Consider the following 576,716-nt stretch of genomic DNA (forward strand, 5'->3'; position numbering starts at 1 on the left):
AGGCACCAGGACAGTGCCCTCAGGTAGGAACTCTGCCCCACTGACTTCTTCTCCTACCCTGGACTCCAGACCTGGTGGGTAGGAAACCGAGGCTGTCAAATTCTCCAGGGAGGGGATGTTGATAAGGTGAGGAGAGAAGCCAGGAATGCCCCTCTCCTTGACGACAGGCCCCCCATCCTTGCGACACACACGGCTAGGGAGTGGGGGGCCAGCAAGAAGGAGGCTCGACTTGAAATCAAGACGGAAGGTTTGGGAGATTGAACTGAGACTGTATGTAGTGACCTGAAGACTTTATCATCCAAAATGACCAGAAAAATTATGGCTCTGTTTAATATTTCAGGAGCACAATTAACCCCAAAGAATAAACAAAGAGGCACAGAGTGGGTAAAATTTAAGGTTTTTCTCATATTAAAGCCTTTATGTTCCGTGGGTTCCAATACTGGCTACTGGTGGAAAGGCATTTTTGAAACTATGTTTCAAATATGTGGCCTTTCCTAGGGGCCTGAAGGTTCTCCTAGGAAAATGAGGCTGTTGGCCCAGGGCAGTGTTCCATGCCTATAATCCCAGCGGCTTAGGAGGCTGGGGCAGGAGGATCATGAGTTCAAATCCAGCCTCAGCAACAGCAAGGTGCTAAGTAACTCAGTGAGACCCTGTTTCTAAATGAAATACAAAATAGGGCTGGGATGTGTTTCAGTAGTTGAGTGCCTCTGAGTACCCGCCCACCTCCAAAAAAAAAAAAGAAAAGAAAAGAAAATGAGGCTGTTATTTGGGGGTTTGGTGAGCCTGAGCCCAAGGTCATGCTCTAGTTTTAGTCTTAGGCTCCAAGTTACGCTGAACAGCCCCTCATCTGCATAATGCCACCTGCCACGTTTGAGCACATTTGCAAAAAGGGAAGGTGTCTATGTGGGCAAACAACAAACCCCAGGTCTCCAGGTTGGGTAAAAGTGGCCTTCCTGGTCCCTGGGCTCCTGAACTTGAATTCTCTAATTCTGGCCATGACATGATGGCTTCCAGTGTGCTGCTCTGACGTGTCACAGGCTGTGTGCGAGGTCTGTGGGTTTGTGACAGCCGTGTGGGTGCTGGGAGGGCATCCAGGGCTTCACAAGGGTGAACACAGTGTGCACACAGGAAGTGAGAATCTCAGTTTGGAATCTGTGAACTGTTCAGAGCTGCGAGGGTACTTAGAGACCATCCAGACCCCCCAGCACACTTACAGATGGGGAAACTGGGGCCCATATATGCCAGGGACTTCCAGGGCTGAGTCTATGCCCAGGCACAAGTAGACCTGAGCCCTGGCCCTTCCTTTAGGATGCACATAAGAGATGCATTTGGGAAAGAGGGAAAAGCTCCCATCAAGGAACCAAGAAAGGTAAACTGAGGGCATAGAATGGGGTAGAGATAGGAATTGCTCCGCTTGGCATTAACAGTAGGGCACCCAAGGCTCCAAGTAGAGGGGCTGTGGAAAGGAGATGAAGAAGGTTGGCTTCCATGGGGAGGCTTCTGTGAATCACCTGCAGGCAAGGGAAAGCTCTCAGTGGGGTCTGGTGAGAGACAGCATCATGACAGCAAGCACAGCATGAGTGTTCACTGTGTGCTGGGCCCTGTGCTCACACCGGGATGCGTTCTATCTCAGTTAAGACTGTGAGGTAGGTTCTGATGTCACACAGCCACTTAACAGATAATGAAGGCACAGAGAGGTCGAGACACTTGCCCAAAGTTACCTCTTGGTCTGAGTCAGGATTCCAGTCCCAAGAGCCTGATTTCAGAGAGGAGCACCAGAGCTCCCCTCATCACCTGCAAATGCATTAGAAGTGCACCCTGTTGGGCAGAGATGCCCCAGGGGGCAAGGGGACCCTTTGTTTGTGGTGTCCCCTCCAGAAGCAAAGGCAGAACTGCCAGTACTCCTGGGTGGGAAGAATCACAGGAGCAGCTCCTGTTACCTCCACATGTTTATGTGCAGGGACACAAAGATGAACGGATCCCAAGGTCGTGCAGCTAGCGTGTAAGCCAGGCTTGGGTCTGATTGCCTGACTCCAGAGATTTTCAAATGCTAACAATGTTTTCTGAGAACCATGAGATATTCCATAAGGAAAACTTTTACAGTGGGTATATGCTTGGATACTTTTAGGAATTTGTCCTAAAGAATATGTACGCAGCCAGGTATGGTGGTGGCACCTGTAATCCAGTGACTTGGGAAGCTGAGACAGGAGAATTACAAGTTCAAAGCCGGCCTCAGTCACTTTGCAAGGCCCTAAGAAATTTATCAAGACCCTGTCTCAAAATAAAAAATAAAAAGGGGTGGGGATGCCAGGCATGATGTAATCCCAGCAGCTCTAGAGGCTGAGACAAGAAGATCATGAGTTCAAAGCCAGCCTCAGCAACATAGTGAGGTCCTAAGAAACTCAGTGAGACCCTGTCTCTAAATAAAATACAAAAAAGGACGGGGACTGTGGTTCACTGGTTAAGTCCCCCTGGGTTCAATACCTGGTGCCAAAAAACAAAACAAATTGCCAACCATAATGGGATTGATTGATTAAGTGAATTATGATTTATTTATTAAAGAATACTCTATAATCTTACCAAAAAAAAAAAAAAAAACATTTTGTAGGTCTGGAGCTCTTAACCTGGGATCCATCCATGAATGTCAGGGGGCTATGGGTCTCTGAAAGTTGGGGGTGCCATATGGAATGGGAGTTTCTCTGGGAAGTGGATCTATAGCTGACTTAAGATTTTCAAAGGAATCTACGACTAAAATAGGTTAAAAACTACTATTAGAAAGTAATATTGAAAAAAATCTTTTATGTAAAATGTAGATGGTGAGAGTATCAACAACTAACAACTTATAATTTATGTTTTGTCTCTGCTCCTTCCCATATTAGTTTGAAGGGAACCCCAGACATCATTTTACTTAGAAATAGCTCAGAATATATCTGTAGAAGGACTCTTTTTAAAAAGGCACAGGCACAACATCATTACCACACTTAAAAAGAAACTATAATCAATAGTTCTTTGTTTTCATCAGATGTCTGGTTAATATTGATAATTTTCATTAATATCCCCAAACCATTGCTAAGGGAGGAAAAAACAAAATAGATATTCTCTGACCTCATTTTGGAAATATACACATCATAATGGGAACAGAGTTATTTGTGGGGGCTCATAGGATTATAGTGGTTTCTTTCTTTCCCAAGTTCCCTATGTTGTATTTTATATTAAAAAATAATATATGGGCTGGGATTGTGGCTCAGTGGCAGAGCACTTGACTGCACATGTGGGGCACTGGGTTCACTCCTCAGCACCACATAAAAAATAAATAAACAAAATAAAGATATTGTGTCCACCTATAACTAAAAAAATTAAAAATAATAATAATATAGAGCCAAGTACAGTGGAACATGCCTGAAATCCCAGCAGCTCAGGAGGCTGAGGCAGGAGGATTACAAGTTTAAAGCCAGTCTCAGCAAAAGTGAGGTGCTAAGTAACTCCACGAGACCCTGTCTCTAAATAAAATACGAAATAGGGCTGGGGATGTGGCTCAGCAGTTGAGTGTCCCTGAGTTCAATCCCTGGTACCAAAATTGCAGAAATAAAATAAATAAATATAAATGGAAAAATAAGATGATAGTTTTTTTTTTTTTTGTATTGGGGATTGAATTTAGGGGTGCTCTACCACTGAACTACATCCCCAACCCTTTTTTTAAAAATATTTTTTTAGTTTTCAATGGACCTTTATTTAATGAATTTATCTATATGTGGTGCTGAGAATTAAACCCAATGCCTCACACATGCTAGGTGAGCACTTTACCACTGAGCCACAACCCCAGCCCAGCCCAAACCTTTGTATTTTCTATTTCTGGCTGAGTCGGCTAGGCTGGGCTTGAACTTTCCATTCTCTTGCTCCAGTCTTTTGAGTCTGCTGTGATTACGGTATGTGCCACTGTGCTGGGGAATGGATTTCTCCTAAAAAGTCTCTGGCTCAGCATCCAAGTTCAAGATTTTATCAAGGTCCATCTTGAAATGCAAAAGGCCCAGCCCTGCAGAGAGGTTGGGTTCTGGGCCATAAGCGAGCAAGCCAGTGAGGGCCCAGAGTGGGGGCTGTGGGGCAGCGGGAGGTTCCTGCTGGCCTTCCCAGGCTCTTGGGAGGAGGAGGAGAGAGGCTCTGGGACTTCTCTCAAGCTCTGGTCCCTGATGTCCTGCCACCTCCACCCTCTTACCTTCCCACCTTTATCAAGCCTCACACGTTGGGAGCACTTTGCTGTTGGAGTTGACGGACCAAACGAAACAGAGGCGGTGGCAGATAACCAGAGCCCCTTCTTGCCACACGTAGGCCTGTTGGCTTGTGGGGCCTGGAAGAGAAGGCATCTTGTTTCCCCAACACATTCCACAGTCATGTCTCCGGGGCTGTCACCCCTCCAGCCCCCAGGTCTTTCATGATTGAGACAAAAAGGGAATGAAAGACCTGCCATTGTTAACAATGCTGTGTTCTTTCCTCCAAAGTTTCAGTTTTGCTGTGTGACATTGGGCAAATCCCTCCCTCTCTGGGCCTCTGCTTTTGCATCCAGACAGGGAGGGATTAGAGCTAGATAATTTCTGAGACTTCCATGGTCCTCCAAACCTCAACTCTGATTTCATTCAGAGTTCCGAAATTTATCAGAAATAGGAAGCAGGTCCACCACACCTCTAAATGTCTGCCCGGAATCTCACGTCTATCTCGGGCCACAGTGTGCAGACCAGTTAAAAGTTTTCTGACGGAGAGTATTACCTCATGACCTGTATACACACACACACACACACTTAAAATAAAAATCTCATGCAGTAACACCTATGAGATGCCCTCCAATATTTTCTAATTTTTAAAAAATTTCTAATTGAAATCCATTCAAGTATTTTCACAACCCACAAAATAGCTATTACCTGTGCTTTGAAAAACATTGATTCATGTAGCTATACCTTTATTTCTGAGCAAGGTGGTATCAGCCCAGACGAATACAAATAATTGCGTGTGTACGCACATACACACACACACACACACAGAGGTTCTATATTAACTATCTTTGATAACTAGGTTTCTCAAACTCTAATGTGCATACAAATCACCTGGAATGTTCTTGGCCCCTGGGAGATGCATATGCCGGGTCAGACCACAAATGGACTCCCATTTCATTGCTCGAACTATTATCAGCAACCAGACCATCCCCCCCACCCCCATGCCTCTTCTTCCTCCATCCTTCTATAAATGTGCTTAGAGATGAACCCATTCAAGTCAGTCTCTGCTCCTTCCAACTGGGGAACCTTGAACGAGTTAAATGATCTGTGCCTAACTTTGTTTACCTTAAAAAAAGGGGGTCTTAGCTATGTTTTTCTGATGGAGAACTTTTGAGGATTGAAGGAGATAAACCCTGTAAAGCACTTAATGTCCTGCCCACCAGGCCGGGTGCCAAATAGTGGCTGTCATTGCCAAGGTAGCCTTGTCCTCAGCCCTCTTCCTTATTGACTTATTCTCCTCTCATAGGAATTATATTTCAGGTTGTATATTTTGTGAGAATGAATTTATTTTGAACATTAAAAAAAATCACAATTAGAAAGGGAAAATATGTTAATGCAGAAAGTTTGGGAAATTTAGGAAAGGTAAAAATGTCACCCACAATCCCATCACCCCAACATGGCAATACTTACTGTGAGTGTCTTCTTTCATATGCGTTTGTCATGGAGCTGTAGTACATTTCATTCTGAGTCCTTTTTTTCTGAGTTTCTTTTTTCTGTGGTGCTGGGGATCGAACCCCGGGCCTTACACACCCTAGGCAAGGGATACTCTACCAGCCTGGTGTCCTGATTCTTTACTCAACATTAGATCACATTCATTTTCTCTCTAGAAATTTGTTCTAAAGTATAAATGGGAGTAGGTGCCAAGTACGACCTTGGGAATCAAAGTCTGGATGCAAACCTCAAATCATTCCAACAACCTTGGCTGAGGTCTGAGCATGTGGCTGTGGTCTGAGCACATGCTGAATCACAGGGGATAGGCAATGACTCAGGACCATGCAGATAACAGGTCATACAAACACACCACTGAGGCAGGACAGTCCCCAGGGAAGAAATGGAGTTTGAGGTCACCTAATGAGGGACATGGACCTGAGACCAGGAAGCAGTAAGGAATCTAACTAAGGTGGAGAATCTATTTTAATTCTGTTTTACTAATTTGATTGAGAGTTTATTTTTAAAATTCCTGAAGATGGCAATTTTTTAAAAACTTAGGTAATGAAATGTGAACTGTCATAGAAACAATTTGACAAATACGTGCTTAACACAATGTGGTCTCCTCCTGGAACAGATCTTGGCACAGAAAAAAAGAACTTAAGTGAAAAAAAAATTGGTGACATTGAAATAAAGTCTGCAGTTGAGTTTAAGTGTAATCGATGTTAGTATCTTTGTTTTGATAAATGTCTCACGGTTATGTAAGTCAGTAACATTAGGGAAAACTGAAGAGTGAAGGGGATAATGGAACTTTATGAATTATTTCTGCAACTTTTCTACCTAGAATTATTCCAAAATAAAATATTTATTGAAAGTGTATGCATTTCATATGAATTATATAAATTTGCCATTACCACAAAAATTGTATTTACATGCTCCTGACAGTGAGTATGTATATTGAACATCTAATATGTGCTAGCTCTCCTCCTGAAAGATGATTGTACCCATCACATTTTCCTAAGCCCTCACCAGGAATGGGGCTACATGGTAGACTCCTGGCTGAGCATTGCTAGTGGTATCGTCTCAGGATTGTTTGTATTAAACAAGTTACTGTTCTTTTATTCATTTATTAGACACATATGCATGGGGTAATTTCTATGTGAGATACTGTGCCTGGAGGTGGGTGGGGAGCAATAGTCTTGACTCCTCTCCTCCTGGGGCTTATAACCTCTTTATGACAAGTCACATAGAACCTGATGCTACTATTCAAACTGATGAACATGAACTCTGTGGAGTGCAAAGTATTATTAGGAAACGGTGTTTGGGGCTGAGGGAATAAAACAGACTGCTGTTTGAGAGGCAGGTTCATAGTCTTAATTATTGTTGATATTTATTATAATTTATTAATTGTAAATAAAATACAGTAAATTATAACATAATGAATTATTGTTTTATAATTTATTATAAATTATTTTTGTTATGATAATGTTAAATTAAAATTACAGTTAGCAATTTTATTCCCCAGGTCCACATAATTGTAGTGATAAAAGCAAGATCTTTGCAGTCAGGGATATCTAGATTTGAATCCTTTTCTCCTAGGTCCTAGTTGAGGACACATGAAATATTAAAATAAAAGTGTGTTGAACATAGTGAGAGCTTTACCAGCTGCCCTTAGTGCATTGTAATGAAGCTGGGTGGGGGCGTCTTCAAGATTTCAGGAAAGAATTGCATACTTGTGAATGGAGGATGTGCACCTATTCTGTTCTGGTGTTTGCTGTGCAATTTGCTGAAGTCTTTTTTTAAAAAAAAAAAAAATCTGTAACCACTGTTCCATTTGGTATAAGGCAGGACGGCCCCACTCAATTCCAATCCACGCAGATGGCTCAGCTGCCTCGGGCAAAGACAACTCTACGCTAATATCAGATACAAGCATGTAGAAAGCTGTCAGATCAAGTGACAAGACACAGAGAAGAAACATACGCATGTTTGAATGTCAAGAGTCCAAGTGACAAATATATCTGAGTTTGTGCAATTACATTTTTTTTTCTTACAACAGAGGATGAAAAATAGAGGTCAGGGTTGTCGGTGACTTTAGAGATCATCTGATTCCAGTTTCATTTAACTGATTGCTTCTCTCAGCAAATATTTTTTGGAGACTCTCCTATATGCCAGATATGTGCTGTGTGAGAGGCAGGGTGGGAACACAGCACACCTTCTAGGAATCTGTAGACTTTGGCTGACAGAACTCTGCCCAGGATACTTAAATAATTTGTTGGACTCAAAGAAATTTAAATTTGATTCCTGTTTTTTTCTACATTTTTCAATATGGCATATTTAACTGTGTCTACAGACTTTGCTGGAGCCACATAGCTTACAAGAAAAAGAATTTCTATGTGTAAATAGTACCTACCATATCCATATAAGTCTGGATTCTCAAAGCATGGTTCATGCAGCAGGGCATGCAGGTGGGCTTTACTGAGAGGACAAAGATTCCACGCTCACCCCTGATTTCAAATTTCTGCATCACCCAACTAGAAGAACATGGGCTTCTGAGGATGAATCCCACGTGGCAAAGAAAGCAGCAAGGATTTTTAAAAAATGGCCCCAGAAATTTAAATTAATGAACTAAGTTAACAAAAACAAACACATTTACCTTTCACTGGAATAAAGTCAACTCCTACCTTTTTTCCCCCCCTCTGGTGCCACAGATAATTGCATCCATTATGTGTTTTTAACAGGTGCTGTAAATCAGGGTGCCCACGAGAACACAGCGCTATGGAGGGGTGGGGGAGGGGCGCTCTCCATCTCACAAAGCAAAATACAAAACAAGTGGCAGCCCCAGCTCTCAGGCCCAGCCATTCTCCTCTCCTGCTCTGCACCCGCCTCTCCTAGCCGCCCCTATTTGCTGGGGGTGGGGGGGTGGGGGTTGCACAACAGCCTTTTCCGGGCCCCTACAAATCACAACCCTGTCCTAATTCTTGAGCAGGCGCCCTTTACACTACCCAGCCCCACAGCCTTCAGCATTTGTAACCTCTCTCTTTTCCAGGTTATCATCATCTGTCAGATCTGAAGTTAAACAACAAAAAACATGTCAGGTGAGTGGCGGGGAGAGACACTTGGCTGTTTATGAGAAATATTCCATTACAATCTGACGCAAAATGTTAGGATGCATCTGCCACAGGGCCCGGGCTCCGAGAGGGTCCCGTCTCCGCAGCAAGCTGATTAGTGTGTGGTTCTAACCCATGTTTATCCTCTCTGGCTCCGTGGCAAACGCCCTTGGAAAAACCTGGCTCAGTGGATGCCTGGCCGCCTGGTCCACTCCATTTCATTCAATTAGGATACGCAGTTTGAGACATAATGGGTTTTGGCGAGCTCAATAGACTGATTGGGTTTTATACACATGTACAGAAAGATTTGATTTCCTCTGCGGAATTTATGGCAGGGGAGAAGAGGTAATTAGATTAATTTCTGCTCTGGTTTCTGGGGTTTTCCTTTCTGTTCTCTCTTCTCCTGCCACCCTTTTTTTTTCTTTTTAAATAGACTTTTTTTTTTGGGGGGGGGGGTCTTGCTTGCACGAATGAAAATGAATTTAATAACCGCCAGCAGTTGGTTTGAATTTGGAGCTGGGTTTCACTGTGACTTCTTGTTCATGGCTTCATGCTCTGGGTGGGTTTTAGGGAGCTAATGAGGACAATCTTGTGTCCCTTGGCATGTGGGGCTGTCCATGTGGCTAGGGAGCATTGTGTCTGAGCCCAGGCTTCCTGGAAGGAAACCCACTTTCACGTTTGATAATGAAGTCAAAACCAGAACGTCCACTCCCTTTCTCCACTCAGCATTCATGACTCTTGCCTTTCTTCTCTGATTTCTGTTCTTTCCATATTATCTTCTCATCCCCAGCCCCCTCCAGAGAAAATTTAGCTACAGCAAGAGCAATGGTAAAGCAGGAGGAAAAGACACCATCAGAAGACTGTCAGCCACAATGCAAAGGATGGAGATTGAGTTTGCTGCTTTGCCACTGCGTTCCCTTCTCCATTCCAAAGCCAAGGTCCTTTATCCATCCGCAGCTTTTTAACGAAGAACTTCCTTCGTTAAACTAAAGAGACAACGAAGACCCCTGAGAGACTTAAAAATTCAATGGAAAAAGTGAAAAAACACTGAACACTTAACTTCTCTCCCAAAGGACCCGAGAGCCTGCCAGTTCCCCAGCAACACCAGAGCTAAGCATTTTCCCAGCGTCGACCTTAAATCCTTTTTTTGTTTTTTCTCTTTTAAAGTGTGTTTACAATTGACCATTATGGGAAAGATGACGGATGTAGCCTGGCCCCGTTTAAAATAATAAGACTAATCGGGACACAGTTTCTTGCCCGCAGACTCTTCCTAAAAGCCTGTAGGCAGAACAAAGGGTTGGAGAGCCCAGAATTTTCACTAGTTAAGTGCAATCAGCCGCTGATCTGCCCCTCTCCCCCACCCCCACCGAGCCACTGCTAGAACCACTCAGCCTCCTGCGGACAAGCGCTGACTTCCAGAGCTGAATACCTCCACCTTCAAGCAACCAGAAGAGTCCATTTCTTGTTCCAGTCCTGTCAGCAGCGCTGAAGAATGTGTGGATCCCCTGATCCATGGGAACAAGGCCATTTTAGATCCGGAGAACGAAGAACAGGAAGCTATTCCTTCCTGAACCCCCAGCCCCAAGTTCTAAAGGGGGCTAGTGGAAGAGGAGCCCTCTGTGCCCCCACCATTTCTGATACATTCTGTCTCACATTCGTTTTTATCTTCCTGTGCAGACAACGAGGTCCATCCAACTGGGTTTTCTCTACAAAAATTTATTGCATTTCTTTGAACTAAATGCTACTGTGTATACATCACTCCTGGCAGGTAGTGGCTGAGGGCTCAGGCAAGGGGGTGGGCTTGTGAGGCAGCCTGGTGGAGCTGGGATAAAACCTGATGTGTAATCTCAGGTTCCTACACTACCTTTGCAGCTGCTGTGGTTCCCACGCACTCTTTTTACCTACTCTGGAGCAAGAACCATACAATTTTGATCCAGATTCTCTCCCTGAGAGAGCAGTGCTTTAAGATGGACAAGCAGTGTGTAGATGGACTAGCCTAGAGCTGATAATTTCCTCTGTTCCCCATGAGGACTCTGCCAGGGGAGAGTGTAGTTCAGTGGCAGAGCACTTGCCTAGCATGCAATTGTGAGGCTCTGGGTTCCATCCTGGGGTGTGTGTGTGGGGGGGGACAGACGACAGAGGTACGGTTCATTTAGCCCTGTTTCTGCCTGACTTGGTTGCTCACCAAGGCCCCAGAGTCCAACTCCACCAGGACACGTCACTATTGAGGACTCAGTCTCTTTGGCCATTGTCATCATCCTTGGAGACATGTTGCCAGTTCTAACTAAACTTTTCCCAGCCCTCATCTGAGGTTGGTTGGCAGCCGAATTCAGGAGATAGGTGAAGTGGGTTGATTTAGTCCTTGCTGTGGAATTCTGATTAGATTGAGAAAGGAAAATTCCCCTGACCTGGGAAGCAATGGTCAGGCAGTGAAACTGACCTTCACAGCACTAACCAGAGATAAACCTCTTGGCATAAAACAGCTCCACACACACACACTGATATAAGACTCGGGTGCGAAATAAGACATTATAACTGACCATCTGCAGCTGACACTGTGGAGCTCATCAGAATAAAATTGAATGAGCCAGAGAGAAATCCACCTGCCAGCTAAAGCTAGCACACAGCTAACCACAGCAAGGGGCTGGAGCAGGGGTCCCTGGAGGGCTGCAGGGTGGACAGAGGAGGAGACCCGGGTCTCTGGGAGTTGAGGATACCTGGCCTGAGCCACTGCAGGGAGGGGAACTTGGCTGGGGAGGAGGGTGTCCAGTGCTTTTTGATTTACAACCACCACGCCCCAAGCGACCCCATAAATTTGGGAGCCGTTTTCACCAAAACCGTGAGTTATGATTTTTCAAATAAATACATTTCCCAATCAGACAGGGTTCTGTTTAGGTTGAACGCTTCCCGAAGCAGACATCTCTCTGTGCAGAAAATACACAGAGGAGGGAGAGAAGCCTGGATGAAGCTCAGACGACATAAAAACTTGTGTAAACACGTTGTCATTTACAGACTACGGAAGAGAAAGGGAATGGGGGGAGGAAGGCAGAAAAAGAGGGGAAAAAAACATACATGTTTAATTCTCCCTTGAATTCTCTCGTCCCAGCCCGGAGGGAAGATTCGGAAAATTTAATATTCTTTTTCCACGAGTTTGATTTATGTTACTCATTAGACAAAGGGCAGCAGAAGGTTTACCTTAAATAGGTTTTGTATTTTTACGGTTGTTACAACCTAAGAATGGACAGGTCTCCCCATCCCCCGGCACATCCATATGCACAGCACCCTCTCCTAATTTTTCCTTAGCTAAGGAAGAGTGTGGCAGAGAAACTAAAGTGGATTACATCTGCAGTGGAGTGTTTTGGATTTCTAGCTGTGAGCCCCTGGGCAGGTCCCTTCCCATCATCTGGGCCTTGATTTTGCCACCTGTAAAACAAGGGAATAAGACCAAGAATCAGAGGCTGGATTGCACAGAAAAGCATTCACACACAATTATGTGCACAACTACAAGAAGCCCAGGAAGCCCCAAGCTAATAAGTAAAAGTCACTTGCTACTGGAACCCACTTGCCTGGACCGCTCCTTATCCCAGAAGAGGAGGTAACAAGGGGAGAGAGAGGCTGCCACCGGCCCAACCACTTCCCCTGGAGGTCTGCAATAGCGCATCTCCTCCACTCATTGGTTGTGTGCTCTTGGGGAAGTTCCTTCCCATCTAAATGCAGAAATTGGTCCTAACAGACCTTTCGGTAGACTTGTTGCTTTCGGGTACCAGCAAAGGCCAGGAGGCTTCACATTCTAAGAGCTTCCTGGAGAAATCGATTCCCTACCCCTCTCTCTCTTCCCGCCCCCGACTATCCTTCAGCTCCAGGGAACAAACCCGGTCACACTGGAAAGTCCTAGACCCTCTTTAGATACAGCAGAGAACTGTTTAAGGGATTTGTGCGCTCAAACTGCGGGGTAAATGGCCCGCGGGCTGATTTATGGCGCGTTACTCCGCGACGCGATTCCCCAAGACAGCGGGAATATTTTACACCGCGCTAATATAAACAGGCGGCCGGCCGGGTCCTTTTTATGGAGTTCCTGTAATTACCCGGGCCCTGACAGGTCTTTGATTTACTGCCCTATTTAGATAAGGGGTCCGGTGCGGGGATTGCCCGTGGCGTCAAGGTCACGGGACGTGGCGGGGAGAAGGTTTTGCGGTAGGCGCCGGGGTGCAGGCTCCCCTGGACTGCCAGTCAGGAAGATGGGGTGAGGGAAGAGCCCGGCGGGGTAGGACAGGGACCCTGCGGACATCTGGAGCGTCCGTCCGAGGTACTGCCTATCCAACTGTAGATGAGGAACTGAGTCCTGGGGGTAGCAATAACTCCCCTCAAAATCATTTAGCAAAGGAAATGGGGCGGGGGCAGCGTGCGGAGTGGGGATCTGTAACTGGAATTGGGGTCTCCAGCAATAGAATCCTCATACCTGGTGATACTCTCCTCTCCTCCACCACCAGCCTTATTTATGGCAACTGGATTCTGTAGAGTTGTCCGAAAAGGGAAGGACCCCGATTTGGTCAGAACAGAGCAGTGCAAGAGGAATCCAAGGGTCTGGCCTCTTCTTCCTGTCCAGGTTTTGCAGTGGTATGGTGGCATGTAACTCCATTTCTCCCCCTGTGAAATTAATATTCCTAAAAATAGACCCAACATTTTTGCAGGGTTATGGTTACCCCTCTAAGAGTCTCCTCTATATTATTATTTCACTTAATTTTACACTGGCCCTCCGGGGTGGGTATTATCATCCTCCCAATTTACAGAGGGGGAAACAGACTCCAAAGGTCCGTAGAGAGGAATGACAGTGCCCCTTCTCAACATAGGTGGGCTGGGTCCCATTGCAAGACTGTCCTAAGCACTCTAACACAATCTTCAACCTCTATAAGCTCAAACTCTCTTGGGGTGAGTGTTCCTGCCTGGCCTCCACCTGCACAACTTGCGAAGCCTTCCTTGGAAAGCTGTAGGCACTCTCTAGGTGAGCAAGACAGGTTAAGGAAAGGGGCACTGCAGTGGAGTGTGGAACTGGCTAGGACCCCCAGAATCCTTAGCACCCCATGCTTGCTCTGTAGAGGTGGACTGAAGGAGAGTGGAGTCCCTTCTCCCTTTGGGGCCCAGAAGTGGAGAACTAGGTCAGGGTGCAAGGGGAATCAGAGTAGGCCCTGTGCAACAGTGGGGAGCTGGGGTCCAGACTGTCAATTCTAAACCCATTTTCTGCAGATGGGGAAACTGAGGCACAGAGCTGGAAAGGAACAGAGTGAGGTGCAGATAGTGCTGGAACTAAACTGGAAGCCACATCTTTTGCCTGTCAACCTAAAGCATGTTTGGCTAAACTCCTGGTTCCAGACCTTCCCTTATCCTATAGCCTGAGGCAGAGGGAGAGAACACCTTCGCCAGGTCCTTATCCTAGGAGTTCAGCTGCACTCCTCACACACCCGAGCCTGACTGGTGTTAGAAGCACTCTGGAAGGCTGTGTCTCCCCGGGGCCTAGACAACTTTCTGTCTCTCTGGCAGTTCAGACTGCTGGGGGGCCATCCTTCTCCCAGTCCTAACAGATCCCTCCGGGCTACACTCCAGTGGGGCCACTGCAGTATAGCTCTCCAAGGCATTGGTGGCCAGAGACAACCTGCTCTTTAACACTCACAAGATGGTTTCAGGCAGTCTTGGGGCCCTCAAGGGGTCTCTGTGACTGGGGCCCTTCATTTAGTACTGATAAGGCATTCCCCACTAGACTAACCAGACCTGATATGTGAAAGTTGAATGCAGCCATGAGTAAGGGGGTTAGATGGGAGAACTATGAGTTTGCATGTGGATAGTAGCTGTTCTTATGTGTCAATCATTGTGCGTGCCTTCATAATGTGCATACTATTGAACAACTTCATTTTGAGGCTTGTGCTGTGACTACATAGGTAAGGCTGAGGATATATATCAAATTGAATTTGTGGGATCTTATATGTCTGTGTTAACGTACCAATAGGTGAGGACGTCCATTTGCAAGCACCTGTGCACATATAGTAATGTATGATTTTTGCATGCTTTTTGTTTAGGCTAGATCTCCCTCTGGCAGGCATTAAATCCAATTTGAGGTACTGTGTGTATTGCTGTGAAAATGCCCAAATGCCAGTGAGGTTGCGAGCCCGCGTGCACGTACAAGCGCAGGTATCATGGTAGGGCCTCCCGTGATAATAGGGGCAGCTGCTGAAGATCGTGTTGGGGTTAGGACAAACACTGAGAGTGTTTTCCATAGTAATTACTTTCTCTACCGGCATAACCTTACTCTAGAGCGCCTCCAGGCCGGGGAGGCGCGGGATCCCGCGGAGCCGCCGCCGCTGGATCGGGCGCCCGGCGCTCCCTCCCTGCGAGCCTCCGGCTCCGCGCTCGGCCCAACCCCAGCGCTGCTGGCGCCAGGCGCCGGGAAAGCGGCGGGTTTCCAGCCAGCCTCGGGCAGGAAACCAGGACCTCCCTCCGCCGCTCCCCCACCACCTCCTGCACCTCTAGGGCCCACAACCACATTGAGCTCCCACAGGTGAACCCATGGGCTCAGACCTAAGTGATTGTCCCCTCTTTCCTCAAATAAATAAACATTTAGAACCAAGGTACCCACAGTACGTCAATACTCACGCATTCCTAGGATTTTACACGTTATGTCTGTCACTCACAAGTACACATCATGCTCAAGACGTGTTTCCACCTACCCACTCATCCTTGGGCCTTCCGGAGGAATCCATCATCCTGTCTGGACCTCACTTTCCCTTTTTGTACAAAAGAAAGTTGGCTTTTCTCTCTCTGCCTTTGGACTAGTAACGGTGCCAGGCACATCGCAGGCATCAATAAACCATTTTTGAGTGAATGGATAAGTAATGAATTTGCCCTCTAAAAACAGCACTCAGGATAATCTCCTTTCGCCCTTACCTTGGTATCCTGATTGAGAGAAAGGCACATTTGTCTACTCGGCCTAGGGAAGGGGCTTGGCTGGAAAGGGCTGAGGGGTTAGAGGGCCTCGGTTTCCTCTTCTAGGAAGCCATTGTAATACAAGGTTAGACCTACGCTTCGCAACCCGCAGCCCGAAGCACTGCCACTGTGGGATTACCAGGTTCCCACGGGAGCGGGAGGAAAGCCCCAGTGGAGAAAATCAGACAGGCAGTCAAGGGCCCTGGTCCTAGGGGGAAGTTGCAGAGGTTGTGCACTTTGCTCCACGGCTCAGTGCGGGTGGGTCGAAAGCCTCCGGGATGCTGTGCAGGTCGAGTTTCCCTCGGCATATTTTTCGCGGAAGGCTGGTTTCTAGCGGTGTGAACTTGGGTGACAGGGTATTTAGAGACTCAAACATTCTCAAGGGGTGACGATCTAGGTAGAGTGGCCTAGCATAATTTTGCTCCCGGCCCTCTGCGCGACTACGGGGGAGAAACCAGGAGAGTCCTAGCAGCGTCTTGCGGATTACACGCCCTAGGGCGAAGGCGGTCTCCAGGAGGCTGCCTCTGCCACGGCCTGGCCTGCCGGCTTTAGACGGAATCAGGCGCCTGCGAGGCGAGAAGAGCAGATTTCAGGCCCTCGAGCCCGGAACAAACTGGTAAATGCCCTGGGCTTGACGTCCGTTCCTTCTTCCCGTCGCCCATTCCCACCGCAGCTTCAGTAACGCTTCTCGGTGGGAAGCAGGCTTCAGGTCTGCCGGTGACTGGGCGAGAACTGGCCGTCTGGTCCAACCGCGGATGCAAGATCGACTCCCGGTCCCACCAGACAGGGCAGATGATTAAATGACCGGGGTGAGAGGGTGGGGTGGGGTGGGGGAGGAAGATGTTAAGGAAAAAACGTTAGGAAACTATCCTGCCTCCCACCGCGCATTCCCTTCTTTGGATTCCCCTGCCAGGCAGAGCAGATGGAGCTGGGGACCGGGATCCCTTGCAACTCCTATTCTGATTTCCCGAGAGTCTAGAAACAAGAACAATCCCTTCACCCCCATCCTGTCTCAGTTTCACTATCTGTAAAATCAAGGGGAGCCCTTCTTTTCCTTCCAAGACTCCAGTTTCCTTTCCTTGGACCCACAAGTTGGGGGTGGCAGCAGGTTGGCCAGCCTGCCTCAAGTACGTAGCCCCCGCCTTCCCAGCCCGGGAATCGGCGGGCAGGGGAGGGACGGAGGCGTGGCCGGTTCCCTGTCCCTGCAGGCCGCCTGGAGTCAGTGGCGTTAGCCTAGCAAAACCTGGGACGTCCAACCCCCCCCCCCCCCTTCCTCCTCTCCGCCCCCCTGCTATTGGCTCCAGGGAGAGGTTGACATCAAAGCCACGCCTTATATAAGCCAGATCCTGAAGGGGAGTCCGGAGAAGGGTTAAATCGGTCTTTGGGCATCGGCATCCTAGTCCGCGACAGAAACTTGCACGAAGGCAGCAGGCTACGTGTGTCATCTTCAACCTTGCTCAGGACTCTCGCAAAGCCGGCGCCCAGCAGTGCGCGGCCCGGGAGCCCACGGGTGGCCCCGGTCCTCTTTGGGGCACATGGGGCGGCGCTAATCCGGCTAGCGGTTCAGGCCAGGAGCCTCTCCAACATGAACCTCGTGGGCAGCTACGCACACCATCACCACCATCACCACCCACACCCGGCGCACCCCATGCTCCACGAGCCCTTCCTCTTTGGCCCGGCCTCGCGCTGTCACCAGGAGCGACCTTATTTCCAAAGCTGGCTGCTGAGCCCTGCTGACGCTGCCCCGGACTTCTCTGCGGGAGGGCCACCACCAACAGCCGCTGTGGCTACTGCCGCCTACGGTCCGGACGCCAGACAGGGTCAGAGCCCCGGGCGCCTGGAGGCGCTCGGCGGCCGCCTGGGCCGGCGGAAAGGCTCGGGACCCAAGAAGGAGAGGAGACGCACAGAGAGCATTAATAGCGCGTTCGCTGAGCTGCGGGAGTGCATCCCCAACGTGCCGGCGGACACCAAGCTCTCCAAGATCAAGACTCTGCGCCTGGCCACCAGCTACATCGCCTACTTGATGGACGTACTGGCCAAGGATGCACAGGCTGGCGACCCCGAAGCCTTCAAGGCTGAACTCAAGAAGGTGGATGGTAGCCGCGAGAGCAAGCGGAAAAGGGAGCTGGTGAGTACTGGGGCCTGTAAGCTTCCAGCCAGGGGTGCAGTCTGCGTGAGCATCGCCAGCTCTGCAAGAAACCGGAGTTATTTTGTGTGTGAGATTTTGAAAAGCTATGGAGTTTTCTCACATAGTTACAGTGTGTGATTGTGTGTGTGCAGAGAGGCAGATTCATAATTGAATTCAATTGTAATGTGGGTTGGTGTTTGTTAAGACTGAGTGAATGAAGAATCTTAAGCCTTTTGGTTAGGATCTTAGGGCTTTCTTTAAAACTCCTTTGAAAGCCTTGGATTCCAAGAGACTGCACACACTATATATTGCACTTACAGTTTGGAGGAGACCTGATCCATCCCTGGGTTCTTCTGGAAGCCAGGTTAAGATTGCATGAAAAGTTCATTAATTTGCTTTGAGTCTGAATATATGCATTTGGCCTCAGTTTCTGCTTTCAAACAGCCTTTGATGGAGAGGTTAAACTACTTCCATCACTGGATAGAAAAGGGAAACAGGCCCATAGTAGGGCAAAACACGAAAATCTGCTACAAGAGAGTAAGTAAGAAGTGGAGGTGAGGGGCTGGAGTTGAGGCTCAGAGATAGAGCGCTCCCCTAGCACATGCGAGACGCTAGGTTAGATCCTCAGCACCACATAAAAATAAATAAAATAAAGGTATTGTGTCTAACTACAACTAGAAAAAATATATATATATATATTTTTTTTAAAAAAAGAATTGGAGGTGAGGTAAAAGAGGTCAGGCTTTCAACTCCTGGTTCAGAACCCACCAGTTCCACTCCCCATGGGTTGGTTTTAGAGCGCAACCTCAATGGCTTTGTATATAAACAAGCAGGAGCTACTTTTTGGCTTTGGAGGTCATAATCCCTACTACGTCTTTCTGGATCCTCTCCAGTTAGAGGAATACATTTTGGTGCCCAGTTTCCCTGCCCAGGGCTGCAGGACCTCTAGGCATGGTGTTATTCAGGTTGGCGAAGGAGTTCTCCAGGTTGGTGCGCTCAGGCCCAGTTTTATCTGATCCAAGGGGCCTGTGGGTCACGGGGAAAAGACAGTAGTCATCAAATCTCAGCCGATGCCCTGGGTTGGAGGAGATGCAGGCTTTAAGGGGGTTCCTCATTGCAAGTAGTTATTGGGTGGATCCACACTGTCCCCCCCACAACCCGCCCTCCGCCGCACAGCCTCCTGGACGTTGCACCGTTGGGTGCCCTATTACGGAAGCCGGGAAGGAAGCTCCGGGTCAGGCCGGCTCCTAGCCTTCTGAGGCTTCCGCCACCAGTTCTGGCGGATCCAACCCTGCATCCAAACCAGATGGTAAATCCTGTTAGCAAGCCGGCGGGTCGTGTAGGTAGCTGGGGAAAGTGGATTCCCACCCCTCCCATCCCAATCCCCTGAGGTCTCCCTTAGGCGCCACAAAGCCAAGTCAGCACAAATGCGTTCCACCAGACGCCGAGAATTCTGGTTACCAAACCTCCTGCAGCTGCCGGTCCTGTCCCGGATCCCAGGAACTTGGCGCATTAAGGCAAATTTATGGGCCTGTTTGCCTATTTTGCAAACAGAAATCCGTCACTTATTTAAAGACTCCCAGTTACTGCTCTGGACACCTTTCCCCTCACCCCACCCACTCCTCGCCGGTGATCGGAGCAGAACCGTCTAAACCTGTCTCTTTCACCTCTCTTCTTGTGTGTGTCCTTTGGCAGCCGCAGCACGAAGGCTTTCCTCCTGCCCTGGGCCCAGGTGAGAAGAGGATTAAAGGGCGCACCGGCTGGCCGCAGCAAGTCTGGGCGCTGGAGTTAAACCAGTGAGCCGAGGACCTGGCCACGGCTGGGCAACCCCGGAGCCCCGGGAGGAGATGAAGGCGGCGGCCAAGGCCGGGCTCTGGGTTCCTGCGACTTGTGAGAGAGCGTTGCGCAGAACCTCTGAGAGCGCTGGCGGGTAGCGGGCTGCAACCACACACTTGGATCGCACGTGCAATGTCATTTGAAATTGTTTTAAATACATTAAGAGAAAGAAATTTATATATATCCACCTCCTTTAACCGAGGGAGGCTTTTGGAGGCACGATGCAGGAGGGAGGGACTGCGGAACCCAAGTGCCTAAAGACACACCCTTCCAACCCTTCTGGGTCGAATTTAGAACCCCCAACGCCATCCTCAACTCCGCCATCTGGCTTTTTCTCTTGTTCCCCTCTCCGCTTTGTGCCACCCCAGACTCCTTCTTCTCCAAGTAAAATGCAATAAGAGGAATCCATAGTTTTCTTCCAGGGAACGAGAACCGAAAGCAGGAAGGTGGAGGGCTGCCTTTTGTCGTTCCCCTTTAAACAGCAGTGTTTCACTTTTCTTTTTGTTGCTGTACATCCTACGTAGTTCCAAGGGGAACTCTCCCTCTTTCTCTCTTTTTCTTCCTTTCTTTTTTTACCCCTTTCCTTTCTCTTTTTTTTTCTAAATAAAAATTTCCCCCATGTTGCAAAGTTTTTATATATTTAAACTACCTATCATGCCTGTTGCACTCAGGTGTTCGTTATCTCCCCATCCCCATCCCTTTTCTACCTCAGATCTGTATGACCACTCACTGCCCCTCCCTTTGCCAAAGCAGTATCTATGCTCTTGAATAATAAAAAAGTTTTCAGTAATTCTCGGAAGTCTGCGTGATGTTTCAGCCTGGAGCCAAGCCTGCTCCCGCTTCTCCTCCTTTGATAATCACCAAACCAAACTGCAAATCAAGTTGAGGGAAGGAGGCAGATAAAGGATTTCTTTCTGGAGCGAAGAGTAAAATTCTTAGACTACACAACAACAGGACTGGTTGACTTACCTGAACCAGGAGAATGGGAAGCGGGGGAAATTCTGACTTTTAAACTCAAGAGTTTTATCTGGGTGGATATTCACAGGTTAGTATGCACACTCGTGTCTGCAGATTGTGGTTTGGTGGTTTTCTTTGGGTGGAGTTAGCAGGAGGGGAAGAGGGTCTATCACACAAACCAGGGTTGTCTCCACCAGAGTAGCTTGAAAGAGGGAAATTTTCAGAGAATTCATTCATGTATGTGAAATTCTGAACATATAGGTGTACATTTTTCGGCAATGTATACGGAGCCGGTGTCTGTGCAGGTCCTGTGAGGGTCGCTTAGCACAGCTCCAAGCACGCATCGTCCCGTTGTAGCAGCTATGTGAATCAAATAAGCCGGGGTTATGGTTAAACCTAGTCATTTATCTTTTTCTCCAGCATCAGAGCGTATGGATTTTGTGCAAAGTGTTGGGGTGCGTGTGCTGCGGGCACTTGTGCGCGCGAGCCGGTCTCTGAGGCCCCACCTGCGCACCATTTCTGGGTGTGAATAAATGCAGGCACAATTGCCTAAAAGCGCGCTTGCGAGTTGGGCTAAACTGGGGCCGGCAGACGCAGGTGTTTACACGCCCACGAATAATAACATAAATAATAATGTACGATTAGTTTTATTTGCATGCAGCCGTGTCCCCTAACAGCTGCCACGCGTGTCCCAGGGGCTCAGGGCTCACTGCTGGTGCGGACCTCGGTTCTTCCGCGCTCACTGCGAAGGAGGCGGGAAGACGCGCACAGCTGTCCTGGCACTTTCGCGCTGTGCACCCGAGCTTGCTCAGGCTCTCGGCTTTGGGACAGACAAGGAGACCCCGGGCAGCTGCAGGGCAGGGCTATGCGGGGCACCAGGCGTGGCCCAGTTGCCTCGAACCGGCAGCGGGGTGAATATGGGGCCCCATTAGTCTTGGCTGTAAACACCGTGGCAGGGGCTCGGAGGCCACGCGGGCCTTTCCGGAAGCGAAGGAGTTAATAAAAGGTGTTTTATGGACGCGAGGAAATGTGGGGGAGGTGTGAGCTTCTCCCCACGCTCGCCCCCCTACTTTTTTCTTTTTTTCCCCCTCGCCACCCGCCGCCAGATCAAACAGACCAGCGATTTAACTAGGGCAACACCTCGCCATAATGAGCCGGCGACGCGCCCCTCCCCCGGCCTCAGTGCGGGCCGGAGGCCCCAGGCCCTCAGCGAGGAGAAGAAAGAAAAACCAAGTTTTTTTTTTTTTTCTTTTATTATTATTATTTTCCTCCCAAGAGCTGGGAATCCTTCTGGAAATTCTAGCACGGGCTTGGGGAAACCAGGGTCCAGGGAGAGAGATCATTGCTGGCCCACAGCACAAGGGGACCTTATCTGGATTCGAACCCAAGACTCCAATTTAGCTCAAAGACAAACCTCCGGCTATACATAGGGCCCAGCTCCCTTGACTATTTTTAGCAGGGCAAAGTATCTTAGGCACGGGAAGAATGCGCACCCGCGTCCTGCTTCCTTAAGGCCAGGGAGAGGAGAGGGGTACCTTCCAGGGGTACCTCCCGCCCGCGGCAGCTAGAGCTCAAACTGGCATAACCAGGAGACACCCCGGTCAGTTGGTCCCTAACTTTCTTTGGGAAGAGAGGGGTGGACCCCCTAAAATCTGGCTCAGTCATGTCTGATTTGGATCTTAGATCCTGAATATGGGAACTCAGACTGGCAGCCGCTGCCCTTTAATGGGGTCGCTGGATGATCTGTCTCTCTCTCCTACACGTTTTACCCCAGCAGGGGTGAACGCCCATGCCACGTTCCCAGCCCCGTAGTCCACAGCTGGAAAAGCCAAGCCCGGAGGGAGAAACCGAGTGGCTCCAGTCACACCAACCAGTCCGGCTCTGGAGGTTCTCAGCCTGTCTCCTGGCAAACATCTTTAGAACCTGGTGTCTACTTTCTTATTCTAGACCCACGTTTCGACGCTGTCAGACGCTTCAAGCAAGCTGTGGTGAAGCAGTGTCATATTTAATTTAAGTATATTCTCCCTTTTACATAGAGGGGGAAAAAAAAAGAATGATCATGAACTTAAAAATAGACTCCAGGAATATATCATAAGGAAATAGTCCCTGATGTTACAAAGCTTCAACTGTAGGGCCACTGGGCTGAAGAATAAAGACAGGAAAAGATCCCCAGGCCTTGGTCTTATTAAGAGAACTGGTTGAATAAATTCATCAGCACATTTCGAAATTGACACGAAAATTGTCCAAAGTATACTAAGTAATATTATGGGAAGACCATTCCCCCATCACTAACCACCATAATTATGGCTCCCTTCATGTGAAAATAAATAAGTAAATAAACAAAAAACCCTCAAATGTCTTTCATAGATAAGAAGTGAAAGAATATGCATCAAAACATGGGCGGGGGTTGTGGCTTAGTGGTAGAGCGCTTGCCTAGCACGTGTGAGGCACTGGGTTTGATCCTCAGCACCACATAAGAATAATTAAAACGTAATTAAACAAACAAACAACCCCCCCAAAACATATCTATACCTCTGACTTGTGGGAATGAGCAAAATTTTTACTATTCGTCTTGATTAGCTATATTTAAAAAATTATTTACAATGAATAAATACTACTTTTGAGATTAAAAATCTGCAATTTCCTTCTAACTTCTCTTGTTGCCAGCATGATTTCAGTACTGTACATGGTGTATTCAACACACATGTTTGAATTTCTAACATGTGCACTGTGGGTATCACTGTGGGTATAAGTATCACAGTAAGAGAAAATCCTAATAATAATGAGTGGTTAATATAACGATAATAAATATCTGTCTGGAAAAGTTATTAGTCCTTCCACACAGCAAATATGAGTCTTCTTCTTCCATTTAAAATATATTGCTTAATAAAATGTTAACTACAGCAAAAATATACAAAGCAAACTATTTAAACCCTTCGCTCGCATTATTTCATCTAAGCCTCACAAAGGTTATGATTGGTTAAAATTGAGGCAGCTGAGGCTCAGAGGGGTGAAAGGGTTTTCTCCAAGGTCACATAGGAGGTAAAAGGCACATTGGGCTTGGATTGAAGTACTAGATCTGGCGGCCTTCAAAGACTTGGCTTTCCCCACATCTTGGAGCACCTCCAGGGTATGTAGGCGAGCGCACACACATGCATAAGTACACACACGCATCTAGATATGCTTCAGTCTGATTTCCTTTGGTTGCCAAAATTAGGCAGAGAAAGAGGGAAGGAGTTATGTAAAGGGGTTTGGGATTCTGACCGACTCCAGCCCTTCCCCTGGAAACCTCTTCCCTGCTGGGGCTCAGAGTAGATGCCCTCTATAAAAATGAGGAAATGTGTATCTCCTGAGCTCTAGATTCTTTCTTGGCTATAACTTTCTGATTCCAAGCACTTCCTTTCTTCTGGTAAAAAAGTCTGCATGTTATTCTTTGCAGCAACTTCTGGTGTTGGTTTGCATAGCGAGCGTTCAATTTCTTTGGTATTTCCATTTCTTGAAGCACATTTTCCTCCTGGTAATCTAGAAGGGAGGCAGGCAGGCATGAGGCTCCCTATGGACCAATGGGAAAAGGAAGAGCCAGAGAGTTGAAGGGTCACACACCCAGTCAGAAGCAGAGCGGGTTCGGCAGGCGGCAGGCCCCCAGCTCTCTTGGAAAAGGCACCAGATACCTTCTCTCCATGCAGCAACCAGCAGTTAAGCTTATGGTCTTGCTAAATCCTCATAAAAGAAATGAAACTAAAAAGCCAGTCAACCTCATTTTTAAATGAAAAGTGACTGGAAAGAAAAATTATGCTCGCTCTGAAGTGCCTGAAACTAGCCTCCCGATTTGTTTGAAAAAAAATTAATCTTTTTTTTTCAGCTGAGTTTTTACAGCTGAGCTCTCCCAAACCCATAAAAAACAAGGTTTATATGGGAAATAGTGAAAGACTCTTAACTGTAATACACAGCGTCTAATGTAAGCAGACGTAGACACTATATAAAGTTCCTACAAATGTTATTAAAACAAACAGAAATGCCCATTTATCCCCATAGAATGGACAGCGGGAAGCCTCGGACCTTAGAGGAGTCCCAGAAGTATTATGTTCACCCAAATGCTCAGAGAATCCCCCAGCATTGAGACCTCAAAGATCTTTACCCACATCCAAATATTTCCCTCATTTTACAGAAGGGTAAACTGAGGCCCGGAGAGGAGGGACTTGCCCACGTTCCCTTCTTCTCTTCTGTTGACTTCTCACCTTTACTTCTAGTGCAGGGTAGAGAACAATAATGGCAAGAGACCCTTCTCAAATCATGGAACCTCCCTGGGTTTCCTTATCTGCAAATTTAGAGAGATCATTGCTCCAACTCCCTGGGCTCTGTGAGCATTGAATGAGATAAGGTGTTATCTGTGGTGGGCTGTTTGCATTATTTTATTTAAACCTCCCACAGCCTCCTGAGGTTATTTTGGTCTGTTTGGTTGCTTTGGAAAAGGAAGATGTCTCTCTGATGGGCACCTATTACCCTCACTTGCCTCAGGGTACAGAGCCAAAGTGGATTAAGGGTTCAAAGCCCTATTAAGGTAAAGGGAGGGTAAACTCATTAAGGTAAACTGAGGGGTATGTGGGACCGTAGCAGCTGAATTTCTCAAACTGTCTTCAGGCATTTTTGTTCAGTAGAGATATAATGCAAGCCACAAATATCACATCTATAGTTACAACTTTGTTTTTTTGTTGCCACATTAAAAATGTGAAGAGAAACAGATGAAATCATTTTACATGTTTTATTTAACTCAATATATCCCAAATATAATTTTAACATAAATCAACAAAAATATATTATATTCTGTTTTCTGGAGTGAGCCTTCAAAATTTAAGATCGGGTTTTGTTCTTGCAGTCTATCTTGGTCTGAATCACATTTCAAGAGCTTAAGAGCCACGTGTCGCTAGTGGCTACCACATTGGATGGTAACGGAAGCTCCGTGTTCTAAAGCGTCCTGCTAAGTGGCTCTTTAGAACACAGAGCTTCAGTTAATCACGGCAATGAAGAGCTATGTTTTACTGAACATTTACTGTATATTAGGCAGCAGTGCTCAACATACTTGGGCTCATCTTCTTAGACTCAGAGGGTGAGTCATTTTTCAGCCACAGAAGTATTCAGCTGCAGAGCTGACTTGCAGACCCAGTTCCAGACCTACGGGACAAAGCACAATTGTCCCTTGACAACTGAAAAGGCTTCCACCACTAACTACGCTGGGTGCTGGGTGAAGGGAACACAGGGTGGCCTCCCACTGTGCTAACTAGCTGCTGAGCTGAGTTCCACTTACTCCCAGGGACATTAAAGGGGCTGGAGTTGGGCAGTACACTGTGGAGTGATCTTTGGAGAGTCCCACCCAGTTCCAAATCTGATAAGAGTCTGATAAGAGTCAGCAGACCCTAAGGCCAATTGTCCCCAGGGTCCCCAGTTCTCTAATGTCTAAGATACCCCCACAGCAATCTTGTCAGGCTAAAATGGGAAAAAGTATTATAGAGACTATAGCACCAAAAACCCGACCAAGGTCAAGAGGGAGGTCTGGACTGGCCCCCAAGCCTGTACTCACAACCAGTTGAAAACTGGTTGGATGAACTGTGTGGCATTGGACAGGTTTCTTAACCTCTCTGAACCCCAGAATTCTTAGAGTAAAAGGAAAGGCAGAATAGCTCCCAGAGATGTTGTGGAAGTGCAGGAAGGGCTGGATAATGAATGGAAAGCGGTTAGCCTGGCAGACTGAGCAGGGTAAACACGGGCTGTTATTATTACTGCTATTATTGGTAATTGGGCCGCTGGGCCTCTTCAGAAGCCAGAGGGCATGGCAGGAAGAGGTGAGGGAACATGGCCTTTTCCTGCCCCAAGCCCAGGCTTTTGACTGAGGCTCATATACTGGTAGTGGGAAGGCAGGGTGCAAGTGTGTGGGAGAGTGAGAGAGTAGGTCATGTGACCAGAGTCAGAAGCCCAAAGAAGGAGGTGCAATTTGCTGTGTGACCTTGGGCAATTCCTTGCCTTGCTGGATCTTGGCGTCATTTATAAAACAAGGGAGTGGGACCAGAGATCCAAGTCCTTTTCTGCATTGACTACCTAGGATATTTATCATGGAATCAATCAAAGCCCTCATCAGATACAGCTTCTCTAAGGGGTACAGAAAATACCCCCCCTTCCCACGTGGCCAGGAACTGTCATTGACCAAGGGGAGGGCGCCACCTGGTGGCAATGCTCCCTCTCTGCACTCTCAGTGCAGAGAGGCCAGGGTGAGCCTCAGCCCCAGGGCCCTCCCTCTCTAACTTCCAGGGCAGGTCACAGTTGCAGAGATGGGCTCAGCAAGTTCATGTTGGCATGAGGCTAACTTCCCAGGGAATGTGGAGGTTTTGCCATCCAGGGACTCTGAGGTTTTCTTCCCTAAAGATATCTTAGGGATGGGGTCTGTGTTTCCTTACTATGCATTCTAAAATGCATGCCCCCTGCCCCCATTCCTTTGAATAGAAGATACTAGCAAAAGCACAACTTTCCCTTGATAACTGAAAAGGCTTCTGCCACTAACTACACTGGGCCAAGGGGACGCAGGGTGGTTTCCCACCGTGCTAATTACTCCAGGCTGCTGGGATCCTAAGTTCTTCTATAGTGTTCACTACTCTTCCATTCCTGCTCCATCCCCGACACTGCCAGTATTCTGTTTCTCTGTGGTGGTGATTTCCTGGTACATTGAGGAGGCAGAGTGATGTGGGTCCCAATCCTAGCTCACTATGAGAACTTGGGCAAACTGCCCAACTTCTCTGAATCTCAGCTTCCCTGAAACTTAAGGTAACAGTTTCAATGCAAGTCGGTGTGAGGATTATGACCATATATCCATAACTATTCTAGTATAGCCATCTCTTTCCTTGCTATAGAAATAACAGCTATTTTCCTGCAGGTCTGTCAGTCATCCTGAGCATCTTTGCATTGCCAGCTTTTCTAGATATAAATCTGAAGAGTATGCATTGGAAATGAGAGCTACGGAAGTAAAACAAAGAAAAAACAACAACAACAATAACAGCAACAAAACCACTAGCTGAAAATGAAGAGGCTCTTTGGAAGTGCAAGCTGATAGCCAAGTTCAACCTGATCTAGTTTAGATAAACGCCAGGAGGGTGGCTGGGGTGACAGCCCCGCTCAGTTCTCTTTATTTGAGCTTCCTTGGATACAGTTTCACCTTCTGGCAGTTGCTGGATGACCTGCCTGAATCTGTGCCCTGTGGAAACTCAGCCCAGCTGACTGGTCAGCTTCTCCTGCAGCTGGTCCCCTCTGGTCATTGTGCAGGAGCAGGGGCTCTTTGGGCACAGGTACCCTCCCACACCTCCCTGAGTGGAGTCCAATCTTGCTGGTGGCCATGAGCCCTCAGGAAGTCTCATTAGCCATCTTAGCTTAATTAGGCTCATTACATTCGCTAAGCCTCATTGGCTTCTCTAAGACTTCCAGAGCCCATAAGCACCGCTCTGTCCTTAGAAGGAGGACTGAAGCAGGTTCTGGGTCTTCTTCACGGTTCCTATGACTTTACCAGGACCCAGACTAGACTATTCTCCACTCCTGTCTGTCTTAACTCTTCTGAAATTCCTAGCTCTAGGAGGATACAGTCCATTCCCTTAGGCACCTGGCCCACAGACACTGGGGACACCAAAACATTTTCTTGACTATATACTTTCTCTCTCTCTCTCTCTCTCTCCCTCCCTCCCTCCCTCCCCCCCACTCAGTAACAGGAATGGAGACAGGGGCCCTCTAATACTGAGCTACATTCCAAGCCCTTTAAAATCTTTTTTTTTTTTCATTTTAAGACAGGGTCTCTCCAAGTTACCAAAGCTGGCCTTGAACTTGTAATTCTCCTGCCTCAGCCTCCCATGTAGCTGGAATGACAGGTGTGTGCCACTGTGCCTGGCCCAGGTAGGTTTTTAGTTATAGGTGGACCAATATCTTTATTTTATTTGTATGTGGTGCTGGGGATCAAACCAGGTAGGTTTTTAATAATGGCAGGTTTGGTGACTCCAAGCTGCTTACCCTGCACTTGAAGCTTTCTGCTCCTAATTATAGTAATGTGGGCTTGGACTCCCCGGCTCTCAGTTCAGCAGACCTTCCATTTCCTTCCAGGGCCTGCAGAGGAGACTCTTCCTCCAGGTCCTCCCTTGGTCCTCCAGGTGCCTTTTCCTTTGTATTTTCCCTTACTTTTTTAATATTTATTTTTTTAGTTATAGGTGGACACAATATCTTTATTTTATATTTCTGTAGTGCTGAGGATCGAACCCAGTGCCTCATGCATGCTAGGTGAGCGCTCTACCTCTGAGCCACAACCCCAGCCCTCCCCTTACTTTGAATCACATAGAGATACAGCATGGCTGTCCATGGAGTGGTAAATAAGAGGCTTTGAAATTGCTATAGTTTGTATCTGGAATGTCCCAGAAAGACTCATGTCTTGAAGGCTTGGTGGGGACCAATGCAGCCATGTTCAGAGGTGGGTCTCTGGGGGAGTGATTGGATGGTGAGGACTCCGACCTCGTCAGTGGATTAGCTCATCGATGGGTTCAGGACTGATGGCATTATTGGGAGTGGACCCTCTTTGGAGGAGAAAGGTGCCCACGGGAGTGTGCCCTGGAAGGGGATCTTGTCCCTGACCCCTGCCTCCCTCTCTCTGTGCTTCCTGGATGCCATGAGGTGAGCAGTTTCCTTTGCCATACCTGCTGCCATGATGTTCTGCCTTGCCTCAGGTCCAAAGCGATGGAGCCAACCAGCTGAAACCTCTGAAACCAGGAGACAAAGCAAATCTTTCCTCCTTCAAGTTGTTCTGTTTAGGTAGTTTGTCCCAGGGACAAAAATCTAACACAGATATACCCAGGAATATGGCCACAACTATAGATACAAGTATATATTTGCATTTATAGACACATATGCATACATACATGTGGTATGAATACATGTATGTATACGTACACATACGTACTACATATAGTGTGTACACATATAGATATAGTATAGATAGGAAAACATAATATAGTATTTCTAAACTGACACGGATGTCTTTCTGTCATTAAATCTTATTTTACAATGATGATAAACATAATACTTTTACAACCAGTCTCCTATTATTTGATAGAGAGGCCATTTCCAGTTCTTCCCTGATCTAAATAATGCTCCTGGGAAATAGTGTCTTGCCCAATTAGTAGGCAGCATGGCACAGTGAACTCTGGGACCTGTGTTTGATTCTCATCCACACTACTTTCTGGTGACCCTGGACCAGCCATTTCACTTTTCTAAATTTCTATTTCTTCATGTGTGAAATACGGATAATAATAGTGGTAGGGTCGTTAAGGCATGCAAAGTGCTTAACATTGGACCTGTCACATAGTAGGTGAAAAAAAAGAAAAAAGAAAAAAAGTAGCAATTTGAGAGAAGGAGATGAAGATTTGTTTTGGCTTTCCTCTTGCCAGTGTGACCTTTGTATATCATAGCGTATGATGAGAACCCATGGAGGTAAATAGGTGACAGCCCCTTTACCATGCTTAAGTTTAAGACTGTATTGTTGTTGTTGCTTTGACCTCTCTTACTATTCTATACACCTTTCCCCAATGTGAAGCTTAACTTTTGCAAGCAAGGGATTTGCTACTTTAGTTATGGTGGGAAGGGTTGATGCCCAATATAAACGGTTTAGATGACATCCGGAAAGCCAGGGGAGAAAGGAAAACTCACCCCCCAGCCCACCAACCAGGACTTACCATGTTGGTTGTGGCCTTTTCTTATTTGCTCCCCCATGGTGCCCAGGGCAGGCCAGGGCAGGCTTCAGCTGTTTAATTACTGTCCGTTGACCTCAAGCAGATCACTTGTGAACTGCATGCTGTTCCTCACCAACCTCTGACAGTTTCATTAACCCCGTTAAATCACGCAGGTGCCTTTGCACCTCCTGCGCTTGTTAATCTCTGTTCAGCTTCGGTGGGTTAAAAACTGGCTGGAAGGTTGGATGTACCTTATTAACCTCCATTAAACCCTATTAAATTTCCTAACTAGAGTCTTAGTGACTTCTCAGAATCCCTCAATAAAATTTAGTAAATCCTGTAGAGGGGACCAGGGTAACTTGCGGCTGCACTACCTCAAAGCTTGGCACGCTGAGTTCTTTGACATGGGCTTGACAACAATGTCCCTAGGGCCAGAGAGCCTTGGAGTCAATCCCAGAAGTGGCTCTTGCTCTTATGTTTCTTGGGCAAGTTCCTCAACTTCTCTAAGTCTGTATTTGCACCTCTATAAATTGGAGTTAATAACAGTTTGCTACTTTATATGACTGTAGTGAGATTAAGTGAATTAATGCACATAAAACTATTAGCACATTGTTTGGCAAGCACTCGGTACTTGATAGACTTCATTACTTCTGGATGTGGAAGAGCCTTATAAACTAAAAACAAAACAACCAAAACAAAATTAATAATAATAATAATAATAGAACTGTTTAGCAAATGGCAGATTCAATCCTAGACACTCAGCGTTCTGCTCCATGCGAGGCATTGTGCTAGGACTGTGGATTAAACTTGGGCAACACGTAAGTATGGATTTATCTAGATTGATGGCCATCTATTGGAATGATTGGTCTTAATAGTCTTTGGGGATATGCATGCCACTGTTTGACACATCTAAGCTAATAGGGAATACAGCCTATTTTCCTGGCCTGAGTCTTAGGGGGTTAGATTCAGTGGTTCCTGAATGTGGACATACAAATAAATTTCCAGGAGATTTTGTAAGACAGTTCTGTGGGACCCACTTGAAAGGATTCTCATTTAGTGGATCTCACTGGGAACTCTTCAGATAGAGCTGAAGATGTTCATCTTCCACCTGGGCTGCGAAACCTCAAGATCAGATTGGTGCTTTTCGACTTAATGAGAAATTAAGAAGCTCCTATTTCTGGCATTCAGCTCTGAGCTAACTCCTGGGCCTCAATACTAACTCCTGGGCCCCAATCCCATTCTAAGGATGTGGGATTGGGGCCCAGGAGTTAGCATTGAAAGCATTGTTGGGGGATTCTGATGGAGCTGGAGAGTGGATACTGCCATACTTTCAAAAAAATGCTGGACCTAAGATAATCTGATCATTATTCGAAGGCTCTGTTTTTTTTTTTTTTTTGGTGGGGGGGCAGGGGGAAGGTGTATTTCCTTCAAGTGAAACTTTTCTTGGTACAGTAAGATGTGGATTCAGGATGGGAAATGTGGCTCAGTGGTAGTTGCCTAGCATGTTCAAGGGCTTGGGTTCAATCATCAGTACTTCCAAAAAAATAAAATAAATAAAAATGAGGGTTCATCTGTTCATTAAATGTGATGTTTGTGGATTCTTTCATTCCAGTGGGGACCATCCAGTTGGGGGGAAACTTGGGGACAAAGCACCTCTTTTCAGTTCAATGTGTGAGGAGGGGTTGGAGGGCAGCAGATAGAAAAGTAGAAACAACTGCCAATAGTCTAACATGGACTGAAAATCAGAACTTCCTTTGCTTTCTACAGGAAATCAACTCAGGGACCCTGTAAATGATGGCATCCTTCCGTAACAATCTATTATGAATCCTGTGAGCTCTGGAGAGATCAGGTCTGCCTACCTGCCCCACTCCCAAAATGTCTCTGAAGAGTCCTCTCCATGTGCTGTTTACAGGGAGTGGGATGGGGAGGGCGGGTATGGGGAGGGGAGGAGTCTACTTTACAAAATTTCCATGAAGCTTAACATTTTACAGGTAGGATGTATTCTACTTAACTCACATGATGACTATTTATTTTTTACTTTTCATTCTGAAGACAGAGATGTCACTAAGTGGCACCTGTGCCTGAGGCTTGCCTTTCTTCCTTACCAGCAGTGAGAGGCTTGCTAGGACTCGGGGACCTGCACTAGGAAAGCTGTCATGGAACTCAGCTTTCTTAAACTGTAAACTGCATGTCACTTAACTTGCCTGGAGACTTTGTCAACAGATTGATTCAGTAGATAGACTGCAGGAGAGTGGGCAGAGATCCTGCATTTCTACCAAGTATGAGGTCAACTTTAAATAGCAAGGTTCTATGAGCGGTGAAGAAATGCCAGTCCATACAAAGTTTTTGAGACTTTAGACACCAGGATATTTACATGAAGCTCTGGATTTCCTACATGGCAGTGACAGGCAGGAGCTGAGCAGTGACTGCCCTTAGAAGGGATCTGAGTTTTCTAGTTCATAGTCCACCTTCTGCAGGCATTTCAATTTGTAACCTCCACCTGGTTTACTTAGGACCTTCATCTTACAGATGAATAACTGCAGACACAGACAGTGAACTCTGTGCTGAGGATATCTGTCTGGTACACTGTATGGAAGTTGAGTTCCCAGACTCAGGCTACTGGATCCCAGCTGGTCACCCTCCCAGTGAGAGAGGAACAGCAGCAGTTGAACTTGGGCCCAAACTTCTGTGATCTGATCTTATTTGGTGCACACCAAGACTGCAGGGCATAGTGGGTGCTGGTGCTTGGGACTGAGAGGCAAGGCTACTATTATTAACCACGGTCATACGTAGCCAGGGGCCCAGCCTGAAACTGAAAACATCTCAATTCTCCGTAGAAATTCAACAGGAACAACAGACTGTGTCTCTTACTTATTCAGATCATTTATTAAGAGCGAAAGTCGGGCCATCCCAGTCTGTGTGATATTGCAACATGAAAAGTCACATACATACCAAGGAGACTCTACAGAATCGAGAGCCTTTCAACAGTACAGAGCCATAGATTACAAAATTAAAATACAAATGATCCCCCAAATTTGGCAGGAAATGAGTACAATATGAGGAGGCCTGGAATGGAAGGGCACTTACTTTTCAATAAGGCAGTTACAAAATGGACAACCCCCACCCCCCGCAAACCCCATACCCCAAAATACACTCCGATGGGCATAGCAGACAATAGAGGGGTAAAAACAGGGATTCTGTACAACCCTCTGTCGTTGGCAAATGTGTTGATTAAGTGTTGATTAAGTGAGAGCAACTGAAGGTGAAAGCTAGATGAGAAAACTGAGTTAGAGGTTTCTGCCTCAAACACCAGACCAACATAACCCTTTCTACCCACAGACTTGGAATAAAAAGGCACCCCTAAAGCACCACGCTTCCTGGGCATGATCTTGAGCTCCTTTGCCCTTCAGATCAACTGTCTAGATCCTGGGAATAGACCTGGAGCCAGGGCCAGTGGAACCATACAACCTTAAAGGCAGAAGTCCAACCAAGAGACCACAGAATAAGTCCACTTCATGAGAATCTGGATTTTAGGACAACACTACATCTCCCACTAGGGCTTTACACCCTGAAATTACAGGCTAGAACTCTTCTCCCTTACATGCATTTTGCAAAATTCAAACTGCCTAATCATTTCACTCAACCTTAAGTTCCACAGGTCAGGTCAGTCCCTGAGAGTCATGTTGCTGGGGACTGCTCTGTTACAAGTTCTCAAGAATCTGAAGGCAGCTTAGCTGAGACTGCACTAGAGTTGTACTGCAAATGAGTGGGGAAGAGTGCTGGACAGGTCAAGAGGACCCAAGGCTAGTTCCCATAATGCCAAGTGAGGTCCCATGTAACCTCAGGCACATCTTGCAACTTTAGTTCCCTATTCTCTAAAGATGGATGATGGGACAACAGCAACCTTGATGGACTTTGCAGCTTGAAGATCTGTCACTTCTGACACTGAGACACTAGCCCTCCTCCCCCAACAAGCTTTGTTTTCACTAAATGTGAAGTCTTTACAGGAATCTGAAGCCACAGCCCTCAGATACCATGGAACCTTTAAACTCTGTGCAAAGCAATGATATTATTTAATAATCTTCTAGTTGTAGGTTTTTCTAAATGATGTTGTGAGCATTAGTTTTTATGGGACAAGCACAGAACTCAGGCCTCAGCCATCTGAGGTTATTTTTTTAGCAGGCTGGTAACACCCACTCCCACTTCACCCACTCTGGCAAGAACAAGTGAGCATAACCAGGCTGGTGGAGCTTCCTCAAGGTTCCCCAACAAGGAGCTAAGTGGACTAAACTCAGGGAAAGGACAGGCAGGACACCAAAACAGCTGTGTCCTTGCTGCTCCTTTTTAGATGACAAAGGCAATGCTGTGGGCCAATGCCAGAAATGAGGTCCTTGCCAATGAGAAACTTTCCATGTGGCCCCCATGGGGCAGAGACTAAGATGAGAATTACAGAGAACATAGAAAAGCCAGAGGTTTACAAAGGTAGAACAGGCTTCCCCAGGAGGTAGTGAGTTCTCTGTCCTCAGAGGTGTGTAAGCCCAGACTGCTCCCTTGGTGGGACAGTTGGAGGCAGAATGTCAGCACCTACGGGGAGACTGGACTGGATCACTTAAATACCCTTTCCCAACCTTTGGATCTTGTCATTGTGGCAATTGAGTCTTCAGATGATTTCCATGAAGCAACTTCTCTGGGATCAACCTGTGGGACAGCCTACTTCAGTATGCAAGGCTCCCAGAGAAAGCTTCTTCCCCCTCCTCCGCCTTCCACCAGGCAGTTGCTCTGTGGATATTAACAAAGTATTTCCCACAAAATAAACAGCTCAAATGCCAAGGTTAGATGCAACATTCCATCACAAACATTATTAAAATCTGTTCTCCAAGAGGCTAGCAGTGACTATTTAACTACAACTGGAACATCTAACACTCGGCAGCTGTAACACACAGTGAAATCCCTCCTTGTTTACAACAGTGGTCCTGAATCCTTTGGCTTTCAATCTTTTGTGAGATTCAGTTATGATCTTCTTCACATACCACTGTTAACCTAAGTTTTTTTTTTTTTTTTTTTTAAACCTTAAAATGAAACATGAATGGTAGGATATTGACATTTGCATGTGACAACCTTCAGGGCACATGAAACAATCATACCAGGCTGGAACTGAGGCAGTAACTGTACTCTTTAAGAAGACAATACCAGTTCTGGATCTGAAATTCCAGTTTTGCCCAGGAGCACCAAGAAGAGAGAAGGCAATGCTGCAACGTCACAGGTGGAGGGAAGTGTCCTTGACAGTGGCATAGAAATGCAGGCAGCCAGGATGAACACTGCTTTCCCCAAACCCACCACTCCCTAGAGCCAGACCTGGTGGCTTTGGAGGGCCTGGCCATTTCTCACAGGCAGAAGTCTTCTACCCATGGATAAAGCCATCAAAAACTGCAGAAGAGGCTAAGGCAAGTGGTTTAGTAGCGTGATGAAAGAACAGACTTCTGGACATGAGAAAAACCCAAGTTCAAATAACTTTGCTTTTCTCTCACCTGTTTTGAAAGGTTGAAAAGATACCCACAATCTCTACTTTCCCACAGCAGCCACTTCAGAGGAAAGACAACATGTGACCATGTGTGCGCAGTGGCTGGTTCAAGGTGAAAAGCTTCCCAGGCTTCACTTTGGAACAACAGCGTTCTTAACAGATGCAGCTGAACACACGGCCCCCAACACCATACCTTATCCAGAAATGTACTGCTCGCAGCTGGGAAAACAGATTTGCTATTAAAGAAACGGTGACATGACCTATAATGCCCACAATTTTGGTTCACATACCAGAAAGATCCACTTTCTTCCTCATTAAGACATGGACATGTCCATGGATCAGGTTAATGATGCCTTTTCCTGCAGGCCCATCTGCTCCCAAACTCCAGCCCCTGCTGAGCCTTTTCGATAGCTATGCCAACATCCGTCAGCTATGAAGGAGGGATAGTCCCTAGATACATACTGAATTAGAATGACTGAAACACTCAGAGCACCTTGCTATACCCTCCACAGCCAGGAGACGTATCAAAATAGGCCCCCTCATTGCCCAGAGTATATTCTATGTACATTCATTCACACATATTTTGAAAAGCTGCAATCTGCTGGACATGCATTTTGAACACTGGCGAAAGCTATGGGGCAATGAACATACTGCATTTTAGTGACAGCGGTGGCCTTGTTTGCATTCCATAGAAATCACAGTACTCTGCTCCACGGAACTGAGACCTCCAGACATTCCACCACCTGCTCAGTGTGGGTTTAGTTCTGACTTCTCTGAGATAGTGCTTAGATTAAGCTCAGATAAGACACTAAAACTCTGCCAGGCTGTCCATTGCTCCTCTTATCATTTAAGGCTTAAATTGAAACCAAGAAGGAAAAAATCATACCTTTGACTATAACATATGTATGTCAAGATGGTTAGAAATTAGAATCCAATTTTCTTATCTTTTTCTCCCATTTTCTGATCTACATTCTCTGTCCCACCAAGATGCTATAAGAGAATTTTGCACAAGTATACTTCTGAATTATAAAACTTTGCTTTCACAGGATACTTTGGCTCTGATATAATTAGATAGAAGAATTTGATTTTTGAACAACAACAAAAAATCAGGTTAATTGAAATATTTTGAAAAATTATTTTAGTGATCTTTCTCCCTAAAAGGGAGGCATATTTCTTGCAAAACTGAGGATCAAGTGGAATCGACCTTTTTTGCTCAAACTCATGATTTGCTGCCTAGCAGAGCCCAGGGAGTCAAGGCAGCCAGACAGTCTTTCCCACAGCTGGACTCCCAACAGGAATCACATGGTCCTTGGCAGATTTTCTGGTGGCTGTGAACTAAGGATGAATACTTCTCAAAACATTAGCCCCAAATTTTTAACACTAAATTTCTGTTTGTTAAAAAGCACTTAGTACCCAGGAGGAGCATGGCTGAAATCACAATACATGACTTTGCCCCAAAGAGTAAAGCATAGAGAGGCATGCAAAGGACCCTCCCGTGAGGGTCTTTGTATTCTGTTTCTGGAACCTGGACAAATAAAACATGCAACGGTCCTGAAACCCTCGTCTGATTTGAAACCTCCCTGCTGATGCACCAGGACTTCTTCCACACCTAGCAGTTAAGCAGCGAGCAACAGAAATGGCAGAGGTCTCAATGAGAGGATGGAAGCAGATGTTACAGGACTGGCGCTGTTGTGACTGCTCAATTAGCTAACAAATACTGATGGAGTGCCCACTGTGTACAAGGCACAGGGCAAGTGAGAGGGACCAGTGTCAAACTGATGTGCTAATCAGAGCTTGCAACAGAGCAGGACGTCTATGTCCTCAGTGGGCGGTGTGCAAGTCCAAACAGGTCTGCTCCCACACCTCCACCATCAATTGCCCTTTGCTGCTGTTCCAGGGCCATGTCTTGCATGTGGCAGCCTGGCATACAAGGTGAATACCAAAATATTTCTTATTCCATATTTCCAGTAGGATCGACTTAATGCTTTGTTGAATGCTGCAATACATGGTTTTAAATTATTTTTATGAACCTGTTTTTTTCAGTCCAGTAGTTATCTGAAAACAAAGTCTTTCTATACACATGCTGAATCATGAGAATATAATCCTCCTGACCAAAAAGATTTACAGTATTCATCATTCAAACTTTTTTATTTACAATAATATTTAACAGTCTTTATGGGCTTAATGGTCACAGATATCACCTGTGCATTGAGCATTATACTTCATTTCTTTAAGGTGTGCTTCCTCCTCACTCAAGCTTGCCGCCTTCTGATTTCTGGTCCAGTCTGCTTTTGTTACTCTTCACCATGTAGATGAAGTAGGCGAGGGTCTCTTTTTCATTCACAGGTATGTTCCTGAAGTGCCGGCTGACAGTCTACGCAGGGGAAAAAAAAAACCAAAGTCCCTTAAACCATGCATAAATCAGAGCCACATGTTCTTGACTATGCAAAAGAGAGAACAGGAGTTGCTTCCAGCCCTAGGAGGGAATTCTGACTATTGCAGGACTTGCCATGTACTGCAGAACTCAGGATGCTCTTTTGCCCCAGGGGTTAGGTGGTTTGTTTCCAAAAGCAGCACTTTAACTTACAGTATTACCAAGGCACAGGTCTATTTCAGTGGCAGCCAACCATCCATCCTGGCAGTTCAGGATTGCTCTGGTTGGCCAGCTGCTACCAAATCTTACTCAGGTCCTTAAAGTAGGCAGAAAAGTGTCTTTTTAGAATTGTGTCAAATGAACAGTCAATTGAAAAAGATGTAACCATTTGAACCAAGAACTGCCCTAAACAATATAAGGACCTGAACAGGCAAAATGGAGTTGTAGGAAGACACATAATTTACCATATATTCCCAGCACTTTGCTTATTGTGTAAGACATGAGAAGGCAGATCTCCTCTTACCCCACCTCATCCTATCCTTTCCACCAGGGGTGAATACTAGCAAATGGGTAAATGTCATTTTAAAGTAGGAAAGGCCTGTATGCTCCTATGTGTAATCTGGACACTGGAGGAGGAAAGATTTAAGAAAACTACCATAGATCAGCAAGAAACCTCTAAAGGAAGACTCAAAACAAGTAGGGTGGAGTCTTTTAGGAAATCTCTGAATGGATGGATAGAGGTGATTGGGACAGATAAAAAGAGAGAACTAGAAATGAAGAGTGGTTATCTTGGAATGGTAGAACTTCATTTATTTATTTTTTTCCATTGTCTAAATTTCTACAATAATAGGCAGAAAAACACATTAAGAGGGATGAGAAAGTTGAGTGTGGGGGCACATGCCTGTAGAACCAAACACTGCAGAGACTGAGGCAAGATCACTGAGCCCTGGAATTCCTAGGCCAGCCTGGGCAACATAGTGAGAACCTGTCTTGAGGTGGGGGAGGGGGTGGGGTGGGGTGGGGTGGATGGGAGGATGGGAGACTACACAAAATGCCAAAGGAGAATTTTCCCCTTTCCAAACTGTTAAGAACTCAGGGTAGGAGAAAACTTTTTTGGGATGCCATTCATCATAATAAATACTTCCATTACTAACACCAAGAAAAGAAGAAATCAAGAGGAAAAAAATGAAAAAATAGCTCCTATATTTTTTATTAACAAAGGTTTTGACGATGATTAACCTGATAAATCTGATGTGCATAAAGGACCATATCTATAAAGTATCTTGCAAAAAAGATTCAAACAAACAAACAAAAAGAATTCTTAAGAGCCAGGAGTCCTGAGATTCTGCTACCAACTTCTGTGAGTTTTTTTTTGGCCTCAGTCCTTTTATTTTTATTTTGAGACAGGGTCTAGCTAAGTTGCTCAGGCTGGACTTGAACTTGAGTTCCCTCTATTTCTGCCTGTTGCCCAGCTGTGATTACAGGTGTATGCCGTTGTGTGCCTGGCTTATTGTGTGTGTGTGTGTGTGTGTGTGGTGTGTGTTTTCTTTTTTAGTATCTGAGATTGAACCCAGGGGTGCTTAACCACTGAACCACATCTGCTGTAGGGAAGAATCAGGGTTACACCCGTGGCACAATTATAGTTCTCTCTTTTCTCTATCCAAATTTTGTCTACCTACTTCTGCTAACTGGGCCTTATTGAAGCCTGGTCTCGTCTGCAACTTGTAGTGTCGTTTATAACGTCGTAGAGTATTCACCTGCAGCTGGAACAGATCGACCTAGACAGAAGAGGAGAAACACATTATTCATCACCTGACCAGTCAGGATTCACCAAGAGCCCACAGTGTGCCCAGCATACCCTAGGTGGGGGTGAGGATGGGGAGGGCCACTAAAGAATTCTTAGAAATTGTTCATTGAGGACGAGCGACTGGCAAGGGGAACAAAACAGTGGAAAAGAGTTCGGCTGGGTGGGCTGATCCTAGGAGGAGGAGAGGAGGTGAGGCTTAAGCTAAGAAGGGACAGGATCTAGAAAGGCAGTGAGGATTGGAGTAAGGAATATGGGAGATCATGGGCACACACAGCCTTGATGTAAAGGGATGGGCTAAGGGGCCACCACAGTGGGTATGAAAGGTGTAGCATGTCTTGAGAAGCAGAGGAGCTATCATAGGTGGCAGAGGGTGGTGTGTTTCAGGAAGATGGAGTTGGTAGAGTTTTGCCGGGAAGGCTGACTGGGGGTGAGGGAGACAGAGGGAGGTGCTATAGCAATGATTCATTAGTGAGATGATAAAGTCAAGCTTTGAAGGGTAGTGATGCTAGAGGGGGACACTAAGAATGGAGTAAAAGGCAAAAACTGGAGAGACATCATGGAGGAAGACATGCCAGAACTAGGTGGCAGACTGGATAGAGGGGGCACGAAGGACAGTGAGAAATACTGTAACTTTGAAATAGTTCTTTCCTAGGCTGAGCCTTCAGGTATTAGAATTCTTAAAAATCCTCCAAGGAAAGACCAAAAGCTACTGTAGTGGATGGACAAATCAGCAGGTTAGGGTCAAGGTCTCTGCAGATGACTGGAAAACAGAGGGGAAGGGCCCCCCCCCAGTTGTTTTTTCTAACACAGGAAGAGAGGAAAGCTGCACAGTCAGGAAACATTGAAGGCCCAGAAAGTTGGGCTGCCTTTACCTGCCTCTAAAAGAGATGTTCTTGCTTCAGGCAGGTGGAGAGCACTTAAAAACAAAATGAATGATCAATATGAGGGACCAAAGTCCTTCATTCATTTCAAAACATTCCTCAAAACCTTTTTTTTGTGAAAACCGTTCAGAAACCAAATACATGTTTATAAAATAATAATAGTGCTAAAGGCAACAAATACTGTAAACTAGTGTTGGAAAGGGGACAGGGGAAGGGGCCAAAGGAAGGGCTTGATTTTCCAAGGTTTCCTCCACATCTGCAGACAAAGGCCCGCCTACTCTTTCTATTCCTACACAGTCATTTTCACTCTGAGTGCTAACAGGCGGTTGCCTTATGAAATATTCATGCGTCAAATATTCAATGTACACTATAAACGGTTCTTCTTTTGCTGAGTCTTAAGTGAAAACAATTTAGGTAGAAAGAAAATCCAGTTCCTTCCAGGAGCCTCATTAATACCACAGCACCCTAAGGAAAGGCAGCCTTCTGGTGGAGAGGCCTTGGTCTCATGGTCCATCACAGTGGTCCTTAACTCAGGACCCCCCAAAGGACATGTGCAATGTCTGGAGATACTTTTTGATTGTCATGACTCAGGGGATGGTGTGACAGGCATTAAAGGGTAGAGGCCAGGGATGCTGCTAAACATCCTACAACACAGCCCCCACAGCAAAGAATTATCTGGCTGGAAATGTCAGTAGTGCCAGCATTGAGAAACAGCGCAGCTGACTTTGAAATGGATCCTTGAGACAAGCCTTGATCAGCAGTCGTGGAATCAGGACATGACACAGCTGGTGTGAACTGACAACTCCCATGTTCATTTTGCAGACCAGAGAACAGATGGGAAGAGACTGTCCCCAGATCACACACACTCAAGTCTCTAAGGCAGAAACAGGGTTGGAAAAAATTTGACATCGTGGCTGTATTCAAGTAGGGGTTTCTTGAAGAAAGGGAGTGTGGTCATTGGAAAGAGGACTAGACCAGAGTCTCCAAACTATGTATACGACCTCAGGTCTCTGTGCCTGTCTGGAAAATGATGGGGCAGCCAGACCAGTCGATTTCCAAGCTTTCAGCTCTCAGGTTCAGTGTTACTATAATTCTATGGTTCACTTTTCAAATAAAGCACAGCAAAAACAAAGGGGACTAAAATTACTTTTCAGCACAAAAAGAAGACCAGGCCAGAGGGAAGGATCAGATTAGAATCCGTTCTTCCAGCTCTCTCTGGCTGATTTTTTTGGCCTTTACCTCAGGAATGTCAGTGTCGTGCTCAGGAGAATCTCCACCATCGTCACTTGTCTTCCTCTTCCTTTTGTTTCGAACACTTTGGATGAAATTTTTATGGAAATCACAGATGTATAGGTGCCTTACCTGATGGGAAGGAAATAAAAGTCAGTGTTGCCAATTCCATGGAAACAGCAACAGGGATCTGTCAAATTATGGGGCTTTTCTTTTTAAGGCACTGGAGAGAGAGAAGAATGAGATGTAGGCCATAGTTTCCAAAGCTGACTCTAGAGTTGTAGAACAAGATCCACACAAGAGGGCTAAGTGGTAGAGCACTTGCCTAGCATGTGCAAGGCCTTGGGTTTGATTCCCAGCACTGGGGGTAAAAAAAAAAAAAAAAAAAAAAAAAAAGACACACACACACACACACACACACAAAGAGAATGCTAACACCACACAGCGTATTACAAATTAAGTCTCCACTGAATGGTAAAGACAATAAATGGCACGGATTCAGCACAGGCAGAGATCCCTATAGCTGAGATAGTCAGGATGGAGGCCCCCAGTTAGAAGGAAGGACTTGGAGGCAGGGAAGTATTCCACATGGGGAGCAAAGAGAAAACTGAGAGGTCCCAGTGTAGATAACAGAGAGGTTATAGTGAGGAGGCCCAGCGTAAATAGTCAGCCTGGGTGGCAGTGACTGCCCACGCAGGAGCATAAGGAGAGATTCCAGGTTGGGGACATGAAGACTGTTGAGATGTTCCTTCAGACTAGACAGAGTCCTTTAAGGTTTTTTGAAGCAGGGAGTTTTGGGACATTTTCAGAAGACCTGTAGGAATTATACAGGAGTTAGTAGGCCGGAGCTGCCCTGGGGAGGAGGGAAGCTGAGACTGTGGTAATGGTAGACGGTACATCCTATTTTACATTTACAGTGGTTACTACTATACGATAATTCTAAAAAACTTTATTTCCATGTATTGGTGTATTCTTGCAACACTTCACATCTGATCCACAAAGAGAAGTAGAAAGAGATGCAGAAATTCTCACAAAGTGGAACCACATAAAATAAGATGGATATTAGTGCTTATTTTCTAAGATAGGTTGGAGGCATATTAGTAAGCAAAGGTGCCAACAGCAGCTAAGATGTGAAGAATATGTTTTTACTTAAGAATATAAGGGTTGCCTGTAGGAACCATTCAAAACCTTACAGAAACTGAATGCTTGTGCAAATGACTTGGGGTTATTGATATTGAAACAGATGCTGCACAAATGTTCTGGAGAGACTTCTAAATTTGAGTTTATTCCTTAAATCCCTAAAGATAAAAGTAAGCTGACAGGAAGTCAGCATCGATTAATTCAGGCCTTTTTATGAAGAAAATAATAAAAACTGTTTATTCAGATGAATTATCACTTTCATGTGGTTGGATTAGTGAGTCATGAATAATTTTAAGTTTATACTGTAATGGTGTCTTACAGACAGCAGGCACTCAATAAATGCTGATGCATCAATATTGGCAGTCCCCTACATCTAAAAGCAGCTTAGGCCAGTAAAAGCCACCACTTACAGAGTTACAAACTGGGATAGCTTTGCCAGATTTCCCTTTGTCAAAGGGCTTTCACACTCAGCACCTGCCAGTGTTCCAAAGAATCCCCCCAGGGATATATGTACTACAGGACATGTTCTTCTCCAGGGAAGTACACCAGAGAACACTGTCCAGTCCTGAGAGGCAGCTGGTGCTCCACGTTAGCCAGGCCAGCACGTGTATGCTGAGAGATCTAGCTGCTCCTCAAGTGCACAGTGACAGACTTACTAGAACAGGCAGAATAGGAATTTCTTAAAGATCTAGCTAGGAGGTTTCAGGTCCTGACATGAGAATAATGAAATCCTAGCTGGAAGAGAACTTAGCAACCACTAGTGCAACCCCACTGGACTAAATCTCATTTTGTAGAAGGGCGAACTGAAGCCACCCAGAGTAGGAAATAGTCTGGCTAAGGTCACACAGATCTTCTGACCTCTAGTACATGTATGTCCTTTCCTACCTCAATATTTTCCTTTATGCTATTCTCAACTTCTACTTTTCTCCAGGAAAAAATCAGAAATAGGTTAGGTATGTTACATCTTGCAAGTACATTATATCTTATTAAATCACACCCAATAAAAATATGAAAAAAAAAATCACAGAACACTGCCAATGTTAAACAGCCTGAATTGGGTTTTTGGTGCTGTTAAAGAGGTTGTTTGCTAGATCCTTTTATGAGATAAATAGTCATTGTTTCTCCTTAACCATGCAAATGTCCCAGTGTTGTTTCCTTTCTTTTCTTTCAGTACTGAGGATTGAATCCAGGGGTGCTTTACCAATGAACTTCATCCTCGGTCCTCTTATTTTTTGAGACAGCATCTAGCTAAGTCTAGCTAAGTTGATGGGGCTGGCCTTGAACTTGTGATCCAACTTCAGTTGCTAGGATTATAGGCAAGTGCCACCAAGCCTGGCTGTGTCACTGGCTTTTTTTTTTTTTTCTGTTTACTTTCTGTAACAGCTAAAAATTCTTGTAACACAGCAGTTACTTGGAATTGAATTCTTGCCCAAGCCTGTGAGAATGAAATCAAATCCCTTTCAGAAATAACTCCACAACACCACCTTGAAACAAATTGTGAGTGATTCTACTTCAAAACCCTAGTACTTTTCAGAGGCTCTCTACCTTTTGGGAATGTTAGTGCTAGGTTTAGGCTGCCTCCCTTCTAGATGTGCATGTGAAAATGGTGGACATAGCCCAACCCCACCAGTTTTCCAGGGGGTGGGGAGGGATAATGGGTAAACGGAGCCTCCATTGCAGCAGCAAAGTCATTCAGATGTGAAGGCATCCAGAGGTTTAAAAGAACTGGAAAATGTTATTAGCTGTTCTAGTAAAGGCTGTTAACCACACACAGAGAAGGCAGGCAGTGTTTCCAAGTGGGTAGGTCATTGCTGTCCTACAATTAAGTATTTCACTTCATCATGTGACCATCAGGGACCACCATGGTGTCTAGCCTGTTGTTTGTTTCAGATGAATTCCATCCATTCATTCATTGAATGATACAGATTTGTAGCAAGAAAGTTTCTGGCTCACCCTCTATCACTTAAAAATAGCACCTTGCCATGCAAGATTGCAAATGCACTATAATGATTGATTTTAAATAAAATTGAGGGTAGAAGGGAAGAGCCTGAAAGAAATGACAAGGAAGATTTATTTATTAAAGACTTAATGAATGCTTATGCATGGGGCTTGGAAAGAAATCATATAATGGGTTTAGGAAATTAACCAGGTGCTGTATACATTTGGCACCATTACTTCCTGTCTCTGGGCCTCAGTTTCAACTATAAAATCATAAGTGGAAAAGAGGGCTTCCTTTCAACTTCTGACCTTCCCCAACCATGGAGAAATTTGGCTCTAAAAAAAAAATTAACCACGTAAGCTCTTAGCTTACCTGAATATTAAATGTCCCCTTAATTTGTTTCCAGTTCCTAATCATGAAGCAGCCAATAAGGCTTGCAGCAACAGATGTCAAACTAAAAAGTTCTTAATTGGTTGACAATAGGCACATCTTTAGAATTGTTAACTAGAAGTGCTAAAATCACACAGGAAGTTTCTATAATTAGGCACAAAACACCGGGCAATCCTATTCAAATTTAAATCTCCACCTCCGCATTTCCAAAGATTCTGCCCCTAAAAAATTTGACTTTTTTCTCCCTTCCAATGAACTGGACAAGAGCCATCTCCCAACACCTGGCCTTGGCCTCATTTTTGCCACATCCTAGAAAAACTCATTCCCACAGCTGCCTGCGAAGCAAAGCAAGCAAGCTCAGTGACCCTCTGCAGAAAAAGAGGCCGCGGGAGACAAGGAAGTTACTGTCACCTTTTCCCAGTCTGAAGAAGTAACAGGGTTCCTATAAGGTGGGAGAAGTTGAAAAGCTGGATCCCTTCATTATCATCTCCCCGATTCTCCTTCACGCCCCCCACCCACCCAAATTAACCTCCCTCTCGTTGCTCTAACATCCAAAGCCAAAAAAATATATATATAACAAGCTAGAAACCGCTGTCAAATCTTCCCAGGAAGGAATCCTTGAAGCCCCCCCTCCCCCAAACTATCGGATCTGGGCAGAATCACAGAGCATGTCAGCGCTGAAGCGGCCTTTAAGATCGCGAGTCCAGCTCTTCAATTCTGCAGATAAGGGGCGGCGAGGCCCGTAGCAAGGAGTGCTTGGGGAGTACGGACCGCAGCCCGGGGCAGCGGCCGGAGAGCGGCCGGGCGCTGGGGCCCGGACACGGGTGGACTCACGCTCTTGTCGATGTCCAGCTTGAGTTTCTTCTGCGAGATGCTCTTCTGGACCCTCTTGCTGAAGGAGGCGTTGCCCGCGGGCCGGACGCAGCGCTCGCCGTCCTCGATGAGGCAGCAGCTCTGGCCGTAGCCCGGGGCGGCGGCGGGGGCGGCGGGGGGCCCTTCGCGGCTGTCCTCCTCCGTGCTGAAGCCGTTCATCTCCCCGCCCCGGGCCGGCCCCTCTAGGGGAGGGCGCCCTGTAGGCCACTCCGCGGCTGCGCTCCCCGCGGGGCAGGTCGCCGAGACCCCCGCACCCAAGAGTCCCGGAGTCCGTCTCCAGACAGGCGCTGCCCTGCCCCGCGTCCGAGAGGCCCGGCTCCTTCAGCCCCAGGCCCGCGTCTCCGGAGAGCCCCTGCCTCCCGGCTTGAGGCCCCAGGGTCAGCTCCCGCGGCTTGCAGGGCCCCGCCGGGGGTCACCCGGAGGCGCCTTCGGCCGGGGGCCCAGAATCGCTACCCTGCAGCAGGGGTGTCCCGGGGGGCGTCCCAGGACGCGGTGGCTCCCTAGGGATTCCGGGCCCGGGCTGCCAAGGGGTTTCGAAGGCCCCCCCGCCGGCTCCCGCCTTCTTTCGGTTGCGGGGCAAACTCGCCGCCCGGCAGCTCCCCGGGGGTGGCGCGGCCTCCCCTCGCGGGGCCGGGCCTCGAACCCGCGGCGCCCGGGCCCCGCGGCGCGTCCGGCCCGCCCCACCCCTTCAGCGGCTCGGCTGCGCCCCGAGTCCCGCGGCAGCCCCTGGGCCGCCCGGCCGCCGCCCGCCCAACGCGCCGCACCACAACAGTTCGCTCCCCCCGCCCTCCTCGGGACAGCGGAAGTCCCGCCTCCACGCGTTCAGTGGCCGCGTTCGCTCTCTGGGCGGGGCCTCCGCCGCCGCTGGCGTTCCCCATTGGGCATCACCACCGTCAGTCTTTGGTGCCAGGCTACTTCCTGGACTCTGCTGGGATGGGTTGAAAGTAGAGAAAGTGGAAGAGGGAAGAGTTGGCCGGGCAAGGGAGGGGAACTGGTCGCGGCCTCTCTAGCTCCGGGGAGGGATGGTGAGCAGGGGCCTGGCTGGACTAAGAAACAGACTTCGGGAGCAAAGGAACACGTTCGCGGGCAGACAGAAGCACCGACGTGGGCGGGGGCGCAGAGGGGGCAGGCTTAGGGAGGGGCTATGAAGGAGACCTCTAGGGACTGAGGTGCTGTCACGAGAGGGGCAGACTGTATAAAATGAAAAGACCAGGGTCACAGGACCTGCAGATCGAAGGGTAGGTGAAACAGGACAGAAAGTCAATCATGGCGGAAAGACAGAGGGACAGCCCCGCACAGATACGTGAAAGAGGTGCCGACGAGATGGTGGGGGTCTTGTAAGGTCATCGGAATCTCAAGGGTGACCCCTGAGTGTGTACTGGGACTAGCTTGGTTGGGGGAGGGAAAAAGGAGGGATTGGGGAAGGAGACCCTATGGTTCGGGCGACCTCTTCACTGGGGAGAATAGGAAGACCAGATAAGACCTGGAGGTTGACCGGGTAAACTGCGGGGAAGAACTAGGGCTGCAGAGGGGCCAGAGAAGAGGCCGAGGCGGGAGACCAAGAGCCAGTCTTTCGGGATGAGGAAGGACTGGCGGTGTCTTGTGCCCTCCCAGGAGCTCTAAACTGTAGATTTATTGCTTTAAACTTCCCGGTCTACCCTCGACGGGACCGCGCCCAGACAAGCCCCAGCGCCTAGTTTGACGTCCAGGGTGCCACCCCATCCTCTGCGGAGGGTCGCAGGGAAACCTCCAGTTGGCGCCTCCAGTCACGCCATTCCCAACTGGCAGCTTCTGGACAAAAGGGCGGATGGGACTAGCTTAGGACCCTGCAGTCTTTTAGGGCCCTGTTGTGATTTGTGAGGAGGGGGCTGGGAGGGGGCGGCTGTGTTAGGTGATAGGTGAGCACGTGTTCCTATGGTAGGAGTAGAAGGCAAAGAAGGAGTTTCAGCTTTGTATCCTGTTAAAAAGGGAAAGCTACTAATTTCTGAGTTCAGAAGCAGTTGCCCCATGATCTTAAATTTTCATCAGTGCATTTGGGCCATCTAACCTAATTTCACATGTGAGAAAGCCATCTTGGGAAATAAGTCTACCAGAGAAAATTTTAAGCACATGTTTGTTATGTAATTATTCCAAAAGTTCCAAAAAGGAGTGATTAAACACTTAACATTTTCAGAACAAGATACTGTGCAGTCAACATTTAAGGTATTTTCAACATCAATGGGTGGGTGTGTGTGTGTGTGTGTGTGTGAGTATGCAATTCATCAACTCTTTAAGAGTTTATGAGGAGTTGAAGAAACACTTTCCATGGGTCAGGGTCTGAGGGTGAGCTCAGTGGTAGAGGCTTGCCTAGCATGCATGAGGCCCTGGGTTCCATATCCAGCACTAAAAAAAAAAAAAAAAATTGCATGTGGGATATGATGTGTATACATCTATACATCTATGTTTAAGAAAGAAAGAAAAAACTTTGTGCATAAGAAATAAACTGGGGTATTAACAGTGATTAATTCTGGATAGTAAGAATATGGTTGGTATTTTTCTTCTTTTGTTCTACTTTTGCATTTTCCATAATAAACATTTTTTTGCTTTTATAGCAGAAAAATAGAATAAAATAATAAACTACAAGAATAATTAAAATAAAATGAATGGGCAAAGACAGTTTGTTTAATAGGGTTCATATATTCAAAAGTAACTTATTGAACACTTGTATAGTGTAGGATTGGCTATAGGAGGAAGATAAAACATAATTCTTGCTCTAAAAGAACACCATCTAGATGGAGACTCCAGATGTATACACAGAAAACAATTGGGTGTCTGTGCCAGGCAGTGTGTAATGTTGGTTCCAGAGTTGATTGATATGGATATAATCTCTACTTTCCCCACCATATACCTGTTTTCCAAAAGGGCATTTGCATTCAGTGCCAGGCCTTGTCCATCCACACAACTTCTTCAGCACCAGCTTCCCCTGGCTGGAGGGGAGAGGAATCTTTCCCTCAGGTTCTCTATTCAGCCCTCAAGATAGTGGCTACTTCTTATATCTGCTATTCCTATATTCTATAGAGTTCTCTTTTCTTCTTACCAGGCAATCCCTATTACTTTAGTCCCATGCTTTAACCAGCACATCTTTATGTTAATATTTCTGTTTAAAATCTGTGTGGATTCTTTTTCCAGATGAGACCTCAGCTGATACCTTCAGCCTCTGTATTTTGTGAGTGTGTGTGCATGGGCCTTGCCTTTAACCATCCTTTGTATGCAGTTTTGCAGTTTTTCTCTGAGGAATGCTGCATCACGGACTTTCCCCATGTAATGCAGTTCTCACAGTTGCTATTTTATTTTATTTTACTTTTTTTGTGCTGGGATTGACCCCAGGTCCTGGTGCAAGTTAGGCCAGGGCTCTGTTATTGAGCTAACCCCCTAGTGCAGCAACATGAGTGTGTAGCATGGTACATGGCAGTACTTATGACTGTTGGCTTTGCTGTTTCAAATCTGAGCTCCATTTCTTTTTTGCATGGTATAGTAGCAAATTGTTTTATTTCTTAAGCTTGATTAAATGGGTTGTGACAAACACTTATCACTCAGTCTGGAACATTGATAGTTAATAAAGTCTAAGCTGTTGTTATTACTGCCACAGTTTACTTGTGTTTATCTCTAATAGTTGGATTTCTTTCTTTCTTTCTTTCTTTTTTTCTGTGGGGGTGGGGATTGAACCCAGGGGTGCTTAACCACTGAACCACATCCCTAGTCCTTTTTATATTTTAGTTAGAGATAAGGTTCCCCCTGAGGTACTAGGTGCCTTGCTAATCTGCTGAGGCTGGCTTTGAACTCTTTTTTTTTTAATATATTTTTTTTAATATTTATTTTTTAGTTGTCGGCGGACACAACATCTTTGTATGTGGTGCTGAGGATGGACCCCGGGCCGCACGCATGCCAGGCGAGCGCCCTACTGCTTGAGCCACATCCCCAGCCCTGGCTTTGAACTCTTGATCCTCCTGCCTCAGCCTCCCAAGTTGCTGAGATTACAGGTGTGCGCCCCTGCTCCTTGATGGATATCTTTTTTTGTGTGTATTCTGTGTAAATATTTTTGAACACAAAACTTTCTTCCCCCAATATTTAGTGTTATTACCTTAACATGGTGTCAGAATCATGGTGAAATACTTCAAGGTTTTATGTGGTCTCTTGACCAGGTTTCCTGACCCTCTTTCACTCCTGGCTACCCTGCCTCAACCCCTCCCCCCATCACTCCTTCTATCCAATCAAGCCCCAATAAAGAAGTTATCCCCCTCACCAAGTCTTAATGAATCAGGTTGGACAAGGTTCTGCCAAGTGGTCAGAGTTCTTGAAATCTCTTCCCCCCCCCCCGCCCCCACTCTTCTCTTTCCCCTTTTTTGGGGGATGTGGCAGAGACTCTGGGAATGATTTCCAACAACTGCCCTCCTTTGGAAACAAGTGGACACTTAGGGCTGGATCCTAGTCATTGGGTTCTTCATTCTTGAGTTTCCCTGGATTGCGATGTATAGGTGCTAGTTCAGGTCTCTGGCTCAGATCTCACTGGCCAGTCTTTCTCAGTGAATGTGTCCTCTGGAACAGAGTGGGTGCTGGAGTGGTGGGAGCAGAGGGGTGGGTCCTGCCTCTTGTGCTCTCCAGAGTCTGATGGTTGATGTTGTCTTTGGATTCTGCAAGGTACGTATGGATGCATTGCTTGTTCTGAGACTGGAAGCTTTGCAAGGGCAGGGAACTGTGCATATGGTTCATCATCAAGTGTCCTGTGCCCTGGTGTTTGGTTGGTATTTGTTGAGTCAGTAGTTGGGTGGTGAATGATGACCTCTGGAATCAAGTGGCAGGGCAGCGTCATGGTTAGAGACTGAATGTAAGTCTAGTTGGCCTGTGCTAGAATCTTGGCTCGGTCACTTCTTGGCTTGGGTCCTCAGGAAGATTATATGACTTTACTATGGCTCCAGTTTCCTCATCTGTAAAATGGGGTTGATAGTAACTTCTTAGGATTATTGTGAAGATTATCTGAATTAATACATGTCAACCACTTATAATAGTGCCTGGCACATGTTAGGTGCTTATATAAACATTAATTAGTATTGGCAGAACTAGCTGTGATTAGGTTTGGCAGGTAACAGAAGATTCCAAAATAAGCTTAAAATTTCTCTTACCTTCAAGAATTTTAGAGGTGATCAGATAGTTTTCCCTTGGCAGAGACCAAGTTTTCTCTTGTAGTTCTGCCATGTGGGGCTTCCATTCCCAAGGTGGTTACTAGAACTCCATATGTTCAGGGCATTCTATCTAGAAGGAAGGAGGTGGGGGAGAAGGAGGGCTCACCCCTGCTCTTTAAGGACAACTTGCCTGGAGTCTTGGGTAGACCTCCAACTGTCTCTGGTCAGAATTTGTCCATATCTAATGGTATGGGGAAGACAGAAAAATATAGTCTTTGTTCCTGGTGGCCATGTGCTTAGATAAAATGGGGGGGGGGGTTTCTGTTACTTGGGTAGAAGTTTGGAATGTAGAATGTGTATTTGGGGCATAATCAGTCATCTCTGCCACAATTCTTTTTAGAATTTTCCCGTCTCCTGAACTCCGGGTATGTGTGTTGGTTGACTTTGGGTCCATTTCTGCAGTGAACCCCACCTAATACAGGATGCTGTGTCTTGTATTTTCCAATCTGGGGAGACATGCAGCTGCATAATCCTGCCATTTGCCAAGTTTCTGAATCTTATACTGAAGAGACTGCTACTGTGCCTGGCAGGTGTGTATGATCCAAGTCTTCCAACTAAAGTCTTTCCAGTTCCTATAGTCAAACCTTGCTCTACATCACAGTCACCTAGGGAACTTAAAAAAAAATTTACAAATTTCCAGGCCTCATCCCAGACATACTAAATAAAATCTTGGAAGGAACAGCTCAGAAATCTACATTTTAAAACAGATTAATTTAGTCTACATTTAAATTAAGTCATCTCATATGATTCTTAATGCCATTAAAATTCAGGACACGCTGATTTAAAGGTTAAAGCATGTCATAAATCACTGGAAGCAATTTTTCCTCTATTCTAACTAGCCTAACTCACTTTCTTCCAAACATGTGTTTTCTTATCTCTGCCCTTTTGCTTACAATGCTCCCTGACTTAACTTATTGAATTCAAAAGGGTCTTAGGAATCCAATCCCTATTTAAGCCTATGGAATCTTGAGTTCAGTAAGGTTGAGCAACAAGTCCAAGCACACACAGTGATTCGCGATGACTAAAACTGGAGAGGTACATGGTGGCAATATTTGCTGAGATTATCTGGAAAGTCCCCTGCCTCTGAAAATGGAGAGACCAATAAGAGGTTACACACATTGTATTTGGTGGAGTTAGGCAGTCCCTCTGTTGGCTCCACTTTTTCTACAGGTACAAGATTAGATGTTGACTTTCAGAGCTTTGTCCTGGACACACTTCTGTTCTTTCCATATGTCTGTATTATATCATTTGTCCTCACCACCGTCATATCCTAATGTCACCTGTCAATCAATATTTTGAAAACTTGTGGGCAAAATGACAGATCTGAGAGTGAAATGCCTTGGTTGCCGTTGGTGATATTTGGGGGAAAATCCTGATTTCTTTGTTGGGGGAGTAACTGTAATTCCAGAAAGTAAACAAACATTCAGGTAATGAAATAAGTAAATATACAGAAAATGAAATAAATAAATATTCAGATAATGAAAAAGATAAATACAACAGGGGAACTACTGTGATCCTTGTTCTGCTTTGTGTAGGACTTCGGGTTCTTGAAGTAGTCAAGAGAATCTGATTTGCTACTTTGTAAGTTTAGGTCATTAATTTTTTTTTTAAAGAGAGAGAGTTCTTTTTTAATATTTATTTTTTAGTTTTTGGTGGACACAACATCTTTGTTTTTTGTATGTGGTGCTGAGGATCGAACCCGGGCCACACGCATGCCAGGCAAGCGTGCTACCGCTTGAGCCACATCCCCAGCCCTAGGTCATTAATTAAATTAATTAATTTACAACAGTTGTTTAAGTGCTTAGAAGGATTTAGCTTTTTAGATATGGAAGTCTGCCCTGTTGGGCATTTAAAATGTTTGAGAAAAATCAAGCACATTAAATTTGTAATTATAGTTTGAAATGTCCAAGGAAATTTGATTAATTAAGGCAGTAGTAAATCTATTAAATGTATAAGGAGGATTAGATCTACTAAGTCTAACAGTTCAACAGTAATCAAACAATGGGTACAAGTGATTGTTCTTATCTTTATATGAAAAGTTACTGGATTTAAAATGAAATAACAAGATTTGTAAGTTGAATTTATAGCCTTTAAGAAAAGTTAGGTTTTATTTTTATTCTATTTTTTTATGGTAAATATTAACCCATGTTAATTGTACTACTTAATGGGTCTCACTGTGACATTTCCATACATGCACATAGGGTGTTTTTTATTTTTTAAATTTTATTTATTTATTTATTTTAAAAAATTTTTATTGTTGGTCACATAGGGTGTTTTAATCATATCCACCCTCCTAGTACGCCCCTCCCCTACCTCCCCTTCCGGAACTCTTCCTAAAAGTTAGGTTTTAAAATGGCCAGCCTGAGCCAGTAGCTGAACACTGCTTTCCATACCCAGGCCTACTCCAGATCCTAACATTGCAGCTTGCTAACTCCCATCCCTGTGGTTCTGCCGGGGATTCCTTGAACTCCAGATAGCAACATCCAAGCCCCCGCCCAGGATTCTCAGGCTGAGCCTATCTCTAACACCTGAATCCTTGCTTCATAAACTAAGCCACCTGTGCCACCCGATTCTCCCTTCCTTTCTCCACACTTGGCACCAACCCCTCATGGAGGTCACTTTCTTCCACTTCCAGTAGGTGTTTAGAATCCTTCCCTGTCCTCTGTTTCACACAGCCAGTGGCTGGTGGTCAGCCCAGGGCACTGTCATTTTTCTTGCCTGAAGTACAAAGGCCTCAGGCTTGTTGCTAGATCACTCGGCAGTGGCAGGGCAAGTGTCAACACGAATCAGACAGGAAAGCCCTCACCACCTTCCCAGGACCTTTCCCCAGAACATCCTGCTCTCTCTTTGCCTTGTTCACCATGACTCAGCTCTGTAGTTCTTCCTTAAATTCTTCAAATAAGCTAAGTTCCTTCCTTTCCAGTTCCCTTTGCTTGGATGCTGTTCTACCTGCTCCTTCCATGACTGGTTCCATCCTTCAGGGCTTGATTTAGATGTCACCTCCCCAGAGAGCCGCCCCTGATTAAAAGGAGTTGGTATCCCCTCACCCCTGCCCACCACCATTCTCTATCCAATGTCTTTTCTTATTAGCATTCAGTATGCTATTCTTCCTGTAGAATATAAGCCCTATGAAGGCAGAAGCTGTCTTGTTGCAGTAGTTCCAGGGCACAGATCACTATAGCAGGGACTCAGTAAACAGTTTTTTTTTCCCCCTCCCTACTAAGGATTGAACCCAGTGATGTTTATCCACTGAGCCACATCCCCAGTCCTTTTTTATGTTTTATTTAAAGGCAGGGTCTTGCTAAGTTGCATAGGGCCTCGCTAAATTGCTAAGGCTGGTTTTGAACTCTTGATCCTCCTGCCTCAGTCTCCCGAGCCACTGGGATTACAGGCATGCACCACTCCACGGCTCTAGGCCCACAGTAAATAGTTTTTACGATACATAAATATATCCAACTAGAGCAAGATATTAAGTAAAAAAAAAAAAAAAGATACAAAACAGTATGAATCCCGCCATGCACTATATGCACTATGGTGCCATGATTCTATTTGTATTTCTTAAAATATGTAAGCACACACACACACATACATCAAGGATACTCAAGAAACTAGCAATTGTGGTTGCCCCTGGGCTAGACACTGTAGGTCAGGAGAGGAGAGGGCTGTGGTTTGGAAGTGTCCCCCAAAGCCCCCTTTGTGAAAAGCTCAGTTGGCAGCTTGTAGCACTACTGGGAGGTGATGGAGCCTTTTGAAGGTGGGGGTCAGTGGGAGGAAGTTAGGTCAACGAGGGCACCTTGCAGGGAATATTTGTGCCCTTCTCCTTCCTGTTTCTCTGCTTCCTGGAGGCTATGAGGTGAGCGGTTATCCTTCCATGCACTAAGGTGCCACCCCAGGATCAAGTCAAGGAGCCAAGTTACCATGTAACAGAAACCTCTGAAACCAAGAGCTAAAATAAGTCTTTTCCCCTTGAAAGTTGATTATTGTGGGTATTTTGTACAGTAATGGAAAGCTGGCTGACACAGAAAAGTAGGAAAAATTTTAATTTTATAAAGTCTGTCCCTATTTGCCGCAGTCCGGCTGCAGCAAAATAACCGGGGGGGGGGGGGGGGGGGGGGGGGTGACGAATAACTTGTGTACGTTGATACAGCAGGAGTAGGAGCCCTTTATTGCAGGACAGGAGCAGTATTTATACATTCCACAGAGCTTATCTAATTAGCATAAGCTAGATACATCAGTCAACCAATCAGGAATCTCCACACTTAATGGCTTGCTTTTGTTACTTCTCAAACCACTCCCTCTGGCATTTTGCCAGGCACCATCCAGACTTGTTTACGAACTCTAACATTCCCCTGGCAAAATGCCAGGTGTTATTTTGACTTGTTTACAGACTCTAACACCTATTTGGATTTTTCACTACACATCTCTATTTTATAATGATAATAAGAATACATCTCCAAATATTGTTATTTTTTACATTTTTCTTAACACTGGGGATGAATCCCAAGAGTTGACACATGCTGGGCAAGTGCTCTACCACTGAACTGCAGACTCAGACCTTTTTAAATTTTTTATTTGAGGTCTTGCTGTAAGGGTCCGGCGAAACGTCGGAGAAAGAGACCACCAAGTGACCACTCATGCAATTGGCAGAAGGGGATTTATTGATCTAGCATGCTAGGGCTCCGTGCCCACTCAAGAAGGGAGAACAGCCCAGAGCCCCGAGCAGGGGCTGAGCACTGCTTAAGTACACTTTTTTTGGGAGGGCGGGGATTTTACATACATCACAGTCTCCTTTAACAAATCATTATACACCGTGGGAAAGTCAAACAACAATTCTTAGACTTGATTAGTACATACATTGGCGGGAACAGGTCAGGCTGGAGTGATAGGTCATTCCTAAGGAGGGGGTTACATTCAAACGGATTGGTCCAGGCCCTGCAATGCCTACATGACAAGCTGCACAGGGTCCTGAATGCTATAAATCAACTAAATGGCCAGTAGGGCATTGTCTTAACTGCCTCAGGAATTTAACCCATGTTTTGCAGTTTAGAAGCAGGTTTACAATGCCTGGTCCTTTACCCTTTAACTTTTACGCTTTAACTTCAATTTCTTTTACCCTTACATTGCTAAGTTGCCCAGGCTGACCTCAAACTTGTGATCCTCCTGCCTCAGCTTCCTGGGTAGTGGTACGTACCATTGTACCTGGCAAAGTTGTAGTGTGTGTGTATGTGTGTGTGTGTATGTGTTACTGGGGATTGAATCTAGGCCTTGTGTATAATAGGCAAACATTCTACCACTGAGCCACACCCCATTCTCTAATACTATTACTTTTAAATGGGGACTTGGAGTGCCAAAAGCAGGAAAAATCTCAGAATAAAGGACAGTCATTGAAATGGAATAAATTTAGCTTTATGCAAACCCCACAATGTTGTCCTTAATTTCCTCATTCCATCAATGACCTTGAAAATTTCTTCTGTTTGTGATGCTGGTCTGAAGTCTGGCACTTGACAGGCATCCTGACTAAGCATTATGGATGAGCACAAGGACTGAGGAAACTGAAGCACTTGGTTGGAATCCCAGTTCTGCTGCTTACTGGCTGTAGAACCATTGACAACCTTGTTTAAACTTCATGTGAAATGGGATGTGAGTACTTCTCTAATAGGACCATTATGGGGATTAAACATGATAGTGTAAATACTTAGCTGCCTCAGTCTAGCTGGGCACAAATCACCCAGCCGCCACAAAGTACTTGTATGTTCAAACAGGAAACTTTATTGCCCAAACTTCACGCACACTCCCCGGGGACTCTCTCCCGCCTACCCCACTCGGACAGTGAACTCCAGAGCCGCCCTATTCCAGAGCCACCCTATTGCCGGACAGCAGGGGTCCATATACAACTGAATACACAGCTTAACATAACCATCATCATCTTAATGGCTTGCTGGCGTCACCTCTCAACCACTCCCTTCTGTCAGAATGCCATGCTGTGGCCCTCAACACTTAGCACACAGTAAGTGCTTAATATGTGGTAGTTATTATTTATACGTTTATGCCCCTAAGATTCTGTTGTACCCTCAGTTCAGATTCCTTTTTTTTTTGAGAGAGAGAATTTTTAATATTTGTTTTTTAGTTTTTTGGCGGACATAACATCTTTGTATGTGGTGCTGAGGATTGAACCCGGCCGCACGCATGCCAGGCGAGCACGCTACTGCTTGAGCCACATCCCCAGCCCCTCAGATTCCTTTGTGTTGGAGGAGATATCATATTGCTAGATGGCAGGATGGTACTACTTATCAGCCAGTTGCTCAGTTTCCACACAGGTTGCTTCCATATCTATGTGCTCAGAAATGATTGGGGAAAGTACTTGATTATTTTATTGCATCTTGTCCTCGTAAAGTTGTGACAGAGCTGTGTGTGGTGGTGTATGCCTGTAATCCATGGGGCATGGGAGGTGGAGACGGGAGGATCACAAGTCCAGAGCCTCAGGTTTGGTGAGGCAATAAGCAATTGAGTGAGACCCTGTCTCTAAAAAAAATATGAAATAGGGTTGGGGATGTGGCTCAGTGGTTGAGTGCCTCTGAGTTCAATCCCTGGTACCATATCCGCCCCCCAAAATAAAATAAAATAAAGTTGCGGGACAGAAAAGTGAAAGTCCCAATAGCAGTGATAAAAGTGTGTGCAGATCAGGCAAGTGAAAAGATAACTGTAGAATGGGAAAAAATGTTTGCCAGTCATGTATCTGATGAGGGTCTTGCATTCAGAATACAGAGGTTCCTTTTTTTTTTTTTAAAGAGAGAGAGAGAGAATTTTAATATTTAGTTTTTTAGTTATCAGCGGACACAACATCTTTGTTTGTATGTGGTGCTGAGGATCGAACCTCGGGCCGCATGCATGCCAGGCGAGCGCGCTACCACTTGAGCCACATCCCCAGCCCAAGGTTCCTTGACTTAAGGTGGGATTCATTCAGATACACCCATCCTATGTTGGAAATATTGTACGTTGAAAATGTATTTAACACATCTTGTAAGGGTAAAAGAAATTGAAGTTAAAGTGTAAAAGTTAAAGGGTAAAAGACCGGGCATTGTAAAGTTTCTAGGCTGCAAGGCCTGAGTTAAAATGTAAAGGATTAGGTATTGTTAACCTGAAATCCCTGTAGCTGTTAGGACAATACTGGAACTGCCCAGTAAATATTCCCACTGACTCCCTGGTTGTCTAATAACCTGGGACTCTGTGTAACTTGTCACATAGTCATTTAGGCCTTAAAACCAATCAGTTTGAATGTGTACCCCGCTTAGGAGTGACCAATCACCCCCGTCCAACCTGTTCCCACCAATGAATGAACTAATCATGTTTAGGAGTTGTTCAATTTTCCCACACCTCATGATGATTTGTTCTGATGTATGCAAAGCCCCCCCCCCCCCCACCCTCCCCAAGAAGTGTACTTAAGCACTGCTTGACCTCTGCTCTGGGCTCTGGGCTCTGGGCTGCCCTCCCTTCTTGAGCGAGCCTGCCTGGAGCCTCAGTGCGCTGAATTGGATCCTCAATAAACTCCCTCCTGCTTATTGCATGAAGCCAGTCTCTTGTGGTCTCTTCCTCCGACGCTTCGCCGCTTCGCCGGACCCTTACAATCTCACCTACAAACATCCTAGCTTGTTAACACAGTGCACCGTAGACTATTGGTGGCTCACCCTGTGACTGAGTCACAGCTAACTGAGCTGTGACTCACTGCTACTGTCCCAAATAGAGAGAGAGAGAGTGAGTATATGCTGCGTATTGGTTGCTTGGGAAAGATCAAAATTCAAAATATGATTTCTACTGAAAGCATATTACTTTTGCACCATCGTGAAAGAGAAAAATCCCAAGTCAAAACATAATAAGTCAGGAACCATCTGTATATAAAGAGACAACCCAGTTAAAAGGTGAGTAAAGAGTTTGAAGAGGGAAACATTTCTCCCTAGAAGATAAATGGCAAATAAACCCATGAAAAGATGCTGAACACCACTGATCATCAGGTCAATGCAGATCAAAACTACTATTAGATATTACTTCACATCAGCTAGCATGGCTAGTGTTACTAAAATGGACAATTCCAAGTGTTAGTGAGGGTGGGGAGAAATTGAAATCCCTACACATTTGCTGTAGCATTGAAAAATGATGAAGTTACTTCAACAACTGTATAGTAGATTCTCCAAATGTTAACCATTACTTTATTACCCTGCAATTCTACCCTTGAGGAGTATTCACCCAAGGCAATGAAGCCATCCATCTGTACAATCACTTTTACATGGTTGATAATAGCAGCATTATTTATAATAGCCAACAGGAAGGAACAAATATCCGCCAACTAGTGAATGGATAGACAAAATGTCAAATATTCTGACCATGGAATATTAGTAAAAAGAATGAAGCATTGATGTTTGCTAAGTGTGGTTGAATCTTAAAAATACTAAGCTCAATGAAAGCAGCCAATCACAAAAGACTACATATTGTACGATTTCACTACTATAAAAAGTGATTGGCTAGAAAAGGCAAATCCACAGAGATAGGAAGTAGATGAGTAGTTCCCAGGAGTTGAAGGAATTGGAGGCTTGGAGTGAGCAGTGCCTATTTTGGGTACAGATTTTGTTTTTGCAGGGACAAAACATTCTGGGGTTGAGAATATAGCTTAGTTGGTAGAGTGACTGCTTTGCATGCACAGGCCCTGGGTTCAATCCCCAGCACCACAAAAAAACAAACAATACAAACAAACAAAAAACCCCCCAACATTCTGGATTTAGATATTGTAAGGTTCTTGCAGCTGCCATTTTAAGAAAAATTTTGCTTTCCCCCAAGGCATATCATCAGTCCCTCATAGCAACCCCACTCCTAACCTCTGCATTAGGATCCGCCCAGCTCTAATCCCTGAGCCTGCCCCATAAAGTCTGGAACCCCAAGCCTGTTTTGCCTCTCTCCATTTATGGAGAGTTGGCCTTTGATGAATAAACTCTCTTGTGGATCTCTGCCTAGTGTCTGTCTTTTCATTTCTCGCTCGCCTGTCTCCCGGGTCCTCACTTTCCTTTTGGATAGTGGTGACAATTGAACAACTTTGTGAATATACTAAAAATGTTGAATTGGACATTTTCTTTTTTTTTGGTACTAGCAATTGAACCTGAGGTGCTTAACTGTGGAGCCACATCCCCGGCCATTTATATATACATTTTTATTTTGAGACAGAGTCTTGCTAAATTGCTTAGGGCCTTGTTAAAATTGCTGAGGCTGGCTTTGAACTTGCGATCTTACTGCCTCAGCCTCTGGAGTGGCTGGGGTTATAGATGTATGCCACTGTATACCTGGATTTAATTGTTTATTTTAAATGAATGAAATATATAGCATCTGAGTTATATCTCAATAGCGTTGTTTAAAAAGGGATATGTGTCTCATGAACTCTTTGATATAAAGACAAGAAATCATTAGATTTGTTGAAAGGGTTGAGTCTTTAGCCTCTCCTGGATGTTCTTAAACCTGTTGCTGGTTCTTTGATTTGTCAAGGAAAAAGATACAATTGGAACTCTATCATTGAAGATTGTGACTAAAAGTGAAAGTACAATCAGAAATATATACCAGTTTTTACTCTTAGGTATAGATGTGCCTTTGTTTACAGAATGAATTTGTTGTTTGATTTTTGAACTGTGGACATTAGTCACATTTTCAGAATTGAATTATGTGTGCATTTAGGGGCTGTGCATACAGTGTAATGGGGAGGCATGTGATATAGGAGCCCTTTCTACTTCCTCTTTCTTTCTTTCTTTGGTGCTGGGGATTGAACCCAGGGCCTTGTGCATGCAAGGCAGGCACTCTACCAATTGAGCTATATCCTCAGCCCTACTTCCTGTTTCTTTTCTTTAAAAACACTTACAAATTATTTTTGATGAACATATAATAATCTTCCATATTGATGGGATTTGTTGTGATATTTCAATACATGTATACAGTGTGTCCCGATCAAATCCAGCCTCCCTGTATCCACTCTCTTCATTTCTTTAATGCCAGAGCATCATGCAAACTTTTTCTAAAGAATAAGTCAATAGATACTAGGAGGCTGCACATAATTATTTGGGTTTCTGGAAAAATCTAATGCCCAAGAAAAAAGTTAATTGTTTTTCAATACTAGAGATTGAACTTAAGAGTCTTACCCATGCAAGACAAGTGCTCTTCTGATGAGCTGCATCTCTAGCCCCCTACATCAGTCTTTTGTGCATTTGGTCAGGAAAAAAGTAAGCCCTTGGAAAGCTGTTTTATTTTGGCCATCAATAAATAGGCAAATAATCGTGATGTGAATATTGGGTTATTAATCCATCTCACAAAACAGCAATTCCAGAGTTTCATTTAGTTCCTTTGGTTCATCAGCAGCTCAACAATACCAGAGGTCCAAATCAGTTCTACTAAGAGCTGAGGGAGAAATGATGGGTGATACAAGCAGTCTGGTCCTCCTGAAGTCATGTGGAGGAGAAAGACATCAAACAGTGAACAAATGAAGGAATAAAAATAATGATATACTGTTCATGGATTCTGCTTTTATAACTCACTGTTCACAGATTCTGTATTTGAATCCACTTACTTGCTAAGTATATTTGTAGCCTCAAGTTCAGTGCTCACAGAACCTTCAAGCTTGCTTTGAAATGCACATGCAGAGTGCACAAAAAACCTGAGTTGTCCCCTGTCCCCTAAACACTCCTACAGAAGGATTGTTGGAATCCTGACCCCACCGTGAGGTGTGGCCTTGGGGAGGTGGTTAGTTCATATGGGTGGAGACCTTGTGGATGGGGTTAATGACCTTATAAAAAAGACACTGGAGAGCTCCCTCCTCCTGTGTGCCATGTGAGCACACAGTGAAGAGATGGCAGCCTATGAACCAGGAAGCAGGTCCTCACCAGACATGGAGTCTGCTAGTGCCTTCATCTTGGACTTCCTACCCTCCAGAAATGTGAAAACTGAATTTCTGTTGCTTAGGAGGCACCCATGTTATGCATGTTGCTATGCCAGACTACACTAAGGCACACAGTCCCAGCTGGGCATGGTGGCACACGCCTGTAGTCCCAGTGGCTGGGGAGGTTGAGACGGGAGTATCATGAGTTCAAAGCCAGTCTCAACAAACGCAAGGCACTAAGCAATGCAGTGAGATCCTGTCTCTAAATAAGATACAAATTAGGGCTGGAGATGTGGCTCAGTAGTTGAGTGCCCTTGAGTTCAATCCACAGTACCCAGCATCCCCATCCCCCACCCCACCCCCCCAAAAAAAGAGAAAGAAACGGTCCCAGCTGAGGCTGAGTGACAGGAGATCCACCTTCTTGGTTTAGCTCTCACACAGTGACCAAATGTTTTTTTAGCTGACAGTTTAGTATCACATTTTTGTTGACAGTTTTGGTTTAAATAGTCCCCAGACAGAGTGCCCAAGGGCTACTGGGGTGTCCAGCCATGCTGCACCTTACAGAGCAAACACCCACCAGATAAGCTGCATGGGGCGGGAGCAGTGTGGGCTGTGAGTTCAATGTCAATGAATCAACTGAATCAACAATAAAGATCTGAAAAGGAGTTTCTAAACAGAAATGCACATTACAGGAGGCAAGGTACTGATGGCCTGGTGAACATGGCATGACCAGAGCCGCCCTCTTCCCCTAGGAGCAGGGTGGTTGATGTTCTGTGTCCTCGGAGGCTTGACAAGACAACCATCACAAGTGACAGGAACCTACTTCATGTCAGGATGAGTGCTATGAAAGACTGGGGATGATACAGAATGATGGGTATGTGGCCTGTTTTTAAAAAATAACTTTTATTTATTTATGTACTTATTTTTATTTTGAACCCGGCCCCTCCTACATGCTAGGCAAGTGCTCTACCACTGAGCTGCACCCTCAGTCCTGTGTGATCTGTTCTTAACTGGTTGGTCAAAGGAGGCTGTTGGGGACAGGTGCTGCAGTCTGGCTGGGCACAAAATAACCGAGCTGCCACAAGGCATTTGTAGGTTCAAACAGGAACTCCTTTATTGCCCGAACTCCACGCGCACTCCCCAGGAACTCTCCCAGCTCTCCCCTGGGCTCCACACGAACTCCACAGAAACCCCCATGGGAACTCAATGGGAAACTCCGCTAGAACTCAAAAGTAGCAGGCACCCGAGGCAGCAGGAGCCGCCTATTGCCTGACACCAGGGGTCCATATACCACTGAATACACAGCCTGCCCCAATCCAGCATCATCCAGTCACAGCAATTATACACAGCTTAACTTAATTATCATCATCTTAATGGCTCGCTGGCGTCACCTCTCAACCACTCCTTTTGGCAATGCCAGGCGCCATCCCGACTTGGCTGTGGCTCTCAACAGACAGGGTGACCTAAAGGATGAAAGAACTTCAGAGCCAGGGGAGACCAGTTCAAGCAGGGGGGACAGCTGGGTCCCTGAAGAGAACAAGCCGTGGACTCTGCAGGGACCTGGAGCGTGCTAGGAGGTGATGGAGAAGGAGGCCCTGGGATCCGCTCCCATGGGCCTTTTGGGCCAAGTTAAGAAGTTCAGGTTTTATTCTCAAGACCCAGTGTAAAGTTACAAGCTGCAAGTTTCAGCAAGGCAACTGAGAACCACCATTGGCCTACTATTCATGCTTCAATAAATATTTAAATATTTGTCAATTAAAAGACCAAGTTCGTTCGTTCGTTCTTTCTTTCCTTCCTTCCTTCCTTCCTTCCTTCCTTCCTTCCTTCCTTCCTTCCTTCCTTCCTTCCTTCTTTCTTTCTTTTTTTGTGGTACCAAGGATTCAGCCCAGGGCCCTTAACCCCTGAGTCATATCCCCAGCCCCTTTTTAATATTTCATTTTGAGACAGCGTCTCACTGAGGTGCTTAGGGCCTTGCTAAATTGTTGAAGCTGCTTTGAACTGTCCATCCTACTGCTTCAGCCTCCTGAGCCGCTGGGATGACAGGCCTGCACCACGGTGCCCACAAAGTGACCAGGTTCTGAAACTGAGATTTCCCCCAGAATCTGAACAAACCCAGAATTCAGACCTGTGCTTCCAGGCTTCCCCCCAGGCGGCTCGGCTTGTGGCGCTGGTAAAAGCAGCTTTTGATCCCCTTCCTGACCCCCCAGGCCCAAGCCAGCAGGAGGTCAGCGCTCCTTCAATTCCAAATAGCCTATGAAGGCAGGCTGTAAAGTTGTGAAGAACCTGCTTTCCCCAGGGTCCACTGTGCATTCTTCATTTCCACGGCACCACATGTGTTTGTGTGTGATTGTTCCCCTGCCAGCCCCGAATGCAGTCGGGCTCAAGGGAACTACCCCAGGCTGGCCTGGGCACCACCTTGTACCTTCAGTATCCCCCAGCTGGGCAGCCCAGGCATTGAGGACACACAAGAGGAGCCAGTGCCCCCGGCCAAGGTTGGCAGAGCTGGAGTAGCTATAGGAGGGAAGCTTTGGGGGCTGAAAGTTGGACCCACTTGCAGGAGAAGACCAGGATCCCAGGTCTGGGAGACATCAGCAAAAGAACTGGGAATGAGTCCCTCTCCCACCGCATTGCTGAGCTTGGGAAAAGGCCAGGGTCATGGGGAAATACTAGATGCGATATTTATAAAACAATAAAGTCCAGGTTGACCTTGATTTAATCTTCCTCCCTATTTTCATGTGGAGAATCCAAATCCAAGGGAAGGAACTTTCTCGAGGGCACAGGGCATCTCTGCCCATGCGAAGGGCTGTGGGCTTGAGGGAGGAGGAAAGGTGAACATGTATCTGAAGCCCCATCCCTTGTCCCTCCGTCAGTTCCTCTAACACCTACCAAGTTCCCATTAAGCTCTGGGAACATCTAAGACCCGCTCACAACCAAATACAGAGAAAGGGGTAGGTAACCTGAAACTCGGACAAACTGTCCAGTTTTTTTTTTTTTTTTTAATTGTTTCCCAATAAGTACGTCAACAGCAATAACCAAAAACTCCCTCCCTGTGCTGGGTTCAGTGATTTCAATACTTGATTCCACTCTCACTTGCAGGCTTGGGAGGAAAAGCCGAAGTGGAAGAAAAGTGACATCCCCACCCCCATCCTCCTTCCTGCCCCAGAGAGGAAGGACCTTCCCCCCAATGGCCAGTGTCTTCCCAGTGGCACCAGAGAACCAGCTGCCCTGGAGCTGATCCTCACTCTGCCAGCTCTGGGCACCTACTCTGTGCCAGCATCTGGAGAGGTCACTTCCTTGCTCTAGATGTCTGCCAAGGGCACATCTGCTGCTCTCTCTCTGCCCAGTTAAAAGTTGCCCAGTGTTTTCTTGCTTTTAAATAAAGGTGAGAGACTCTTTAAGATGGCCCACAAGGCTCTATAGGGTCTGGCTTCTGTCTCCACCCCCTTCCTGTTCTCCTCTTTACCTTTCTTTCATCCTGGTGCATCCTCACACATCTCCATACCTGTCAAGCTCCTGCCATAGGGCCTTTGCACATGTCACCCCCCAGGATCTGGAACATTCTCCCTTCCTCTCCTCCTCCTCCTCCTCCTCCTCCTCCTCCTTCTCCTCCTCCTCCTCCTTTTTTTCTCCCTCTTTCCTCTTCTTAGTAAGAGGAAATGATTTAAAAATTTAGAAGAAAATAAAGATGCAAATTTATCTTATTCATGGGTTTGAAAAGAGTTTTCAAACAAAACCCCAAAGAAGTTACAAAAGAAAATATACATTTGGCTACATGCAATTTGTGTGCAAATATAGGATAAAATTTTACCATCTGCATATAACAAACTATTCTTTTGCACTGACAACAAAGGAACTGAAATGTTACCACTTGCTCCAAACTACCAACAGTTCTTCAGCTCTGTTCTACTTTTTTTTTTTTTTTAAATGGAGGTTGGGTTGTGGCTCAGTTGGTAGAGAAATTGCCAAGCATGTGTGAGGCACTAGGTTTGATCCTCAGCACCACATAAAAATAAATAAATAACATAAAGTTATTAAAAATAATAAAAAATGGAGGTCAAATTCACATACTATAAAATTCATTAAAGCACTCAATTTAATGGTTTTTAATATATCACAAAATTGTGTACCCATCACTACCTCTGGATTCCAGAACATTTTCAACACCTCCGAAAGAAAGCCCATGCTTATTAGTTAGTAACTCTCAATTCCCTCTTTCTCCTACTGATGACAACCACCAACCTACTTTGTCTCCACAGATTTGCCTATCTTTTTTTCCATTTCATATAAGCAGAACCATATGTTAATGATCTTCAGTATCTAATTTCTTTCGGTTAGTATGATATTGTAGTGTGTGTCAATACTTTATACCTTTCATGACTAAATAATATTCCATTGTGTGGACAGATGCCACTTATTTGTACATTCAATTTGCATTTCCCTAATAACTAATGTTGTTGAGATCTTTTTGTGTTATGTTGGTATATATTTCTTTTTTTAATGTTTATTTTTTAGTTTTAGGTGGACACAATATATTTATATTTATGTGGTGCTGAGGATGGAAACTCAGTGCCTCACGCATGCCAGGTGAGCACGCTATCACTTGAGCCACAACCCGAGCCCTATATTGGTATATGTTTCATGGCCATTTGTACATCTTCTTTGAAGAAATGCCTGTTCCAATAGTTGCTCATATTTTACTTGGGTTATTTGTCTTATTGTTGTGTTGTAAGAGTTCTTTGCATACTCTGATTAGAAAATATTTTCTCCCTCTATGTTTCTATATTCACTTTCTTTTCAAGAATCAACTCTTGGTTTATTGTTTTTTTTCTAATGTTTTCCAATGATTTTTGTTCTCATCCCTATCATTGCCTTGGGTTTGGTTTGCTCTTCTTTTTCTAATTTCTTTTCTTTTCTTTCTTTCTTTTTTTGAGAGAGAGAGAGAGAGAGAGAGAGAGAGAGAGAGAGAGAGAGAGAGAATTTTTTTAATATTTATTTATTTTTTTAGTTTTTGGTGGACACAACATCTTTATTTTATTTTTATGTGGTGCTGAGGATCGAACCCAGTGCCCCGTGCATGCCAGGCGAGCGCGGCTACCGCTCGAGCCACATCCCCAGCCCTTCTAATTTCTTAAGATGGAAAATTGTTATTGACTTAAATCATGCACGAGAGGCAAGAAGTCTACAGATTGAGCTATATCTCCAGCCCTCTTTCTTTTTCTTCTTCTTCTTCTCCTCCTCTTCCTCCTCCTTATTCTTCCTCTTCTTCTTCTTTTGAGAAAAAGGAAAAAGGTTTATTGCTTTGCTAGCAAAGGAAAAACACAGGGGCACTTGTCCCAAAAGCTGTGATTTTGCCCATCACTTGTCCCAAAAGCTGTGATTTTGCCCATCAGTAAGAACAGGAGGCTTTTATCTCTTTCTTCTTTTTAATGTGGACATTTACAGCTCTGTATGCCTTGCTGCATCCTATAAATTTGACATGTTGTGTTTTCATATTCTTTCATCTCATATTATTATAGCCATCCTAGCTCTTCTTTTGGTTATTGTTTCTATGGCAAATCTTTTTCCACTTTTTAATTTTCAACTTGTCTTAGAATCTAAAATGGGTTTCTTGTAGACAGCTATCGTTGGGTCATTTGAAAAATGTACTGCCAGTTTATGTAACATATGGTATATGTTTCATGGCCTTTTGTACATCTTTTATGTATAAAGTTCAATACATTTACAATTAATGTAATTTCTGATATGAAAGTATTTATTTCTGCCATTTTGTGCTATATATATATATATATATATATATTTTTTTTTTTTTTCTTGCAGTGCTGGGGATTGAACTCATGGCGTTGCACAGGCTAGGGAAGTACGCAACCAGCCCTTGCTAGTTGTTCATTGTGACTTACTTAAAAAATATTTTTCAGTTCCTCCATTGTTTGCTTTTGTGTTAAAGACATTTCCTAGTGTACCATTTTGATTCTTTCCCTCCCTCCCTCCCTTTGTTTTTGGTACTAGGAATTAAACCTAAGGGTGTTTTACTACTGAAACCCACCCCCCCCCCTCCGCCCACCTGGCCCTTTTAATTTTTTATTTAGAGACAGGATCTCACTAAGTTGCTTAGGGCCTCACTAAGTTGCTGAGGCTGGCTTTGAATTTTCGATCCTCCGCCTCAGCCTCCTGAGCTGCTGGGACTGTAGGTGTGTGCCACTGTGTCCAGCCCCTATTCTTTTTAACTACATATTTTAGGTTATTTTTTTCAGGCATTGCCCTGAGGATTACAATTAACATCTTAACTAAAACTATTCTAGTCTGGCTAATCCCAACTCATCTTCAGTAGTATTCAGCAACTCTGCTCCTCTATAGCTGTGGTTTTCTTGTCATGTTACTGTCATATCAATTCCATCCTTCCTTACACATGTGTGTTCAGCAACAAGTTCATAATTATTGATTTATGCAGTTTTCTTTTAAAATCAGATAGGAGAAAAAAAGAGTTAAAAACAAACCAAAGCACCATTTGTACCACTTCTGTGCTCACTTAGTGTTCACCTTGACCAGAGCCTTTGTATTTCTTCATGTGGATTTGCACTGCTGGGTCTAGCTGGGAGCATTGGAAGGTGGAGGAGGACAGAGGGTGGGGTGTGTTCCTACCACCCCTTCCTGTCTGGGCAGCAATTTTTGTGGGTGAAGCCCCTCTCCCCAGTTTGCTAGTCCTGAGGTGCTTCACTATCCTGCTTGTTTCCTTAATGCCAAACACACTTGTTAAGCAGGCCCTTCATTAAACCCTCTCCTGTCACCCTACAGGTGGGCTGGCTCACGCCAAGGTGACTCTGCAGGCCCCATGACCTCCTTGCTGACTCCAGCTTCTCATGACATAAGGCCAGGTGGATGTCTCCTTTCTAGAACTTACCACAACCCTTGCTACAAGCTCATTTTAACAACCATTTGATCGACATCTGTTCTCCCTATGAATCTGTGGGCTCGACGCAGGCAGAGAGCAGGTCTGTCTGGCTTACCCTCCTATAGCCTTTCTAGCAGAACTTCTGGCCTGAATACATATGTAACATTTTTGTCTTATCTATTTCATGGAATTCTCCTGAGAGTCCGGGGACAACGGGTACAAAGGCTCTAGCAATGACATCTCCCCACATGTCCACAAGCTACAAAGTAAAATGGTGTGAGGATAGCATGGGGCGGGGCTCATGGAGACCTGGATCATCATGTACCACTATGTCACTTTGGATCAGGGACTTCTCTGGGCTCCTGTTTCCTAAAGGACTTTGAAAGCATGTTCTGAGGCTTTGAGGCCCTTTACCAAGACCCTCTGGTTTTAGGGCTCAAACCTGCTCATGGCCTAGGTTCCCCCTTCCCCATGGACAGTCTTCTTCAAGCTGCGCTCCACAGCGCACTCTGGTGGGCCCTGAGGGACAGCACCAGGACAGCTTCTGCTGTCTTTACGGTGCTCACCTGCTGGACTCCCATAGGACCATTGGTGGAGCAGGAGTATCATCCAAAACTTTGTCTCTCTTCTGTGAGCTGAAGCCTCGAAGGGGATGGATGTGTATACTAAGATCTCGCTGAGGTTTCTGTAGAGCTGGGCTGGCCAGTGCTCTCCCCATCAAATGGTATTAGACAAATCTAACACCAACAGCACAGAAATGTTTGCTAAACAACTACTTGTGATTGATGAGTAGGCATCAGAATGAGTTTAGCCTTTCCATCTCTTATTGTCACTACTCTTCAGAACTCCTCCACTCCAGGGTGTAGTCTCTAAGAAACTTGTGGGCTGCTCAGCCAACTCCTTGAGCTCTACTCTCATACATATAGGAACTCCTTCTTGCCTCAGGACCTTTGCACTAGCTCTTCACACTGCTGGAACTCCCTTCCCCCAATTATCTCTTTGTTCACATTCCCTCAGTTTCTGGCTTTCACTTAGACGCATCCCTTGACCAGTCAGCTAATATTAGCCCCAACCCCAGTCTCAAATATCATTGTTTTAATCCTACAGAGCCCTATTTGCATCTGAAACAGTCTTTGTTGCTTTAGGGTCTGTCTTTCCCTCTAGAGTGATGGCTGGTGGATTTTGTTCAGCACCCAGCAGGGTGCCTGGGTGCTGAACAGGTGCTCAGTGATGTGTATGCAGTGATCAAATGGAGAACAGCACACAAGGAATATGCCAGAGACCACTTTAGAGAAAGTCTGGAGGTTTACTCAGCAACAATCACAGTCACAATTATACATGGAAAGTCATTTCTTCACAGAGGCTCGCTTTTCCAGGCAGGAGGAGAGAGGTTGGTAGTCTTGAGCTTTCTCTACAGAATCCCTGTCTGAATTTCCAAATGTTCCCTGCCTGGGACCCCCTTGGGATTCTGGTCTTCAAGCCAATAACAGAGCAGGAACCTGACCCTGTTGGCTGGCACAGCTGCGTCAAAGCCATTGGGAGCAGATGTTCAGATGACTTTGTCACTAGGTATGTGGGTCCTACTCCCACCCAGAGGCACTCAAGATCAAGTCTGAACTAAAACACAACTTGGACTTTTTCACAAACAGCATCAGTTGAAAGCAATAAAGAATTCCAGAACAGAACCACACTCTTTGCCCCTCTTCTTTCAAATCTTCAGAAAATATTAAAAATGCAAGGCCTTCTAGGAGTTAAGATCACCCAACCTGTGTAGCTGAGATCTGTCAAACAAGGAACCCCGATTCCCCAGTTCCCCTGTAAAGTGCTTTGCTATTCTTTTGAGACTTCTGAGACTAGAAAAATGAAGATTCACAGAAGGAAATATGGAGCCATCTTCTAGGACATCACCTGTTTCTTAGGTTGAAAAACATTGGGCACGTAGGAAGTTTGAAAAGGGGATGCCATGTGGGCTTTGGAAATCCACGTGCTACATCTTCAACAAAACTGCTCTTTCTGTCCTAGTGGGCCCTTGTGTCACATCTCCCCATCAGGTATCTTCTGCAGAGGTACCCACCCCTGTCTCTGAGCCTTCTTCCAAAAGGAAGAAGCAACAGTTTCTGGACTTTTTTCAAGTTGGAAGCTCCAATTGGAGGCACAGCTGGAATGGCTTTCATATATATGCTGCAAATCTAGCCAACTTCGAAGACCTTGTACTTAATTATCAGCAAAGATGCTCTTTGCATCCCAAAATGTTCCTGGAGTCCTGCTTTGGAAAGCTGCTTGGGGGAGAGTCCGCATGGCCACTATACTTTCTAGCCACTATACTTTCTTGTCACCTCATCCTCCAAATAGATGCTTTAGAGGAAAAGGGGCCCACATCTCAAACTGTTACCTGGCATCTCCACAGGCTCCTGGCTGAGTTGTATTGAGTATCAGCCGGGATGGGAGCAGAAGCCTGAATTCTTGAGACAGGTGGTTTCCAAAAATAAGGTCAGACAGCGAGGGGCTTAGTATTTGCAGTCAGTGGAATTGAAACAATCAAATCCTGTCCTCCTGCCCCTGTTACTCAGCCAGGTCTCAGGACCTACTGGAGAGGGTTCAGCAGTTACAAATGCCAGAAAGCTCAGAGGACACGCCTGCCCTGCTTATGGTGTGGACCAGGCAGGCTAGGAAGAGAACCAAAGGAAAGGGAAGGGGAAGGAGACTACCTGTGGCTCCTGTGTTCCTCGGGAATCCTGGTCCTGTGGAGAACTGTCACCCACTAGGAGAGGGGCCATTTGGCAATCTAGCCAGTACCCTCTGTACCTTAACCCTACGGCGAGGGACAGGTGGAGCACTCTGTTTGGGGGTTGGGGTGGGGGCCACAAGCATGACCCAAACAAGGGCCCAAAGAGGCAAATCAAGCCTCCTCTTGGGGGCTGCCAAGGCCCTTCTAGGGAGGCCACAGGCCAAACAAGTTGCTGAGCTGCCCTTGAATTTGCAGAGTTCATGCGATGAGCCGAACAACTATGGCCTCTGCCCTTGGGGGTCTCTGGGTCTCACATTTAAGGCCCAATGTCTCCTGCTTGAAATCAGACATCAAGAAACACACTCATCCCACGGGAACTGCACACGCCATCAAAAATGTTCCCCTCCCCCCACCCCTGCCCCTTTACGTTAGTCTAGCAAGGCACTAGGAAATGGTTCAAGTTTAGGGATTTGCTGTACATTTGCATTTTTTTTCTTTTTAAAAGGCACAGTTTTTACTTTAATGATGCTGCATCGCTCTCCCATGCTTCAGCTCCCCAAATCTACATGTTCCTGTCATCCTCTGTTGAGATTCCAGAGGGGGCCTCCTCTTTTGACTCCCTTCTATAGAGGGCCACCTCTGAAGATATAGCACTCATCTGCAAAAGGACACGTGGGGTCTGCGAGCACAGGCACCGTGCTGGAAACGGTCCTTTGCCAGTGACACACTCAATCTGGGTCGGGGTGGTTGGGAGGGTTTCCCTCTTTCCCCCTGATAACTGATGGCCTTGAGATCAGCCGGCATCTCCAAGGCAGATTCGTGGCTGTGTTCCCAGATTTCTGTCTTGGTTACTTAATTGGTAAATGACACTTTCGAGTGACCCGAGTCTAACTGGAATACTGATTTCAAGTATTTCCTGGGCTAGCTGGTGGAGCCATAGGTTGTGGAATGTGATTTTCGTTTCTCAATCAGTGGGTGGCAGGCTGGTTACAGAAATGCCTCCTATTAGTTTGGGAACCCTCTTCGAATCTGACATGTAATTAAACAAAGCAAAAGGTAAATATGAAGGGCTAGTGGGTATGTCTGGTTATGGGGCAACAAGTTCTTTTCTCCACTGCCTGGGGACGGCAGCTGTGGGGATGGAGGGAGGTTCCGGCCTTCTGGTCATTGCTGAGCACTGTACTGTACCAGAGCCTCTGGTGGCAGCTGATGGACACAGGTCCCCCACTCCATCTCGCCAGTGCCTCCAACCTTGGGTTCCACAGACAGTCCACGGGCTGGGGCTGCCTCGACTGTACCAGACCTGCCTGCTGCTTTAATCAGAGCATTCTAGAAACCACACTGGAGGCTAGAATTCCAGAATCCTATGGAACACTCTGGTTTGGATGAGCCGTAGAGTTCTTTAGAAACTCCAGAGTTCTATGAGAACTAGAACCACAATGAGGTCAGAGGTGTCTTGCTGCCCACAGTTGGTCGTGGAAGCTTCCAGCTTCTGGGCAGGGAGCACCTCACAGCACCCGTTCCTCTCCTGAGGCAGGGACTTGCCTGGGAGAGAAAGGGAAATGGAAGCGTGGATGGGGGAAGCTCAGCCTCTCCAGTTTGGAGATCTACTTGGCCTTTTCCAAGGGCCCCAAGGCCATCTGAACCAACCCCTAAAGCTGGTTGCAGGGCTGTCCTGTTCCTGGGGAGCATTGAAATGGGCATTTCAAATACCCAAAGAGCTAGAGGGAGACAGCTCTATGTTCATGACTGCAAAGGAAGGTTTGGGGTCCCTTTTCCGACCCCAGGACTGCCATCTGGTCAGCGTTCAGTATTGAACACTCTGAGGTCACAGGTATGGCCTGTGAGTCACCTGGGCTTAGAGAAAACAGAAGCTGGGCAGTACTGGCAGTCACCCCCCGACAGAGGCAGAAACCCAAAGGGCCCGAGGAGGACTTTCCCCTTCTGCTGCAGGTGGGTGGCCTCAGTACTAAAGGCTGACCGTACCAGGCAGATACTGCCTTTCTCTAGAGCTTCACATATGAGAGCCACCCGAGGGCTGCGCACCCTTGTAGGACTCATTTTCGGGTAGCTTAGGGCTGCCATGGGATTCTCCCACACAGTGCTCCAGAGAACACAGCGGGGGTTGAAGTGGGCTCTGCCTTATTGTGGGGTCTTCTGTGGGGTCTGCTCAATACCTGACCCCATGACTCAGGGGCTGAAGGACCAGCAGACCCTTTGCTCCAGCTTCAAGAGCACTCTTGCCCTGACCCACTTGGCCAGCACCTTGCACACCATGGTGCCCCCAGACCCAGCCTCCTCAGGGGAGGGGGCTTCATGAGCCAGAGGGACCTTCTGGGCCTGCCAACAGGACGCGAGGGCTCAGTTTCTGTTGAATTTTTCCAAGACTGTTGAGTTGGTATGTTCAAACAGCCACTGCTGGGTGAGAGAGGAGGGGTTGCAGGTATTCATGAAGATTCTGTGGTCACTTTCACTGCAGTCCATGCAGCTGCCACTGACAGGGTGGTAGAGGGTCTTGTCCTGCAAAACAGGGAGGGGCTCAGCCAGGAAGCGCTTGGGGACGCCAACTAACAGCAGCAGCAATAATGTCAACAAGTAGGGGAGGAAGTGACAGGCGAGCTGCTCACACACCTGTTGGTCTCCCCCAGGGCACACAGCCAGATGTGGCCCAGTGCCCCCCACAGCTGGTGTCACCCCAGGCCTGTGTTCTGTCCCTGTCCCTGGGCAGAAGTGATGCATGTCGCTTCCAGACCTGGGCCCTCCACACGGTCTGCCTCCGGTCAGGTCTCACTAGCCCTCGTGGCATGGTTGTGCCTTCTTTTTAATGGACTCAGTCAATAGTTAAGATTTGGAGATTTCACATAAAAACCTGGATTTCTGACTTTTTCTCTTTTTGGGGGGTGGACACTGGGGATTGAACTCAGGGGCACTCGACCACTGAACCACATCCCCAGCCCTATTTTGTATTTTATTTAGAGACAGGGTCTCACTGCATTGCTCAGTGCCTCGCCATTGCTGAGGCTGGCTTTGAACTTGTGATCATCCTGCCTCAGTCTCCTGAGCTGCTAGGATTACAGCATGTGCCATCACGTCCAGCTGGTTTCTGATTTCTCTTGAGTGGCTGGAAAATGGGGCAAGATAGGTCTGTGGAGCAAGGGAAGGAGGGGCTGGGCTGCTGGGGGAAGCTGTGAGGAACTACATTGCTTTAAAACAATTTATCCCCTCATTCCCCGCCACCACCCGTTGCCCACATTCCCTCCCCACCCTGCGGTGTATCTTGTCTTACTTGGCGGTATTTCCACAGCTGGTTGCCCCTCATGCTGTGGCAATCATAGAGAGTGACCGGGCTGGTGTGGGAGACGGCGTCAAAGCAGAACTTCTTGGTGTGCTGAGGGTCTCCGGGCCGGATGTCCTCTCTCCAGGTGAAGGTGAACACCTGTGCACACAGGAACATTACTACAGAGACAATAAAGTCTGGGAATTTTCTTTTTTCCTCCATTTTTTTTTTTAATTTGGAAAAAAATTCTAAACACATAGGCCAAAAGAAAGCCAACTGAAATTACCTCCTGTTCTAATTAGCCAGCTTCAGCCAATCTTGTTACACTCTACCCCCATGGCTCCTTCTACCCACATTGTTGTGAAGTTCATCTCAGCTGGCACATCATGTCAGGTACACATACCTTAGCAAGCACCATCATAACACTTGAAAGTGACTACCGAGTCCTCAAGGTCATCAAGCACCCAGACTTCAAGTGTTCTTGGACTGCCTTGCCAATTTTTTTTCACAGTTGGTTTGAATCAAGACCCAAACTGGGTTCACCTTGCATTTATTTGATGAGCACCTACCCCTCACTCCCCCACAGCTTTATTGGAGAATAATTGGCATACAGTAAACGGCACACATTTAAAGCATCATGTGATATGGTTTGACATGTTTATACTTCAAACAATCATCAGGATCCAGGTAATGAACAGATCCATTATCCCCAAAGTGTCCTCATGCTCCTGGTGATCTCTCCCTCCCGTCCCTCCCCACCATGTCCCTAGGCAACCACTCATCTGCTTTCTGTTATTAGAGCTTCATTTGCAATTTCTAGAATTTCATAGAAAAGGGTGCACACAGTGTGCATTCTTTTTTGTTTGATTTCTTTTCACTCAATGGAATTTCCTTGAGATGCATCCAGGTTGCAACTGCATCTATCAGCAGCTCATTCCTTGTTTTGCTCAGTGGATTTCACTGTATGGCACTTCATTTACTGGTTCTTGGACATCTGTATTGTTTCCAGTGTTTGGTTATTACAAAAAAATCTACGATGAACATTTGCACATAAGTCTTTGTAGGGACTTGTTTCCTTTTCTTTTGGATAAATATCTAGAAGTGAAATAGCTGGCTCATATCATAGATTAATGTTTAATTTTCCAAGAAACCGCCAAACTGTTTTGCAAGATGGCTGTACCATGGACATCCCCACCAGCAGGGTACGGTTCCAGTTCATCTGTATCCTGCCAACCTTGGATATGGTCAGTCTTTGTATCAGGTGTGCAGTGATGTCCCACTGTAGCTGTAAGTTCCCAGTTCTCTAATAATTAATGGGTTCAACATTTTTAATATGCTTATTTGACACGCCTTCTTTGGTAACATGTCTGTACAAATCTTTTGGTCTTAATTTTTTAAAATTATTGTTATTGAGTTCTCTGAGGTTTTATATATTCTAGATAAAAATCTTTTTCTAGATATAGGCCTTACAAACATTTTCTTCCAGTCTGTGACTTGCCTTTTTATTCTCTTAACAGTTGTTTTTTTTTTTTTTTAAACCAGACATTTTCATTTTGAAGACAGTATTTTTTTCCCCTTTGGTATTGCGCTGTTGGTATTGTATGTAAGAAATCATTGCTTAATTCAAGGTCACAAATTCCTTTGCCTAAGTTTTATTTTAAAAGTTCTTTCAGTTTTAGGTTCTATGTTTGGGCCTCTGAGCCATTTTGAGTTAATTCTGGTATGTGGTATAAGACATATATTGATTTTTTTGCATGGATATTCAACTGCTCCAGCAACATTTGTGGGAAAGACATTTTCTCCTTGGAACTGCCTTTATACCTTCGTCAAGACCAGTTGTCCTTGTATGTGTAGGTCTGTTCTGACCTTCATTCTCTTCCACTGATCTGTCTTTATGTCAGGATCATACTATCTCGATGACTGTCATTGTAGAATATTATCTTGAAATCAGGCAGTGTTTGTTGTTCAACCTTGAGTTTCTTTTTGAAAGTTGTTTTGGCTATTTGAGGTCCTGTGCATTTCCACTTGAATTTTAGAATAACTTTTTCCAATTTCTACAAAAAAAGTCTTCTAAAATGTTAGAATGGTGTTGATTTTTTTTCCTATGTTGCTCAGGCTGGTCTTAAAGAATGGGTTCAAATGATCTTCCTGCCTCAACCTCCCAATGAACTGGGACTACAGGTATGCACCACCCTAGCTCGCTTGTGTTACATTTACATATTGGTTTGGAAAGATCTGATTTTGATTGTCTTCCTTTGAATATGGTATATATTTTCATTTATTTAGAGCTTCCTTAATTTCTAACAATAATGTTATACAGCTTTCAGTGTACAGGACTTTCACATCTTTTGTTGTTATATCTAGTATTTGATATTTTCTATGTTATAGTAAATGCCTTTTTGTGTGTGTGTATGTGTGTGTGTGTGTGTGTGGTGCTGGGGACTGAACTGCACACAGCCCCGTGCCCACGTTGCAAATCTGAGAGGGAAAAAGGGAAGGAGTGGACCAGTGAGGTACCCACAGAGGGGACCCAAGGCAGGTGCTGGGGACTGACCTGTGGGCGGGAAATCCCTGCCTTGTGTGTGTGAGGTAGGCACTCTACCAACTGAGCTATATCCTTAGCCTGTAAATGCCTGTTTTTTGTTAATTTTGTTGATTCTTCAGTATCAGTATAAAATGATTGATTTTTGTATCTTGCTTGATTTTTGTATCTTGCAACTTTGTTAAAACTCTGTTATTAGTTGTTATAGCTCCTTTGTAGAGTCAAAAGAATTTTCTACTTAGATGTTCATATAGTCTACAAACAAAGACAGTTTTTCTTCTTCCTGTCTGGTCTAGATGACTTTAGGCATCATGTTGGCCACAGGTTTTTCAGAGATTCCCTTTGTCAAAGTGAGAAAAATTCCCTTCTACTCTTGGTGTGCCAGGAATTGTTGGATTTTGGCAAACACTTCTAAATACATTGAAGTGATTTTATGTTTTTTCTTTTTCAGTTTGTTAATATAGTAGATATAGAAATTATTATTATTTTTAGTTGTAGATGGACACAATACCTTTATTTTATTTATTTATTTTTATGTGGTGCTGAGGATCAAAGCCAGTGCCTCACGTGCGCTATGTGAGCAAGCTACCATTGAGCTACAATCCTGGCCCATAGCAATTAATTTTATAAGTCTAAATCAACTATGTTCCTGGAACACATTTTACTTAGAATGCAATGTGTTATGCTTTTTATATACTGTTGAATAGAGTTTTCTAAAATTTTGTTTAGGATTTTTGCACCTGTGTTTATGAAGTATAAGTTAGGGTTAGTCTTACATTAGTCTGGTTTTGGTATTAAGGTAATGCTGGTCTCACAAAATGAGTTGGCAAATAAATATTCGTTCCTTTTCTGGAATTTTCATAGAATTGGTAAAAATCTTTTCTTCCATGTTTGGTAGAATTGAAGAGTGAATCTATCGGGGCCTGGAGTTCTCCAAGTTCTCTCCCCTCTCTTCTACATTCTGTTTTGTGAGTTCTAATGGCCTTGCTCCTTTATGCTCAGCTCTGTCCCCTCAAGGCAGGGAGTCACCTGGCTTGAATTGGATTCTGTCTCCCTGACCTGTGGGTGGGAAATCCTTCTAGGAAGGAAGGTGGGGCCGTTCTAGGGCTCGACCTGACTTCTCAACTGTCAGTTACCATCTTTCATTGGTTGTTGTCTATCCTCCTAAAAACTGCCTCCTTAATGTCCATTTCCTGGCCTCTTCCAGGGCGGGAGCTGTCTTTTGGTTCTGCCTCTCTGTTCAGGTGGCTGAGGGCCAGGAGGCATGGATCCCAATGGGGCTGCCATGCTTCCCGCTTTGGAAAGCGAAGGCTGGCCCAAACCCCGGGCACCCTGTGGTTGCTTGTGAGTCCTCAGGGTTGGCCTGGACTATGCCACACATTGAGGCTTTTCTGAAGTTGAGATTCATGGGCTCTTTTTAACCGGGTCTCATGCTCTTCTTGGTCTCTTTTGGAGGTAGGGCCGGGTGGAGAATAGCCACATAGTAACACTGGAGGAATCAGAAGACTTAGTCACAGAGGGCCACTACCTACTAAGAACTATGAAGAAAGGACAGGGCAGGCAGATATGCACTTCGGAGGGAGATGCGTGCTGTGCTGTCTGAGAGTTTGCTACGGTTTGGGTGGATCCTCTGGAATTCACCTGTTGGGAACTTAATCCCCAAAGTGTATGTTAATGATACTTAGAGGTGAGGCTTTGGGGAAGTAATTGGATGAGGGATGAAGGTTTGGGACCCCCAAGATGGCACTAATGACTTTAAAAGAGGAGAAAAAAAATCCATGTTAGCAAGCATGTCCGTGTCCCCCTCTGATGCCTTCTGCCATGTCATGACCCAGGATGAGGTCCTCATCGGGAGCTGGGCAGATGCTGGCGTTATGCTCTTGAACCTCCAGAACTGTGAACCACATAACCTGCTATTCTTCATAAATGACCCAGTCTGTGGCTTGCAGTTATAGCAACATAAAATGGACTGAGACAGAGGTGCTGCTGTCTGTTCTCCGTGTGCCTACTGTAACCTCTTCCTGCTGAGTCCTGCTGATGCAGAGGACCCACATGACTAGGCTTTACTGTGAGCTTCCAAAATGCCAGATAATGCACAGAGAGGATATTCAAGATGTATCTTTGGCCCAGAATCAGCAAATGCTGGGTAGCTCAAGGGAAGGGAGGACTGCAGAGAGCTAAATGATGTTTCTTGAGAGTGGAGGCCCTTCCCACAAGGCTGAGTTACAGTCTGCATTCTCCTGTAACATCCTTGGGGAATGATCCCTTAGACAAGCAGCCTTTTCCCACTATCCTCCCTGTTTTTTAGGTCAGGTGGCCACAGAGTCCCAGGCCCCACCCACGTGAGAATCCCTTATCTCCCCATTGTGGCACTCAGGAACCTAAGGCATGAGAACCGCAGGGATTCTCCAGAACTCTCAGAAGGGGCATGCCTATCCACTGTGGGGGTTGGGGAGTGGGGCTGCCAATAGTAACATCTGCCACCACAAGGGATGAGCCAGGTTGAAAAGGAAGCCGAGAGAGGAAAGAAGGTTCCAGAGGGATCCAGACAACTTCATCAACACTTCTTGGTGATGTAAGCCAATAACTCCCTCTTTTTGTTGAAGGCCATTTGGGCTGGGTGTCTATCATTTATAACCAACAGTCCAGATGGATGGTTTTATTGTGGGGTACAGGAAGACCCTGTCCGAGATGCCGAGGAAACTCTTACAACTCGTCCCCTGAGCTGAGGACTGTCACTCATTGCTGGCCCACAGCCTTTCCCTCCCAGTCCTGAACACGTGAGCACTTGTGCCGCAGATGGTGCAGGGATCCTGTGGCCTGCCCCGCGGAGTGGCCCTTACCTGCATGTTGTTCCATGCAGCCTCACCGCGGCCCCAGATGCAGCTCTCCAGCCTCAGTGGGGAGCCCAGCGCACCGTGCTTCGTGTCTGCACACAGCCCCGTGCCCACGTTGCGAATCTGAGGGAAAAAGGGAAGGAGTGGACCAGTGAGGTACCCATAGAGGGGACCCAAGGCAGAGGCAGACTGGCTTAGTTCTGAGTGGTCTTAATGAAGCTCACCCTGGGCTGCTGGCAGTGCCTAGCAGCTCAGTAAGAGATGCTCATCTGCAGAGGAAGCTGCTCGCACTGCTGAGCTCCAACCACACAGTCACGGTCAGGGAGTGGCCTGCGGTTAGAAGCTGCTAGAAGGACACCCTGGCCCGATCCCAGAGACTTTGATCCAAGAGGCCCAGGGGTTGAATTCTACCCCCATCCCAGGAGATTCCAGTATAGGTAGTCCAGGACCACACCCCAGAAACCCCAAGAACAGGACACAGAATCTTTGCCATAGGTCTTAAATTCTCTGCCTTTTAGAGCAGGTGAATGGCAAGAGGTGACTGGAGTCTACTCCCAGCCCCGGTCCGAAGAACAGCAGAGGTCTGTCTCCCTCAACCATTAAGACAGGTGGGCTGGGCTGGGCGTCTGAAGTCCTTGGACGCTCACTTGCTGCAGGCAGGCCGCTTGTGTTAGTGCTGCTCTCAGGTCACACAGCTCCCACCTCACCGCTGTCACTCCTGTGTGTCAGAGGGGTGGGGAGATGTGGCAGCTACAAAAATGCCCCACTTTCACTTTCTTTTGCGGGGAGTCTAGCAGCCCCACTATTGTGTTCTAAGCCCTCCACTGTGTCTTCCTGTGGGATGCTCCCAGCTCAGGACTGAGCCAGACAGTGATGCCATGGCAGGTCCACTCCTGTGAGGTGCTGGGCTCCTCTGGTAGGTGATTTGGCTCGAGGACTCCATAATAATCTGGCTGAAACTCCCTCAGCCATATTGTGATCTAGGACTCTTCTACCCAAACCCTCCTTCCTTCCTTCTCCCCTTTACAAATGTCAGACCAGCTGACCGTGGGCTGCTGGCTCTGCCAGTCCCCCTCACTTTTCCTCTCAGGGGTTCCCACATGTTATCTGCTTCTTGAAGGACTTGAACTAATGCAGGAGAAAAATCCAGTAACTAGGTTAAGAACCAAAGAGCTCAGGGGGAGTCAACCTGGTGCCTCCCTTAGAATACTGGTGGCGGTGTTGGGGTGGGGCTGGCTGCTTGGCTTATCAGGAAGGTCTCTCTAATTAGCTGTGTGGCTTTGAGCAAGTCCTCCCTGGTGCTTCTGCCAGCCCAGCATCAGCTCTCCTTCCTCTGGTAATAATTCTCTGCTTTTCTGTGGGCAACTGTTCCCCCCACCTGAAGCCAGTCTCCGCACTCTCCTACCCTTCCTACCCTTGCTTTCCCCTTGCCTAATGGCCTCAGCGATTGGTACAGGATCCAAGGATAAGACTTGATTCCTGCACTTTGCTGGCTTGATCAGGAAAGGGGCATTCATTTTCTGCTGGGTTGGCCAAGCTAGGAGTGTGTCAGTCTGAAGCTTCTGGAAGTCACCCTGCTACCTTCAGCATGAGGCCCACATAAAAGGAAGCCAGGCTAAGCAGGAGAAAAAGAGACGGACATCACTGGAGACCCTAGATCCAGGTCATCTGATTCTGCAGTTACATCAGGCTTCCATGAGTCAGGAAATTTCCCTTTAGTACTTGAAGCTGGCTTTCTGAAAGTGACCCAGCTCTCAAGCTCTCCCTCTTCCAAGCCCCAATATGTCCATCCATCAATGAGTAGGTGCTCCTGCCTGGGGAACCCAGGATGGATGATGGTGGTGGCATGTGGTCCACCTGGTGCGACTGGTCTGTGTCCTCCAGCAGAGGTTTGACAGACTGCCACTTGGACAGCAGCGCAGGCCCCACACACAGGAGCCTGTGCTGGGCTTAAAGCTTTGCAGAGGCTGTTTCAAAACTCTTAATCATTTTGTGTTTGATTTTGTAATGTAAACTAGATCTGGGGGGACACTGGAGCATCAGCACAAGCTGAGGGCACACGCTGTGACAATGCTTGCATCTCTTTTCTGCCCTGTTTGCTTGTAGCATCTGTGATGCCCGTGAACTTGAAGCTACGGTGGACCTGAGATGGGCAAGACTCTGAGCTTGTGAGTTCTGCCTGTGACTAAGTGGAGGTGCTGGCTCTCCAAGTTCCCCGAAAAGGGGATCTTGCTACGCGTGCACCAAGGGCATTAGCATTCTCAGCCAAGCAGGGATGGAGTCCTGTCCCGCCCCCTCCTGCTGGCTCCACTGCCCTGTGTTGGCCAGCTGCTCCCAGGATCACCAGTAAGTAAAAGGCAGTGTTGGTAGAACATGGTTACCCAGAGGTGAGGTTTTTATACAGTGATGCCTCTCTTCTGCTAGGAAAGATCTAGGCACGTAGGAGGATGGAATACAGATCTTGTCACTTTACCCATCCCGAATATGAGCTGTGTGTTCTTCGTTTGCATTTAAAACTGTCTCTGTTGGCTGTGGCAGAGCATATGCAAGGCTCCGGGTTCTCTCCCCAGCACTGAAAACCCAACCAACCCCCACACGCCACTCCGCTGGAAGAAACCCCATAAAAACAAAAACAAAAAACCCACAAAAAATGAAAACAAACAAACCAGAAACAACCCCCCCCAAAACACCACCACCATCACCACCACTAACAAAAAATCTGCACTGGATGATATAAAGACGAAAGGCGAAATTCATACTAATAAAGTTTTTTGTTTTGTTTTGGTACAGGGATTGAACACAGGGGCGCTTAAGCACTGAGCCACATCCCCAGCCTTTTTTTTTTTTTTTAAAATTTTGAGATAGGATCTTGCTGAGTTGCTCAGGGCTTTGCTAAATTGTTGAGGCTGGCCTTGAACTTGCCATCCTCCTGCTTAGCCTTACTGAGTAGCTGGGATTAAAAGCATGTGCCATCACACCTAGCTTAATTAAAGCTTAATTTTCCTATACTGAGAACTCTAAATAGCAAAACAAAACAAAACACAAAGACAACAATAACAACTACAAGAAACAAGGACAAATCTAAAGAGAACAGGAAAGCAGAGTTTTATATTTCTACTTTTCCCAGCACGGTTTTCCTGTACTGGGTCTGAGGTTTTGCAATTTATGTAGCCCCCCACACTCACCTCCCCCCAAGCGGCAGCCGGGGGCTCCACAGGCGGGTAGAATTTGGGCAAGTCCCAGGCGATCTTGGTCATAAACCACCTGAAGCTCTTGCAGTTAAGGGCGCTGCGGAGCTTCTTCTGAGCAGCCACGTCCCCAGCCGAGAGGTGGCGGTACTCGGGCCGGCGCTGGTAAATGTACTCGGCGTACTCGTCCATCCACACCTCGGCCACGCGCTTCAGGTTCTGCGGACAGAGGCAGCGGGAAGCCTCAGGCTCGCAGCAGAGCACGGGCCGGGGGTGGGGTGCAACGGTTCCGGGGGGGGGGGGCGGGGGGTCGAGATCCACCGTTCTTATTTGTGTCCATCAGAGATCCCAGCTCTACCACGGTTTTAGGTCTTCTATACAGTCAGGGAACACACTGAGCTACAGTTCCATCCTACATACATGGAAGTGGTCCTGGAAGACTTGTCTGGTGACCGTGTAGCATCTTAGTTGTGTGAGTACACTCTATAACGTTCGTACAAGGATGAAAGCCTAATGGTGCCGTTTCTCAGAGTATATCTGTCAAGCCATGTGCAACTTTATTGCTAATTATTATTTATACATGTTTTAAGGATTTTTTTTGGGAGGGTACTGGGGATTGAACCCAAGGGTGCTCAACTACTGAGCCTCATCCCCACCCCTTAAAAATTTTTTATTTAGAGATAGGGTCTTGCTGAGTTGCTTAGGGCCTCACTAAGTTACTGAGGCTGGCTTTGAACTCCAGATCCTCCTGCCTCATCCTTCTAAACTGCTGGGATTGCTGGCATGCACCACTATGCCTGGCTATGTTTAAGACTTTACGGTTGGATGATACACTGCTGTTGTTTTGCCTGCTCATCTTCCATACCCTACTATTGTATTGATAACCACCAACTTTCCTTTGGGGAGCTTCCCTTGCTTCACTGCCATTTCTCCTGGCTGGAAGAAATGCCCATCACCCAGTCTGGCTAATGTGAATACAGACATTCCTGGATACAGGGATTAGTCCAAGTGAGCATGTGACCTAAGTCAAGCCAATCAGAACCAATAGGCATTAACTTTGGAATTTTTGCAAGAATTATTGGGAAGAATTGTTCTGTTTCTGCTTGGATTATTGGGTAAGATGCCAGCCAGGTCTGCTGGGCCATGTGGCAACCACATAAGCAAAGCTTATCCAAGGAGAAAGTCAACTTGGAATGAGGCAGAGCTGAGAGTAGATCAAGGAGCATAGTCCTTCTTGTAGAATTAATCCAGTCACACCTGAAGCCCATACTACCAGAGAACCTTCCATTTCCATGAGCCATTTCATCTGCCCCCTCTCCTTTATTGGTACTAGGGATTGAACTCAGGGGTGCCCTACTATTGAGCTACACCCCCAGCCCCTTTTAAATTTTTTATTTTGAGATAGGGTCTTGCTAAATTGCGGAGGCTGACTTTGAATTTACCATCTCCTGTCTCAGCCTCAGTGGTTGCAGTCATAGATGTGCACCACAGTGCCCAGCCATTAAATCCCCTTTCTGTTGAAATAAATTGGTTTCTATCATCTTAGCTAAAAGAGTCCTGTCCAAGTTACATGGTAAAAATAAATTATAATTGGCAACTAAAAGGTATAATCCCATCAGCTATAATCAGCAGCTAGAATTTCTAATAATCCTTTGAGGTTTGGAGGTTGTACCTATAGTTATTAGGATGGGATAATGGACAAAATGGACAAAAAGGAACAGAAAAACCCTACTGACAACCCCAGACCTGGAGACAGAAGGAAGGAATTCTTGTGTGTAACTGTGATGAGAATCCTTTATTCCAGTTGCTGTGCAGAGAGTCACTTCAGTGAGAATTGATAGCCAACATTTGAGGGTTTGGGGACATTCCCTGCCCCAGGACACTGAGCTCTAGCCCTCTGGTGTTGCCAGGACTCGTATTCCCCACCTTTCCCCAAGCTTTATCTCTGTCATAAGGTTTTTTCCCTACTGCAATCCAAATTTTCCTTTGAAGGGTAAAGCAAGAGTTAGCACTTTAGGCTGTTACAGTTATTCACACCTAAGTTCACACCTACGTGTGAAGGACTACTCTAGGAACAGAAGGAAGGCTCGGTGGGCAAAATGTTCAAATGCTTTCCATAAAGCACTGGATAGTCAATATTTTAGGCTTTGCAGACCAGATGATCTCAACTCTGATGCAGCTATAAAACTACCAGAGGCCCTTTGTCAATGATTGGGTCTGTCTGTGTACCAATAAAACTTTATGGACAATGACATTTGATTTTCATGTGTCCCAACTTATTCTTCTTTTGAGTCCCACACCCCTCACCATGTAAAAAAAGCATTCTTATCTAGTGAGCCATACAAAACCAGTTTGCTGACTCCTGAGTTAAGGGAGAAGGGCACCGACATAAGGAAGGCCATACGCACAGACGAAGTCACCAGCTTCCCAATTTTGCTGGCTCCAGTTTGGGACCAGGAAACCACTACATTCCCTTGCAGCCACCTAGCTCTTCCTGAGAGTTGAAGTGGGCTGGAATACAGCTCAGGTACAGGGTTTCCCACCAGGCCCCATGCACGGCAAAGGCTGTGTTTAATTAAAAAGCAGCCTACTGGATGTTGAAGCCCTAACAGAGCCTGAACACCTGAACAGTCTAAAATGCCTCCTGTTTCTAGTTTGCTCACCCAAGTCCTTTGACTACTTTCTATTTAAATCAGAAATGCTATTGCAGTTTTTAGACATGGCTTAATAAGCCATTTCTCCCAGATCTTGATTTTTTTGTACAACTCAAGAACTGTACTGAACCCAAGGCATGTCCCTTGTTGGAGTCATGTAAAGGACCGTAGACTGTCATGGAATTCATCTGCCTCATAGCCTGCTCCCCGACCCTTCTTAGTCCTGAGTTCCTCCTTGTCTTTAGCCCAACCACACTTCTTGTGCTTGTAGTACAGAGATTTGCCTGCCCTTGGAATCAGTTTCTATTTTTGTTGCATCAAATTTGAAAGAGTTTCTGCTGTGGCATCCCCTAGGATGCTTTCTCAGGGGTAGAGTCAAGAAGGAGTTTAGCAAATTTACTGAAGGAAGAAAGACTGGCTACTTGTTCTAGAGGCCGGCAAGCTCCCAACAGCTCGTCTTTCCTAACCTGCTGCCACCTCACTGCTCTTTGACTTTCTGGGGCCAGCAAAACCTGTCCCTCCTCCTGGCTTGATTAGGGTTAGGAATCTCTACTTGGCATTAGTAAATGATATTCTAGTACTCTCCAAGGCTTAGAATTTGGTTGTTGAAAGACACAGCAAACATTTGATGTATCTGCAACTAAATGGGGGCAGTGAGGCACTATAATAAAAGGTTGTGCTTGACTCAGGCATCTCTGTGGTCCTGCAAACTTACACACAACCAGACTGGACAGTTGCAGGACTAGGGGGGAGGGGCTTAGAAGGAGGCATGGGGCACCACCCAGACGGTTTAAAGTCAAACGCAGGATACTGAGTCAGTACAGGTGGCTAAAAGAAGTTAAAATGTGAGGCCTGGCTCAGATCTGCCCACACCAGTCTGCTCGGGACCCAGGCTCATATTAGGCCCAGGTCCATCCTGCCACCAGAACACACCTGCTGGAGCCCAGCATCCGGCACAGGACCACCCCTTTCCAACCAGCAGACTATAGTGGGAGGTCAGGCCTGGACCAGATCTGCTCTGACTAGAGTGGGACCCAGGTCCAGCATAGGTCCAAGTTCATCTCCCACCACCTGGGAGCCCAAGCCTAACCCACTTCCATCTTGGAACACTGCAGTCATCACTATAGCCCTCCCCATGCAGTGGCCTCTACCTTTTTGACAACAGACAGGGCCTACAAGTAGCTGCATCTCAGAGCAGGAATTCCAAAGACAGTGTGAGGCCCATCCTTTCAGCCCCATCTCTGTAAGACATTGCATCCATCTTGGGGCACCTCCACTATTATCTCGAGTTACCTCAGCTATTGCCATCATCACCTTTAGTTGCAGTAGCATACATTGAGGGACACCAGCAGGGTCTGGAAGCCCAGCATCAAAGTGAGGTACAGACAATCTGCAGGGGTACTACAAGAATATAGGATAGAAACAGTAATATCTCAGATCCACACTATAAGAAAGGAAGACACACAGATAACTTGAAAAACCAACCAGGATACTATAATAACAGAACCCATGAACAGTGGAGTTGATGAAATGTCAGAGAAGGAGTTCAGAAGTTTCATAATTAAAATGATCTTTGAATTAAAGAATGACCTAAATGAGCAATACCAGGCAAAATCTGTTCACTCCAACAAAGAGATAAGAGAGAAAATACAGGTAGCAAAAGATTACTTCAAGAAAGAGATTGAGACTCTGAAAAAAAAGTCAGAAATCATTGAAATGAAGGATATAATAAACCAAATAAAAAACTTAATAGAAAGAATAATCAATAGACTAGATCACTTGGAAGAAAGAATGTTCAATAATGAAGACAAAGTATACAATCTGGAAAATAAAGTTGAACACATGATGAAGATAAAAACCATGAACAGGACATCCAAGAATTATGGGACAGCATCAAAAGACCAAATCTAAGAGTTATTGGGATAGAAAAGGCACAGAGTTTCAAACCCAAGGAATGCACAATCTCTTCAATGAGATAATATCAGAAAATTTCCCAAGCATGAAGAATGAATTGGAAAACCAAATACAAGAGACTTACAGGACACCAAATGAACAAAATTACAACAGATCTACACCAAGGCACATTAAAATGAAAATGCCTCGCATACAGAATAAGGATAGAAACTTAAGAGCCACAAGAGAGAGGAATCAGATCACATATAGGGGGACACCAATTCATATCTCAGCAGATTTTTCAACCCAGACCCTCAAAGCCAGGAGATCATGGAACAACATATACCAAACTCTGAAAGAAAATGGATGCCAACCAAGAATCTTATATCCAGCAAAATTAAGCTTTAGATTTAATGATGAAATAAAAACCTTCTGTGATAGACAAAAGTTAAAAGAATTTACAACTAGAAAGCCTGCACTACAGAACATCCTCAGCAAAGTATTCTATGAAGAGGAAATGAAAAACAATGATGAAAATCAGCAGAGGGAGGGATTACACTAAAGGAAAATCTAATCGGAGGAGAAACCAAGTCACATTAAATACCAAAAATAAACAAAAATACCTGGGAATACAAATCATGTCTCAATAATAACCTGAATGTTAATGGCCTAAACTCACCAATCAAAAGACATAGACTAGCAGATTGGATTAAAAACAAAACAAAAACAAAAACAACCAACAATATGCTATCTCCAAGAGACTCATCTCATAGGAAAAGACATCCACAGACTGAAGATGAAAGGTTGGAAAAAATCATACCACTCACATGGACTGTGGGAAGCAAGCAGGAGTCTCCATCCTCATATCAAATAACATTAGATTTCAAGCTAAAATCAATCAAAAGGGATAAAGAAGGACACTACATACTGCTCAAGGTAACCATACACCAACAAGATTTAACAATTATAAATATATATGCCCCAAACAATGGAGCAGCTATGTTCATCAAACAAACTATTCTCAAGTTCAAGAGTCAAATAGACCACAACACAACAATTCTGGGTGACTTTAACACACCTCTTTCACCACTGGATAGATCTTCCAAACAAAAGTTAAACAAAGAAACTATAGAACCCAATAATACAATCAATAACTTAGACTTAACTGACATATATAGAATATTTCATCCTTCAACAAGTGAATACACTTTCTTCTCAGCAGCATATGGATCCTTATCTTAAGAGACCATATAATATGCCACAAAGCAATTCTTAGCAAACATAAAAAAGTAGACTACTACCCTGCATTCTATCAGATGAAATGAAATTAGAAATCAATGATAAAATAAGAAATCTTATAACCAGAAAAATTAAGCTTATTATTTATTTTCCAACACCTGGAGACTAAATAATATGCTACTGAACAAACAAGGGGTTGCAGAAGACTTCAAGGAGGAGATTAAAAAAATTTTAGAGGTGAATGAGAACACTGATACAACATATTGAAATCTCTGGGACACTATGAAAGCAGTTCTAAGAGGAAAGTTCATTGTGTGGAGTTCATTACTTAATAGAAGAAAAAGTCAACAAATAAATGACTTAACATTACATCTCAAAGCCCTAGAAAAAGAAGAACAAATCTACACCAAAATCAGTAGAAGACAGGAAATAATTAAAATCAGAGCTGAAATCAATGAAACTGAAACAAAAGAAACAATTGAAAACATTGACAGAACAAAAAGTTGATTCTTTGAAAAAATAAATAAAATTGACAGACACTTAGCCATGCTAATGGAGAGAAGGAGAGAGAAAACTCAAATCACTAATATACATAATGAAAAAGGAAACATCACAACAGAACCACAGAAATACAGAAGATAATTAGATATTATTTTGAAAACTTGTACTCCAATAAGATAGAAAATTTCAAAGACATTGACAAATTTCTAGAGTCATATGATTGATCCAAATTGAATCAGGATGACATACACAATTTAAACAGATCAATTTCAAGTGACAAAATAGAAGACGCCATCAGAAGTCTACCAACCAAGAAAAGCCCAGTACTGGATGGATACACAGCCGAGTTCTACAAGACCTTTAAAGAAGAACTAACTCTCTAATTTATTTCAGAAAATAGAAAAAGGAAACATCACAACAGAACCACAGAAATACAGAAGATAATTAGATATTATTTTGAAAACTTGTACTCCAATAAGATAGAAAATTTCAAAGACATTGACATTACCTCATTCTATGAGGCCAATATCACCCTGATCCCCAAACCAGGCAAAGACCAATCAAAAAAAGAAAACTTCAGACCAATATCTCTAATAAACATAGATGCAAAAATTCTCAATAAAATTCTGACAAATCAAATACAAAAACAAAAAGATAGTACACCATGATCAAGTCGGATTCATTCCAGGGATGCAAGGTTAGTTCAACATATGAAAATCAATAAATATAATTCATCACATCAATAGACTTTAAAGATAAGAATCATATGATCATCTCAATAGACACAGAAAAAGCATTTGGCAAAATACAGCACCCCTTCATGTTCAAAACACTAGAAAAATTAGGGATAACAGGAGCATATCTCAACATCATAAAGGCTATCTATGTTAAGCCCCAGGCCAACATCATTCTAAATGGAGAAAAACTGAAAGCATTCCCTCTAAAAACTGGAACAAGACAGGGATGCCCTCTTCCACCACTTCTATTTAACATAGTTCTTAAAACACTGGCCAGAGCAATTAGACAGATGAAAGAAATTAAAGAGATACACATAGGAAAAGAAGAATTCAAATTGGCACTATTTGCTGATAATATGATTTGATACCTAGAAGACCCAAAGAGTTCCACCAGAAAACTTCTAGAATTAGTAAATAAATTCAGCAATGTAGCAGGATATAAAATCAACACCCATAAATCAAATGTATTTCTGTATATCAGTGACAAATCCTCAGAAAGGGAAATGAGGAAAAGTACCCCATTTATGATAGCCTCAAAACAAAACAAAACAAAACAACAACAACAACAAAAAAATACCTCAGGAATTAACTTAATGAAAGAGGTGAAAGATCCATGTAATGAAAACTTCAGAATCCTAAAGAAATAAATCAAAGAAGACCTTAGAAGATGGAAAGATCTCCCTTGTTCTTGAGTAGGCAGAATTAATATTATCAAAATGACCATACTACCAAAAGCACTAAACAGAGTTAATGCAATTCTGATCAAAATCCCTCTGATCAAAATTTCCTCATAGAAATAGAAAAAGCAGTCAGGAAATTCATCTGGAAAAATAAGAGACCCAGAATATCTAAAGCAATCCTTAGCAGGAAGAGTGAAGCAGGTGGCATCACAATACCAGACCTTAAACTATACTACAGAGCAATAATAACAAATACAGTATGGTATTGGCACCAAAACAGACTGGTAGATCAATGGTACAGAATAGAAGACACAGAGACTAATTCACAGAATTACAATTATCTTATATAAGACAAAGGTGTCAAGAGCATGCATTGGAGAAAAGACAGCCTTCTTCAACAAATGATGCTGGGAAAACTGGAAAGCCATATGTAACAAACTGAAATTAAACCCCTATCTCTCATCAAACACAAAACTCAACTCAAAATGGATCATGCATCTAGGAATAAAACCAGAGACTCTGCGTCTAATAGAAGAAAAAGTAGGCCCTACTCTCCATCATGTGGGATTAGGCCCCAACTTCCTTAATAAAACTCCTTTGGTGCAAGAATTAAAATCAAGAATCAATAAGTGGGGTGGATTCAAACTAAAAAGCTTCTTCTCAGCAAAAGAAACATTCTGTGAGTTGAACAGAGAGCCTACATCTTGGGAGCAAATTTTTACCCCTCACACATCAGATAGAGCACTAATCTCTAGGGTATATAAAGAACTCAAAAAGTTAAGCACCACCCCCCCCCCCAAAAAAAAAAACAACCAAAACCAAAACCAATAACCCAATCAATAAATGGGCCAAGGACCTGAACAGACACTTCTCAGAAGATGATATATAATCAATCAACAAATCATCACTATCAATTAGAGAAATGCAAATCAAAACTACTCTAAGGGCTGGGGATGTGGCTTAAGCGGTAATGCACTCGCCTGGCATGTGCGGGGCGCTGGGTTCGATCCTCAGCACCACATAAAATAAAATAAAGATGTTGTGTCCACCGAAAACTGAAAAATAAACATTAAAAAATTCTCTCTCTCTCTCTCTAAACAAACAAACAAACAAAAAAACTACTCTAAGATTTCATCTCACTCCACTCAGAATGGCAGCTATTATGAAGACAAACAACAATAAGTGTTGGTGAGGATGTGGGGAAAAAGGTACACTCATACATTGTTGTTGGGACTGCAAATTGGTGCAGCCAATATGGAAAATAGTATGGAGATTCCTTGGAAAATTGGGAATGGAACTGCCATTTGACCCGGCTATCCCTCTCCTCAGTCTATACCCAAAGGACTTAAAAACATTCACAATAGCTAAACTGTGGAATCAACCTTGATGGCCTTCATAGATGAATGGATAAAAAAAATGTGGCATATATAAACAATGGAATATTACACAGCAATAAAAGAGAATAAAATCATGGTATTTGCAGATAAATGGATGGAGTTAGAGGAGAAAATGCTAAGTGAAGTAAGCCAATCCCAAAAAACCAAATGCTGAATGTTTTCTCTGATTCAAGGAGGCTGATTCATAATGGGGTAGGGAGAAGGAGCAAGGGAGGAATAGATGAACTCTAGATAGGGCAGAGGGGTGGGAGGGGAAAGGAGGGGCACGGGGTTATGAATGATGGTGGAATGCGATGAACATCATTATCCAAGGTACATGTATGAAGATACGAATTGGTGTGAGTACACTTTGTATATAACCAGAGATATGAAAAATTTCTGCTCTTTATGTGTAATATGAATTGTAATACATTCTGCTGTCATATATAAATAAAAAATTAATTAAAAAAAGAAGTTAAAATGCCTAAACCCAGAACTCAGATAAGACATTGAGATATAGCTTTAGCCTTAACTGTTGATACTGATGCTGGCACTAACATTGACACCAACAGTAGCAGTCACAGTTTTAGGAACCATCGCTATGTGCCAGGCACCTGTCAGACTTAAACAGGTTTGAATTCTTGCTCGTATTAGTGTTTCACTTTTTTCATCTCTAAAGTGGAGATTAAAAACCAGGTAGAATGGAGGTTTGGAAGATGCTTTGCAAGATGACTGGTTTGAAGGAAGTTTTTTTTTTTTTTTTCCTTAATAAAAGAAAGTGTTACTGCAACTAGCTACTACACATTGCATTCATTTGTGGTTTAATGAGGAGATGGTAGTATCTTTCTCACGGGTTTTAAAAGACAGTTCTGGATAGGAAAAGGATGCTTTGGGGTTGGTCCTGCTCAGGGATTGGCGCAGCTGGCATCCTTAGGGAAGGCTTCCATGAAGTGATTTGTGCCTCCCAGGGCTGGATTTATAACCCAAGCCCCTAGCACCCAATGAGGCTGTGGAAAGCGCTGAAGGCTCGGGAGGCTGTGGTTAGAAACTTCTAGCACTAGAGGGCACTGCCGGCTCTCCTTTCCCTCCACGCCAGCCCCAAAGCAGCCTGGCGCGTCCAGAGCTCAGCTCCCAGCTTCTGATGAGTCCTTTGAGCCTCTGTTTTTCTTACAAGTCACTGGACAAGGACTCTGGGTGACAGGGAGGAGGAAGGAGGTTGCAGCCTGGCCAGAAGGAGGCGGCGTTGGGGGAAGCTGGACGGGTTCACACGGGTCTCTTGGCTTTGGGGCTCCGCGGAGGCTCACCCCCAAACCTCCCCCGGTTCTTTGCATTCCGGGGACCTTCCCTCCTAGTCGTTTCTCTTTTGTGGTCGCCTTGATTTGTGCTTTGCCCAAGACATTTAATACCGCTCCTCTCCCCCCAATCTGTGGAGCATTTCCATTTGCAGCCAGTGGCCAATTTAATTCAAGCAACGATTGATACAAACCGTTTTAGGACAGTGAAATAGCCTGGCACATAGACTTTGGCAATGGGACTGGGAAGAGGGGGAAGAAGAGAAAGGTATCTGTTAGCCCCCCCCCCCCCCCTCCACAATGGGGTCTTTTAAACTCTGTCTTAGGTTTCCCAGAACGCAGCACACCAACTGTATTAGTATTTATCATGTTTCTTTAAATCACCTGTGATCTAACTTCACACTTTCCGTTTTATCCCTAATATTTGTGAAGTCACAAGTTTGCTACCGCAATACACATTAATTTTTAATCCACATCAACTTAAACACATGAAATAAAAATGTTCCTATGCCTAACACCTAAGATAATTTTATGTGTCACACTTTGGGACACTGTATCATCTCCTTAATTTTCCTGACAAGGCTGAAAGTTAAAAGGAATTAGCTCCCTTTAACAAAGAGGGAAACATAGGTTCAGAGGAGTTAAGCAATCCGCCAGATGTCACACAGCCTTTAAGTGGGTAAGCAGGGCTTTAAGTAAGTTCTTTTAAATGGAACTCTGCCTGGAGAATGGGGGACACAGCCTCAGTCCTGGTGATCACTCAGTCTGGGGTACTAAGGTGCCTCAGGGCTGTTGGTCAACCTAAACCTACCCCTGCAACTCCCACCCCCAGGAAAACCACCATCTTACCCGGGCCAGGCTGACTCCAGCAGGGACCTTGTAGGGTACATACTTCCTATAGATATGTCCCACCCTGGAGCAGGGGATGTCCTCCATGCGGCCCCCACACATCCACACCTGCAGGGTGAGAGGGAGAAAAAAGATCATGCTTCTGCCTCAATTCACTGTCCCTTCAAAGGCTAACACCTATCAGTGTGTTCAAAGACAGCATCAGCCCGAGGGTCTGCCACAGCCCCATCACAGAGGGAGTGACATGGGCAAACACAATCATAGCAACAGCAGTAAAGACAGCCGACGGCTTAGACACTAGGCAGGGGGCCATTTTACAGATGCAGAAACTGAGGCTTGGAGGAGCTAAGAGATACATCTGTTTGGGGCAGTGGTAGAGTGTTTGCCTAGCATGTGTGTGGCCCTGGGTTCAATCTTGGCATGGGGTGGGGGAAAGAGATCCATGTAGGGACAGCTGAGTCTCCCATCAATCAGGCCCAAGTGCCAGTCATACCAGTGTGCCATCTTAGAAGTGGATGTTCCAGTCCTAGTGAAGCCTACAGTTGACAGTGGCCCTGGCTTATTTCCTGAGGTGGTACCATGCTACCACCTCATGGTAGACCTGAGCCAGAACTATCCAGCAAGGCCACTCCCCAACTCCAGACCAAAAGCAACTAGGAGACAGTAACGGTTCTCTGTGTTAAGATGCACGTCTAGAGTAATGCTGTCTGGTGGCAGCAGGCAGGCAACACGAGGACAGTTTCTCATGACAATGTGTGCTACTGGATGGCAAAGCAAGGCGGTGACTGTGGGGTAGAGAAGTTCACAGAGGGTGCAGGCCTGCGGTGGTGAAGGCTTCAGAGGCTCTGGTGATAGTCATCTCGATTTGAAGCCTTCATGGCTTTTGGGAGGGGAGGCTGTGGCCATGGTGAGACTGGCTGGATCTGGGCAGATGTGGAGACATCCACAACCCTAATTCTGTGCAAAAGAGCCCCCTTTAAAGCTTGAACTGCTTGAGGGGGCATTGGGGGTTGGGCCTCTGTCCCGATGAGTCTGGGACTTAGCGGGGCTGTTCTGCCAGTGGTTCACGTATAAGGGGCTTTCTGCTACTTCCTGCTGTCTCCATCCCCAGCTCAGATGTACCCAGCCCCATGCAGAGGGGTCTGCGTGGAGCAGCATTAGTCGAAGATGCTGCCTAGAGGGACGCAATTACTTTCTGATCTTGGGGGAGGAAAAAAAAATTGAGCAAGTCAATAGAACAGAACATTGGCTTCAAGATAATGGGCTCCTGATGGTAGATTAATGTCAAGGCCAAGCCAAGAAGTTTATTTTCAAAGCCGGAGATATTGATCAGGTGCCAGGATCCCATAACAATAACTCTTCCCTTGTACAAAGAGATTGATGTGGAAGTGTCCCTTTGTCTGGTGGATACTGCCGGGTTGCTGCTGGGCTGCCTTCTGCCTCTTGGTGGTAGAGCGGGCTGAGCAGGAGGGGGACTCGATTTTTGACTGTCTCCTGGGCAGTTGAGTGGGCTGGCGTCCACTTCCTTGGCTCCATATTAAGCTTGCATTAGCTAACGAGGCTGCGTCTCCAGCTCTGTCTGGCAGGGGAGTTTTTGTACCAACGAGTGATCCATTTTCAAAGCCTCTTTGCCAAGACCTCTGGATCCCTTGGCCCTGACCACACTGACCATCAGCCTGGAGGTTCCTGAGGAACCAGGGTGACCTTGATCTGCCTAAAGGTTTCAGGCATCCAACATGTTCTCAGGTTCCACAGATGCATGGAGCCCAGGGGGAGTCCTGGCTTCCGGTGCTGGGTTTATGCCATGGCTCCCTTGCTCAGGACACAATGCACTGGGGCAGACTCAATGAAAAGGCCCTCTAGAGAGATAGACAGTTGTTCATCTAAATCTGCTCCCCCACCCTGAGTCCTTTGGGAGCACTCCAGCGCAGGCCACCCACAGTATCTCATACACAGATGTCAACATGGTGGCGTTTGCTGTCTCACTCCACCCATCTCTTGCCCACCACACTCCTCCCTCTGACAGCCCGGCTCATGCCATAGACTTCTCCCTCTGCCTGATGTGGGCACCGTCCTTTATGGGCACACACAGTGCCTGCACTTGGCCTCCGTCGTTTTTTATTGGGGGTGCAATCTTAATTATCCACATAGTGACCCCTCAGATCTGATCCCCCTGTAATTGGCATGTGTCGTTTTTCCCTATCCTGCACACCTTCTTTGTTCTGGGGACTGTCCCCTCGACTGTTCTGTTTGGGGCCCTGGGACCAGGGGGCCAGCTGCAGGGCTCAGCCTTGTGGGCTCTGAAGTAGGCGTAAGGCAGAGCAACGTGAGGATGGAACCCAGGGGTGCGTAACCCTGAGCCACATCCCCAGCCCCTTTTTATTTTGTATTTTGAGACTGGGTCTCACTAAGTTGCTGAGGGCCTCTAGGCTGGTAAGGCTGGCCTCAAACTTGTCTTAGCCTCCCAGGTGGCTGGGATCTCAGGTGTGTATCACTATACCCAGCTGTGATAGAGCACTTTATGGGTGCTTCATCTGAGAGACAAAGGGGACCCTGTGCTGCAGCTGCCAGTGGCCATCTCTGCCCCCACACAGTGAAGGGGGACCTGCCTGGGATCTAGCCGACACAGAGGGAGGGTGGAGAGGGAGTTGGACAGTCGGAGGCCTGGGTTCAGTCATGATGAAGACAGTCCCCAACCTTCTTCCTGGCTACTACCAGTTTAAGATGGCTTTCTGTCACTTTAATGTGAGAGTCCTTACCAGACTCTCTGCAAACCCCTAGCCTCAGGTCAGTGTGGGCAGGGGGCTCATCTGTCATCTTCGCCTTCAGACCCCCAGTGTCTAGCACAGTGCTCTGCCCGTACCAGCCACATATTCTGTCCCTGCAGAGTTCACAGAGGAGCAAATGAGTGAATGTCAGCCGTGGGGACAAGGATCTGACCAGAGGGAAGGGTGAGCCTTTTTGTCATGGATGCTTTCGTATCACGAGGAAATGCCCTGTGTCTTTTGATAATCTTAGCAAGAATACAAGTCCTGGGCCTGAAGCAGGTTTTGTTCTTTCTTGGATACGAGGTCCCATTTCCATCTCTTTCCGGCTGGATCCTGACTGGATTTTGTCTTGGGTGAAGCAGGAAGCCAGAAAACATGTCACTGTCACAGTCATCACTCGGTCACCTCTCTCTTGTGACAAACAACTCTCAACTCTCCCACTGGAGAGAGAGGGTCCTGAGACTGGCTGGGGAGGGGGGCCTCTCTTTCCAGGGAGATGAATGACAGAGGCAGGGTGGTGTGGCCACCTGCCTTGGGGTGGGGAATAGGCAGCTGGTCCCAGGGCCCAGGCCTTGCAGATCTGCCCAGGGTCTAGGTCACTCTGTGAATCCTCAGGCCCCTCCCTTCCTTCATGGCAAAGCAATTGCCATTTGAGACCCAGACAACCGAGGTGTGGACACAGTGAGCACACACTGCAGCCTCACCCACGTTCAGGTCCTAATGCTCCCAGGCCAGCCATGGGACCTTGGGTAAGTCATTCAGCTGGGGGCCTTGCTCCCCCCATGGGTGTGGACAGTCATTTCCAAGGCTGTGGAAAATGTAGGAGGAAACATTTTTTCCCCTTTACTTAAAAAATTCAAGGACTGGGGACCTGGGGATGTAGTTCAGTGCCTAGAGACAACTCACAAAAGGCACTGAGCTTAAAGCTTGGGCCCCAGCAATCTAGATGATCGTGAGTCATTTCTACTCATAGCAGGAGAAACACCACCATCTTGAACTCATGCAATGTTGCCCTTCGGTCCAACACCACTGGGTTTCCTATCGTCTGGCCTAGTTTTCCAGCTGACTTGGTGGCAAACTCTGGAACTAACAGGGCCTGATAGGGCCAGGTGGGTGGGCCAAAGTCACCGGGTGCCATTTGGGGTCTGGCCATCCAAGGCATTGTCCTTTCACCTGCTGGCAGGGGGTCCAGCTGGTGGCAGAGAGAAGGGAGCTGTAGTGTGGGCTGCAGCCAGGTTCCAACTGGCATAGAACCCACAAAGTTCGAGATGGGAACAAATGCAGGCCACAGAGGTGACATTTTTGCAGCCCCTCTCCTTGTGGCATGTTTTGCCTGGTGCCAGCCAGCATCCCCCTCCCGGCTCCTCCCCACCTCCCTCCCGCTCTGGAGCCCTGTTGTCCTACCCTGACCCTTTTACTTCCTGGGAGGAGGAGTCGTCTTCTCACAGAAGGACCATGCCACTAGACAAGTACAAATCTAATTGTAAAAGCTGCTCCCCATTCATTTCCATTGCTGCTTTGATTTATTTTATTAGCAAACTTCTTTTGTGTGATGACAGGCTTCATTGCAGTGTCTATAAAAGACAATTACTCGCTCTTATCTCCTAAACCAAGGAGGAAAGAGATGGGTGGTGATGTGCTTCAGGAGATCACAAAGGGACTGAGAGGGGGCGTGAGGGGGCGTCCCACAGAGGGGAATGCGGCAAGCAGGGGCTGGGTAAACTGTCAGGAAATGGCTGCCTGGAAACCAACCAGGAATGGCATAGCCCCTGCTAGCGCACGACAGGGAGAAGACCGGCAGCCAGCCAGGTCTGTAGCAGTTGGCATCTCATCTGAGGACCCCTGTGGAGTTCCAGCCCTAATCAGTTGCACTTGGAGAAAATAATATGATAATAATTGCCACCAATTATTTGGCATTAGCTGTGTGCTTTGGAGGCACCTAGGGTGGTGGTTATGAGCTCAGCTCTGGAGTTGACAGCACTGAGGTTTAATCCAATCCAAGCTCTTAAGCAAATTTTGTATGTGTGAAAGCCTCAGTTTCCTCATCCATAAAATGGGAAAAAGGACCATGCCTGCTACCCCCTAAGGTGGTAGTGGGTAGTGGGCTGAATTGAGGCATGTGGAAGAAGTCAGAGGATCCTGTGCGCTGTCTACATGGAGTCACTTGGACACACGGCAGCTGGTGTGGGCGCTGAGGGCACACCACACAATTCCCCCAGAAAAGAAACTCATATTATTTTAAATGTATTCATTATGAACAAGAAGATGTTGTTTCCAAGAAGTCTCACTGGCATCAAATGACCTCATCCATGCTAGTTTTGGATATTTATAATGGTTACTAGATACTGTTGGGAAAAAAGAAAACAGTAGAAAAGAACAATTTTATTTTAGTTTTAAAACCAATTTTAATTAACTTCTAAATTATATGGTTTTCAGTTATAAATTAATAATTAAATCTTTGACTATTTTGCCAGACACTGTGACACATGCCTGTAATGCCAGTAACTTGGGAAGCCGAGGCAGGAGGATTGCAAATTCAAGGTAAGCCTGACACTGTCTCAAAATATAAAATAAAAAGGGCTGGGGATGTAGCTCTGTGGTAAAGTGCTCTTGGGTTCAATTCCCAGTACTGAAAAAAAAAAAAAAAAAGGAAGGACTATTTTAACATTCTCTCTGTTTATGGTTAACCAGCCTCAACGAACGGGGTGTTCGCCCTACATCAGGTTTTGGCTCCTGTTTGGAAACGCGGCATCTCACAGCAGCCCAGCAAGGAGGTGCCACCACACCCTTCCACACAGGAGTAAAATGAGGCCCTCTGGAATCAAGTACCTGCCCCAGGCTTCCTTAGCTCAGAACCCAGAATGAAATCTGGTGGGTTTCCCAGAACCGGGAAGATCTGAGATCTCCAGGGAGCCTATGCCCTCCCATTTAATGCCCACGGTGGCTCCTAACCCAACGTGGCCCTGTAGCAGCACTTGCATTGCTTGCAGAACACAGCAGCACCCTTGACTTCTGCCCAGTTTCTGTCCCTCCTACCCTCTCTGCATCCCAGGGCCCCACGTGAGGGTGCTGCTGAGAATCAGCTGCACGCTGCTCAGTTCTCTGACCTGGGTGCACGTGTGCTTTTCTTCCCATCAACGTCTCCACCCCGTGCAAACATCAGCTAACTCATTCATCCAGTCACATGACCCTGGTCATTAATCAGCTTGCTTTAAAACTCCATTGGAAGAAATGGAACAGAAACCAGCCGCCCAGGGTGGACCCAATGATGTAGAACCTTGAAAGCTGGCAGAAGGTGCTGGAACCTGTTGGCCAACCTGCCCACCAACCTGCCCATTTCCACTGTCATCCCATATCCAAGCCTGAGCATCTGTTCTTACAGACCCTACCTATTATTTGCAGCTTGGGTGAGCATCAGAAGAACCTGAAGGGCTCATTAAAACACAGATGGCCAGGCCCCACCCTAGCGTCTGCCTCAGCAGCCTGCGTACAGCCTGGTCACACACACCAATGCCTACAGGTTCCCAGGTGCTGCTAATGCTGCTTGTCCAGGAACCACACTTGAGCATCACCGCGTCCTGGAGTAGTGGCAGTCTTCCTCAGGTGAATGTTTCTGACAGCTCACGTGACACCTCTTAACTGTCCTGTGAATTTGGGATTACTAGTGTCCCTTTGTAGATGAGGACATAAAGCTCAGGCGAAGGTCTCCCTGAGAGTCTGTTCCAGAGCTGGGCCTGAAGCCAGAGCCTCCACCTTTGTCTTGCCAGCCTCAAAGCTCTTCCCATTCCTGTCTTCCTGCCACCAGTGTGATCACAAAAACTGCAACGATGTGGACACTGACAGCTACCATTCATTGATCATTTGTTATGTTCTAGGCTCTGAGCTAAGCCTACAGTGTATTTCTAATATCATGCTCACAACTGCACTACTATTCAGTCCCCATTTTACAGATGAAGAGGTCATGTCATTTTCTCAAGCTACTGGCTGTTCATGGCTGCACTAGAACCCAGGCCCATGGACTTGATCCCTCTCTGTTCTGCCTCTTTACCTGAGTTATGACCACACATATCCACCATTTGTCATGTGCTTCCTTTTTGTCCAGCTCCAGACCAATTAAGCATATTATCTCATTTAGTTCTTGAAACGCACTTTGAAGAAATTATTACTATCATTTTTAGCCTTGAAGAGCCCTAGCATGTTGAGCCCCATGTGTGGTTCGGGAGTTCTGCAGGGAAGAGGATCTGTGGGCCTTTGAGCCATTTTCCTGGAGGAGCAGGGGGAGAGATGGACACTCATGGAATTTCAAAAGGCTTGCTGGGGAGTCAGAGCAGAATGCCATCCCCGTTCCCAGAAGTCAGATCCTGGAAAGACGGGTGTAAGTGGCCCTGGCCAGAAATGTGCACACGGCAGTGTTTCCAGCATGCTCACACTCCAGGGAGGAAAGGAGGGGGCACCAGGGTCCTGGAAGTGACGCCGCAGCTGGTTGGAGATGCAGAACGCTGGAAGAGGGTGGTGACAAGGACAGGGAAGTGCACTGCCATATGGGTGCTAAGGAGGTGGCCCAGGTTGCTCTCTTCCACGTGGGCTGACGTTGGAAGTCATCTCTCCCTCCTGCGCAGCAGCTTAAGGGCTCCTCAGAGCTGGTCCTGACCGCTGAGCCCTGCCTGTAACAGCGGCCTCTCTCTATCCCTCCCACCAGGTGGAAGGAGATGTGTCCTGGGCTTAGAGCCAGGACACCTGGAATTTAGCCCTGGCACTGCCACCTTCTGGCTGGGAAGCCCTGGTCCAGTCACCTAACCCCTCTGAGCACCAGGTTGCAATATCACACTTGACCAGCTTCCAGGGTGTATATTGCCACTCTATTTCTCTGGATCCTCTTGACAACACTGAGGCTTTTGCCCCCCACCCCATACTGGAAATTGAACCCAGGGGCTCTCTACCACTGACCTACAACCTTAGTCCCTTTTATTTTTTATTTTGAGACAGGGTCTTGCTAAGTTGCCCAGGCTGGCCACGAACTTCTGCCTCAGCCTCTCAAGTTGCTGGGATTCCAGGCACGTACCTCTAAACCTCATGGCTAATGCTGTTGAGTTTTATGGGAGAAAATTCTGAGACATTTTTAGTGACTATTTTCATTTTGGATCTGTTGGAGGCAGTCTAGGAGTGGGCTACCTTTTTGGTGACTGTATCAGTGTCAAGTCAAGCAAACCCCCACTTACCCTGAGGCTTCAGGCCTCTACGGTTTGCCCTCTAGAACAAGCTTCAGGGACCTTCCTGACTTATGTCCCCTCCTTGCCTTGAACACTCAGGTGGCTTCCTTCCCTCTCCTTCCTGCTCCATGACCTGGACCCATCTCCATCTCTCCAAGGACAGTGGGGCAACCCGTCCCCTATAGCAACCTTGCCTGGGTACACTTAGCAGGGCCTAGGCCTTCCCTGGAGTCTTCTCTGCCACACCCCTGATGTGGCCTGACTTAGGGGAATCTCATCCCTGAGCTTGCAAATGGCTCAAACCACGCGTCGGAATGTATGCGAGGAGGGTGGGTGAGGAGGGCTGAGAAACCAAACGTTTTCCTTCTTAGTTGCTTAACTTCCTGACTTTTTTCCTGATCATGGAAGTGATACATATTTATTATGAACACACGCAGTGTTACAGAAGCACATCGTCAGGTGGACAGGGACAGCTGTTCTCTGCAGCCCTCTTACCCCTGATGGTCACTAGGGACAAGACCTTTTTGGAAGTGATTTCACCCAAGTCTCAGTTTGCTCACCTATAAAGTAGAGAGGATAGAGAATTAAAGTATTGCCAGGGGAGCTTCTGAGGATGGGGGTCATGCCAGTGGGAAGGGGAGGGGGAGCGAAGAGTCTAGCAGGAAGGAGAGGAAGGTCTTGGGGTTGGGTAAAAACAGGGTATTCTGAGCCATGCTGGGTGCATGCAGATGTGGGAACCAATATCGGCATGGTCCCTAAGGGGATGTGGGAGGCTACCGAGGCTGATGTTCTATTCCTTTCATTTTTAAAAATTTGTTCAACATGACAGTAGAGGGTGTATTTTGACATACATACACAGAATAAATATAACTTGTTCCAATTAGGATCCTCTTATCGTGGTTGTATATGATGTAGAGTTACATTGATTGTGTATTCGTATAGAAGAAAAGATGTCCGATTCATTCTACTGTCTTTCCTATTCCCATCCCTCCTCCCTTCCCTTCATTCCCCTTTGTCTAGTCCAGTAAACTTCTAATCTTCCCCTCCCTTGCTGTGAGTTAGCATCAGCATACCGCAGTGACACAGCCTCTTCAATGTTTACAGCAGCTCAATTCACAATAACTACACTATGGAACCAACCTAGGTGCCCTACAAGAAATGAATGGATTAAAAAAGATGTGATATATATACACACACACACAATGGAGTATTACTCAGCCATAAAGAAGAATGAAATTATGGCATTTGCTGGTCAATGGAGGGAACTGAAGACTATCATGCTAAGTGAAATAAGCCAGTCCCCCCAAAAATCAAAGGACAAATATTCTCTCTGATGTTCTATTTCTTGATCTGAGTACTGGTTGTGTGGATATATTCATTTAAAAAATTAATGGACTGTACACTTGATATTTTGAGCAATTTTCTGTATATATACCATGCTTCAGTAAAATTTTACATACACACACAAAAATGGCGCAGTGCTAGGCAAAGGTCCCCACACATTACTGAGGGTAAGTGTTAAAAAAATATTAGCTGTCTGAAGAAATTCTAAGGATTTCCTTTGCATTTGTCATATGGCTAAAACCAGCTATTTGACAAATTATTTATATTTGAAAAATGGGGATCAAACCCAGGCCCCTGGTGCATACTGGGCAAGTGCCCTATCACTGAACTACCCTCCCAGATCTTTGCCATGAATTCAAAGATGAGCATGAGATCATATTATCTGTGTGTGTGTGTGTGTGCGCGCGCGCGCATATATGCACACACTATTTTTCAGTCATCTTTTAAAACTTAATTTTGGAGGCATCTAACTTCTTTTATGTAATAGTCCATTGTTTATATGTGCCCTAACATATTTATCTGCTAAGGAAGTGTACATACATTTTTTAAGGATTATTTTAATTTGATATATGCAAGAGGTCTTTTTCGATCTAACCAGGTTGTAAGTAACATTCCAGCGAATAGCTCCTACCTAGTTCTTTGCTCACCTATGCGTTGTCTTTCTTGGAATTTCTGGGCATGGAATTTTAGGTCAAAGAATGTGCTTATTCGGAAATGCAATGGATTTTCCAAAATGTAACAAATTTTGCTACTCGCAAAAGATGCAATGTCAATGTGCACTGCCCCAAGGCACACATTTTTCTTAGTCTAGTTAGGTGCTGTGGCTCTGCTTGGATTCTTTCTCCTGAGTCTTGGGTGAAGACATTCTAGTCCTGGCCTCCTGGGGACAAGGTGCAATCAGTCCCCTTTCTGCTCATCTTGCCACTGCCCTCTCAAACCCAAACTATCCTTGTACCTGTGTAAGCCAAAGGGTTTTCCCCACAGCAGCCTACTCTACCCTGTCTCCTGGGGGAGGAAGGACCCTCTCAGGATGTGAGGGCCAGGGAGGTGGAGTGATTGGCTGGGGCTCTCCAGGTGGATGGAGAAGTGTCGAGCAGCCAGGGCCCTGTCTTCCTGCTGAACACCCTGCCCACAACACGGCATAACCCAAGATGGTGCCCTATATCTGGGGAGCACAGTGATGTCACTAACAGTCATAGACAGTACTCCACTCCGATGGCTTGTTTTATGATTTTTCCACCTTATAATATGCAAAAGTGAGAGGCGCTCAGTGGCAAGCGCTCTTTGAATTTGGATTTTTTTCTCAGTATAGCGGTATGTGCTAGGATCCTCTCCCATGGGGCTGGACAGAAGCTGGGAACCGCAGCTCCCACATAGCCACGTGATCACTGGGGAAGCAGTCCAGTGTGTTGTGTTGCTCAGCTAGGGTATTAGGTAGATTAGGTGTATTAAATGTATTTCTAAATTACATTTTCAATTTACAATGTTTTTTTTTTTTCAGGATAAAACCCCACTTTAAGTCGGGGAGCATCTGTATTTAAAACAACTACTTGAGCCAGATTGTGGATATAGAAGTGGATGCCACCCACCTCCTGCCTCCAGGTAGCCCAGAGTCCAGCAGGGAAGAGAGGGAGATCTTGAGGTTGGGTACACACAGGGCATTCTGAGCCATGATGCGTGTGTGCAGACGTGAGGACCAACGTTGGGACGGTCCCTAGGCAGCAAGGAGGCTCCTCATAGGAGCTGAAACTAAGGAAAGGTGCTTCAGGAAGAGTGAACAGTGGGGGACAGTCCTGTGTGAGGTGGACATCTGGGCATAGCACCTGGGCTTTCCACTAGTGGGAGGCCAGGCTACAGAGTGCCAGATTCACCCAACCATTAAAACTGGGAAGAGTCTAACCTCTAACCTCCAAGTGGGGGAACTCAAACAGTGTGACCCCCCTTTAGGAAACCAAAGCTCAGCTGGGTTGGAGGTGGAGGGAGAAGGAAAGAGAAAGAGCCAGTGGCTCTTCCAGAAACTTCAGAACCTTTGGGATGTATTTTCTAGAGTTTTCCCATCAGGAGAGACAGGTGGGTGTGGAATCAGAGCCAAAATACTAAATCTATCTGCCCTGATGACAAATATTGATTTATCTTAATTTCTGGAAATACACTCTTGTCTTTCAGCCCAGGCTCTTTACTCTGTCACCAAGAACAGGGAGCTTAGCAGAGATTAATCAGAGGGAATTTGGCCCTTGGTAGGTGCCTGGCTCTGGCTGAAGACTGTGTTTCAGCGAGGAGCTGCCACAGATGGATGGGCTCTCCTGCTCGCCTGGCCTCGGGTGGCCTTTACAGGGGCTGAGACATGACACACTGGCAGATGCAGTGTTCTCAGAGCCAGGAAAGTCAGAGCCAAGGGAGAACAGTCCCTTCCAGACCGCAGGAGCCTCCTCATTACAACGTCTCCCCCCCCCCCCCCCCCCCCGAGAGTGCCTGACATAATTGGATCAAATGGGAACACGAGCCAGTCTCCATCTCGCTCCTGGACCAGAGATTTCCAATATGGCTTTATCACCAAGCCTTTTGTAAATAAACTGTGTGAAGAAAAATGCCATTTGTTCTACCATGATTGCCTGATGAGTAACATTAGATGGCTCTTTGAAATACACAGAATGAAAGCTTTTGGGGTTTAGATTCCTCTGTGCACATCTTTCTCTTGTGACTCTTCTCCATAGAGGAAGTTTCTGAAAGGGGGACTTCTACCACAGAGCTTGGAGCTGGTTCTGGCCAGTGGCCCAAATGCTCTGAGTATTCAACTAACAAGTATTTATTAAGCACCTTTTCCACATCAGGCGATCCTTTAAATACTTGGAATACAGCGCAAATAAAACACAAGCTGATCCCACCCTACTGCAGTTTAATCCTGAGAAGAACTCACAATTCGGATGTGCCCATTTCTGGGTACTGACACAGAAGAATGCTTGATGAATCAGCATTTAATGGACAACTGGGTAACTGTGCAGTTCAAACTATTTTGGGTATGTCTTCACTGTACCTGTGGAATGGGATCCTTTTTTTTGGCGGGGGCGGGTCCTGGGGATTGAACCCAGGGGCACTTTGCCACTGAACAACATCCCCAGCCTTTTTTGCATTTTGAGACAGTGTCTTGCTAAGTTGTTTACAGCCTCACTAAATTACTGAGGTTGGACTTGAACTCGTGATCCTTCTGGCTCAGCCTCTTGAGACACTGTAATTACAGGCATGGGCCACCATGCCCGGCAGAATGTGATATTTGGAAAGTTAGATTTCATGGGTCAGGAATATTAAATCAATGACCTATATGCCATCACTCACCGAACCTACACCAAAGCAGACATCACTAATCAATCCATACTCTTTCTGATAAGCCTGGATGCAGCCTCAGAATACATATTAACGTACAAGTGCAGCAAACCCTACCGATGCTCCAGTTGGCTGGTCTGAGACAAAACCTGTTTGCTATTTCTGACTTATATTGTTACTAATTCAGTTCACTAAGAGACGGCAGAACATTCAAGCAAATTAGGAATAATCCTAAGAAGAAGAAAAAACTGAGAAGAAAGGGCAAGCAGCCATTTTCTTAGGCTCCTTTCTCTCTCAATTGCTTTCCTCTGATGTTTTGACAAACACAGCAGGTTAGGACTTTGGAGTCAGGCAGGCTTGGGTTCAGGCCCCAGTTGAGGTACTTCTGACCGTGTGGTCTCAGCCCCGCATGTCTCCCTGTGAAGTGGGTGCAATACGGATCCCACCTTCTAGGCTGTTGGGAGGATGAAATGGGCCAGGATGTGGAAAGGGCCTGTCCTATCAGCTCTGCTCAGGGGGACACTCTGCTGTCACGCACCACAGCAGATGCACATTGCTTGTGGCTGGCACCTTTCTGACTGGTTGGTGCTTATGTCATCAGGGTTCTTAAATAACATATGTTGACTGTTACCCTGAGATATTAACATTTGTTTTATTTCTTTTGGAGGAGGCTGCTGTCCTCAAGAGGGACAGCTTCAGAGCTCTGGAGGTTAAAACAGACAATACTACCTTTCAAACCCAAATAATGTTTCAGCAGCACTCTAGGTGGCTGTTTTTCTGCTGATCAAGGAGGATTGCAAGTTCAAGGCCAGTCTTGGCAATTAAGCAACTTAGTGAGACCCTGTCTCAAAATAAAAAATAAAAAGGGCAGGGGATGTGGCTCAGTGGTAAAGTACCCCTGGGGTCAATCCTATGTACAAAAATAAATTATGTTCCCCAGTTCTGACCTGCTTAACCAGTGTTGTATAAGTCATCTTATATTGTAGGTTGATAATGATAGTAACCTTTAGGGTATTTATTAAAAGCACCTAATTAGCATGGTCTAAATTAATCCTCTCAACAACCCATGAGGCTTAAAGCATCACTAAACCCATTTTATGGAAACAGAAACTGAGGCCCATTGAGGCGATTTCCTTGTGCAGGATCACACAGCTGATAGGAAGTGGCAGAGCGAGGATCTGATCTTGGCCACCCAGCTCAGGGGGCATCAGGGTTGTGAGTTCACGGGTGTCAGCTAGTGATGGCAGCAATGGCCATCCTTGTAGGCTGGGGATCTGCCTTAGCCAGGTTCTGAACATGCTGGAGGCTGGTGGACCACAAGGGCACAGGACAAGCTGACCCATCTCACATGGCTTGGCCTTCTTCACCTGATGATGCAAAGGAATCCCACAAATAAAGAGGAGAATGTGCACTCACGTTTGAGTAGTTAACTAGTGACTCCTTTACCTCCATTGTCAAGAGTTTCTACAGCCCACGGGCTGATCGAAGAGGTAAATGTTCATTCATGGCACCTTTGACAGTGTGTGTCTACAATCATCAATCACTGGCCACGTTCCCATGTTATATGCTGAGCACTCTCCAGACATTCTCTCAGTTCATCTCCACTGTACCTCTGTGAGGTAGCTCTTATTATTGTTCCTCTACATCAGATGAGGAAAGCTTGAAGTCAGGAAGCTACTGAGTGTTGGAATGGGGATTTGAACTCAGGTCTTTCTGAGCCCTCAACTGGAGCTTTTACCCTCTGGCCTCTATGTCAAACTCCTACAGTGACGGGTACAAAAGGAGAACTGAGAGGGGTGACCCAGAGGCCAACTTGGTACCTGTGAGGCTACCTAGCTACTCTCAGCACAGTGTTCCTCTAGGCCTGTGCATCCTGAGGCCTTCCTGGCTCCTCCCTCACCATGGGCTGCCGGCATCTCAATTCCAGACGTGCCATCTTGACTGGAAGGGGGCTTGTCTTATTTCAGAATCTTAAGAAGAGATGGAAGGCAAATGCCAGCAAGACCAGCCTTTGGCAGCCTGAGGATGCACCCACGGCCCCCCGCCCTGTCCCCCACATGCCCACAAGGAGTGGCCCGCTGGCCCCTGGCTTCTTCGCCTGAGGAGCAAAGGGGCCACAGAACCCTGAGAGCCCTGAGTCCGAGACGCCAGGAGGCAGCCTGCCAGGCCCAGGGCCAAGGAGCAGAGTCAAGGGGAAGGGGCTTCTGAGCACTGGCTCACCTTGAAGGAGATCTCATACTGCTCCCCTCCCCAGATCTCCAAGCCGGGGTCGTACCCGCCCAGCTCCCAGAACCACTTCCGATCCACGGCAAACAGGCCACCAGCCATCACGGGAGACCTGTCAAAGAAAAAGAACGAGGCATAAGGATGCAGATGTCCTGGCCTCTCCCCGAGGGATGGTGTTCTGGGTCACTCCTGGGACACGGCTGCGTCGACCTGGGGCTTCAAGGCCCTTTGGGGTGGGGCGCCAGGCTTTCCTCCTTCTTGCCTACCATGTCCCTTCATAAATGCTGCATTTTAACCAAGTAGATCAAAAGTCCCCTACACAATGAACACCTGAGAACACCTGTGAAGTGAAATCACAGTAGTACTTCTTTCCCATGGGCCCCGAGCTGCGTGATATGTACGAATATCAGGTTTCTCTACACATCTAGTCTCCCCCTAGTTACACAGTCTGCATCTCTGAGCTTGTCTGTGCTGAGACTCTCTTAGAGGGATGAGAAGCATGCAGCTGGAGGGCTCTCGCCAGGCCTTCTGGAACCATTCTGGGGTGGCGCCTAAGGCCCTGCGTCTTCATGGCTGCTGTTCAGCAAGCCCTGCACAGACACTGGTGGTGGGTGCGGAAGTCACGGTCTCTGTCCTTTCAGTTAAACCGGAGGCAAGATAACCTCCATCCTTTTGATCCCTCATTGGTTTACTTGCTGGTCCTGGAGGGGTACAGAGGGAAGTCACTGTCCTCCGGGGGAAGCCAATGCATGGGGCAGCCACCTCAGGACAGATGGATCCAGAACATGGTTGTGACAAGGGTCCCTGGGAGGGGCAGGCCAGAGCACCACAGGAACATAAAGGCGGGGTTCTGCTTCTCTCCCATTCCTGGGTCTGAGCAGGGTGCAGGGCAGGGCAAGGAAGGGCACTCAGAGGAGGTGGCCTTCAAGTGGTTCTGGACAAGAGACAATGGGCAAAGGGAAGTCACCGAAGAAATGACATCAGCAGGACACAGAAAGGACAAATCAAGGGGCATCCAGGGGAACAGGGAGTAGCCTTCACCATGCTGAGTGCAGAGGACACCATGCTGCTGCCGGCCAGCACCCCCGGCCCCGTCCTCGCTCAGGGCCAGCACCTGGTAGGACCAGTGTTTGCCCTGTGACCATCTATTGGAGTGTGGCTGTGTCTCTGTCTGATTCCACTGAAAAACTCTAGACCTTCAAACCAGAACATTCCGGCAGCAGCCCCCACTGTTTAACGCTAACTCTAGTGCTGCCCAGGTCAGCAGCCACTGGCCGCAGGTGGCTGAGCCTTGGAATGTGGTCTGAATGGAGACGTGCTGTGAGTCGACACACGTGGGATTTCCAAGACAGGTTTGAAGACAGAATTTGTCAGTGATTTTAGCATCACTGCAGGTCAGGATGATATTTTGGATATACTGGTTTAAATTAAATATATTGTTAAAATTAATTTTACTTGTTTTTCTTCTTTCTTTTTGTGGTGTTGGGGATGGACCAGGCTTCTCACATGCCCTTCTCTCTCTCTCTGTTTAATGTGGCTACTAGGAAACGGAAGATTACATACTTGTATGGGAACCTCTTGCAGCCTGATCCCCTCCCTACACCTTGACGAGAGCTTACTTCCTGCCCCACACTGCCAGTACATTGATAAAAGTATCCAATGCTGCACAAATAGAAGGTGTCACTTGTGTCCACTCCCCTCTGTCTTCTGAAGACAGTGGGGTTTTGGGTTGCTTGGCTGGAGAGTAAACACACAGGTTGGATGGGAGAGACTGTTCCTGACTTAGTGCTTCACAGGAAATCAGACCCAAGACTCTGCCCTTGGAAACTGGCCTGGGCTGGAGCCAGGGACACAGGCCAAGGCCGAGTGTAGAAGGAAGGAGATCAGCCTCCAGGCATTTTGGATGCTCAAGGCTTTGCCTCGGGAGGGAAGCTTCTCCTCCAGGCCTGCTCGTTTTCTGCTGTGTTCAGCAGTGATAATAACAACAGCCTGAGTGTCAGCGCTTGGCACTCACTGTACTGCCATCATCTCCAGCTCTCACAAAGGCTGTCCTAGCCTCCTCCTCAGCTGGAGGAATTTGAAATTCAGAAACGCTGTGCGGCCTGCCCAAGGGCATGCAGTTAGTAGGTGGATGGGCTGCCACCAAACCTCACACGGTGACAGCACTGCTGTGCCTGTCCACCGTCCACTCGCTGGCATCACAGGGAGGTGTGTGTGCAGGAGATGACCAGGTTCCTTGAGTGGCCACTCTCTGGGGTTCTGTCCACGTGCAATGCAGAAGAGAGGCTTTGGAGTGAACCCAAGGATATGAAGGATCGAGTCCCTCAGAAAGCATCTGGGCCAGTGGCTCTCTGTCCTGGTCATCTCAGTGACTCCGCAGCTTTAAGAAACAGTGATGCCTGTATCCACCACCAGACTCAGGTGTAACTGGCCTGCGGTGGCCTGAGCATTTCAGTAAGTTCCCTAGGTGATGCCAACATGCAGCCAGGGTTGAGAGGCACTGCTCTAATGTCCAGATGAGGAGACTGAGGCCCTAGAGGACACTGGGTCAGGCCTCTGCTGCTCGCCAGTTGCAAATATGAACTCACGGTAAGGGGGATGAACAGGCCTGTCCGTCTGCTTGGGCCAAAGGCTCCTATAATAATGGGGGTTCTGACTTCCTTTGAGTACCCTGCACATTCCATTTTCAGGGGCTGCTCATTTTGACCTCAGCCTCTGATACTATGTCAACTTGGGCAAGTCTCATTTCCCTCAGAATCACAGGGTCTCAATGGTCAATGGGGATAAGGCTACCTACACCAAGGATGCTATTGTAAGGACCGTGCAGATAATGTTAGCTGGAATTGCTTTGCCACCTCAGGCCAAGTGTTAGTTACTTCTGCTGTTGGTCTCCTTCCCCAGGAGTGCTGGCCAGCTGCGGATTGACTCTGAGGCATGTGCAGGCTGGTACTGACCGCGTGACGCGTCTTGGCTGAATAATCACAGCTCTGGTGAGGGAGGGATCTCTGGTGGTGAGCATGTCTAAGGTGAAGGAGGTCAGACCCACTGAGGAAGCACACGGACTCAGCTCCTGGCTTGTGGAGCTCCATCACCTGGTCACTTATCATTTCCATGAAGAAGCCCAGCTGTCCTGACCTCTGAGCCTTTCCTGGGGCTCATAGACCGAGAGGCTGCCACTAGGAACCCCGACATGCACTGTGCCGGAGAAGATGGCTGAGCCAAGAGCCCCTATTGTCAGATGGGGAGAGCAGGGCAGAGAAGCTGGGGTTCACTAGGGGCCAGAGTGTGGCAAGGCAAGTGTGTTCCTGCCCCACGACAATAATACCTACACCTCGGTGTAGGCAGCCTCATGTCCAGAGCCTGTGCATACGTCACCTTCTGTGGTAAAAGAGACTTTAAAAGATGTGATTCAGGTTAAGGATCTTGAGATGGGAGATGATCCTGGTGGCCCCCTGTAACCACCTGGGATCAATGTCACTCCAGGGGCATATCAAGGGTAGGAGGAGGGTCAGAGTCGGAGAAGGAGACAAGAGGATGAAGCAGGGAGAGAAACAGATGTGAAGACACGATGCTTCTGGCTCTGAGGATGGACGAGGGCCATGAGCCAAGGACTGTGCCCAGCCTCCAGAGGCTGGGAAGGCAGGAAAGTGATTCTCCCAGAGCATCTGGAAGGAACGCGGCCCTGCTGAAACCCTGATTTGGGCCCAGTGAGACTTCTGACCACCAGAACTTCAAGTGCTGTTGCAAGCCCCAAGGTTTGCGGTCATTTTCACAGCAGCAATGGGAAACAGACCCAGCAAGGGAGGCTGGCCTCTGGCTTTGTGTCCAGAGAGCTTCTCTAACCCTCTGGAAGGACAATTAGGGGAGCTGGATGGCAGCAGCAGGAATGGCCCACCTCCTGCTGAAGAGCAGAGCTGGGGCGCCGGGGAGGAGCGAGAGGCTCAGTTCTCACCCGTGTGTGTGCACCCCAGGTGAGCCCTCCCTCTCCTGGGCCTTGGCCCCCTCATCTGCCAGGGGTGGAGCACCTCATCCAAGGTCCCCTCCAGTTTTCACATTCTAGGAGGCCCTGAGTCCAGTCCACACCCCAAACCTCTGGTGGGACAGGCTGCTGTTGCCCTGATGTTTCCAAGGGGGTCTCACAGAAAGAAGGGGAAACTGGCTCCAGAGGCCCAGGGACCCGCACTTTCCCCCAGCTTCTGCCACTTAACAGCTGTGTGACCTGAGCAAGTTATTTAGCCTTGTGGTGTCCCTGTTTGGAAACTGGTTGTAGTTGAAGACAGCTTAGCACTGTGCCTAGCACTGGGGAGGATGATGACGATGATGGCAGCTGGCCACAGGCCTGAGAGGGAGAGAGCATGAGGGACTCCACACATCCCCTGGCAGCCCTGGCAAAGTCCACAGAGGTGGCCAAGGTGGAGGTGACGGCTTGGTAGTCCTGAGCTAGGGCTCTGAGACATGCCAGGAGCGGGAGATACTTCTGCTTAGGATATCTGTCACTTGGCACTGAGTGGGACCAGGAATCTGGGCCCTCTGTGCTGGGCTCTGGGGGAGGTGGCAATCCTGAGCCATGTGTGGGCTGGGAAGCAGTCATGGGGTTGACCAGTAGGATAAACACAGGTCACTCATACTTACTCAAATGGGTCACTGGGGTCAGCTTTCTGCAGTTCTGGAGGGATCGGGATCCGCTTGTAGTACATCTCCCAATCAAAGGCACCCCGCATGGCATCTCCTGCCTGCGTCTCATAACGAAAGTCATCGTGGTCGATCACATCAATCATTGGGCACACGATGGTCTTGCGGTTCCGAGCGATGCGGTCTAAAGCAGCCAAGAGATGCCCATTAGTTGAGGCAGGAGCAAAGTGCCTTTCCTATTCTGCAGCTTACTCTCCTGTTTAACATGTTCTCTGGATGATATCTCTGACCATTTGAGTTTGAGAACCCACAGAGAGGAAGGGAGAGTGTGGGCTTTAATTGAAGCAAGAGGGACTACGGATCTCATTCCAGACTTGCACCCACAATAGTGTCCTGAGATTGAGTCACGAATAACATCTCCAAGGCCCAATGTTCTCTGTGAAGTGGGGTAAGAGGCTCTGCTGCTATGGAAAGAGGCTGATTTCCTTCTGGGAGGACCCCTGTTCTGGCCTTGTCAGGTTCCCATTCTAAGTCCTGATCTTAACTCATGGCCCAAAGCAGCCAAGCCTGGCTTGCCCCTCATGGTAGACTGTCCACCCCTGACAGCTCACGGGTGCTCCTGGCTTCAGTCACCAAGCAAATGGCCCTCCTCAAGTGAGCTCAGCTCAAGTTCTCAAACAGAACTATAGAAGAGTGAATGGACTGTCCTGCAAGTTGTGGTTTCACCAAGGTATGCTATAAGCTAGGTGATTTAAGATTGCAAATGAGGGACTTGACCCAGGTAGCTTTATGGTCCCTTTCGGGCCTGGAAGAATCTGATCCTATTCCATGTCCTCTCTGCCCAACCTAACATCAGAGTTCCAGCTTTGGCTTGCTCTGCCCATCAACACACCTCCTGTCAGACAGCCCTGACTGAAGCCAAGGGGTGTCAGTCAATTGTCAGGGCAGATGATCTGCCAGGAGGGCCAAGTGGGCTGTGCTGGGGCACCTGGGTGCTTTGAGCCGGGAGTCAAATTCAAGACTTGCCATGCAGAGCCCTGCAGGGCCAGAGCAGGCCAACAGCTGCCAGGGCCCACGTTTCACCAAGCTACAGTCCATTTTCCTTCCAGGAGGGAAAGCAGCATGTTTGTCTTTTCCAAAATTGAAGACATAATCAATTCATAGGTGGGGCATGAAATCGATTGTGTGTGTGTGTGTGTGTGTGTGTGTGTTTATAATTAATAGAAATGAAGACTGAATGTCAGACTGCATTCTAGGTGCTAAGGAATACCGTGCTAGATGGAATTATTTCAGGGAAAGTGCTGGGTGCATGCCTGTAATCCCAGCAACTTGGGAGGCTCATGCAGGAAGATCACAAGTTTAAAGCCAGCCTCAGCAACTTAATGAGGCCCTAAGCAATTTAGCAAGACCCTGTCTCAAATAAAAAATAAAAAGGGCTGGGGATGTGGCTCAGTGGTTAAGCACCTCTGGGTTCAATCCCTGGTATTAAAAAAAAAAAAATCAGGAAATGTGTTTCAGCAGTACTGTGTGACCATGTGCAATTCTGTATTGGATTCAGGTGTCAAATGTGCTTCTAACTGTGACACATGGTTATAAAAATGTTTGAGAAATAGTATTTTTGACAACTGTACCTTCAAGGATGGCCTGAGAACCACCAGTGCCAGATGTACCCAGGGTGTGATTTAAAAAGTCCCTATGCCTTCTCGCATCCCACTTAGAATTGGGGGTTGGCTTGGATCTGCTCTCTGGGGATTTTCTCTGTCTCTCTCTTTTTTGTGGTCAGCACTCCACCACTGAGCCACGTCCCCAGGCCTCTCCCTGCTTAAAGATACTTAAAGAACTGCTCCAGGGAAAAATCTAGAGGAGGGCCTCCCTTCTTAATTACTCCTGGACATTCAGGATACTTTGTGTCCAAGGAGGGCTGGGGCAGTGCACACAGCACCCTGCTGGCTGCTGGCTGATGGTGGGAGGCATTAAGCCAAGGCCCTCAGAAGGCCACATCCTGCACATTATGCTCACCTGGAATGGCCAGGTTTAAATCCTGTGTTTTTATCAGCATCCATTCATGTTTAAAACACTAGAAAAACTAGGGACAGAAGGAACATACCTAAACATTGTAAAAGCTGTATATGGCAAACCCAAGGCCAACATCATTCTAAATGGAGAAAGACTGAAAGCATTCCCTCTAAAGACAGCAGCAAGACAGGGATGTCCACTTTCACCACTTCTATTCAACAGTCCTTGAATCCCTAGCCAGAGCAATTAGGCAAGAGAAAGAAATTAAAAGGATACAAATAGGAAAAGAAGAGCTTAAGCTCTCTGTTTGCCGAGGACATGATCTTATATTTAGAAAACAGAAAAATTCCACTAGAAAACTTATAAAACTTATAATATAAATGAATTCAGCAAATTAGCAGGATACAAATTTTAAAACCCAGGAATCAATCATATTCGTATATTCCAATGATGAATCAGCTGAAAGAGAAATTAGGAAAACCATCCCATTCATGATAGTCTCAATACACACACACACACACACACACACACACACACTTGGGAATCAATCTAACAGAAGAGGTGAAGGACCTCTACAATGAAAACTATAGAACACTAAAGAAATAGAGGAAGCCCTTAGAAGATGAAAAGACCTCCCATGCTCTTGGACAGGCAGAATTAATATTGTCAAAATGGCCATGTTACCAAAAACGCTATACAGATTCAATACAATTCCCACCAAAATCCCAATGACATTCTTCATAGAAATAGAAAAAGCAGTCATAAAATTTATCTGGAAAAATAAGAGGCCCGGAATAGCCAAAGCAATCCTTAGTGAGAAAAGTGAAGTAGGAAGCATCACAATTCCAGACCTTAAATTATACCATAGAGCTATAGTAATGTGGCACCAAAATGAACAAGAAAATGAATTGAAGACACATAGAAAACCCCACAAAACACAGTTACCTCATACTTGGTAAAGGTGACAAAAGCAACAACCAGAGAAATAGCCTTTTAAACAAATGGAGCTGGGAAAACCGGAAATCCATATGTAGTTGAATGAAATTTAACCCCTATTTCTCACCCTGCAGAAAACTCAACTCAAAGTGGATCAAAGACCTAGAAATTAGACCAGAAACCCTGAGCCTACTAGAAGAAAATTTAGGCCTGATACTCTAACATATTAGATCAGGAACTGAATTTCTGAACAAGACCCCTAAAACACAAGAAGTAAAATCAATCTTTCATAAATGGGATGACATCTGACTACAAAGCTTTTTCACAGCAAAGGAAAAAAAATCAAGAACATGAAGAGAGAGCCTACAGAATGGAGAAAATCTTTGCCACCTGCACCTCAGAGCATTAATTTCCAGGATATATAAAGAACTCAAAAAACTCAGCATAAAAAATAAATAACTCAAACAATCGATGGACAAAGAAACTGAACAGACACTTCTCAGAAGAAATACAAAGTCAACAAATATATTAAAAATTTGTTCAATATTTCTAGCAATTAGGGAAATTAAAACTACACTGAGATTTCATGTCACTCTAGTCAGAATGGCAATTGTCAAAAATTCAAGTGACAATAAATGTTGGCAAGGATGTGGGGAAAAAGACACACCCATACATTGCTGGCGGGTGTGCAAATTGGTGCAACCACTCTGGAAAGCAGTATGGAGATTTCTCAGAAGACTTGGAATGGAACCACCATTTGACCCAACTATCCCACTTCTCATTTGTTTGTTTGTTTGACTAATTTGCACTCCTCAGTTTATATCCAAAAGATTTAAAATTAGCATACTGCAGTGACACAGCCACTTGATGTTTATAGCAGCTCAGTATACAATAGCTAAGCTATGGAACCACCCTAGATACCCTTCAACAGATTCATGAATAAACTGTGGTACATATACACAATAGAATATTACTCAGCCATAAAGAAGAATGACTTTATGGCATTTGCAAGTAAATGTATGTACCCGGAGATATCATGCTAAATGAAATAAGTATTTCCCCAAACAACAAAGGTCAAATGTTTTCCCTGATATGTGGAAGCTAATAAGGGGGAAGAGGAGAAGAACAGATATTCAGTAGATTAGACAAAGAGGATTGAAGGGAAGGGAGGGGGAATAGGAAAGACAGTGGAATGAATCAGAAATAATTTTCCTATGTACTTATATGACTACATCATAGTGAATCCCACCACCATGTACATCCATAATAATGGGGTCCTAACTAGAATAAGATATATTCCATGCTTGTACGATGAATTCTACTATCAAAATGAATTCTACCGTCAGGTGTAACTAAAAAAAACAATTAAAAAAAAAACCCTGTTTTGTTGCTTTTTAGTAGATCACCTTGGATAAGGCTTTCTGACACATCCGAGCCTCCGTTTCCTGGCCAACACAATGGAGGAAGATGTCACTTATCTCATGGGGGATCTTTGAGGAGAATGAGCAGATAATGGAGCCAAGATGCTTGGTGCAGCCTCCAGCAAGATCAGCACTGGGCTGACAGTCTCTGTGACGGGGGTTACTGAGAGACGCTCAGAAGCAGGAGTTGGGAGACTGAGCAGTTCCTTCATCTCTTTGCCCCTTAGTGTCCTCATTTGCAAACTGTGGATGATAATGCCTCACCTGCCAGCTTTACTAAGTGACAGTGAAGTTTAAATGTGGACATGGCTTGAAACACTAAGGGGCCATCAGCATGATGATGATGATGATGATGATGATGATGATGATGATGGAGATGAATGGGAAGCAGGAGGAGATGAGGATCAACAGCGACTTTCTTGGCGGGGGTGGGGGGGGTGAGTCCTTTGTGGGCTCAGAAATTTCTAATCTCTGAGGAAGATGGAGCGAGCCATGCATGCAGGTGTTAATGGTTTCCCAGACAAAAGCCATGCTGCGCTCTGTCAGCTGCTGATATTAGAGGGAGAGACTTTTACATCGACACCACGGGTTCACATTTCTATTAGGGAAGAAAAAGAGGGGGGTGTTCTTGCACGCACATCTGCAGATTATGAAAATGGCCCTCAAACATTTCCATAGAAACAGAGTTAAGGGCTATTTAGACCACAAGCTCAGCTTCGTGCCCCACCACTTCATTGTCTTTATGAGTCACAGAATGACCCTACAAATGGGTTGTTCCTTCAGGACCATAAATTAGGCGATTTATGGTGAGGCTTTTTACTTTTTCACTCTTTCAGTAATGAGAGGCAGATGCAGACCATCTCTTAGTTTAATTACATAAACAGTTTACCAGAAATTCTGGCCTGTATCTTTTTCCTAACCCCATGGGATCCTGGACCCTGGGTCTCAGAAGCCTATCATCTAGCACAAAGCTCCCTGCTGATCTGTGTGAGGAGATCAATTTGCTGGATTGTCCTGTTAAACAGCAAGGGATTGGCTTTTGCTCCTCGCCACTGAATGGTGGTATTGGGTAGCCAGTGTGTTCCTCGAGCATAGTCTGGCACCAGCAGCGTGAGTGTCACCTAGGAGCCTTAGAAATGTCCTCATCAGGCTTCACCCTGGACTTCCAAGTCAGAACCCCAGGGTGGCTCAGCGCTGTCTTAACAGCCCTTCCAGGTGCCTCTGACGCTTGCCTTGGGTACCCTCCACCTGGTCCTCTCTGCCCCTGAGCTCTGTGAGGGAGGTCAACTGATCCATTCCCGAGGAGCACACTTTCTGAGTTGGTAGCCCCCCAAGGCTGCTCCAGCCTGGCCCTGGCCCTCACCTGACTCCCACCTCCTTGACTTCCTCTCCCGGGGCCTGCTGTCAGCCCAAGCTCATTGTCTGCAGCCACACCCAGCACCCAGTGCCCAGGACTCCTGCCTGTCTACAGCCCTGTCCTGGCATCCACTAGGACTCCTCCCTGAGGAAACGAGCTCAGGAGGCAGTGTGGAACTGTGAAAAAGAACAGCCAGACAGATGGTGGCTTTGACACGGGTAGCCCGAGGGGACAGTGAGTCACTCAGTATCTCTGAACTTCCGTCTCCATTATCACAAGAAGGGGGCACTCCAGCCTGGTGGCATGGCTTTGTGCGGATCAGTCATGCTTATCACCTGCCACTATTCTAATTCCACATAAAGATGTCTCCTCATAATTTGGCTTTTGACAGGGGATGGGCTTGGCTTGCCTTCTCACAAAACTTAAAGCAATGGGAGAGACGCAGTCCCATCACTAGACACTAGACACGTCCCCTCTCCAAGTCTCAGCTCCCCTCTCTGAGAAGTGAAGGGATAGGGCTGACTGGCTTTTTAAGGTCCCTTTGAGTACCCCTGAGAGTCTGAGTCCCAGGGCCTGGCATCTGATGGGTGCTTCCACACGGGCAAGGGGACGCCGCAGCAGCCGGGAGGGGGAGGGGGGCAGGCGGCTCGCTCACTCCAGGCTCCTCCAGCCCCCTTACCGAGCAAGGGGGGCAGCCAGTTGACATTGGCTTCACAGTGCGAGTCCAAGAAGGTGATGACGTCCCCAGTCGCCGCTGAGGCCCCCAGCATGCGGGTCCTTATGAGGCCTTCACGTTTCTTGGTGCGGAGGATCCTCACGCTGGGGAAGAGGGCCATGTAGTCCTCCAGGGGCTTCTTCAGGTGCTCTGTGAGGGAGAGCAAGGGGAGAGAGGACTCAGGTCAGCAGTCCTTCCCTTATCTCCCAGCAGCCACCGTTGAGACAGAGATTGCTGGGGTACCACCTCCCTGGACCTTTCAGATAGGGCCAAGGAGGGCAGAGGTCATTGTCCTCAGACGGCAAATGGGAAACTGAGGCTCAGAATCCAACGAGAGCGCCAGACCTGCAACACAGGTCTTTGGTACAGGAACAGGCATCTGTGACTTAAGCCTGGCTGGGACTTCTTCCCTTATTTTCTAATAACCATACTTTGATTTTTCCTTGGGAAACTGCCCTTCTCAAGGTCACAGATTCAGAAGCAGACATCCCATCCGCTGGTTCCAAGGGAGAGGAGCATGTGGCTTTGTGCCTGACCAATCAGGGCATTCTGTCAGCCTTGGCTACAGTGATTGGTTCAGGGATGACCATGTGACCTGAGCTGGTGAGAGTAATGGGTCTGGAGAATGGTTTTCAGGATGTTTGGAAAGTGACTCTCTGTCTTTTTGCTAGGGTCGCTAAAGTGGTTGGCCACAATCTGGAGCTGTTATTGACATCTTTGGCAAGATGAGGTGATGGGAGGTGTGTGGGGGAATCATCTGAGCCTAAAGATAATATATAAAAACAAGAGTCAGGAGATGGAAATCAATAGGGCTGGGCACCGTTGTGCACGCCTGTAATCCCAAGGGTTTAGGAAGCTGAGGCAGGAGGATCCTGAGTTCAAAGCCAGTCTCAGCAACAGTGAGGTGCTAAGCAATCAGTGAGACCTGTCTCTAAATAAAATACAAAAAAAAAAAAAAAGGCTAGAGATGTGGCTCAGTGGTTGAATGTCCCTGAATTCAGTCCTGTGTAACTCGCCCCCTCACCCCACCCCCACCTTCCCCCAATAAAAGAAGAGATGGCCATAATAGGGGATAGATAGATTCAATGGTGGGAACATGAGGTTAAGGGAATAATTCTATAAACTGAGCCCGCTGTGCTGACCTCCACATGATTTCACTTTTAAGAAGCACTTTACCTGTACCCCTCCCTGGCTTAAGTCTGCAGGATATGTTACATTCCTCAGCAAACTACCTGCTATCTGCAGGAGAATTAAAGGCCCTGAAATGCTAATAAGAATACAAGTTACCATGAAGGGTGTGAGGTGGAGACTTTTGTGACCCTTACACAGACCAGATCCTGGAACTCAGGGATATAAGGATAATTTCCCCTAACCATAAAATATATAAGAACAATTAGAACCAATGGGCCAAAGTGACTTAGAGTGGTCATGGCAGTGGGGACTTAAAGTCTGATGTCATCCTGTAGTCAGTCAAAATCAAGAGGTGGATCTGGGTGGGACTCTCTGGAAACTTCTCTGGGACCCTCAATAAAACTGGAAAGCAGGAGAGGCATGTTGTCCCTCTATTCTTTAAATGGATCTGTCCCTTGAGAGTGTTCTATTTCTCCCTTTCTTTCTTTTTTTTTTTGGTGGGGGTGAGTTTACTGGGGATTGAATTCAGGGGCACTCAACCACTGAGCCACATCCCCAGCCCTATTTTGTATCTTATTTAGAGACAGGGTCTCACTGAGTTGCTTAGTGCCTCACCATTGCTGAGGCTGGCTTTGAATTCATGATCCTCGTGTCTCAGCCTCCATGGCTGCTGGGATTATAGCTTTTTCCCCTTTCTTTTCCCTTACATATGACAACATTTTCCATTTTTGCTTATTTTCCTGTGGGTTGGATCTGACTCTTGTCTGGAAAAGTTGTTTTGAATAAAAATCAAATAATAGTCTCTTTCTACTAAAAGTCTCAGCCTTAATACTGGTGTCTTTGATTTTAATTAGGGTAAGGATCCTTTATAAAACTGCTAGGATGGCTAAAACAAATAAATACACAAACAACCCCAAGCCTAAACCAAAACCTAAAAACCCTCTGGCTTATACCATGCTTCGTGGTGATTGAATGTTTTCCCCCTAGGATCAGAAGAAAGGCTGTGTGCACTCAGCACTGTTATTCAACCCTGCACTAGAATTTCTAGCCAGTGCAACTGGTAAAAAAAAGAAAGAAAGAAAGAAAGGCAAGAAAGAAAGGGCATGAAGATCTGATAGAAAAAGGTAACAGTGTCTTCAACTGTAGATAATATCATTACACAGAAAATCCTGTAAATCTGCAAAGAATCTAGAACAAACAAGTAAACTTAGCAGGATCTCAGAATACAGGTCAATATTTCAAACTCAATTGCATTTCTAATCACCAGCAAATAAAGAACAACTGGAAAATGCAATTAAGATGGTGAAGATAACATTTACATTGTAACAAAAGAAGTGCAAAATGGGGCTGGGGGATGTAGGTCCCTGGTTGAGATCTTGTTTAGCCTGTAGGAGGCCCTGGGTTTGGGCTCCAGAATCTCCTTCTCTCTCTGTTTCTCTTGCACACACACACACACACACACACACACACACACACACACACACACAATGCTACTCTAAAAAATAGAACATCACTGAAAGAAGTTAAACACCAAAATAAATGGAAAGATATCCCTTGTTAATGGAATATAAATTATTAAGATAGTAATACCTCCAAAACATAGAAACAGACTTAATGCTGTTTAAACCATGGCTAACTGCTTTACAGAAACTGACAATTAACAAGCTGATCCTAAAATTTATATGGCAATGCAAGGGGTCCAGAAGAGCAAAAGCCATCTTTTGGAAAAGAAAAAGTCAGAAGACTCACATTACTTGATTTTAAAATTTGCTTCAAAACTACAGTAATTAAGACAGTGGGATAACGGCAGAAAGAAAATATAAGTCAATAGAACAGAATTGAGAATCCAGAAATAAAACACTCAGATTTAGGATTAATTGATTTTCCTGAAACCATTTGATGGGAGAAAGAAGAGTCTTTTCAACAAATGGTGCTGGTACTATTTGATTTCTACATGCAAAAGAATTGAAAGGGGGGCTGAGGGTGGAGCTCTATGGTGGAGTGCTTGCCTAGCATGCAAAGGCCTTTGATTTGATTGCCAGCATTGCAAAGAAAAATAAAAAGTATAGTAAGTTGGATCCATTCTTCACCTACTATGCAATTAATTCAAAATAGATAAAATGTCTATATGTAAGAGCTAAAATCATAAAACTCTTCAAGGAAACACAGGGGTAAATCTTCACCACCTTGGATTAGACAATTGTGTCTTCAGACAAAATGCCCAAGCACAAAAGAAAAAATAACTTACACATTAAACATTTTTTATGCATCACAGGACATGATTAAGAAAGTGAAGAGACAACCTACAGACTGGAAGAAAACATATACAAATCATGTGTCTGATAAAGGACACATACAGGCAGAGTATACAGAGAACTGCTATGACTCAATAATAAAAAGAAAACCCATTAAAAAAGTGGGCAAAATGCTTTTAGAAAAAAGTTTAGTGATTCTTCAGGATGTTAAAGATAGAATTATCATATGATGCCACAATTCTATCTCTAAGAATATACCCCCCAAATTTGAAGGTCACATTTTGAATAATCCAAAAGTGAAATTATGGAATAGCTAAATTCACAGAGACAGAAAGTAAATTAACGATTGCCAGGTATTGGGGTCAGGGGAAGGAGCAGTGGTTATTAATGCATGTGGGGTTTCCTTTTGGAGTAATATTTTGGAACCAGATAGAGATGATGGTTGTATAACATTTCAAATATACTAAATACCACTGTATGCTTTAAGATGGCTAATTGTATGCTACATGTATTTGCCTCAATTTAAAAAATGGGCAAAAGATATGAATAGATACTTCTGCAAAGACAATAAAAAATGGTCAATAAGCACACAAAAAGATGCTTGACAGCATTAGTTATTAGGGAGATGCAAATTAAAACCACAATAAATACCACTCCACACCCAGCAGCATGACTATAATCACAAAGTCAGACAACAACAAGAGTTGACAAGGGTGTGAGAAATCAGAGAGTTCACACATTGTTGATAGGAATGCAAAAACCTTGCAGCTACTCTGGAAAATAGTCTGGAACTTCTTCAAACAGTTAAACACAGAGTTACAATGGGACCCAGGAATTCCACTCCTAGGTATGAACCTCAGAGAGATGAACACACAAACACTTGCACATCAATGTTTCCAGCAGTGATATTTATAGTTAGAAAGCACCTAAATGTCTATCAATAGATGAATGGATAAAGAAAATGTGGTAATAAGTGGAATACTATCAGCCATACAAAAAGGAGTGAGTTAATGTAACAATATGGGTGAACCTCCAAAATGCTATTCTAGGTTACAGAAGCTAGAGATATAAGAGTAGATATTATAAGCAAGATGTGGCGGTGCATGCCTGTAATTGCAGCAGTTTGGGAGTTTGAGGCAGGAGGATAGAAGATTTGAGGCCAGTCTCAGCAATTAGCAATACTTTGTCTCAAAAAAAAAAAAAAAAAAAAAAAGGGCTGGGCATGTAGCTCATTGGTAGAGCAACCCTGGGTTCAATCCCTAGTTCCATAAAAAAAGACTGAAATTTCTAGAAAGGTGAAGCTACAGGGACAAAAAGATCGGTAGTTACATGGAGCTGGGCTGGGGGCAGGGATTGGCTGCAAACAGGCACTGAGGAACTATTTTTTTGAGTGATAGAAATATTTAAAAACTGGATTATAGTGATAGTTTCACAACTGTATTTATTTAAAAATACCCTGAGCTGCAGACCAAAACTAGATGGTTTTTATGGAATGTAAATTATACCTCAATGAAGCTGTAAAGTTCTAAAAAAGATTGTGTTTCTATATAATAGCAAAAACCAACTGGAAAGTTGAATAAAAATAGCCTTTATGGTAGCCTCATGGTTAGGCAACCCAAATAAATGGGGGAATGTCGTATTTATAGATTGGAAGACTCCCTATTGTGAAGAGTCAAGTTTTCTTCAAACTGATCTGTAGACCCAGGGCAGTCCCCCCAAATCACAGTGACCTTCTGAAATTGACAGAAGTGGGCATGAGGGAGCTCACTGGGGTGAGTTTTATTCTCTAAGGTTTATGCGGGCATGTAAAGGAACTAGAAGAATCCAAACAATCTTGAAAGAGAACAAAGTTGGAGGACTTACAGAAATTTCAAAACAAATTATAACTCTAAAATAATCAGAACAGTGTGCGAAGAGTAGGCAAAGAGTAAACAGAGAGGTGGAGAGAGCGGAACAGAGGTCGGAAGTGGACTCACGTGTATGCTGTCAACCTATCCAGTGACCGAGGCATCAAGGTCCTTCAGTGAGAAAATAGAGGTTCCAACAACTTACACCAGAACAACTGGCTACATGTATGAACAGAAATGAGCTCAGAGGCAGAGCCTCGCCTAGCAGGTGCGAGGTGCTGGGTTCGATCCTCAGCACCACATAAAAATAAATAAATAAAATAAAGGTATTGTGTCCAACTACAACTAAAAATATATTTTAAAAAATGAGCCTCAATTCCCACCTATGACCACACACAGAAAGTTGTTTCAGAGGGGCCATAACTGAAGCATAAAAGCTGAGGCTTCCTGATGAAAGCACAAGGGAATACCTTTGTGGACTTGAGGCAGGAAAAAATGGATCAATGATTAAAATTAAGAACTTGCTCCGGAAAAACGTGCTCATTATAAGACACTGGTAAGGATGTGACAGGGCAGGCCACCGTCTGGGGACACTCATAGCTGACAAAGGCCATGTATCCAGTATAGATAGAGAATTCCTACGAAGTCAGTAATGAAAAGACAACCAAATGAACAGTGGGCAAAACACCTGAAAAGACATTTCACAAATAAATGGAAATGCAAATGGTCAACAAGCCTTTGAAAAGGCGTTCAATTCAATTGTCATCGGGGAATGTGAATGAACAGCCGGAGATGCCGCTTCGCGCATGCTTACTGGAATGGTCAAAACTGGGGCAGAGGGAGACCCATGGGCGCTCCTGCTCCCTGCTGGAGAGGGTCAAGGGTGCCACCACTGTGGGGAGCTGTTTGAATGCTTCCTATAAAGCTAGACACCCATCTGTCTCCACTCTAAGAGAAATAGGAAACTATACCCACAGAAAGTGGAAAAAAAGAAAAAGAAAAGAAAAAGAAAAAGCTTTATTTGTAATAGCCCCAAACTAGAAATGGCCTGTAGGTCTATCAACAGAAGGGACAGTGTGGTATAGTCACATAATAGTTTACTACTCAATAACACAACAAACCACGGATACCTCCAACCACACGTGTGGATTTCAAAGTTATCATGTTGAAGCAAGAAGTCAGACACACCAAAAAGAACTCCATAAATGATCACATTTATTCGAAGCTTATTAACAGCCAAAAAAAAAAATCTATGATGACAGAATTAAGAAGTGTTTGCCCTTGGGGTGTGGGGACTGAACAGAAGAGGGCACCAGGGAACTTACTGGGGCCAGTTTGCTTCTCTGTCTTGATTGGGGTGTTGACCTTCCAGGTGTACACATTTGTTAAAGCTCTGGAACTGGATCCTTAGGACCTCTGTTTGCAACGTTTGCCTCAACTAAACAACAACAACAACAACTGGTCCAGTACCTTGTCTGTCTTGGCTGGGGAAGCTGCGGTGCTGGGGAAGTTTCACTGACTGAGAATCAGGAGACTGGGCTGGGCGCCCATCTCCAGCACAGGAGCATTTACCTCCTCTGGGTCTCCGTGTTGTCTCTGAATTGGCGCTTTGGATCAGATGGTCCTACAGGGCCCAGGCCTGGGTCTTGCAGGAGGCCCCAGAGGCACCTGCCCAGAGCTGCTGGGCTCTCTGCTCTGTCAGCCCCTGGGGTGATCACTTCCCTTAAACTGAGCCCCAAATCCTGCTCTGAACTTGGCTCAATCAAGAGTTAGAGCTGGAAGCGTCCTCTAAATCAGCAGATGCCTCCAAATCACCCCCGGGGCAGCTCTTTACTACAGCCACCAGGGCAGAACACTGTGATTGGCAGACCCAGGGTGGCGTCTGGCAGTGTTAGTTCTACTTGACCCACAGATGATGCTGATGCACAGCCAGAATGGTTCAGCTTCTTCATTTTACATCCAGACAGCTGAGGGCAAAAAAGGGAAGGGACCACTGCTGGCATGTTGTTAACAGCAGAGCCGTGTTTCAAGTTAGGCTCTCCTGGTTGGGTATTTTCTTTTTCTAGTCCCTTAGAAAAATGAATCATTTTTGCGGGGAGGCACATGATCTGCAAAGTGGCTTCACATATTTTACTCCCCTTGGCTTACACCAACAGGCTCTGTATTTGACCATCTCCCCATTGGACAGATGATAAAACTGAGGCTCAGAGAAACCAAGAACCTTGCTCAAGGCAACATAGACAGCAAATTTCTGGCTCCTCTGTAGAAAATGGATGCTTTCCTCATCCTCTGGTCCTCATATACTACTGTCGTGATTTTTGCCACATCCACCTACTTTAATTGCAATTTCTTTAGCATTTTCTTAAAAATCAATCCATTTTTAGATTAAATTTTTGTTCAATTCAACTTACTTTTAAAAGGAAATTTAAACACTTTTCTAATGAAAAATTGGTATCATTTATAGTCTAGATCTAATAAATAAAACTCCTCAACAACTGAAAAAAACAATGGTCTTAGGTTTTTGCCGTATACTCCTGCCTTTCTGACAGTGAGCGCAAGGTCTGCTGTCTCTGTCAAGAAGGAAAATGTGGAAAACCCCCAGAGACTCTCCTTGTGAGGGGAGGAGAAGAAATGAAAGAGAATTGGAAGGAGAAACCTTTCCTAACACATGATCCAGGGGTACTCATATAAAGTCTTTGGATCACTGGAAATCATCTTAGGTGCCCTGGGAGATGCTGCTCCAGCCATTCTGACTTGCCTTTCCAGAAACTTCTGCATGATAAAGGGTGCTTCCTGTTGTGTTGCCTGGCATCTTGGGGGTCAGAACAATTAAAATCTGTGCACAGAAAAGGTTCTCTACACACATGCACCAGAGTGGGGAAGGCAGCTCTCCCCGCGCCTGCACACGAAGATTAATATGGCTTTCCTCACCCGCTCCCCCTTCTTTTTGGAACAGTGACTCTGTAGAAAGCGGAAATCAATTTGCCCTAATTGAGGGACTAAATCTTCCCCAAAGAGACCTTCTTGGGCAATGAGACAAATCAGCAAGAGGCATGATCACGCTCCAGATACGCCGCTGTCCGCGTAGGAACACTGTCTTTAGAAAGAGAAAAAATCCATAGTGACTGCCGGTGACCACGGCTTCCTTTTGGTTGGGTTCAACTGGTAAGTCATTAAAACGAGAATGAGATAATCTCCTATAGCACACACGGCTACTCCCACCAGAGGGAGAAATATCACCCCGTCCAGCTCTGATCACCACGGGCCTGCTTGGGCAGAGCCCGGTCACTAAATCACCGTGAATGCAGATGGCTGCTGTCATTACCCAGCGGCCAATTAGGACCCTTGACAGCTTGTGCTAAAGTTAAAGCAATTATTTAGGGCTATTATGCTCCTCCTGTCCTTATTAGAAGGCGCTTTTACACAAAATCAGGACCGCTGCCTTATTTTCCCACCCAAGAGAAGACTCTTGGGTGAGGGCATTGTACAAGGTCATAGAATCTTAGAGCTAAAGGGGCTTTAAATGAACTTGATGATGATCATGATGATGACAATTACAGGGAACACTTACTGGAGCTCCTGTTCACATATGGAGCTTCCCTTCATATCCATTACCTTTGACAGTTACAATAACACAAAGACTGAACTTAATGACCCCGCTTACCGAAGATGATACTGAGGCTCAAAGTGGTGATGCAACCTGCTTAACTCACTGCTTGATTGTAAAAGAGCAGGCTCTTCCTACCTGCACCTAAACCCACCTCTGTCTCACTTGGGTCTGTCCCTTCATTCTACCCAGAGAGAAGTGGGGAGGTCCAGAGAAGTTGAATGTCTAAGCTAGAATCCTACAGCAAGACTGGGACATGGCAGAGCTCTATCCAGTTCAGGGTCCAGGATTCCCCCAGTTTCATAAGCGTGGGAGCAGGGTGGGCAAACTGGCTTCACTGAATGGGACGGTAACAGATGCCTAAAGCTGCCTTCAGAAAGATTCTGGGGCTCCAGCCTGGCTCCCCATGAGAGTACTAGGACTGAGAAAAGGTGTTTGCCTGATTGATGTAGCAGGGAGGTGGCCGTCCTAAGCCACACACTCACCGTCCTGTCCCAGGGGCTGCTGTCATCACAACATAGTACAGAATTGCTTTTGCCCTTATTATCCCTGGTTTAATGAAGAGTCAGGGCCATCTGGCTGGGAAGGAGCTGATTCTGAAGGTGGTGAGACCCCATACTGACCAGGTTTCAAGCAGTGTCAGAGGACCACTTAATGAGCACGCACAGAGGATTCTGTGGCACATGCGCTGGGTGTCCCCCACGCCTCCATGGCTACCTGCCTGCCTTCCAGCTGCCCACCCTGTCTCTCTCCCAGGGGGCTCTTGGAGTATCATGTTGGACTGCAACCAATGACTGAAGTACTGTCCGGGAAGCCTGAGGCTCCCTCGTTTCCCCTGAGGTCCACCCTGAGCACAAGCTCTCCACGGGCTCCAGAACTTTCGGTGAGAGGGGCATGGCCGATTATGGTGGGGTCTCTCACAGGCACCCTGGAGGGCACCTGTCTTCTGTTGACACTCTCCTGCTTTTGCTGTTGCTTCCCGACCGCTCCACCCAAACGAATTGTTTGTATTCAGATCCTTGTTTTCGGATTTGCTCAAAACCCAAATTCAGGTTTCAAGTAGCAGGAATGACTGGAAAGAGATGCAGAGCTGGGCCTAAGTCTGGGAAGCTCGTGGTGATGGCTTTGACGCAGCAACTCCTTGTACTTTGGTGCCCAGTGTCTGGGAATAATGGCTAACACTCCTTTATCACCTATGCATACCACTAACCCAGGGAATGTGCATCTACTTTATTTAATCTCTGCAGATTCTCTCTCTTCTTCAGTGCAGGGGATCGAGCCCAGGGATGCTCCACCACTGAGAGACACATCCTCAACCCTTTTGAAAGTTTGAGACAGGGTCTGGCTTCGTTGCCCAGGCTGGCCTGGGCTTTGTGATCGTCCTGTCTCTAGAATAGCTGGGACTACAGGAGAGTGCCACCGTACCCGGCTCTACAAAGACTCTTAAGAGGCCAGTCACAGACTAGTGTCCCCCTTCTACTGATGGGGAAACTGGGGCACAAAGAAGTTAGGTAACTTTCCAAGTGGCAGATCTTGGATCAAGCAATCTAATTCCAGAGATTAGTTTTCTCTTCTTCCCTAAACATTGATTTAAAATTAAGAATAATTTCAAATATACTAAAAAAGAATAACGAACCGAGGGACCAGTCACTTTAACTGCAGAAATGATCCCCTCCAGGTCTAGTTCATCTTTGCCCCTGTCCCTGGAATAGTGCTGGAGCAAATGGAGTCTGCACTTGTAAGAGCAGACCCAAGGCGTAATCTCACTGCTGGGCGCCCAGTATCTTCTCAGGAAATGCTCGATTATTTCACTGGATTCCCCCAAAGCCAATGCAAGGAGGATGGGGTAGCTGCCATCAGTTTGGCATCACTGGAGAGGAAACTGAGGCTCATGGAAGAACAGGCCTCGATCAAGTTTCTCATCTGGTGAGGACAAGAGCTCACAGCTGCCCGGCCCTGGCCTCCCTGGTGTGCCGTCCTGAGCTCTCCCTCCCTGGCTGGCTCTCTCTGCTCAGGGCATCTTTAGACTCCGAGGTTGGGTCAGTTGCAGCACAGGGAGGGGTTGCAGTCAGAAAGCTGCTCTGGGCTGCATTTTGCTCTCTAGAAAGACATGCTGAAGTCCTAACTCCTGAAACCTGTGGCCCTGACCTCATTTGGAAACAGGGTCTTGGGGGATGTCATCTAATTAAGATGTGGTCATCCTGGATTAGGGTGTCACGAATCCAACAACTGGGGCACTTTAATTAGGGAGAAGTTTGGGCAGACAGAACACCATGTGATAATAGAGGCCACAGGATGCCAAAGATTGCCAGTGACACCAGAGGCTAGGAGCAGACCGGGAAGAGCCTCCTCTAGATCTTGCAGAGAACAGGACATTTTGATTTGGGGTTTCTAGGCTCCTGAACAGTGAGAGAAGTAAATTATGTTTTTTTTTTTCTTCCCCAGCACTAAACTTTTTTTCTTTAAAAATTTAAAAAGCATGCTTTTATTTTTAGTTGGCACATAGTAACTGTACATATTTATGAGGGATGGTATGACATTTCAATGCCTATATACAGTGTGTGATGATCAGATTAGGGCAATTGGCATGTCCATTGCCTCAGACACTGAGCATTTCTTTGGGTCCCTTCTGTTTTTTTAAATTTTTTTATTTTTTAATTTATATATGAACAGCAGAATGCATTACAATTCTTATTCCACATACAGAGCACAATTTTTCATATCTCTAGTTGTATACAAAGTATACTCACACCAATTTGTGTCTTCATACCTGTACTTTGGATAATGATGTCCATCACATTCCACCATCATTCATAACCCTCTGCCTCCTCCCTCCCCTGCCACCTCTCTTCCCTATCTAGAGTTCATCTATTCCTCCCATGCTCCCCGTCCCTGCCCCACTATGAGTCAGCCTCCTTATATCAGAGAAAACATTTGGCATTTGTTTTTTTGGGATTGGCTAACTTCACTTAGCATTATCTTCTCGAACTCCATCTATTTACCGGCAAATGCCATGATTTTATTCTCTTTTATTGCTGAGTAATAGTCCATAGTGTATACATGCCACTTTTTTTAATCCATTCATCTATTGAAGGGCATCTAGATTGGTTCCATAGTTTAGCTATTGTGAATTGTGCTGCTATAAACATTGATGTGGCTGTGTTCCTGTAGTATGCTGATTTTTAAGTCCTTTGGATATAGACCAAGGAGAGGGATAGCTGGGTCAAATGGTGGTTCCATTCCCAATTTTCCAAGGAATCTCCATACTGCTTTCCATATTGGCTCACCAATTGCAATCCCACCAGCAGTGTATAAGTATACCTTTCTTCCCACATGCTTGCCAACACTTACTGTTGTTTGTATTCAAAATAGCTGCCATTCTGACTGAAGTGAGATGAAATCTTAGAGTGGTTTTGATTTGCAATTCTCTAATTGGGAGAGATGATGACCATTTTTTCATATATTTGTTGACTGATTCTATATCATCTTCTAAGAAGTGTCTGTTCATATCCTTAGCCCATTTATTGATTGGGTTACTTGTTTTTTTGGTGCTTTCCTTTTTGAGTTCTTTATATACCCTAGAGAGTAGTCCTCTATCTGATGTGTGAGGGGAAAAAATTTACTCCCAAGAGGTAGGCTGTCTATTCACCTCACAGATTGTTTCTTTTGCTGAGAAGAAACTTTTTAGTTTGAATCCATCTCTACCCCATTTACAATAGCCTCAAAAAAAATACTTGGGAATCAACTTAACAAAAGAGGTGAAAGATCTATATAATAAAATGAAAATTGCAGAACCCTAAAGAAAGAAATCAAAGAAGACCTTAGAAGATGGAAAGATCTACCTTGCTCTTGGATAGGCAGAATTAATATTATCAAAATGACCATACTACCAAAAGCACTATACAGATTTAATGCCATTCTGATCCAAATACCAATGACATTCTTCATAAAAATAGAAAAAGCAATCATGAAATTCATCTGGAATTATAAGAGACCCAGAATAGCTAAAGCAATCCTTAGCAGGAAGAGTGAAGCAGGTGGCATCACTATGCCAGATCTTAAACTATACTACAGAGCAGTAGTAACAAAAACAGTATGGTATTGGCACCAAAACAGACTTATAGATCAATGGTACAAAATAGAGGACACAGAGACTAACCCACAAAATTATAATCATCTTATATTAGACAAAGGTGTCAAGAACATGCATTGGAGAAAAAGATAGCTTCTTCAACAAATGGTGCTGGGAAAACTAGAAATCCATAAGCAACAAAATGAAATTAAATCCCTGTCTTTCACCATGCACAAAATTCAACTCAAAGTGGATCAAGGACCTAGGAATTAAACCAGAGACCCTGCATCTAACAGAAGAAAAAGTAGGCCCTAACCTCCATCATGTGAAATTAGGCCCCAACTTCCTTAATAAGACTCCTTTGGCTCAAGAATTAAAAATCAAGAATCAAATAAATGAGATGGACTCAAATCTTCTGTTGTTTTAAGCCATCAGTGTGGAGCTCTTTGCTGCAGCAGTCCTAGGACTCCAGTGTGGGAGAGGCCAGGTCTCACACACTGGCTCTGCAGCAGCGACATGGCAGGACATAATTAAGGCTGTTGTCTGGACCCCTGCAGGAGTCTGTCTGTGGCCAACCGCAGGAGCCCAGACTCTGCCTCTCTTCAGTCTAGTCTGCATGCCTGCAAGAAGCAGTTGGGTGGTCTCTAAAAAAAGAAGTAAATGGCATCCTATTGCCCTCCTACTCTCTGGTTTAAAACCCGCCAATGGCTTGGATGGAAGAAGGCCTGGTATCCTTCCCAGGGATGAAAAGGCAGTGCACAGTAGTCTCTGCCTCTTCTCTAACATCATCTTGTCCACTCCCTGCCCCTCTGTCCCCCTCCCCCAACATCTTCTTTCAAAGACCCCATGATGTCACCCTCAGCCTTAGGGTCCCTGTCCATGCCAGCCCTTCTGCCTGCATTGCCTGAGACCCTAAACCTCTCCACACATTTCCCTGTAGTTCATTCTTGCCCATCTTCAGATCTCAGCTCAAACTTTGACTCCTCACAAAAGAACTTCCTGGCCCGTCACAGAGCCCTGGAACTTGTGATCCATGGCACTTAGGTCTGATCTCCGAATAACTTTGCACAATTTCTCACTCTGTCTTGGTCATTAGATTCCAAGTTCTAAGAGGGCAAGTTGTATGGTTGCTCAGCTGGACTGAGCCCGGGCTGCTGTGAATCACTGCCGAGGTTTTCCTGCATTGTTTTGTCTGATTTTACACCAGCCCCACAGGGAAGCAGGTCTCAGTTCATCACCCTTACTTCCAGACGTTTCTGTCCCAAGTTTGCACAGCTAGCAAGCTACGTGCTGAAGACAGAGCTCAAATCCACTGCGGCCATTCAGGAATCTTCACTGCCCCAGTAATCAATTAATTCCTAAGTGGAATCTATCAGAGTTTCAACCTCTGAGGCTACTGAGAAATACCTGCTGAGGAGCCCGTGTGTGCCACGCTTGGGCAGGGCAGGCCCACAAGAAGATGGAGTGGATGGGATGGAGCAGGTCACAGCCCAGATAAGTCAGCATCACTCCTGGGATGGTCTCTGGCCTGTGGTTGGCGGGTTGCTAATGATGCCAAGGCTGTGGCCAGAGAGGCTGCCCTGGCCACACTGGGGCTGGCTCCTGGGACCTGTAGGTGGTTCTGGGTCTTGTCATGTCTCGGCTTCACTGCATTTTTGGTCGTTAAAGTGTCTTGCTCATCTGCTTCCTGGGATGGATTTATTCCCTTGTAAGTCTTAGACAGTGATTTCTAAGGCACCGATAATTCATTTGGAGAGAGGGGAAGGCCCATAGTAACTGAAAGCCCCTCCCTCTGTCCTGTTGTGACACTCAGGTATTCTAGGCAAAGGAACAATTTTAAAGATGCTGTGGACCCTCATCTTCACTACCCAATGTCAATGGAGTGATTTTTTCAAGGGTATGTACCTGGCCCTGTGTTATATGCTGCTATAATCATCATCTCAGTTTATTCCCAGAACTCCAGGAGGTGGGTGCTGATCACACTCCTGACTTAGAGGGAACCTGAGACCCAGAAAAGTTCTACAAAAAGCTACATGTAGACATCTGGGAGGTGACAGCCAGGAGTCAGACCAGGTGTTCACAAAGCTGGTGTTGTTAACCATGCCAACTGCTCAACCCCTCAATGCCCCTGGGGGCGGCACTCTGCCTGGCAGATACCAAGTTTCCAATCCTGCAGTCCCAAGCCTCTGGGTTGACCAGGGCTTTCACATTACTTCCTCGAAAAGCTTACAGGCAGGTAAATACAAATAGGAAAATTCAAGAGAGAGATGGGAAAGGAAAGCTAACATACACTAGGATGAGCGCTGGCTGGTGAGAGGCTCGGCGTAAATGCCTCGTTTACTATGTAGATAGGGAAGCAAATCCGCCCTTCAGCAAAGACATCCTGATCTTGCTGTAAGTCCCAGGAAGAAATTCAGAATAAAGAAGAATTTCAGAGCTCAAAGAAGCCTCAGAGTTCAGCTAGAGGACCTTCTTCATTCTCCTGAGACAGATAACTTAAGCATAACGGGCACTTTTGATGTGGCTTTGGAAAACTGGCCATTTCTTGCACTGTAAAGGTACTTCTGCTGGGGAGGATTCAGTTCAGTTTAACAAGAAAGCATTGACTGGGCCCCTGCTGTGTGCCAGGAGCTATGCTGGGTACATTCTTCTCTGTTGATCTAACATGGTGGTTTTCTAAGCCATTCCAGATCAGGCGCATCAGGTTACCTGGGCCCTTACTAGAGATGCCAGTTCTTAGGCCTCAGCCTGGACCTTCTGAATCAGATAGGCTCACCAACCTGCAGTATAACGAGCCTTCCAAGTGACTCTCATGCTTGATGAGGTTTGAGAGACCCAGATGTAACAATGCAGAAAGTGGGCACAGAGAAAGAAACTGAGGCTGACGTGATCCCATTAGGATCTCTAAATGATTAAAAAGAGAAACCCTAAATTTCCTGCTAGAATAATGAGAAAACTGAAGTTCTTCAAGGCATCTAAGATATTTGCTGTCCCTCCCCAACCCCAGTAAACCTGAGAGGGGGATGGGTGCTGGCTCGAGGACTGCCTTATGGCTTGGATCTGGAATGTTCCCCAGAGGCTCCTGTGTTGAAGGCTTGGTCCCCAGTGCAGTAATGTTCAGAGGTGAGGCTTTGGAGAAGTGACTGGACAATGAGAGCTTGACCCTCACCCATGGATTAATCCCCTGATGGGTTCAGAGCAGAGTGGACTGCCCGGAGATGGTGGGAACAGTAGGGGAGGAGAGTGGGTCCTTGGGGGTGTGCCCTTGGGGACTATATCTTGTCCCTGACACCTTTCTCACTCCTTCACTCTACTTCCCAGCGGCCATGAGGTGAGCAGCTGTGCTCTGCCGTGCCCTTCCACCATGATGAACTTCCTCTTGCAGGCCCAGAAACAACAGAGCTCTTCGACCATAGACTGAAACCTCGGAGGCTGTGAGTCAAAATAAACCTTTTATCCTTAAGTTATTTTCCCCAGGTATTTTGTCACAGCAATGAAAAACCACCACACCTGTCATCTTCCTCCTGTCTCAGCTCAGCCCTCAGAATCCCAGTGGTCGCCGTCTGGCCTGGCTTCCCCTTCACATCCCTCCTCATGGGTCTTCCCTCACCTTCTCAGAAAAGATCTGAGAAGTGACTGCCCTCTCGACAGGTTCCCTGCAACGGTGCTTACACATAGCCCTAAGAGTCCCCCAGGGCGCTGGTTTTAGATGGCTGCTCAGCAGTCTCAGTATAAATGAGAAAGTGACTTTTGAACTTTATGACTGTGACCCATAAAAAGAAATAGATCTTACACCACGACCTGAGACACTATTCACACACACACATATATATTACTAACTATAAAAGCCCTGGGATGGGCTTTCTATTCGAATTCTCTGCAGTCCTTTTTTGTTAACAGCTGGGCTTGATGATGCTGTAAACTGGTTTCATGACTTTCCTATAACGAGGAAAACCTTGGCCTGGGGCCCCCTTCTGGACCTACAGACCCCAGTGTCTGGCTGGCCCAACAGCTTAGAAGATGCCACTTCTGATTCTGGGACAGGCGGTCCTCTGACATGGCCACCCATGTCATGGGCTTCTTGCAAGACAGCCTAGCACTACTGTTGCGATGATCATTGAGCTTCTCAGATGCACAGACATGTATGCAGGGTGCAGTTCTATAAGCAGGACTGTCACGGCATGGCTGCCTCTGTGGGTCATCATGAGAACTGTTTTCTGTGATCTGAGACTCCTGGAACACCAACAGGTGGAGAAAGCCATTCCCCTCAGACAGCCCATTTCATCCAGCCAGAGACTCCAGAGAACGCACTTCACTTGTCTCCTATCACCCTAAGAGCTGCCAGGAAAACGCCTGTATCAGCTTTTGGCATCTCTGGACCTATTGTCTCAGTTGCTGGAAAACACAGAGGCCACTGCAGATCTAAGGGGATGGGCCTAAAGCCTTTGTCAAAGGCCAACATAACCCCAGTGTCTGGCTGGCCCACTTTTAAATCAGGGGCTTTCAACACTCCAACTCAATACCCCCTTATTTAATAGGGGTACCTGTCTCACATGGTGCCCTTTAATGCCTTAAAACAAAATCCACAAACAATTCAACCTAATACTCCTTTTCAAAAAAATCCATATCATGTCCCCACTGTGATAGGAAGGAAAAACGATAAAATAGCAAGTATTTGCCATTTTGTAAGTATTTACATTTTGCAGTATGTAAATGTCTACAAGAAGAAAGAGATGTAGCCAAATGCTTGTATAATAGCCCTCCCTGTTCTCGGATGATGCATCCTTGGATTCAACCAACTGTGGATCCCAAGTATTTGAAAAAGTAAAAAATCACATCTATTGAACAGATAACAGACTTTTCTTCTTGTCGTCATTCCCTAACAATAGAGTATAAGAATTATTTATACAGCATTTACACTGAATTAGGTGTCACTAGTAATCTAGAGATGATTTAAAGTACATAGGAGGTGTGTGTAGGTTATAGGCAAAAACCACACAAAACTACTACTTGAGCACCTGCAGGTTTGGGATCCACCAGGGATCCTGGAACCAGTCTCCTGAGGTGTGGAGGGACGGCTGTGCTCGTGACTGCCACATTCTGGAATATGTACTATTTTACCTAAGAGAATGGTCCTGGTGTGCGTGGTTGGCAGCTCAAGTGCCACGAGCTGCACTGCTCTGGAAGATGCAGTTTTAGAAAACTGTGAGCAACATCTGGCAGAATTTCAACCCAAAGGAGAACAGTTTTGCCTTGATGTAATGTATTCCTGGACAAGTCAGGGCAGTGGCAAACCTGGGGAGGGAAAGCAAAGATGTAGAGACAATTCCCTTCGTCTGCGTTCACGCCGAAGAGAGTTCCGGATGTGTCTGTAAGTTGTTTTGGGTGGCAGCTGGAAACAGGGGTAGGAGAAGGGAAGAGGAGGTTGGTGAAGTGCTGAATATTCTAGGGCATTCCAGGAGCAAGGTGCATTTTGGAGGGACATCCAGGACCAGGAGAAAGGAGTCAGCAAGGAAGGCCTTGTGCAGAGGGAGGGTGAGAGAGCACACGGCCTGGGGACCTTGGGAGAGCAACAGTGCCTGTTGGGATTGTAAGGGTTGCTATGGATTCTGTTAATGTCAGACCTCTCCTCTCTTCTGGCAGCAGTTCAGTTAAGCTGAAGTCCTCCCAGATACTTTTGTTCACATGGATTCTTTCAGGACACTCTGAGCATCTAGGGTAAAAACAGAGAAAGGCCCTGATCCAAAGCCAGGGATAAGGAGGAGCTGACTGACCATCACCTGCTGGGTCCCAGGCACGGACCCTACTCCACACAGTGGCCTTCGCCACTGCCTTACAAACTTAACCCTCCTGTCACATGTGGCAACAAACTCACAGTGAGTCCTGCCCAAGGTCCACTGCCTTACAAACTTAACCCTCCTGTCACATGTGGCAACAAACTCACAGTGAGTCCTGCCCAAGGTCACCTAACTCGTGGCAGTGTCTCCTGAGGTCAGGGGTCTGCTGCTCTGATGACTTAGGGTAACATGTTAAGTTTTTTTTTTTTCTCCCTCTGGCACTTTCCTGGGAATGGATGGTTGGAATGACCACAACCTAAAGACAAACTGTACACCTTCCCCAAACATTTGCTTTGAAACCACAAGCCCCTCTGTTCTCTGGCATCACGTTACAAATTACCCGACTCCTGGCCGCACAGGTATCTGGTCTGAGCATGCCTTTGGTGATTTTAAGAATGAATTACGCTCCTTCCTCAAGCAATCGCATCCGCCAGCCAGCTCTCAGAAATGAAAAGCACTTCATCACACAAATTAACTCCTCTTCCCCACTCCGCGGAAGATGAGTAATCTATTAAAGAAGAGATGCTATTATCTAAACAGGCAGCCTTGTCTGCACTTTTAATTTCAACTAAATGCCTTGGTCCCTTTCCAGTGGGTGGGCAGGGCCATAAATCTGTTTAATAATCAGATGACGAATAAAAACACTCCAGAAAACGCCACTATCAAGTTAATTACCACCTCCCCTGATTTCTGAAAGCGACTCCCCACCAATCAGCTGCAAATGAGAAGAGAAGGAGGGTCCCTGGGTGAAAAGCCCACTCTGCTTTTTCACTGGGTTGGAGTGCGTCCAGGGGAGCAGATTCATGAGCACTTTTAGCTGTGGGCTCTTGGTAGCTGCTCTTAAATTATGTCAGGTTGTCAGGTGTCAGAGAGCAACATGTGTTTCATTTAGGACGCTGGCTTCCGTGCCTATCGTTTAAGGTGTTATTAAAAAAAGGGGAGAAAAAATCTCCACTTCAGCAACGGTGTTGGCCTGTGAGTTTCATATTTGTTAAAGGGCAAAACTGTCCCCTGGGGAAAAGTTTCCTGCGCAGTTCACAGGAAGAAAAAGCCGAACATATGTCAGAGCTTTAATGGCACCCCTTCCAGCACCCGTCAACCCTCCCCTTCTCAAAACCCCGAAGCCCAACCCAGCGCTGAGTGTCTGGAAGCTTTCCATCCAGGGCTGCTTCCTCATTGGTTAGTGTCAGAGCAGGACCCGAGGGGCCACCTCTGGCTGCTTACAGAAGCCCCCCCCCCCCAGGGATTAATATGGGGTGCTCAGGTCTTCTGGTCTCCAATCCCTTCTCTCTCATTCTGTCCACACGGTGGCTATGGCACAGATCTGCTGGTGGCATTTTAGGCCTCTCAACAATGGCCGGAGTCCCCCTTTTTAGATCCGCCTCCAACCTCAACCCTATGCCTGATCCACTCCTTGCGGATGCTACTCCATGAGTCTCCTTGTCTCTCTCCTTGACTCTTGCATGTCCCACGACTCAGAGCATCCTTCTCTGCTTCTCCTTCTTGGGGAAGCCCATTCCTCCCTCCAGGTTTAGCCTATAGTGCTCCTGAAGCAGCATCCCCACAAGTGATGCTCTCACCTCCGATGAACTTGAGGGCAGCACCTGCTCCATCCATGCTGCATGCTCCTGTTCAGGACATGTGTCCATCGGCCTGACACAGTCTTCAAGAGGGCAAGACCCAGGCGGATTCATTTCCCTCCCAGCACTGACACACTAAAGGTGCTAACAGATGCTTGGTGAATGATTCTGACTTGATATATTTTACTTGGCACTTGCTGCTTTTATTTATTTATTTTTTAGACGCATACAAGTGATGAGCTTCCAGAGGACTCATCTGAGGGAAGACATAAAGCATGTTTGTTTGGAGGCCCTGTCATCCAGATATTCACTTCGGAGTCTCCAAACATTGGAGGTAGTGTTGGCAAGCAAGTCCCAGCAGGGTATCCACCCTGACCACTCTTGAAACTGCCACTCAAACATCACTCCCTACTTAACCCAAGAGTACATCTCTGTCCATCACATCCAAGCCAAGGGAGACAACTCTGTTTCACATGTGATCATCAGCAATAGAACACAAGTCGATAATAATAATATGGGGACCAGTAAATGCAAAGGCCATGGGGCAGATCAGGCAGGGTGTAAAGCAGTCACTGATTTTGTTTGTTTTTGTGGTTAGATAGTTAAGTCCATTTCTTGTAGACAGACGCTGGCACAAAATCATATTGAGACATGCCTTGGAGATTCAGACAGCATGCACAGAAAGGAACACCACAACCAGAACGGGTAGTTTCCATTTTCATTTATAAAGTGTTCTAGGTAGTTCAACTTTTTCTTTATAAAATGGAAATGTCTTCATTATCTTTTTGTGATTCCAAAAGTGATGCATTAAAAAAATGTTTTAATCATCATGAGAGAGAGCATAACAGCTGACAAACCACACCAGTCCCTCCCACTGGAGATGGCCACACTTAACAGTTTGCTGTATTTCTTTTTCAATTTCCCAGTACTTTGATGTTTATATATTTCTTTGGAAACTTGTGCCCCATCCCATTTAACAGTATGTTACAGTCATTTTTCTATATCAGTATCTGCACATCTAGCTGGTTCTTCGCCCCCCCCCACCACCACCACCATTCCCTCTTTTGATCCTTGGGTTACCCCAAGTAGGGGGAGTGGCCTCATTATGACATGGAGATGAAGCTTTGTGGGGAGGAGCACTTTTACCAAAGCCGACAACTGATTGATTAGCAACTGATTGATTAGCCGACAACTGATTGATTGGACTCTTCGAGACTCTGTAACTCACGTCTTGTCCCTGTCACCGTGCTGTTCACCTCCAGAAGACAGAACCAGAACTAAAAGATAAAGCCACAGTTCAGATCAATGTAAGAATAGGACTTCATATAAAATCTGTCTGCAGAAGAAACGAGTTGTCTCATGAGAGGGAGCTGCCCATCAGTGGAAGAGGCCAGCCAGAGGTGGAGCTTACTATGTAAGGCACTGAAAAGACCCAAGTGTTGGCTAAATGGTTGGACTGTGTGACTCAAAGGCCCCTCCAGTACTGGAATTGTGTGATTCAACAGTCCCAACATGATGTGCCTGTCTGTATGACTAGCTCTAAGAGTGTAAAAATCCAGCTAGAGCCGTGCTCCTTTAACCCGATAGCTCCTTCTGAGATGTACTTAGTAATTAGCGTAGAGCGAACGTGGTTTCCTTCCACAAGCTCTAGCCTATTTAATCTAGCCCTATAATTTTCTCTCTACCCCAGCTGTGAGCAACTTGCACTTTTCAATCTCGTATTTGCTTTATGTGTCAAAGACCAGAAGACACATGGAATGCTGCCTCAGAGGGACCTCCATGATTAACACGGGTTGTGAGCTCTGTGCATTCTGAACCCAGACCATGGAGGCCCAGGACACTTGTGGACCTTTAGCTGTGTGTGAGCTGACTGATGCTCACGTGTTCTGAATTGTTCTGTGTTCAAACACACGTGAAAACACACACACACACACAGAGCCAGTGCTCACTGCTGCTGGAGTGAGGGGGTTACTTTGCATACCACTGGGGTGGCTCAGGAGAACAGAAGGAGCTGCCTGCTGCTGTGCATCAGAAGCTCAGCAGGAAACAGGGAACACTGGCCCTGGCACACTATGGCAGGAAGCTCTCAGCCCTGGAGAGGCATTTTGTTTTCCTGTAGCAACACAGATGGCCGTCTGGTCATGGAAACCACAGACAACCAGCATTGCCCAGAAGCCAGGTGGTAAGATCCCAGGCACTCTGGCATGCCCCATGGTACCTACTGCATCTGGGTCTGTCACAGGGCTTGTCTGCCATTGGAGGTGAGCCCATGCCCGTGGGTTACCACTGCTTTCCTCTGGAGGGGTATTTCAAAAATCATCTAGTGCTTATTTTATCAATCATGTGCTTATTTTGGAAATTACTGGAAAATCAATGCAAAAATAAATCAAATATCACCAATTAACCCACCAAGTGGCTTCTTTTAATACTTTCTGATCTGTTGGGGCTTTAATGTTCTTTTAGTGGAAAATCCCTGCATCCCCGGGGGCAGCCTTTCTTGTTCCATACTGTACAGTGCAGCGCCACATCACACTCAGCAAAGCCTCCAGCATTTCTCACTTGGAGCCGATCAAAACTAAGATAACCATGCTCAGGCCCCAGGTTGATTGATAAAGACATTTCTGCTTCGAGAACAGCATGAAGAACTGACACCCACAGAGCGTACTCCCTCTAGACACGGTTCTAGGCATCCTTCAAGTACTATCTACTGTCCACAGTGTCCCTGAAAGGTGCGCCTGTCATCCCCATTTTGAAGATGAGAAAACTGAGGCTTGAGAGTTGAGGGATTCTGCATGCTGCTAGTAAGAGGTAGAGTCCAGGGAATGCATCCAGGGCTGCTGGGCTGCAGAACCCGTGTCCCTCACCGCGGCTTCCTTTGCTGGTGGAAGTGTGTGCAGAGACCAGTTGCACCTCTGCAGAGCCCTCCTGAGCTGAGTTTCAGTGGAATTCAGCAGAGTGGGTATTCTAGACAGAAAGAACCACCTATTCAGAGGCACAGCATCCTAAAGCATCTGGGTACACAGGGAATTAGAGTCCAATGGCACTTCCCTTGTGATAGATCGTACTAATGAACAATAAGGAATTTATAATTTATTTCCATTGAAAGAATACACTTCCTGAGAATGTACGAGAATTAAATCAGGATTTTCTAGAAACAAAAATTCAGTGTATGAAGGATTAGGACACCAATGCCCCCAGGGGAGGGGGAACATGTTAAATCTCTAAAACCTGGCAGGAGACAAATTATTGGCTCGACCACCTTCTTTTCACTAAGATGGCATATTTTAATTAAATGAGAAATGCATGCATCTATTCTCCTTATAAAAATAAGTAAAGCAATACAAACACGAGGGTAAAGTTTCTCTTGGCCCTGACTCTGGTTCAGTCCTGTCTTATAGGCAACTGCTATTAGCGTTGGTGCCATTTGTAAGCACACATATGCACAATCACACACACACACAATCACACACACACACACCTTGAAAACAGTGTTTGTTGTGCTTGTGTACAGCAACCCCATCCCAAGCTGTGAGGCAGCTTGTATTTTTCCTTTATGACACACTTAGAGCTCTGCTTATGTCACTCAGTCCCAGTACACTGGCTTGAATAGCTGTATCATATTTCATGTTAATGTCATCGTTTATTCTTTGTCCCTTGCTGATGACTAAATAGTCGTCTCTGACTTGGTACCATTAACAAGCGGTGCTATAGTGAGCACCCTTGGTATACAGAGTGCTTCTCCAGGATGGAAACCCGGAGGTGGAATTCTTAGATTATAGGATGTTACATTAAATTTTGTTTGATATTTCCAAGTTTCCCTTTGAAGTGGCTTTCCTAGTTTTTAGTCCCAACAACAAACAGTTCCTATTTAGAAGCTGAGTATCTTAGGAAGGAAGGTGGTGTAGAGGGAGGAGAGAGGGTGTATTTTATGGGACATGTTCGATGTAATAAAACATTTAGAAAATAATGACTTTGCATAATATAAATTAGATAAAGTGGTGCTGGTCTGACATGATGCACCAAAGGATGGCCCTTTCAAGAAGGGGGCTATGTTCTGCATCCCCCCTACCCTCTTAAGAATGTCAGGTGGATGGTGGGGAAAAGATAGGACTTTTTTTTTTTTTTGTACTGAGGGTCACTTGACCACTGAGCCACATCCACTGCCCTATTTTGTATTTTATTTAGAGACAGGGTCTCACTGAGTTGCTTAGTGCCTTTGAACTCACAATCCTCCCGCCTCAGCCTCCCTGACCACTGGGATTACAGACGTATGCCACTGTGCCTGTCAGGAGATATATATATATATATATATATATATATATATATATTTTAAAAGAAAGTAAGCATTTAAAGAAAGAAGAGGAAGAAGAGAACCCTGTTAGGTTGGGTGAGGCCCTGATCCAGAAGGGGGCCTATAGGCTGACTTCTCTCCTCTCTGGGCCTCTGAGGCCGCCTGTGTTTTGGGAGGTATGTCTGGTCACCGTCAAAGGCATGGAGGTGGGCATGAACTTCCAGGACCAGAGGCTGGACTGCTCCACTGACCTCATAAATCTCTCCCGTGCCCAGCTGGTCCGAGTGAAGAGGGAGGCCCAAGATTTCAGGGGTGAGACGCAGATCTAGAGGTCAAAGTGGCTACTGTGGACAGAGGGGGTTAGGAAGGTATGCTTTCCGTAGCGTTAATGGAACAGGAAGGAGGAGCTAACCATTCAGAAGAGGGCCCGGCTCTGCTCCAAAGTGTGCACCAATTAAGATGATTACTGGTTTCCTTACAACAAAAATACTAATGGCCTGTCACACTCTGGCATATTTTTCTTGGTAACCTTCAACTCCAAGTGATTAATAAGGCTCTTGTGGCGTGGCTCACACAACAGGCAGAAAGCAGGAAAAAACTAATACAAGACTCTGATGAATGCACAGGCAACGAGGCAGAGTCTGTGGAAACGTCTGCACAGCGGTGACAGCTGGGGAGAGCCCTGCTGCAACTGGTGGGGGAGGCCTGAGAACTCTGAGGAATTGGGGCTGGCCTCCAAATCCCTTTGCCTCTCTGGACCCCAGTGTCCTGTCTGTAAAATGGGGAGACAATTCCATCCCTGCCTGTCAGGCAGATGTTTGTAGGGGTGGGGGTGGGTGTGTGTGTGTGTGGGGTGCTTAAGGGAGAAGCAGTTGGGAAGGCTGTCATTGTCAGCACATTGACAAAGAAACGGGAAACAGCAGGAGCCGGAGCCGGGCACAGCCTGTGAGAGCAAGCCTCCAAAATTGGGCAGACTTAGGTGGGATGGCTAGTTTTTCTGCAGACCAGCTCCACCAAGTTACTTAGGTTGCTCTAAGCCTTAGTTTCCTCATCTGGAAAGTGGGCATGATAATGAGAACACCACATCTTACGGTGTTAGGGTGAAATAAGATGATGTATGCAAAGTGCTCGGCAAACCTAGTGACAGGGATGGACAGAGGATTAATTCTCATGAGTTCATTAATATTTCTATTATTGTTGCTTTAAATCAGGAAGAATGGCATCCGCCTTGGATTCCCCAAGGAGATCCTATCTCCCCAACTGACATTTACTAGGCTCCTCCCCCCAGGCCAAATGCTGCAAATCCCAGCTCCTTCATGTACTCAATGTCAGGATATCCCCCCATCCCATGCCCCACATTTGATTCCCTCTCAGGGTTCCATGAGCGTCATTTAGGGAGAAAAAGGCAAAGACTGTTTTCCATTTGACCTTTTCAGAAATGCGAACTGCTAAGCAGAGGTACCAACACCTCGCTGATGCGTTTTGTTTAAAAGTCAGTAATTAATGAGGATGTGGTCAGAGAGGCTCCACCTGAGCGCTCTGTTTTTCCCCACTTATGTCCAGGGCTGTCCAGGGCAGGGCCTTCTGGATGGGAGAGAGATGGCTTCTCTCCCATCAAGCACTGTGGGTCTCCCGTTAGTCCAGTCCTCTCCTTGGCTCTTAAGGGAAGCAGTCCGTAGGAGAAGCTTTAAAGGGCACAGGTTGGAGGGCCAGCAGTCCTGACAGCAAATTGTGGGTCCACATATTCTCGGGCAGCATGGGGATGTGCAGTACATGGGCCAGAGGGGAAAGCCGTACGCCCTACAGGGCTGGTGATGGGAATGCAGGCCCAGGGGACTGGAGAATAGGAAACTAGGAACTTCCCAACTTCTAAATACTGGCAATTCAATCAGAACTGAAAACATTATTTTGAAGATCAAATAAGGAAGGGCTGTATCCAGCACCTTGAACGCAACATAAACACTTCAAAGTTTATGACCAAAAGCAAAGGAGGAGTAATTCACCAGAGTTCTCTATGACTAAAGGAGTTTAACGGATGGAAAAAAAGAAGACAATAAAAAGCACCTGTAATCCCACCACCCAGACCACTATTAACACTATAATTCACGTAACTTCCGAATGTTAATAGGTACTTATACACACACACATATACGTATAAGTCATGAATATGGCTATGGATGTCCCATGTGTTTTTAAATTTATAGGGAATGAGCCTAGATGTAAATACCAGCTGGTAGCCTTCCTTTTCAGGTAGTTGCCCCTGTACTTCTGTCATCTCTGCACACTGTCATTTTTAGGCACCTCCCTTACACCGAACCCTCCTCCCTATCAAAATGTGCCCATTTGGCCAACACAGGGCTGAGCCATGTTTGCCAGGTTTAAGTGATAAACAGTCTCCTTTAAAAGAAAAAAGTTACTGTGGCTTCTCCCATAAACATACCCAAGGATTACTCAAGAAATACTAACAAAGGTATTGGCATAGAAATGGAGGTTTCTGGTTTTTTTTTCATTGTGAATTTTCACCGCAAAGAGAATTTTTATGTTGGTAAAATAGCTTAAGAGAGTAGGAATTGAAGTGAAGATGTGTCAAATTCCTGCCTGCCTCCTTGACCCAGTGCCTCAGCCCCTTTCTCCATGTAGGCCCTGGAAGGACCTCAGAAGCTCAGAAGGATCCGGTTTGCGCTCTGTGCACCCTGAGGCCCTGGAGGAGCACTCAGCTTCTCCCAGATCTCCCTTGTTTCACCTTTGGGGAGAAACCACACTATATGCTTTTCTATGTCAGGTTCTTGGGTAAGATTTCTTCTGGAAAATGTTTTACTATTGAAAAAAGAAAGACTGGAAAACATAGCCATGGGCCATTCTCCGGCCACGACAGATGAGGAGACCATGATCCAGAGTGGGCAGGGCCTTCTGGATTCCAGGAAGCCTGTGGTGGAAAGGCCTGGGGACTCAGCCTCCCTCCCTTAGCCCCAGGCCTTTTCCAGTCCCACAGCCTTTTCCACCCCACCTCCTAAACTCCCAGTGCCCTGCCCACTCTGTCTCCCCCAGATTAGCCTCGATTATCAAGGCTCCCTATGTATTTCCTGTCATGTGCAGATGGAAACGAAAGAGAAAGGGATGTGAGAGTCTCCAAACTGAGTCCTGACTCCATCCTAGAGGGGTGCGCAGCTACAGGGGGCTCCAGCATTCCCAAGAGACGGGGAGCTGCTGCCCTTGGCAGGTCAGTGAGGCAGGCTTCATCTCTAGCCAGAGGAGCCCTTAGGTTTCCACTGGAAGACAAATGCATTCCCCTTCCAAACACCAGACAGAGGCTTTCCAGAAATGAAGGCGCCCTGCGTCCTGGAGCCAGAGGTCTGGAGGTAGCACTGGGCACCCAGTTTGTGAGCTGGAAGTGGGGTGCACTGGCCTGGACCTGTCTTCAAACTTGGCATGTGACCTGAAGCCACTCACTTGTCTTTTCTGGGCCTCAGTTTCCTTGTATCTGAGATGTGGCTCCCTCCATGCAGCAGCCCTCACCAGACTGTAGGGAGAACAAGACAAGGGTCGTGCCTGGCCTTGGTCTCATGTGCTGTGTCACTGACCCTAGGCATTCTGTTGACCTCATCTACAAAATAGGAGTGGGCCACCTTATTAATGCTGGGAGGAGCAGTGAGGGTGTGGGAAATTCTCACTAAAAAAGAAAGTCAGCTGGGCTGAAGATGCAGCTCCGTGGTTCTGTCTAGACCTAGCACGAGTGAGGCCCAGGGCTCCATTGCCAGCATGGCCAAACAAAACAACAACAACACAAAACAAAATAACAACAACAACAAAACACAGGAAAAAAGAAAGTATACCCCCAAACTCACTTCTTTCTTTGACATATAACAGCATCTGCTGTCTCAAAGACGTCATGTTTTGGCAAGTGCCCATGCGGCCAGCAAGCTTTTCAGGCACGTCCTCTCCCACTGTGCCTGGCCCCTTGCCCTTGAGCTGCTCACTCTCCAGCTGGAGAGGCAGATGCCAGGCCAGAGACAGGAAGGTCCAAATGATGAGGGAGAGCTTGCAGCCCAAGCATTCAAGCTCCGGGACTTTCAGGGAAGAGGACAGCAGGGGACGGAGCAGAAGAGCCTTCTCAGAGGTGGGAAGGCCTGACCGCTCCAGGCCCTGAAGGGTGAGGAGGACTGTCAGGAGGCAGAAGAACAGAGGTTCATGACGTGGATTTGAACTGATCAGCACACAAGGCTGGCCACGTACCTGCAGTGACAGGATCACATAGACACACCCAGGGTCATGCACACCTGGGCTGGGGCTTTAGTAGCTATAATGCCGACACTTTTTCTCCCACCCAGGAAGGCACAGGGGTACAGCCAATGTGAGTGTCATTACCATAAAGATACACAGACATAAAGCCTGTGCGCCTTCTCTCCTGTCCTCAACCCCCTCCCCAACTGCTCCCACCAGCATCAGTCCCCAGGAGTCACACGAAACATCACGCATTACCATGGGGCATGGGACATACCTGGCGAGTTAGCTTGAATTATCACCAGTGGGAAACAGGAGAGGAGAGAGCCAGTTGAAAAACGTCCTCTCCTCTCTCTTGTCTCTGTGCTACTCTGCTCCTTCTGGTGAGAAGGGCCCTTGGCGGGCCGAGGGCGTGCACTGAGTGCATGAATATGGCATTTACAGTCACCCCCAACCCTCACTCCTGCTGCCTGTTGCTATTTGTCTGGGCAGGGGCTGCAGAGCCTTCAGTTCCCTGTAGGATCCCAGCCCCTCAGGTTGGGGCTTATGTCTTCGAGTTCATCAAGGTATCCCTACGATCTTACTCAAAGCCTGGTATGCAGCTGGGGCTCAGCAGAGATTTCTGGAAGCAGGAAAAAGCACAGACAACCTGGCTCAGTGACCCACCCCCTCCACCAATTGTGCGGAAGAACACAAATTCTTGGCCACAGCCAAGTCCCCGATATAAAATACATTTCAAAGAATATCTGCAGGGTAAGAACCCAACCTCACAGCCCTTGGTCCCTGCCTAGAGCTGCAAACATTCCCTGGGAGGGGGCAGCTATAGAGAACAGGGGAAGAGGGGAGCAGCTAAGGACCCCTGGGTCCAAGAGGCACCTGCAGATGACACAGAGCTGGAGACAGAGGACATTCCAACTTGAGTCAGAGGCCCTGTGAAACTTCTTCCCTGCTGTGGTCATGGGGAGATTAAGGGCAATCAAAGGTTTCTTAAACTAACAGGAGTGAATAAAATTTCCCAAGCAGCCGGGTCAAAGTGCTCCTGTGTTTGGCAGGGTTCGCCTTTCTTAATTTGGCCAATGCCTAGTTTGTACACCCATGCAGTGTGCCACCCAGTGTAGGCTTTGCCTAATTAACACTAGCGTTCAGAGGCTGTGTAGCATCACATGCCACCGAACAGGTGTCTGTGTGAACAAACATATAATTGGCATGACCAAGGCCAGCTCCTTTTTGCCTCCTGACTGAAAGACAAGGCCTTGGGGAAAGTGGTGAGATGTAAAGAAATAGTGGGGGAGCCTGTGGCCTGCCTGTCCCAGGGAAGCTCCCAGCTCCCACCTAGAGCTGCGTGGTCCTGGGCCAACCAACGCCCCCGTCTCGCAGAAGCAGGGTTTCCATGGCACACTTCTGCCTGTAGCTATTGGTTTTTGCTATTATAAACAACACCATGTGAATATCCACATATATGTGTGTGTAAATATATCTTCTTGTTTATTTTTTATTGTTTCCTTAGAAATGTTTCTAAGATGGAATTGCTAAATGAAAGGAGTTTTGATACAGACTGCCGCTGCCAAACTCGCCTGTCAATTTACACTCCCCCCAGCAGGTGATTGCAATTGACCTTGGAGTGAGGGGCTGTGGACCCAGCCTCCTGCACCTGGGCCCAGGACACCCAAGAACAGGGAAAGTCCTGACCTCTGCACCTACCCCTGGTCCTCCCACTGCCCCTGCCTCCACTCTGTGTGAACTGAATGTCAATGGCTGCTGTCTCTAGAGTCGTGCTGTCTGGTAAAATTTTCTGCAAGTTCCATAAGTGTGTTGTCCCTGTTACAGACGGCTACTGAGCACATGAAATGAGATTTGTTCGACTACCAAACCAAACTTTTACTGAAGTTCGGTTGATTTAAATGGGATAGGTGTATGTGGCTAGTGATTACTATATCGTACAGCACAGATCTCGGAGTTTAGGAGGGACTGTAGCTTATGCTTCTTCTATAATTGATGACCATGGTGGCCAGAGACCTTGCATTATAAGCTTCAGTTCTGATTTCAAATAATCTATTGCCGCTGACCCATAAACACTGACACGTTGGACTTTCTTAAATGTCTATAAATTCGATATTTTAGAATTTGCAACTCCCAGGTGACATTTCCTACCTGGAATCCTTTGTTAGATTATGTGTCCCGTTAGGGATCAGGAAAGGATCTCCCAGCCCAGCAGAGAGGACAGAGGCACAGCTTCCCTCCAGGACTGCAGATGGACCTTCCTGCCCCTGAGCTTCTGCTCCTGTGTTCTTTCAGCCTAGGAAACCTCCTTCGCTAGGCAATGACACCTCCCCCAGGAAGCCTTCCCTGATTATTCCCATTTAGCATCAAAGGCATCATCCTCCAATCACAGGTATTTGACACCACTGAGACCCTATTTATCCCCTGTTTTAGGTCAAATCCCCAAACTTTAACAACTGGATTTATCATTCCAGAGCTTATTTGAAATACCAAATTAAAAAAAAAAAGAAGGTTCACAGGGAAAGATATACAGAAGGTGATAAGAAATAAACATCATCTAAGAGTCAATATTTAGACAAAAACCACAAATTCCTGTCTTTGGCTTCTGAAATCAGAGCCATTGGTCACTCTGTACAAGGGTGAATACTTCCCAAACTCAAGAGTTCTTAAGGGTGGTGTGTCATTAATAACTGATGCTCATTGAGACAACTAAAGATATCAAATGACAGCTCTCAGCTCTGGGGAAGAATCGAGGAAGTTCTCCTAGAGTTGTAGGAGTTAAAGCCTGGGGGGAATCTTAGACACCAAAGCACAGAGAGATGATGAGGTTTACTTAGGATCACAAAGCAGGGCTGGAACCGAAGCTGGTCAGCTCATTTTCATACCAATAACTGGGAGAGTCACTGGATGGACTTTTGACTCCACAATGCCACTGAACTGATGAGGTATTTATGGAGGACAATGTACCCTCCCCACTCCACTGTGCAAAGGCATTTTCTCTTATCACCGATGACAGACACTGGGAAAGGCTATTTCTTCATAGAGAAACGGAGGTCAAAAGGAAGAAAGAAACAAGGGTTGGCATTTGTGTCTTCATGACTACCGTGGTGTGAACAGCGTGACTTGGGGGTGATATAATATGGGGAAGGTCAAATTGGGGCGATTAATATACAAGCTGGTATTACAAATGGGCCGTGTGAGCAAAGACTGAAATAAAAGTGAAATTCTCCAAACATACAGCTGTCCATCAAGATGTAAATGACAGAAGAGAAACAAGCAACTGACGATACACAGATGATTTCCATGCTCTGTGCATCACTAGCCATTTATTTGGGGCTTGGGTTGTGGAGGAAGAATAATAGGATTGATCTAAGGCGGTTATAAAGCACCACTGATAAATAAATATCTATCTTCCCATTCTATGCAGGAGCAGGTGCTCAGAACAAGGTGGCTCCCACAGACAGCTTTTTAAATGATCCCTTGTAATGCCATTACAGCCTTCCAGCAGATAATAAAGCTTCATTGTCTTGAATAATTTAAGATTTTCCAGTGCCATGAAGGTTGAAGGGAAAGAAAATCACACTCTGTTTTAGAGGGGGAAAAATTCTCAGCAAATCAGCAGTGAGAATTCTGGTAGGAAAATGCCTGTGTTTTCATTCTTTTTCCTAGTAGGTGAATATGTGGTCTGGCTTAACCTGGATCCTGATTTTCAAAGTCAAAGTGCCAAGAATGAATGGCTCTATGATAACAAACAAGGAGAACATAGGCATTCTATCCTCTGAGATGATTTCTACCATCTACATTCAAGTGTGTTGCTCTGAACTCCAAAAAACTTGAGTTTAGACCCTGAGTCACCCCTTGCTATCTCTCTTTTTGGGACTTTCCTAAACCTCAGTCCCATCATATGTAACATCGGATGACAATGCTGATCTCATAGCATTCAGGGAGACTGTGAATTTGCAGTTCTTAGCACATATTAATAAATGGTGGCATTTATTATTTTTGTTTCATGGTTTTATTATTAACAGTCATATCTTCAGTGTGGAGTCTCCAAGGCATATCTAAAAATGGGAGATGAAGGAAAAAGAAGGGACAGATGACCAGGTGAATTTCCTGTCAAGGAATGCTGTGGCATCAAGGTTGGGGTTACTCTGAGCCAGGCACTGTTCTGAGTGCTCTATGTGCCGTATCTCAATTAACCTGCACAGTTCTCTGCAGAAATAGCCCAAGTTTGTTCATGGAGGTGCATGAGGTTGAGCACTAGCTCCATGTCATCCTGCTCTCTGATTAGAGTTTGGGTTCTTAGGACTCAAGGATTCAAAGCCCAAGCAACTTTAGGTTTAAGTCCTACATTTAGTTTTTTTTTTTTTTAATTTGTATCAAGTGCATTTTCACACTATTATCAAAGCAGCAGCATCTATAGAGGAATTGGTGGTCATAAAATTTGGTTCCAGGTACTGCCCAGGTGGACTCTTGAAGTTAAGCTGGTATAGACACAGCACACGTGGATATGTCCAAAGAACTGACGGTGCTGTTCAGCTCTTCTCAGAGTCTGTACTACATGTGCTGCGTTTGCAATTAGCTAGGACGTGCAAATGGGGCAGATATTTGACCACACTAGTCAAGAAATGGATTCAAGGATGATCTTTGGCTTATGTTTCCCAGACAGTCATTATGGAAAACAGAATGGAGGTTCCTAAAAAAATTAAAAACAGAACTACCCAACAATCTAGCAATCTCATTTCTGGGTACATATCCAAAGAGAATAAAATCCCTACCCTGAAGAGATGTCTGCTTCCTGTTCATTGTAGAACTACTCGAAATAGCCAAGTTATGGAAATCTAGATGTCCATTGATAGATGAATGGATAAAGAAAACGTATATGTATATAGACACACACACACACACAGAGGAATATTATTCAGTGTTAAAGAAGAAGGAGATCTTGCCATTTGCAAGAACACAGATGAACCTGGAAGACATTACGCTAATTAAAATAATCCAGATGCTAAAAGACACATACTTTGTGATCTCTTATCTACACGTGAAATCTAAAAAAGCTCAACTCAGTAACAGAGAGCAGAGTGGGAAACCTGAGAGGCCAGAGGGTGGGGAACAGGGAGATGTTTGTTAAAGGGGACAAACCTTCTGTTATAAGCTGAGTAAGTTCTGGAGACCTAATGTACAGCATAATGACCACAGCTAATAACACTGGATTACACACTTGAAATTTTCTAAAAGAACGAATCTTAAGTATTCTCACTACACAGAAAAAGGTGACTATGTGAGGTGACGGTCATGTTAATGAACTTGATTGTGGTACTGTATTCACAGTGTGTATGGAATCATTGTGTTGTACAACTTTAATGTAGTTTTTATTTGTCAACTATATTTGCATAAAGCTAGGGTGGGGAAGGATGAGCTGTGGCTGATATTTAATGCATATTTTCAGTGAAGGAACAGAAAAGGACACGACTAGAGTGTCCACATCTGCTGCTGGTGGCCTTGCCCTTGAGCTCAATGGAGGACCCTGCAGGAACAGCAGAGACCCTAGGGACAGCCTGGACTTTGGGGAGCTGTGTATTGATTTCTGGAGGGGACTGGAAGCTTGTGGGGCTGTGGCTGGCCAGCAACAGGTGCTCCCTGAGTGCAGAGGACACGTATCATTAACCAGCCATATGACCTTAGGCAAATCCCTGATTGCACATTCTCTTCTCTAACGTACATGTTGGGTGCCAGTTCCTGAAAGCAGTGCAGAAATCCCCTGGATTCTGAAGTCCTGCTGCCTGGGAACACTCAAGCTTTCGATCATCAGTGGAATGCCCTGATTTCTCCCGATTTAAAAATAGACTTTGTATGTGGGTAACCTGCAAAAGCTTGAACTTGAGGTTTCACGTATGTAGAACATGCTAAGAGAGAGAATCCGTAGGAGTGTGGAAGAAATAATTTAAAATAAAGGTTGAAATGTGAATAGAGCCAGAGTGACTGTTCTTGAGCTTGCTCAGTTACCACATATTTTAGAAATTTGTTTCCAGTGGAAGGAATTTGGGGGTAAGGATACAAATGGGGTCTTCCAAAACCTGAGGGAGTCATGAGAAGTTTAGGGTGGAAGTAGACCCTGGGTGGACCATGAGAAAAGAGTGATTTAATTCAATGAGGAAATGCTTTCTTGAGAGCTGTCCTATTGATCATGACACAGCAGGGTAAACAGCACAGGTACACAGAGCCAGCCATCAGGCTTAGTGACATGGCCATCAGCTTTAGTGACGTGGCCTTAAGATGTACCAGCAGCAAACCCAAGCAGATGAGTGTACAGAGCTCAAAGAACCAAGACCTGGGGTGCTTTGATTGGAGTTGTTCTGTTCCCAAGGTGTGACAGTGGTCAGGGGTGGGCTCCTATGAAGGACGTTTGAGGGCAAAAATGCTCACGGGAGAGTTTCACATGTTCCAAGAAAGGCTGGGAATCTGTGTGCTAGAGAGCAGGGCTTTTAAGCCAGGTGACCAGAGTTTGGAGAAGATGTGATCTGCACCAGAGCAGACTGAACTGGATAACAGAAAAGACAGGAAGCTTCCCACTGAGGATCAGGATGGGCCCCAAGCACATTCTCCCTGCTGCCAAAAATTTATTGCACATTTCAGGAGGAATTTATTTCATGCCTGGTGAATTTAGAATCATGGGCTTGGTTGGGGCCTCATACAGGTGATTATGGTAATTTAGAGAGAAAGTACCAAGCCATTTCTGTCACAAGGCCATTCCAGCTTGAAAATAATAGTGCCTCCTCTTATTTATAGAGTGCTGAATACTTTCCAAAGTGCTTTCCCATCTATTATCTCATTTGATCCTTACAAATGAGGTCAGAGATATAGGTGGTGTCTCTGCTGTGGGGTTCTCAAAAAGAGATGCCCCCTCTCTGGGCTTTAATTCTCTATTGATGAAGGAAGAGACTGTTCTCTTCAAGACTCTTCTCTCTCTCTCTCTCTCTTTCTCTCTCTCTCTCTCTCTCTATCTCTATCTCTCTATATATTTACATATTTATATATTATATATATATGTGTGTGTATTTATATATATAAATAATTTTTTAGTCAAATGCTGTTCTAGCTGCTTCCAGTGCTAACACCTAAGACAGACTTTCTCATCTCCAGATTCCGGAACCACCTGTATCTGCACTCCAGATTGCTGGTTATGAAGCAGAGGCCTGGGCTCCATCTATACTGAGAACCTGGGAATCTGCCTGTGACACACACTTCCTGGGTGATTCTTTTTTTTGGGGGGGTGGGTACCAGGGATTGAACTCAGGAGCACTCAACCATTGAGACACATCCCCAGCCCTATTTTGCATTTTATTTAGAGACAGGGACTCACAGAATTGTTTAGTGCTTCACCATTGCTGAGGCTGGCTTTGAACTCACGATCCTCCTATCTCAGCCTCCAGAGCTGCTGGGATTACAGGCGTGCACCACTGTGCCAGGCTTCCTGGGTGATTCTTAAACATATCAGTTTAAGACCTCCTGCTCTAGTATTTTTCAAAAATTAGCTCTGAGATATTGTTATATGAAATATACATAGTCCTGACTCTGAAAAAATATAAAATTCTGCTGACTGGGAAGAAAACAGTCTAGTGTTGGTTGAGTCTATCTGATCATCCAGATAATAACAGCCTCTCAAGGATATAATTAGTGCCCTCAAAATAGGAATATGACTGTTTAATAATTTAAGTGAGATCATCAGGATTAATGAATAGTGGTTGAAATTAAATGTGGGACTGTAAATCCACACAGGCTTGTTGCAGTGGAACAATGATTTACAACAAGGCGTTCAGGAAACCAGGGGTCTGGCTGAGGCTGAAGGCACCTTATCTCCTCCTACATGAGCCATGTGTTTTTGCACAAATGATGATGCAGGGTACAGGATCCCAGGGTATCACCATCCACATAGGCCACAAGGCACACACAGTGGCCTGCCGTGCCTGTGACCTGGTGTTCTGGTGTTTTCTTTTCTTTCTTTTTTTTTTTTTTGCAATGCTGGGGATCCAAACCAGACCCTTGCACATGCTCGGCAAGTGCTCTGCCACTCAACTACACCCCCTGCCCTAATCTCACCAAAATAATGTGGCACATCTGTTAGGAATGCAGATGCTGGGACCCACTGAGTCAGAATTGCTGTTGGTGGGTCCTGGTAACCTTGCAAGCTCCTGCAAGGTCCTGGTCCTGGACAAGCTCCTCAGTCGATGACGATATGCAGAAGAGCCACTGCTTGAATCCATCAGGAGGTGGAGACTGATGGGTACACACTCCAGGTTAGCACCTCTGAGGTCACTTGTTTTTGGCCACCAAATTGAACGTTCTCAGGGTTTTTTCTTTCTATGGAAACCTGCAGCCTCTTCTATGTCCTTATTGTGCTTTTCAGCTCATTAAAGCAGTTTCACTCTCTAGTTTCATCTAATCCCTGTAATGAGACTTTGAGGTGGACGGGGTAGCTCCACGTTCCCGTTAGTAGTAATAAAAAGGAGCACCATTATTAACAGCAGCATCATTAACAATAATCATTCCCTGAATGCTGACCTGGTGCCAGGCCCTGTCACAACACATTATCTCACATAATCCTCACCCAGCACATGAAAGGAAGCCAGCAGCAATGGCTTTTGGGCTGGAAGAAAAGCAACTCTGACTAGTTTGCAAGAGAAGAGAAGGTAGAGCTTTTGGGATGGGGTGGACGAAGTCTGGCCTGAAGCACATCTGGATTCAGGCTGAACCCAGGTGGCATGATGAGAAGCAGGCAAGAGTGAGGATTCAGCAACCTGACTGTGCGCCTCACCTTGCCATGGGGCTGTGGGAGCAGACCTGGTTCTGTGTCCACTACAAAGAAAATGTACTTGGAGCCACCTCTGCTCAGGAAGGAGGGCTGTTTACAGGTCTGAGTTGGAGCTGTCTTATGGCAGGGGGAATGTGTTAACTGGGAGAGGTCAGGCTGTTTCTCCTGTCTGGTTAGAACAGATTTGCTGGCTGTTGGTGGAGCTTCAGGAAGCAGCTGTTAGCCTGAGTTCTCCATGATCAGAGGCTGGAGTGTAGTTATTACTGAGAACATTCTAGACCACATTCTGTCAGCATCTAGGGGGAAAAAAATATCTGCTCCTGAAAAGACTGGGCAGAAAGAAGAACTTTCTAATTCCACCTGTTTTCACCCTCATTGCAGATTATTAGCAATGACCAACAAATCCCATTCATTAGTGGGCCCAGGAGTGGAGAACCAATAATAGACAATGGGAAGTTATTAGTTATCTTGAAGTTCCTGGTTGCTTACAAATAATATGGGCATCTCAGGAGGTCTGTATTTAAATAAAATTTTATTTGTTTGCAAACAATTAAGTTTAAAAAATCATCCTAAGAGGAATGAGCAGTTTGGACTTTTAGGAGGAACTTAGTGTTCACAAGGATCCCCAGAGGTTAGAAAAAGCAATGCACATCTGTTAATACTTTATGGGAACCAACATCACTAACTCTCCAAGAGGGAGGGATATTACTGTGGCTTTTACACATGCCTATATCTCTGTTCTACATAATACTGCAAAAATTACATTTTCATAAGATTTGTCGATTTGAGGTAGTAAAACATGAGAAAAATACAGAAAAGAGAAATGAAACTTTCAATACCCATGAATGCTAATCGATTTACAGCGCTGCAATTTTCTTCTTGAAAAAAACTTTTGGAACAGGCGATGTGTAAATGTGTGGATTTGGCCTCCCTGATCTTCAGAAATGTCAAGCATTGCTTATTTTTGGCCATGAATACTTGCAGCATTTTAGGCCTCCAATGTTAACAGCTCTGAAGGGGCTTCTGGATTCAAGTCAAATCAAAATTGGCCCTGACGTCAGGTTTCTGGAGTCTGTTAAGGTGTGCTTGAATGTTTTAGGGGCTGGAAGTTCTGCAGGGCAAGTGGGGCAGATCCCTGAAGTCCCTCTGTTGGCAATTGGTTCACCTGGAAGCTTCTATGGGTTTGATGTTGGGCTGTAGGTTAGAGCATGTGCCTAGTTTTAAGCCAATGTACTTCAGTAATCTGTTAGAACAGATGCTATAGAGAATTCGGCTAATATTTGTAATTAATGAGACTAGGAAAACATCTATTAGATATATGGACATGGATCAAATATCATGATTGAATATTTCATATCTTTACCTAAGAGTTTTTGCTATTGTTGTTTTATTTAGGAGAGGGGAGGGAGTTTTCTTATACCCTGGTTTGAACTCTTTTAAATATGAATTTTCCCTTTAGGCAAGTATTAGCTATTTAGAGTCTTCCTGTAAAATTAGAGGTAAGGTGTTGAAGTTGCTTGCAACAGTACGTGGCACGCGACAAGCGCCACATAGGTGCTAGGAAGCATTACTATTATTGCTATTATCGCTTATTTCCCTCTGTGAGGCTGACAAAATCACAACCCCCAGCTCCCGACTTACTGAGCTAAAAGTGAATGACACGGACTAACACCTGGGGGCTTGTGCTGGACCAAGGTAGATATTAAGGAACCTTTTACTTTCATTTCAGTCTTAAATCTCATCTTCTTTTAGACCCTGGGTAAATAACAATGCATGTCAGACCTTGGCTGGCGGAAAGGCCCAGGGGCTTTCTGAAGACAGACTGGATGCAAGGGGGCAGTTTCACTGCCCTCTCCCTGGGGACCTTATTCCGAGGACCTCCAATGCCATGCTACATTGGGTTTTGCTTCCCCTCATCATGCTTTGAAGGAAACACTAAAACATTGGGAAAGGTTAGACTTTAACCCTCAGAAGAAAATCAGGAGAATATCCACGATTTAGCAGTTTCCCCTGTGCCAAGTTTTTAAAATGTAGCAGGTTTAGCTGCTGCATTAGGAGTGTCACCTTTCTGAAAATATATAACACAGCTATTTTCCACTACAGAAACGATTCTTTCCCAAACATCACAGCTTTTGATGCTTCAGATGCAATCCAAGCTACTTATTTGATTTTTTTGCTCTCTCAGTAAATCATTTATACAGTGCTCAATTCACAAAATCCTACCTTTTTAAGAGATGCACAAAATATCCCATAAATTTATCGACTCCAGCATCCTGTGTTCCTGCCAGCTATCCACCAAAAGGTTTATAGATTTCCTTCATTACTAACTAATTGATATTCTGTAAGAGCTTTAATCTTCTTAGCAGTTCTCTCCTTTGGAGTCCGAGGAAGAAGTGTTGCGGATGTCAAAATATTAAAGGAGAAGAGAATGGAGAAGGCCTGTTGATTTTCTTAATGGTAACATGCCCTAGAGATTGATACTTAGGATCAAGATTCTCAATATTACACAACTAATAGCCGGGAAGATCAATCCCTCCTATCGAATGTGGTTATCACCCAGGAGGAGACTATTTTCAGGGAAGGGCATCGTTTTGACACCTACCAACAATCTCTCTGAGCCTCAGTTTTACCATCCATAAGGTAGAACTTCTTCCCTTGCTTTCATGTGTGTGAACAGGGAACCCTGTTTCATGTCAAGGTGGCCTGGGGGTGAGGCTGGGCAGGCTGAAGCACATGGGTCACTGTAGCATGCATGTTGGCAGAAGGTCTGCCCTGCCTGGGCCCTGGCTTCTGGGGGCTAGGCCTGTCCCTTAGTCAGTCAGTTCAGGAGAAGGTGGTAGGAAGAGACCCGGGCTGGGTTCTCTGTACTGTCCTCTGCTACAACACTCCTGATACTCTGGCCTCATTTGTCTTCTGCCTCCATTTTGGTTTTTGACTTGGGGAAGACAAGGTGTGGTAGTCATTTCACAATGCAAAGGGAAATGACTGCAGAAAGTTTAGTGAAGGAAACCAGATACAAAATTATGTCTGATTGTGTGTCTATTATATAAGGGTACTAGGGTACTATGAAAAGGGACTGAATTCAGATTCACTCTGTGGAGTACTATCTAGCTATTAAAACCAAATGAGTATAAAAGTACTTTGGATTAGACAAAGAAGAATAAAGGGAAGGGAGGAGGAATGGGAATAGGAAAGAGAGTAGAATAGGACATTACTTTCATATATGTATATATGATTACATGACCAATGTAATTCTATATCACATACAACCAGAAGAATGAGAAGTTATACTCCATATACATATGCTATACCAAACTACATTCTACTGTCATGTATAACTAACAACAACAACAATAAACCAAATGAGTTAGATCTGTTTTCTATTATTGACTTAAAGGACTTCTGTGACACACACACAGGAGTTGTAGAATAATGTGTGAAGTAATGTGTAGAGTATGACCCTATTAAAATTGAGAGAGAGAGAGAGAGAGAGAGAGAGAGAGAGAGAGAGAGAGAGAGAGAGAGAGAGGTATGAAGATTAGGAATGAATGAATGTTCTAGAATCAGAATTCATGGTTTTAAATCAAAGCTCTGCCTCTTAGAGCCAAGTACCCATCAGCAACCTGACTTCTCTATGTCTCAGTTTTATCATCAGTAAAAAATTTGACAGTAAAAATAAAAGAGATCATTGGGACCAGTGGTTTCCACCCTGGCTATGAAACCTTCCATGAGCTGTGATGATGAATGAGCAGATGCTCTAAGCACATAATAGAAGTTAAATAAATGTGAGCTCCTATTATTACAGGGTGTTACAGATTAGCAATTGTGCAGGATGGTCTGGAAGGTATAGACTGCCATCATTAGTTACCTCAATTGGGATGATACTGTAGGGGAACTAGGAAGGTATGACTAGGAAAACAAAAATGAAAAAAAAAAAAAACAACAACAGGAAATGAAACAAACTTTGCAAGTTACAGAGAGGAGCATAAGAAAAGATGCTTTGTATCATATGTCAGTAGGAAATTCAAATTAAAATAATTAGATACTACTATATATCTATTAGAACAGCAATAATCCCAGATACTGACACTGCCAAATGCTGGATGAGGATGTGGAGCAACTGGAACTTTTGTTCATTGCTGGTGGGGATGCAAAATGGGACAGGCACTTTGGAAGACAGTTTGGTGGTTTCTTATAAAAGTAAACATACTAACATCACAGCTTTTGATGCTTCAAACGCAATCCAAGCTACTGTTACCATTTAATCTGCAGTTACACTCTTGGGCATTTACGTCAGGGAACTGAAAACTTATGTTTACCCAAAAACCTGTACACAAATATTTATAGTAGCTTTGTTAATAATTGCCTCAAATTGGGAGCAATCAAGGTATTCTTCAGTAGGTGAATGGATAAATGTGAGACATCTAGACCATGGAATATTAGTGCTAAAATGAAATGAGCTTTCAAGCCAGGCAAGACACAGATGAAACTTAAGTGTCCATTACCAGTGAAAGAAGCCAATCTGAAAAGCATACATGCTGCACAAATCTTAATACAATCTGGAAAAACAGTAAAACTACAGAAATAGTAAAAAATCCAGGGGTTGCCAGGGATTAGGGGAGGCAAGGCTGAATAGGTGGATCACGAAGGGTTTTTAGGGGAGGGCAATTGTTTTGTATATTATTATGGTGAATACATGCCATTATACATTTGTCTATACCCATAGAATGCATAACACCAAGAGTGAACCCTAATAAAACTATGAACTTTAGGGGTTAATGATGTGTTGATGTAGGTTCATCAATTGTAACATATGTTCCACTCTGGTATGGGGTCTTTGATGAGGGCAGTCTATGTTTTTTTTTTTTTTTGGGGGGGGGGGTGGTGTTGAGGGGTATATGATAGCTTTTTGTACTTTCAGCTCAGCTTTGCTATAAACCTAAACTGCCTTAAAAATAAATTCCTTTAAAAAATGGGGTGGTGGCATCTAACTATTTAAATATCATAGTAATGGCTCCAGGTGGTGAGGTCATGGGTGGCTTTGTCCGTACTTCCTCTCAGCCTGAATTTGTGTTGTCTCTCTGCTTGGAATATTCTCCCCTTCCCTTTTCCAGGAGTAATATGTATGTCTCCCTTCAGATTTAGCTTAGCCACCTCTTCTCTGGGAAGTCTCCCCCATCACCTCTGCTCCACAGTACCTGGACCCAACCAGGTAGCAGGCATTCCATGGTCTTATAATTGTCCCTTACCTTGTCTCTCTCCCTAGCTGGAGGGAAGCCTTTGAGGGAAGCCTATCTTATGGTTTTATTTTATTTTATTGTTATTATTAGTAGCAGAAGTACCAGGGATTGAGCCCAGGGGCACTCTACCACTGAGCCATATCCCCAGCCTTTTAAACTTTTTTTTTTTTTTTTAGAGACTGGGTTTCGCTAAGTTGCTTAGGGCCTTGCTAAGTTGCTGAGGCTGTCTTTGATCTTGCGATCCTCCTGCTTCAGCCTCCCAAGCTGCTGAGATTACATGCACACCATGCCTGGCTAGGAGCCTATTTTATACCCCTGTATCCCCAGGACCCAGCACAGCATTTGACAAGAGAGTCATTTCATGAATATTGTTGAACATATAAATATGCATTTTTTTGATAAATCAAGACAAATCTGAGCAGTACAAAACTTGAAAAAGGTGAAAGATCCCAACTAATAAAATGGAAGTGGGGGATGGCATTCCAATAGTGGTGCTGGAAGCAAACTAAGGCTGTGGGAGAGGTGGTGAGAAATGAGGCCTAGATGCTTTCTGGGCATTGTCCAGGGAGGGACTGTGAAATGTAAAGCAGGACAGGATGCAATGGGCTTCCATAGTGTGCTCCCATGACCTGTGTGGTGTGACAGTGCAGTCATGGCAAAGAGCCATGACAGGGAAGGGGACCCTGGACCCTGGTTCCTCAGTGAGTGTCCCTACCATGAGAGTTGACAGGCTGGCAATGCTCACTCCAGCACCAATCACTCCTATGACTTCTCAGCAGTCCCACAGACACCCCCTCGAGAACTTCCTGTGGGGAACCTTCCCTGTGTACCTTTCTGTTTGTCTGTGTGTATGTGTGGATGGGGACAGAGCCATAGAAAGTGCCATCAAAGAGATCTGTACCACAGCTTCCCACCTCTGAACCTCATCAACCCAGACAGTCCGTACTCACCCAGAAACAACCCTTTCCATGACCACATAGCCCATCTTTCTGGAAAACCAATCCTGTTCAACGGGGCGGGGGGGGGGGAAGCAGAAGAATAAAAGGAACAATCAAAAAAATCTCTCTTGCTTTTCCTAATAGAAATTGGCCACCTGGGCAAGGTAAGCTGGCCTTTGCCCTTCCTGTGTCTCCCACCAGTGCAAAATCACCTGAAAGTCCTCCTAATCCCAAGCAGAGTTTATACATTCGGTGAGCTTTTGGAGACCCCTAGAAAACTCTGGAGTTTGCTATTTGCAAGCCTGGCCAGGGTGACCTGGTGCCAGAGCTTGCCTCCACTCTGGTCTCTGATGCTGCCTGTGCAAAGCTCTGGATCTTATTTCAAGAATTTATCTGTTCCAATTTTGTCTTCTGCCTAGGTCTCGACCCTCGGCTGAATTGTAATTACTTGCCCTGGGGGTGCTCGGGGAGACTCATTTTGGAGGAAAATGCCTTCCACCGGGCAGCACCAATCTAGCCTGTAGTTAGCATCTATGAATCTCAACTCAGCGCGGCCTTTGCTCACGGGGCCCAGAGAAATCCATCTTTCATAATGGCCCATATTTGCTGTACTTTAGACAGGCCTCTCCATGATTCTGAAATCGTTTCTCCCAAATCTCATTTTTAAAACAATCACTGCTGAGTAAGTTTTCTTCCAGAGCCGCCTTGAGAATTCCATCTTGGAACAAGAATAATGATCCCTTTTCTGAAAAATGCAGGTCGCAAAATCTGAGCGCTGACGGGCAGGACCGAGGGGTGCGAGGTAGAGGGTTCTCTGCTGAATCCAGGCCTGATTTCTGGAAGAGGGCAGTGGTCAGGGGCCTTGGGTCTCTTCTCATCTATGAAACGGGCCCGTGCTTGTTCTCCTCTCAGAGAGGAGGTGTGTGAATTCATATTTTTGTGCTCTGGAGAAACAGAGGCATGGGGAGAATGTCATTTTTAGGACATGCATTTTTTTTTTCCCTCGGGCAAGTTTGATACAGTCTTTTTGGGCGAGGGCTGTGTTGTTATCTTTACAACCAAGCAGGCTGTCAATGAAACTGGGATGTTAGAGGTGCAGACCATTAGAATCCTGGACTGGCTGCAGCCAATAATGAGCTTGTTTTAGCAAGAAGTCAGCTCTTCAATCCAATGGGAAAGTAGTTTATTGAGAAGTGTCCTTGGGAACAGGAAGGAGCAATGCCCTTCTACAGATGGGTCACCTAACCTCTGAGACCAGGAGAGCCAGGGCTGCACTAGGAGCCCAGGGACAAGTTCTTGTCCTTCCTCTGCAACCAGCTAGCTGTGTGCTCTTATTTCTGTCTACTGTTCCAGGCCTCAGGTTTCCCATCTGAAAAATGGGCAGGTTGAGTTCCAATATGTGGCTTTACACATATTTAAGCAGTAGAGCTCCTCCCAGGGAACACTTTTTTCAAATAGCAAATAAGACCAGGCCAGGAGAGGCACCTGGACACACCTGTGCCTGTGAGGTTTGCCACCCCACCACAGCGCTCCCTGAGACACCTGGGATCTCTGCTGCTCTAATGAGCAGAGTCAAGCCATCCGCATAGAGGGTATTGAAACTCTTTTCTAACTGGTTAAGGAGTTTCTAATCTGGAAGATGTCCTGGGGTGCTCAATGGGGTGTTGCTCAGTGCTGGGGTCCATCAGGGTAACCAGTGCTTCAGAAAAACAGCTGAAGCAGAGGGGGCCTGAAGCTTGAAGACGTGGGCGGCACCAGTCACCATAGGAACGGTCACGCTGCAGACGCCTGTCAGTGGTGATGGTTTTCTGTGTTGGCTACAGCTGCCATCTTCCTTTTCTTCCCTCGTTTATTCCCTAAGGCACACGTGTTTGTTAGTCATCTACTTGTAGACCACCGACAATCTGGAGGCACAAGAGGTCCCCCCCAGAGCTGCAGAGCTGCGAGAGCTGCGTCATCATACAGGAGAACCGCCTCCCGAGATGGGCGGGGCTTAACCCAGGATTGTCCAAGGGGCCAGCGTCAAAGTAGCGGAGCAGAGGTGCCCAGGCAGAGGCGCCGCGCATGTGGATCCAGGGCGGGATGGAGCTTGGCCTGATCCGGGAGGAGGCAGCCACCCCCAGTGGAGGCTCAGCAGGGCCCCGAGGGACTGGGCTGTTCACACTGCAGAAAATCAGTGCATCGTTTGAGCCATGATCCCTCGTACCTTCTCCTGTCCACTGCCGGGCACTGAGTGCCTGGCCTGTGGGTGGGGCGCAGACTGGGAGAAGGAAGAGGCTGGGAGAGGAGACTGGAGAAAGGAAAGCAGGAGAGAGGGAGAGCCGGGCAGCCTCAGAGCATGGCCGTTGGCGTCCATGGGCACTCAGCGTGTGTGATTCTAGGCACGTGGCAAAACCCCCAGGCTCCTCACCTGAGACTGGGGTCCCAAAGCTTCCCCAGGGTGGTTGTCAAGAATAAGATACAGTATAGGCCTGGCACATCCAAATGGTCCCCTAAATGGTGGCTACTATTAGGGTGAAGAGACAGGGGCATGATTTAGTGGAAGGTGGAAGGTGAGCGACAGCCCATTCCTTTAGTGCTTCACAATTTGCAAAACACATTCACCCTCAGGAAGGGGAGACTGTGCCTTGTCTCCATGTTTGTGCACTCTTCTCTGGCTCTCCTGCAAACCAGCCACAAATCATCCCAGCAATAGGATCGTAGCAAGCTTAAAGTTTATTCTTAATGTTTGCTCTGTGCCAGGCACTTTACGTCTCTAACTCATGTAGCAGCCACAGTCTCTAAGAGTAGTCGACACTACTGCAGTTCACCTTACAGACTAGGAAACAGGAGCACAGAGATGTTAGGTGCCTGGGTTAAGGCTGCAGAGCTAGTAGGTGGGAGGAGCAGGATCTGAGACATAACTATTGCCAGGCCCTGCCCTCTGCTAAAAACTGAGGTGAGGAAGGCACACTCCCATCCAGGGGCTCACTGACAGCACTAGGTGGACACAGTGGATGGTCTAGTTGGGGAGACACATGACAAACCAATGATCTACACAGGTAAGGATTTTAATTCTTCTGTGATGGAGTTAAAAGTCAGGAATGCCATGAGAAAGAGTGTGTGTCAAGAGCCAGGGCAGACTTTACAGCCTGGTAAGTACCGAGCTGTGTGTGTGTGTGACAACAGAGACCCTGGGCTAGGCATGAAATCAAGAGTTGTATTAAAATGGGGCTCGGGCAGGTGAGCTGCCCCTGAAACTGTCAACTGTGATCATGCTCAGCCCCCCCCCCCCCCCCCCCCCGTGCGGCTTATTAGTGCCTCTGTGAGGCATGAGCAGAGGAAGGAGAGTCTCTAGGCTCCATTGCAGCTGTCAAGGCCTTGGTGCAAAGACCAAGCTGGAGCTTGTCAGCTGGAGGGCGGTTTTTTAGGATCTCATCTTTGGTACCACATGTGTCCCCCAAATCCCAAACTGAAAGATATTCCACAGGGAGTATCACAACCAAGAGGCTCTGCATGTGTTTAAGTTATGTGCTTGGGGCCAGACTGACATGGCCACATTGCCAAGTTACCTTCTAAGATCGATGTGACCAAGTTTAAGTCACTTATCCTCCCTGGGTCTATTTTCCGTAAAGTGGCAGAGCAAGGGCTACAGGGGACTTGACTTAACATCTCTGTCCCACTTCTCCCTCCCCTACCTCTACTGCAGAGACCAAAACACAAAACACTCATGTTCTCAGTCACCCACACAGATGGAGACGACCAGATGTCAGGGTTCTGGCCAAAAGTCTTTGGGGAGACTTTCCTGAATAAGAAGACAAAACGTGTATCCTTTGTCCTTTCTCCTTCTCCTGCTTGAAAGGCAGAGCTTTCAGAGGTTCAGCAGCCCATTTTGTGACCATGAGAATGAGGAAGCAAGAAGAGAGAAAAGGCCTGGTTCTTTTAGAACAGGCTCAAACAGCCAGTTGAAGGGTCCTGAATCTCTTAGTATGAGAAAGAGATAGGAAAGTGAATGGATCTTTCACTTGTTTGAGCTATTGTTAATCAAAGTTCTGTTCTTTGCAGTTTTGTGCATTTCTAAACTGATATTAAGGGGATAAAGATAGGATCCATTTGATAGGTCATTATGAGGACTAAATGAGATAATTTGTGTACGGTGCAAAGTCCTGGCAGGGATGTAGTAATGTAGTAAGCATTCAGAAGTAGTCGCCCATACGCTAGAGAAGGGAAACTGTGCCAGCCCTTTTGTGAGTCACTGGGGGGAGTGTGGGAAGCCGAGGCTGGGGGAGGCAGGTCCTACCTCGGTCACTGAAGTCATCAACCAGCACGATCTCTGCCACCAGCTCCGGGGGTGAGCGGTTCAGCACGCTGTGGACGGTGCGGAGGAGAGAGGACCAGCCCTCGTTGTGGAAGGGGATGATGATGCTGGTGTTGGGGAGCCTCTCCAGGTAGCGTTTGCTGTTGCAGCTGGAAGGAGACACAGGAGAGGCAAAGGACTGGGTCAGCTCTCATCTTGCCAAGAGAACTCAGGCCTGGGCTTGGGCTTCTGCAAACCCTGCTGCCTCTCCAGCTGTCAGGGAATGAGCACCAACTGGGAAGACTGCGGCCACCATGGAACCCTCTTCAGCTTAGATCCAAAGTCCTGCCACCACTCCCGGCCCACACAGCATAGGGATGTGGATCACAGACCCCCTGGCCTTGTGTGAGTCTTGATTCCCTGTGGAGGTAAGTCCTCAGTAATGCCCTGGTCCCTTTCCCTACCTCGGTTGTTGTGATTTATAACAACAAGTATGTACGTTTTGGTTTGTGTTCCTGGTTACTGGCGCAGAGCTTCTAAAACCCTTGCAATGTCCTGAGCAATAGAGGTGATAGGAGAATCTTCCTTCAATATTTGTTTTTTGACCCCGGTTCCTGACGCAGAGTTCCTAACTCCCTTGGAATTTCCTGGGTCATGGGGGCAGCTTTTGATCTAATGAGGCAACTCTTAATGGGCTCCAGGAGGGGGCTAGTCACTAGAATGATCACACCGTTGTTGGGAGCAGTGAGTAAATTGTGATTCTTGAGTTGTCCTGCAAACAGAGGCAATGCCTCTCCTTACAACTTTCAGTGTGAAGGTGATGATTAAAGATAGCCCAGTTGCTATAGTGACGCCCTGTTCAATAGGAGGTTCTGTGCCAGCCAAGTTCTTGACCTTGAGGTTTAGACACCAGCTGCCCAGGGTTGGAAAGTTATGATAGTCATTATTGGGCTGCTCATACCTATGACCTTGGTTCCTTTAATGATAAAATCTATATAATAAATGTGCTAAGCTTGTTCTGGGTCACTATCTCCTATTAGGGTTTAGTGATCCAACAGGCCCCATCTTTTCCTCTCATTGTGTGTCTGTTTGTCATTTCTAATCCCCCATTGCCCCTCATCCAGTTTCCTGAATTAACCGCCGTGCAGGTAATGGCACACCAAGATTGGAAGCTTAGAACTTTGGGCCCCACCTCCCCATTCTCAATGAAGGGGAGAGGAGCAGGCAACTGAGTTAATAATCTATTAAGCCTGGTAATGAATTCCCCATAAAATCCTGAACCAAGGGATTTGGAGGACCTCTGGGTTGGGGAACACATGGAGGTGCTGAGAAGGAGGTGTGCCCAGAGATGGTGTGGAAGTTCCAGGCTCCATCCTCGAGAACTTGCCGGGACAGCTCTTCACCTGGCTGTTCATTTGTACTCTTTGTAATATCCTTTATAATAAGAAAAAGCTGGAAGAGCATTTCCCTGAGTTCTGTGAGTATTTCTAACAAATAATTAACCCCAAGGAGAGGGTCATGGGAACCTATAATGTAAAACTGGTTGAGGCCTGGATGTGCAGCTGGCACGAGAAGTGAGGCCAGTCACAGTCTAGACTAAGCCCTGGCCTGAGGGATCTGACTAACTCAGACAGACAGTGTCAGAACTGATTTGAATTATGGGACACTCAACTGGTGTCAGAGAATTGCTTATTGCTGGGTGGGGTGGGGGGAGAAGCCCGCATATTTGGTCACAGAAGTATCCTGTATTGAGTCTGTTAAGTAGTAGAGGAAAAAAAAATGTTTTTATCTTATCTTACATACAACCAATTTTGAGGAGAAATGATTCATCCATGCTCTTGGAAGAATAAACTGGGCTTCACTGGCTCAGCCCCCTCCTGGTATCTGCTCTCCACTAGCCACAAGGAAAGCTTGGAGGGGGAAGGCCCTGCCCCCTGGGGGCATTCAAAATCACTAAAACGCCCAAAGGAATTAACATCTTTCCTTAATAACATATCTAGCTGGTGTTAAAATTTCCTTGGTCTTATGTCTTTTTTACAATTGGTTTGTTTAAATTGAACCAAAAGAAAGTCTGTATATTGCATTTAGCTGATGTGTCTGCTAACTCTCTTTTATATAAGTTGCCTCCTTTTCCCTTAAAAGTTGTTTAAGAAACACTATATATCTCCTGAAGTCTCTATTCTGCTGCTTGTATCTCTGTAGTGTTTAAAAATATGTTCTTCTGTCTTCCTTCTGTAAACTGAGAGTTAGATCTAGAGGCTTGAGATAATTTGATAAGATATTCTGGTAACTTCTTCAAAGCAAGTGGTGCATCCATTATAAATTCCTTGGGGGTATTCTATGTACATATATAGACATATGCATACACATAATTTTATTAATTTTATATATATATATATATATATATATATATATATATAAAATTAATAAAATGACATTTATAAATAGTGTTTCACTTCTTTTCCAATCTAGACAGCTTTTATTTATTTTTTTCTTGTTTAATTGTCTTGGTTAGAGACTCCAGCACAATGTTTTTTTTTTTTTTTATTTTATTTTTAATTTTTTATTGTGGGTTGTTCAAAACATTACAAATTTCTTGACATATCATATTCCACACTTTGATTCAAGTGGGTTATGAACTCCCACCTTCACCCCATACACAGATTGCAGAATCACATCAGTTACACATCCATTGATTTACAAATTGCCATACTAGTGTCTGTTGTGCTCCGCTGCCTTTCCCATCCTCCCCACTCCCCCCTCCCCACCTCTCCCCTCCCCTCCCCTCCTCTCTCTCTACCCCCTCCACTGTATAACCCTGAGGGTCTCCTTCCATTACCATGCAATTTCCCTTCTCTCTCCCTTTCCCTCCCACCTCTCATCCCTGTTAAATGTTAATCTTCTCCTGCTCTTTGTCCCTACTCTGTTCTTAGTTACTCTCCTTATATCAAAGAAGACATTTGGCATTTGTTTTTTAGGGATTGGCTAGCTTCACTTAGCATAATCTGCTCTAATGCCATCCATTTCCCTGTAAATTCTATGATTTTGTCATTTTTTAATGCAGAGTAATACTCCATTGTGTATAAATGCCACATTTTTTTTTATCCATTCATCTATTGAAGGGCATCTAGGTTGGTTCCACAGTCTTGCTATTGTGAACTGTGCTGCTATGAACATCGATGTAGCAGTGTCCCTGTAGCATGCTCTTTTTAGGTCTTTAGGGAATAGACCGAGAAGGGGAATAGCTGGGTCAAATGGTGGCTCCATTCCCAGCTTTCCAAGAAATCTCCATACTGCTTTCCAAATTGGCTGCACCAATCTGCAGTCCCACCAGCAATGTACAAGTGTTAGAGACTCCAGCACAATGTTAATAGAAATAGTGAGAGCAGACATCTTGCTCCAGATCCGATGGGGAAAATCTTTCAGTCTTCAACCATTAAGTATAATGTTTGTGTGGGCTTTCCATACATGCCCTTTGTTAGGTTGAGGAAGTGCCTTTACATTCCTAGTTTTTTGAGTATTTTTATTCTGAAAAAGCGTTGCATTTTGTCAAATGCTTTTTATTGGCATCTACTGAGATGATAATGTGGATTTTATCCTTATTCATATGGTTTATTGCATTGATTAAGTTCCATATGTGGAACCAACCTTGCATTCCTGGGACACCTTATTGGCCATGGCATATAATCCTTGCTGAATCTGGTTTTATTGTAATTTGTTGAGGATTTTTGTACCTATATTAATTAGGGATCTTGGTCTATAGTTTCCCTGTGATGTCTTTTTTCTGGTTTTATATATTATATTCCTTTTGCTAAAAATTTAGATTGTTAACATTAATATAACTTATTGACTTTTTTGTACAACATACAATAGTTTCAGGAAAACAATACCAATATTATTGGTGACAATATTATTACAGATTTTTTTTTTTTGTCTGTAAGGTATATTTCATTAGGAATATTCAGTCAAATTTTGTGTTTTGTTTTGTTTGGTACTGAGGATTGAACCCCAGGCTCTGCAAATGCTAGGCAAGCACACTACCACTGAGCTATAGCCCCACCTCCATATTTCATATTTTGAAGCTACTTAAATAATTCCTCTCTGCATGGTTCTTTTTCAATACACAGTTGGGTTCATTTATTTCATTTAGCTTTTTGTTTTTAGGGATTCCTTTTTGCTTTTAAATTTTGGCCTAATCTCGTTTTTGTAATTATGAAAAGCATTTACATGGTTCCAAAATCATATATAAAAAAAAGATAATACAAAGCTTTTGGGCTTTGATCCCAATCTCCTCTACCGTGTTTGGCTCTTCCTTCCTGGGTCCCATTTTACTTTGTGGTTATAAGCAGCTACCTGTGTAAATTCCCTTGTTATTCCCTTGATTTTCTTTTGAGTGCATGGTCACATGCCACAATATTTAGCTTGTCATCTTCATTTAGTATTATATCACGGAAATCACGCCTTGAGGGCTGCAGGGGTTTTGTTTGTTTGTTTTGTTTTGTTTTTTAAAGAAGTGGGTAAGTTAAATTCAGAGAACAATAAGCAAGTTCATTTGGTTATACCAAGATCATTTTACAGAGAGAAAGCTTAATTATTTACTTCATAATAATTTTTATTATTTAGCTTTAGGAGGGAAGAGGGATGGAAGGAGGAAAGCTACTGAGCTTCTAAACAGTGCTTCTCAGGTTCTACCTGGACCAGCAGCCTCAGCATCACCTGGGAGCTTGTGAGAAGCATTGTCTGGCCACCCCACCCCACTTGAATGGGTGGAGCCCAGCAACTTGCATTTTAACAAGCGATCTCAATTCACTGTCCTAAAATATTCACATTTAGGACTGGTAGAATGGGTTCCCTGGGAACAGCTCCAAGGAGAAGAATTGTGTGTAGACGGTTTCTTGGGGAGGGCTCTGGGGAGATACCCCTGTAAGGAAGCGAGAGAGAGGCAGGTGAGGGAGGAAGAAGGAAAGGTCACATTTGAGCCCCAGTACATTTCACCAGGAGCTCTGGAGTCTGGAACATTTTCAAGTTGTCTAGATTGAGATTAGGGCCTAGCCTTTCTCTCCAAGCATGAACTAGGCATTGAGAGGGAGTGAAACCTTAAGCAAATCTGCTCCTTGTGGTCAAGGGCAATGCCCAGTGGGAAGGAGGACCCCGAGTTGCCCCCTGCCCACATTCTCGACAGCCTGGGGATGGGCACATCAGCTGAAGAGGGACTCTAGGGAGAATAATGTCCATTCACTATAAAAATGACAGAAAATTCCCAGGAAGGCACTATACCCTCCCCACGTCAACAAACATGTAGCCTACGCCTGTTATCCCAGCAGCTTGGGAGGCTGAGGCAGGAGGATCGCAAGTTCAAAGTCAGCCTCAGCAACTCAGCAAGGCTCTAAGCAACTCAGTGAGACCCTATCCCAAAATAAAAAATAGAAAGGCCTGGGGATGTGGCTCAGTGGTTGAGGGCCCCTGGGTTCAATGCCCAGTGCCCAAACCAAAAACAAACAAACAAACAAACAAAAAATGAAACCTGCAACACAGAGAGGTCGTGGAAACTTACCTAAGGTCATACAAACAGAAACAGGTAGGATCTGATGCTGGGTGTCTATCCTAGAGCCTGTGCTCCCAGCCACCGTGCTGACACCCATGACCCCAGAGCCCAGAGAGCAGGCAAGGTGGGGTTCACCATCCCATTTGGCAGAAGGCAGAGACCCAAGGCGGGGGGGGTGGACAGCCTGTGCAGGGGCAAGGGTTCTCACTGGTGCAGCACCCCCAGAGTGGCACGGGGGACAGGAACATTGTCCTTCCTACCATGCCTGCTGTCTGGTTGACAGAGTCTCAGGTAACACTCAAGACAGCTCTGCGTGGAAGCTTTCTGGGAAGCTTTCAGAAGGTGAAGGAACCTGCCTAGGAATGACAGCAAGAAGCACATCGCACCGCCTTTGTCCTCGGGTGCAAGCTGGGGTCACCGCGCTTTCCCGCTTTCCAGCTGTGACTCGTGCCCACCCCCACATCCCACATATGTCACCCGATTGCTTGGCTGGTTTCTTCTCAAACCTCCACATCCTAGCTTAAATGTCTCCTCTTCAGAGCAGCCTTCCCTGACCCCTGCTTCCCCTCCTGAGACTCCCTCGAGGGTTCAGTCAAGATAGAGGCCAAGGGCTGGGGATGTGGCTCAATCTGGGGATGTGGCTCAAGCGGTAGCATGCTCGCCTGGCATGCGTGCGGCCCGGGTTCGATCCTCAGCACCACATACAAACCAAGATGTTGTGTCTGCCGAAAACTAAAAAATAAATATTAAAAAAATTCTCTCTCTCTCTCTCTTAAAAAAAAAAAAAGACAGAGGCCAAGGGACAAATCCGGCAGACTGTTCGTGTCCACCTTCAAGCTAAAATAATATGACATTTTTAAAGAGTCGTCAAAAACAAAACGCAGACAAGAGGAGGGTGTGTGCAGAGCAGGTCCACTGTGGGATCGGGATGGCGGATTCAGTGGAGAGCTCTTTCAACTTTTCTGCACATCTGATAATTTTCAGAAAGAAATACTGAAGGGGGAACTGGTCAGGGTCCCTGGTCTTCTTTCAACTCTCTCTCTGCTAGAGGCCCCGAGGGAAGGGAAGCACACCTCCCTGGAGGTCACCCTTCCAGCTCTGGCAGGAAGGAGCCCTGGGGTCTGGCAGGGAGCTCATCTGTACCTGTGTGAACTGGACCCCAACACTAACAGCCCAGAACCATGGGTGAGCAGTCACTCTTCCCTTTGGGGGCTCCCCGACTTCTTTCATGTCTCCTCCCGCTCTTCCATCTTGCTGGATGGTTCTTATCCAGCCCCCAGGAAGCCCTCCCTGGTTCCTGGTTCCTTTCCCCTCCTCTCTAATCCCTTTGATCATGTCAGCCAGACTTCTCTGGGAACCTTCTGCTTCATTATGTCGGCTTTTACAAATAAATGAAAGCACCTCTTCTTAAAAGTCCCTTTCCCTTTACTTGGCTGAGTCCTCTGTGGCCAAGAAAGACAGGCACTATCTAGCTTTCTATAAAAGCTCCTGCCTTCCAACCAATTTCACAGGAGGTCTGCTTGACTGAAGCAGGTTGGGGGGAGGGGAAGCTGCAATCAGCGGCCGGGAGTCCACCTGTGAGGCACAATAACGTTGCTCTTTCCAACAGAGAGCCCTGGCTCTGTCCAACCCCAGGGCCCCACCGACTGCCAGGAGATAGGGGAACACCAGTCACATTAAGGGAGGTAAATAAAGCCACAATGGACTAAGTTCACTTCTAATTTAATTCAATCATGGAATTAAAGATTACTCAGAACTCAAATAAAAGGCTCAGCTTGGATCACAGCCCTAAACCTGTTCCCCCTCTCTCTGTGTATCTTTATAATCTACTGTTTCTTTCCCTCTCCTATCCATCCAATCATTCAGTCACTAAATAAACACAAAATTGCAACTCGACTTTTGCCATGAGCACTACTCATTAGTTTGGTCCCAGCTTAGTAGAAGCCCTTTGCTTAAATAAAAATTTGCAGCACACTCTCAAATCCTTCTCTTCAGAATCCAGCAGAGTCTGGCTTGGCACATCTGCCCACAGGCCACCTTCCTGGTAGAGCCCAGGCAAAGCCTGGTTTCTCATTCTCTTATTAGTTCTCAGAGGGCAGCAGATGGGGGACCGGGGGATGACATGGGGGAAGATAGAGGCCATCACCCACCCCGGATTCGCCTCATCTTGCCAGCTCCATGGAATACTTGTCTGTACCTTGTGAATTGAGATCCTAACACTGAGAGAGTATGCCCAGGGCTTTTGTGTATGATAAACAAGATGAAGTTCTTCGCCCAGATGCCTTGGGAAGTAGCCACAGTGCAGGTGGTCTCCAGGAGGGGGACTTGGACACTGCTCCTATTGCAAAGGGCTGGGGATGGCTACCATAGTGACCAGGCAAGGACCATTCTCGCCTCCCCAAGCCTGATGGTTTGTAGAGCATGCTTCCTTTTCTCTAACTAGGCAATACAAACCCCATTTTCCGGATGAAGAAAATGGAGCCCATAGGGGGGAAGTGAATTCAATTCAGATATCAAATCCCAATTGTGTTTATTTAAAATAATATTTGCATTTTTGTGGTTTCTAGGTGACAAACTGTTCAGCACAAAATCTGGAAGACATAGAAAGGTTCAAAGGAAAATGGATAACAACAGCAAATACATATGGTTCCCAACTTCTGATGGTTTCGCTTAACAATTTTTTGACTTTACGATGGTAAAAAGTGATGTGAGTCCAGTGGAAACTTTCCTTCCCATTTTGAATTTGGATTGTGTCCTGGGCGAGTGACAAAGTTCTATGCCCTCCTGTGATGCTGGGCAGCAATGGTGATCCCCAGTTCCCAGTTGGCCATGTGGTCTCCAGGAAGAATCACCAATGCTGTGCAGTGTACTGTGCCGCTAAGCTATGATTTCGGTGGGGAAGGTGCATCACATCCATTTTAAAAAAAAAATTATTTATTTTAATTAGGTATCTATGACAGCAGAATGCATTTTAATGCATTGTACACAATTGCAGCATAACTTTTCATTGCTCTGGTTGTACACCATGTAGCATTGTGCCATATGGGCAGTCACACATGTACCTAGGGTAATAATGTCCACCTCATTCCACTCATACCCCCATGTCCCCTCCTCACCCTCCCCTTTGCCCAATCACAGTTCCTCCATTCCCCTGGTGGGGGGGCCCCAATTATGGACCAGCATCCACTTATCAGGAACATTCGGCCTTTGGTTTTTTTTTTTTTTTTTGAGCTTCCTTTTCTCTAACTAGGTAGTACAAACCCCATCTTATTTTGCGTAGCATGATATTCTCCAACTCCATCCATTTACCTGCAAATGCCATAATTTTATTGTCTTTTAATGCTGATTAATAATATTCTATTGTGTATATATACCAGTTTCTTTATTCATTCATCTATTGAAGGGCATCTAGGTTGCTTGACAGTTTAGCTATTGTGAATTCAGCTGCTATAAACATGGATGTGGCTGCATTACTATAGTATGCTGATTTTAAGTCCTTTGCTTATAGACTGAGGAGTGGGATAGGTGGGTCAAATGGTGGTTCCTTTCCAAGTTTTCTAAGGAATCTCCATACTGGTTTCCAGAGTGATTGCACCAATTTGCAGTCCCACCAGCAATGTATGAGTGTGCCTTTCCCCCCCAAAATCCTCTCCAACATTTATTGTTGTTTGTATTCTTGATAACTGCCATTCTGAGATGAAATCTTAGAGTAGTTTTGATTTGCACTTCTCTAATTACTAGAGATGTTGAACATTTTTTCATATATTTGTTGATTGATTGTATATCCTCTTCTGAGAAGTGTCTGTTCAGGTCCTTGGCCCATTTATTGATTGGGTTATTTATTTTTTTAGTGCTTAGCTTTTTGAGTTCTTTATATACCCTAGAGATTAGTGCTCTATCTGATGTGTGAGGGGTAAAAATTTGTTCCCAAAATGTAGGCTCTCTCTTTACCTCATTGATTGATGAAGATTTGGGCCTACTTTTTTCTCTATTAGGCGCAGGTCTCTGGTTTAATTCCTAGGTCCTTGGTTTACTTTGAGTTTTGTGCATGGTCAGAGAGAGGGGTTTAGTTTCATTTTGCTGCATATGGATTTCCAGTTTTCCCAGCACCATTTGTTGAAGAGGCTATCTTTTCTCCAATGTATGTTCATGGGGTCTCTGTCTAGTATGAGATAACTGTATTTATGTGGGTTTGTCTCTGTGTCCTCTATTCTGTATCATGGGTCTACATGCTTATTTTGGTGCCAATACCATGCTGTTTTTGTTACTATAGCTCTGTAGTATAGTTTAAGTTCTGCTATGATATTTTCCATTTACTCTGGACTTACTGGGCTGTTGTATGTGGAGGAACGCCTATGCTCTAGGGCTGACCTCGGCTCAACATCTGGGGCGCATGTCTGTTTCCTTATCTGCACAGACATCTTCATTTCCTCAGTGTGGCACACAGCACATGGACTCCTGTGTGCTCCCTCTGCTCTGCCCATCCGGAAATCTTTGTGGCCTTCCAGATGCAGCATGGCTTCCTGGGAAGCCTGGAGAACTGCTGGGGGTGGAGGCAGGCACAGCAATGCCACTGAGGTCCCCACAGAGGGTGGAAGTGGTGACCTGTGAAATTTCCAGCACATGCCCAACATCCATTTGCAGTCCCCTCCCCAACTAGGCTAGGCTCAATATTTCTTTCTTTTTTGTACCAGGTATTAAACCCAGGGGCGCTTAATCACTGAGCCACATCCCCAGCCCTTTTTGTATTTTATTCATAGACAGGATCTTGCTGAGTTGCTTAGGGCCTCACTAGGTTGCTGAGGCTGGCTTTGAACTTGCGACCCTCCTGCCTCAGCCTCCTGAGCCACTGGAATTATAGATGTGTACCACTGTCCCGGGCCAGGCTCAATGTTTCTGACCCCCAGTGGCATTATAAAAGAGGAGACAGAGTTCAGAGTCTAACAACTAAGATTTGCATGAAAAACATTTCACCCCCGGCAGGAGCCTGTCCACTAGCCTTTGCTTCATTCTGACCAGATCTCAACCTCGATTGGGTAAAGTTCGGTCAGGAGAGCAGAGCGTGGGGACAGGAGGCTCAGTGGGGGATGCTTGCTGAGTTACTGTCTGCAACAGTGAGAAGAAACAAAGCTAATGTCCATCAGAAGGGGAAATTGTGAAAAGGATGAACAATTTAAACTATTAAATAGTAATGCAATTAAAAATAAAGTAGATGATAACGATGACAATAAAAACATTGGTAGAGGATTTCTAATAAGCCAGGCAGTGTCATAGGCACTTAAATATGCACTAAGTCATTTGTGCTCACAATAGTCTTAAGAGGGATGGACTATTATGATCTCACTACAACGAGGAACAAACAAGGCACAGAGAAGTCATGAAACTTGCCTATGGTCAAACAGCTGGTAAGGGATGGAGTCCAGATTTAAGTCCATCCATCCCTAACACATTCCAATATTTTCACAGGAACAATTTGTCAGTGCTGTTAATTTATAAGCAAAAACAAGAGTGAATGGTTAAAACCTCAAATCCAAGGAAACCGAGAAAGAGTATGAAATCCCAGCTTCCAGCTTTTGCTCTGCCGTTATCACAAGCCAGTCTTCTTGCTGGATCAGTGTCCTCTCATGTCACTAAGGGAGCTGGACTGATGCAGTGGGCCCCGCTTGGGTGCCTGCTCTGCTGTCCTTTCCTTTCTTTTGGTGACAGCATCCTGATTTTCCTTGGGGACTCTCCTGCCCCTCAGTTGGACCCGGGTTTGGGTGAAGCCAACTCCTCCCTCACCTTGGGGCTGGGCAAGGGAGCCTGGCTCAGTCAAGGCACAGCAACACCCGTCTTTATCCACGGTGACTGGTTCAGGGGTGGGAACTTGTAAATCAGAATAAAACTTTGCTGGGAGGACTGGGAGAGAAGTTAGCTCTATTCTGGTGAAACTGAACCTGGGAGGGTATAAATCTGGCCTGCCTGCAGCTATGATTGTTCTCTGCCTCTGAATGAAGTTAACAGACCAAAAACCTTAGCCAAGAGCTGGAGAGATGCCTACTGGCATCCATGGGAACCTGGATCCAGCTGTGCCTGAAGCCAAAGTCTGCCCCTGGCTTTTTCATTATGTGAACCAATACATTTCTTTTCTTAAATCAGTTTGAGTTAGATTTCTGTCACTTGTAGCTGAAAGAGTCCTGTTGATATAACTGGACAATCCTGAAACCCTGTCAGTTGAATCAATTTCTTTTGGATCTAGTGATGGCTTCTGAAGGACAAGGAGACAAAAAATGTCCCCAAGGGACACCTCTGATCCGAAGGGGTGGCTTCTCTCTTCTGCCATAGGAGAACTTTGCTGGCTCACTGATGAGGAGAAAGTGACCTGGACAGAAGGTCCTGGAGGCCGCAGGAGGACTGGGAGATAACTGAGCTCCATTGTGAGTGAGTTCCCCAATTTAATATTCCTTAAGGATTCTGAGCTCTTGGGAAACAAAGACGAATCTAATACACTAGCCCTGAACACACACCTCAGGGCTTAATGCTGGCTATAAAAGAAGTCAAAATACAAAGGAAGCATTTCAAAAATAATCTCTCTGAGTCAACCCTGAGACAGGATGATCAATCATCTTTAAAGGAACCATAACACTCATCCAGTTCCTCAGCACGCGGCACCATCTATGCAAGTTGGCTGAACAACCTTGACGCTCATGTGCCTAAGGGAGCAGGATGTGGGGACGGTGACCCCAGAGGAATGTCACCAATGCCAGGTGAGACGGCCCATCTAAACTGTCACATGGAGAGAGGAGTGGCTGTCTCTGGCCAGTGAGGTGGCGAGAACTCAGCAGAGAAGGCTCCTGACTCCATTTCCCTTTGAATCGGGGCTGGCCACCCCAAGAGAGGGCCCAGGGCTTCAGAAAGGCTTCAGCCAACGCTCTGCTCTTCTGGACTCAAATCACAGTCTTGACGCCTGGGCCTGAGCCCACACCCGGCTCTGACAGCCCATTCCTCACTCTCTCAATCATTCCTGCTTTCAAGAAACGCACCTCCCACGGGAGGCCCTGAGCTGAGCCCTGGGATTACAACATGAGGACCATGCTGCTGTCCCTGTCCCTCAGGATGAGTCCAGTGGGGGAGGGGAGGAGGCAGACAAATAATATAAAGCTAATAAATTATTAGTGTTCTGCTGCCTGCCTGCATATAGCTGTGATGTGAGACAGAATGAAACAGCCTGGAGATGAGCCTGGGGGGAGGGGGCACCCCCTCACGCCCAGCCCTGCCAGCAGCGAGCAGGCCTCCGGTGGCTGCTGGGTGGAACTGGAGCGGGAAGGGGCCTGGGCAGTGATCTTGCTTTCCAGGTAAGGAGGGGGGCTCGGAGGAGATGATGTGACCAGAACACCTGGCCAGCTGGTGTCAGCCAGGGGTGTGGCCGGCTCCTCCTTTAGTCACAACACAAAGAGAAAACCCTTTGGAGACCCCGGATGTAAACAACAAATCTAAATCAGACAGTTTCAAGGAACTGGCATCTGTCACCATGTTCCGAGGGCTGCCTGTCTTCTAGGTCTGGGAGGGGCTGAGCCATGCAGCCTAGAACAGTGGGTTCTGCAGGGGGTGTTGATGAATTCAGCAACTGAAAACCCCCTGGGAGAAATGGGGGGCCCTAAGAATGCTTGTGGATGTCCATTCCATGCTCATTTGCATTCATTCATTCTGTGCTCATTCCCATTTATCAGAAACAGTTTGGTATGGCTGGTGCCAAAGAGATCGCTTATTAACCACACAACCTTGGGCAGATTACCAACCTCTGCAAGCCTCAGTTTCCTCCTTTATAAAGGAGACTTGCATGTGTGGGCTGAAAGGTGACTGGGAAGGGATATGGTGGGGCATATCACCCCATCTTGGTCCAAAAAGGAAACTCTGAGCCAGTCGGTTCAGACATGGGGCCTGCCTTCCCATGCCTTTCCTTCTGACAGAATGACCTTGCTGAGGAAGAGCCCAAAGGGTGGGCCCTAGGACTGCCCTGTCCCTGGCTACAGCTGCTGGGCAGAATGGAGCCCTCACCCAAGGGCATTGACTTGCCAGGTGTCAATGGCCTTGAACGAAGACTGTGTCCAGATGGCATTCACCAGGCCAACTTAATTCTCTTCCTTGAGGCTATGACCTTCATGTATGGGAAAAGAGTCACAGAGTTAATGAGGGAAGCAGAGACAGAGTCACACAGAGAGGTACGATGGCCTCTTAATAGTGGAATCCATTCTTGGAAGGATCTTTCCATTTTAGACACTGGGAGGCCTGGTTTGCCATAGCCCCACCTCTGAGAGCTTGGCTGTTGGACTTTTTACAATTCCAACTTAACAACATCCCGGCCTCCCTTTATTGCCCTTGGCTCCTCATGTGGGAAGCCCCAGTACATGACGTGACAGGGAAACCCTGGAAGTCTATCCTGTCCCTAAACCTATTCCCTGCATGAAAAACCAAAAGCAAGCATCTAAGTTTGCACTAAGTTTTTCATTTTAAAGACAATTGAATTCTTTTAGAATTAAGAGTTCTAAACTTCAGAAATCTCACTAACATGGAAATCTGGGCTTCTGGGTCATGGACGCCGAGACTGGGGGACACACCATTATTCTGCATGATGTGCCCTGTCGATACTGTGCCAACTGGTCCACATGACATCATGAATAGACTCCCGAAGTACACACTCTATCCTCTGCACATTATTGCAAATTGTTCTTCAGTGGTTACAAGAGCGAGTTCTTTCTTTTTTAAAGGAATAATCACTTTAAAATTTCTTCTAGAGAGACTCTGCTGTTTGAAAGCGTCCAATGCTTGGACTCCTAGATAAACAATCTTCTGGAAGTGGGCACAATTTTGGCATCTCATCATGGGAACCCAATCCAACACAGCTTCCTTTGCGGCCGAGAAAGGTTTGTAGATTTTCCACTGGCCTGTGTGTTTTGGGGGTGACAGAAGCCAGGAACTCTTTGGGCTGATAAATAAAACAGACAGCCAGCTAGTGTTCCCAGGCTGCATGCACAGCTCAGCCTGAGAAGTCAAGGGGAACCACTGCACGTTAAGGCTGCAAGGGCTGACTCTCATCCCGTCTGTGCCCCTGGGTTTACAGATGAGGGGACTGAGGCAGGAGGGGAGGGATCTTCCCAAGGCCACAGAGTGAGACAGCTCATCCACATTGCAGACAGTGGCCCTCCATCCAGGGTTAAAAGAGAGGATGCAACTGTAGGTGTGTTGAGGGCGGGGCATGGGAGGAAGAGACCTTGGCAAGATCCGGGTTCAAAGTCCACTTCTGTCACTTAGCAGCCAGCTTGGGAAAGTGAGTCTCAGTTTCCACTTAGGTACAATAGGGATAGAAGTCCTTCCTATTGAGACTGTCAGAAAGAATGAAAGAAGTACTATATATGAATGTGTCTGGTACAGCATCTGGCACATAAGACCGGTTTCCACTCTGTAGAGGCCACTGTGTAGATTATTTTCCAACAAATGATTTAAGTTCAGAATTCTGAGATCTCCCTTCTCTGTTTTGCAAAAAGGACAGTCCCTTATAATAACAACTTTGTCAGAAAGACAATGTCCCAGGGACACTAGAACCCCAAGAAGTCGACTAAAGAGAAGTTATAAACATCTCCAGGCTTGATGGTGCACACCTGTAATCCCATCATCTTGGGAGACTGAGGCAGGAGGATCACAGTTTGGAGGACAGCCTCAGAATCTTAGCAAGGGCCTAAACAACTTAGCAAGATCCTATCTCAAAAATAAAAAAATTAAAAGGCCTGGGAAAGTCCCCTTTCCCTCAACCCCGATCCAGATACACATGGAAAGCCCTTTTCTGACACATACCAACATTCAGCCTCCTCCCTCAGTGGGCACTTGGCTTCTCAGCTCTTCTCTGCCCTTCTCTGGGTTCTAGGCAGGCACTGGCTTCCTCTTAAACACAGTCCGTTGGAATAAGAGGAACTGGAAAATGACTGTGACAACACGGGCCAAGATAGACCTCTTTGTGAAGGCCCTTTTCCACTTGGGAAAGCTTTGCTGAGAGCCAGCCGAACCCACCTGCTGTTCTCTCTTCTCAACAGACAGCTAAAGAAAACCAGAAGTCACCATTAATACTATTGCTGACCATGGACCTCAGTGCTGCCAGGTCATCACCTGGCCCGCACCAGCCAACCTGAGCCAGAGACGACAGATTCAAGCAGTATTTAAAGAAGCCTGGGTTGTGCTGTCTTTTCCTACCCCTGTGATGCTAAATTTTGGAAACCTCTTTATTCAGCTTTTATCTGGTTTTAAGATGTTGATAAAAATAACACATTTTAAAAAATCCAATCAAATCTCTTGTCATTTCCATCCCATAGGATAAAATGTTTGTTTCTCCTAAAGACACAACATACAATGTATTCTGCCTACTCAATCTTTAAACAAAGGCTGGAGCAAGGAGGAGGAGTTCTGGTTAAGAATATAGCATGGGGGCTGGGGCTGGGGCTCAGCGGGAGTGCACTTGCCTGACATGTGTGAGGCACTGGGTTCGATTCTCAGCAGCACAAATAAATAAATAAAATAAAGGTCTATCACAACTAAAAAAATAATAAATTAAAAAAGATATTTTAAAAAAAACAATATAGTATGGAAGGTGGGAATTAACAACCATGAAGACCACATCTCAGATTCCAGGTGGGTGTCAGCTGCCAGGCCAACAGTTTTAGGAAGAAATGGACTTTAATATCAAGACACTCAATAATTCATGAAAGAGGAGAAAAGATGAAATAAATTGTAAAGATCAGTGTTCCAGGGTGCCTCGCCACACAGTTTCTGGAGGCAAAGAGCCGGAAACAACCTGTTCGCCCGTCCATCAAGGAGCCGCGGAACAGATCACACGGCTGCTAGAAATGTCTTGCAAAGGTGACTGCAGTCTACTAAGTGAAAGAAGCTACTTGTGGACGGAAATGTTACCATACAACCACATTTTTGCAAAATAAAACAAAACAAAACTCAAAACTGCACTTATAAGTCTACGCATGCTGCATAAGCAAAGGAGAAACTGGAGAGTTATACACTAAATTGCTGCCATTTGCTACCAGGAAGATTGAGGATGTGAGTGTAGGGGCAGCGAGGATGGAAAGGACCCTGCATATCTTCCTCCAGGAAAGGGGACTTAAAATCAGAAGTGCCACCGGGCACAGTGGTGTGCTCCTGTAATCCCAGCAGCTCCAGAGGCTGAGGCAGGAGGATCATGAGTTCAAAGCCAGCCTCAGCAAAAGCAAGGTGCTAAGCAACTCAGTGAGACCCTGTCTCTAAATAAAATACAAAATAGAGCTGGGGATGTGGCTCACTGGCCTAGTGCCCCAGAGTTCAATCCCTGGTTACCCCTTTCCTTACTCCCTCCCCACCCCTCACCTCCAAAAGAATCAGAAGTGCCTGGTGTTCTGTTCCAGGTAACAGTGCTCCTGAACTGAGAGTCTCTGCTTGTCATATCACCAGCTGCCCCCCAAAACCATCTTAATGAAGGGAGAGAACGGATAATTGCTCTTATCTTTGAGTCATTACTTCCTCTTCCCCTAAACCCATTCAAGGCTGACATCACTTAAAATCAAACTCATCTCTGTAACCAACTTTACCAAATGCTATCTATCTGCTCCTGGACTAGCATGTTACCTTCAGCATGAAGAGCAAAATGCAAATGGAGGAGTCTGCCTGTCATGTTTGCTAGATTTATCTAGCAAATCCTGCTCACAATGGCTATCTAATAAACTTCATGCACAAAGCACAAGAATTTAAAAATGTCTCTCTCCTCTCTAAGACCTGGGTCTCAGTCCATCCATACACCTTGCAGTAGAAGGAACCACCTGTTTGGATCCAGGTTTGAATCTTTGTCTTCTACTAGCTGTTCAAACTGGAGCCAAGAGCTGAGCTTCTCTAAGGTTCAGTCTGTGCATCTGTAAGATGGAGCTAGTAGTTATCATTGGATACAAACCATTTTGGAGGAGACAAAATCACAAAACAGTCAGAATAGTGCTTTTGTAAACCAGAGGCAATGTTGAGCATAAAGGAAATAAAATTATTATCACACAAAAATGCAGAGTGGAAACGAGTAAGGTAAAGCTGGTCAAGCTTGGCACAGGTATAAATAAATAAAAGCACTGGATAAATGGGAGATGCTATTATGAATGGGGAACACAGTATTTGTTTCTAGCAGATGTAGAGAATGCATCTCTTTGCAGAAATAATAAAAATCACAAACCACACATCAGTTCCGCAGCTGACTAGTGGGTTTTACCTTGCATAAATTATAGGGGTAGGGAAAGTGTGCATGTTTTGATTTTTAGCTGATAGCATTTTTGCTTATAAGCAATTAATCTCTCCAATTTCAACCCAAGGGTTGAACTGACTGAAGTCTGTTTAAAAAAATCAAAGAAGTCAATTTGAAAAAAAAATTTATTGACTGTCATTTTATTTTAAGGCTCATGAGCACCTTTAAATCCCAATATTGGGTCTGAAGGGTCAATAATGGTTCCCTTGAAAGACATACCATTGTTCAGAAGGGAGTCATTTAATTTCAGAGGAGGAGAGCTGAGTTTAGCCTCCTGAAAAATCCGCTATGCTCCCACGAAACCTGGACTCTTTCCTTCCTAGCTCACAGCTGCCTGGCTGACAACTGGCCACACGGGAAGTCCACCCTGTGCCACATCTGGGTATCCTGGAGCTAATCTCACCCTGAAAGTGTCAGGCAAGCTTACTCAACCACATGAATCGTGATAAAAAGGGCAAAAACTGCTAATAAGTACTAAATATGTCTTCCAAGCCTGTGCCTGCTTGGTGGAGGGTCTGACAACAAGCTCTTCCCTGTGGGGGCTGAGGGTGGGCACAGACTCCAGTTCTCCTCCTCATCGGCAAGGGCAGGAGGTGGTGGGCACGGCTCCTGCTGAGTCCTGAGCACAGAACATAAGGGCCATCAGTCCCCACACCACAGATGACTGGGGCTGTTTTTAGACTTCCTCTCTGTTGTGCCTTAGGCATTTCTTGCTCCTCAAGGGAGATGAGTTACTCAAAACCAGGCAAAAACACAGCAACTCAGAAAAGAATCCTGTCACCATTTCCATTTTTCACAACTCAAATGGCATCATGTATTCAACTGCCTTAAAATGTGGATGTTTATAGTGTCTCAAACTTGTCTGGAATAAAAACAAACTATCCCCCCACCCCCCTGCCACCAAAACCTCTTGATGTTGCCTCAGAATTTGCTCTTCCCAAAGTCATCTCCATTTCTGTGAGTGGCAACTCCATCCCTCGGCTGCTCTGGCCAAGGACCCTGGTGCCATCTCTGGCTGCTCCCTCTTCTGCATACCCACACTGTCCTGAGTGAATCCTGCCATCTCCACCTTCAAAGCATACCTGGAGTTCAGCCACGTAGGACGCTGCCACTCACACTGTGGTCTGAGTCTCTTTCACCTTTATTTTGCTGTAATGGACTCCCAGATTCCACTGTGGCCACCTACAGTTTATCCTTAAAATAGCCATGAAAATGATCCTTTCAAAATGAAGATCAGATCATGTCACTCTCTGCTCAAGAACCTTCCAGTGGCTTCCCATCTTACCCACTGTGGCAAAAGCAGCAGTCCACCATGATGTCTGTCCTCCTCCTAGACACCTCTTTAGCCCTGCTTCTTGTCAACATGGTGCCAGCCACATGAACCAAGCAGGATGGCCTCAGGGCCTTTGCATTTTCTGTTTCCTCTATCTGTGGGGCTCTTCCACCAGCTACTTGCCCAGCTAGGACCCTTGCTTCTTTGTATATCTCCTACTATGTTATCCGAGAGGCTTCTCTGAGTACTGAAATATAGTACTCCCAACCCCGTGGCTCTCACTACCCTTTACCCTGCTTCTGCTTCTCTTTTTCCTACATCACTTACCATCATTTGGAAAATTAATAAACTTCTTTGCTTGTTTACAGTTTGACTGCCCCTCCCCCAGGGTGAGGTAAGCTCTAGGAGGAAGAGACATCCTGCCTATTTGTTCACTCTTTTCCCAGGGCCTAGACCACACAGTAAGCTCACATTGTAGCACTCAATCAGCATTTGCTGAATGAGGAATGAATGAATGACTTGCAGACAGTCGCAGGTGAATAACAGGCCTGCAATCTCTTCAAGGCAGGGGCTGTCTCTTGATCACTTTAGTATAATAAGCCTGAGGAGGGGCTGGCTGCACATCCGAGGTGGAAGGGTGGGAAAGGAGCCCCTAATAAATTCAGTTACCTTAAGTTCCCGATTTTGTTAACTCTATCAGTGAGGTGGCCATGCAGCGCAGGAGCCCAAGAGCACAATGGCAGCTTTGTCAACAGCTTCCACTGGCCCCCAGACCCCCAGCAGGGATGCACAGTTGAGATGCCCCCTGAGTCAGGCAAGATCAGTCCCTGCTCTTTCTTGATCAGGCTGACCTCACCCATCAGGGAGACGCCCCTTCTGCTCACAGGGCTGTTTATAAACACAAGGCATTCTTGGTTCTCACGCCAAGCTCAGTATCACTGAGGACACGATATCTTGGGGGGAAGGTGGAGGTCCCTGAATAGGACCTCAGCCATTGCTTTCCTGGGTCAGGGCAGCTTTTTCCTTACTGCCCACTCCTCCTGATTCCCCACACTTTACCAGGGCACTTTGGAACACTGAAAGGGCTGGCAAACCATGATGACAAACCCATTTCCAACTGGTCTCTGGATACACTCTGCTCAGGGTGCACTGTGTGATTTGGGCACGCCTCCTCACCCCTTTGATTCTTGTATTCGCTGAGTGGAAAAAACTGAATGATGATGTTGTTCAGTGCCGTGAGGGACACTGATTTGCAATTCTCTTTTCTTGTAATATCTTTGTCTGCTCTGTGTATTAGGACAATGCTGGCTTCACGATTAATCGGAAAGTACCCCATCCTCTTTAAATTTTTTTTGAGGGGGGAAGAGCATTTCCTGTAATGGGAAGGTTTTTAGCCAGACTGTCAATTTCTTTAATAGACACAGGGCTACTCAGGTTAATCAGCTCTTCTCTAGTAAGCTTTGGTGATTTTGCATCTTTCAAGGAATTTATCATTGCATCAAAGTTGTTCGATTTATAGGCACAAAGTTGCTCATAATATTACTTTATTATTCTCTTAAGACTTATAGAATCTAAGCTGGGTGCAGTGGCACATGCCTATCATCCCAGTGTCTCAGGAAGTTAAGGCAGGAGGCTGGCAAGTTCAAAGCCAGCCTCAGCAACTTAGTGAGGCCCCAAGCAACTTAGAAAGACTCTGTCTCAAAATAAAAAATGTAAAGGGATGTGGCTTAGTAGTTAAATGTTCGTGGGTTCAATTTCTGGGAGCAAAAAGAAAAATAAAAAGGAGTTATAGAATTTCCAGTTTTGACACCAACTTGAGACCATTTTTCTTATTAATACAATACATTTAATGTCACAGATTTCCCTAAGTACTGCTCTAGTGACACCCACAAGTTCTGATACATTGTGTTTTCACTATGTTCAGTTCAAAGTACTTTTTTGTTTTTCTGTTGATTTCTTCTTTGATATATTCATCATTCGTAACTGACTTATACAGTTTGGAAAATTTGGAAAAATTTTAAAGATTGTTCTGTCTCTAAATTTAATATCATTGTGGTCACAGAATGTACTTTGTATCACTTGACTCCTTTTAATGTATGGAATCTTGTTTTCTGGCCTAGAATTTGGTCTACCTTGGTAAATATTCCGTGTTCACTTAAAACTCTCTATATCTTACTGTTATTGGGTGAAGTATTTTATAAATGTCAATCAGATCAGGTTGATTAACAGTGGCATTCAAGTTTACTATATCCTCTATTCTTTTTGCTCTGTTTGTCTTACCAACTATTAAGAAAGGGGTGTTAAGGTCTCATATAATTGTGGCCATATATGTTTCTCCTTGTAGTTCCATCAGTTTTTGCTTCTTATATTTTGAAGCTTTCCTACTAGGTGCATAAATGTTTAAAATTACTGTGTCCTTTTTAAAAAAATGTTTCTGATTGGTGAATTATGGTTTTACATCATAGTGGGGCTCATCTTGATAGACTCCTAAATGCATATAATATTTGGCTTCATTTCAAGCCCTAGATTTCCTCTTTCCCTCCTCTCCTCCCTCCCCCTGATCCCCTTCCTCTATTCTATTGGTATTCCTTCTATTTATTTTTAATTGGTATATTACAGTTATAAAGTTATAACTTTCCGTGATATATTCATACCTGCATATAGCATAATTGGTCAACTTCATTGCAGAGTTCTTCCCTTTTGCTGTGCCCTCTTGATAAATGGCCTTTTCATTAGGAAATGACTTTCTTTACTCCTGGTAGTTCTTTGTTCTGAAATCTACTTTAACTGAAATTAATATAGCCATTGTAGCTTTCTTTCTTTCTTTCTTTCTTTTTTATATTGGGGATTGAACCCAGGGGCGCTTAACCACTGAGCCAATCCCCAGGCCTGCCCTTTTAATATTTTATTTAGAGACAGAGTCTTGCTGAGTTGCTTAGTTCCTTTCTAAGTTGCTGAGGCTGGCTTTGAACTTGCAATCCTCCTGCCTTAGCTTCCCGAGCTGCTGGGATTACAGGCATGCACCACCATGCCTGACTGCATGTTTCTTTATTGACTAGTGTTAGCAGGGTATATCTTTTTTTTACCTTGTTTATGTGTTTTTTTTTTTTTTTTTTTTTTTTGCTGGCAGCATGCGGTTGGATCTTGCTTTCTTATTCTGATCATCCTTGCCAATTAACTAAAATCATTAGAACAATTACATTTAATGTAATTTTTGTTATGGTTAAATTGAAGTCCATAATCTTTGTGTATTTGCTTTCTATTTTATCTTTCTGATATTTGTTTCTCTTTTTCTGCCTTCTTTTGGATTAATTGAGTATTCTTAATGATTCCATTTTATCTCTCTTGTTGGCTTTTAGCCATAATCTTTGTTTTGTTATTTTAGCACTTGCTTTAGGGTTTATAGTATACATTTTAACTTAATAAACTCTACCTTCGAATGATATTATGCCACTTTACATGTAGTATGAGAATCTTATAGAATATTACTATTTCTTCCCTCCAACATTTATGTTGGTATATGTTTTACTTTGACATGTTTTCAATCCAATAATATGTTATTATTATATTTGGTTACAGAGTAAAATATCTTTCAAAAGACTTAAAGAATAAGAAAAAAAATATAGCTACTATTCCTAGTGATCTTCATTCTTTGTAAATAAAGATCACTATTTCCATCTTTATATTTTCATTGAGTCAGAATTATATGTTGACAGGTTTTTTTTTCTTGCTGTACTTTAAAAGATGTTGCTATATCACATTCTTGCTTATATTGTTTCCAACAAGAATTCTCTTATCATCTTATCTTTGTTACTCTGTATATGTTTTATGTGCCTTGATATAATTTTCTTCCTCTCTTTTGCTATTATTTATTTATTGTACCAGGGATTGAACCCAGTGTTCTATTATAAGCTACATCTCTAGACCTCTTGCAGAGTTTATTTTGAGACAAGGTCTCCCTTAAGTTGCCCAGGCAGGCCTTGAACTTGTGATCCTCCTTCCTGAGTCTCCCAAGTAGCTGGAATTATAGGCATGTGCCACCATGCCTAGCCTTTTTCATTGCTTTTTTTGAGCTCATGTTTCACCAGGCTTCTTGGGTATAGTTTTATAATTGTCATTCAATTTAGGAAAGTCCGGCCATTATTTCCCTCCTCATCTTCAGAGAGTTGTCCCACAGCTCAGTGATATTCTTTTCATTTTTCAAATTTTTTCTTTTGGTTTTCTGTTGGGTAGTTTGCTTTGCTATCCCTTCAAGCTTACTATTTTTTTCCCTCTGTAATATCTAATCTACTATTAATCCCATCCAATCCATTTTTCATTTCAGGCACTGTCAGTTTCATTTCTAGAAGTTTGATTTGGATCTTTCAATATTTTCTATGTCTCTACTTAACGTTTTACATGTATAAATTAGAGTTATAATGACAGTTTTAGTGTCCTCTGCTAATTCTAGTATCTGTATCTAATAGCTGGGTTGGTTTTGATTGAGTGACTATCCTTGGCATTTTGGATCATGTTTCCCTGCTTCTTTGCACTTTTAATATTTGAATGGATTTCACATTGTTCAGGATGAATACTTTTGTATTTCCATAAATATTCTAGAGCTTTGTTCTGTAATACATTAAGTTCTTTGGAAAGAGTTTGATCTTTTGGGGTCATAATCTGTGATTTTTTGAAGACTTGTCCAGGGCAATGTTCAGTGTAGGGCTATTAGTTCCCTTTGAGGTAAGCCTTTTCTAAAAACTCTACCCAACTAACTATGAAGTATGAACTATGAAACTTTCCAGCCTGAGTGGTGAGGAAAGGCCCCATCCTCAGCTCCGAGTGAATGCTAGGCACTGTTCCCTTTGGCCCTTTTGGGTGATCTCCCACTCGCCAGCTTCAGCTAGCTTCCTCAGAGGCTCAGGCTGATCAGTACCTCTGTGTATAGTCAAGGGGATGCCCTCCAACTCCATGGCTCTCTCCTCTCTAGTACCAGTCCTGTAAACTCCAGTCTCCTTGTCTCCTTGGACTCTCAGCTCTATTACCTCAACTAGGAAAATCTTCCAGGCTCCACACAGGGTCTCCATCCTTGTCCCATGGCCTGGGGCAATGAGCTATGGCAACTGTAAGGCTCACCTCATTTGATTCCCATCTCCTGCAGTTACCGCATTTCACTGCCTGATGTCCAGGTATCTTAAAAAGCACTGAGTTTTGTTTTTGTTTGTTTCAGGCAAGAGGGTAAATCTGTTACGCCATCTGGATCCCTAAATAACAATTTTAAATCTATGTGCACATTCCTATTGGGGAATAATAATAATAATAATAATTATTATTATTATAACAACAAATGTAGTTGACTTAAACTTCTTATCCTGGCAAGATTTTTTCCCCTCAGGATATGTATTTAATATATGTTTGTCAAAGGTAATAGGCTTCCTTGTTGTATTTTGGAAACTGCTGGGGTTATAAAGTTGCTCAATGGAATTGTGGCCTAGTATAATATAACTTCTTCTGAGGAAATTCAGCATATACTGTAAATTAACCAAGTTAATTTAACAAAAAGGGGGAAAAGGAAAGAAGGAAGGAAGGAAGGAAGGAAGGAAGGAAGGAAGGAAGGAAGGAAGGAAGGACAGAAGGAAGCAGGAATCTGGTAGACAAAGATTCCATCAGGTTCATTTACTACTGAAGCTAACCCCACAGAATGAAGAAAGCAGATGAGGACTGTCAGCTGCTTTCATGGACCACCTAAAAGCAGGACTTGCACAAGAACTGTAGACCCCAGCCACTCCTGCAGCGGGGGTCCCCTGTGCTATCACTTGTGGGCCAGGGAGGAGCCTCTGTGTTGGGTTGCCAGGCAGCCCAGCAGGGCTCCCCAGGGAGTAGGAGAGTGGGCCAGCCCACCAGCAGCCTCCTTCACACTCACTTGGCAGGAGGTGCAGAGGGCAGGCCCGCTCTGAGCCAGCTGGCCTCCTCCCACATGCAAGCCCAGCAAGTCGGAGCCCAACTGCCTCACTGCTGTTCTCCGTGGCTGTGTGCTCCCCAGAGCAGCTTCTGGTGCAAGCAAAGGCAGCTGGCACAAACAAACAGCCCCTCCATCCTGTTCTTAACACGCTGTTGCCAAAATTCAGTTTGAAGGAATAAAAGGCAAACATAAACCTCAGCTCCTGCCGGAGAAGTTGTTTAAGCTAAAAGAAACCGAAGGGAGTGAGCAGCTCAACTGCTCTAATTTCTTCCTGCATTCCTGCTGTCAAACCGTGGGAAAGCATCCCCCTGGAAAACAGAAGAGCGCTTCAAGACATCTGTCAACTCTTTTCTGAAAGTCGCCTTCCCTACCTGGCAATCCTAAAGAAGGGGGGCATCAGGAGCACTGGATTTGGTGACATCTTTCAGTTAGTAACTTGGATGCTGGCTGGGTGGGTGGACGGGCGGGTAATAGAGATGCCTTCCGTCTCCTAGCTCAATTCTCCCCACCTGCAACAGGTGCTCTGCAGCTAACCAGTGCTAAGGACCTTCCACTGGGCTGGCGTATCCAATGTTCACAGTACAGAGAACAAAATATATGAAATTGTAGAGGAAGCTAATGAGACTGAAATACAAATGGTTCCCGACATACCATGATTCAACCTAATGATTTTTGACTTTGCAGTGGTACAAAAGCATACACACACAGCCATTCCTACTGTATTCATTCCATAAATGACATGAGATATTCAACAGTATTTTATAAAATCAGATGATTTGGCCCAATGGCGCCTGGATTGTGGCCTCGGGGATCACATCATCCCAGGGTCCTTGTGCTCTCTCTCTGCTTTTGGCTGCCATAATCTCATCTCAGGCTAATGTAAGTTTTGTACATTGAAGGTAGGCTGGCTTAGCTAGGAGGTTCAGTAGCTATGAGGTTAATTGCATTTTTTTACTGATGATACTTTCAACCTATGATGGCTTTATGGTGATCTAACACTATCGTAAATTGAGAAGCCACTGTGTAGTTCACAGAACAAAAGTTTGAAATTCGGTAGTAAATATGCTCCTTTATTAACACACAGTAAAATCTGGATATAAAATCTAAAACCACCTTCATTTCAAAGTAATGCCAAGCGCATATGCCATTTCAAGAGGCCTATAAAGTGACGTGGAATGGTTTCTTTGGGTGACAGTGTCATGGGGGCTTTAATGCCTCCATTAATAACTGGAAGGAACATCATATTTCAGGTAGAGGTTGATGAAAAAAAAAAAGCCATGTTTTTCTCATCCAGGTTTACAGACTGCCTGAACTCTGTCCACAGACCCATCTGTGCATCCCAGCAGGACTTCTCAATTAACAGGATGTTTCTTTCTCTGGACTGTTGTAAAAGAACCCTGCCCAAGGCTGGGCCCCCATCCTGGTTCCACTTACAGCCAGTGGAAGGTTCATCTTAAGCCCTAAGTTAGACAATGTGTGCTATCCTTCCTGAAGGCTTCTTCCGGGGCATTTCTCCTACCTGCAATGTCCTTTCCACTCTCTATCATGTGGCTAGCTCTAGTTAATCCTTTAGGATGTGATGGATGGCACTCCTTTAGGGAGGCCTTCTGAACTCTTTTTTTGCAGGGGGCGGTTACTGGGGATTAAACTCAGGGTCACTGAAGCCTTATTTTGTATTTATTTAGAGATAGGTTTTCACTGAGTTGCTTAGCACCTTGCTATTGCTGGGGCTGGCTTTGAACTCACTCATGATCCTCCTGCCTCAGCCTCCCAAGCCACTGGGATTATAGGCATGTGCCACTGCGCCCGGCCTTCTGGCAGAGGACCCAGAATTCTCTGTTGTCCCAAACCATCCTGTGCCTGCCCTGTTATAGTTTAGATACAAGGTATCCCCTGAAAAGCTCATGTGTTAAGACAATGCAGAAATGTTCAGAGGTGAAATGATTTGATTACGAGAGCTCTAACCTCATCAGTGAATTAATCTGTTTGATAATTTGAATGGACAGCTGGATGGTAAAAGTAGACAGGTGGGATGTGGCTGGAAGAAGCAGGTCACTGAAGGTGTGGCCTTGGGATCATATCATCCTTGGCATCTTGTGCTCTTTCTCTGCTTTTGGCTACCATGACCTGAGCCTTCACCGAGTTCTTCCGCCGTGATGTTCTGCCTCATCTCAGGCCCAGAGCAATGGAGTTGGCCAACCAGGAACTAAATCTCGAAAACCATAAGCCCCAAATAAACTTCCTTCTTTAAGTTGATCTTGGCAGGTATTTTGGTTACAGCAATGCAAAGCTAACTAACACACACCCCTATTATTGATCTTCTCAACTGCTTCCGCCATCTGTCCCCACACCTTGCCCAATACACCAAGAAATAATAGCTCATTTATCCCTTGTTCCTGGTGTTGAGCACAGAGATTCACTCACAGAACATTGCTATGTTGTTACTGAATGAACAGATGAAAGGGTAGATAAAAGCTGTGACCACACTCAGCCTTTCTTTCTCATTGCAAAATATTCCTTGTTTTATATCAATGATTCCTGGTTATGTATGAGCATTACTTTTGGAGATTTTAGAACATACTGAGACTCAGGCTGTGTCCTCAGAGAGTCAGAGTTCAGCAATTGGAGGTGAGACACCAGTCTTTGTATTTTTTAAAAAAACATGTAGATACACTCATGGTTGAGAACCTACAGTATCACAAGAACAGCAGCTGAGGTTGGAGGACCAGGCTCCCAAATGAACTTCTTCCCTAGACACAGGAAGATGAAATTATTGTAGAATTCTGAACTTGCAAGGGGCTAAACATAAAAATTGAGTTTCTGACCCTCAGAGTCAGGTCACAGTTCTGAATCCAGCAACATCAGTGATAGCTGACCTACACGCTCAGACTTAGATGGAAAAATCTGGTGCTTGGCAGTGAAGATCATGGAACAAATTTCAAACCCCACGGGCAAGCACACTGAGGTCTCTGTGCATCCCCACTTGGCAAGAGATCCTGGGGCAGGGGGCCTCATTCTGGTGACAGCCCATCTTTTAGGTGAGGGTTCCTGCTGTGGGGTTTCATCATCTACAAGGGGAGACAACAATGCTAACCTCAAAGTACTGTCGCAGGATACAAAGGAGGTGAAGGGATAAAAGCATTTATAAATCACCAAACATGCTCCCAAGATTCAGTCTTTACTTTTACATTCTATGACTGAGTTTCAATAGGTGCAAAGACCTTCATGGATCAGAGATTAAACATGGATTCTGAAGCCAGACTCTCTGAGTTCAAATTCTGAGTCCACCTCTAACCAGCTGTGCTTCTTATGCATACACGATTTAACCTTTTTATGCTTCAATTTTTTTTTTTTTTTTTTGTATCAGGGATTGAACCTAGAGGCTCTTAACCACTGGGCCATATCCCTGGCCCTTTTTATTTTTTGTTTTCAGACAGGGTCTCTCACAATTTGCTTAGGGCTTCACTAGGTTGCTGAGGCTGGCTTTGAACTTGTGGTTCTCCTGCCTCAGTCTGCAGAGCTGCTGGGATTATAGGCATGCACCACTGTGCTTGGCTCCTCAATCTGTAAAACAGTGAGTAATAATAGTGCCTAAGGGTTTTGGAAGTTCTGGCTGAGTTAATGTACTTCAAGTGCCTAGGACAATGTGTCTCAAGTGTGGGCTTACCTCAGAGGCAATGGGAGTGCTTGTTAAAACACTGATCGGGTGGGCCCCTCTCTAGCACCTTTTATCCAGTAAATCTGAGCTGAAGTCCAAGAACTTACATGTCTAACAAATTCCCAGGTGACACTGATGTTGCTGTTCTGGAAAACTACACCTTGAGAACCACTGGCTTAGAACAATGCCTGGCATAAGTAAGCATCTAATAAATGCTAGCTGTTTTCTATCCCGGGCTTTATTTTCTTAGTCCCTGAGCAAAACATGTTGTGCTCCAGGGCTCTTCAGTATTGCCTTCATTTAGAAGCAATTTTGACATCTTCTCCTGGCAGTGGTTCTCAAAGTGTAGTTCCCAAATAAGCAACACCAGTGTCACCTGGGAGGTTACTTGAAACGCAAGGTCTTGGGCTGCGACCCAGACCTACTGAATTAGGGACTGTGGCGATGAGTCTCAGTATCCTGCGTTCTAGCAGTTCTGCAGGCAATTCTAATGTGCATTGAGTTTGAGAACTGCTATAGTTGAAAATCACCATCAACATGACAGTAAACCTTACTGAAAACATAGGAGAGCCAAGGGTCCAGAGTCTAGTTCTTATTGAGCTGACGTCTAAGACCTGACTCAGCTTCTCAGTCATCTTGGGGCCTTAATTGAGTCATGCTACTTGTTTAAGCCTCACTTTCCTCATCTATAAAATGGGCAACATTCCAGGACTTACCTCTCAGGAACCTGAGATAATACAAATGAAGTACATGGCACATGCTACCTGTTCAATGAATGTCAGCTGCCATTATCATCTTTATAATTGGTGAGACATGTCCTTTCTCAATATGATTTGAGACAGTTATAAAAAAGACAATACTAAAAAGATACTACTTACTTATTGAAAAAAAAAGAAAGAAAAACATCACACAAATGGTCCTCTAAATTGAGGTATAAATGTCCCTGGGGACCAGGGCAAGAGACAAAATGCAGAGGTTAGGTGGTTCCAACTGCCCACCAAGAGAGGGAGGCTGGTTCTTCTGGGGAGCCAGCTCTAAATTCCAGGAGAACCTGATCACGTGAACCTCTGTCAAAGGCCCTGTGCAACAGGAGGAAATCTCCGTCAGCAGTGCTTCATGGACCTGTTTCTTTAATTAATTCTCAAACAAGAGCCACAGGCAAAATCCTCAGACCCCAGAAATGAGAGATGTCACACTCACTTTGGGTGCCGGATGTCAGGGAGAGAGCGATTCAGGGAGATTTTATCACTGACGTAGATGTTAAATCCATTTTCTCGGTATGCCTGGTCCACTCTCTCGGCATCGGTCATGGGGTAAGGCCGCCCTTGTTCTCCATTTCCTAGAGGCAAAGAGCAAATTTGGTGTTGCTGATCACCTAGCATCTATGGGGCTTCTGTGAATGGGGAGGGGAAGGAAGGATGCAAAATGTGTTGAAAGCACAAAGATAAAGCTTTATACCTGGATATGGGAAATGTCTCCAGATTTTGCAGAGGGAAGTGGGAAGAGGGGGAAGGGAACTACCGTTTATTCAGTCCTGGTCCCATCACGTCCCTTAAGGATCTTGTTCTCATGTAATCTCCATAGCAACCCTGTACAGTAGATGCAAAAGCTCTCAATCTACAGATGAATATTACTGACACTCAGAAAGTTACAAAGCCAGGTGTGTGGGTACCCACATTCCCTCCACTCCCTCTGGAGCTCCAGATACCCCTGCCCTTGGAGTCTGACACCTGGATGCACAGCCAGGCCTGCCACTGATGAGCAGATCAACCTTGAGCAAGTCACACCAGCTCTGAGCTGCAGCTTCCTCCTCTGATAGTGGCAGCCTATTTGGGAGAGGCAAGAGAGGCTGCACACGTGAATGCTTTTTTAAATCTATAAAACGCTATATAAATTTGAGGAAATATGATTACTCTCTAAGGGAAGCAAACTTTATATGTAAATCAAAATTGCCATAAATGATGATGCTTTGATATTTTTCTTCTGAGACAGTAAATAAATTAAGAGCTGCCTACCCTAAGCCAGGATTGCCTGAACGTGTCGCTTCCAGTCACAGATTTGGGAGGATAAGGGCTAGCTTTAGTCTCTCTGTACAATCCATCTGGGGAGTCCCTGATGCTTCAAGAAAGTCTTCTCTGGGTTCTCCAGGAGCATATGGTGTGTGGGAATTGTATCACAACAGCTGCAATAGAGCCCAAGAATCTGCATTGATGATTTTGAAGAAATGGTAATGAGATCACCAACTAAAACTCAGTTCACCTTCTGGAGTTGGTGGCCTTGTTTACTTTGCAAAGTATATGCTGGCAATATCAGCTCGCGGAGCAGAGGAGTTCAAGGCTACTCAAGTTCAGCCGGACAAGGGGAAGGACCCTGCCCTCTGTCACTTGTAGTGCTCCACAATAAGACATCGCTGACCAACACCCGGGATAGATCCCTCAAGGGACACAAATGCAGGAAGCAGAAAGACAAGACCAGAATGTTGGCTCTGAGGGATGCTCCAGCAGGGCCACTCATGGGCTCACTCAGAGATCAGAGTGGAGCCTGCAGGCCAGCCCTGCTAGATCCCAGCTGTCACTTGGACGTGCCTTTGGCCTTTCTAAGTTTTCGCTCTTGCATTAACTGGAATATGAAGTTCACTGATGACTAAGGAGGCCACTCAGGGCAAAATGCCTGCCATGTTGTTAGCTGGTCGTGATTCTTCTTGCTGTCCCCACCACTCTTCCTTGCTGGCCAACCTGATGTTCTAATCATTCTGGTACAACTGTGTGGTGAATCAGCTCTTTGCAAATGTCCCCTTTCCAATTTAAGCAGCCCCTCCATTGTAAACCACTGGCACACAGGGCGATGCACTTCGTGTCTTTAGTCTCCTGGCCATCGGTTCAGTTGTTATGTGAGCTCTCTCCAGAGCCTTGGGGGAGGCTGGTTTCTCATAACATCATTTAAAAAAAACCGACAGTGGGGTCTGCCTTTGAGATTCAAATCAATGAGATCCATCCCTTATATTTCTAGGGTGCTTTCCAGCATAGTGAGGCCACTTCACACCCATCACTTTCATGGCACATTACTACAACCTGAGCTAGTCCAGGCAGGGGGCACGAGCCCCAGTGACAGGCAGAGACTGAGGCCCAGGGGGTATGGACTGATGGGCACATGGCTGGGGACTGGCATTGGTGCAGCTCTCCTGATTATGCCCAGGCTTCCTAGAGCTGATCCCCCAGATGGAACCTGTGGCACCTCATCCCAGCCCTTCCTCGCTCTCCAGTCCAAGAAGAACTGCTCCAAAGACTAATTAGTCAAGGAAAACTTGAGCTGAAATCTGGTAGGTTAATTAAACTTTATGGCTGTGGTGGTGGGTAGGGATCAACCCGCCTTCCAGAACTGGATTCCTATCCCAGATTGGCCTTGTTCTCACTGTGGGACTGCAGGCAGGTTACTGCCCCTCTTTGAGATACAGGCCCCCTCTAATTAAGTGGACCATACAGGTTAATTCTGGATTGAACAGAGACAATGCATAAAATACAGAGCATGGACCTTGCTCCCCATAGGTGTTCAGTGGGTTTGGCTCTTTGTTATTAACACCCTTTGTTTTGGTGGCAAAGCATCCTAGATGGTGGAGACATTTTCAATCACCCAACAAAGGTGGCAGGATAGACGCTCCTAGGCAGTGGCTCTGGTGATGTGAGTGGAAAAAGAGGATCGAACAGTGAAGTGGGGGCAGAAGTCAGGGGAGGGATGGTGGCAGAGAGAGGAAGTCAACAGGTCCAGACACCCATGCTGACACACACACACACACACACACACACACACAAACACACACGTGCACACAAGCCTACGCCCTCCACAGAGCCCGCCTGTGCACCATCCTGCCCTCCGTACCTATGCGCTGAGCGTCCCTCCTGATGGCTTCTTTGTCGTGCCAGTCCTTCAGCTTCTGCCCATCTCCCGAGAAAACTGTCTTCTTTGGCCGATTGTGTGAGCCCTTAAAGAAAAAGGACAAAAACTGTAAAAAAGAAGAAAAGGGAAAGAAGGTCAGTAACCTTAGTACACTACCTAAGGGAGAATTGGGGATTGATGACGGAACATCTGTCACCATCTATTCTGCCCTCAGTCCACCCGGGTGAGGGCCTCCTGTGTGTCAGCGAGGTGTGCAGAGGCCAGAAAAATGACACAAGTTCACTGTACCCTTTGGGAACTCACAAGCCGGGAGGGAAGAGAAAGGATGGGCACATTCTTCTCACCCACAGGAGGAAGTGCTGGGTGCAGCGTTGCCCAACAGAAATAAGATGCAAGGCAGATGTGAAATTTGAAAATTTCTATTTTTTTCAGAAAAAAAAAGAAAAACAAGTGAAGTTACTTTTAGTCATATTTTTTATTTAATTCAATACAGTCTATCTCAAATATTATCATTTCATATGCAATCAAGGTAAAAATTAAAATATTTGACATTCTTTTGGCACCAAGTCCTTTATACTTGTGTTTGTCTCAGTTCAGGCTGTTTCTGCAGCCACGGGTGGCGGGTGGCTGTGTGTTGGACGGAGCAGGGACAGTGAACCTGAGGTGAGTGACTTGGAGGAGGCATTACCGGAGTTCACAACCCCCCGGGGATAAAGGGAGACTGCTTCATGGACATGAGGCATCAGGTCGGGCCTCAGACAAGGAGAAATGAGAGGCCTACAGCGTGAACCGATGCGAGACACAGGTGGGGAAAGGCAGCTGGGCTTGGCCTGATGGGAAAGGCCCCGGGAGCAGAAGTGGTCCTTGGTCATCTCTACAATCCCCAGGGCTGAGCGCCAAAGTGGGTGGACTTTGGCGAATATGTGCAGACTGTGCGAACAATTGAGAATCTGAAAGAAAGAAATATATGCAGCAGCCCAAGACAACGCCTTCAAGAGCTGGGCTGTGACTGCGTTTTATTAGGTCCAGGGAAGTAAGCCCACCCTGGTGGTCCCATTAGGCAATGGCTTCCCAAATTAAAGGAGGTTGCATTCCTGGGTCCCAGTGTTGTCCCATGCCAGCCACTAAGTCCACAGGTGTGGTCCAGGCTCAGGCCTTTCCCTGTGCCCGAGTGTGGCCATTTGCAAATCTTCTGTGTGCACGCAAATGACAATGGCTCTCCAGATCATCTTGCCCATTAAATCCCTGCAGGCTTATTTTGCCACGGTGGGTAGAATCCAATAGTCCTGTTTCCTATATAATTAACTACAAGGGCCCCGAATGTGAGGTGGATTGGAACATTAGTGCTAACGAGAAGCCTCCTGGATAAAACCGTACCCATGCCTATTTATTAAGTGTCTGGCTCCCCCCTGGGTTAGCAGACTTTCCACAACAAGCCCTTCCTCACGACAGGTCTGGTGATGACAAGCATCCTTCATATTCTCTCCTGTAAACCTCTCTGAATTGCAAGAAGATAATTCTGACAGTTGGAATACGAGATGTCTTGGTTGGAGGGAGAAGGAAAACTATAAATACAAAGGCCACACGCCTGCAACCAGGCCGAAGGGCTCTTAGAAATCACAGAAGCTGAGCTGGAAGGCCCTTAAGGGACCCTCTAATCAGCTGAGTGAGTTTCAAACGAGTTGAGCTACAGTTCTGCAGGAGGTGCCTCGGGCTCCGAGCTGGGAAGGCTAAGATCAGTGTTCATGTGCTGCGGATCCGGTGGGATTTCATTTGAAACAGTTCTTCTGCTAAAAACCAATAGATGACCAGCAAACAAACAAATGAATACATTTGGAAACAGATCCAACCCGACTTCCCTGTGCCACAGATGGAGAAATCTGTTTTGGTTTGATCTTTTACGTTTGAGCTTAGAAAACAGGAAGATTTCATGTTGCTTTAGCAAGATGTTGGATCCTTTTGAAAACCCACTATCATGTCAATGCTTGGCCTGAGTTTCCCACACCTCATGGTTGGGCTGAGTGAGAGCTCACTTGTTTGAGTGCGGTTTGTCTTTCCAGTTTGCCACAGTCCCCATCATTCCTGGTTGAATCTCTTTTGTCTGTATTCCCTGCAGGGCCCCAGTGAGTCTGCAACATGCTGGGACGGGTAGTAACGCATCCTGAACAGGGAAGATTAGAAACTGTACTGTTTGAGGATGAGATGTGACGTTCCAGAGAACATGGGAGGAGTTATCCTGTCCAATGAGGTCTTGAGGCTGGAGTGAGCGCCCATGGTAGAAGCTACTGAATGACTGGGGGTGTGTGGGGGGGTCAGCCTATGATAGAGAAGAAATTCTAAAAGCTGGATCAGTGCTGGAATCAAACAGGACCACTAAGAAGAAGATGTTAGAGGAGTCCAGGGATAGGAAACTTGATGGTTCAGCAAGATGCAGAGGATAAGAGTCAAGTGCTGGGTTACAGCTAGTGGGTAGCCTGATATTCTACATTTCTCCCCTCCCCCACCACTCCCTCCCCACTTTTTTTTTGTTCCAGGGATTGAACCCAGGGAGGTTCTACCACTGAGCCACATCCCAAGATCTTTTTTTTTTTTTTTTTTTGAGACAGGGTCTCACTAAGTTGTTTAGGGCCTCGTTGAATTGCTGAGGCTGGCTTTGAAAATTGCGATCCTCCTGTCTCAGCCTTCAAAACTTGTTGGGATTAGAGTCATGCACCATTGCAGCCGGCTGAGATTGTGCCTTTCTAACAAACTCCCAGGTGATGCTGTCCACAAAAGACACTTCGAGTAGCAAGGGACAGGCAACCTTTAAAGGACATCTCAAGTGTCTAAGATTCTGAGAAAGACATGTTTTTTTTTTTTTTTTTCCACCTGTTTGTGGAAGTCTTCTGATGCTACTAAGATTAGGATACAGGGACAACTCTTGACTTCACAGATTCAATCTTTGAATCTTGTCCCTAAAATAAAACAGTGGACTGCTGAACCGATTGTGCTGATTTCAGGTTCCAAATCCTGGGAGGTTCCCACCAGTATCCACTGCTTTTGCCTTAAGGATGTGAATCGTATCTTCCTACCCTTACCCTCCCATCCTCCCAGGATCTGCAGAGCTGTCCTGTGGGGTTTGAGGTGGTCTCATTTGTCCTTACATCTTCCCTAAACCAAAGGAATTTCTGAACTTGCTGCCAGGGAGTTCTGAAGGTCTCCCACGCAGCTTCTGGTTCTCAAACACCCCAGCTAAGTAGCTGCTCAGAGACCTTCAGTCCGCCTTATGGGCAGGAACAACTAAAGTCCAAACCAGCCAAGTTACCCAAGCAAGGCCCACATAAGCAGGCAAGAGAATAAGGGCCATGTCCTTGGATTCCCAGGCCAGTTTTCAGGGAAAGAGCCCTGGCAGAGTGACATTGCATAAGCTCCTGAAGTCATAGGTACCCCAATTTCCCTGCCTGGAAAGTGGAGATGGTGCTCGTTTGCCAAAGTACCTTGGCATGAATGGAGAATCAACACACAGACTGTGGATAGTCACTCCTTTAGGATTTTAAGAAACTACTATAAATTGTCATCTTCTCACCAAATCACCTTGATGTAGGGCTCAGGATTTACTATATAGGTTAAAAGCTTTTCAATACCAAAGGCCTTTGGAAGGGTGAAAAATCAGCCTTGATGCTAATATCAGAGCTCAAGGGCCCTTAGAATCCTACCTTCAAACCTGGGCCTTGATTACAGATGTAAATTCTTGGACACCATCCTCAACCTGCTAAGTGCAAGTACTTGTGGACAGGAGCCCAGTAAACTAAGTTTTTTTGTTTTATTTTGTTTTTGTTTATTTAAACAAACAGGATTCTGATTCACAGTAAAGTTGGAAAACCACTTGTCTAAACCCAGCTGCCTCAGTTTACAAATATGAAATCTGAGACTAACCAAGTAGATCAGGTTTGCCCTAAGTCTGCTAGTTTATCAGCCCCAAAGACCAAACCGAATCTGTTCACTTTCTGGGATAGGCTGAGAACTTTCTGAAGGTGGGGAATATTTATTCGAGTTGGTCAGTGTATGTTCCTAGGCAATACCTGGCTCATTTTGGGGTCTGGAGAGATAATAGCTGAGGATGTCTGGCTGGATGACAGAGGCAGGTGAGGCAGGAAGTCAAGTTGAATGACTCAGTTTTCTGGTTCTAGAATCTAAGTTTTGCTTCTTGGGCAGCTGGACCCCAGTTTCCCTGGCTGATAAATAGTGAAAACTAATTAACACTATCTACTCTGGGGATGTTGGGGATTAACTGAACTAATCTATCCAAAGTATTTAGCTTAGTGTTTGGGACAAAGTTAGGTCCTCTCAGTAAGAAGAGCTATTATTTATACATTGATTTTTGAGAAAGTTTATAAAACAAGATATGTTCTAGTGTGTGCAATGGCTAAGTTTGGGGGAATGGGAGAAGGAATGGGAATCTAATAATAACTGTGCGTCCTGTAGAGGCAACCTATTTAACACCTGATCCAATTCAACTGGCTCCTGCTGATAACAGGATTTACAGAGTTTCCTCATTAACAGGATGTCATATGCCCATGTGGAGACTTAGTGTTCTTTAAGGACATAAAAAGTTCTTAGTTATAGTGGCATCCCACAATAGAAACAAATGCCACAGACCTTTAACAATGGGAAATGAGTGAACAATGCTTCTTAAAAGACGGCGATCCTTAACCAACGGCAAGAGCCAACCACTACCTATGAGAGTATGTCTGGATTTTCAGTCCAGAGGTCCTCTCAAGTTTCTTTAGTTCTGTACACTCAAAGATTTGTCTCTGAAAGCTGTGGTTATTTTCTTTCCTTTGCAACCATCTTTTGCTGGATCTCTTCTCCCTGGGTTTCCAGAATGTCCGTTGGCTACAGCAGGCAAAGGGGCGGTGAAGGAGCATGGCAAGAGAAGTGAGTTTGTGGAGGAGGCTGGCAGAATGAATGTGGAAATCACATTAAACAATAAATTGGAAATGGATTCTGACTGGCTGCTCTGTATAGCTGCTCACAAATCTGTGGGCTTTTGACTTCACATTCCACTAAAAGAATCAATTAGAGTTCAAACAGCCACACACTCGCACACACAAACGGAATTTTAATCTTTGTTTAATCACTATTTAGTGTGCCTGGCACCCTTTGGAGAGAGGAAAGAATGGTGGTGGAACAAGCCAACTGTGTTCTGCTCAAGAAGATTTGTTGACATGCATACTCCAGCCCCAAGACTGCAGACTTGGCAAAGCCCGCTCTGCAAGGACACCCGCACCTCTGGGTGACCTGGAGGAGTTCTCAAAACAGGCAAGGGCTGGAAAGAAAACCAGGCAGGTCATGTCCTGCTGCAGGGTCCCAGGCTGTATTTGCTGCAGATTTTAGAATGGCTTGCCACCCCCCATCTCTTCCTCTCAACTAACCCTACAAAGGTGCTGAAATGATTTGGTTTTGAGCTTTCAATGACTCTGTATAATTCCAAACATTTACTTATATACTAAGTAGATTATTCTAATAACCTCTGTCTCTCTCTGTCACACAGACATTCACAGTCACACCTTGCACACGTGTGACCACAGAGCAAAGCAAGGCATCCTCTTCAGAGTGACCTCGTAGGTTACACTCCAAAGAGGACCAGGCAGAGCTTAATTCAGCCAAAAGCACAAAGTTACTTTAAGCAAAGGAGTATGTACAATTGGATAATTATACTTTCTTCATGAGTTTGGGGACATAAGGTGGATTGTGTTCATTTATTCATTTAACAAGTGATTTTTGAGGGTCTACCATATCCACAGAACTCTGGGAGAAATAGAGATAAATAAGATAGGGCATGGTCTCAGCAAATAATAGGGACATAAGTATATAAGAAAGGAAAGACGCGCATACACACAATACTATCACATGGTGTCTTGAAATGTGTGTACAGAAAAATTCTAGATTGGGTAGAGAGAAGTGATGGGAGAGGAGGGGAGGGGAAGGGGGGATAGGAAGGGCAGCAGAATACAGTAGACATTATTATTGCTGTATGTATATAGGTGACTATATGACCAATGTGATTCTGCAACCTGTACACTCAGAAAAATGAGAAATTATACCCCATTTGATTCAAATGTATGATATGTCAAGATCATTATAGAGTCATGTGTAACTAATAAAAAAATAAATAAAAAAAGAAAAATTCTATAGGTATTTACAAGAGTCCCAAATTAAATTCTACCTGGGGTGAGCAAGGAAGAATTCCCGAAGTCTTTGAGAGGAGACTGAATGGATGGCGAGGGCCCTGGCTTGTTGCAAGGGGAAATGGAATCCAAGCAGGGGAGGCAGGGGAGATTGGAGGGTAGAGAGTGAGGGACATGTTTCCTTAATGTCAAGGAGCCTGACTGGCTGGAGTGAGCCACAAGATCTGGAAGGAAGACTGGATCAGAACTCAAGGGCCTGACATCTGAGCTGCCTGGCGGGTGGGTGCCAGAAGGTCTTTGGGCTAGGAATAGGCTGGAGTAGAGCTTCAATAAAGCAAGTCACCACCTATTCACTTTCAGTTAATCTCCGACTCCTCTTCCTGAGAGAGATACAGGGAGACAGACAATTTTGTTTCATTAAGTGAAAATGTTTCCTCTTCTAAGGCTGAAGACTGCTCTTCTTCCAGGCCCCAAGAATCAGACTCACAAGTCACTGACCTACACTCAGCCCCACCCAGCAGGCTGATTCTTGGAGAAAGCTTTTCTTTCACTTCAGTCAGAACCAAGTTGCAAGAGAAAAATCATCAGATCTGAAGGGTACTGCGGGAACAGAAGGAGACACTACAACCCAGCCACCGTGAGACCAAGTCTGCGGGGCCTGCATCAGGCAAGTCCTGCTGTTCCAATCAGCAGTAGGGCCAGGTCGGTTTTCCTGATACCAGTAACTCTGTTGTCTTAACACCTGGATGTTGAGATCCCAAATCTGGATGGGGCTTCGTTCCCCTGAGAGGGGAAAGTCACTCACAAATAGAATCATTGTATTAAAAGATTGATTCCATGTTCCCAAGGGCAAAACCACCCCACCCATCCATTCCACCTCTTGTTTTATACAGATGACTCTAGAAAAAAGTCATTTGCTACTTAAGGTGTGAAAGCCTATTAAAAGACTTTTTAAATAGCAGGAAGAAAAAAAAAGTTAAGGTCCTTGGGAATGTCTATTACCTAAAGGGCAAATGAAACCTTCAGTAGCTTTGTCTTTCCAATGTATAAGAGAGGTTGCAACAATTTTTTCAAAGGACTCAAACATTTTATCCAGGGGGGAACAAACCCTCCCTGACAAACTGGTAATGTCCATTTGTGTCTGTCACTCATCCATGCACCCTTCCACCCACCCACTTAAACATGTAATGAGGAAAGCCCTGGGAAGCCTCTGTGCTGGGTGCTAGGCTACAGGGGTGAGCAAGACAGGCAAGGGCTCAGGCTTATAGGAGTGTGTGGCAGGGGTAAGCATCGACTTTATCCAGAGCTAAAAATAAATTAAATTAGCTATAGTGGCAGGTGCATAAAAGAGACGTATGTGGCACAAATTCCCTCTATATCTGATCAAATGAACAGCAATTTGTTCTAGTCAGCAACACTTCCTCAAGGAAACTGGATTCAATATAGAGCTAATTTAATAGAGAATTTTCCAGACATAGGGAAAAAGCAAGGACATGCAAAGGCCCTGTGGCTGAGCAAACACTAAACATGGGACCCAGAGAGAACAGCTTGTGTGGTGCATAGAGGAGGAAGGGAAGTGTGGAGTGGATGGGAGGTGGGCAAGGATAAGGATAAAGATTTTCCCCATTTGGAAATGCTGGTGTTTTCTATAAGGAGGTAGTAAGATCAGGTTGCATTGGAAAGCTCTCTGGCAGCAGACTAGAAAAGGAATTAGGAGGCCAGGAGGAAAGGTGGAGGCCAGGAAGGAGGCCGCATCAATAGCATGGGCAGAGATGGTTCTAGGTTGGACTAGGAAGGTTGTCCCATGTGTCCTGCCTGGGGCACCCTATGTCTAAGGGATGGGTGTACAGAGATGTTTGTTTTTAACAGGTTCATGAGGGCCCTGTAGGGCTGAGGCAAAAAAAAAAATAAAATAAAAAAGAATAAAAAAATAAAATAAAAAATAAAAAGGCAGCCTGAGAACGTGGACACTTGGGTGAGAAGACACCTGTAAGGCCCAATGCCCACTGTCACCCAGGAGTGGCTGGGCCTACTTGGGACCCGAGCCCAGCTGCTAGATTGATTGATGTCAGCTTCAATACATGTTACTCAACACTATCAAGAGGAGGCAAGGCAGGAAATCGGACCTCAGGAGACCAGATTGTGTCCATTCACCTTCAAGTTCAGTGACATGTGCTCTAAGGAGAGACAGGAGCGACGTTGGGGAGGTGGGTGAGCTTCCCCTCTGCTGCTCAGTGCCTGTGACCCTCCTGGCATCCCTGGAGGCCTGAGCTCCTGCCAGCCTCCTGCAGTGTGGGCACAATGGGGCTGGGTGCGCCTGCTCCTGGAAGATAAGTATTCCATTACCTCAGAAGCACTGCGATCACTCCAACCAAACTAAAAGTGCTCAGTTTTCATGCTGGAGGAAAAACTGCCTGTATTGGGCTTTTGAGTGGTGGTTTGACTTTACAGTCCATGGGTGACTGTCCAGGGTGATTCTGATTCCACGTTCTTTTGCCTTAAGTGGTGAGTTTTTTACAGCCTAATGCAGGATAGGAGACTTGACTAAATTATTATTGTCATTACATCCACTTTGTAGATGACAAAACTGAGGCTTGGAGAAAAAATCAATAGGAAAGCATTTTGCAGACTGCTGGCCATCACAGGTGTGTGATCCTCATGGCTGATGGTACCCACCACACACGACTGCCCACCCCTTCCCACATCTCAGTGTGGACAAGTTCTGGGAGCACAGCTCAAGGCCTGCTTGCTGAAACGAAGAGGGCAATTCACACAGGGACTAGGAAAGCTGGGTCTAGTTGGTGCCAGGAAGCCTGCACAGTGCCCTTCTTGGAGGCTGATGAGCTGAGCGTGGCAGGGCCACTGCATTGCTCAGTGGAGCAGCTGTGGACGGGTACAGAGAAAAGCAGGCAAAGGTGAGCTTGATAAAAGGCAAGTTCCAGGCTCTCAGGGACAGAGAAGAACTATGAACCTATCCTATTAGTCTCCTGGCTCGGGACTTAGGGCTGGGCCACCAAGTAACAGTCATTTTCCTGTTAATCATCATCATCATCATCATCCCTGGTATGAGTCAGCTTTCCATCATTATAACAGAATACCCGAGATAATCTACCTGTAAGAATGAAAGATTACTTTGACTCTGGGTTTCAGAGTTTTCTGATGAGGGTCACTAGACCCTGTGGCTTCAGGCCTTAAGTGGCATAGTACATCATGAAGAGAGTGCATGGCAGAGAATGCATGCTCATGGTGGCCAGGAAGAAGAGAGAGGGAGGAGGGGCTGGATTCTCAATATCTCCTTCAAGGGCACACCCTTAATGACTTAACTTCTCCCACTAAGCTCCACCTCCTAAAGATTATACCACCTCCTAAAAGTGACACAGGCTGACAACCAGTCCTTTAATAGTTAGGCCTTGGGAGACACTTAAGATCCAAACCATAGCACCCCTACGTCCTGAAGACAGCATGACAAATCCTATAAGAGAACTTGCTTTGGAGCCAGGAAGACTAAACTTATGTCATGGTCACAGCTCACTAGCTCTGTGACTTTGAGCAAGTCATCCTATTTTCCCAAGCCTGGGTTCCCCAACTATGAAATAGGAGAAATTAATAAAATCTAACATAAAGTTTATTGTGAGGCTTGAATAAGATACAGCAAGTATAGCTTTTAGCAGTGTCTGGCATCTAACAGGCACTAAAATCTGTAGCTACCATTGTTCAATATTAGTTGGATGCTATCTTACAATTTAGAAAGCATTTTTCCCATTCCATGTTTCTTCATCACAGTCACACTTGGATGAAGACAGACATTACCAACTTATCATAATGCCCTTCCCTGTGGATCCCAGACTCTGAGAATCTTGATACCATGCTCTGTGTGGCCCTCAGCACTCAGCTAGCACTGGCCAGGGAGTAGGACCCCAAATATGTGCTTGCCATTAGCTGGAAGAGTGAATTCTCCAGGGTCCCTGGTCAAGACTGACCCATTGCTCGAATTCTGCAATCTTAGATCTGCAGGTCATTGTCTGCTTAATGCTTGTGAAGGTATCTCAGGAGAGTGGAACAGTAAGAGGTGGGGAAGGGAATATAACCTGTGGTCCCTCCTCTGGTCTGTCCTCCCCTTGCCCATGAACACTGGGCCCTCCCTTGTTCCATGCCTCAGAGGGTCTCACAATTCAGCTAAGAAGTGGGAGCTGAGATGCCCTCTCCATGGATGGTTCACTGAGACCAAAAAATACTATCTCAGTGAATTCCTATCTGGCTCATGAGGAAAATGTCTGCCTGGACGGTCTCTTCCATCTTCCATCTTAGTTTCTTCCATCTGCCATGCTGGAATTCTGGACTCTTCTCCTTGTCTCTGTTGCCTTGGGGTGGAGGCCCCAAGGGCTCTGAACCTCTCTGGCAGTACCCACTCCCTCACCTTGCCCTGGCCTCCTCGTTCTTTCATAACTATCCCTTAGACATAGGGTGCCCCAGGCAGGACACATGGGACAGTGCTCCAGAACACACCACACTGCTGTGACTCCAGGCACTCCTGAGGGGCGCATCCAACTTCCAAGGTGAGCTTCTCTGGCCCCTTCACTAGACCACAGCCCAGATGGGTGCCCTTATAGCATCCTTCCTGCCCCTATGTGGCTTCACATTCACTTGGGTGATCATGTGATTACTATCTGTCTCTCCCCAAATTGTGAGCCCCATGAAGGTAGGAGATGTCAATTTCTGCTGAATGAATGAATGGGTGGAAACACCTTTTGTTTTATCTTTCCTAAATGAAGAGAAGGTCACCCAGGGATTAGACGTGCCTAATATAGTCACAAGGATTTAATACCATGGAGGGGTTCTGAGGATTATCTTTATCCAATGATTAAATGGCTTCAGGTCAATTTAATGAGCTGCAGAAATCTAAAGAGAGATGGCTCACCTGATTCTAAAATGATTTCTAAAAGATGCAACAGACTCTGAACTCTTGCGCCTTTTTCCTTCTTTCATTTTCAAATTGTTTCCTGTCTGGATTCCTAACCTGAAGGCTTGTGGCAGAAATTGTCGTATGTCCCTCAGGAGCTGCTCTCCTTTTCTTTCATGGTAATAGAATTTTAGTTGGGAATATGACCACACAGTATCAGCGGCTATTCCCCCGACATCCCTGCAGCTCCATGTGACCTGGCGAAGCTCTGTCTGGTGAGATGTGAGTGGAGGTGCTGTGAAGAAGCTTTAGGAAACCTTCCCGGAGAAATTGCAATTATACTCCTTGGCCCCTTGTTTCCATTCTTCCTTCTAGCTTTTTTTTAATTGATTTTTAAAAAAATAGATGACAGCAAAATGCATTACAATTCTTATTATACGTATATACCACAATTTTTCATATCTCTGGTTGTATATAAAGTAGGTTGACACCCAGTTCGTGTCTTCATACCTGTACTTTGGATAATGATGTCCATCACATTCCACCGTCTTTGCTAATCCCCTGCCCCCTCCCTTTCCCTCCCACCCCCTTCCCCATCCAGAATTCATCTATTCATCCCATGCTCCCCATCCCTTCCCCACTATGAGTCAGACTTCTTATATCAGAGAAAACATTCAGCATTTGGTTTTTGGGGATTGGCTAACTTCACTTAGCATTATCTTCTCCAATGTCATCTATTTACCTGCAAATGCCATGATTTTATTCTTTTTTATTGCTGAGTAAAATTCCATTGTGTATATATGCCACATTTTTTTTATCCATTCATCTACTGAAGGGCATCTAGGTTGGCTCCACAGTCTAGCTATTGTGAATTGTGCTGCTATAAACATTGATGTGGCTGTGTCCCGGTAGTATGCTGTTTTTAAGTCCTTTGGGTATAGACTGAGGAGAGGGACAGCTGGGTCAAATGGTGGTTCCATTCCCAATTTTCCAAGGAATCTCCATACTGCTTTCCATATTGACTACACCAATTTGCAGTCCCACCAGCAATGTATGAGTGTACCTTTTCCCCCACATCCTCGCCAACACTTATTGTTGTTTGTCTTCATAATGGCTTCCTTCTATCTTTATGCCTAGAATGCAAATGCCACCATGATGGACCAGAAGGTAGGAATCCATGCCTTAGGGATGGCAAAGACATTTGAGGAAGGAGTGTGAGAACTTGACGGAGCAGGACTGTCCTGCCAGCCATGGGCTGAAAACCTCCCCAATTTTAAGTGAAAGAAAAATATACTTTTATCTTGTTTGATCCATTCCCATCTATCCTTAACTGTAAAATAGCTTCTTCTCTCAAGGCTTGAAAGACTGAAAAGCAACTTGGTGGGGTGGAGAGGACTCTGATGAAGGCCCCAGAAGACCCAGGTTTCTGACTCCTGCTCTCCATTGATTAACAGTAACACCTTAGGCAGATCCCCTTGCCTTTTCAGGTCTCCATTCTTTAACTACAGAATGGAGATCAAAATAATATCTAACCACAACACGACTGTCATGAAAAATGCTAAGGGATCTACAAAAAAACAAAAACAAAGCAAAACTACTAGAACTAGTGAGTTTAGTGACACCATAGGAAACACGGTTGATAAACAAAAACCAATTTGATTTCAAAATACTAGGAATGGAACATTGGAAACTGAAATAAAAAAACACCATTTACAATGGTGTCAAAATACTCAACACTTAAGGTAAATTAAAATGTATGTATGTGTGTGTGTATTTATGTATTCTTATATGTTGAAAATCACAAATACTGCTAAAGAAATCAGAGCACTAAAATCACTGGGGAGATATATCATGTTAATGAGTCTGAAGACTCAATATTGTTAAGATGTCAGTCCTTGAAAATTGATCTATAAACTCAATGCTCTGTTTGTGGACATTGACATGCAACCTACAAGAATAGTCAAAACCACCACACACAAAAGCAAAAGAGGAACCAAATTGGAGAACATACATATACTAATTTTAAGGCTTGCTCTAAGGCTACAGTGACCAAGGAGATGTGGTACTTGAGTGAGGACAGACAAGTGATCAATGGAGCAGAGTGGAGAGTCCAAATACATATATAGTCCATCGATTTTGAATAAAGGTATAAAGGAAATTTACTGGGTAAAGAATAATCTTTTCAACAAATGATGCTGGAACAATTAGATATCTATATGATAGAAAGTAAACCTTAATCCTTACCTCACACCATACACAAACATCAACTTGAAATGCATCACAGACCTAAATGTAAGAGCCCAAACTATAAAACACATTGAGGGATATATGTGACAAAATCTTAACAGCTTTGGTTTAGGCAAAAGTTTCTTAAATATGATAAAACAGCATAAACTGTAAGTTGGAATTCATCACAGTTAAAAGCTTTTCTTCTTCAAGGGACAAGCCTTGTCCAGGAGGATATATATGCAAAGCATGCATTTGATGAAAGACATATTCAGGATGCAAAAAGAACTTTGCAACTCAATATTATTAGTCATTAGGAAAATGCAAATCAAAACTACCAAGAAATATCACTTTATACTTACTGGGATAGCTATAATTTAAAAAATGGGAAATAACATGTATTGGCAAGGATGTAGGTAGAAAAATTGCAAACTTTATACATTGTTGGTGAGAAAGCAAAATGGTTTCCAACTGCTGTGGAAAACTTTGGGGTTCTCAAAGAAAACACAGAATTACCATGTGACCACAGAAATTCTATTCCTAGATAAATAAAAAAAAGTATTGAAAGCAGGGACTCAAACAGACTTTTTTAGTCCAATGTTCATAGCAGCATTATTCAAGACAGGCAAAAGGTGGAAACGACTCAAGCGTCATCAACAGATGAAAATGTAAACAAGATGTGGCACATACACACAATGGAATATTATTCAGCCACACAAGGAATGGGATTTTGATATGTGCTGCAGCATGGTTGGACCTTGAAAACATTATGCTTAGTGAAATAAGCCAGATGCAGAAGGTCACATATTAAATGAGTCCCCTTATGTGAAGTACCTGGGATAAGCAAATTCAGAGGCAGAAGGTAGAACAGAGGTTACCATGCAGTAAGGGGAGGAGAGAAGGGGGAATTCTTGTTTGAGGGAAATTATTACTGTTGGGAATGAAATAAAAACAAAATGGAGGGTACAGTCAGTGGTAATGGCTGCACAACATTGTGAATGTACTCAAAGACAGGAGCTATACACTTACAAATGGTTAAAATAAGGGTTATATATTTTGTATTGCCTCTCTCTCTCTCTCTCTCTCTCTCTCTCTCTCTCTCTCTCTCTCACACACACACACACACCCAGAATAACCAAAGTTACACTTCCCTCCTTTTCCCCAGTAAAAAAGCTAATTCTTCCCATTTTCAACCCTTATATATTCTAGTGTCCTAGTGATTCACAATGTATATTAGCATATTAATGGTTCTTTGAAGTCCCACAGTAAAGACAGCTGTTTAATTTTGTTGAATCTAACATTTCACAAATTTATTTCACTAGAAGTGCCCTGTTATGGTTTAGATATGAGGTGTCTCCCAGAAGTTTTGTGTGAGAAAAGGTAAGAGAGGTGAAAGAACTAGATTATGAGAGCTGTAATCTAATCAGTGGATTAATCCACTGAGATGGATTAACTGGGTGGTAGCAATAGGGTATGGCTGGAGGAGATAGGTCACTGGGGGTGTGCTTTTGGGATTTAAATTTTGTTCCTGGAGATCAGAGTTCTCTCTGCTTCCTGGTTGCCTGGTCCTGAGCAGCTTTGCTCTACCACACCCTTCTGCCATGATGTTCTGACTCATCTGGAGCCCTGAGCTATGGAATCAGCCAACCATGGACTGAACCTCTGAAAACTTATGAGTCAAAATAAACATTTCCTTGTCAGGTCTTTTGGTCACAGCAACACAAACAACTAAAACAACTCCCCATCCACCTATCCCACCCAATAAGGAATAACCAATGTCCTAGAGAACTCATAGTAGTGTTTTGTTGCTAAGAATTTAAAGGGTTTATGAGAAAGAATGCAACATGGTTCTTCCCTCAGTAGTGTGCAATCAAGTTTGTTTGTCTTAAGCATGTAGACACAAAACAACTATCTGACCATTTCACTAACTTGGAAGGAGGGAAATAGTTTATGATCATACAACATCTTCTAGAAAAAGCTTCAATCAATTTCTAAAGTCTCTGTTATCCATCTGTCCTATCCATCTCTCCTATCCATTCACCATCTATCCATTTAGAGAATGTGTTTAATTTTCAACTAATATTTGTGGTACATAGAGTAGGTGCTTCAGGGAATATAGTAAAAACAATGGCTTTTGTCTAGGATATGGGCCAGATTTGAGATCATTTCATTCAAAAAATTGCAACTGGGACTTGGCAGAAGAACAATGAATTCTTTTTCTCCTATAAGAATGGTCTGGAAACAGTTTGCAGAGGGGCATGCAGGCTGGGCATTGAAAGATGGGTATTACATGGGTAGCAGAGGTGCAACGGTAATGAGATATTCCTGAAATGTTTCTTTTATTGTTTTTGACTAACAAAGAAGGCAGCAGACCATTATATAACCCTGGTGTCTTGTAACCCTGGCTAATGGATCACTTCACGTTTTCCAAATGGTATCTCACATGTCAATTTTTCCAAAACCCTTTGTTTAGCTTTAGATACCATGCAGTTGAAGTTTTTAGTCTAGACAATTTAGGAAATTTTCTCAGCATGACTGTGGTAGATTGGCTGGAGGTGACTCCAACTTTCCACTCCTCCCCACATCTGAGCCCTTTGCAGTGGGATCCTGCAGCTCTTCCTATCAAGAGTTCATGACTTGCTTTGGTCAAGAGAATGAGGCCAAAGTGACAGGGTGCCAGTGCTGAGCCTAAGCCTTAGCGACTTGTGCTCTTTTACACCACTGTTTGTTCCTCTGCTTCCTCTGAGATATCAAGCCCAGCCCAGTCTAGAAAGATGTGAGAGGTCCATGGAAGATCAGACATGTGCAGAAGAACAGAGGCCACCCCAGACCAGTGGACAGACAGCCAACCCCCCAAAACATGAGAGCGCCCAGGTGAGAGAAGCAGAGGACCTGAGGCATGGGTCCAAAGGACCCACCCAGCTGGCCTGCACATTTGGGAGCAGGAGCACATGGTGGGTGTTTGAAGTCACAGAGCTTTGGGGTAGTTTATCACACAGCATGGTTTTTGATTAAAAAAAAGAAGAAGAAGAAGAAGCAATAATATGACCTCAGCAAGGATTTTTCAATTCTGTGTTGGCAACCAAGGGTGCCAAAATAGACAGAACTGCTTGAATCCTCTTCTCCCTTCTCATTTTTTAAAGATCCAAGTCCCGGTTCAAATGCCACATCCTTAATGACCATTAATTCTGTGCCCCTCCACTTAAGAGACCACCTTCCACCTTCCTTCCTCCTGACCTCTCGCTGCACTCTTTCTTCTCTTTCTTAAATTACAGCTGGACTCCTACTGGACTCTAAGCCAGTTTTTAAACTGCGATGAAGAATCACTGTGTTTTAAGTTTCCAATTCACTGAGAATCCAACCATCTATGGTAGGCAAGTTCTAAGAATGACTTCCAGTGACCTTCATCCTTTGATGGTCCCCTCCCCTGTGAGTGTGGAGGGAACCTGTGTGATGGCTATCACTTTGGTGGTACAGTATGTGATATGTAAAGGAAGGGCATCCACACCAACTTAAGCTGATCACACACAAACAGCTGAGAGCTTTCTCCACCTGGCAGTAGAAGAAGAGAGTGGAGAAGAATTCCATGGGGCACTGCTGGCTTTGCAGACAGGGGAAGCCAGGGGTGGGTGGGCCTGAGGAGCAGAGACCAGCCCTGGCTGACAGTCCACAGGAACACAGAGACCTCAATCCTACAACCCCAAGGATTGGATTCTGCCAACAACCAGAAAGAGTCTGGAAGTAGATTCTTCCCAGTGCCCAGCCTGGCTCATACCTTGATTTTGACCTTGTGAGACCTTAAGCAGAAAAGTCAGTCAAGTCCCCTTAGACTCATGATGAACACAACTCTGAGCTAATAAATATGTATAGTTTTAAGCTACAAAATTTGTCTTAATTAGTTACACAGCAATGGAAAACAAAACACCTCTCATTGGTATGGCAGATTATGTTTTCCAAAGCTGGGTGCAACAAAATCTGTCCTATGGCTTTTGGTAAAAAAGAAGAAATAAGATGACCTTTGTGAATCTTTCCATCAACAGGTGGAATCTGTTTCCTTTAAACTTGGGTAGACCTTTGTGAATGCTTCAGTCAATGGAGTTGGGCAGGAGAGATGCAATGTGACTTCTGAGACTAGATGGTAAAAACTCCATGCACTTCTTCCTAATCTCTTGGGACACTCATTTTTGGAACCCAGCCACTATGCTATGAAGACCTTGCCCTGTGGAGGCCAATATTGAAAGGAACTGACAGCCACCACCAACTTACCAGTCATGTGAATGACGATCTTAAGAATGAACCATCTGGCCCTTGCTGACCCACCCTGGCAGGCACTCCCTTGGGCAGAGAGGAATGGCTCTGCAGAGCTGAGCTCAAACCATACATTCTTGAGAAAATAAATGACTGTTGTTTGAAGCTACTAACTCTCAGGGCAAATATGTTAAGCATATTCACCCCAAAAGCTTGACAGCCTATGAATTGACCTATATTCAACAGGAGGAGTCACTGGGCATGCATTTGGCTGTCATGGCAATGTCAAATTGTCACAGAAGTTTCTGAATGCTGTTCCTCAATTTCTGAATTTATCTCAGTGAACTGGAGCCAGCCTGCAGACTACACTGTGAGAGGCACTGCTGTAAAAACATGTCAGGGTCAGGCCCATTCTTATTCATCTCTGCATCCCCCTCAAATACCAGTTAGAATTTCTGGAAATAGGAAGGTCTTGGTAAATATCTGCGGACTAAATAGAAGATACAAAGAAAGCTGAGGCTGGAAGTTCAACTCAGTCCTTTTAAAGATGGTGGACTTGTAGTCCAGCAGGGTTTTTGTGAAGGGATACATTCAGGATCATGGGACAAACTAGTGATAAGGAAGATCAGACATGTGCAGAAAAACAGAGGCCACCCCAGACCAGTGGACAGACAGCCAACCCCCCAAAACATGAGAATGCCCAGGTGAGAGCAGCAGAGGACCCAAGGTGTAGGTGGGGCCTTGCAACCTTCAATTCAGGCTTTTCAAACCCAACTGCCTATGTGTAAAGGCGGTGGGTTGGGCAGGTACGAGACAATACAGAGAGAAGACAAGTGCATGTATACCCATGTCAGGGGGCAGCTGTCACCCCAGCTCCAGTGGATTGTCACCAAGTGAGGGCCAGTAGAACTGGATGTTCATTTTTTTTAAAGAGAAGCTGGAAATTTCCAGGGACAATTTCTTGGCCTTAACATATTATACTAGATAAACAAACATGCCTACAGGGCAGATTTTTGTCCAGAAGGCTACCAATTTGCAATTCCTGAGCTAGGTGAACACTGCTACCTTATAGGTAAGGAAAATGAGGTCCCGAGAAGTTATAGATTTCATCAAGAAAGTGCACGAAGAGGGAGCAAGGCCTTTGGCGGACTTGTTCAGGAATTTGATGATGAAAGAAGGAGGAAGAGGAGGAGAAGGAGAAAAGGAGTGTTTCCCGTGTTTATTCTGCTTTGTTTCTTTGTCTGAGCTATATCCCCAACCCCCCACATTCATTGAGGTCCTGCTATGGGCAAGGCCTTGGGCCAAGCCCCCAGACTTACAATCTCATTTAAGTTTTTCAGTTGTCTTAGAAGTAGGAACATGTCTTTCCATCTTTTTTACATTCTGAGAAGGGAAATTGAATAACTGGCTAAAATCATGGTACATGTGGGCAGATGGTCTGTGTTCCTAAGCACATCTTATCAAGGTGAATAGGTCTTCTGCCACCTCACATTGGCCCTTTTGCATCCTGTTTATCAAAGCCCCAGGGGTTCTGTTTTTTCCTTTTCTTTTTTTTTAACCTGAAGAGTTGTAAATTCTACCATTTAATCTACCCTTTCTCTACCATCTGAACCCAGGAGAAGCAACCCAAGAGTGACCTGCATCCTTCCTCCTAGAGTCTGAGTGTCATTCCCTTAGAGCCAGGCTGGGTCTGCAGCAACTGCAGTGAAGACAGGACCCAGAGCCACAGGGCTGCACTGCTATCCTTCAGAAATGAAGAGGTAAAGGAGCCTGAAAGAAATCATTTAAACCTGTTATTTTCAAACTGTGTTCAACAGATCCCTTGGAGATGTCGCCACTGGGATTTGGAGGGGGGGCCCCAGCAAGAGGGGCTCTGATTTCTTTTTTGTTACGCATTAATTAGGCTTTCAAGTAAGATCATGTGAAAAGTGTTCCGCTGCTTTAAAAAAAAAAAAGCAAGCTTAAAAACCAGTGATCTAATCCAACCCTTCATTGAATTTTTTGAAAGCCAAACCCTATAATTTGATTTGCAGTTATAAAAATAATAAAGGCAAATGGTGAAAGATTCAAATAGTCAAAAGAGTATACAATGAAAAATAAAAATCTCTCCATTTTCAAGCCCTAGTTTCATGCCCTAGAAATAAATATTAACAATTTCTTGTGCATTCCTTCCAGAACTTTAAAAAGGAGACTGAGTCCTGGTGGTTGGCTTATCTGAGTTATTCAGCCATATCCAGGCCTTTTTTACTAGACTTTAGGGTCTCAGTATCTCTGGTTTCACGTACAGAACAGGAAGATTCCATGTCTTTTCTATGGTATCCTGTCTTCCTATGGCCTTTGCTTTACCTGATAGAGAAACAACCAGAATTGAGTTCTCAGCACTGGCTGGTGTCCACACAGGGAGTAGCAAGCTGTGAACAGGCATGCTCAGAGAGGGGTCTGGGCCACCCAAGGAAACTCAGGCTTGGACCAGCATCCTGCAGGGGGCAACACCTCCATATCCTTGACCTCATAAGACCCACCTCCCACAGCCACGTTCCTCTCCTTTGCATTGCTTTCCTGTCCTCGGCCCCTACCCACACCTCCCCAACTGTCCTACCTGCCTGCTGTGCCTCAGATGGTCCACTGACATTTCCCATCAGTAGCCCCCTTTCCCACTGCTAGAACCTCCAGGTTCATCACCGGAGTCACTTTCTCCCCTGGAGGGCTAACATTTTTTGGGGTCCCTGTGTGCCAGTCTCTGGGCAAGACTATTTCCAGTCCTTGGTCTTACCTCGGGCCTAGAGGTGGGACAATTTTTAATTACCATCCTGCATTTACAGATGAGGAAACCAAATTGGAAATGGTAACTGGGATAAAGACATGAAGCTGGCTAACCTAACGCTTTGACCACGTGGCATTTGATATATCTACAATCTTCGTGTTCCTGAAGGGGACAAAACATGCACTAGCAACCCCAGCAGACTCCTATCAATTTCCCCCTCTGATAGCCCATAGCCCTGATTCTTCTTCAGGCTCTTGAAGTGGACTTGGAGCCCCAAAGAAGGCTGTAGATCTGAGGAGAAATTAGTCCCGTGTTACTTGTTAGCAGTGGTGCAGACTCCCTGCTGTTGCCATGGTTACCTGCCTGGAGTTTAAACTACAGATGAAGACTCCCTATTTACCTTAATTAATCAGGTTGACGTGGTTGGGGGTGGGGTGGGAAGTCCAGCCCACCCTGCACCCCTGGGGTGAGTGAGGAAGTTGGATAGCACTTCTTGGTGGCCGACTAAAGTGCTGCAGGGAGGCCTCCCTGGAGGCCAGAGTGGGGAGGATGACCACCACTGAGGGGCCACCTGGCACGGGGGGGGGGGGGGGGGGGGGGAAGGAGCCGTTCATTCATCCTGGATGGCATTCACTTGCTGAGAAATTTCAACTATCACTCAGAAGGCAAAAGCATACCACCAGGAATGCATAATTATAAGTTGTATTATTGGGACTACTCAAAAGAGAGGCATGAGACTGGAGAAAATAGCTATCTTGTGCGTGAAGGACCCCGTTTCATTCTGCACCCTTTCAAGCTGCACAGGAAGGAGGAAGAGGAGGGCCACGCCTCTGCTCATTCAGTGGAGGGTGGCATTTCCTAAGAAACACACTCTGCTGGCCGACCTGAACATGAGCCTGCACTCCTCCTGCAGCTCCAGCTGCTGAGGCTTTCCTCTCTGGTCGGAGTGCCTTTTACTTCCCTGAAGGAGTTACAGATGACTGTACATGTGGCATTCATTGGGTCATTGTCTGAAATATGCCAGGGCTGGAAGGACACAGAATTGATAGATGCATGAACCTCAGCTTCCTACTGGACATAGGATGTGACAACAGACAGGCCCACATCCCCACATGGACTTGGAAAGCTGGAGTGCAGCAGAGTCATTTAAAGAAGGCTATGACTCTGTCCTGAGTCCCTTACTCCACCATCTGCTCTCCATTTGGCCCCACCCTCACTTTTAAGACTTAAGAATTTGTCAAGGCTATTGTTTCTTTCATTGTGTTGTGTGACCATGTGATTTATTTATTTATTTGGCCGGAGTGAGCCACACAAGCTATTCCCAGTGGGCTAATACCAACTGGCCACTTGATGTTCCAGGAGTTGTGATTTCACAAGTGCCTTGCACTTAATGACAGCTCTCAATTTCTCCATCTGATGACAAGGGAAGATAATAGTGCCCCAGGCTACCTCTACCAGAGGAGGAGAAGATCAAAGAGAACATGTATAAGAAAGCATTTTGGGAACCCAGAGCTAGTTCATGCCTGTCATCCCAGCAGCTCTGGAGGCTGAGGCAGGACCATTGAGAGTTCAGCAATGGCGAGGTGCTAAGCAACTCAGTGAGACCCTGTCTCTAAATAAAATCAAAACAGGGCTGGAGATGTTGACTCAGTGGTAGAGTGCCCCTGAGGTCAATCCCTGATCCCTCTCCCCACAAAAAATGAAAGCATTTTGAGGCAGTGAAGACCACACACAGAAATGGTCATCACATCCTCTGAACTGGGTCACACCTGAAGCCAGTGGTCTCACCTTGTCCGGCTGAGGAGGTGGAACTCACACCATCATGTCTGCTTCTTACTCTGTGTGGGCCCACCAAGTCTGCAGGTCCAGGCTATCAGTGTCAACAGCATGGACCTTATGAAGATCTCCCTAGATCTTATGAAGAATGACGCAAAGTTTGCTTAATTCTATTCTTAGCTCTTCAGCCACACAACTAGACTGAAGAGAGCTAGATTAATAAGAGAGCCAGAGCAAGTATGTCCTGGGAACACATACTACATTGTTGCAACTTCAGGATTCACTACAAGAAACAGACAGCCCTGTGGGCAAATGCTGAAAGATGGGAGATGGAAGCATTTGGCAAGTTTCTAGGAGTTTCTAGGAGCTCCAGCTGACTGCTAGAGAGCTGATGTGGACGTATCATGTGTGGCCACACAGAGATGAACTGAATGCATCCTAAAAGTTGGGACCACTGATCCCTACCAGGAGCCTCAACCAAGCTGCCTGACTTTGGGGATTGTCTGGCCTTTGCCAAGATCCCAGACTGTGGGACTCATTTGGGTCAGATAACCTGGACTTCCTGCACTGGCTTCAGGGCTCAGATTCTTCTTCCTTCAAAAAGGGCCTCCCTCTCCCCTGGGTGTCACTATGGGTTCCTTTTGGTCTTCTGACTCTCCTGCCCTCTGCTTGGATCTCATTGTCCAAGAAACTCAGACAATCTCATGCCGGTGTCCGGTCTGCTTCGCCTATGCCAGGCTCCCTGTGCCTACCAGTCTGCATCCGCTTGCTCTCAGAAGGCTGGCACCTGCTTTGCTGGACTATTGAAGCTGATCTGGTTCAGCTAGCCTGCCAAGTCCACAGGTCCCAGCCATGTCCAGCTGGGCCCTGCTGGGGATTGGACAGTCTCAGCTTTCTGTCATGGATCTGGGCTGCTCTGAGTGCCCTTCTGATAACACAGAGGAGGAAGCCCATCACAAGCACTGTGGTTCTGGTGTTTGACAGATCTGTTTTCACAACACCAGGTGGATCAACACAATTGTGGATTTGCTTGCATGTGTGTTTTCTGTTTGTTTTTGGGCATTGGAAATTGAACCCAGGGACACTTAACCACTGATTCACATCCCCAGCCCTTTTTAAATATTTTATTTAGAGACAGGGTCTCACTGAGTTGCTTAGGGCCTCACTAAGTTGCTGAGGCTGGCTTTGAACTCACGATCCTCCTGCCTCAGCCTCCCCCAGCCACTTGGAATTACAGGCGTGCACTACTGCATCAGGCTGCTTGAATGTGTTTTAAAATTATGTATTCATAAAAATCCAATAAAAGAACCAATAATGTTGGGATATTAGTATAAAGTTTCTCAGAAAGAACCAATAATAGAAAACATTTCTGGAGCTTATTAATTTTTAAGCCCCCTAAAGTCCCTCAGTGGCTTCCCATTGCTCTTAAGCCAGAACCAAACTCTTTAACCAAACTCCTTCAGGTTTAGAAGGTTCTGTGTGGCCAGCCTCTGCCCACTCTCCAGTCTCCATCCCACACCATGCTCCACGTGTGAAGGATAAGGAAAATAATAACCCCCAGGGAAAAAAGAAGAACCCTGGGCTCCAGGGAACTTCCTTCATCTACGGTTGTTCCCCTACCTGCCCTCCTGCCCTGCTCTAACTAAGCCCATCACCTGGCCCTGCTAAACCCTATGAAACTCAGACTCTTGTTGTAGCCTGTCACCATTTTCCCCTTGAAAATGTCCCCCTCTGTTGCTTAATAAAACATCACTGATCTGTTGGGGTCTGTCTGTTTCCCTTTCTTTTTCTACTCCCTTTCATTTGGTGCTGAAACCTGCGATGGGGGTTTGGGGCTCTTTACTCCTCCCCGTCCTAATGAACCTCTACTGCTTTTTCCTATTTCCCTCCCATTTCTCCCTCTCTTTCCACATCATACTCAAAGGTTAGTAACAGTCATGTTAAACAGGCTGGAAAGTGACCATTGATCTTCAGGCACTTCTGTGGCTCACGACTAGCACGGTTGAATTCCCAGACTGACATTTTTTTCCCTCTCTTTTTCTACCTTATACTTAAGGAGGCCCTTCATGCTCTCCATGTCCATTATAGCTCAACAGTGGCTGGTTCACAACCCAAAATTGACCCCAGTCCTTGGCTAGATTTTGGCTGCCTTATTGCCATGTGGATGGAGCATGGACCAGTGTTTGGTCCCTTATTGGTGTTGGAAGCATCCTCCTTCTAACCCACTCCTCTCCAATTCCTTCTTTCTCTTATGTATTCAGAGCTATAGATCAGAGGCCTCTTTCTGCCATGTTCCTGCATGCAACACTGGCCTTCTTATTCTTTAGAGAGGTGAGATCCCTTGAGGTCTCTTGCAGAGGTGCTCTGCCCAAGACCCTCGCCTTTTGGCTCATCCAGACCCTGGGGGTCCTCTAGCAATGGGATTACAGGAGAAGATGCCCTCTCATTCTCCAGAGGAACTGTGTCTGGTGATGGGAAACATCAAGGGATCTTGGATATTCACCGCCACCCCAGTCAAACCTCTCCAACATGGGAGCTAATCAGTCCATCCCGTGGGACTCCCTCTTAGGTTGTCTCATTAAAAAATTCAAATCCTCCACCTCAAATCTGACCTCAAAAGTAAATGCCTGATTAGGCTGAGTACATATATTTGGCTGCAATCTAAATTAGACAACCTAGTCTATGGCCTGGATTCAGAATTTGGGACCTTTGACCCCCAAATCCTCCAAGACTTAGACAATTTTCTCCACCAAAATGGCACATGGCCTGAGGTTCCTTACAGCCAAGCTTTCTTTTACCTTTACTAAAGGCCCTCATTACATCAACCTTGCTCTGCTCTGTAATTAATTACTGCTGACTTCCTGCTCCAAAAGCCCCCTAGATCAGGTCCTGACCCCAAGACCTCTTCTTCATTTACTTCCCCTGAAAAAGCACATGAATTCCCATGGAAAGTAAGAAAAGTTGTAGGCTATAAAGGAAAGTTTGATAGACAGGAAAGCCTGATAACTATCAAAAGCATTCTTCTGAGTCAATCTGAGACCTATGAATCCTACTAACCTCCTACACAGGCAAGCTTGATCTGTGTTTCTTTGTCTGCTAGTATGATTATCTAGCCCCAACATTTATTCCTCATATTGGTCTAAAAGATATGGCACATAAAAGTTTTAACTAACTTTACTAAGAAAGTCCTAATTGACACAGACAAAGGGTTCTCTACTAGGCACAGAGGTAATGCCAAAAGAAAGGTATTTTGCAAAAATCAAATGGCATTAGACATCTTAACTACAGCTCATGAGGACATCTGTGACATTATAAAAGCTAAATGTTTGTATATAATATTTCTCTAAAATGGGCCTATGTTGCTGACCCCCCACATGCTTTTTTTTTTCCCCCCAAGGAGCAATTTACCTGAAGCCCTGCCTGGCCTCTAGACAGGATATGTCACCTTCCTTAGCAAAGTATTTGTTCACTGCAGGAGAAATACAGGCCCCAAATAATGTTGATAAGAGGAACTCAAGTTTCCCTGAAGGCGGAGACTTTTGTGACCAAATACTGAAACTCTGGGAGATAAGGATAGTTCCTCCTAACCATAAAACCTGTTGGAATGTATGGTTAGGAATCCAGTTAGAACAGTCAGCATGGGCCAAGATGACCTAGCTGTCAATCAAAAGTCAAGAGTTGGGTTAAATTCCCCTTCACCCAGGTGTTGAGACTCATGTCCATTCTGACTTGATTTAATTTTTTTCTGCGGGAGAAATTTGGAATGTGGACAGAGGAAGGCTTCAGACAACTAAAGGCAGCTGGCCGGGGCCATCCTCTGATGCTACAAGAAGATCTCATGTCCTGAGTCTGATCCCAATAGCCCTCAGGGGTACCGACAACTATCTGTCTACAACTATCTGTCTCTCTGACTGACTCAGCCTGATGGTAGAGGGCACCCTCACTCAATGAATCTTGGATCCTGAGATGAAATTTTGGTCTGATCTGAGGCCTTTGGGAAAGAGGTGCCCCATTAATCCCCAGAGCATGAGCCAAGCAATCTCTCCCTCTTCAGAAATGCTTCTACCCCAATTCTGTCCACACTGTTTGCCTCTTAAACTGGGACCCATTATGAGAGATTCTCAAGATAGAGCTCCCTTAGCTTTAAAATTAGACTATCTTCTCTAGACTCTCATAAGACACATTTTCTTTGTACTCCCCTCATCTGGCAGGAAAAAGACCAGAAAATCTGTCTCGTTACTCACAAAATACTACGCCTTATTTGTCCTACTTTAGGAATCCAAAATATTTATTTTCTCTAGTGGAGACATCACCCAGAGAACTAACAGGCTTGTCCCCAACTTCAAATTTAGGAACATAATATGAAATCATGGTCCCGTGAGTATGAGTGCCCTAAAGGACAAAGGGAACATATAAGAAAATTTCATGGCACCACTAGCTGGTAAATATCCTCCCTTAAATTACAATAGTTATCAAAATGTTAGTTAGGGGGCTGGGGCTGGGGCTCAGTGCAGAGCACTTTTCTTGCAAGTGTGAGTCCCTGGGTTCAATCCTCAGCACCACATAAAAATAAACAAACAAATAAAGATATTGTGTCCATCTAAAACTAAAAAAAAAGTATTAAAAAAACGTGGGGGTTGGGGTTGTGGCTCAGTGGTAGAGTGCGTGCCTTATATGTATGAGGCACTGGGTTCGATCCTCAGCACCACATAAAAATAAATAAAAGTATTGTGTCCATCTACAACAATAACAACAACAACAAAGTTAGTTAGTATCCTCCATTCTGAGTGAGGCCCAGACAGAAGTCATAAAAGGAAAGGCAGAAACTACTAGTTTTCTGCATATAACCTGGCCTGATTAACAACTAGAGAAATTAAAAAAAAAAAATGTCTCTGGAGGAAACAAAAATTGTAGGATCGCAACTTAAAAGAGTGATTTTACAAAAGAAAGAATGGTTAAAATGCCCAGTGTATGGGGTTTTGCCTCTTAAACTCAGAACTGAAGCTTCCCTCATTGAGCTTCTGCCAGATCTTTATCTCACCAAGGTTTGCATTGAAATGTAAATTGTAGAGGCTTGCAGAGAACTGATGTGGGACTGGAGAAAAAAAAAGTGTCACTTTTAAATCCAAGATGCTTGTAGCTGGCTGCCTGACCACCCTGCTTTATTAACAAGTTTTTCCATAGACACTACAGCACAGGAAGGGAAAATAAAACGGTCAAGTCTTCTTTACCTTGAGAATCTTTATCTAAGGATTTGGGGGCTCTCTCATTCTTTCAATATCTAAACTAACTCTAATCTGAGTCAAAAAGTAAACTCTGATCTGATAAAGGTGTTCTGGATGCTCCTTTATTAGAGTAATTAATGGTCATATCATTTTTTTTTTTAGAATCCTTGTCGTTTTTTTGCAATTCTATATTTTTGAGCTCATGGTTTTATGGTGAATTCACATTTGATCCTGCATGCCTAAATTAATATATTTTTCTGATCAGTTTTATTTTATCTTACTATAGAGGTTTTTACACTTTGTTTTTTTTTCAGGGGCCAATTTTCAAGGGTTAGCCCTCAAATACACTGGGAAAATTTCCTCTTACAACAAACAGCTACAAGATCTCTGCCTCATCTGTTCTGTGTATGTGTGCACATCAGTGTATTGTGTTATTGTGTCTACTATGTGATTGTTTCCAAATATCATGTACACAGTATCAAAATTGGCATACAGATAAATGAGCACTCTTAAATTACAATTTAAATGAGAAATGGATCCAAATACCTTTTAGTTCACTTGACTTAAAAAAAGGAGGGGGGAGTTCAATTTAAAAACACATGAGAATATAAATGTCTTTAAAATTACTAACTCACAAGTTTTCTAGGTTGTCAGACAATAGAATGGTGGTTTCTATAAAAGGTCTAGAATGTAATATCCATTGCATCTAGTATATTTCTTCAACAAAGAAGAGATGGCTAGTACTAGTACTGTTAACTATACTTGTCTGATACCTTGTTTTTTACAGTTAAAAAACAAGTAAATTATATTTAAGATAAATGGGATTAATCATAAATGGTTTGATAGAGATATCTGATTAATTTACAAACTTAAACTGCTAGCTGCTCATTATGGTTTGGATGTGAGGTGTACCCCAAAAGTTCGCAGGCGAGACAATGCAAGAAAGTTCAGACAGAAATGATTGGGTTACAAGAGCCTTAACCCAATCAGTGAATTAATCACCTGATGGGATTAATTGAGTGGTAATGGAAAGCTGGTGGGGTATGGCTGGAGGGGGTGGGGCATTGGGGGCATCACTTTGGGATATATATTTGTACCTGGCAAGTAGTGTCTCTCTCTGCTTTCTGATCATCATGGGAACTTCTTCCCTCCACTACACTCTTTCACCATGATATTCTGCTTCACCTCCAGCCCCAAGGAATGGAAACTGTTGTCTGAGGACTGAGACCTCTGAAACCATGAGCCCTTAAATAAACTTTTCTTCCTTTTAGTCACATCAGTAAAAATCTGATAAAAACACTGCTAAATATAAAATCAAGTACTCTTAACCTCTTAAATTCCATAAGATAATATATTTAAACCTTATGTGTGTTTTCATAAAAGGTTTAAGATTGCTTTGTGTCTGTGTCTTCACTAAAACAAGGTTACTGAAAATTATGATTCCATCAGGTGTATATACAGTCAAAATATAAAAGGTTTCAGTTAGGTTTCAATTAACATACTAAAAAAAATCCAAAGTATTCTATCTTATTAAAGTGGATTAATTTGTCTAAATTCAGAAACTTTATAAGGTTGTTTCATAATATAAATTTTAAAAAGGGGTCAATAGCTAGGAAAGAGATGAAAAATTCTAGGTAAGGAAGTGTATTTTAGTATGGAAAGTAGAAGGAAAAAATATTTCTGGATGAGAAAGTCTTTGTGGTAAAGTAAAAAGTTGTAGAATGTCTAAGTAAATTGCAGAAGGTTTGTGGAGGGCAAATGTCAAAAAGTTTGTGTGTAATTAAGTTGGTTGTATACAAGTAGCAAAATCAGTTAAAGTTATTCAAGGTTTTTCCCTAAGGTCAAATATTAATGTACTGCTATAAACCAAAGTTTAATCCTCTATGGGTTGAAGTAACAAACATTTCTTAAAATATTTATCTGCTCTTATTTATCAAGATAATCTTTTGTGTCTGTTGAATTTATTCTTTAGAAAAACTAGTCTTGAAAGAATTATGGTTTGTACAACTCTGGTTAAACAGCAACTGTTATTTTAGAGTATTATACTAACTTACTGGGTCTAAACTTTTCTTTAAAAGGTAAACTTAGTTAATGTAAGAACATCAGTGTAACCATGGGACTGTTATTAGATTCTTTGTCATATCTTCCAAGTACAAGTCTTTAAAGTATAAGGTTTAGAAGAACATTTTACCAAGCTGATATTCTTCAAAAGGTGCCAAAAACATGCACGGGAGAAAAGATAGCATCTTCAACAAATGGTGCTGGGAAAACTGAAAATCCATATGCAACAAAATGAAATTAAACCCCTATCTCTCACTATGCAAAAAACTTAACTTAAAATGGATCAAGGACCTAGGAATTAAACCAGAGATTTTGCATCTAATAGAAGAAAAAGTAGGCCCTAATCTTCATTAGAATTAAAACCAAGAATCAATAAATGGGATGGAATCAAATTAAAAAGTTTCTTCTCAGCAAAAGAAACAATCTGTGAGGTGAACAGAGAGCCTACATCCTGGGAGCAAATTTTCACCCCTCACACATCAGAGCACTGATCTCTAGGGCATATAAAGAACTCAAAAAGCTAAGCACCAAAAAAACAAATAATCCAATTAACAAATGGGCCAAGGACCTCAACAGACACTTTTCAAAAAAGGATATACAATCAATCAACAAGTATATGAAAAAATGCTCAGCATCTCTAGTAATTAGAGAAATGCAAATCAAAACTACTCTAAGATATCATCTCACTCCAGTCAGAATGGCAGCTATTATGAAGACAAACAACAATAAGTGTTGGCGAGGATGTGGGGGAAAAGGTACACTCATATATTGCTGGTGGGAATGCAAATTGGTACAGCCAATATGGAAAGCAGTATGGAGATTCATTGGAAATCTGGGAATGGAATCACCATTTGACCCAGCTATCCCTCTCCTTGGACTATACTCAAAGGACTTAAAAACAGCATTCCATAGGGACACAGCCACATCAATGTTTATAGCAGTACAATTCACAATAGCTAAACTGTGGAACCAATCTAGATGCCCTTCAGTAGATGAATGGATTAAAAAAATGTGGTATATATACACAATGGAATTTTACTCAGCAATAAAAGAGAATAAAATCATGGCATTTGCAGGAAAATGGATGACACTGGAAAAGATAATGCTAAGTGAAGTTAGCCAATCCCCAAAAAACAAATGCTGAATATCTTCTCTGATATAAGGAGGCTGACTCATAGTGGGGTAGGGAGGGAGAGCATGGGAGGATTAGATGAATTCTAGATAGGACAGAAAAGTGGGAGGGAAAGGGATGGCATAGGGGTTAGCAAGGATGGTGGAATGTGATGGACATCATTATCCAAAGTACATGTATGAAGACATGAACTAGGTGTCAACATATTTTATATACAACCAGAGATATGAAAAATTGTGGTATATATGTGTAATAAGAATTGTAATGCATTCTGCTGTCATTTTTTTAAATCAATAAAAAGAGTTAGGATTATAAAATTATGTTTCTTGGTTCATAGCTATTATATAAACTCAATATAGTTTTACTCTTGTTGATTTCACTTTGTATTTTCTTTGTAAACTTTAACTGTTATCAGTGCCTTACAGAAGTATAACTTTCAGTGCAGACAGGATATAAGGCTAACTTCCAGTACCAGTACAAACACCAATTAGATAAAAGGGGTAAATAACTATAAAGTTATAGACATTAAAGGGAAAACCTAGTACTCTTTCTTTGAGACTGGTGAAACTGGCTTGCTGGATGTTTAAGACCAAAGCTTTAGAGACAAAATTTAAGGAAATAGAAAGGCCAAATACCAGAAAATCATCAATATTTGGCTCCAGGCAGACTTCCATTCAGAGTGATTATTTAACACATACCTGGGTGCCTGGACCTTAATAAGGACAGGGGAGTTCTTATTTGGCTCACTATAACACCTGGCTTACTACCACTTAGTCCTATAACAGACACATAAGCACTCAATACATGTTAACCAAATAAAGTGAAGGAATGGATAAGTGGGTGCATACTTGTGTTGGTCTCTGGAATTCCTCTTCAAAGCATTATCTCATTTTATCCTTAAAACCACCCCATGAGGTGGGTGCAACTATATTCCCAACTTTACAGATAGTAGCTAAGATTTTACAAATGATAAATAATTTCCTCATGGCCATAGATGCAGCAAGTAGTAAAGAATTTGAACCCAGGTCTGTGTGACTCTAATTCCTGGAACTCTGCAAAATTTCATCCCCATCCAGGCAATAGAGGACATCGCAAACGTTTACTTTTTCCCCATTGTTTTTAGAGTATGCACTCTTCCAGAGGGGTGGGCATAGAGATAGGAAGAGTTTTCTTCTATTTCATACACCTGGATCTGACTTATAGAGATAAAGGTATCTCAGATTCTTTATAGAATTTTCCAAAGCAAATTTTAATAATGTTCCCTGGGAACCTCTCAAAAATTCCATATCCTCTTCCTCATCCTCCTTCCTTCTGGTGCACTCTTGAGACCTAGGCTAGAGTATGGTTTGAACTTGAGTGGTCACCGCACTGATATCAGGGTTGGTCTGTTATTCCACCTACCATGATCAATAAGAATGCAGGTCCATAATTACTCAACCAATGGTGCCTCCTTGAATAGACTTAGCTCAGTGGAACTTAATATTCCCTTGCCAGCTTGATAAACCTAAGGACATCCTAAGTTGCTGCTGAAATGTGCATTTGCCCAAACTCATCTGTTCTGTTGTCCCAGATGTTGACATCTGGCGCTCCTTGATGCTAATGTGATGTTTAGTCTCAGTGAGAGTCTGAAGGTGGAGCCATTTCTCTCTTGAGGAGTCAAATTGCCCAGACATTGTTTGGTGACTCTCTTTAGCCAACCTCATGGGAGTCTGAAGCTCCATGAATGGGGTGGGTGATCCTGAGACACCCTGGCATTCAGTGGGCTGCCGTGTCCATGGACTGTGCTGCTTTCAATATTTGGACTGATGTCGTGGGTGAACTCCTCAGGGGAAGGGGTCTGCTCCCTCATGAGGAGCTTGGCTAACTGCTTTGGCGGCGGAGTCTGCTAATTGCATTACTGCATGTAACATCTGACCTTGCTAATAACCGCTCAAGCTGCAAACCTGCTACTAAAGTCACCATGTTATCAGCAATTATTTGACTCTGTGCAAAAATGTTAATTTCATGCTTTGTAAACACATCTCTTGTAAAAGACCAACCTGCCTATAAAAATTGCTTTTGACGTCCCTAAGATAGTCTTTGTGGTGGTGGTGGGGGGGCAATATTTTGTTAATCAGTTTCTGTAACCTTCTTTCTCAAGTTTTCCCCCCTCCCAGTAACGAGAGAGTTATAGACATCAGGGTTCACCAAGGAGGCAAAGAAATATCCAAACAAGTGGAGACTGACTTCTGAGGACGAAAAGTTCCTTGCCAGCTACTGTGCACTTTCAAATAGGCGTAAGGAATTTGGGAAACCCGGGAACATCACATGCTTTTGGCTGATTGAAGCTCAGCATCTTAGAGTTTTAACTGGTCTGAACATTTCACTCTGCTGCAAAGGAAAAGGTAACCTAGAGAAAAGGCTCCTACAGAGGTCAATGCTGGGATCAAGAATTGAACCCATGGGCTCAGATTCCCTGGGTGGCAGACTTTCCTGGAAGCCATGAGCCCTAAGACACAGAGAGAAAATCTGAACAATTTTTTTAAGTGAAGGGGGGCATGTCTAGTCATCCTCTCCTCTAGTGACCTGCAGTGCTATACATTCTGACTTCCAACTTCCACCCAGATGGATGGGGACAAGAAAACTGAAGAAAAAGACCACCCATTTCAATTATAGAAACATCATTTAGACATCTACCAGCACTGCTTCTCAAACTTGCTGCCACCCTTCACCCTGGCCACTTGGAGGGGGCAACATGCTCAGAGTGGGAGCAGAAGTGAGGCTTTGGTCCTGAAGCAGCCACCACTCATTTGCTTTTCCTTAAATATCCCACTCAGCTCCAATCTTACTTTCCACTCCAGAATTTGGATGTTTGAATCTTAAAAAGCATGTCTCTTTCTTTTTTCCTTCTAATAATTTGAGTAACCCAACTCTTTGTAAGATATGCCTTGTTTATATAATATCTCTCACCTTGAAGGCATGGATCCCGCAAGCTCTAATACCAGCAGAAGGTGCTAAGATCTACAATGGACCAACGTTGAGCAATAGGCCATGTATGTTTAGGGAAAGGAGAGATCAATTACAATTTGGAGTCAGGTTTTCAGAAGGATAGATAAGTACGTTTTTTTTTATTGTTGTTGTTTTGTTTGTTTGTTTGTTTTTTAAAAACGATAGTACCTTCAGTTCTTAAATTTTATTTTCCCTGACTGCAGATTATTTGGAAAAGAGGAAAACACAAAGGAGAAAATTAAAATTCACTATATAGGAAACTGGGAAAGAGGTACACAGGATCTCTCTGTAATTCTTCTAACAAGTAACTGAAAATAAAAAAAAAATTTATTTACAGAATGGTCCATAATTTCACCATGCAGTAATCACCACTGCTAATAATTTCATGGTTACCCTTTTTACTTTGTTTTGGCACATGTGTCTGAAATCTGAAGACTAATTGGAGGTCCAGAACTGGCTTTCCTCACATATTATATGTCAAGAGAAATTTCCTGTTATTAAAAGTTCTTTGAAAGTATTTTCAGATTACATTATATTCTAATACATGGGTGTATCATTTCTCCTAGTGTTGGGCAAATAATTGCTTCCAGTTTTCTACTATTAAATTTCTTTCATATTACATACATTTTACCATGATAAGAACTTAATTTTCAACAAACATCCTAGACATCTTGCCTCTCTGATTATCTTCTCAGGTTAGATGTCCAGAAAAAAATATTCTGAATTATTTTTTTAAAGTTCCCATTATATGTTAACAAATTTCTTTATTGATGGGAGTGGAGGGAGGTGGGCAACATTTTTTTCAAGAAGAAGATTGAAAAATGACTCAAAAGAAAAACTCCAAGTGACTGCAAAATGCCTAACTGGTGATTTTCAAATCCAAGGGCACCTGGGGGCTGGGAAAGAGGATCCAGAAACCAGAAAATCCATCTGTCTGCTTCATCCTGCTGTCATGGATCCCTGACATCTCCATACAAAATGATCTTTGAGGAGAGAGGCTGTAAACCAGGACATATGGACTCTTTTTTCCAAAAGGAGGCTGTTCACTCTTCTCCTAGGAGGGTAATAACTTGGGAGATATGCATAAACCATTGCTGCTAGGTTATAAACAGCATGAAATTATCCAAACCTGGAGCCATTAAAGATGCACATTGTGAATTTAGAATCAAAACACTCTATAAATTCATAGCAAATCTGCACATTGAAAAATCAGCCCGCACACTGTAAAAGCAGTTGTTGGTTTAAAGGCTTTTGCAAATGCTCCTGGCTGTATTTCCTGGGTGGGTGCGAGGTGTGAAATGAGTAGATTTCTCTGTAGCAGGACTCGTCACCATCAGGAAAATGAGAAGCTCTGAGGTCCCTTCCAGGTCTGACATTTCCATTCTTGGTTTTACCATTTCTTCTGGAAGAGATCTGGCCAAATTCTCCTTATGAGTCTAACAGCTGCTTGGTACCTTGCTGATTTTCTTCATTTGTGGGGGGTGAGGACAGGAAACTAGAGACTTACAAAGTTACCACGAGCTTCCATACACATCTTCCCAAAACATAAATATTGTAACATGGAGGAAAAGTGTAAGGACTAGAAACTCATTGAGAAGTCTACCTCTCTGGAAATCACGCTTGCTGGCTATTTCAGTGTTTCCCATAGAGAACAAGAAAGGAAGTCTGTCTGTCACCACCACTGGAAGGATCCTGGGATGAGGTCAGGAGGGAGCTGTGGTGTCGGCCTCGTTGGTCATCATTTTGGGGTTACTGGGGGTCAGAAGAAAGCTCCCTTTTCCACAGTGGACATGAAGGGCCCATGGTATGAGGCTGTGGGCTTCAGGCTCCCCCTAAGAACAGCTGGGTTGGGGTCTGTACTGCTCAGCAATGGAATACATTTCATGGGAGGGTGGCCGAAACAAGAGTTCAATTATCCTTTGACTTGGACAGAGACAAAATCCTTCAGGCAGACAGCCAAAGGCCCTTTGACTTTTCTCTGTCCCTTGGTATTCTAAAAATTCCACTTTTTTGTCCTGTAAAAATATAATGTGGCAGCCTACTATTTTGGACAATTTCATTGGAAAGCTTGTGAGAATAGTAAACAGGACACCATATACTCTTTCCAAGATTTACCAATTGCTATTTTTTAAAATATTTTTTTTTTAGTTGTAGATGGACAATACCTTTATTTTATTTTTATGTGGTGCTGAGGATTGAACCCAGTGCCTTCCACATGTGAGGTGAGCACTCTACTACTGAAGTACAGCCCCAGCCCCCAGTTGCTAATTTTTTTGCTACATTTGCTCTTTCTCTATTTAGACATCTTTCTCTGGATCATATGAAAGCACACTGTAGATGTGAAGCTTTGCCACTACCTATGTTAGCATGTGCCTCTCAAATGAAAGAACGTTCTCATACAAAGCCACAATCCTGTTATTACACTGATATAAATCATTATTTGATATACATTCCATATTCAAATTTCCCCATTGCTCCCCAAGTTATTTCATATTTATTTGTTAAAGAGACATATAATTTACATAATACAAAATTACCTTTCTAAAGAGTGTAATTCAGTGTTCTTTTATTATTCTCACAAAGTTGTGCACGTATCACTGCTATCAAATTCAAGATTATTTTCATCATCCCCCAAAACTCTATACCCATTACTGGTGCTATGATCTGAATGTCTCATGCCCACAGAATTTATATGTTGAAATCCTTAACCCAAGGTAATGTTATTAGGAGATGGGCCTTCAAGTGGTGACTTAAGTCATAGGGACTTGGATTAGTGTCCTAGAAAAGAGACCCCAGAGACCCCACCCCACTCACACCATGTGAGGATGCAAGAAGGCAGCACCCGTGAACCAGGAAGTGGCTCTTGTCAGAAATGCAATCTGCTGCTGCCTCTATCTTGGATCATGAGAAACTCATTTCTGTAGTTTATAAGCAGTCTAGTTTAAGGCATTTTTCTAGAGCATTCCAAATGTTCAAGACCATCAGTCACTCCCAACTTCTCCTTTCCCCCATCCCTTGGAAGCCGCTAGTATCCTTTCTGTGTCCATGGATTTGCCTGTTCAGGGCACCTTGTATAAAAGGAATTGTGCAACATGTGACCTTCTATGCCTGGCTTCTTTCATTTAGCATAATGTTTTTTTGTTTTGTTTTGGTATCGGGGATTGAACTCAAGGGCATTTGACCACTGAGCACATCCCTAGCCCTTTTTTTGTATTTTACTTAGAGACAGGGTCTCACTGAGTTGCTTAGCACCTTGCTTTTTGCTGAGGCTGGCTTTGAATTCATGATCCTCCTGCCTTAACCTCCCAAGCTGCTGAAATTACAGATGTGCACCACTGTGCCTAACATGTTTAAGGTTCATTCATGCTACGGCATGCACCAGTACCCCATTCCTTCTTACAGGTGAAAGATATTTCATGGTGTGGACAATAGCACGTGTTGTATATCCATTTATAAGATGATAGACATTTGAATTTCTTCCACCTTTATCTACTACAAATAATGCTGCCATGAATATCCATGTTCAAGTTTTCCTGTGACCATGTTTCCATTTCTCCTGGATGTGCGCCTCGCAGGGAGACTGCTGTCACATTATTACTCTGTTCAACCTTTAAGAACTGCTAGACTGTCTTCCCAAGTGGCTGTACCATTCACAGCCCTGCCACCAATGCCTGAGAGTTCCACTTCTCGGCATCCTCACCTACACTTATTACCGCCTGTTTCTAAATCGTTTTGCTAGCCATTCTTTCCTCAAACCAAGATCCATCTAGGATCCTGCGTAGTGAGGGCTCCTTTGTCTTCCTTATCCGAGACCAGCTCACCAGCCTTCTTCTGCCTTCCCTGACGTTCACTTTTGTAGAATAAAAACAGGTCCTAGTCCAAAGGAGGGACTTGATTCCGGGCAGCTCCTTGAGCACCTTTCTCATGCCCACTGCACTGAAACCTGAGCCTTGAGAGTGCAGCCTCTGAGATAAGCTGGAGCCCCGCTTAGCTCCTGTGGCTCTTCTCTGGGGGATGTGCCTCAATACCATAAGCCATCCATGTAGCATAACTGGGCACAGGGGAAGGACAGCAGGTCAGGCTGCGGTGCAGATGAGGGAGGCTGAAGGGCACTGGGGAATGTGGGTGCCAGCCTTACAGCAGCTGGGCTGTCTTCCGTGTGGGAGTTAATTGGGGTTGCTGAACTACTGCGGGGTGCAGCACTGGAGAATAACACCCACCAGCCCCACCACAGTAATGAGCTCTGACACATATCACATCTCACCCTGCAGCTAATTAAATACTCCACAGCTTCTTCAGCAGGAGCCCAGGAAGCCCTGAGCTGAGGAGGACAGAAGCAGGAAACCCGGGACCCAGTCCTGGCTTAGCAAGATTCCCAGCATGACCCGGGGAATGTCAACCCGACTCTCTTGGCCCCTGCCTACTCTACCATGGGTAGGGAGAGGATCACAAGAGAGGTTGCTTTAAGCTTTGGGGGTCTCATGTGCTAGGTAGGACACTGTCAGTTAATGTCACTGACAGTAACTAAGGCACATTCCTCATCAACGGGAATCCATGGCAAGGACTAAATACAAGACAGCTAACGCCTCAGGAAACTACCAGTAACCCACAGGAACTACTGTGGGTTACATTTATGGAGTATCTCCTGGCTCCCCAGCATATGTCCCCTCACTTGTCCCCGTATAGCACAGACAGGGGTTGAGTTATCACTCTCATTTTGCAGGTAAAGCAGGGTCACAGGTCTGAGGCTGAGTCGTGCTTCCTTGAACAGCACTCAGCACAGTGCCAGGGCTGTGCTGGACTCTCGGCACATCACTGAGCTAGATAGGTAGGAGTTTCCTCAGTGAGTTTTCAAATGACAGGGAAGACAACTAATGAGTGACAGGAACAGAATGGAAGTCCCACGTCCTTAGGGAACTACCAGGAGTCCATGGAGGGTCCCTTCGGGGCTGGTGATTTGCCTCAGGTGTCATTCACACAGATGTGCCACTGAGACCTCTGGCCCTCTTCACCAAAGCAGAGGGAGGTGAGAGCCTCACTGGGCAGGAGTAACAGTCCCCTGGGGCTTTCTTGGCAGTGGAAGAAGGTGGTAGAACATGGTTCCTTTGTACAGTGCTGAACCCCGAGCTGCATGATGATTGCACAATGGTGCCCAAGGGCATTTCCGAAACACACATAAGTCTGAGAGAGACTCTTAAGGTCTTAGGCTTTGAGCAAACTCCCCGAGGCCCTTGACCCCACCAGCAGCTGTGGGGCTGTTGGCAGGGCCAAGAGACCAATCCTTCCCTCTGGGCCTCTCCTTCTCTACCTGTAAGGGTAATAGGTTGAACCAATTCCTGTTCCTTAACTCAAACCTATTTATGAGCCGTCAAAACTTTTTCTCTTCCTTTCTCTGCCAAAAGCCAAAGACATGGCATGAGTTGATGAGTTTCAAAGATGTCTCATAAAATTAAATTAACAGCGTCAGGAATCTTTACTGACCTCTGAAGTCAAATTCTTCAAGGCCAATTGGCTGGGCACAGCTGTTTAATAATGCACCCCCCACCCCCACCCCCAATCTCACATTCCTTTGTAGTTAATAGGGCCATCCCATAACTCATCCCAGGAGAGAGGGGAGAGAATGGCCAGTGTCTGTGCTTTCTGCAGAGGCTGGTTCATAAAGTAATATTTATACATTCCCTTTAACCTGACATTGCATGAGATCTATTATCAGTTAATTAAACTGTAACAGTTTTATACATTGACGTCTGGTGGTGATCAGCATCTAAATTTACAGATCCACGAGGCCACATTGACTCGAGTGATGAAACTAAATAATATTCACTTAAAAGAACATTAAACTGTGCAGAACCATCATGAGCAGTCAATAAAGGCTTCACGTGAAACAGAATTTAAAGGGATGGTATTTGCTACTTAACTCCCTTGAGAAACACATGCTTTCAAAAGTTATTTCCTACCCCTGAATTCCCTGCCACCTGAATGGTTTTGACAATTTTCTGATTTGTTTAAAATGGATGATTATAAAACTTTGTTAGAGGCATTTGCATTCATTTAAAAGGGGGTGCATCCTGGGTCCTGCCACTGTCATAAAGGAAAAAGAGACAGGAGACTAATTAAGTAACAAAGGCTCAGCCAGCAACCTCGCTTCCAGAGGCATAATCTCCTTTGCCAGGCGCAGGGCAGATGACTGGCTGCAGCTCGCCCCAGCCTCCTCGGCCTAATCCTCCCTCTTCAGCGAGCAGCATTCAGCAGTGTCTGGAATAATAATGTAATTACAGACAGCTCAAACACCTGATCCATGAAGGGTGAGGATTTGGGGCCTTTCAAATATGGGAAAGAGAATCAAAGCCACCAAAGGGTGGATCTTTTGTGGGGGCAGGTCATCGAAATTGTATCTCTCTCTCACTTTTTTTTTTCCTGTCAATGTATACAGAAGTCCTTCATCATCCTTGGGGGGTATGATCAGAGACCCCAGTGGATACCTTAAATGGCAGATAGCACTGAATCCTTAATAAACTGTTTTTTCCTATACATACACATCTATAGTGGAGTTTAATTTAGAAATTAGGCACAGTAAGAGATTGACAATAATAATAAAAAATAAAATCAAAATTATAACAATACACTATTGCTGGGAGCCATTAGCCAAGTAGGTATGACAATTTCCTTGCCAGCGTACCCCATGTTGCAGTGACATTGAATGTAGATGACCTTGCTCAAGGACCAGGGCGGATTAGGGTGTTCCTGGTTTAACATAATCGGGTTTAGGGCGTTCCCAGTTTAGGTTTAAGGTTTAAGATTATTCCTGCTGGGAATAGGGCGTATCCTGCTGCCTGAGTTCCCCTTGAGTTCTCACGGGATTCAGACAATATATTTTGGAGATAGAAGCCCAGTGGAGGTGGATTTGGGCAGAGAACGTGGATTTGGGAAGAGAACGTGGATTTCCCCAGAACGTGATTGTAGACGGCTGGTGTGAGTTCGGGAATAAAGAGTTGCTGTTTGAATCTACAAGCTGTGTGGTGGCTCGTGATTGTGTGCCCAGCCACACTGCGGCATTTGTGCCCAGCCAGACTGCGGCATTTGGCGGCCCGTGCGGGGAACTTCTGAAGCTTGGAGGTAAGTGAAATTGCTTGCCCCTGAGGAAGAGCGAAAGAATGGGTGACCAATTCAAAAAACAATGTGTTATTGTTTTGATTTATCTTGTTTTTGTTTCAAGCTGCCTATCCATAGAAATTTCTCAGGCAAACTGGAAAAAATGGTTGACTAAAGGTTTGAAGTTTGTCGGCCCTGAGGAAGAGAAAATTGATACAACGATTTTTTATTCCGTTTTTGTTTCATTCAGTTTCGGCTTTGTTTTGTGCTATCTTATTGGGTTGCGTTATCTTTATAGTAGATTAGAAATTAGTAAAAAACAAACCAAAAAGATGTTAAGTAAATTGTTAGAGGTTCAGACCATGGAGAAAGACATTTTAGATCAAGCAAAAGAGAAGGTCTCTCGAGCTAGTCAGACAGAGGAAGAAAATTTAAAGGAAAAGGGGTTGTTAGGAAAAAGGCCACAACAGGAGGCTGTTACTAACTCCATTTTATCACAAGAGGGCGTAATTCAACCAACAGCCCCACCGATGGAGACAGCTGAGTGGCCCTCAAACCCCGTAGTTGATAAATGGGATCCTGAGACAGGACCTCAAAGATTAGCATGCCCTGTACTTGAACAGGCAGGAGGGCAGCGAATTCACCGTGCTTTAGATTTTAAAACAGTGAAGCAGTTAAAGGAGGCTGTAACAACCTATGGTCCCCAAGCTCCCTTCACAGTAAGCATGGTTGAGTCCATTACTAACTTGGACATGACGCCAGCAGATTGGGCTAGCATGTGTAAATCTGTACTAAATGGAGGACAATATTTGTTATGGAAGGTTGCCAATGAGGAATTTTGCACGGAGACAGCTAGGCGAAATGCAGCAGCCGGTTACCCTCAAAGAAATCTAGATATGTTGTTAGGAAAAGGACCTTATGAGGGTCAACGGCAACAAATTGAATATGATCCTGCTATATATGCACAAATTGCTGCAGACGCAGTTAGGGCATGGAAGACTTTACAAGGACATGGAGATTTACAAGGTCAGCTATCTAAGGTAATACAGAGAGCTAATGAACCTTATGCTGACTTTGTAGATAGGCTAATTCAAACGGCTGCCAAAATTTTTGGGGATACAGAACAAGCAATGCCATTAATAAAACAACTGGCTTATGACCAAGCAAATCGTTGCTGCAGAGAGGTTATTAGACCATGGAGACATGAAGATTTAAACACATATATTAAATTATGTAGAGATATTAATGAACAAGGGCAAGTCTTGGCAGCTGCAGTACAACAGGCTTTAGATGCCAGGCCAAAAACATGCTATGATTGTGAACAAACAGGACATTTTAAAAGGAATTGCCCCATAGGAGGAGGGTTTAACAAAAGTAGGTATCAAAGGAATAGAATACCAGGTATTTGCCCACGATGCCGTAGAGGGAGACATTGGGCTAATGAATGCCGTTCTCAAACCACCATAGAAGGTACTCCCTTATCAAAAAACGGACAAAGACCAGGTATTTATCCAAGATATCGTGGAGAAAGGCATCAGGCTCCATTGCCAAAAAACGGACAGGGGGGCCCAATGCTCCGGGGCCCACAACCACAAATATACGGGGCAGTGGAGGATCCCAGCAACACCATCAGGGTAGTGCCCAGGACACATTGTCCATTAAATCCCTCATCAGACAAACCCGAGGGAGCGCAGGGTTGGACATCTGTGCCTCTGCCAGAGCAGTATTAACTCCAGAGATGGGAGTTCAAATCATTCCCACAGGAGTAAAAGGACCTCTTCCCCAAGGAACAGTAGGCTTATTACTGGGACGTAGTTCATCTACATTAAAAGGACTTATGATAAGTCCTGGGGTAATTGATCCCGATTATGTAGGTGAAATAAAAATTATAGCTAGTTCTCCAAGAGGTATATCAGTAATTTCACCTGGAGATAGAATAGCACAGTTGTTAATAATACCCAGCCTACATAATAAATTTCCTAGTCATAGTGTAGAAAGAGGTTCCAGGGGATTAGGCTCCACAGGTGTAGATTGGGCTATGTTGTCTTTAAATTTAGATTCTCGCCCAATGCTAAAACTAAATATTCAAGGTCATGAGTTTAATGGGCTACTGGACACAGGAGCTGACCTTAGCATCATATCTCGTCAAGAATGGCCAAAACATTGGCCATTACAACAAGCCACTCAAACGCTTCGAGGCCTAGGAGTGGCGACTAATCCCCATAGAAGTTCTATGATATTAGATTGGAAGGATCCTGAAGGATGTGAAGGAACTATACAGCCATATGTATTGGATCATCTTCCTATAAATTTATGGGGACGAGATGTCCTAGATCAATTAGGTTTGACGTTAACAAATAACATCAATCCTAATGCGCCCACTACTAGGGCTAGACAAGGCTTTAGGAAAGAAAAAAGATTAGGAAAACAAGGGCAAGGTATAGCAGCACCAGTACAAATAGATCAAGGAACAGACAGACATGGGTTGGATTTTCAGAAAGGGCCACTGAGACAATCAAAATTACTTGGAAATCAGAAAGACCAGTGTGGGTTCCTCAGTGGCCCCTGACTAAAGAAAAGATACAAGTAGCCCATGATCTGGTCAAACAACAATTAACGGAAGGACATATACAACCTTCCATATCTCCCCATAATACTCCCATTTTTGTCATCAAAAAGAAGTCTGGTAAATGGAGATTATTGCAAGATTTAAGAGCCATTAATAATGAGATGGTTATTATGGGACCTGCTCAATCAGGGATTCCTCAATTGTCTGCTTTGCCAAAAACTTGGCATGTTTTAGCTATAGATATTAAAGATTGTTTTTTTTCAATTCCAATTCATCCCAAGGATAGTCCACGTTTTGCATTTACTATCCCTGCATTAAATCATGAAGGTCCTGATCAGAGATATGAATGGAAAGTACTCCCTCAAGGGATGGCTAACAGTCCAACTATGTGTCAAATATATGTTAACAAAGCAATCCAGCCACTTAGAAATCAAAATCCTGAACTACAAATATTTCACTATATGGATGATGTATTATTGGCACATAAAGATAAAAACATATTGCTGGAATGTTATGCCACACTCACAAACTTATTAAAAAATTATAATCTAGAGATAGCAATAGATAAAGTACAATTGAATTTTCCAATTAATTATTTAGGAGTTCTACTATCCTCAACCATGGTCCGTCCACCAAAAATTCAAATACGAGTAGATCAACTCAAATCACTTAACGACTTTCAAAAGTTATTGGGAGACATAAATTGGATAAGGCCTTATCTAGGTATACCAACAGGAGAATTGGGACCTTTATTTGATATTCTAAAAGGTCCATCAGATCCAAATTCACCCCGCATGTTAACTCCTAAAGCAAGAAAGGCATTAAAAATTATTGAAACATATATGGAAAACATACATTTGGATAGAATTGATATAAGTTTGCCTTTATTATTTATTGTACTACCAACAAAAAATATTCCTACAGGAGTATTTTGGCAAGGAAATTGTCATACCTACTTGGCTAATGGCTCCCAGCACACTATAATAAAAGTTATTTAAAACTTGTTAATTGTTTATTTCTGGAACTTTTTATTTCCTATTTTTGGACTTTCGGTTACTCAGAGAGCAACCAAAACTGCAAAAAGTGCAACCTCAGCTAAACAGGGACAACTGGATACACTTCTCAGAGGAGAAATTTTTTTACCAGGACATGATGGCCAGTTAGGCTAAAGTGACCCCGGTACTCAATGGAAATCCAAACAAAAAAGCCTCAAGTACATTCCCCACCCCAAATTCTGTTTTGTTCATATTGCCCCTTCATGCTTTCTTTTTGGGTGTAGGTTATAAAGTCCTCTCTGTTCTGAAACAAAAGATGCAGGATTAAGGCACAGAGATTGCAGGAATCAAATTCCCTAGACCTAGCACAGTGACTGGTACACAGAAGGTGCTAAATAAATGCTTGCTGATTGGTATCAGTTACACTTCATATTATGTAAGTTACATCTAACTTTACTAAACTCACTTTGGGAGGAAAAAAATATCTTGCAGAACATTTTGAGTATGGCATACTTAGGAACCACAACAACCAAAAGCCAAAACCAGAATCTAGAGCCACGGTTTTCAAATAGCATCCCAGAGGCTTTGGGGTGTTCTACAGAGGTGATGCGGGTGTTTTAGGGAAGGAGTCGGAAGAGCCTGCTAGGCTGCTGCTGCCCAAGGCATGTCCATGTCAATCAACAAGACTTACCTACCCTTACTTACCTTTCTTTTTTTTCCATATTTCTTATTGGTACATTATAGTTGTATGTAATGGTGGTTTATTACACATTCATACATTCCCACAATATAACACTATAATTTGGATGATGATATTCCCCAGTATTTGCTCTTTCCCTCCCCTCCTCCCTTTCCCTGGTCCCTTCCCCTCTACTCTCCTGTCTTCCTTCAATTCATGAGACAAGCTCCACCTCCGACTTTTCTTTTCCTTTTTCCTCTCCAGCTTCCACATCTGAAAGAAAACATATCCCTTGACTCTCTGAGTTTGGCTTATTTTGCTTTACATAATGTTCTCAGATTCCATCCATTTTCCTGCAAATAACATAATTTCATTCTTCTTTTTGATTGAATAAAACTCCATTGTGTATATACACCACAGTGTCTTTATCCATTCATCCACTGACAGACACCAAGGCTGGTTCCATCCACCTCTTTTCCATGCTAGATCTTCCCATAAAATTTCCTTTTGAAGAGAAACTGCCTGCACCTGGATATTCATATATAGTCTCAAAGGATCTCCCCACAAGATACTTATTAATTGCAAAAGGAAGAAAGTAACTTTATACTAAGGAACCTGGCAGATATCATCTTAAGCAGGTGATCAAAGCTGCATAACGGTAATAAGATGTTGGTATTGCACCCCAGACTCAGCGAGAAGGGCACAGGTCAGCATGCCCACCGAATCTGTCAGAATAATCGTGAAAAAAACATCAGACAAAGCCAAACTGGGGGCTGTCCTACAAAGTAATTGGCCACTCTTTCCAAAGGTGTCAAGGTCATGGAAGAGAAAAGACTGAGGAAATGTCACAGAATGGAGGAGACTAAGGAGAGATGACAACTAAAGGTAATGCAGAGTCCTGGATTGGAGGCTAGAACAAAAAAGGACATCGGCAGGGAAAGCTGCTGATATTCAAATAACGCTGCTTCCACATTAATTACACGTCTAGACGAGTAAACTATGATTATGTCAGGCATTAACTGTAAGTGAAGCTGGCTAATAGGTAAAACTAAAGCCATTGCAAAATAAAAGAAAAAAGTTTTTGCAATGAAGCAAAGTTTGATAAATCACCATTCATGAGGAATACAATTGCACTTTGTTGGGATGACCTTCCAGTATAACAGAGGCAGGCCTCACTGGGGGACAACAGCAATTCGGACTCCTGATCAAAGCCTGAGTTTGGAAAGATCGTGAATAGCTGTGAATAGCCAGGGCAAGGAGGCATTGCACCTGCCTGAGGCAAAGTCAAAAGAGCAGGAAGTAAGTACTGTCTGCAGTGAGAGGCAGGCTGACTGTCTGCACTAGTGTCAAGAAGGCACCGAAAACCCACATCCTTATAAGTGACAAGGGTCACTTATAGCTAGAATGGAAGTCTAGGCTGACTGATGTCCCTTTTATCTGGGGGTCAGAGTCCAAGTATGAGTCTCCTCTGGACAAGTCACATAGCCCTGAACTTATTTTATAGAAAAGAATAGAACTCCTGTTGTGCCAAGGCTGCGGTTTCATGTGTGTGGATCTTAACGTTATTCATCTGAAAACCTTGACAGAGTTTCTCCTGCCAGTGCCCTGCTCTCCCCAGCATAATAGAAAGACTAAACAGTGACAGAAAACCGTCAAGACAATAGACAGCAAAGAAGGAAAGACGCTCTGTGGTTTGAAGACATTTGGTGCAGGGGCAAAGGACCTCAGCAGGCTGGGAATGCATTCTGGAAGCTGCTCTTCCCAACGGCACATGGCTATGAACAGAACAGGGCTGGGAGAGGAGGAAATCCAGACAGCAGGCTAAACCAGTTCGGTTTAACCAAAGTCCCTGAGGATTTTACATTTTACTTCATAACATTCTTGGGTTTACTTTTATATAAAAATCATGGTCCCTCCCAACTCAGGTCTTGAAAAGAAGGGTTGGATTTATTCTGCAGATTTTCACAGCTACTGGCACTTACCCTAACTTCTAGAAGCATAATGCAAATGGCTCGGCGATCATTCATTTATGATTATTGCATCAGGATATTCTGTTAGTACAAAGGAATGTTTTGGGGAAGATTTCTAAAAACAGATTTAAATCTTAAAAGTGTGGATATATCTGCAAAATCCATTCATCCAGTAAAACCTCACTCCCTAATGATGTCAGATAAATGAAGCATGCTCCACCAGGAAGCTGTGTTAGGACCCCAGGAAATCCATGTTGTACATTTATTAGTCACGCATGGGAGAATGAGGCTTGCCCTTTCTTTTACTGTTATGAAAAATGTGGGTTTGGTAAATGTCCCAATGGTCCTTTTCTTTCTTAAAGAGAATATGAACTGCTGATAACACGTTACTTGTTTCTTAAAGTGTATTAACATTCCATATTTGTCCCTTTTATTTTACTTTGAAAGTCGGGATTCCTTGTTCTGGGTGTTTTTGATCTTGGAATACTAAATGAACATCCAAGACTCTGTTATTTAATATATAAAACTGGGTGCCCAGCTTCAACCCCCCCCCCTCATCTAGAACCTACATGAGGCATCCTCTGGTCTTGGGGAACCAGCTTTCTTCTACTCTAAGTCTGTGAGACTTGTGGGACAGCCTGTCCCTCAGGATCATGAGAAGAGGTGCAGCACCTAGTCCACAGTGAAGCTTTAGAACTAAGTGCTTGACCGCAAGAAGCCAAAGAAGGCACGAGGGGCTGGCCCAGTGACCCTGAACGCAAGCTTCAGGCAAGAGCTGCTTTCCTCCTGCTGGGGCAACCACACTGAAGAGCTGGAGGGAGGACATATGGGAGGACAGCAAACAGCACCAGCACTGTAGGATCAAAGCCTCTGGATCCAACCTTGCCTGTAAGCGGTGCACACCTAGAATTTCAGTAATAAAAATTCCTGTTTTGGTTTAAGCTACTTTGAGATGACATCTTTAAAGAGTTAAAACAAATTAAGAAGGCAGAGATGCAGTAGATTTATTTATTTATTTTTTAGTTGTAGATGGACATAATAGCTTTATTTATTTATTTATTGGTACCGGAGATTGAACTCAGGGGCACATAACTACTGAGCCACATCCCCAGTCCTATTTTGTATTTTATTTAGAGACAGGGTCTCACTGAGTTGCTTTGTGCCTCGCTTTTGCTGAGGCTGGATTTGAATTCGCGACCCTCCAGCCTTAGCTTCCCGAGCTGCTGGGACTACAGGCGTGTGCCACGGCACTTGGCTTATTTATTTATTTTTATGTGGTGCTGAGGATTGAACCCAGTGCCTCACTAGTGCTAGGCAAGCCTCTACCACTGAGGTACAACCCCAGCCCAATGAAGTGAATTTATAAGGGACCTGCAGTTTTTTTTTTTAAAGCATAAACATCCAATGTTTAAAAATCTAGACAGTTCTCTTAAAGATTCAAATGTCCAGCTTCTCTTGAATAGATTGGCAACCCATGCTATGTTCCTGCAAATGACAGCTTCACTAGGGTGGCACTCAGAACCCTGAGGACACGCTAAATCTGCTGAAATGCACACTCCAAAAGCGACCTCTATGGATTATATTTAAATAAAGTGGGGAGAAGAAGGGCTTCCTGTAGGGCAAGGTCTGGACCAGATTGTGACACTGACCAGTTGGTAACTTCCCAGCTCCCCTTTTAAAAACTTTTTCTCCTCCCAGGGAAAGGGACTTGGCTTTCAGCCAGCCACCAGGTGGAAAAGTAGAAGCCATGCTAGACCCAGAGGCAAGAAACTCTGATTCGTCACTTCCTGGCTGTGTGACCTGATACAAATCAGCTTGACTCTCTGGTCCCAGTGTTCCCCCTATAAAATCAGGCAGCTCTGAGCTGCTCAGGTAGAGGATGGTTTTGACCAACATTAGAGATGACATATGTGAAAACACCTTTTTAAACTGTAAAGAATTACATCAGGTAATTCATGACCCATGACATACATGTCTGTCCTATGCCTATGGCATAGAGGAGAGTCCATAGGTCACAACCCTCCTCACAGTGACAAACACTTCAACTCGTCTGTCCAAGAGTTGTCCTGCGCCCTGCTATGTTGGCAGAGCCCTGACTTTGACACAGGAACCTCACTTTCCTCACGTAATTGGGGGACACATCCTGGTGAGTCAGTGCCAGTCTTGGGTGGGCCTGTCATCCTTACTAGGGATTGGTTCAAGGATAGAGGCAATTGAGGGTTTTTTTTTTTCTTTTTCTTTTTTTTTTATAGTTGTGGATGGACAGCATGTCTTTATTTTTTTTATTTGTTTATTTTTATGTGGTGCTGAGGATCAAACCCCTCACATATGGAAGGCAAGCACTCTGCCACTGAGCTATAGCCCCAGCCCAATTGAGGGATTTTCTGGTGTTAGAGACAAGGCTTGCGGAAAGGATTTCCTCACTGATTAAAAAGTGGCCGAGGAACAAAACACCATATTCTCTGCTTCTGGCAGGGGCTCCTACAAGAAACTCATGTCTCTGAAGGTAAAGAGCAGAAATGTGGATGATAGAAATGAAAGACGGAAAGGGCCAGGTACCTGACAGCATTACTGAGCTGCAGAATTAAATAGCTGTGAAGCTGCCCTGCCCTGAAGTTCTGGTTATTTCAAAATTAAAGGTTGTCAGTACCTCTGGTCATTTTGAATTGGGTTTTTCTGTTACTTGCAGCCCAAAGCATGCTACTTTATAAATTCAGTGAAGTATGACGTGGCCTTAGACATACATTCTCTCTGTTTTTTATTTGTTTTGTTTTATTTAGAGACAGGGTAGTGGGAATTGAATCCAGGGGTGCTTCATAGTGAGCTACATTCCTGGCCCTTTTTATTTTTATTTTGAGACAGGGCTTTGCTAAGTTGCTGAGGCTGGCTTGGAACTTGTGATCCTTTTGTATCAGTCTTCCAAATGCTTGGAGTTTAAGTGTGCACCACCACATCCAGCTTATCCTTTTTCTTAACATAATGCTTCAGAAAGGCATTATTAGTTGATCAGAATTTCCATTGGACATAAAAAGATATTTCCCTTCCTGGGGCAATATAGTTTTTTCAAAGAGGTCTTGAAGGCAGTAAAACATTCCTGATTTTGTGTCTCCCTTCCTGGAATTTGATATTAATAAAAGGTCCCTGAAGACAGGTTAAAACAAAACAAAATAAAACAAAAATCCTACAGGAACTCTGGGACCAACAGGGCTTCATAAAACCAAATAGCTCTGGGTAAATATTTCTCTACCAACAGGAACAATTCCCAGTGTGAGCTCAGTATTGATGAGCACCTAACATGTATGTAAGGGGTGCTGAAGGAATTGAAGTGATGAGGAGAGAACGCTCAAGTGCAAACATAGTCTTTCCCATCTCTGAATCCCCACAGAAAGACACACACACAGCAACCAGATGGCAGAACCACTGGAGCAGCACCTATGCACCAACTAGCTCACAAGACATCAGGAACCTGACATACAAGTGGGTGGGGCAGACTGCCATTATCTATGAGGCCTGCTTATCCTCAGTGTTTCTGTGGGATGAGGCAGGAAGCAGTGGGAGCAGGGGCTGCCAGTCCTGAGAGCAGAACACCAACCAGCACAGCCCATGGGAGCCACTGGGAAAGCACCACAGCCCAGAGAGCCCACACCAGGGAGGCTCTACCCAGGCCAATGCAAAGTGAGCACGGGGTCTGCAGGAAGCCCCTGAGGAGCACTGGCATAGTCCGGTTCTACCTGCCAGGGAAGATGGAGACCTGCACTGAGGAGAAGCTGCAAAGGACAGGACGAGAGTGGTGGACACCCAGAATGAGGAGCTGTTGATAAAAGAACCAGGAAATATAAGAAAACAAGCCACCCTATTTTCTTTTTTTCAATTTTTTAAAGAAGAAGCTCTATGAAATTAGAAGAGTCTTCCTGAATCCTACCTTATTCAGAAGCTCACAAAAACTAGTTTCATGAAAAAATGGACCACAGAATAATATTGATGTCAAATCCCACAGGAGAAAACGGGCACAGAACAGCATCTCAGAATGAAAGCCTGAAGGAGAGACTCTCAAACCAGATCGAGCTGCAACCTGCTACTTCAGTCAGTTAAAAGACATCAACAAAGTGCTCCAACATAGGAAATAGCAACATAAATCAGCCTCTGAAATGAGGGCACACACTCTGCAAAGAATCAGAACCAAAGGGAAAAACTCATTCTGCAAATGAAGACTAAACTAGAGAAAAAAAAAAAAAAAGCTTAAAAATACCAACAGGAATGTGCTGAAAGGTGAAAAATATTACATCAAGAAGAAAGCGAGGGTGGTGGTGGTGAAGACTTGAGAGAAAATGATAGATGGTGGAGATAAATATCTAATATGCAGACAGGAAGAGACCCTGCAGAAGAATAAAAGCAAAACAACATAACAGAAAAAGAAAAAAACCTAAAAACTATAATGCAAAAAAGAAATGTAAAGGGGCCAGAGCCAAGCTCAGCGGCAGAGCACTTGCCTAGAATGAGTGAAGCCCTGGGTTCGGTCCCGCCACTGGGGAAGGGAATGCAAAAAGAACATTTGAAAGACAAGTTGAAAAAGCACACTGCATAAGTAAGAATATCAACTCCAGACAACACTAAGGGAAGGTCCAGTACATTTACTAGACGAAGTGGAAGGAAGGAAGGAAGGGAGGAAGGAAGGAAAGAAGGAAGAGGGGTAGAGTATATATATTTTTTAATGAGTTAGGAAAGAAAATTAGATTACCACCAAATGTCTTAACAATAATACTTCAAGTCAGAAGAAAATGGGCTTACAACTACAAGATACTCAAGGAAAGAAAATGTGAGCCCTAAATTTTATACCCAGCAGAATTGACTTTGAAGTGCAAGGGGCTAAAGGGCTCAAGAAGTACTGTTCCCATGAGCCCTTCCTAAGGCATCTCCTAGAGAATAGGCTTCGGACAACCAAACCAACTAGAGAGGGATCAGCCTAAGGACTGACAGCAAACCTATTAAATAGTTACCAGCGGAACCAAGAGTAAGCGAGAGTTAGGAGGAAGGCGTGGCATAACACAGATACCAAATGACCATGAAAACAATGCAGGGAATGGGGCAAGGCACTCAGCATCTTCCATAATGTACTGGCGGAAGTCCTAGTGCTGTTTTTCTGCTTATATAAAGTAGGATACAAAAATGTATTATCTCCTTTGTCCTTGAAAACCTGGGTTCTTGATGTGAGGAAGGGACATACAGAGATGGAATAGAGGAAGAAAAAAACAGACTATAGCCCAGAGACTCTTGAATTCAAATTGAACACAAATTTATGGACTCGTGGTATTTTATCTTTAAATGTAAATAAAATATAAATATAAACACATTTATAATTTCCTCCCCTGTCTAATGAAAAAGCCAGAAGCACACTCCGTAGCAAAGAGCATCCCTAGTACCCATTTTGTGGTCTTAAAATATGTTTTTTCTGAGCCAGAGAAATGACTGACTCCAGGTCTGGAGCAGGATGAATCTGGGAATCGTCACAGGGCAGCGGCCAGGGAAGCTGTCAGGGAACACTGGGGTGCTATGGCCAGGACTCAGGGCCCACCTGGAGAGACTCCCACTGAGGAAAGGCATCCTAGAGCTGGACCACAGAGCATGATAGAGAGCACAGCACCACGTGTGTTCTTGCCTGAGGGATGAGCAATAGTCAGGTCAACTCTCTGGATCTGGTGCTGATCTACAGAAAATAAAGAAACTGCAGCAACAGGTCAACCAGACCACGAGTATGCAATCAGCAAATCCAGCTGTGGGAGGCTCTCCAGGCCTAGGCTCCTGAATGGATAAATTATAAGAGCAAAGAGAGGGAGGGGGAACCTGTAGATCCAGAGAGACTTGGAAAACATCATCTTGAAAAGTGGGTGCTTGTTAACTACTGAGATGCACATGTAGAAATAGATGTCTTCACAACGAGAGAAGGTGATGGCCATGCAAGTCAGTTTCCCACTAGGGGAGAGAGGAGACCACGATTGGATAGGACACAGGGGCTTCTGCAGAGACAGGGATGTTCTATTTCTTGGCTAGTGGTGGCTGCCAAAGGGGTTCACCTTATAATAATTAAGTAAATTTATAGTTGTCTTCTGTGGCTTTCTGTATCTGTATTTCACTTTGCAACCAAAAGGTTTTTAAAAGAAACAGGGATGGTAAAGGGAAGAGAAAGGCTCTGTTCCAACCTCCATTCCTTGACATGTTTTGTGCTGAAGATAGAGAATGTAGACACTGTGTATTCTAGATAGAGGGCACAGAGGACAGAGAAGAAGAAATGAGGTATGGCAAGAGTCACAGGTCCTGTTTGGCTGCTGAAGAGCTACATGCAAAACACAGAGGGAACTGAAACTAGGAGGTATCAGCTGAAGGCATGCTGTACAAGTCTCATGATGCCAGCATGAGATGTTTGTTCTTAATGTTTTAGGCAAGATAGGGTAAATGTTTCTGAACAAAGATTGACACCTGGATTTCACCACCCCAGTGATTATTTCTCTCTCCATCCCCTTTCTCTTCCCTAATGGAACTCTAATTTTGTCAAATTATCCATCCTGCAGGTTTCTGTATCTACATGTGATGTTTGGTTGGAGCTGCAGCAGCTCTATTGGAACAATGAGGAACTCATTGTTCTCTAGGGAGAACATGCTGAATATGGTGAAGCCAAAAGATGGCAGGAATATGAGTTATCAGATGATGTTGTTAAGCCACTGAACTAATTAATTTACAGTTATCCTTCTGCCAGGATTCTTGTTATATGAGTTCAATTGTCATTTAAATGGGTAGGGTCTTCTATCACTTACCGATGAAAGCAGCCAAAATTATGCATGATTTCAAGGGAAGATAACAGTTTCTTACAGTCTCAGCTCTAAAACTCCAGAGGAGACATCTGGAGTTTTAGAGCTGAGACTGTAAGAAACTAAGACTAAAATGCATTTAAATGGTCCCTCTGCCCTTAGTGGTCCCAAGGACTCATCACCTACTTGTTGTCTTAAGGAATCTCCCAGTTCTGCAGAAACAGAGTGTTCCAGGGGCCAGCTCAAGTTCACTACTCAATCACACAAGTCTACCTGGTGTCAGACTCTAAAAGGAGCAGATCCCAGGGAATGGAGAGAAAAATGAAAAGGAAATAAGATTGAACAGTTGCCTGCAGAGAACCCCAGCTGCGTGGGATTGATTTCCATGTAATCTCCATTTGTCTCCCTGGAATTTCCTCATCAGATCTCTGGCTCCGAGTCACAGGGAGGCTTTGTGCTGCTCACACCTGGAGTGTGGTCAGAAAACATTGAGGGCCAAGGGGACCATGGTGTGTAATCTCCAGGGAAGCAAGAGAGAGATGTTTTTCCTCTCCTTGCCCAGAGGCAGTGCCTGGGCCATGGCCTCTGCAGCAATGAGGGAGAGTGGCCCTGCTGGCTGTTCTGGCGGGAGCTTCCTCTCAAGCTGGAGAGCTCCTGGGATCTGGGGACTGTGTGCCTGTCTTAGGTGCCTGTCATCCATCAAGTGTTCAGGCCGGGTGTCTTGGCCCTGGATGAGCAGGGCTCCTCCCCTGGCCCATCCCCCCTGAAAGCCACACGGGGAAGTTATTAGGGGGTCTGGACTTGGGGTCTCTGGTGGTGGGGATAAGGCTTTAAAAAAGTAGTGGAAGAGTAGAACAGAAGGGCAGGGTAGAGTGCGTCCTCCTGGCCACTCGAGGTGCCACTGGCCCTGTTTATTTAACGCCCCTTCCCTGGGGCTGAAGGTCCTCTGGTATCAAGGTTGGGGTGTGCACTGACCTGGTGCATCTTGCCCACTGGGAAGCACCCATGCGCTCCAAGGAACAAGGAGGACACGTAGGACAGTGATCCCCAAAGCCCATCCCCCAGCCCAGCAGCCCCAGCAGCCTGCTAGGGTGTAAACCCTCAGCCCACCTCAGGGCCGCTGAATCCCAACCCTGGGGCTGTGACAGAAATCTGTGCTTCTGCAAGGGCCACCTGAAGCCCAGACCAACAGCCTCGTTGTATAGGGAGGAAGAAAGCTGCCCAGGGAGCTGGTGTGTACCCTTCTAGGATCAAATAGCTGGAAAGTGGCAGAGATTAAACCAGAAGCTGAGTCTGACTCCCAGCCTGGTATCCTTCCTGTTGCATCAGGAAAGGAAGCAAAGCGACTGGGAGCTATTTCAAAACACTTCTGAACCAGGTCTACATACATCTGTCTCAGCCTGGAGCCTCAAACATGGCCATTCCTGACACTGGACACGCAGACCCCTACAGCCTCTCCCTTCTGGATCATCTATACAGTCACCCAGGGGGCCCGGGGGCAGAAGCCCAAGGAAAGGGGGGCCAGAGGGGTTCCAAGGAGGAGTGCAGGGAGCAGGCTCTCTGTTCAAATCCCAGCTACAAGATGGGGCTGTGTGGCCGTGGACGAGCCTTCGCGTGGCATGCATACGGCAGGTTTTCTGGGACAGCGCCCGGTGGTGCGGCTCAAGTGAGGACAGCACATAGGTGCTCAGCAAGGTGCAGGGCACGTGGCTTCGTGCTTGGAGCAGGTCAGCTGCCATTGCTGCCCTCACGCCACCTTCTACCACCTCCCCACGCCCACCTGCTGGCCCAGGCCTGCCGACTCCAGCTCTGATGTCCTGCATCTGCCCGCTCACCTTGGTGTGTGCACACTCATGCTACAGTCACTGTGGTGGCTCTGGTCCTCATCCCATCCCCTGTTCCTCCACACAAGTCTTCACACAGGTCCGGCCAGCACCCCTGCAGTGTGCCGCCAGGTTGGCAGCCAGAGAGCTTTCTCAACTACTAAGCTGAGCAGCTCCATCCGTGGCACGGGTATGCGTTTCCAGAACCCCTGCAGTGGCTCTGTGTGGCCTTGGGGGGATTCCTGCTCCTGGCAGAGCCCATAGCCAGCCCACCTTCACCTTAGATCTGGGTGCTCTCCTCCCCGTGCTCTGTACCTAAACACTGTGAAGAACCCAAAGTACGGCCTCCCCACGACTGTGCTCCAGCCCTCTGCCAGGAATGCTCCGGCCCTGTTGTCACACACCCCTGAAGGAGCGGTGCTGGCACCTCCTGCCCTCTCCGGGGCTTCACCTGCTCCTCACAGCACTCCTCCACCCGGCAGGGCGTCTGTGCTCCACTTCTGCGCCCTCGCCTCTGCCGAATGATGGCTCTCTCCCGGGCATGCGAAGAGCGGTCTACACTTGCTGATCAAGTGGATCAACAATGTGGAACTCCCCAGCCCCAGCTCTGTCCTTCGGGCTCACAGAATAGACCTGCTCTGCTATTCCCTTCGGGAGCCTTTCAAGTGATGGAATCTCCTCTCACTTCCGAGGCAGATTGAGGTGATTCTCATACAAACAAGGGATAAAGCATGGATGGCTAACTGGTCCCCACCATCACCGGTGGTCATTCTGTTCCCAGTAGGCACAAAGCTCCTGCTGCCTTCTCATTCCCGTAGGCTGTGGGATGTGACAATGGAAAGGAAGGGCTTGCTCCTGGCTGGAGATGCAGGCTGAGACTCCACTTCCAGTCCTGGTGCTGCCCCCACTTGGGCCCGTGCTTGGCCTCAGCCCTCACCTGGCACTTGCTAAGGGCCCTTTAGGGCTCCAGCACTGGTGGGGAACCGGGAACCAACTGAAGATAAGTCAAGAGGAAGAATGCCGAGCCTGAAGCCAGCTCCTCCTCGCAACTTCCTAAAATGGTGTGACAGAGTGCTCCTTTCCCAGAGGATCTTAGAGTACTGACTCGAGGCAGGCACCTTTTGAGGAATTTACTGTCCAGCTATTTTAACCCTCATGCTGCCATGTAAGGTGGAACGGTCGCTGCCCTATTTTCCAGATGAGAAAACTGAGTGGTTAAACCACTTGCTCTAGGTCACACAGCTACTAAATGGCAAGGCCTACTGTCAAACCCAGGTGGTCTGACTCTGGGCCTCTCATTATCAACCACATACAGGACTGCCTCCTTCTAAACCCAGAAGGTGGGAGGGTGCTGAAACCTGCAGGATAACTAGAAGTCCTAGCAAACCGTCTGGGTGACAGTGCCTGGACGGAGACAGGAAGGTTGAGTGGACGCTGTCCTACTCATCTGTCCAGTGTGGGAACTGCAGGGTGTTCAGAAGGGAGTAGGGGGAGAAAGCAAAGGAATGGTCCATGTTCTCACAGGAGCATACAGTAATGTTGTCAATGACAGTGACAGTGTCCCAGGCACCCTGCCAAGTGCCCTTATTTGTTATCTGATTTGCCACTCTAAGATGGGTGCTGATACTATCCTATTATTTTTCAGATAAGGAAAAGAGGCATAGAGAGGTGAAGTAACCAGTCCCAAAGTAACACAGTGTAAGGAGTATCAACCACAGGCATGCTCAGCAATGTCTGCATGTGACTGATAAGGACCATCATCTAGGGACGGAGAGAGTAACACCTGAGTGCAATAAAACAGCACCCAGGGACATGACCAGGGAACACCAACTTGGAACTGTATTTAAACCACTTGTCCTGCCACATGGGAGAGCTTTGTTCTGAGGACACCGGTGAGACTGGCCGCCTGGCTGTCCATTCCTGGATCGACTCCACCATTCCCTGAAGTCCAGATGGAAAAGGGCCACCGGACAATAACGATGTTCACTCTTTGGCTAAGAGAAGTCGTGTGGCATTGGAGGTACTTTGGGACTCGGGGCTGCCCTGGGACTGTGTGATGTGCTTGCTGTGTTAAATTAGCGTGAATTGAGTCACCTGTTGGTACTGGATGATTGGTGTGATTGAATTCGCTTGCATGCTAACACAATCTGCGCCACTTGTGACACACAGCGAATACACAGAATAGGATGTGAACCAGATCTGCCTGTTGGGGGCCTGTGCTCTTAATAAAATGACTTACTAAATTCTTAAGAACAACACGAACTTTGAAGGATCAAGGCACAAGGCAAAATATGATAAACTACAAAGCTCTAAGAGACCTGGGGTGAAAACATGGAATGGACATCCTGAGCACTGTTAAGAGACTGCAGCTCTGCTGCTCCAAGAAGGCAGTAAGGATCAGGAAGGACTTTTTGATGCATGGGATGCAGGTGGGAGTGTGGTGGGGGCTGAAGCTGGAAGAGCCTGGGAGGGTGGCAGGGCTGAGCCAGGCTCCTATCACCACACAGGGTTCTGAGCACGTGGCGGCACTCCAACCCATGAGGAGAGTCACGGGGCTTTCATGGGAGGGACGGGAGGAGAGCAGGAATTTAGGGGCAGGTCTGGGCCCTGAGTCTTCCTACAGGATCAACCCCACAGAATAACCATGAAAGTCACCTAGGCAGATGCACTAACAAGTATTCACCCAAAACAGAAGCACAAGTGCCAGAAAAGCAAGCGCGACAGCTGCCAGGGGGTCAAAAGGCCTGGGATGCCCAAACCACAGTGGTCACCCCAGAAAAGCTGTTGAGACATGGCTCCCTGGGCCACCCCCAGGGAGGCGCTGCCCTAGCATGTTCTCAGGTGTACGTTGCATGTGGGACATTATCTTCCAGCAGATGGCTCTCCTGCAGGGGCCTCGATTCAGCATTGGAAAATGAGTGATTCACCTTCAAAAGACTCCTGGTGGAGTAGAATCAAGACTCTAGCAATTATTACTTGCTAATGGTGTGACTCTGAGCAAGTCCTTTAAAACTTCCTTGGGCTTCAACTTTCTAATCAGCAAAAGGAGGACCACTTGCAATGCCCACTTCACGGAGCTGGCCAAGTGAGATAATGATGGAAAATCCTCTGTGGCTCTCAAGGGCTGAGCATCGTGCGTTACCGTGGTGATGACGGTGATGAGGAGCAGAAGGTATTTCTGAGCTCCAGCATCCTTCTCTTAGTACCACTTCCAAGTCCAGAAGAGACAAAGAAGAAAAAACGAGCTATTCAAAAAGCCTCATGCCAGCTCCAACTCCAAGGCCAAACACTGAGGAGATAACTGGAAAAATAGCTAATATGTGTGCAGGATGCTTACCATGTCTTGCTTATAATAATGAAAAACTGGAAATATTCTAAATGGCCGACGCCACAGGAATGCCTAAAGGAATGAGGGTCCTTCTCCCATATGGAAATAGTACCTAGTGTTTTTAAATGGTGCACGACTCCATTTCTTAACATAAAATAATTCCCACTCACAATCTATTAAGTGGAAAAAGCTTGCTAACACAAACCTCCCGATAATCCTCTTAACACAGAAACTCTTACCAAAAAAATTCAAGCAGGCAGACACAATGCAACTGTGGTCACCTCTGAGGGTCATATGTGGGGGGCCACCTCTGAGCTATTTGCATGGCCTCTACTTGGCCGGCCTTGAAGCCAAGGAGATTTTGGTCTGGCATTGCAAGTCATTTTGTGGCTTATTACGCAAAGCATGTGCCCTAGGTCTTTGCTCCGCTATAGCGGCTGCTCGGTAGCTCTGGAGTTGGGCGTTACCCACTGGGCTTGGACAGCCCACCTCCTGTATTATTTGGCAAAAGAACATTCCATGGATATCCTTTGAAGCCACAGTGGTCACTTTTGTATAAAAATAAAAATGCGGGCTCACTCTCTCATTCCAGTGTGGAAGCAGGACCCTTAAGGTCACAGAGCCATCCCACCTCGCTTTTCAAAATTATTTCTGTGTCATGTGATTTTTCACCATATTTCGCAGCCAGTTCACTACATGTAGGGGAACACAGCATATCTTGCCTGTATGGGCGAGAGTCATAATCACTGGGGATTTTCTGTTTGGGCTTATCTGCATTTTGTAAACTTTCTACAATGAGATTATATTATGGCTTTGGAGTGGAAAAAGAAAAATCTCACTCTTTGCCTCCAACATCCCTCTCCCTTGGCTAGTTCTCTGCACATTCCAGGGACTCCGGGCTGCCAATCCAGTAGTTCTGCCTCCAGCTGGGGCCCTGTGCTCCAAGGAATTGCCAAACCCAACACTCTAAGCAGTGGGCTGGGGAGGGGCCTCCCCAGAGGGGGCTCATCTAACTGGCAAGAGGATGTTTCCAGTAAGAATCTCAGTCAAGAGAGGCAAGGAGGGCAGTCTGAAGTAGACCAGCCACCCACCAGGGCTCTGGGGCTCAGAATCTCAGCAAGGGTGTCCTCGAAACAACACCCCAGCCACTGACTGAGCACTGGGACCCCAGGCTGGGAGCTAGGCCCAGTGCCTTCCCAGCACTCCCTGACCTGGCTTCTGGAACTCTGCGGCAGACAGCACACTTGAGGCTCTGCTCTCCCATGCCCTGGCTGCATGGTCAGAAAATGCCCAGCCAGATGCCTTGACCCTGGGTCCCTCTGAGAACAGCACAGTGCTCAGCACTTCTCTATGGGCCCCCACACCTCGGTGCACTCAGGCTGGGCCTCCTTCTCATCCAAGGAACTGGCCTTGTGGACACTCAGGATCCTGAGTAAAGTCCGTATGGCTACCCCTGGGTGACTTCCCCTGCTTCCCAGCCTCCATTCCCCAACCATTTGGTGGGAATTCACAGTGGTGCACAGGTCTTTGTGTCTAAGGAGGCTCATGCCTTTAACCTGGGACCTAGAGACTATCAGGAAGGACCCATGTCCTTGAGCATCTGAACATCTCATTGTAGGTCTAAGACCAACAGACTGAGAAGTTCATAAAATTGTGTCAGGCTGACCCCTCACTGAGTGCTCTCAGCTGGGACTGGAACATCACTAACTTAAGAGGCAAATGCTCCCATTTCCTGGATCTACCACAAACAAAGTGCTTTATGTACTTCCTGTCTTCTAACCCTCATCAGAATCCTAGGAGATAGGTCTGATGACTACATTTTATATGTGAAGACTTTGGGGCTAAGAGAGGGTCAGAGACCTGCCCAAGGTCACTGAGAACCAGGGATTGCTCTTGTAGCATTTATGACAGTTAGTCACAAGGGAAGGTTATTTTGGGGTCTGTCACTCTATCGGATTACATGCCTGTAAAGCTAAGGATGTGTCCCTCACTGACCTAGTCCTGTCAGTGATGTGTGGTAAGTATATACAGCTTGTATACACACACACACACACACACACACACACACACACACACACACATGGGCCAGGGAAGCAATCATGGCAACTCAAAAGGAAGTCAGGAAGCCTCTGAATTCAGATAGGTCTGGCTTTGAATAGTCTCTCTGCCATGTCCTGAGTGTCTCTTCTTAAGCAATTCAGTCTTCTAAAGCTTCAGTTTCCTTAGCTGTTACTCAATTTCACTGAATAGGAAGGGTGTGAGGAAGAAAAGTGTCACAGATATTGACCTCTGAGCACAAAGCCTGGCATGTAGTAAGTGCTTATTAAAACACAGGCAGCTGTACTGCAAGGCCAGAAACAGAAGAGCCCAACTAAGGAAGTTAGGTGTTCCTTTCCGCCAACAGAATGGGAGCTCACTGAGGGCAGGAGTGGGATACTCACATCTATAAACTCAGGACTCGTCAATAAACAGTGCTCAACAAATGGGACATGATGGCAGAGACATTATTGTCCAGGGTGGTGACTCTGGGCCAAGCATGGAAGGACCGGCAGAGGGGACAGAGGGGAATGAGGCTTCTTCGGCTACGGCAGACAGCTCCTGTGCCACTGGGAGGAAGACAGGCCCTCCCCTGCTGCTGCACTGAGATCTCCTCAGAAAGCCTTCCTCCACGTGGGATCAGTGGAAGAGGGCACGAGCTGGTCCAGGGGAGAGCAGGCAGCGAGGCTTGAATGGTTGGCTAAATAGAGGCCTGGAGAGGGAGGCCTTGGAGCTGAGTGGTCAAGAGTTCAAACCCCAGCTCTGACGTCCACCAGCCTAGAGATTTGCCCTCAGGGAGCCTTCCCCACAAGATGGGGTGAATCAAACACAAGGTGCTGAGCGCGGGTGCCCAGCAAGAGAGCAGGAAATGCTGGTCATGTCGGGAGCATATGCTTTCTTCTGAAGGTAAAAACCAACCTCCTCAGAGCCAAGGAGGAATTCGGCTTAGTGCAACTAAAATAAAAACAGGAGAGTGGAAACCGATTCCTAGGATGACTATTTATGAGGCCAATTTCAGTTTCTGAGTGCTAATGAATCCCTCCGGCAGCCTCTGCGCAGCTCCGGGTCCAGAGAGCGGGCCGGCCTTCCCTGGAGTCCTGCGAAGCAGCAGAGCCCCCCAGACACTTGTGGGGCTCAATCAGCGTTGATCATCTCGGCAACAGTCCTAATAACGACGGGGTGAAGAGCAGGGGAGAGAGGAGATGCAGGTGGGCAGAGAACACTTCGGCTGTTTTGTTTCCTCAAGACAAACTTCTGCCTGGAATAGATTAATTCAATCTGCATATTAATGTGGATTACTAATTAATGACTGAAAACTGCTTTCAACATGAGAAGGACTATGCAAATGCTCAAAAAATAATAACCACCAGGAGTTTCAGGGAAGGAAACATGCCAGCCTCTCTCTTTTTTTTTTTCTTCTTCTAACATTTAAAACTTTATGGAGGAAGGAAATGGGTGGCATTAGGGAGTTCACCTAAAGCACAAGCTCAGAACATGTGGCAGCCTGGTGTGGGGTGACTTCCTTTGCCTGGCTGTGACCACTTCTCACTGCTCTCTCCCCAGGCGGCCGTGACTTCGGGCACACACACCTGTGTGGCCTTCCAGATCCCAAGTGCCTAGAGGGATCCCCAGAGCTCTGGCACCCAGCACTGTGCTGGGCAGGCAGGGAGCAGCCAATGGTGCTTGGTGAAACCAACCCTTGCCAGAAGCAGAGGCCGAGGACAGCCGTCCTGAGACCCTTCCAAAGACTACAATGTGAAGAGGAAGTGTTGGCACCTCCACATCCACGGTGGAGAAATGTGAAGGCCTCTCAGCCCAGTGATCAAGGTCAAATCTGTAGTGAAAAGGCTCATTAATAGTAAGGACATGTATCCAGTGTGATGTAATGAACAGGTCCGTTACTTCTGTGGTCTTCCCTCCAAACCCTTAACTCCCATTTAAGTATCAGAAAAATATCAGAAAAATCCCAACAGATTCTGAAACAGGCCTGACCAGGTCTCCTCAGAACTGTCAAGGTCATGCAAAACAAGGAAAGCGGGTGGAAGAATGGTCCTCGGAGCTTACCAAGACCAAATCCTCCCCTTTAGCAGAGGAAAAACTGAAGACCAAAGCAGGAGGCAGTGTCTTGCCCAGCGCCAGTTTAGGAAGTTCGTGCCACACTGAACTCATGCTTGCAGTATCCAAAACTTTCTCTTCTACCTGGGTCACAGAGAACCAGGTTGGGACCACAGAGACCTTGCTGCCAAAGCCCAGGCCTATCTTCACCAACCTCGAGAATGTCAAGGGCCTCTGTGTGAAAATGGTTTGGTATTTAGCCACATACCGTTTTGCCCTGCCCACTACACCATCACCAAGCAGAAAGCCGAGGCCCAGCAGGATGTGGCCCAACACTCAAAACTTACAACTCGGTGTGTGGAGAGGGCACACCTGGCCTGGCGGGTGGGCTGGCCATGCTTCTCCTGCCTGGCCCCATCCATCAGCCTCCCCGGGGGGATCTCATTTTCCAGCTCTGCATAGGGTACATTTTCTAAATGTGACCCTGTTTCTGTTATGAGAATCAAAGTGCTCCAACTGCAAGATCATAAATACTCAAAAGTGACTGCTAATGGCAGTGGCAGTTTGCAAAATGCCAAATGGCAGCGAGAAGTGGGCCCCATAAATTACATCCCAACTCCTCCATTCTCACTGAGGTGTTTTGTGGGTTTTTAGTGATGAGATCTGCTTTCAAGGGGATTTACAGGGTCTCCCCGTGAATTCAGGCAGAGCTTTTAAAAATACTTCTAACAGATGCTAAGAAGAAAACCAGAGGAGCCTACACTTTATTAAAAATTTGTTTAATATGTAATGGCAAAAAATATGGAAAGTGGCCGGATTGGAGATGAATACATTTAGAGTGCAAGTGCTAATAATTACAAGAACAGGAACAATGACAGCTAAGATGTATCGAATCAGACATTGGGCTAAGCATTTTATGTGAATTATCTCTGAATTCTTACAGAATTCTATGCAGTAGATGCCATGATTATCCTTATTTTGGACATGAAAAAATTCAGGTTCCAAGAGGTTAAGTCATCTGTCCAGATGACAGAGCCGGGGAGAGACTAGAGGTGTGAGCACCAGGAAAATTAAGAGCTTGGATTTGGCTCACCCGCCTCGCCTCCCGGTCAAAACAGACCCAAGACAAACTCTCCAAGCCCCAGCAAAAGTCGCTGTGCCCAGGAGAGGACCAGGGACTGTGTCAATGAAAAATGTGAGCCCCTGTCATCAGCACAATGAACAAAAGGACAACTTTTAGGAAACATAAAGGATCCCTATTATTATAAAATTGTGAGCATGTACCTGGCTTTGTTACCTACTGAGTCTTTTCAGCCTCAGCTCCTTTATCAGCAAAATGAGGGCAGTACCATTTCTGACTGTCAGGGCAATTAGGTGAGATCGCATACCCGCCTCTCTTTGAAAACCCCAATGCACTGTATAAATTGTTATTAATAAAAATACCTAGATGAAAAAAATCTCAAGTCAGTGCTAACATTCATTCTCTCATGTCTCCTTTACAAAGGCAGAAATTGAGGTGCCGAGAGATTCAATAGCTTGCCCGGGGTCACAATATTGAGTCAATGGCTCAGCCAAGGTAGAAGGGCTGGAGTTATTTGTTCTTTTCGAACTCAGTTCCATTCTTACCCCCCATCTCCCCACACTTCCCCCCGCCTCTCTCTCCTGGGGCCATCAACCCCTAGGTCCTTTCCTACAACTGGAGCTGACAGTCTCTGTCTCCAGGTGGTAGAGAAAGTCACCATCTGTGCTGAACAGGCAGTGTTTATGGCCACTGTGGTGACCCCTGGGTTGCAGTGTCGCTCTCAGGGCGGGAGCTGCCCCGCCTGCCAGGTGTGTTTCGTTGATCAGCTGCAGGTCAGACACACTTCTGATGGGGTGGGGGGAGAAGGAGGTCTCTGCTGAACTTCTCAGGGACCCTGCATGGCCCAGCACCATTGCCAGCAGGCTAAGGAAGGTATCTCCAAGTTCCTTGTCCTTCCGTGAATTTCCTTCCTTTGAGAACTGTCCCACTTTTCTCATAAAATTCCACGTACTACACCATTTCCTCTATTTTCTGATTTTCAGTGAAATTGTGGAAGGGAAAGTTGCAGAATCCTCCAGTTTCAGGGCTCAGAGGCTTTCAGAGGCTAAGGACTGTCTAATGCCACCTTTCCTGCCTGGCCCTCAGACCTTCTCTAAAAAGGTCCTCAGACCCTGGCCCTGCCACCACTGCCAGCCTCCCCTTGAACATCGCTATGGGGGTGGAGGGGGGCTTACTACTTCCTGAGGCAGCTTGTACCATTTTCTGCCTATTGTTAGAATAATTTACTGAGAGATTAAGAGTGTGGATATTGATTGGGACTGACTATCTGCTTTGCAAAATGAAAAGGCAAGTTCCTTATTTAAAAATTATTAATTTCCAGGGGGCCAGAGGAGTGTGTTAAACAAGTGCAAGCCTCCCAAAGCTGGCCCTGTGCACGTGCACTGGTCGTGTGTCACACAGCCTGATTCTGATACTGGGTGCAGTGGGTTTGAGTCCCACTTATTCATCAGTTCTAGAAAGTTACTGGACCTTCCTTCCCATGTATATAAATGGAGGAAGTGCTAGTCCACAATCTTGTTTCTGAGGATTAAAGGAGTTAACTATGTAACATACTTAGAAGATCAGGGCACAGGGTGAACACCATCATTTTTGTGCCCAAGTTGCATATGAGGGACAGAGAAAAGCAGCCTGGTAATGTCTACGCCAGCCCCAGTGATACGTGCAGACAGCTCTTACAGCCTCACGAGCCTTTTCTCCTGTAGCAAAGCTGCTGGCTCCTGTCACCACTGCCAGCGACTCAGGCCCCAGGAAGGAAAACTCAGACCACCACCATGGTTGGAGCCAGCCTCGTGGGACCTGCTGTTTATGCCCTGGGGTTGTGTGGGAGAAGATCCATAGGAAGAATATGGAATTAAGGTGGCACATGATGCATTTTCTAAATGCCGACAGATGTAGTCCTGATCCAATTTTCCCACCACAGGATCTTAAAAATGCCTGTGGCCACTTCACACCAAAGAAGAGGGGAAGATGGAGTGGAGAGAGACGGAGGTCAGACTGTGGTTACATGATCTCCTCTGCACGTGTGAACAGGACATGTGACTGTGGAACATACTGCTAGTGCCCTTCCCAGGGCCTTGGAAGGGGAGACTCTCATGCTCCATGGTAAACCTGGCTCTAGTTATTGTTCCAGCTTATGATGTCCGACCCAAAAACAAGAGTAACCACCCAAGAAGAGAGTCCTGGGTCGCCCTGGAGCATCTCCTGAGTGTGCTGCTGCTCTCCATCATTTTCTACATGGATTCACGGACTCACAGATGGCTAACCAGCTGGCACCCTCTCCCCTCCAGCCTGCCTCCGTAAAGCAGCATCGCTGTAGAATGCATACCTGACCACACCCTCTCCTGCTTAAATCCCTCCCGTGGCTTCCTCCAGATTTTAGGGTAAAATCCAAACTCCGTACCACAGACTCCGACCTCCTTCCAAGGCCCTGTGCCCTCTCTGGTCACAGTTTTCACTGCTCAGCCCTTCAAATCACACCTGTATAGGATGCTCTGTCTAGAACCCTCTTTATCCCATGCTCCAACCTGGCTGATTCTTTAGATATTTGCTTAAACAGCACTCTCCCAAGGAATCTTCCCCAGCCCTTCCTCCTCCAACAAAACAAAACTAAACTCTGGGGTTAGTGCTACTATGTGCTCCCGTTGCATCCTCTACTTGTCCCACAAGGTGCTATGTCACCTTCTTGGCCCTGCAGTCCTTGCTAAAGTCTGTCTTCCAGCTAGCTGTACATGCCACAGGGGAGGGCCCTGCCTATTCTGTATCCCCAGAACCCGCAGTCGCCAACATGTGATAAGCACTCACCAAGAATGTGTTGCCGAATGACTGTTTCACAAAATACCCAAAGCAGAGGGCAGGGGAACAGAGACCACTGGGGTGGCACCCCGAAGAACCAGTCTCATGCCAGCGTACTGGGCAGCCAAGACAAGCATCACACACTCTCCCAGGAACCAGAGCCTCTGCACAATGCTGCGGCAGGCGCCCTCTTCCCCTCACAGAGCCAGCACAAGGAGACCAGCTCTTTTTTTTGCAGAGTTTCTTGTACACAGAAATCTTGCCAGAGAAGCCTGACTTCAAGTCTTTCATTTATTATTCATTTATTTCCTTGTAATGTCATTTCTGCTGCACTCTAAGGACAAGCCCTAGCACAGGCTGCCCACCTGCAAGTTAACACTGATGCAGCCCAGACACGGAGAGCTGGTGCGAGAGCAGCCTTTTACGGCCAGCCAGACAGGCCACGGGGCAAGGAGCGACTGAGTCAAGATCTTCTCTCTCCTGCTAGCAATGCCCTTTATCACTTTGAGCATTTTCATATCCATCACTTCCTTTAAAAAATTTTTGGGGGGCTGGGGAGGGAGCTACATGGTAGAGCAATTGTGCAGCATGTGTATGGCCCTGGGTTCAATCCCCAATACCCACTACTCTCCCATTTATTTTCATAACAATCCTCTGAAACAGAAAGCTTGGGGATCACCATCCCCATTTTACAGACAAGGATACTGAGGCTCAGGAAAGCTGAGTAATTTCTCCAAGGTTGGAGTGCTCATAGGTGGCACAGCCGATGGGGGCCCGGGGGGACTGATTCGACAGTCCATGATCTGGAACTACAATCTTCTTCCTCGGCATTCTGAAGGAGAGATCTGTACATTATCTTTGTTCCCGAGACAAATGAGCTCAAAAAAAAAGGCAGAAGTGCAGGAAAAGAAGTTGAAGCCACTCATTACCTCATAAAAGCCACCACACCCTGTTACAGCATGCTGCACTCCATCCTGGTCTCAAGCCATCCTTTGCAGCCTCAGGGACCCTGCACTGGATGATGCTTCTTCCTGGATACATTTCTCCTGGCTTCTTCCCAGGCTTTAGGTCACAACCTGACCATCATGTCACTGGGGCTCAGAGAATGATACTCCCAAAGTACAGCACTTGGACCAGGGGAGCACTTGAGTGACAGGAAGCTAGAGAGCCTGAGAATCAAGGTCTCTCTAACCTTTCCACGTTACGCCCTGCCCCCAACACAAAGGGGCTCGCTCTGAAGCTCCCTCATCTGACTGAAGGAAATTCTTCCAAAAGTAATCCAATTGCCTTGGACTCCCTCCCCCAAATCTCATTATCTAGGTAAAATTAATTGCTGGAGAAGAGACTGGAGTTGTCACCATGCACAGACATCTATTCTTCTGAGGGCAGCTTTGGGGATTACCTGAGAGATGTCATCTGTGAAACAAGACAACCTTTGTTCCTAGAGCAGTTCCTTCCGCCCCTCACCTTCCCATAATTTGTCACTACCTCCCTTCCCCAGATGAATTTTGTCCCATGCTTTTGTCTGCTCTTCAGGCCCATGGATTTCCTTTAAAGGTCATGAGCCACCCCTCTAGGTGGCCCACACCCCCATTTCCCTCTCCTCTGTGCAGAAGTGGTATAAGTTTCTGACCTTGCTGGGTTTTGGGTGCTCCTTTCCTGTGACTCTCTGCAGAAACATGGGGCATGTCTACCTTTTTCTTCTGTTAAGCCATTGCCAGTTTATTTCAGCAGACTAGATCCTTCAGCAAGGGAGAGAGAATGCCCTTCGCCCCTATACTATTTGCAGAGAGGCCTCCTGACCCTATGTCCCAGACTGTCCCTTCATGGTGCCCATGAACTGCTGTCACACATGTTTGTTTTCTTGTCTACTGTTTGCTTCTTCCACTGGGATGAAAGCTTCCTGAAGGCTGGGTGAGTTTTTCTTACCACTGCACAGAACCAGGCCTGGCACACAGCGGGTAGAAGCAATGGGTGTACCAAATAGGCAAATAACTTATTTGTATTTGGCCATTGTCCTAGCCCACAGCATCTCATTTATAATAACCAAATCATGTACAACAGCCAAGTAAACTTCCAATAACTAAAGAAAAGTAGGCCAGCTAATAGCTTTCTATTTTTACTAAGGTGAAAATAAAATGAGAAGCCTGGAGAGTGTAAGTGGCTTGTCTGAAGTTACATGGCACTGAGAGACAGAGGTGGGCCCTGAACTCACCCATATGTTGGCTTTCTAACTCACTTTCAATTTAAAATAAAAAAAAAAAATACTGCTTCAAGCAGTTTTCCTTCCTTTCTTCCCACTGCCTCAAAGATTGTCACAGGTCACTGTGTTGTTTACTGAGCCCCTGGCTCTCATTCCCCAGAGGGCAGAGAGCCACCCATGCCTGCAGCATTTCTTTGAGCTGACAAACAGCAAGACAAGTGAATTAACAGGACTTTCTGGGGTGTTGCTAACCTGCCGCCAGGATGTGCCCAGGATTCTGTGCAGAAAAGCTGATGAGCACAAAACCTGTGTTCCTAGCATTCTCAGCAAAGGCAGGCACACACACAAGCATCAAGAGATTTATCTGTAGCCAGAGCCAGGAAGGCATACAGAGGCAGAGACATGTCAGCAATAACGCTCCTGCCAAACCCAGGCCCAGGAACATGGGCACCACCTTGAAACAACGGACCAAGATGCTGCCCACAATGGCTTCGCCCTCCCCCCAAGAGAGTGGGGTTCACTTCCATTCTAATACACCCATAATAAAAACAGAAATTAATCAAAACCCAAATTGTACAGTCGAGGAGAAGAAAGGGAAAGGATTTCCTGCTCTCTCCATAATCCTCCATCAGAGGAGTTGAGACTGCTCAAAGTCCTCTAACTAGGTGGTTCTGACTTCTAAATCCAATGGATATGCCTCCAAAAAAAGGGTTGGGAAGAGGCAGTGTCACTGGCTTTGCAATTCATTCAGTTAAGTCCCTCCAAACCAGCCAAGAAGATGGACAGCCTACGTTGGATCTTACCACTGTTCCAGAAGATAAATCACAGTGCACTCATGTCACTCAAGATCAGTAACACACTGAGCTTTTTGAAGATTCCTGACTTTTTCCTCATTTTCTCTTTCATTTTACCTTGGCCTGGTAAAAGTTTTAACAGGAACGAGTCTGTGGGCCAGTGATTGGGAATCCTAGCTGCAGCCCATCCCCTCCTTTCCTCCTCCACATATAAGGACAGGAAGGCCTAGGGAGGCTGGGCAGCTGATTGGAGGAGGCTCTGAGAATCTGCAGAGACCCGAGTTGCCTGGTGTGTGCCTCACCTTTTTGTGAAGAGATGTCAGAAGAGCTTGACCTTTTATCTACCAAATGCTGCATCTCTCCTTCCTGGGCGAGGCCAGATTGCAGGACTGGTCTGGTTTCCACTTTCCATAAAGTGAGAAAGGGACTTGGATCAGGTTCAGTCACAACCTTGGTTGACCCCAGAAGCTAGGAATCAGCTGTGCAGAGGAAGTGCCCTGGAGGCCAGGACGCACAGTGGGCACACACAGCTACCCACAGAGGCACATCTAGGGCCCCAGGACTTAGGTAGCCCATGCAAAAGACCTTCACAGGCCAGAGAAGCAGAATATTGTGAGCTTTTGGCTTTTTACCATCTCTAGCTTCATCACACCTGGAACACCTAAGACCATAAACCTGCATTCAGCAAGCCAGATGTGGAAGGTGCAGATTTGGGACCTTGAAATTTTGACCATGCATCAATATCAATGTTCCTTCAGGATGCAAACCCAGGAATTTTCTTTCTGTGTCTACTTAGGGCTTCTGTGGGCAGGTCCAGTGGTTGCTCTCCATGATCTTCAGAGTCTCTATTGATAAACTCCTTGGGGATAGGGCAGTTTAATTTTAAAATTAACATTTCTCAAATAACCTGATGTACTCCTGGGCATAGGGAAGCACATGAATGCTAACTGAACTAAAGTGAGGGCTAAGACAGGATTTGGGCATTGCAGCCCAAGGTTATTTCTGGGGCTATTTCTGGGATGTTAAAGCTTTGTTTACAGAGGATTATAGGATTGGATAGTTAACATCTCAAGACAAGACAAGGAATTTACTCATAAGATGATAAATTTCATCATTCAAATTTGGAAATTCCAATAGTGGAAACACTGTGTTTTCTCCACTGGGTCAGGGGTTCCTTAAGGGTGAGATATGGATTTTGCCCATCTTTGCATCTTCCAAATATGCCTGGCGTGGAGACTGACTCAGAGAAGGCCTCCAAGAAGAGCTGATGGACTAAACTGAGTTATCACAAATTCCTACTCCCTCCATGTATTCTGACAGATCCTGTCATTCATTAATTCACTCATTCATCCATCTGTTCATCTAGTGCTCTTTACAAACCAAGCACTATGTCAGAAAATAGAGACGCTACAGGGAGACAATAAGAGCAGTCTGGTGCCTGATGACATGGAACTTACATCCTTAGCAGGAGAGACAAATTTTAAATCTAACAGTTACACAAATAATCACATTGTTTTAACTGCAATAAATAATCTAAAGGAGAGAGAATAGGAGGAGAGTTTATAACAGAGGGCTGACTCTAGCTGTGATACAGTGTAGGAATTTTAATCACACTCCGATTTAAAAAAAAAAAAACAAACAACAAAAACTCAACTCTGTTGGCATAGATGATTTAGGAAAAGGGAAAGAAGCAAGGCCCAGGGGCTCATTCATTGTTCCTACAAGCAGTCTGTACCTCAGTGCACAGATCATCAATACAAGAAAACTAAGCACCTTCCTCCCTAGCTCTCTATGCTCACCAAAAAAATAAAGGAAACAAAGTGAACAAAAATACAATTAATCCCAGGTTGCCAGAAAAGAAACAATTTCTAACCCTGAGAACATAAAAAGACTGAGACTCAATTTACATGTCCCTGGTAGACTGGATACTCTGATCAAACCACTAGTTGAAAATAACTGAAAAGCAGACTAAAGAACAACAGCAAAAGCAAAATCACATATTTTTAAATGTACGAACAAAGTTGCAAGGAAGTAAGAGATAATAGAAAACCAAAACCCAAATGAAAATAGAAATCTACAGCTAATTGGAGAACAGGACCTTCCTTCCTTCCTTCCTTCCTTCCTTCCTTCCTTCCTTCCTTCCTCCCTCCCTCCTTCCTTCCTTCCTTCCTGAATTGAACCTAGGAGGCACTTACCACTGAGCTACATCCCCAGCCCTTTTTTCAGGCCTCACTAAGTTGCTGACGCTGGCTTTGAACTTGCGATGCTCCTGCCTCAGCTTCCCGAGCTGCTCGGATTTCAGGCATGCACCAATGTGCTCAGCAGGAACTGGTATGTGATTTGAGGGCATTTATTAAACATGGTCAACACATGTATTGATTTGCACATCCTTTTAGGACCCAAGAAAGAGGACAAAGCCCAGAGTCCATATAAGGTGGGAGTATGACAGGCCCACTCTATACCACCATCCAGATACCGGGAACCCTACCCCTTTGTTATGAGTCAGAAATAAGGCCATCTCATCAGAGAACTGGCTCAGATTCTGACAATGAGTAAAGGGGTGACAAAGATTCCACTTTTTTATTGGTTCTTTTTACTCATACATGACAGTGGAGTTCATTTTAATAAAATTACACATGCATGGACTATATCTAAGTCTAATTAGGGCCCCAGTCTTATGGATATATAGACACTGGTGTATTCATTTGTGTACATAGGAAAGTTATGTCTGATTCCCTCTATTGTCTTTGCTTTTCCCGTCCTACCTCCCTTCCCCACATTCTCCTTTTGTCTAATTCTCTGAATTTCTATCTCTCCCCTTATTGTGGCTTAACTTCTATATGTCAGAGAAAATAATATTCACCTGTTTGTTTTTTGGGGATTGGCTTATTTCACTTAGCATGATAGCCTCCAGATCCATCCATTTACCAACAAATGTTATAAAGTCATTCTCTATGGCTAAGTAATATTCCATTGTGTGTATATACCATAACTTCTTTATCCATTCATCTGCTAATGGGCATCTAATTTGGCTCCATAGCTTAGCTATTGTGAATTTTGCTGCTAGAAATATTGATGTGGCTGTATCGCTGCAGTATGCTGATTTTAAATCCTTTTGATATATAACATGGGTGGAATAGTTGGATCAAATGGTGTACCTATTTCTAGTTTTTTTGAGGAATCTCCATATTGCTTTCCAGAGTGGTTGCACTCATTTGCAGTCCCAAGAGAATGCATGAGTGTACCTTTTTGTTCACATCCTCACCAACATTTATTGTTACTTGTATTCCTGATGATTGCCATTCTGGTTGGAGGGAGATGAAATCTCAGTGTAGCTTTGATTTGCATTTCTCTAGTTGCTAGAGACATTGAACATTTTTTTCATATATTTGTTGACCAATCATATTTCTTCTTCTGTGAAGTGTCTTTTTAGTTGTTTTGCCCATTTATTGACTGGGTTATCTAGGTTTTTTTTTTTTTTTTGGTGTTAAGTTTTTTGAGTTCTTTGTATAACTTGGAAATTAACACTCTACCTGAAGTCGGAGTAGCAAAGATTTTCTCCCATTATGTAGGCTCTCTCTTCATGCTCTTGATTATTTCCTTTGCTGTGAAAAAACTTTTTAGTTTGATGCCATCCTATTTATTGATTTTTGAGCTTATTTCTTGCACTGTAGGAGTCTTGTTAAGAAGCTGGTTCCTGAGCTGACACATTGGAGTGTTGAGTCTCCGTTTTCTCCTAGTATGTGCAGTTTCTGGTCTAATATCACTTTGAGTTGAGTTTTATGCAGGGTGAGAGATGGGGGTTAACTTTCATTCTGCTACATATGGATTTCCAGTTTCCTAGCACGATTTGTTAAAGGGGCTATCTTTTCTCCAATGTATGTTTTTGGCATCTTTGTCTAGTATGAGGTAACTGCATTTATGTGGGTTTGTCTCTGTGTCTTCTATTCTATTCCATTGGTCTTCATACCTGTTTTGGTTCCTCCTGAGAATATTTTAACATAAGTCAGCTCTCCTGCTGGTTTTTGGTCCATAATCAGAGTATCTGAGAGGTCTGAAAATCTTTAGGCTGAAAACGTAAAGAGATCCTACTAGGTACATGGCAGAAGCAAATGCCAATCTTTTTTGGAGGAACCACTTTCACTTAGTCCTCAGACTACTCTCACAGAAAAGGGCCCAAGAAATAGGAGTTCACAGTAGAGAAAAAAAATGAAAGGAAGGAAGGGAGGGAGGAAGAGAGGAAAGAAGGAGGGAAAAAGGAATGTAGGCAACTACCCCCATACCTAAAATATGTAAGGAAATTAGGTACTAGAAAAGCAGCGAGGGAAAAACCCAGCAAAATTAGATCCTCAAAAAAATTTTAGACAGTGAAATTACCAGACAGAGAATATGTTTAATGTTTTATAAGAATTAAGAGGAATTGACAATATGAAGAGAAAATAAGAGACCATGAGAAAGACTAAGCAGATTTTAAAAATATCCAAGTACAACTTTTAGAACTATAATAACAAAATATTCCATAGAAGATTAAATATAGATTTAAAATTCAGTATAGATATAAAAACTCTAAATCAAATTAAATAGATTCAAAATTAAATATAGATGTAAAAATTTTAAATGAAACTTTAGCAATGACATCTAACAATATATAAAAAGGTTACCAAATAAAGATTGGTGGAGTTAGGAATTCTTAGGAATGCAAGGTTGGTTTAGCATTCCAAATAAAATTATCCACTATATCAACAAATTAGGAAAGAAATATCAAATAATTATCAATAAATGCAGAAAAAGCATTTACTTGACTTTTTGTTATATGATGTTGGATTTTTGCAACATGTATTCCCGATTAAACATGACATCAAACTAAAACTACCAGGAACTTCCTCAATCAGATAAAGAACATCTATGAAAATCCTATAGTTAATAATATACTTAATGTCATCATTTAAGACTGAATATTTTTTCCCCGATGAGAAACAAGACGAGGATATCCACTCCCATCACTTCCATTCAAAATTGTACTAGAGGTTCTAAGCAATGAAATGAGGCATGAAAAAGAAATGAAAGGCATCCAGATTGGAAAGAAATAAGTAAAACTCTCTTCACTGGTACATGACATGACAGCCTATGTAGAAAATCTGACAGAATCCATACAAAAATCATTAGAACTTTAACAGTGAGCTTAGCAAGATCATAGTAGTCAAACAATATACAAAACATTCAGGTATATTTCATTGTCTCAGCAATGAACAATTTAAAAATACCATTTACAAAAGCATAAAAAATTATCAGATTCTATGACTAAAGCTGAAAAACACGTGAAGACCTAAAGATACAAAAGATCACTAAGACAAATTAACAAAAAAAATTGAATTGGTGAAGATATACAACATAATATGGATCAAAAGGCTGAATGTTAACTTATGGATTTGATGGAATCCCAATAAAAATAAATTAATTAACATTTTTAAAGCCCAGAAAATTCTTTTCAAAAAATGGACACACCGATTTCTAAAAGTCATATGGAAATGCCAAGGGCCCAGAACAGCCAAAACAACTTCAGAAAAGATCCAACTAGATACCTAGTACCTGATTCCAAGACCTACTATAAAGTGGTCAGCATCAAGACAACATGGGATTGGTACAAAGAAAAACAAACAGATCAATGAAACAGAATAGAGGGTACAGATACAGATGAAGGAGCAACTGTTTTTGACAAAAGTGAGGAGAAATGATAGTCCACTCAACTGGTGGAACAACTAGATGTGAAAATGGGGAAAAAAGGACTTTATAGCACATATAAAAATTAACTCAAAATGGATCAAAAAAATCTACATGTAAAAATCTAAACTTTTAAAATTATCTAGAATGAAACATAATCTTAAAAATTTTGTGACTCTGGGTTAGTGGAAAGATTTCTTAGATATAAAACTAAAAGCATGATCCATATGAGAATAAATTGATAACCCAAATTGCAACAAAATTGAAAACTCCTGTCCTTCAAAAGACACTGTCAAGAGAATAAAATGACAAGGCCTGGGCTAGGAAAAAAATACTGCAAAGTATATATTTAATAAGGGAATTGTACCTAGAACAAAAAGAACTCTCAAAGTTCAAAAATGAGAACTTAACAACCCAGTTTTTAAAATGGGCAAATGATGTGACTAGATACATCATAAAGGAAATAAACAGAAGGAAAGAGCTTATGAAGAGATGTTCAACATCACTGGTCATTAGAGAAATACAAATTGAAGCCACAATGAAATGCAAACCTGTAGGAATGGCTAAAGATGAAAAGATTGATCATACTAAGTACTGACGAGGATATGGAGAAACTGAAATCCTCTCATAAGCTGTTGCTGAGAATGGAAAATGGTCCCCCCACAGTTCAATACACACCTAACATGACCAGTCCCTCCACTGCTGGATGTTTACCCAGGAGAAATAAAAGCACATGTCCGGACAAAGGTCTGTACACAAATGTTCTCAGAAACTCTGTAACAGCTCCAAGCTCACAAGAACCCAAATGTCCATAAACAGTAAAGGGATAAGCAGGCTGACCTATCTATACAAAGGAATGAAATTTACAATAAAAAAGGAACAAACTTTTAATGTATGTTACAAGATGGATGAATCTCAAAACAATCATGCTCATTGAAATAAGGCAGATTTTCAAAAATGAGCATATACTATGTGATTCTGTTTGTAGAAAATACATACTGATCTATGGAGAAAGCAAGTAGATCAGTGATTGCCTGAGGCTATAAATTCAGAAGGATCCAAGGAAACTCTGGAGGTGATGGATATGTTCATGATCTTGAAGTGGTGGTGTTTTCATGGGCACATATATATGTGAAAACTTATCAAACTGTACACTTCCAATATGTACAATTCACTGTGTGTAACTTATACACCAGTAAGAGCTGCTTTTAAAACTTCACATCAGAGTGAAACTGCAGAACACTAAAACAGATATAACATCTTAAGAGTAGCCAGATAAAAAACAGATTCCATAAAAGCAATGATCACTAGGTGACCCCTGACCTCCCAACAGTTGTAATGGAATCTGGGAGGCAGGGAAGAAATCCATCCAATATACTCAGGATAAACACTGTGAATTAGAATTGTATGCCCAGCAAGAGCAGGAGCAAAGTAAAGATATTCTCAAGCAAAAAACTGAGTTTGCTATCAGGAGGCCCTCACAGAAAAGAAATTTAAAAGGACACACTTCAGGCAGAAGGAAAGTGACTCCACTCAGAAAGCCTATATGAAACAACAGCAGCACAGTCTTGGGGAATCAAAAAGAAATAACCAAAACACGTGACAGCATGCACAGAAGTCAGACAAGGTGAGGAATCAAAGCTAGCTCTCGCTCAATTCCTCGTACCAGTGCAGTAGGGTAAAAATATTGATTGACTGTAGACTCAAGAATGCATGCTAACATTTCTTGTTTTAGGTATTCAAAGCAGAGAAAGAGAATTCTGACCTTAGTTACTAGAAGAGAGGAAAAAGAGTAAAATGAAGAAAAAAAAAATCCCAAAGGCAAGAAAGGAGAGGAAAAGAAATTCAAAAACGTGAGATGCAAACAAATTTTTAGTGGGCATGGTGGGGCACACCTCTAATCCCAGCCACTCAGGAGGCTGAGGCAGGAAGATCACAAGTTCAGGGCCAGCCTGGGCAACTTAGCAAGGCTTGTCTCAGAACAGGATTTTTAGGAAGGGGTGGGGATGTAGCTCAGTGGTAGAGGGCTTGCCCAGCATGCATGATGCATGGATTCATCCCCAGTACTATGGACAGAGGGGAGGAGGCAGGAGAGGGAGGACAGGAGGGAGGAGAGGGAGGACAAGAGGGAGGGAGGAAGGAATCCCTGAAGCAGATGGCAGGTCCAGTCCTCCATGAGACTGGGAACTTCTAACAGGCAGAGACTGTGTTCCCTTACACATTGTTATCTTCATGCTGACCCCAGGGTCTGGCACATGAGAAGAGATAAGTGATAAATACCACTGATCCAGTGTTTATCGAATTTTTTTTTTAAATTTTGGACAAATGGATGGTAAATAAATGATTTTGGTAACTTGAATGAATAAAATGAATGCATGAATAACATAAGACTTCATTTTGGCCCCAAATTTCCACTTTTGCTAGGTACCACCTCATTAATCAGAATTAGTCAACAAATTACAGACTGGACAAATTGAGTTTCTCTCCACGCTGGCTACTGTGTGGGAGCAATGAGGTGTGCAAAATACAGATGGACAAGGAAGGAGGAGGCTGCAGGGACAGGTCAAGTTAGTTCCAGATTATAAAGTTGATAGAATGGAAGGAATGCATGAGGAATGCTTCTGCTTGTGAACCAGGTGTTTATCCCTTCTCCATCTCTACAGCTCATGCTCTAGCTGGGGCCCTTATACATAAGGTAGGGGCCACGAGGTCCCCAGCTGCTCTCTGCCTCAACTCCAATCCATGTCCCCTGGGACATGTATCCATCACATCATCACCTCCTGCTCCCACACTTCAGTGGGTCACCTTCTGAAATCAAATTCACATTTCTTAGTCCAACTTTCAAAGTAGAGTTTCATCCCCTCTCTTCTACTGTGGACCCTTAGGCTTAATAGGCCTTAGTCACGAGGTGCCATGACTGTTCCCACCTCGGCACCTTTTCTTTCTTTAGTTGTAGATGAAGACATACTACCTTTATTTTTATGTGGTGCTGAGGATCAAACCCAGTGCCCCACATGGGCTACCACTGAGCTACACAGCCCTGCACCTTTTCTTATGCTGTCGCCTTCAGCTGCCATTCCCCTATCTCTGTCACTGATCTCTATTACTGAGGCCACATATCCTTCAAGGATCAGCTCAAATGCTAACTTTGCCATGGTGCTCCAGGGCACAAAGCCAAAAGTAAATTTTCACTTCTTATTCCACAACATTGTTTAGGACTTTCTTATGTTTCCTTAACCCATTGTCTTAGGCTCCACTTGACAGGCAATTTAAATCGAAGATTAAGAATGAGGGCTCTGAACACTTGAGATTGGATTTGGGTCTCCCTGTCCCAGATGTATGAATCAGGGAGGTTACTCACCTTCACTTAGCCTCAGTTTCTGCATCTGACAAATGGGAAGAGTTACCTCTAGGATAGTTTGGGGGATTAAATAGCATCATACCAATAAAGCATACAGTGCATGCCATGGTAACCTTGACCAGAATGCATGCTTTACACCTCCTCCTCTGCAGAAGGGCGCCCCTAAACAGAGGACCCATGTCTGATTGTGCTCATACCTTTCCTTCCCTCTCTCTTCTAGCACCTAGGGTGGCGCTCCACAGTGTTTTCCTCAAACTATGCAAAACAATCCCCAAATCCAGAGTTAATATGATGGTAAATACACTCTCACTCATGTGGGTTCCACATTCAGGTCCTACAGGATTCTTAAGGTTGACTACATTTGTTAAATATTCAGTGTCTTTCTTATCCCCGGAAACCTCGTATGCTCCATATTTTACCAGATGATACAAACACCTTCTTAAGAAAACACAAAGGCAAGCCAAGGAATGGGGGAATGTATTTGTAAAACACAGATCAGATGAAAGACCTGTGTGCCAAATACACAAAACACTCTTAAAACTCCATAATAAGGCAAAAAAAAAAAAAAAATCAAACACAAGCAGAAGACTTAACAGATTCTTCACAGAAGATACAATGTGGTCAAGAAACAAATGAATCAAAGTGTGGAATATGATATGTCAAGAAATTTGTAATGTTTTGAACAACCCACAATAAAAAAAAAAAAAAAAAAAAAAAAAAAAAAAAAAAGAAACAAATGAAGAGGTGCCAATCATGAGAGCAGGTAAATCTCATGTGAGAAGAGCAAATTTCAATTCTTCATGCTGTCCCCCTCCTAAGTGTTTATTCAAGAAAACCGAACACACATGTCCACACACAGACTTGTACACAAATGTTCATAGAAGCTTTATTTCTAATAGGCAAAACCTAGAAACAATGCAGATGTCATCAGCAGGTGACTGGATAAGCAAATTGTAGTATACCCATGCCACAGAGTGCTGCTCAGCAATAAAAAAGAATGAACTATTGATACACACAAGGGTGTGGATGAGTCTCCAAGACTGTCATGCTGGGCTGGGATGTAGCTGAGGTACAGAGCACTTGCCTAGCATGTGCAAGGCCTTGGGATCCATCCCCAGCACTGTGAAAACAAAAACAGGAAACAACCACAACAAAAACCATCAAGCTGAATTTTTAAAAAGCCACGCAGAAAGGAATACACACTGTGTGGTGCCTTCTGCATAAATTTCTAGAAAATGCATCTAGAGAAAAAGAAAGCGGGTGAGTGGTTATGTGGGGATAGAGGGAGGGAAGAGAGACAAAGGGGCACAAGGACCCTCGGGGTCCATTACCTGACGGTGACGATGCCTTCACAAGGCTACACATGTGTTCCAACTGATCAAGTTACACACTTAAAACAAATAGTTTATTATTCTTCGACTTTATCTCAATAAAGCTGAGTGGAGAAAAAAAAAGTACCAATACTACACAAAATAAAAACTTTAATTAAAAAACAAAGGGCAGCTCACTGCTGAAGCTGGTATACAAGCTGCTCTTGGAGCTAAGGAGAGGCAGGAAGGCCAAGATGCAGGAAGCTGGGCAGACAGGCCCCAAACTGTATCAGGGAGCCATAAATGTGGTTTGGCCACGACTGATTTTTTGAGGTTGCTTTCGTGGCAGAGCTAATTTATTCATGCCCGAGTCCCTGGCAGTCCAATACCCAGAGCCTGAGATGGACGCTGGGTTGCATTCCTGTGGCTTTTCTTCTTTTCCTCTGCGCATTCTAAAAGAGCTTCCGGGTCCTGGGAAGCTTACACCCAAAGCAGGGTGATGAGGGTGAAGTGTCAGGCATGGTTAGAGGCCTAAGACGCAGATCCCTGGGGAGGAGGAGAGGCAGAGTCCTGGAACAGCTCCAGGCCTCTGCTCAGGGATACGCGCGCTGCATGCAAACTGCAGGGCACCCAGCACCAGGGCAGTGCAGGGAGGAGAAGGAAAGCAGCCTCACACTGATATCCTCAGGAAGCAGAACTCCTGCTCCAGCCCCAGGAAGTGCTGGGCCTTCCAGCCCTCTCTTCGTCCACATAATTTTGTAAGAAGAGTTTAAACATGAAATATTAATGGAATGGGCAAGGGAGGTAACTAGCCATTCCTCCTCCTCCTCAACCCTGTCCTCGCCCTCCTCTGTTACCACCTGGCACTGGGTCTCTCTGGCTCCAGATGTCCTGGCTCCTCCATCTGTTGGAGAGACAATGCCTACCCTACCCACTTCGCTCACCTCACCTCTGAAGAACTGAAGTGCACGTAACCCCGAGAGTCCTGGAACGGGGGACCAAACTGGCAGGCCTTTGCTGACACCTGGCAGACACAGATGGCTCTATTTGACCTGCACGGTATTGAAAACCCAGGAGAGTCCATATAACAAAATGCACAAGTCCATCTTTTCTTGAAAAACCCAAAGAAAGTTCTGGCCTCACTGGATCCACATTCCCAAGCAACCCACTAGAGCTGAGGACAAGGCCCTGTCAGAGAGCCCTTCACTCCTTTGGGCCTTGGGTTTGCCCTAACGCCAGTCAAAGGGTATGTGGGCCTTATCTGGTCCTATCTGTCCTTCACTCAGGACTCTGTGAGAGGCCCATAACATGGCTCCAGCCTTGAACATGTGTCTTGCAGTGGAAACTCTTACCTTTAAGAATGCTCACTGGGCTGGGCACGGTGGCACATGCCTGTAACCCCAGTGGCCCGGGAGGCTGAGGCAGGAGGATCACAAGTCCAAAGTCAGCTTCATCAACTTAGTGAGGCCCTAAGCAACTAAGGGAGACCCTGTCTCAAAATCAAAAAAATTTTAAAGAACTGGGGATGAGCTCCCATGGGTTTAATCCCTGGTCCCATAAATAGATAGATAGATAGATAGATAAAAGAATGCTCACTGGCAAGATTCCACTTGCTGGAAAGTTCTTCCTTACATTCAAGTGGAAGATCTTTCCCAGTACCTTCCGCCCTCACGTCCAGGGTCTACTTTTCCTTAATGCTCCCCTGCAATCCCCAGGACTCGGGCGTTTATAAGCCACTGAGTTCTATGAAAGTGAAATGCCCAGTTTCTTTAACCCTTCTCTTTAACACAGTTTCCTGGTCCTGTGGTGTTCCAGAGCCTTCCTCCAAACACACTCCACTTTATCTGTGTCAAATGTGAGCTCTTCCTTTCCATCTTGTGCTGGTGAGCAGGCTGAATGAATTCCTAACATATGTTCCTGCATGGCGGCTCTCCTCTGGCAGGCTTTAAGGATACTCGGGCCATGTCGCTGAGCACTAGAAGCAACATTAAATGTGTCCTTTCAGTTTTAGTCTCAGCATCCCAGATGATAAAAATAGACTTCATGGCATCAGGCAGGATAATTCATCCTCTCTACAAATCAGTTGTGAGGCAGAAAATGAAACATCAGGGATTTCCTGTGTTTAAAAAAATTATGTAAGTCTCGGAGTGAAAGTAATTATTTAGAATTTTAAAAATAAGTAGCCCATATTCTGAGGCAGAGTACTTTTTATGGAAAGAAAAAATAAACAATCTGCCAAGATTCTCCAGTTCAGACCTAAGGTTAGAAGAGGAACACCGACTCTCCGTCCTGTGCTTCCTGTGGTTTTCTCAAAGATCAACACTGTGGGAATGGAAAAAGCATCAGACCTTCATGTCATCTCCGATAAAATCTCTGTGTGAGTGTGCGTGCACACGCACAAGTGCAATAGAGAGAGAGAGAGAGAGAGAGAGAGAGAGATGGGGTCTTACAGAAGTCATCTCTGCCTCTGATCAGTTACCTCTTTTGTAAAATGCTAGCACTGGGCCAAATCACTGAGAGGTCCTTAAATGATTGCTTGGTTTACCCACAGAAATTCTGAATCTGGAGGGCTGGGGAGCTGGGCAGGGGCTACCAAGTTATCAGTTTGGCAAGTGCCTAGTGACTCTGATAGCCCCAGATTTCTCTGTTAGAGAGTAACAATCTATGTCCTTCCTCTACTCTGTTATTTGGCTTGCACTGTGTGGCAGGAAGTGCTCAGAGCTGAAGGCTCTAACAGTAAGCAAGTTGCACTGGGGCCACCCACAAGGAACACATACACCCATAGTGTAGGTGAGGAGTGCAAGAAGACCATGACTGCCCGGGATGTGGGAGGGGCCAAGACTCCCATCAACATGGGGCATCACAGGAACCCTTCCAGGCTGAAGGGTGGGCGGGGAAGGCTTGCTGCGGAGCAGTGTCTCAGCAAAGACCCAAAGCATGTGGAGGACCTGGCCAGGGGAATCTCAAACTGGTATCCTGCCAAGGCCTGGGGTCCGGTAGAACACACGTGTCTAGGGAGTGCATGGGCTACGACTGGAGCTGAGGGTGACCTGGTGTGTCAGTCAATTTTTCGCCACTGTGACTCAAACATTCGACAAGAACAACTTAGAGGAGGAAAAGTTTTTTTGGCTCACAGTCCCAGGGTTTAGTCTGTGCTCGGCCAAGTCCATCGCTCTGGGCCTGAGATGAGCAGAGCAATGTAGGGGAAGGGCATGCTGGAGGAGCCAGGAAGTGGAGAGAGGGAGGGGAAGGGCTCTGGGAGGAGGCACCCTTCCAGGGCACCCCCAGCAACACTCCTCCTCCAGTCACGCCCACCTGCCTACATCTACCACCCAGTCAGTCAGTGGTGGCCCCAAACCAGGATGGACTGATTAGGTTACGGCTCTCACAATCTCATAATTCCTGCATGAACAAAGGAGCTTTTGGGGGGATTCCACGTATCCAACCACAACACAGTAGGGGGAGCAGGATATGCAGCTGGAGAAGCTGGCAGGAGCCAGATCACACAGGGCAGGGGCAGCCACAGCAAGAACTCTGGATTCTGTCCTAACAGGGATGGGAAACCAGAAAAGGGCTCTGAGCAGGATAGGGACATGACCAGACTTATGCTTCAGAAAGATCACTCTGGCTGCTGTGTGTAGAATACAATGCAGGGGAAAGAAAGGAGGCAGGCGGGAAGAAGAGGCTGGGATAAACAAGGAGTCCATTCTTCACCACAAAGAACCAGCGCTGGTGGTCAGCCTGGTGAATGGTGCTGTTAGGGGAAATCCCTGACTTTTAGCTTCTCACTCAGGGTCCCACAGGAAGATGACCTTTTCCAGGAGGAACCGAGGTCTGAGAATAGAACTTACTCCCACCTGCCCACCTCACTTATCCCCCTAATGCTATCGGGGCTACTTGCTTCCCTCAAGCTCAGGAAGGAAAGTGGGATCTGCCAGTTAGTTTTACAGTATTAAGCAGCAAAGCAAGAAGGTTCTAGACATGGCAAAACTCTTCATGCTCACACTTTGGAAACATAAACTCCATCTTAATAAGAACTTAGGACCAGCCTTCCATAATTGACAACATTTTAAAAAATATATATATATTTTTTTAGTTTTAGGTGGACACAATATCTTTATTTTACATTTATGTGGCGCTGAGGATCGAGCCCAGTGCCTCGCGCATGCTAGGTGAGCGCTCTACCACTGAGCCACCATCTCAGCCCTTGACAGCATTTTGATTGCTGTGCCTTTTGGAAGCCTCCAGAGACTCCTAGGAAGCGGGCATTCCTATTCTAGAGAGGAGGAAACTGAGGCCCAGAGGCTTTAGCTACTGGTGCCAAGGTCACAGAGCTAGAAGCAGGATGGGGGCTGGGAATTCATTCGGCAGCTCTTTACCGTTATTGATCTCCAGAGCATAGGGACTGTAATTAATTAAAATGTCTCTCCTCCACCCTGGAGACAGCAAACTGGAGAATCCGATGGCAACGATCTGCCTGGTGTGAAAGTGTGTTGTTGTGAAGTCCTGGGAGGGCTCCTGAAATGAGAGAGGGACCTCAAGGTGGGAGGGCAGCGAGGTCATAGGCCTGCAAGGAGGCCACTCCTGGCTGCCCACAGTCACTACAAGAAGGCTCAGACTGAGCATGTGAGCCCATCTCTGCTCTGGGGAAGCAGGACTACTCCTGGTCCCAGGAGGGTCCGGCCTGGGGTGGGAACATGGCTAGCAGGAGGAGTAAAATGGACAAATGACCAGGAATGACCCTCTTCCTCTGCCCTTGCCCCCTATGTTTTTATCCAGGTCAAATCAAGTAAGTTAAACTGTACAGTTTAAAGAAAGGAAAACGGTCTCTGAGTGTCACTGTCCCCCCCAAATTAATAGCTATTCTTGAGCTCTCACAATGTGCCAGACACATGTCCCATTTAAAGAGTCTCCAATTAATCTTTAGTGTCTGTCTGTGAAGTTGGTAGCTATTATTTCCATTTTATGTGTAAAATGGAGGTTCAGAAATGTTAAGCCTCTCCCTTAAGGTCCCCGCACAGAGCCAAGATTCAAATCCAGGCCTTCCTGACTGCTGAGCTGTGGTGTATGGAGGCCAGAGCTCACTCCCTACATTTGTCTCTGTGACAAACGCAGCCCTCCATGCATGTCGTGAACTTCCATGGTCTTTATTTCACTTGGAAGTCCAGCTGAACCCTCTCCATCTTTCCTCTAGCTGCTTTCTTGGACTGAGAGAGTAGTTGCAAATGAACTAGTAGACAGGGTGTCGAAGGGCTAAAGGGCTCAGATAACAAGGCCACGGGGAAGAGACTGCAAATCCTTGATTCCCACAGGGCTCAAGTGCACGCCCCACCGCCCCTCAAACAAAACCCTGGGAGGTGGGAGGGTGACGTGATAGTCCCTTCCCACAGGGTAGCCTGCCCTGCCAGAAGTCATAGAAAACACACACACACACACACACACACGTATATGCTGGATGAAGAATGAGGCTTAAGGCTGATGTCACAGCTGCTCCAAAGCCTGGGGAAGATGGGAGTGGAGCCATCAACAGACAGACAGACAGGGTGGGAGAGGGGGCCAGGAGAGGGGGCTGGGGTGAGTGGGGTTGCTTGGCTTCTAGGAGATCGAGGACTGACCTGTTTCTCATGCTAGGTGTTCAATAGCTGCTGGATTTTTATATATAGTGATTTTTATGGGCAAACTGCCCAATAAGCCTCTAAGAACATGGGAAACAACTCCAACAGGAAGCAAAAGGTAATGGTTTTATAATTAAACCATGACCACCTGGGGTTGGGCAGTGGCAAGGCTTCTCTTAGGAGGATGGAAGAAAATGTTTTCTTCTATGAGCTGAGACTATCCAAAAGGGGGAAATTTGCCAGGGTCCATTCACACATAAAAAGCAATTGCTGGGATGTGAATATGAATATATAAATGTAGTTTCCAGTACGTAGACCTTCTGTGCAAATATCAGGTTGCTACATTAATAAGCTGGGACATAATTTAATAAGCAAGTAATGATGATGAGGGATGCTAGCTCAATATTCTCTGAAAAATAGATAGGTTTTCAATGAATCAAGTCTTTCATTTAATAAGACCAAAAAGTTGCATTTTATTATTATGAATTCTTAATTTTCAAATTAATGGCATTTATTTACTATAAAGTTAACTAATGAGGTTGTTTTGATCAACATGAATAACTGGGACTCAGAAGTCAGAGACAACAGGTTGAAGCTTATATCTGCCTCTGTTTTGCTTCAGCTGCCCAATACTGAGAAAATCTGATTTAATGGATGTAGATGTATCTATATGAGTAGGCAGATGCTTTAAAAAAAATCCACACAGCCTGCCCTACCTGGACTCTTTGGATTATCTTTAATTAACTAGATGCTATGAGAATAAGCTGGTGATTTTTACCATATAAAAATGTGGAACACAACACCTAGAAGCAGTTTTTAAAAATTATTCTTATTACAACTTTAAAAAGATTAAAGAGAGCCAGGCACAGTGGCACATGCTTGTATTCCCAGCAAATTGGGAGGCTGAGACAGTTCAAAGTTTCAAGTTCAAAGCCAGCCTCAGCAACTTAAGCAAGACCCTGTCTCAAAATGAAAATAATAATAATAAAAATAATAAAGACTAAGGATGGAGCTCAGTGGTAAAATGTCCCTGAGTTCAACCCCAGAGTGTGTGTGTGTGTGTGTGTGTGTGTATGTGTGTGTGTGTGTGTGAATATACATGTGTGAATGTGTGTGTGTGTGTGAATATACATGTGTGAATGTGTGTGTGTGTGTGTGTGTATGTGTGTATATATATATATATATATATATATATATATATATATATATATATATATATATAATTAGAGAAGTAGAAACATATTTACAGGACACTTCCAACACTGAAACTGGGTATTTCAAGTGGGCTTGGACTTCCAGAGAGTTTGTAAAGTGTTGGCTGAGATGATCTCCTGGGTCTTGCCACCTCTGTTCTCTGACCCCTCCCTCACTGTGACATCTTTAAATAGAAAGCAATGAAAATCCCAACAGCAGAAGCACTCCTGATGCGAACAGGTTTTCTCTCCCATTTCAGAGGAGAAAGGGAGGAGGAAAGAAAGAAGGCAACAATTACTGTCACCACTGCACCTTCACAGATAAATCCTCCTATATCTAGAGCCAGAAAAAACTACCAGCTGAAAAAGAGAAAAGTGTTAAGATGTACAGAGCTTAGAGTCCCCTGCTGAGTCCCCCTCCTGCCCCAGGGCAGACGCCTTAGCCCTAATAACTCAGGAGCTCTGATACAGAAACTATCAGGTCTCCTGAACAAGCAAGTCCAACACTTGAGAGACAGGTGGGCCAGGCGGGCGCACCTGCAGCAGCAGTGGGCGCAGGGGGCTGATCTGTCGAATGCATGCCTGGCACGCTTACTCGTTTTTAACTACGACAGCATCTTCTGCTGTCTGTCTTAGAGAAGAGGAAAAGAACTGCTCTATCCTTTATCAAGAAAAACAAAAGGCTGGGAAGGTGAGGGGAAGAAAGGAAAGGGAGAGGTGGTGCCCTCCACATCCTGGAGCCAGGGCAGCTGCAGGCTACCTCTGAGCACACTGCTCACAGTGTTCCTCCCCAGAGCAGGACGTCATGCTAAGTGGCTCCAAGGCGCCTCTGCAACTCAAACGGTTTCAAAAAGTAAAAACAATCTTTTAAAAGCAAATTCTTAAAAATCACACAAGTTATACATTGATGCAATCGTATCTCACTGTGCACATGGTGTAGCAGAATCTACAAAGCATTTTTCCTTTGTGTATTTTCTTAGGTCGTTCTGGCCACAGCCCTACAACATGGCTATTACTGTTATTATCCCCCTGTTAGAGGTGGGGCAGGGACTCCAAGTTTAACCACTCTGAGGTCAGACTGCTGGAGAGCAGAAATCACTGACAGTCCAGGTTTCCCTCTAACACTTCTCCTCCCCTTTCTATTACCTCTTTCCTTTTTTGTCTTTGGGGAAATATAGTTTAACAATGAGAAAATGGAGGGGAGAAACTGAGAGGGAGCCTCCTGCACAGGGGGCTGGTGGGGTCTCTTCCCATCACTTTGTGCCACATGATCCAGGGCAGATTTACTCATAACCTCAATGTATAATAAACACAATGAGATGTGCAGTAATTTAAGAAAAAAAATGGTTCATGCATGTCCAAACTGATTTTAAAAACTAAAAAAAGAAATTAGTCCTTTTCTTTAAGCTTCAATAAGGAAGTGTTTTAGTATAAGGTGAGGAAATGAAAGGGAGGAGGTTGGGGGTATTTTTTAGTCTCAAAGTAGGCTCTGTTATTCCCACGGGAGTGAGGGCTGCTGCCTCTGTGACCACAGTCAATGAGACAATGAGACATTCCACAGTGAACCAGCACAGACCACAAATGCCAATTCGTTAAAGCAGAAAAAGGGTTCCTTCTAGAAGACAAGTCACCAGGTTGGTTACTGGGTTAAAATTTTAAATTCCACTTACTTTGTAAGAACCACGTGGTTCTTGCTTTGGTTTGGAGGGCTGTTTTCATCCTCAGAATTCAGATCAAAACTGTTTTTTCTCAATAATGTTTTAGCAAAGAGGGTGTGGGTGGCAGTGGGTAGGGAGGAGTGATTGCCATCAAACAACCTGTGTACATTCCACTTGTTGAAGAAGCCATATTTCTCAAATGATTGGAAAGGAATGAAGGGTTCTGAGGCCTTGCACTGTGCTTGCATGGTTTCAAAAACATCTTCTTTCAGACGAAGAACTCTGGTGGGGAAGGATTGCCAAGCCCATTTTGTAAAGGAGGCTCTCAGAGACCAGAAAGATTTAGCAATTGACTCAAGAATACACAGCACCGGCTTGTATCCCAACTTGCTTTTGCACTTATCTAAGGCAGGCTCCTTGCTCCTCCACAGGGACAGCACTTCAGAGAAAGTTGCCAACTCCTGTTCAGCTTCCTAGAACCCAGGTAGGCCACTATCTGGGCCTGCACAGAGGAGGGAACCAGCAGGCATCCCAGGAAGCAGTCAGATTCTCATGGGAATAAAACAGAAACAGGGAACAGCAGACGCTGACGGCACATTGCCAGAATGTTCATCCTGGACATGTTGTTTTTCCCTTCCAATTCTTAATCCACACACTGGGAGAGCAGGTTGCTGTAGTTACCTCTTGCTTCTCTCATCTCAACCCTTTATAACAAACTGAGGCAACGAACTTGAAGACAGCAGAGCAATGTGTGCCCCTGCGAGCTGACGACAGCAATAGCAACCGATGCTTGCCACAAACCAGGCACCGCGCTGAACAAGGTGCACAGTGCAGATGAGGAAACCAAAACCAAACAGGTCCAAGATGCTTATGCAAGGACCTGAAGCAGAGAAGCTGGAAGTTAACCCGATCGGTCTGTCTCTGGGCCCAGGGCCTAACAGCTCTGCCACTCACTAGCCATCCATCTCGCATAAGTCACTTGATTTCCGAAGGCTTCTCTTTGTTCTCTGTGTAATGGTACTGACCCCATAAGGAAGCTCAAAGCCTTACTAATTGGGCAGGAGGATGGTCCACTGTACAATTCCAAGGGATGCTATTCACCAATAGAGATGTGCTACGCAGCAGTCCTGCCTGCCATGGTGCCTCTTGCAGTGAAAATGTTCAAGTGCTACCACTGTTATTCATTATCGTTGTATGGCAATGTCAATAATCAGGGTCAAGAACCAAGGGGAAAGCTGCCTATCTGTGAAGGCAGGTGTCGGCTCTCCAGAGAGCTTCCCTTTGTACCATTTGTTGCGATTCCTCCTTTCCCAGACCTCCCTCAAGCCATCTACCATGGAATACCTTGGCTCCTAGGGCCAATTTCAGGGCATTTCTTACTTTCCTACCAGATATAAGTTTCTGGAGGAAGATGTCAGTCTGTACCTTAGATCCCTTCCATGTGCCATTCAGTGTCACGCACACAATAGTGGTTTTAAAATGTCCCCAAATTCTCTCACTCCTCCCTTCAAGAGGTAGAGTCTAATTCTCTTCTTGCACAAGGGCTGAACTTCATGCCTCACTTCTAATAGAAGAAAGCATCAAGGATGATGGCTGAGTCCAGATTAGGTCATGGAAGGAACTGTGCTTTCCATTTGTGCCCACCTGCTCTTATTGGTGAGCTCCCTCTTCCCTGGTTCATGGATCACTTGCTCTGGGAAAGCAAGCTGTCATGCTGCCAGGGCATTCAAGCTTCCTCATGGAGAAGTCCACGTGAGCAACTGAGTCCTCCCCGAGTCCTCAGACTGCTGGGCCCCAGCTGAGACTCCAGATGCCAGCAGAGTTGGCCAACATCTTGACTGTGACCTCATGAGAGCCGCTGGGCCAGGACCTCCGAGCAAAGCCCAAATTCATGACCCAGAGAAACTGCAATAACAAATGCTTGTTGTGCTAATTCTCCACATTTTGAGATAATTTGTTATGCAGCAATATGTAACTCAAACAGGAAACACATGGTGCTTTACTACTCAAGAGTAAACCTCTACAACAAGAAGGTCGTAATTTAAGGACAGAAAGAGTCATCTGCATACTTGGGACGACAGCTCCCTGATCTTAAGTAAAAAAAAAAAAAGAAATCAAATGGAAGAACTGGGGATGGCCTGGCTTCGTGTATCAAAAATCACAAGGAACAAGAGGTGGAAATGTAGACGGAGACCCTCAAGCTGAGTGAGCCGCGCAACACCCCACTCCCACGAGAGACACCCCAGAAGGGCTCCAGCTCCGTCCCCCGCTCTTCCTTTCCCAGCCCAGGGCCGACCTCCAAGCACATAGCCCTCCTGGAAGCCCCTCCTGACCTCCTGCTTTTGCACTTGAAGCCTTCCTTTCCCCTTTTGTTCATTCATTGCTAATCACTGAATTTTTAAAAACTTTTTAGTGTGAAATAATCTCAAACTTACAGAAAAGATGCAAGAAGTTCAAGGATTTCCTGTATAGCTTTCATATAGTTTTTCATTCATTCTTCTTCTTCTTCCCTATTTATATCTAATTTTTTTTCTGAACCCAAAAGTTGAAGACATGGTAAAACTTTACTCCTAAATTCTTCATTGTGTATTTCCTAAGAATAATGATATCAAAATCAGGAAACTTAACAACGATACAACACTGCTATCCAATCTAAAGTCCAAATTTTTGCCAGTTGCTTCAGTAATTTCCTTTAATGCCTAATTTTTTCTTTCCTGGTTCAAGATCCAATCCAAGATGGTCATTCCTGTTTTCATTCATCAAATATGTCACATGCTAAGCACTGTGTAAACAGCAGGGTTCACATAATGGGGGAAGGAAGAGAGACAACCACTGTTCTCATATAGCACTCACAGTTTTACAGGAGGACAGATTAATGAAACAATCATGCTCACTGTAAGTTTGCATAATCACAAACTAAGGCATGTTCTTTAAAGAACAGAGCCTCAGGTGGGGTGAGGGCTAGGAAAAGGGGGCTCAGAAAGCTCCCCTCAGGCAGGAACACCTGCACTGAGGTCTGTAAGATGAGGCCGTGTTTCCAAGCACAGTGTGTGTATGTGTGTGTGTGTGTGTGTGTGTGTGTACCAAAAGAACATTCCACGCAGTGAGAAGGAAGTGTCCAAAGGCTCTGTTGCAGGACAAGTAGCTTATCTGAGGACAGTGCGGCTGGAGGGCAGACCTGGGGAAGGGGAAGACAATGTGCGGTCCCGGAGTGGAGTTTACTCTTTATCCTAGAGCAGGAAGCCCCTCTTGGGTTCCCAGGAGAGCTGTGGCAGAATTTACATTTCCAAAAGATCTGACTGCTGTGTGGAGAAAGGTAATGAGGTCAACCATCCCTCAGCCTCAATCCAAAATCCAAAAAGCTTTTTTTAATAACTCCTTTTTAATAACTCATTTAGTGACAGAGCCTGACCTGAATAGAGATGAGGCTATATAGTCTTTATTTATCTACATAGTGTGAATACATTTTTGCCACAGGGAAAAAAAAATGTGTTGACTACTATCATTACCCCAGCAGGCTACTACACAACAGAGCACATGCACGGGACTAACACCCTGAATCAGACTCCATGCCAGGGTGGGGGACTGAGTCTGTCCTACCACCACTAAATTCATGGTAAAATCCCTCCCACCAACATGATGGCACTTGGAGGCTAGGGCTTTGGGAAGTACTTAAGACACCAGGGTGGAGCTCTCTGAGTGGGAATAGCACCCTCAGAAGAGATCCTTGTGTGTGCTCTCTCTGCCAGGTGAGGACACAGCAAGGAAAGTAACTATCTGTCAACCAGGAAGTGGGAGGACCCTACTGAGAACCTGACCACCTGATCTCAGCCTTCATAACTGTGAGAAACAATGTTTAAACCTCCCGGTCTCTGTGGAATTGTTCTATCTGCCCAAACTGACTGAGACAGTCAGTTAACAATTTATTACCTCTCAGCTACAAACCCACCTTCATTGCCTGCCACACAAAAAAATGGTTCTGGACCTTAAACCTGTTTTCCTTGCCAGCTAATCTGGTGTTCGCAGTGGTCAGGGGAAGACGTGGACAGACACTGCAGGAGGAAGGGCTTTCCACCTGCTCATGGTGTTTGCTGGATAGGCGGTGAGGGTGGCTCCATGGGCGCTAGGTTCTCCGTGCCCAGCTCCTCCCATCCCTCCTCTTGCACTGCCAGGCTCCGGCAGCGTGTGGCAGCCAACAGCACCCAGTGCCAGCAGCTCCCACAGCACCCACTCTTTGGATGGTTTCATAGCAAATGCCTTCTGTGAGGCACCTCACCATGAACCCTATCACCCAGCTTCACTGGTGTGCAATGCAGCAGCTACTCTGCCCTCAGTAAGCACAGCTGTGCCCTCTCACAGGTCAGGACCTCAGCCCAAGGGGCTTCTTCCTTGGGCACTCTCTCTCAGCCCTGTGGGGAGGGATTTCCCCAGGGTTGACCTCAACACAGGGGTGTGGGTGCTCCTTAGGCACTCACCTCAGCCCTATAGGTAGTGGCCACTCCTGTATCTGGTATTCCTATATACTTTAGAGCTCCTTTTACTTCTAATTAGCCAATTTTATTACTCTAATCTCCTGTTATAGTTGGTAATTCCTTAAACTTCCTGTATTCAAATTTCTGTGTACTTTCTCTCCTGATTGAACCCTTACTAACATAGTTCTGAATCCTAAATGTGCCCAACACCAGAGAGATAAGCCTAAGAGATCTCAGACCTGTGATATTGATGGCATCTATGTAGCACTTATTAAGTGCCAGGCACTAGTCCAAGTGCTTTGCATTGTGACCTCACGCAATCCAAGTAACTATCCTATGAAGTAGGGACCATTAAGTGGAGGAAATGAGCAAAGAGATTACGGAATGTTCCCAAAGTCACACAGCTGGTAAAGGGCCAAGTTGAGATTCAAACCAGGCAAACCTGTGGCCTTAAAAGCCCAGGGGTGAAGACAGGGAGGGGCAAGGAGAGAGGTGGCAGGAAGGAAGCCTGTTTGAAAGCTACAGTGTCCTTTACTGTGCCCTCAGGCCATATTCACTCTGACTGCACAGGACCCCTACTTTGGAACTGGGTGCCTAGTGGTCCAGCTGGTCCTCAAGGGCAGAGACCATATCCTTCTGCTTAGCAGAGAGCCAGCATGGGGCACTTTCAGTATTCCGTCAAATACTGATGGATAAATGATAAGCTGAATGAAGAAGTCTAGGCCCAATGAGCCTTCCAGATCAGTTCCTTGGCTTAAGAGTATGGGGCCCTGGAGGCTTGCTTGTCCTGGGAGTCTCTCTGCCTCACCTGACCTGGATGCAAACACCTTACCGTGGCTGAAAAAATGACCTCCCAGAGTCTCAACTATTGAACCCCAAGACCCTTGAGAAAGCAAATCTGATCACGTGGCTTCACCATGGAACACCCCTCATGCTCCCAAGTGCTGGAGGTGGAGTCCAGATCATGGGCCTGGCCCCACCTGCATTCCAGATTCTTCTAGTCCTACTCTGGCTATACTTTTTAGGGACCAGCAACACTAAACCTGGAAGCCCTAAATACCCCTTGTAGTTTTCCCCACTAAGGATTTTTGACACTTCTGTCCCCTCTATCTGAAATCCCTTTGCTCCCCACTTCACCCCTACCTTCAGTGCCCGGCTACATCTCTCTCCCCTGAAAAGACTGGGCCAGGATGCCCCTCAGGAAGCCCTCCCTGCCCAGCCATCTGGTTCCCTGGCTCTCTATGGGCTCACATACAGCCCCATACAGCTGGCACCTACAGCTTTCAGGGAGACCTCAGAGTATTCTGGCTTGACTTGTTTGGTATATGGAGCCAACAGTTCGGCTTCAGGGCTCTGCAGGCTAGTCATAATTCCTTTAGGAACCAGTTGTGTGACCTGAGTGAAACATTTCATCTCCTAGGGCTTAGCACTTCATCTATACAATGGGGATAACTATGGCCTGCATGTTACTGGGTTGCTGTGAGGCCTGAGAATGATAATGTATACAAGGGCTTCAGACTATGCCTGGCAAGAACAGCCAGCAGCAGCTGTCACTATTATAAACATCTTGAGTTCAGAGGCAGCAGATTATACATCTTGGTGAACTTGCTACCTACTCTGGTGTCAGGACCAGCACAGGGCACAGTGGATGAATAAATGAATTTATTCCCCCTCCATCTCAGTAACCTCCAAACTGGTCTCCCTGTCTCCAGTGACCCCTGCATCGCCTCGGCTACCTTTCTAAGTCATACGCTGATCATGTCATCCTCTGTTCAAAACCCTCCATCCCTTCCCTGCCTCCTGAAATGCAGCCTCCCCAGCCCAGCAATCAACCCACACTCACCTTTCCAGCTCCTCTCTGGCAGTCTTTGGGAGTTTCAGTGGCTCTGGCTAACCTACCATTATGGGAACAAGTTCCCCCACTTTCTGCTACCTTAGAGACCCAAATCCTACCGTGTACACAGTGCTGAAGTCTTAACTGTCCTCAGGACCACCTTAAAAGTCATCACTTGCAGAGGTCCTTTCTGACCTCCACCGTGTGATCTGTGACCTCCTCTTGGTACCCGACACACCTGCTGGTCCCTCCTGCAGTGCTGGAGACTTGCTGTTCCTCCCGCAGTGCCCAGCCTATGTGATACACCACCGTGGCCCCTTTTAAACTCAGAGTTCCGAGGGCACTGACCACACGGCAGTCCCCCAAATCAACTTAACCGGGACCCAGAACAAAAACAGTTTGTTGAAATCAGTGTAGCTGGAACTCAGAACAGAATGAGAAAAAGTAAAAGTAAATGTAAAAGGTATGCAGTAAAGTAAAAGGTGATGTGTTTATTCCACTGGTCTTCGAGGCTAATGGATGAGTTAAAAAAGAAAAAAAGGAGGTTGACCCATTAATCAGAAGCGTGGCTTTCAAGAATACATACGTGCAATGCAATGTGCTGATCCTCCATTGGAAGAAAGGATCTTTTCCATGAGATAGAAAGGAATGGAAGTAGCCAGAAGAGAATAAGACAATTATCGCTGCCTCTGGTCCCCCAGGCATTGAGGTTTAGGGCAGCATGCCTCCAATCTCCACCTCTGTCTTCACAGGGCCATCTTCCCCCTTTGGGTCTCTCTTCTTATAAGGACCCTGATGAATCACACAGGATTAAGGGCCCGCACCACTCCAGCATGTCTTCATCTAAACTAATTACAATTATAATCACCCTATTTTCAAATGAGGTCACATTCTGAGGGACCTGGGCCTAGGACTTTAACATATCTTCTCTTGGGACATGATTCAACCCATAAAAATCTATTTATCCACTGATGGGTGCTGTGGTGCTGTGGGACAACTGGGCCCTAGTCAGCACCCTTCTCCTTAGGAGACCTGGGCTGGGAGATAGCTCAGGGGGAGAGCACTTGCCCAGCATGTGTGAGGCTCTGGGTTTAAGACCTCTCTGGACTGAAGGGCCACTCAGTTTACTTCCAGCAAGTACCTGTTCCAAAATAAGCAAGCAGGGATCCACATATCCAGAACCAAGGGAAAAATATACACTCCCATAAAGTTATTTGCTTCATATTCTAAAGACTGTCCAAAGGGAGAGAACTCAATGGATCCTCATCCAGAGATAGCACCAATGAAGCCTTGTGGGCCATGGACAAGGGCTACAGCTCTGGCTAACAGTCCTTTGGCCAGAGGCCCTCTGATCTCAACAGGAGAGAGATCAGAGAACAGGGCCCCCTGAGGGTGAGAGGGTGCAACTTCTTCCAGCACCAAGAAGAAAACACAGGACCAGGACGGCAAGAAGTACTACCTGGGTGGGTCCTCAGGCACACAGGCATCATTCATTCATTCATTCAACATACACGGACACCTACTATGTGCCAGCACTGTGGATAACATAGTACTAAGACAAAGGAAGTCCTCCTGAGTCTTTTGTATCTGCTGAAGCAGAGAATAAACAAGTAAATAAAATGCAGTGTAATTCCAGACACTGCAAGCTGCTGCGTGTATAATTCACAGTTAGATATGTTGCAGAATGGTTGGGGAAGACATATTTAGAATGCAGGTTCAAGGAAGGCATCCTTGAGGAGATGAGACTGGAGCTGAGGCCTTGAAGTGATGGGGAAGCAGTCATGTAACAATCTTTGGGAAGAACACTCCAGGCTGGACCCTGTGCAAAAGTCCTGAGGGAAGACACACATGACGTGCATGAAGGCCAACATGGCTGGAGTGTGAAGAAAGAGCCGGAGAAGGGAAGAGAACGGGTCTGGAAAGGAGGCGGGGCCAGACAAGGCAAGACTTTGGTATGTACTGTCATCAAAGCAGTGGCAAGCCACTGAAGAGTTTCAGAAAAGGGACAGGAACTTCTGATTTATACTTGCAAATATGCTCTCTGGATATGTATAAAGAATGGACTGTGATTTCAGGGAGGAAGTGGGGAGAAGAGCCAGAGACCGTGGCAGGAATCCAGGTGAGACACCACAGGCCAGTGGGACCATTTCAGAGACAGAGTCGGATACAGCGGCTCTGCCAGACCCAGTGGAAAACTCAGGAACGCACCAAGTGTCAAGAACTGGCAGAACCATTGCAACTCACCTCCCAACCAGCACAAGGGGCACATGAGAAAACTGAGGCACTGTGGGTTGGGGCACTGCCTAAGGTCACACAAGAACTTCAGGCAGCTCCCATCTAAGTTTCAGCCTCCTCCATCAGGAAGAGACCAGAACAGCCATTGACAATCAACCAGTCTGCCTAATCCAGCCTGCTGTGTGCTTTTGCAAATAAAGTTTTATTGGAACACAGTATGTTCATCCACCTGTCTAGGGCCACATTGCTCTACAACAGCAGAGTTGGGTATTTGCAGTAGAGACCATATTGTTCACAGAGCCTAAATTATTCCCTGGATGAAAAGAGCACAAAAGACACACTTGCCAGGTTTAGGAATGGAAGTTCTAGAGACAGGGGAAGCCTAGGCTCACATGGCAGCTCTCTGGGGGGTCCCCTGCCTCCACCGGAGCCTTACCCAAAGGGCTGTCCTGCTGAGAGAGCTCCTTCAAGTACTTGCCTCTGCCTGGGGAGATGGTAAAGCACAGCACTGTGGCACCCATGCCATTACAATTGTACAAATTAAGTTCTATAAACATTTTCAAGAGACAGAGATTAATTCTGACTGGAAAGATCAGGGAGGGCTTTCTGGGAAAGGAAAGATTTGAGAGGAGCCTGAAAAACTGAGCAGAAGGCACTTTAGAAATCCTTTAAGTTACCCTGAGCCATGGTAGATTACCTAGGACCCAGCTGAGCTAAAGGGAGTGAGCTCCCCATCACTGTGGGTTTTCGAGCCAAAGATGGCTGCCCATTTGGCAGGGATAAGATTGAGGGAGACTGGACAAGATGAAAGGTATAATCCCTTGAAGTTGTGGGGGTGGCAGGCCTATGGCTTCTGTGGTCACATCTTCCATCTTATTTGCTGAGATAGACCCAAACAGCATAGACAAGTGGGGGCGGGAAGGTGAAGGAGAGGCAGAGACACACAGAGGGAGAGGAGAGGGCCCAGAACAGGAGAGGTGTCGAGGCAAACTCCCACCCGAAGGCAGGGAGAAGCCACAAGCCATGGAGGGATAATGTATTTTATATACCCGGGCTTTGTGCCCCTCAACTACTGTAGAGAAAAAAAGAGCAACCTGACAATTAGGGTTGAAACCAATCAAATGCCCCTTTAACATCTCTGGCTCGGCACCCGGCAGCCTTCTTAATGTGCCCCGTTGTTCCCTGGCAGGACTTTGGCAGTGCAGCCCTCAGCTGCCTCTTCGGCTGCCAGGGCAGAGTGGAGAGCAGCAGGACCCAGGCTGGGGAACGAGGGATGGGGAAGCACTCCCCAAGCCCATGGGGTGACTCTACTGGGGCACTTTGTCCCAACAAGCAGAAGGGCCCACCCCAGTGGGAAGACCACTCACCTGGTGCCACAGTGTCTGACACTGCTTCATGGAAGGAAGGGGTGGCAGAAGAGTTATGGGTCAGCAAAGTGCTCAAAGGCCAGGAGGGTATAATCCCACCTTATAGGCTGGGAAACAGAGGCCAAGAGAGGTTAAAGAACTTGGCCACAGGAGTCAATCCAACATGGTGGCTAAGAGCGCATGTCTGAGAGTCAGAGATCTGAGTGGGAGTCCCACCGCTTGCTTGTTTCTTGCGTAGGCCCGGGAAGTTACTTGAGTTTCCTGAGCCTTAGTTTTGCACCTGTAAAAAGACAATAATCAGAGCACCCACCTCCTGGAGTCACAGGGCTGACGAAATGAGAGGGGCACCGTACATGGCAGGCAGTATGAGCTCACGAAGTAAGTGATCACTGCAGTTGCTGCTGAGGAGCCAACCCAAAGTTCAGGACTCCCATACCCAGCTATGCCTCACATCCATGCCCACTGCAGGACAGGGAGACTCCTGGGACCTCTCAGGGAAGGTTCCTGGACATTGGCTAGAGTTGCAGCTCCCACACTCTGGCTGAAGGCCCTGTACTCAGAGACACAAATGATTGTGTGCATCGGAACTGCCCTCACACAGGCACTGTTTTCCAGAAATGTCCTGGATGTCAAGGGAACACACAGCATGAGCCATTTCATCTGGGAAAGCACCCTTACTTTGAAGGATCCTAATACTCTTCCAGTCATAGGCATCCATATTCTGGAGTCTCCTGACATGCCAGAAAGCACAAGGAAGAAAACAAAGTAGGCTCTGCATCCACATCACTCCCGGCAAATCCACAGCAGCCCCAGACACAGCTGGAATAAGCTTTATTACCGAGGGCGGACCTTAAATTCAGATGCCTAAGGCAGGCACCATGGTACACACCTATAATTCCAGCAACTGGGGAGGATGAGACAGGAAGATCACAAGTTCGAAGCCAGCTTCAGCAATTTAGTGTGACCCTGTCTCAAAATTAAATGAAAAAAAAAAAAATACTGGGATGTAGCTTAGTGGTAGAGCACTTCTGCATTCAATTCCCAGGACCATGAGGAGAGTGGGGGGTGGGAATCAGGTGCCTGGAGACAGAAAGAAGCAAAATAAATGGTTTCTTGGGCCATGATAGAGAAGGAACCATCTGAATATAAACTTAAGTGAGGAAGTTCAAGAGCCCAAGGATAATGTATTTTATATTTGCAAGTAATCTTTATTTTCTTTCTGAAAAGTTCATTGGTCTTAGAGAGAGGGGGCTTAGTCTCAACATACTGGTTCTGTGACTAGTTGTGTCATTTATGCTCTTTGAACCTTAGTCTCCTCATCTTGTCTAGAAGACAAGAGAGCCCAAAGAAGCTTGCAGACTGTGAAGCAGGGCTCCACACTCAAGTCTCCCGAGGCCAGCCTAGGTATGTGAAAGGGGGGAACACCCAGGTGTGAGACCACAAGGGTGTCGGGGGCTCTGGCCAACTGCAGAGCTGGGCCAATCTAGAGCGGGCAACTATTTCCCAGACCCAGCAGATTCTTATGATAGTGGAACCTGGGTCTAGCTGTAGACTGTTTTATTTTGCATATCCCCCACCCCAAATAAGAATTTTTTCCCTAAAAATATGAAATATTTCAATATTTGGGTAGTGGCAAAAGTAAAGACATCAGCCATCTCTGGACCAACACTGGCTGAACCATTCAAGATGTATCTCTGGGATACATACAAACCAGTATAAGGTTTTTTTTTTTTTTTTTTTTAATATAAAGGCCAAATAAATCAATAAAAACAAAAACAAAAACCATTAGGCTTTATTACCAATAAAATAACCAGGAATCCAAACCACAGACTCTGGTTCTCTAAAAACAGAATCGTTAACTTTTTGCTAAAGTTGGGTGCCAAATTTAGAAACTGGTTATTTCACAAATAGACACAGACACACATACACATTTTAACTGTCAGCCGCTAACTCTGATCAATACTCAGGAGGAAACATGCAAAAAATAACAGTTTTCAGTTGAGAACATACAATGTGCTTCAGCAGCAGGAAGTCATTTTCTCACACACGCCCCTGCCAGATGTTTCCAACCTGTTCCCTGAAGAATACCCCTTCCTCCAGAAGCTCTTGCTGTTCCTGGTGCTCAGCAGCGGCTCTCAGACTCAGAGGCTGACATTTGTGACTCACAGGGGAGACCCACACACACAACCCTGCCGAATTGGGCTCTTGGGAGACTGCCCGCATGTGGCTCCCAGGCGGCACGTGGGGACCAGCTGTAATCCCTGCCCTGGCACTACTGCCCAGGCATGTGGCTAAAGCAGAGCTTTTCAGAGCCAGCAAGAGCCGAGACCCAGGTTTATGAGGTCCTTAGCGATGATCTCGTCCCAGGGAGGGGGGCTGACTTGTGGCCTGATGAGACTGCATGATCTCACACAGTCAGCAGCTGCTGGAGGTGGCAGAAGGAAGCCTCTGGGCCGGGATGGAGTCTTTCCCACCACCTCCTAGCTCTGAAGCCCTGGATATGTCACTTCACCTCTTCACACCTCCTTCATTTCATCTTTGATTTAATAATCACCAGGACACTACAAAGTAGTGGAAACTGTGCTCATTGTAGGTGAAGGAACCTGAAGCCCCAGAGTCCTAGCATAGAGCTAGCAACTGGCAGAGCTGGGCATGGGTCTCAATGCCACGCTCTCCCTTCTGCTCTCACCAGCTCCAGGGAGAAGTTCACAGGGTTCTGTAATGCCACCTCTTGCCAGGAGGCCCCTACCTCAGCCCCTCATCTGCTAACAGGTGCCTCACACTTGCCCCCACGGCAGGAAGGCAGAGCCCTGTACCCCAGAAGGGCATCAGAAGAAATCTTAAGCTCTAGAGTCCCAGCCAGGCCACACAGCCCACAGCAGAGGGATTCCAAAGTGTTCCGCCCAGTCTGGATGCCAGACTCAGTCTGACCTGCTGGCATCTAATACATGCCACCACTAATAGGCACCGCAGAGCTCCCCTGCACGTGCTGATTGGCAACAAAGGAAGCTGCAGATAAAGGTGCTTCCCACTAATAGAGGCAGCACTCCCAAAGCACTCCTGGGGACAGTGTAGAGGGCCCCTGGGGAACAAGAGGTCTGTCTCCTGGGACATGAGCAGAAAGAAGAGCATTCTCTGTTGGACCCTCAACCGAATTTGTTAACTATGTGATCCTTGGCCCATAACAGGGTTTGTTAAGTGTGTGATCCAGACCAGCCCAATCATGTTGCTTGATGTGGGCTCTGGATTCTCCATCCTTAACAGGCTCCCTGGGGATTCTGAAGCACCCTGAAGCTCAAGAAGAACAAGTCCTTAAAGGGAAGCTCCTTGCCCTCTGCCAGCAGTTATTTAGTACCAACCACATCACGACTTCCTCCCTCTCTCCGACTTTCAGGTAATATGTTGGCAAACAAGAGTGACCAAGGCGGAGGTCAGTTCCTGTCTTCAGGAAGCAAAGGTTAAAAATAATTACTGTGCTACATGACAGGTTTATATGAAGGGCTTTGGCCACCAGAGAGAACAGTTACCGAGGCTGCCCAGGAGGGACTCATCAGGGCTGGCAAAGGGCAGCAGGGAGGAAGGGCATTAGGGGTCTACTTGGAGGGGCCTCTGAACTAAGTAGGGAGACCGAAAAAACTGAGGCTCAGAAGAACTAAGGCCAGCTAGAGCGAGGGACTTCCTGGAGGCAGCAGGCTGTGAGCTGAATCTAGAGGATGCCGAGGTTTGGGGTCCTCTCCTAGGGCAGGAAGCAGAAAGTGCCCCCAACGACTGGTTCAGGTACCAAAGAGTCAGGAGCAGGGTAGAAAGAGAAGCCTCTGCAGGCATGGTCTCCTCCCTGTCTGCGAGGCACGCACCTGGCTCCCTCTGCTTCTGAACCCTGAGCCTTGCCAAGCACTTAACCTCAGAGAGTTCACCTTCTAGACACAGTACACAGCCCTCCCTGTCCCAGCCACAGGGAAGCCAAGAAGAGTCCTCCCTATAAGCCAGACACAGCAGCCCTGCAGCCTGGCTCGCACAGCTCTTGTTCCTACCAAGTGTCACGCTCTGGGTTTCGCCCACAGAGACTCATTTATCCTCAAAAGAAACCCCAAAGAGTTAAGATGGTTCCCATTTTACAGACTGAGAACTTCAGACAGAGGTCAAGTGACATGCTCCGGAAACAGGCAGTGTAGCTCCAAAGCTGAGCCCTACACACTGCCACATCCTATCTCCAACTAACTGGGGGGGAGGGTAAGTTGCTTTGCCAGTGGGGCCTCAGGAGGCCTGGAGCAAAGTGACTCATGCCACTGAAGAGGGTCAGTCTTAGGGCAACAGCCTCTGCCCTCTGCTCAGACATCCGAACTCCCTTAGCAGTCTTGAGGAGTGGGTGGAGGGGAGGGGGTGAGGGACAGGTCCCTTGTCCTATCAGATATGGAGGAACAGAGTGATTAAGGACTTGTGCTGGGCCTGAGACTCAAGGTGCGAAGCCAGCCCCCCAGTGCTGTGCATAAACCACCTGCATCTCCGCGATCTCTGCTCCCTCATTTTTTCCTGTTTCCAGCTACGGGTATTAACAAGATGGGAGGGTCACAAGCTCTGCAGAGTAAGTGCTGAGTGAGTGGGAATCGCTAGTATTACTACCAACATCTTCACCTCCTCGCCATCCAGGGCCAGATCATTCTTTGTATTTACATCATTTTACACTGGGGCTTTCCTCACCAGGAAGGCCAAAGGAGAGATAGCACTGGGAGCTCAGAATGCCCTAGGAACCTAAAGGGAAAGAAGGCGGGCCTGCTTCTTCCCCTTCCCTCTCCTATCAGCACTCAGCAGAGGGCAGCAAACAAGAACCACAGCAAGATAAGAAGAGGAGCGAGACACATGGAGAGAAGGCGACACATGCGTAAACACACACCCACCCACCGCAGCCGGGGGAATTGTTTAGCTTCCTCCGGCTTCCACAGCATGAACACTCCACCTCCTCCAGCTAAGAAGGCCAAGCAGAAAAAAGTCAAAGCTGAAGACACAGAAGTTCTTTTTTTAGCTTGTGAGAAATTTTCAATGAATTTTCTTTCCGTGTGTATGGGGAAGGCAGCTCCGCATGGGGAAAGGCAGGCAGTGGCCGAACCTCTAAGATCACCTGCTCTTAGTCGCCACCCTTGTGTCAGCAAGCTCCAGCACCACAGGGCTCACACAGCGGGCATCTCAGCCCAGGGGTGGCAGAGCAGGTTCGGGGATCAACAATGAGTCCAGGGTGGCAAACAGGTTTTCTGTTACCAGGGAGTGACTACTCCAAAGTAGACATCCACTCCCTCTTCTGGAGAGTCTTCCTCCTCCTCCCCACAGAGCCCCCAGAGTCTCCTCTAGAGAGTCTCTGTCCATGATCTGGGTGGCCTGCCCCACTCCCACTCAAGGTGTGCTGAGTCAACCAACACAGCCCTTCCTCCAGACAGGTGGATGTGAGTGGTTCTATGCACACTAGATCCACACTGGCCCAACAAGACCCAAGAAGATCTTGCTAGAGCTTAAAGGAAAGACATTTTTTCTCTCTTCTATAGAAGCAACCAGAGGAGACAGACTCTGTCCTCTAGGATCTAAGCATGGATATGAAATTGGAAAGAGCTGCTATCACATTTTGCTACCACAGGGGCTCAGACAAAGCTAACATACAGAGAAAGTCAAAATCAAGAGACATGAAAGAAAAGGAGCCAAGCTCTGACAATACACAATATCGCACCGTGCCTGAACTCCATGGCAGTCACAGGAACCCGTCTATCCTCTAACTTACTTGAGTCAGCCTGCTTAATTAATTCTGTTACTTGCAACTCATACCGAATCTGAGCTGGCTCTTAGGCTCAGTTAGCTCCGTGTACCATCAATAGCAGTAATAGCACCACATGCCTCGCACACGTTTAATTCCTCTACTACCCTGCTGGATCCCTGTGCTGCCTTAAAGTTTAATCCATTTTACTTACTTTAAAGTATAAAACATTTGGGAAGTAACTTTACAAAAAATGGATCTGCAAAGAAGCCAGGTAAGTTCCAGCAGATAATTGGTCTCATTAAGTACTGGCCTTCAAAACTTGGCATGATAATCTTGGCTCATGAGGGAAATAAGGATAGAAAAGGTTCAGATATTGGAATGGGGAGGGAAGAAAATCTTCATGGTGAGCTCCAGCGAGAACTCAGAGCGCTGTGTTCTGGGGGCATTGTTTACATGGTTTCTGTTCTGGGAACTTGTTTACATGGTTTCTCTTCTTCTGGGCCTTGGTTTTCATACATATAAAATGAGGGGTTGCACTAATGACCTCTGAAGCCCCCTGCCTGCTCTAACACGTTTCAATTGTCCAGCAAACACATCCTGACTGCCCTCCGAGGGCAATACCTCATGCTATGTGCCAGAAGATTTCATTTCCAGGGCACAAGGCCAAGCCAGGATGTATCTCTTGTCCACAGGAGCTCAGACATGTGTGGGCTACATCCTTTCCCCACTCCAGGGGCATGAGAATAGTGGGCTCAGGAGAAGCAAGACTCTTATGCAAGTCCTTCCTTTACTTGCTCTGACACATTCATGAGCGGCAGAGGGTCAGATATATGCAAAATGCAGAAGCCACTGCACACACCATCGGGAGCATTTAGCTGCTGCGGGACATGCTTCTAACTGCCAAGTTTGCCTAGAGGTGTTTTATACCGAGATGAGACCCTGACGCCATCTCTGTAAAGAGCTGACTGCAGACAAGGTACAATTAGGAAGCTGGATGGTTATCTTTTAAATGGGCCTTTGCTTTTTCTGTCTTTATTCCTTTATCTGTTATCATGTCACTGGAGCCCACAGATTAAAGACATCTTTGGATGACAACCCGTGAGAAGCCTTCAGAATATGAACAAATCCTTAAGTTGAAGCCTCATCATTTCCAAACCCATAGAACCCCAGGTTGTTAGAATTAGAAAATCCTTAACAAAGTATCTGTTCCTTACATCACAAGTGAATTTCAATGTCATTAACTCCACTTAAGTGGCAGTGTTAAACAGTCGGAGACCAAGTCTGGGTTTCCTGGGAAAAAAAAGATTGATTAGCAATGTCTGCCCTGGCCATGGAAGGAGAAGCACCATTATGATACATACGCATTTGTCTTTCCCCCTTCAGAGTCTAAACTCACTTCACAAACAAGGAATCCAAGGCCCAGAGAGGTTAAACCATTTTTCTGAGGTTACACAGTGGGTTTAGGGCAAAAGAGGGAATCAGAAACCAGGCCTCTCTTCCCAGGCCTTCCTCAGCTCCCAGGAGAGGAAGAATGCAGGAGGTAGATTAGCTCTGGTAAATCAACAGCCCTTCCCTAGTGGCATCAAATTTCACCTGGGCAAGCAGACAGAGAAGTGATTAGCAACCTAGAGGACACCAGCCCCTCTGTGGAAAATTAAAGAAATCATTCCAAGCTACATTTCCACGGTCCTTAACTTTCTGATGGGCAAGGTTTTGCTACTAGAAAGACTGAACAAAACAGGGGAAGAAAGTATTGATTTCTGGATGTTCTAAGAATAAAGTTCAGCTCTGACACAGTAAGAAAAACTCCTGATACTTGAAAATTAAAGTTATTGGTATTCCATGATCCCACCAATTTCTATTCCACAGATGCTGTTATCCAATGAAGTCATTTCTCACCAGGGATTAGGGCTCAGAAGAGGGGAGGGACTGCATCAAATTTCCTAACACGGTTTTTTAATAACCAGTTCCCCAGCCTGGAATCCGAAACAGACTCTAGAATTAAACCAAGATGTTAGGCAGACTGGGGCCAGGAAGAAGAAGGACCCCCAAATTAAAAGAAAGATGGCATCGAGACTGGGTTTTCTTGCTGGGTTTTGTAGCTTTCCAAGACACCAACTGTCTGACCAAAGGAGTGCTGAAATCCTAGAAGCATTATGTATCCCTATAAATCAGATGCCCTACACAGGATGAGCTAGTGTGGCAATTATGTAGACTTACATTCTAGCAGATGACAAATGCTCTTAATTTGAAACAATTCTACAATCCAGTGGTGAAATCAAGAAGTTAGAGGATAGTTTACTCTCAAAGAAACTTCCCTCAAACCCACAAGGAACCTATTTTTCATTTGGATAAAATCCGTCAGACTTCCCTCTAGAGCCTCTGCAGCTGTTTCGACCAGAAAGATCAACGAAGTGCTCTGGGATGGTTCTCCACAATTATAAGAGTGACAGGCTGAGCTCAGAACTGGTCAGGCCTGTCGAAAAAGCTCCGTGTGCTCAAGATGCCAGATTCCCCAGACAGCAGCCTAATGTGTTACGTGCATGTTCCAGGACACTGGGATGAGGGCAGGAACAGCACTGCTGGGAGAAGTCGGCTTCTTCCCCCAAGGCCAGCTGACATTCTAATAGGGGACTGGGGGCCAAGCCCAGAGCTCTGCATCTGCGGGAGAATGAAACAAAAAGGGCTGTGTGGAAATTTGGCAGGGTGTTCCTGAAAGGCAGCAGATGAATGCTGAATCCTGGAGCACCTAGAGAACTTATGATGGGGGAAACAGCTCCCTTCTGCTGCTTACTGGAAGCAAAGAAATGTTCTTCAAAGCAAGGACAATCAACTGGCAAACCCCTCCCACACATACCAAACCCCTTCACCACCTCATCCTCCTCCTCTTCAGGCTAGTCCAGGGAAAAAGAAATGAACAAGTAATGGATCTGCCCAGATGAGCCTATCTGCTTTTTTCAGTTAGGGACTCCGAGCAGCATCCAGCTGTTGCTCCCCTCTTCCTCCACCCAAAAGGTTGCCTTACTCCATCAACAGCCTCTTGCACAAGTGAGTAATTTACTTTGAAAGCTCAGGCCAAACTGGCAGTTAACCTTGACCTTCTCTCTACACATCTGGGTGTGTAGGAAATGAAAATCAGGACAACTCTGGCATCTTCAGCAAATGAAATATAAGGGCTTTCTCCAGGCAGAGACAGAATGTCAAGATCTATTTTACAAGTGGCTACAGCTCTTCCAAAGGAGAGTCTGCACTTGAGCAGGACTCTCCCCCTTGGTCTAGACTTCTGTCCATAGGGAGCTCCCAGAAGTAAGGAATGTTACAAGGGGCTTCTATCTTGGGAAAAGGAAAAGAAGTGACCCACTGTCCTCCTCACTGATTCACTGACTGTATCACAGAATGCTGGTACTGGACCAACCGATCGCATTTTACAGATGAAGAAGATAAGGCTCAGAGAGGGAGACTGATGATAGCAAGTTAATGGTAGAGCTGAGGCTAGAACCTTGGCCTCCTGACCCTGATGCTGGTACAGGTAGGGACAGAGGAAGGAGATTTCATGAAAGAAAAACTCATACAGATGCAGAATTTAAGAGACAGAGGTCCAAATTGGCTAACAGGGTTTGAATCAGATTTTAGGAAAAGAATTAGGCCCTTAGTTTCTAAACAGTAACATCTACCAGAAAAATCCACCAGACCCTCTGGGATGGTTTGCAACAATTACCAGAGTGACAGACTGAACTTAAGTTGATGAGCCCTGTAGCACAGAGTCCTCTGTGCTCAAGATGCCAGAATGCCCAGAAAGCAGCCTGATACTGGGAAGAGAAAGGAGAACCATCAACCTCAAAAAGTCATCCTCTTCCCTGGAGGGCAGCCAACAATCAGTCAAGACTGACCCTGATGCACAGCTTACCACTTCCCATGGATCAGAGAAATTCCATAAGAAAATCTGAGAAGTCCCACTGTATGAAAGAGTTGAAGCATGAATATGCTTGCCAGGAGCTGGTAGGGTTGGAGTGATGTGACAGAGCTTCTCTATCAGGAAGCTGCTAGTCTCAATGTATGTACTCATGCACACAGCACACACATACAAGCACACACACACAAACACACAGGAAGGTACATGGGTGAGCTCAAAAGAAGCAGAAATTAAGATTCCAGTTTTGGCTGCAAGAAACACCACATCTAATTAGTTCAGAAGAGACATGGTCAGCATCTGGAGTTCTAACCTCAGGGCAATGGGCATCAATAGCCTCTGGGATATTTTGGAGGTCCTTCCACCACAGAATCCATCTTTTAGACTCCCAGAGGGTCAAAGGTGGAAAGTTCCTTAAGGACCAGGAACTCACTCCCATGTCCAGGGAGCATAGCATGATCTTTGCACCCCCCCCCCAAAATGTACAGGACCTGAAAAATTAATAGGTTGAGAGGGAGACAAACAAATGAGGAGAGTCAGGAGGCCCAGGTGTCCCTGTGCAGATGGCACAATAAGAAGGGATGAATCTGAGTAGAAACACCAGGATCAGCAGGTGGCGGTGGGGGATGAGGCGAGAGAGAAGAGATTTGGACATCTTATAGAAGGACCAGCATCTCCATCCTCATCTGCAGAAGGAATCATCCTGGGATACAGGGATGCAGGTAGGCTACTCTAAGAAAAAGAAATGCTGGAAAAAGGTCAAGGAATAGCGGACAGCGACAGAAAGGAGGGGGCAAGTATAACAAACTGAGCCCGCACTAAGTACAAAGGGTCCTAGGCTCTAGTTCTGGTTCTGGCTCTGTCTCTGACAGGAGTGAGACCTTGGACAAATCCCTGTCCCGGGAGCCTCAAATTTCCCAATCTGAGAAATGGGAAGAGTAGAGTGTTCGGCGCTGCCTTTGGGGAGACAGACAGGAGAATGTGGAGGAAGGAACCTTAGGCTAGAAGTGAATTTAGGGAGAAGGTGCTCCCAACCCGATGGCCACAGTGGCACTCACCTGTCCTGCGGCTGGGGCCACCGCTGCCCCAGAACCCCCGGGGGTGCCGTCGGGCTGCCGCTCGCGGTACAGAGCCCAGAGCCCCACGTTGGGCAGGAGGACCAGGGCCGCCAGCACCAGCGCCACCGCCTGCAAGAGCCGCTTCTCCTTCCGCCTCATCGGGGCCGGTCAGCCCCGCCGCGACCCGCCGGCCCCGCTGCGCCGCCCCCAGCTCCGCGCGTCCGCCCGTCCGCCCGGCGGCAGCAGCAGCTCGGCAAGCAGACGCGGCCGCGGCGCCGGCCCCGCTCCAACTCCGCGGCACTTCCGCCGCTCGCCGGCCGGGGAGCCGGCCGCCGCCACAGTGCCGCCGCCGCGGGGGGATCGTCACCGCCGACGCCGTCCTCGCGCCCCGGCGAGCCGCGCCCCGCGCGCCGCCCTGTCCCTGATCCGCTGCCGGGAGTCTCGCGCCGCGGGCCTCGGCCTGCTCGCCCGCGGTCCAGTCCGCCCCGGCTCTGCGGGGTCCGGCGCCGCACCGCCTCCCCCTCTCGGGCCGCGATGGTGCGTCCCGCTCCTCGGCGCTGCCCCGCCCGCGGGAGCTTTGCTAAAGTCCCGGAGTTGGGGAGTTGGGCGCTAAGTGGTGCGGGCTGGGCGCTGGTGGGCGGGGTGCGGGTCCCCGATTTCGGGGGCGCCCGGGACCCCAGCGCCTGCCTTGACAACTGCTGTTGCGGAATGCAGCCGAGACTTTCCGAGCGCCTGGGGAGGGACGTGCAGATAGTGCTGGGGCCCCGCCGGAGTCTCGGCATCTGCAGTCTTCGGGGCTGTGGCTTCCCAGTCGCCCGGGCTCGGTCCCGAAAACTGGCAGACCTACTTTGATCCCGGAGACTCAGTGTTTTCCGCCTTGAAATGGAGCCACAGCTATGCACCATGAGCATCCATCCATGGGCGGGCCCTGGTTTTCTTCCTCTCCGGGACCCTCCTGTTCAGTGTGAACGCCCTCTGTACACTGTGGAATGATGTGTCTGCCCACCACCTGTCTGTTGTCTCTGATAACCGGCGGGGAGGTGACCCGAGAGACTCTGCAGGACCTTATTCTCAAGCAACTTTAACCCCGGTGGAGTTGGAATGGCTTCCAGTCCCACGTGTGTTTCTGGACGCCCGGCGCACGGTGCCCTTTCCCAAAACCTCTTGTCGGTTTCTGATCCCTTTCAGCCGTTCAGCAAGCCGTCGGCGAGCGCCGCCTGTATTTCAGACACTGTGCCAGACTCTGGGAGGAAATGAAAGCAGTTCCCTGACGACTGGGAGCTGGAACGTTAAACGCGTAATCGCACTAGACAAGGTAATGTGTGTATCACTGGTGAGGGCTCTGAACGGGCTGCCTGGGCGCTGTCTCAGCCCTGCAGCGGGAGACTTACTCTGACCCCTGAAGCCTGTGGCTCCTCCCTGGGGCGCTTGGTACTTGTCACTTAACTGCTTCCTCCCAGATGCTGAGAAACCGAGAACTCCTGGCTTCCTTCCTCTCTGCCACTTTCACGTGCGCCCTCTGCTTCTCCTGCCCAACCTCTCCACTCCTGGACCAGCATGGTGAGGACTCTTGCTCCCAGTTTTTCCAGCACAGGCTGAGCAATGAGGGTTCAATTTTCTGACATTACAGCTCTGGGCTTGACATCTGTAGCAAAATCGTCAAGACTTGGGTCTCCTGGGCTCTGGAGTCCACACTGCTCTGGTAACCCTCTATGGCTGATCAAACCTCTCCCTCTCTCTTCCTGGTTGCTGGCTTTGTTTTTGTTCATGTGCTGTTGATCACTCAGATCCCTCCACCCAGAAAGCCCTCTCCTTCTGTTAGTGGAAATATTGTTCATCCTCCCTGTCTAGTTGAAGTGCCACAAAATTCCCTAAAACTCCTCCTCAGGGACTATGGACTTTCTTTGGATTTCTAGCAAAGTAATGATTATCTTTATATGAATTCCTAGCCCCAGGCAATGTATTAAATGCTTGATGTGCACTCTTAACGCTCTGGGTTACTCTTACTGTTTGTGGTGGTTGATTTTCTTATACCCATTTGCAAATGAGGCTTTGATTAAAGAATGCAGCAGCCAGAATGATCCTGTTTGGACAAAGGTTAGATTTTATCATTCCTCAGTTTAAATTCCTCCAGTGGCTTCCAGCCTGTCCCTGGGTTCCCTATACAAAACTATAAGACCCTACAAGCCTGCATATGATTAACCCTTATCCCTCACTCTCTGCGTTGTGCTTCAGTCCTAATCTTCCTTACTGTTTCTCAGAGCTCTGCAAATGCATTCCTGCCTCGCCTCAGGACCCTTGCACTTGTTACCTCTAGAATGCCCACTCTTCTATTTTCTAAATTCTAGCCTCATGTGCTTTTCAAATATATTTTTATTGTGCCAAAATACACACAATGGAAATTTTACCATTTTAACCATTTTAAGTATGCAGTTGAGCAGCATAAGTACATTCACATTGTTGCACAATCATTGCCACTGTCCATCTCCACAACTTTTCCCTCACTCCGGACTTAAATTCTATGCCCATTAAACACTTAACTCCTCATTCCTCCCTTCCAAACCTCCAGAAACTGCCATTATCCTTTGCTCTATGCATTTGACTATTCTACTTATACTTTGTATAAGTGAAATCATATAATCCTTGTCATTGTGTGTCTGGCTTATTTCATTGATATTTTCAAGGTTAATTTTTGTTGTAGCACGTATGAGAATGTCATTCTTTTTTAAGATTGAATAATATTCCATTACATGTAGATACCACATTTTGTTTAGCCATTCATCCATTGATGGACATTTGGGTTGTTTCCGCCTTTTGGCTGTTATGAATAATGTTGCAATGAATAGTCTTCTATCTTTTATACTTCAATAGATACATAGTATTTATAAAATCAGATAATGTTGCAAAATTCTTTTATGTGCTTCTAGAGCAGAGAGCACAGTGCTGTCTAGAGTGATCTTTCATAAACACAAGCTCCCTCCTGCTTGGGCTCACCTATGGCTTCCCTTCACTTTAGACTTGTCTATGAGAAACCTTACTACAGTCTGCAAGATCTAAGCGATCTGACCCAACCTCCAGCTTTTGCCTTTTCTCTTTTCCTTCTAGTTACGGTAGTCTTGCCGTATTCCTCAAACACACCCAGCTGCTGATCACCTTAGGGCCTTTGCAAACTTGCTCTGCCCTTCTCTGAAAATAACTCCCTTCAGACCTTTGCATGGTTCAGGAACCCAATCAGAGGTTCTGCCTCAGAGAGAACTTCCTGACCAGCGGATCTAAAATATCGCCTAGTGCCCCAGTTGTCTCCATTTTCTTGAGTTTTCTTCAGAGCACGTCTCATTTGGGGTCTCCTGCCCTACAATGTGAGCTTCAAGAAAAGCAGGAATTTGGTGCTTTTCTTGTCTTTTATGGTACTCCTATCTCTGTCAGAACAGACTTCTCTTTATTGTGAATCAGAAAACGGGTGCCCGTGCTCTTTCTGGACAGAGGAATTTGCAGAAAGGTTCACCCTCTTCCTGAGCCAACGCAGCCAAGGCACAAAGATTTCAGCTCCTGCCCCTGTTGTCTATACAATGCTGAATTGTGGACCCTCGCAGGCATGGCACACAGTAGGTGCTCAATAATTACTGGTCGAGCGAAATATAGCAATTAAGATCATGACAGGAGATAAAATATTCAGTGTGGGGCTCTCCTTCTCACCCCATCTTGTAGCTCCATAGAGGATTCTGCAGGAAATTGGATTTGAGCTTTTTCTCATGTCTTATAGAGTCACTTGCGGATCAAAGCTGCACACCAGCCCTGTCTGCCCCCAATGGGGACTTGAGCTTGAGAACCCAGCTTTAATCCTAGGACTCTTTGATCACTTTCTACAATGTGGGATGCACCAGGCAGGGATAGGGCTCCTGGGGCTTTATCCTACTCACAGAGATCTGCACTGACTGAAATTAAACAAGAAATGTTACTTTCAGACTAAGCCCTCCTACTAGGCCTGTTGTGGCATTAAATCATATAATGTGCATAAAGGGCTTACGGTAGATCCTGGTCAAATGTAAGCATGATTAGCTGTGGGTGTAATAAAAGCTCAGCACCAACAGGAGCTCTGAAAAGGGATAGACAGGATTTCAGCTGAGGGCAAAACCCTCTGCTATGGCCTGCATTTTTCTGATCTCATCTCCTATCCTTTCTTTCTCACTCCAAACCAGCCACAAACACTTCCTGCCCTTGAAGGCACCGTGCTCATTCCAGCCCAAGACCTTTAGTTAGCTGTTATGTCTGCCAGCTGTTTTTTTCCAAGATCCCCCCACTCCGTCCCCAATAATTGCTAGCTGTCTCTGATCCTTCAGATCCCAGTCAAATGACACCTATTCACAGAGACCTTTTTAAACACACTCTTTCATACTTTATATCTTGCTCTATTTTCTTCACAGTGCATATCCCTCTTTGCCACAGTCTCATTTATTTGCTTATTCACTTGCTTGTTACTGAGCATCTCCAAATAGAATATCAGCCACACTTGGCAGTTTCCTTGAGGGCTGTACCCTGCTATTTCCCTGCATTGTGGAATATTAGTCCCTGAAACATGGAAAGAGATTGATACGTTTTTGATGAATGATGAATCTCTCCTCGCTTTCCCCATCTTCCCATCTTTACTTCCTGTTTTATAAAAATGAGCCATATATTCTATGACTCACTCTTTGGTGTTCCATCTTGTCATCAGTAACAGGAAGGTTCAGTCGGAGGAGAAGTGACAGGTGCAGGCCCCCAATCTTCCTAATGAGGATATAAGAACTTTTCCTGCTGAATATCTTCACCTGGACTTTCTTAGGGACCCATGTTGCTGACCCCATTTGTCAAGAACTGTACCCTCAGGCTGGAGTGGCCAAGCTCTGAGCTGAGAGGGTATAAAAGTAGACTGGATCAGAAAGTCAGGCGGGTTGGCCTTTGTGATAGCCTGCTTCTAATACCCTTTAATCTTGGCCAAATCCTTTAGCTGTTCTCAGCTGCAAAATGAGGATGCCTTTAATGAATGATTTCCAGGCTGGTGAGAGACACCAAAAGCAAAACCCAAAAAATCATGGGTGTTGTATTTCCTACAAGCCCAAAGCCTTCTAGCTCCTCCTCTCTTTGGGGATCACCAAGCTCAACTGACGTGTCTCAGAGAAGCCTGATCTCCCCAAACAGACTCCATCTTTCAGCTGTCTGACCTCCCAGTCCTGCCTTTCCTTATGGTCAGAATGTTTATGGCTGTGGAGAATTACTTGATATCCATCTCTCCCTCTGGGCTGTAAGCCCCATGAAGACAGAGACCATGGTAGCTTTCAGCATTTTTTTATTCGTTTGTAATAGATTTTACTTTTTAGAGTAATTTTAGGTTCACAGCCAAATTGAGCAGAAGGTACTGAGATTTCCCATACACTCCTGCCCCCAAACATGTACAGCCTCACCTGCTATCAACATCTCTCAAAAGAATAGCCTTCTTGTTAAAATTGATGATCTTACATTGATACATCATGATCACCCTAGTATGTAGTCTACATTGGAGTTCACTTTTGGTGTTGGATATTCTATGGATTTGGACCAATGTATAATGAGGTATCCACCATTACAGAATTATAAGGAGTGGTTTCCCAACCCCCAAATCCTCTGTGCTCCCCCTTCTCTCCCTGCTCCCAACCCCTGGCAACCATGGATCTTTTACTGTCTCCATAGGTTTGCCTTTTACCAAAAAAGTGTGTAGTCTTTGCAGACTGGCTTCTTTCACTTAGCAATATGCATTTACAGTTCTTCAATATCTTTTTGAGGCTGGGTAGTTCATTTCCTTTTACGGATGAATAAAATTCTGTTGTCTAGATGGCTCGCAGCTTATCCACTCACTGACTGAAGGCCATGCTGATTGCTTCCAAGTTTTGGCAATTATGAATTAAGGTGCAATAAACATCCACATGCAGGTTTGTGTGTGGACATAAGTTTTTGCCTCCTTTGGGTAAATACCAAGGAGCTCAATTATTGAGTGCGTTTAGTTTTTTGAGAAACAACCAAACTGTCTTCCAAAGTGGAAAATACAAAGTGCCATTTTGCATTTCCATCAGCAAAGAATGAGAATTCCTATTGCCCTACTCCTTGCTGGTACTTGGTGTCTGGGTTCTAGATTTTGACCATTCTAGCAAGTGCAGAGTGACATCTCATTGTTTTGATTTACACTGATGACATATGATATGGAACATCTTTTCAGATGTTTATTTCCCTGGGTTTTGGCTCCACAGTATCCCCTCAATGCCTAGCATAGTACCTAGACACAAGGAGGTGCTCAACAAACATTTGGAAAATAAATGAACCAATTAATCAATCAAACATTAAAGCATTCACCTCTCTAAAACCTATATTGAGTAATTTTACAGTAATTTTAGGTTCACAGCCAAACTGAGCAGAAGGTACTAAGATATCCCATATACTCCTGCCCCCAAACATGTACAGCCTCGCCTGCTATCAACAGCCCTCTTCCTATATTGAGGAAATTCACTAAGGCTATTGTCAGTAATCCAAATTGCTATCTCTACAACTTGGTCCTTTAACAAGGCTCAAGCTTCTAATGTACAGAAAGTGAAGAATTCTGGATCTGAAATTTCCCTACCTATGTCTGGTCAGCCTGAATCAGTCTAGACTTTGCCCCAACTACTAATTTTACTACTACTCTACTAGTACTTATTATTACTTACCAGAGATTAAACCCAAGGGTGCTTAACCACTGAGCCACATCCTGAACCCTTTTTCTGTTTTAGAGACAGAGTCTCACTAAGTTGCTGGGACTGGCTTCAAACTTGGGCTCCTCCTGCCTCAGCCTCCTGAGTTGCTAGGATTACAGGCATGTGCCATCACATCCAGTGAGCCTAAATTCTTGTGTAAACTCAAAAGTCATCCAAATTCTCTGAGCATCAGGTTTTTCTTGTATGAGTCCACAAAGGTATACATGTAATATCAGGAATTAGAAATATCTAGCTAAACATAGAATATGGTCATATTAAGTAAAGCAGTGGAACCAGATGCTCTCTGAGGTCTTCTTTAAAACTCTGGGACTTGGTCTTACATCATAGGGTGGAAAAAGAGGGACCAGTTATGAAGCACCACTCTGGACCTTCTCCAGTGTCTATATTTAGTGGCATTTTAGCTCCTGGATTGAGTAAGACTAAAGGGGTTGCAGGATGTCTATTTGAAATGACCTCTAGACAGGCCATTGCCTCTCTTTTCCTCTTGGAGTCTACTTTGTCATTTCCACCATGAGATGCCAATAAAACCAACCAATCCTGCCAATGGTAAAGGATCGCTGTTGAGTCAAGACAGTGAATGTGGGAGATGCCTCAAGCAGGAGAAGTTTTGAAAGAGCAAACAGAAGGCTACAAATCTCAAACAGAGTAAATATACAAAGTCACTGGGTGGATACATCTCAAACAGACCATCAATCACCAGGGTCAGATGCAAATATTAGGTGTAGAGGGAGCCATCCTCCTGGCACTGCTGTGGAAATATCAGGGCTTGGAAAATGCAAGTGGTTCCTGTTTAATTACTTATGTTTTTGTACAAAGGAAAAAAGATCAGTACAAAACACCAATAGATAGGTGGTAGGATTCAGAGCAAGGGGTTCTTCCTAGGGTACTGAGGCTCTTGAAAGAGTGACTCTGTTTTGTGAGCACCTCTATAAAATAAGGGGGTTGGGTACTCTATAATCCAGGGATCTCAATCTTGGTTGCATATTAGAATCACCTGGGGGATATTTTAAGACTCTAGATGCTCACCCCACATCCAAAACCTATTAGACTCAGTCATCCCAAGTGATTTCTTACAGTAGCCAAATTTAGGAGCATCACTGTTCAGAGGCTTTCATGGTTCCAAAACCGGGCTAAGGTTTCTAAGTCGTAGATCATATGATGCTCCACTAGGTGGCACCTTCCAGCAGTTTCAAGAATGAACTCATAAAGCAGGGCTTGGTGGTCTTTGCTAGGATCCGTAATCCTGATGAGAAGACTGAACTTGTTGTTTAAAAATTCCTAGTAAGTGGTGGAGTTACAGAATATTAAGATTTGTCCTGTTGGGGAACAGGCCAGGAAAGGGGGCAGCTCCATTCCTTACTACTGGGCTCACCCATCCATGCATGCACTCTGGGCTTTCCTCCCCCATCCATCCAGCAGGAACAGCAAGCTCCCCTCAGAAGCCCTCCAGGAGCCCCATTATTGGAGTGGTGACATCTGCTCTTTATATGTGGCTAGTGCAAAACACCCTGCTTTACCTTGAGGATCTATACTCCATGCCCTGGGAGGTTGACTCCACCCTAAACTGCTGGCTTGGCCAATCAGAGCACTCTATCCCCTTCCACTTCTGTGATTAGTCTAGGGGTGAGCACCTGATTTCCAGAAGACAAACCTGAACCAATGGGGTTCGTCCTGAGGATTTTATGAAGGAAATAGTGGCCTCTTCTAGGTCAGCTTTCTAACAGGATGTGAAGAGTCGGCTGAATGTCTTGCCTTTGCTCTCCTGAAGCTTTTGTTCCTTGCTGCTGCTGCTTCTATATTTTTATTAGTTGTTCACGGATCCTTCCTTCCTTCCTTCCTTCTTCTTTTCTTCCTTCCTTCCTTCCTTCCTTCCTTCCTTCCTTCCTTCCTTCCTTCCTTCCTTCCTTCCTTCCTTTCTTTCTTTCTTTCTTTCTTTCTTTCTTTCTTTCTTTCTTTCTCTTTCCTTTCTTGTGCTGAGACTCGAACCCAGAGCCTCACACATGCTAGGCAAAGCGCTTTACCTGGGAGCCGCAACCCCAGCCCATCCACCGGCTTCTTGATGCTCCTTTTTCTTGATGAGCTTAGCCCTTGACAGGACCTAGGAACAGGGAGAAGACCCAGGTCAGGGTTTCTCCCCAGCTCCCTCACTGGGACTATGCCACCGGCTGACTGTGTCTGCCACTAAGGGCCACAGTGCCTGTCACAGTCTCCCTGGGTTCTGATAACTGCCCCTTCCCTTAACCTGCAGTCCTAGGGCATTTCACTGTCCTTGGTGGTCGCCCCTCCCCTCCCAAAGTGTTCTAATAAATTCTTCTCAAATTTTCCAGCATGAGAGTGCCATTCATTTCCTGCCTGAGACCCTAACTCAACGAGGGTGAAGCCCCCAGAGAACAGCCTAACACAGAGGAAAGGGGAGCTGACAGATCACTGGGTCACTAGAGCTAACCCCTGATGTCATCCGGGCTTCTAATCCAACTCACCTCCCACATTCAAACAATTACCTAATAATGCTGATTTTATTGCCTAATAAATTTTAAATGTATCCCTTCACCTCTAGGCCTGCTCTGTAGCACATATTTCAGATGCCTGTAAGAATCCCTGATCAGAACACTACATCAAATGACTAAATTCCGTACCTTGCCGAGTACCTCATCCTCATCTATGGGCTGGTCCTTGACCATGACTTGTCTGACTTGGATCAAAAGGATGAATTGGACTATTCAGACTCTCTCAGAAATTGGAAACAAATGACAGAGGAAAGAAGATAGCACTTTAATCTTCCCCCAAACCCTATGAGGCAGGTTCTATTATTATTTCCATTTTCCAAAAGAGGAAACTGAACCATGCCTAGACACTGTGTGCTAAGTTCTTTATGTACATCACCTCACTGACTCTTTTAGTTATTCATTCAACCGATATTTATTAATGCACCTATCATGTGCCAGAAACTATGGGAGATGCTAGGCATTCAGTAGTGGGAAAATGATAAATAACAGTCACAGGGCTTACCATGTGGTAGTGGAAAAGACATTGTAAAAATGAATACAGGAAGGGGCTGGGGATGTGGCTCAAGCGGTAACATGTTCGCCTGGCATGCATGGGGTGCTGGGTTCGATCCTCAGCACCACATTAAAAAAAAAAAAAAAAAAGATGTTGTGTCCACCGAAAACTAAAAAATAAATATTAAAAAATTCTCTCTCTCTGTCTCTCTCTCTTTTAAAAAAAAGGAATACAGGAAAAACAGTTGTCTTAGGTAGGAGGAAGGAGAAAGAGCCTCTTGGCTGTTAGACAAAACACTGGGTTAGAACCCAATGCTGTTGGAATCCTAGTCCAACATTCAGCCAAGTTCCACTATTGTGACTCCCCTAGGTTGTTCTCCTAGGAAGACACTGGATTTGCCAATGATTATCTGAGCAGTGCTATTTGTACCTGAAGCAGGGCCCTGCCACTTACTGACATGCATGCAAGTACACACATGCATACACACAGAGTAAGAGCTTGGCTGTCACATCTCCTCAGCTACAGAGCTCACCCAGGGGACTGCACTTGCTTTTATGTAGTAAAACGATTACTCTGTATCAACACAGAGAGATTGCCCCCATTTTTTTTCTCCAGAGATGAAGCTGAATGAACAACAACAAAAATCCAATTTTTTTTTTTTTTCCAAAATCTGAGCAACACTGGGCCTATTTTCCTGTATAGCCATTCAAGTTGGAGCTGAGTGGTAACTGGTCAGTGGGACTGAATGGTTTATCATAGGCCTGTAGATTTTAGAAGTCTCTACTGATATAGTCCATTCTCTCATGACGAAGAGACTCCATAAATTAACAGAGGAAGCTGAATGGGGACTAAAACCCAGTTCTCCTGACTCCCCATCCATGGTAGCATGCAGCCTCCGGAGTAAGTACAAAAGGGACAGGTAGCAAGAGAGGGTTCAGCGTCAAAAGTGGAATTGTTTTCAGCATCACTCAGATTGCACTGTGACTAATCCACATACAGCAGAGTGACAAATTGGTTCCTGTTTCTTTGGAGTAACAAAAACAACAAAAAGTGGGATACTGCCACAGCAGAAAGATTCTGGTTATTACTCTTTCATTCCCTCGTTCGTCAAGCACAAAGTCTGCCGGCTCCTCATTCTAGGCACCCCGGGTTCAAGCCCAAGCATCATTTAAACATAAGTATCAGAGCAGACAAAACTTAACGCAATGCACTGAGTATTTTATTGCAGTGTTTTCCAGGGGCCATGAGAGCCCAGAGGAAGGGACTTCTGATACTGCTAAGAGTGGCATGGAAGAGGTCACAGGAGGTGATGTTTGGGCGCATCCCGGAGGATGAATAGGAGTTTCCTAAGCAAAAGAAGGAGTATGGAAAAGAATTTCTTAAAGATAAACAATATTCAAGAACAAATTCTTCCTTAGAAACTGACAGATAAACCCGCGCAAAAGAGCTATGGGTAATAATTTTTTTTTTCAATGAAAGCAATTTACTGCCTTAGTTAATTGAAAAATCTAACGAAAGGATGCCTTCAGAGACCACAAGCTCCAGGTGTTCAAAGGGTGTCATTAAAGCCACAGAAACTCCCAATTCTGCTTCTTCCTTATGTTCTTGCCCTCAGGCAGGCTGTTCCCTGCTGATGACAGGGCTGCTCCAGATTTAAATTATCCTTAGGGCTAGCAGTGCCAGGGAAAACTGATTTCTCTTTCCCAGCAATCTCACTAAAAATGCCCAAACCAAGTCTCATTCAATGGGCCTGGGTCACTTGCTTGCCCCTTAGCTCCATCTGAGTACTTAAGACATGAGAGTGGGGAAGAGGGAGCCCTATAGGGAAACTGGAGTCCTGGGTCTAGAAAGGATGGATGGATGGATGGATGTTGGATAGTCAAAACCATCAAATGCCAAAGAGGTGGTGGATTAAGAGCACATCTGGGCCAGAGGTATGTGTGTGTGTGAGGTGGAGGGGTCTCTATATGAGTTGTACATGTATTGTTATTTCTTAGACCAGAAGACAAGTATTCGACTTTCCTAGACTGGCAAAGATTGAGGAAGAAGTAGCAGGAACTGTTATGGTTTGCATGTGAGGTGTCCCCACAAAGCTCTCGTGTGAGACAACACAAGAAGTTTCAGAGGAGAGATGATTGGGTTGTAAGAATCTTAACCCTATCAGTGATTTAGTGCCTTGATAGGGATTAACTGAGTGGTAACTGAAATGGTAGGGTGTGGCTGGAGGAGGTGGGAATTGGGCATGGCTTTGGGTACCTATTTATATCTGGCCAGTGGAGTCTCTGCTTTCTCATCATCATGTGAACTGTTTCCCTCTGCCACACTCTTCCGCCATGATGTCCTGCCTCACCTGGAGCCCCAAGGAATGGAGCCTGCTGTCCATGGACTGAGACCTCTGAAACTGTGAGCCCCTAAATAAACTTTTCCTCCCCTAAAATCTTTCTGGTCGGGTCTTTCAATCACAGCATCGAAAAAGCTGACGAAAACAGGAACTTTTAGAACAAACAACTTATTTTATTGAAGAAGAAATTAAGGCTCATAAGAGGGAGGGAAGTGACATGTTAGAAGCAAATAACCTGGTAGCTCATAGACCAGGAGGAGCCTTGGTGACCTGAACCCTAGGACTCTCAGGTAGTGAGCAGCCATTCATCTGCGGAAACAAGAAGCCCCAGGAGGAATATGGGCATTTCCAGGAACCCCCTGGGATCACTGTTCCCATGGAAGATGCCACATCCTCCAGGCTCAGTTGCCATACTCTCTACCCCAGTCATGTGCCTGGCATTTGGCCTAGGTGCCATGAAGCATGGCATCAGGCCCCGGGGCCCTAGGAGCTAAATGACTCATAGACACCAGGACCTACTGAGAACAGTTAAGAGTGGGTGACCAGACAGAGCAAGGCAGCAGAGTGGAGGTGGGACACCAAAGACGGAGCTGGGGCAGAAAAGAGGGAAGGGCTCTGGAGGGAGCAGGAAGGAGGCTCAAGCCGAGAGCACCTTCAATGTCTAGTTTTCCAATCCCTTGATTGGTACATATGTTTTAAATTTTTTATTTCTAGCAATGCAATACATGCATATGGTTATGAAATTAAATAATTCAGTTTATAATAAAAATACGACTCCCTCTCCCCATGTCCTGGTCCTGAGACTATTAATTTTTAACTGTTTTGTTTTGACCTCAGCTAATGTTTATTGAGTGCACGTGTTGTGTGCCAAGCCCTGTGCTAAGCAATGTGCATTGCTTCCTTGAGGATCCATGAGCTAGGTACCGCTGCCATGTTCGGCTGGGGAAATTTCAGTGATCCATCCAAGGTCATACCACTGACGAGTAACAGAGATGAGATTTCAGCACAAGGAGGTCTGATTCCAGACCCCCGAGTGCTCTTAATCATTACACTCTGGTGGTTTCTGTCAAAGATTTATTACTTCTGCTCCTTGATTTATAAACTCTCGACATTATCTATTGACTTCTTAGTATGACTGATGAGGATTTATCTCACTTAATCCCCCGCTTTCTGCCCACCAATTTTATAGACACATGGCAAAGTAGCCTTCTGTTGTGGGTATCTTTGGGGCTTTAAATAATTCATTCAAACCTCAATTCTTTGTTTCTACTCTACAGACACTTATTGATTGGTTGTGTGGGGTCCCCCATGAGTTGGATAGTGGAAAGGACATCGCAAGTTTCCTGGTTATCCTTTCCCATCCACCATAGCACCCAGCTTCGTGCCAGTCACACAGTAGGTGCTTGGTAAATATCTGTTTGATAGAACAAAGGCGGAGCAACTTGGCACCCAAGGGGAGAGATGACCAGAAATCTCAGGCAGGCGGAAGGCATGGCAATTGCAGTCTGCAATGTCAGCCTGACTTCTTCAGAGACACAGCCTGAGGAGGGAACAAGAAGCTATAAAATGGAAATTGAAGGAGAATCGCTTCAGAGCAGCTGTCAGGAAGCACTTCCCCCAGTGGAGAGAGAGAGCGGGATGTGCAGAATGACCTCGAGGCAAGGTCATTTCTGCTCACACACCTGGGCCTGTCCCTCCAGCTTGCTCAGGAGCCACCAGGGAGCTCACACCATGCAGATCTATGGCCATCTCCCCCCTTGTGAGACACTTGGGGTATTGTGCTAGCACAGGTTCCAAAGTGGGCTTTTGAAAGGGGTGCCACTTGGATAGGCTTCTCCCTGGGCCCATGTAACTTCTCCCTGGGCCACCTACTGTAAGGTCCCTGTGCACGCTGTTCCGCTGCCTGTACCATCCTTCACCATTTTAGTTCCTGCTCTTCTAGGTAATTCTTACTCATCCTTTGCACCTCAGGTCAGGTGACACTCCTAGGGAAGACTTTCAGAATCTGCGCCCCCACCAAGGTAAGTCATATCCCTTACTAAATGCTAAGTATTTACCCTTTATTGCACTGAGCACAGTTGTAGTTTTACATTTGTTAGAGTCATTATTTGCATAAAGCTGACCTCGCCCATTAGACTGTAATCCCCAGGAGAACAGAGACCATCTCTGATTTTGATCACCACTGTGTCCCTAGCACCTAGTACAGTACCCAGCACATGGTAAACATCTGGAATAAAGGAAGAAGTGAATGAATGGGTCTTGGTGAAACCTTTTAATCAAATGATTCATTTATGTGAGGTTTAGTCTCCTTGAATCCCAGAATCTCCCTTGAACCTAGGGAAAAAAAAATCTGTGAAGCTTTCCATCCCTGACCTCCAAGTCCAGTCTCCTGAGTCACCTGAAAATGCACTGGTGGGATTCCTGATGACTCACCTGGACTCTGGGGGACACTCCCTGCCCCCAACGCACACTCTCCTTCCTCTCCCCTGCTCTTGCCCTCCTCTGTCAAGGTCACCAAGCCTTGTTGTTCATCTTCTACCTGGTGATTATCAGCTCTGGCTGCAGCTCTCTGACCAGGGAAGCTGTTCAGACACACAGATTTGTGTGTTCCTCATCCAGGGGTTCTGATGGGGGCTGGGAAAGAGTATGTTTAAAAAGATCCTCAGGTGATCCTGATGTGTGGCCCCTCTCTGAATGGATCCTTCCTTCTCCAGTTCCTCCTCCACCTCTTGCTGTGGGGAGAGCCATCTCCTCCCTGATCTCTCAGGCTTCAGGCTTGGCTCCCTTAATCTACTCACCCCCAGGCAGCCTTATCTTTCTAGAATAAAAAAACTAATTGTCATTCTTCCACTTAAAACTTCCCGCCACACCCCACTGCCTTCAGGAGAAACCCCAAACTCTCAGACAGCCTCACAAAGCCCCCATTGGCTTCCCCAGGCCCACCTCCCTGATTGATTTCTGGCCATCTCATTAAAACCTCTGAGTTATTCATCCTCAATGGGCCTGGTCATATTCTTTTCTCCCTCTGGGTCTCTGCACATCTTCTCCCCTGGCCAGTGTTAAAGAAAAAAAAAAATTATTCTGACACTCGTTAAAGCAGTAAAAAAAGACTCTTCTCAGAGCTATTGCCACAGGGCTGTGGTAATAGGGAAGAAAGATCAGACTCAACTCCCAGTACAACAAAGACAGCTGGGGATTTATAGCCAAGGAGCAGATCGAGAGGTGAATGGATGGAAAATTACTAAGAGAAGATATCAGTATAAGGAAACTCTTGCTAATGGCAGGTCAAGGGCTTAGACATCAAGGATAGGGAGGAGGGATATGATCAGACAACAAGGGTGACCAGATCTCAAAGGGTGAGGGTGACTTAGCTGGAGCCTTTGCTAAGAGTGGGCTGGGCAGACCAAAGGCAAATGAGGGCCAAGGTGGAGGCCTAGTGGAGAGGAGGGCTCAGAGAGCATGACTAAAGAAGTTTGGTCAAGGACAGAGTCTTTGCTCTCAGGAGCTCCTTCTGCAGCTGACACAGGGGTCCCTGGGACACTCTTCCACCTGGGGCCCTCCACCTGTGGATGTTAGCATTTGTCACATCTTATAGCTGTGATCTATTTACTTGCCTGCATCCCTGCTTGGCTGTGAGCAACTTAAGGGCAGAAGGTGTGTTTTGAAACCCCAGTGCCTAAAGAAGCCTTTGGCTCTCAGCTGATTTGTGACAAATGAATATATATTGATGAACATGGCTACTCCTGGAATGGCTACTCTGTCCTAAAGAAATCAATGATGATGCATCCTCCATCAGTGGTTCTCAGAATTTAGTGTGATCAGAATCACCAGGAGGGCCTGTTAAACACAGATGGCTGGACCGTGCCTCGGGTTTCTGATTCAGTAGGGTGGGCTGGAGCCCAAGAATTTGCCTAACAACAGGTGATGCTTTTGCTGTGGTCTCAGATTGCACGGTGATGATCACTGCCCTGAAGGATTACATCTGATATCATCTCCAAGTGATATGCATCTTAATACTTCTCAAATCCAAAGATGATGAGATTTAAAAGGCAACTTCCAGGTGCGATAGTGAAGCAGATATGATCTCATGTTGTAGGTGACCTCCTTCCTCCTAATATGCCACATTCTGCCTATCTCTCATTTGTGACAACAGCTCAAGACTTCTGTCCTTTCTCTGCTCCATTTGCTGTAGGAGGGGCTGCCTCCCAGGCCCCTCTGCCAGGCCTGATGCCAGACTGTGAGCAGGGACCAGGCAGCTGAGTGGCAAACTAATGCAGGTGACCTGAGGACATGTAGCATCCCATCTCAGACCTAGGGGAGATGGATTTCAGGGCAGAGACAGCCAGACAGGAGTCATGGCTGGAGCAGGCAGGGCAAGACAGAGCTCCCCAAAATTATTCCGCCCAGGCCAGAGGAAGCCAAGGTATAGTCATTTGCAGGGCATGTGGACAGAGCTGGGATGTGCAGGCTGTGGTGGCCACACACAATCACTGGAGACCTTCCGGATATGGCACAGGGTTGAGGATAGAAAGAGAAGAGCGGCATACTAGGAGCCAGGGCAGGGACCAGCTCTCTCTGCACTGCCAAGTCCAAGGAGGAGCTACTTCAGACTCTGAATTTGAACTTGACCCTCCTAGGCCATGAAGAAAGAATATTTGTTGAGATAGGAAGATAGAACATGTGTTATTTACAGTGTGTTAATTTATAACTTCTGACGATGAGACAGGTGATATGCGGGTCTCGATGTATAATCTTGCTCCCATTTGGCATGAAGGGCAAGGCCTGGACCTTGGGAGGTTTAAACCTGAGGTTCCCAGCTAGTTGTCAGACGGTGGTGGTGGTTGTGGGCAGGGGTGGGATGGGGATTAGAGGCAGATAAACCTCAGTCCTGCCCCTTCCCTGATGTCTTTCTTTGGGCTAGTTACATCAGCTCTCGAAACCTCAATTTCCTTGTTGGTTAGGTGGAGATGATTGTAGTACCTACACAAAGAGGGTTAGGCCAAAACCTCTGTGCTCTGACTGCATGGGTGTGTATTTACCAAGGGTTATTTATTTGTGATTTCCTGGTTAATATGTTCCTATCTAACATGACTTCCTCTTCCATCAACCCCACCCTTGGCAGGGCTTGCTAAGTTGAAGAAGTTGATCCCCCAAGTCCCTGGTCTTCTCTTTGGTCATTCCTGCCCTATTTGGTCATTCTTCCCATCTGTGGTCTCTCATCTTACAGATCAGGTATCCTGCATTGAAAGGCAGATTCCTGGGTCCCCGGCTCAGAGGTTCTGATTGTCTAGGTTGGCACTGAGCCCAGAAATCTGCATTTTAATGATCTCACCAGACAATTTTCATGTAAGAGACAACGCTTGGAGAAACCCCCTGGCTGAGAAAGCAGCTTGGCTGGCAGAACCAAGAGCAGTTGCTAAGATTCAGATTCCTGTTCAATCTAAAGCATTTTCCTAAGAATCACAGCTGCCCAAGAATGTAATAGCTTCCCTGGGAAGTGGAGACTTCTGCCCACGAAGGTATTTAAACAAATGTTAGGTCAACACAGTGATAAGAGAGGGCTCAAACGTGAGCTAGGAGTGGGACTTCATGACATTGAAGACTGCTGGGATTCCATCTTCTTTTTCCTTGACCCTTCACCTCTCAGAAGATGCTGGCAGTTGTTCATACTGTCCCCGTTGTTCCTTCCGCAGGTATATTCTTGATTGAAGTCTCACATGTGACAATGCAATGAATGCTTTTGTGTGCTAGTGGCTGGTGACAAAGAAGGGCGTTTCGGGCTGTGCCACTCAATTGTATCAACAGAAGGGACCCCCTTGACCATTTGGGAAGAGACTCTTGTTTCCCATCCTCTGTGAGCCCCTCTCTCCCGTACATAATTGATAAAAGAACTTGGAAGCAAATGAGGCTGGTTTCAGACTGTGCTCAGGAGAGGATTTGGGGCTGCCACATCTTACAGCAACTGTGCCTAACGCTGCATGTAATCACTGCCATGTGTCTATGTCAAGACTGGAGTACGCTTCAGTGAGGTCCCTGGAAACTCCCCTGTCAGGACCCTCTGGGCTGGAGACAAGTAGACAAGTTAGCACAGTGACAAATCCTGCTGCCCTTCTGTTGTTGGATGCCCCATGCAGCCAACCAGCCCCACAGGGGACAAGGCAGGAAGGCCCACCCAGCAGCAAAGTTCTTCAGGACTGGAGGGTGGGGTTGCTTCCTAGGCGAGTCTCTCAAGGTGGGGAGCCTCGCCAGTAATTTGTTTTGAGTAGATGTCGTTACTAAGGATCTGAGAAAGTCATTGAAGGGAGAAGGGAAGGTTTTGTTTTTTAATTTGCTTGCTTCTATACCAGTCAACAAAGAGGGCCTCACACGAAGGCCTTTGCTGACCTTAGGGTTGCCCCTCTAGGGCTCTGAACCTTCCCGGGCATCTTCTCACCTATGTTCTAATTGTGAGTGGAAAGCATCCTGTCCCCACAGCTGCCCTTGGTGACCCAACTGCTCTGAGCCAAAAGTGAACATTTCCTTTTTGGACCAACCCCTACCTCCATTTAAGGGCAATGGGTCTGTCTTTTCAGGCACCTGCTGTCTTTGCACCTCGAATGATTTTTAAGATTGGTGGCCACCTATTGAGCATCTACCACATGCCCGAGAGGGCTTAGAAAGCCGTATGCCTAACTCCAAATTTTCAGAAGCATAAGATGATTCATTGTATTTGGCAGGTTACAAAAGTGAGGCACAGAGTGATTAGGTCACTTGCCCAGGGCTGTGTGACCTTAATATTGGTTTGGGCTAGAGGGGGTATAACACAAGGGGTATAGACTCTGGCTCAGAGCCCATGAGAATGAAGCAAGGCCCTGGCTCTTATTGGATATGGGGAGGACTACTGTGACTTCTCCAAGCCTTAGTTTTCCTTCTCTTTAAAATGGAGAGAATAATGTTACCTACTTCTACATATTTATAAATAATAGTCCTGCAAATATGACCCCCATCCTAATCTCCAGAACCCGTGAATATGTCCCCTTATATGGCTTATGAAGACATGATCAGGTTAAGGATCTCCAGGTGGAGAGTATCCTACGTTATCTGGGTGGACTCAACCTCACCGGGAGGGTTCCTGCACAGGGAGGAAGGAGTGCTGGAAGAGAGTTGAAGATACTATACTGCTGGCCCTGGAGCAGGCCAAGGGACCACATGACAAGGGAAAGAGCCATCTCAGAAGCTGGAAAATGCAAGGATGCACTTTCCTCTGGAGTCTCCAGCAGGAAGGCAGCCCTGCTGTCACCTTGATCTTAGCCCAGTAGGACTCATTTTGGACTTCTGGCCTCTAGAGTTATAGAAACTAATAAATGTGTGATGGTTAATCCACTAAGTCTGTGGTAGTCTGTTACAACAGCAATAGGAAACTAATAAAATATTATTGTGGGTTTTTTTCTCCCCTTAAAACCAGTAAAATGCCAGGCATGTTGGGTTGCTTACATAAAAGTTCACTATAAATGTCGGTTCCTGGTTTTACTGGGAGCTTCTTAATATCTTACCTATCTTTGTATTCCGAACATAGTCTGTTATAGCACTTGGCCCATAGCAGACACTGTCATTATCTGATGGATGAATGATGGCTCCATTCATGAAAAGAAAAAGGGGTTGTTCCCAGGAAATGGTGGGAAGGACTAGAGTTCATGCATATGGAATGAAAGTAAAAACTCTGACAGTGATTAAGGTGGTCCCACCTTTCACTCTGGCTAAGGCATTGATGGCTCTGGTGAAGACCCTCATGGTTCTCTGCATGGAGGGACACATTAAATAATGAAGAGTCTTTACCCAGGGTTTTGTTAGGTATACCCTGGTGCAGAGAAAAGAGCAGCTCAAGGTTTACATTCTCTAAGAAATCTTTCCTTCTCCCTCCTTTTTTGCACTTCAATATGTGCTCGTTGGAACTCTTGGTTGCAGGTTATCAACATCCAACTCAAATGCACTTGAGCCAAAAAGAAAGAAAGAGAAGGGAGGAATAATGAAACAAATGCAAACAATCACCCCAAATTTAAAAACCAAACACAACTATAATTCACTGACTAACCTAACTAAAATAAAATGTAGCTTTAAGTTATCTTCAGGGACTGTGGGATGCAGGCATTTGACTGATGTCACCAGGATCTGTTCTTGCCACCTGTCAGCTTTGTTTTCCCCTCGGTGTTTGTCTGGCTTTCAGGCAGGCTCTGCCTATGTCATAGACCTCGGAAATCACAGGCTCAAATGTGACCAGCTGAACTACCTGAAGGGAAAGAGCATCTCTTTCTCAGTAGTTTTACCAAAAGTCCCGATGGCTTCTGATTGGTTTAACTTGAATCATACACCTGCTTCTGAACCAGTCCCTGTAGCTGGGGAGCTGAAACACACCTGAGCTCGGCTTGGCTCGTGGACTGTGAATAGGGCAGTGGTGCTCCCCAAGGGACATGGAGAAGCTGTTACCAGAGGAGGAATGGGAGGAAAGGCTGGGCTGGCTAAACTACAGAGTTTTCTTTCCCGGGCCACTTAGTCAAGAAGTGGCAGAAACAAACTTAGGACCCAGCCTCCTGAATCCCAAAGAAATCTGATTCTTTATTCACAAAAGCTAGAGAGTGGCAGCTATATCTGCTCCCAAAGCTGCTCCCCTGGGATTTCTTGCAAACATGAGGAGTGTGGGTGCAAGCCTGGCTGAAAAGACAATTCCTACTAACAGGAAAAACCCCGAATCTCAGAACTGGAAGGCTCCCAAGCCTAACTTCTCCTTCTCTTTGCAGAATCTTCTCTGGTGGCTGGCCAGCTGCATATGGGACCTCCTGAGACAGGAAACACACTCCTTTTTTGAAGCAGTCATTTAAAAAATATCTTTGACTATTAAAAACAAACTATTTCTGTTTTAAACCTGAATCTGTCTTTCTGTAGCTTCTCCACACTTGTCCTTAGGGTCTCAGAGGACTGACTAGTCAAACTCCTTTGGAATGGCCCAGAATAGAAGAGCATAGAAACTGGGAGTCAGTCCGAATACCCAAGGCTCCAGAAGCTTCTGTCACAGCCATTCTACTCATGTTTAATGATGTAAATCCAACTCAAATGCAATTTCACCTCCATCTCAGGAGTTCCAGGTTCCACAGAAGCCTGAAAACTTGGGCCACAGCAGAGACTTTGCACATACGGAATCTGCATGTCTCAGGTAGTAACCACCTGACCGTTATAAACACTCATCACAGGGAAGAATAAAATAACTTTTGAAGCAAAGAGAAAAACACTTTGGATATGTTCTCCTCGCCTTTGTTGACCATCCTGCTCTCTAACACAAAGATTAGCAAGCATTTCTTTATTTTTAAACACCAGATAGTAAATGTTTTATTTTACCTGTGATGTAGTCTCTGTTGCACCTACTCACTTCTTCCTCTGAAGCTCAAATACAGCGATATATGATACCCATTATATATGCATAGCTGTAATAAAATTTTATTTAAAAAAAAAAAAAAGAAACTGGGAGTCAGAACCCGGTTCCAACGTAGGACTTCTAGAAAAAGTGGGGAGAGTGGGATGGAGTGTAAGCATAAGTGTGAAAGTGTTCTGTGTGTCACGGATAACACTGGGGATAATACTAATTATATACCAGACTGTGTCCTAAAGCATTATCTCATTTTATCCTCACCATAAATACTTGAGGTAACTATTATCATGCATGTTATACAGATGAGAAAATTGATGCCAAGAGAGTTGAAGTCACCCCCATCCCAGGTCACACAGCTAATTTAAATGATTCCCAGGTGTGTGTCCTTATCTACATGTCACCTGCAAACAAACAAACAAAAAAGATACGATAATGGGCAATGTTTCAATCCATCGTTTCAGCTGAAGATTCCCTAGATCAGAGTATATTTGGTTCTTCACTCTTCTCTGCAGTTGCCAAGTGGTTCTTGGATTCTGTCTTCAGGGAGAGACACTGAATGTGCCAGAAGCAGCCAAGAGCCATTCTCCCAGTCTAAGGCCCTCTCCTAACCAAATTTCCTGGGGAAAATGAACTCCCAAACATTTCTTCCTTCTTCCCTGATCCTGAGATGAAATAACCCAAGGGAGCTCTCTTCACAGAGGGGAAAATGATACAGAGGACAGTTCATGTTACTTACAAGAACATAAAAAGACCAGGCTTTGTTGACTCAGATAGGGAAATAGATTCCAGAAACACTGTGTCTGCTCTAGGGTAATTATCCTGAAACTGGTTGGCATTTTACTCAGCTCCAAAACTCATAAAGAGGCTTCAAAGAGACAGAGCCTCTGGGGACTGTTTTTATCAAAAGGAACTTTAGAAGAGGTAAAGTCTCTAGATCAAACTCGGCTCTTAATTGAATCAGCAAAAACTGAACCTGTCTTAAAAGAGAGTTTTGTGAAACAGCAGGAAAACATTTTCGATATGTAGATTGGAAAAATATGAAAAGGAGAGAAAGGACCCAGATACCTGGCAGAATATCTCTGCGCTGTTGGCTGGTGGTAGTGAGAGAAGGGAAGTTATTGGAATCGTAAGCCCTTAGCTTGAGAGGAAAAAAAAAAAAAAAAAAAACCACGGAGTTTCCATCTGTTCCATCTTTTTCACTTAATTCACTTACATTTAATTCAACTTACCCATTCATTCATTTTCCAGTAAATAACGATTAAGCGCCTGCTACACATCAGGCACTCTGTTGGGGCGCTGGAGATGCAGAAGGGAACACAGCACAGCCCTGCCTTCCAGGAGTTCAAGCTGCCCAAGCCCCCACATGCCCATCCTAACAGGAAGTGCCTCTTCCTGCCATCTCCCCACCTCCACCCTTCACTTTGGAGTTCCATGGAATCCCACCGGGCTGGGTCGTTTGAATGGCAGAGCCAGCCTTTATACTCTAGCCTATTTCCTTTAGAACAGAATTAATTTGGGATTCAGGAAGCTGGATTCTAGTGCTTTTTCTGCCTCTGGAAAAGACACTTTTACTTAGTTATGGGAGGAAACTGAGCTCAAGGAAGCTTGCTTTCTCTTGCTTCCCTGGCCTCTTAAGTTATATTCAACTCTTGACTCCTCTACATTCACAAGCGGTGTGCCTGTGAGCAAATTGTTTACCCTCTCTGTTCCTCAGTTTCATCATATATAAAATAGATAATGACTTTTTTTTTAAAGTATGTGAAATGCTTAGAACAGTGCCTGGTATATAATAATTACATTATTTTTATAGTTCCATGAGTCTGGTTTTCATAGTACTGATCACCATTTGTTACTATCTATTTGCGTGATAACTAGATTTATGTTTCCCTCTCTCCCCACACTAGATTATAAATTCTTTAAGGGCTGTTTACCTATTGCTATGTCCCCAGCAGCCCCCCGCCTCCAGTGACTGGCATATAATAGGGGCTCAGTCAATATTTGTTTAATGAGCTAATGAATGGATGGATTTCTCCCCCAACCCATCTCAACTCAGAGGAAAGAAGAATCTGAAGGGATGCCCGAGCATCTGCTCCCGGAGGTTTTTTCAAACAAGCTCCAACAGCTGTTTGTGCTAGAAGCCACCATAAAAAGCATTCTTAAAAGCAAGAGGGAGAGAACAGCAGTAATGGAGAGATCTATGGCTCCGCTGGGATCTGGGATGTATGGCTGCAGCAAGACTCTCGGGAGGGAAGGGGGAAAGGTGGGCAGGTAGAAGCAGGAGCAGAGAAAAGCAAGGCTGAGGCTTTCCAGAGAGAGAGAGAGACTCAGTGAGAAAGACACTCAGAGAGGCAGAGACAGACAGCCAGGGCCGCCCCGTGGTTGACAGAGACAAAGATGGAGTGGGAGAAGGAAAGTGGGGAAGACAAGTGTTTGAACTGGCAGCTAATTTCCCAAATCCTTGAGGGGTTTGGAGAGATAGAGAGTAATGCAGGCTTCAGCCTTGGCTGGTTGATTTATGACCAGTGAGAGTTTAGCCACCGTTGAGCTAAGCACATTAGGCAGCTGTGTGGCCTGGAACTCCTTGCAGCCAGACCTGGGGCTCCCAGGGGCAAATCCCCGCTGCAGAGGCTGACTGCTCTCGTGGGACCCGGACACGGTGGTGGGGAGGACTTGCTCCTTTCTCATTACCTGCCCCACTTCACCTCATTTTAATTGGCAGCCACAGGAGGAGTTTTGACTCAAGACAGGCCCTGTTGACTGGTCTTTCTTCCTCTCTCCCTTCCTCCATTCTGCTCTTCCTCCCTCCCTCCCTCCCTCCCTCCCTCCCTTCTTTCCTTCCAGATTTATTAAGCATGCACAGTGTACAGACGACTAGGGATGCAGAGATTAAATAAGACACAATGCTCAACTTTTCAAGAACTCTCAGTGGCATAGCAAAAGAAGAGAAAAGCAGGCAGCAGAGTCATAGGTACAGTATGGCACCATTTATATCAACTAAATTTTACTTGTGTTTGCTTGTGATACATGTACTTAATAGAGACTGATAAGGGTAAAGTGGGTTAGGCAAAAATAATCTAAATTTTTGACTGAGGTGGCTGGGGGAGGACGTAAGGAGGAAATGAGACCCAGGAAGGGAACCAAGAGGATTTCATCTTTACATAAGCAATGTGTTGCTTATTTTATTTAAAAGTAGGAGAAATCTCTTTTTCTTTTTTGGAATGGTCATTTTCAGATGGTGGATACTGTTCTTTTAAAGTTTTTCAGAATTTAAGAAAAGGTTCGAGAAATTGGTCGGGATTCAGTGAGACAAGTCACTTATGTTCTTCCACATTTGCCCCAGAAGATAGGAGCAGCAGAGGGGGTCAGGGGGTGCCACTCATCCATTCTCTCCCTCATGCTCCGCCTACCTCCCTGCCCCCTCCTATTCTCAGTAAACAATTCTCCAGGACTGCATCAGATAAGCTACCTTATGCTAAGAAAGACCAAAGAAGGCTCTTTCCAGGAAATATTTTCACCTTTCAGAGGCTTCTGGGAATCAGGAGCATGAGTCGTTCAGGCAGGAAGGAGGTGAGGAATGGGAGATGAGGTGATCAGGCTTCTTTGGCATCTGTGGAAGAAAGGCCCTGGCCTAAGTTTATGGTCACTCCTAAGACACCTGAATTTGTACGCAGGTCATATAATGATATGTGGCATAATACATAATTATATAATGTCTGGCTCCAAACAGCCAGACAGACAGGGATAAGGCTTCTTTGGTGACCTTGGATAAACTGCTGTCTCTCTGGGCTGCAGTTTCCTCCTTGTCTGTCAAATGGGGACAATAATTCTTCCCAAGGTGGTTGTGAGGTTTAAATGAGCCGGCAGAAATCACATGACCAAAAAGACCAGCTCAATGCCCAGCAAACAAACACACACACATTCGCAGCACCGTTTAATCCCTTCTTCCTGGGAATTAGGATTTCCTCAGTGTGACATCTAGGGCGTGTCTCCATGAGTGAAACGACTTGCCAGGCCTTCCTAGGTCCTTAAGTTTTTCTCCCATGGAGAAAGCAGTGTTCATTGGGCCTGAACAAGTCCTGGTCCTAGGAGGAAACATGAGTTCCAGGGACACAGACCAGAGCTGGCAAGGACATCACTGGTTCCTCAAACCTCATCCACATCTCCTGGAAAAATCAAGCGGGTTCTTGAATCTAAGATCAGAATGCCTAAGATTGTGGCACAGGAGCCTCTTCTTCCAAGGAGGCCCTTCCTCGAATGCAAATTAAAATAATGACATAGCATTTTTCACCCATCAGATGACAAAGAAGAGTTTGATAATGCCAGATGTCGAGGAGGCTGTGGGAAAATGTGTGCTCCCTACTACTGCTGGTGGGTGCAGCCACTTTGGAGGGCAAGCAGGGTTGCATGAGGATCTGTGCTGTGTGGATTTGTACGGAGGCCTGTCTGAGGTTGCTTGTTGCAGGACTGTGTGAGATGGAGAAAAGCTGGGAGCAAACCATGATGTACCAGCATCCTGCAACACCACCCAGTTCAAAAGAACGAAGTGAGTCTCCAAATACTAATTTAGAAAGAGCTCCAAGAATTACTCCCAAATCAACAAAATCAAGCTGCAACATAATACAAACCATGTGGCTTTTATATAACAACAATAACAAACCAATAACAATACAATATGAATATGTATTCATTCTGTGGGTACAGTTATGTCTGTAAATGTGCAGGAAAAGACCTGGACAATACACATGAATCTAAAAACTGGAAGGACTGAAGGATAGTGGGAAATGAATTTTAACTTTTTTTTTTTTTTACATTTACATGCTACTGTCATGTGTAACTACATTTAGGTAGTTACACATGACAGTAGCATGCATTTTTTTTTACACATCTACATAAATGGAGTATAACTTCTCCTTCTTCTGGCTGTACATGATGTAGAAGCACATGTTTGTGTAATAATATATGCACAAAGGGTAATAATGTCCATTTCATTCTACTATCCTTCCTGCCCCCATAATCCTCTCCTTTCACTCCTCTCTGCCTAATGCAAAGTACCTCTATTTTTCCCTAGCCCCACCCTCACCCTTATTGTGAATTAGCATTCACATATCAGAGAAAACATTTGGCCTTTGGTTTCTTGGGATTGGCTTATTTCATTTAGCATGATATTCTCCAGTTCCATCCATTTACCTGCAAATGCCATAATTTCATTTTTCTTTAAGGCTGAGTAATATTCCATTGTGTATATATACCACATCTTCCTCATCCATTCATCTGTTGAAAGGCATCTAGTTTGGTTCTATAGCTTGGCCATTTTGAATTGAGCTGCTATAAACATTGATGTCACTGCATTACTGTAGTATACTGATTCTAAGTCCTTTGGGTATAAACCAAGGAATGGGATAGCTGGGTCAAATGGTGGTTCCATTCCCAGTTTTCTGAGGAATCTCCATACTGCTTTCCATAGTGGTTGCACCAATTTGCAGTCCCACCAGCAATGTATGAGTGTACCTGCTCTACCACTGAGCCACAACCCCAGCCCGTGTTGTTTGTATTCTTGATAATTGCCATTCTAACTGGAGTGAGATGAAATCTTAGAGTAGTTTTGATATGCTTTTCTCAAATTACTGGAGATGTTGAATATTTTTTTCATATATTTGTTGATTGATATTTTAACTGTATGTATAGCTTTCTTGAGGCATAATTAACATATGGTATATAGCACATATTTAAAGTATACAATATAATGTATGTTCACATCTGTGAAGCCATCACTACAATAAAAATAAGGAACCTATATATCAGAAGCACCCAAAAGTTCCTCATGTGATTACATTCTGTTCAATGAGATGTAGGGGACTTCTAGAAAGTATTTCCTTGCTCTTACATAGAGACACACAGGAAGAAAAGACCTCTTCTTTGGCTGGGTATTTTTCTTTGAGTGGTACCTAGAAGAGTGCAAGCATCTTATGATCTGGGGGAAACAGTTAGCTAGGGAACAACACCAGTGCTCTTGAGAATGACAGAGGGAGAAAGCAGATGTACCTGCATCCTGAGTCATTTTGCTGAGCCTCTGAATTAACTCACCCTGGAGACACCCTACTGTGGGATTTCTGGTTATAAAGTAGAAAGCAATGTCCACATCTTTGAAGCTCATTTGAAATAAGTGTTCTGTTACCTGTAACCTAGAAGTCTAAAGAGATGTGCTTTGCAAATTAAGGGAGAAGTACTATCTTTTCTCAGAAGGAAAAAGATCAAAAATCTCAACCAGAGGTTACTAGGGAGTAGAGATAACCAGCAGAGGCAAGATGCTGCTCAAGGTGGGATGTGATAGCCAGGTTCCCATAACATCACTTGGGGGGAGGGTAGAGGACTTTCTAAAGTCAAGGTAGAAGAGAGCTTGTTCTTTTGCTTTTTTGGCAATGAAGGGAAGTGAGGGCCTTGATAAGAAGATGAGGTGTCTGTATACCCAGGTGCCCAGTTTTCCCAACTGTGGAATGGGCAGGATAGTTCCGTCCAAGTTTTCTTCCATGGGAATTGTGAGAAGGGATTGTGACCTGACATGATGTTGGAAGGCCTGTGAAAATTGGACCCACAGCACAAATGCTCACGTCTACCATTTGTCTTCTACCTGTCAGGCAGATCTATTGAACCAAGTCCTCTGGGTGTCTGTGAAGAACCAGGATGTGCAATTTACAAGGCTTGGCTACAGGAAAGCCAGAAAATGTCCAGAAAGACAGATCTCTCCTTAGACCCAACTGGCTGCATGTCAATGAACTACCGTGTTTGGGTATGTGTATCAGTGCCTGCGCGGGTAGAAATGAAGGTGGGGGGTGTAGCCCAGTGGCGGAGGACTTGCTTAGCATGTGTGAGGTCCTGGGGTTGATTCCTCGCACTTTCTACCCAAAGGAAGGAAGGAAGGAAGGCGGGCGGGGGTGGTGGTATGTGTGGTAACCAGAGAGTATATGGGAGATAACTGTGAATATACATATGCATGTTTTCCATATGTATCTGTGTGTCCTTTTTGCATGTGTGGGGACAGCTAGGTGTGGCCACAGCACAGCCAGAGCCATCCAAACACACCTGAGTGCTAGTCTCAGTTCTGTCCCAGCTCGGTGACCATGAAGATTTTTAACATCTCTGAGCCTCACATCTTTACCTGTAAAACAGGGCTGCAGTGATTTGCAAGAAGGCTACGAACTTGAAAGCTGAAATTTAAAGTGTTCTGGCAAGCATAATATTCCTGAGCTGGGTATGAATGAAACTACATATTCTATCTGTACTGCAGTGTGTGTGTGTGTGTGTGTGTTGGACAATGTGCATGTCGGAGGTGAACATGTGGGTGTGTATGTTTATATTGATGTGTGTTTTGTCTGATCATAGACTGATAAGTGTGTGGGAAGGAAGAAGGAAAGGAAAAAGGGAGAGAAAGGAATTTAAAAAAAAATGTTGAAAGAAGGAAATGAGAAAGGAAAGAGGGAAAGAGCGGAATGAGACAGCACGAGCCCAGAGCTTTCTGTTCTCTCTGGAAGCATCTGCTAGTGCCAGGAATGCAGCCTGGAGTGGGTTCAGAAACCTCAGGGACTCTCTCTGGAGCCAGTCATCCACTAGCTCCTTTGTCCTAGAATCACCTCTCCACACTTAGGGATGTTTTGCCGGAGAGTGAGGCTGAAGAGGGGAGTGTTCAGTATGGCAAGGTGCATTTCCTTGGCCCTCCGATGGGAAGGGGGCCCTCTCTGTTTCTGGGTGCTTTGCCTCACCTGCACCTGACCACCCCCAAAGCCAGGTCCACCTCATCTTGCTCCTGCAACTTGCCCTGCAGCTGCCTCCTGCCTCTGGCTCTTCCTGTCTCTCCTGATCACACTGTGTGCGGCCACCAGTCTCGTGCTCATAGGATATAATGGTCTGCCTCGCCCTGCTGGTCCCTCCTATTACCCAAGCTGGGCTCAACTAGTCCACCTCAGAGAGTCTCCAGTCTTCAGTGGACAGCCCAGTGTTCTCCATGCCCAGCTTTTCCATTAGAAAGTGTACTTCATTTTTAGTTGTGAAAAAGAAACAAAGTACACAGAACATGTGTGTACAGCATGGCGGGCGATTATAAAACAAATACCTGTGTTATCACCCTTCTCCATGATTAAGAAATAAAATAAAACATTGCCTACACCCTAGAAAGATCGACTCCTTCCCTAAATGTCTCCTCCCAGGGTGGCCTCCTTCCTGAAGGTGACCACTGCCTGACCTTTGGATAAGCCTGTCCATGCTGACTATTGAGCTATTGCATTGGGCTTGAAGCCCACCCTTCTGATCTTGGCTTGGCGATGCTCAGGCTGGGGCCTTCTTAGACTCTGCCTATAGGGGGCGCTATGGGGAGATGGCAAGCCTGGAGGAAGGAGGAAGGATGTGCTTTTCCCCATTTGCTTCCCGTATCTGTTTCAGCTACCACCGATCTAAATAATTCCATTTGATGAACAGAGGTTCTAAATTTCAGTGCATATATGGTCAAATTTGTGCATTTTTTTTCTTTGTGTACTGTTTTAAAAATAATTCTTTCTTTTATAGGAAATTCTCCTATCTATTTTTTTAAATTTTTGAATACTGGGCATGGAACCCAGGGTCTCAAGCAGTGCTCTACCATTGAGTTCTGTCCCAGCCCTTTCTGATTTTTATTTTGAGACAGGGTCTCACTAAGGTGCCCAGTCTGGCCTTGAACTTGTGATCCTCGTGCCTCAGCCTCCCGAGTTGCTGAGGCCTGTGCCACTGCATCTGGTTCTGTGTTATCTTTTTTTAAAAAAAGCTCTATTGTTTGGCTTTTCATCTTTAGGTCTGTGATCCACCTGACCATCAGTACCCACCGCCCCCCATGGGTGATTGTTCAACAGATTCTTACAAACTCTTTCTGTATACAGAATAGTCATACCAAATGCAAATAATGACAATTGTATTTTATACTTCTCAGTCCTTCTATTAATTTTTCTTGTTTTTTTCTTGTATGATCATATTCGCTAAAATTTTCAGTATAATGTTGATTAGAAATAGGAATAGCAGCCATCTTTACTGTATCACACATCTCAAAGAAAACTGTATTTTACCAGTAAGTGGGATGTTTGTTCTAAGTTTTTTCCTAGACGCATTTGATAAAAGTGAAGAAATTCTCTTTTATTTCTGATTTTCCAAGTGTTTTATATTATGACTAATGCATTTTATCATATGCATTTTCTGTACCTATTATGGTTCTCAGTTGACTTTTCTCTTTTATTCAGTTAACATACTGAGCTGTTCTGATTTTTAAATGTTATACTAACCTTGCATTCAGGATAAACTTAATTTATCTTCATATCTTTATATATACCCCTTTATATTGGGGGTATATATCCTAATTCTATATTGCTAGAATAATTTTGCTGATATTTTGGTTAGGGGTTTTGCATTTATATTCACTAGTGAGGATTGGTTGAATTTTCCTTTCTTGTATGGTCCTTGTCAAGGTTTATTATCAAGATTATGACTTGTCTCACAAAATTAATTGAGAAATGGTTCCTTTTTTAATATTCTCTGGAAGAGTTTATATAATATGCTTGATAGAATTTGCCTGGGTAGCTGAGCCTGGAATTTTCTTTAAGAAAGTATTTTAATTATGAATGATGAATAGCCCTACTCAGACTTAGTATTTCTTTTTGCATCTGTTTTGCTAAATCATGTTTTACTGGAAATGTTTTCATTTTTGCCTCATTTATTTCAGGTTCACTGGTGTAAGTTAACACACATTTTCATTTTATCATCTTTTAATTCTCTATAATACATAGTGCTGTTCCCCTTTTTGTTGATTATTCATCCTAATTTTGGCCTGTGTTTCTTTTCATTGCTTCCGACTTCTCTTGCCTTTTATCTGGGACATTTGTCTTTTGCCTGGGAAAACACCCATTACTAGTTTCTTTAGTGTAAGTTTCCTCGTAAGAAATCATTTCAGACAAAATTCAGTTCATATGAAACATATTTTTTTTAATATTCATTTTTGAAGGATTTTTTTTTTTTGGATAGGGTGCTATTGTTACTTTGGCAGAGACTTTCTTTCATCATTTGAAGATATTATTCCATTGTCTTCTTTCTTCCCTGGTTTTTCTGAGAAGTGAGTTACTGGTCTCATTTTTGCTCCTTTGAAAGTAATGCATCATTTTTCACAGGCTGCTTTTAAGACCAAAAAAAAAAAAAAAAAAAAAAAAGCTCTAATTAGAGCAGGGCTGGCTTACTCTGCGTTAAACTCTATTTCAGTAGCTATTTTGAGTTTTCACTCAGCATTGAAGGGACCTGGTCGTTGACTTTTGTCTACCCAGGCTGGAGAGCCTCAAGGGACAGCTTCTCAGCCTCCCAGCTGGGTTTAGGTCAGCAAAGTCCCCTGGGACAAAATTCTGAATCACCTCCCTCAATGTCCCCCACTCCTGGACCTTGTTCCAGTGCTTTTTTCCTACCCTTCTTAGCCCTTTGATATTCTGAAACAGATTTAAAACAAAAACAAGTCCAGCTTCTCTTACTGTTCTCAGTTGGAGGGTTGGTCTGAAGTCCATAGTTCAGCAGTACCGACTCCATATCACCTCATTTTATTTTCTTCCTGGAAAATTCTCATTTTTTGTTTATTTTATTTTTTGAATTGTCCTAATAGGCTGAAAGCCCTGCAAGATTGGAGAACTTGTCTTGCCGGGAGGTCAGGCCATAGCCCTGACCCGGCACACAGTGGGCGTCTCATTGGAATGTCTTTTCATATCCCATTTTTCTCTGCTTCTTGCCCTCACTGGTCTTCTAGTTCTTCTACTTTCCCCATACTCACCACACGGCCTTTGCAAATACTATTTCCTCTACCTAGAAAGTCCTTCCCTTCCTATTTCAAGTGGTTAACACCTCAGCTCAAGCTTAACTCCTCAGGGAATCCATTTCTAATGGCCTTTTCTTGGTCCATTTCCATATATATAGTTCCACAGTGCCATATCCATAACATTGATTGTACATTTTATCCTTTTTTACACTTTACATATTACACATACTTATACGTATATAAGTATCATAAACTCGTCATTATAAACTCCATGAGGGAAGTAAGTTGTCTCTTTTTCTCATACAGGTCTTCTGCACTTGGAACTGTACCTCGTTCTCAATCAACAGATCCTGCATGAATGAATGAATGTGCCAATCCTCAAACCTTGCCTGATCCTTATTTTCCAGGGGGGAACTTGGGAGGACTAGGGAGTTTTAAATTAGGTATCAGCCATAGACAATCTGCTAGATAGACATAGAAGTGTTCTGTGCGACATGAAGCTAATGCTTAGACTTTTTAAAGGCCTAGTTTTCTTCATTCGTAAAATAGGAATGAGCCCGATCCCATTGGATAATCTTGAGTATAGAGTTCATGTTCATAAGGGCTGAGCACATTGCATGGTATGTGGTTATAAAATGGTCACTTCTGTTATTATTGTCATTGTTGTGACTATGTTCTGTCCCCATCGAGGTATTCCAGCAGGCCCAGCTGTTGGGAGGAAGGAGCAAAAGTCGCTTGATCCAGAAATTTCAGCAGCAAGCTTTGGGTAGTTGAGAGAAATGGCTGGCTTGTGATGTCATAAAGAGATGATGAAGAAATTGAGGACCCAAAAGAGAGATGGGGCAGGGTGAGGGTGGGCTGAGAGAAGGGGCCCGAGCAGCTTTCTCTGCCCCTGGGCTCAGACTGCACACTGCCCAGCATCAGCTGCAAGTGTTCTCAGAGAAAGCCCCTCTGCTCTTTCCCTAGGGACTTGGTGCAGGACTTCAGCTAATTCTCAAGATCTAGTCACATTCAATTTACTTGAATTTCATCAGAGCACGGGTCAGCAGAGTTCTAGATAAGCTGGCCTGAAGCTCATGCAGAGGCCAGTGAGGTCCCGCCTCCTGCCCTGTCTCACTCTATATTGGTGACTCCCCAAGTGACCATGGAAAACCTGATAGTCTCATAGAGCAGTTCCTGAACCTGCAGAGTCCTGGCCCTGTCAAGCCGTGGTGGAGACTGGCCAGAGCAGCAGGACATGGGCCACAGCCTCAGCAGGAAGAGTGGACACACGCTCTGCCTTTTACCCTGGGAAGGTGCCATGTTTACTTCCGGAAGTTGCTGTTACCATTCAGACCATGAGGCAGAGCTGGGCCTCAGGATCATCTGCTTTGAGTGACTGACCTCAGCAACCTGAAAGCCAGACTGAGTAGGAAAGTTCCAGTGCAGCTTGTCACCGAGGCCAGCGTCATCCAAAGGCCAAGCCCAGTGGTCAGCGGTGTCCCCTGCATCTCTGGGACGATTGCAGATCTGTGAAGCTAGGATGGCTCCCCTTGCCTGCAGCGCTCCTGCATTTATCAGGTGGAGGAAACGGTCTCTCAATAACAATAACAATTTACACCCAGAGACCGTTATTTAACCGCACGTTGATCTCATTAAGCCTGGATCCCAGCAATCATCACGACAGAGTGTGCGCTTCCCCGCTCTGGCCCGTCTAACAGGGAAAGGTCTCCAGGGCAGCCCTCACCTGATGGCTGACACTGAAACTTGAGCTCTCAGCTTCCAACCAGGAGGAAGAAAGGAAAAACGGGCAGCTGATTCCAAAGACTTAATGCCATTACCATGGTTATTTAATGAAGTCACTCATTGGCCAATTATCTTTGAGCACCTACTATGTGCTATGTGCCACTCTCGATGCCAGGAACAGAGTAGTTATAAGAGGTAGGGTCAGTGTGTTTATTTTTCATCGATTGCCACCCAACAGAATGATCATGAATTGAGCAGCTTAAAAAGACACACGTGGCCTCGGGTTGTGACTCAGTGGTAGAGCGTTTGCCTAACATGCGTGAGGCACTGGGTTTGATTCTCAGCACTGCATATAAATAAATAAATAAATAGTCCATCAACAACTAAAAAAATTTTTTTAAATGACACTCATGTGATCTCAGAGTTTCTGTGGGCCTACAGTCTGAGCATGGATCAGCAGCGTCCTCCCCAAAGCTGCCACCAAGGGTCAGCCAGGGTGGGGTTCTTGTTGGGAGGTTTGGGGAGAGATCTGCAGTCATGTCACTTAGGGTCAGGTGTGTATTCTGGGAAATGCATCCTTCAGTGATTTGTTGTGAGAAGAGATCAGTGTGTACTTACCCAGCCTGGATGCTGCAGCCTATCACTCACCTGAGCCACAGGGTATATGTACAGGGCACAGCCTAGGGTCATGTTAACAAAACAATGGGAGATGGAATCAAGCGCTAGAGAAAATGATGCCTTCGAGAGACATGGTGAGCAGGAGATATATGAGGCTGCTGCTGGTGTGATAAGGCAGGCAGGCTATTTTACAGTAAACTTTTATTTATTTTATTTATTTTTTTAGTAAGTAGAAGGGGTACACTCTAAATAACACAAAGAAATCAGCTGTGGTGGCTTATGCCTGTAATCCCAGGAACTCTGGAGGCTGAGGTAGGAGAATAATAAGTTCAAGGTCAGCTTTAGCAATTTAGCAAGACCCTCAGCAACTTAATGAGACCCTGTCTCAAAATACAAAATAGAAAGGGGTCCAGGCACTAGGGACTTTTAAAAAGGACTAGTGATGTAACTCAGTGGTAAAGCTCCCCTGGGTTCAATCTCTAGTATAATAATAATAATAATAATAATAATAATAATAATAAATAAAATAACAAAAAGTATAGTATGGTAAATAAATCAGTAACATAGTAGTGTATTAACTTTTAATCCATTTTATGTTGCTATAATAAAATGACTGAGGCTGGGGAACTTATAAACTAAAGAGGTTTATTTGACTCATAATTCTGGTGTCCAGAGGGTCCAAACAGTGCATACTGGCATCCTGACAAAGGCTCCCTGGCAGCATCACAACATGGCAGAGAAATAGAAAGGGAAATAGCCAAGTGCAGAAGAGACCCAGCACATGGGTTGGGCTCACTTTATAAGCAACCTGGTCTCTCAAGAACGGATTCACTCCTGTGAGACCCAGCCTACTCAGTGAGACCAGCATTAAGTCATTCATGAGGGTGGAGTCTCTGTGCCTATCTACCTTGGCACTAGTCCCCACCTATTACACTTCCCACCCATTATATTTGCAGCACTAGAACCTTTGGGGCACACACTCAAACCGTAGCTAAACCATAGCATTATTTGTATTAAGTACGATGTGTTGTACCCAATTGTACATGGTATACTTTCACATGACAGGCAGGACAGTGGGTTTGTTTATGCCAACATCCCCATAAACACATGAATATGTGTTCTGCATGGCACACCAGTGGCTGTGACATCACTGGGCCATAGCAACTTTCCAGCTCCCTTCTGCTCTTACAGGCCCACTGTCATATGGGCAGCCTGGATTGGACCAAATGTCATTATGCAGTACATGACTTGACTTCCAAATCCACGTTGAGTTCAGGTCCTTGCGGGTTATGGGACCAAGAGCCTTCATTCCCAGCTAGCTGTTGGGTGGAGGCCACCCTCAGTTCCTTGTCATGTGACCCTCCCCAACACAGCCACTTGCTTCCTCAAAGCCAGCAGGGGAGGGAACCTAGCCAGACAGTATTGCCACCTCATAAGACATCCCGTCACTTGGCCGAATGTGTACATTAGGAGTGAGTCACACTTCCTGGCAATGCTGGAGAAGGCGAGGATTACACATGGGTGTGAGTAGTAGCCGGTGGGATGATTGGTGTCCACGTTGGAGTCCGTCCACTTTGGAGTCTGTCCACTACACTCGGGCTCTGCTGTCACTCCATTTACAGGGAAGACAGCTGTAAAATATAATTACTGTGAAGTGTGATCCAGGCTCTAGGAAATGCCTCCCTCACTTCACTGGAGAAGTATTGAAACTGGGCGGAGGCCTGACCTGCAGGGCTTTACACAGCATTTATGGGAGGTTCCCCCAGAGGCTCTGATGAATGGGGCTCAGGTGGACCCAGTCACCGGGGAGCTTTTAAAAGCTCCCCAAGTGAGTTTGATGTGTGGTCAGCGTTGAGAACTACTGCTCAGGGAGACTCCTTCAATTTTACAGATAAGGACTTTGGTTCTCAGCAAGGAAACATTTTCCACAGATCCACGGCTACCACTTGGCAAAACCAGAGCACAAATCAGGGGGAGATTAAGTTGGCGGGTGTAGGAGATCTGGGTTCTTCTTTCCAATGGTTCTGTGTCCCTTCTTCTCTCTAGGACTCCATATCCCCGTCTATAAAATGACATGGACTGGATGATCTCAGAGTCCCTTCCTACACTCACAATTCTCCAGTCCTCTTTGGTCGAATTACCGGCTGGCTCTATGTTGGCAGCTGACCCAAGACTGGCACCCTGCTGCTCCTGCTTGGGGCTGTGTCTCTGGGTGGCACTGCCTGATGGGCTGGGATGTTCCCTCGCAAACCCTCTGGCTGGAGACATTTGTGTACTGAAGCATCGTGAAAAGTTGGCCCAGCAGGACTCTGCTCCAGCCGGCTGTAATCCGTGGTGTGCTTATGAGAAGTAGGGTTTTAATTAAAATTGACATTTCAAAGACTACCTTGGAGGGAGCCCTGCCTTCATGGAAGGCACACGATGGTGGCATAGGTAACCCTCCCTGTGACAGGCAGGCGGCTGTGGAATTATTGTGGGAGTACCTCATTGGCTCCTCTGACTGCTGGTGACAGTGGACCCTTCGCACTGAGTTATCCCTTGGCACTAGGTAGTACAGGAGCCAGAGAAGTGCTGCTCTCACCCTCTGGGGAGCAGGACTCCCCTCCCACTCCACACAAGTGTGTTAAACCCTCTGGGACTCAGTTATCGCCCATGTAAAATAGGCGGCTCTACTACCTACTTTTTAAGAAAATGCTTGCCAAGCACTTTGGGTTATAATACCTAGTATTTTTCTGCAAGGAATTCACGGTTGGTAGCAGGAGGCCAGGGTGGAGCAGAGGCAAGCGAGGAAATCAATAAGGCAATCCGCTCCGTGCCTTCCATGTCAGGTGTCATGGGGACCCAGAGGAGGGGCCTGAGATGGCAAGGTGAGGGAGAAGAAGCCAGGCTTTCAAGACATTAACTGATTCTCCAAATATTTATTGAAGAAAACAAAAATTTATCGATTACTGAATATACGCCAGACACTGTCCCAGGTGGTGGAGACAGAGTGGTGACGAAGGCACTGACTGTGGCCTCATCTTTACAGAGCTTACCTTCTCATGGAAATGATGATAAAGACATCAGCCGTGATCGTGTTACTTGTTACCATGCTGTTGGTCTACTAGTAAGAGTATGTACCGCGTGCTCTTCTCCTTATTTACCTGTCCTGTATAATTTAATCCTCACCAATGGCCTTATGGTGTGGATACTATTACTTTCCCCTTTCACAGATGAGGAGACAGAAGCTCATAGGGGAGACTTTGTCCAACGTCACCCAGCTAGGGACAGACAGAGCTGAGATTCCCACTGGGAGCTGGGTAGCTAGGAGCCTGGATCCTCAACCATTATAGCATTCTGGTTTAGGCTTGAGGTCATGCATAACTGGGGGAGAGGTTACCCATTGTAAGAATGTGTGTGTGTGTGTGTGAGAGAGAGAGAGAGAGAGACAGAGAGAGAGAGAGAGAGAGAGAGAGAGAGAGAGAAATACTGACTGGTGGTGGGCCTGTTGCTGACCAAGTCCTCTCCACGAAGCCTCAAGACCTACCCTCTTCTCCCCTCATGCTGCCCTTGATGATGTGAAGGGACCAGTTTCTAAGACAGCTAAAGGGAAAGCTGCTGCTATTTATTTTGAGGAACCACAAAAATTAATGGCGGCTTATTAAGGTGAAACCTAAAGAAAGACGACAGAGACAGGGATTCAGAGATTCCCTTCAACCGTCCTTTCTTTCAAAATGTTTATCCCTGTGGGTGCGGTGGTCTCTGACGTGAGGAAACCAAGTGCCATTCACTCAATGGGTTAACGACGAGCCTGAGAGCAGCCATGTCCTCTTCCTGAAGTCACATTGGTGAAGAGCTCTGGACCCTGGATTTAAATCCAGGTGAAGAAACAGTTCAGAGAGGCCCAATGGGTTTCAGGCCCCAGGGCTCCAAAGACAATGCTCTGTCTCTGGTAGAAGCCACATGGAAAGTTCTGGAGGGTTCTATGGAGCTGCTGCAGGCCCCATGTCCTGGTGTCCTTCCTCCGACCTCAGTGACCTTCCTGGGGATGCGGCAGAGCTGCATTGGGTGTGTCCTGGAGGAGCCACGGGGCCTGCAGCAGGATGTGGGTGTCCCCAGAACCACAAAGTCAGGACTGGAGCAGGAGCCTCCCCACCCCCGACTCCAGACTGAGAGTGCTTTCCTGTGACGCCAGGCTGGCACCAGCCCCAGAGGAAGGGACAACCATCCGAAATGTTGGCGAGCACCAAGCACAATGCGGGCTTAGCCAGATGATCATGGAAATTAATTTCCCGAAATTAATTAATTAATTCACCAGACATTTAGTGTTTGTCGGATCCCCTGCCAGGCACCTTTCAGACATTATTCATTCTGTTTACAAACATGTGCCAGGTGCTGGGTACACAGCAGAAAACGAGATGGGCCAGGCCCTCGCCTCACAACCATCCTAACAGGTGATTATTTTCCTTGTTGTGCAGTAGAGGAAACTGAGACACAGAGGGATTGAGGGACTTCTGAGCTCACGTCCGCCTCTCCCTTCCAGCCACCGCCTGTCCCACAGTGTCCCAGAGTCCCTTGGAGAGGGCTCAGGCTTGTCTTTTGGCTCCCAAAGCCAGTTTTCCCAAGTTCTTGCCAGTGTTCCCATGACCCAGTGGTTCCCGACCACTGCTCCGGGTGAGGGCGAACTCTCCAGACTCTCCTTCCTCCTGTCTGAACCTCTCTCCATTTTACCCAGGAAGCTGAGGAAAACCCCACTCAGTGGCTGCCACTCCCAGCACCGTGGCTTCTGCTGCTACAACGCCCTTCCCAACCTCAGAACCTCCAGAGCATCCTTCAAGACCCATTTCAGCTGCTGCTCCCTCTGGGAAGCCACCCCAACCCCCTGGGGCAGAGGCTGTCCTGTGTGCTCCCCCAACACCCACCTCCTTTGGAGCCTTTTCCATGAGCATCTTGTTAGATTCCTGAACATGTCTGTCTCTCCCATTTCCCTGCAAGGGCGAGGACCACCCACGTGGCCCTTCTTGCTGCTGTATCGGTAGTCCCTGGCACACACACTGTGCATTCCGTAAATGTGTGTGAAATGGGTGTGCGAGGGCTGAGTGGCTTCTCTCTCCTCCAGTTTATGTCTTGGCTACAGGCCTCCCTGTGGTCCAGCTCCATCCTCTTTATCCCAGCTGCCAATTGTGGGTTTAGGCCTAGATGCTTCATTAACTAATAATAATGAGTCACTGTACTAGCCTCGGGAGCATTGTAAATGATACAGTGTCAGGAGAAGGCAGTGGGATGTGGAATTTCAATGAGGCTGGAGTGGTTCTTGAAACAAAGGAGATGCCATGTGTAATCTCTTCCTCTGTGCCAGCTTGCACGCACCCGCCGCCTCGCCAGGGAGAGATGCTCCATTAGCCATTCCAGTTCTAATTCTAGACCCCTTGGAGGGACTGCCAACGCAGGCCATGTGTCAAGTGTGGTAGGCTGAGTAGCTGTCCCCCAAAGACACCCGGGTTCTAATCTCCAGAAGCCGTGAGTGTCCCCTTACAATGCAAGAGGGACTTTGCTGATGTGATGGAGCTACAATCTTGAGGAGGTGATCCCAACTCTCGGGGTGAGCCCCATGTGTAAATCACAAGGGTCCCTAGAAGAGGCTGAGACATATTTGACTGCAGAAGAGGATGGGATGATGGACAACCGGATGGACTGACGGGATTTGTAGATGGAAGAAGGGGCCACAAGTTCCCAAGAGGCCACCAGAAATTCCAAAAGGCAAAGGTAGGAGATTCTCAGAGTTTCAGAAGGCCCCTGCCAACATCTTGACTTTAGCCCAGTGGAACTGATTTTAGACCTCTGACCGCCAGAACTAGGTCTGTGTTTTAAACCACAAAGCACATGGTAATTTGTTACAGCAGCCATAGGGAACTAATACATCAGGATACTACTCCCTCTTCGGGACAGCTTGATAGATGCTGTACTCTAGGTTGGAGTCTCAGAATTATTCATAACACAACGCACCTAGCAGTCACCAACAACTGGTCGGAGTTGGAAAGGGATGAGGGAACTTATTTTCCATCTCTGAACAGGGCCAAATATTTCTTTCAATGGATAGGGAAATGGGAGTTCAGAGAGTTGAGGTGACTTCCCTGGGGACACATAGCACATTCATGGCAGGGCTGTCTCCTGCAGGCCAAGAGTCTTTCCTTTATGTTAGTTCCTCAAGGGCGCAGGTTGGTAGCAGAAGCCTCCAGGGTAATATAATTCTGGTTTGGATTGAGCTTCCAGCAGGAATCGTCTTTTCCCCTGAAGCCAGGGCTGTTTAAAGAAATGGCTCTGCTGGGACCTTTCTCTGGCTCCACTTACTGTCCCCTCCTGGAAGTCCAGGCTCTGCAGCACAAACCAGGTGAGATCCCTGGAGCCTTATGACAGGTTTGGCCAAAGACTGGCCTCTCAGGGCAGATGTGTTTATCAAAGCTTTGATGCAGGTTTCAGTCACCCACTAATGACTTACCCAGGGAGTCTTTCTGCTTGGCTCTAATCTCTCCCTCAGGAAACCTGAGCTTGTAAACCGAGAGTCATTAAGGAAGCTGAGAGACAGAGATGCTGAGGCCAGGCCTCCCCTGAGGGGAGGTAAGGTTATGGCCTCACATGAATACCTGCTTCTCTACCTGGATTAACCAAGTGTCCCCTCAGGCTCAGCCTGTGACTGAGCAGGTCAGCTCCTCTCCTCCGGGGAGGCTCCCTCCCCACTCCTGCCCAAACCAAGTTTTGCTGCCACATTTCCAGCTCTTTGCAATTGGATTGTACCATTCCTCTCTAGCCTTTTCCCCTCTAATACTAATGCTACAGTAAAATTCACCATTCTCTAAGAAACAAAGAAAACAGCCAGGTGTGGTGGCAGATGCCTGTAATCCCAGCAACCTGAGAATCGCAGGCAGGAGGATTACAAGTTCAAGGCTGGCCTTGAAATGTAATAAAAGAGGCAGGGCAGGTAGCTCAGTGGGGGAGCAATTGCCAGACACACACAAGGCCCTGGGCTCCATCTCCACACCACAAAAACAAAAAGCATAATTTTATTCTCCTTTATCACTGAGTAATACTCTATTGTGTGTATAGACCACAATTTCTTTAGCCATTCATCTACTGAAGGGCATCTAGGTTGGTTCCACAGTTTGGCTACTGTGCATTGTGCTCTATGAACATCTATGTGGCTGCGTTACTGCAGTATGCTGTAAAGGATGGGATTAGAGAATATCATGCTAACGAAGTAAGCCAATCCCCCAAAACCAAAGGCCAAATGTTTTCCCCTGATAAGTGGATGCTGATCCATAATAGAGGAGGGGCATGGATGAATGGAGGAACTTTGGATGGGGCAAAGGGGAGTGGGGAAGGGAGCACGGGGGTAGGAAAGATGGTGGAATGAGACGGCATCATTACCCTAGGTAGATGTATGATTGCACAAATGTGTGACCCTACTTTGGTATAACCAGAAAAGTCAAAAATTGTGCTCCATTTGTGTATAGTGAATCGAAGAGCATTCTGCTGTCATATATAACTGAGTAGAACAAATAAAAAAAATTTTAAAAAAACACTTTTAGAAGAATAACTAATTTTTAGAGAAAATAAAATTGTTGCTATGAAATATTGATTTTCATAAATAACTAAAAATAGTATAACAGGCTAACATTATTACCTATGTAGTAAATGTTTATTAAGTAATACCATTTTCCAATTTTTTGAAAAATACTTGACTGAATTTTATCTTTTGAAGAATTCAAAGTAATATTACATAAAATTTATTTTTTCACACACACATACACACACATATACACAAAGCAAAAGAGGAGGGGAATGACTTGCCATTAGTAGTAGGACTGGAGACAGAGTGGGGATGCTTAAATGCTACTCATATTCTTTATCCTGCTTCCCAACATGCAACCAGGCAGGAGACATACGTTGATGGTATATGAAATTCCAAACTCAAGTTGTAATCCTGATTTTTTGGATAATAAAAAACAGTGGATAAAGAAAATATTTATACATAATATGTGTGTGTGAGTGTATGTATGTGTGAGTGTATGTATGTATGTATGTATCTCCACTAGAATATTACTTGGCCATAAAAAGAAAGACTTCTAACTTTTGCAGGTAAATGGATGGATCTGGAGACTATCATGCTAAATGAAATAATCCAATCCCCCAAAAGTTTGAATGTTGTCTCTGATATGCAGATGCTAACACATAATAAGCCAGGGGAGGGGAGAATAGAAGTTCATTGGATTAGAGGAATGAAGGGAAGGGAGAAAGGATGGGAATGGGAAAAACAGTGGAATGAATCGGACATAACTTTCCTTTGTTCATGTATGAATACACGACCAGTGAAACTCCACATCCCATTCCAAGAATGGGATCCTAATTAGAATAAATTATACTCCTTGTATGTATAATACGTCAAAATATACTCTACTATCATGTATATCTAAAAAGAACAAATAAAAAATAGGCAGGTGCAGTGGCACAAGCCTGTAATCCCAGTGGCTTAAGAGGCTGAGGCAGGAGGATCCCAAGTTCAAAGCCAGCCTCAGCAAAAGTGAGGTGCTAAGCAACTCAGTGAGAGCCTGTCTCTAAATAAAATACAAAATAGGACTGGGGATGTGGCTCAGTGGTCGAGTGCCTCTGAGTTCAATCCCTGGTACCATCCCCCCCCCAAAAAAAAATACCATGTAAACAAATCTCATTATTTGGTTTTGTGTGCACCATGGGCTACATGCTGAGAGATTTTGCATGTAGAGTTGGAAAATCTGGGTTTTGTTCCTGTCTTTGTTCTAAACAAAACTGTGTGACCTTGGGTAATTCCCCTCACACCAGCCCCGAGCACTTCAGTCCTGTACAATCAGAGGGCTGGACCACAGGATCTTTAAATTCTGTGTGGAAGACATTTCCACCTCTCCCAGCAGCCTGGAAAATCCCATGATTGTGAGTGAGGAAGAATTCTCCCAGGTGGGTGGTGAGCAGGCTGGTCTGCTGAGGAATGACCCAATCCAGGAGCTGGGCTCTGTAGGTGAAGGGGATTGCTAGCAGGGTTGCAGGGGCGCAGGCAGAACTGGACAGGGAAACAAGAACTGTGGGTCTTGCCTAGCAGGGTGTGAGGTCAGCTAACAGAGCAGGCCATTCACCCACAAAATGGTAGGGAGCCCCACTCTGTGCCACTGAGCTAGGTGTGGGGCACACAGCAGTGGCCAGATGGAAAAGGTTCTTGGTCTCAGGAAATCTGAGTCTGGTAGGAGAAGGCGGGCTTTCTATCAGGAGTAACAGTCCAGAGTGATGGGGGTAGGAAGGGAGGTGTACAGAGCTATGTGAACCGTAAAAGGGCCTCAGTCGTGGTGCAGGAGGGAGAGAAGCCCATCTGCAGGATGTCGTCTGTCACCTGAGATAGATAGGCACTTACGAGTGAAGAAAACAGGAATGGTGTTTCAAGCATAGGTTCCATTTAGGTAGAAAGTGCCCAGGTATTAAAGGTCAAAGGCTAGCTAGAGGGATGAGCAGAGGAGACTGAGAGTGAGGGCTGGACCTGGAATATAAGCAGCTGCTTTGTAGCCAGAGGGAGAGGCAGAGAAAGGAAAGTAGGCATCCATTCATCTAGCCATTTTACCATTTTAGACCTCCTTGTCTGCATAAGTATAGGTCAGATGCTGCAGCCTGAGCAGAGGGTCTGGGTCTGAGGCCTTTAAGGGACAAGATAGGCTGCAAGAGCTGAAGAGGTAAAGATGGAATGAGGGGAACAAAGCTGACAACAGAGGAAATAGAGAAGCAATGGGGTGTGGGAGGACGGAAGGGAATAAGCCCTCATTGGAAACTTGTTGTGAAATTTAAGGGTTAGACTCAGTTTTTCCATGTGTAAAGTGGGACTAAATAAGATAATATGCAGTATATTCAATACTTAACATGGAATCTGACACACATTCAGCAGGTAATGTATCATAACTATTATAGTCGGTTTTCTGTTACTGTAACAATACATCAGGGGCTGGATACTTTATAAAGAAAAGAGGTTTATGTAGCTCATGGCTTTGGAGATTGAGAGTCTAGGGTTGAGTGGCTCCATCTGTTTGGCCAATGGCGAGGGTTCCCTTCTGTGCATCACAATATGGCAAAGAAATAGAAAGGGAAACATTGTATATAGAACAGACCAAGAACATGTCATGGCCCTACTTTTCAGCAACCCTAGAACTGACCAGTGTCCCTTAGAGAATTACATTAATACCTTCTGAGGGTGATGTCCCCAATGACCTCATCACTTTGCACTGGGCACCCACTACTTAAAGGTTGCACCATCCCTCTCCATTGCCACACTGATGACCAAGCTTCCAACCCATGAGCCTGAGGGGGTCAATCTCAAGAATACCCAAATCACAGCAGCTACCTCTCTTACTATCACAGCTTCATTCATCCAGCAAACATTCACTGGATGCCTGTTACCTGCCAGGAACTATTCTAGGCACTGGGATTCACCAGTGAGGAAAACAGACACATCCTTATTCCTATGGAACTTACCTTCCAGTGTTCACTCATTCCACATGTACACTGCTGGGAGGAGGGTCTTATTGCTCTTCTTTTGTTGATGAGGACTGGACATTGAGAAGCTAAGCAACTTGCCAAGATGGTAAAGCCAGTAGGCAGAGGAGGCGGTATGTGAACCCCAGCCTGCAACGGCGTTCCCACGCCTCCTTCTGCTGCCTCAGATCATCCACTCTCTAAAAGGCAACACGGAATCAACCATGATGTATGGTATCAATTACATATTTTCAACCCAATTATTTTGTGACGGTCCTGATTTTATTATACCCGCTGTCTCAGCGTTTCTGGGCTTGGGGAAGATGCAGTGGTTTTGCCCCTAGAGCCTACAAGAACTGCAGGGAAAGAAGCGACTGTTGCAGCTGGAGTAGGGGAAGGCTCCTGGAAGAGGCTGCCCCTTCAACAACAGGGAAGGTGAAGGGCACATGAAGGCTCAGGAGTGCATTAAATAGGGATCTAGACTGAGGGAGAGCGAATGACATTCGGGTGTGCATGCTTCGGTTGCTTCGGCACAGGTTTATTGAATACCTAATAATATGTCAGGTACTGCGCTAGGCACTGGAGAACCACAGGCAAGAAGACAGCCTGGAGTCCTGTCCTCAGGGTGGCCGGTGGGTGGCCGGTGGTGAGGGGATGAGCGTTAAAGGAGGGGGATGGGAGCCCTGGGCAGATAAGGCCATTTTTCCCAGCAGAGATCCTTTCCCTGCATTCTGCTTCCCCAGCTCTTCCTCTGGATTCTGTTCCCCTGACTCATGCTTCTTCCTGCCAACTGGAGGGGAAGGCACAGAGTTCTGGAAGCTGCCGATGGGCTCAGGAAGTCCCAGATGCCAGAGTGGAAGCTGTGCTGAGAGCGAGGAGTCTTGGCTCATCCTCTCAGGCCGATGCTCCTTTTGGTGTGGGTCTTTTATCTACGAGCTCAGTGCAGACAGTCAATGCTAATCCAATCTTCTGGGACCAAATGAAACAGCCTGCATTTAAAGGGCTCGGGCTTTCTTTTCTGATTACCAAGCGACCTACATAATCACTCTCACCCCAGCCCGCCTGGGAGGGCACTGCCATCGATAAAGCTCAACCAAGCACTCTCCCTGCTGGGAACTGGCTGGGATTTCTTTTGAGCTTGCCAAGCAGAAAGGAGACCCGGGCAGAGCAAGTCTGGCCAAGGATTCCAAAGGCCTGGTTCTTGCTCCGGATCTGCAATTAGCTCCTTGTGTGACTCAGGGACTGTCTATTCCCAGTGCCACTAAACCCTACCTCCGGCCTCAGTTTCTCTGCTTGGAACACAAGGGGGGTTGAACCAGACTATCTCAACGGTCCCTCCTGCCCATGATTCTGGGTCATCAATGATGCTAGCTCATTTTAATTACTCCCTAGTCTGAAAATGTTTCCAGGAACTACTCTGGGACCCCTATGCTGTTATGAAATTTGACACGATGGTTAATAGTATACAGATGTACACGTGAGTGTGTGTTTAAACCTATGCAAGACACATGAAATAGAAAATATCAAGTTGCAGGATGAGTCCCATGGTGAGGTGCCATACATGTGTGTTACATGCATACTCACACATGCATGCACACGCAGAGAGTATCCAGATGCCTCTGGGAAGGTACAAAAGAGCATTATAACCTTGGAGAAAGGGAAATGGGTGACTATGAAGGAGATTTTGATATTTCACTGTACCTTTATATACTTGTTGACATTTTTAATCACACATATTGCTACGTTGAATAGTAATAAATGATCTTAAAAACAGTGTATTGACTTTGCCATCAATTCATTCACTGACTTAACAAATATTTATGGAGCATCAATTATGTAGCAGGTGCTGGTATATAAAGTGGCAAATAAGACAGTCCTTGCCCTTAGGAAGCCTATGTTCTAGAAGACAACCATCAGATGAATAAATATATCAAGTCAAGCCAGGATAAAGGGTATGAAACACACAAGTTAGACTCAAGCATGAGGCCTGGTTTGGCCAGTTGTGAATTGCTTGAACTTGTGTAGGTTGCTTTACCTTATTATTATTATTTTTTTTTGATCTTTGGTTTCCTCCGTGATAAGATGGGGTAATAATAAGATCTACCTCATCGGATGATTGTAAGAATTAAATGAAGTGAAAAACATTTCCTGGGTCAGAGCAGGTGGTGTATAGGTGTTGGTTATTATGTGTTGAACATGGCTGGGACAGAGTCTGGAGGAGAATGGACATGACCAGGAGCTGTGTAAGGAGGGTTGGAGGAGTGGGGGATGAGCAGACACCCAGGGCAGGAGGGGTCACTAGGAAGAGGTGAGCAATCAGGGCTGGCTGAGGATAAGTGGTGGCCATATGGAAGGAGAGGTGGTTGCAAGGGACCCAGCCCAGAAGAGAGAAGTGGGCTTGGAGCCTTAAGCAGCAAGGAGCCCCAGATGACTCCTCCATCCCCCAGCATGTCTACACCAACTGGGAAATGCAGGGCCCAGCCTGGTGAGGTGGGAAGCTAATCCACCCAGCAGGATTCTGTGTGAAGACTGTCCAGCGCATCCAGACATTACTAGGGATGGCAGAGGATGAGGAAGCTGAGTGATGGTGAGCATGGAGGATTCTGATTAAACTCACTTAATAGGATTCTTGCCAAGAAAAGACAAAGCAGAGATAAACATGGAATTCCAAAAGTCAGGGTCTCATTGAGAAATTGGTTCAGGGCTATCTGAGTAGTTGGGTCAAGGAGGAAATCTCTGTCACGGGTATCACCATGTTATGCCTGGGTTGCTGAGAGTGTCATTCTAATCTTCTATCTTATGCTCGGTGGTGTGCGGGGTGGGTGACAACATTTGGGTGACCTATGACAGAAGGTCTTTGTCAAGAAACTAGATGCAATTCAGGAATGAAGAGAGAGGGTTTTCCTCAGGGCTCCCAAGCCTGGCTGGGTGTTAGATCTCCCGAGGAGCTGGTCATAGTGCAGGCTGCTGGGCCACTGTCCTGGGCTGTCTCAGGAACATAGACTGGGGTCTCACGAATGTCTCCTTGGGCTCCACACTGCCATGCCCAGAGAAGTGGCCTGTGCTTCTCAGGGAAGCAGTGTTATGGGCCAGGCTATATAGGCAATGACCAAACAGACTCCATTTTACCCTGAGACTCCATATCATGTAAGAAATGCTTCTCCTGTGGGGAAGCCCCACCTCTGTACCCATTAGTAGTTACCTAGCATAACATGCTTGGCAACACAAAAGAGCAATTCTTATACAATGTAAAATTGTTCTCTTTGCTTTCCATCTTTCTTGGGCAATGTACCTTGCCACACATTGATTGTCTAGATGCTAGTAACCATTCTCTAACTTTTACAGTTTGAACTAGGGTCATTTTGACCCTCTTCCCTTCTGCTGGCTTGCTGCTAGGCCAACCTGGAAAGTCCTGTGGGCAAATACCCATGGACCCATTACGTTTCTCCCTAACTGCCCAATCCAGGTTCTGTACCTGCTTGCTTACAGCTACGTCAACCCAGGTGTAGTCTTTGTCTTTAAATATCCTAAAATGCTCAGGCTTGGGGCTGTTCCTTGCAGAGACAGTTATGAGTCCTGCGGGGAGCAGTCGCTGGCTGACCGGCAAAATAAAGACTCTTCCATTTGGACAAAACTGGGACTTGGTGTGTTTTCTGAGTGACCTGCCCCACAACAGTAGGGCTGGGAGCTTTCCTTTCTCACCCCCACTGGACTTCACTATAGGCCAGAATCCAGCTCCAGGATTTGTCTATGACAGAAACTTCACAGTTACTTTATTCAGGGACTTAGAGCTTGTTGGGTGTGTGTGCATGCGTGTGCATGGGTGTGCACATGTGTTCATGTGTATGCGTGTGTGTGTGCATACACACATGTGCATGATGCGGAGGAAGAGAGGCACAGGCAGGAGCACAGGCCTGGTGAAAGCCAGAAAAGTGAAATGTTTGCTTCTCAAGGAAAAATGAAATTCAAAGAGAAAAATCATTGCCCATAGGGACTCTGTGACTCTCACCTGCTTTTAGTGACTCTCAGTGAATTTTGCTCAGTGATGCTTTTTATGCAAATCCATGCAAACAAATTCTGGGCCTGGCTTGGAGTCCTGGGAGGACTGATTCCATTTCAGGAGCCACACAGGGAGGAGAACCTAGCAGGAGGCCCCTCCTGAAAGCTGAAGATAAGAAGCTGGCCAGAGCCCACAGGGTTTATTTGACGGTTCCTGGTGATAGCTTCTTAGCCACAAGAAAATACATATCTATGGCTTTTTGACACAAACCCCAAATGTCAATTTTTTTTCTGAATTATTTTAAGTAACAAAAAAAAATCTACTTTTGCCCAAAAGGCAGCTTTAAATGAAACCTAACATAGAAAAGAAAAAGAAAAACAATTTGCTTAGTTCTAAGGATGGAAGGAGGGACAGGGGCACCAGGCCCACTTGCTCAGGGGATGCCCACCTGGTAACAGATTTAAAAAACTCAAGCCTTTTCACCTTCCCCACTGTGAAGGTGGAGAATCCCCGCCCCAGGCTCCTACCACAGACCCTACATTTCTTTGTAATCATCTGGGCCCGTGGGCAACTGAGTTCAGGGCTTTCCTGGGCTCGAGAACAAGTTCTTCCAAAAAAGGAAACTTCCAGAGGCCCCAGAAGCTAAGACCTGACATGCTAATTACTGGCTCTATGACTTTGACCCATATCAAGGTCATAGACGATAAAGTCAGAAGCTGAATCTTTGCTATGCCATTTAAAATTGTGGCAAATCACCTAACCTCTCTGAGTCTCTGCTATCTTTTCCATAAAATAATTACAGTCCCCACATCATAGATTCATATAAGGAGTAAAAGAGTTGTTAAAGTCCAAGGGTAGCCAAGACTACCCTTTCACATATGCCTGTGTGACCCAGGAACATAATCAAGATGATTGGCAGGCTGGGGAGAGCTTTCCTAATGTGGAAGCCCCCTCAGCCCCAGCTGAGCATTCCTGGGAGGGAAGGCAGGCCTGGGGAATGCAGTTTTCCCAATTTTCCAAGAAAAGACTGAAAAATCAGACTTTTACATAAAAACTTCCAAGTTTTCAACGTTGGCAACTCATTCACAGTTTCCAAGCACCCTGTGGATCAAACAGAATACATCTGGGGGGCCCTGGGGCTGGTCACCACAGATGCCAAATGACAATCAGAGGCTTAGGAGTTGCTTCCTAGGTTCCAGAAACACCCTCCACCTTCTCTTCCCCTTCTGTTCTGTCCATCCCATTGCTTGATGAGCTCTGAAGAGTTTTTCTTGAGAGGACGAAAAGATCTTTACAAGTGCATCTTTTCCAGTGTCTATCATTTCTACCAACGCCTAGCAACTTTTGTAAAATGAAAGAAGGAGGAGAAGTAGGAGGAGAGAAAGGAAAGAAGAAAGGAAGGAAAAAATGAAAAACCAATGTGCACCAAAATTGCCACCCAACATCCATTTATCAACGTGCACACACATGTACACACACATGGAATCTAGATGCCCCTACCATGCTCTGGTTTGTTTTCTCCTGGACCCTTCCACCTTCCACTGGGGGTTCCGGGGCAACTCTCCACAGGTGGGTTGAAGATGGTTCAGCAGCTTTGGAGCTGTATGGGAGGGGACGTGCATAGTTTCAAAAGCACAGTCTCCATTTCCTGAGTCTTAAATTCACTCAAAGACTGAAGGATCTCTGTCTGAGCTCTGGTGTGGCAGACTAACCATCCTCTCAGAAAGGAACCCTCCAGGGCTTTCTGGTAGTGTCCTTTGAGGATACACATCCGGAGTTGGTCCAGCTGTCTTTCACCTCCGTGTGCTTGTGTGAGTGTGTACCTGTGTGTGCAGGTGTGTACATGCATGTTAGAAGGAAGGGTCGGTGCACAAAGCCATTGATTTTTCACTTTTTTCCTTTCTTCCTTTATTTCTTCCTTCATCTCCTCCTCCTCCTCCTTCTTTTTCTTTCTTTTCTTTTCTAGAAATGATAAATGCCCATGAAAAAAAAATTAACTCAGAAAAGTTCCAAGAGCACTGTAGGAAAGGAAGCAAAACCAAAAACAAATCTGAAAGCCTTGCTCCCCAGAAAATCTTGAGAATTCAGTGTTTTCCCAGATGTCTTTTTATAGTAGATAAACGAATACAGAAATGCATATTTAATTTTACATAGTCGGGCTCATAAAATATCTGTGCAGTTATTATAATATGCTTTTCTCATTCGCACCACATGTCGGGGGGATGCCTTTCCCTGTAGTGTATTCGGATTTGCACCCCCGCGGTGGCTGTGGAGTGATTCATGGAGGTGCCATAAATATTTATTAATATTCATAAATATTGTGAAGACACACACACACTACCCCCCTGACAAGGTTCCCAGTGCTTCTCTGGACCCAGAACATATTATCCCATGTGTGGACACCTTATAACTGGGCTCCCTGCTTCCAGGCCCCCACCAGATAATCCATCCTCCATAGGATAGCCAGAGCTGGCTTTTAACCATGCCCATCAGATGGGGTCTTAAAACTGCTTAAAACCCTTGAATCTCTTCCCATGACCGTGAAGTCCAAAGTACTTACCACTGGCTGACAAGGCTTAGCGACTGCATGATCTGGCCCTGCCCGCCTGGCTTCCCTGACCTCCACTTATGCCAATCCCACCGCATTCCTCCTGGCTCAGACCCTCTGTCTCCTCTGTCGGCTGCTTCCCCCATCTAGATCTTTGCAAATGGCCTTTTCACCTGTCAGTTCTCAACTCTGAGAATTCTTTCCGGCCCCCTACCCCTCCCACTCGCCTAATCCATATTGACCCCCCCATCCCATCGTCCCATTACTCTGAATTCACAACGCCTATGGCGATGTGAAATGATCTTACTGATTTGTTTGCATGTTTGCTGTCTGTCTGCCTACCCTGACATTGACACCTGAGCACTGGGACCTTGCTCCCATCAGGATACCCAGATAGCCAGTGATTATCTGTTGAATGACTGAGTCCACCCCACCCCACCTCCTACCCTCCCCACACCTCTGCAAAATCCAACACTCTTAAAATCCCTGTTCCCCATGTCCCCTGGATCTCTCTCCATCTCTCCCTTCCAATAACTCGGCTTTTCAGAGTGAGCTGAAATGCCTCTTTGCTCCCCAATGAGCCCCACGGAGAACCCAGCTGCAGCCCCTCTCCACTTTGTCTCCCACCCTCCTCCTCCTCTTCTTCCCCATCCATCCTTCTCCCCAGGACCTCCCTGAGCTTCTGCTCTCTTGCTCTTGGCTCCTGGCCCCTGCTGTCCCACTGTGACCCCTCCTCAGTCCAGCCCTCACCACTGCCTGGAGCCGGTCCTGACTTTGTCTGCAGGAATGATTCTGTCTTCTACACTCAGGCAGCGCTTTATCATTTCCACCCTTGGGACATTAGCATTTTATGCCTTACAATATTGTCATTTGCATCTCCAGCTTAATCTTTCTCATTAGATTTTGAGTTCCTTGATGGCAGAGACTACTTTTTTTTTTTTAACCTTTCTACAACATTTAGCATGGAGAAAGTGTCTTGCATACATTAGCTCTTTTAATCTTCACTGGGACCATATGAGTTGGGAACTTGAATTAACCTTATATTATAGATGAGTTTAAGAAACTTGCCAAAGGTTACACAGCAAGCAAGCACTAGAGCTAGGATTTGAATCCACAGCTCAAACCCCTAACTGTGAGACTAAAGCACTTTCATCTTAGTGCTGGTGGTGAAAACAAACAAACAATAACAACAACAACAAAAGCCAAACCCTCTTTTTTCCATCTCTCTTTGTATTAGCTGCAGGCCCTCTGCTCCTAAACCCCCAGGGCTTTAAAGTGAGAGAAGGGCATTGCAGGGATATTATTAGAGTTAAGGAAAACAAACTGAAAACTTAACTCCAAATCTGAGTTTCTGGCTGTGGGATCCTGCTTCTTACTCACAGATAACTCGAGAGTCAGGATTGGGAGCCAGGCAGGCAGGGCCTCATTTATACTGTTAGACTGAAGCATTTCTGAAATTGTGCCAAGGGGGTCCCTCTTTCCCTCCTATCTCACTAGGACTATTATAGCCCCATATTATTTGTGGTTTCACTTTCTGTGGTTTCTGTTACTATAGTTAACTGTGGTCTAAAAATATTAATAAAGTTTCAGAATCAACTGGTTTATAATTTGAAATTGTGTGCCATTCTGAGTACCATTGATGAAATCTCATACTTTCATTTTCTATCTTTCTCAGGACATGGATCATCCCTTTATCTGCTGAGAGCAATAGCCGAGTCAGAATGACGCATGGCATTTTTGCCAGAACGAGTGGTTGAGAGGTGATGCCAGCAAGCCATTGAGATGATGATGATTATGTTAAGCTGTGTATTCATTTATATATTAGACCCCTGCTGTCCGCCTCGCCCTGCTACATTGGAGTTCTCGCTGGGATTCCCGGAGAGTTCCCATTGGTTGGGGAAGTGCGGGAGGAGGGATTTCCGGAGGAGGGATTTCCGGTTGGTGTGGTGTGTCCTGAGAGAAGGCCATTTGCGTGGCCTTCGTGGGAGTGCGGAGAATAAAGAAGTTCCTGTTTTGAACCTACAAGGCTGTGTGTCGGCTTGGTTATTTTGTGCCCAGCCAGACTTCGGCATTTATCCATTGTATCCACATTATATATACTACCCACCTGGTAGTCACTTTGTAGCTGTCTCAGCTTTCAGATTGTCTATCATGGTATTGCAGTTCAACTAACTCTTGTTTTACTTAATAATTGTTCCAAAGTACAACAGCAGTGACACTGGCAATTCAGATATGCTAAAGAGAAGTCAAAAAAGTTCTTCCTTTCACTGAAAATGTAAAAATATAATAAGATATCTTGGGAGAGAGACCGTATTCCCCTACTTTTTATTGCAGTATATTGTTGTAGTTGTTCTATTTTATTGTTAGTTATCATTGTTAACCTCTTATTATGCCTAATTTGTTAATTAAACTTTATCATAACTACCTGTATTTATAGAAAAACATATATAGGCTTCTGTACTATTGTTTCAAGCATTCACTGGGGGTCTTGGCATGTGTCCCCTTACTGATAAGGAGGGAACACTGTACCATTATTTGTTTACCTGTGTTCTTCTTGATGGACATTTTGGTTGTTTCTCTTTTGGGGTTATACATAAAGCTGTTTAAACATTCTTTTGCCAAGTCTTTATGAGCATGTTTTCATTTTTCTTATGCAAATATGTAAGAGTAAAATTGACGGGCAAGCAAAACTTAGGAGAACTTGCCACGCCATCCCCCGCCCCCATTGGTTGACCGATTTTACATTGTTATTCACAATTCATGATACTTCCAGTAACTCCACATCCTTGCCAACATTTGAAGTTGACAATCTTACATTTTACATATCTGAGCAGTGCAAGTTGTATCTCATTGTGTTTCAACCTGCATTTCCCTGATGGCTAATGATGTTAAGCATCTTTTCAGTTGTTCATTGGCCACCTGAAGATCTTCCTTTGGAATGTGTCTGTGCAATGCTTTTGCCTATTTTGAAAAAGTTGAATTGTCCTTTGATTATTGAGTTTTAAGAGTTCTTTTCTGGAGAGTTGGTTATAAGAGTTTTTTTTTTTTTAAATGTGTTTCAGATAAAAAGTCTTTTGTTAGACATATGTATTGTTACTATGTCTCCTAGTTATGGCTTGTCTTTTATTCTTTTAATGTTGTCTTTTGATGGAGTAGGAGTTTTTTATTTTGAGGAAGATACATTTATCACTGTTTTGTGGTTAATGCTTTCTTGTGTCCTGCCCGGGTCACATACTTGCCTACTCCAGACTTCTTATGCCTACTATTTGCATAGTATATCTTTTTATATCCATTTACTTGGAATCTTATCTAAGCTTTTATATTTAAAAAGCATTTTTTTAATGACAGCATATAGTCTAGCTTTTTTATCCAGTCAAAAACTTTCTCTCTTGGATTTGTGGAGTGTTTAGTCCATTTAAATGTAATGCAAAGTGATGAAATTATTGATATCCTTAACTCTGAGTCTACCATCTTGCTGTTTGTTTTATAATTGTTCGTGTGTTCTTTGTGCATCCTTTCTGCATTCATTCCAGTTATTTTAAATATACATTTTATCTGTTCTGTTGGCTTTTTGGTATGCTTCCTCATATTATATTTAATGGTTCATTTGTGGAAATAATATAAATCTTCAATTTCTCACAGTCTACTTAGAGTTAATATGGTACCAATTCCAGTAATGCAAGAAATTTAAACCGTGTTATATCCACCCATCTTTTCTTATTGTACATTTTATTTCCACATCTGTAGCAAACTTCAAATTACATTATTGCTTTTTGTTTAATTATATTTTTAAAAAATTAATAAGGGGGGAAAGCCTTTTGTATTTACCTACGTATCTAATATTTTTAGTTCTCTTCATTTCTTCAACTAGATCTGTGTTTCATCTGAAGAATTTCATTATTTTCTGAAATACACATTAATCGATGACAAATTTTTTAGCTTTTGTTCTTTTGAAAAATGTCTTCATTTTGCCTTTATTTTTGAAGGATGTTTTCCTGGGTATGCAAATCTAAATTGACAGATTTTCTTTCCTTTCTCTCTGCACTTTCTATATACTGTTTACTTCTTGCTAACATTATTACTAATAAAAAGTTGGTGGATTTTTTGTTTGTTTGTTTTCTAGTATACAATATATCTTTTGGGTCTGATGACTTTTAAGATATTTTTTGCACTTCTGATTTAAGCAAGCTGACCATGATGTGCTTTTATGTTCTGTTTTCCCTCCTTGGGATTCACTGAGCTGTGTGAATCTGTAGATTGATATTTTTCATTCCATTTGGGGATGGCCATTATTTCTTCAAATGTTTTTTTTTTTCAAGTCTCCTCTTCTAAAATTAATTGCATATGTTAGACTGCTAGATATGATGTCAATAGACACTAAGACTTTCCATTTTATTAAGTCTTTTTCCGTTTTGCTCTTTTCTTTGGACTGATTCTATTGTTAAGTCTTCATGTCCATTTTATCTTGAGTGTCCAATCTTCTGTTTATACAGTGATTTTATTATTGTAGATATTATGCTTTTCAGGTATAAAATTTTCATTTTTAAATTGTCACTTCTGTTCTGATATTCCTCCACGGGTTCAAACGTTATATCCATCTTTTCCTTGAAATCTTTAAAACATACTGATAATGTTTTAACATTTCTTGTCCACCCATCACAACATCTCTGTCATCTGTGACTCTGTTTCTCTTGATTCTGATTACTTATTTTTCCTGGTTATGGTCTTGCCTTTCTTGTGGATCACATGTTGAATAACTTGATGGTATGACAGATATATGAATGCTACAGATATATGAAATCAGAGCCTGAAATTTAGTCTCTTTCTTTAAAGAGGTTTGAATTTTTTTTTTCTTTTTTTCCCCACCTTGCCCCGGCAGGCAGTTGTTTGCTGGTAGATCAACATCATCCTTTGAAGTCTTGTTTTTGAGCTTTGTGAAAGGTGCAACTAGAATAGTCTTTTCCCTGGAACTTGAAAAGCTCTGCACCCTAAGGTGTGGCTTTTCCAGAATTTCAAGTGAATGCCTAGGGTGTTTAGTAGGTCTCTCCACCTTGGATAATAAAGACTCATGTTTCTCCCAGAACTGTAACTTTTGGAGTCTGCATTCAGCTTACAGTTCCTTTGTAGCTGTTCTTTGCCTGACTTTGCACAATCTAGTCCTGTGCATTTATTATTTATTTTTGACTAAAGATTTAAAGGGACCCCTATGCAGACTTCAGAGCTCTTTCTCTGCACAAGTCCCTACAACTCCAGCCAGTTTAGAACCCTTGAACTCTGATCTTTGACTCTTCAGCTCAGCAAAACTGAAGTGCTCTGCCTGTGCTATGTGGTCTGGACCAGTGTCCCCAAGTAGAGAGCAAGGACAACTTCTCTAAAGGTCATAGTCCTCTACTGCCTATGTACGACATTTAAAAACAGCTACTTTATATATTTTTCCATGGTAGAAAGACTGACCCAGTTCCAATTATCTTATAACCTGAAGCAGAAGTCATAGTTTTTATTATCAGGATTTGCTTTTTATAATTTATTTTGTTTGGTAATTACATAGAATATTTACACAACTCCAGATCAAATCTACAAAACAAGATGTATTCATAGGAGCGGGAAAGAGTAGAATGAATCGGACATAACTTTCCTAAGTTCATATATGAATACACGACCAGTGTAACTCCACATCATGTACAACCACAAGAATGGGAAGTCATACTTCATGTATATATGATATGTCAAAATACATACTACTGTCTTGTATAACTAAAAAGAACAAATTTAAAAAAAGATGTATTCATAGAAGTCTACCTGTTTTTGCATTTTCTACATCATTTCCTTCATCTTCTTAATATGTAGCAATTAACAATAATAGTTATGGTTTGTTTTCCATTCTTTCTTTTGTTAATATAAGCAGATGTGTGTGTGTTGTTTTTATTACCTTTACCTAGACAAACCCTATATACTTTCTTCTAGCCCCCTTTTATTCATGTAGATATTCTGGTGATTTTTATGGGCCAGGGTATGTGGGCAATGACCAAATAGACTCCATTTTACCCCGAGACTCCATATCACATAAGAAATGCTTCTCCTGTGGGAAAGCCCCACCTTTGTACCCATTAATAGTTACCTAGCATAGCATACTTGGCAACACAAAATAGCAAATCTTATACAATGTAAAATTGTTCTCTTTGCTTTCCATCTTTCTTGGGCAATGTTCCTTGTCAGAGATTGATTGTCTAGATGTTAGTAACCATCCTCTAACTTGTACAGTTTGAACTAGGGTCATTTTGACCCCCTTCCCTCTGCTTGTTTGCTGCCATGCTGACCTGGAAAGTCCTGTGGGGAATACCAATGTACCCACTGCATCGTCTCGCCAACTGCCCAGTTCAGCTTCTGTACCTGCTTGCTTGCAGCTACGTCAATCCAGATGTGGTTTTTGCCTTTAAATATCCTAAAATGCTCAGCTCAGGGCTGTTCCTTGCAGAGACAGTTATGGGTTCTGCGGGGGGCTGTCACCAGCCAGCTGGCTAAATAAAGACTCTTCAATTTGGACAAAACTGGGACTTGGTGTGTTTTCTGAGTGACCTGCCTCACAACAGTGATCAGTCTACACTAGTATAACAAGGTGTGGCTCATTCCATCCTTACAGTTGCCTGGTTCTCAGGTGTCAAAGTCACTAACTTGCCCTGGTTTGCATGTTTCAACATTGAAGGTTCCATGTGTCCTGGAAAAAAAAACAAAACAGAAAGTTTGGTCACCCTGTCATTTTTATGAGTGTACTAGCTGATTCAATCAATTTTCCTTGGGTGGATTAGATTGTTTTCAATCTTTTACAACTGCAAATAGGTCTTCAGTGAATGGCTTTGTGCATACATCTCTTCATATTTTGGAAGTATATTTTTGTGTTGTAATTTTTAAAGACAGGATTGTTGATTTAAAGGTCAATGTATATGTAGTGTTTCAAGATTTTGTCAAATTCTTCTCCATAAGGATTATACAATTTTGCATTGCTAACACCAGAGTTTGAGAGGCTGTTTCTTTAGCGATTCCCCAACAGGCAATTTGCCCAACTTTTCCCAATTGAATAAATGAGAAATATACCCTGATATCATTTTAATTTATATTTCTCTTATTATAAGCAAGTCTAAGTATCTTTTCAAAAGGTTAAGAATCACTTACACTTCTTTCTATGTGGTTTATCTGAATTTGCTAGATTATTTTTTCTGTAGGCTATTGGCTTTTTCTTATCTAATTTTAAAAACTCTTATATATGAATACACACACACACACATATGAAGTCTTTATCTATGTTTTGAGTTGTAAATATTCCTAGCTTGTCATTTATCTTTACCCTTTGATTGTGACATTTTGCCATATAAAAGTTCCTTTGAATGAAATCAATTTATCTATGTATTTCCTATCATATGTAGATTTTTTTCTTTTAATGTAGTCCATAATTTTGGGGTTTGTTATTGTGTTGTGGTGCTGGGGATCTCACCCAGGGCCTTGTGCATGTTGGGCAAGCAGCTCTATCGACCACTGAGCCATAACTGCAGCCCGCATGTAGGTGCGTAGGCCCTCACCCCACCTCCTGCTAATAATGCTAAATTTTATTTGACCTTAATTGTGGCAAAGTTCCATAGACAAAATGAGTTTTCCTAAATTACCAAAGACAAAATGCATGTAAGTTTTTGAGTCATAGTTAGGGGTGATTTCTCCCTTCCTCTGTTTTCTTCTACTACTTGTATCGTTGTATTTTTTTACATTTATATCTCTTACTCATTTGGAATTTGTCCTGGTGAATGACATGAGGAATGGATTCAACTTTATCTTTTCTCTTTCTTGTTTTCTAAATATCATTATTTAAAAGTCCATTATTTTTCCACTGATTTCAGCTGTTGCCCTTCTACTAAATTTGCATATGCAATTAGGTTTTTTTCTGATTTTCTTATTCTGCTTCATTTCAATTGTAGAGGCTCCATGGCAGATTTTAGAATCGCCTTTTTCTTAGATATTCAAACTGGCCCTCTTCTTTTTTCTTCTTTTTCATGATTTTCCTCACTATTCTGGTTTGTTGTTCTTCCCAATGAACTTTATAATCAATTTGTTAAACTTGCAGAGAAATCTGATGGTTTTAAAATTCGGATTGCTTCAGGCTTATAAATTAACTTAGGGAGAATTACCATTTTTATGATATTTCTTCCCATCCAAGAACACAGACAGTAGCAGATGACATTTTTGAAGACCTCATCAGATTAGAGAGTTCACAAAATGCTCTGTGTAATCATGTGGCTGAATATCACACTGGGCTTGCAAGTCATCCCCAACTCATCCCTGCATCACCTCCTCCAAGAGCCTGCCTTGCTCCCTAGGGATATGATCTTTCTATTCCCTATACATATCTTGTGGTTCACATTAACATTTTTGATCGTTAGTTTTACCTATACACATGAATATAGGTATATATACACATATATACCTATTTCTCTTTCTGGGCTAAATAATTCTCTGGGGAGTGGGTATGTATTGTATGTCACAATAAAAAGCTCAGTTAAGGTAGTGGCTGAGTTGGACCCTTCACGTAAATGACCCTACTGCCTTTCTCAGTGGTAACTAAGTAGACTATGGCAAGAGAACTCCAGCCCACAGGCTTGGTCAGCCTGGAATATTAAAAAAATTTTGAATTCGTTGTTAGCATTTAAACATGAAAAGATTGTATAATCATATAGATTTTTGGTTTATCTGAAAGTAATACAACCTGAGGCCATATTGGGTCACATTCTCACATGCCAGCAACCAGCGGGAACAGGGGACCTGCTGTGTCCTTTAGACCAGGCATTTGCTCCCCAAGCATCCCCCAGTGCTCCCCCCAGTTGTCATTTCTGTGACCTGCCTGGGCCCTTGAAGGCTTTTGAGTCTGTACTTCTACTCCTTCAAACCACCAGTCAAAGGGAATGAAATCCCTGACTTTGACACACAGTGGGTGCTCAGCAAATACCTGTGGGGTGAAAAAATCCCCTCTTAGCAATCCAGTTCAGACAGTGGGGCTGATTTAGCAAGGGTCACATGACGGGTGGGTGGCAGAGAAAGGGACCCGGAGATGTTTTGCCTGGCTGCTTAGCCTAGGCCAGCTATTCGACTGCCATCCAAGGACTTGCCCAGGGTTCTTTCTCACCTATTAGCTGGCTAATGGCTGTAGACTTGGTCTCAAGCTCTTCACTGTCACAGCTGTTCTCAGTTGGAACAGGAGTAACTGCCCCATTAACACAGGCCCTGGGAAAGGAGGCTGTGGGTCCTGAGGGAGAAACAGGCCCTGCGGGATTCTGCAGCGTCTTAGAGTCAACTTCTTTCTTTCTATCCTCTTTCCACACAGCTCCCCTAGGTTTCATCCAAGATGGTTTCAGTTGGCACTGGGGGGTGGGCATTGAGAAGCCCCTGGGTGAGGACAGAGCCTGCACCTGTGGCTCAGGGCTTTCTTTGCACCTTTAGGAGAAAGACCAGGAAGCTCCAGGCCTCCCTGGGGACCATAGGCTCCCATTCCTCCAGAATTCCTCTGGGATTTGGGAGCTTCACCAGATAACTGCCTTGAAAAAGAACAGCTAATTGCTTTTTTTATTCAGCAAACAAGTATTGAGCGCTTCTGTGTCAGCCACTATGCTATTTGCCAGGGTGGGATAATTCCATAGACCTGTCACTGCCTTCTAGTAGGAGAGACTGCAAGAAAAGGGACTGCAATGGAGGGGGGGTGGCTGTGGGGACAGATGACTAACACAGGATGTTCAGCAGAGGCTTCAGGGGCTTCCGGCTGAGACCCGAATGATGATGAGGCAGGTTCCCCAGGAAGAGGGAAGAGACTGTGAGAAGACCCTGGTGCAGATCTGGGGAGCAGGAAGCAGCTCAGTGTGCTGGGGCTCAGGGGACAGGGCAAAGGGGAAGGCTGGAAGGCCACGTGGAAGCCAGGCCAAGGACCTAATGGGTGAATTGCTACAAGCACTTGTTATTTGCTGCATTAAATATTTTCTCTGCATAATGGGATCCTTTACCTGGGAACAGGGTCTGTGTTCTGGGCAGAGGATCAAGAAGTGCAGTTGTCTCCCTGTTCTCATGAGAACTGCCAGTGACCACGCCCAGACACTCTCCCCAGGGCAAACTGGAAGCAGAGTGAGACCTGTTGCCCCCAGAGACTTGCAAATTCCCCTTTAGGATAGGGATTTAAAACTAAGCGGAGGCAGCTTTGAGGCCTCACAGCCAGCAGTTCCCAGGGAGAGTTCCCTTCTCTCCCTGTCACCTCCATTCCACCCCAAGTAGCCAAAGAAGGCAGAGTGGGGTCCCCAGAGTTTAAGGCTGGATGTGGACATGGAGGCTGATGCTGAGGAAGGGAGGGAGGACAGCTGGAACTACCAGGGCCAGCTGGGTGGGAAGGGAGCTGGTGCGTAGAATGTGTCTGAAGACCCAAGGAACTGGGTGCTTAGGTCGCTGCAGCTGCCCTTGAAGTGGGCTGGAGGCTTCTAAGACAGACTCAGCTGGCCGAAGGGAGGCTCAGTGACCCTGGGAGAAGTCCTATGGTGGGCTCCTGGGGGGGTTGAAGGATGCCTAGGCTGTCCCTTTTGGGGTGTTCCTCAGAGCTGCCATAAAGCTAAGCCAAGTGCCATCCCAGGAAAAGCAGACACCATATCAATGCACAACAATATCACATCATCATTACCACCGGAACCGCATGGACAGACACTGACCCTTTGAGAGACTAGTGACACCTCCTCATCTCCACCAGGTGACCAGATGGATAGCACTTCAGCTGCCGGCCCACCTTGGACAGAGGACCCTAGAGAGGGAGGAGAGTCCTAGGGGGACAGAGAAAATGTAGAAAGAGAAAAAGTGAGATTTACATCAAGCAGGAGTTTTAAATTGGACAGGACATTTAATGACCAGAATGTTTGGGCATCTGCCGAAGTCATCATTACCAAATAAACAAGGTGGTGGCTTTGACGGGGTACAACTGGAGGCAGGAATAGAAGGGAGCCAAAGCCTTTTCTACAGCTGGGTAAGTCAGTTATTCGTCCATTATGTCACTAAACCCTCAATCATATAAGGCAGGTACTGTTATTATCTTGGTTTTAGAGATGAGGGAACCGAGGATCTAGGCGATGAAGCAATTTAATCAAAACTTCACAGCTAATCAACAGCTGAGCTAGGATTTGACTCCCATCTTTGGGCTTTAAAGCTAAATCACTGAACAGCACCCCTTCCCCGAGGGCAGCCTCGCTGGGGCTCTGCTCAGGGACAGCACCTCCTCTCTCAGCTACAGTCTCAATGAAGGCAGTGATGGGGAGCTTACCACCTGCCCCGATTTCTTATTTCATTTTCAGATGGCTTTTGAAATAATAACGAGTTGTGTTTTTTAGAGGACTTTGTGGTTAACATACACAGCACTCATTAAGTATTTATGAGGCGCCTTCCATCGTGCTGAGCACTGTGCAAGGTACCAGACCTCCCGCCTGCTTTGAGAAGAGAGCTCAGCGGGCAATTCTTTCATCTGTCTTCTGCAAATGAAGTCAGAGAAGCAAAGAAAGACGGGTGATTTGCCTAAGGTCACAAAGAGCCAGGGCCACCTCCATCACCACCAGCAGCACACAATTCTCTGTGTGTACCAGGCGCTGTCCTAAGAGCTCTACACAGTCCCCTGGGGTTTGAGAGCCCCTGTCTATTGCCCCCGCTTGCTGGCTTTCCCACACTCTCCTTCCTGATTCCTGATTTCCCGCATAGAGCCTCTGGCCAGAGGATTGCTTCTTTGGCTTGGGGCGGATCCTGCGGTGGGGAGACTGGGAATGGCATGCGTCTTAGAGAAACGCAGAGAATTTGACTTCTTTCCCTAGCCCTGGCTCTTCATGCCTGCTCCTATAGGAGAAGGCACTGACAGTTCAAAGAATGGGCCCTTGATTAATATCTCATCCTCTATAAATAAGTGAGCAGAGGCATGCTCTGCATGCTCAGCTTTACGGCTTCCTTTGTGTCATTTATTGCTCCCCAAACCCGAGCATGGCACTGGCCTTGGGATTGACAGCTTCAAACTCTCAGTCTTTCCATCAGTCAGACTCTACCAAACCCACCACTCCCACCCCACACCTGCTTCCTAGCATCCTTTGGCTCCTACAGGGATGTCTTCTCTCTGGACTTACCAGCTGCCTCCAGAACTGGTTGTCAATCTACCAGGACAAGATGGTTAAAAGCTTGGGCTTGTGTGGGTTCAAATCCCAGCTTCGCCCTGACTTTGTGACCACAGGTGAGTTACTCACCTTCTCTGACATATAGAATAGGGCTGATGAAAATAGCTTATATCCTGAATTTCCATCGTGATTAGGAAGACAAACACTTAATAAGGAAACAGTCACATGCGTGAGAATTTCAGTCACTGGCCAGTACTCTGTAGAGTGATGGACAGTGGTCAGGAAGGGTGATACTCAAGCTGATTCATTATTGATGAGAGAGAACCAGTCCAAAGACAATCTAAGAGTGCTGGCTCCAGGCAGGGAAGGAAAAGGGAATGTGTGGGAATGACAGAGCCAGGGACCACCACCGTGGGACGGAGGCTGGGACAAGAGAATAAACCGTGGGCGTCCATAAGCCATTGGCTTTTGTAACACTTTCTGTTGCTCAGCTGTTCCCTTGTGTTCTCTTCAACAAGATTCCTCATGACACCCTAGTAAAACCACAGGATCAGAATGTTTGCACAAAATGAAATCATTACCAGGGAGAAACCTACATAAGCCCTGAACCCTCACTTATTCTTAATCAACTTAAATATCACTAATTTTGGAGGTCACATATCATTAGTTTCCCAATAGCTTTGGTGTCGATAACACCTCTGACTAAGGGGTTATGATCATGATGGTTGCCTGAGTGACTTTTCAGGGACCTGAAGGCCATTTTTGCTGAAAGCATTGACTTCACGTGGGCCTGCAGATGTCTGATGGAGGAGGAAAAGGCTCTGCATCTCTGTCTTCATGTTGTGTCTGTCCCTTTTGCTGGGTCAGAGTCTATTTGGCTCTGCATGGCTGTGGGTTGCCTCTTGCAGCTGGTGCTTTTCCAGCAGCTATAGCAGCCCAAGAACCCAAAGTCCTTCAGCCCATCAGAAGGTCAAGATTGAACCACAAGGCCGGGGTTGGGGCACAGATGATGGTGTCAGCTGCAAGAGTAACTCAACAGTTGCTAGGACAAATGGACTGTGACCACCTGGTAGTCTGAATCTCGTGCAAGAAGAAACATCTTTTGGATCTGTGCCCCCATGTGTGGAAAATTATTACACCAGAAAATCAAAGAAAGCTTGCATCTCCCCTTGTTCAGGGAGCAGCCTGGTCCCTTAAGCTCCAATTACCTACTTTGGCTGATGCTCGAATTAAAACCTTGCCTGGTCAGGCTGGCATGGGGCACACCTGTAATCCCAGTAACTCGGGAGGTTGAGGCAGGAGGATTGCAAGTTTGAGGCCAGCCTCAGCAACTTAGCAAGACTAAGTCTCAAAAAAAAAAAAAAATTAAAAGGACCGGGGATATAGCTCTGTGGCACAGAACCCCTGGATTCAATCCCTTTTGCCCCCACCAAAATCATTCTTTTGCACTCTCATGTGGTATTCCATAGTGTGTAGACGTACCACAATGGATTGATTTATTCTGCCATGCATAGTTATTGGGGTTGTTTCCAAAGGGCATGCTCACAATCACTATGAGGCGCAGCCACTCGAGTGTGGGTGGGATTCTCTGATCTTCCTGACTCGGAGGGATTTGCACCCTCAGCATGTGGGGTGAGTGGTATCATGGGGGTGTATTTGTTTCTGATTGGGGCTGTAACAAATTACTGAAAATTCAGTGGTTTAAGGTAACAAAAATCATCCCACAGCTCTGGGGATTAGAAAAGGCCATGGTGTTTTTGGAGGTTCTTGGGGGAAACTCCTTTGTCTTTTCCAACATCTACCTGTGTTCCTTCAACCTTTGCTTCTGTCATCACAGCTCCTTTCTTACTCCGACCTTCCTGCCTTCCTCTTACATGGATCCTGCAATAACATTGGCCCTGCCAGAAAATCCAAGATAACCCTCCCCCCGCCCAGTCTCAAGATCCTCAGCTTAATCATACCTGCAAAGTATTTCTTGCTACAGAAGGTTCTGGGGATTAGGATGCTCCCATCTGGGGGAGGCCAGGATTCTGCCTAGCACAGTGGACAATCTACTGATAAGGAATCTTGATGTTATGGACAGAGCTCCGGGTGGGAATCAGGGGCCCAGGTTTTTTTTCCTGGATCCTGTGTGGACTCATGGTGGACTGTGGGCTCTCTGGGCTTTGGGTAGATATAAATGAAGGCTGGATCCGATGATCCATCTCACAGTGACTTCCAGCCGCCACTTTATATGATTCCACAGACAAGCTTTAGGTTCCGGCTTCTACCCAGCCACACTTTTTATCTGCATGTGCCCATCTCTTCCTACCCCCATGAGGAAAAGGAGCCTTCTGAAAAGATCCCCCTTTGTCCCCTCCTTTCTCTTCCATCATCTGGCCTCTGGGCCTTTCATCTAGAATAACTTTGAAACCGGCTATTGATTTTTCAGTCTCCTCAAGTCATACCCTCCCACTCTCATTTTTCCTTTAAGTTGAAGTTTGAAAACCCAATTTGAAGAGAGAGAGGGGGGAAGAAAAGAAGAGAGAGAGAGATTGCCCACCTGATTTCAGAGGTTGAGCTGATGGAGCAGTTCTTTCAGGAGTCTGAGTCCTAAGCACTGGGGAAGAAGTAATAGAGATGTCCTCATTACTAATTTCTGATATGAGCGGACCGTTCTTTCATTTGTATTTGATGGCCGTTAGAGCCGTGGGTTCCTAATAGCTCCTGCCAAGCAGGAAACAAACAGGAAGCCCGTTTGCTGGACAGTGAACCAGCAGCCTGTTGGACCTCCGTATTTTCTAGCAGCCCAGTGGTTGATTTTTCCCAGCTGGCTTCTTCAGGAGGATCTCTTCCTCTATCCATTTTTTTTTTTTTACTGGTATAATCATTTACTAGCATCTACTTTTCCAAATTGCACGGTAGCACTTGTGCTTTGAGGTTAGATGCTTATTCATTCAATAAGCACTTATTGGGCATCTGCTTTAGGTTGGGTGCTGGGCCAGGCACTGGGAACAAAATATCATGCAAATCAGATGAGAGGCCTGGCCTCATGGAGCTTATAGAGGCAGAGGAGACTGCTCGGGTAAAGACCTTGAAGCAGGAGGAAGCTGAGCAAGTTTCAGAACCATGAGGAAATTCAGAGAGTGAAGGGAGAAAAGAGGGAGAAGCCACACATAATGGGAAGTTTAGAATCTTTAAATTCTGCAATGAAGTCTGTGCATAAATTAACCTCCGGTGGCCTCATCCATAAAATGGGTACATTAATATTTTCCTTTGTGGGGAGTCTGTGAGGATTCACTGAGACAAAGTGTACAAAGCACTCAACCCAGAACCTGGTCTGTGACAATCCTTAAAAGAATGTCAGCAATTAGTTTTATGAACCTGTACAAGATGCATTGGTATCTGGAGTTGGTGATGGCAGTGGTGGGTGGGTGGGTTGGAAAAACAAATCAGATTTGGTTTGTGCCTTTGAGTGGCCTCTAGCAGTTTTGGGGAGGACAGCAATGGCTAGTCCCTTGGGGTGCTCTGAGAGGTTCTCTGCTGAGATTGTTGGAGTAAGCTCAGTGGAGGACCGTGGTGGCCCTGCAGGAGTTGGGAAGGCTTCTCGGAGGGGGGAGGCTTTGCATGCTCCTACGACATGAACCATGCATAACTCTAGTCAGTCTGGAAAGCAAGGAGCATCTTTGCTTCCCAGGGAGCATCTGGGAAGCAGAGAGAAACAGCTGTGTTCCCTGCCCTCCTGCAAAAATGAGGGAACTCCAAGGGGTTGCTTCTCTTATTAATCCAGCTGTGAGCATTTTTCAGACCAGCTGTCCTCCCATCCCTAAGCCCCTGAGGAATGAGGCATGGAGCTTGGGAACAACATCATTAAAATGCTTCCCAGAAAGAGGCCAAAGATGGTCGGGTGAGATGCTGAGGACGGCACAGAGCCATGGGAGCAGCTGGGGAAGAGACGGAGGCTGTGGCTGAGGCCGGACATGGTTCCCATAGAGTTTCTGCACCAACTTGTAGAACAATCTTGGACAAGCCCCCGCACCTCTGGGCCTTGGTTTTCATGCCCATAAAGTGAAAGAATTGGCCTAGATGGCCTCTGATGACATTTGTTCCTGACATTTTGTTTCTTAAAAGGAAAACTGTGAAATGGCTACTCTACTCCCTGCAAAGATTTGGGGGACAATTTCATGGACAGAACACAGGAGCAAGTGTTTGGAAGCAATTCCCCAAGTAAATCTGACTCCCCCCAAAACCTTTTTACATGTAAAATCTACACACTTGAAACTTCAGTTCCTTTGGAGGTTATATATATATGGGTAGCTAATGAACTTCATTCATTTTCCTAAATCTAGCTTTAGCATGAATATTTCTCTCTCTCTCTCTCTCTCTCTCTCTCGTACTGAGATTGAACCCAGGGATGCCTTACCCCTGAGCTATATTCCCAGTCTTTTAAAATTTTTAAATTTTGAGACAAATTCTCACTAAGTTGCTGGACTGGCTTTAGATTTGCGGTCCTCCTGTCTCAGCCTGTCAGACTGCTGGCATTACAGGTGTGCCCCACTCCACTGGGCTAATATTCTTTTTTTGTTTTTTTTTCTTTCTTTGGGACGGGTGTTTACTGGGGATCGAACTCGGGGGGCACTCGACCACAGAGCCACATCCCCAGCCCTATTTTTTTTGTATTTTATTTAGAGACAGGGTCTCACTGAGTTGCTTAGCACCTTGCCAAGGCTGGCTTTGAACTCATGATCCTCCTACCTCAGTCTCCTGAGCTGCTGGGATCACAGACGTGCACCACTGAGCCAGGCTTATTTATTTATTTATTTATTGATGCTGGGGGTTGAACTCAGGGTGCTCAACCACTGAGCTACACCCACAGACCCTTCTATTTTGTATTTTAAGACAGGTTCTTGCTAAGTTGCTTAGGACCGCACTAAATTGCTGAGCCTGGCTTTGAACTTGTGATCCTCCTGCTTCTGCCTCCCCAGTTGCCGGGCTTGCTGGTGTGCACAATTGCACCCGGCCTAATATTTCTAAGGAATATATGATCATGGACAAGTCATTTAGTGTTTTTCCTTCTTAAAGTGAAGACATTCTGGTAAGTCATCTTTCTGTGGCTCTTCAGCTCCCACCTTCCCCGTTCCTGTTTATTCATGGCCTTGCTCCTAGCGCAGGTCACTTAACTCTAGAAACAAGTGGGATGTGAAAAATCAACCCAGATGGGCTACCATTTCCCTAAACCTCCTGTTGTGATCAGAATGAAGTCATGTGCTTAATGGTGCTTTTCCTAGATCAGCAGAATAGCAAAGTAGTGACAAGCCTGGGCTTTGAGGCAGATAGCCTGGGATCAGATCCCGTCCTGCCGCTTACCATCTGCGTGGCCTTGAGCAAGCACCCAATCAGTGTGAAGGATGTGCAGTCCTATTTGGGCAGAAACGCAGGAAGACTCAGCTTCCTTACCTGTGAAGTGGGAGTCAGGACTGCTTATTGCTGTTCTAATGGATGCTAACTGCCTGTCACTTGGAGTTGTTACAAGGATTAAATCTATAGTGTTCTCCGGGGAATTTCTGCCACAAAGACACAACAGTTTCTCTGGTGAATGTGCAACTGACTCCCAATGTTCCTTGGAGTCAAGGAAATTGGGAAAGGTGGGATTTATGGCCAAGCGGGGAATACATTATTCCCTCTGACTCCATGTGACAGCTGGCTCCAGCAACTGTGTCCTTTAGGTCCCAATGTTGTCTGAGCTGACTTTCTTTAAGAGAAACAGGAAACCTTGAGTTGTATGTAAAATTGCCTGTATATATATATATATATATATATATATATATATATATATTTAAGTAATACTGCACAGGACAAATTACAACACAGCTGCAGCAGGTATCTGGCCCACACATCAAAGTTTGTAACCTCTACTAAGAGCTCAGGGAATGGTAGGAAAACCTAGATTCTGTAATCCAGGTCTCTGACAACCTTGCTTAACAGATATGGAAACGGAGGCCAAGGCTGGGAGTGGGGAGAGGGTTTCTCATGGTTACATGGCTGGGTTTATATGAGAGTCAGGATTCCAATTAGGTCTTTTGACTCCCCACGTAGTCTTTCTGCCAAGTCACATGAACCTTCTGGCAGCTCACAGCCTCCGCGCTAAACTGTCTAGAGCTGACTAGAAACCCCACGGGAACTCAGGGTCTGGAGATAACAGTGATCACGTCTCCCAGGTTCTTTTTTTTTTTTATAAGATTTACAGATAAAAACAGTTGGAGGGTATCCACACATCCTCTGTCCCTGTACCTACGTGAAATTCCCTTCGCTCGATGGTGGCTCACGACAGGGAACTGGGGGATGATTTGGAGATTCCAGGCACCAAAACTGTCTCCAAGTTCCCCTCACCTCAAATCTTCCATCTCTTCCCACCTTCCTGAGGAGGCAGATTCTCAGAGACTCTGCGGGCTGTTTTATGAGGTTACAGGACAAAAATAATCCTCAATCCAATATAATTATGGTAGAGGACATAATCTCCTTTGTGGTTGAATACTTAGCTTTAGCAAATTTTGAGAAAAAAAAAGGGATGGTTGTTTATTGTTAACAAAACAAGAATAGCAATTGAAAATCTGCTTGAATGCTTCTCAGGAAGACTTATACCTAATGGTCTAATGGTGATATTCATACCATCCCACCCCACCACACATACTGTTTATCCACTTTTCAAGTGCACCCTTCCCTTTGGAGAGAGACCGACATTTTCTTCTAAAAGCTCCCCCTTGGGCCCCCATTCTCAACCTTCATTGCCTTCATTTTAAATTCGACTGCAAACCAGCTCAGCCCTCCCACCAGCGCCCCTGTGCTCTGACAGGCTCTCTGCACACCGGGAAGTCTGCTCTGCTTCATTCTAAGAACCTTGTTAGGGGTGACTAGGATGCGGACTGTGGGTAAATCGCTTCTGGAAACATGTTTCCCACTTTGGCAGGAGATGGAGCAGGGATTATCTCGCTGGGGAATGGCGCAGCTTATCTGCCTTAGCCCCCACTCCATGTGCCTCACTGACGTTTTTCATGATTTCTTTTCCCTCAATTGCTTCCTCTCAAAGGTATTTGCATTTAAACAAGAGTTTGCTTCCCTGCTGATTATTTTCCCCTTCTTTGATTCCTTTGCAGAGGCAGCCAGAGTTGCTGGCCTGGTGGTGTCTGCCTGGGCTCCATGGCAACAGCCAGGGTATTGAATGGTGTGAACTTCACCTCTTTCCTTTTTTGCAGATACTATTGGCAGAGCAGACACATTTAGGAGAAATTTCAAGGAAGTGAAAACGGAACTGTTTGTCACCTCTGGGTCTCCTGGGCCTGCTTCAAAAACCTCTGGCTAGATTGCAATGAGTCATCCTCGGAGAGGAGGAAGTGCCTTGGCAAGGTTTCAAAGCCAAGGGCACCCGGTTCTATCGGGGGAGAGTGGTACAAGGAGCCGAAAGAACAAGGTTCCACATCTGCCTGTCGCTGACCCGTGGCATGAACTGGCTTAACTGGGGTGCCTTGCACACTGCTGAGTGGGTGAGGAGTCCCTGCTCTGAGGGTCTGGGCTCACTTTGCCTCCCAGCAGAGAAGTTTGGCATATTAAGCTGGAAACTTTGGTGTCTGACAAAGCTGTTTCAAAGCCCAGCTGCATCATACGCAGGGAACTCAGGGTCTGGAGATATAGTGATCATGTCTCCCAGGTTCTTTTTTTATAAGATTTGCAGATAAAAACAGTTGGAGGGTATCCACACATCCTCTGTCCCTGTACCTACATGAAATTCCCTTCGCTTAATGGTGGCTCACGACAGGGAACTGGGGGATGATTTGGAGATTCCAGGGACCAAAACTGTCTCCAAGTTCCCCTCACCTAAGTATCAGCTTGAAGAACGACCTACTACTTAAAGAGGAGTCCTTACCAAACTGGCCTGTAGGTGATTTTTATTATAAGCCACTGCGTCTTGGGGTAGTTTGTTACACAGCATTATTGTGGTCATAGCTGACTAACACAAAGGAGTTAGTAAAATTCTCCCAGTGCGCCCCACCCCATGCTCTCCAAATCTAGCACATAACCTCAAGAAGCAACATGACTTCAGCAAATAGCTGAACTATTTTAAGATTCCACTTCCTGTGGGGTAAAATGGGGCTGTAATAGATGGGATTGTTGTTCACAATTCTTCACACTCTTCACCTTCTCATACTTGTGCACGTGAGTATATTTTCTCACTCTGTGAGAACTGGTGGTATGTGATTTGCCTATGTGGCTTGTGTGGTCCATTGGAACTTGATATATTTAGTGTGACTAGAAGCCACAAGTGTGCTTCTGAGGTTTTATTTGATTCTTCTCTCCTACAGTCTACCATTGGAACGACATGCATTTTCTAGCATCTGGTCTAAAGAGAAAGAATGCATGTGGAACATACTGGAACCTAAGTATCAGCTTGGAGACGACCTACTACTTAAAGAGGAGTCCTTACCAAACTGGCCTGTAGGTGATTTTTATTATAAGCCACTGTGTCTTGGGGTAGTTTGTTACACAGCATTATTGTGGTCATAGCTGACTAACACAAAGGAGTTAGTGAAATTCTCCCAGTGCCCACCCCCATGCTCTCCAAATCTAGCACATAACCTCAAGAAGCAACATGAAGTTTACTAAAGATCTTTCTGGGAAGATGAATAAGAAGGCTTGTGCTATGCAGTGCACAGCACTGTACTTCATTTAAAAAAATTGTTCTTTTTAGTTACAAATGACAGTAGAATCTATTTTGATATATTTATACAAGCATTAAATATATCTTTTTTTTTGGGGGGGGGGTACTGGGGATTAAACTCAGGGGCACTTGACCACTGAGCCACATCCCTAGGCCTATTTTGTATTTTATTTAGAGACAGGGTCTCACTGAGTTGCTTAACACCTTGCTTTTTGCTGAGGCTGGCATTGAACTTGTGATCCTCCTGTCTCAGCCTCCCAAGCTGCTGGGATTACAGGCATGCGCCATCATGCCCAACTGGAATATAATCTTATTCTAATTAGGATCCAGGTCTTGTGGATGTGCATGATGTTGAGATTTGGTCTGACACAGTGGCATACACCTGTAATCCCAGCCACTTGGGAGGCTGAGGCAGGAGGATCATGAGTTCAAAGCTAGCCTCAGAAACTTAGCGAGGCCCTAATAAACTCAGTGAAACCCTGTCTTTAAATAAAATATATTAAAAAAAGGGTGGGGATGTAACTCAGTGGTTAAGCCTCTGGGTTCAATCCCTGGTATCCAAACAAACAAACAAACAAACAACAACAACAAAAAAAAGATGTTGAGATTCACTTTGGTGTATTCATATATATACATAGGAAAGTTATGTCAGATTCACTTCACTGTCTTCCCTATTCATACTATCCCCCCATCCCTTCCCTTTGTTCCCCTTTGTCTAATCCACTGAACTTCTATTCTTCCCCTCACCCTTGTTGTGGATTAGCATCCACATATCAGAGAAAACATTCCCCCTTTGGTTTTTTGGCTTATTTCACCTAGCATGATAGTCTCCAGATCCATCCATTGTCTGGCAAATGTCATAACGTCATTCTTCCTTACAGCTGAGTAATATTCCATTGTGCATACATACTACGATTTCTTTATCCATTAATCTGTTGATGGGCACCTAGTTTAGCTCCACAGCTTGGCTACTATGAATTGAGCTGCTATAAACATTGATGTGGCTGCATCATTGTAGTATGCTGATTTTTAAGTCCTTTGGATATATACCAAGAGGTGGGATAGCTGAGTCAAATGATTGTTCCATTTATAGTTTTTTGAGGACTCTCCATACTGTTTTCCGGACTGTTTGCACTAATTTGCAGTCCCACAAAAAATGTATGAGTAAATCTTTTACTACATCCTCATCAACATTTATTGTTACTTGTATTCTTGACAATTGCCATTTTGGTTGGAGTGATATGAAATCTCAGTTTTGATTTGCATTTCTCTGATTGTTAGAGATGGTGAACTTTTTTCATATATTTGTTGACCATTCATATTTTTTCTGTTCACTCCCTTTGCCCATTTACTGATTGGGTTATTTATTTACTTATTTATTTTTGGTGCTAAGCTCTTTGAGTTCTTCTCATATCCTGGAAATGATTGCCTTATCTGAGGTGCAGGTGGCAAAGATTTTCTCCCATTCTGTAGGCTCTCTCTGCATGCTCTTGATTGTTTCCTTTATAGCATTGCACTTCAGATCTTTTTTAGATATCTCTTCTCCTTTCAAAGACTGTCCTTAGCTACCAACCATCTGATCATCCCTCTCTATCTGCCCCTAAATCCCACAGTCTGAGAGCCTCCTCATTACTATTTATGCTCTCAAAGTCAGATTTAGCCTGCCCCATCCAATCTTAGTTCCCACGCCCATTAGGTGCACCCAAGTCCAACAGTAAGAGACTTTAGTTGTTAAGATCATCCCCTGAGAAGGCATGGGACGTATTGCCCTTGCTTTGTCTAATCTCCTTTGCAGTCACTCTCCCAAACTGCCACTCTGTTTCTTTAAGAATACACCTAGGACTTTTTGTCTGAAGACCTTATGCAGCTTACAGAGGAGCAGGTCAGAAATGCCAGGAGCTGGCTGTGTTCAGTGATGGGCAGGAGACAATGGATAAGAACCTCCGTTTCACACCTTGGATGAAGCACCCCGTCTCTCTTAGAACTCTAGCAGGCTTGAGTCTCAGGGGCCCACAACTGTCATCCTTTCAATAATACCCCTGAAATTGGACTTCTTTTCCTTTCCGATTTTTCTTAACCCCTCCCTTCCCATCACTTCTCAGCATTACTCCCCAATAGACTCTGAGTACACTGATCTTCAGATCATAGTTTTTGCTGGAGGAACTCAGTCTCAGAAAGATGGTATGCATGAATGCACACTTTTAATGTGTAAATGCATATGAACATAAACATGGTATTAAGAACAAGTAAATATCTTGCTATAAACAATAGTTTCCCTCTCTCTTAATGCAGTTGCAGGGAGATATTTAGCATGTAGTATGTAGCACTATGATGATAACTCTGGTGAAGGTGAGTCTCTATCCACTCCTGCTGGGGAGCACTTGGTATTCTTCCCCAGGAACCATCTTAGTAGATTCTTTTTTCTTGAACACCTAAACTCATGAGTAACTATTTTACTTGCAACTTCTGTTCTGGTTTTAATGGTAACATCAACCTGTAACTTCTAAAGGGCATTTTAGAATTTGTACAATAATTTAATATTCATTAAATTATTGCTTACTTATTCATTCATACAATCATTAGTTTTCAAATGCCCACCTTATGCCAGTCATTTCCCAGGGTGCTAGGAGAAAATCAGAGAGCAAGACTGGCAGGGTCTGTGCTGTCACAGAACTTAGGTCCTGGTGGGGGAGTGGCAGATAACTTCAAATAAAATAGTAAATTAATTAATATTCTATACACATGTTTTAAAATATCTATTTTTATAAACAAATATTTAAGCAAGATCTTACCCACATGATGGCAAGTGCTACAAAGAAAATAGAAAAAACTGCAAGACATATTTTAGATGGGTGATTAGGGACCAGTGGTAGCAGGAAAAACAGGCAGCCAGGAATTAGGTACTTGTGTCTTGAGGTCCTAAACCAGAGGGGTGCCTGACTTCAGGGAGTCCCAACAGACTGGGTCTGGCCCCTAGTCCCCAAAATCAAATGGAAAAGTAACAATGAAGAGCAGGAAAGGAATTTATTTGATATAGCCACACTGGGAGGACAAGAAGACTAGCATCCTCAGCCCTGTCTTTAGGGAGACTGACATGAGTGTCAGGTTTAAATAAAGGAAGGAATGAAAGCAGGAGGCCAGATGTATGCATAGTCCTGGTCAAACTGTGGTCTGTTTGATCATCATCAGTGATGAGAAATCTGTGCCACCTGGGTGGTAGTCATGACCAGGGTTGCAGGATTTTGATCTATCAGACTTGTTAGTCCCCAAATCTGAGGTGACTGCAGAAGAAAATGACTCAGAGAAATGACTAGTCAGAAAGGCAAGATGGAGTTAGGACTCTGGGTTTATGGCAATGACTGGAGACTTCAAGGCACCATTCCTGGTGTCTGGGCAGAAGCTGGTAGTTGGCAATCTACTGATTATGATGTCTCTAACAATGTTAAAGATATCTTAGTTACTCTCATCTCGGTGCCCTCTTGAAGGGGGACAAGAGAGGTCAGGTAAATTTAGGGTTAATTGACCTTGTATTATCCATTTTCAGACAGACACTCCTTAAATGGCTATCAGGTCTACATGCAGAGCTGAAGAGGAATCTGACCTCAAGTTTAAAGTATCAAAAGGAGTCAGATATAAAATGAAGGCAGAGATGCCAAGCTTTTATCCAGGTTTGCGTTATCCGGGGGTTCGGCAGTCCAAGTGAAGAGTCAGTGCAGCCTCTAAGCAACTGTTACATTTAGAGTACAAGAGGATACATTTTACCTTGGAATCTTAAAACAATCTTTTCAGGCACCTATTCTTCTTCCTCCTCACCCTGCCCCTACTTTTTTCCCCCTAATGAGGAAACTGCTGTTCAAGGAAATTCAGTAACTTGCCCGAGTTTGGCAGAGGAAGGAACTAAGACCCCAAACTAGTTGTTAGAAGGTTTCCCAGACGGTGCTGAGCAGAAGGCCTCAGATGAGGTTGTTAGAAATCCAGATGATGACCCTGCCCACACCAATCCCAAGCCCCCAGTGTTGGGGATGTGATCAACTGCAAGCCAAGCATTACCCACCTCTCCCTAACCCTGCCTGCCTACTGTTCCTGGCCAAGACTCACAGTGAGAGGAAGGCAGCCCTCACCAGTCCCTCCCCAACAAAGCCAGCTGGGGGCTTGGAACAACAGACTCTGCCGGGTCCACAGTGGCAGCCAAAAATGACAGCTGCCACCAGGCAGCCTTTGGATGATACAGCAATTCAAGGAAGTACTATCGCAAAGCCCCACCATACCTCCCTGCTACATGTGGCAGTCACAGATCCACAGCCTGGGCACCAAGGGAGGGTTTCACTTCCAGACTCTGCCAATCACAGGCAGCAGGCTGGGAAGGCTCCTTTTGCATGCAGCTGAGCATGTGTGCCTTCCTGAGCCTCTGATTCTGAGCTCAGAACTCTAAGTTGACTGCTCAGCCAACTGACTTGTGGTGCCTGCCATTTGAAGTTTTTCTTTATGGGGTAACAGATCACAGACCAGGCAATGGGTTGCTCATAATCCTTGCAGTTATAAGCTCTGACTAGAACTTAGGGACCTGCTACGGCGTGGGATGTTGTTTAATTGTTTGATTACATCCCCAAAGCACCCATTGAAGTTAAAGCTTTGGTCCCCAAGGAGATGCTAGTGACAGGTACTTAATCATTGAGGGTTTGCCCTCAGAAGGGACAGTCGAATCTCAGCTTCTCAGCATCTCTCTCTCTCTCTCCATCTGATTTGTTTAGCAATGTAACCTTTTATATGTTGATGTGCCTTTGCCATGATGTCACTTCAGTCAAGAGGGCCTTGACCAGAACCCAGCTGATGCAGGTGCTGTGCCCTTGAACCTACAAAATGGAGCTGAATAAACCTTAACTTTTTATGAAGTTAGTGTCAACTGTACACCGGGTACTGTCCAAAGTGCTGAACCCTCACTTCTACCAAGAAATACAGAAACACACACAAGGGAATTCTTGACTGTTCACTGCTCTTTCTAATAAGATTTATCAGTTTTACAATTACTGAAAACTCATTTCACTGAAATACTTATTTTTTTTAATTTTCAGCTTTACTTTTAAATTTGAGCATTTAATCATGAAGGAATATATATATATATATATATATATATATATATATATATATATATATATATATATATATATTTTGCATGTGAGGTATCCCCCAGAAGCTCATGTGTGAGACACTGCAAAAAGGCTCAGAGGAGAAATGATTGGGTTGTAAGAGTCTTAACCCAAGAAGTGATTTAATGCCCTGATAGGGATGACCTGAGTGGTAGCTGAAGTGGAGAGTAAAGCTGGAGGAGGTGGGAATCAGGGTGTGGCTTTTTTATTTGTATCTAGTGAGTGATCTTCTCTCTCTGCTTCCCGACCAACATGTAAGCTGCTTTCCTCTACTATATTTGTCCATCATGTTGTTCAGCCTCACCTTGAGCCCTGAGGAATGGAGCCAGCCTTCTATGGACTAAGACCTCTGCAACTCTGAGCCCTTAAATGAACTCTTCATCCTTTATAATTGTGCTGGTCAGATCCTTTGGTCACAGCAACAAAAAAAGCTGATTCAAACAATATATATTTGAACAGGGTCCTGCAATGTTATGATTCTTGCCTTCCATCTCAGATGACACTATTAGAAAAAAATTGAGTGTGGGTGAGCAATTACAGAAATTCAGATCCCTGCAAGCTCCAAATCCTGCCCTTGGGAGCTACAGGTGCCTCAGTGAGTTGGGCTCTGTGGATGAGCCTGTGCCACAGTAAATCCTGCCGCCCACTGGGAGGATTATTGTGGGGTATCATTTGGGTCTGGTGATGCTTATTGTTTTACAAAAAGCAACCATGAGTTCGTTGTCTTCCACAGGATATCATTGATTTTATTTACTAAAATACACATACAAATAAACCAGCAAAAAAGTTCACATTGCAAAACATTCCTATTGAGAGGTGAGGTGCATGTTTAGACAGACCAGGGAACAAAAATGATCCATCTTGTCTGTGTCCAAAGCCTGCTAGGCTTCTGACTGAACTTGGAGAGGTCCTGCCCAAAGAAATGACACCCTGAAGAGAGAAGGTCTTGGGCCTTTGGCCTGCAGAGCCAACGGCTTCTTGGCATCACAGGGAGGCTTGGCAAATATCAGAAGAGGTCAATTGTGAGGCGAGGTTTGGATTTCACAACAGCATAGTAGATGGGAGCCTAAAGCCAGAATCTTATTCAAAAAAGAGGTTCATCAAAGACCGCTTGAGAAACATCTGGGAGTGTCAGGACAAACAGCCATCTGGTCCCAGCTGCCAGGGGTGGCTGCATACAAGCTGAGAAAATGGAACAAGCAGCACTTGTCTGCAGGCAGAGTGTCTTCAAGTCCTTGCAACCCAGGGAGGGCAGGAGGAGGCTCAGGGCTGGGCCATGCCAAAGCAAAAGTAAGTTTCAAATTTAGTTTTGGCTCCTTGGAGCATAGTAGGCCCCAAAGCTGCTCTTTCTCTGTGCCTTTGAGGATGTCATTGTCCCTCCCCTTCTTTTTCAGGTTTTTTTGTCCTTTATAGAAGGCATCTGCATAAAGCTGCCCTTTAAAACACTGCAATCCACTCAACGACCCCCAACCACTTTCTAATCCCAAGCTCAGCATCCTGGGTGTCTCCCCATAGTAGCCCTGAAATACCACCATTTCCTTTCCTCCATGTTTCACTCACAGCACACAAGCTCACTAGTGCACCAACAGGCCTGTGTTTACCATCTGGGCCTTAGTGGGTCCTGTTTCCTCTGCCTGAAGGCCTTCTTTGCTCTTCTCTCACCTAACTTTATCATATAAATGACAAGAGTTTATTGATTGGTGAGCCTTCTCTTTTTGTGCTAGATGCCATTCGGTTTGAATGGCTATAGTAGCAGATTTCAAAAGGCCACAAGTTGTTCCCTTCCTTGGATCTGTGGTCCCCTTGATGTGTATGACTTTGAGTACTCTCCAATTCTTTTTTTTTGGGGGGTGGGGAGTACTGGGGATTGTATTTTGTATTTTATTTAGAGACAGGGTATCACTGAATTGTTTAGTGCCTCGCCATTGCTGAGGCTGGCTTTGAACTCATGATCCTCCTGTCTCAGCCTCCCATGCCCCTGGGATTACAAGTTGAACCCTCCAATTCTGACTCTGACTTTGCCATATGATTTGCTTCAGCCTGTGAGATGTTAGCAAATGTGTTGCAGACAGAGGCAAGAGAAGTGATTGGGTTCTTTTTGTATCTCTTTGAGGTCTTCTGCCATTGCATGAATGAGCTCAAGAGAAACTGCTAGAGGCTGAGAAAACTTGTGAAGCAGAAGTGAGCTATCCCATCTGAAGCCCATCAGCCCCAAGTTGATCCAGCATCTGTTCACAGATTCAGAAATGTTGCCAGCCACAGTGTCCTGGGCTAAATAAATGGTGGTTGTTTTAGCTTACATATCTTGAGTGGGTTGTAAATCATAACAGATAACTAATGCAGCCATCAGCTCTATTTGGTATAATATCTGATACCCCTCTGTTGGTAACAGCAGACAGATTTTATATTGATAAATGCCCTTCTCCTTTTTTAGCCTATGTTATATAATTCTCGTGACGATTATCCAACCTGCTGCCTCTGACTCGAGGGATAGCCAATCCGTGTATTTCTGGCCACCAGAATTGGCACATGACCTGGAACAGTTTATTAAAACTCAAGTCTGAGGTTTTTGTTAGAATTCTTGGGAACAAATGATGCCCCCTTTCTACAAACAGGGATAAGTTAGAAGAATGTCAAGCTTCCAGCACCTGGAAGTCATCTTGCCACTTTGACGGGGAGAGTCTACCTGAGAATGGAGGCAACTTAGGAGAGAGAATAACTGTGAATCAGAGAGTGAGTCCTGTGAACATTGCATTCTGTATTTCTACTAAAGCCAGTACAAATGGAATCTCAGTCTTATAAAAACAAAAATTTATGATGGATATACTGCCCAAATTCTACCTTCTCCAAGAAGTACCTTATCCCCTAGTAAGAATAGAGTTTCATACAGACTTTTTGCAAATGGTGAAGAGTAGTAATTTCAAATCAGAAACACCTGAGTTAAAATCCTGTTTGCCATTTATGAGCTGTGGATGCCAGGCAAGCCACTTAGCCATCCCTGATGGCTGCTTTAGTATTACACATCTCACAGGATTGTTGTAAGAGGAGATGAAGAACTGCACGTGCAAAGCACTTAGTACACATCTAACAATCGCTGTTATCACAAATTCAAATCTCCTTTATCCCTGATGGCAAGAGTAGTGGCTTAATTAGGCCTTTATTCCTCAATTATTGTGTCTTTTTCCCACTGCTCTTGATGTATTGCATAAGACTTTAAATAGAGGAGGTGCACGTCTTTTTTATGTGGGTTCTGCAGGCGAAGTGACAAGAAACATGTCCTTTCAACAGAACCACCCTGATTACTGTCTTCCTGGTCATTCAATCAGCCCAAAGCAGGAAACTGCAAGATTTTGAGAGGAAATCAGGTTGGAATCTTAATTGCCTAGCATCATTTCCAGTCTTCTCCCTTGGATCCTTGAGAACATCGAATATTTCCTCTGCTAGAAGTACAGTTTGGTCCCAAAGCAGAAGCCCAATAAAGCACATGGAGTATGTCAGTTACTGTACTTAGTGATCTACACTAAGCATGTGGCCAAGCATGTGGCCACTTGTCAGCAGGGGGACCATAATAGATGCTGGTTTTTTTTTTTTTTTGGCCACTTACGTCCTTTCCTCACCATTTTAAAGCAATGTCCAGTTTCATTCATGAATCCCCCCTACTCTGCCTCAGCCAGCATGATGTTGTAGTGCCGGATTTATGCTGGCTCCAGCTGTGGCCCTCCGATGAGGCTTGGCCTGTCGGTGCTCATTCAGTCTCCCTCACCACAGGGCTTGCTTCAGAGATGCCAAGCCAATGGGTATCAGCCCTAGGACTTCTGCTGAAATCACTGAGGAAGAGAAGCTTTCTCTCCACTGGAATTGCTAGGCCAGAATGATAGGGCCAGGAGTTTGTGGTCATCACCTTGGTACCAGGAGGAAGAGCCTGCCTTGGGTGGGGTGGCAGGTAGGGGATGGCAACTCAGAGAAATACCAAAGCAAGAGATGGACAGGAATGACATCCTTGAGCTCCTCCATTCAGCCGGACGCAAAGTCCAGCCGTGTAAATCAGCTTTTCCTTGCCATGACCCAGATACCTGAAATGACAACTTTGAGGTGGGAAAAGTTTATTTTGGCTGATGGTTTCTTGTTGGCTGGCTCCACGGCTCTGGGCTTGAGGTAAGGCAGAACTTTGTAGCAGACGGGCATGGTGAAGGAAACCTACTCAGTTCATGGTGGCCGGGAATTAGAGCCAGAAAGCAAATTGCCAGGGTCAAAACATAAACCCCCCATCAAGCCACCACTGAGATACTTCCTCCAGCCACACCTACCTACCTACAGTAGTCCTTTCAGATTATTAATCCATCACATGGCTTAATCCACTGATTAGATCATAACTCTCACAATCTAGTTATTTCACCTCTGAACATCCCTCTGAGGTCTCACATGTGAGCTTTTGGGGAACACCTCATAAGGTAAGCATAACACCAATCTATGCTTAGACTTTTAAAGTTACTTGAGACGATATATTTCCTTTCTTATTTTTAAAAATTATTTTTATTTTAAGACAGGGTCTCACTATGTTGCTCAGGCTTACCTAGAATTCTAGCTCCTCCTGCTTCAGCCTCCCTAGTCACTGGGATTACAGATGTGTACCACCTCACCTGACTTAATTTAAGTTAGTTGAAATTGAGTTTCTATCACTGGAAAAAATCCTAAATACCTCTGTGAGAATCAGTTTTGTCTTCTGTTAAGTGGAGCTTAATAATACCTCTTCTAAACACATACAGTGCTTAACATGGTGCTGTCAAATGGTAGTAATTGTCCTCTTTCCTCTGGGCTCTGGGAGTGAAGGTGACTGTGCCCCCTCTCTTTCCAGGCAGCAGTTCATCCTTGGTTGGTCAGATGTCTGCAAATATCCCAGAAGGTTACCAGAGAGGCCAGCAGCCTTCTTTTCTTGGTATAAATAGCATGATTTCTTCTAGTTGGGTGGAGCAGCTCAGTGGAATGTGTTTGTCACTGAACTCTGGCTTCCTGTTGCTTCCCGGATATGCCCCGGAGGCAGCTGGCTGTGTTCTACAAGCCACAGTCAGATGATAAACCTTTGATTTTTTTTTCTCTTCTTTGCTTCTTGGGAATAATGGGACCATAATGAGTTACATCCCTAAGAATAGCTCTAATTGTAACAATGCCCAGAGAGGGAGCTGGCAGATCATCCAGTTCCATGTAATGTGCCCAGTTGGTTCAATCACTGTCATTGAAACAGGTATCATAAGTACTGTGTGTTCCATCCCAAACTTGCAGTGGGCTTTCTGTGGAAAGTGGAAAATGAAAACCACATAAACAGGAGTTTTTCTTCTTTGTTGGTTTGCTTTAATCCCTTGCCTGTACATTTCCCCCTAGATAAAGTTGTGTTTTTTGTTATTATTATTATTATTTGCACCCTCTCTTGCTAAACATCTTAGCTTCCATCAACGTGGCATCGTGTCAAGGAACTGATACCTTAGCTGGAGAAACAGAATCATTTGTGCGCTGTCCGAGGTGCTGACAAGTGGTTTTATTATGGGAATTGCCCTGAAGCACTTTTGGCTTAGTTTAAAGTTTATACTGTGCCAATCAGAATTTAGGGTTGGGGTTCAAGGCTGCAAGAGTTGGTGGGGAGGGGAGATCTCTGGCTACCAGAGTCATTTCTTTTCAGCAACTTATTGTCTTGGAAAGTCTTTTTTTTTTTTTGGATGGTGCTGGGGGTTGAACCTGGGGCCTTGTGCATGCTAGGCAAGCACTATACCAACTTAGCTATATCCCTAGCCCTTTAGAAAGTCATTTTTCTTGGATCTCTCAGAGACCTCAGTGTCCATTCATAACCAAACAATGGTCAGTCCAGAGTCAGGATAGTAGGTAAGCATAAGCCAGTACTAATTATATTTAGTAAGTGTTACTATTGTACATTTCTATGCCAGGCACACTGACAGATACTCAATATACATTTTCTCAAATAGTCCTTATGACAACCCATTAAGTTAGGCACTATGTTGTGCCTATATTAAAGTCAAGAAAACTGGTACTTAAAGATGAAACTGATATTTAAAGTTCTCAGGACAGGAGCTGGGCTTTGGTGATAGGCCTACCTGATGAGATCAGCACCCATCCTTTTAACCATCATGTTGTGAAAAATGAACCTGCTCAGGAATGGGTTCTAGACATGGGAAGACTAGCTATTAATTCACTAGATGATTTAGAGAAAGTCAGTTCTCCTATCTGGGTTTTGAATCCCTGAGTCATGAAATTGGTGATTGAGCTCTGAGTTCTCCCTTTTGTCAGTAGCCCTGGATTAGTGGGGAGCTCCCAGGGAGCTCTCTCTCCTTGGCTGTGAGCTCAAGTCACAGCTAGGGAACCAATGGCAACAAAGTCACACAGGGACTCAATCATAGGATGGTGAGATGGGTCAATCTGACTTTTGTCATATTTTTTCTCCTATGATGGTCTGATGCCAGTATATTTTTCACCTATTTTCAAATAAAAAAGACAAAAATTTGTGCTTCCTGGGGCTGAGTCCTGCTGAATCTGAGGCTTTTCTATTTGACTGCTGCAGTTTGGTGTGGCGACTGAGCAGGAGAAGGGGAGGATGCCCCCCACCCCTTAGCCTTGCTCCTGAGGACCCTGATTGGCTGAACACCAGGACATTGTGGGAGGGCCTCAAGATAACTGCTTGCAATAGATTGGTGGGTGATATTTCCTTTGTCTTTTGTAGGCACCAGATTTCCCCACCTCTAGCAGGATTCTCGCCATATTGAACACTTGAATGCCCATTAAGGAAGCGTAGTCACTTTCTTATTTGTGTAAAATGTCTGGGACAAAAGTACAGGTGCCACTTAAAATGTCAAGGCAGCAGTGCAGCTGGCAGGCAAATTTCTGTGTAAAAATCCATTGTTTGCTTTGGGACCAGGAAGTGATGTAAGATTCTTTGATTGCAATTGGACATAAGGACTGTCTTCAGCCACAAAGGAAGATGTAAACATCACTATAATTCAGTCAGTAAGACTCCACTGTGTGCTCTCCACCTCCACGTGTCCAGTTTTCAGTCAAGGCACCCTCTTCTCCCAAGTCCCCTTTTCATTCTCCCGATAAAGCAACACTTCCTCCATCACTACCTCCCCTCCATCTTGGCTGCCATGGCCACATCTTGGAAGAATGTCCAAACTTATCTTTTTGCCTCTAATTTTTCTGTATGACCATTCATTCTGTAAGTAGCTGCCATTTGAAGGTTACTGAAGGAGAGTTCTGACCAACAGCTTCTCAGCATGTAAAATTTCAATGGCTTCTGGAACAAATAAACAGGAAAAAAAATAAACAACACTTTCATGCCACTTCCAATTCCCAAGCAAGAAGTTAAGAATGCTCGCTACATGATGTCAGACCTGCACCAGGCACTTTATGCATTAACAAACTTGGTGTTTGCAACACCAAGCTGTATCAGGTGAGTATTAATAGATTCCTATGATATGACTATGTAAATGAGACTGAGAGATTAATAACCTGCCTGCCTAAAGTCTCCCAACTTGTAAGTGCCTGACCTAGATTTAAAAGCAAAGTGGTCTTCAATTTTTTCTCTTTCTCTTATTGTTACTATTAATAGACTGTATTTTCACAGTAGTTTAAATTTTACAGAAAAATTGAGCAGAAAGTAGAGAGTCCCCACATGCCCCTAACCCCAGCTTCTCCTATTATTAATATCTTATATTAGTGTGATAAGTTTGTTACAATTGATGAATCTATGCTGATACATCATTACCACCCAAAGTCCACAGTTGACATTTTAGTCTTGCAGATGTGCCATCTATGGGTTTGACAAATGTATAGTGATGTGTGTCCACCATTACAGTATCATACAGCATAGGGTCACTGACCTAAGGATTCCCTGTGCTGCCTCTGTTCATCTGTTCCTGACTCCCTTGGGTCCTTGTCAACCACCAATATTTTTACTGTTTCCATAGCTTTGCCTTATCCAGAATGTTGTATAGTTGGAAACATGCAGTATTGTTGCCTTTTCAGATTGGCTTCTCTCACTTACCAAATGTATTTAAGGTTCTTTTATGTCTTTCTGTGGCTTGATAGCTCATTTCCTTATTTTCTGAATAATAGTTCATTGGCGGATGTTGGCTTATGATCTATAGCTTCCTTGAGGGCAGATGACCTGGGCTAAAGTTTCTCTGGTTTTTAATCTGGTACTTGCCTTTCTTCCCAACTTTATTTATTTCTATACTCTGTTGACATCACTTGTCTGTACACATAACTTTAATTTCTCCAAGCGTGGGATCAAATTTTTGCTCTTTCCAGGAATATCTTTTCTCCATGTTTGCACATCTAAATCATAGTCAGTGTCTCAGGTTTTAGTTCAAGTGGTACCTCTTTCATGAAATCTTACCTTAGTGTACTCCACCCCAACTGTAAATGGTTTATCTTCCTATATACAAGTGCTGTGTAAGGTTGATAGGGAAAGTTTTAACGTCCTTAGTCATCCAGCACCTAGTCTCCTAACCTCCGTAACAGTTACTGAAGAAACAACTCTTCCACATTGGCCTGTGAGGTTCAGCACAGTGAGCCATCATTCCCTTAGAGCAGGAGGGAGCACAAGACCAGACCTAAGTCAATCCTTGAATTGCATTTTCCAGGGGGTTGGTTTAGGGATGAGTATATCACCTAATTTAAACCAGTAAGACTCATGTTGAGTTCATAAATTTGAAGCTGAGAGGATGTGAGAGCAGGAGCAGTTATAGTTCTATTGAGGCCCCAAAGAGAATCTATTTGGGAATAGGGTCATATGAGGGAGGAAAGAAGAAATTAGGTCCTGAGGATATAATTTGCACCCTCAAATTGTACTTATGTAAGCCAATAAATTTATTTTCATGCAGCCTATTTTTATTGGGTTTTCTGATACTAGCTATTAAAAGAGAACTTGACTACACAGGTGGAGAATAGTAGGAACAATAGGACAGTAAGGCTAAATTTTCTCAAATTTAGACTGAGTATTCTTTATTCAACAAATATTTATTATATATCTTTTAATTTTTTTTATTTGTTGATGAACCTTTATTTTATTCATATGCAGTACTGAAAATTGAACCCAGTGCCTCACACATGGTAGGCAAGTGCTCTACCACTGAGCCACAACCCCAGCCCTTATTTTATATTTTTTTTATGTTCCAGATGCTGTGCTAGGTGTTGGCCCAGAAAGGGACTAAGAAGAACTATTCCTTTCTTACTCCCCATCCATTCCCATTATGAATCAGCATCCTTATATCAAAGAAACCATTCAGAATTTGTTTTTTTGGGGATTGGCTTACTTCACTTAGCATTATATTCTCCAACTCCATCCATTTACCTGAAAATGCCATTATTTTATTCTCATATAAACACATTTCTTTAGCAAAGAAATTGCAAGATGCACAAATGTGGTGAGGAACACAGGCTGCAATAGCTCACTTAGCAGGCTCACTCCAGACCCAGCTGCCTAGAGACTCTGAATAGTTTCTAGCTGCTTCTACTCCCTGGAAGAATAATGCAAGAGAGGATTCCACAAATCCAGACCCCCTCACCACCCCTGGTAGGAAGAAGCCTCTTCTATGATCACACACCTGGTTTTTACTGGACTTGGGAGTGCCTAAAAACTCATCATCTGTTTGTCTATCTCCACAGAGTTGACAGGTGGTGGTAGGTGGAGAAATGGGGGTGAGAAGCGTTATCACCAAAGACTCCAGCCTGGGGAGCAGTGGTGGGATGTCACAGCAGAGAACCAGTGGGTCAGGGGCTCCCTCAGGCTGTGGTGGGGTAGACAGTGTTTTATGCACTTGTCTGTGCTCCACCCCGTAACCAAATATGTGATGAAGCAGTTCTGAAACTTTAATATGCATATGGATTTTCTGGGCATGCAGATTCAGATTTTGTATCTCTGGGTGGAGGCCTGATGTTCTGCATTTTCTAATAAGCTACCAGGTGATGCTGAGAGTAAGAGGATGTAGGAAAGAGGAGATGGATTTACCTTGGGTGCATTGCCTGTTTTGCCATTGGGATTGCTACCTAATTTCCTTAAAAACTCTTGATTGTTGTCTTTTTATGCTTCAGAAATGTACTTGCACCTGGCTGATTTCAAGTAAAAGTTCCACCAATAGTAGGGACATTTTCAACCTACAATATGCTCAGGTGAGAACACCTGGGATTGGAAATGAGGTCAACTCTTCAATAATCAATTTAGTTATTTAATAAAAATGTTTGCTGAGCTCCTGCATTTTCTGGACATTGCTTTTTCCTGGGATAAACTAAAGAAATGGAGCACTGTCCTCTTGGGACTTCGGTCTAGCAGCCAAAGAGACCAACACTAAGCAAACAATCAAATACAATACGTTAAGTTGTGGTAAGTGCATGGAAAGATACTAATAAGTGACTAATGATGGGTAAGGGAGTTATTTTAGAATATGTGGCTGAATCAATTTTCTAATGCTGTTGTACAAATTACCCTAGACTTAGTGGCTTCAAACAACAAAAGCCTATTCTCTTACAGTTCTAGAAGTCAGAAGTTCAAAATCAATCTCACTGGATGAAAGTCGAGGTGTCTCAGGGCTGAGCTCCTTCTGGAGACTCTGCTGGAGAATCGGTGTCCTTGTCTCGTCCAGCTTCTAGTGGCCACCTGTGTTCCTCAGATCATTGCCCCTTCCCCACTTCTGTGTCTGTTTTCAGGTCTCCTTCTCTGACTCTGGCCTTCCCATCCTCCTCTTTTAAGGATGTTTGTGATGACATCTGGCTCACCTGGATAATCCAGGATAATCTCCCCATCCCAAAACATTTAATACCGTCTTTTGCCATATAAGGGACATATTTTCAGGTTTTGGGGATTAGGATACGGAGATCTTTGGGTGGAGGAAGTGGGAAGTAGACATTATTTGTCTGTCTAACACAGAGGACAAAAAGCCCTTTTTGAGGATGTGATATTTAAACTAAAGGTTCAACACAAATCAGACATGCAAAGATGAGGGGAAACAACTTTCCAGTGGAGGAAACAGCAAGGGGAAAGGCCCTAAAAAAAGGACAGGGCTTATAATTCAATGGTGTGGAGAGAATCCCAGCATGATGGAGCACAGGGAATCATTCAGGACAAGGGTATAGCAACAGGTAGGGGCCAGACATGTGGAGCCTGTGTCTTTGGGTTTTACTGTATGTGTGATCTATTGCCATGGGAAAGTCAAAGTGAGATAACTACCATGATCTGCTTTGTGTCTGAAGGAGTAAGCACTAACTTAACTTCATACTTCCTGTGTAGAAATGCCAGTCCTGGGTGGCCAGGTCTTTTGACTTTCCAGGGAAAGCTGAAAATCTGGATATTTCTAATGTTGAACTCCCAACTATAAATTATTGATAATATATTGGAAAAATGTAAAGCAAACATGCAGGTCAGGTTTTCCAAGAACCGCAGGGCTACCATTTCTGAAGAAGCTCTGCTTCATGCTCACTGCATGACCTGGAATGAGGGATGGATACTTCTGAGCCTCAGGCTCCTGCTCTGCACAGTGGAAAGAATAATGTGGCAACCACAGAGTTGTTGTGAGAATTCAGAGTATATCAATGAGAGATTCCAAATAAAATACTTAGTGTGGTGCCTGTAAGCATTCAATATGCACTTATGCATGTATTTGTGTTTTAATTTGAGGGGATTAGATGAAGGTTTGAAATGGATGACCTTTAAAATTGCTTCTGGCTCTAAGATTCCAAGATGATTAAAAAAATGTCCTCATTAATCAGTCCATATATTTAATAGCACAAGACTCGAGCTTTCTTCCCTAACCTGGATTTAATTTCCTTATCCAATATGCATCACACATAATGCATCTTTGGGAAGAGGACAATGGGCTCTGAGATAAAGACACTTGATGGCAAAAGCCATTGAAGTGAGGGACGAGAGGCCACTTATTGCTACTTGTGCACAACCTCCAGGGGTTAGAACCCCAACAATCAAGTCATTAGAGACCCATCTGCTCAATATTCTCTTTTCTTTAAGGATTTTGGAATTGACATCTCTGTTATCTGAAAACCCAGGTATAGTTCTTTCTTCCTTTGTACTCACTGGTGCACAGTCTGGGGAGGGGATGGGCATGTACAGCTTCCTGCCTGGCTGTAAGCAGGTGAACCTGAAGATTAAAGGTTTTTGCTCAGGAGGGCCTCCTCCAAGGTCCCATGCAAGTATCTCCCACTTCCAGGGCCCTATGCAGAAAAACATGGTAGAGTCAGAGCAGATCCTGGGCTCTCCTGGACTCCCAGACTCTAGGGAGGAGCAGTTGTTAATAGACTCCACAGGATGAGCTGGGTTTAAGTATTATCAACTAACAGGAATGATTGCAAATGACAATGACAAATGAATGTCATGGCTTCTTGGAATATCATCCAAGGATACTTGGGCACAGAAACACACTCAGGTGCACACCAAACTTTTATTTCTTTGCCAAGCTTCAGAGGCAGGATGGAGTGGGAAAGATAAAGAGCATCCCTGCTCCTGACACACCTTTAATGGAACGTCCCCAACTTTAATCACAATACTAGGCCAGGTGGCCCCGAATCTCCAAATCTCAGATTTCAATATCCCTAATAATGACAGGGAATAGTGTGAGGAATGGCACAGCACCATTCAGCACAGGTAGAGATCCTGGTATTACTATTGCCCTCGGATGGCATTTAACTCAACCAACTTCAGTATCCTACACCATTCATGAGCTCCTTTGTTTGCAAGCCGCATCTGACTCAAGTCCAAAAGGGGCTTTATGGAAGGCTGGGGGCTGACAGAATTAAAGGAAAGGCTTGAACAGCGCTGGCGGAAGCAACTCTGGGATCCATGACAGGACTCGGTCCCTAGGGATGCTGTGTGATAAGCCTGTGTGTGGTTTTTAGTCTATATCATTCTGCTTAAGATTTAAATATCTGAGAGATTCTGAAGTCATGGATCAGTTCTGACAGACTCATCAGACTTCATGTTATGGGGAAGGTGATTTCTCCAAAGACATACTCTTCTACTGCTACCCAAAGAGAAAGAAGACAAGCAGGGAGAAATAGAAGATATCACAAAAGCCCTGCACAAACCAGTTCCAACCACCCCTCCTGGCCCACTTCCCATGACCCCAGAGCATATGGTCTCCTCTTCTTTGCTAAATTACCATGTCCTGCCTTGCTCAAACTCTGGGATGCTTTTGTTGCCTAACTCTACATGGCTGCCAAGCCCACTCCACGGAGGTGGATGCCTTATAGGTCTCTGCTTGCTATGCATCAAGATTTGGGTTGTAGTGTATGTGGGTTAAGGAATAAGCTTTACTGGGGAAAGGGAAACAGAAAACTTAGAAAACTGGTGCTTTCCATACTCAAAAGAGAAAAGCTACTTTTGTGCTCACAGTATCTAATTCCTAGCAGTGAGCCCCTGTCTCCTGCTTATAGTGAGAAAATAGCCTTGGCAGAGGTAGGAATAGAGAGTCTCCATGGTGCATTAGTTCAGATTTGTGGTGCCAATCATTTATAGGAATGTTCTGAGGACACCAGGTGCTCTGCACCTGATCTTATGCTGCATGGAAAGCTAGAGTTCTCCCTTCTGGGTGAAGGAAGCCATCAGTCCCATGAAGAGCTGAGATTGGTAAAGCCCTTCTGGTTGGGAGAGGGATTGGAGCTTCTTGTCCTAGCTAGTTTCTCCAGACAATCTAGAAAGAACTCTGAGATCACTTTTGGATAATTCTGCTCATTGCACCTATATGTACCAAACTCTGCTTTCATAGTTCTTTCATTGGTTCATGCTACCAAGTCCTAACACCACAAACCAGATGCTTTTCATTTATTTGATCTTCTTGGTAGGGTTTCCTTGAGAATTTCTTCTCTCTTTCCTCTGTCTTTACTCATCTGTGTCCAGGATCATACCCTTGATTTTAGATGTTCCTGTCTCTGTCTCTTCTCTGGACTGTAATCTCTTCAAGGATACCTCCCATATCTCCCTCATCTTTTCATTCTTGTCAGTAACTGGGAGTTTGGCCCATGCAGAATTTCCTTATGACAAAAGATGGATGCATGAAAAAGAAAAAAATATTAATAAATGAATGAATGAATATATTCAGCTGCAAAATGGAAATCTATTCAGAGAAGAAATGAGAAGGGATCATCCAAAGCAACCCCCCCTAGGGAACATAAAGAGGTGGGATGAAAGACAACACTACCAGGAATGAACCAATAGGAAGATCCTTGCCTGGTGTTGGGGTGGGGTGGTAGGCAGTGTCTTTGAAAACTTTGTTTCCTTCAACAATTATTGTTAATCATCTACTACCCGTCAGACAAATCCATGAAATACACTGGTGAATAAAGCGTTTAGGATCTTTACCCTGATAAAGGTAATGGGATATGTTTTAACTTCCTCTAAACCATGGGAATGAATTTTCTTTGCTTCACTAAATCCTTAACACTCCAAGATAAACTGGGCTCCTGGGATCCAGATTTCCTGGTGCATGAGATTGACTCAGAAAGAAAACTAGACCTGTATTTGTTAAAGATTCAAAATCTTCCCCTCCCTTTTAATTACCACATTCACATGGTCACATGAAGGTTGAGTCAAGATTTGCCTTGCACCAGCCAGTTATTCTGCCAGAGACACAGCGGAAGGTGGATTGTTTTGACAGACCTAAATGGCTTCAAAACCTAAGTGGCTTAAATGTAACATGCCAACACCATGAACTGTCACTCAGAAATTGCTCCAAGTGCTCCAACCATTGATGTGTCCATAGTAAAGAGTAACCGATGGTTGGGCACAAAGAGGTATAGCTCTAAAGACCAAGTATGTTTTATTCATTTTCCTCTGGGCTTGGGAAAGGGATGGGAGATAGAAGGCATTGGTTTACTTGTAAACCCTGACTTAATCATTAAGACTAAGACTTAGAGATCGTGAAGCACAGGGCTTTTGTTGTATAGCTCTATAGCTATTATGGGGGAGGAGCCTTATTGGTGCCTTTTCTGGTTCAGTTCCCCATCCATCCCCAATGTAGTCACTCATTTAAGGAGCCCCAGAGGAGGGTCACTGACATAAAGGAGGAAAAATGGTGGTTATATGTAGGTCAAAAACAACTCAGTTAATTTAACAATGTTAGTTTCTGTTGGGCAAATGCATGTTTAAATCACAGCTGTTGGAATGAAGATGAAGAACCACACAGTTCATTGAATGATGTACTGTATTAGAAACCTAGAGCTGGGTGTGGTGGAGCACACCTGTAATCCCAGCAACTTGGGGGGCTGAGCTGGGAGGACTGCAAGTTCAAGGCCAACCTGGACACCTTAGCAAGACTCCATCTCAGAAAAACAAAACAAAACAAAACAACACACAAACAAACAAACAACAAAACCTTAGACTTATCCCTAGAATCTGCTTCCCTGGAATAGCTTCCTCTACCCAACCTAGCCAGAACTTGACACTTCGAAGATATAGCCGTCCTATGGGGATAATTTGGGAAAGCATTTACCAAAACACATTGTCATTATTCAGAAGTATCTTTCCTTGTTGGTTAGTCCATCTTCTTAAGCATGTGGAGCCCTTCTTAATTTTTCCGTGGTAAATATTTCACAAAAAATGAAAGAATAATTATACATTATACATGCTTCCCATGGTACAACGGTTATGAGGGAAATAGGAAGAATGGGAGGCGTTGAAAGAGATGGACAAAAGGAGAAAGAAAGAGAAATAGATCACAACAGAGAGAAAGAAGGCAACACTCCAGGAGGGAGGCACAAACTTAGAAGAAAGAACTTAGTGGCTTTGCATATGATTCCAGGAAAACATTGATCAGACCCTGCTGTTCCCTGGAGCTTAGAGCTGAGAGTGGATTCCAGTTATCACTTCTCTCTGAAGTGCTAATTAGAGGATTAGCCATTGTTCAGAGCTCTTTAGCCACTCTTTATCTTCCCCAGCTCCACTCGGAAGGGGGCACTTCAGGAGAATTCATTCTCTGTACTGCAGCCCAAAAGTCAGAATACTACTATGGGCGAAACCAGATTTGGCTCCTGGAGCTGTGCCTTGTCTTTGTCTCTCTGGTTGCAAAGCAAGGCATCTGCATCTCCTTGATCATCTGCACCAGTGGATCTCATTCTGTCTACTCAACCACATCTGTCAGCAGAGAGGGAAAGGGATGCATAAAGGGAAAGGCAGAGAAAGGGAAAGGAGTTGGAGGGTTCCTGTCTCCCATTTATTAGGCTATTACTGTATGGCCAGCCATCACTCTCAGCTAATGGCATGCACCTCCTCAATCTTCACTTGGGAGGTGGGCATTTTTATCATTTCCATTTGCAGATGAGGGTATTGGAGTTCAGAATAACTGGCCCACGGTCAAATGCCTGCTTCCCATTAGGGACTATATTTGAAACCTGGATGGTCTGATCCCATAACTCATTCCATTCACATGATCGTGCTGCACTACCACCTACCAGGATCACTGGTGGGTATGAGATGATGCTGATGGTGTTGATTGTGATGATGATATGATAATATGTGGTAGCTAAATTATTATTCAACATGTTTGTGCCTAACACCATATTAAAGGATTCACATACATTATCTATTAAAATTTCCCAACAACCTAGTGATGTAGGTTTTATGAATCATTTGTAGATGGGAAAATTGAGGCCTTAAACTATTTAGGGACTTATTCGAGGTTGCTCAGTGAGTTAACCCAATGGCTGAGCTCAAGTTGAAACAGAATCTGTCTGGCTCTGAAGAGGTTGCTAAGGCTGGGAAGGGTCAAACCAGAGGATTTCTTGATTGCTGGGGGTTCACTTTGATTTTTAGAAACTTCCTGGGAGAAGGGTTTTCCAGGGATCTTTTGATTCACTCGTCTGCCTTTGGGTAAGTAAGCCATTATCATCTCCTTTTGATAGTTTTAATGGGACCAGAGATTTTTAAGGGGGTATCATTCGGGATCATTCACCTTGGATATTCAGAAATGACCATCATTTCAAGTCCTCCTAAGTTGCTTGGATGTTTTCAAGCTCCATCTCGATGCACCTTCTTGATCTTTTTTTTTTTTTTTCATTTAATTCCCCCAGCTGGTGCCTAGTGTCCATTTGCTGTTTTTGGAGTCCCAAGACCATCTTATTTCTGCTTTTGCTGCCCTTTTGCATTCTGTTCCCACTAGAATTTATCTCTCTGTGTCCCCACCTCCCGACCCTGTCAGGTGGCCAAAGTCAATTTGATCAAATTCATTTGCACTAAAGCATTAATGGCTTATTATAGCAATCCTTCCAGGTAAGCTCTGCATTTTAAAAGACCCCATCAAACTTTGGCCCCATGCTGTAGGCTGCAGCATCGTGGTAAGGTAGGCTGTCTTTCTGGTGAGGCTTCACTTAAGGGCTGGTGTCCCCAGCACTTATCAGTATAGAGGGGTCTTTCCTGGCAGAGCTTCACTTGCTTTATTCAGCAAATGGGGGTGGGGTCTCTGCCTGGAAGGAAGAAGGGGTTTGTCTGCTGCTCTCTTACAACATGAAGATCAGCCTAATTCCAGAAATCTAATCTGGGGAGACCAAGGCTGTCAGGCAGCAGGCAAAATTAATGATAAAACTGGAGTAAACACAACACGTGTCTCTTTGACTGGGGTTGGGAGAAGGTGACTTGGTGCCAGTCTGCAGAGTTGGGCCCTCCAGGGTGTGCATACGCGGTGTACGTATCTCTGTGGCAGGGCCATGTGCTCTGAGCTAATGAATTCAAAGGCACAGATGAGGGCTTAGATGTGAACACCTCCACCTGGACAGCTTCTGGAGAACCTTTCATTTACTTGAATCACATCTTAGATCTGCCCTCTGTGATCAAATTAATGAGGAGTAGCACGCACACAAAGTCCCTTGGTGTGGGATAAAAAAGAGATCACGCACAATAGGAATGGCAAGGGGGAGAAAGCAATAAGTGATTGAAAAGCTCCTGTGATTCACTGCCTGGGCATACGCTTCACAACGTGGGGTTTCTTCTTTTCTCTGCACTGGGAAATGCGAACATCAGGACTGAGGGCAAGTTGCCATTTGATTGAGTTCTTTGTAATTGGGAGAATCTTTAAAAAAGGATGTAATGGGAGGAGCTGGCATTTCCTGAGAATCCATTTGCTTTAAACAATCAAATATGCTTATTACTGGCTTATTCCTTGGAGGGGAAATTTGTTGGGCAGAAAACAGGTAGAAGTCAGAGATGGAGCCTAATCCACGGGTCTGTGCTTGGGAATCAACAGAGAGTTGGGGACAGGTAGGGTTCAGTTAGAGTTGCCCAGGTTGTCGTAATGGCTTTTAATAACCTGGAAGGTGAATTGAAGGGCATGGGTTATCTTTTTAATAACTAAGGAGAGGAACTGTAGCATAGCACATGGTTGCAAATGTCATGCTGCAGGAGGAATATAGGTAATATAAACCAGGAAATCGGACCATACACAGGGAAGTCAACACAACAACCCTAAAGACAAACAGTCTGTAGCCTCAGTCAGAGTAAATAGGGAGCAGAGGGGACTTTGGTGAGCTGTAAAGCACCTAGACTTCAGATAGCAACCTCCAGAGAGTGGTCAAAAGCTCAGGCTATTTAATCAGAAAACCTAGATTAGAAATCCAGTTTTCCTTCTTATTGGTTTTGTGATGATGGGTAAGTTACTTAACTGCATAAAGTAAAAGTGGGGAAGAAATGTATCAAAAAAATCACATGAAAAGGATGGTCCTTGGGTTGATCAATAGAGTCTAAAATACACTATTGTAGTAAACATTCATTATTAAGGGTTGAATTGTGTCCCCCCTCTACCACAACAAATTCCTATGTTGCAATTCTAATGTTTAGTATCTTAGAATGTGACTTTATTTGGAAGTAGGGTCATTGCAGATATAATTAGTTAAGATGAGATCATTAAGGTGGACCTTAATCAAATGCAACTGCTATCTATTTAAGATGGGGACACACACACACACACACACACGCACGCAAAGTGCCATGCAAAGGTGAAGACAGAGATTGGAGTGATACTTCCACAGACCAAGGAAAGCCACAAATTGCCAACAAATCATCACAAGCCAGGCAAGAGACATGAACAGATTCTCCATCATACCTTTTAGAAGGAATCAACTCTGCTGACCCTTTGGTCATGGATTTCTAAGGTCCAGAACAGTGACACAACACATTTCTGGCATTAAGTCACTCTATGTGTGGTACTATGTTACAGCACCCCTAGCAAACTAACACATCCACTTAATGCCAACAGCTTAAACAATAGTTTTCTTCTTGTACATGTCCCATGCCCATTTCGAGTTGGCAGGAGACTTTGCTGTCATCGTCAACCAAGGTACCCAGACCCAGATGAGTAATTGCCATCAGTGGCTTGAAGCAGTCCACAGAAATGGGGACAAGGGCATAGAGAACAGTGCACTGACTCTTAAATACACTTACTCACATTTCATTGACCAAAGCAAGTTTTGTGACCACACCTAATATCCAGGGGGGAAAGGCAGGGTAAGTGTCCACTGTACATGGAAGGAGACAAGAACCAGATGATGAGTACAAGTAGTAATATCTATTACAATTGCTTGAGAATATCTGCATAGAAAAAAAAAGATTGGAGAGAAATTTACCAAAAAGCACTAGTTGATGTTTGGTGTCTGGATTATTATACTTTTCTATATTTTTCCATAAAAGACACACATTACTTTAAATACTTAGGGAGAGAATCTTCTATTTTTTACTCTTTTAAGTAAAATAACAATTTTCTAAGATTACCTAGTTGCTAAGTGGGTGGACCCGAAGGAACTGAACTTTTTCCTTTCTATGAAAGGAATGGTATAAGGTCAGCGTTATGTGTAGTGACATTCTCTTATCCAAAAGCCTTTACACAGAAGATGAACATGGATGCCACCAGGATGAGTTTGTTGTTGCCTAGAAACTTGCTAATAGAGCAGACAAATTTGAACAGTGCACTCTGATTTATCATAGGGAGTTTGGTTCAAGAAGTGATGGGTGGGAGTGCCTATTCAGGGGAAGATATTCTGTGGACAGAGGGAAAAAACTAGCTCGAGGAAGAGGAACAATGTTTTAGATCAGGTTCCCCAGAAGACAATCCTGGGGTGATTTAATGTGACTTTCTAAGAAGGGGTCTGAAGAGTAGAAGAGCGGAACAGGGTGGGGAGGAGGAAAAGCAAAGGTGTGCTTCCAGGCTCCATCCCAGCCTGATCTCCTGGGATGCTCTGGGCTGTAAACCATTCCCTGGAGCTTGCCCTGACTTATGGCAAGAGCACTGAGCTTCCATCTCCTGCCTGGTTGGGATGGCTCCCACACACCTTCAGCTCTGTAAAAGTGAGGACAAGCTTCTGAAGAAAGTCCCAGGTATGAGCTGTTAGGAGCAGAGCACACAGAAACTGGCCAAGGGACCATAGAAATGGTAAAAGGGATCTGAGGGGGATATGCTGGGCAGGGCATTGATAGTGCCCATTACGGAGGGAGACTCCCTAACAATAGAGGTGCTGGCTCTGCAGATAACTTGCGCTTCATAGCCTGTGTGATGAGCCCAAGTGAGAGAAAGAGCCCATGGGAAGGAATTTTAATCAAGATAGAAAAACAGGCTCTTAACATGCTCCTTGCTTGCAGTGGTGACTTTTGGCTCCAGATACCTCAATCAGCTGCCCCTGGGAAGGGCTGACAGATGGTTTCAGATCTGTGTAGATGGCTGGGGGGAAAGGTACATCATCATAATGAACACGTAAGAATTCTTGATACACGGTGAATAAAGAATGAAAAGTGACACGTTGTTGAGTGATGTCGGTGCCCTTATGAAGATCAGACATGCAGAGAAACTCTTTCCCTTAGCTATGTCTTCCTGTTACCGCCATTGGAAGCAGACCTGCTTGCTTCCTACTCTCCCTTCTATTCTCTTGGGGGAAGTGCTAGCATTTCTCTAGGCCCCATGAAAAGAAACACAGAGAAAAAAACCTGCAGAGAGTCAGACATGGGTTCAAATCCTCCCTCTATACTTACCAGCTACGTGAATTAAACTCTCTGGCTTTCAACCTGCCTCCATACAAAATAGAAAATAATAACACCTACACCTATGAGGAGTAAGTTGAAGTTAGAAAAGAGCGTGACCTTTCTGAGCCTCAGTTTCTTGATCTAAGTGCAATATGATTATAAACTAAATGATGATGATCACCCCTTCTGAGGATTGCAGTGAGGACTAAGAACTAGAAATGGCAGATTGACAGCATTGGTTACTGCACCTGCCCTATCCTGGATGCCCCGCTGCCCCCCAGTCTCCTTAAAACCAAGAAGAATGGATCTTTGCACTCTTGCCAACTCTGGTCCAGTTATATTTCATGTAGGTTTGGAATCCATTTGCAGGGCTGCATCTTGTGTTTTCTAATAAAATCCTTCTCTTTTCCTTCCAGCCATGGTGAGCTATAACCACAGCTGTCTCTAGGGGAGCAGACACAGAGCTCTCCAGAGAGACAGAAACCCCATCGGGCCAGGCTGGCTGGGCCCAGGTGGAATAACTATGAATGAGGAAATGTCAAGGAACTTATTTTTCTCCCAGTAAATGTCCTGAACCAACCCAGACCTGTTTAATTTAAAGGCAAGAGGCGCAAATTGAATCCTGCACTGCATGCATTTATCTCCTCACTTTTTTTTTCTGCAAGAACCAGACGGGGATTAATAGGCTCACTCTAAGACAGGAAGACATAGGGGGTGCCAGAGAGTCCTTTGTTTTTACAAGGTTTGAAAGGCTGGATTTCTAACAAGTCTAATTTAATCTTAGCTCAGGGCAGAAAAAATAAACTGGGATGCCACAGGATGTTAGTGATCATGTAATTCAAACTTCCTTACTCAATAGGTAGGGAAACTGAGCTCAGGGAGGGGACAGTCCCCAGCCATGTTCCAAACTGCTGCTGGCTGGAAGGAAGGCAATGTCACCTGATTGTTGGGCAGGACTTCCCACCTCTGTCATTCATTTCTGCACCACAATCATGATTTGATTTGTGTCATATTTACACACCATATGCACCGTTATTAACATGGTTTCCTTAACACTTGAATCAATTCAACCTTTTATTCCTAAATAAATTTATTTTGAAAGGAAACCACTATAAAGGAAAAGCAAGGATCATTTGCCACAAGAAGAAGGTAACCATAAAAATAAATGCTATGAAATGAAGCAATCTAGTTAAATTTCAGCTGCGTGCAAAGAGACAGTTCACTATCCCTGTTAAAGGGGCGATTCATCATGTTAAAGAGAACTTAAAAGTGAATAGCGTTCTCACCATAGGAGAGGACATTTTTTTAATGATGTGTTTGTGGACCACAGAAAATTGCCTCTCATATCACGAGTGGTCAAGTTGATCGGGAAAGAAATGTGTATGAAAGTCCCTAAGCAGGTCTAATTCTCAACACTATTCGGGTTAGAATTTAAACTGTGCCACTTACTAGCTCTGGACCTTGAATGAATTATTTGACCTTTTTTTCTGACGGTGTCCTCAGTTATGAATTTGGCATAAGAGTATTTGTGTATCATGGAGTTGTTGCAAGCATGAAATTATATGGTACATACAAAGCCTTAGAACAACCCTTGTCACAGAGTAAGCACACAATAGCATATGTTATTACTGTAATTATCATTATTAAAACTTAAAGCCCTATGGTAGTGCTGCAAACTTCATTTGTAAAGGGTCAGATAGCAAATATTTTGCCCTTACAGTCTACGCTGCAACTATTCAATTGTGCCATAGAATCAAGAAAGAAACAGATAACAAATGGGCATGGCTATGCTCCAATAAAACTCTATTTACAAAAAAAAGGTGGCAGGCTGGCTCTGTTTGGCAAGCTGTTGTTTGTGCTAGAGGGTTACAGGTATGGAAAACAAATAACCCAAATGCTCCATAGACCATTTTGAGTAAAATACCTATCCCCATGATATAGCACCACACTTCATACTGTAGTCCAAATTCCAAACTTTTGAATTCAATCCCACATTTCCTAATTGTAGGTTCTAGTCTAGAAATTCTAGTCTTACTACCACCTTCCCTGCCAATGGCCATGGGATTGAGCAGCTTGTGAACTTGAGGCTGAATGGAGGTTAAAAGATGGGCTGGGAGTGAGAACAACTTGGATTTGCCATTCATCCTGCAAGAGGTATTATTTTCATTTTACACACGAGGAAATTGCAGCTCATCGGCATGGAGCAATTTGCCCAATATCACACAACCAGCAGATTGACATCAGTTCCATAAACATCAAATTTGATTCTAATCCAAAAATCCTAGGGCCAGCTGCATGCCATCAAGATGCTTCCTTTTCCTGTTACTAATTTTCATGATAAAGAAGGAGAGAGATTGAGAAAGATTTAGAGTTGGAAATGGTACTGATGGTTTAGGACACAGTTCTGACTCAAGAAGGAAGAAGGACAGTCCTCAGAGACCACAAGATATGGGGAAAGGGCACAGACCTCTTGTGTCCTTACTGTTGAACCTAGTTGTGTACTTGGGCATGTCTCTCTCCTCCCTGGACCTCACTGTCCCTAAGTGTAGTAATATGAGGCAGCATGCATTGAGTGCATACACAGGGCTTGTGACTTTCCAACACCTTTGCCTCCTTTTCTACTCACAACTCTGAGATTTTTATCTCAGTTGCCCAGATGAGCAAGGCAAGACATTTGTATTTCTAGAGTGATGCAGCTAATACGTACTGCAGCTGCAATTTGAATGCTAGTCTGTCTTGTTATAAATTCAGGTTTTCCCAGTGCAAAATAGCCTTCAAAAGAGTAGCTGGGCACAGTGGCACCTGCTTATAATCCCAGTGGCTGGGGAGGCTGAGACAGGAGGATCTCGAGTTCAAAGCCAGCCTTAGCAATGGTGAGGTGCTAAGTGACTCAGTGAGATCCTGTCTCTAATAAAATACCAAAGATGGAGATGTGGCTCAGTGGTTGAGTACCTCTGAGTTCAATCTCTGGTACACCCCCTCCCCCCAACAAAACGAGACTTCATCCCTGCCTAGGTGAGTCCACACATGTGCAGGATGTATGTGGATGTTCTGTATTCTAGAATGAGAGGTGACTCATGCTGCAGTCTTAACCTGAGCTTTCAGTGCAAGACTGGTCCTTCCAATGGCCCTATCTATGAAAAGGGATCCATCTAAGAGTATCCTCTGTCTGCAGATTTGGAAACTGAAGCTCATAGACTTTAAGTAACTTGTCCAAAGTCACGCAGCTAGTTTTGTTGTGTTATGGATATGGTGTCTCCTCAAAGCTCATGTGAGACCATGTGAGAATGTTCAGAATGGAAATGATTAGATTATGAGCTGTGACCTAAATTGGTGGATTAATCCACTTGAATGGATTAACTTGGTGGGAATTGAAGGCAGGTAGGATGTGGCTGGAAGAAATAGGTCACCAGGATTTATGTTTTGTCCCTGGTGTTCAGAGCTCTCTCTCTGTTTCCTGGTTGCCATTTCATAAACTGCTTTCCTCTGCCACACCCTTCTGCCATGATGTTCTGCCTCACTTGGGCCCAGAGCTATGGATTCAGCTATGGAGACAACGGACTGAACCTTTGAAACCCTGAGCCAAAAAAAACTTTTCCTCCTGTAAGTTGTTCTTATCCAGTATTTTGGTCACTCTGATGCAAAAGCTAAGACAGCTAGTAAGAAGCAAGGCTGTCTCCAACTCCAAAATCCATGTTTCTAATAGGTTTATCATTCAAACCAGGACACTGAGAATGAAAGGCACTATTGGTAATTATGCCAGGCCAGCAGGCATAAACAGGGACATGTGGTCTCTCAAGCTCTTGACCACTATTTCTCCATAGTGGGTTTTTCTTGTCCTTCAGGACAACTAAGAATCATGGCATGGAGAAGAAATCTTTCATAGTGGGCTCAAAACACCACCATTTTTACTATTATAATCAACTCAGGAAGTATTGTAGGAAAGAAGTCCTGTGGGAACTAGGCATTTGTAATTTGGTGCTTGAGATTTTTAGGAAAGGGGTAAATTTCCGGAGGGGCTGATTGCCAGCACCTAGCACCTTTCTCTCTCCCTCTGACTATAGGCACTGGTTGGGTAGAAAGATGGACGAAAAGAGTGCTCCAAGGGAATGGAGATAAATGACTTTATATTCAGCCTGACTAGAAGAAAGGGATTTTTTAGATCCAAAAGAGACCAGATCTTATCAGGCTTATATTGCTTGACATATACCCCTGTCACAGTCGCATGGGGTGGGGGTGGGGATAACATAGGTGACCATCTCCACTTTACACCTGGAGGCATGCCGGGAAGAATTTTGTGCTCCAGAATTCTACCATAAGGATCTTACCCCTTTGGGAAAAGGTTTCATTTCTCCAAGAGACCAGTTTTAAAAATAAAGAGCCATAGAACCATTTGAGTCCCTTATCAGTCATAAACATGAAGGAGCTTATTACATAGCAGGATTTCTTTTCAGTTTTACAGTTGGCTAGGATGTTGGGAAGGTAAGTTTTGATAGAGAAATTGCAGAGGGACAGCTTCAGGACCTGAGTGTTTGCCCAAGGAAGGTGTCTCAGAGTGGGGCCTGCCTAAGTGGTGCCCAGCAGAGCAAGGTGCTGAGGGAGAAGGTGGTGCCAGAGGCGCCAAGGCCCCACTGCAGCCTTAACTCTGCCATGCCCTGGAGCCCACCCCCCCTTCAGAGAATGGCAAGGTCATGGGAGTCAGAATGGTTCAAGACAAAGAGGTTGGGGAGCCAGGAGCCTGGGGTGCCAAGGCCAGCTCTGCTAATAGGAGTCTCCTAGCAAGTTAATCACCTTGTGACACCTCTTCTTCCAAGCATGAATCTTGGCTGAAAATGAAATAATCTCTAAAGCCCTTTTCAGCTCTAATACTGAATGTGATTCTCGACCACGTCATTAAGTGAATCTTGCTGGGCCTAAGTGGGTGGCTTAGAGCTAAGAGGCTCTTGACTGGAGAGTAAGCATAACCCAAGCCACTGATCACTCCCTCCATGTTATCCCTTCTCCTTTCCTTAATTCTCTTGATGACCAAGGGAACTTTTAGCCTCTCCTCATCCCATTTCTCTTTCTTCAGTCTATAGGGGAGGCAGGAAAGAAGGGCCAGCAAAAGGGGAAGGTAGCTGGGCAATGGCTGCTCATAGACCCTCTTTCTCAGTACCCTTGGGCAGAGGGAGTATGGATCAAAAATTGGTTGAGAGAACTGGGAAAAATCAGGATCCTAGGCCACCAACTGTAGCAGGGCTAATATTTTGGGGGGTGGCCTCCCATGACCACAAGGTCTGGGTAGTGGTGGCTTAGATGTTAATCTCTCAGTACCTTTTTTTTCCCCAACTTTAATAGGAACACAGAGTAGGCTAATATTTAATAGACATCTATTTTGACAGGAACTAGGATGGGTGCTTTAAGTGTTATCTCATATAATCCTCTCAACAACCTTTCAAGGGAAGCATTATCTTCCGTTTATATAGGAAAAAACCAACAATTTAGAGAGGATAAATCACTTGCCTGTTAACACAGCTCAGCTGTAGTAAAGCTGGGACAATCGCCTGGTCTATCTGACTCTCTAGTCCAAGGCTGGTCCACCACCCGTGCTACTGTTTTGTGAAGTTCAATTTCATTGTCGCTCTAGCTCACTCAACAGGTGTGGGGCAGAGGATGGGGAAGGAGGGCTGACTACCTGGGTCCAGGTCTCATTGATTAGCCTGTCATTTGAAGCAAGTTGCTTAATCTCTGCAAGCTTTAGTTTCCCCATCTATACAACAAAGGATTGGAATAGTTCTTGCATCATAGATCTGTTGTGAGGATGAAATGAAATTAGTAGTAATGGACTTATGGCAAGAGTTTATAATTTTTAGCTATTATTATTGGTACTGGGGTGGAACCTAGGAGCACCTTATCACTGAGTACATCCTTAGTTCTTTTTATTTTTATTTTGAGACCGGGTCTCACTAAGTTGTTGAGGCTGACTTTGAACTTGTGATCCTTCTGCCTTATTCTCCCATGTCAGCTGGCATTACAGGCATGCACCACTATGCCTGGTATATTATTCTTAAATTGCATGCAAATCATATGCAAATAAGACTGTGACTCCCCCTGAATTCTACAGTGAAGTGGGGGGGGGGTCTTCTGATAAATCCCTGCTGGTTTTTCATGCCATTTGTGAAAGCTAAGAAGTAATCCCCACTATCATCAGAAAGCCATTCTGACCTTTGGATGATTGACAAGGAGCCTCATGGTGTTTCATCACTTGATCAGTCCCACTGACCCTGAGGTAGGGAACCCAGATGTGCTGACCACCCTTTTCAGGTTAAGTCTTGAGTCCCTCAGCAAAAATGGGGCAAAAGCTTGCTTGTTTTTCAATCCTAACCCCAGAGCTTTTATCTGCTGTGTCATAAAGAATAAAAATAGGACTCTTTAAAGAGAACTGGGTCCCATCATTGGTGCCTTCAGATGTATGTATGCATGTGCATGTGAATAGATAGATGGCTCTTTTAAAGAGGAAAGGGCATAGAGGGGTCAGTGGAACTCCCCAGTCAGGAAGGGAAGCAACAGCTAGCTTCTTCACCTGTCTCCTCTGGAATTCTCAGGAATTTGTTTTCTGGACTCTAACTCGGAGCGTCAACAACTCCACTCCAACTCAGATGCTGGCTGGGCTGAGTCCACCTGGACCAAGCCTTTCCCCGGGAGCTGGTGTCCTCCAAACCCTCTTGGGGACTTGTTGAAGCTTTCATTCTGGTGTGTGCACTTCCAAAATTACTGGATCTGGGTTACAGCTGATCTCCAGGAGCTGCAGGGCTTGGTGATGAGCGCGAGGCGTTAGGAAGCGACGATACACACGTTTCCACGTCCCAGCTGGGTCCACTTGGCAGCGGAGGCTCAGCGGGCAGTTTCCCACCCCGGAGTGGCGGCCGCTGGCTGGGGAGGAAGAGCAGCTGCGCGGCCTCCTGCCCATTGCGCGACGTTACAGCGGCCTCTCCTGGTCATCCCCGGAGCTACAGGTATTCTTATAAGGTCAATGGGTTGCAGGGTTTTCTTCATTCTTTGGTTTCCATTTCTTTGAGGCTCACTGAGGGCCAGGTGTGGTTTTAGACACTGCAGACACAGCAGTGAGAAAAAACAAGCTCCTTGCTCTTATAAGGTTTATACTCCACTGTGTGTGTGTGTGGGGGGGTGGGTTAGAAAATTTAAAAATCTCTCTCTCTCTTACACACACACACACACACACACACACACACACACACGAGAGCCAGAACTTGGGAAGAAAATAAAAACCCAGAAATGAGCCATAAGGAGGAGTCAGAACAGCCTTACTTGCTAAGATGACTTAAGAAAGCTGAGAGGGGGCTGGGAGGCTGGAGCGACAGCCAAGATAAAGGCTTCAGAGTGGGAGGGGGGCTGGCTGTTTAGGAAATGAGGCCATCGTAGCTGGAACAGAGTTAGCCGTTGGAGAGTAGAGAATATGCTGCTGAAGGTTAGTGGGGCCAGATCCTGTAAGGCGTGGTCCCTAGACCAGTAGCATCAGTGTCACCTGGGAACTTGCTAGAGAGACAAGTGATCAGACTCTGAAGGTGGGGCCCAGTGGCTGGTGTTTTAACAAAGCCCTCAGGGTGAGTTTGAGAAGCACCTGCTAATGGAGGCCTCAAAAGCTATTTAGGGACTTTGGCTTTTATTCTGAGATGAGAAGCCATTGGAGGTTTTTAGGTAGGATAGCCACATGACCTGACTTAATATATATATATATATATATATTATATATATACTATATCTATCACACACACACACACACACACATTCATGATCCCAGATAGTCAGGAGACTGAGGCAGGAGGATCACAAGTTCAAGGGCAGCCTGGGCAACGTAAGAAGACTCTTTATCAAAATAAAAAATAAAAAGGGCTGGGGGAATAGCTCTGTGGTAGAACAACCCTGAGTTCAATCCTCAGCATTGCAGAATATACACGCGTGCACACGTGTGTACACACACACACACACACTAATGCTTGGGCCTACACCTGGAGATTCTGATTTTATCCATCTGAGATGTGGCCTGGATATTGGCACTTCTGAGGCTCTTCAAGTGTTTCTAATGTGCAGTCACCTGTGGGTCACTCTGGCTTCTGGTAGAGCATAGACAGAAGAGATCAAGGGAGGAAACAGGGAGAGAGTCACGAGGCTGTCACTGTAACACAGGTGAGGAATGCAGGTGGCTTAGCCCAGAGTGGCAGCACTGCAGTGGTGAGTACTCAGTTTCTGGATCTATTCTGAGGTGGAAAGAAACTTTCTTCAGATTTGCTAGTAGTTCAGATGCAGGTGTAAGAGAAAGTGGAAATTCAGAATGACTCCCAGGCGTTTACCTACTAAGGTGGGAGGACCAGGTTTCATCAGGGAGGGGAATTGGGATTTGATTTTAAACATGTAGAGTTTGAGATTCAGCTGGAGATTCCGAGAAGGCTGCGTTCAGGAGAGATGTAAGCCTTTGGTGATGGATGGTGTTTAAAGACTTAAGGTGGGATAAGGTCACTTAGGAATTAAATAAAGATAGAAGGAGAATTCCAAGGGAGCCTGTGGGGTCCTCTAATGCAAGGAAGGAGTAGATAGAGAAAAAAGAGTGAGTGGTACCCCAGAAACCCAAGAGAAAAAGTGTTTCAGGAAGGAAGAAATTGTCAGACACCAAAGCTGCTCACCAGTCAACTAAGATGAGGACTGAGAATCAATTACTAGACTCAGCAGCATGGGGATCTCAAGGATGAGAACAGAGGGATCCCAGAGGGACAAAAGTCCCTTTGCAGAATGAGAGGAGAGAAATTGGAGACAGGTAGGACAAGCAATTCTTTTTAAAGACTTTTATAATATGAAAGAATTAGTATGTTTTTATTTTCGGGGGAGAGATCCTCTAACCCAGGGAAAAGTGAATGGATACATTAATAAAAGCAAACATGTATCAGCACTTTTTTATGCTCCTGGAACTGCATTTAATGTTGTATATGAATTATTTTCCTCTTTACTGCAATCCTAGGAAAAAATTCTATTATTTCCAATTTATAGAGGAAGGAGTCTGAGCTCTGAGAAAAGACCTCACATTCCCAAATATGTATTGCCAATAAGACAGGAGGGAAGAGGTTCCACCCAGGAATGACCTTCAAAGCTAGAGGCCTTATGCCCAGCTTACACTGTCCAGTCCTTAGCCTTCCTGCATGTGGGATGCCCAATTAAATACTTGAATTTTTGTTGGGCAACTAGAAGTTATGAAATAACTCAAAATAGCACCAAAAAAATCAACAATCAAACTGAAAATAATCACGAATATAAGACTGCTATAAAGTCTTCCAGAATTTAGAAAAGCTTCCACAATTATCTCACCCTTTACTCTGTCCTCCCTCCCTGCCCCCCACTCACGTTGCTGTTGCACAGACCTCTTTCCTGCTTGGAACATCCGGGATGTTCCCTGACTGTGCTCTGATATGTACCCACAGGGAGCAATCTCACAGATTCTCTTGAACAACCCTCCTTCCTGTTCCTCACCGGCTCAGCCCTCTCTATACCAGGCTGCTTGGTCTTTCAGTGCAGTGTTCTCTGATAAGATACTGCTGTACACGGTCCATATGCTGTGGAAGAAAAAAAATATAGTGTTTGTACTGGGTTGAAGAGTGTCCCCCCAAACTTCATGTCTACCTGGAGCTGCAGCATGTGACCTTATTTAGAAGAAAATATGGTCTTTGCAGATGCAATTAGTTAGGACGAGGCCATATTGGATTGGTGTGGACCCTGTTCCAATGATGTGCATCCTTCCTTAGAAGAGAAAACAGAGACACAGATCCTTGGGGAGAGGCCACGTGAACATGGAAGCAGAGATTGGAGAGATGTAGTTCTACCCTAAGAAACATCAAGGATTGCTACAAAAAGACAAGGAAAGATCCTTCCCTCCGGCTTTCAGAGATAGCATGTCCTTGCCAACACCTTGATTTCAAACACTTTGTCTCCAGAACTATGAGAGAATAAATTTTTATTGTATTAAGCCACTACATTTGTGGTAATTTGTTACTATAGCCCAAGGAAATGAACAGAATATCCACTGATTAGAACTTGGCAGTATATCTGAGAAGGATTGTGATATCCCCATGTGCATCAATTAGCTGCACTGGATTCACCATTAAGAACTCAGTGATGTGGGCACAGTGGCCTATGCTTGTAATCCTAGCGACTCGTGAGGCTGAGGCAGGAGGATCACAAGTTTGAAGCCATTCTCAGCAACTTAGTGAGGCCCTAAACAACTTAGTAGGATCCTGTTTCAACATAAAAAAATAAATGAAATTAAAAGGGCTGGGATGTAATTTGCACCCTTCGGTTAAACGCCCAGTACAATAAGAAAGAAAAAAAAAAAGAAGAAAGAAAGGTAAACTCAGTGAGGACAGCAATATGGTTCAATATTTTCCTAGCATGTGAAAAGCCCTGGGTTGGACCCCCAGGACTGTAAATAAAGAAATAAAATTTTAAAAAAGAGAACTTATTCAAGAGAGTCCCCGAATGATTTATCTGGAAGGGCTTTTGGAGATAATGTCCTTCAGCAGGTTTTTTTCTTTTTTGGGGGGTGGGTACTGGAGCTAGAATCCAGGGGTGCTTTACCCTCAAGCTACATTTCCAGTCCTTTCTTTTTTATTTTGAGGCAGGGTCTCTCACTAAGTTGCCGAGGTTGGCCTTAAACTGTGATTTGATTCTTCTGCCTAAGCCTCCTGTTGCTGGGATTGCAGGTGTGTGCCTACATGCCCAGCTAGCAGTTTTTTTAAAAATCTTTTTTTCTGTAAAATTCTTTTTAATAAAGTCTTCAATCATCTTTAAATTTAGGCTTGATTCACTTACAGTGGATTTTTCCAAGATAGGAAATGGGTGACACTTCTGAGAGAGAACAATTGGAATCATGCAAGAAATTAAAGTCTCAGTAATACTTCTAATGCCATAGAAGGATGCTACAGAACAGGCTCATAAAATCAGTGATAGGATGGTGTTGACTCTAGATGGTGAGTCAAAGATGGAGCTCTTAGTGTTATTGCTGAAGAAATATTAAGTGTGGGCAAAAATTTACCAGTAAATGGTCATTGCATCTTTATAATAAGGAGCAATCAGAAGCAGTGCCTAAAAACAGGTTAATGGTTAAATGAAGGGAATATACCCCTTTATTGTCCTAAATATTCTTGTAAAAATGGTTGTGATGCAATGCGAGCAGTTTATTTTAAAGAGGGGAGAGTAAAGTCGAGGAAGACCAATGTGCTGGTAAAAGTCACGTGGCTATTTAATTGCAGCCTCCATATCTATTTAACTCACATTGCAGCCTCTGTAATCTGGAATACTTCTTGGTCCCTAGCAGGTGCTCAGTAAATATTTGTTGAATGAATAAATGAATAGAATGCAAATGCTTGCTATCCAACTCAGTTTCCTTTAAATAATGTGCTCATGGCTTGCTAAGATTAAAACTAACATTACTTTGTTTAAGTTGGCAATTATTATTTTTCTCCAGATGCTTAAGTTAATGCCTCCCAGCTCTGGACTGATTTCATATTGTTGAAATGTCAAGGCTTTTTGGAGATTTACTCAGAAAAAATTTCTAATATTGAAGCATAATGCTTTGCAGGTTTTCCTACCACCTAAAAGAACTTTCCTGTCCCATTGGACATTCCTCTTAAGTAAATAGGTGGGCTTTCAAAAAACAGTGCCATCTAAAATGTACTAATATTATAGCAACCCTTTGACTTTAGTTATATTTCCCCTCAGACCTTGGAGATAAATTCTTGACTGGTTGCTCACAAAGATAAAGGCAATGTGACTAATAGCCACCATTCATCAGGCAACTGCGGTATGCCAGATATTCGTTAAGCACTTTGTTACATTTGTTACATTATCACCAATCTTCACAATAAAGATTAATGATATCTTTCAGGATATTGATTATTTCTCCGCTGTCCAATAAGGCAGCCTCTAGTCTTTGAAGAAGCTCTTTTTGTCTTTTTTTTTTTTTTTTTTTTTTTTTGGTACCAGGGATTGAATCCAACGCTATTTAACCACTGAGCCACATCTCCTGCCCTTTTTATTTATTTTGAGACACAGATCTTACTAAGTTGCTTAGGGTTTTGCTGGATTACAGGTGTGTGCCCCTGTACCCAGCAAAGAAGTTCTTTTTGGAGGCTGACATTAGCATTCCAGGTTTTAAAACTTCTAAGAACTTATCGATAAAATCCTCATATGTGCTAAGACATGTTTAGAGATATATGTTATAGAAATGTTTATGAAAGCATCTAAAATGTCCATCAACAGGAGCTAGTCAAAGGATACACTCCATTAATAGAAAGACAGAAAGCCACTCAAAGGAATAAGGCACATCTATAAATACTGGTATGGAAAAATGTTCAAGATATAGGATCTGAAAGTATGGTTTCCTTTGTGTAAAACATACACAATTAAATAGAACAAAAATAGGAAGGGAGATGGGAAAGATGGTACAATACTTGTGGAAAATAAAGACAATTTGGGGGACTATGTAGAGAAAGAAAGGAAAAGACAGGAGGAGAAAATTTCTTCAAGAATGTGTAAAATACTGCTAATATACAGGGAGTATAAACGAGGAGCAGGAAGTAGGAGGCAAAGAAAAGATTGTTTCTTTCTTAACCTACAGACCTCCTATAACTGTTCATATTTTAAACAATATGCATGTATTAAACTTATAATTTTAAACCCAGTTATTTAAAAATAATAAGAAAATAGAGGGCTTGTGACTTGTTACTACCACCCCTGGAGTCTGCAAAGAGACCACAAAGAAACCATGGAAGCTTATTTCTGCATTGATGCTCAAATAGTAAGAAAAAGTTGGCTTTAGCAGAATTTATATGGATACATGAAAGCTCTGGTTAATGTCCTCAGAATAGACTGGATATAGTAGCACTGAACATATTCAGAAGCTGATAAAGATATTCCAGAGCACAAAATGTTGGGCAGATGGAGGCACAAGATGTTTCCCAAAATGTTACAAAGTCTCAAGAGGATACAGAAAAATACAATATTTAATAATATGAATTCTTAATTTAAAGGAGCCTCTTTTGCTCTTAAGGAAACATTCATTTCCATTTTTTTCTCTTCCTTTAGTGGGCTAAGATGTAAGCCATTAAATATAAAGCTAGAAAGTCACAGAATGATCCTAATGTTTACTGATTTTTTTTTTCAATACCATTTTAGCCTCATAGCAACCAGATGAGGTAGTGCTTTCACCATCAGGCAAACTGATATGCAAAGAAGTTAAGTAACTTGTTCAAGGTCATTGGTGAGTAGGTGGTGGTGGGGTCTGTCTTATAACCTTCTTCTTGCTACAATATATGCATCTCAGCATTCTAGAGAGGGGAGGGTTCCTTAGGCACTATCTTTGTCTATAGATTGTGGCCAAGGTGACTCTGGAAATTGGTGCTTGTGCTTCTGCCCTAACAGTCTTCCCGGTAGGCCCTGCACTTGTAGCAAGTGTCTCAGAGAATGTTGAGCTCAGCTAAATGGCAGCTCTTACACATGCAAAAATGTAATAGGTCCCCAATAATAAGGTTCCTTTCTGAAACCTGTACTCTCTTTTCCTGAATATACACTTTTTGATATTTGCATTTTTTTCTATTCCCCTGGACATTACCTGTCAATTCCATAACTTGTGGAAGGCAGATTACCATGGTATCACTTACTTCAACTTTATTGAGACCCCAAATATGTGTAAAAGCAGAGTTTTATTGGTTGTTTTCTTCTGACACGTATATTTGAAGTGTAAAACTGATCACGTCACTTGCCTCTGTAAAACCATTTCATCTGTTCTTAGAACGAAGACACATTCCTAGCCTGGGCTTGCAGGGGCTCTGCAATCCGGCCCTGGTTGACTCCGCAGCATCATCAGGAGCCATGCTGTTCTCATTTGCTGCTCAAATGCATCTTGGCTCTCCCTGTCTTTGCATGTACATGTCCATCTGCCCAGGAACATTCTCCCCCTGAGCAACAACTCCTTTGTAGGAATCGGCTTAAGGGCCATTTCTTTGCAGTGACCTTCCCTTGGGTAGATCTTTGAGACTCTCATCACATTTGTTCTTAATTGGTCATGACATGTGTTCCGCCAGAAGATTCTGGGCTCCAGGAAGGCAGGGACCACATCTATCTTGCTTTACATTCTGAGTATAATACTCAGAGCTAGCTTAGCATGTGCTAAGTGACCTACAAATAGTTGTGGATTAAATAAACGAGAGAGAAAAACCTATGTAATACACATAAGAGAACTCAGTAAACCCAATAGTTCTACACATTTATAATTTTAGAGTGTACCACTATTTCATGTCCAAATTTAACACCATATGCTTATGATGATGTTGCCAAGTTATTGATGAAAGGCTCTGTTCCTTGTACCATCAGAGAAAGTGGTGCTGAAATATATTTGAAAACTGTGTCCGTTAAAAAGTTTAAACTGAAAAAAAATCTTATTACAATGGGAATATTAACTACATGAAAAAACAAATCACTTAGCAAAATATCGATGCCAGAGAAATGGCTACTCTACTTTGATTTAATGTCAACCGCATTTATGAATTTTTATGTTGCAAATGAGTGCATTTTATTTTCCCCTCTCTGACTTAGTCCTCAGGAAGTTTGTGAGTAAGAAAATATTAGTTTGTCATTGCTACTTTCAGATGACTCCCTACCCATAGGGTCCCATATTTTTCTCATTGCAATTGGTAAAGCGTTCAACCTTCACATTTATCTCAACCACTTCCTTTTTATTCTGTAAGAGCCAAGTAGTGTATCACCTTCATCTTCATCAGAGAAGGAGAAAAACTGAGGCAAATATGCTAAATGACTTCCTTAAGCCCACACAATCAGGATTCACACATCCATCTTTATCAGTGATGCTACAAATATTTAGTGACTGCCAATTTGTGGCAAGCTCTGTTTTAATTGCTGGTAGCATAATGGGAAATAAGATGGATAAGGGCTCTGTTTCCATGCGGCTGATGTTCTAGATGAGGGAAATAGACAAATGGACAAGCTAACCAATAATTTTTAAAAAATCAAGTAGTGATGGATGTTATGATGAAATTAATTCAGACATGAAATACAGGGTTATTTAATCTTAACCCTAATTCCACCCAATGTTGGGAGTAGCTATTTTAGTGTGGCCAGGGAGGCCTCTCTGAAATGGTGATAATTGAGCTAAGATCTGAATGCCAAGCAGCCTGTGAAGGGAACCTCTGGGAGATCATTCCAGGCAGAGGTAAGAAGCAGGACCAAAGGTTTTGATGTGACAACAGACTTGGTGTGTTAGAGGAACAGCAAGGCTCATGTGGCTGGGATGTGATAAGTGAGGTGGAGAGCAGTGACGGAAGATGTACTCAGACACAAAGGAAAGTGCCAGGTCACATAGGGTTATCTGGGCCATGGCAAGGCGTATGGATTTCTTTTAGAATTTTCTTCTTGAGAGACAATTTTTCCTTTAAGAGGGTAATTTTCTCCTTGGTTCCACTGGATTATTAGCAGAAAGTAACACATGTGCTTTATGCTTCTGAAAGTTCACTCTGCTGGCCGTGTGGAGAATGAATGACCTGGGGACATAAGTGGAAGCAGGCCTCTCAGTGGTGGCCATCAGATAGTACAGGTGAGAGAAGAGGCTCTCTTGCACCAGGATGGTGTCCGTGGAAGCAAAGTAATTGATGGATTTGGTATATAAATTTTTTAAGTGGATCAATGGGACTTAGTGACCTACTGGATGTGGGGAATAAGGCAAGCAGAGTTGAGGATGATGCAAGGTTTTGGCTTAAACGTGTGAGTAGAGACATTCATTGAGAGATGATGGCAGAGGTAGAAACTGTTTTTTTGTTTTCTGTTTTTTTTTTTTAATCAGGGAAAGGAATTAAAAAATTCCATTTTAGGCATCTTAATTTTGAGATTAATTTTGAGATGTCTGGCCAACTGGAACTGTCAAGTAGGGAGATGTTAAATACCCAAGTCTAGAAGGGAGTATTTGGAGTTGGAAATAGAGACTTGGGAGTTACCCATGTGAAGATGGTTTTTAAAACTCTGGAAGTGGGTGATGTTATCAAGGAAAAGAGTGTTAATGGAAGAAGGGTGGCCACACCTCTTGGCTCTTAGCCCTCATTCCTAATCCCAGCGCAGACCAACAGACACAGTCACATACAACACAACAATTCTCTCTTCTGTTCCACTAAGTGTAACAAACATTTATAATATCTTCTATATTTAAAGATGCTCCCCTAAGAAATCAAGGACACAAAGATAGGTGACTAATATAATTTGATGCTTCCTGAAGTTGTTCACAAACTAGGAAGCAGAGAGCAACTGTAATATAAAAGGTAGACTATGTTAAAATATTCCCAAGAGAGTCTGAAGAGGATCAGCAACATAAACTCTGGAAGAGAGAATAGGAGCAGTTCTTGGAGGGTCAAGAAACTTGATTTATTTTTTTCTTGCTTGCACAAAGGTCACTATTGAAGATTCCTGAGTTTCCCAATAAGATTTACATGCCTTCCCTGGGCATGTCTTACTCATCCTTCCATGTCTAGCTCAAATCTCACCCAGTCCACCTGTATCATCAATTCTCTGCTTACACAATAATTTTTTTCTCTTTCAGCCCTCTGCCTTTATTACCTAGTGTGACTCTATTTAGCACTTATGATACATGGTCTCTTTCAGGTGGTTAATTACAAGAACATCTTATTTTTTCAACTGGTCTTTAGATTTATTCTAAGCAGGATCTGTGACTTTAATCCATAGCCCCTGGCTCAGGGAAGGGAACACAGTAAGCCCTCAAGCAATGCCTGTTGTTTCAAGTATCACCTTTGCCCATCTCGAATCAGTTCAGGCTCCTTTGATCTAGGCTCTCATAGACCCTTCAGCCCTATTCTGAGCTTTTAACTATACACTGTCTTTGTGACTATTTTAATTGGGTCTGTCTTCTCACAGGCTCTAAGTTTCCAAAGAGCAGAGACAATCTCTGGTTTTGCTTGCAGTAGTGTCCCTGTTTGGGGTATAATATTGATTGAGAAAATGAATGAAAAGAGCCTCCCTTAGTTGTTCAAGGGGTCAAGAGGCTATGAGTGAAGTAGCCTCAGTAATGATCTGTTTGCTTGCGGTTTCTTAAAGAGCAATGAAATCCACACTGCAAAACCACACCACACAGGGATTTCCTTTGGATACACTTCCCTTATGCTTAGGGACAAAAAACATCCCAGAGGGTGGCTCTTCTAGCCAAAGGAGGCCCCTTAAGGGCTGAAATGTCATCACTCAGGACACTTGAGTCCTCCGTTTCACACAGCTGAGTGGGAAGGCAAAGCAGAGTGTTCCCAACTGTCAAGAAGAACAAGCACACTGGCAGCAGACATGGATCCTCTAGGCAGATGGAGTGACCATGTGTATTTATATTCATATATATATATATATATATATATATATATTCATATATATATATATATATTTTCTTCAAGAATATTAGCATAATTGTTTTTTGACTGCAGGTGACTTCAGGAAAAAATTCCCTTCAATATGTAAATCTCCCTTTCTAAATCAGGTTCTTCTAATATCTCCTCTTTTCCTCTAAGAAATACTTTCCTGGAATCAGCCAAAATAAACAAATAAACAAACAAACAAACAAAAAAGTGAGATTTGAAGACTTCTACCCATATTCCTGACTCTGCCTGGCTTTCTGTCTCCCTTATCCACCACACAGCCTATTTCTTGTATCTCCCCAACAGGCCAACCTGGCCATTTCTCTTTCCTCTGCCTGGAGTGACCCTTCTTTGAATCTTTCCACGTCGGACTCATCATTTGGGCCAGTGGCTCAATGTCCTTGTTGGAGAGGCTTTTCTGACCCAATTAAAGATGTACTCTGTGCCACTCTGGATCACTGTGCAGTCTCTGTCTCATGAACAGCATGTGGCATATGGTGGGCGGTCAGTAAATATCTGTTTAAGAATAAATAGGGTAAGATAAGCCAATTATGCTCCAGCAGAATCCTGTAACTCATCCATTGTGTGTGTAAGCCAGTGGAAAATTTGCGAATAATATAAGCAATAGTTTGAAGATACAGCCTGTGATTTATTGCTTGATTCTCACTTTGTTCATGCATGTGATCATCCTCAAGGAACATGGCTGCAATTTTATCCAGCATAGAATCATATTTTGCTCCTAAGATGTGTGTGTGTGTGTGATGACCTCATTGCACACAATCTGTTGCCTACACCTTGTATTCTTTCCTCCTTTCTTAATAATGGAAACTCATTTAAGAACAATGTATCCAGTCAAAAATAACCACTTATCTTTGCGCTTTCTCATGACTATAGCAGGTAGCCACATAACCTGGTCCTGGGTTGCTGAGGAGCCCAAGTTGGGTAAGGCTTTGGGAAAGCTATTGCTTTCTTGATAAAAAAAGGTACAGACTCAGCTGCTACGTGTCTTTTGTCCTTTGACCTTCTACCCTTCTCCCTGCGTGGAGTGTAGATACGACATTGAATGTGTTGCAGGTGCTATCAGTGCTCTGCCCACAGCTCCCTGACACTCACCATTCCTATATTTACCACAGGATCCCAACAGAAAGCTCCTGACTCTCTAGGGAGGGCTTTTGCCAGCTACAGGCTCATCCTTAATCTGTAGATGGAAGGCAAGAAGAAGACTAGGGAGTTAGTGACCCTGGGAGCAACCTTAACTAATACCAGATGAGAATCCAAGGAAAACTATCCCAGCTTCCTGGCCTCCAAGGGGACAGGAAGGATGGAAGACTAGCTGCAGTTACTAGTAGCAGTAATCTACTCATTAATGCATCCTCTATTGGCGTTCTTCTCTTTCCAGCCTCACTTCCCCTACTTTTCTGGTATCACCTCCAAAATAAATTACTTGCAGAAAAATCCTTGTATCAGGAACTCCTTCCAGGGAAAGTCAACCTAAGACATCCTGTGACCATGAGAATGAAAGCCACATGCTAAAGGTAGAGAGGAGTCTAGAAGCCCACTCAGCCACTGCACCAGCAGCCTTGGATGGCTTATATCTGGACTTTGTATTGAGAAAATAAATTTATTTGAGTAAGCCACCACAATTAGGTTTCTATGGCGTACAACTAAGAGATGTGGAGAAATTTTTTTGTTCACTACAGATGATGCCAATCATCAGTTGGATATGGTTGCATTATATGGTTGTTCCTTATACCATATGGCACCTTACAACTAATTGTTTTCTTACATGTTGCTACATTTAATCCTGATGTCAATTCTATGAAGTAGGTATTACCAACTCCATTTTACTGAAGCCCAGAGAGGCCCAGAGGGCTGAGTCACTACTTGTCCATGATTACAAGGCTAGTAAATTCCATCACACATGGTGAGGGGTGGCAAAGTCCAAGAATCCTTTGCCACTGAAGGACAGGGGCAGGATTTGCATTCTAAGGAGTCGGTGGCATTAAGTAATGAGTCTCACCTCCCACCTGCTCCCTTTGCCTTTCTCCTAAGACCCTGTGCTTTTCTATACTCATTTCCTATTACAAACTTTCACACCTATGGGACTCTTGGCTGCCAAAGCTCATCATAAACTTTACATAGTAATTAACATGCTCTCTGAAACATGTTACTGAATCTTCTTATCTCTAAGCCTTTGCCCAGGCTCTTGCCTTTGCCAGGAATGCTATATTTAAAAAATAGGACACCATAGTGTCTGGGCTCAGGAAGGACAGCCTGTTACCTGGAAGGATTGTTGTGGGCAGGATGCCCATACCAGTATGGTTAGGAGACTAAAAATACACAGATGCTTAGTAAGTATGTTTAATATTGAAATGGATAGCTGTAGTGGAATCTTAATGAATCCAAATTTACTCCTGTTTAAAATCATTAACATCAAATTCCATCACACAAAAATGAAAGATACTATATAGATTTCAGGCAAATGAAATATACTCCATTGAGCATTTAATAAATTACATTCAAGTGCGACTTTTTCTTAAAAAAAGACAAAATTATAATGCAACTATTTATTAAAATGCTGAGAATTTAAACATCATCTGAATCATATCAAACAATGGCATTTACTTTTGCAAAGTATGACAATGAGAACCTAGGAGTTTATGTACAAGGCTGAGCATTTTCAACATTCCTGGCCTATGTGAGAAAAGATTGTGTTCTCTTACTGGTGACTCCGGAAATACAATACACTTGAGTTACAACTGCTGGTGTGTGGAGACAAGGGTAGCACCCATGACTAGCTGGGCTCTAGAAAACAAGCATGCAGTACTTTCGTGCCACTCTGGGACCCAATGAAGTTTGCTCAAGGGTGAAACTACATGCAGGATGTAGAGAGGGCTGGACCAAAGAGCTCACTGTGGCTGGAAGATGGAAGGGAAAACAGCATGCAGATAGCAAAGAAGCCGCCAGGAGCCTTCTCACAACCATCCCAGATCAGCAAGTTGGAAGATATTTATATCAAGGTAGTGAGTAGGAAATATAAATGCTCATTGGGCCTGACTCAAGAATGAAATCATTATAACAGATAAAACTTTGAGGACAGGTGGTCATCACACCACCTATAAGCACAAGTCAACTCAGAGGATGCTCATCTGGTTTCAGTTGACAGGGAATTTATACAAATGTTTAAGTTTTAATTTTTGGCAAATTTATTTCACAAAGCTCTGGTTTCATCTCTTAAGAACAATAAAGTTCATTAAATGACAATTTATAAATGAGAATAGAACTATTTTAAATACATTTTGTTGGGCATAGGCATTTTTTTTTTTTTACTGACTATAAAATTAGGTGAAACAAAAAGATAATGACACCACAGCTACTGTCTAATGACTTTGAGACTGCAGTTTAAGTTCAAAAGGTTAAGGATTTTACAAAAGATCACATTGCTAATTACACACAAAGAGTACTTGATTAGATACAGAAAATATTAATAAGTGTGGTTTTCTTCCTCTTGAAATATAGCTTTACTAAGTAATACTAGCTCCTATTAAGATTTGACCTACTTTATGGTGCCCTAACCTAGAAGATTCAAAGTAAACCAGTTACTTTTGTTACCAATTAGGTCAACATTTTATTTCTAAAATAATGTATTCAGGATACACTGGAGTAGCCTGTACTTATTTATTACATAGTATTGTGCAAACTTACAGATATTTTGCAGTATTTGCTATATTTTTCCAAAGTTGTTTCCTAGGACATTGATCATTAAGAGTATTTATGTTAGGGTTCCAAACACTAATGTCCTTTCTGAGAATATCTGGGATAAAACCCCTCTCTTTAATGTAACAAGTTACATACTAAGAAAAAATCCTGAACTTGTATATTAGGGCAAGGTTGGAGGTACTATCTGAAGATCTGAGTGATATTCAGGTGATTTGACACATACAAGGGGCTTTAAAATTTTTTAAAAATTTTCAAGAGAAACATTGTGGGAAAGGAAAAAGTGTTTCATAATCTAGGGTATGTTTAAAAGCCCTTGCTGTCATAGTCAAACGTACAAAAACATATTACTTAAAGAAATACACCTCTAAGAGCCAAGGTAAGCTTTGGCTAATTGATTGATAGCTTTTGTTTGGCTCTGGAGGTTTCCATGGAAACAGCCGGAGAGACAGAAAAGGCAGCATTATCATCTTTATCCATAATGCCATCTGATAAAGCTGACATTGATTCATTTATGCCACCCAGAGCAGATATATTACTTTTGGTTAAGTTGGACAAAGGGAGACATGGGTTCTACTGGTCACACTTTGAATTTCCTGTCTTTCTGTTTGAAACCTTAAATTAAAATCATGATAAAACCCTGTCTGAACATTTCCCTCAGAAGTTTCTAGTTCAAGTAATACTTCAATAACCAGAAACCAAATGAAGAAACATGAAGCATCAAATGGAGCTCCACTGCTAAGTTCTTAAAATTATATGGCACCAAGCTTCCTGTAGCTGAAGAAATTATCCTGAAGAGTATTTACAGTTCCGTTATATCAGATCTCAGCTAGGCAAGAAATGCCATGTTAAGTGTTTATTATACACAGTTGAACCAGGTGGCATCATTCATCATTTCTCTCCTTCTATGTCTAGATTGTCTGTTTTAATATAGTTAACACAGAAGACACAATTTTCTAATCTTTTATCAGGTAAATGCTTCTTAGAAAGGCCAGAAAAACAGACTTAACTCAAAATCACACATCTGAAATACACAAAAATAAAAACATCAACAATAAAATACAAACAAAATAAGCTAAATATGGAGGCATGCAACCTTTAGCACCATGTTTAAGACCACAGAGGGCAAGAGTGTTGACAGAGGTCTAAAGAGGCATATAAGTTCTTGAATGGGATCCCAAACATAGAACCCACTTTTTGAGTCCAAAACTTTTAAAAAGGGAAAGCCTGAGAAATTCTCAACAAAATATCCATGATTTATCAGAGATAGACAATTTGATATTATTCTTATTCTAAAAGCATTGGAAACATTATTTCTAAGGAAAAGACTGCTCACTTTGGGAGACCAGTTGGGAAATCAGTGCCAGACTCCAGGAACTAAATGATGTCTCAGTACTAAATGATGTCCCAGTAAGTTAAAAAGATATGCTATGGCCACAAGAAGGATCAATTTACTCATGGAGAGTAATTTGCTAGTGAGCAGTAAGCTCCCTCATATCTGCATAACAACCATCATGCGAAACAGTAAAAAGATTCAATGTGGCACATACACTCGTATACTCCATAAGGCAGAACATTTGGAAAATGTCCACACGATGGCATCAGGTATAGAAATCCAGAGCATAAAGTCTCAGCTTGGTCCTTTCTAGGAAAAAAAAAAAAAAAGGTGGGGCACCTAAAAGTCTAGGGAAAGTTTTATCTAGTGATGTAGTGAAGATTTTTATGATTTAAAGGTACTTTTTCTACTGCAAATCCCTCATCTTACTGATGGGAAAACTGAGAACTCAAGTGTCACATCTGACAATGGAAGTGAAGCCATGGGACATTTAGTTCAGTCCTTTTCCCATTATACTTATCTCTCAGGTGCCTTTTAATCTTACATGCATCAGTTAATCAAGCTCAAGGAAAAATAACTGAGAAATATCAGATAGAAAAGTGCTGCATTTTTTGCAAAGATTTTGGCAATTCATGTTCTGATGTGCTTAATATAAAGGGAAAACCCCAGTCATCTTTTGGTAAAAATGTTATTTCCTCCAAGAAACAGCTCCTTTCCTGAGAGCTATTTTTGTAGGTACTGGGAAAGCTCACAGCTGACAGTTTTCATAGGCCCCATCTTTGTAGTTAGAGCTGGATTCTGCAGATCCTGTATCATCAGGTGGGATGAAATGATTGCTGTCTTGAGAATCTGTATCAATACTTTTGGTCTCTGACTGAAGGTGGACAGAAACCTGAACTGCTATCTCTTGACCTTGTTCATTCAGAGAGCCATCATCTGAATCTCCTCCTGGTGAATTGCTCCGCCCCATCTCTGAGTTAATGACATAGATGCCACCTTGAGCATCCAAGGCAGGTCTCTCTTTAATTCTTTCTCCCATGTCATCAGGGTCATCCACTCGTACAGCCTCAAACATCTCCTCGACAAAGGCCCGGCAGTTTAGAATAAGGGGTGGAAGAGGAACACTTCTTGCCAGTTCCTCAATGTACCGAGCAAACTCCATGGTCTTAAACTGAGTGACTTTGGCGAGTTCCAGAGTCTTGGCTGAGGTGATGATGGGGATGCGTTTTGCAATCTCAAAAGCCTTCTGAAGTTTCTCAGCCCCTTCAGTTCTGAAGAACTCATTGATGGCCTTCTCAGTCTTGCGGAGATGACTGCTCATCATGCACAGCCGTGTGACATTCAAGATGAGAGTGATTGTAAAGGCAATCAGGCACACAATCATGTAGTAGATACTCATGTCTCCCGAGGTGAAGATAACGCGGAGGGTGACAGAGTAGGAGGCACGAACTGGAGAGGAGACAAAGCATGTGTAGAGCCCACGGTCATCAAAGGCTACGTTGGTGATATTTAGGAAGTTATCAGAAACCAACCATTTTCCACCTGATAATCCAACAGAAATGAAAACAATTACAGCATAATAAACATTATTACTAAATAAGCCAACTGCCTTATCAGTGTTCTACTTCTTCATGAAAGTACTTTAACTGTTAGATTTTGCTATTTGTTTAAACCATATAAAAAGGGCAGACTGTTATATCCAGAGCTAGAATTAGTTAATCTGGAACTTCAAAAAAGAAACCAAGACACTAATAATTGCCATCATTTCCTTTTCACTGCTTGACATAAAATGTCTTTGAGGCAGACAGATGTGTCCAAATAATATTAAATGATTACTCTTTAAAAAGATGTTTATATGTAAGGTGTGTCTATACTACAATCACTATCTATATGCTTTTATAAAAATTTATTTAGTTTTTAGTTGTAGGTGGACAGAATACCTTTATTTTATTTTTATATGGTGCTGTGGATCAAATCCAGTGCCTCACGCATGCTAGGCAAGTACTCTACCTCTGAGCCACAACCCCAGCCCTCTATATGTTTTTTATGCTATCTATATTTTAGAAGGATATGCTCAGAAACATAAAACAATGGTTATTTCCAGGATAATGGGTTATAGATAATTTTTATTCTTATTCTTTTTTCCCCCAGTATTGGGGATTAATCTCAAGGCCTCACATATTCGAGGCAAGCATGCTACAAGTGAGCTATATTCTCATATTTTTTAAAAAAATTCTGAGATAGGGTCTTGCCAAGTTGCCCAGGCTGGCTTCAAACTTGTGATCCTCCTGCCTCAGTTTCCTAAGTAGCTGGGATTACAGGTGTGTACCACCATGCCCAGCTACTTCCCTCTCTTTATTTAACTATGTTTGTTCAAGATAAAAAAGTTATATTTTTAAAAAAGCTTGGAAACTTAATGCATTTATTCAATTGCTAACTGGCTAATCTGGCATGCCTTGCACATGTTAACTTGCTTTCTTAGGAATGGCTTGTCGATGATGACATCTTGATTTTCTGGCAAAAGGAACTAAAGCACAAGCCAAAAGATATATCTCACAAGTCAGGGTAAATGAGCAGCTTGGCAAAGAGAATCAAGCTGCCCTTAGAATGCCTATGCTTCTATTTTAAACCTACAATATGCTGCCTCTAGTCCGTGCGTGAAGATATATCCCTTTAGGGAACACCTATGCAAAGTACAAAAATGCACAAGAAAACAAAGCATATTGAGCATCTACACTGATTGCACATCCTTTAATAATGTGGCTTAACCAAGAAAGCCATTCAAAGATGAGACATATGGACTAACCTGGATTGTGTGAGTTCCCCAATGACTACAGGTGGTGTCTTGGGGAGAATGGGTGAGTGTGTGTTAAGTATCACCTGATTAACATTCAAAACTGCTTTCATCCCTGAGGTTATACGGTTCTTTATTAAAATAATGCACTAAAATAGTGGCAAATAAATTAGCAAGCACTCTGGATTGTGACCGTTTTTATCATCATTAAAACTAATCTAAATTCTATGGCTATATTTATTTTTAGGAGTCATCACTTCACTAATGTAGAAGAGGAAAATATATAGCTAGAAACATAGCCATTATTCCAAAGCTTCTGTTCTACGAACTTGGAGCTATGAAAAGGACACCCATTGAATCCAAGGTGTGATGAACTACACAGACTCCATTAATCAGCCAATGCACTACTACCACAAGCTAAACTCTTTAGCTCACTTGCTGATAATAGCTCAAGATTTATGAACCTTATACTAGACTGACATGCTCTTTAAACTCCTCTCACTTGAGATTCATAAAATTTAATACAATTTTCCAGAGCTGCTGCTGAAAGCATCAATGATAGATGTTAGTAGTCATCAAAGTAAAGGGAAAATAGGAAAATGAAACTGCCATTCCACTTGGCTGGTTTTGTCCTAACCTAAGGGTTTGTTTATGCAGTCAGTCTGTAACGATCACACTGAATAATTCAAATCTCAGATGTGTTTGTTCAGATAGCTTGGAGGAGAAGAGTCTAGTTCAGTGGGTACAAACAGAACCCTAAATCACATTCAAAATACACATTGATTTAATAGGTCTATATTTTTAATAAACTGATTAAAAATACTCTGTTCTTTCTAACAATTCAAACCCTTTAATTCCAGTTATTTAATCTGCAGAAGGGTTTAAAATGTTTAATATATATATATATATATATATATATATATATATATATATATATATATATATATATATACACACACTACATATACTCTTCATCTATTTTTTTTTTCTTTTTGGGCAGTGCTGGTTCACAATCAGCAAAATTAAGTAAAAACCTGTTAAAAAGTAGTAGATTTAAGATGAATTATCATATGTTTGTGTGATTTTTAAGACTGAGAAACTCCTGCTTTCAAGTAAATAAGGTATAGAATAGGTTAAAAAAAAAAATAAAGAGAGCGAGAGACAGAAAGAACTGGAAAAGCTTACAGATTTCCATAGTACCCTTCTAATTCTCAGAGGGGCTCCAAGTTTTATGCACAGATTTACATAGTAGGTCTCTAGTATCCATGAGTTCTATATTCCTGGATTCAACCAACTGCAAAGTGAAAATAATTGGGGGAAAATTATATCTGTACTGAACATGTACAGATTTTTCTTGTCATTTAATAAATAACTACTTTATATAGCAATTGTATTAGTTATTACAAGTAATCTAGAAATGATTAAAGTATATGTGCAGGTTATATGCAAATACTAGGCCATTTTAGTTAAGGAATTTGACTTAGTTTAGGAATTAACATTCAGATTTTGGTACTTGAGGGGGTTCCTGGATACAATCTCCTGGGATACAAAGGGATGACTTAACTCATTAAAAAAAAATCCTGGATTTCCTCTAATACTTACAGTAACTCATTCTGCAACAAGAAATTTTTGTTTTTGTAGGTCTAGCCAAAATCCTTCCTGATATATTCACATGGGGCTACTACAGTGGTTTATTCACAATGCAGTGTAGGCAACTGTACCCCTGTATACTTTCTATACAGCTGTAAGAGCAATACTCATGTAGTCTATTGTTAGTGAAGAAGAAAACCAGCTCACCAAGAGGAAGGAAAATAGCTCACTACAATCATGTGAATACCTTTTAAATTTAACACTATGATTCATGGTTTTCTTCTTTTGGTTTAATAATTATAATTACTTTTTTTTTTATACTGGGAATTGAACCCAGGGGTGCTTTACCACTGAGCAACATTGTCAGTCTTTTTCATTTTTTGAGACAGGGTCTTGTTATGGTGCTGAGCCTGGCTTCAAACTTGAGATCCTCTTACCTCAGCTTCCCAAATTGCTGGTATTACAGATATGCACCACTGTCTCTGGCACTTTGCTCCTTCTGATATATTTAACACTTTAGGCTTTTCAAAAGTTGTAAGTTATTCACCCTTTCTCATCTTTTATATTTCTTGCTAAATATGTCATGAAACCAGGAAGAATGGATAGGAAATAAGTAATCTTGATTAAATTACAGCTTGGTACAATTACCTCTGCCTCTGTCATCCAGTTGTTGTCCTTTTGAGTTGTACCAACGGACATCTTCATAGTGATCAACTGTGAGAAGACATTCAATTGAAATGCTAGTTCCCTCTTTGGCTATGATGACATTATCACCTGAGTGGGAACCTGCTGCAAGTTCAAAACTTGGAAGAAATGATGCATTGTAAGAACTCTGATTTGCTCCCAGTGGGGCCATTTGGTTGAAGTCCACATCTTCCACAACAAGAGCAGCTGGCACAATAATAATCACCACTAAAGTGAATAAGCAACTATGTGGCTTCATGGGAAAATGAAAGAAAATCTTGTTTAGACTCGGAAAACTCAAAAGCTGCTATGCTATAATAAGAGCACAGTGGGTGATTTACTGCTTGGTAGAAAAGTTTTCCAAAAAAGTGGTAGATCCCAGTATAATTTGAAATCTTCAAGATTAAAGAGAGGTGAGTGGAGACCAACCTAAAAGAAAGACAAATATAAAGTTTAACCAACTGAGACTCATAATGGGGTGAAGCTCAGTATGTTCCAGAAATGAACAGACATGAAATTGATTAAAATAATTGGTGCTGACATCAGGGAGTGATTAGAGAGAAAATCGTCTAAAAATCTCACTGGTAAAAAATGCACTGAATTGGGAAAGAGCAGACCTAGATTCCGGTCCTAGCTTTGCTTATTAACAAGCTGTACGACCTTGGCAAGTAGCATTCTCTCTGGGATTCTGTTTTCTCATCTGTCAAATGAGGGAGTAGATGAGATAATCTCTAAGGACTCTTCCAGTTCTGAAATGCCATGATTCTATTTTACTCTGACAAATTCTGTGCAACAGGGAGCCAATGAAAGCTAAAATATTTAGCTTAACGATCTTTTATTTCAACCTGCACCATTACCATCTGTTGTTATATAAATAATGTAAATCAAATGGTACATCATAATCATAACCACGGAGCTCCAAATTTGTGTAATTCAAGTACATACATATATTACATATAAATAATGCAGGAATATGTGTGGTAGTTTTTTGGTCTTCCTATTAGAAAGAAACTATTAACTGCATTATACATAAATAGAGATACTGATTTCTGAGGCTATAGAACCTCCCTCTTGGGCAAAGATGCTAGACAAAAGAATTTTCCTTTAATAGTTTCTTCAGTATTAAGAGACAAAATACAGTATATTAAGTAGTTTGTAAGAATATCAAATTTCTAGCTCTAACTCTAGTAAAATTAGATAAGGGGAGAACTGACATTTTAAATGTGTGGTTGGTGGAAATGCAAATAAAAAACTCCATAGGAAAAATATTAGACAGATTTAAAAGAAGAACAAAATATCATGAATAAAAAGCAAAACAAAAACCTAGCTTAAGAGTTTAGTGTTTATGATTATCTTCCTAATTTGATTTCCCTTTTAAATCACAGACTCTCAAAGAAAAATTTCAATTTATACTTCTATAAAATACAGATGAAATGCCTAGCTTTATTTCTCATAAAGGCCCAAGATAATTAGTTTTAGAAATGACATTTACTCTCCATTATACTCACATGAAGGCTGCTTGATCACAGAACATAAAAAGCAATGGATCATTGTGCCATTAAGCTCCTCAAAGTCTAAATTACAGGAAGTTGTAAATGACATTTAATTTTTTATAAGCCCTTGAAAAATTGATTGAATAATAATTATAAATAATATTCTAAATCTTTAAAATTTAAGGATAGACTATTTAGAATAAAACAAAAAAACTTCAGACTTTGGCTCTACATGATAGATGAAACACATGTGTTGATTTCCACTTCATTTTAAAAACCCCACTAAAATGACAATGAAGGAAACAAAAGACCTGGGCATTGGATGGAACCTAGTAAATGATTTTATCTAATCTATAAACTTTATAGTGACTTGCTCCATAAGATTATGCTGGAAGTTAGGAGGAGAATCCGGGTGAGAACCTGGTCTTTTCTTTTTAGGAAGGGGAGATAGGCAGAAACAATAGAAATAACATTTTTTGACTGATGGCCGTGAGTCAGGCACTGTGCTAGGGACATGACAAGTAAGCTCCAAGTTCTTTCTCATCACAAAATATACAACTACTGATGGGCATGATTTTGCCCTTTATTCTAGAGTAGTGATTCTCAATAGCACTAGGCTATGTGAATATGCTGAAATGTGCTACAGGCTTTCCCAAGACTTTGGTAAGAAGTTCCTGTGGCTTCATTTAAGACAGGATTTTAAAAAATTCATTTGTTCCTTCTACTGCCATGATTTTTTAAAATCTTGATTTTGCTACATTTGGGTGGGCACCAAGTTATTACTAATTATGCCTTTTCTTTAAAGCAACTCATTATTTTATTATCATATGTTTATTTTTAAAAGGAAATTCTCTATCACTTTTGTGGATAACTCTACAAATAAGCACAAGGAAAGCAAAGCAGTGTTATCAGCCTCCAAAGATACTTTCTGAGTTGGAGGCCTGCCCTCTTTGTTGGGAATCCTAAACCCAAACCAAACAGAACAAAAATTCTCAAACCACCTCATTCCTTATCCTGCCGTCTTCTCCCTCCCTACTTTTCCCTATCTCTGAGTTTTAGATTAGAGGAATATTAGTAACATCTGGTGAGCACTCTCTTATCCTACAGACATCATCTCTGCCTTCACAAAGCTCAGTCTGGAAGTAGCTATATACACTAACTAAATATATACAAAGTATGCTTAAGGCTACCCAAGGGATAAAATAGGCGCTACAAGAGGACCTAACATGAAGGGAAACCTCATTACAGGAGGCCTCCTTGGGAAAGTGAATTGTACAACATGACCTGAGGAATAAAGAGAAATCAAGATTGGAAGTGCTCCAGATTAAGGGCCAGGGCACTGGGGAAAAAGCAGAGGGGTCACTACAAGTTGTAGTGGTGATAGGCAAATCTTATCACCCACCTTTCAGGTGGCCAGAGAATGCTGCATTTGGTGTCTGATTCTGGAAGGGAACATACTGGGCTAATGGTGAAGGAAGAGATGGATTTTGGGAACTATAGTGACTAACACGAGTAAAGGAGCTACTTGTTTGCGATGAAGAGGTCAAAGAACTGAGTGTTCAGGAGTGGGGTAGCTCATTGTAGTTATGGTAATACACCCCTACAATCAAGGCAGCTAGTGTGGAAGAAACTGGAAGTAAAGGAAATAGACTCATTCTCCTTGCTGTGAGATTCAGGAGCACTGGGAGGATGAACAGCTTCCTTCTGGGCAAGCAGTGTCCTCACAAACAGAATGCTTGCCACAGAATTTCTGCTGCACAGAACCTCTTCAAGTAGGTTTCCTGAGCCTCCTTTCAAGGCTGGCTGTTCTTTCCACATGGAGCCATAGCACCCCCTGACCCCTGGAACATGCCACATCCACAGTACTTATCCGGAGCTAGTAATGCTGCTCTGTACTGCTAGATGGTTTACCCATCTCACCCACAAGCCCCTTAAACACAGGGACTATGTATTTTTTTACTACTACATGTCATAATGAACACATGTCAATAGACATTTATTGATGAAGATTAGTTTAAATTTGATGAAGTGTGTGATAGATCTTCATAAATTGAGTAACGTTGTGTAACAGGGATCATAACTATTCAAACTGACATGTTTTACTAGCCCCTATTATATTCCCTAAGACAAAAACAGCCAATGTCAACAACTTCAAAGGACCTTAAAGGTGCCTACCTGAAGGTATTCTTCAAACTGACTCCCAACCCCTAAAGCCTTCATTTATTATCTCATCCTAGAAGATAAGATTATGCTGGGAATAAAAGATCACCAAGTTCAGAGTTTCCAAACCAAGATGAATATCATAGTTACCTAGAGAGCTTGTTAAAAACAGAGAATCCTGGATCTCACTCCAGACCTAGTGGGTAACAACCTTTGGGTTTGGGCCTTAAAATTTATGGTTTTCAATTAGCTCCCTGGGTAATTCTGAAGCAGTGGGTCCATAGACTGGCATGGCATCGAGGCTACTAATAATATTTCCTCATTTCCTGCACAACAACCCTGACAAATGGTGCTCCAGATGGTTTGAACATGCCTAGTAAGAGAGAGCTAATCAGTCACACTTTATTCTGAATTTAGATTACCCTGGAACAGTGCAAAACTCAAAGTCTCTGATAAAGGCAGGGTAGCACAGAGGTTCAGACTAGATTTGAATCCTGGCTCTCACTCTAACTGGCTTTGTAACTTTAATAAATGTTTAATCCCTGTGCCTCAGTGCCCCCATCTTCTAGGAAAAATGATAGTAGTTTTCATAGGATTTTCACAAGACATTATGAAATCTAAATGAAAGAGTTTATATGTAAGTCTAGCAGTAGTAATCCCTGAATACACGCTAGTTATTATTATTGATGTTCTTTTTCAGATATTGTGCTAAAATATATGCCTGATTTTTTACTTAGCACACCACGCAACCACTGAAATATCTTGTGTGTGTGTGTGTGTGTGTGTGTGTGTGTGTGTGTAGGTGCGGGGGGTGGGGGGGTACCATCATGCAATTTCAATTTTTAACTTAAAACTTCACATTTTTCCTTTTCTCATTGCAAATAAATATTCTGCAATAACATGGCTCAAACAAGCATTGCAAACTGAGCTTGAGTCTCAACCATAATGTTAGATTAAGTTTTATGTGTTCTGAATTTGAGGTGGAGAACTTTCCTTGTGATCTACCCAGCCTATGGTTTCCTTTTGTGAGCCCTGCTTCTCTCTTCGTGGGCCCAGGAGGAAGTCCATCCAAGCTCATCAGAATCTTTGTTCTTGAAATTTAGAACTGAGACACTTGTGGGTTAGGGTCATTTGAGAAGGGAAGGCATACAAGGGGCTAAAGCAGGTACATCGGGACCACATACAAGGAGAAGCCTAGGGATAGGACACTAGGGATAGTGCTACTAGAAGGGAGAGAGTACTAACAGGGAGGAGAGACAGGGGCTGAGGGAGAGAGAGGGGGAAGGGTTTTAGGGAAGAGTGATTCACACATGCTGTGCTGGCTCCGGACAGAATTCAACTTCCTGGCTCCAGTGACTTTCTTTCCTTTTTTTTTTTTTTTTTTTTAAAGAAATAAACATCTTTATTTAATTTTCTTAAAAAAATATACCCTGCAAAAATGAAGACTGAGTATACAAACAAGGAAGCAAATGGGGACATGCATTAATTCAGCAAAATTAACTGAAAAGTAACTGTGTATGTGGCTACCAGGCAGTCCTTATCATGATCTCTAACTTCTCTTCACACACCAGGGTTGGGCAGGCGAATGGCCTATGTGATGAACATTGGCTGTTCTTGTTTAATACAGACCCAGCCATTTGTCTCTACCAGAAGTGCCAAGAAACCTATAAGACTGGGTCTAGAAAAATCTTATAAAACACCCTGAAAGTGTTCTTAGGCTAAAGGTGGTAGAAGCAGCCTGGTATGCTGATTTCATGCCAAGAGAAGAAAGGTCTGATGATAGCCTTATATGTCCAGTCAATACTGGGCACCTCAGATGGACACCATGGACACGAACAAACAGAACTTCTGCTGTTAACTTCACCCATAGGCAGTTTAGAGGCCAATGAGCAGTTGGGAGAGAAAACACTGGTAAAGGTGTGTGACCAAGGTGACAGAAGCAAAAAGGAAGCAGAAACAAACCATCCTTGGGATCTGGATACCTTTGGCTTATTTTCTCACACTAAATTTCTTTTTTACTTAAGCCAGCTTAAATAGGTTTCTATTATTTGCAACAAAAACTCCATCAATCATATTTTTCCCCCTCCCCACAGCAGTGCTGAGAAAGCTGAAACAGCTATGACCATTCTGCTAATTCTAGCTTGACTTTAAAAATCAGTTAAATCAGGGACCCATAATGTGCATGATTAAGTATTAGGTGCCACAAGGATGCTCAGGAATTTACAAACTAGCTTGGGAGATAAGGGCAGAAATAACTAACTAGATACAAGATAGTGTGAGAAGTCCTGAAGAGAAGCGTAATTGTGCTGCAACTATAAAAGAGAAAGGAGGAATTTATGAATTTTAGGAATGCAATCCACTGTTAAGTTTGGAACTTCCATATAATATATATTTATATATTTCCATATACATACATATACATATGTATGTATAAAATATATATCATGCCTTCTATCCTTAATGCAGGAACTGACATTTGAAGCTGAAGAATAAAGAGTTCAAAAAAGAAAATTAAGGGTCATCTTCCTGTGAATAATAAAAAAGGGTTATATTGTGCTCCTGGATGAAGTTACTAGGTAGAATTCTATATTACCTTTCCTCAGCATTAATAAGAATGTAACAGATAAGCATGACACTCAAGCTAAATACAACTTCTTTTTCATCTTTTGGTATGTAAAATGTTAAGCTTTGCCAGGATCATGAATAATCACAAATGTAGATGAGTTTACCCTAGAAAACCATTCTGAAAACGGACTATATTATTTTAAAAAAGAGCGAAAGAAAAGAGCCTGTAGCTGTCATCCCTAACAGATTGCCTTGTTGCTGTTCCTGCCAACTTCTGAGAGAAGAAATATTTCCATTCAGTTCCAATTTTCAACATAAGTAAATAAGGAAGTAATGTGGCTGATTTCCGTTCTAGTGGCTCAATACTAAGTTGGCTGAAGAAACTGTTGTTTGCAGAAATAGTTCTAGGATAACGCAAAAGGGGAAAAATACCAGCACCCAGATGGTATTGTTTTTTGCTCCAATTATACTGGGATATTAATGCTTCATTCCCCATAGTTAAATGTGTTCCAGGCTGTATTTACAGCGTATCCACTATTCTCTGCCAGCACTGTTACACTTGGAGAATGAAGAAGTTCCTACAAACTAGTACACAAACTGACAAAGTGGCATTTTGAATTGGCAAGGAAGAAAAAGAACAAATGATGAGCAGATTGTTAGCACTACTCTATCCTTTGCAAAAAACAAACACAAAGTTGTTTTGCTTATACTTAAGCATTGTTATAGAGATCCGTAACATTTAAAGGTAGTAGTATTAAAACAGAAATGGGCCATTTTGAGGTCCATTTACTTACACATTTCTAATTAAAACAGCCCTTACACTTCTAGTAGTTTCTTTGAGCCATAGCACACCTCATAACTGGCCACTTGGGCAGTTTCAGCTCAAACCTCCACATATTTTCTGGCACACTAAGAAACATCTTCTGTATTGACTGTATTCTGTATTGATTACATTACTTAGAGTTTTGCTTTAAATCCAGGATTATGTCAGTAATATCTAACATAATTTGTATCCTGACAAAAACATTTGTTGAATATGCTCCTACAGGCAAATGACAAAAATATGGAGAGGCAGGCTGAGGATCTCTCTGCTCCAACTTTTTTTCTCTATAGTCTGAAACATCCTTCAGTATCTTAAGTTCAGTGTATCTTAGCCTCAGATCCATTTTTCCAATATATACATAGCTTCAACGATAGCACATAATTCTTTCAATTTTTTTAATACCAAAATTATAGGAATAAGGCTCAGTGGTTATGAGAACAGGTCTCAAGAGTACCTGATTCTACCTCTGGGTGAAGCTGTGGGTTTGAAAGGCCTTAATTTTCACAGCTGCTGACTAAGGTTATTATAGGGTAGCTATACAGACTAGATGAATGGATGTGAGTAAATTATAAATATGTGTCATAATTATTCCGCTTCCTAGATGTTTTTCAATTAAGTCTTTTTGTCCTTGCCCTAGGTCACTGTCCTTTCATCTCATCTGGGTACCACACTATCCTTTTAATTTCTAAATGGATCTCCATAAGTCCAATCTTATCCATCTGATATAGTAAAATACTGCCTTTCTCAGAATTGGTTCTAAAGACAAATCCAAGAAGTCCAGACAATTTCAAAATCTATTAGTGATTTTTCCTTGGTACATGAGATAAACTAAAAATTCCAGACTGGCATCCATAATTCTCAGAAACAGATTCAGGTGGCACATCAGAAGTGATGGGAAGGAGCCCAACAATATGAGCAAAAATGTTCACTGAATTAATAAAGTGATTTAGAAATTAAGTAGGGACTTTAGTTATACCTCCATCACTAATCAGCTCTGATGTTCTCTTGTGACCTAAATTTCCACATATGGAGGCTGATTATTATTCTTTCTTTGCTCATGTCCTATAATTTTTCCAGCTTTCTTGTCTGGGCACAAAGTCACAACTATGTTTGGTCTAGTCTCTAAATAATTTTTCATATTAAGTTCTGCTTCTAGTTATTCCTATTGCTTAAAAACTTTCCGTCCTTCCCCACTGATATCTTCATGTGAAAATTCTACTCTCCCTACCATATCTAATTTCATCTTACTCAGGAAGCCTCTCACCTAAACTCTTACCTCACCCTCTTTATTTTGGATAAATTTCTTTTGCTGTCAATTTCCTAGAACATTGAGAGTACTCTATTGCACGACTTACTGCAGTTTCCTTCCTTTAAGAGTTATTTTTTTTCTGTTCAAAAGACTATAAGTCTGAAACTTTCTCAGTTTTTAGCAGAGGACCATTGCCTGTGTCGAGTGCTCAATATTTTGAGTTCAGATACTCAGCAACTCTACAGTCAGAAATGTGTCTGCTGCAAATTTCTTACTAACATCCCAGAGTTTCAGGCTCTGGAATGTTAATAAAGAGATTTGAAGGCAAGGAAACACAGCTTTTTTAAAAAAAAAATTCAGTAGGCAGAACACTCTAGATAGAGTTTGACTTATAATTGGTTTCTCAAACTGCAACTTTTAGATCTATTACATCAAATTAATTTGTGATGCTTGCTACAGATGTGAATTCTTGGCTCTACTCAGACTTACTACCTTGACTTCTTTAGCGGAAAGGATCTGGACATCCCTATGTATGTATGTATCTATCTATATTTATATTTTCATACTGGGGATTGAACCCAGGGCTGCTTAACCACTGAGCAATACTGCCAGCCCTTTTATTTTGGGACAGGATCTCGCTAAGTTGCTTAGGGCCTTGCTGCATTGCTGAGGCTGGTCTCAAACTTGAAAACTCCTGCCTCAGCCTCCTGAGAAGCTGTGTTTACTGGCAACATCCAGATTGGACATCTGCATTTTTAATGTGTATATAGTTTTAGTGATTTAAGTCGATCTTATATTTGACTATGTTTCCTATGTTTCTTATGACATCCTATATTTTTTATGACAATATCATAATTTAACAATTCTCGAAGTGTTGTGTAGGGACTCTTGGGTGTCCTTGGGGCTTTTTTTTTTCTTTTTGATGGGGGGCATTGAACTCATGGGTGCTTAACTACTGAGCCACATCCTAAACCACTTTTTAAAATTTTTTTAAATTCTGAGACAAGGTCTTACTAAGTTGCGTAGGGCCTTGCTAAATTTGAGGCTGGCCTCAAACTTATGATCCTCCTGTGTGTGCCACCATGCCTGGCTGGCTGTTCCTGGATCTTTGTCAAAACTGTATTTGTAGTAGTATTAGATCATTTGTCTTTTTCACTTTCATTCTCACTACATGATATGATTTTCCAGAGGCTTTGTGATGAGTGATACTCTGAGAGAATGCAGAAGAAATGAGAATCTAGCTATCTTCTACTAAGACAGGCATTAAAGAAATTTGTAAAAATGTAAAACATAGCCATTCTCAATATTTTTATTTTTTTTTGGAAAATATTCTTTATAAAAATGCTAATTATATTATTATGTAATTAATTCATTATTTTAAAAGGAAACAGATTCTTTAAAAGTTGTTTTGATTTCTAAAATGGTAAATATTGATAGCTGTAATTCACACACACACAAAAACAACTCTTTGAAGTTCTCCGTATGTTTTAAAAGAGTAAAAGGATTCTAATACTAAAACGTTTGATAACTGCAGTTATAAATAACAGGAACACTTAAAAAAGTTTTTTTTTTTTTTTTTTTTTTAGTTGTAGTTGGACACAACTACAACTTTATTTTATGTATTTTCATGTGGTCCTGAGGATTGAACCCAGTGCCTCACACATGCTAGGTGAGCCCTCTACTGATGAGCCACAACCCACCCCGACATTTTTTTCTAACTAATAATTCTCAATTTATTAAAAAGGGTTCTACATCTTTGCAACCAGTGCCAGATTAATACTCATATTTTAAAGATAAGATTAGTATACTTAAGCCATTTATCAAGGTAAGGTAATCCCAATTTTATTCACTTTCCATTGCGACAGAAAAAAATCAGAGGAAACGTTCCAGTTTATATGTATATGATTTTTGTTTGTTTTCCAATTTGGAGTAGGAATTTTTAACAAGTTCCAGATGATACTGATGCACCTAAATTTAAAGAACCATCATCCAGAAGCAAAGGAAAATATCTGAAGGACTTTAAAGGATTAATTATTATATCTGGACATTAAGATAATCCTGAAGGCACTAAGTGTAGGTGGAAGACTTGGATTCTTTTTTTTTTTTTTAATTTTTTTCTTATTGTTGTAGATGGACAGCATGCCTTTATTTTATTTATTTACTTTTTTATGTGGTGCTGAGGATTGAACCCACTGCCTCACACATGCTAGGCAAGTGTTCTGCCACTGAACTCCAGCTCCAGCCCAAGACCTGGATTCTTAAAAGCCGAGTCCCTGCCTGGTGCCCAATTTTCCACATCTTTACAATAAAATGTTTTTAATGCATTTCTGGTTCTGCCAATCAATCAGGGTTTCATGTATTCCCACTGCTCAAGGGCAAATGAAGAGCTGCATCTTTCTGATGAGGGCGAGAACAATCTTAAAGACATAAATCCGAGCATGTCACTCTTCTGCTTAGAAACCTTCAATCATTTTTCCATTGAATTCCACATAGAAGTGAAACTCCTTACCCTGGCTCATAGGCCTCACAAGAATTGGTTCCTAAATCCTTGACCTCATCTCCCTCCCTCCTCATCTTGCCCGTTTTGCTCCAGGTTGTGGCCTTTTTTCTCTTCCTTGACTTGGCTAGGTTTGTTCCAACTATATGGCCCCTACCCTCTGCTTGGAATGCTCTACCCTAGACCTTCATTTGGCTTATTGCTCCCTTCGTTCCATTCCATCGCCCTGTCTAAATTTCTTTAAAGCACTTACTACCATCTTAGATGCCCCTGTTTGTTGACTTGCGTGTGCTGTTTCTCCCACCAAAATGTCAGCGATTTGACAGCGGGGATTTTGCTATTTACTAGTGTGTCCCGGGCGCCAGGACACTGCAGGCAGGTATTTGGCGCTCAGTAAATATTTTCGGTGGCCGAACTCATGCACCCAGGCCAGGCCTTCAAAAGAAGGGCGGGCGTCCCAGATTCCTTCACATCTGACCCCAAAGCACCTGCAACCACTCACTCCTCGGCGACCCCAGCACCTCCCTCGAAGCCACCCGGTCGGACCCCTCACTCACCGAACCCGAACGAAGCGCCTTCCGCCTGAGCGGATGCTTGATCCGGAAGTGTTCTTAAGCAGGCAGCCCGCCTCCGAGCTGAGGGAGTACTTCCGGGCAGTAGGAGCGGCGAGTCAGCGACGGTGGCTCCGGTGAGGGTGGCGGCGGGCTGGGCGTGGGGCTTTCCGGGTTGAGGCAGGCAGCGTCGGGTCCCGGGCTTGGTCTCCCCTGGAGGTCGCTGGGGCTGGTGAGGAGGCGGCCCGAGGGCGGGCGGCGGACGCCTCTCGGCGGGGTGCGGGGGCCGCGGAATGGCTTTGGTTAGCGAAGCGCAGCGTTAGTGCGAGCGACTCTCGTCAGCGTCGGAGAACTTGGGAGCGTGTGTTTACAGCACGTCTCGGGTTTGGGACGTGCAGTTGGATGTGGGAAGAAGGGAGAAAGCTTGTCTGCCCATCCAGAGCAGAAACATTAATAACCATAGTAAGGTTGCAAACTACCGCCTCCGCCGCCAATAGTGACCGCAGCTGTTAACCTGGGAGCTCTTCGGTGACATCGCTGTTCCAGGCCCCTCCCCTGCGTGGTGGAGACTTTAGAGGAGCCGCAGCCGCGTTTGACCGGCGAGGAAACGGAGATGCAGAGAAGCCAAGTTACTTCTGGGCAGGGTTAGAAGAAAGTTGAACTCCGGAGCCAGGCTCTTAGCTGTTAGCTTTGACGCTCTCCATGTGGGTAGTGGAGGCGGGGGCAGCGTATACATGCGTGTGTGCAGTTCTTAAACATGTGGATCAACTCTCTAGTTGGGAATCATTCTCTTACAATTTTGAAAATAACACTCTTGTCATAGAATACCTGGAAAAACTAGAAAAACATTAAATAGTGTAATTCCATGACCTACTATTTATTCTTGTGTGTGTGTGTGTGTGTGTGTGTGTGTGTGCGCGCGCGCGCATGAATCCATTGAGAACCAGGATGGCACAGCCATGTAATAATGACAGTAATAATATAAACAAACATCACAAAACCATTCTTTTTTGGCCTCGCCTAAATGTCTGGCATAGTCTACATGTTCATTAAAGCTTTGTTGCACAAATGAAAAAATAGGAATAACCAGTGTATAATATTTTGCCTTAGTGTTTTATTACATGAATCATGTTTATGCAATATGTATATTACATACTACATATAGCATATAATAGTTGGGTTGTAATCTGGAGACAGTATAAGGAAAAGATACTAAAAATACATATTTATTCAACTACAAAAACATCGAAGTTTGTACAAGAGCTGTGTTGTCTTTCTTATTAGGCCCTTGAAACAAGTGAGGCAGAAATTGCCTTACATTACTTCTTTATCTTCAGAGCTTGTTAAATAGTGGAAATGCAAAAGGTATTGCAGGTGACTGAGTGAATGAGTACTTCTAAATTGTATTTAAATTGGTAGTTGTATCTGAGTTGTTTTTCTCTATTTGGGGAATATAGGTATGTATATCATACCTGCAGACCCTAGGCTCCATGACATTAATCTACCTTTCTAGACTTGTGCCTCCCTATTGTTCTTAATATATTAATTACTCCTGGTAACTGACTGGATCCCCTGTGCATTTGAGCTTTCTCATATATTGTTTCTATAGCCTTGAATTAAATCTCTTTGGTGTATTCATATGTCAAAATCCTAAGTTCCTTTTATGTCAGGTATTGCAAACTTGAATGTCTGCAGGGGCTCACCATGTTAACATAAATGAATGAAGTGGATTTAAGGGGAGATCGTGGAGCATAGGAAGGCACTGCACTGTTTCAGAGGGCCTAACAGCTCTTTGGCATGAGGCAGTTATTATGCTGTCAAATGTGGGCCTACTGTTGCCAGAACTTTGAATTTTACAGGAGAAATTGGAAACTTGTTAACAATTCATTTTTTTTTTTTTTTAAGTTTAAACACTCTACAGACTAAGTTAAAACATCTGTAGTCTTGATTTGGCACTCAGTTTCCCAGTTTGTAACCATTGCTCTAGGCTTATCTCAGATCATTTGTTTATGGATCATACTCCCTGATTCATACAGACAACTTTCTGTTCTTTTAGAACTTTTTTATGCACTTCAGTTATAGTGCTGTTTTCCATCTGTATATATACCTAAAGTGTGTGTGTGTGTGTGAGAGAGAGAGAGAGACAGAGACAGAGCGCGCGCGTGTGTGCGCTTGATTTATTCCCTGGTGATTTTTGGTTAACCTGGGAAATTAATATCTGCTCTTTGTAGAAGGAGCAATATTATCTTGGCTTTAATTGCCAAAGAGCTCTACTTCTGGAAGGAATTGAATTGGGTAACATTGCTATTCAAAAACTGATCTGACAAAAATGTTATCTGATGGCTTAAATAATCTCTGGAAAAAAATTGAATTGGGAATGATTAATAGGAGTTTTGAAGGACATTCAGTAAATGGAAAAATTGACAACTGGGACCTCATCAAAACGAAAAATTGCTCTGTGAAAAATTCTATAAAGAATGAAAAGAAAATCTACAGACTGGGATAAATATATCCACAAACCACATATTAGACAGAGGACTTGAATCTGGAATACATAAAGAACTTTCAACTGTAAATCTAATTAGAAAACCAAATCTAATTAGAAAATGAGCAAAAGATAGAAATAGATATTTTACTGAAGAAGCTATTCAGGTAAGCACATGGAAAGATATTTAATATCCTTAACTGTTGGATAAATGCACTTTAAAAGCCACAGAGGAATGCCACCACATACCTGTTAGAATGGCTCAGATGAAAAATAGTGACACAACTGGTGAGCATATAGAGAACTTGATTACTTGTACATTGCTGGTGGGAAAGTAAAAAGCTATACTACTATGGAAAAGAGTATGACTTTCACATAAAACTAAAGATGAGCTTATTATATAACTAGTAATTATGCTCTTGGTCATTTATCAGAGACAAAAGAAAGCTTATGTTCCTTTATAAACCTGTATGTGAACTTCCATAGTCATTTTGTTTATATAATAGCCCCAAAATGGAAATGGCGTATATAACAGTTGGTAAATAGTTCAATTGTGATACTTTCATACCATGGAATACTACTCAGAAATAAAAAGGAACTATTGGTACAACCTAAGTGGATCTGGAGGGCCTCGTTGTAGAGTCAAAAAATTCTCAAAAGAATATGTTATGATTCCATTTATATAACATCTTGAAATGACAAAATTTCAGATAACAAATCAGTGATTGGTTACTATGGGTTGGGCAAAATATGGGAAGTTGCCATGGCTAAAATATAGCAGAAGGGATTCTTATGATTGAACTTTTTTTAAAAAAATCTTGACTGTGGGTAGTAGTCACAAGCATCTATGCAGGTGGCTCTTTATATCCATGGGTTCCACATCCATAGACTGAAAATATTTGGAAAAACGATTATATCTCTGTTGAACCTGTACAGACTTTTTTCTTGTCAGTATTCCCTAAACAATATAGTGTAACAACTACTAACAGCATTTACAGTGTGTTAGCTATTATAAGTAATCTATAGATGATTCTATGAAAGGATGTGTGTAGATATATGCTAATATTATACAATTTTATGTAAGGAACTTGACCATTATTTTGCTATCATCTGGGAGTCCTAGAACCAATTCTCCAAGGATACTAAGGGATGACTGTATACGTGATAACATTTTATAGAACTATATACGGACATATTAGGGCCTGTAACACTGGTGAAATCTGAACATGATGGGTGGATTGTGTCAGTGTCAGTTTCATGGTTGTGATATTATTCTGTACTTACACAAGTTGTTACCAGGGAAAGTAAATGAATGTATATGGAAAATCTATTATTTCTTATACTGCATGTGAATTTATGAAAATCTCAAAAGATCTAAATAAGTAATTTATATTAAAAAAATCCTGTGTAAGTAATTTTGTTCTTGGGCTTATGTTTTACTAGGTGATGTTCTAATCATGTCGGATAAAGATGATATTGAGAGTCAAGTGATAACTGAAGCAACCCTGGTTCTTGAAGAAGGAAACTATGAGCCAGCCAAGAATACTGAGTCTGTTGACCAAAGTGCTAAGCCAGATAGTAAATCTGAACCTGTAGTGTCCACTCGGAAAAGGCCAGAGGTCAAATCTTCTAGTGATCTTGAAACTTCAGAAGTTCTCCCTGTTCAGGTATTACAGGCTGCAGCCAAAATAGAATATCTGTTAAAATATTGGTATTTAAAAATGTTTGAGTTAAAAGTGACTTGGATTCAATGCTAATGTAAGGTTGCACTTAGCTTTGTTTTGTAGAACCATAAGATACATTTTCTCAGTTGTATAAATGCCTTTAGAAGAACTTGTCTTTGCTACTTGGTGCTTACATGGTGATAATATACATCTGTTAGTCAAGCAAGTGTATCTCTTATACTTTTGCTAAATTATTAGATATCTTGTCTAACTTTCTGATTCTAATTTTTCTATTTTATTTTTTCTTTTGTTTTTCTTCTTAACTGGGAAAAATAGGAGCCTGTTTCCAAAGATGTACCCCAGACTGGATGGGGTTATTGGGGAAGTTGGGGAAAGTCCTTACTTTCTTCAGCCTCAGCTACAGTAGCCACAGTAGGTAAGTCATCAGTAGTTTCATTATTTTTTATATTCATTTTGCTACAGACTTATGTTATACATGATTTTGATAATAATCCTTCCTTTTGTGATTACTCAGAGGCTTTATAGTTGTGGGTGGTTAAATAATGGGCTGATACATATTGCCACTAGAATTTGAAGCATTTTTTCATTAGAAAGTTCAAATCTGGGAATTGTTATAAAATATGAGTTAAATTTTTTATATTAGCTATGTATTGTTAAAATAATATATTCTATGGCCATAATAATTTTAAAAACATGCAGATATTATTTTTGCTTTGTTTCTTTAGTTTTGGTAGCAAATAGCAAAAAATGTTATTTGTCTTAATAGGACAAGGTATTTCAAATGTCATCGAGAAGGCAGAGACTTCTCTCGGGATCCCTAGTCCCAGTGAAATTTCAGCTGAAGTCAAGTTTGCAGCAGGTTAGTATAAAGAAACATTAAGGCCCAGGGTTTTGGATTAAAATGGAACAGTTAAGCTCATTTTTCAGTAGGTATATATTAAACATCTAATGCAGGGTATCATGGGACTGTGACAAGAAAGAGGATTAGGAATCTTTAGCTGTCAGAGGTCTGTGTCCTCTGACCAATCATGTGTCTTTTCACTTTCCACATCTACAAAATAATCTTGGAACTGTTATAAACATTAATAAAGCTATGAATATAGAATATGAGAATGTTTAACATTTTTCTTGGTATATTTAAGTGACCCACATGTTAGCTGAATTTAAATCTATTATGGCAAGAGAAAAATATTTTAATGAATAGTTTGTGGGTTGTATTTTTTTTTTCCCCTTTGGATTTTAATGAGGGTGAAGTTTTATTCTGAACACTTGCCTTGATCAAAGGGAAACATACTCTCACTGAAACCAGGAATCAGGAGAGCCTGGGACCAAATAATAGAAAGTTTTTCAATACCTGGTTTGCTTTCTGTGTCAGGGACTTTATTTTCTCTCATTATTCTCTTTGCTCATCTATGCCATTTTTTTTTTTTTTTAAGCAAACTGATTCTCTGTGCTTGTCTTCTAGTTCCAACTTTATATTGAATCCTAGTATTTATCCCCATCTGAGACCAACTGGCATCAGTTATTTCTGAGTTCCTAGGAGAGACAATTAGATTGGCCTAGACTTGAGTCACTTGTCCATGGGCGGGAGATGAGATCACATTATACAAACATGTCTGCAAAGGACTTTGTCTGTGAGTTTGAGGCATTGTTCTTAGTGATGTTCTTAGATTACTCTGCTGAAAATAACAGAATAAGTGACTAAGAATGAGTTTATTTTTCTCACTGAAGAACTTCAGAAATAGTCTGTTGCAGAGATAGTTCATTGATGTTGGGGTTCTGGGTTGGCTTCTCTCCTGTTTTCTTTTGTTGGTTTCTTAATGGCTGCCAGATAATACTGCAACTCCAAGTATGATTTTCTAAAACAAGAATGCTCTCAAAGTCAGGAATTAAGTGGAAAGAAAGTACCATTTTCCCTCTTGCATCTCTTTAAAATGAATAGTTTTCCCCAGCAATTCTCAGTGCACTTCTTCTCAGAAATCGTTAACTAGAACAGGTCATGCTGAAGCAGAGAGAAGGTTTTGGGCATTGTTATAAACTTCCATCTCAGGAGTTGGGTTCTTTTGCTCTCCTTTTGTTGACAGGTAGTTATGGTATAGCTTAGATTGATACTTTCAAGGCATTATTAAGCTTGTTTAGGGTGAGTCTAGAGTAGCCTTTACTCTGAGGGCTTGTTTGTTTATTATTTATTATTTATTTATTTATTGCTAAGGCCTGACTTCTGAGGTTTTTACTCAATTCCCAGTTGTTTAAAGAGCTCTTTTTACTTTGGTTGGTTGAAATTCAAATGTTTCAGCTTAGCATGAGCTCTGGGGATAGTTTAGCTTACCACTCCATAGCAGTCCTCCACCCCCAACTTTGTGGAGTCTCCTAGTGCCTGAGCAGTGTGGTATTCAGCCAGAGACACAGGGCACACCTGTGTAGTTTCTTGGACCTCTTAACATATGCAGCTGCATCCTCTCTAGTTGGCTTCAGTCTTTGTTCCACTCATTGTGATGCTGTGTTATGCTGAATTTCCCCTCCTTGTGTTGTGGTTTGTTTGGAAAGTTCTTCTTGACAGAAAGTCAACCCATTTGTAGGGTTCATGTTATTCCTTTTTATCCTGTACCACATCGTGAACTGCCTCTTTCCAGTATCTGCAAAAGGCTGTTTCTTATATTTTGTCCAGTTTTGCAGTTGCTGTGGTAGGAGGGCAAGTCCCGTACCAGTTAATTCATTGTAGCTGGAAGTAGAAGTCCTCCCTATAATAGAGTATTTGATATAGTTAGATTATTTGATGTAGTTGATCTCCTAGAAGTTTTTTAAAATGAATAAAATAGAACAGTTTATTTGAAATATACTCTTTATAATGCACGTCTGATTCCTACTAATGGGCATGATTTTCTAGGATAAAATTGAGTTATAAATTATATATAGTAAAATTTGATTTTTAGCTATGTAGGTTTTTGTGCTTCAAGAAATATATGGATGGCTATGTTGGAATACTATGTAACCATAGTACGTGTAGTTATACATATATAGAGTATTTCCTATATAAACTATTGGGATATAAAAGAATTTTCACTAAGAAAGTTCCTTTATGCCCTTTGTAGTTACTCTCTCCCATCTACTACCAGCCTTTGGCAAGCACAGATCTATTTTCTGAACCTCTAGTTTTACCTTGTTCAAAAGATCATTATCACTGAGATTATTCAGTGTATAGTCTGATGTTGTATAGATCAGTAGTTTGTTCTGAAGATTGGATTTTATATTTGAAATGAAATGAAAATGAAAAAAAAAAAAACCTGCCTATTTGAATTTTCAGTTAAAATGGGCAAATTGTTTAAAATAATGAAAAGACCTAAGGACTTAAGTGTAGGAACTGAGTCTACACTTTAAAAAGTCACATAGATGCTAGTAAAGAAAACAATTAATGAATCTTCCTTCCTTTTGTAGGAGAGACAAATGCCAAAGAGAATGAAAGCTCCTCCCCAGTCATGGGGCCATTTGGTGTATTCTCGACCATTTCTACAGCTGTTCAGAGCACAGTGAGTAAAAAGTGCAAAGTGGCCTGCTCCCTTCTGTTTTTATAATGGATTTGTATATCTTTCTCCTTCTTTTCCTTGAAAAACCTTGAGAACTGATTACTCTTAAGGGAGTCCAAATCACTGAAGATCAGTCACCTCTCAGGTCAAGTAAAAGCTTTTTTGAAAGAAATAAAGGAATATAAGATGGAGAGTTAGAGAGGCTATGCACATGATATTTCTTTTTTATGTTTTCTTTGTACATAATATTTTATGGACCAGGAATTCTTAGTTTGGTGACCTAGGAAATGTCTCTGCTTTTACAAAGACATTTTTCTCTTAATTGTATCTTAAGTGGGCAGGAGGGCTAGGGCGGTGTGTGATCTTTATGGTAGACACTTGTAAAACTACAGATGATAAAAAGCATTTTAAATAGAATAATGTAAGACACTAATTTTCCTACACAAGTGAGGGTAGATAGCTAATACTTTTTTTAAAATTTTTGTTGAAGTATCATAAGTGTTCAGTGTAAATGTTCGTGTTATTAATATACCTAGTCCTCCCACTTGTGTCCTCTTCTCTGCCAAGATAACCATAGTCTTGATTTATAATATCATAAGTTAATATTGCCTGTTTTTATACTTTATATAAATGGAATTATAGAGTATATACTTGTTTGTATTTGGCTTCTTTCATACAACATTATGTTATCCATGTTACAGTTTGTATGGATTTTCTTTGCTTTATCCCTTTGTGTGACTGTCACTTTTTTTCTTTAATTCCACAATGGTAAGCATTGGGTTAATTTCCAATTTATAGCTATTACAAATAATTCCGCTATCATCATTCTTGTTCATATTTTCTGATGTGCCTCTGTACATATTTCTCTTGAGTATATAATCATGAGAGGAATTGGTGGTTCATACAGCTGTAATAAATACTGACTAAAAGTTTTTCAAAATGGTAACACCTATTTACATTTCCACAAGCAGTGTATAATTGCTTCACTTTTTCTACATTTTTCTCAATGCTTGGTTTGTTGGCCACTATTTTTAAATAATCAAAATATGCAAATATATTTTCTTAACATTGCTGTAATGAAGTTTATGTGTTTTCTAGGGAAAGAGTGTTATCAGTGGGGGTTTGGATGCCTTAGAATTCATTGGAAAAAAGACAATGGATGTAATAGCAGAAGGGGATCCTGGATTTAAAAGAACCAAGGGTCTGATGAATCGGAATTCTACACTGTCTCAGGTACTTTCTTCTTTACCTGTTTGATTCTTGTTTCTGTTTTGATTTGCATTTTTGCCTTTGCTAACTTGGGACCTTCTTAGGGTTTCCTTTTGAAGAATCTTTAGTGATTTTTAAAATTTAAGCTACTGAGGTAGGGAGGAGGTAGGGAGAGCTTGAATGCTTAAAAAAATGCCTAGCTCTTTTTTTTTTTTTATCCTTTTTTCATTCTGTAGGAGTTTCCTGTCAGTGAAATGCTAAACCCTGTCAAAGTTGTTTATTAGATTAATGTTTAAATCACTTTTGGAGAAACACCTGGTTCCTTGGGTGTTATTTACACTAGCATCAAATTATATGTTATCATTTTTTTCCCTGCATCTCCTGAGCCTATTGGATTTGAATTGCAGTGCCAAAAATGAAAGGGCAGTGCTCTGAACTCAGCTTTACTTCCCTCCACTCTCAGAACTCACCCTTGAGCTCTCATTATTTGCTTCAGTGTAACACCTCCATCTCTTTTTAGGTCTTAAGAGAGGCAAAGGAGAAAGAAGAGCTGTGGACCTCCAATGAGGTTACCATGGAAACTGACAAGAAAACTCATTATGGGCTACTCTTTGATGAATTTCAAGGCCTTTCACACCTAGAAGCTCTGGAGATGCTTTCCCGAGAAAGTGAAATAAAGGTAAATCCAAACTAAAAATCCCAGCTGAGAAGTCTTCAAATAAAGGAATGCTGCATAGCTTCTTTTCTCTTTCCACATTAGGAAGATGAAATGTGTTTCCAATGGAGGCTTGAGACTCTATGGAAATACTATACCAGAACAAACAAGAAACTGATTTTGAACAAATTGCTAAAAAGAAGTAGGATGAACCAAGTGTATTTCTGTAAAATTACACAAAAAAGGATAGATTAATAAGGAGGTCCTTAATAACACATCTGCTATTTTTCCTATACCTCAATCTTTTTTTTTTAATAACCCCCAGTTTCTTTGGTTTCAGCTGCCAAAAACCTATTGACTTAAGCTGTTAATTTGTATATGGTTAGCTTTTAATTGATTCAAAATGATTTAATGTTCCTCCCTGATTTTTAATTTGTTTTTAAGCACTAATAATTTCCAGATGTCTCTAGCTTTTGTTAGTTTTGGAAGTACAGATTCTCCCTACCTTTCTGTAATAATTATCCTCTTGTGTTGCTGGTGAGCTCATAGTTCTGACTTCAGTTTGACCTATTGTGTCTTCTCCAGTTGAGAATTGTTTTTTCCTTTTCAGACTCTTACAGTTTTTTTTTTTTTTTTTAATCTCATATACATTTAGGTGAAATCTATCCTTAATTCTTTAAGTGGAGAAGAATTAGAGGCACTAAAGTTTGAATTAGAGCAACTCAAAGAAGCATTTTCCCTGGCAGAGTTTTGTGAAGAAGAGGAAGAAGAGAAAAAAGGTAATGTGAAAATTCATTATCTGAATGTAGAGGATGCAGTGTGTTTGTATGCAGTGGTTTGCCCATGAAATAAATTATTTATTCTCTAATTATACTAGTTTGATTTTACTTTTTTCAGTAACAGTTTTCATGCAGACTCCTTTCTGCAGCCTTTCCCCTGACTAGTCATTGAAATGAGCAAGTCATTCTCATGTCCAGGTCTACTCTTCTTTTCACTGCCAGACTCTTTGGAGCTTCTCCAAGTCTATTTTTTGTGTGTGTGTGTGTGTGTGTGTGTGATAATAGGAATTGAACCCAGGACCTCACACATGCTGAGCTATGTCCTCAGCCCTTCCAAGTCTAATCTTGCAGAACACATCTCTTGACTCTTTTTTTTGTCTTTTTTTTTGCAGTCAGAGATGCTCTTGTCAGATTCTTTCCTCAGTTTGTCAGGCCATCCCTATGAGCATCTGTATATCTAGATACTTTACCTATGCTTTTCTGACTTCTGTGACCCCCTAACCCCATCTTGAATTGAAGCCTGCAAGATGGCAATTATCCAAAATGTGGATGATACTTTGTTTTTTATTTTATTTTTTTATTTTTACAAATTTTGTCTTAAATTTTAATATCTGTATTCCTTGGGAAATATAGACATTGAAACTATTCATTTTTGTAAAATTATCAGGAAACACGATAGTTATATATATAGCACAATTTCTAGGCAACTGAATCTTAAGCTCTAAGGGTTGTTTTTAACATTAAAAAAAGTTTTTTTAGTATCTTTATTTTATTTATTTATTTTTTATGTGGTGCTGAGGATCGAACCCAGGGCCTCACACATGCCAGGCGAGCACTGTACTGCTAAGCCACAACCCCAGCCCCTGTTTTTAACATTTTTAGCTGGAAATATTTCTAAGATATATTCTCTACTAACTGACTTCTTTTAGAAAGTGGAGTTAATGAATATAGTTTGCCTTTTCTTGATGAAACATTTAATTATAAACATTATTGAGTAGAAAAATTCTCTCATGGTTCATCAAAACATAAAGGGCTGGTTACCCATGTGGTAGATTAAATCAGTGGTTCACAAAATATGGTCTGTGCATTCTTAAGTCCCTAAGACCCTTTAAGGGTGTTCATGAGTCAAAATGGCATAATAATATCAATATGTAACTTACTTTTAGAAAAATTTTTGTTTTATTTTTCACTGTTTTGATATTTTATCTTCACTATCATTGAACTTGCTTTGAGTCTCATTTGGATTTTTATTTTTAATTTATATGAGCGGGAACCCAAACAGTTAATCTTATTCAGGTTTCTATTGAGAGAGCAAAGATCTCCTAGTGTAGGTTTTAGGGCCTTGTCTATGAGAGGAGGACAAAAAATTGTGTAGATTCTGCATAGATAAAGACTTTTACTCTTTTGTTTCTTTTTGTGTTCTTATTGGGTTCTAAGTCAAGATGTCTGGTTATGTAACATCTCATTAATCATACCTTATTCTGTATAAAGGTACTATTATTGATTAGAAAATGGTTTTTGAAAGTCATCCTAAGATATTGAGATTGTGGTTTAGCTTAATGAATAAAAAAATGACTTTTTAGGTTAGACTTGGGTTCATATTTACTAAGTCTTGTAACCTTGAGAGATTACTTAACAGTGAGCTTCTGTTTCCCCATTGTAAGAACAGGATCTAATTCCTCTCAGGTTGTTATAAGGGCTCAACTAAATATTATATTTAATGTGTGGCACATTAGTAAGCATCCAGTAAATGATGGCTATTTTTAGGTTCATTATTAGGGAGATATAAATAAAGGGATAAAAATCTGCATTTTAAAAGTCTAACTTAGCAGGAAAGCAGTAACTTGATTTTGATTTGTTCCATAAATATGACAGTGTCCAGTTACTTACAAACATTTAAGTTATTTGTGCATGCATTAATATTATTTGTTCAATTTAGTCAACATCTGGCTTTGCATATTATTAGAAATTCTGATCTTTAAACACTAGAGGACTCTGAGGAGTTTTATAATCGAATGGTTTAGTGTCTGTGATACTTTACCCCTGTCTGTTTGCCAGAGATCAGAACTTTGAAGATACAGCAGTGAATTCTAGGACAACATCCCCATCCTTCACCCTGCCTCTGCCCTCCTAAGTGATTTTGATTGAGAATGGAATAGTGTCTTTAGTGTTTAATTATAGCTCAATGAAGCTGTTAAAAATAATGGAGGTTGCAAATAGGAGAGAAAAATCATAGAACCTGGTTCTGGTGATGTTGGTCATCTTCATTTTTCATCAGCATCCCTAGCCCTTGCTCCTCACTTTACATAAGAGGGAATCATCTTGCTTGGGGAGACTCCAGCCTCTCTCATGAGTCCCTCCAAAGCACTAGCCCTGTCTCTCTTACATCTTTACAGAATTTTATTCTAATGCAACAGCTACTTTTTTATGTTCATTTCCATGGAAAGTATGTGATTGTGATCTCTTAAACATTTTTTTGATCATAAATTTTGCCAGCAAAAATTTATTGATAACTTAGACATTAATATCTATCTTTACACACATACATATACATACATATAAATGTTTATAAATTAAATACATTTAAATACCATGTTATTTACATTCTGAATTATACCCTAAATTAGAATTTTTTAATAGAATGAGTGTCCATAAATAAAAGCAGATTATTTTTTCCTATATGCCTTTAGATTATTTTGTGAACCCTTTGAGATACAGATTTAGAATTTCTGTGGATTCAGATTCATTCCCTGCACCCAAATAATTTAGGGCTTAGTTAGGAAATCACAGTGGCTATCAGAGTCAGATTTTAGATTTTTTCATAGCAGGATGTCATTAGGTGTTTAGATGAGTTATGTGGGGTTAGAGTTGTGTCAGTGAGATCAGCTTTTCCCAAGCCATGTTGTACTTGAGATTATTAAATCAATTTAATTCTCAACCTTAAATGCCAGAATGAGGAACAAAATGATAGTGGATGGAGAGAAGAGCCAAGATATATTTCCCCTTCCCTGGGGATTTTTTTGGGAAATACCAGGCATAAAATAAGTAACAATTTGCCCCTGTAAGCCATTGACTGGTGCTTAAGAAATGCTCATAAAGATTTTAAGTGCTTAAAGATTTCTTTACACAAGAATTTTCTTTTACATTTCATGTTGCAGAGGAGCCTTAGGTTGGGCCTCAAAGGGGAGAATGGATAGAATTTTTTAAAATTTCTTCTGGAGTTGTAGGTGGTCAGGATGCCTTTATTTTTATGTAGTGCCGAGGACCGAACCCAGTACCTCACACATGCAAGGCAAGTGCTCTGCCTCTTAGCTACAGCCCCAGTCCTGGGTAGAATTTTGATGGTAGAGAGGGAAATAGATTCTTGCCATTCACTTAGAGATCTTGATCTTGACTCACGCATTTGTTTGTTTCTCAAATGTAGGTGTTCTATATTCCTATCAGCTGTGACTGGGCTAACTCCAACAGCTTCCTTAACCATCTTTCCAACATTCTGGAATAGCCTGTTCTTTTCATTTCTCAGTGTCCACTATTATATCTTTCCTGGATCATGGATTTGTACTTCAGCCTTATTTCCCTTTTTGTTCCCCTTCTTATCCATTCTTCACCTAGCAGCCAAAGTAATCCTCTGTAATTTAAATTTGATCGTGTCTGTTTGCTTAGAATCATTCAGTGGATCCTCAGTATAAAGTTTGAGTCCCTCATCATGGCTCCCAAAGCCCTTTATTTTCTGGATTTTACTCCCCTTTCTAGCTTCTTAATACTTTTCCTCTTATATTAGACACTTTTACCACATTAAACTTCTTGCCATGCTTTCTTATATCCCCGGATCTTTGCACTTGTTTTCTCTCCCTGAAACTTTTTCCATTCTCCTTACTAACTGTTCTCATCTTTTGTGACTCAAATTCCATTTCCTTGGAAGCACATGCACAGTATCTGTTTAATTAGTGCTCTACCTTCACCATTTCTTCATTATGGGATGTAATGCACTGGGAGCGGGGAGGGCCAAGGTTTGACTACTATTGCTGTGCAATCTTGTGGAGATCACTTCATCTTTTCAAGTTCTTGTTCTTCAACTCTAAAATGGGGTAATGACACTTTTTTTTTTTTACAAGCTTATTTAAAACATTCATTGATATAATATACATTAAAAAAAAAAAAAAGAAGATTCTGTGTAAGCACTGAAACTCCAAGCTCATGTAAATTGCTGCTGCTGCGGCTGCTACTATTGTTATTAATACTACTGCTACTGCTACCACTCCTCTTCCTTCTCACCCTCCTCTTGTTCCTCAGTAGTTTTTCTGGAATGTTTTACACGGGACTTGGTTTTTTAGGGGATGAAGATTTTACCAAAGAGGTAACAGAGCTGTTTTCTCAAATGCACGTCTCCTCCAAACCAGAGAAACTTGCCAGGGTAAGTTGTTACTTTTTGGTAATTTTTATTATTTTATCTTAAATAGTTTAGTAGAAAAGACCATAAGATCATAAATTCTGGCCAGGGGCGTCATCAAAATTAAGGATATATTATCAACATACCCAGAAAAGTGTTCCACACCTTCCTGCCTCCTGTTCTCCCCAGGGTGGTGGGCTGAATCTGTATCCACCTCTGCCAACACGTCCTATCCTCACCTGTTATCATTTGGGATGCTTTGCTTATCTGAAAGCTTAATTTAGGCCAGAGTGTTTGTAATTTGAAGTTGGCACTACTGACCGAATTTCATGATACCAAAGGGCAAGCCTCTGTTGAGGGCTCATTGATCTCAGGGCTTTGCAGAGATGATGAGTATGACTTGAGGCTGTCATTTCCCAAAGCTCAATGACTCAGATAATGACCATTTAGCATGTGGAAATGAAGAGTCTCAGGCCAAAATCTTAGTCTTTGGTGATGAGTTCTGAGTTGTCTTCAATACATCTGGAACATACACTTTATCAAAGCTCAGAGTGAATATGGATCCATTCTTTCCTTCTCTCCTTTATAAAAATAGAATATTCCTTAAAAAAAATAGAATATTCCTTATTCAGGGGTTTATCTTATGTTTTCTCATGCTTAAAGTTAGGCTATGCATTCCAAAGGCCAAAATGCCCTGGGAATGGATCATGCCCAGTTCCAGTGGATCATGGGCTCCTTCCTGCCTCTACACCCATCTCTTGCAGGATCGAGAACTATTTCAGTATTAATCAGCTGGGGGCACACATTGCTTCCTGGCCAGAGGGCTGATAGCCATTCTGTCTTCAACATACTCATCTTCTCTCCCATACCCCAGGGTAAGGAATATGAAGCTTAGTGTTTTATCCCAGTCTCCCATGATCACTGGAAATATTGTATTCTCCAGGAAAGTTTTTCACACCATTCTTAAGCAGCTCATCTTCCTCATCTTAATTGTAGTCCCTTACCATAGTATTTTCAATCTTGCATTACAGTATTTTTTTATGAAATAATATGAAACAGAAATGTTGCAGAAGTAGTATAAGCAATGTTCATGTACCTTTTATGCAGATACACTGTTGTTAACATTTTACCTCATTTACTTAATCATTTCTGCTTACACATACACATGTATGCATGCACACACCCCTCATTTTTGTAACCATTTGAAAGTTGTAAACATCATAGCTCTTTACTCCTAAATAATTCAATGTATATTTCTAAAAGGATATGAATATCTTCTTGCATAGCTAAAGTATAGTTTCCATCTTCAGTAAATTTAATGTTAATACTATACTTTCATTTACTCTGTTGTTCTTATTCCAGTTTTGTCAGGTGATTCAGTGATATTCTTCATATCATGTATTTTCTTCTGACACCAGAGCCAGTTCATGGTCATGACTTGTATTTAATTGTTGTGTACTTTTAATCCCTTTAATCTGAAATATTTTCTCATCCTTTCTTTGTCTTTTATGACATTGACATTTTTGAAAAATACACACTTCCCTCTCTTTATAAAAAGAGAATATTCCTTATTTCTGGGGCTTATCCAATGTTTTCTTTTGCTGGAAATTAAGCTGTGCATTCCTATGGCCAAACTGCTCCATAAGGGATGGCCTGTCTTGCCCAGGGTGTCAGATTTAAAGGCTCATGATGTCCATCTGCTCCTTACTGGTGATGTGTTGTCTGATTTCTCTTTGTGGAATCATAATTTATTTTCATTTGCTTCTAATATGCTTTCTGTGGAGATATACTTTAAGACCCCACAAATATCTTGCTTTTCATCATAATTTCCCTCCTAAATTTAGCTTCTATTTATAATTCTTGTTGCAACAGTCTTTATTGTGAGGATTGCAAAGTGATATTTTTCTAGCCTCAGCACACTCTCCACATTTACCAGTAGGCTTTGAGCATTCTTCATTTTTATCAAGAGCTCTGTCCCCATTTTGTTTTCTTCCTTCCTTTTTTTTTTTTTTTGTCTATTATTGGTATGATTTTGTGGATTTTGACTTTTTCTTCATTGATTTGCAGTTCAACTCTGCCTCAGTTATTTTTTTTTTTTTTTTGAGAGAGGGAGAGAGAAAGAGAGAATTTTTTAATATTTATTTTTTAGTTTTTGGTGGATACAACATCTTTGTTTGTATGTGGTGCTGAGGATCGAACCCGGGCCACATGCATGCCAGGCGAGCATGCTACCGCTTGAGCCACATCCCCAGCCCAGCGTCAGTTATTTTGATGTTCATATTGTCCTTCAGGCTGGCTCCTCTGTGACACGCCCTATCAATTCTTTATTTTCTGGCATAGCAAGGTAGTATAGACTCATCTCGTACCCTCCATCTCAGCCCTGGAATTAGCTGTTCTTTCAAGAATCCACAGTTCCTTTTTAGTGTTATAGATCATGACTAAGTGTCCTCATTGCTATTGGGGTGTCTGTCTCTAGGCTCTGTCAGTACAGCTAGGAGATATACTTAGGTACACACATACATGTATATGTGTAGATACATAAATATGCTCATATGTGTACATTATTTTAGGAATTGATTTCATACTAGTAACTCCAATTTTAATCTGCTCCCACAGGGTTTGTCCTTGCCTTTTCCTAGACCTTCTTCCACAGTAAGAACCTTATCTCCCAACAATACTAGCACATATTCTTAATGATTTAATGCATTTGTAATAATTTCATTGTTTTGCCCATACTATTATAAATCAACCTACAGAAAGAATTTATGATTTGTTTGCTGTCCCCTAGAGTATTAACGTGCTTCCAGAAGTCAAAACTATACAAAAAATATACTCAGAAAAGTGCAATTACCTCCCAAGTCTCTACTACTGCCTTCTTTTTTATATGTTCAGCTTCCTTGTTTTCTGGCTTGTACTTCCTTTTCTTTTTTGTAAAGATAAGCAGATATCTCTTTCTTACACAAAAATTAACATACTCTATATGTGCTTTAGCACTCTATTTAACATTGTGCATATGTATTTTCATAGCTTTTTTTTTTTTTTGATGGGGAGGGTACTGAGAATTGAACCCAGAGGAAATTCACTGAGCTACATCCCTAGCGCTTTAAATTTTTTTTTTTTTTTTTTTAATTTTAAGACAGGGTCTCACTAAGTTGCTTAGGGCCTTGCTAAAGTTACTGAGGCTGGCCTCAAACTTATGATCCTCCTGTCTCAGCCTCCCAAGCTGCTGGGATTACAGACATGCACCACTGCATCCAGCTTTTCATACCTTTTTAAAATATATCTTACCTCCTAACGTAAATCTTAATTTTTTGAAGTCACAATCTATACATATATGTAAAGTCCCAGCTCTATACCTCTTATAATCTGTGTGACCTTGAGCAAGTTGCTTAACCTTTCTTTGCCTCAATTTCTCTATTTATGAGGTGGAATAGTATAGAATTCTTATGAGAATTAAATGTGTTAATATACACAAAACTCTTCAAAAATGCATGATTCATTGTGAATAATGCTCACTTTGATGGCATCACAGAAGCTAGCTGATGTCTAGTACATTCAGATGTTCCATAAGCAAGCATATATTCAGTTAACCTTCATTATGCTAGGTATTTATCTAGGTGCTAGGGAAATAATGAGAAAGACAGTTTCCATGTTCTTATAAATCACACTAATAAACAAATATGTTTAAAATAACAGTTATCTGTGTGTTAGTTCTAGCTACTCTCTGAAAGCAGTCTATTTAAATTTGGGGCATTGAGATTTAAGATGTAGGATAAAGATCAGCCAAGGTCTGATTGTTCCCGTATGTGTGATAAAGGGAAAGGAGCACTGAAGTAGAATCTGGGAATATGATTCTAATTCTCATTTGGACACTCACATATGTTATTACCTTGGTAAATCCCATTCCTTCTTCAGGCCATATTATTTCTCAGTTGGAAAAAAATCAGTTGTTGGAAAAGCTGAGCTCAAAGGTGCCTTTTAACTCCTAAGATTCCAGATCTCACCAGTGGGAAGTTCTAGGCTGAATCATGGAAGTGGATAACAGTTTTGGAAAAGGCTGAAAAATTATCCTAAACTGGCACAGTAGTTCATAATGACTTCACTTAATGTACTATAAGAGAGGTCATTTGGGTATGTACTATGCCTACTAAAATATCTCCTTTAATATATTAAATGTATGCTATCAGTTTTCTTTTTTTAAAAATGTGGTTTTATTGCTTTCTATTTTTTTTCTATTAAAATCTCAGATAAATTAATTCTTAGTTTTTTTCTCATTTTATCTCTTCAAAGAAATTACAAAGAATTTCACTTACAGTTTGGAATATTAGGCAACTATTAGGATTCCTTCCAGTTAGGATTCCTTCCAGTTTCCTATGTCACTCTTCTATAAAACTCACCACTCTGACCTCGTCTCCTGTCATGTTCCCCCATCCTCTATATTCTTCCCATACTGGCCTTTGTTCTGTTCCTCAAATATACCAAGCTGCTTTCCCTGTGCTTATGGGTGTCTTTGCCTAAATATTTGTATGTTCGACCCCTTTTTACCCTCCACAGTGCAGCTCAAATTTTACTCCTCAAAGACCTTTCCTAACCACTCAAATTCAAGCCACCGTCTGCTCATCTAATCCTATACTCTCTATTATCCCATTTTATTTTATTTATGCATGTGTTTATTTGCTTTCTTATTAATTATCTTCCCTCTCAAGAATAAAGAAGAGCAGATCCCTAGTTTGGATCATTCATTAGTGAATCTGTAGCACCTAGCACAGTATGCAGTATATATTTATAATAAATGAATGAATAAATGCCTGCATCCTGTGTACTGTGATCTTGCTAGGTATCTCAGATTTTGCTCTGCACTTTGAGTTTTCCTGATTCTGAACCTTTGTTTAGGTTATTCTGTTTGGTTTTGTGCACTTGAGAGGTTAATGCTTAAGTAATGGGAAGGTTTGGGTTACAGCCAGATTATTCCTGTAAGTTCTTGTTAGAGGTTCTATGCCATAGGGGCAAGGATCCTGAAATGAACGTCTGGATATACACTTGTTTTGTAGCCTCGCACGCAACCCTACCTGGGCTGAGTAATAAAACCTGTGATTCTCTGTTAGAATAACTCTCAAGGTTGTTTGTAAATTCCTATTACCAGGTTACAGCCTTAAATATATTCTGTCTATATAAAGTTAAGTGAATGCTTTCATTTAATGACAGTAAATGCTTCTTGAGAAACCAGGAAATTTTTTCTTTTTTTAAATGCCTCCACATTTAATTTTCTTTTTCTTATTAGTTGCTCATGACAATACAATGATCTTGACATATCATACATTTGATTCAAATGGGGTATGAATTCTCATTTTTCCATGTGTACTGGTTGCAGGATCACATTGGTTATACGGACACGTATATACATACAGCAGTACTAGTGTCTATTTTATTCTGCTGTCCTTCCTATCCCCCCCTTCCCTCCCCTCCCCTCCCCTCACCTCTCTCTACCCAATCTACTGTGACTGCTTTCTCTTTTTTTTTCCTTCCCCCTCACATCATCATACATGTATTTTGTATAACAAAGAGGGTCTCCTTCCATCTTCCGTGCAGTTCTCCTTCTCCCTCCCATTCCCTCCCCCCTCTCTTCCCTATTTAATGGTAATCTTCTTCTCATGCTCTTCCTCCCTACTCTTATTTTGAGTCACCCGCTTTATATCAGAGAAGACATTCGGCATTTGTTTTTTAGGGATTGGCTAACTTCACTTAGCATAATCTGCTCTAATGCCATCCATTTCCCTGCAAATGCCATGATCTTGTTATTTTTTAGTGCTGTGTAATATTCCATTGTGTATGAATGCCACATTTTTTTTTATCCATTCATCTGTTGAAGGGCATATAGGTTGGTTCCACAGTCTAGCTATTTTATCTACAAATTACAGAAAGTCAAGTCAGACTTCCCTAAGAGGAGAATTCAATAGCCAAAAACACTAGACAATCAAGGGGCAAGAATGGCTTCAGGCATGACTCTACTCAGGAACCTCTATCTTGGCTCTGCTTTATTTTGCTTTGGCTTCATTCTTAAGGATCCTTCCCACGTAGTGATAAAATAACCACTAGCAGTTTCAGGTTGATTTTTTTGACCCCCATTTGAATAACTCCAACAGAAAGAGTACTTTCCAGCAAGCATTTTGAATACATTGTTTTCAGCAGAGGTAAGGGATGGACATAAGAATCTAGGAGTTAGCAGCAAGTCAGGGATAGTTAAAAATCACTGGAGTAGAGTGAATGTAGATGCCCAAAGAGAGGAAGTAGAGTGAGACATGTAGAAAGTAAAGGCAAGAACTCCAGATAATGATGTTTAAGGACTGTCCAAGTAGGATCAGTACATACAAGAGACTAAGGAGGTGTGATTATAAAGATAGGTGGAGAACCAGATAATAGTGGTGTTACAAAAACCAAAGAACTAGAAACCACATCGAGTTTCATTATTAGGAGAATGGATAAATTGTGGTATATGTATAAAATGACATACTACATAGCAATAAATAAGAATGGGCTGTAAATACACAAAACAACATGGATAAATATAACTGACATTTGTTGTGCATTAAGTAGCCCTACACAAATTAGGGTAAGTGGGCTTTCTGAGGGTGGTAGGAATGAGATCTGATTCTCATTTTCACAGGCATATATACATGTAAACTGTGTGTGTGTGTGTGTGTGTGTGTGTGTGTGTGTGTGGTGGTGGTGATTGGACCCAGGATCTGTGCATGCTAGGCAAGTGCTTCATCACTGAGCTAAATCCCCAGCCCACATGTAATATTTTTTGAACTGTACTCTGAAGATTTGTACACTTTATTATTGTGGGAACAAATGCATGGAGTACTGCATACATGGCATACATTAAGGGCATCTGAGTGGCAGGCCACTTCCCTAGAGCTTGGTGTGTGAGCGGCAGACCTCTTACCCCGTAGGCACATCCCTGGGTGTGAGGCCATGTGTTGCTGTCCCAGGGCTTGCTCCACGGCCTGCTCCTTGATTGGTCATAGGAGTAGAATGAATGTAGATGCCCAAAGACAGGAAGTGAAGTGAAACATGTAGAAAGTAAAGGCAAGAATTCCAGATAATGATGTTTAAGGACTGTCCAAGTAGGATCAGTACATACAATCACAGTTAGCAAGAAATTGTGTTGATGGCTGCCTATAATCTGCCTAGCTACTGCCTGAGTATATATCCATGGTAACTATGCGATAAAATCAGACCTGCTTCCAGCTTGGTCTCTGAAGGTCTTGATTAGTGACTCTGCAGCCACAGTCTCCTCAACCCTGTTCTGTGGACCGCCTCGCTGGACGAGAGAGAGCCCACATATTATATGTAAGTTATACCTCAGTTGGAAATAAAAAGCCAAAGAATCAAGGGAATTTTGAAAAGAAATGAGTGTACGCGGTGCCAAGTGTCCACAGTTCTTGCCTAGTAAGATAAGGACTGCAACACTAGATGGTATGATCAGCTGAGAAAAAGAGTGCTGACTTCCAGGATGCTAATGTTTTCGTGGTAGGTGCAGAATAATCTCGGTGAGCTGAATTGAATTGCTGGTGTGCAATAACCTTTCCTTATTTAGGCAAGAAGTACTGCCTACGAATGGATCAGGGCATTTCCGACCACACCATTAGCAAAGAAAGAAGAAGAAGAAAAACAGTCAGAGACAGAAAATACGGAAGAAGTCAATAAAAATTCAATAGAGGTAAACAAAGCAACTAAGCTTTTTTTTTTTTTTAATAGATTTGAGATGTGGGTATTACAATTGAGGACCCAGTGTCCTTCTGTTTTGTTGAACTGCTATCCATCATTTCAACCTCGTGAAGCCAAATTGTAGTATCTTAGTTTCAGGCACTAGAAGTAACCCAGAAGTAAAGAGAGAGAATGCAAGTAAGCGTGCGCACAAATACAACAAAAGGGTGCATGTGTGTTTGGTCCCAAGGAGAGTTCCCAGAAAGGGCCACCAGATGCTTAATGTAAATCTTTTGGCCAAAACTTAGTCACACCCGACTCTAGGGGAGCCTCTGTTTTTTTTTGAATTTTTTAGTCATGACTGTAGCTGTAAAAGTACATCACTACTGTGGAAGAAGATGAGAAAGCTTATTAAAGAGTGACTCTACTCTCAAAATATTGAATTATTCAGAATGAAAGAAGCAAGGTGGTGTCATTGCCTTGCAGATTAAAAACAAAAAACTAAAACCTAATGTTTTATTTTGTTGTGCTTTCTTTTGTTTTTCCATTCAGGATATCCATGCATTTGCAATTCGAAGCCTAGCAGAATTGACTGCCTGCTCTATTGAACTATTTCACAAAACAGCAGCGTTAGTTCTGCATGGTGGGAAGCAGGAAGTGACAGCCATAGAAAGGAGCCAGACTCTTTCCCAGTAAGTGTAATGAATATCTCTTAAAGATAAAAAGGGCTGGGACTGTGGCTTAATCCCCAGTACGTATGTACGTATGTACATATGCATACATACATACATAAATAAAACGGCACTAATTGCTGAAAGAGTTTTCTTGGCTTAATTTCCAAAGTTTTTTTTTTTCTCCCCTCCAGATTTTTTTATTGGTGCCTGATAGTTATATAAAATTAGTTTCCAAAATTTTTAGAAATGTCTATATCGTCTAGGTACTATTTATATCATATAATATTTGCATAGTAAAAGTTTTTTCATTTTAAGTGTTTCTTTTTACTGAACTATTGTATTATAAACCTGCCCTTTTTTATTAACCAACTCATGCTCTGAAAACTGCATTTTGCAGATTGTTAGTGTGAATAGGAATGGAATTTGACATAAGTGAAACAGAAAATAGTTCTAAGAACTTGAGTTTTTAGTTATTGAGTGCTAATTATATGTAGGCACCATGCTGCGGGATTCACATGTATTCTGATTTTTACAGTAACCCAAGGGATTAGTTCAGCTTTAACAAAGAGGAAATGCAGACTCAGAAAAGTTAAGTAATCTGCACAGGTTGTGCAACCTACGATTTAGACATAGGTCTGACTATGTCACACATCCATTCTTTTTTTCTGACCTTATTACTGATCTTGAGAAAAAAGTATTCAAAATATAATGTTAAGTAATCACAGGAGGAAGAAAAAAGGCCCAGTAGTTTCTAAATAGATCTCCTTATTTAAATGAGAATTTTTATTATGAAAAAAAATGTCCGATGTGTTAGAATTGGGAATGGCTACTGATATTCTCCAGACTGGCCTCTTCAGCAGCAGCAGCATGGTCCCTCTATGACATCCCATGGGGGGATTTTTTTGTTTTGTCTTGAACACCCTTAAGGATGAGAGTGACGCAGCTGTGATCGTGTGAAAAGTCGCTGTTCTTGCTACTCTGATTGTTCTTCCAGGCATATCTCATACCTGTACAGAATTCAGCTTTCTACTCAAATGCCACCTTCTCAAAGACACCTTTCTTCATCGTAGTCTAAAATAGCATCTCTCATCATTTTCTAGTCATTATTATCTGCTTTATGTAGCTCATATCACTACCTAGTAACATATATACATGTGTTTATACATATGTATACATATTCAAATATGTGTGTGTAATGTTTGTATGCTGTCTTCCTCTTAATTAGCAAGAAAGTTCAAATCCATGCAAACTAGTACTTTACTGACACATCTCCAGTGCTTAAAATAGTGCCTGGCATATAGAAGACTTTCCATAAACATTTTCTGTTTTAATTATATTTCTAAATGGAATGTTGGGTCTTTTAAGTATTGTGTCCTTTAATGCATTTTAGGTATTTTCTTCGATTTAACTAGTACTTTCTAGAGAATTTTGTAGGGAAATGTTTTTATAAGGCATGGACTTTCTCTTCCTGTAGCATGAATGTCTGCTCAGATGGATCTCCAATTACATTAGGAAGCTGATGTAGGCATATTTATACATTTGAAAGTTTCTTGTGTCACGTTTCTTTAACTAAGTGATTTGTTTTCTTATGACAATTGTTAAATGTAACAGAGAGAGAGAGAGAAAGAGAGAGAGTGAGTGTGTGTGTGAGAGAGAGAGAGAGAGAGAAAGAGAGAGTGTGTTAGAGAGTGAGAGAGAAAAGAACCCTCCTGATTTTCTTCATTATTTTCTAGGATGACAATTGTATTGTGTAAAGAGTTGTCCTGTCTGTCTAAAGAGTTTACCACCTGCCTAACAACTGCTGGGGTAAGAATGGGCTAATGTCATATAACTGTTTTTTTAAACAGCTTAATTGAGATATAGTTGATGTGCTATAAAATTCAACTGTGTCAAGTATTCAATTCTATGGATTTTAGTATATTTACAGAAATGTGCAGTAATTATTATGATAGAATTTTAGAACATTTTCATCATCCCCCCCTTCTAATCATAATATATTAGCAGTCACTCTTCATTTCTTTCTCTTCCTTACTCCCCCATCCCTGGTGATACAAATTTATTTTCTTTCTTTGTAAATTTTCTTATTTTGGACAATTCATGTAAATGAAATCATATATTATGTGGTATTTTGTGTCTTGATTTCCTTCATTTAGCATAATGTTTTTGAGGTCTGTCCATGTTTTAGCATATCTCAATCAACATTTCATTTTTTTATACCTTTATTTTATTTATTTTTATGTAGTGCTGAGAATAGAACCCTGTGCCTCACAAAGGCTACGCAAGTGCTCTTCCACTGAGCTACAACCCCAGCCTAGCATTTTATTTTTATTAGTGCATAGTACTCAATTTTATGGAGGTACATATGTATTTATGTGTTTGTATATATGTATACCTGTATACACATACATACATATATACCCATTTTTTTATCTTCATTTGATAGACATTTAGTGTATTTCCACTTTCTGACTGTAATTAATAATGTCATGAACAAGCATATATGACCTTTTGCATGAACATTTTCATTTCTCTTGGGTAGTTAGAAGTGGATTGCTCTGCTGTATGGTTAATAATAGCCCATTGAGTAACTGCCTAGTTGCTTTCCAAAGTGACTGCACAATATTGCATTGTCACCAGTGATGTAAGGGTTCTCCTTTTTCTACATCCTCATCAACACTTGTTATTGTCTTTTTAATTTTGACCATTTTAGTATATAAAGTGGTATCTCATTGTAACTTTGATTTGCATTTCTCTAATGGCTAATGATATTGAACATATTATCTTTTACTTGTTGGTCACCTGTGCAGCATTGGAGAAATGTCTGCTCGAGTCCTTGGTGCACTTTTCCCCCATGTTTTAAGAGATGGGGTCTTACTGTGTTGTCGAGGCTGACCCTAAACTCATGGGCTGAAGTGACCCTCCTGCCCCAACCTCTTAAGTAGCTGGGACTATACTTGCATGCCACTGTGCTCACCTGGCTTATTTTTTTTTTTAATTGGACTGTTCTTTCTTTTTATTATTAATGTATAGGAGTTCTTTTTTTCTGAATGTAAGTTTCTTACCAGATATTTTCTCTCAGCCATGGATTGTGGTTTCACTTTCTTGATAGTGTCTTTTGCACAAAAGTTTAAAAATCTCGATGAAATCAGATTCCCAGTATTCTCTTTTATCACTTGTGCTTTCTGTGTTATAGTATCTAAGAAATCATGAAGACTTACTTTTGTGCTTTCTTCTAAAAGTTTTGTTTTAGTTCTGGTGTCTGATCTGTTGTCTGATCCATTCTTTTTACCAATTTAATTGTCTTGGCCCCTTTCTGGACTCTCATTTATATTATGTTGATTACTATGTGAGTATCCTTATGTGAATACTATGTTGTCTTAATTAATGTAACTTTGAATCAAAAAGTATGATTCTAGCTGGGTAGGCTACTCAGGAGAGTGAAGCAGGAGGATTACAAGTTTGAGGCCAACCTGGGCAACTTAGTGAGAGCCTATCTCAAAATAAAATAAAAACGGGTGGTGATGTAGCTCAGTGGTAGAGTACTTGCCTAGTTTGTGCTAGGCCCTGGTTTAATTCCCAGTACTTCCCCTGCTCACCCCCCTCAAAAAAATATTTTCTTTTCCAAGCCATTTTAATCATTTGGACCCCAGGCATTTCCATATGAATTTTAGAGTCAGTTAAAGTTATGTCTAACTTATTCTTACAAACTCTTTTGTTCTCTCTTCTATGAAGTCTTCATTATGCTTTGTGCTTCCTAGACCTGTATTGAAAATATAGACCTTAATAAAATAACAAGCCCAAATTTTTTGCTCTGACTTTTAAAGAATAGCTTCTTAATTAGACACTGGTAACATTCATATTGTATAGTTGCTAGCCAGTGAGAGAGCTGTAATTAACATTAAAGTTGTTTTTTTTTTTTTTTTAAATTGGAATTACAAAAATTTACTGAAGGCATGTACCATGAATTAGGATAAATGAAGGCATTTTAATTGGTGTATTATTATACCTAATAGTGACATTCATTTTGCGTTATTCATACAGGCACATATCTGATCAGTTTTATTCCCCAGTACCTCCCCTCCTCTATCCTACTGATCCCTTTGTTCTATTTTACTGTTCTTTCTTCTGTTATTATTTTTTAATTAGAGCATTATAATTACATATAAATTCTGGATTCATTGTGGTAAACTCTTAAGGACTCAGCATAATTGAGTAGATTTTGCTCCCCATTCCTTTCTCTTTCTCCCTTTCAATTCCCTTCTACTGTCTTTATCTCCCTTCCATTTTCATGATATCCCTTTTTTATTCCTTTTTATTTTCTTTAGCTTCCACATATGAGAGAAAATATTCAATCTTTGACTTTCTGAGTCTGGCTTATATCACTCAGCATATTCTCCAGTTCTGTTCCATCCATTTTCCGATAATTTCATTCTTCTTTATGAAATGTGTATATACACCACATTTCCTTCATCCATTCGTCTCTTACAGACTCCTAGGTTGGTTGCATAACTTATCAAGGGCATTTTAATCAAGTAAATGAAAAAAACTTTATAGTAAGTATGAAGTGTGGTGGCAAAGTTACTATGGGGCCCTAAATTTGTTTTAATTAAGAACATGGCCCAAATTCTTAAATTTGAGATTAGATTATTCATAAGGGTAATCTTAGAATATAGCTCTTCTCTCTCTTTTTAGTATTTTGTTTCTATTTGCTGAAAAATTAAAAATGTTTAGTTGTGCTATAGAAAATACTTAATATGGAATGAAATTGCTTAATGGGATTTGCTCTGAAAATGTGGTGTGTGTGTGTGTGTGTGTGTGTGTGTGTGTGTGTGACAGTTCCAGATAATGTTAGTATTTTTGGTAAATATATTTGAAACCATAAACTTGGGTTCCTTGGGGTCCAAGTCATGGGATAAAAATGTTCCTTATTTGGCTGCTGTGGTCTAAGAGAGGAGGGGAGAAGGAGGGAACTGCTGGACTTGGGGAAGGGGGGAGGCAGCATTTTGCCAGAGGTCCTGTGAAGACAAGAATGACGGGAGAAGAAGAATTTTGGCACTTAAGACGTAGGGGAAATTTCTTGTAAGAGTGTATGTGCAAACCAGAGTTAGTATTTTCTTTAAAAGATCTCTGGTTTCCTGAAATTAATTGTATAAGCCACAGTGTTTTGTACTTTAACAAAGTGAATCAGCTATAAAGTACTAACACATGTATTATATTTGCACTATTTATTTGCATGAAATGAGATTTTTCCAAACAGCCTGTCTTTAAAAAAAAAAAAAAAAAACTTTTTTTGAACACATGTTCTATATACGTTTTGTTTTCAAATTTTTCTAAAAGTTTGTGGTCAGATGTACCTTTCCCACTGTCTCATACAGAATGTGGGTACTTTTAAAAATTTATATAAAAAAAAACTATAAAGAGGGTGGGGGTATAGCTCAGTTGATAGAGTGCCTGCCTCACATGCACAAGGTCCTGGGTTCAATCTCCAGCACCACCAAAAAAACAAAACAAAACAAAAAAACCTACCAAGAAAAGTAATCCCAATTTGGATAGCAGAGAGTATAGAGAAAATTAAAAGCACTTAAAATTTCACTTTCCAGAGGTGAAATTTTCCTTTCTCTCAATCCAGATATCCTATGTTTATATTTGTGTGTTTCAAAGTGGGATTATATTCTACCTGTTGTTTAAGGTTATCTTCTGACAACATTGTATCCTTTATTCTAGATTAAAGAAAAGGCAGATGTCCTGAATCCATTAATCACTGCAGTCTTTCTAGAGGTTAGTAATAATTGTTTTTAAGTCTATGATTCCAAAGGCATTTTGTATTTATTAACTCTTATTAAGTCTTTAGCTTTTGACTTTTTTGGGGTTTTTTTCACCAGATTAGTAGTTTGGTGCAGATATGGACAAAGTGGTGTATGTTTGATGTGTATTTTATTGCAAGGCATAGAAGTTGAAGCTGCAGGATAATGTGGATTGGTAGGAGCAATTGGCTGTCCTTTTTTAGTCCCTTTCCCTTGACAGCTTAACATATAATTTCCAGTAATGAAATTACTTCTGGAGACCAGCTGGTAAACATGAAGGGATGAAATAGGCAAGCACTACTTTCTAAAGGACTAAAGCTTATGCAGGAGAGGTGTTTCAAACAAAACATTTTGTCATTTCCTTTCCAAACAATCTTAATTTTTTTTTTTGTCTAATAGGTACCTATGTTTACATAATCCTCATGGAGGGTTTAAGTCTCTGGAAAGGGATGGTGTGCAAGCATCCCATGACTGATTTGTATTGCCTCCCTAGGGATGGTTTCTGGATACCATGTTTGAAGAACTGTTGTCTTGTAAATTAATTGTAAAGGCAACTTTAGACTTTTGATGATCTGTTTAAGACATATTATTTATCTTAGAGTAGGGAAGACAAAAATATTGATAATTGGTTAGGTTTTAAATATGAATTTTTTAATACTACTAGACTATTCTCCAGTTTTAAATTATTTAAAAATTACCATTAAAGAAATACTTTTAGTTTCTTAACTACACAATTTTATTTAAGCAGTCTGAGGAACTCTTTTGATCACTTAAACAATTTTCTTTTTTTTTTGGTACTGGGTATTGAACTAGGGGGCACTTGACCACTGAGCCACATCCCCAGCCCTATTTTGTATTTTATTTAGAGACAGGGTCTCAGAGTTGCTTAGTGCCTTGCTTTTGCTGAGGCTGGCTTTGAACCCTCGATCCTCCTGCCTCAGCCTCTTGAGCTGCTGGGATTACAGGTGTGTGCCACCAAGCTCGGCTTAAACAATTTTTTAAAGGATAATTTTGAGATTTAGTAAATGGCAGAGTGGCAGAGTTGAAAGAACTTTGCAAACCAACAGCACAGTCCTGTCCTTGATTATCTTTGACTTGCTGTATAACACTGAATCAGAAATTTGCCCTTCTTGGTAACCTTATTATTTTTAAGTGCAAAATAAGAGATCTAACCAGATGATCTTTGGGGTGTTTTGGCTGGAAAATGTATTGTCAAATGTCACATTGAAGTTTATATCAAAGTACTAGACAATGATAAATCCAGAAAAGATGATCTTACTTGATATGAATTGCCTCTTGTTTTTTCTTTTTTAGTTGATTGTTTTTGCTTACAGATTTGAAACACTTTTGTCTTTGAAGTAATACAATTTTATCTTAGTGTAATGAAGTATCTGTTGTTATTATTCTGGAAGGTGAGAGCTTGTTAGATATAAATGAAGTCTGGCAAACTCTGAGCATAATGATTTCATAGTGCTTCTCACAAACAGACATTTCTATCTATACTGTTTCATCTTTAAAGCAGTGTTCCTTGTTTATGTTTGTGAGCAGTTCTCTTGTATTAATGATTGCATTGAGGCCATCGAAGAAGAGCTACCATAATGGGCTGGAAATTCCATAGTGCAGGATTCATTCATAGATTCCTGAAAGCATCTTTCAGTAATTGACTACAGTGCTGTGACAGAAACTACCCACTCAATTAAGGAATAAATAAACGTTGCATGCCAAGTTTGAGCAGGATATCAAACAGCTACCATTTCTGATAGGCAAATTGGGAAAAAAAATGCTAAATTCTTTTTTGGTACTGTGGTATCATCTCAAGAATTAGGTTTTTTTTCTCTAAAATAGAGTGTACTGCAGTAGTAAGGTCTGTGATCTTACTTGGCCGGCTACAAATTCATTTAGATTACAAATATTGATTTGTTTTATTATCTTATATTTATTTTACGTGACTGTGATTGTTTTCTTTTTCTTGTTTTTTCAATCCCCCCCAGGCATCAAATAGTGCCTCTTACATCCAGGATGCCTTTCAGCTACTCTTACCTGTGCTGCAAATCTCTCTCATTGAGAACAGGACGGAATTACCCAGGCAGGAGCTACAAGTCCAGAGGCCTTTGCCAGAACATTGAAGAATAGAGAAGATTTGACCTGAGATTTGTGATGGCTAAGAAGTGCCACTTTCTTCAGGGTACCCCTGCAGAAATGAATGAGGAAGGTTATTTTAATATATAAAAATTCAGGCAGGAGAACAGGTTTAAAGAGGAAGTTTGTTTCTTCACTTGGCTGAAGTATTCAAATCCTCACACTATTCCCAGTTATTGACATATTATTTGAAAAAACACTTTGTGGAAAGTCCAAGAATATAAGCTCTAGGTAAAGTTTTAGTGGGACACTCAGGCAAAAATATTGATCTATTTTTGACATGCTGCAAAACACTAAAAATTTTCTCATGGATATAATCTGTAGCCCATGGATAAAATTGTTGTAAAAAACAGGAGGAAAAATCCCTTAATTTGGCATTCTAGAATTTATGACATACTTGGTTTATTAATGCCATGTACTTTCTCCTTTCTAGAATAAAATCTATGGCTTTAAGAAAACTGAGCATATATAAACTCTAAAATGATTACCCTGTATCATGTGATTCTTGGAAATGGCTAGGAAGTTTCATTTACTCTTTAATTCTCAGTAGATATTTGACATTGAGGAGAAACTTGCAGTATTATACTTTTTCAGGCAAATGAACAAAGTATAACAGATTCCCCTTTGGCTTTAAATGACTCCTGTATCCCTTGATGACAAGCTTCAAGTCATAGGTGATTCTCTCCTCAACTGTATTTAAGACCAATAAGTGCAATTTAGAGAAACAGTTTCATATTTTAGATATTCTTTTTAAGTTGTTTTTCATGCATACCCCATAAGCAGGACAAATTCTGTCACAACCAACCCTAAATGAGTGTTGAGGCTCTTTTGTTAGTAGGGTTTTTGTTGTTTGAATATTGTTAAAGTAAGTCATAGTGTCCCATAGAAGTGATATTCATTTATAATAAGATTTAACCTCTAACACATTTTTCTTCTTTGTTTTAATTTGTTCTTTAGCATGGTTTTAAATACAACTTTTATCTTCTAGATCTTATGCCCTCTTTCTTTCTTCAACAACCAAAATATATTTTGATATCTATTCTTTTTAAAAAAGGTCTCCAACTTTGTGGTTTTTAATGATTCAAGTAACTTTTCTGTGAGCTCTGCCCCATCTTATAACATGTTTAAAATAAAATATAATTGAACTGTTCATAAGTGTGATATTTCACAAATGTCAAGAATGAAAATCATCATTTACTTTATGTGCTATAATATGTGCATTTTCATAGAAGGCTTAAAAATGAAGCATTCAGAAATGCCGATGTTATAAATATTCATGCCTCTTAGTTAACATGTCATCAAAGCCCCAGGTTAATACATAAGAGGAATTCTGAAAACCTGCCCACTGACTTGCCCATCTGCATCCTGATGCCTCCCCAAGCACCAGTCTGCTCATTTCTCCATTTTACTTGAGACCCCATCCGTGCTTGTTATTATATCATCTGGCCAAAGTCCCATCATGTCTCAACTATCACTTTTCTTATCAGGAAAATTACAACAAAGAACAGTTCAAGTAGTCTCTTATCTCTCTTGTGTTTTGAGTTAAAGACAAAGAAAGGTACCATGATCACTTCACTCTCACAAATCAATGTTGAACTCGCCAGATATTTACATTTCTGATAGGCTTACCCTTGTACAGAGACTGCAAACTGAATGAAAAAAACAAAAGCGAAAACCATCATCTGTTTCTACTTGTCAGCCTCACATTTGTCCTTTTCCATACATGCTGGCCATGGCTGTGCTCTTAAACTAATTCTGAAGTTAAGTCGTTTTTCTAACTTGAGTGTGAATGCAGCAATATACTAAAAAGTTTTAAGCACATTTGTAAATTGGAATGGAGGTAGTTTGTCATAAAGTTTTTATCTGCCAGTTTCACCTAGGTAACTGTTGCAATGAGCCTATTAATTTCAACCAAATCAGATTAAACCTGAATAGCCTACATAGGTATTGTAATAAAGTATTGGACTTTGAAGTGTTTACTACAGCTGGATCTTCATTTACCTATCCCACATGTCATTGGGACTTACTCAAACTGCATAGTTAGCTTGTGTTGAAGCAAAAGTTTCAAAAAAGAATCAAATATTATATATTTCTAACATTCTAACATTTTTAACAGACACGTAAGTGACTTCTGTATTTAGCTTACTCACCATTGAATTCCCAGCTTTCTGGAATTATAGTCTGGCCGATGGTAGGAAGTATTTGTTGTTTGGCTGAAAGAAAAAGAAAAAAGGAGGAAAAGAAAGAAGAGAGGCCAGAAAAAAAAAAAAAGAAGTAAAAGAATAAATGCAAAAGAAAAAAGATAATGTGGTGCTTTTGTACCAGCAGAGAGTACATTGGGTTGAAACTCCTGGTTCACAGCTATCCACAGTGAGGCCTCATAAGAGGAAGTGACTCCCTGAAGTTGTACAACTGGTGGTGGGCTCAGCTGGGACCTGCACCCAGGTCTTCTGATCCCAGTCTGGGCCTCCATGAGGCCAGAATCACACCAGAGTTCTGCATATTTTGTGGATACAGCTTCCCTGACACTGGATTTGATGCTGGGGAAGCAAAATGCAGAATGTCCCATGGGAGTTTGTGCTGGTGCTACTTGTCTGAGCAGTCTTTACCTTGTAGTTGCAATGTCCTCTGAGGTAGGAAGTGAGGCAGCTGCTGTTACAATGAATTATGACTCTGTTGGATGAATTAGTCTCAAATCTGATTGTGATTGTTGAGTTAGTTCAGCACAGCAAATGTTTGCAGATGCATCCATCAGTACCCTCAAATTGCTACTTTTATTCATTCAGGGCCTTGAGCAAGCACTCTTCCAACTGAGCTATATCCCCAGCCCTTGCTACTTTTAGTTTTGTGGTTTATATTTTAAAGGGCCATTTTTTACTGTGTATAGCACTATGAAACCGTCTGCTGTTCATCAACCACCAATAGCTAAAAGAGGAAACAACACATGGAGCAGTTTGAAAAGACAGCACCACAGACTAAATACACTTTTCTCTTTAATCCTCATAGCTGCTCTGGGAGGCAGGGCTGCAGGATGGTGCAAAGACAGGTTTATATATGAATCTTGGCTCCCTTGTTTTCTAAGCCATATGACAATGGGGAAGTGACTTTTTTGTTTTGTTTTGTTTTGTTTTTTTGTACCAGGAATGGAACCCAGAGGCCCTTAGCCATTGATCCACATCCCCAGCATTTGTTTTTTTTTTTTCCTTTTTAAAATTTTTGATACAGAGTCTTGCTGAGTTGCTGAGGCTGGCTTTGAACTTGAGATCCTCCTGCCTCAGCCTCCCGAGCCGCTGGGATTACACGTGTGCACCACTGTGTCATCCAGTATGACTTACTTTCTTAAATTCAATTTTATTTTCTATAAAAACAATCTCTTAACAATAGTTGCATTATAAAGTCATTCTTAGATTAAATTATCTGCAAAGTGCATAATAGTGCCTGCTGTATAGCAATATGAGCTAATGCTTAATGAGCACTGCATGTTAGACACTGTTCTGAACATGTATTATATGTACTGATTACCTGTATTTATTCTTAATAACAAGTCCACAGGACAGGTATTATTAACATGCCACTTACAGATGGAAAAACAGGTACACAGAGGTTAAGTAACTTGCCCAAGGTCACAGAGCCTAAAGTGATGGGGCCAGAATTCAAAGCCAGATAGCTTGGTATCAGAGTTCCTGCTTCTATCCATTATGTTACACTGACCATAAACTTCCAGTAAAGAAATCTTAGCAACAAATATTTTATTATGATCACTATGAAGCAGATTGAGAGGGTTAAGTGACTTTCAAATTTCACAAGTATATGTGGCAGAGCCTCTGCAGTATGAGCCTTGGTTGTGTGGTTCCCAAACTCATGTTTGTTCTGTTTTATTCCTTTAAAGTAAAAGGCCCAGAGGTGCTTATCTAGTGATAATATTTATATGGAAGCATCTTGGCAGATTATTCAGAACCACTAGGACTTGGCATAGAAAAGATAACATGGTGACAAGTCATATTTGCCACAACAGGAACAAGGACCTCAGTGAAGTAGGAGCATCTGTATCAATTAGTGACAAAGGGAAGAGGAGAACATGAATGTGCATAGCAACTCTGTAATAGCCCCACGCTGGAAATGATGCAGCTCTTAAATGATTAAACAGTTTGTGGTATGTCCATACCATGGATTGCTCTCAGCAATTAAAGGAACACATTGGTACATGTAAGAACTTGGATGAATCTCAGGGGATTATGTAGAGTGAAAGAAAAATCTAATCACAAAAAGGTTACATACTGTACAATTCCCATTTATATAACTAACATGAAAAAATGATATAAATGGAGAATAGAGTAATAGTTTCCAGGGTTAGGGATGGGGTGGGAAAGGAAGACGATAGGTGTGGTTTTAAAAGGGCAACAGGAGGGATCTGGAGATGGAGTGTCTTTGCTGTGATTGACACAAACCTATACATGGTGGTGTAAATTTAAATGCAGACACACAAGTACCCCACAAATGAGAACAAGGAAAACTAAGGAATCTGAGTAAGATCAGTGGATCATTATCAATGCCAGTATCTGGGTTGTGAAACTACTTTAGTTTTGTAAGATGTGACCTTTGGGGGAAATTGAGTAAAGAATACACAGATTATCTGTTTCTCTGTGGGAATCTACTATCATCTCAATAAATATTTTAACTTTAAAAAAAGGAGGAGAGCTTTGGGCCAAGGGAACCAAAGAATCAAGAAGTGTTACCCACTTTCTGGGAGAATTTAACAAAAACCCAGTGGTTCATGTCCTCATCACAGGGACTCTTGTAGAGGTGGCAGGTGGGCTCAATCTGCCTCTTACTAGGCAAGTGCTTTGGTAGCAGGTTTGTAAGTGGGATGAGATAGTGCAGGAGGGTTTTGAAGTTTTGTAATGGATTCCTATCATTTTTTATTGAAATCCACCAATTCAATAGAAAAGATGCTTGCAGAATTGTTCCTAATATCATTAAAGCCATATCCTGATTCAAACAGGCAATGAAAACTCTTCAGATTAAATAAGAGCTAAACAAAGGTTTTGACAGTAGCTACCCGGGACAGTTGGGTTCTAATGTAGTTTGGTCTTGGCTTAGCCTCTACCTCACAGGATTTATACTGAGGTACTTTATATGGAAGCATCTGGGTAGATTATTCTGAACCACTAGGACTTGGCATAGAAAAGACAGCATGGTCTTCACAATAACTCTACAAAGCCAAAACTACTCTTCTATCTCCACTTGTGGTCTGCAGAGATTAAGGCATTAGCCTAAGGTCACATTAGCCTAAGGTGGTGGAGTGGATTCAACCCTAGTTCTGCTTATGTTTATGACCACCACATTAATTTCTTTTTATTTCTCAGTCATCAAAAAGAGGAGATTGGGCCAAGAGCTTTGGATTCTCCATGGCTTGAATGAATACTCAGTCAGTTAATTTTGACCTGAGTGAGGTACAGCAGGTAGTAAAGCAATAAGAATAGCTAATCTTGCCCTACAGGATATAGGATAAGATATAGGGCAGGTTGAGGGAGAGAAGCAGACATTACAGAGAGGGTAATGGAATAATTTGTCATTCTTGGAAGGGATGTGACCTACTTAGGACTTCCCAGTATATCTTAATTGTGAAAAATAAGCCCCTTCTCTCTAATAGAAATTAGGCTGTCTGAAGAGTCCTGTTGGATGAATGCATATTCTTAGCTTGTTTCTTTTGATTACCTAAAATACAGGCAGTGGGAAGATAAAACACCTATGTGCTGGCTCATTCAAATTCATATAGAGCTCACCTGAAAAAGAAATGGGTGCTGTTCAGAAACCACAGAAAGGAAAACCAGGATTCACTAAAGGTTGAAGGTGGAAGAGAGATGCCAAGACCCAAAGTCAGAGAGGAGAGAATGCAGAGTAGCAAAAACAAAACAAAGACTGTTGAAGTTTGTATCTTCTGCATCTCATAGTTGTTTGGGTTCAATGAGACTTTGGGAGGGAGGTTCTTGATTCTTTTATATCTTCAGGGTTTGTATGGACACTCAAATGGGATTGGGGTGAGGGACTATAGCTACTTAGTGAGGGTAGACCCATCAGCCGTCAGAGACCACAGAAAATCTACAGTGGCTTGCAAGCCTCCCTTGCTCACTCATCCTAGGGAGGCACAACAGCAAAATGTTGACAAGCAAGAGTGAACTCTGGAGCCTGGCTCCACCTCTTTCTGTGAACTGTGAACTGTGTGTCCACTCTTTCTGCATCTTTTTAATCTGTAAAATGGGTAGTACCTGCTTCAGGGGGTCGGGTGAGGTGATGAACACATGTTCTCGGCACAGTGCCTGCCTGGCCATAGTGCTCACTCTGTTCATTTAAGTTATGATTATGACTACAAGATGGCAGGGGATATTTTGCAGCTTAAAAAGCATTCTGCTATTCTGCTGGCCATTCTCTGTCTTACATGGTGGCTGAGTAAAGAAACTGGGCTTCTTGCCTTAGTCCTTTAGCTTTCCTTTCTTATCCTCAGTTTCCTTAAACAAATCATGAATAGAGCTATCTCATCAGCAGGTCCTTGCTGATGCAGGCAAGGTCATACAGTGTCTAGTAACAATGATGTCACCTTCCATTTTTATCAGATTTTTAAGGAATTTTACATAAGTAGTTCCATTCCCGTTTTAAGATGGGGCAACTGAGGGCTGTGGAAGTCAGGAGGAGTGTCCACAGTCATTTGACCCTTAGGTAGCTGTGCTGAAACATGTACCTTTGGAATTTTTTGTTGCAGGGAGGGGCACTCACCTTCATCTCACACAACAGATAAAGCCCTCCTCTTTGGACCAGGCAAACATCTCTCAGTTGACAGCAGATATTTTCAGGTCTCAGGGCTTTCCTAACTTCCTTACAAACCCAAGTAGGCTGTGCCTCCTCTGTCCAGGTGAGAGGCCAACTATGGTGCAAATAGTGAAGCCTTGATTGTGGCTAGAGGACACTGGGACACTACTCTGAAGGAGCTGCTTTCTTATGTCATTTTCTGATTTCCTATAGCACAGTGCTCAGACCACCAGCTCTGAGGTCAAATTGATAAGGATTCAAATTCCAACTAAGGTATTTCCTGCTGTGTTTTCTGGGTCAGCTCTCTGGACTCCACTTCCTCACTTATAAAATGGAATAAGTGAGCACATAACTTTACAGGGATGTTGTGAATTTACTATTCATGCATCCATATAGCTGTCTACTCAATTTGGCGGTGCCAATGTGAAATGAAAATGTCAGATACCTGTTCAAAAGCAGGAAAAAAGACTTTTCCTTTTTTTCCCCATGGTCTCTTTCTTGGCTCATCATGCTATTTTTTATTTGCTATTTAATGTCCTCCCTCAGGTACAAGGATACTTGCCTGGTAAGTGCAGACTCTTAGGGGTACCTGAGATCCTACCTTAGGACTGGGCCATGCATGAAAGAAAGCTCCAAGTCCTCAGCTAGTCCTTGTTCCTTTGGACTTCACTTAAATTCAAAGATGTTATTGAACATTACAAGATGGAACTACAGAGGTTAATTCCTCAGGTAATGCTTTTCTGATTGAGGACTTGTGACAATACTGCTTGCGTGCCCATGAAGCTGGATCTGAATGTACCTTCAAAGCATTTAGTAATCTCTGGCCCGTAATCACAGCAGGGAGTACCTTAGTTGAATTCAGTAAATGGTCAGTAGAGAAGGCCAATTTTACTTGCTTACTCAAGAGCCCTGCAGCTCAACCTTTCACTTGAGATTTGCATCTCTAGTCTGGCTCAGGGGAGAGTCAGAGAAGGTTTTATTAACAACTTTGTTCAAATGGGAAAACTGAGGCCCAGAGAGGGAATGGAGTTTGGCTGTAAGCCTTGTCATTAGTAACAGAGTCAGAATTCAATGGCAATCTCTAGACTACCGGTCAATGCTGAACATCTTGAGCTCAGAGCCCACTCTGGACCTTGTTACCTGGGGATGATGAGTGGCAACGGGATTGCAACCTCAGCCTCAGCCCCTTATATAGCTTTGCAAACCTGGTTCAATACAAGCCACCTCTGAAAGCCTTTCCTGCTAAGAATGTCTTTTAGTTTTCTTTCATATACACATTCATCCAAAGTTCACTCATATGGAATACAGGGGTTTTTTCTATATGCAGATTTTTTGATTGTGTTGAGAATCAGTATGCAGACATTTCAATTTGTATACAATTCTTAACACATGCACCGAAAATCTAAAAGCCTTGTATTGGGATTCTTTTTTAGTTATTCCAGTGAATTTCCAGTTTCAACTTTGGAGGCAAATTGTCCTTAAGAGGATATCAAGTACCAATATCTTCAAATGCTGCTGTTACATAAGACTCACCAATACACATTTTTATATCATATACATTTGATACTGAAGTATTTTAAAAATATTTCACAGTACATTAGCAAAATTATTGAGAAACTGGACTATTATGACCAAAGATGTCACAAAGAACACAAGGACAATGATCAAGGAGTGGTTTTCTTTAGGAAATAATTCTACTAAAAACAACATGGAAATAAAAACAATTAAAAATATTCAAGTCATAAAATGAAGGACCATGACTCTAAATAGTTTAGTATGCTTTGTATTGTAGAATATAAAATTAACCTCCTACCAATGCTAGGTGAAGCCAACACCCAAGACAGTCAAAGCCTCTCCTAATTCAATATCCGTGATTTTCTTGTTGTGGCAAAAAAGAAGCTACCAGTGGATGATCTCACCTCTGGAAAAAAAATTATACTTAAAAGATGAGATGAAGTGAGATTCTCTTTTTTAAAAAAATGTTTCTATAGTTACTAAAAAAACTTTACAAAACATCCTCTGGATTATGCAAGATGGGACCATTGGTTAGACATGATATGTGATTAATCACCTTTGGCTTATTTCTCTTTGGCTCCATCAGAGGCTGAACTCTCCTGGACTTTAGTTTCTCTTTTTTTCTGTAGGCAAATCTTTATTTTCTTCATTAGTCACTCAATTAGCCTGCTTAGCCTGTTTTCTCTGTTGTTTATACTGTTTTGGGCAAAGATTTCTTTTCTGCTACCTTTTTTGGCTTTGTTTCTCCTTTTGCAGGAGCAGGATTAACTGACAACCTTGATCTCCTCTTGGGCTCTTCCTTTACCACCCTTGGCCTGAGATGACTTTCTCTTGGGCATCTTGGTGGCTTGGAGGATATGTGTAGATGCCTGCAGGCCACAGTGCCTGGCACTGCCACTCCTTCTGAGTGTCAGTGCCTGAGCTGCTGGAACTGAAGTATAGCTTTTTGTTTTATTTCATTTTTTTAGTATGGACTGGAATAGAGCTTTCTGTTCTGTTTTATTTTGTGGTATTGTGGGTTGACCCTCAGGCCTTGAACAGGCTAGGCAAGTGCTCTCCAACTGAATTACATCTCCAGCTTTTTAAAAAAAAATATTTTGAGACAGGGTCCAGCTCAGTTGCCCAGGCCAACCTTCAACTCACCATCCTCCTGCCTCAGCCTCCAAGAAGCTGGGATTGCAGGTGTGTACCACAATGCCCAGCAGAATTTTATTCCCTATGCTTTTTATATTACTAAACATTATGAGAATTCTATGCACATTCATTTGCATAATTTTATGACATTCTATTTTAGGAGAGCTACATAACCTATTCAACCAATTCCTTGTTTTTGTACACTCAGGTTGTTTCCATAGTTTTCAGCTACTGAAAGACAGTGGGACAAGTTTTTAAGAGCACATGCTCTAGAGACACTGGGTGTAAATCTAGGGTAACTGTGTGACTTTGAGTGAGTTAGTTTGCATCTTAGAGCCTCAGCGTCTTTGCCTGTGAACTCAGTACAATCTTAGTATATAGCTCGTGGGTTTCATGAGGATTAAATAAACTTGAAAAAGAAACAAGTGCCATATATGAGTTAGCTTATTCTGTTAACTTTGATAATGCTCTAGTTGATATAATTTTATAGACATCTTTGAATGAGTGATTATGTCCTAGAAATTGCAATCCTGAATCTGAGGGGTGAGCATAGACAAGGAGATCCAAGGGACTAGAGGCCAGGACAAGTTTGGGATAGAGCCCCAGGCTTTGGCAGGAAATGATTGTCATGAACTGACTTGTGCTTAAAGACATTTGGACAGCAACTTTTTCCACTTCAGGACTGAAAATGGGAATGGCAGAGAGCATAACAAGCTTCAAGTGGACTCCAGAGAGTCTTAGATGACCCAGAGAAAAAAGACAGAGATGTACTCCCACCAGCTCCAGAATGCTAAGTGGGTATTTTTCTCTTTTGTTCTTGGTTCCTGCTATCATTAAGAAATTTGAGCCTTGAATACAAGGGAATTGAGATAAAATTGAATGGGACCACTAAGTCTTATTAGCCAGGGATTTTGACATTAAGGCTGTCATTTCAGGTAGAGCAACAGGAAGGATTGACAACGGCTTTTGTGATCTGCTTGCTCCCAATTATCCCCTCTGTCAACTGTCATTATGGATTTGTGACTTAAAAATAATGTGTCTTTAGGATGTCACTTGTGCAGTGCAAATACCCAGGAAAGATATGTATCTTATAGGATTAGGATGATAGAATCATAGGGATTCGGAAATGAAAAGGAACAAATTCCACCTATTATTCTGGAGCAGAAATTCTCAAAAATTCATTTATGGGCCAGAATCTTACATCAGAATCACCTGGTAGCATAAAAAGGTAGATTTCTGGGCCCACACTCAGAAATTTGATTCAGATTTGGATAGGTTCTATCCATATAGGTTCTATTCAGTGGGTTTTGAATAGGTTCTAGGAAACTGCCCCTTAAAAGAGTCCCCACAGAAAAGGTACACTCATACATTGCTGGTGGGACTGCAAATTGGTGCAACCAATCTGGAAAGCAGTATGGAGATTCCTTAGAAAACTTGGAATGGAACCACCATTTGACTCAACTATCCCACCTATACCCAGAGGGCTTAAAATAAGCATACTATAGTAACACAGCCATATCAATGTTCATAGCAGCTCAATTCACAATAGATAAACTGTGCAAGCAACCTAGATGCCTTTCAATAGATGAATGGATAAAGAAACTGTGGTATATATAAACAGTGGACTATTACTCTGCATTAAAAGAGAATAAAATTATGGCACTTCCAGGTAAATGGATGGAGTTGGAGAATATCATGCTAAGCGAAGTAAGCCAATCCCCCAAAACCAAAGGCTGAATGTTCTCTCTTATAAATAAATGCTGATCCATAATGGGGAGTGGGGAGGCATGGGAAAAATGGAGGAACTCTGATTGGGCAAAGGGGAGGGAGGGAAGGGAGGGGGTATGGGGGCAGGAAAGATGGTGGAATGAGATGGACATCATTACCCTAGGTATGTGTATGACTGCACATATGGTGTGACCCTGCATTGTGTGCAATCAGAGAAATTAAAAGTTGTGCTTCAATTGTGTACAATGAATCAAAATGCATTCTGCTGTCATATATGCCTAATTAAAATAAATAAATTAATTTTAAAAAGAGTCCCCCCAGAATATGCTAATGTAAGTGAGCTACACTTTGAAGAGCTCTGTTCCATAATATCCCCAGCAAGTTGATGGCCTCTAGTGTTGAGGATCTTACTACTTCAGGAGAAAGCCTGTGCCATTTTAGAATAGTCCTGACTATAATCAAGTTGTACGGTATATGGAGCTGGAATTTGTCCCTCTATAAATTCCACCCACTGGTCCTAATTCTACTTACTAAGACCACATAGAGAAAGTCACCCTTGGTTGGTGACTTGATAATTGTGTACTATGAGAATCTGTGAGCTGGAAGTATGTTGGTAGAGAAAACCTAGGGTTGAGTTGGCTGTGCTTGGAGAAACTCATCTCCCCTTCTTGCTGGGGTGGATGCTACTTTCTAGACTCAGGCTAAGTACCCTCAAATCAGTGGGACGACTCCTGAGGGAGGAAGAAAGGACAATTTGGGAAAGTTTAGGGGGTTGTGAAAATGGATGTCTGTGATCCCAGAGATGGTAGGCACTGAGCAGATTCTTGGCAGGACCAGATGGTAAGTTTAAAATCTGGGTTCTTGTCCTACTCTGCCTTTAACTGCCCAACAGGTTTTGGGCAGGTCTTGGCTTCTTTGGACCCCAGTTTTCCTATACACAAGCATCCCTCACAGTAGGAAATCATTTTTAAGTTGCTAAGGTCTTCCAGCTTTAAAACTATCTTCTTTGTTATTCTGACAAGTTTCTGTTGGGGTTGGGAAAAGGCTGGTGTCATGTTCTCAGGAAAGAATCATGACACCCAGGCTGAGAAGGAGAAATTTGCTCATCTAGTAGAGCTATGTTTGCTGAAGATCAGGGCTGGGATGGATTTAGAAGGAATGGAGGGGGCTGACATTCCTGCTCTGAACCAAGATGTTTAGGGCTATGGATCTCTGGATCTCCCCAGGCTGGGAGGACCTCCTTCTGAGGGACTATGAGGGAGGAAAACCTGGAGAAGCCCTCCTTGTGGAGAGGAGTCTTTTAGGCCCTTTGGCTCCTGTGGCCAAGGCTTGATGAACAAGGTGCACAATAGGCAAATAAGGAGGGTCTATGCACCATTAAAGGGTCCTTATTCTGTACCTACCATGGGTCTCTACCCTACTCACTTTCTTCTATCAGGAGATACCCGAGGCTTAGGCAAGGAGAACTCGACGTGAGCACTGACTCCCTATGGGTTCTTGGGAAATTCCTCTGACTCCTGCTCCTCCATTTCTTCATCTGTCAGATGTGTTAATGATATTTACCTCCTAGCTAGCGCTTATGTGTTCATGTAAAATAATGTCCATAAACACTTGGTGCTCTGTGATGGGCCAGGAAGATGCCAGCCAGTGTTATTCTTCTATTTGTTTCAGGTTGGTGAGCACTGAAGAAAGAAATCTCTGTCGAGATGGGTTCTGTCCTGAAGTGTGAGTTCTTGGGTTTCTGTTTACATGGAATTTCTTTCTCTGTGTCCAGGAGATGTCCTTCAGGGTACTATCAGAGAACTTGTCTGAGATCACACCTGGAGTCAGAGTAGAGCTGGGACCCAGTGCCACCAAATCCCAGGGTGAAAGTGAACTGAATAGGAAGGAATAGGACGAGCTATGGCTAAATGGCTGATTGAAAGGAGGCTCAGTGTCACATGGGGCATCAGAGTAGGGTCAGACCTTGAACCAGGTCCCTGGGCTCCCAGCAGAGTTCTCCCTCCAGTGCCCCAAGCAGCATGAATTCAGACTTTGAAACAGTAACTTCTGTCTCCAAAAGAGAAGTTTGGGTCTCTCTCTCTCTCTCTCTCTCTCTCCCTCTCTCTTTTAACAGGTAAAATGTATTTATTTATTGATTGATTTGTTGATGAACTATATTTTAAATACATTTACATTTTTTATCAGTTTCACTTCTTATGTCTTTTTAATCTGTGAGTGTGAAAGAGGTGATGTTTCTTTTTTTTAGGTTTATTGATTTTACTTTTTTTAAAATACACGACAGCAGAATGCATTACAATTCTTATTAACATAGAGTACAATTTTTCATATCTTTGTATATAGAGTATGTTCACGCCAATTCATGCCTTTATACGTGTACTTTGTTTTTTTGCATTACAATTCTTATTGCACATATATACCACAATTTTTCATATCTGTTTATATATAAAGTATGTTGACAGCCAATTTGAGACTTCTAACATGTACTTTGGATAATGATGTCCATCACATTCCACCGCCCTTGCTATTCCCCTGCCCCCTCCCTTTCCCTCCCACCCCAGAGGTTTTGGTTTCTCCAGAGAAACATCTAAACACCTGTACCCAGTAAAACTAGTCAGGCCTTTTGAATGAATCTTTCTTGAGCACCTAGCATATGATTATCATGATGCTTTACTCTCATTCATTAATGCAATCCTCAAAATGACCCAATATTATCACTGTCAATTACAGATATGCCAACTGGCTTAGAGTGTAGGGTAGACTTCCCCAAAGTCAGCACAGCTGTGGGAGTTAGTGAAGGGGAGGGGAGCTTCAAATATGGGCCTTGACCATATTGCCTATCCACATTCCCACCACAAACTCATTAAAACTTCAACCCCATTTGCTTAAAGGTTGGATGTCTCTGGTTCAGAGTTCTTCATTGTAGCAGGTGACTTTAAGTCATCATCTCAGAGATGTAGATGAAGCGTGAGGAAGGGACTTGGGATTTGTAAAGTTGGTTATGGGTATCGAGAAATTCTGATTGGTTAACCTGGATTCTCTGACCAGTGACCCCCTTCCCTGGTCTCCATCAATCTATCATAAGTGAGCTGTTATCAGATTGGATCATCTTGAGACAAACTTAGCTTGGTCTATGTCCTGCAGTAGAAGCAGGGGAGAGTCGGGTAGAAGAGATGGGACTTGTTTTCAGCCCTGCTAATGAGCAGATGGGAGGCCCTGAACACATCTCTTACTTCTTTTGTGGCTTGATTTCAGCATGTAAATAAAAACTCCTGAAAGAGGCTGGGTGCAGTGGCTCGGGCCTATAATCCCAGTGATTTGGGAGGCTGAGGCAGGAGGATGGAGAGTTCAAAGCCAGCCTCAGCAAAAGCAAGGTGCTAAGCAACACAGTGAGACCCTGCCTCTAAATAAAATACAAAATAGGGCTGGGGATGTGGCTCAGTGTTCTAGTACCCCTGAGTTCAATCCCTGGTACCAAACAAACAAACAACACCCAAAACTCCTGAAAGAACTCCAGAAAGTAAACTTATTAGCATTCTAGGGCATCTGCCTCCATCTTCTGGTCAGTTTTGGTCACTACAGTTTTTTGTAGTATTATCATTCTCTGTGGCCATTAGGGAATTTTGAGGCTTCTAGGAAGTTTCTGTCTGCTGTGGGGGTGGTGAAGGTGTGATAAGGCAGCAACATAATTGTCCTGAAAGTCCAGGAAATTTCTGGGGTCTCTGGGTTGCATTGATGTTTATTATGCAGCCCTCTGATACTAGTGGCTTGGTGGAGACTCAGGGAGATGGCTTGTGTTGAAAAAGCTCCAAATACCAGAATGAGAAGGGACATTGGAGACCATGGGAACTAACCTCCTCATGGGAAAACTGAGAGCTATGGAGAAGTGGGGATGTATGGTTTCCTGATACCCAAATTCGTATTCTTTCTCCCTCTAGCCCTCTCCTGATTATCTCCTCTTTCTCCAAAGTTTCTACCACGTCTGATCACTTCTGCCATTTTCCCTGAGACAAGGTCATCTGATTAATAAGTACACCCTTCTGTCCACTTACTGTCATGACAGCCTACCTCCTGTTCTTAGATCCAGCTCTGACTTGGTGGAGTGGTTCTTCCATCTCTCCAAGCCAGAACTTTCCCAGAGGGAGAAGGATGTGGAAGGTAGAGGGAGGCAGAGACCTGCATTTTCCTCCAGTTTGGTTTCTCTTTCAGCTCAGCCTCTCTGAACCTCAGTTTTCCTATCTGATAAACAACCAGTCATCTCTGTAGGATTATTTAAAGGCTAAATAGATGGTGGGCATAAATGTGCTTTATGAAATTTAATAGCCCACTATTAACATATTAAATTTCCCAAAGCCTCCAAGAAACTCAGGTGCTAATTGACACCCAGTTAGCCCAAGTGCTGTGGAACCTCAGAGGAGGGAGATGCATGGAGGACTGGAATTATTTGAAAGGCTTCAACGAGGAGGCGGGATTTTATCTCTGAGTCCAGAAAGTATCATGGAGGCACTTCCGCTGATCCAAAGCTATAATGGGAGAAGCACAGAAGGATCATTTCACCCTAGTATCTTTTTCTTTGTCTGGAGATAAGATCTACAACCTCTAGTTTAAAGAGTGAGGTCCAGAGAAGGAGGCAGAGACTGAAACCTGTTTTTGCTTGGGTCTTGAGCTCCCAATTCTCATTCAGAGAAAGAGGGGCTGGGGAAAGATTCAGAGAGAGAGACACAGATAATGAAAGAGTAAAAGAGATGGAGGCAGAGCCCCTGCCCTGGCAGTCAGTGTTTTTCCAGTTTTTCTCAAGGTCCAACTTTCTGCTCTCATCTTCTCTGAGATCCCCTAAACCTTTTCAACAACCACCTTGACTCTAAGACAAGCTTCAGTGGGTTTTCTCTTCTTTTGAAGACATGGTTCCCAACCCACTAGGCTGTGGAGAGGGCTTTGGGGAGGGAGTCTCCAGAGTTCTGCAGCGAAAGCAAATGTTGCAAGATGGGGAAGCAAATACTCTGTTCTGTTCAGCAGACCATCTGTCACTTCTGCTTACCTCTAGGACTGGGAGATGACTCTCTTCTTCCACCAAATATCAACAGAGCTGCCAGCTCCCAGTGGTTGGTTTGGTCTGTTGTCTTCCTTGGCGCAAAATCTCTGTTCACATGGAGCTGAGTTAATAAGGCTCAGGCTGTGCTCCCCAGTACTCGCAGGCTTTTGCTGACTGGGGCTCATGCACCCCCCACCCCAGAACTGCCCAGCCACCCTTCTGCTCCTGCCCAGCCCAACTCACCTTCACCCACCTCTAGGAGGCTCCTTCCTGGTCCAGGTCCCACCTCTTCCAAACTTTCCTAGAACCCGTTCTCTCTTTTGTCCTTTAGTGCACATTCTCCATAATTAGGTCAGGGCTATCTTACTAGATTATATGCCCCTTAAACTTATTGTGTGAGTGGAGAAGGAAATCACTAAATTCAGATTGTTTCAGATGATAAAAACTGTTAACAATAAAAAAGGTCATTTGGATGCTGGGTATATTCCTGGTGCTGGTCTAGGCACTTGTTACTTACTTATTCATTCCATTTTTATACCATTTACAGAACAGGAACTGGGGTCCAGAAAAGTTGAGAAACTTGCTGAAGGTCACATCTTCAGTAAATGATAGAGGGCAAAGATTTGATGACGTGTTCCTTCCCCTTCCCATGTTGCTGGCCAAGGCCTAAAAGTTCACCATTGGAATTTTGTCCTTTTATCTTAAGGCTATAACTCCTGTAAATTATAGGTATTTTTTTGGCAGGAAGAATAATGAAGAGAAGACCTCCCAACCTCTCATAGTTTACCTCCTTGACCACCAGAATGTCTGAATAACCAGCTCCTTCTTTTGTAACTGTGAGCAAAGGAACACCAGTTCCTTGGGATGTTAAATGCATTTTACTAAAAAATCTCCCAGACTGTTGTAAGTAAGCGTGGGAAGCCCTAGGTTAAGCTGTTGTCTTTGTAGCATGGCGTCTCAGAGCTTTAATATGCTGGGATGCTGTGGATCCATAAGAAGGAGAGAAATGTGCTGTGTTCGCCAAACACATTTGACTAGAGGGCTCTATTTTTATAGATCGCTTGTCAAAATTAGTTCCTCTTGCACAGAATCTTCTGTGACTGCTTGAACCCACTGGCAAACCAAGTCACTACCACCTACAATCACTCCGTGTTCTCTGGCTTCCTGTGGCTACCCATCCTTCGCATTTGGCAGGCCTGTCTGCGGAGTGGTTTCTCAGGTAAAGAAGTCTGGCACAAACTTTTTGCTTTTTCCAGATGGGATGCTCTGTCAACCAACCAGCTGCATTTATAGGACTGTGGAGCAGGTGGCTCTTCCTGTCCTTGCTGGGCCCTTTTCACTCATTCACTCACTCTTTTAGGACACGTTCTTAGCCCCTCTAAACTAGATCCTGGAGAGATCCCTGGGCAAATCAAACCTTGCCCAGGACTGGAATCTGTTTGGGTGCATCAGATGGAGATGCAGGGGGGAGGGAAGGGACCAAGAAGAATGCAGCTATCCAGAATGCAGCTATCGAGAAGGGAGAGCCTACTTCCAGCTGTGGGGAAGGTGGTGGAATTTCTAGGGAAGATCCATTCAGAGCTGGACTGGAAGGTGATTAGAGGTAACTGGTGGACCTTGTGGTGGACAGTGGCAACTTTAGCTGAGCCCTTTCCAGGTGCCTTGGCCCCTTGCCCCTTCCAATGGTGGCAAGTGGTAAAGCCCACAGCAGCTGCTGAGACTCTCAAAGCTGGGGTGTGCCCACTCCTTTGAGCTTCAAGACCCAGGGAGGAGGTGCCTTCCTGTGATCTCTTCCTCTCTGACTAGCCATCAATGAACTTGAACTTGTGAGGGAGGAAGCATTTGTGCGTGGAGCTGCTAGATTGTTGTCACTGTGCCCCCACTGCTTTGAGAGGCCTTCCTCTGCTGAATTAGTGGACATACCCCCCCTCACTGTCTTTGAGCCCTTGTCTCCCACTCTGCTTTCTATTTCTCTTTTTTGGCACCTATCCATGGGTCCACTGAAGGGCAAACCACCCTAGAAATTATTTTATTTTCACACAGAGCTCTTGAAGATCAAAAAGACTTGAACATCCACAAAGCCAGTTTTCATAGATTCAATAGAATCCTGGAATATCAGAGTTTGAATGAGCATCGAGAGGTCAGGCTGACATCCAGGTCGGTGGCACATCAAGCAATGTGACAAACAAAAGCCCACATCAGATGCAGAGGAATCTTCTATGTAATTATTTTTAAGCAATACTGTAAATAAGTTATCAATTATGTCTGAGAAAGGGCACCGATTCTGGAATCCAGCTTATTTCATGTCCTAGCCCCACCAGGGACCATGCAAGCTTGGCTGGGATTTACCCCAGCCTCTGGTATTCATCTGAGAAGATTAGTGTTTCAAATGAGTCAGGCTGTTAGGATCCTGCATTATGTAACGAGCTGACTTCACACGAGGGAAACAACCCCTTCGGAGGTGTTGTGGATCCTGAGCGCTCTGACGACAAGATTGTCAGGGAGTTTTAGTTGCCCGAATTCTTTTCACGTTGCTCTAGACTCTGCCTCCTTGTTACAGGTCCCTGCTTCTTAGGCTGGGCCTTAATTCTGTGACTTGGTTTCCACATCTGTAAGACAGGTGTACTATTGGGTCTTGCCTCAAAGGAAAGTTTTGAGGGTGAAATGAAATTATGTTTCCTGCAATGTTATGTCCGAGCATATGATTCACAGGCGTATGATGCTTGTAATGCAGGGAAATGCAAGTCATAGCTCAGTGCCTGGCAGAGATGCCCGTTGAATGCTGGTGTTCCAGATTCCATTGCCCTGCTCACATCAATTTCGATACTAATGCTCTCTGGGGGAGTAAGAGAGGGTTCCTGAAGCAGGTGAGCATTGAGCTGGGCTTTGAAGGGCTGGAGAGTGTTCTCAAATATGCAAGAGTAGGGCTGAGACTGGGTGGGGTGGGGGAGAAACGGAACAGATGAAAACAAGTGGGAAGTCTCCAGGTTTGCTCAGGGAATCGAGAGAAAGCTATTTTGTTTTGAGCTGTTGGTTCATTGAGGAAACCAGAGAGAGATAAATCTGAAAGAACAGGCTGGAATTCTAGAATCATAAAAAGTAGAGTTTAAAGGGCCCAAAGGATCATCTGACCCTATCGTGTCTGCAGTGGGAATAAATATGTATGCTTTGGAAAAAACCACATAGTCTAGTCTGCTGTGGGTTCTCAGTTAAATTACATAGCCTCTCTGATGTGGATTTTTTTCCCTCTGTGTTATAGGAATAATAGTCTTTGTCTACTCCAATTGTCACAAAAATGTAGGGATGCTGGGCAAGGGGCTTCCTTCTCTTCACCTGGCCTTGATTTTATCTCCAGGGTGCAGGGAGGCTGTGAACTTAGAAAGGATATAAGCACCCACGAGGGGAGAGGCAGATGACCTGGCAGGGGCCCCAGGGAAATGGAGGACTGTTGATCCAAGCAAAACCAAGGCTCTTCATTACTGTCCCCACTGGCTCCTTCCTTCTTCCCTTCCTCCCTCCCTTCCCCCCTTCCTTCTTTCCTTCCCCAGACCTTTTTAATTTTAATTTTTTTAAAATTTAATTTTAATTTTTATCTCCTGATGTTTTCCAGGCTGGGCTTGACCTTCTGATCCTCCTGCTTCAGCTTCACTGGAGTTACAGGTGTATGCCTGCCCCGCCCCGCCCCGCCCACACTGGCTTCTTGTGGAGAACCAGCCCGCTGTGATGACTCCTGAGTCACAAGGCTGGAATTCTCTCTCAGCCTCCTGACCCTTATTGCTGGGGCAAGTTTCAAAGCTCACGGGCAACCTGCTTTTGCTTATCTGCTCTACATACTCCATTCCCAGCCCTGGCCATTTCAGAAGTGGCCTGAGGAAACCATAAATGCATCCCGTCTTTTCCCCATAACCCTTTGCCATCCCCACTCTTGTTCCAATGGCTTCGTCTGTTGAGGAGAGAACTCAGGAAGAGCAGGCCTTCTGCTAACCTGAGTACTTCTGCTTCTCACCTCAGTGCTGACATTGCAGTTCCAGAGAATATACCCCTCAGAGGCACACCAGATGGGACTCCACCCATTTTTTATGGGTGGGAAAATGGAGAATGAGAAAGGCCAAGGAGTGCATTTCTGGGAGAGTCAGGGCTAGAATCCTGGCCTGGTGCCCTGGCACTGTTTAGGGGGCCCTCAAATCCAGAGGGACATGAGAATCACATGGGCGTTTGTTGCAAAGCATAAATCAGGCAATCACCCCAGAAAGCTGATTCAGAGCAATGCCACCTGGGGCCCGAGCACCTATATTTTTGACAACCACTCAGGGATTATGATGCAAACCCGAGTGCGAGGACCCCTGCCCACATTCACCTTTCAAATTTCAGGGTCAGGGTGTAGTAGGGAGAGGTTCAGAGGGAAAAGTCACCTTATTTGAGCTCTCAGCTACTTCAGGTACTGTACATGTATTATGACCCTAAAATGAGACACTATTATTCTCATTTCATAGGTGAGAAAACTGAGGCCTGGGAGGTTAAACAGTATACAAAGTCTCCCAGTTGGTAAATAGAAAAGCAGGCATTTGAATTCAGGTCTTGTAGCTCAGACCCCAAATCCCTTCAGCTCAAACTTTTCCAAGGAACACTCCTCATGCTCCTTCTATCCCCATCTGTGAGCCTCCTACCCATCTTCTCTCTTTGGGGATTAAGGTTTGTTTCAGATTCCCAGCCAATGGGAAAGGTCTCTTTTCTCCCATAGCTCCTCTCCTGCCAGCAGGTGGCAGCGCTGGACCAAGTATATGGGTAAGGGCCAGGAGACACCAAGAATACAATCTTTTGTTTTCCTTGCAGGTTTTAGCCCCTCTCCTGGGCACATTCTAGCCATCCTCATCTATTAGAGTTGCCTTTGCTGAGCTGGTTCTGTACATTACTTCACTATTTCAGGTAGAGATGCCCCAGGATTTCCCAGTCTTCCAGAGCCATCCAGTGTTCAACTTGAGAGCAAGCTGTTGCTGTAGTTGACTTTTGCCAAGTATATGCTCAATGCCCTCTTAGGAGCTTTCCACGCATGCCTTGCTCAGTCCTCACTATCCCCCGAATCTCTCTGAGTTTAGGTGCTATTGTGTTTCCCATTTGTTCAGAAGAGAAAACTGGAGCTTGCAGAGGTTAAGTTGGCAGAGTTCAAGAAAATGGTTGCCAGGCTTGAACCTCGTTCTGGCTATAGAGGTGTAGCACATAATCCACTACTCTCCGACATCTGGAAAAGGAAGAAATTGACTCCTGGGAATTACTGGCTGTGCTGAGAGGAGAACTCAGGACTTATAATTCTGGACCTTCTCAACCTCTGTCCAGCAGTGGATGAGGGCCTGGGCAGCAAGGAGTCCCAAGGGAAAGCCCCCACCTTCCTACCCTCCCCAGTCCCTGGCACGCTAACCAAAGAACAGGATAATTGATGGGTGCTGTGTTCAGGAGTGGCTGTGCCAACATGTTCCCAGAGTGGCACTCAGAGCCAGGTTGAAAGTGGCAAGGTGCAGAGATGTCCTCCTTACCCACAGAGTTTGCATCATGGGGCAGAGACCTTGTCGGTGGCTGTGCATCCTTGGCACATAGCAGGGCCTAGCATAGAGGTGGGCTCCGTTAATATTATGGAGTGCATAGCCATTCCTCCTCTTTACCTTCTGAGGCCTTGCTCTAGGTTCGTCACTGTAGGAGTGCTTCCCTGGCCCACAGCCAGTGAGTTCCTCCTCCTGGGGGTCCTCTACTTCTGCTGGGGGCAATACATTTGGTTCCTTAACACTAACTGTCTGCTTGCTCTTCTGCTTTCCAGATTGGTTATTTATCTGTCCTGCATCCACTCCAGATGGAAAGACCCTAGGGAGCAACCTTTTATGTCACTGTGCATGCTTCATAGTGTCTAGCACAAGGTTGAGAATAAAATAAGCCATTTATGAAAACAACCATCTACTGTTTTATCCAGTAGTACATATTCATTGTTGAAAAATTGAGAATAAGCCAAGGAAGAAAATTAAAATCACCCCCATGATAATAGGATCCCTTTCTTCAATGATATTTTGATGGAATTGAGTTTTTCTCTTTCTCTTTTTATTGTCCAAGAAATACATATTTCTTAACAGGCTTATGAAGTGGTATTTCCAGAGAATTAATTTTTTGGCGTATCTGTATTTTTTTTTACATTTATACAATACAAAATTTTAATTTACTGGGAATACCACTTCACCAGTAAATAATTCTATTAACAATGGTGATGGTAATAACTACCTCTACGAGTTGAGAGCCTGCTATGTGATAATGGTCTTACATAATTGTTTTAGAACTTTATTGAAGTATAACATATATCAGAAATCCACCTATTTAAATTGATTAATCACTTTAATTAAAAGATTTTTAGAAAAGGAAGGTGACGGGGGAGCTCATGAAAAGCAAAGGGAGATGAATAGAACAGAAGAAAAGGACCATGGGTGGGAGGAGGGGAGTGAGGGGGAAAACCCCAGTTGGCCAAATTATATTGTCATACTGTGTGCATATCCTACTAACAGCAAAACCCACCATTATGTATAACTATAATGCACAACTATAATTTCTACAATAAAAAATGTAGAAAAAAAGGAAAAAGGATTTTTAGTAACTTCACCTAGTTGTGCAATATCAGCATAGTCCAGTTTTAGAATATTTCTGTCTCCCTAGTAAAATCCCTCAGGCCAAATTGTAATTAGTTCTATGTCCCACCCTAAGCTCCAGGTAGCTACTGATCTACTTCCTGTGTCTGAGCATTGCCTTTTCTAGACATGTCGTGTAAATGGAACAATATACCAGGTGGTCTTTTGGTTTAATCCGTATGCTGATGATTTTAGATGCAGCTGTTCTGTTCATTTATAGAGAAGACTGAGGGTTAGTGAGGGTAAGTGACTTGTCAGCGTTGGCTATACAGGTAGGGAGTGGAGTTGCTGGGATGTAGCTGGGGTCTATATGACTCTCAAGCTCACACTTAGACTACAGATCCACTACCATCTTGCCACATTATATGACTTTTTATATCGAATATATACATATGTGATAATATATATATATTATTATATATGCACTTTTTTCACTTTCATTCAGTAATAAATGTTAATGTTTCCACATGAATTAGTGTCCATCTGTGGTACGTAAAGTAGATTCTTGATAAGAACAGAGTGGTAGGGCTGGGATTGTGGCTTAGTGATAGAGCACTTGCCTAGCATGTGTGAGGCACTGAGTTTGATTCTCGGCACCACAAACAAATAAATAAATAAAATAAAAATTTCATCCACAAAATAATGAAAATTAAAAAAAAAATCAAAGTGGTAGTTAAGAGTATGAGTTTTGGAACCAGGGTGACTAGGTTTAAAGGCCTATTATCATTTATTAGCCACTCACTATAGACTGAATGTTTGTGTTCCCCCTCAGATTTGTATACTGAAAACTAATCCCCAAGCTCAGAGTGTTTGTAGGGACTTTGGGAGGAAATTAAGTTACAAGGGCCAAGATGTCTCAAATGGGATGACAGCCCTCACCAGAAGTGGCTCCTTTCCCTCTTCCCTTTTGCTAGGTGAGGGCACAAGATCAGAAAGTCCTTGATCTTGGACTTTCTGCCAGTGCCTTGATCTTGGACTTTCCAGCCTCCAGAACTATGCGCAATACATTTCTGTTGTCTATAAGACACCTAATTTTTGCTGTTTTGCTATAGTACCTTCAATGGGCCCAGGGACAAGGTAACATAGGAGAGTCACTTTTGACTGCTCTGTACCTCAGTTTCTCTAAAACATATGTGGTAATGGCAATCCAGTAAAGCTGCTGAGAATTAAATGAGTGACTATTTATAGAGCACCTGGTGCCTGGGGGTCACTCAGCCCATGTCAGCTGTGTTTGTTGCGGCTGATGAACTACTGAACGAATCTCTGCTTTTCTGCATATTAATTTCTGTCTGGAAGCAAGCATCATGGACGTGGCCTCCCCTTACTTGACTGACCAGTGAAGGCCACGCTGTCTTCTTCCCATCTCCTCCACAGCTGGAATCCCCCCTCCTTGCTCTCGCTCTCTCTTGTTCTCACTCTCTGTGTGGATTGTTGGAAGAAAAGCCTGGTGAGGTTGGAAGATTGACAGCCTTTTTGTAGCTGGAAGTTGCTGCCTGGGGAATTCAGAGGCTAAGCTCCAGAGCTGGGAAACATGCTAGAATCAGTTTCTAACCCAGGCTAAAGGGCCCAGGGCTTATGGAACTGGGGAGGCATCAGCTCCCATTTGGGTCTGAGGCTCTGGGCTGCCTTCTGATTGCTGGTACCCAGGAACCAGAACACTGCTCCAACCCCATCAGTCATCCTGCAATTAGTGAAATGGAGGCACACATGCTGGCTTGCAGATTGTGGGTGGGAGGACAGGATGTGGTGGGAAATAGCTCACCAACTCGAGGGGCGGGGGTGGCATTTGTCTGTGTTCCCTGGTGATTTGGCAATGGAGGCTGCTGGGCACTCACATGGGATTGGCAGCCTTTGAAAAACCCTCTTGAGCCCCAGTCTCTTTCCTTCTGTCTGCCAAGTTATAGGTGGGCATCACTTTTGCCCTATGGGCAGCAAGATCAACAAGAACAGAGGCAGGACACCAGGGACATCCTGGGGGTAAGGACAGACATGAGAGAAGGTGAAGCCTGGTTAAAGGCATGGGGCAAAGGATGTGAACCCAGGGGGCAAGCTCAGGCTGAGGAGAGTGGAACTTAGTTGTAGGGACTCAGGGGAACAGTCTTTGTAGCTGCCTATGGAAGCATGTGGACATGGATATAAATAACCTAGAGGGTTCTCAGGGAAATCCAGGTTTCTGACTTCTCTTGGAAAACTAACGGTTCAGCTAACAGCTTATATTACTGCAAGGCAATACCCAGTTAGGACTGCAGCATGGCTGCCCACTTTGGACGGGACACCCACTCTCTGGTCTGATTTATTTCCCTTTGCTTCCCTATCATCATCCATGCTCAGAAGCCCAGTGCCAATGACCATCATCTACCAATACTGGGCCTGTATCACCTTTTGGGTTTCTGACCTTTGGTCTGGGATATCAGTGATCTGGTCCCTACTTAGGGTGGTCAGGAGGCTGTGGAAGACATAGCCCTAAGCTGAGACCAGAAGGCCCAACTTGTCTTATGAACAGTGTTACAGACAGAGGGTGTAGCCATTGAAAGTTCCTGAGGCAGGAAAAGGCATCTTAGGCTCTTGGAACTCCAGGAATGGAGTATTCCAGGCAGACTCCACCTTGGGAAGAGGAGAGGAAAAACTTTCCAGACAAGTTGGAAAGATATTCCAGCTGGGATAGAGAAGAGGCTTTTGGGTCACTGTGCCAGTGGGGAGGGAGAACCCTCGAAGGCCACATGGGATGGGGTCGCTACGCTTTCCAAGGCTTCTCTGTCCTGAGGCTGACATGGATCTCAAGGGATGGGAAGTTGCTAGGCACTGACCACACTTGTGATCATCTGGGAAATTTCTGTCCAGTCCACTCATAGGAGCCCTGGGCAGACTGTCCTTACTCATCAGTCTGAGCATCTTTCCTCAGCTCTGGTCTGGGAATGCATCTGTCTCCTTGACTGGGGACCTGATATGTCGGCCAGGGTAGGCTGCCCCCTTAGCCTTAGGTCTTAGAGGGAAATTCTGGTACAATCCACCCTTCTGCAGCCTGACAGCCCCCAGGAACCTACCCATACAGAGAGAGAGAGAGAGAGAGAGAGAGAGAGAGAGAGAGAGAGCAGATCCAGAGCTTGGGTGTGTGGGGGAGACAGAGCACCCACAGGGAACTCCTTTTGGGGCCTCCTTTTAGAGAGAGAAGGTTTTTTGCTCAGCTTTATTCTATGTGGTTCCCTCACTTGGGAATGACAGAGGAGCTGCCCTGGCCCCAAGGGGGTGGAGCCTAACCAGCCAGTGGGTCCTCAACCAGCTGGGGTTGGGATGGCTGCAGAAGGAACTTACTCCCCCCTTTCTGAACTTTAAGAGCATCTCAAGAAACACAAATGTCTTTATGTTGTTCTAAAGACAATCGACTTTTTTCTAATTGTGAGAGTAATGCATGTTCATTGCTTTCACAAATAATGGGAAAATAGGGACTAGAACACAGAGAAAAATGAATACTACTTGTAATTTCACCACCAAGGTCAGCTTCATGATTTCGGATGTTCACTCCACAGAGGGGTACTCCCTTGGGTGAGACAGTCAGTGGGGGTAGTAGAAGGTGAGGGGCATCCTAGAACGGGAAGTCCTGGTTGAACACCTCATTCCAATACCTGTGAGTGGCACCATCTTGAGTACACTACTTGGTTTCCTTGGTGGTGGGTTTTTTTAGTGGAGGATGCCATCACACTTGGCCAAGTTTGCTGATCTACAAAATAAAGATAAAGGCATTGCATCTCTCAGGGGGCTGTCTGCAGAGTTAGGTCTATGGTAGATATAGTTTGGCACCTTGTGAAACACTCAATACATCTTACCCAGTGTGTGTGTGTGTGTGTGTGTGTGTGTGTGTGTATGTGTGTGTGCCTTTATCTATATCCATTCATACATCTATTTTTTTAAAATACAAAATTGGGAGGCTATAGACAACACCATTTTCTAACCTATTTTTTTCCACTTTGCACCTATAGTAAGTATGAATTTTATGCCACAAATATAGGCATTTAAAAAAAGATTAGGTCATTATATCAAATATTACCTGGCTCTGTGTACCTACCCTGCCTTACCAGTTGGCTCTGTGTCCATTGTGTCTAGACCTGGCCTAGAAATAGTGAAAATCTTATCCTTTGTATGTGTCATGATGTGGGTTTCCTGCTTTGGGTTTCCTGCTTTTGAGCACCAGGTCCCTTGATGTTGGGCACACTGCAGTTTCTGTGCTGGGCTTGGCAAGAGGGTGTTTGTCAGGATGGGAAGAGGGGGCTGGGATTTAGAGTGGAGTGTCCTGAGACTTGCTGCTGCCATTTCCCTGAGGACCGCCATCTGCCTGTGACACAGATGAATGTGGAGTGGAAAGATGGGAAGGGCCAAGGGGACAATTCCCGCAAATCTTTCTTCTGTCCCTATTCTCTCCCTCTGTCTCTCCCTATCAACAGCTTTCCCCTTGCCCCTCAAATTGCCCCTATGAGTTTAGAATTGGAAGAAAAACCCAGAATCGGGCTGGGGTTGTGGCTCCCTGGCAGAGTGCTTGCCTGGCATGTATGAGGCACTGGGTTAGATTCTCAGCACCACATATAAATAATGAATAAAAGAAAAAGGTTCATCAACATCTTAAAAAATATTTTATTTATTTATTTATTTATTTTTAAAAAATTTTTTATTGTTGGCTGTTCAAAACATTACATAGTTCTTGATATATCATATTTCACAATTTGATTCAAGTGGGTTATGAGCTCCCATTTTTACCCCATATACAGATTGCAGAATCACATCAGTTACACATCCATTGATTTACATATTGCCATACTAGTGTCTGTTGTATTCTGCTGCCTTTCCTATCCTCTACTATCCCCCCTCCCCTCCCCTCCCCTCCCCTCTTCTCTCTCTGCTCCCTCTACTGACATTCGTTTGTCCCCCTTATATTATTTTTCCCCTTCCCCTCACTTCCTCTTGTATGTACTTTTGTATAACTCTGAGGGTCTCCTTCCATTTCCATGCATTTTCCCTTCTCTCTCCCTTTCCCTCCCACCTCTCATCCCTGTTTAATGTTAATCTTCTTCTCATGCTCTTCGACCCTACTCTGTTCTTAGTTACTCTCCTTATATCAAAGAGGACATTTGGCATTTGTTTTTTAGGGATTGGCTAGCTTCACTTAGCATAATCTGCTCTAATGCCATCCATTTCCCTGTAAATTCTATGATTTTGTCATTTTTTAATGCAGAGTAATACTCCATTGTGTATAAATGCCACATTTTTTTTTATCCATTCATCCATTGAAGGGCATCTAGGTTGGTTCCACAGTCTAGCTATTGTGAATTGTGCTGCTATGAACATCGATGTAGCAGTGTCCCTGTAGCATGCTCTTTTTAGGTCTTTAGGGAATAGACCGAGAAGGGCAATAGCTGGGTCAAATGGTGGCTCCATTCCCAGCTTTCCAAGAAATCTCCATACTGCTTTCCAAATTGGCTGCACCAATTTGCAGTCCCACCAGCAATGTACAAGTGTACCCTTTTCCCCACATCCTCGCCAGCACTTGTTGTTGTTTGACTTCGTAATGGCTGCCAATCTAACTGGAGTGAGATGGTATCTTAGGGTGGTTTTGATTTGCATTTCTCTGACTGCTAGAGATGGTGAGCATTTTTCCATGTACTTGTTGATTGATTGTATGTCCTCCTCTGAGAAGTGTCTGTTCAGGTCCTTGGCCCATTTGTTGATTGGGTTGTTTGTTCTCTTATTGTCTAATTTTTTGAGTTCTTTGTATACTCTGGATATTAGGGCTCTATCTGAAGTGTGAGGAGTAAAGATTTGTTCCCAGGATGTAGGCTCTCTATTTACCTCTCTTATTGTATCTTTTGCTGAGAAAAAACTTTTTAGTTTGAGTAAGTCCCATTTGTTGATTCTAGTTATTAACTTTTGTGCTATGGGTGTCCTATTGAGGAATTTGGAGCCCGACCCCACAGACTGTAGATCGTAGCCAACTTTTTCTTCTATCAGACGGCGTGTCTCTGATTTGATATCAAGCTCCTTGATCCATTTTGAATTAACTTTTGTGCATGGCGAGAGAAAGGGGTTCAGCTTCATTTTGTTGCATATGGATTTCCAGTTTTCCCAGCACCATTTGTTGAAGATGCTATCCTTCCTCCATTGCATGCTTTTAGCCCCTTTATCAAATATAAGGTAGTTGTAGTTTTGTGGATTGGTTTCTGTGTCCTCTATTCTGTACCATTAAAAAATATTTAAAAAAAAGCAAAACAGAAGGGAGGTTGCCCTGCAACACACCTCGCCCCTGAGGCCAGTGAGCATTTACTTGTCGGAGAGAAAAAAAAGGAGGAAGAACAAAATATGACAACCCCTGCCCTCCCTGCTTCTTCTTCATAGAGACAGCCAACACAAGCTATTATCTCAACTTCTTATTATACAGTGGACATTACACAGTGACTTTTTAAAAATGTCATTAAGAATTCTTTTGCAGGGTGACCTTTACGAGTTCCAAGAGATTGCAATATATTGATATTTCCCATTTTCTAATGCTTTGCTATTTAATATAACTGTAATAAGTATTTTTATACCTAAAATGTGAATGGATTGCTGATGCTTTCTTAGGATTTCTAGAATCGACCTTTACTGGGTCAAAGTATCTGGCTTATGTTTAAGGCATTTGGTGTTTTTCTGACCTTTACACTATTGTGCAAATCCCAAGTCACTCAGCCATATCTAAAGTCCTAAGTTCTTTTCGTGGATAAGAGGGGACTTCATCTAGCTCAAGGGGCTTTACCAGTCTTGGCTTTGGGGGCACAAATTGCCTTCTTTTTTGCAAGGTGTCCTGAAAGTTTGCTAAATGCAACAGTGAAATCCCACAGTTACTTAGCACCAGGCAGAACACACATCTGCCTTTGGTTGCTTTCCCCAGCAACATAGCACCGTGGAGCTCATGAGACCTGGGCCTAGAGATGAGGAGCAGACACAAGTTAGGTCCTTAAGAAGTGGATACTGCAATGGATCAACAAATATATGAAAAAATGTTCAACATCTCTAGCAATTAAAGAAATACAAATGAAAACTACACTAAGATTTCATCTCACTCTAGTCAAAATGGCAGTCATCAAGCATATAGGCAACAAACAATAAATGGTGGCGAGGATTTGGGGAAAAAGGTACACTCATATTTTGCTTGTGGGACTGCACATTGAAAACAGTATGGAGATTCCTCAAAAAACTTGGAATAGAACCACCATTTGACCCAGCTATCCCACTCCTTGGTTTATACCCAAAGGACTTAAAATCAGCATACTATAGTGATTCAGCCACAGCAATGTTTATAGCAGCTCAATTCACAATAGCTAGACTAATGAATAAGCCTAGGTGTCCTTCAATAGATGAATGGATAAAGAAAATGTGGTATATATAGTCAATGGAATATTACTTAGCTTTAAAGAAGAATGAAATTATGGCATTTACTGGTAAATGGTTGGAGGTGGAGAATATCATTCTAAGTGAAATAAGTCAATCCCAAAAAACCAAAAGCCAAATGTTTTCTCTAATATATGGATGCTAATTCACAATAAGGGGAGGGTGCTAAGGAAGAATAGCCTTACCTTAGATGAGGTAGAGGGAAGTGAAGGGGGGAGGGGATGTGGGGATAGGAAAGATAGTAGAACGAAACAGATTTTATTACTTCATGTATATATGTGATTGCATGACAATGTGATTCTACAACATGTATACTTGGAAAAATGCGAAATTATATCCCATCTATGTATGATGTATCAAAGTGCATCAATGCATTCTACTGTTACGTATAACTAATTAAAACAAATAAAAAAATAAAATAAAAAAATAGAAGTGGATACTGCTTGCGCAGGCCTGGGGCAGCTCCCTGGTAAGGGAAGAGGGCTCTGAAGAGGGTATCCCTATGCAGCAGGGCATGAGTGCATGCTCCACAGCCTACCTGCTAAGGCTGGCAGGTGAAGATTAACAGGCATGGAAACAGCAAAGGCCTCTGGGATATCATATCAGGGTCATGGAGGGGACACCCTTGAAAGAGGCAGAAGTGGGCCGAGGTTGAATTGGTCCCTGAGAGGGAAGAAGTCTGGAGGGTAGAGGCAGGAGGGAGGGGTTCCTGTTGATATCAAGTCTAATAGGAATCCCACATGCATCCCTCTCAGCTGGTCCTGGTAAAAGGCTTTGGTGGCTGCGTCCTGGACAGGAAAGAGGTTATAGGTCAACACCTTGGAGTTCTGATGTCTAGTTTGGGTGTGTAGGGAAAGGGAGGCTCTCAATAGATGCTCATTCCCTCAGTCCTAGAATCAAGTGGCTTTTCCCTTCCAACATTTTTTCTCTTCAATTTCTTCCAGATGCCCATCTGCAAGCTGGTATAAGGTCAATGATGCAATTTTCATTTGTGGCAAACTGAGGGAGGAAAAAAGAAAAAGGAAGGTGGAATGAATTTTTAATGAGGCTAGTTTTTTTTAAAATTTAATTTTAAGGACTGTCCTTTATTTTGAAAGAATGACCTTCCTATTTGGTGTTAAAATGTTCTTTCTCTTGTGAAATGATCATGAAAGTAAATGATATTTTCTTTTACTCTCCCCACTTGGCAATTTTAAACCTGGGAGTTCTGGCTGATGCCTTTCTGTGCATGTTTGTCCCTTTACCCCATCTTGTGTTTCTGTTTAAATTTGTCTAGTCAAAAATAATAAAAAAGTAGGGTCTACTGGGTTAAGTATTCTCAAGGGTTAGCTCACTCCATGGCCTTTGTCATGGTTTGGATATGAGGTGTCCCCAAAAAGCTCATGCGTGAGACAATGCAAGAAGCCTCAGAGGAGAAATGATTGGGTTTTGAGAGCCTTAATCCAACTAGTGAATTGTTCCCCTGATGGGATAACTGAGTGGTAACTGAAGTGGGCAGGGAGTGGACAGAGGAGGTGGCTCCCTGGAGGTATGACTTTGGGGTATATATTTTGTATCTGGTGAGAGGGGGGTCTCTCTCTCTCTCTCTCTCTCTCTCTCTCTCTCTCTCTCTCTCTCTCTCTCTCCTTCCTGATCATCATGTGCCACTTCCCTCTGCCACACTCTTCTGCCATGATGTTCTGCCTCACCTTGAATCTTGAGGAATAGAGACAGCCTTTTATGGACTGAGACCTCTGAGACCACGAGCCCCCAAATAAACTTTTCCTTCCCTAAAATTTTTGTTGTGAGATCTTTTAGTCACAACAGTGAAAAATTGACGAGGGCAGCCTTTATTCCACAAAGGCTTCATTCAACAAGTATGTGAGGCCTTGTCTCAGGAGCTTTGGGGGTGGGCTTTCTAGTGGTGGAATGTGTTGTATTCACCCAAGCTTCTTATGGCTCCCACACTCCTGGAGAGGCTGAAAATAACCCCTCAGAAGACATTCATGTTAAACCCTTGGAACATGTGGGCTTATTTTGTAAAAGACTGATAAAAGATCTTTCAAGGAGAAGTTTATCTTGGATTATCTGGAGAGACTCTATATGCAATCACACATTCCTTTTGAGAGAGGCAGAAGAGGTTGTGAGACTTGGCACACAGAAGGGAAGAAGGCCACATGAACATGGAGACTGTGATGAGACTGAGCAGCCACAAGCCAAGGAATGTCAGTGGTCATCAGAACCTGGGGGAGACCAAGAGCAGACTCTCCCCTAGGGCCTCTGTGGGTAGTGGGACCCTGATGATGCCTTACTTTTGGACTTCTGGCCTTCAGACCTGTGAGACAATAAATTTCAGGTTTTTTCCAGCCACCAAGTTTGTGGAAATTTGTAGCCTCAGGGAACTAATATACCTGGCCAGGTCTTAGTGGCCTTGTCCACTTGCTTGCTCAGCATGGATTTTGTCCAAGACTGGTTACGTCAGTGAAACACACACACACATACACACACACACACACACACGAAATTTCCTTCAAAACAATATATCACATATGTCTTATATTGTAAAACTAATTTAATCTGCTGCAAGGTTTTATTGTTCTGGGTGGTAGAGAAATCAATTCCTATCATCCCTGAGGTTCTTTCTTGTCCCAGTATATATGGAAATGTCCTGAAGTCTTGTGTTCTTGGTGAGCAGCTCGGATTTTGTGTTCACACAAGTCACTGCTGATAACCCCTCGCTGGAGTCTGCATGAACTTGAAGGCAGGTAACTCTGTACCCTCTGTGCCAGGCTGGCCCAGGCAATCGTGAATGGTGCCAGGGCACATCCTTTCAAGATATGCCCTGAGCCAAACCCCTTTATTGTCCTGTCACTTCCCAGGGTCAGCAGGTTCCCCTAGACCACTCTCCTCCATTCATGCCTAGAATATTGCTTCTTCCTCTGAGTCTTTTTATTTCTTAAACTCACAAAACCATCTCTCTTATTACCTCTTTATAATAATCTAGAAGATTCTCCCTGTCATAAACTAAACTTTATCCTTCTCCCCAATTTGAACATTGAAGCTTTAACCTCCCAAATTGATGATAGGTGAAAATATGGCTGTTGAGGAGGTAATTAGGGTTAAGTGGGGTTGTAAAGATGGAACTCTAATCTGATAGAATTAGTGTGCTTATAACTAGAGGAAGAAACAGCAAGTTTCTCTTTTTCTCTTCACAGAGGAAAGGCCATATGAGGACATGCTGAGAAGGTACTCATCTGTGAGTTAGGAAGAGAAGCCTCAGCAGAAACAAGCTGTGGTGGCACTTCACCTTGGACTTACAGCCTTCAGAACTGAGAAAATAATGTTCTGTTGTTTAAACGCTACCCAGGCTAGGGTGGTTTGCTATGGCAGCTTAGTAGACTATGATAGCCTCTTAATGAGGTTAGACTTTTTTCCAAAACAGAAGTCAAGGGAAGAGTTATTTTGCTGATGGTCTTGCTGCTCCTTCTCTTTGTTCAGAAATATCCAAAGGTCTAACGGGGAGAGTGAGGTGAGGTCCTCTACTGGTGATGTTCAGAGAGAGGACACACCTATATCCTACCTTCAGCACCAAGGACAAAACACCATTAAATACCTAGCTAATTACCCTGCCATTTTATTCTTGGTTCTGTTTGCAAACGTCATGGATCAGTCTGCAATACAGTGCTTAAAGGAACAAGTGTTCTACCACTGAGATATATCCCCAGCCCCATTGCTCCAAATTTAAGTCAAAGGGTTTTAGACTGCATGATCTCAAATATGACTCCTTTCTAGGTAGCATAATTTCATATTTCTCCAATGAATATCAGTTTCCAGAATGTCATCCACCAAACATGGATCCTACAAAAACAAGTACTGATCCTACTTATTCCTTTAAGCACACTGAGTGCTCAGTCTCTAGCTCTGGGGTGGTCTCTCCAAGATCTGACATGATAGGGAGGGAGGAACAATGGATGATAGAACCCCAGAGGTAAGAAGAAAGGAGATATAGGCTCTACCGTCTGTGTTTATGAAAATACATTTCATAGTGTAACAATAGTAATCATCATCATAATAAAATAATTCTATGGAGTGACATTAAGGGAATGTTGGGTTTAATTGAGGTAAGTTGTCGTCTTCTTTTTTTTTTTTTGGCAGGTCTTCATATAGTCTTTAATATGTGAATGTTTACTATAAATCTCAAGGGGAGGATTCACACATGTGGCACTTCACAAATTAAGACCTAGCTTTTCACCAAGCATCTTGTAGGATCAGTGTTTCGTGGATGACATTCTGGAAACTGATATTCTTCGGAGAAATATGAAATTATGTGACCTAGCAAGGAGTCATCTGAGATCATGCAGTCTGAAACCTTTTGGTTTAAGCTTGGGGCAACTGGGCTGGGGATCTAGCTCAGTGGTAGAACACTTGGCCTAGAAGATGCAAGGAGCTGGGTTTGATTCCCCAGCACTGCAAAAACAATAAAAATAAAAATAAAATTTGGAGAAATTGAGCTCCAGGAAAGTAAAAGGATTTACTAAGCCAGCCAGTAAGAGCCAGGGCTGGAATCTAGGTCTCTTAATTTTCAGGTTGGTAGTTTTAAAATTATTTTTAAAGGAGAAGTTTATTTGGGGGTCATAGTTTCAGATGTGTCAGTCCATGTTCAGCCAGCTCCATTGTTCTGGATTCATGGAAGGCTCTGTGTTGGAAAGCTGCTCTCCTCAGGGTAGCTGGGAAGGAGAAAGAGAGAGAGAGAGAGAGAGAGAGAGAGAGAGAGAGAGAGCAAGCCAGGCTGGTGTTCTTACTTCTGTACCCAGCTGGAGACTTCCTGGTCAGAAAGTACTAGCCCTCGGGGTACTCAGACAGGCACCCCGCTTTGACCTGCTCAGATCTTTGGTGGTACTTAATTGCATTAGCAAGAGGGCTGGGAAAATGCTCAGCATCTTACCCATTTTTTAAAAGAAAAAAAATCATTTTGCATTTAATAAATCAGATCCAAATCTAGTTTATCCAGCACATTTCTTGGTAAGATTGAAAGCCTCGGGGAAACTTAATCCCACGTTTCTGATTCATCTTCATTGGAGCTCATCTATTTTTATTCTCTAAGTTGTTTCTCTGGCCCTTGCCCTCTGAGCTTTCTTCTAATCTCTCTTCCCTCAGAAATGAGGCATTATACTTGAACAGATGGAAAGTTTCCCTGCCCCCAACCATTAAACCTTCCCTAAACTTCTCGAAGAAAATAAAACCCAAAAAGCCTTAAACAGCCTTGGAAATTCTTAACTACTTTTCAAAATGGAGAGATGCATGTCAGAAAGCTGCAGAGGAGAAGAGCATTTGGGAGAACAGAATGGAAGTGAATAATGTTCCAAAAATCAGGCCTGTGAAGATCTGGGATGATTCATCCTGAAAGATGGCCAAAGGGTGATTTAACAATTCTGGCAGAAGAACTATTGTTTCAGAGCCGGGGGACCAGTTCTTCCAAGAAGGGAACAGGAGGAAAGGGCTTAAAGCTGCAGCTTGCAGGAAGTAGGTTAGACACCAAGAATAATGTTTTGATTGGGTGGTCATTAATACATTAGAGTGGGTGTGAAGGATTTACAGAATGGCCCCTGGGGCGGTGGAAAGATCACACAGGTTGTATATCTTGTTTGATTACTTTTGAGGTATACAACCTTTGATAAGGTACCAACCTTGAGACCCTGTGCCCCTGTTTAAGAAAAGTGGGGATGACCTCTTCCTCTCACCATTGTCAGGAGAACTGGATAACACATGTCATGTTTCTGGCTAACTTCAGGTACTCAGAACTGGTAATCCTGTATAAGATGATGAGTTAGCAATCCTGATGATGATGGTAAGTGATGAGTATTAGGTCCCATTCCCTCACCTTTATAGTCTCATCTGGGGGTAAATTTCTATGCTTGTAAATGACCCAGCAGCCAAGGGAGACGTCTGGCTACTTAGGGTGCAGGTAAGAGCCTTGCTTCTCAGAAATTCCTGGGCATGGACTCTACTTCCCTCCCTCCTAGGAGAAAACATGATATCACTGATGCCACAATTATTTCAAGGATGAGGAGAGTCTAAGTCTAGAAATATCCCCTCACCTGGACCATTAGAGGTATGGGTATATTCTTTCTGAATGGTGATGTGGGGCTCTTGTATGAAAAGTCTCTACTGTAGCTAAAATTACCTCTCAGATCAGGGAAGAGCTTACCTTTGGTGGAGAGAGTCATTGTCAGTTAAATGCCACCCCCTAGGAAATTTGGGCCACATCTGGGATTTGATATCTTGTCTATCACTTGGCACAGTCACTTTGTCATGGCTTATGTTTCATATAAAATTTTGGAAGAATTTTTCAGTGGATGTCAGTGTGCCGAATTTTGTTTTGCCAATACACAATCCACCTGAAAATCGCTGTCTCAGCTACTTAGGGAGGATAGTGTAGGATAAGGGCCAAATTGAGTGGTTAAGGGTATAGACCCAGTTAGTGAAGGATGGGGTAAGGACAGCCAGAGTAACCACAGGAAGCTTTTTGGAGGAGTGGAAATTGTTTGAGCCTTTTAAGGAGTTCTACCTTAGGAAGGCAAAGCTTGCAGCAAGAGGTCACTAGGTGGGATGACCGCTTGTACCAAAGTTTGAAGCTAGGAATGAATCAGTGGCTTGGAGTGGATATCATTTAGGAGAGGAATCAGAGATGAGACTGGATCAGGAGGTTGGGGGAGCTTCCTGGGTCCTTGAAAGTCACACCAACATGGTGTTTGACCTTGATATCCTGGGCACAGGGGAACTACAGGAGATTTTTGACACAGGAATGGTATGACCGAAACGAACTATTCAGCAAGACTATACATAGCAAACTCAGTATTTAAATAGCTTCATGGAGTAGAAAATCTACCAAACGTTAGGAAAAAAATGGTGGAAAAATTCAATCATAAAAATAATTTGTATTCACAGTGTAACATTTAGAAAATATAGAAAAGTATAGGAGGCAAAATTTACTTAGTCCTAGTACTCCTAGGTATTCTGAAGAATCTGTTATAGTTTTTCTTTTTAAAATTTATTTTTTAACTTAGCTTTTACATATACATATATAACTTGTATATGTAAAATGTATATATAGATATATTTAGCTTTACATATTTTTTAAAAAGTGCTTTGCAATATGAGGTCTTTATAAATGCAATATCAACTGTCTCATGATATTGTAAAGATATAGTAAATCATTTCCTGATGGACAGATATTTGTTTAAATTTTTAAAAAATTTGTAATAAATGTAAATTTTATCAGTGTACCTGTATTTAGATTTGTTTGCATCAAAGTATATGATGTTTATTATTAACATGTCTATTAACTATGTTTGATCACATTTAGCTACCCTTTACTTGTACAGGGTATTCTAGGTTAAAAAGAAATATCTTCACTACATTGAAAAATATGAATATTTTAACTTTCATGTCTTTGATACTTGTAAAGCTGAATATTTTCCCATATGTTTGTATATAAACTTCTATGAATTGCTTAATAATAGCTTTGGTCAGTAACTTATATTAGAATTATGGTATTTTATTGTTATTAAGTTATATGTGTGTGTGTGTGTGTGTGTGTGTGAGTGTGTGTGTATGGGTAGCAGAGAGTAAACCAAGAGCCTTGAGTGAGATTTTTTTAATGTAATAATACTTTTAATGTCTATTTTCTGATAAAATTTATTTTTTTAAATAAAAAATTAAGATACATCTTAAAAAAGATAGTACATGAGTCATAATCCAATTATCTAGAATTAAACACTGTTATATTGTAGTGAATATACTGCCAAAATTCTTCTAATCATGCATATCTATGGGTAAAATGGGGGCACATACCAAAAAAGAAAAATGGATGTACTTTTCCATACTATTTTGTAACTTTTATTTCATGTGTTAGAAGATGTCTTTCCTATGCAAATGGATGTAATTTAGACTTATATTGCTATTTTTCCTATTTGTATCATAATTTATTATGTGCTATATCTTGTTTATTTGATCAATCTTCATATTAATTGCTATGTTGAAAAGTTCCATTTTTTTTCCTTCTAAACATATCTCTAGTGAATATATTGTAATTACAACTATATGCCATTGTCCTCTTACTTCCTAAGGAAAACTTCTGAGAAGTGGAGTTGCTGGGTCATAGGGTGGAAGTATTTAATGTTTTGATATGTATCACTGAACTGCTCTCTGTGAAGTGGTAAGACTTCTCACTCCCATCCACCACACTGTTTCAATACTACATTACTAATGAGGGATGTTTGCAACCTTGCCAATCTGACAGGTGAAAATGTTTTTCATTTGATTTGTATTTGTTTGTTTATTGGAGAGATCAAGAGGTTTTTAACTAATCAATAACCTATTTTGTATTTTCTTGTCTGTATGTGGTCCAATTTTCCCTTGAAATGTTTTAAATATGACTTCCACATATTGTTCTTTTGGAAAATAGTCAACTCCAACAATTCTCATCTGTATCTTTTATTTTCTGTGATTTTCAGATCAGAGGATCTGAGGAGTAGTTTTTGAATTACCTGTAAGAACATAGATGAGTTGAAAGAAGGAGAAAGGCTGATGATTTGGAGAAAAAGATATCCAGAAGCGGGCACATGTTGGCAGGACTATCATAAGGAAATAAGGGCGTTGGGCAAAAAAATCAAGCTGTGGGTGGAGCATAAAGAAAGATTAGTTTGAATTCTTTCTGATTTTTAGGTGTTTTTTTGTCAAGAGTTACTTCCATCATCCTAAACAATGGACATGAAAATCACCTCTTCATTCCATATGTTAATGGGTCAACAATTTGTTCAGTTTCTTCCTTTGAAATATATCTTGGATTTGAACTTTCTTCTGTATTTTCCCAACAGCATCATGATTACTCTCACGTGTGTGTGTGCGCGTGTGTGTGTGTGCTCGCGTGCGCACGCACACACGTGTGTATATACAAACAGCTCTAGGAGGACTTTGCTTACCTTACTGACTTCATGTCCTATCATCCAAAACACACCCCCAAACAGAGCAGATCCTTAATATGTATATTGTAAAATGTTATATATTTAAAAATATAAGTTATATATTTTAAAATGAATAGATGGACTAATCGGAAAGGATGGGTGGTTTGACTGCACTCTGAGAAAGAAGTCAGTCTCTCATCCTTTATGCATGTGTGCCTGAAACCCCTTGTGAAGAGAGACAGATTAAAAAAAATGAATTATTTGTAGTAACAGCGAGGATTGCTGCTGTAAGTAATAGAAGGTGACATGAATTAGATCAAGCAAATGGAGTAACTTTTTATAAAGATATTGCTTGTTTTCATTGAAAACACAGGCAGAGATGCAGCTGGGTGCTAGCAAGGAACTAGAATGAACTTTTCAGTCTCTGTGTTTTTTCCTTTTCAAATGTCTGCTCTTGGGGATTGTTTCTTATTTACCCTGAAGTCCAGTTTTCTCTTCTTGGACAGAGGATGCCACAATGCAGTCACCATAACTTTTGAATCAGGATCTCCTCCATTGAAGACACTCTTCTGAACTAAACAAGAATCTCCCAGTCCCGTTTACAAATTCCCAACAGAAAGGGCCAGCCGACGGTGACTTGGAGGCAGGGTCATGTTGTTGAAGGGTGGATGTGGGCAGAGACCATGAAGGGGTCAACAGTGACTATAAGCAGCCTGGCCTTGGACTGGGCAGAACAAGTTGTCCTTTGCAGCTGAGCTCTATTGAATTTTCACCTTTAGAATGTCCCATCTGGGCTCTGTTCATTTTGGTCAAAGATTTCACAAAGGATATCCAGAAGCAGGTACATGTTGTCAGGACTACATAAGGAAATAAGGGAGTTGGGCAAAAATGTTAATACATGAACTTGGAATTAGTGCCAACTTTTTTTTTTTGGTGGTAATTTTTATTAAGGACACAGTTCTCTACTTGGCCCTAATAGTTCTTTTCAACTAGGATGGTCAGATTTAACTGGTGTCTATTCCAGTTATGTATGTTCTAGCAATGTTAAGGATAAACTTACACTGAAAAATTATTCATTGTTTCCCTTCAGTTGTAATTTAACTGTGTGTCCAGTATTTTATCCGGCAATCCTACCCCAACATCATTAATTATAAGTGGAGAGGAAGGTAGGAGTAAGCTGAAATATGTTAATTGTTATTTCGAGGTTCCAGTGTTCGGGCACTTCTTAATTCATTGTTTAGGGCATTAAATTATAAGTTATTTATTGCTTTGGTGCATATTCCTGGGAGGCAAGGGTGTGGGCAATGAAAAAAGGGGGAATAATAATTAGACATGTGACTAAACATTTCATTGTTGTCCTTTCTACCTAGAAACTAACCAACCGACTTTCTAAAACCTCACTTATTTGTGTCTGTATTTTAAAATCAGAGATTATCCCTTTGAACATTTTCTCCATTCTGGAAAGATCAATAAGTTCCTAAAAAGAACAGCAATGAGACTCTCAGGCATTTCACACCTTATCAGAGAGTGCATTAGTAATGTAGCTCCAATTGCTTTCTCTCCTACTCACAACCCAGTGAAAACCAATTGATTTCATTTCCATAGGTTCAGTTATTCATTCTACAAACCATTACTGAGCACCTACTAAGACACTAACTTGAGAATGATGCCAAAGACATTCCTGTCCTCTCCTATCAGAGTTCTCAGCATTGAATATTATAGTGGATAGCCTCTGCCTACCCACAGGCCAGGGGAGACCATGCTTTACTCACCTCTGTCACCTTGGCTTCCAGCATAGCCTCACACAGTGCCAGACTGAAACCTAATGCTTGAAGATTTCAAGGGAAAGAGGTTTCAAAAAATGTGGATGGATTGGCTGAAAATATTTTTGGCCCCATTCATGGTTTCCTGATAGTCTGACCCTTTCCAGGGACTGAGCTATCAAAGACTCTTACATCTCAGTGTATAGACCTTCTGACATGATCCAGAAAGACACTGGATTTCCTTGCTCATAGTAGACTAACGCTGGGGAGAACCATGTGTGTGAGGGAGTGTGGGCGTGGATGGGGAGGGGTGGGGAAAGAAAGAGTCTCCAGGGAAGAAAAAAGCCATTAATTTTAATGCAGAGTTTGAACTGCTGTTTTCTCTAGCCCAGAAGCTGTCTCAGAAAGCATCTGGGGACTCAAGACGTGGCTTCGGGAGGCATTTTGTCATATATCACATTGGAGACAATACAGGAAGAGGCAATTCACCTTTTCTGAAGGTGTCCATAGCCTCTATGATTTTTCGGGAGAGTTTCTACACTTGTGACTTTGACCCCCTCGCTCTGCTCCCTTTCTCATTATAAACTTCCAGAGCTAGAGAGAGCCATGGACATCAGAAAAGCTACCCTTTTTGTTTAGCTGATCAGGGAAAAAGAGATGAAGTCACCTGCCTGAGGTCATGCAGGAAATGAATCTTTTGATTCTTGGCCTACTATTTCACCTTTTCCAGAATTTTAAATTATTTTTTTTTTTGCAAGAATGCATTTTAAAAAATCAATCATAGGAGGGATACCTATGCACATGCATACACATAGCTACATTCATACGTACATGCACGTCCCACATGCAAGTGGGTTAAAAGCGGTTCTGACTAAAGTAAGGGCAATGGCCACCTCTACCATTGTGTTTTTCCTTTGACCTCCTTTGGAGTACCTCCACTGAACTATGGGATAGAGAGGAGTCCAATTGGATAACCACCATACTATTTCACATGGTATTCTAACTCTGACCCTGAATTTTTTTTTGTGCGTGTGTTCACAAGAAATGCAATCAATTTCATCATTCTAAAATGTGAGAATGTGCTAGGCCTGCTCCATTTCATCTCTAATGCAACTCAGAAATTGGGTGTTGGGGAGAAATTACAGACATCTGGGAAGACGTGTAATATATTTTGGGAACCAGGAGGGTGGTGGGAAAAACTGTCCTTCTATAGCTTGCTGAAGGAAGAAGATAACTTGGTCAGTGTCTCTGTGTGCACCCATTTCTTCTCAGCAAGAACACAGTCTAGTTTCCTTCCTTCCTATTTTGTGTGTTTACATTCAGATGTATGAAAGATAGAATCATCAGGTGCTTTTTTCACATAAAAGTATTTTTCCCCAAAGGTAAATACCAAATACAATGATTTCTGCCACTTGTTGAGTGATAAGGAAGATAGAAGAAGATGGAAGACATGCCTATTGATGAGAGCTCTCAGAGCATCCTTCCTGTGACTGCAGCACTATTTTTTGGATGATTGTATCTCTGGATAGACTCCTTTATCATTCATAGACTGAGTTAGAAATTTCCTGTTTTGTTCCTTATTCCCTAAATTCTGTCTAACCCAAACCAAGATGGTAGCTCCTCGGAACTTTTGACACTCAACATTTTAGTCTTTTAAAGGGTAAATTACTAACAGATGACTATCACTATAATAGAATCAGAGAGAGGGAGAAAGATGCTCTTAAGACATTGTTGATGCCTCGCTATGCTCTGGGTCTTTTCTATCAAGCTGACAGATGGTCTCATCTAACTTTTCAGTCTTTCCCTGGGGTCAGTGTCTGAGGATCTTTATGATCATTAAAACTGTTTACATACTAAAGGGAATGTCCCTTTAGCTAAAATGCAAAGACCACTGTGAATATGCATAACCAAGTTTTTCAGTCTGATGAAGAGCTGCCATCCACTATCCAAGACATTTTTGCATTTACATTTTCCTTAACAGAACCTTAAGGTTATTCTCAGATGATGCCAAAATTTTTTAGGCAATTGCTTTTTAAAATAAAACAATCACCTTTTAAATACACAGAAACCCAATCCTAAGGCAAGTGCAGTGGCCTACCACCAGAGAAATGGTTTCCCCTCCTAGCTTCTCTGCTGTGATACAAATCTGTAATGTTAACCTCATGACCAAAGTGAGAGTGTTTCTGCAAATGCTCCTCGAATCACAGATGAGTTTTTCGTTTTATTTTCTGAATGACAAAGAGAATATTTTATTGCAACCAAAGAAATGCTAGTAACAGTAAATTCTACTTTATTTAGCATCATTTGGAATTGTGTGCAATGAATAATTAAATAGCAACATCCTGAAGATCAGTTCGTTCAGTTTCCAGAGTTCAGTAGTAGTATTCCTTCTCTTGCTAATACTCAGCAACCTTTCCACTTTACTTTAATCTGTGTTGTGAGCCTCGGTTCTTCTCAACCCACTGAAGAGAGTTCATATGAGCATATTGAATTTTGTATTTCTGCTGGTCATATTACCTGAATTCTAGGCCAGAGGCCTGACTCTGGGGTTAAGGGGTCACAATGGATTAGGTCTGGCCACTTGCCTCAAGGGACCAAATAAAGAATGCAGTGGAGTGAAAGCAGAAAAGGAATTTATTTGGTGTGGCCCTTGCAGGGAAGGAACAGGAGACCAATATCTTAAGCCTGTCTTTGGGGTTGCTGACAAGAGCTTTGGGATAATATAGGCAAGGGCCAGGGGGCTTGCATAGCTGGCAGTATTGTTTAGGCTGTGGCCTGGTTGATGATTATCTTAAGATTGATCATGTGAGGGCTTGTCAGATGAAAGTTGCTGCTGTCTGGAGGGTAGTTTTACCTTTTGTCATACAAATGTTTATTGATCAGACCTGTTGTTCCTAGAAATCAAGGGGACTGTTGGACAGAATGACTCAGAGAAAAAAACAGATTGAAAAGGCAAGATGGAGTTAGTTAATGATTTGGTCCTCCTTCAAATCCCCACTCTCAAGTCACCATTCCATTTTTAGGGGAAAAAAGCCAAAGGTTGTTTCTTCTGAAACTTTTTCCTGCTGATGGGGGCTAATGTAGGAATTTTGAAGTGGTATATTTTCACAGGTAGAGTAAGAAAACTTAGTTTAATGTGTCTTTTCTGGGGAATATAATAGAGATATTTCCATAATGGCATAAATAGTGTTGACACCATTCTTGCAAATGCAGTAAGTCAAACAGCACCCAAAGATGAGGAGACAGATTAGGAAAGCTAAGGACTAATTAATCACTTATTATCAGCTTTTAAATGAATATTCCTTAAAGGACTAACATGTCTATGTGCAGAATTGAGTGGGAATCTGACTTGGAGTTTCAGATAGCAAAAGGAGGCAGATGCAAAATGAAGGCAGAGATGCCAAGCTTTTGTTTGGTTTTGGTTAATCATTGGGCATCTATAGGCCCAAGTGAAGGCTCAGTGCTTTTAGCAAAAGCAATGCATCATCCAGTTACTTGTATTTTGGCAGAAGGAAGTCCAGTTCTTAGCCCAAACTTTTGTGACTGAGTGGGTGCCTCTCTGAAGTGGGTGCCCTTCTTCTGTTCTCATTCTCATACCAAATCCAGTGACTGGGGGAACAAATCTGTCCTGCTTGTGCTGAAAAATGTTAACATAGGAGTCTTGAGATTACTATTTTTTTATTGGTTGTTCAAAACATTACATAGCTCTTGACATATAATATTTCATACTTTAGATTCAAGTGGGTTATGAACTCCCATTTTTACCCCGTATACAGATTGCAGAATCACATCGGTTACACATCCACATTTTTACATAATGCGATATTAGTAACTGTTGTATTCTGCTACCTTTCCTATCCTCTACTATCCCCCCTCCCCTCCCCTCCCATCTTCTCTCTCTACCCCATCTACTGTAATTCATTTCTCTCCTTGTTTTTTTTCCCTTTCCCATCACAATCTCTTATATGTAATTTTGTATAACAATGAGGGTCTCCTTCCATTTCCATGCAATTTCCCTTTTCTCTCCCTTTCCTTCCCACCTCATGTCTCTGTTCAATGTTAATCTTTTCCTCCTGCTCTTCCTCCCTGCTCTGTTCTTAGTTGCTCTCATTATATCAAAGAAGACATTTGGCATTTGTTCTTTAGGGATTGGCTAGCTTCACTTAGCATAATCTGCTCTAATGCCATCCATTTCCCTGCAAATTCCATGATTTTGTCATTTTTTAGTGCTACGTAATACTCCATTGTGTATAAATGCCACATTTTTTTTTATCCATTCATCTATTGCAGGGCATCTGGGTTGGTTCCACAGTCTAGCTATTGTGAATTGTGCTGCTATGAACATCGATGTGGCAGTATCCCTGTAGTACACTATTTTAAGGTCTTCAGGGAATAGTCCGAGAAGGGCAATAGCTGGGTCAAATGGTGGTTCCATTCCCAGCTTTCCCAGGAATCTCCATACTGCTTTCAAAATTGGCCTCACGAATTTGCAGTCCCACCAGCAATGTACAAGTGTACCCTTTTCCCCACATCCTCGCCAGCACTTGTTGTTGTTTGACTTCATAATGGCTGCCAATCTTACTGGAGTGAGATGGTATCTTAGGGTGGTTTTGATTTGCATTTCTCTGACTGCTAGAGATGGTGAGCATTTTTTCATGTACTTGTTGATTGACTGTATGTCCTCCTCTGAGAAGTGTCTGTTCAGGTCCTTGGCCCATTTGTTGATTGGGTTATTGGTTATCTTATTGTTTAATTTTTTGAGTTCTTTGTATACTCTGGATATTAGGGCTCTATCTGAAGTGTGAGGAGTAAAAATTTGTTCCCAGGATGTAGGCTCCCTATTTACCTCTCTTATTGTTTCTCTTGCTGAGAAAAAACTTTTTAGTTTGAGTAAGTCCCATTTATTTATTCTAGTTATTAACTCTTGTGCTATGGGTGTCCTATTAAGGAATTTGGAGCCCGACCCCACAATATGTAGATCGGAGCCAACTTTTTCTTCTATCAGACGCAGAGTCTCTGATTTGATATCAAGCTCTTTGATCCATTTTGACTTAACTTTTGTGCATGGTGAGAGAAAGGGATTCAGTTTCATTTTGTTGCATATGGATTTCCAGTTTTCCCAGCACCATTTGTTGAAGATGCTATCCTTCCTCCATTGCATGCTTTTAGCCCCTTTATCAAATATAAGAAAGTTGTAGTTTTGTGGATTGGTCTCTGTGTCCTCTATTCTGTACCATTGGTCCACCTGCCTGTTTTGGTACCAGTACCATGCTGTTTTTGTTACTATTGCTCTGTAATATAGTTTGAAATCTGGTATCGCTATACTGCCTGATTCACACTTCCTGATTAGAATTGTTTTTGCTATTCTGGGTCTTTTGTTTTTCCATATGAATTTCATGATTGCTTTCTCTATTTCTACAAGAAATGCCGTTGGGATTTTGATTGGCATTGCATTAAACCTATAGAGAATTTTGGGTAATATCGCCATTTTGATGATGTTAGTTCTTCCTATCCATGAACAGGGTATATTTTTCCATCTTCTAAGGTCTTCTTCTATTTCTCTCTTTAGGGTTCTGTAGTTTTCATTATATAAATCTTTCACCTCTTTTGTTAGGTTGATTCCCAAGTATTTTATTTTTTTGAGGATATTGTGAATGGGGTGGTTGTCCTCATTTCCATTTCAGAGGATTTGTCACTGATATATAGGAATGCCTTTGATTTATGCATGTTGATTTTATATCCTGCCACTTTGCTGAATTCATTTATTAGCTCTAGTAGTTTCTTTGTAGATCCTTTTGGGTCTGTAAGATATAGTATCATATCATCCGTAAATAGTGATAATTTAAGTTCTTCTTTTCCTATTTTTATGCCTTTAATTTCTTTTGTCTGTCTAATTGCTCTGGCTAGTATTTCGAGAACTAAATTGAATAGAAGTGGTGAGAGAGGGCATCCCTGTCTTGTTCCAGTTTTTAGAGGGAATGCCTTCAGTTTTTCTCCATTTAGAATGATGCTAGCCTGAGGCTTAGCATATATAGCTTTTACAATGTTGAGGTAAGTTCCTGTTATCCCTAGTTTTTCTAGTGTTTTGAACATAAAGGGATGCTGTACTTTGTAGAATGCTTTTTCTGCATCTATCGAGATGATCATGTGGTTCTTATCTTTAAGTCTATTGATGTGGTGAATAACATTTATTGATTTCTGTATATTGAACCAGCCTTGCATCCCAGGGATGAATCCTACTTGATCATGGTGCACATTTTTTTGATATGCTTTTGTATTCGATTTGCCAGGATTTTATTGAGGATTTTTGCATCTAAGTTCATTAGGGATATTGGTCTGTAGTTTTCTTTCTTTGAAGTGTCTTTGTCTGGTTTCGGGATCAGGGTGATGTTGGCCTCATAGAATGAATTTGGAAGAGCTCCTTCTTTTTCTATTTCTTGAAATAACTTGAAAAGTATTGATATTAATTCTTCTTTGAAGGTTTTGTAAAACTCTGCTGTATATCCATACGTTCCAGGGATTTTCTTGGTTGGTTGTCTTTTGATGGCTTCTTCTATTTCCTCCTTTGTTATTGGTGTGTTTAAATTGTGTGTATCTTCCTGACTCAATCTGGGCAAATCATATGACTTAAGAAATTTATCGATATCTTCACTATCTTCTATTTTATTGGAATATAGGGTTTCAAAATAATTCCTAATTATCTTCTGTATTTCTGTAGTGTCCGTTGTGATATTGCCTTTTTCATCCCGTATGTTAGTAATTTGAGTTCTCTCTCTTCTTCTCTTCGTTAGCATGGCTAACGGTCTGTCAATCTTATTTATTTTTTCAAAGAACCAACTTTTAGTTTTATCAATTTTTTTCAATGTTTTTTTTTTTGTTTCAATTTCATTGATTTCCACTCTGATTTTAATTATTTCTTGCCTTCTACTACCTTTGCTGTTGTTTTGCTCTTCCTCTTCTAGGGTTTTGAGATGAAGTGTGAGTTCATTTATTTCTTGGTTTTTTCTTTTTTTGAGGAATGAACTCCAGGCAATGAATTTCCTTCTTAAAACTGCTTTCATTGTGTCCCATAGATTCCGATATGTTGTGTCTGTATTTTCATTTATCTCTAAGAATTTTTTGATTTCCTCCTTTATGTCTTCTGTAACCCATTGATCATTTAGTAACATATTGTTCATTTTCCAGGTGATGCAGGATTTTTCCTTCCTTCTTTTATCATTGATTTCCAGTTTAATTCCGTTATGATCAGATAAGATGCATGGTATTATATCCACACCTTTATATTTATTAAGAGTTGCCCTGTGGCATAATATATGGTCTATCTTTGAGAAGGATCCATGTGCTGCTGAGAAGAACGTGTATCCACTTGATGATGGTTGATATATTCTATATATGTCGGTTAAGTCTAGGTTATTGAGTTCTATAGTTTCTTTATTCAGCTTTTGTCTGGAGGATCAGTCCAATGGAGAGAGCGGTGTGTTGAAGTCACCCATAATTATTGTGTTGTGGTCTATTTGACTCTTGAACTTGAGGAGAGTTTGTTTTATGAATGTTGGAGCACCATTGTTTGGTGCATACATATTGATAATTGTTATGTCTTGTTGGTGGATGGTTCCTTTTAACAGTATATAGTGTCCTTCTTTATCCCTTTTGATTAACTTAGGTTTGAAGTTGATTTTATTCGATATGAGTATGGCCACTCCTGCTTGCTTCCAAGGTCCATGTGAGTGGTATGATTTTTCCCAACCTTTGACCTTCAGCCTGTGTATGTCTTTTCCTATCATATGAGTCTCCTGAAGGCAGCATATTGTTGGATTTGATTTTTAATCCAGGTTACTAGCCTATGTCTCTTGATTGGTGAATTTAAGCCATTAACGTTTAAGGTTACTATTGAAATACGGTTTGTACTTCCAGTGATGCTTATTTATTTATTTATTTTAATTTGGCTACTTTTTCCTTTTTTGGTTATTTTTTTTCTTCCCTTTACTGAGTTACCTCCCACTGTTAGTTTTGGGTGCTGTTTTTCATTCCTCTTCTTGTAGTGTTTTGCTCAAAATGCCTTGCAGTGCTGGTTTTCTGGCTGCGAATTCTTTTAACTTTTGTTTATCATGAAATATTTTAATTTCATTGTCAAATCTGAAGCTTAATTTTGCTGGATACAGTATTCTTGGTTGGAATCCATTATTTTTCAGCGTTTGAAATACGTTGTTCCAGAATCTTCTTGCTTTCAACGTCTGTGATGAAAAATCAGCCGTTAACCTAATTGGTTTACCCCTGAATGTAATCTGCCTCCTTTCTCTCGTAGCTTTTAATATTCTCTCCTTGTTCTGTATGTTGGACATCTTCATAAAATTATGTGTCTTGGAGTTGGTGTATTACGGTTTTGTATGTTTGGGGTCCTGTAGGCTTCCGGGATTTGGCAATCCATTCCATCTTTCATATCTCGAAAGTTTTCTAAGATTATTTCATTCAATAGATTGTTCATTCCTTTGGTTTGAACCTCTACACCTTCTTCTATCCCAATGACTCTCAAGTTTGTTTTTTTTATGACATCCCATATCTCTTGGATGGATTGCTCGTGATTTCTTAGGATCCTTTCTCTGTTGACTATATTCTTTTCAAGTTGATAAACTTTGTCTTCATTATCTGATGTTCTGACGTCTATTTGATCTAGTCTATTTGTAATATTCTCGTTTGAGTTTTTAATTTGGTTTATGGTTTCCTGCATTTCTAGGATTACTGTTTGATTTTTTTAAAAAAAATGTCTATCTCCTGGTAGAGCTCATTCTTTGCCATTTGAATTTGCTTATGTAATTCATTTTCAAAGTATACTTTCATTGTTTGGACTTGCTGTCTAAAGTCTTCTCTAAGATTCCCTTCCATCTGAGTTATGTATGCCTTGAGTTCTTTCTCTGTCCATTTTTCTGATGCCTCTAGGTTCTCCTGTGAATTTAAGTTGTCCTGCATTGTTTGTAATCCTTTTTTCCCTTGTTTTTTCATGGTGCTCACGTTACTTTCCAACTCTATTTGACTGCTGTGTTTCTGTTTACATCTTTAAATTTGTTTTGGTTTTTATAGTTCCAATATCTCTCCTTTGTGTTGGGAGACAATGTTTAGAGATGTTGGATTTAATTGTGATTTAAGGTAAATTCATTAGTTTCCTTAAAGGCCTACAGATTTTGATGGCAATATAGAATTGAGGTTTGAACTTAGGATTTTATGTTGAGGTCAGGCGATTTGATGGTATGGAGGTTAGTATATGTTAGCTTTTTTGGGGGGTTGCTCAAATGCAGGCGGATATTAACAAGAGAATAGACAGGAGTACTGGGGGTAGTTAAGGGCTTAGGCGGAGTATAGCCCGATTCGTAGTATTCATCTATTTGCATTTAGTAAGTTGTACGTAATCTGGGTGGTCATGCTTAAGAGGAAAGATAGGGAAAAGGTAAGGAAGCAAACCAAGAAAGAGAGAGGGAGAGAAGAAAGAAAGAGAAAAGAATAGAAAAGAAAAAGAAATGATAAAAAAATAAAATGCAGTAAAATAAAAATTACAACTAAAAAAATAATATAATTAAAAAAAGAAAAAAATTAAAATTAAAAAATTAAAAAAATTAAAAAAAAAAGGGGGGCACTGTTAGGCTTCTATTTTCTTCGCTTCCAATAGGTGGTGCTGTGCCTTCTGGGCCAATATTTTGCCCTCCGGATGTAGGAAACAGTCCATGTGAGGCCGTTCCCTCCTCCCCCCCGCTGGTGTCTCTCAAAACCTGTTAGCTTAGGTTTATTCCCGGTCTCTAGTCCCCTCGCTTCTCCTGTCAGCCAGGCCTTTCCCAGTGTGATACCTCTTGGCAGTTCAAGCTATACTCTGGGCCTGCAGTTTCCTGGACGTGGAGCACGGCTATTGGGAACCGGCACCTTATTGTTTTGATTCCCTCCGCTAGCCCCTCCTCAGAGAGCTGGCGAGACAGGTTTCGTTTTCACCGCTGGTGGGAGGGAGGAGTTGGAGGTCAGGTGCCTTTACCTTTCCCCCACACCTCTATTCACTCTCACTCTGTTAATCACGCCCCCGGAAAGCCAGGGAGAGATTTTATACGATTTCCCCGCTGTATGGGAGATGGTCTAAATGACACACACCTGTTGTACGCTGCACTAGCTGCGATCTGTCGGAAATTGGCGATGGTGTCGTCAGCTCGCCAAGATGGTGGCCGTTGGCTTCCTTGGTGGGCTGTCCGGTGTGGAGGACAGAACTGGACCGCTTCCTTCCCCTGACTCAAACCCAGAACTCAGCCCGGAGCACAGTGAGGGCACAGCCGGCAGGAGCCCACATAATCTGCAGCACCGTTCCTCTGCGTCGCTAGTATGCCGTTTCCCGGCGCGCGCAGTCTCTAGCAGCGGGGCTGGCCGCCGAACAAACAGCTTGAATCTCCGGGCGCACAGTTCACTCGGGTTGAGCCCCAGTAACCGATCCTCGGGTGATGGAAATCCTTCCTCTAGGTTTTGGTGCACCCCAATTTTGCTGGAAATTCCTAACAAGATAGCTTTTTGCTGTTCTAACTCGTTATTCACCTGCGCAGTGACGTGGTACACGGGGATGATGCACTCTATTCGCCGCCATCTTCCTCTCTCCGAGATTACTATTTTTATAAAGCTTGCTTACAAGATTGACCCTTCGTTGGTGCCTGGGAACTTGGTTTGTGGGAGGGTTCCCCAACAGATTCCCTCACTGTGCATAAACTATTCCTTCAAATTATCGGGTTTATGCTGCATATTTGATTTTTTGGGGGAGTCTAGAATTTTTATGTGTGTCAAGCAGAGGGTTCCTACGTGGGCAGCCCCCAACATGAATCTTAGGTGCTGAGTGTCTGCAAGCTTCTCTGGTAGACTATATTGCACATGTACTGTCACAGTGGGACAGTGGAGGAAAGAGGCACATTTTACATGGCTCCTCTTGGTGAGGTCCTTGGAGGCTTTCTCCTGTTTCTTATTATACTTTGCTTCATAAGTTTTTCCCTTAAAATTTTTTTGATCTGTTTTCTAATAAATCATACTGTTGAGTACAACTGTGTGCTAGGTCTTGTGATCAAACCTGGGACATTCTTAGAGACTTCTCTCATCCTGGACACACTGTTTGCTCAGCTTGGGACACCAGACTTTCCACATGTGCATCTGTCTGTGAATTGCAGGTGATGTTGCACTTTTAGAAATGTAGGGTCCTACTGCAGGTTGTGTGGTGGCAGCATTACCCTTATTTCACTTAAAAAAACCCTTGAGTTATGATTTACATGAGTGAGATGTTTAGATCACCTTGTGATATTTGTGCTGTATTTATACAAAAATCAGTTTCTGTCGAGCAGGTACTGATGGAGTTGACATAACAAAGCTAAATTCTGAGGTCTGTGGTGGGAGCTGTGGTAAAGGTCTTTGTGAAGTTTGTTTGCAATAGGTTGGGAAAGAATCCCTGTGATGGTTTATTTCATGGTTCAGCTTGATTAGGCTAGGAGATGCCCAGATACTTGAACAAACATTATTCTGGGTTTGCCTATGAGGATGATTCTTGAGGAGATTAACATTTAAATTGGTAGATGGGGTAAATCAGATTGCCTTCCCTGATGTGGTTTGGCCTCATCCAGTGGGTCAAAAGCTTGAACAGAGCAAAACCCTGACCCTTCAGGGTGTGAGGGGGAACTCCTGCTGGATTTCCTTGCACTGGGGCCAAGGTCTATTCCTGCCTTTGGGCTTGAACTGAAATGTTGGTTCTCCCTGAGTCATGAGTCATCTGGTCTTCAGAATAAAACTGAACCACTGTTCCTACTGGGTTGCAGGCCTTTGGATTTGAACCAGAACTCAGCCATCAGCCCTCTGAGACATCCAGCTATGGGCTGCAGACCATGGGATTTATCAATCTCCATAATTGCCCGGATGGCATCCAGAAGGGACAGCCATGTATGAGGTGTGGCTGCTTTCTTTGCAGGGTTCAGAGTGAACCTTTTCACAGAAGCACCAGTTCGTCCAAAATTAAATTTGCCAATGACTCCACATTCTCAGCCACAGCTGCTATTCCCTCTCTAGATCTTAAAATACAAATAGATTTTTTCCAAGTAATATGAGCATTTTTCTCCTTTACTTTATATCTCCATCCTTTCCCTTAAAGTTTCTTTTCTTTTTTCCTCTCCATCTCATTGGATTCATATTACAAGAATTTTAGGTTGATTGCTGTTTCCAAATATCTATATATCCAAGGTCATGATTCTCGGCCCTTATTGTTTCCTTTTTATTATTTCCTTCCCTTCCACTTTTTTTGGGGGTACCAGGGATTGAACTCAGGGGAACTTGACCACTGAGCCACATCCCCAGCCTTATTTTGTATTTTACTTCGAGACAGGGTCTCACTGAGTTGCTTAGAGTCTCCCTTTTGCTGAAGCTGGCTTTGAACTTTCGATCCTCCTGTCTTGAATGATGAATATGTCTGTGCAGAGTTGAGTTGGAATCTGACTTGGAGTTTCAAATAGCAAAAGGAGAGAGATGCAATGTGAAGGCACCATGTTTTATTCTTTCTGGTGCAGATATTAACATTATCCAACAACATTATTCAACTTTTTTTGAAGTTCAAGGAAAAATGCTTTTGAAGTTTCTTGATTTCAATTCTGTTCTCTGATAATTGATAGAAAGGGAAAAGAAAAATGAATAGTGAGGCCATTAGTTTGCATGAGCCACATGATATTCTAGATCTAAATCATAAAAATTATTTACTGTGGTTTATTCTTTTCTTTTCAGAGGCACTTTTTGTACTGTCACTATTTATATGATATTGTTATTTTTAAAAATATTTGACAATTGACTAAAACACTAACCTACCTAAAATTTTAGAAGGGAATATTGTGGAGGGTACCATGGATTGAACTCAAAACTGTATGGTGTCAAATGTAGAGCGTCAGACATAGATGGATTCAGGTGCTCAAATGAAATCAGTAGGTATTCATATTGCAAACCCAGTTTTCACTGCATGACTTCATTTTTAGGCAGGGAATTTCCACATGGGAGTATTATGGTTTGTAGTTTATCAGCTTAGTAACACCAGTGTAAATATCCTTCCCTTGTGGATTCATCAAGGATTTCAGGTAGCTTCCAGTATCCCTGCTTCGGTTATTTGCCTATCCATGGGGGATTTAGTACTATGGTCGGCCTCTCTTGAGTCACATGTTCATCTTTGGAGATGTAGAATTAGTCCCACAATTAACACAATGTTTAAAAATAAAAGTTATCAGAAGAAAACAGAATGGATAGTGGAAGGAAAAAAATAGGTATTCACTTCATGGCGCCAGCTATGAGAGGTGGCATCTTGTGGACAAAGGGCCTTGTGCTTCAAGTCATACCTGGGTATGGGTACTCTATGTTCTGTAAATTATTAAGAAACTATGTTTCATTATTAAATGTTCTCACCTGTGGACTATTTCTTTCTCTACTTAATGTACATGCATGTTGGGAGTATGAATTTTGATCAAGGATATGTGAGAAATATGTATATCTCAGAGTATAGCACAAGTATTTTGCAATTCACAATAACCACTTCCTTATTGAACAATTAAAATTCAAATGACTGTGATTGATTCAAGATCAAGACTTTGAGTTATGGAAATTATAGCTATGGAGAATCCAATTTTTGAGGATATTAAAATAGAACTTATTAGGGTTTTAAACTAGGTATATGAGGCAGATCCCATCGAGTAGGAAATGGAAAAAAAAAAACCCTTCTTAGAAATCTTCCTTTAACATCTCCCTTTTGATTTCTTTTCCATTTTAGAAACTTTTTTTAACCTGTTCTTCTCTTTGGCTTCCAGGTTGCTTATTCTTGCCTCGGAATAAAGTATACCCACAGGAGCAAGAGATTTCATTAGTATCTACTCAGTAGGAGGTATTCTAAATCTTCTGCAGTAATCTTGGTTTTCTAAGAAGCGAAGACCAAGATGATATTATTGTTAGGGGAAGTAACTGGGAGAAAAATGGGGAGAGAGGCAAAAAAGGCTAGAAGAGCTAGCAGCCGGCAATGCAAGCCAGACTCCTGATGGTGAGACTGCGAAGATTTGGTGGGAACACTAGAGACCATTGTGCAGTCAAATGAAAGCTCAGCAAGACTCTCAGGGAGTCCCATGTCTCCAGGAATGGACCTGCTCTAGTATCCCTGCCATATTCAGGCATTGGTTGAGAGCCAGCAGTCCTTGGGAAACTGGGTGGAAATTATCAGTGGCTCTTGGTGGATTATGCTCCTTGTGATTGGAGTTGTGCGAGGCACATTTGTATGGCTACCACATCTCTACTCATCTTCATTTGTTTATTCAGTAAGTATATGTTGAGCAATTAATTAGTGTCAGAGACCATTATGGACACTGAAGATCTAGTAATAAATAAGATAGACAAGTTCCTGGTGTTCACAAAGATTCCATTCATTCTAGTGGTCTGATTCTCAACTCTCTAATTGACACGACTGGATTTTGTTTGTCCTTTGGAGAATCATAAATTATCTACTTTTTTATTTCTGTGGACTCCTCATTTTACATTCCCTATGGCTATTGCTAAACTCCATGTTAAGTTTTAAAAATGAAGTTTGGTTTTCGGGATTAGGGTTATAATCAGGGAAATTGCAAAGTTGGTCAGTCTCAAGAATTCAGGTTCAGGGTTAGTCCAGAAGAGGGTGGAAACCCTTAATCCATTTGTATGTTCTGCCTGGAAAAACATTATTAGCAAGTTACCGCATCACACTTGGAAAGAATTAAAATTCTCTTTACTAGCATAAAAGTCCAATTAAATTTTATGCACCAGCCTCACCCTCAACCTCAGTTCCTTCACTTACCATATTGTACTTATGCTATCTTTGTTTCTGTTCTTTGAACATAAGCTCATTATCCACTTAGGGTGTTTTATCTTCCTGGGATGTTTTTGGTTTGGCTGACAGATTCTTATCTCCAGACCTAATCTTAAATATTATCTTCTCAGAGAGGCCTTTACTTACCTACCAATCTAAAGTAGATTCTTTATAATCTAACATTTCATCATCTTATTTGAATTCTCTGCATGGCCTTTATCAATCAGGATTTGGCTAGCCTTCTTTCCTTCCTTCCAAAAAAAATTTTAATTTGTTTTAATTAGTTATCCATGACAGTAGAATGCATTTATGCACTTTGATATATCATACATAGATGGGATATAATTTCTCATTTTTTCTGAGTGCACATGTAGAATCACATTGGCCATGCAGTCACGTATATACATAAAGTAATAAAGTCTGTTTCATTCTACTATCTTTCCTATCCCCATATCCCCTCCTGTCTTCACTTTCCTCTACCTAATCTAACGTAACGCTATTCTTCCCTAGTGCCCCCCCGCCTTATTGTGAATTAGTATCCACATATTATAGAAAACATTTGGCCTTTGGTTTTTTGGGATTGGCTTATTTTGCTTAGCATGATATTCTCCAACTCTAACCATTTGCCGGCAAATGCCATAATTTCATTCTTCTTTAAGAGTACTCTTCCATTGAATATATATACCACACTTTCTTTATCCATTCATCTATTGAAAGACACCTAAGTTGGTTCCACAGTCTATCTATTATGAATTGAGTTGCTATAAACATTGATGTGGCTGTATCACTATAGTATGCTGATTTTTTAGTCCTTTGGGTATAAACCAAGGAGTGGGATAGCTAGGTCAAATGGTGGTTCTATTCCAAGTTTTCTGAGGAATCTCCATACTGCTTTCCATAGTGGTTGCACCAATTTGCAGTCACACCAGCAATGTATGAGTGTACCTTTTCTCCACATCCTAACCAATATTTATTGTTGCCTGTATTCTTGATGATTGCCATTATGACAGGAGTGAGATGAAGTCTTAGAGTAGTTTTGTTTTGCATATCTTTAATTGCTAGAGATGTTGAACACTTTTTCATATATTTGTTGATCAATTGTATTTCTTCTTTTGTGAAGTGTCTGTTCAGTTCCTTAGCCCATTTATTGATCGGGTTATTTGTATTTTTGGTGTTAAGTTTTTTGAGTTCTTTATATATATCTTAGAAATTAAAGCTTTATTGGAGGTGCATGTCTTTCAAGTCTTTATCCATAACTAAAATATAAGTTCCAAAAGAGGAACAGAACTATAATCTATCTTGTTGACCATTGTATTTCTAATATAGAGCCTGGAACAGGCTTATTACATAAAACATCAGTTATCCCTTATTGAATGAATGAAGGGAAAGGGGTGAATATAAACGCTCCAGCTTCAGGACCACGGAAAGTTCCCCAAAAGTCCTAGCTTCCCAGACTTAAAGATGAAAAGATCCACTTTCTGACTTATCACCTGAAGGTACAGATCATCTGAGAAGTTGGGATCTTCAGGTGTCCCAATGGATGGGATGGATCAAAAACATAGCAGCTGTCATATGTTTTTTTTCCTGCTTGTGTCTGTCTTGTCACTTTTTGCTGAACTGCATTGAGATTTCCCTTATCAAGTCTGGCCATGTCTCCCGGGAATGGTGCTACCTTAATTGAAATTTTTCTTCTCTCAGTTTTGTGTCAAGGTACCTTTATTTTTTTTAAAGGCAGCCTCTTGTTATTGAGTACTGCCTACGTACCAGCAGTCGCTATTGATGATGATTCAGAATTGAATGAACAGGGCCCTGTTCCTGAGGGGTTTGCTGTCCCTTCAGAGAAGCAGGCTATAAAAGAAAAATGAAAGAAATGGCTGTGGGGAGTGAGCAAATGTAATGCTTGAGTAATGATTTCTCCATAGAGAAGCATTTGATCTGGGTTTTAAAGTACTGACAGCAGTTTATAAAGCAGAACATACAGAAAGGGCATTCTAGAAATAAGAGCATAAAAAGAAGGAGGAAAATGTATGAATTCAGGTATAAGGTAGCTAGCATATGTGTGGGAGTGAGAAGAACAAGGAAAAGAAGCTTACGTAGTAGGATAAGAGCAGAACACAAAGGTCTGCATGACATACAATTGATTTTGGATATTATTCTGTAGTAGTGGAAGGAACAGGTTTAGAAAGGATTTTGATCAGGGGATAGACAATTTTAGATGGTGCTTTGAGAATATTGTTGTGTTGCATGGGTACAGGGGATGATGTTGGGCTAAGAAGGGTTTTTAAACAAAGCTTTCATCATATGGTAAGGGGTGGTTTCTATTGTTGTAAGTGGAAATGTCCAATTAAATACCTACTAAGAACACAGCCTCCATGCCCCCTCCCCCCTCCCACCAGTGATGCAAGTTTATAATAGAAAAAAAATTGCAAATTACCGACAAGGACAAAAATCACTCCTAATCTCATCACTCAAATACAACTATAACTAGAAGTGTGTGTGTGTGTGTGTTTTGCAGGGAGATTTTCTGCATCTGCACATGGTTTGTGTGCATCCTGTACATACGCCTCTTTTTGCTTTATCTTATAAATACCATTCTAAATCATATCAATAAGTATATATTTACTTCATTTTTAAATGGATATCTATTGGTTTGAGGCACTCCAAAGTCTTCAATGTAAGGGTAATGTAAATATATTCTAAAATTTCTTCTGTACTTGGTAAGAGAAACTCAGTGGAAAATAGGGAAGGGTCCATGGACTATTAACTTTGGCCAAGGGGAAAATATTGAAGATTTTCAAGGAGAGGATTAATATGGCTGAATACCAGCTTGGCACAAAATTTCAAACTCTGTGAAGCTTTTCAATGAGCTTGTAGCCTGTTAAGTTGGAGATAGGGCTAGAGGGTGACCCTTGGGGTTTTCCCTGCATTCAGGGAACCCACATGGCTTAGTTGTTCTTATCTGCCTGCTGCCACGACAGGAACTTGGCATCTGAGGTTGAACTGTTCTGACTTTGGCCAAGATGACTGCAGGCCAGGAATGTTTCTGGGCCTGGCTTTCCAAACCTCCAACTGTGAGCCTTTAGACCAGAGGCCGCCAAACTTTCTAAATTAGGTCCTCTGTCAGTAAAATATTGTTACACATGCATCTAAAATATATGCATATTTATTTAAAATTACATTAAAATTTTACGACACTGGATACTTGGTACATTGTAAAACAGCAAACAGAAAATTTTAAAGAACGAGAGCTAAAATAAAACATTTTAAGATAAAATCATTTTTTGACTCAGTTAAATACTATTTTTCACTTAGAATGTAAAGCAGTTATATGTTATTAATATTTTATGTAGAGCCATATGGTTGAACTATGCTTCACTATTTTTTAAATCTTGGTTTAACACTGATAGTTATATATTCTTGTCCATGTCTGGTTTATTTTGATACTTGCTTTTTAATGACTCTCCAAATCAAAAAGCTACTGCAAGGAGATATGCTGATCTAATTAGGAGGAGGGTATAATTGGATGTACTTTTAAATCATGATGTTCATTTTAAAATTCCCTCTGCCAATTTATGTAAGGGTTTTGGTTAAAAGTAAGTTTTTGTTTCACTAGTTACCAATTAGTTGTTGGTTTATATTTAACATTGGATTAAAACTACTAAAATTTTTCATTTGGAATTTTTTTAATACAGGTTAGAAAGTGGAATTTTTATTCAGGACATGACAATATGCAGAAAATATACAATTGGAAAATATTTATTTATTTAATTATTTTAAATAGATTTTTGTAAATATATGATAGTGAAATGCATTATAATTCATATTACACATATAGAGCACATTTTTTCATATCTCTGGTTGTATACAAAGTATATTCACACCAATTTGTGTCTTCATACATGTACTTTGGATAATGATGTTCATCACATTCTACCGTCATTTCTAACCCCATGCCCTCTTCCTTCCCCTCCCACCCCTCTGTCCTATCTAGAGTTCGTCTATTCCTCCCATGCTCCCCCTCCCTACCCCGTTGTGAATCAGACTCCTTATATCAGAGAAAATATTCAGCATTTGTTTTTTGGGGATTGGCTAACTTCATGTAGCATTATCTTCTCTAACTCCATCCATTTACCTGCAAATGCCATGATTTTATTCTCTTTTATTGCTGAGTATTATTCCATTGTGTATATATGCCACATTTTTTTAATCCATTCATCTACTGAAGGGCATCTAGGTTGGCTCCACAATTTAGCTATTGTGAATTGTGCTGCTATAAACATTGATGTGGCTGTGTCCCTGTAGTATGCTGTTTTTAAGTCCTTTGGATAGCGATAGCTGGGTCAAATGGTGGTTCTGTTTTCCAAACGCTTTCTCTGTAGTAACTTTCATTAAAAAACAAAACAAAACAAAAACAGCTAATTTTTAAAACCACATTTTTCAAATTTCCCCTTGACCTTGAAAGGTGGATTTGTATTTTTTTGGATTGTGTTGAAAATATTTGTTTGGTGGTCTAGACTGACAGTCATGTCAGAAATTGTCAAATTTGGAAGATTCTAATTTTTTTAAATTAAAAAATGAGTAGCTTAACTCAACTTTAATTTCATCAAGTCTTTATTATTTTCCCATAAATTAATCAGCTAATCTCCGTGTGGTACCAAAACCTTTCATGATTATTTCCTACCTCATTACATAGTATTATAAACATTTCACTACTTAGCAGTTTCTTTCTTTAATAAATTAACAACCTTAGTGAGATCCTGGAGCTTATAAATTCCAATATGTTGTGGTACTATCAAACCAAGCAAGCAAGAGACCCACTTTTACTTCTGAGCTCTTGAGTCCACTCTTATTTCAGGAACCATCACATTGTTTAGCTAAGAATTGACCTTCTAACTGCAGACTGAGGGAACGAGTTCCAGCATGTCTATTATGTAGGAATGAAGCTGAATTTATGCCTCAATTTTACTATGAAAATTAATATAAAAATAGATTCTGATTTATTTTCTTTCTGTACTCCAATCCTGGCATGCCCTTGTGGTTCAGGAGCTGTCTCTTCTCTGGGCCACTCACCCCCAAGGAGGGGTGTGGAGGGGTTATATGTTTGAGACTTTCCTATCCCAACCTTCTGCCGCAGTCTGGCTGGGCACAAAATCACCAGCCACTCAAGCAGGAACAAAATTTATTTTTTGAAACTGCTGCCAATGTTCTGTACGCCCCCAGGAAGATCCGATCCACACACGCAGCGTTCTCCCGGAACCCCCAGAGGAAGTTCCTCCCCTGGAACTCCCTCCTACTGTACTTCCCCAACCAATGGGAAATCTCCAGGAGTCCCATAGCAGGCCGAGGTGAACAGCAGGAGTCCAATATCCATATGAATGCAAATCTTAACATAATCATATCATCTCAATGGCTAGCTGGCGTCACCTTTCAACCAAAAATGCTATGCATCATATATTTGGCTGACTCTTAGCAACCTTCTAGGATTCTTTGGGTTTTACAACACAACCGGCTGAGCTAGCAAAAACTAACTGGTGTTGGGACACTCTAAGGATGAGTCTTGATGAGGGAGGTGTGTGTAAGAGAAGCACTGTTGAATAGAGATAAGCCAGGCACTATCCTCCTAGGTGGGGAGGGTATGGGGTAAGCAGTAGAGATGAGGAAGTGAGGAAAGAATGATCCTGGAGTCGCTGCTCTTGTTTGTGACCTTGGACAGGTTATTTTGTCTTCTGAGCCTCGGTGACCTCATGGTATACAAGTTGATTATCCTTCAGATCTCTTTTAGCTGTAAAGAACCACAGGTCTGAGGGATAGTTGACAATGCTATGGAGAAGGGACATCTCATACAGGAGCCAGGGGCCGCCTTTTCAGCACCGGTGAAGCTGATCTTGTTCGGGATCATCTGGGTCAGTGAGCTTCTGGGGCTTGGAGGGCCATTGCCCGGTGGCAGCATTATAAAGTGAGTAGGAACAGTAGCCTCAGGACTCAGAATGTCCTAAGTTTGTCACTTAGTACTGATGTGACAGTACTGAGCCTTGACTCAGTTTCATCATTTGCAAAATAGTGGTAATAACAGGACTTCCCTCCTGGGGTCATTGAGAGAATTAAAGCTAAACAAAATGATCCAAAGTGCACAACATATGCCACATGTTTAAAAGATAATAGTTCTTATGATTTCCTTCCTTGAACCTGGAGGGAATAAGCAGATCTTTTTTGGTTACACCTAAGCTCGTCTTTACCAAACAAAAACAGTAACCTTGAGCTAAGTTTTTTAATATATAAGTCTTTCCCTTCACCAAGGCTGTGCTGAAGTCCCATGAACCATTAGCTCTTGCATTTTTTTAATGCCAGTCCTTAAATACTCCTTTCTCTTTATGCCTGCAAATACCACCTCTGCACTGAACAAATCTTGATGAGAAATCTTTTCTTTTTTTTTTTTAAAGAACAGCTCAAAGCCTAAATATTACTGTTAGAGCTTAGAATTTGCAAGTGTAAATCTCTTCCACAGCCAGGTGTGTGAGTCCAAAAAGATAAGGGTGTTAAGAGGTGGCTTTCCACATTGGAAATATCCTCAGATTAAGCCCCTTGTTAATAGCATACTATTTTTCCACTCTCAGTCACATTATTCTTGCTCAACTGGCCAACTTGATGTTTTAAAATCAGGCTGTTGACTTAAAAATGGAAGAAGGAATTAGATATTAAAACTTCTAAATCATCCCCCAATAAATGAGCATATTAAGTACATTTGGCCGTCCTTTTGGAAACTGAAAGACTTCTGAGAATGAGGGCAGGCACAGAGGACTTGAATCAGGAAGTTGCTTTTGCAGCAAGTCCGGTCTTCTTGTCACAGCCAGGATTGGGCTGCTGAGACCAAGTGGGTGAACAAGGTCATCAGCCTAGGGGAGCTGGCAATTTTGGAAAATCATTCAAAATGCTCCCTGAAAAGATGTCACCATAATCCATCATTAGGAAGTTTTAATGACCTATTCCACTTTCTGTTTCTCTTGCTGGCCCATACACGTCCTCAGCAGTTTATGGTGCTATGCCCAGGAGGTATGTGAGGTCGAAGAATGGCATGCCACATTCTGTAGCATCAGTTGGCTTTGACTTTGCCTTCTTTTTCATTATTACAATTAATAAGAATATAATTTGGGAGCTGTTTTGAGATTAGGAACACAGGGTTTGTGTTGAGGAAAAACTACCTCAGATCCTGGCTCTGGCCCATAAGGGCTTGAGCAAGTGGCTTAACCTTACTGAAACTCAATTTCGCCAGCATGGAATGGGGGCAAATGACCTACTTCACAGGATTATAATGGAGACTAAATGAAATCAAGCCTAGCTCTTAGCACCAGGCCTGGTACATGTAAGTACTTGGTAAGTGATGACTGCTACAAGGCTCTTGGTAAGAACAGAGTAAATTCTGTAAATTTGGTTGCAAGCAATAGCAGTCAGCTCAGTCTTAGCTCAGCTAAGGCAGGTTTATTATAGAAATATAACAGGCCATCTCCACGGCAGGCAGAGAAGGGGAAGACCTTGGAGCTGGTTTCACGGGCTGACCTGGGATGCCTTCTTTCTGTTTTTCTCTGTGTCCTCATTTCCATTTGTCCCTTGGAAGTATGTGTTAGTTAATTCTCTTCTGCCACTTAGGATATTTTCTTGGAAAATTCTGAGTTTGTCTGAGTGTGCTTCTTACACTGTAAATATAGAGAAGAGGAGTTAGTTACATATTAAGAGTTTCAGGGCCTCTGGTATCATCTATTTCATGCATGGCAATGACATAGCACAGGGTTCTTTCTCATCCCTCTTATGCCCAAGGCAGGTGTCACCAGTCACTCTTGAGAGTGTTTTATGCTGAGTTCAGGGTTGGCTCCATAATTCTTTTCAGCATTGCATTTTCAGGTACTCTCAGATAGCTACTGCCTAGTGAATGGAAAAAGCTCATGAGATAAACTGCTTTCTTTTTTCTTTCCCTTCCCTCCTCCCTCCCTCCCTCCCTCTCTCCCTCTCTCTCTCTCTCTCTTTCTTTCTTTCTTTTTGTGGTTTTGGGTTTCAAACCCAGGGCCTTATGCAAGCAAGGCAAGCACTCCCCCACTGAACCACTTCCTGAGCCCTGATCACCAAGTTACAAAGAACTGCGGTACAACCAAGCATTCTTTAGTGCTGAGGATAAAACCATTCCGCAAGAGAATCGCATTTCAACCAAGTGCCAAGCCATTGGGAGCTGAGACTGGGAAGCCTTTATAGTGGGGATTGGACCTCCCTGGACCTGAGGAGACTTATGGGGAAGAGAAAAGAGAGCTATATTCACAGTGATATACACATTTTCAAAGTCAGGAGAAAATTGAATCTTGATATTTGAAGCAAGAGTCTTCCATAGCTGCTATGTTAGGTGTCTGCAGATCTCCTGCCACCCTGCTGTCAGCCAGGGCATCCTCACCACCATGCCCATCTCTGCGTGGAGATAGCAAACGCTGCTCTGTATGGAGGCAGCAGTGGCCACTGATGGTCATCTTGATACAACTGACCTGGTTTCTTATCAGTGATTGGACTAATGACATTGACACTGCGTAAGAGACTGAATTCAAAACAATGTTTTTTCATTTTTTTTAAACCACCTTTTTTTTCTACGAGCAGACACAACACTGCAAGGAAGGAGGAGAGGAAGGCAGAATATATACTCTGGAAGGAGGAGGCACATGTACCTCTGTTCTCTGTTAGGACCATGGCTATACATGCTGTTGATTTTCTTTTTCTTTCTTTCTTTTTTGTTGGTACCAGGGAGTAAACCCAGGGGCACTTAACTATCGAGCCACATCCCCAGCCCTTTTTATTTTTTATTTCTTGACAGGGTCTTGCTAGGTTGTTTACAGCCTCACTAAGTTGCTAAGGCTGGCTTTGTACTTGCCATCCTCCTGCTTCAGCCTCCTGAGGTGTTGGGATTAAAGGCATGCACCACCATGCCCAGAGATTTTTATTTCTAAAAGTCTGCCCATTCTAGAATGTCTTCACCATTTCAGATCTTTTAGCAGAGTCTTTTAGTTGGAATTTTCAGAGACAATTTCTGTCCTGGCTTCGACTCTGAAAGGGTTTTTGGAATAAAGCCTCTTTGGTCTTTGGCCCAACTAGCTGTGGGGCTTTAAGGAAGTTACTTAACTATTCTGTGCCTCAGTTTCTTCTTCTGTACAATGTGGATGATATGACCTCTGACCTTACAGTCTTTATGTTTGACGATTAGTGGAATAATATATGGAATACTCAGCGAAGTACGTGACACAGAGTAGACCCCTCAATAAGTGAGAGCTAGTATATTATTTTTATAATTAATTTGCAACTAAAATATTCTCTTGATTTTCCAGAGTCCTGTGATTTTCTACACCAAAATGCTTAAGGAAGCTCATTTAAGGATTTCTGAGAAAAGGCAACCTGAGGTATTTTAGTTTTGTTTTCTTTTTCTTTTCTTTTTGGTGCAATGGATTGAGACCTGGACCTCTCGCCTGCAAAGCATGCATTCTACCACTGAGCTATGTCTCCAGCTGTGTGTTTTTCTCTTTGACCACAATATTTCCTCGTTCCTGAAGGGTCTATGGTGGTGTCTAGTGAGCATGCCTTGCATGTCAGAGAAAGCAAGAAATTTGAAAATGGGGCCTTTCCAGGCTAGCTAGCTCTAGTTCAACTCTTCACTTCTATAGGTAGAGACTAAAGCCCAGAGAGGGTATGTGGTTTGTTCAAAGTCACCCTGCAATTTGTTACAGAGAAAAAGAAAGGAAGCAGGTGAGAAGTCAAGGGCTGCCTGCATTTGAAAACATGATGTCTTTTTTTTTTTTTTTTTTTTAGTTGCCTAATTGAAGCCCTCATTAGGGAGGGAGAACTATAGAGACCCAAATTCAGATCCAGACTGCTGGTTGGTAGATGCATGACCTTCAAGCTATCCCGGAGCCTCAGTTCTTTTATTGGCAAACAAAATTTATGATGCTACACACTCATAAATTTGTCTGTGAATTAAATGAGGTAATCCACGTGATATGGCTTGTGACAGTGCCTGATAGGTAAGCCCCATTGACGTTGATGGTGACATTGATAGCATCTGGAAGATTAGATCTAAATGGGTCAAAAGGAAGCCAGCGGTGGGCCAAGAGCAAGTTGCCATGGTCAGCCCCTATGTTGTTTCTCTGTTTGGTGTGGTGTTCACAGGGCTTGGATTTGTTAGAGAATGCTGATGCTTATCGTCTGTCTATGGCTGGGTTGGAGGAGGGAGAGAGGCTGCAGGGCTGGGCTGGCCTGGGGTGCTGTGTTGGAGACTCTGTGTAGAACTGCAGCTGGTGGCTGTGATGAGGTGGGGTGCTGGGCATGTGAGTGGTTGGGAGAGGGCACTGGGTTAAGGAAGCGTTGGAAACCCAGAGTTCTAATCCATCCGACCTCCGCTGGGGCAGTTTGCTTCTCTTCGCCTCTTTGATCCTCACTCTATGAAAAGGACGTTCATGAGATTCATTTGTGAGTTGCTAACTGGGAACCTACTCCCTGCTGGGCACTTGTACTAGGTATGGAGCCACAGAGGACCTCCTGGTTCTTTCTTGGTGTCTAGCAGAACAGTTTCTGTGGTGTTCACTACATGGGGGTTCTAGGACCCGTGGCATGATGCACACAGAAATCCAAGAGATTAGCAATTTGAATTATAATTACAAATTTAATTATAAATTCAAATTTTGTCTTAACAGGAACAATAACATGACAAGGAAAAAAAAAGATTATCCTGGCATATGACAGACACCTAACCAGGAGTTATTTGATAGATGAGAGAGCATGTGACTAGCCCAAGTGCTGAATGTGTGAGACATACTTAAGAACAACTCTAATTACCCTTGTTTTCTCGACCCATCAAGATGGTACCCCCCTTGGGGAGAGGAGCAGTGAAGCAGGAAAGAGGTTACGGATGCTATTAGAGGGAGCTGGCAAGATGCCCATGATAAATTTCACCTCTTCACCTGCTTGTTCAGGGCCATGTCAGCCCCAGTGAAGTACATATTATTTTCCAATTTCACAGACCATCATTCTTCCCTCTTTTTTTTCTCTTTTAGCTTTCCATCCTTCTGGGTTCAGTGAGACCCTTCTGGCTCTTGCTCTCATGGGAACATTGGCTGTTAGTCAAATCCTTCTTCCCTTCAGGGAAACAAAAGCAAATCAATATATGATATTAAACAACCTGGAAGACTCCGGTGATTTAACACTTCCCATAAATGTCAGCTAGCCCTGCAGCTGTGTATGGTCTCACTGTTCACATCTGTCATTTCCTCTCCCTTCTCTCAGTTGCCCCTTGATTCCTTCCTTGGAGCAGCTCTAAAGGCAAGGACAAAAATGATCCGAAGAAACACCAAGAGGCAGAGTGGTCTTCATCGCCGAAGGCATTCAAAGAGAGGCCCGAAGACCCTCACTGTTCCCAGTGTGTGGGACAGTGTGTCATTTAGGATTCTTTCAATTATAAGTGACACAAAAATCCATGTCAAGGAAATGAAAAAAGAACTTTTGCTGATGAGGCACAATCACAATTTCAGTGAGAGGGCTGGTTTGATGCTGGGGTTCATATGCTGCCATTGGGATTCCTTTCTCTCCATCTCTTGGCCCCACTCTCTGCATTTTAAGCTTGATTTTGGATTCCAAGATGAGAGCAGAAACTCAAGACCTACCATCTTCTCAGTTTTGTGCCCAGGAGGAAAAGCATCTACCTCTCTGCTGGCATTTCTAGCTAGAGGCATTTTCTTTCCTTGGACCAATCACTATGTCAAAGGGAAATGGAATGGTCTGGTTGGCTTAGATCTGGGTTCTGTGGTCCATGCCTGAATCTAGGAGTAGAATTTTACTCATCAGTGTATTGTTTGAGAGTAGTGGAGAGATGGTTTTCAGAAGGGAAATCAGGGTACACTCCCCAGATAACGGGGAATGGATGGAGCACATCACAAGTCACAGATGTCTGCTGCTTCTGTGTTCAGGGCAGATCAGCTAGTGAGGATCAGGTTATATCCTATGCATTTGTCATTCATAAAAGCTAGGAAGCTGGTATCTCAGAACCTAGTGATCAGTGGGAAAGGCATATCCTAGTCTCCCAGCATTTGAACTGCAGAGCTGGTGTAAACATGCAACTTCCTGGCTGAATAGCAGTCTGGGCTTCCCCCACCTCTTCTTCATGTCTGTGCATCTCCCCAGCCTGCCTCTGGGAGAGCCATGTACCAGGTTGAGTTCTGCCTTAATGGGGACCACCGCTTGCTTTGTGAAGTGGGATCCCCAGCAAGGGTGGGAAAGCATTGGAATCAATTGCAGTCATTTAGCACCTGCTGTTGAAAGCCAGGGCAGGTGGTGAAATCAAAAGGTGGGAAGGGAAGTGGCATTGTTTCAAGGAGGAGAGCATAGGTAATTTTTTTTCCTTATGTATTTTCTGCATCTGTTTATTCCACTCAGGGATAGCCTTATGGAGTGTATTAAGAAGCAGTACCGGGCAGAGAAATAAGCACTGGTTTAGGGGCCCAGAGAGCTGAGTCTTCATCTCTGCTTTGCTCTGTGACTTTAGGCAAACCCAGCACCTTCTCTGTGTCTCTGTTTCCCACATTTAGTAAAATGAGGCATTTGGGTAACAGAGATCATCCATTACTGCATATTCTCATATCCATTTGGAGTAGTCACCTACGTAAGTAGAACCTAGGGCCCAGGGTCTGCAGAACAACACAACGGGTAGAGCGTTCTCTTCTTACAGGTGTGTGGCATTGGGACCTCTGAGTTCCTGGTGCTTAGTAGGTACATAATGAATATTTATAGGATAATTGAATGTGATTTGAGCAGATGCCCAGCAGGATCTGATGGAAAATTCTTTCACCATAATAATGTCACTTCTTTAGGCCTTGAAAATTCTTCCTACTTCAGTCTTCTTTTAAAATGCAAACCATACCAGGGCTGTTTGCATTTCAAACTCGAAGTAAATGACATCATTTGATTGAAAGAAAGCATGGGAACCAGATTAGGAGCCTAGGGAGTGGGAGGCTATAGAGAACAGGTGGAAGGAGAGGAGAAATGGCTGAGCAGAGGATTCTTAAGGCCAAAAGTTGGGATGTGGTATGGAAACTGAGTGCCTGATCAATTAAAAAAAAGCATGAAATATTTCAAGCATCCAAAATGAATCAGTGATAAAATTAATGCCCATGTATTTATCACCAAGTTTTGGAAATGAAAGAAATCACAGATAAAATATAAGCCTCCTCTGTGATTTTTCTCCATTTTCCGTCATTCTCAGAGTTAACCATGATCATGATGTAAGTGTTTACTTTCCTTTAATGGTACACAGTTCCTGCATGTACACATAAATAAAAATTTACATATTGTACAACTTCATAGAAATGGAATCAGAGTTTGCAATTTGTGTTATTGTTTCTGTCATTTATTCATATTGAAAATACATAATTCATCTTAAAATACTAGATGGCAATTGTTTGAATGACAATAATACACAATCACTTTTCCATTGTTTTGTGGATGGATGTTTAGGTTGCTTCTGTGTTTTTGCTACAATCAATACACAGCGATAAACTTCCATGCAATTACCTCTTTGTTATAGGTACATGAGTTTTTTTCTGGGACATACACATTGGAATAGGATTGGTGTGGTCACACCTTCAGCCTTACTACAGTAAGAAAAGTCTCCAAAGCATTGGTACAAATTTGTGTTCCCAAAGCAGTGTGCAAGAGCTCATTCCTGTGTGATGCTGACCAGACCCATGAACCCCACTTCTTTATGCCATGATAATACCCCTCTTCAAACACCACCAGTCTTCCTGACCCAGATTATCTAAGAAGATGAGAGGTGAAAGAAACAACCTTTGGGGACATCTGAGTTTGGGAGCCAGTATTATGTGGGCTTTGATATATGAAGGGCTTGAATCCTGGCTCTGACATTTATGATTTTTGTGTCTTTCTGCAAGGAAGTTTGCCTCTCTGTGCCTCGGTATTCAACTCTGTCAAGTGGGGATGGTTATCTGAAGAATGAGATGAACTTAGTATACACTCAATGCAATGTGTGACCTGTTCCATACTGAGTGCTCAATGTGTGATAGCCATAGCTATTATTTTTCCTAGTCATTACCATCTTCATCCTTGAGGATTCCTTTCTCAGCTAAAAAGCTCACATTTTAAAATATTTTTTTTCTATGCTGAACAAACTTCATGAATTAAGCAACATTTAATTCTTTATTTCATTTTTAGCTATCACAGCCATATGTGACTGCTAACCAGCTCTGACTAGCAGACGGGAACAGTGTTGATGCACTGAGTTGATATAATTCCAGCCTCAAACAAGGGAACTTGGTTTTCAGTTAGCTAGTGTGGCTTCATCACGTAGAATTGTGCAGCTTCCATCCAGTTTTTAGAAACGTCGTCTCTAACCAGTGACAATCCATGGTGACCTCTAGGTTGAAATCCTGACCTAGTCCTATCATGATGTTTCACAGATGGGAAAATAGATGCCCAAAGAAGAGCGGGAACTTTGAATTGTTCCTTCATGAAGATGGTCACCCACATGGTGGCCAGGTCTGATATTAGCTCATATATATGACTAATTGGAATAGGGGTATCTGGTCATCTATTGCTGTAAAAGATTTCTCTAATTTCAGTGGATTAAAATAACTATTTATCATCTTTCATCACATTTCTGTGGGTTGAGTGAATTCAGCTTGGGGTTTTCCATGGGGAATAATCACAGAGAAAATAACCAATATTTATTAACTGGTTTGGTTGCAGTCAGATGGTGGCTGGAGTTGCAGTCATTTGAAGACTGGACTGGCCTCGTCATCCAAGATGGCAGCCTCTTGTGGCTGGCAGTTGTGGTTGGTGGTTGACCAGTATGCCTGTATGTGATCTCTCCTCTTGGCTTGTACATCTCATAGCACATTTTTTGGGTTCTCAGATGGAGCAAATCAAGACTAAGTGATCCAAAGGAAGGAAACAGAAGCTGCCAGGCCAGTTGATGGCTGAACCCAGAATGGACACAACTTCTTTTCTGCCATATTCTACAGGTCTGTGCAGGTCTATTTAATCAAGGAGATTAAATAGACTTCACTTCTTGGGAAAGCAGCAGAAGGTGGGGGACAAAATCACATTGTGGAAGAGCTCATGGGGTGAGAGATATTGCAGATGTCTTTGGAAAGGGGTTAGATCTTCTGACATGGCATCTTTTATTGTCTTCCTCTAAAGGATTTGCAAACATTTGTGTAACCTGCTGTGGGAAGTGCATGAAATTGTGGCCTTTCCTCTCCAACTCTGACAGTCCTGGGGACAGGAGAAAGAGGCATCTGAGTTGACAGAATCATAGAAAGGGTGAATAATGCTTCACTCTCTGGCAAAGCAGGAGTATTAAGTATTTTTTAAAAAATACTTTACTGGAGCAACCATGTACATACTAATAATGGAATTTTTAAAAACTTGTATTTTGGAAATGTTCATAATAAAACATCCTGTACTTGAATTATTAAAAACAATGTTGAGTAAAGAATTGCTTAATTTAGTAAATAATTTTAAAGCAAGCCATTATTTTCTCCAAACTTGAATTTGCTGAAAGCACTCCAAGAATTTTATTACCAGCATGACTGCATAATGTAATTGTGTAATTAGTAATACATCTGACACTGTTGGAGAGATTTAGTTTTACTTAGGGCAAGAACAAAATGTAGTGCTTGTTATATTTTAAGATGCATGAGGGACACTGTCTTGTAGTTGTTGTTGTTGTGTGTAAATATATTGTATGGCTGAAGTTACAGAGAAAATAACCAATATTTATTGATATTGGGTCTGTGGCTAGAGCATGTGGTTTGAAATTGGACTGACCTACATTTGAGACCTGGTGCTGCCTCTTGCTGCTGTTTGTTTATTTATTAGCAAATTACATAACCCAAATCTCAGATTCTTTATAAAATGAGAATAGTATTTATTTCTTGAGGGTTTTCTTGACTCTTAAATGGGATAATTATGTCTGAAAAATTCCTGTTATCACATAACATCACATAATAAGGGCTGGGGTTGTGGCTTAGTGGTAGAGCACTTGGCTAGCACATGTAAGATACTGGGCTTGATCCTCAGCACCACATAAAAATAAATAAGTAAAAGTATTGTGTAAAACAATCATATAATCATGGCAGTGATAACCCACAATATTCAAATTTTGCCCCAATTCAAGATATTATGCAAGGGTGGGGGTCATTGGGATCATTTGGGAATGCTGCCTACCATTTACCTGTAGGCTTGACTGGGTATCCAAAATTGCAGATCCCTGTGGCCAGCAGTTGAGGCTAGAAAGCCTAGGATTGTGCACCATACAGGGGGTAGTAGGTTAGGTTGGTTTGTCTTCCTGCCTAATTCTGTTTGAGTGTTTGAATTAGTGAGTGAATGCCTTGGACCATCAGTTTAATGTCCATTCCAGCTGTGTTTACTGGTCACCAGCCAGATTTGATAAATGAGTTACATTTTCTATTTTTCAGGTAGATACACCAAAGAAAGCATCTGTTCAAGAAATTTACAGCTTACCTGCTTAGAATGCCTAGAATTAAGAATTATAAGGTACATCTGACACTGATGAGCTTTTCTTGTACTACTTGGTTTGGAGGTACTTGGGAGTAAGTGATTGCTGTAATCTGAGGAGGGGTAACTTGAGCATGATTTGCGAAACTTGTGTCTTGTCAGAGTTTTAGATCATAGTCCCAGTGTAATGGGCAACATTTAAAAATGAACTCCTATCACCCTCTTCCTGGCATAATCTCTTGTATTTGGGCAAAGCTTGAATATTGTGGGTTATTACCCCATAATTATGTGATGCCATGTGACAAAAGGAATTTTCCAGATGTAATCATTGTTGCTAATTAGTTGATTTCAAGTTAAAGGGTAGACCTCACCCAGCCACAGCAGCTCTTTACATCTGGATCTAGAAGTTAAAGATGGAGGATGTATATGATTTAAAGCATAAGAAGAATTCAGTTCAAGGAAGATTCTCCATTGCTGGCTTCAGAGATGAACGGAGCCACATGGCAAGGACCAGAGAGTGCCCCAGACTTAAGTGACCCATGGTGGATAGCCAGTAAAAAATGGAGACCTTACTCCTATAACCATGAGAACTCATGAATTCTGAGCTCGCCCAACACCTTGATTTCAGCCCTATGAGACCCTGAGCCATGTTATGCCCACACAGAAATTAGGTCAGAATTAATAAGCTTATGTTGTTTTAAGCCACCAAGTTTGTGATAATTTGTTATACAGTAATACAAAACTAATATACCCAGTAATTCTCCTAAGACCTTAAGTCAAATTATTTTCTTTCTGTAGTTGTTAGTTTATTTGCCTTTGAACAAGAAAGTTTTCTAGTTTAGAATATAGATACTCTTATTAATTATGCATCAAATTCACTTGGATTGTGGGGTGCAGCTGAAATTGTAGATGGCAGATCACCTGAATCAGGTGAGCTGGGTGTTTGTCCATACTGTTATCAGGCTTTTCAGGTGAATCAAATGTTTATGGTTCAAATCAGTCCATGACCTGGAGTCTCTTTCAGCACTAACAGGTAGAGGTGACAGGGGAGTCCTCTTTTCTTCTAGTCCAAATCATAACCATGTGGACACAGGGCTCCCCATGTGTAAGGCACTGCATGAGGGCTTTATTTACCTTCTCCTAAGCCTTGTAATGACCTACCATGCCCTGGCAGGCAGGCAGTTATTAGCCAAACTTCAGTGCAGTTTGACATTATTACTGTCCATAAGAGGTCAAACAGGAATTTGAGTGCTGGTCTCTGTCATTTCCAGTTGGGACTCTTAACCATTAAGCATAGCACTGCTGTGACACAGAGGAGAGGTCATTTGTATATCTGCAGCACCAAACACACCATCTGACACACTGAAGATTAAAAACAAATGCATGTAGGTGATTAATTTCTTCTCTGAGTCCCCAGCCTTCCACCTAGTGCAAAACAGTTTTTATGATAATAGACTGAGCCTCGTCTTTGGCAGGGTTCTCTCCCCACTGCTGCCTTTTTAGTGCTTCTGGCCTTATTTTCTTCCCGTATAGTTGTCCCACTTACTGGGATGCGCTAACAGCAACCATTCTAATACTGTAGGACCCTGCTTCCCTTTCTATAGCTGACGAATCCAGGACAAGACACAGAGACCTGGACACTTGGAATGGAAAGACTCTGATCCCTCAGTCCCCATAATGGCAGTGCTCTGGTAAGAAGGCTCACATGTTCCTTTTTGCAGCACAGGTCCCCAGAGCCCGCCTTGCCTCCCGTCTTCCTGAATATTCTAGGATCTTTCCATTAAGTTTCCTTTGTGACTTAAGCCAGCCAAAGTCGGATTCTATTGCTTGTAAAAAAAAAAACTCAGCTCACAGAGGAGTCAAGACTTGCAGGGCTGGAAGGGTCCCGAAATGTCAGCTGCTGCTGCAAGACAGGGTGCCCTCTTCCCTACAAGGACCCTTCAGCCCTGTCAGATGGGCTTATTTTCCTGGACTCACTCATGCCCTGCTGCTCCCCCCCACTTCTTCTCGAAACCAGGACTCAGCTTTGAGGATGCTCTACAAGCCCTGTCTACTATGCGAAAGACTTAAAAATTTGTCCCCTAAATATTTAAAATGCCTTTCCTCAACTCCACTCCTCCTTATTTTCTCCACCTTTAATGTTCACTTGTTAAAACACAAAGGTGAACGTTCTTAGAGTAAGGCAAATCTCTTTTCTGTCTGAATTGTTGCTAAGGCCAACTTAGTGACAATGTAATAGCTGACATTTCTGTGCTAACACTTAGAAGCCAACTTACTAATATATGCTCACTGCTCCATGAAGTTTGACTTGTTAATTTCATCCTCTGAAAATTCATCGAGGTGTTCTGCTAGGACTCCTTGTTTCACAGATGAAAACAATGAGGGTTCAAAAGGTTCTAAATGCATGGGGTTAGTTTCCAGAGCAGTCTGTGTTCAAGCAGCAATGGCAGGAATAAATTGTGAAGCATCTCTAGTCCCTCCTTCCATCACCATCTCTCTACCATTTATTTTGAATTTTTTTTTAAACGTACAGCATGTTACCATGCTGAGGGAGCCCAACCAATCCAGGGTTCAGAGTGATATAAGTGCCCCAAGAAAGACACAGGGAGAGCATGCATTGGGGTGGGGTGAATAATTAGGGAAGACACTCTTGAATTGTGGTATCTGAGAGGTGCAGTAGATAACATTTTCCAAGGAAGCCTGCAACAATATTGCCCCTTCCATATGGTTTTCTAGAATTAAAAAAAATCATTTCTAGAATTTTTTTTTCTTTGCACCAGGGATTGAATACAGGGTGCTTAACTACTAAGTCACATCCCAGATTGTTTTTTATTTTTATTTTGTGACAGGGTCTCGCTAAGTTGCTTAGGGCCTCACTAACTTGCTGAGGCTGGCTTTGAACTCATGTTCCTCCTGCCTCAGCCTCCTGAGTCACTAGGATTACAGGCGTGTACCACTGCACCTGGCTTTTCTAGAATCTTAAATCGCATCAAGTGGCGACATACATGTCCCCTCCCTTTGAAACCGGGAGGATATTTATGACTGCCTGGGTACAGAGGAAACAATGCGAGGTGACTTCTAAGGCTAAGTCATAAAAATGCCAGCTACGTCTTTTTCCTGAAACTTCCACTCTGGCAATACAGTTACCATGCTCAGGGAGTCCAATCAATCCACAAAGGGAACTGAGACCCACATCTCTGGATGAGCTCCCAGCCAATAGCTGCCTCCAATTTTTTATCAACCTAAGTGAGCTATTGTGAAAGTAGATCCTCTCGTCGTCCCCCAAAGGGCTACCACAGCTGATGCCACATGGGACGGAGAGGACCCATTCCTCATAAGTCTAGCTTAAATTATAGATTCATGAGTAAAATAAACAACTGCTGTTGTTTTAGACCACCAAATTTGGGGTATTTTGTTGGTCAGCAGTAGATTAATGATAGAAAAGACTCTGAAAGGTGGGTATCTTTCCAAAAACGTTTCTGAAGTTCCTAGGCTTATTGACAGCCAGTAGTAATAGTAGTAGAAATAAAAAATAAATATAATAATAATATCATTCTTAGTAACTGTAGCAGTGGCTAAGTTTTACTTTGTGTGTGTGTGTGTGTGTATGCTATGCCCATGCTAAGTGAGTTTGTTCCATTTATCTTATTGATCTGACAGATGATTTAATGAGATAGGTACACCTACCCTCATTTCACAGATGAGGAAACTGGGGCTTAGAGAATATGAGTTTTCCTTAGGGTTATTCAGTTTCTAACAGGTGGTATTTCTTCTTGCTCCCAAACTCTCTTTTATCATATTCCCAGGTTCTAACGTTTCCTTCCTGCCTGCCCAAATTCCACAAGAAGATGAATTCTTCCATCCAGGCAGAGTTATCCAGCCCTTTTAAGGAAATCACGGCTTTTAATCAGATTCCCACTAAAGTGAGAATGACTGGCAGCTAGACAGATGCGTTCTTTCACCAATCTGTTTACATTTTCAAGGTGGAAACCCACTAATCAAAATGAAGAACTCTTCTGTAGAACATTTAGATAGTGCCACCTAGAGGCAGAGGACCTCTTCCTGGCTCTTGCCAAGGCCTCTTAGACAAAGGCGAAGACCTCACTGACATGGTCCTGAGGACTCCCAGTAATCTCCTCTTCTGGCAGTTTGCAAAGCAGGCTGATGCACATCACCCCCTCTAATCTCTTTGTCACAACTTGTGTGGCAAGTGAGTACTGCTATCACCCTTATTTCACCTATGAGGAAACCACAGCTCAGAGAAGTTCGTGGCTTGTGAAGATCACACAGATTCAGAACCAAGACTCGAATGTGGGTCTTTTAGCTTCAAAAGCAGGGTCCAGTACGCCACGTGAAACTTGCTGTGTCCCCCACACTACATGAATGGTTCAGGAGGCTGGATAATAAAAGATAGCAGCTGACAGAAGGAAAGCAGTGATCTGAACACCTAAGGGGAGTCCTAAATAGTGGAGAGAAGAAAGCAAAACATTAAAACCCCATGGGTAGGAAAGAAAAGAAAAGGAAGAAGGAAAAGAAATAGAGCCATTTGGAAGTGCTCATTGAGTTGATGCACTGGGTAATTTAATAAGCCGTCTGTTCTGATCATCTTGCTTGCCTGCTCTCAGCAGGGTGCCGTATGGAAGCTTCTACACAGTAATTATAAAGGATGATCTTTCCCCCTGCCTGGGATCTTTATGGTGTGATTTGGGCAGCTCAGCTTCTAAGCTGTTTTCCTTGGGAAGCAGAGTTTGGAATGTTTGTGAGAGAGTAGGTGGGAACTCTGTGTGTGTGTGTGTGTGTGTGTGTGTGTAGTGCAGGGGTAAAGGAGGCTAAGACTGTTCCTTAGAATCTCTTTGTCATGTTTCTACCTTTCCCCCCTGATGCTTCCTGGGATCTGGGCACTAGGATAACCATCCTTCCTTTTTACCTGATCACATCTTGCTCAGTCTGTGGCCTGAGGCCTCGGCTCCCTGCTAAGTGTTAATAAATTTATCAGACAAATAAATCCTTCCTTAGTTAATACGGTTCTCACTTGGTTAAGAAAGCTCATCCATTCAACAAATAATTATTGCAAACCTGTAAGTTCCAGGCACTGTTTTAAGAAGGCTGATGCTTCTGTGAAATTATTTTACTTGAGGAGGTTGATGGGAAGCAAGAAAACAAATACGAATTTCAGAGATGGTAATGGGGATGAATAGTGTGATGACATGTGTTTCGTTTGGGTCATCAGGGATCAGCTCCGAGGAAGTGGCATTTGAGCTGAGACCTGAATGATGAGAAAGAGTCATTCTGGGGGAGACAAGTTCTAGGCAGGAAGAACTGTGAACATAAGGGCTCTGTTGTGTTTGAGGAACAGAAGATTACAGGGACAGTGGTCAAGATGAGGCTGAGAGTAGCAGAGCCTCAATAATTTAGGGACCAAGAGGCTAGAGCTACCAGCTGGATGACAAGATCTGATTTACATTTAGTTATGACATTCAATCTCTGAATTTTAGAACTGGACAGTGCTTTAGAGCTTAGATGTGACTTTCCCAAGGTTCCAGGGCTGACTAGTGAAAGCCATGACAAATTTCTCTGATTTAAACAGTCTCCATTGTATCTCTTGCAATTTGTAGGCCTTCGGCAGGCACTTGCAGAACTGAATATAGTTGGGTAGACTGGGAAGGTGTGGGCTGTGTTCCTTTTTGCTCAATAATTCATACAGTACTGGCAACAAAATCTACAGTATGAATTGAACATCTCTAATCCTAAAATTCAAACTGCTCCAAATCTGAAACTTTTTGAGGGTTGACATGACACTCCAAGTGGGAAATTCCACACCTGACCTCATGTGATGGGTCATAGTCAAAATGCAGGTATGCTAAAAATATTGTATCAAATTATCTTCAGACCATGTGTATGAGGTGTATATGAAACAGAAATGAATTTCACATTTATTTACTATTCTTAAGATGTCTCATGTATATGCGAATATTCCAAAATCCAAAAAACAAAACCAAAACCAAAACCAAAAACAAATGAAATCCCAAACACTTCTGATCCTAAACATTTTGGATAAGGAATGCTTGACCTGGAATGCCTCTGGAAAAGACTGAAGAAGTAGCATTTAGGACTGTCTGAAAGCTGAGGATCTGCACTAGCCGGCTGTACTAGGTTCAGGAGACACTCGTGGGCTCTGGAACTAACTTCTTCACTTGCTGACTTTGTGAGCTTCACAAAGACATTTCTCTCTGAAAATTGCATTTTTCATGCTTCAAGAGGAAATAGCCATTCCCAGCTGGTGATATCATGTAGTTTTGGTATAAAATCAACACAATAATTAGGATAAGGATGTATGTACCTGTAGAGTCCAGGGTCATGAAGACCACTACCAGCCTGGCACCGTTCATAGGCTGGCCTCCATCAGGAGGACTTGAAATCTCCTGTGAACTGTCCTGGAAGCAGATCATTCTTTGCTGTGTGAAATAGTATTCTGTTGTAATAGATATGTTTTCCATCAGTTGACAGACATTAAGTCATCTCCATATTTTGGCTTTGAACATATGTATATAAGTTTTCGTGTGGACATATGTTCTCAGTTCTCTTGGGTATATGGTGTATAGTTGGAGTGGAAGTGGTAAGTAATTCTATGTTTAAGGAATTCTATGTTAAGTAATTCTGTGTTAAAGAATTGCTAAACTGTTTTCCAAAGTGGCTGCATTAGTTTTTATCTCACCCGTATATGTACGAAGACTTTCTTTCTATGATTGTGAACACTTATTAGTGTCTTTCTTTTGGTTTTAGCTATCCTGGTGTGTATGAAGTCATATCTCATTGTGGTGGTATTTATTTGTACTTTCTTAATGCTTAAAAACATTGGGCATCTTTTCACATGCTTAACTTTTGTATATCTTATTTGGAGAAATATCTATTTAAATCTTTGGCTAATTTTTAAATTTGATTGTCTTTTTGTTGTTGAGTTTTAAGAATCCTGTACGTATTCTTGGTATAAATCCCTGGTCAGGCCGGGCGCGGTGGTGCACGCCTGTAATTCCAATGGCTCAGGAGGCTGAGGCAGGAAGATCACAAGTTCAAAACCAGCCTCAGCAACTTAGCAAGGCCCTAAGTAATTCAATGAAACCCTGTCTCTAAACAAAATAGATGAGATGTGGCTCAATGGTTAAGTGCCCCTGGGTTCAATCTCTGGTTCAAAAAAAAAAACCCTTTTCCAATATACAATTTAAAAAATTTTCTCCCACTTGGTGCTTTTATTTCTACTGTGGGTTTGAAATATAAAAATTTAAAATTTTGATGAAGTCTAACTTTCAATTTTCTTCTTGTTCTTTTCTTTAGATGCCGTGTCTAAGAAGCCACAATCTAACCTGAGAACAGGATTACTTGTATATTTTTTTCCCTTAAGTATTTTATAGTTAGGTCTTACATTTAGGTATATAAGTCACTTTGAGCTAATTTCTGTGTATCATGTGAAGTAGGTATCCAAATTTATTATTTTTGCATGTGGATATCAGCATTGTAGCCTCATTTGTGAAAATGCTATTTTCCCCCATTGAATAGTTTTGACCTTCTTTTTGAAAAACAATTAACCATAAATATGAGTCTTGATTTTTATCCTTTCAATTATATCCTATTGATTGATATAAATGTGTTTATATCATTGCCACATGGTTCTAATTGCTTTGTGGTAGGTTTTGGAATTGGGAAATGTGAATCCTTCAGCTTTCTTTTTCTTTTTTTTTTTGGGGGGGGTACTGTGGATATCTTGCATTTCCATATAAATTTTGGGATCAGCTTGTTGAGTTCTGTAACAACAACAAAATCAAAAAGCCTGTTGGTATTATGACAGGGGTGGTCCTGAATCTGTAGATCAAATTGGGGAATACTGCTATCTTGACAATGTTGTTTTCTGGTTCATCAACATGAAGTTGTCTATTAATTTAGCTTTTAAAATTTCTTTTAACAATTCATTGTATTGTTTGCACTGTATAAAGCCTTGCACTTTTTTTTTTTTTTTAGTACCAGGGATTAAGCTAGGGGCACTGCTTAACTACTGAGCTACATTCCCAGCCCTTTTTATTTTTTTCAATTTTGAGGCAGGGTCTTGCTAAGTTGCTTAGGGCCTTGCTAAGTTGATAAGCTGGCTTTGAACTTGTTATCCTCCTGCCTTAGCCTGCCAAACCCCTGGGATTACAGGCATGAGCCACTGTGCCTAGCAAGCCTTGCATTTCTTTGTGAAATTTATTCTTAAGTATTTTATTCTTTGTACTGCTCCTTGAAATTGGGTAGTTTTCTTAATTTCATTTTTAGCTGTGCTGCTCATAGATAGAGATACATTTTATTTTATTTATTTTTTATTGATCTTATATCCTGCCAGATTGCTAAACTTGTTTACTAGTCCTAATAGTTTTTTGGTGGATGCCCTAGGGCTTTCTATATCCTGATGATCATGTCATTTGCAATTGACATAAAAAGGTTTTACATCTTCCATTCCAGTCTGGATGCCTTTTATCTCACATTCTTGCCTTCCTATAATGGTTAAAGCCTCCAATAAATTATTGAATAGAAATAGTGAGAGTGGTATCCTCAACTTGTTCCTGTTAATAGAGAAAATAATTTAGTTTTTCTCCCCATTTTTTTTGATGTTAACAGTGCGTTTTTCATAAACACTTTTTATCAGGTTGAGGAAGTTCCCCTCTAAATTTTCTGAATGCTTTATCATGAAAAGTTGTTGGATTTTTGTCAAATTCTTCTTCTATATATATTAAGATAATCCTGTTGTTTCCAACTTTTATGCTTTTTATATTTTGTTACACTGATTGGCTTTCAGATGCTAAACCATCCTTGCATTCCTGGGATGAATCACACTTGGTATGGTGAGTAATCCTTTTTATGTTGTTTATTTTGGTTTCTTAATATTTTGTTGAGAACTTTGACATCTGTATTCATAATAGTTATTGATCCATGACTTTTTTTGTGATAATATTCTTTTGGCCTGGTTGATACCAGATCAGTTAATAAAATGAGATGGGAAATGTTCCCTCCTTTCTTTCTTTTTGTAGCAGAGTTTGTAGAGTTGGTATTAGTTCCTTACATTTTTTGTAGAATTCTCTAGTGAAACAATCTAGATCTGGACATTTTTGTTGTTGGCATTATTATAAGTTTAAAGGTCAGTTTTGTTTGTTGTAGGTCTATTCAGATTAATTTTTCTTGATTCAGTTTGAATAGATTGTGTCTTTCTAGGAATGAATTTTATCAAACATACCTAATTTGTTGTCATATGGTTATCATCTCTTATTATCCTTCTTATTTCTGTAAAGTCATTAGTTATATCTTCCCACTTACTGCTGATTTTGGCAATTTGAGTCTTCTCCCTTTTATTGTTGGTCAGTCTAGCTAAAGTTTAGTCATCTTTATTGAACTTTTCAAGGAACAAACTTATGCTTTCATTGATTTTTTTCTATTATCTAGAACTTTTTGTCCAGCTCTTTCCTTTGAATAACTTCTTCACCTCTTTTAAGTATTCTTTCAAGTGTTCTCAATGAGTTCTACCTGCCTACATTCTGGATTTCCCTTGAAATCCTCAGCTTCCCCACCAACATATCATTTTGAAATATCCATTATTTTTATTGCCTCTATTTTCTTGTAGAAGGTTACCTCCATGAAGGTAGTAATTCTGGTTTGCAAATTTTCCCTGTTCTCTCTCTCTCTCTCTGGAATCTAAAAATGTGCCTAGCATATTTGAGACTCTCAAAAAATGTTTGTTGGGTTTGATCCCAAAGCCCTATCTCTAAACCTCAAGTTGATGGCAGGCTTTGAGCCTGAACTCTCATCTGTTTTTCTCTGGAGCTCAGATTCTGAATACAAAGCCCCATGCATTTCCTAGAGCATGAGGTACCACGCCAGCCCTGACACTGTCAGGTCAGAGCCTTTCCCTCCCTGGAAGGTGCTGACATCTGCTCCTTCTCTGTTCTCCTGCCCTCTTGGATTCCTCTTTCCTCCATGGCTCTGAAATATTTCCATAAGGAATAAACAAATTATGGATCACATTTACAGATGTCAGACCTGGAAATCCATTCAAGAAGCTCCTTTCATAGCACAAAAGATGACTGAGGTTCAGAGAGGATGAACGGCTTGCCCAAGATCATGTAGGAGGTTGGTGGCAGAGCTGGGATTCAATCCTAATTCTTAGACCGGGGTACTTTCTATCATTTGAAAATTTACTTTTCATTTCTTTCCTTTGTCCTTTTCTTCCTTTAAAAAATACTATTTTACAGAGTATGTACTGTATGATAGACTTTCAACCCATTACATCTTTTTTTTAAAAAATATTTTTATTAGTTGTTGATGGATCTTTATTTTATTTATTTATTTATATGTGGTGCTGAGAATCAAACCACATATAAATAATAATAGTTGTTATTATTATTAATTGAGTGCCTCATACATGCTAGGCAAGTGCTCTACCACTGAGCCACAACCCCAGCCCCCATTACATCTTTTAACCTCTTATAAATGAGGTCATTATTGCAATTGTCCAAATTTGTGGACAAAGAAAGCTGAGAACTCAGAGAGGTTTCTTGCCCGAGGTCACATAGCCAATGAATGGATATGTCAGGACTGTAATCCAGGTTTGTTCATCTGCCAATATGGCACAAAGCTCTTGACCTCTCTTTTCCTTTAATTGGCTAATAGATACAGTCAGACTAGCAGAAACTGCTGGAGATGTATGGCGAGGCCGGAAGGTAAAGTTAGTTATTTTGACCCTGAAACACTAAGCTCTTCCTTCTCCAATCACAGAGGAGGTGAAACTCCTCATCATCCTAGCACCTCTCGGTCAAGATCTGAGTGAATTAACCTCTGCCAGTGCATTCTCTGCTAGAGTTCCTGAGCCTCAGAAGTTGCCTGTCCTGCTACCTGTCAAGCCCTGGGGGCTGCTGATGTGCAGTTGGAAGTTTCCCACGTATCATTCATTCTGTACAAGTTTGCCTACTCATGGCACCTGCTTGATAGACTCCATGTAGTTTGTACAGCATTGTCAGGAGCCACCATCCTATCAGTGACCCCACTGGATAATTTTGAAAGTACTTTTCTCATGACATTTTCCACTGTGAGATTCATATTACTGTTATCTCCATTTTTCTAACCTGCAAAACCAAACTTTGATGTTAAAGATACATAAAAATGCTCGGGGCCACAACACTAGCAAGCGGTGGGGCTGGGACTCAAGCTGTGGTCTTTATCCTCCCCTCAGGTCTGCCAGGTTCATATGGTAGCTGTCATTTGTTGACTGTGTGTTTCCTTTATCAACCATCTGTCTTTGCATTGGAAGCAAATGAGGCTCAGAGGGGTGAGGACTTGCTCAGGACTCCTAACTGGCAGTTGAGAGAGGTGACAGAATGCCAACTCAAGTGTGTATGATCTGAGCGGTGATGGATCAAATGATGTCCCCCCACCCAAATGCATATGTTGAAGTTCTAACCCACAAAGTTCAGAATGTGAACTTACGTGGGAATAGGGTCATTGTAAATTTAATTAGTTAAATTAAAATGAGGTCATATTGGAAAAAAGAAGTCTGTAATCAACATGAGTGGTATCTTTATAGAAGGGGGAGATTGGAGATTGGATGGCCCATGTACACACAGAGACCACGAAATGAAGGTGAAGGCAGAGATCTGGATAATGCTTCTGTGAGCTAGGGAATGCCAGAGGCTGCAGCAAACCACCAGAAGTCAGGGGAGAAGCTTGCAACAGATTTTCCCTTACAGCCCCTAGAAAGGAACAACCCCACTGACACCTCCATTTCAGATGTCCAGTCTCTAGAACTGAGAGACAATGGCATCCTCTTGTGAAGCCTCTGTTTTTGGTCCAGCCATACTTCTCTCAACCATCGGGATGTGCTCTGAGCAATGGATGCATCCTTTAGTGATTTTGTTATTGTGGGAACATCACACAAACCTAGATGGTAGAGCCCGCTACACACCGAGGCTACATTGTACATGCCCTTACTATGCAGTCCATCACTGACAGAAATGTTATGTGGCACATGACTCTAGTCCCTTAGGACAGCTCTAGGAAACTAATACCCAAGCCCAGGGCCCATGGCACTGCTTTTTGTTTCCCAGAATCACAGGTGTTTATTGCTGAGAGGATTATATTTCCTGGATGCAGATAAAAGGAGTAATAATGAACCCTGTGAAGCTCATTGTGACACCAACAGGTGCAGGTGGCAGGAGTTCATCCTGTGGTGCCACTGACTGGTGTGGGACAGCAGGAAAGTGCTTTGATGGTAGAAGCAAAAGCAGCCTCACAGCCTCAGCCAGTATGAAGCTGGTGGGAATGCAGGCAGACGGCCCCTTACCCCTTCTCTACAGGGCCTGAGTTTGGCAAGTTGGTTTAAGATCAGAGCATTCTGCTGCTTGATGGGCCAAGAAGGAGTTAAGAGAGTACTGGCCTGAGAATTAGTGAACTATCCTGCCACTCATCCTGCTGTGTGACCCTGGGCAAACCTCTTGCCTTTTCTGGGTCTTAGAAAAAGGATTAGAACAGGCAATGTTTAAGGGCCCTGAAAATCTCTCCCTCTAATCTGATCTAAAGAAAGAAGAAACAAAGGCAATCTTGTCAAAGAACTCACGTAGGAGAGCTCCTTTCCAATTTGGTTCTTTGTGCATTGGTGAGGCAGGAGGTCCTATTACTCAGCATGCCAGACATTCTCTCTTTCTTCCTTTGGCTTCCAAAGATCTCACTTCAGGAAAATGATGACGATGATGACAAAGAGTACTAATAAACATGTACCTGTGGACAAAAAGAGAAATTAAAACGTGTATTTAGGGATTGGTCTCAAGAGGCTTATTTTGCTCCTTTCAAATGGGGATACACTGACTGGATGTGAGACTTGGGCAAGTCTCTGTCTGTCTCTGGACCTCAGTTTCCTCATCTGCAATGTGCAGATTGCTAGGTCAGTGGTTCTCAAAGTGTGGGCCCTGGACCAGCATGGGTAACAACCCCTGTGTATTTGCCAGATAAGCACCTTCTCAGCACCCCCCTCCCCAGGCCTACTGAATCAAAGATGCTAGGGATGGAGTCCAGAAGCCTGTGTTTTAACGAGTCCTCTGAGTGAGTCTAATGTACCTTAAAGTCTGAAAGCCACAGGGCTAGATGATTTACAAGGTCTTCCAGTCCTGACTGCCTATGTTTGGGTCCCAGGCCCGTTGGGTGAAATTGGCCTGGTGTGGGATTCTCAGAGGGAGGGATGAGCATAAGGGGAAAGGGCCTTTCCTGGCAGCTCCCTCCTATTTGGAAGTGTTAACACTTCCTCCTCATCCTTGTTTTCTCTGTGTCCTCTGCTGACAGGAGCTTATTAAGATGGGGGGATTTTCCACAGGCCTGTTTCAGAGGTCCTGGGGAGGAATTTTAATTGCCAGACTTCACACTGAGGGTGTTAACATTTATTAAAGTCAGCTCCTCTGATTGCCTTTTAACAAGGCAGCGACTGTGCATAGGAGATAACACTGGACCCAGCCCGGTGGGGCCTCAGAGGCAGCTTAAAATAATCAGGCCCAGGTAAAAGAGAAAGGCAGCCTAGTGCAGAAGGAATGGGGACACAGCAATGCCTTTCTGCTCTGTGTGGGGGCGGCTGGGCCAGCGGAGGTGTTGGGCCATGTGGGACCTGGGGTGGTTTCAGTTAAGGTGGGCATGGGGGTGTAGAAGTGGAAAGCCAGTTCTGAATTGTTTAGGAACAAAAAAATTACAGAGTCTGGTAGAGCCAGCCAGCCAAGGCTCTGCATCTGGACCAGCCTCTTCGCAGGGTAGATGTGAATCTTCTCACTTTTGCAGTCTGGGAGGAGGCACAGCAGGTACACTGTGTACTACCGAGTAGTGCAGAGTGGCAAACGCACCCAAGGGCCTGGTTCTGTACTGGGTTTTCTGCAACTGTCCTTCCCTCCAGAACCTTTCCTTTCTGGTCTCCTGCTGGCTCCTATACCACAGCAGCGATTTATTTCTTCCCTCCCTTTCTTCTTTCCCTCTTACCTCCCTCTCCTCTCTCTCTTTTTCTTCTATTGGTGCATCTCAATTATACAGAATGGTGGGTTTTCATTGTCGAACATTCTTATATACATACATAAAAAACACAATTTGATCAATTTCAATTCCGAATAGCCCCCACCTTCCCCTCCTCCCTCTCCTACTCCTCCTACTCTAAAGGTAGAGGGAGGAGTAGGAGAGGTGTCCCTGGTGTCTCTTTTCCCCCATCTAGCTCCTACATAGGAAAGAAAACTTATGATACTTTTCTCTCCTAGCTGACTTATTTCTCTTGAAATTATGTTTCTAGTTCCATTTATTTTCCTGCAAATAACATAATTTCATTCTTCTTTATGACTGAAAAAGACTTCATTGTGTCTATATACCACGTTTTCTTTATCCATTCATCCGTTGACAGATTAGCCTAGGCTGGTTCTATAGTTTGGCTATTGTTATTTTTGCTGTAACAGGCATGGGACGGCATGTAACTATAAAAGGTAATGAGGTTAATTTTCTTGGATGAATACCAAAGAGTGGTATAGTTCGTAGATATATTTTTTAGCTATTTGAGGAGTCTGTATACTGACATTCCAAGTGGCTGCACAAATTATTACAATTTATTCATGATGTAATAATACAAATGATTAATATGTATTAAGGATACATGACTACTACAAATTATTCATGATATAAACACTGAAAAAACTAGGGGTACAAGTGCTCCCCCACATCTGCAATAGCATTTATCATTATTTGCATTCTTGATGATTGCCTAATTGGAGTCAGACGGAATCTCAGTATAGTTTTGATCTGCATTTCCCATGGCTAAAGATGTGGAACTGTTGAACATTTTTTTTTTCTTCCCAGAGAGTTGCTGTACTTCTTGTTTTGAGAAATGTCTGTTCAGTTCATTTGTCTACTTATTGACGGGTTTAATGTCAAGTTTCTTGAGTTCTTTTTTTTTTTTTTAATTTTTTATTGTTGGCTGTTCAAAACATTACATAGTTCTTGATATATCATATTTCACAATTTGATTCAAGTGGGTTATGAGCTCCCATTTTTACCCCATATACAGATTGCAGAATCACATCAGTTACACATCCATTGATTTACATATTGCCATACTAGTGTCTGTTGTATTCTGCTGCCTTTCCTATCCTCTACTATCCCCCCTCCCCTCCCCTCCCCTCCCCTCCCCTCCCCTCCCCTCTTCTCTCTCTGCTCCCTCTACTGACATTCGTTTGTCCCCCTTATATTATTTTTCCCCTTCCCCTCACTTCCTCTTGTATGTACTTTTGTATAACTCTGAGGGTCTCCTTCCATTTCCATGCATTTTCCCTTCTCTCTCCCTTTCCCTCCCACCTCTCATCCCTGTTTAATGTTAATCTTCTTCTCATGCTCTTCGACCCTACTCTGTTCTTAGTTACTCGCCTTATATCAAAGAAGACATTTGGCATTTGTTTTTTAGGGATTGGCTAGCTTCACTTAGCATAATCTGCTCTAATGCCATCCATTTCCCTGTAAATTCTATGATTTTGTCATTTTTTAATGCAGAGTAATACTCCATTGTGTATAAATGCCACATTTTTTTTATCCATTCATCCATTGAAGGGCATCTAGGTTGGTTCCACAGTCTAGCTATTGTGAATTGTGCTGCTATGAACATCGATGTAGCAGTGTCCCTGTAGCATGCTCTTTTTAGGTCTTTAGGGAATAGACCGAGAAGGGGAATAGCTGGGTCAAATGGTGGCTCCATTCCCAGCTTTCCAAGAAATCTCCATACTGCTTTCCAGATTGGCTGCACCAATTTGCAGTCCCACCAGCAATGTACAAGTGTACCCTTTTCCCCACATCCTTGCCAGCACTTGTTGTTGTTTGACTTCATAATGGCTGCCAATCTAACTGGAGTGAGATGGTATCTTAGGGTGGTTTTGATTTGCATTTCTCTGACTGCTAGAGATGGTGAGCATTTTTTCATGTACTTGTTGATTGATTGTATGTCCTCCTTTGAGAAGTGTCTGTTCAGGTCCTTGGCCCATTTGTTGATTGGGTTGTTTGTTCTCTTATTGTCTAATTTTTTGAGTTCTTTGTATACTCTGGATATTAGGGCTCTATCTGAAGTGTGAGGAGTAAAGATTTGTTCCCAGGATGTAGGCTCTCTATTTACCTCTCTTATTGTATCTTTTGCTGAGAAAAAACTTTTTAGTTTGAGTAAGTCCCATTTGTTGATTCTAGTTATTAACTTTTGTGCTATGGGTGTCCTATTGAGGAATTTGGAGCCCGACCCCACAGTATGTAGATCGTAGCCAACTTTTTCTTCTATCAGACGGCGTGTCTCTGATTTGATATCAAGCTCCTTGATCCATTTTGAATTAACTTTTGTGCATGGCGAGAGAAAGGGATTCAGTTTCATTTTGTTGCATATGGATTTCCAGTTTTCCCAGCACCATTTGTTGAAGATGCTATCCTTCCTCCATTGCATGCTTTTAGCCCCTTTATCAAATATAAGGTAGTTGTAGTTTTGTGGATTGGTTTCTGTGTCCTCTATTCTGTACCATTGGTCCACCCGCCTGTTTTGGTACCAGTACCATGCTGTTTTTGTTACTATTGCTCTGTAGTATAGTTTGAAGTCTGGTATCGCTATACCGCCTGATTCACACTTCCTGCTTAACATTGTTTTTGCTATTCTGGGTCTTTTGTTTTTCCATATGAATTTCATGATTGCTTTCTCTATTTCTACAAGAAATGCCGTTGGGATTTTGATTGGCATTGCATTAAACCTATAGAGAACTTTTGGTAATATCGCCATTTTGATGATGTTAGTTCTGCCTATCCATGAACAGGGTATATTTTTCCATCTTCTAAGATCTTCTTCTATTTCTCTCTTTAGGGTTCTGTAGTTTTCATTGTATAAGTCTTTCACCTCTTTTGTTAGGTTGATTCCCAAGTATTTTATTTTTTTTGAAGATATTGTGAATGGAGTGGTTGTCCTCATTTCCATTTCAGAGGATTTGTCGCTGATATACAGGAATGCCTTTGATTTATGCGTGTTGATTTTATATCCTGCCACTTTGCTGAATTCATTTATTAGCTCTAATAGTTTCTTTGTAGACCCTTTTGGGTCTGCTAGGTATAGAATCATGTCATATGCAAATAGTGATAATTTAAGTTCTTCTTTTCCTATTTTGATGCCTTTAATTTCTTTCGTCTGTCTAATTGCTCTGGCCAGTGTTTCGAGAACTATGTTGAACAGAAGTGGTGAGAGAGGGCATCCCTGTCTTGTTCCAGATTTTAGAGGGAATGCCTTCAATTTTTCTCCATTCAGAATGATGCTAGCCTGAGGCTTAGCATAGATTGCTTTTACAATATTGAGGTATGTTCCTGTTATCCCTAGTTTTTCTAGAGTTTTGAACATAAAGGGATGGTGTACTTTGTCGAATGCTTTTTCCGCATCTATCGGGATGATCATATGATTCTTATTTTTAAGTCTATTGATGTGGTGAATAACATTTATTGATTTCCGTATATTGAACCAGCCTTGCAACCCAGGGATGAATCCTACTTGATCATGGTGCACAATTTTTTTGATAAGTTTTTGTATCCGAGTGGCCAGAATTTTATTGAGGATTTTTGCATCTAGGTTCATTAGAGATATTGGTCTGTAGTTTTCTTTCTTTGAAGTGTCTTTGTCTGGTTTAGGTATCAGGGTGATGTTGGCCTCGTAGAATGAATTTGGAAGTTCTCCCTCTTTTTCTATTTCCCGAAGTAGCTTGAAAAGTATTGGTATTAGTTCCTCTTTAAAGGTTTTGTAAAACTCTGCTGTATACCCATCCGGTCCTGGGCTTTTCTTAGTTGGTAGTCTTTTGATGGTTTCTTCTATTTCCTCAATTGATATTGGTCTGTTTAGGTTGTCTATATCCTCCTGGCTCAATCTGGGCAGATCATATGACTTAAGAAATTTTTCTATGCCTTCACTATGTTCTAATTTATTGGAGTATAAGGATTCAAAATAATTTTTGATTATCTTCTGTATTTCTGAAGTGTCTGTTGTGATATTGCCTCTTTCATCCCGTATGTTAGTAATTTGAGTTCTCTCTCTTCTTCTCTTCGCTAGCATGGCTAAGGGTCTGTCGATTTTGTTTATTTTTTCAAAGAAGCAACTTTTAGTTTTGTCAATTTTTTCAATTGTTTCTTTTGTTTTGATTTCATTAATTTCAGCTCTGATTTTAATTATTTCTTGCCTTCTACTTCTTTTGCTGTTGTTTTGCTCTTCTTTTTCTAGGATTTTGAGATGAAGTATGAGATCATTTATTTGTTGTTTTTTCTTTTTTTAAGGAATGAACTCCAAGCAATGAATTTTCCTCTTAGAACTGCTTTCAATGTGTCCCATAGATTCCGATATGTTGTGTCTGTGTTTTCATTAATCTCTAAGAATTTTTTAATTTCTTCCTTGATGTCTTCTATAACCCATTGATCATTCAGTAACCTATTGTTCATTCTCCAAGTGATGTATTCTTTTCCCTTCCTTCTTTTATCGTTGATTTTCAGTTCCATTCCATTATGATCAGATAGGATGCATGGTATTATCTCTACTCCTTTATATTGTCTAAGAGTTTCCCTGTGACATAATATATGATCTATTTTTGAGAAGGATCCATGTGCTGCTGAGAAAAAAGTGTAACTGCTTGATGTTGGGTGGTTTATTCTATATATGTCAATTAAGTCTAGGTTATTAATTGTGTTATTGAGTTCTATAGTTTCCTTATTCAACTTTTGTTTGGAAGATCTGTCCAGTGGTGATAGAGGTGTGTTGAAGTCTCCCATGATTATTGTATGGTGGTCTATTAGACTCTTGAACTTGAGAAGAGTTTGTTTGATGAACATAGCTGCACCATTGTTTGGGGCATATATATTTATGATTGTTATGTCTTGTTGGTGTATGGTTCCCTTGAGCAGTATGTAGTGTCCCTCTTTATCCCTTTTGATTAACTTTGGCTTGAAATCTATTTTATTTGATATGAGTATGGATACTCCTGCTTGTTTCCGAAGTCCATATGAGTGATATGATTTTTCCCAACCTTTCACCTTCAGCCTATGTATGTCTTTTCCTATCAAATGCGTCTCCTGTAGGCAGCATATTGTTGGGTCTTGTTTTGTGATCCATTCTACTAGCCTGTGTCTCTTGATTGGTGAGTTTAAGCCATTAACATTTAGGGTTATTATTGAGATATGGGTTGTTCTTCCAGCCATATTTGTTTATTTATGTTACTAAACATGGTTTGTTTTCCTCTTTGATTATTTTCCCCCCTTTAGTGTCCTACCTCCCACTGTTGGTTTTCATTGTTATTTTCCATTTCCTCTTCCTGTAATGTTTTGCCAAGGATGTTTTGAAGAGATGGTTTTCTAGCTGCAAATTCTTTTAACTTTTGTTTATCGTGGAAGGTTTTAATTTCATCTTCCATCCTGAAGCTTAATTTCGCTGGAAACACAATTCTTGGTTGGAACCCATTTTCTTTCAGTGTTTGAAATATGTTATTCCAGGATCTTCTAGCTTTCAGAGTCTGTGTTGAAAGATCAGCTGTTATCCTGATTGGCTTACCCCTAAATGTGATCTGCTTCCTTTCTCTTGTAGCTTTTAAAATTCTCTCCTTATTCTGTATGTTGGGCATCTTCATTATAATGTGTCTAGGTGTGGGTCTCTTATGATTTTGCACATTCGGCGTCTTGTAGGCTTCTAGGATTTGGGGTTCTGTCTCATTCTTCAAGTCTGGGAAGTTTTCTCGTATTATTTCATTGAATAGATTGCTCATTCCTTTGGTTTGAAACTCTGTCCCTTCCTGTATCCCAATGACTCTTAAATTTGGTCTCTTGATGTTATCCCATATTTCTTGGATGTTCTGCTCATGGTTTCTTAACAGTCTTGCTGAGCTGTCTATGTTCTTTTCAAGTTGAAATACTTTACCTTCATTGTCTGATGTTCTGTCTTCTAAGTGTTCTACTCTGCTGGTAGTATTCTCAATTGAGTTTTTAAGTTGGCTTATTGCTTCCTGCATTTCTATGATTTCTGTTTGTTTGTTTTTTATAACCTCTATTTCCCTGTATAGTTGATCTTTTGCTTCTTGGATTTGTTTATGTAATTCATTGTTGAAGTGATCTTTCATTGTCTGATTTTGCTGTCTGATGTCTTCCTTGAGACTCCAGATCATCTGAAGCATGTATATCCTGAATTCTTTATCTGACATTCCATCTGCTGCAGCTATTACCTCTTCTAACGTTGAGTTGACCTGCAATGCTTGTGGTCCTTTCTTTCCTTGTCTCTTCATACTGTTCGCGTTCCTTTCTACTTGGTGAAACTGTTGTGCTATTGAATTTTCCCCCTATATGTTTATATTGGTCTTGTATAGTTGCAAAGTCTCCCTCGCAGGCGCGGGCGGCGGCTCTGTCCCTCTGCGGGCCGCTAGGCTTGTTCTGTCGGTGGTCACAGTTCTGTCTACTTTGCAGGCGCAGGCAGCGGCACTGCCCCTCTGCAGGCCTCTGGGGCTGTACTGCCAGTGGGTCACAGGTCCGCCTACCTTGCAGGCGCGGGGGGGGGGGGCGGCTCTACCCTTCCTCAGGCCACTGGGCCTGTTCTGTCTCTCGGTTGCAGGTCTGGCCTGTTCTGATGGTGGTCACAGTTCCGTCTACCTTGCCGGTGCAGGGGGAGGGGACGGCTCTGCCTCTCAGCAGGCCGCTGCTCCTCTTCTGCTGGTGGGTCGCAGGCCCGCCTACCTTGCAGGAGTGATTGGAAGCTCTGTCCCGCCGCGGGCCACTGGGCCTTTTCTGTCCGTGGTCACAGTTCCACCTACCTGGCAGGCGCGGGGGGTTGGGGGCGGCTCTGCCCCTCAGCAGGCCGCTGGGCCTGCTCTGTGCGTGGTCACAGTTCCCTCTACCTTGCCGGTGCAGGGGGAGGGGGAGGCTCTGCCTATCAGCAGGCCGGTGCTCCTCTTCTGCCGGTGGGTCGCAGGCCCGCCTACCTTGCAGGAGTGATTGGAAGCTCTGTCCCGCCGCGGGCCACTGGGCCTTTTCTGTCCGTGGTCACAGTTCCCCTACCTGGCAGGCGCGGGGGGTGTGGGGCGGCTCTGCCCCTCAGCAGGCCGCTGGGCCTGCTCTGTGCGTGGTCACAGTTCCCTCTACCTTGCCGGTGCAGGGGGAGGGGGCGGCTCTGCCTATCAGCAGGTCGCTGCTCCTCTTCTGCCGGTGGGTCGCAGGCCCGCCTACCTTTCAGGAGTGATTGGAAGCTCTGTCCCGCCGCGGGCCACTGGGCCTTTTCTGTCCGTGGTCACAGTTCCACCTACCTGGCAGGCGCGGGGGGTGGGGAGCTCTTGAGTTCTTTACACACACACACACACACACACACATATATATGTATATATATATTATTATTATTATTTTTGTATATCAAGGCCCTGTCCAAAGAGTAGTTGGCAAATATTTCCTTCCATTCCATCAGTTCTCTTTTTACTCTGCTGTTTTCTTTGCTGTGCAGAACCTTTTAAATTGGATGCCATCTCATTTATGGATTCCTTCTCTTATGTCCTGAGCTACAGGGGTCCTATCCAGGAAGTCTTTGCCTGCACCCATATGTGGAAGTGTTGATCCTATTATTTCTTCTAATGGTTGCAAAGTTTTTGGTCTTATACTTAAATCTTTGACCCACTTTGAGTTGACTTTTATATGGGGGGGGAGAGAGAGAGAGAGAGAGAGAGAGAGAGATCTACAGTCTTTTATATGTGGATATCTAGTTTTCCTGAGATCACTTATTAAAGGGGCTTTTTTTAGCCAGGTGTGGTGGTACATGCCCATAGTCCCAGCAGCTTGGGAGGCTGAGGCAGGAGGATCACAAGTTCAAAGCCAGCTGCAGCAATTTAGCAAGACCCTAAGCAACTTAGGGGGACTCTGTCTCAAAATAAAAAATAAAAAGGACTGGGGATGTGGCTCAGTGGTTAAGCACCCCTGGGTTAAACTCCCAGGACCAAAACCAAACAAATGAAGAAACAAAATGTCTGTTTTTGGCACCCTATCAAGAATCAGAGGATTGTAGCTGTGTTTGTTTCTGTGTCTTCTGTTCCATTGCTCTGTGTGTCTGTGTTTATGGCAGCACCAGGCTGTTTTGTTATTATGGCTCAGTAGTATAATTTGAAATAAGCTATTGCACTGCCTACAGTGTTGCTCTTTTTGCCCAGGATTTCTTGGGCTACTCTGAGTCTTTTGTTTTTCCATATGAATTTTAGAAATTTTTTTAGTTCTATAAAGAATATCATTTGTATTCATCTCAATAGATGCAGAGAAAGCCTTTGACAAATTTAACAAGTATTCATGATAAAAATACTGAAGAAATGAGGGGTAGAAGACATTACCTCAATATCCTAAAGTCTACACATGTCCAACTCAAAGCCACCCTCATGGTGAATGAGGGAAAACTGAAAACATTTTCTTAGAAATCTGGAACAAGACAAGGATGTCCACTCTTACCACTCCTATTCAATGTATTACCTGAAATTTTAGCCGGAGCAGTTAGACAAGAGAAGGAAATTAAAGTGATACAAGTGGAAAGAAATAAATCAAACTATCACTGTTGTAGATGAAATGATTTTATACTTAGATGATCTGAAATGCTCCAGAAGACTGCTAGAGCTAATCAACCAATTCAGCAAAGTAATAGGACACAAAGTCAAAACACAAAATCAATAGTATTCCTAGATAACAATAATTAACTTGCTAAAAAGAAGTCAGAAAAACAATCCCATTTACAATACTCTCAACAAATAAACAAACAAATAAAACCCTAAGAATAAATCTGATCAAGGAGATATAGACCTCTACAATGAAAATTATAAACCACCAAAGAAAGAAATTGAAGAAAACACCAGAAGATGGAAAGACCTCTCATGTTCGTGGATAGGCAGAATTAATATTGCTAAAGTGGCCATACTGCCAAAAGCAATATTAGATTCAATGCAATCCCCATCAAAATATCAATGACATTCTTCACAGAATTAGAAAACACAGTCCTAAAATTCATTAGGGAGAATGACGATCCTCAAATAGCCAAGAAATTTTAAGGGGGGGAGAAGCAATACTGGAATCACAATTCCTAACTTCCTAACTTTAAATCATACTATAGAACTATAGTAACAAAAACTGCATGATATTTGGCAAAAAAATAAATATGTAGAAAAATGGAACAGAATAGAAGACACAGATACTGTCATCTGACCCTTACTAGAGGTGCCAAAAATATAGATTGGAGGACAAAATTGCCTTTTTAACAAATAGTGCCAGGAAAACTGGATATCCACACATAGAAGAATGTAGATCTCTCTCTCTCTCTCTCTCTCTCTCTCTCCCCCCCCCCCAAGTATAAAAGACATCTCAAAGTGGATCAAAGACCAAAAACTTTGCAACTATTAGAAGAAAAATAGAATCAACACTTCCACATAAGGGGGCAGGCAAAGACTTCCTGGATAGGACCCCTATAGCTCAAGACATAAGAGAAGGAATCCATAAATGGGATGGCATCTGATTTAAAAGTTTCAGCACAGCAAAGGAAACAACAGAGTAAAAAGAGAACTGATGGAATGGGAGAAAATATTTGCCAACCACTCTTTGGACAGAACCTTGATTTTATATATATGCAAATGAACTGAACAGACACTTCTCAAAATAAGAAGTACAAATGGCCAAAAAGTATTAAAAATGTTCAACATTCTTAGCAATCAGGGAGATGTAAATCAATAGAAAAAGAAGGTCAAGTTGGGGAGGAGAGGTGGGAAGGGGGAGGAACTGTGGGATGAAATGGACCAAACTGTGCTGTGTGTATGTATGAATATAATACAAATGTTCTTTCACTTTTAGTTATGTGTAACTACAATGATATAATGCACCAATTAAAATAAATAAATAGAAGGAAGGTTAGCAGAGTAGAGGAAGGAGATAGGGGAGGGAGAAGAAAAAGGAAAGGGTAAGTATTGGGGACTGAATTGGAGCAAATTTTGTTGTATGCATTTATGAACATGTCAAAATAAACCACACTATTATGTATAACTACAATGCACCAATAAAAACATAAAAAATCTATACTAAGATTTCATCTCACAACAGTTAGAATGGCAGCCATCAAGAATGTCAGTAATAACAAATGATGGAGAAGATGCAGGGAGAAAGGAACACTTTTATCCTGGGGATGGGATTGTGAATTAGTAAATCCACTTTGGAAATCAGTATGAAATTTCCTCAGAAGACTAGGAATGGAACATGACCTGCAATATCACTTCTTGGTATTTATTCCAAAGAATAAAAGTCAATTTAGTATAGTGATTCATGCAT

General features: G+C 43.6%; 5 protein-coding genes and 2 long non-coding RNA genes across 10 annotated transcripts; 3 read left to right on the forward strand and 4 right to left on the reverse strand.

Moving 5' to 3' along the window:
- Positions 1-11,793: 11,793 nt before the first annotated feature.
- Positions 11,794-17,042, reverse strand: LOC124093844 (uncharacterized). Its single transcript, XR_006852053.2, has 3 exons — positions 15,737-17,042; positions 13,260-13,447; positions 11,794-12,223 (listed from the first exon to the last, which is right to left on the reverse strand). It is a non-coding gene; the product is annotated as an uncharacterized LOC124093844 (long non-coding RNA).
- Positions 17,043-17,127: 85 nt separating this feature from the next.
- Hand1 (heart and neural crest derivatives expressed 1) lies at positions 17,128-20,529 on the forward strand. The gene is made up of 2 exons (XM_046446378.1): positions 17,128-17,903; positions 19,599-20,529. Exons 1-2 carry the CDS (start codon positions 17,361-17,363, stop codon positions 19,701-19,703), a joined length of 648 nt encoding a protein of 215 aa, XP_046302334.1. The 5' UTR covers positions 17,128-17,360; the 3' UTR covers positions 19,704-20,529.
- A 12,776-nt stretch (positions 20,530-33,305) lies between these two features.
- On the reverse strand, positions 33,306-47,257 carry Sap30l (SAP30 like). The gene is made up of 4 exons (XM_046446389.2): positions 46,559-47,257; positions 42,265-42,387; positions 40,017-40,115; positions 33,306-38,337 (listed from the first exon to the last, which is right to left on the reverse strand). Exons 1-4 carry the CDS (start codon positions 46,754-46,756, stop codon positions 38,212-38,214), a joined length of 546 nt encoding a protein of 181 aa, XP_046302345.1. The 5' UTR covers positions 46,757-47,257; the 3' UTR covers positions 33,306-38,211.
- Positions 47,258-47,673: 416 nt separating this feature from the next.
- On the forward strand, positions 47,674-107,181 carry LOC124093855 (uncharacterized). The gene is made up of 5 exons (XR_009226941.1): positions 47,674-47,835; positions 50,460-50,616; positions 100,644-100,710; positions 106,225-106,325; positions 106,890-107,181. It is a non-coding gene; the product is annotated as an uncharacterized LOC124093855 (long non-coding RNA).
- Positions 70,895-311,473, reverse strand: Galnt10 (polypeptide N-acetylgalactosaminyltransferase 10). 2 transcript variants are annotated; one of them, XM_046446390.2, is made up of 12 exons: positions 311,250-311,473; positions 202,046-202,169; positions 199,370-199,508; positions 169,461-169,627; positions 121,312-121,497; positions 114,903-115,086; positions 110,265-110,382; positions 95,402-95,509; positions 84,178-84,399; positions 80,999-81,115; positions 75,623-75,772; positions 70,895-74,856 (listed from the first exon to the last, which is right to left on the reverse strand). In XM_046446390.2, the coding sequence occupies exons 1-12, from the start codon at positions 311,406-311,408 to the stop codon at positions 74,698-74,700; spliced, it is 1,833 nt and encodes a 610-aa protein (XP_046302346.1). In that variant the 5' UTR covers positions 311,409-311,473; the 3' UTR covers positions 70,895-74,697. The 2 variants fall into 2 exon arrangements, with proteins under 2 accessions (XP_046302346.1, XP_046302347.1); XM_046446391.2 differs by having other exon boundaries at positions 202,046-202,148; positions 311,250-311,472.
- A 118,301-nt stretch (positions 311,474-429,774) lies between these two features.
- Positions 429,775-448,992, reverse strand: Mfap3 (microfibril associated protein 3). Its single transcript, XM_046446396.2, has 3 exons — positions 448,893-448,992; positions 437,513-437,977; positions 429,775-434,022 (listed from the first exon to the last, which is right to left on the reverse strand). The coding sequence occupies exons 2-3, from the start codon at positions 437,805-437,807 to the stop codon at positions 433,229-433,231; spliced, it is 1,089 nt and encodes a 362-aa protein (XP_046302352.1). The 5' UTR covers positions 437,808-437,977; positions 448,893-448,992; the 3' UTR covers positions 429,775-433,228.
- On the forward strand, positions 448,952-481,922 carry Fam114a2 (family with sequence similarity 114 member A2). Of its 3 annotated transcripts, none has more exons than XM_046446394.2 (15): positions 448,952-449,023; positions 452,815-453,038; positions 453,372-453,471; positions 453,823-453,915; positions 456,492-456,583; positions 457,679-457,813; positions 458,310-458,468; positions 459,100-459,223; positions 463,558-463,637; positions 466,230-466,265; positions 471,214-471,336; positions 471,876-472,015; positions 473,731-473,803; positions 477,722-477,775; positions 479,793-481,922. In XM_046446394.2, exons 2-15 carry the CDS (start codon positions 452,829-452,831, stop codon positions 479,925-479,927), a joined length of 1,554 nt encoding a protein of 517 aa, XP_046302350.1. In that variant the 5' UTR covers positions 448,952-449,023; positions 452,815-452,828; the 3' UTR covers positions 479,928-481,922. The 3 variants fall into 3 exon arrangements, with proteins under 3 accessions (XP_046302350.1, XP_058435893.1, XP_046302349.1); XM_046446393.2 differs by lacking the exon at positions 448,952-449,023 and adding an exon at positions 449,150-451,538; XM_058579910.1 differs by lacking the exon at positions 466,230-466,265 and having other exon boundaries at positions 448,953-449,023.
- The last annotated feature ends 94,794 nt before the right edge of the window (positions 481,923-576,716 follow it).

The sequence above is a fragment of the Marmota monax genome, unplaced genomic scaffold (assembly GCF_021218885.2).
Source record: "Marmota monax isolate L192 unplaced genomic scaffold, Marmota_monax_Labrador192_F-V1.1 WCK01_AAM20220418_F8-fsc00188, whole genome shotgun sequence".
Classification (NCBI taxonomy): Eukaryota; Metazoa; Chordata; class Mammalia; order Rodentia; family Sciuridae; genus Marmota; species Marmota monax.

Excerpts from the sequence above, each read along its gene's own strand:
- Hand1 (XM_046446378.1), top strand. The coding sequence starts at position 17,361 with ATGAACCTCGTGGGCAGCTACGCACACCATCACCACCATCACCACCCA. Across the intron at positions 17,904-19,598 it reads GCAAGCGGAAAAGGGAGCTG|CCGCAGCACGAAGGCTTTCC; the intron begins GTGAGTACTGGG and ends GTCCTTTGGCAG.
- Sap30l (XM_046446389.2), bottom strand. The coding sequence starts at position 46,756 with ATGAACGGCTTCAGCACGGAGGAGGACAGCCGCGAAGGGCCCCCCGCC. Across the intron at positions 42,388-46,558 it reads AGCTGGACATCGACAAGAGC|GTAAGGCACCTATACATCTG; the intron begins GTGAGTCCACCC and ends CCTTCCCATCAG. Across the intron at positions 38,338-40,016 it reads ATAAGGCCCAGTTAGCAGAA|ACTGTCAGCCGGCACTTCAG; the intron begins GTAGGTAGACAA and ends TCCCCTGCGTAG.
- Fam114a2 (XM_046446394.2), top strand. The coding sequence starts at position 452,829 with ATGTCGGATAAAGATGATATTGAGAGTCAAGTGATAACTGAAGCAACC. Across the intron at positions 472,016-473,730 it reads AGGAGCCAGACTCTTTCCCA|GATGACAATTGTATTGTGTA; the intron begins GTAAGTGTAATG and ends ATTATTTTCTAG. Across the intron at positions 473,804-477,721 it reads CCTGCCTAACAACTGCTGGG|ATTAAAGAAAAGGCAGATGT; the intron begins GTAAGAATGGGC and ends CCTTTATTCTAG.
- Galnt10 (XM_046446390.2), bottom strand. The coding sequence starts at position 311,408 with ATGAGGCGGAAGGAGAAGCGGCTCTTGCAGGCGGTGGCGCTGGTGCTG. Across the intron at positions 81,116-84,177 it reads CGGCTGCCGCTTGGGGGGAG|ATTCGCAACGTGGGCACGGG; the intron begins GTGAGTGTGGGG and ends TTTTTCCCTCAG. Across the intron at positions 74,857-75,622 it reads AGCTGTGGAAATACCGCCAA|GACAAGACCCTCTACCACCC; the intron begins GTAAGACAAGAT and ends CCTGTTTTGCAG.
- Mfap3 (XM_046446396.2), bottom strand. The coding sequence starts at position 437,807 with ATGAAGCCACATAGTTGCTTATTCACTTTAGTGGTGATTATTATTGTG. Across the intron at positions 434,023-437,512 it reads ACTGGATGACAGAGGCAGAG|GTGGAAAATGGTTGGTTTCT; the intron begins GTAATTGTACCA and ends TTGGATTATCAG.